The sequence below is a fragment of the Aphelocoma coerulescens genome, chromosome 25, assembly GCF_041296385.1.
Source record: "Aphelocoma coerulescens isolate FSJ_1873_10779 chromosome 25, UR_Acoe_1.0, whole genome shotgun sequence".
NCBI lineage: Eukaryota > Metazoa > Chordata > Aves > Passeriformes > Corvidae > Aphelocoma > Aphelocoma coerulescens.
The window spans coordinates 1,526,565-2,005,000 of record NC_091038.1 but is presented as its reverse complement, the minus strand read 5'-3'; the positions used below and the strand labels follow the sequence as shown (position 1 = coordinate 2,005,000).

General features: G+C 59.1%; 66 protein-coding genes, 1 long non-coding RNA gene and 1 other non-coding gene across 109 annotated transcripts in view; 27 read left to right on the top strand and 41 right to left on the bottom strand.

The window, feature by feature from the left end:
• The window catches only part of PSMB4 (proteasome 20S subunit beta 4), a 14,710-nt gene extending 12,737 nt beyond the window's left edge, over positions 1-1,973 (bottom strand). Inside the window, exons 1-2 of the mRNA XM_068995126.1 lie at positions 1,833-1,973; positions 499-705 (exon numbers count right to left, since the gene is read on the bottom strand). Coding sequence (XP_068851227.1) covers positions 499-705; positions 1,833-1,972 — 347 coding nt within the window. The 5' untranslated portion in view covers position 1,973. The remainder of the gene's footprint in view (positions 1-498; positions 706-1,832) is intronic.
• Positions 1,974-4,972: 2,999 nt separating this feature from the next.
• Positions 4,973-11,404, top strand: ECM1 (extracellular matrix protein 1). 3 transcript variants are annotated; one of them, XM_068995111.1, is made up of 8 exons: positions 4,973-5,002; positions 5,579-5,699; positions 6,603-6,665; positions 7,360-7,658; positions 8,746-9,111; positions 10,601-10,821; positions 11,048-11,135; positions 11,227-11,404. In XM_068995111.1, the coding sequence occupies exons 2-8, from the start codon at positions 5,660-5,662 to the stop codon at positions 11,398-11,400; spliced, it is 1,251 nt and encodes a 416-aa protein (XP_068851212.1). In that variant the 5' UTR covers positions 4,973-5,002; positions 5,579-5,659; the 3' UTR covers positions 11,401-11,404. The 3 variants fall into 3 exon arrangements, with proteins under 3 accessions (XP_068851212.1, XP_068851211.1, XP_068851210.1); XM_068995110.1 differs by lacking the exon at positions 4,973-5,002 and adding an exon at positions 5,061-5,142; XM_068995109.1 differs by lacking the exon at positions 4,973-5,002 and having other exon boundaries at positions 5,486-5,699.
• A 1,009-nt stretch (positions 11,405-12,413) lies between these two features.
• Positions 12,414-15,914, bottom strand: CTSK (cathepsin K). The gene is made up of 8 exons (XM_068995117.1): positions 15,833-15,914; positions 15,091-15,235; positions 14,822-14,944; positions 14,587-14,742; positions 14,297-14,515; positions 14,048-14,213; positions 12,656-12,761; positions 12,414-12,574 (listed from the first exon to the last, which is right to left on the bottom strand). The coding sequence occupies exons 2-8, from the start codon at positions 15,214-15,216 to the stop codon at positions 12,475-12,477; spliced, it is 996 nt and encodes a 331-aa protein (XP_068851218.1). The 5' UTR covers positions 15,217-15,235; positions 15,833-15,914; the 3' UTR covers positions 12,414-12,474.
• A 4,180-nt stretch (positions 15,915-20,094) lies between these two features.
• ARNT (aryl hydrocarbon receptor nuclear translocator) lies at positions 20,095-40,022 on the bottom strand. 9 transcript variants are annotated; one of them, XM_068995208.1, is made up of 23 exons: positions 39,912-40,022; positions 35,805-35,916; positions 34,624-34,668; positions 33,749-33,793; positions 32,774-32,818; positions 29,796-30,009; positions 28,889-29,102; positions 28,696-28,797; positions 28,501-28,600; positions 28,081-28,146; positions 27,875-27,960; positions 27,419-27,495; positions 27,119-27,253; positions 26,608-26,682; positions 25,593-25,744; positions 24,588-24,698; positions 24,314-24,389; positions 23,759-23,882; positions 23,377-23,476; positions 22,846-22,996; positions 22,465-22,624; positions 21,883-22,037; positions 20,095-21,292 (listed from the first exon to the last, which is right to left on the bottom strand). In XM_068995208.1, exons 1-23 carry the CDS (start codon positions 39,934-39,936, stop codon positions 21,203-21,205), a joined length of 2,460 nt encoding a protein of 819 aa, XP_068851309.1. In that variant the 5' UTR covers positions 39,937-40,022; the 3' UTR covers positions 20,095-21,202. The 9 variants fall into 9 exon arrangements, with proteins under 9 accessions (XP_068851309.1, XP_068851313.1, XP_068851310.1 ...); XM_068995212.1 differs by having other exon boundaries at positions 22,897-22,996; XM_068995209.1 differs by having other exon boundaries at positions 28,732-28,797.
• A 2,505-nt stretch (positions 40,023-42,527) lies between these two features.
• On the top strand, positions 42,528-42,701 carry CTXND2 (cortexin domain containing 2). Its single transcript, XM_068994973.1, has one exon. It carries the CDS (start codon positions 42,528-42,530, stop codon positions 42,699-42,701), a length of 174 nt encoding a protein of 57 aa, XP_068851074.1.
• A 514-nt stretch (positions 42,702-43,215) lies between these two features.
• SETDB1 (SET domain bifurcated histone lysine methyltransferase 1) lies at positions 43,216-62,090 on the top strand. 3 transcript variants are annotated; one of them, XM_068995516.1, is made up of 22 exons: positions 43,216-43,286; positions 43,625-43,857; positions 44,106-44,272; positions 44,581-44,618; positions 45,210-45,309; positions 45,594-45,764; positions 46,042-46,243; positions 47,191-47,264; positions 47,588-47,778; positions 48,113-48,290; positions 49,076-49,202; positions 51,374-51,532; positions 52,985-53,575; positions 53,959-54,075; positions 54,376-54,545; positions 55,384-56,003; positions 56,487-56,515; positions 56,603-56,726; positions 57,236-57,386; positions 57,766-57,980; positions 58,369-58,457; positions 60,151-62,090. In XM_068995516.1, the coding sequence occupies exons 2-22, from the start codon at positions 43,637-43,639 to the stop codon at positions 60,266-60,268; spliced, it is 3,852 nt and encodes a 1,283-aa protein (XP_068851617.1). In that variant the 5' UTR covers positions 43,216-43,286; positions 43,625-43,636; the 3' UTR covers positions 60,269-62,090. The 3 variants fall into 3 exon arrangements, 2 of the variants coding, with proteins under 2 accessions (XP_068851617.1, XP_068851616.1); XM_068995515.1 differs by having other exon boundaries at positions 56,594-56,726; XR_011146643.1 differs by lacking the exons at positions 52,985-53,575; positions 53,959-54,075; positions 54,376-54,545; ... (5 more) ...; positions 58,369-58,457; positions 60,151-62,090 and adding an exon at positions 49,516-50,694 and having other exon boundaries at positions 51,374-51,426.
• On the bottom strand, positions 61,816-67,103 carry CERS2 (ceramide synthase 2). 2 transcript variants are annotated; one of them, XM_068995517.1, is made up of 11 exons: positions 66,987-67,103; positions 65,448-65,621; positions 64,819-64,936; positions 64,601-64,719; positions 64,355-64,412; positions 64,205-64,255; positions 63,905-63,997; positions 63,575-63,703; positions 63,374-63,480; positions 63,105-63,258; positions 61,816-62,862 (listed from the first exon to the last, which is right to left on the bottom strand). In XM_068995517.1, exons 2-11 carry the CDS (start codon positions 65,618-65,620, stop codon positions 62,734-62,736), a joined length of 1,131 nt encoding a protein of 376 aa, XP_068851618.1. In that variant the 5' UTR covers position 65,621; positions 66,987-67,103; the 3' UTR covers positions 61,816-62,733. The 2 variants fall into 2 exon arrangements, with proteins under 2 accessions (XP_068851618.1, XP_068851619.1); XM_068995518.1 differs by lacking the exon at positions 66,987-67,103 and adding an exon at positions 65,738-65,762.
• A 2,898-nt stretch (positions 67,104-70,001) lies between these two features.
• Positions 70,002-76,542, bottom strand: MINDY1 (MINDY lysine 48 deubiquitinase 1). Its single transcript, XM_068995431.1, has 11 exons — positions 76,315-76,542; positions 73,420-73,469; positions 72,481-72,976; positions 72,314-72,371; positions 72,152-72,216; positions 71,860-72,018; positions 71,375-71,477; positions 71,130-71,272; positions 70,862-71,053; positions 70,554-70,727; positions 70,002-70,402 (listed from the first exon to the last, which is right to left on the bottom strand). The coding sequence occupies exons 3-11, from the start codon at positions 72,886-72,888 to the stop codon at positions 70,334-70,336; spliced, it is 1,371 nt and encodes a 456-aa protein (XP_068851532.1). The 5' UTR covers positions 72,889-72,976; positions 73,420-73,469; positions 76,315-76,542; the 3' UTR covers positions 70,002-70,333.
• Positions 74,833-77,136, bottom strand: LOC138098480 (basic proline-rich protein-like). The gene is made up of 2 exons (XM_068995049.1): positions 77,094-77,136; positions 74,833-75,635 (listed from the first exon to the last, which is right to left on the bottom strand). The coding sequence occupies exons 1-2, from the start codon at positions 77,134-77,136 to the stop codon at positions 74,833-74,835; spliced, it is 846 nt and encodes a 281-aa protein (XP_068851150.1).
• PRUNE1 (prune exopolyphosphatase 1) lies at positions 76,632-81,108 on the top strand. Of its 2 annotated transcripts, none has more exons than XM_068995433.1 (8): positions 76,632-76,714; positions 78,866-78,970; positions 79,047-79,252; positions 79,434-79,618; positions 79,700-79,858; positions 79,960-80,054; positions 80,146-80,304; positions 80,423-81,108. In XM_068995433.1, exons 2-8 carry the CDS (start codon positions 78,902-78,904, stop codon positions 80,741-80,743), a joined length of 1,194 nt encoding a protein of 397 aa, XP_068851534.1. In that variant the 5' UTR covers positions 76,632-76,714; positions 78,866-78,901; the 3' UTR covers positions 80,744-81,108. The 2 variants fall into 2 exon arrangements, with proteins under 2 accessions (XP_068851534.1, XP_068851533.1); XM_068995432.1 differs by lacking the exon at positions 76,632-76,714 and adding an exon at positions 76,999-77,173.
• Positions 81,100-86,633, bottom strand: CDC42SE1 (CDC42 small effector 1). 2 transcript variants are annotated; one of them, XM_068995437.1, is made up of 5 exons: positions 86,266-86,633; positions 83,744-83,925; positions 83,556-83,666; positions 82,548-82,622; positions 81,100-82,455 (listed from the first exon to the last, which is right to left on the bottom strand). In XM_068995437.1, the coding sequence occupies exons 2-4, from the start codon at positions 83,795-83,797 to the stop codon at positions 82,551-82,553; spliced, it is 237 nt and encodes a 78-aa protein (XP_068851538.1). In that variant the 5' UTR covers positions 83,798-83,925; positions 86,266-86,633; the 3' UTR covers positions 81,100-82,455; positions 82,548-82,550. The 2 variants fall into 2 exon arrangements, with proteins under 2 accessions (XP_068851538.1, XP_068851537.1); XM_068995436.1 differs by lacking the exon at positions 86,266-86,633 and adding an exon at positions 85,557-85,639.
• On the top strand, positions 85,662-92,261 carry MLLT11 (MLLT11 transcription factor 7 cofactor). The gene is made up of 3 exons (XM_068995435.1): positions 85,662-85,858; positions 88,739-89,047; positions 90,506-92,261. The coding sequence occupies exon 3, from the start codon at positions 90,513-90,515 to the stop codon at positions 90,771-90,773; it is 261 nt and encodes an 86-aa protein (XP_068851536.1). The 5' UTR covers positions 85,662-85,858; positions 88,739-89,047; positions 90,506-90,512; the 3' UTR covers positions 90,774-92,261.
• On the bottom strand, positions 91,549-95,241 carry LOC138098709 (uncharacterized). The gene is made up of 3 exons (XR_011146636.1): positions 93,419-95,241; positions 92,914-93,029; positions 91,549-91,624 (listed from the first exon to the last, which is right to left on the bottom strand). It is a non-coding gene; the product is annotated as an uncharacterized lncRNA (long non-coding RNA).
• A 4,670-nt stretch (positions 95,242-99,911) lies between these two features.
• On the bottom strand, positions 99,912-106,481 carry SEMA6C (semaphorin 6C). Of its 2 annotated transcripts, XM_068995390.1 has the most exons (17): positions 106,050-106,481; positions 105,862-105,976; positions 105,539-105,596; positions 105,382-105,438; positions 105,043-105,144; positions 104,713-104,803; positions 104,510-104,632; positions 104,194-104,282; positions 103,709-103,926; positions 103,431-103,556; positions 103,200-103,355; positions 102,695-102,922; positions 102,260-102,406; positions 101,910-101,987; positions 101,758-101,813; positions 101,501-101,548; positions 99,912-101,068 (listed from the first exon to the last, which is right to left on the bottom strand). In XM_068995390.1, exons 1-17 carry the CDS (start codon positions 106,156-106,158, stop codon positions 100,305-100,307), a joined length of 2,565 nt encoding a protein of 854 aa, XP_068851491.1. In that variant the 5' UTR covers positions 106,159-106,481; the 3' UTR covers positions 99,912-100,304. The 2 variants fall into 2 exon arrangements, with proteins under 2 accessions (XP_068851491.1, XP_068851490.1); XM_068995389.1 differs by lacking the exon at positions 105,382-105,438 and having other exon boundaries at positions 106,050-106,238.
• Positions 106,482-107,919: 1,438 nt separating this feature from the next.
• On the top strand, positions 107,920-111,499 carry NUDT17 (nudix hydrolase 17). The gene is made up of 8 exons (XM_068995276.1): positions 107,920-107,988; positions 109,536-109,658; positions 109,751-109,922; positions 110,025-110,050; positions 110,144-110,236; positions 110,327-110,425; positions 111,032-111,222; positions 111,328-111,499. Exons 1-8 carry the CDS (start codon positions 107,920-107,922, stop codon positions 111,491-111,493), a joined length of 939 nt encoding a protein of 312 aa, XP_068851377.1. The 3' UTR covers positions 111,494-111,499.
• A 219-nt stretch (positions 111,500-111,718) lies between these two features.
• ANKRD35 (ankyrin repeat domain 35) lies at positions 111,719-117,517 on the bottom strand. Its single transcript, XM_068995429.1, has 12 exons — positions 117,479-117,517; positions 116,461-116,591; positions 116,283-116,371; positions 115,798-115,862; positions 114,957-115,014; positions 114,790-114,860; positions 114,605-114,711; positions 114,218-114,387; positions 112,807-114,071; positions 112,102-112,191; positions 111,910-111,975; positions 111,719-111,802 (listed from the first exon to the last, which is right to left on the bottom strand). The coding sequence occupies exons 1-12, from the start codon at positions 117,515-117,517 to the stop codon at positions 111,725-111,727; spliced, it is 2,229 nt and encodes a 742-aa protein (XP_068851530.1). The 3' UTR covers positions 111,719-111,724.
• Positions 117,518-117,957: 440 nt separating this feature from the next.
• On the bottom strand, positions 117,958-142,535 carry ARHGEF2 (Rho/Rac guanine nucleotide exchange factor 2). 5 transcript variants are annotated; one of them, XM_068995247.1, is made up of 28 exons: positions 142,516-142,535; positions 142,227-142,271; positions 138,297-138,615; positions 137,602-137,758; positions 136,939-137,047; positions 136,698-136,743; positions 135,762-135,873; positions 126,924-127,074; positions 125,370-125,437; positions 125,192-125,255; positions 124,795-124,924; positions 124,604-124,713; positions 124,380-124,526; positions 123,839-124,089; positions 122,456-122,581; positions 122,101-122,218; positions 121,760-122,017; positions 121,441-121,517; positions 121,186-121,355; positions 120,919-120,986; positions 120,222-120,410; positions 119,964-120,065; positions 119,815-119,879; positions 119,687-119,728; positions 119,538-119,588; positions 118,917-119,312; positions 118,539-118,725; positions 117,958-118,446 (listed from the first exon to the last, which is right to left on the bottom strand). In XM_068995247.1, the coding sequence occupies exons 7-28, from the start codon at positions 135,777-135,779 to the stop codon at positions 118,370-118,372; spliced, it is 2,865 nt and encodes a 954-aa protein (XP_068851348.1). In that variant the 5' UTR covers positions 135,780-135,873; positions 136,698-136,743; positions 136,939-137,047; positions 137,602-137,758; positions 138,297-138,615; positions 142,227-142,271; positions 142,516-142,535; the 3' UTR covers positions 117,958-118,369. The 5 variants fall into 5 exon arrangements, with proteins under 5 accessions (XP_068851348.1, XP_068851349.1, XP_068851347.1 ...); XM_068995248.1 differs by lacking the exon at positions 142,516-142,535 and having other exon boundaries at positions 142,198-142,264; XM_068995246.1 differs by lacking the exons at positions 142,227-142,271; positions 142,516-142,535 and adding an exon at positions 139,551-139,638.
• A 1,039-nt stretch (positions 142,536-143,574) lies between these two features.
• CTSS (cathepsin S) lies at positions 143,575-148,364 on the bottom strand. 2 transcript variants are annotated; one of them, XM_068995412.1, is made up of 8 exons: positions 148,186-148,364; positions 147,607-147,806; positions 147,233-147,352; positions 146,612-146,767; positions 146,314-146,538; positions 145,451-145,616; positions 144,918-145,020; positions 143,575-144,031 (listed from the first exon to the last, which is right to left on the bottom strand). In XM_068995412.1, the coding sequence occupies exons 2-8, from the start codon at positions 147,730-147,732 to the stop codon at positions 143,932-143,934; spliced, it is 996 nt and encodes a 331-aa protein (XP_068851513.1). In that variant the 5' UTR covers positions 147,733-147,806; positions 148,186-148,364; the 3' UTR covers positions 143,575-143,931. The 2 variants fall into 2 exon arrangements, with proteins under 2 accessions (XP_068851513.1, XP_068851512.1); XM_068995411.1 differs by having other exon boundaries at positions 148,195-148,364.
• A 709-nt stretch (positions 148,365-149,073) lies between these two features.
• RPS27 (ribosomal protein S27) lies at positions 149,074-151,856 on the bottom strand. The gene is made up of 4 exons (XM_068995139.1): positions 151,759-151,856; positions 151,351-151,459; positions 149,726-149,836; positions 149,074-149,194 (listed from the first exon to the last, which is right to left on the bottom strand). The coding sequence occupies exons 1-4, from the start codon at positions 151,762-151,764 to the stop codon at positions 149,166-149,168; spliced, it is 255 nt and encodes an 84-aa protein (XP_068851240.1). The 5' UTR covers positions 151,765-151,856; the 3' UTR covers positions 149,074-149,165.
• A 324-nt stretch (positions 151,857-152,180) lies between these two features.
• On the top strand, positions 152,181-154,675 carry RAB13 (RAB13, member RAS oncogene family). Of its 3 annotated transcripts, none has more exons than XM_068995136.1 (8): positions 152,256-152,440; positions 153,170-153,230; positions 153,316-153,376; positions 153,487-153,564; positions 153,657-153,746; positions 154,121-154,148; positions 154,301-154,351; positions 154,445-154,675. In XM_068995136.1, the coding sequence occupies exons 1-8, from the start codon at positions 152,317-152,319 to the stop codon at positions 154,663-154,665; spliced, it is 714 nt and encodes a 237-aa protein (XP_068851237.1). In that variant the 5' UTR covers positions 152,256-152,316; the 3' UTR covers positions 154,666-154,675. The 3 variants fall into 3 exon arrangements, with proteins under 3 accessions (XP_068851238.1, XP_068851237.1, XP_068851239.1); XM_068995138.1 differs by having other exon boundaries at positions 152,258-152,440; positions 154,083-154,148; positions 154,445-154,609; XM_068995137.1 differs by lacking the exon at positions 153,316-153,376 and having other exon boundaries at positions 152,181-152,440; positions 154,083-154,148; positions 154,445-154,609.
• A 181-nt stretch (positions 154,676-154,856) lies between these two features.
• Positions 154,857-158,254, top strand: JTB (jumping translocation breakpoint). The gene is made up of 5 exons (XM_068995430.1): positions 154,857-155,296; positions 155,380-155,417; positions 156,036-156,121; positions 156,218-156,297; positions 157,788-158,254. The coding sequence occupies exons 1-5, from the start codon at positions 155,235-155,237 to the stop codon at positions 157,942-157,944; spliced, it is 423 nt and encodes a 140-aa protein (XP_068851531.1). The 5' UTR covers positions 154,857-155,234; the 3' UTR covers positions 157,945-158,254.
• Positions 158,255-158,484: 230 nt separating this feature from the next.
• CREB3L4 (cAMP responsive element binding protein 3 like 4) lies at positions 158,485-160,524 on the bottom strand. Its single transcript, XM_068995132.1, has 8 exons — positions 160,077-160,524; positions 159,768-159,977; positions 159,609-159,686; positions 159,433-159,539; positions 159,265-159,333; positions 159,026-159,101; positions 158,835-158,925; positions 158,485-158,735 (listed from the first exon to the last, which is right to left on the bottom strand). Exons 1-8 carry the CDS (start codon positions 160,179-160,181, stop codon positions 158,518-158,520), a joined length of 954 nt encoding a protein of 317 aa, XP_068851233.1. The 5' UTR covers positions 160,182-160,524; the 3' UTR covers positions 158,485-158,517.
• Positions 160,525-160,801: 277 nt separating this feature from the next.
• Positions 160,802-163,827, top strand: SLC39A1 (solute carrier family 39 member 1). Its single transcript, XM_068995133.1, has 4 exons — positions 160,802-160,901; positions 161,442-161,669; positions 162,098-162,228; positions 162,630-163,827. The coding sequence occupies exons 2-4, from the start codon at positions 161,513-161,515 to the stop codon at positions 163,281-163,283; spliced, it is 942 nt and encodes a 313-aa protein (XP_068851234.1). The 5' UTR covers positions 160,802-160,901; positions 161,442-161,512; the 3' UTR covers positions 163,284-163,827.
• A 524-nt stretch (positions 163,828-164,351) lies between these two features.
• Positions 164,352-173,303, top strand: CRTC2 (CREB regulated transcription coactivator 2). Its single transcript, XM_068995458.1, is given in 15 exon segments — positions 164,352-164,535; positions 167,096-167,197; positions 167,400-167,512; positions 167,619-167,678; positions 167,932-168,000; positions 168,504-168,607; positions 168,710-168,739; positions 168,850-168,929; positions 169,054-169,103; positions 169,318-169,562; positions 170,155-170,579; positions 171,306-171,416; positions 171,418-171,510; positions 171,726-171,900; positions 172,189-173,303. Coding segments are annotated over 15 exon segments (2,049 nt in total). The 5' UTR covers positions 164,352-164,364; the 3' UTR covers positions 172,410-173,303.
• Positions 173,304-174,116: 813 nt separating this feature from the next.
• On the top strand, positions 174,117-190,737 carry DENND4B (DENN domain containing 4B). Of its 2 annotated transcripts, XM_068995422.1 has the most exons (27): positions 174,117-174,173; positions 175,192-175,501; positions 175,999-176,251; positions 176,336-176,405; positions 176,891-177,060; positions 177,218-177,459; positions 177,540-177,606; positions 177,684-177,742; positions 177,824-177,968; positions 179,098-179,273; positions 179,367-179,467; positions 179,800-180,015; positions 180,756-180,901; positions 180,968-181,107; positions 181,180-181,303; positions 181,526-181,732; positions 182,365-182,493; positions 182,585-182,729; positions 183,081-183,592; positions 183,698-183,820; positions 183,896-184,071; positions 184,290-184,407; positions 186,507-186,740; positions 186,855-186,954; positions 188,660-188,825; positions 188,892-188,956; positions 189,936-190,737. In XM_068995422.1, exons 2-27 carry the CDS (start codon positions 175,206-175,208, stop codon positions 190,079-190,081), a joined length of 4,326 nt encoding a protein of 1,441 aa, XP_068851523.1. In that variant the 5' UTR covers positions 174,117-174,173; positions 175,192-175,205; the 3' UTR covers positions 190,082-190,737. The 2 variants fall into 2 exon arrangements, with proteins under 2 accessions (XP_068851523.1, XP_068851522.1); XM_068995421.1 differs by having other exon boundaries at positions 180,756-181,107.
• Positions 190,738-191,557: 820 nt separating this feature from the next.
• On the top strand, positions 191,558-222,334 carry GATAD2B (GATA zinc finger domain containing 2B). 2 transcript variants are annotated; one of them, XM_068995204.1, is made up of 11 exons: positions 191,558-191,697; positions 209,459-209,788; positions 211,517-211,646; positions 211,855-211,986; positions 212,105-212,236; positions 213,941-214,111; positions 216,604-216,919; positions 218,079-218,281; positions 220,008-220,118; positions 220,797-220,914; positions 222,174-222,334. In XM_068995204.1, exons 2-11 carry the CDS (start codon positions 209,460-209,462, stop codon positions 222,305-222,307), a joined length of 1,776 nt encoding a protein of 591 aa, XP_068851305.1. In that variant the 5' UTR covers positions 191,558-191,697; position 209,459; the 3' UTR covers positions 222,308-222,334. The 2 variants fall into 2 exon arrangements, with proteins under 2 accessions (XP_068851305.1, XP_068851304.1); XM_068995203.1 differs by lacking the exon at positions 191,558-191,697 and adding an exon at positions 204,572-204,788.
• Positions 222,335-230,013: 7,679 nt separating this feature from the next.
• On the bottom strand, positions 230,014-234,424 carry SLC27A3 (solute carrier family 27 member 3). The gene is made up of 10 exons (XM_068995048.1): positions 233,890-234,424; positions 233,284-233,493; positions 233,055-233,213; positions 232,855-232,979; positions 232,593-232,787; positions 232,412-232,502; positions 232,142-232,340; positions 231,861-231,958; positions 231,648-231,778; positions 230,014-231,112 (listed from the first exon to the last, which is right to left on the bottom strand). The coding sequence occupies exons 1-10, from the start codon at positions 234,422-234,424 to the stop codon at positions 230,936-230,938; spliced, it is 1,920 nt and encodes a 639-aa protein (XP_068851149.1). The 3' UTR covers positions 230,014-230,935.
• Positions 234,425-235,229: 805 nt separating this feature from the next.
• Positions 235,230-273,545, bottom strand: INTS3 (integrator complex subunit 3). The gene is made up of 31 exons (XM_068995425.1): positions 273,511-273,545; positions 272,905-273,065; positions 271,561-271,644; positions 269,881-269,964; positions 267,420-267,533; positions 266,627-266,711; positions 264,806-264,872; positions 263,483-263,627; positions 258,268-258,397; positions 257,505-257,602; positions 256,282-256,473; positions 253,375-253,462; positions 252,136-252,215; positions 250,640-250,731; positions 250,143-250,249; positions 249,811-249,927; positions 249,096-249,225; positions 247,666-247,720; positions 246,616-246,719; positions 246,299-246,343; positions 245,956-246,075; positions 244,277-244,430; positions 242,298-242,366; positions 241,141-241,216; positions 239,713-239,826; positions 239,546-239,594; positions 237,936-238,103; positions 236,154-236,254; positions 235,966-236,038; positions 235,695-235,854; positions 235,230-235,610 (listed from the first exon to the last, which is right to left on the bottom strand). Exons 2-31 carry the CDS (start codon positions 272,986-272,988, stop codon positions 235,533-235,535), a joined length of 3,063 nt encoding a protein of 1,020 aa, XP_068851526.1. The 5' UTR covers positions 272,989-273,065; positions 273,511-273,545; the 3' UTR covers positions 235,230-235,532.
• Positions 273,546-274,891: 1,346 nt separating this feature from the next.
• On the bottom strand, positions 274,892-286,736 carry NPR1 (natriuretic peptide receptor 1). The gene is made up of 21 exons (XM_068995162.1): positions 286,017-286,736; positions 284,723-284,922; positions 284,496-284,609; positions 284,212-284,347; positions 283,762-283,853; positions 283,542-283,677; positions 283,384-283,468; positions 283,176-283,296; positions 282,888-282,962; positions 282,730-282,807; positions 282,544-282,648; positions 282,237-282,308; positions 281,958-282,117; positions 281,724-281,879; positions 280,818-280,986; positions 279,879-280,025; positions 279,606-279,798; positions 277,880-278,054; positions 276,177-276,275; positions 276,000-276,091; positions 274,892-275,032 (listed from the first exon to the last, which is right to left on the bottom strand). The coding sequence occupies exons 1-21, from the start codon at positions 286,705-286,707 to the stop codon at positions 274,970-274,972; spliced, it is 3,159 nt and encodes a 1,052-aa protein (XP_068851263.1). The 5' UTR covers positions 286,708-286,736; the 3' UTR covers positions 274,892-274,969.
• An 823-nt stretch (positions 286,737-287,559) lies between these two features.
• TRNAM-CAU (transfer RNA methionine (anticodon CAU)) lies at positions 287,560-287,631 on the bottom strand. The gene has a single exon. It is a non-coding gene; the product is annotated as a tRNA-Met (tRNA).
• Positions 287,632-287,824: 193 nt separating this feature from the next.
• Positions 287,825-291,587, top strand: ILF2 (interleukin enhancer binding factor 2). The gene is made up of 14 exons (XM_068995164.1): positions 287,825-287,890; positions 288,381-288,422; positions 288,560-288,602; positions 289,209-289,313; positions 289,514-289,591; positions 289,726-289,828; positions 289,921-289,986; positions 290,096-290,212; positions 290,298-290,376; positions 290,487-290,574; positions 290,690-290,751; positions 290,916-291,030; positions 291,108-291,198; positions 291,282-291,587. Exons 1-14 carry the CDS (start codon positions 287,886-287,888, stop codon positions 291,440-291,442), a joined length of 1,155 nt encoding a protein of 384 aa, XP_068851265.1. The 5' UTR covers positions 287,825-287,885; the 3' UTR covers positions 291,443-291,587.
• Positions 291,588-291,821: 234 nt separating this feature from the next.
• On the bottom strand, positions 291,822-292,834 carry SNAPIN (SNAP associated protein). Its single transcript, XM_068995165.1, has 4 exons — positions 292,703-292,834; positions 292,339-292,385; positions 292,138-292,256; positions 291,822-292,061 (listed from the first exon to the last, which is right to left on the bottom strand). The coding sequence occupies exons 1-4, from the start codon at positions 292,807-292,809 to the stop codon at positions 291,972-291,974; spliced, it is 363 nt and encodes a 120-aa protein (XP_068851266.1). The 5' UTR covers positions 292,810-292,834; the 3' UTR covers positions 291,822-291,971.
• A 275-nt stretch (positions 292,835-293,109) lies between these two features.
• On the bottom strand, positions 293,110-299,675 carry LOC138098577 (mothers against decapentaplegic homolog 4-like). Of its 7 annotated transcripts, none has more exons than XM_068995189.1 (12): positions 299,591-299,675; positions 298,047-298,283; positions 296,275-296,449; positions 296,155-296,175; positions 295,860-296,042; positions 295,639-295,734; positions 295,436-295,564; positions 295,313-295,363; positions 295,043-295,226; positions 294,043-294,211; positions 293,648-293,786; positions 293,110-293,512 (listed from the first exon to the last, which is right to left on the bottom strand). In XM_068995189.1, the coding sequence occupies exons 2-12, from the start codon at positions 298,269-298,271 to the stop codon at positions 293,313-293,315; spliced, it is 1,572 nt and encodes a 523-aa protein (XP_068851290.1). In that variant the 5' UTR covers positions 298,272-298,283; positions 299,591-299,675; the 3' UTR covers positions 293,110-293,312. The 7 variants fall into 7 exon arrangements, with proteins under 7 accessions (XP_068851290.1, XP_068851291.1, XP_068851297.1 ...); XM_068995190.1 differs by having other exon boundaries at positions 294,067-294,211; XM_068995191.1 differs by having other exon boundaries at positions 293,357-293,512; positions 294,043-294,186.
• Positions 299,676-301,235: 1,560 nt separating this feature from the next.
• On the bottom strand, positions 301,236-306,683 carry CHTOP (chromatin target of PRMT1). Of its 2 annotated transcripts, none has more exons than XM_068995151.1 (6): positions 306,494-306,683; positions 305,118-305,193; positions 303,643-303,793; positions 302,246-302,426; positions 302,011-302,148; positions 301,236-301,583 (listed from the first exon to the last, which is right to left on the bottom strand). In XM_068995151.1, the coding sequence occupies exons 2-6, from the start codon at positions 305,180-305,182 to the stop codon at positions 301,381-301,383; spliced, it is 738 nt and encodes a 245-aa protein (XP_068851252.1). In that variant the 5' UTR covers positions 305,183-305,193; positions 306,494-306,683; the 3' UTR covers positions 301,236-301,380. The 2 variants fall into 2 exon arrangements, with proteins under 2 accessions (XP_068851252.1, XP_068851251.1); XM_068995150.1 differs by having other exon boundaries at positions 302,246-302,429; positions 306,494-306,681.
• A 1,105-nt stretch (positions 306,684-307,788) lies between these two features.
• On the bottom strand, positions 307,789-309,926 carry S100A1 (S100 calcium binding protein A1). 3 transcript variants are annotated; one of them, XM_068995155.1, is made up of 4 exons: positions 309,821-309,841; positions 308,519-308,699; positions 308,189-308,337; positions 307,789-308,086 (listed from the first exon to the last, which is right to left on the bottom strand). In XM_068995155.1, exons 3-4 carry the CDS (start codon positions 308,327-308,329, stop codon positions 307,943-307,945), a joined length of 285 nt encoding a protein of 94 aa, XP_068851256.1. In that variant the 5' UTR covers positions 308,330-308,337; positions 308,519-308,699; positions 309,821-309,841; the 3' UTR covers positions 307,789-307,942. The 3 variants fall into 3 exon arrangements, with proteins under 3 accessions (XP_068851256.1, XP_068851253.1, XP_068851254.1); XM_068995152.1 differs by lacking the exon at positions 308,519-308,699 and having other exon boundaries at positions 309,821-309,926; XM_068995153.1 differs by lacking the exons at positions 308,519-308,699; positions 309,821-309,841 and adding an exon at positions 309,468-309,796.
• Positions 309,927-312,117: 2,191 nt separating this feature from the next.
• Positions 312,118-313,213, top strand: S100A13 (S100 calcium binding protein A13). 2 transcript variants are annotated; one of them, XM_068995251.1, is made up of 3 exons: positions 312,118-312,249; positions 312,629-312,853; positions 313,024-313,213. In XM_068995251.1, exons 2-3 carry the CDS (start codon positions 312,656-312,658, stop codon positions 313,156-313,158), a joined length of 333 nt encoding a protein of 110 aa, XP_068851352.1. In that variant the 5' UTR covers positions 312,118-312,249; positions 312,629-312,655; the 3' UTR covers positions 313,159-313,213. The 2 variants fall into 2 exon arrangements, with proteins under 2 accessions (XP_068851352.1, XP_068851353.1); XM_068995252.1 differs by lacking the exon at positions 312,118-312,249 and adding an exon at positions 312,251-312,331.
• A 290-nt stretch (positions 313,214-313,503) lies between these two features.
• LOC138098632 (uncharacterized) lies at positions 313,504-316,484 on the top strand. Its single transcript, XM_068995301.1, has 4 exons — positions 313,504-313,917; positions 314,154-314,254; positions 315,401-315,547; positions 315,654-316,484. The coding sequence occupies exons 1-4, from the start codon at positions 313,614-313,616 to the stop codon at positions 315,771-315,773; spliced, it is 672 nt and encodes a 223-aa protein (XP_068851402.1). The 5' UTR covers positions 313,504-313,613; the 3' UTR covers positions 315,774-316,484.
• A 2,375-nt stretch (positions 316,485-318,859) lies between these two features.
• On the top strand, positions 318,860-321,850 carry S100A16 (S100 calcium binding protein A16). Of its 3 annotated transcripts, none has more exons than XM_068995223.1 (3): positions 318,860-318,937; positions 320,934-321,095; positions 321,198-321,850. In XM_068995223.1, exons 1-3 carry the CDS (start codon positions 318,932-318,934, stop codon positions 321,360-321,362), a joined length of 333 nt encoding a protein of 110 aa, XP_068851324.1. In that variant the 5' UTR covers positions 318,860-318,931; the 3' UTR covers positions 321,363-321,850. The 3 variants fall into 3 exon arrangements, with proteins under 3 accessions (XP_068851324.1, XP_068851326.1, XP_068851325.1); XM_068995225.1 differs by lacking the exon at positions 318,860-318,937 and adding an exon at positions 320,289-320,411 and having other exon boundaries at positions 320,938-321,095; XM_068995224.1 differs by lacking the exon at positions 318,860-318,937 and adding an exon at positions 320,290-320,411.
• Positions 321,851-323,489: 1,639 nt separating this feature from the next.
• Positions 323,490-324,489, top strand: LOC138098565 (protein S100-A4-like). Its single transcript, XM_068995166.1, has 3 exons — positions 323,490-323,539; positions 323,649-323,796; positions 324,325-324,489. The coding sequence occupies exons 2-3, from the start codon at positions 323,656-323,658 to the stop codon at positions 324,487-324,489; spliced, it is 306 nt and encodes a 101-aa protein (XP_068851267.1). The 5' UTR covers positions 323,490-323,539; positions 323,649-323,655.
• Positions 324,490-326,671: 2,182 nt separating this feature from the next.
• Positions 326,672-327,658, top strand: LOC138098566 (protein S100-A4-like). Its single transcript, XM_068995167.1, has 3 exons — positions 326,672-326,779; positions 327,177-327,330; positions 327,416-327,658. Exons 2-3 carry the CDS (start codon positions 327,193-327,195, stop codon positions 327,578-327,580), a joined length of 303 nt encoding a protein of 100 aa, XP_068851268.1. The 5' UTR covers positions 326,672-326,779; positions 327,177-327,192; the 3' UTR covers positions 327,581-327,658.
• Positions 327,659-330,154: 2,496 nt separating this feature from the next.
• On the top strand, positions 330,155-330,854 carry LOC138098452 (protein S100-A9-like). The gene is made up of 2 exons (XM_068995019.1): positions 330,155-330,307; positions 330,618-330,854. Exons 1-2 carry the CDS (start codon positions 330,155-330,157, stop codon positions 330,852-330,854), a joined length of 390 nt encoding a protein of 129 aa, XP_068851120.1.
• Positions 330,855-333,581: 2,727 nt separating this feature from the next.
• LOC138098429 (protein S100-A8-like) lies at positions 333,582-334,267 on the top strand. Its single transcript, XM_068994994.1, has 2 exons — positions 333,582-333,773; positions 334,103-334,267. The coding sequence occupies exons 1-2, from the start codon at positions 333,582-333,584 to the stop codon at positions 334,265-334,267; spliced, it is 357 nt and encodes a 118-aa protein (XP_068851095.1).
• Positions 334,268-336,296: 2,029 nt separating this feature from the next.
• On the top strand, positions 336,297-337,816 carry LOC138098629 (protein MRP-126-like). Its single transcript, XM_068995295.1, has 3 exons — positions 336,297-336,379; positions 336,913-337,071; positions 337,465-337,816. The coding sequence occupies exons 1-3, from the start codon at positions 336,371-336,373 to the stop codon at positions 337,645-337,647; spliced, it is 351 nt and encodes a 116-aa protein (XP_068851396.1). The 5' UTR covers positions 336,297-336,370; the 3' UTR covers positions 337,648-337,816.
• Positions 337,817-344,435: 6,619 nt separating this feature from the next.
• Positions 344,436-344,768, bottom strand: LOC138098658 (loricrin-like). Its single transcript, XM_068995355.1, has one exon. The coding sequence runs from the start codon at positions 344,766-344,768 to the stop codon at positions 344,436-344,438; it is 333 nt and encodes a 110-aa protein (XP_068851456.1).
• A 2,127-nt stretch (positions 344,769-346,895) lies between these two features.
• LOC138098657 (loricrin-like) lies at positions 346,896-347,231 on the bottom strand. The gene has a single exon (XM_068995354.1). It carries the CDS (start codon positions 347,229-347,231, stop codon positions 346,896-346,898), a length of 336 nt encoding a protein of 111 aa, XP_068851455.1.
• A 3,102-nt stretch (positions 347,232-350,333) lies between these two features.
• Positions 350,334-350,675, bottom strand: LOC138098656 (late cornified envelope protein 1B-like). The gene has a single exon (XM_068995353.1). It carries the CDS (start codon positions 350,673-350,675, stop codon positions 350,334-350,336), a length of 342 nt encoding a protein of 113 aa, XP_068851454.1.
• A 2,822-nt stretch (positions 350,676-353,497) lies between these two features.
• Positions 353,498-354,226, bottom strand: LOC138098655 (loricrin-like). The gene has a single exon (XM_068995351.1). The coding sequence runs from the start codon at positions 354,224-354,226 to the stop codon at positions 353,498-353,500; it is 729 nt and encodes a 242-aa protein (XP_068851452.1).
• A 2,697-nt stretch (positions 354,227-356,923) lies between these two features.
• Positions 356,924-357,541, bottom strand: LOC138098478 (keratinocyte proline-rich protein-like). The gene has a single exon (XM_068995047.1). It carries the CDS (start codon positions 357,539-357,541, stop codon positions 356,924-356,926), a length of 618 nt encoding a protein of 205 aa, XP_068851148.1.
• A 2,657-nt stretch (positions 357,542-360,198) lies between these two features.
• On the bottom strand, positions 360,199-360,994 carry LOC138098477 (keratin-associated protein 4-8-like). Its single transcript, XM_068995046.1, has 2 exons — positions 360,913-360,994; positions 360,199-360,458 (listed from the first exon to the last, which is right to left on the bottom strand). The coding sequence occupies exon 2, from the start codon at positions 360,427-360,429 to the stop codon at positions 360,199-360,201; it is 231 nt and encodes a 76-aa protein (XP_068851147.1). The 5' UTR covers positions 360,430-360,458; positions 360,913-360,994.
• A 2,970-nt stretch (positions 360,995-363,964) lies between these two features.
• On the bottom strand, positions 363,965-364,204 carry LOC138098476 (keratin-associated protein 5-6-like). Its single transcript, XM_068995045.1, has one exon. It carries the CDS (start codon positions 364,202-364,204, stop codon positions 363,965-363,967), a length of 240 nt encoding a protein of 79 aa, XP_068851146.1.
• A 3,963-nt stretch (positions 364,205-368,167) lies between these two features.
• LOC138098752 (keratin-associated protein 10-4-like) lies at positions 368,168-370,215 on the bottom strand. The gene is made up of 2 exons (XM_068995519.1): positions 370,126-370,215; positions 368,168-369,508 (listed from the first exon to the last, which is right to left on the bottom strand). Exons 1-2 carry the CDS (start codon positions 370,213-370,215, stop codon positions 368,168-368,170), a joined length of 1,431 nt encoding a protein of 476 aa, XP_068851620.1.
• Positions 370,216-374,395: 4,180 nt separating this feature from the next.
• Positions 374,396-374,683, bottom strand: LOC138098515 (sperm mitochondrial-associated cysteine-rich protein-like). The gene has a single exon (XM_068995087.1). The coding sequence runs from the start codon at positions 374,681-374,683 to the stop codon at positions 374,396-374,398; it is 288 nt and encodes a 95-aa protein (XP_068851188.1).
• A 2,404-nt stretch (positions 374,684-377,087) lies between these two features.
• Positions 377,088-378,692, bottom strand: LOC138098475 (late cornified envelope-like proline-rich protein 1). Its single transcript, XM_068995043.1, has 3 exons — positions 378,633-378,692; positions 377,298-377,597; positions 377,088-377,153 (listed from the first exon to the last, which is right to left on the bottom strand). Exons 1-3 carry the CDS (start codon positions 378,690-378,692, stop codon positions 377,088-377,090), a joined length of 426 nt encoding a protein of 141 aa, XP_068851144.1.
• Positions 378,693-380,392: 1,700 nt separating this feature from the next.
• Positions 380,393-380,683, bottom strand: LOC138098517 (sperm mitochondrial-associated cysteine-rich protein-like). Its single transcript, XM_068995091.1, has one exon. The coding sequence runs from the start codon at positions 380,681-380,683 to the stop codon at positions 380,393-380,395; it is 291 nt and encodes a 96-aa protein (XP_068851192.1).
• A 14,354-nt stretch (positions 380,684-395,037) lies between these two features.
• LOC138098738 (uncharacterized) lies at positions 395,038-396,384 on the bottom strand. Its single transcript, XM_068995479.1, has one exon. It carries the CDS (start codon positions 396,382-396,384, stop codon positions 395,038-395,040), a length of 1,347 nt encoding a protein of 448 aa, XP_068851580.1.
• A 4,202-nt stretch (positions 396,385-400,586) lies between these two features.
• On the bottom strand, positions 400,587-401,936 carry LOC138098737 (loricrin-like). The gene has a single exon (XM_068995478.1). The coding sequence runs from the start codon at positions 401,934-401,936 to the stop codon at positions 400,587-400,589; it is 1,350 nt and encodes a 449-aa protein (XP_068851579.1).
• Positions 401,937-404,425: 2,489 nt separating this feature from the next.
• Positions 404,426-406,033, bottom strand: LOC138098730 (loricrin-like). Its single transcript, XM_068995467.1, has one exon. The coding sequence runs from the start codon at positions 406,031-406,033 to the stop codon at positions 404,426-404,428; it is 1,608 nt and encodes a 535-aa protein (XP_068851568.1).
• Positions 406,034-416,183: 10,150 nt separating this feature from the next.
• On the bottom strand, positions 416,184-417,476 carry LOC138098675 (keratin-associated protein 10-1-like). Its single transcript, XM_068995383.1, has 2 exons — positions 417,422-417,476; positions 416,184-416,659 (listed from the first exon to the last, which is right to left on the bottom strand). The coding sequence occupies exon 2, from the start codon at positions 416,643-416,645 to the stop codon at positions 416,184-416,186; it is 462 nt and encodes a 153-aa protein (XP_068851484.1). The 5' UTR covers positions 416,646-416,659; positions 417,422-417,476.
• A 4,174-nt stretch (positions 417,477-421,650) lies between these two features.
• Positions 421,651-422,001, top strand: LOC138098727 (claw keratin-like). Its single transcript, XM_068995464.1, has one exon. The coding sequence runs from the start codon at positions 421,651-421,653 to the stop codon at positions 421,999-422,001; it is 351 nt and encodes a 116-aa protein (XP_068851565.1).
• A 9,260-nt stretch (positions 422,002-431,261) lies between these two features.
• On the top strand, positions 431,262-431,627 carry LOC138098474 (keratin-associated protein 6-5-like). Its single transcript, XM_068995042.1, has one exon. The coding sequence runs from the start codon at positions 431,262-431,264 to the stop codon at positions 431,625-431,627; it is 366 nt and encodes a 121-aa protein (XP_068851143.1).
• A 9,867-nt stretch (positions 431,628-441,494) lies between these two features.
• Positions 441,495-441,728, top strand: LOC138098616 (scale keratin-like). The gene has a single exon (XM_068995273.1). The coding sequence runs from the start codon at positions 441,495-441,497 to the stop codon at positions 441,726-441,728; it is 234 nt and encodes a 77-aa protein (XP_068851374.1).
• Positions 441,729-444,816: 3,088 nt separating this feature from the next.
• Positions 444,817-445,236, bottom strand: LOC138098615 (claw keratin-like). The gene has a single exon (XM_068995272.1). The coding sequence runs from the start codon at positions 445,234-445,236 to the stop codon at positions 444,817-444,819; it is 420 nt and encodes a 139-aa protein (XP_068851373.1).
• Positions 445,237-447,129: 1,893 nt separating this feature from the next.
• On the top strand, positions 447,130-447,489 carry LOC138098637 (claw keratin-like). Its single transcript, XM_068995307.1, has one exon. It carries the CDS (start codon positions 447,130-447,132, stop codon positions 447,487-447,489), a length of 360 nt encoding a protein of 119 aa, XP_068851408.1.
• Positions 447,490-449,862: 2,373 nt separating this feature from the next.
• LOC138098630 (claw keratin-like) lies at positions 449,863-450,354 on the bottom strand. 3 transcript variants are annotated; one of them, XM_068995297.1, is made up of 2 exons: positions 450,057-450,354; positions 449,863-449,981 (listed from the first exon to the last, which is right to left on the bottom strand). In XM_068995297.1, exons 1-2 carry the CDS (start codon positions 450,352-450,354, stop codon positions 449,863-449,865), a joined length of 417 nt encoding a protein of 138 aa, XP_068851398.1. The 3 variants fall into 3 exon arrangements, with proteins under 3 accessions (XP_068851398.1, XP_068851400.1, XP_068851397.1); XM_068995299.1 differs by having other exon boundaries at positions 450,066-450,354; XM_068995296.1 differs by having other exon boundaries at positions 449,863-450,354.
• Positions 450,355-452,253: 1,899 nt separating this feature from the next.
• On the top strand, positions 452,254-452,751 carry LOC138098625 (claw keratin-like). Of its 3 annotated transcripts, none has more exons than XM_068995291.1 (2): positions 452,254-452,539; positions 452,633-452,751. In XM_068995291.1, the coding sequence occupies exons 1-2, from the start codon at positions 452,254-452,256 to the stop codon at positions 452,749-452,751; spliced, it is 405 nt and encodes a 134-aa protein (XP_068851392.1). The 3 variants fall into 3 exon arrangements, with proteins under 3 accessions (XP_068851392.1, XP_068851391.1, XP_068851390.1); XM_068995290.1 differs by having other exon boundaries at positions 452,254-452,551; XM_068995289.1 differs by having other exon boundaries at positions 452,254-452,751.
• Positions 452,752-455,131: 2,380 nt separating this feature from the next.
• Positions 455,132-455,473, bottom strand: LOC138098642 (claw keratin-like). Its single transcript, XM_068995319.1, has one exon. The coding sequence runs from the start codon at positions 455,471-455,473 to the stop codon at positions 455,132-455,134; it is 342 nt and encodes a 113-aa protein (XP_068851420.1).
• Positions 455,474-457,465: 1,992 nt separating this feature from the next.
• On the top strand, positions 457,466-457,894 carry LOC138098628 (claw keratin-like). Its single transcript, XM_068995294.1, has one exon. It carries the CDS (start codon positions 457,466-457,468, stop codon positions 457,892-457,894), a length of 429 nt encoding a protein of 142 aa, XP_068851395.1.
• Positions 457,895-459,856: 1,962 nt separating this feature from the next.
• On the bottom strand, positions 459,857-462,611 carry LOC138098602 (beta-keratin-related protein-like). Its single transcript, XM_068995250.1, has 2 exons — positions 462,438-462,611; positions 459,857-460,759 (listed from the first exon to the last, which is right to left on the bottom strand). The coding sequence occupies exon 2, from the start codon at positions 460,734-460,736 to the stop codon at positions 460,329-460,331; it is 408 nt and encodes a 135-aa protein (XP_068851351.1). The 5' UTR covers positions 460,737-460,759; positions 462,438-462,611; the 3' UTR covers positions 459,857-460,328.
• Positions 462,612-478,436: the final 15,825 nt, after the last annotated feature.

Sequence of the window (478,436 nt, the reverse complement as noted above, 5' to 3'; positions counted from 1 at the left end):
TTGGGGCTGAAGGAATTCAGGGATTTGGAGCTCAGGAATTCCGGGATTGGGGCTCAAGGAATTCCAAGGAATTCAGGGATTTGGAGCTCAAGGAATTCAATGATGGAACGCTGGGAAATTCAGGGATTGGGGCTCAAGGAATTCCAAGGAATTCCAAGGAATTCAGGAATTTGGAGCTCAAGGAATTCAGGGATTGGGGCTGAAGGAATTCAGGGATTGGGCTGAAGGAATTTGGGGATTTGGGCTGAAGGAATTCAGGGATTTGGAGCTCAAGGAATTCAGGGATTTGGAGCTCAAGGAATTCAGGGATTTGGAGCTCAAGGAATTCAGGGATTGGAGCTCAGGAATTCAGGGATTTGGAGCTCAGGAATTCAGGGATTTGGAGCTCAAGGAACACCAAGGAATCCAGGGATGGAACCCGCTGAAATTCGAGGCTTCGTGCTCAACGCCGGCAACCGATCTGGGATTTTTGGGATGGGGAATTCCCGGGAATCTTACACCATCTGCTCCAGGAGCTGCCGCAGGTGCTGGAAGTCGGCCAGATCGCCGGAAGCTCCCAAAACCGTGGAATCGTTGACCTTGAGGAGCCGGGAGATCCCCCGGAAGCGCGCCAGGGATCCGTAGGATCCCACCGTGTCCGCAGCCAGGATCACCCCCCCGGAGAACTTCAGCCCCAGCACCGACGTCCCCGTCACCATCGGGCTCCTGCCATGGGGGAGATTCCCAGTTTAATCCCAGTTCGAGCCCCCTTTGGCTCCCAGTTTGAACATTCCACGCCCCTGGAGTGCCCCCGGCATTCCCAGATTTTCTCCTCCTTCCGTTTCTCCCCCCCCCCCCGTTCCCAAATCCCCCTCAGATTCCCAAACCCCTTCCCTGTCTCCCCAGTTCGTCCCAGTTTGGTCCTTCTGCACCCCTGGAGTCTCCCTGGCATTCCCAGATTTTCTCCTCCTTCCATTTCCCCCTTCCCAGACCCCTAAACCCCCTCCCCGTCTCCCCAGTTCCCCCCAGTTCTGCTCCCAGTTTGCCCAGTCTCCCCAGTTCCCTCCCTCCCCCACCCCCCAGGGACCCTCCCCAAATCCCCCCAGTCTCCCCAGTTTCCTCTCCCCCAGTCTCCCCAGTTTCCCCCCCCCCTCAGCCCTCAGGGACCCTCCCCAAATCCCCCCAGTCTCCCCAGTTTCCCCTCTCCCAGTCTCCCCAGTTTGGCCCCCCCACAACCCCCATGGACTCTCCCCATCACCCCCCCCCCATCGCCCTCAGGGACCCTCCCAGTCTCCCCAGTTTCTCCCCCAGTTTCCCCCCCAGTTCCCACCCCTCAGCCCTCACGAACCCTCCCAACCCCTCCCAGTCTCCCCAGTTTCCCCCCAGTTTCCCCCCCAGCTTCTCCCCCAGTTTTCCCCCCCTCAGCCCTCACGGACCCTCCCAACCCCTCCCAGTCTCCCCAGTTTCCCCCCCCTCAGCCCTCAGGGACCCTCCCAATCCCTCCCAGTCTCCCCAGTTCCCCCCCCAATTTTCCCCCCAGTTTCCCCCCCCTCAGCCCTCAGGGACCCTCCCAACCCCTCCCAGTCTCCCCAGTTTCCCTCCCAGTCCCCCCCCAATTTTCTCCCCCAGTTTCCCCCCCCTCAGCCCTCACGGACCCTCCCAACCCCTCCCAGTCTCCCCAGTTTCCCTCCCAGTCCCCCCCCAGTTTCCCCCCCCTCAGCCCTCACGGACCCTCCCCATCCCCCCCCCCCCCGCCCTCAGGCCCTCCCCATCCCCCCCCCCTCCCCTCAGCTCTCCCGCCCCCTCCTCCCCCGGCCCGCGGCCCCTCCCGCGCTCCCTCCCCGTGCCCTCACAGGGTGCGGCTGACGGGCAGCGCGGCGGGGCCGGTGCCGGGGGCCCGGGGGATGTAGGTTTGCCCCGGGGCCGGGCCCCCGGCCCAGAACGGCGGCGGTGCTGCCCCGGCCTCCATCTTAGTCACGCTGCGACAGCGCATGTGCGGAGGAAACGCGGCCGCTCCCGGCCGCCGTAGGGGTGTGGGCGTGGCTTGGCCGCCATCTTGAGCGTGGCGGAAATTCCTCCGCTGTGGTCGCCAAGAGCGCGGTTCCCTTCTCAAGATGGCGGCGCCACCACGTGACCGCGCACAGGTGACAATGTGGGCGGGGTTTGTCGCGTTTGGCCACGCCCATAGGCGGGGCTTGGTGCGGTGCTGACCAATCAGCGGCGGAGGGGGCGGGGCCTGGGCGCAGGTAACAGGTTACGGTGGGAGAGGAGAGGAGCGGGCGGTCAGTGGGTGGGGGGGGCACCGGGAATCGGGGTCTGTGCCACCCCCGGCAGGGGCCTGGGGACACCGGACAGGGTCCTGTCCCTCGGGAGAGGGTGCTGGTGGCACCGGACAGGGTCCTGTCCCTCGGGAGAGGGTGCTGGTGGCACCGGAGAGGGGCCTGGGGACACGAGACGGGGTCCTGGTGACATGGGAGGGGGTCCTGGTGGCACCAGACAGGGTCCTGTCCCTCGGGACAGGGTGCTGGTGGCACCGGACAGGGTCCTGTCCCACGGGAGGGCGTCCTGGTGGCACCGGAGATGGGCCTGGAGACACGGGACGGGGTCCTGGGGACATGGGAGGGGGTCCTGTCCCATGGCACAGGCTGCTGGTGACACCAGACAGAGTCCAGGTGGCATGGGAGGGGGTCCTGGTGGCACCGGAGAGGGTCCTGGTGACATGGGAGGGGGTGCAGGTGACATGGGAGGGGGTCCTGGTGGCACCGGAGAGGGTCCTGGTGACATGGGAGGGGGTGCAGATGACATGGAAGGGGGTCCTGTCCCAAGGCAGAGGGTCCTGGTGGCACAGAGAGGGTTCTGGGGACACAGAAGAGGGTCTTGGTGACACTGGAGAAGATCCTTGTGGCACAGGAGAGGGTCCTGGCGACATGGGAGGGGGTCCTGGTGGCACCAGAGAGGGTCCTGGTGACATGGGAGGGGGTGCAGGTGACATGGGAGGGGGTCCTGGTGACACCAGAGAGGGTCCTGTCCCTCGGGAGAGGGTCCTGGTGGCACCGGAGAGGGGCCTGGGGACACGGGATGGGGTCCTGGGGACATGGGAGGGGGTGCAGATGACATGGAAGGGGGTCCTGTCCCAAGGCAGAGGGTCCTGGTGGCACAGAGAGGGTCCTGGTGACACCAGAGAGGGTTCTGGGGACACAGAAGAGGGTCTTGGTGACACTGGAGAAGATCCCTGTGGCACAGGAGAGGGTCCTGGCGGCATGGGAGGGGGTCCTGGTGGCACCAGACAGGGTCCTGTCCCTCGGGAGAGGGTCCTGGTGACACCAGACAGAGTCGAGGTGGCACAGGAGGGAGTCCAGGTGACAAGGGAGGAGGTCCTGTCCCAAGGCAGAGGGTCCTGGTGGCACTGGACAGGGTCCTGGTGGCACAGGAGGGGGTCCTGGTGGCACAGAGAGGGTTCTGGGGACACAGAAGAGGGTCTTGGTGACACTGGAGAAGATCCTTGTGGCACAGGAGAGGGTCCTGGCGGCATGGGAGGGGGTCCTGGTGACACCAGACAGGGTGCTGGTGGCACTGGACAAGGTCCTGGTGGCACACAGAGGGTCCTGGTGGCACACAGAGGGTCCTGTCCCACAGGAGAAGGTGTTGGTGGCACGGGAAGGGCTCCTGGTGACACGGGATGGGGTTCTGGTGACACACAGTAGGGTCTTGCTGTCCCTTAACAGGGTCCTGCCCACCCTGGAGAGGGTCCTGCCCCATGGGATGGAGTCCCAGTGTCCCTTGAGAGCGTCCTGTCCTCATGGGCAGGGGTCTTGTCCTATGGGACAGGGTCTGGTCCCCACAGGAGGGGGTCCCGCTGTCCCTTGAGGGGGTCCTGCCCCATGGGCGGGGGTCCTGCTGTCCCTGGAGAGGGCCCTGCTGTCCCAGAAGGGGTCCTGTTCCATGGGAGGGGGTCCTGCTGTCCCTTAATGGGGTCCTGCTGTCCCTTGGGAGGGTCCTGTCCCCATAGGCGGGGGTCCTGCCCACCCTGGAGAGGGCCCTGCTGACCCAAAAGGGGTCCTGTCCCCAGGGAAGGGGGTCCTGCTGTCCCTGGAGAGGGTCCTGTCCCACAGGAGGGGGTCCTGGTGTCCCTTGAGAGGGTCCTGCCCACCCTGGAGAGGGTCCTGCCCACTTGGGTGGGGGTCCTGTCCCAAAGGAAGGGGGTCCTGCTGTCCCTTAGGAGCGTCCTGTCCCATGGGCAGGGGTCCTGCTGTCCTTTAATGGGGTCCTGCTGTCCCTTAATGGGGTCCTGGTGTCGCTTGAGAGGGTCCTGTCCCCATGGGCGGGGGTCCTGCCCCATGGGAGGGGGTCCTGCTGTCCCTGGAGAGGGTCCTGCTGACCCTGGAGAGGGTCCTGCCCACTTGGGTGGGGGTCCTGTCCCCAGGGAAGGGGGTCCTGCTGTCCCTTAGGAGTGTCCTGCCCCATGGGAAGGGGTCCTGCTGTCCCTTGGGAGGGTCCTGTCCCCATGGGAAGGGGTCCTGCTGTCCCTTGGGAGGGTCCTGCCCAGTTGGGTGGGGGTCCTGCCCCATGGGCGGGGGTCCTGCCCCATGGGAGGGGGTCCTGCTGTTCCTTGAGAGGGTCCTGCACCATGGGAGGGGGTCCTGCCCCATGGGAGGGGGTCCTGCCCACTTGGGTGGGGGTCCTGTCCCCAGGGAAGGGGGTCCTGCTGTCCCTTAGGAGTGTCCTGCCCCATGGGAAGGGGTCCTGCTGTCCCTTGAGAGGGTCCTGCCCCATGGGAGGGGGTCCTGCCCCATGGGAGGGGGTCCTGCTGTCCCTTAATGGGGTCCTACTGTCCCTTGGGAGGGTCCTGCCCACTTGGGTGGGGGTCCTGCCCCATGGGAGGGGGTCCTGCCCTATGGGAGGGGGTCCTGCTGTCCCTTAATAGGGCCCCGTCCCACGGGATCCCCTTGGAAAACCCCTCCTGACCTTTTAGGGCTGCGCAACTTCCGCGTTTCATCCTTCGAACAATTTGGGAAAAATCCAGGTGGATTTTTTGGAGCCTCTTCCCGAGCCGGGGGTGGCGGGGGGGGGGAAGGGAGGAGGAGGAATCCAGAGGATCCCGAATCCAGAGGATCCCGAATCCGAGGGGTTTTGTCCCTTTTTGTCCCCTTTCGCTGGGAGCAGGTGACCGAGGCTGTGACACCTGGGGACACGAGCTGCGTGTCCCCCTCCCCCCCCGCTCTCTCCGGGGGTCCCTCCGCGGGTGGCCCCGGGGGTGACTCAGAGGGCGGGGGCCCCAAAACGGGGCAAAACCCACAAAAATGTGGTCAGACCGCTTCCCCCTGCTGTGACGTAAAGGGTCGGAGCGGAGCGGGGAGGGGGGGGTATTGTGCGGGGGGGAGGAGGGGGGCGCTGGGGCCACCAGAAGGGGGGGGGTCTGTGGCTACCAGGTTGACGACCGGACCACCAAGGGTGGGGGGACAGGGCCGGCGCTGCGTCCCCAGCCTGGCGGGGCGCGGGGTTCCGGCGCTGTTTGGGGGTGCGGGATCCCAGCGCAGCCCCCCGGGGTCCGCCCGGGGTCCCCCTCCCGGCTCCGCCGCGACGTCAGGCCGTGACTCAGCCCCGCAGGATGTGGCCCCACGCCCGACCCGGCCCTTCATAAGGCGGCGGAGCCGGCGGTGACCCTACAGCTCCCGACGCCATGGCGGCCTTCGGCCTCTTCCTCCTCCTCAGCACCGCCGGTGAGTCCCCGCGGCCCCGAGCCACGGCCCCTGCACGGCTGAGCCCTCCCCCCCGGACACCTGGGACCCCTTCCCGAACTCCTGGGTCCCTTCCCCGGACACCTGGGACCCCTTCCTAAATACCTGAGATGCCCTGATGGGATTTGGGATCCCCTTCCCGAACTCCCGGATCCCCTTCCCGAACTCCTGCATCCCTTCCCCGGCCACCTGGATCCCCTTCCTAAACACCTGAGATCCCCCAAAGAGATTTGGGACCCCTTCCCAAACTCCTGGGTCCCTTTCCCGAACTCCTGCATCCCTTCCCTGGACACCTGGATCCCCTTCATAAACACCTGAGATCCCCCGAAGAGATTTGGGACCCCTTCCCGAACTCCTGGGTCCCTTCCCCGGCCACCTGGCTCCACTTTCCAAACTCCCGGCTCCCACCTTGGCTCCTGCCCAGGTGTTTGGGACACCTCCAGGGACACCTGGGTCCCCACCCCGGATGTCAGGGCTGCTGCCCACACACCTGGATCCCTCCCAGATGCCTGCAGGTCCCTGTCCCAAACACCTGAGTCCCCTCCTGGGTGTCTGCATCCCCTTCCCAAACACCTGGGCTCCCTCCTGAACATCTGGCTCCCCTTCCCAAACAGCTGGGCCCCCTCCTGAACATCTGGCTCCCCTTCCCAAACACCTGGGACCCCTCCTGAACATCTGGCTCCCCTTCCCAAACACCTGAGCTCCCTCCTGAACATCTGGCTCCCCTTCCCAAACACCTGGGCCCCCTCCCCGTTATGCGGCTCCAAGCCCACAGCTTTGGGAGGGTCCCTGCTTGTTGGCCCACGGGTGGGGGATGGAGGGGGTGACCCTGCTGACCCCTCTCCCCTCCCCCCCCCCCCCCCCCGTGTCCCCCATCGGTGACAGCGGCGGCCTCGGGGCAGCTGCAGCAGGAGAGGGTGGACCTGCCACCCCCCAACATCAAACGAGGTGAGGAGAGAGATGGGGACACCCAGGGGTGGGGGGGACACAAAGGGGGACACCCAGGATTGGGATGCTCGTGGGTGGGTGGGGGGGACAAAGGGGGACACCCAGGATTGGGATGCTCGTGGGTGGGGGGGGGGACACCCAGGATCCCAGGATTGGGGACGGGGGGATGCTCATGGGTGGGGGGACACAAAGGGGGATACCCAGGATTGGGAACAGGGGGATGCTCGTGGGTGGGGGGGACACCCAGGATTGGGGACGGGGGGATGCTCGTGGGTGGGTGGGGGGGACAAAGGGGGACACCCAGGATTGGGATGCTCGTGGGTGGGTGGGGGGACACCCAGGATCCCAGGATTGGGGACGGGGGGATGCTCGTGGGTGGGTGGGGGACACAAAGGGGGGCACCCAGGATTGGGAACGGGGGGATGCTCGTGGGTGGGGGGGACACCCAGGATTGGGGACGGGGGGATGCTCGTGGGTGGGTGGGGGGGGGACACGGCGGGTCAGGCTTGGGGGTGGAGGGACGCGGGGACGCGGCGATGCAGCAGAACGGGGACACGGACGGTGGGGACACGGGGTGGGAGTGACACGGGGACAGCGAGGGCTGGGACGCCACGAGGGGCGGGCCATGGACGCAGGGAGCAGATGGGAAGAGGAGGGGGGAGGCACATGGGGACACCCCCGTGCCCTTTTTCAGTGCTGCAGCAGGAGCAGGAGCTCGAGGTGCCCCCCGACATCCTGGTGGGGGGAGCCCTGGCCCCGCCGCGCAGCCCCCCGGTCTGGGGCAGCGCCTTGGACGGGTTCCCCCCCGCCTGGCCCATGGCCGCCGCCGTCACTCGGCACTGCCGCGACCCCCCCACGGTGCCGCCGCCGCCGCCGCTGCCCCCGACCGCCTTCGCCCACCTGCGCAGGCAGGCGGCTGCGCTGGACGCGCTGCGGCCGCGGCTGAACGACTGCTGCCGGCACCACAGCCCGCTGCCCTGCGCCCGCCGCGCCGTGAGCAGGGGACGGGGGGGGGACACCGCGGGGATGGGGGGGACACCGCGGGGATGGGGGGATACCTCGGGGATGGGGGGGATACCGCGGGGAAAGGGGGGACACCGCGGGGATGGGGGGGACACCGCGGGGATGGGGGGGATACCGCGGGGATGGGGGGATACCGCGGGGATGGGGGGATACCGCGGGGATGGGGGGACACCGCGGGGATGGGGGGATACCGCGGGGATGGGGGGGATACCGCGGGGATGGGGGGATACCGCGGGGATGGGGGGGACACCGCGGGGATGGGGAGACACCGCGGGGATGGGGAGACACCGCGGGGATGGGGGGACACCGCAGGGATGGGGGGACACCGCGGGGATGGGGGGACACCGCGGGGATGGGGGGATACCGCGGGGATGGGGGGGATACCGCGGGGATAGGGGGACACCGCGGGGATGGGGGGATACCGCGGGGATGGGGGGGATACCGCGGGGATGGGGGGGATACCGCGGGGATAGGGGGGATACCGCGGGGATGGGGGGGATACCGCGGGGATGGGGGGACACCGCGGGGATGGGGGGACACCGCGGGGATGGGGAGACACCGCGGGGATGGGGGGGATACCGCGGGGATGGGGGGATACCGCGGGGATGGGGGGACACCGCGGGGATGGGGGGGGACACCACGAGGAGCGGGGACAGGGGGACACCATGGGGAGGGGGATATGGGGACACCACGGGAAGCGGGGACAGGGGGACACCACGGGGAGAGGGGATATGGGGACACCGCGGGGACACCGCGGGAAGCGGGGACAGGGGGACACCATGGGGAGGGGGATATGGGGACACCGCGGGGACACCGCGGGGAGCAGGAACACCACGGGGAAGGGGATGTGGCGACACTGTGGAGCAAGGAGACGCTGTGAGGAGGAGGAGGAGGAGGAGGGACGCGGGGACGCCGCTGGAAGGGGAGGCACTGGGGAGAGCGCAGGGGCAGGGGTGAAGTGGGGACAACGCGGTCGGGGGGGAGGAGGAGGAGAGGACACTGTGGAGGGAAGGACACGGGGTGACACCGAGGGGGCTCTGCCCCCGCTGCCCCGCAGTGGACGGACGTGCTGGACGGGTTCTGCACGGATGAGTTCGGCGTGAAGACGCGGCAGTTCCACTGCTGCCGCCGGCACGGGGCCGCTCGGCGCCGCTGCTTCAGCCAGGAGACCCCGGCCCCCACCTGGGACCCCGTCCCCACCTGGGACACCAACGTCGCCTGGGACCTGGTCACCGAGCCCCCCTTTCCCCCCGGCGAGCCCACGGCCGCCAACCTGGGCAACATCTGCGGGCTGCGGGAGCTGCGTCCCGGTAATCCCGGGCCCGGTGCTCGCTCCGGGCCCCGCGTCCGGCTGCGCGTCCGGCTGGAGCGAGAGTACGGCCGGTGCTGCCGCAACGAGAGCCTGAGCTGCGCCCACAGCGCCGTGAGTGGGGACACGGGGCTGGGGGGACATGGGGCTGGGAGGGGGACACGGGGCTGGGAGTGGGGACACGGGGCTGGGAGTGGGGACACGGGGCTGGGGGGGACACGGGGCTGGGAGTGGGGACACGGGGCTGGGAGTGGGGACATGGGGCTGGAGGGAGACGGGGCTGGGGGGGACACGGGGCTTGGGAGGGGGGACACGGGGCTTGGGAGGGGGACACGGGGCTGGGAGTGGGGACACGGGGCTGGGAGTGGGGACACGGGGCTGGGGGGACATGGGGCTGGGAGGGAGGACACGGGGCTTGGGAGGGGGACACGGGGCTGGGGGGACACGGGGCTGGGAGGGGGACACGGGGCTGGGGGGACACGGGGCTGGGAGTGGGGACACGGGGCTGGGAGTGGGGACACGGGGCTGGGGGGACACGGGGCTGGGGGGACACGGGGCTGGGAGTGGGGACACGGGGCTGGGAGTGGGGACACGGGGCTGGGGGGACACGGGGCTGGGGGGGACACGGGGCTGGGGGGACACGGGGCTGGAGGGAGACGGGGCTGGGGGGACACGGGGCTGGGAGTGGGGACACGGGGCTTGGGAAGGGGACACGGGGCTGGGGGGACACGGGGCTGGGAGTGGGGACACGGGGCTTGGGAAGGGGACACGGGGCTGGGGGGACACGGGGCTGGGAGGGGGGACACGGGGCTGGGAGTGGGGACACGGGGCTGGGGGAGACACGGGGCCGGGGGGGACACGGGGCTGGGAGGGGGGACACGGGGCTGGGGGGGACATGGGGCTGGGGGTGGGGACACGGGGCTGGGAGTGGGGACACGGGGCTGGGAGAGGGGACACGGGGCTGGGGGGGACACGGGGCTGGGGGGACACGGGGCTGGGAGTGGGGACACGGGGCTGGGGGACAAGGGCTGGGAGTGGGGACACGGGGCTGGGAGGGGGACACGGGGCTGGGAGAGGGGACACGGGGCTTGGGAGGGGGACACGGGGCTGGGGGGAGACGGGGCTGGAGGGACACGGGGCTGGGAGGGGGACACGGGGCTGGGAGTGGGGACACGGCTGGGAGGGGGACACGGCTGGGAGGGGACACGGGGCTGGGAGTGGGGACACGGCTGGGAGGGAGGGTCGCGGTGCGGAAGGACGCGGCTTAGCCCCGGCGTTTGGGAGGGTCTCAGGTGTCGAAGGACTGGGGAGGCACCGGGAAAAGGACCGAGGTGTCTGGGCTGGCACGCAGGGATCCGGGGAGGGGAGCCGTGTGTTTGGCAGCGCCTCGGGCATGTCCCGGCAATGACCTCTGTGCCCGCAGCGTGACCCAGACGCTCGGAGGCTGGGAAAGCACCCAGAGCTCCGGGAAGGTGACAAAGGTGTCAGGGAGGGACCCCGGTATCCAGGGAGGGGACGGAAGTGTCCCGGGGATGACGCAGGTGTTCGGGGCTTGCTGGGGGGGGGGGACACAGCGTCCCTGACCCCGATTTCCCCTCCGCAGTGGCTGAAGGGGCTGACTCGGTTCTGCCGGGAGGAGTCAGCGGTGAAGACGGGGCAGCACCGGTGCTGCCAGCGGGGGGGTCCCCGGGCCAGGGGCCGCTGCTTCGCTGACGCCGCCCCCCACCCCGAATACGACCGGGAGCTGCACAACGTGAGCCTGGCCCGGCCCGGCCCCGCTCTGCTGCGCTCCCTCTGCGGCCCCACGCGGCTCTTCACGCAGAGGTGGGTGGGGGACACCCCAGGACATCCCCGGGGGACACCGCGGTCCCCCTCCTCTTGGAGGGCACCCATCTTTCCAAGGGCTGCTCGTCCCCATCCAGCTGGGGACTCTGCATTGCTCAGGAACCCCTTTCGGGGGGGGGGTGTCCAGCAGTCCACTCCCCCCACACCTTAACCCCCCCTGAGGTGACCCCCACGCTCACACCCGTGTCCGTGTCCGTGTCCGCAGGCGGCCGGTGCCGGAGCTGCTGGGGGCCATGACGGCCGCGTGCTGCCCACTGCCCCCCCAGGACCGCAGCGCCTGTGCCCGGGAGCAGGTGAGTGACCCATGGGGGACGAGGGGCGCTGGGGGATTCCCCCCCCCCCCCAAAACAGCCGCCCTGACCCCCGTGCCCCGTTTGCCCACAGCTGTCCCAGGGCATCGCCACGCTCTGTGCCACCCCCGGGGATGCCTGGCGGGACCCCCAGGGCTGCTGCTCGTGGGAGGAACCCGAGCGGCGCCGCTGCTTCGACAACGCCTACCTGAGCCAGGTGACCCTGGGGGCCGCCGTGGCCCCTCCACCCCCCGGCCACGAGGAGTGACCCCCCCCCCTGCCCCCATGACAACATGAGGGGAACAATAAAGATGCTGCAGTGTCACCTCTGAGTGTCCCCGTTGTTTGGTTTGGGGGGGGGGGCCCCTTATGCCTCAGTGTCTCCATTGTTTCAGCGTCCCGGGCCTCAGTGTCCCCACGGGGCCTCGTTCCGGGGTGTGCCGGGGTGTGGGTGGATGTTGGGGTGTTTGCAGAGTCGGGGTGTGTCAGGCGTGCGGCGATAGCTGTGTTTGGTTTTGGGGTGTGCTGTGCTCCCCGCGCTCGCCCCCACGGCCCACGCGTGGCCTCGTGCCCCCCAGGGGGGGTCTCTGTGCCCCTCGCGGCTGGGTTCTCGTGGCCCCACAGTGTCACTGGCACCTGTGTGTCATCCCCCTCCCCCCCATTGCCGTGGTCCCAGGGGGTCCCCGAGTCCTTTTATCTTCCCTAGAAGCCGCCCGTCCCCAGATACTCCGTCCATCCGTCCATCCCAAAACTCCCCAGCAGCTCCTTCTCTCCCTGGCCTGCCCCACACGGGGCTCCTTTGGGAAAAGGAAGAATTTTTCCCGTCTCCATGGCCCTTTCCCAGCACAAAGCAAACCAGTCCCAGCCTTCAGTCCCAGTTTTAGTTGAAAAATAAAGTCATATCCTTCTCAGCAGCCTCCGCCGGGCTACAGGGCGGGCGGAGAGGGATCCACGCTCTCCGTTGGGAATATCCCCCCTCCACCCCGGGAATTCCTGGAGGCAGAAGTTGGTGTGGAACCTGTTCCTGGCCGGATTGGCCATCACGGATCCGGCCAAGCACAGTCCATGGGAGGGCAAAGTGAGGAAAGCAGAGCTGAGGGGAGCTCATCCCCCATTCCCTGCAGGTGGAACGGGGGGACATCTCTCCCCTTCCCAGAGCCATGAAGAATTCCCCCCGGGAGCACCGTCACCTCTGAAATTGGGAGGGAAGAGGCTGAGCTGGAGGGCAGGGAAGTGGGAAGGGAAGGGAAGGGAAGGGAAGGGAAGGGAAGGGAAGGGAAGGGAAGGGAAGGGAAGGGAAGGGAAGGGAAGGGAAGGGAAGGGAAGGGAAGGGAAGGGCTCGTCACATCTTGGGGAAGCTGGCCAGGTTGGCCACGCCGCAGGCGTTGTTCATGTTGCGGGCGAGGAGGACGTAGCCCTTGTTGCCCCATTCCTCGCCCCAGCTGGAGGGTGGAAAAGCAGAGCCTGAGCCTCTGGAAGAGCCCCCCAGCCACCTGCAATTCCCAATCCCCATCCCACCGTACCTGTTCTTGATGATCCAGTGCTTGGTGCCCTTCTGTGCCCCGTAGCCCACGGCCAGCACGGCGTGGTTGATGTTCTCGGCGTTGCAGTTCTCGTCGTAGTACACACCTTGGGGACACAGCCGGTGTCACCCGGCCTGCCCCAGGCCTCCAATCTGCCCCCACGACCCAAAATCTGCCCTCATGACCCCCAATCTGCCCCCACGCCCCCCAATCTGCCCCTACGCCCCCCAATCCACCCTCACGCCCCCCAATCCGCCCCCACGACCCCCGATCTGCCCTCACGACCCCCAATCTGCCCTCACGGCTCCCAATCCGCCCCCATGACCCCCAATCCGCCCCCACGCCCCCCAATCTGCCCCCATGACCCCCAATCCGCCCCTACGCCCCCCAATCCGCCCTCACGACCCCCAATCTGCCCTCACGGCCCCCAATCTGCACTCACGCCCCCCAATCCGCCCCCACGACCCCCAATCTGCCCTCACGACCCCCAATCCGCCCCCATGACCCCCAATCTGCCCTCACGACCCCCAATCTGCCCTCACGGCCCCCAATCCGCCCCCATGACCTCCAATCTGCCCCCATGACCCCCAATCTGCCCCCACGCCCCCCAATCCGCCCCCACGACCCAAAATCTGCCCCCACGACCCCCAATCTGCCCCCATGACCCAAAATCTGCCCTCATGACCCCCAATCTGCCCCCACGCCCCCCAATCTGCCCCTACGCCCCCCAATCCACCCCCACGACCCCCGATCTGCCCTCACGACCCCCAGTCTGCCCCCACAACCCCCAATCTGCCCTCACGACCCCCAATCTGCCCTCATGGCTCCCAATCCGCCCCTACGCCCCCCAATCCGCCCCCACGACCCCCAATCTGCCCTCACGCCCCCCAATCTGCCCCCACGACCCCCAATCTGCCCTCACGACCCCCAATCCGCCCCCATGACCCCCAATCTGCCCTCACGACCTCCAATCTGCCCCCACGCCCCCCAATCTGCCCCCACGACCCCCAATCCGCCCCTACGCCCCCCAATCCGCCCCCACGCCCCCCAATCCGCCCCCATGACCCCCCATCTGCCCCCATGACCCCCGATCTGCCCTCACGACTCCCAATCCGCCCTCACGACCCCCAATCCTCCCCCACGACCCCCGATCTGCCCTCACGACCCCCAATCCTCCCCCACGACCCCCAATCTGCCCCCACGACCCCCAATCTGCCCTCACGGCCCCTGATCCACCCTCACGACCCCCAATCTGCCCTACGCCCCTCGATCCGCCCCCACGACCCCCAATCCGCCCCCACACCCCCCAATCCGCCCCCATGCCCCCCCGATCCGCCCCTACGCCCCCCAATCCGCCCCCACGCCCCCCCCGATCCGCCCCCAGCCCCTCACCCCGGCTGTAGAACTGGAAGGAGGGCAGGCTGGCGTCGATGCCCACGGAGATGGGACCAATCCGGGCCACCGCCCTCTTCAAAGCCTTCTCATTCCCCTCGGGAATCTCGCGGTAGCCGCGGCACTTGGCCGCCTTCCCGGTGGGGCTGTACATGCAGCTCTCGTCCTGCAGCAGTGGGGCCGGGAAAGGTCCTGGTGAGATGGGGGTGGCAGGGCCGGAGGGGGATTTGGGGCTGTCCCCCCTCCCACCTGGCCAATGTAGGGATAGGAGTCCTCGGAGTCGATGCCGCGGTTCTGCCGGACGTACTCGAAGGCGTTGGTCATGTACCCGCCGCCGCAGCCGTCGTTGTTGGCCACGCAGTCCACCAGGTTTTGGGGGCTGAGCGACAGCAGTTTGCCCGTTTTCCTCTTCAGCTGCCCCTCCAGGGCACCCACGGAGCTGAAAGCCCAGCACGAGCCACACTGGCCCTGTGGGGACACAATGGGTGACACCGGGGTGACGCCGGGGTGACGCCCTGCTCCAGGCACACCCGCCTTACCTGGTTCTTCACAGGGGTCACGTAGCCTTTCTTGCGCCAGTCCATGGCAGCCGGGGCTCTCTCGGTCCAGTCGGGGACAAAGAGCGTCTCGTTGTGGCGTTGGTGGCCACGGGGCACCTTCAGCCCCGTCATTGTCCTCACCACCTCCTCGCTGGTCTGGGAAAGGAGCCCCGGGTGGGTGGCAGCACCCACGGGTGGTCAACCCCCCACTTTCTCCCCTTCCAGGGATACCCACCATGTCACCCAGGTGGTTCATGGCCAGCTCGAAGGTGTGGACGCCCAGGGCGTGCTCCAGGTTGTGGGTGTTGATGTATTTGAGGTTCTTCTCCCAAATCAGCCGCCGCGTCACCTCGTCCGCCTGCGCCGTGGGACCAGACGCTGCTGGGACAGGGGTCCTGCCTGTGCCCCCCGCCCTGGGGACACAGCCTTGTGCCCCGGCATCCAACCCTGGGGACGTCACCGGGGGTCCCAAGCACCAGACCCCCCCCCCCCCTCTCCCCGTACCTGCCCATTGTACTGCTTGCGGTGGGTTTTCTTCCACAGCTCCCACTGCGTGTCCAGTTCCCGCTCCGGCTGCAACTGGGCCAGCGCCGCAGGGACCAGCAGGGCCAGCAGCACGGGCCACCACATCCTGGGGACCAGCTGAACACTGGGGACCGGGCAGACACTGAGCCAGGGGGGGCTGGGTCGGGGGGCAGGACCCTGTGCCCACCCCCACAGCAGGCTGGGGGAGACTGGGACCCCTGTGCTGCCCACCTTCCTACGGGGCTAGGACCCCCCTGCCAACCGTGGCTGGGGTCTGGGACCCCTCCCTGCCCCGATTTGGGGTCGGGACACCCCCGCGGGCAGCGCTGGCCGGGTGCCGGCATCACATGAGCCGGGACAGCTGGTTCCCGTTACCGCTGCGGCGTCTTTCCGGCAGCCCGAAGCCAGGGGGGGGTTTTTTTTTTGGGATGCAGAGGGTGCAGGCAGCGGGGGGAGTCCGAGCCATCCTGCCCCTCGCTGGCTTCACCCAGCGGCCCCCAGCCCCTCCGTGGCGGAGCACGGACTCGGACGCTTCCCCGAGCCGAGGACCCCCAGGTCCACTCGAGGTCGAGTGCCTCAGTTTCCCTTTTTGTGCCTCCGAGGGTCCCCCCCCATGGGACCCGATTTCCTCTCGTTCCCATTGGGATGGGTTTCCCTGGGGGGGGGGAAAAGCCGCCCGCCGCCCCCCTGGCTCTCCCGGGGACCCCTCGCCGCCGCTTACCCCAGCACGGAGCCGTCGGTGGGAGCGCCGGGACGGGGCCTGCGGGAGCCGCGGCCGCTGCGCTTTTTATGCGGCTGGATTGAGGAAGTTTGGAGGCAGCCGGAAAATTTTGGCAGGCGTCGGGGTTTGGATGGGCTCGGAGGGAAGGAGGGGACGGGGAGGGGGGACGCGGGGGCTGCCCCCGGCTTCACGTGGTGCTGTGGGACGAGCTGAGTCAGCCCCGGCGCGGGGCTGGCGGCGGGTCCTGCCCGGGACATCCTCCTGGCCCTGGGTCATTCTCCTGGCCCCGGGATGTTCTCCTGGCCCTGGAAGGTCCTCCTGGCCCCGGGACGTTCTCCTGGCCCTGGGACATTCTCCTGGCCCTGGAAGGTTCTCCTGGCCCCGGGACGTTCTCCTGGCCCTGGAAGGTTCTCCTGGCCCAGGAAGGTTCTCCTGGCCCTGGGATGCTCTCCTGGCCCCGGGACGTTCTCCTGGCCCCGGGACGTTCTCCTGGCCCCGGGATGTTCTCCTGGCCCTGGAAGGTCCTCCTGGCCCCGGGACGTTCTCCTGGCCTTGGAAGGTTCTCCTGGCCCCAGTACGTTCTCCTGGCCCTGGGACATTCTCCTGTCCCAGGAAGGTTCTCCTGGCCCTGGGATGTTCTCCTGGCCCTGGCACATTCTCCTGGCCCTGGAAGGTTCTCCTGGCCCCAGGACATCCTCCTGGCCCTGGAAGGTTCTCCTGGCCCCGGGACATCCTCCTGGCCCCGGGACGTTCTCCTGGCCCCGGGACGTTCTCCTGGCCCTGGAAGCTTCTCCTGGCCCCGGGACTTCTCCTGGCCCAGGAAGGTTCTCCTGTCCCCGGGACATCCTCCTGGCCCCGGGACGTTCTCCTGGCCCCAGTACGTTCTCCTGTCCCAGGAAGGTTCTCCTGTCCCAGGAAGGTTCTCCTGGCCCCGGGACGTTCTGCTGGCCCTGGCACGTTCTCCTGGCCCTGGAAGGTTCTCCTGGCCCCGGGACGTTCTCCTGGCCTTGGAAGGTTCTCCTGGCCCTGGGACGTTCTCCTGGCCCCAGTACGTTCTCCTGTCCCAGGAAGGTTCTCCTGGCCCCGGGACGTTCTGCTGGCCCTGGCACGTTCTCCTGGCCCTGGAAGGTTCTCCTGGCCCCGGGACGTTCTCATGGCCCTGGAAGGTTCTCCTGGCCCAGAAAGGTCCTCCTGGCCCTGGAAGGTTCTCCTGGCCCCGGGACGTTCTCCTGGCCCCGGAACATCCTCCTGGCCCCGGTTCTCCTTTCCCCAGGACATTCTCCCATCCCAGGAAGGTTCTCCTGTCCCCGGGACATTCTGTCCCTGCGATGTCCCCCCACCCCATCATCCTTCCCTGGGGACACCCCCCTGCTCCCAGGACCTCCTCCTGCCCCAGGAGGACCCTCTTGTCCCGGCATCCCACCTTGGGGACATCCTGCTGCCCTGGGGACATTCTCCTGTCCAGGCATCCCACCTTGGGGACATCCTGCTGCCCTGGGGGACGCCCACCTTGCCCCCAAGTCCTCCCCACGGCCCATTTGGATGGGGCTGAGCGGCCGCTTCCTCCAGGAGCTCGGGGACATCGTGTGACAGCAGGAACGGAGGACAAGACCCCACCTCTGGCCCCAGTGGCCCCAAGCCGGGGTTGCCTCCCTGTACCCAGTTTGGGGGTCCCAGGCCGGTCTCTGGCCGGGGGAAGGGGGGGGGGGAGGGGGGCCGGACGGTGCTTTCTTGCAGTGACCGTCACCTCATCACGCGGCTCCTGCCGGGACAAGGCGGAAGGTCCGGGTGGCACCAGTGCCCTGTCCGGGGACATCATCATCATCATCATCATCATCATCATCATCATCATCATCACCATCATCATCATCATCCTGCTCCATCTCAGGGAGCAGCAGGGGACAGGGGCGAGGCACGGGGGGACAGGGGGGAGATGGAGCAGCACCAAGGTTGGGGGTGTGGCACTGTCACCCCCTCCCCACGGGGGTCCCCAAGAGAGGGGTCACCCCCTCCTGTGACCCGAACCTCAGCAGGGACGGGGGGGGGGGGCTGAGTCACCCCGGAATCATCGCCCGGAGCACGAGGCCCTGACGTGGCCGTGAGTGGCCGGGAACCGAGGGGCCAACGGGAGGGGTCAGGGGGGAACGGGGGAGTACAGAGGTTTTGGGGGGGCAAAATGGGAGGAGGGGGCTTGGGGGGAGGGGGGATGGGGGGGATGGATGGGGCTGGGGGGGTCAAATTGGGGGAAGGGGGCTTGGGGGGAGGGGGGGATGGGGGGATGGATGGGGCTGGGGGGAGGAGGGGAATGGGGGGAATGGATGGGGCTGGGGGGGTCAAATTGGGGGAAGGGGGCTGGGGGGAGGGGGGGATGGATGGGGCTGGGGGGTCAAATTGGGGGAAGGGGGCTTGGGGGGAGGGGGGGATGGATGGGGATGGATGGGGATGGGGGGGTCAAATTGGGGGAAGGGGGCTTGGGGGGAGGGGGGAATGGGGGGATGGATGGGGCTGGGGGGAGGAGGGGAATGGGGGGGATGGATGGGGCTGGGGGGGTCAAATTGGGGGAAGGGGGCTTTGGGGGGGGATGGATGGGGCTGGGGGGGTCAAATTGGGGGAAGGGGGCTTTGGGGGGGGATGGATGGGGCTGGGGGGGTCAAATTGGGGGAAGGGGGCTTGGGGGGAGGGGGGGATGGGGGGATGGATGGGGCTGGGGGGAGGAGGGGAATGGGGGGAATGGATGGGGCTGGGGGGGTCAAATTGGGGGAAGGGGGCTGGGGGGAGGGGGGGATGGATGGGGCTGGGGGGTCAAATTGGGGGAAGGGGGCTTGGGGGGAGGGGGGGATGGATGGGGATGGATGGGGATGGGGGGGTCAAATTGGGGGAAGGGGGCTTGGGGGGAGGGGGGAATGGGGGGATGGATGGGGCTGGGGGGAGGAGGGGAATGGGGGGGATGGATGGGGCTGGGGGGGTCAAATTGGGGGAAGGGGGCTTTGGGGGGGGATGGATGGGGCTGGGGGGGTCAAATTGGGGGAAGGGGGCTTTGGGGGGGGATGGATGGGGCTGGGGGGGTCAAATTGGGGGAAAGGGGCTTTGGGGGGGGGGGGAAAGCAGAAGGATGAGGCTCGGGGGGCCGAAGTGGGGGAAGGGGATGTGGGGGACAAAGCAGGGAGGGAATGGGAGTTTGGGGGCCAGAATGGGGAGGGGGTGGGGATTTGGGGACATTCCTGCAAGATGGGGGAGAGAAAGAGGCAGAAATGAGACAAAGCTTGGGGAAAAAAAAAAAAAGGGAAAATCTCTCGTTGGAAAATCTCTGCTGGGCTGAATCAGCTGGGCTGGACACACCCGAGGGGGGAGGGGGTTCAGCTCCTGCCCCCCACCAGAGGTGTAGGGTGAAATTCCACACCTGAGTTCCCAAAAAAGGGGGAACCTTTCCCCCCTGTCCCCCCACGCAGCAGCCCCTGGGGATCAGCCCCTCCTCATCCTTCCCCAACAGATTTGGCTGCTCCAGCTCGATTCCTTCTCCCAGGAGCTGGAAAATTTGGGGGGAGAGGAAGGGGGGTTTTTTTTTCGCCTGCAAGGGCTCAGGGAAATGGGAATTTTCCTTCTCCTTTAAGAGGGGAAGGGCCCAGGATGTGATGATGGGATGCTGGGGAGGAGGTTAGTGCTGGGAACAGACTTCCCTGGATAACAACAGCTCCGGCTGGGATGTTCCCACTCACATCTGTAGAGAAATTTGGAATAAAATTTCAACTGAAAAAAACCCCCAAACCTTCAAATCTTCATTTTTCCAGAGGGTTAAAAAAAAAAATAAAATAAAATAAAGCTTCCTGCTCTTCACTTCCAAGAGGAATCTCTCTGGGCTGGTGACACAAAAAAGGTTTCAAAGCTTCCTACGGGGGTGCTTCCTCAGGAATCCCAGCTCTGGAATCAGCTCTTGGAAAGGGGTTTGTCCCCAAGCAGCAGAGAGAACACTCACAACCAGCCTGGGGGTCCCCAGAGCCTCCCCCCAGCACGCAGGGAAAAGGAGGAAACACCCAAATTCCATTCAAAACGAAAGCAGGCTTCCAGGAAAACTTGGGATTCTTCCCCAGCTGCCGTCGTGCCGAGTTTCCTTCCAAGTCCAGCTCTGCAATTAATTTTCCTGCTGGAATTGAAGCAAGAGGGAATCAAACGGTTCTTTCAGCCCCCCTGAGGAGAGCAGGGTTGGCCACAAGTTGGTTTTTTGGGTTTTTTTTTTCCCATGGAAAAAGCCAGCAGATTCCAAATCAAGGTTTAAAAATTAAAAATTTTATATATATATATATATATATTTAAAAAAAAAACACCAAAAAAAATCATTCTGTTCCCTACTTTTCCAGCTCTCCTCTTTAAGAGTTTGTGATTTGGCAACAGGATCATCCCACGGCAGGAATTTTTCTTTTAGGAGACGGCGAGCGAGCAAACGTCGTGAAAACACAAAAGCTCCTCAGCAATTCCCTGATCAAATCCAGGGATTCTCCTCCATCCAGCTCCGAAAGGAGGACAAGGAACTGATCCACACGTGATAAAATTCCATGGACAGCTTGGAGCAGGTTTTTATCCCGAAAGAAAAACCCAACCAAAGCCCCTGTTGAACCATCAAATTGTGGCAGCGTAGAAACCGTCAGCTGGAAAATGGATTTGTCCAGAAGAAAGCTACATGGGGTAATAATTATTTTATGGCTCGTTAATTATCCTGGGGTGATGGGGGTGGGGGGTTATGGGTCACACTGACTTCATTGCACAGTTCACAGGAGAGAGGAGATTCCAGACAAACCCGGGAATCTCCGCACGGAGCACCCTGGACTGGAGACGCTGTGAGAACCCTCCAAAACCAGCCAAAAAAATTCCTCCCAAAAGGAGGAAAACAACTGGCTTAGGGCAGGGATTCTTACTCAAGCATCCTCCAGGATTTGTGTTTACAGGGACAACACTTGGAAGAGTTTTTCTTCCAGTATGGAAAAATTCCAATCGTTTGTGTTTTATAGAAAAAAAAAAAAAAAAAAAAAAAGTCACGGCAGAGAATGAAATAAAAAAAAAAAAAAACCAGTCCAAGCCACCTTAAAAGTTTACAAAGGGCTGTCTGTGATCCAGACAGGAATCCTTCCCAAAGAAATCCGCTTAGGAGAGGCTTTGGGAACACGCTGGGGGGGCCCTTTGGCCTCGTGGCACTCAAGTCCTGAAGCTTCCAGAACAATCCCACGTGGAGGAGGAGGAGGTCCCAACCACCTCCTGCTCTGCTTCCAGAAGGTGGGAAGTTGTTTGGACAGTTCCTTGAGAAAAAGACACGTGGATATTGTAGAGAGCTTGATGTTGTTGTTGGTTTTCTTCTCCCCTCCCCCCCTAAGGCTTGTTTTATTCGGAAAAAGAAGGGAATATATTCAACTCCGGGAATTCTTCGTTGTTGTAGTTGGGCCCTTGGTCCCCCAGCATGGTCAGCATGTCCTGTGAGGATACCAGGAGAGAGTTAGGATCTGGAATTCCTGGAATTTCACATATCCAACAGCCTCAAGGTGTGCCAGGGAGGTTTAGATTGGAAATTAGGCAGTGGGGAGGGGGGGGAATGGTTGGATTTGATCTCGGGAGGCTTTTCCAGCCTCAGCAATTCCATGATTCTGTGAGCACGGTGGCAGTTTAGTCACAGGTTTGCTGGAATACTGTGGACCAAAGTGGTCCCTTTCCCCTCCCAATTTGCCTGTTCATTTAAGGAGAGCAGCAAATTGCAGCCATAATCAGCAACTGCCGGGAGAGCTGGAGAGAGACGATTATGAATTCCCAGGAATTATCTTAATTTCATTGGACTGTGGCTTTTCCTTTTTTTTTTTTTTAATGAATTAGAACGAGAAGGGTTAAATCCAACTGGAATTTCACACTGATCCTGCAACAGACCAAGACAACAAAGCCAGTCCTGCCCTCTCCAGATTATCCAGGAGTTTGGGACCTCCCCCAGTTGATTTGAACCAAAGGGACAAGCTCCGGGTGCTTCAAGACCAGTGAATCCCACTGCATTGGGAGGTTAAAAAGCCCCATCTTACTGGGAAGACCTCAGGCTGGTTGGGCTGGGGCTGCTGCACGTGCTGCTCGCCGGATGCCGGGCCGTGGTGCTGTCCTTGCCACTGGGGCCACATTCCCACGGCGTCGGCGGCGCGGGGCTGGAACGGGGCCGGGGTCTGCGCCGCCTCCGTGGCTGCTGGACACAGAACACAGGCAGTGAGGCAATCATCATCCCTCCTTTGGCAATGGGGCTTCTGCAATGCTCTAATGGCATCGGGAAGGGCAGCACGGGGTGGCCGCTCCAAGGAATTCCTGCCGTAGGAATTCAGGTGTTTGCTGGGGGATAGAATAAAGGGATTCCCAGGGGGGTTGGGTTGTCCCAGGCAGCCTTAAAATGGTTCAAAATTCATCTGCTGGGATGATCCCAGATTATCCTGAGCTGGAAGGGATCCAGAAGGACCACCAAGTGCAGCTCTGTGGTTGGAGAATGACTAAAGGCGATCGCTGTCAGCCAAAGCAGGGACTCAGCTCTGCTCCCCTACATTTAGGCACTCCCAAAATCCACAAAAAATAATGGAGAGCACATCCCACCGCAGCTGGATGCTCCCAGTTTTGACACTCACTGAAACCTGTGCCACGGCTGGCCAGGGCCGGGTACGGCGCCGTGGTGGGAGACGCTGTCGATCCCGGCGCCGTCATGGAGCTGAAGGAGGACGGGGTGCCCTGGAATGTCCCCATGCCAAAGGAAGGCGGGCGGGTCTTCACCGTCTGAGATGCCACTTGCTGTAAGAGAGGAACAACACGGGAGAGGAAGAGGAGGGATGGATTCAGCCCCGACCCTCAGCTCAGGGAGGAGTTGCCGGATTAGCCCCGAAGGAGGAAGCACACACGGACATGCACAGCGCCGGAGAGTGGAAGCAGGATGGTTCTCCCCATGGAGAGCAGGGTCTGGAAGGCAGCAGGGATGTGGGGCCTGCACCTGCTGAGGGTTTGGGCTGTGCTACCTGGGGTGTGAACACCGGCCGTGTCCCTGGAGCCCAGGTGGTCCCGCTGACCTGAGCTGGGGTGGAGTGGCGGGAGATCTGGGATAAGATCCGGCCGGCGGGCAAGGGCTGCTGCTGGATGATGTTCACTGGAGGGACCATGCTGCTGCTCCTGGAAAAGAAGAGCAGTCTGAGGCCACTCAGAGGAAGAAGAGGCACCAAAGCCATCTGCTGATGGTATTGGTGGAGGGAAACGAGCCCGAAAATTGGGGTAACTCCGCCCATCTGGGAAGGGTGGAGCGGCCATCCCTGGAGCGTCGCAGGGATGTGTGGATGTGGTGCCTGGGGGCAGGGCTGAGCGGTGAACACGGGTTCACAGTCAGACCTGGATGATCTTAGAGGGCCCTTCCAACCTCAATGATTCCATGATTCCATAGGGGCAACAACTGAGAGGAGCTGCTGGGGCTGTGGGCACCCAGATCCTGGGCAGGGCTTTTCCCAGCAGGGGAAAGAGAGGGAATGGGGGCAGGAGCTGGGCAGGTGAGGCCTCACCTGAAGTTCTCAGCGGGCCGTGCAGCAGTGAAGGTGTTTCCCTGGGCGAAGAGGGGCGGGTTGGCCGGCACGGTGCTGGCAGGGATGGCTTTGCTCTGGTCTGCAGAGAGAGCACAACTCATTTTTGGGCTGGGACATCAACAGGGACAGAGAACCAGTTGGAAAAGATGTTGTCTGTGTGAAGGAAGACTCCTTCACTCCTTCTCCAGACACAGACTCCGGATGATTTTGTTAAACCCCGTTTAATTTGATTTCCTCTCCATTTTCTACTGAACTCGCACGGAGGTTTCTCTGGGCTCAGAGGGGAGCAGGCAGAACTGCTCCGTAGGGACAAGGATGGGAGTGGGGCAGGTGGAAAAACAGACCTGTCCTGCTGACCCACCTGTGCTGATGGTGGGGAAGATCTCCCCGAAGCGTGGGTCCCGCTCCTGGCTGAAGAGGCTCTCGGCCTTCTCCAGGGGTTTGCTGTGCTCGGGGCCGGCGGCGCTCACGGGCTGGACGGGCACCTGGCAGAGGGGGCACGGCAGAGCTGCTCACACCTCGGCACGGAGGAACTGAGCACCCAGAGCAGCTGAGGGCCCGGCTGCTCCCGGGATTCTGGTGTGTTTTTTTTGGGATAGAGGGATCGGTCAGGATGCCCCCGTCGCATCCCTGGAAGTGTCCAAGGTCAGGTCGGGCAGGGCTTGGAGCAAGGTGGGCTGGGGGAAGGTGTGTCTGCTCGTGGCAGGGGGTGGAGCTGGGTGGGCTTTAAGGTTCCTTCCCACCCAAATTATTTCATGGTTCTGTGATTCCACGGGATAAAAAAACTGGAATCGAGCGACACCCGAGGCAGAAACACCTTCCCCTCAAACCCCACCTCATCCTGGTGCCAACCACCACCCTTTAAACCCCCAGCAAAAAGGTGACTTAAACAGAGCCCAAACCCCTCTGGACTCACCTGGGAGTGCTCGTAGCCAGCCAAGCTCTCCCTTCCTGGGCCCACTTCCAGCTCTGCCTGGGGTGGCTGCTGCTGCCTGAAATAGAAAATGTCTGTAACAGGAGAACACGGGCTGCCAAAGAGAATTCCCAAGGGAACAGCTCTGGGTGGTTACACCAGGGATTCACCAGGGATTCGCCAGCCTCGAGCTCCTGGCTGCAGAGAGGGGAATTTGGGGGTGAACAGAGTGTGAGGGGAAGGGGGAAATGGGAAAAGGAGCCGAGCTCCTGCTGACCTTGAGGGCAGTGGAGCCGTGCCCATGTCCAGGGGAAGGCTGACGCTCTGCCCCAGCTGAGGCCTTGGCATGGAGTTTGCCAGGGCGGGCCGGGACTCCTGGCTTGAGTTCCTTTAAAGCAAAGACAGAAAAAAAGAGATTTGAAGAAGTCCCCACTTGGAAGCAAAGCTGGGTCCTGTGGGTAGCAGGGACAAGATGCAAAACCCCGTTGGAGTGAAGGATCTTTCCACTCCATTTCCTTGAATAGGATGCTCCAGGTGTGGGGGTTGTGCCTCCCTCCTCCATACTCAAAGCACCTCAAACACAAGCAGACAGACACTGCTGCCCTGCTCTGAACTCCCACAGGGGTTTTTAGGAGGTGGATTGGGGATGTTGGAACGGCTGCGTGCGGAACGAAGGAGTTCAAAGAGAGAGAGAGCTCTGACACGGGGCAGGAAGTCAGGCCTGCAGCAGATTTCAGCTCTGCAGGGAAGAAGGGTTGCTTTGCCTCATGGTAAAAAATAAAAACAACCTGGATTTCCCTTTCCCAGGAGATCCAGCCTTCTGTTTGCCTGCTGGAGCTGCCCCTGCCAAGCCTGCAGCTCTAGATCCCACACAGGCACAACACCTTGGTCCTTGCTGCTCTTGTGCAAGGGGTGTGCAGCTCCCTCATGGGAAGAGAGAGCAGCTCTGACCGTTCCCAAAGATGGGACCCCCCCTGGGCTGTCCCAAGAATCCAAGAGCTGCATTCTGAGGCAGATTTCACTCCTTTCAGGCACTGCTGGAGCTGGATTTTTGGCAGCTTGTTAAGCCACACGACGAGACAGCCAAAGGCATTACAATTCCTGACACTTTGTAGTCCTCCAGTGCCTGGCACAGCCCAGCAGGGAATGGGAGCTGGAGGGACTCAGGAACTTCTCCAGGGTTGTGCAAACGGTTGGGAAGCTCCCAAGGGGGGAAAGGCTGAGGCTCCCTGGTTCTGGGTGGTTCTGAGCCTTTCTCCAGGTCCTTTCTCCAGGTACTCACTTGACGTTGGTGTTGGTGCAGATGATGTACTCGATCTCGTCCGAGTAGGGGTTCTGGAAGGTGAACGAGCTGGTTCTCATCCACAGCCATTCCCGGTTTTTGGATCGGAAGCGGAACATGACTGACAGAACTTGGCCTTTTAACTTCACCACCTCAAAAATCAAAAATAAAAAAAAAAAAAGACACCGGAATTCTATCAGTAGCACCTGATCAAAAGGTGGGGAAGAGCAAACCTGAGCACGAGTTTCCTCCCCTCCCCCTGCCCCAACCCCCCCCGTGATGGCCCTTTGCCTCAAACCTGGACCACCACATCTCCGTGTTCCCAAACCAAATGGCACTATTCCCTTAGGACAGCTTGATTCCTAAAGGATCCAGAAAGGGGGAATCTAAAAATCCCCTTCTTTGGCTTCACTTCTCTTATCTCTTTGCACTGGTGAGATGTTATGAAAAAGCCTCCAAGAAATGAAAACACATGCTGTCGCTTCCCATTCCAACGGTTTGGAGCAATGGATATGAGCAGCTGGAGTTTTTGGAGTCATGAAAGCACAGGGGCAGCCTTACCTGCCCTGCCACCAGTCCAAGGCCCTCAGAAATAACAGAAACGACAACAGGGCAAGAAAACCACCTCCACTGCGGGTTCTGCAGCACTGGGCTGGGCCCTAGAGATGAACCAGGGTTTCAGCCAGGCACTTGGGAGCCACATCCCTGGCCCTAAAAGCCGACTGGACCAGCAGCCAGAGCTGGAGTTAAGACTGGATTCAGGAGTTAAGACTGGATTCAGGAGTTAAGACTGGATTCAGGAGTTAAGACATCAGAAGCTTCTGTTTTCATTTTGCATTTCACGCTACGACTAAACCTGCAACTGTTTGCACAGGAGGATTATCTAAGGTTTGGTTTTCCCTCTTGGTTTTCCAGTCAATTCCGTGGCTTTGCAAGCACCAAGACGTTCCAGTCTCGGAATGAACTCCAATCTGAATTGCACCCTGCATGCAAAGGGCAGCTACGATGTTTTTACCTGTTGAAAACTGTCCCGTAAAAGCTGCTGGTCTTCTGGATGGCAGAAATCCACGATGTCTTTCCCCAAAAGTTCCTGTTTTACAAGGAATTGTGAGAGAGTTCGAGTCAGTTCATCTGGAGGGCAGATTCCATAATGAATCCCTCTTTGGACAGGTAGTTCCTGCTCCTTCTCCCCAAATCCCCGTTACACAACCCAAGCACAAGAGCTGGTGTGCTGGTTTTTTTAAAAGAAAAGCACAACAGCTGTCGATTAACGTTTGATCTTTAACTCAATTTGAGGCAAAAATGCCTTTAATTGACGTTTGACACAATCCAGAGACACCCAGCCTTTCCCATGATCAAAGGACTTGGAAAAACACATGGAAAAGCAACCAGTGGAGAAGAAACACATGTCTGGGTTAAGCCCTGGGCATGGTTTATCAGCTCTGTTGGACAAGCAGAGCCACGATGTAGAAGGAAAATAAGTTTAAAGAGCATTTTATTTTTCTTAATAACCTAAAGGTCCTCACCTGGGGCTGGTAGCCAACGGTGGCCACGCACCGGTGGTCGATGAAGGTGAAAATTCCTTCGGTGTTGTGTCTGGAGATGAATTCTGTGGGCTGGCAGACATTGTTCATGTCTGTGCAGTTGGGAGAGCTGGTCACCTGCCCAGGAACACAGGGAGAGTCACCAAACCTCGCTGGCCCTGAGCTGCCCCAGCCCTGCAGCCGCATTTGTGGCCGTCAGGGGAATGTTTTCAGACAGAAGGGTTGGAATCGGAGGATTCCCAGGACAAAGCAATGTTGGGAAAAGAGGAAAAGGGCACTCACCTGGAGCCTGCCAATGGCCACGAGGCAGAACTTGCTGCCCTGGCCGGCGTCGGGGTCATCGTCAGGCAGGGAAACACCTGAGAGGGGAGGGGAAAAATTTCCAGCAAGGTTAGTCCAGGAAAAATGGCTCATTTCAGAGGAAATGGACTTCAAGACATCTCTCCGCCCTGGTTTGCAACTCAATATCCTTCTCCATGAAGGAATTTCATAAATTAAGGTGCCTCCCCCTCCCTTTTTTCACCAGAAGGGTTGGAAATCTGTGAATTTCAGCAAAAGCTGCACATCAGTTCAAGATTACTTTTATCCTCTACAGACAGAGACCTCTGCTGCTGCACCTGCAAAAATCAGGTCAACCTTAAAATAAAAATCACAGCTACGTTTGCAAAGAACTTCCTGGCACTTGGCAACTTTGGACCACGTGCTCTTAAAGCCAGCCCACCCGAACACAATCGTTACCTGCTGGGGGCCAGGCTTTGATGTAGCCCGTGCAGTGCACGACGACGTAGTGAGGTTCTCCATCCTTGGCTGCACCTAAACCATTCCTTGGGAGAGAGAAAGAGAGAGAAACAGGTTGTGCCACGGTGTGGGGGGAAGGCCAAGCAAGGCCTTTGGTTGTTGGTTTTTTCTGCTGTTTGCATTCCTGCTGTTTGTGCATCGTTTACCTGCAGCGATTCCTCATGAAGCTGAGACGATTGACAGCGACCGGATCCACGGAGCTGTTGCCACACCTGCAGCAGGGTTAGAAAGGATTTGATCTTTCTCGATCGATGTGAAAATAATCTGGATCATTTTAAGAAGAAGAGGAAATTTCCATCACGCAAAACCCCTCATTCTGAAGAAGTCAAGGGAGGTGATACTTGGGGTTAAAACTGGTTGTTATTTTAAAATGGATCTTGTACAACAACAGGGCAAATAAACATCTCAAAAACTTGACTGGAGGGAAAGCTCAGCCATGTTCTGTCATGTCTACATCAAAATGAGCCCCCCAAAAAAAAGCTGAAATAAAAGCATGGAGGGGGGCCAGGGTTAGGGAGTAAGGTGAGCTTTAGGCTCAGAGATTTCCCCAAGGAATTCCTTCCTACCTCATTCGACAGATGAAAGATCTCCGGGAGCCCATGCACATCCTCATGGACTGCTGCCCTTCCTTCTTCACAGTCCCCGTCTTCAAATCGAGGATACGACCTAAAAATGGAAAAAAAATAAAAAGGAAGAAAAAGGGAGATGCTGCTGCACCGGGAATCCTTCCAACAAGACAGGTGTGGCACCAGGTAACGTACTGGGAACTGGCAGGACACGAGTGTCACCGGTGGTACCTTTAGATGCATTCTCAGTGGGGGCTGCAGCATCCTTGGTAGAAAGGCACCAGGGCTTGGTTCCCTCTACAAAGGGAAGGGTTGAATCCGAGTCCTCCGCAGGTTCTCCCCACCTGCCAACCCTTCCTCACACCTCCCTTGCCCGGGGTTGCTGTACCTGTGAGGGCGTTCTCGGAGGTGGAGAGCTGCTCCCGGAGCTTGCCCACGTCGTCGGGGTGCACCTGCTCGTACAAGGTGCTGCCGAACCACTCGGACTGCGGCTGGTTCAGCACCGGCGTCACCGAGTCGGACACGTAGACCACGCGGCCCGTCTCGCAGGACACGATGAACAGGAAGCCATCAGCTGCTTCCAGGATCAGGTGTTTGAGTTCCTGCACGCACACAGACACCTCTAAGCTCCACAGAAAAAATACACTCTTGGGTTTGGGCTAGTTCATCCCACCCGTCGTTTTAATTTTCCCCGTTGATTGATGTTAATTGCCACTGATGTTTTGTCCTGGTCTTAAAGTCAAGAGTCAGACATGGTTAGAAGGGGAAAAGGGATTTTACCTTGGGGTTTATTTTAAGGATCCTTAGGTGTACACGTCCAGGTCGTGTGCATCGAGATGCACCCGGCCGAGTCTATCTCTCTGTCCCTCTCTCTGTTTTTTCCCCTCCCCAACATTGGGTATAACATTATAGGTTTTACTAATTAGCAGATCTATCAAAGATTCCCCAATGAGAGGCTCGAGTGAGCTCCCCCTCCCCAAGGAACCTTCCCCTGGATGGTTCTATCTCGGTTTACAGAATGTGTTCTGGAGAGGACCTTGGGCTCTGGGGCACACGGATCCCTAGCTACGAAGCTTCTAAAATGTTTAATCTCTTAGTTTAACAAACAAGTCCAAGAATGGAGGCAAAAAGCACTGGGAATACAGAACTTGTAAAAAGGTATAAAAGAAAAGGCAAAAATCCCCATGGCATCACCACCAAACAGCATCAGATCAGAAGGCTTCAGGGAGACCTCGCTGTGACCTTCCAGGACCTTAACAAAACCAGGAAGAGGCACTTTGGCTATGGGCAGAGACCTGGTCGGTGAGGAAGGAGGGTTTGTAGGTGCCATCTGTGGAGGTGTTGCCGGTGCCACGCAGGGACTTCATGTGGGACACGGCCATGCGCAGGATGGTCAGCTTGTCCGGCTTGCGGGCCAGGGCACTGCACGTGGGCACCATGTCCGACAGCTCCGTGATGTAGGCGGTCATCTTGTTCCTCCTCCTCCTCTCGATCTCGCTGTGGTTCTCCCTGCCAGAGGTCGAGGAGGAGAAAAGGAGGAAGGTGAAGTTACCATGGGGGAGGGGGTTGGGTGGGAGGCTGGGCCGTGTCCCCACGTCAGTGACACACAAGAGATGCGTCGGGGCCGTCAGGATTAGGAGTCAAGCCTCGCATGCTGGGCGTGCACGGGGAATGTGGGCACGGGGGCAAGGGAGGAGAGGCTACAACTGGACCTTGCTGGAAGTCACAGCGACTCCCTGGTACCTGGTGACAGCGAGGAGCTGGGCAAACCTTCCCCATGCACTACAAAGGAATTGCTCCTCTGCTTCCCAAAGCAGGGTCACTTCGCTGCGGGTGACCTCAACACCGTCCATCCGAGGGTGGGTGAGATCCCCTGCACCGTCAGACCCACCAGGTCTGCAGCTAAAACTTGGGCACCTGCTCTTCTGGGCAACCTGGGCTAGTGGGAGATGTGGTGATGCCTCGTCCTGGTCTTAAAATCAAAGAGTCATCCACGGTTAGAAGGGGAAAAGGGATTTTACCTTGGAGTTTATTTCAAGGATCCTTAGGTGCACCATATCCAGGTCATGTGCACCCCAATGCACACCCCAAAAGATCTGGTATCACATTCTGGGTGTTATTAATTAGCAGATCTATCAAAGATTCCCCAATGAGAGGCTCGAGTGAGCTCCCCTCCCCAAGGAGCCTTCTCCTGGATGGTTCTATCTCAGTTTACAGAATGTGCTCTGGAGAGGAACCTTGGGCTCTGGGGCACACTGATCCCTAACTATGAAACCTCTAAAATGTTGAGTCTCTCAGCTGGACCAACAAGTCCAAGAACAAAAAAAAGCACTGAGAATACAGAAGTTGTAAAAAAAAAAGGTACAACAGGGGCGTAAAAGAAAAGGCAAAAAAAATCCTCATGGCATCAGTGGGACTGGATGAGCTCGAAGGCTCCTTCCAACCACAGCCACTGCAGGATTCTGAGTGAGCTCAGGTAGCTGGGTGGCAGCTGGCAGTGCTTTGTCAGCGACACCAGGAGCCCTTTCTGCAGGGTTACACCTCATTTCTGCACAGACCATCAAGGCCAACCAACCTGGGCACACAGCAGGACCACGCGACACCTGGGTGGTGGCACCGACCTCTCAAGAGGCGCTGTAGCCTCCAAGAGGCTCTTGGCACCCCTTTGGCACACGGGGCACAGCGCCCATCAGTCCCACAGAGCAGATCTTGGTTCTTTTATCCAGGGGTGTGTAATTTAACTGGGTTCCTAAGGTGGGTTTTCCAAAACAGAGCTTAAAAGCCAGGTTTCCTACACAGAAAGGATGGATCAGGTGCGAGGAAGCACAGGGTGGGAAGTGAGATGAGGTGGAAGTGTTGGAAGGAGCGAGGACAGGCAGGTGAGTGAAGAGGGCAAGAACAAAAATGGAGCATTTGTTGCTCTGAGGTGTGTGCAGACATTCAGTGACCTCACCTTTGAGTCTGGCAGCTTCTCTAAGCTCAGGTGTGAAAAACAAAGATCTTTCATCTACAAAAGCTACTGGGGAACCAGCAGACATTTCACTTGCCCCACTGTCACTCTGCCATGAGGAAAGGATGGGAGAACTGGGATTGTCCATCCTGGGACAGCAAATCCCAGAATTTCCCAGTGCATAAAGGGGCTCCAAGAGAGCTGGAGAGGGACTTTGGACAAGGGCCTGGAGGGACAGAACAAGGGGGAATGGTTTTCCACTGACACAGGGCAGTGATGTGGGATTTTGGGAAGGAATTGCTCCCTCTGAAAGTGCTGAGACCATGGCACTGAGAGAAGCTGTGGCTGCCCCTGCATCCCTGGAAGTGTCCAAGGCTGGATTGGATGGGGCTTGGAGCAGCCTGGGACAGTGGAAGGTGTCCCTGCCATGAATGAATGAGCTCTAAGGTCCCTTCCAACCCCAAACCACTCCCATTTTGGTTCTCCAAAATGTTTTTTTTTATACAAGCTCCTGGGAACAAACCCTTGGAAGGCTTTTGCTGTTCCCCCTGTATTCCCAGGCCTCACCTCTGTGTCTTCCTTAACCTCCTCAAACATTTAAGCACAGCTCAGTGCAGTCAGCAAAGGCACTTTGGGGGTCAGGTTTGGGTTTAAAGACAAAACTGCCCAAGACTGGGTTAAATCTGCAAGGTGGAAAAGGAAGGGCAGGAGTGCACGGGTGTTAAGGCTGCTGCACAGGGGCACAGATGTCCTCAGGGCCCATTCCTGGATTCCTGGTGCAGCATTCCAGGTGACTGTTCTGGTGGTTTCAGGCACATCTTTCATTAATTACTAACAGAAACTCAGGGGGGGGTGAAAAATTTAAATCCTGTTTCCAGTGACACCACCTTTCCTGGAAGGAAAACACCTGAGCTAAAACAGCTTTTCCTGCCTGTTCTGAGAGTCCAACAGCATTCCCAGGACACAAAACCTTCCCAGAGGGCCAACCTGGAACCTCAAAGCAGGACAAGAGGAACTGTATTTAAGCAGAGGTTAGCAAAGCTACAGGTGAAAGCAGGAGGCCAACCCTGTGGCTTCTGGTAAATAAATCCTCTCGTGTATTCCCTAAAAATGCTCTTCCAAGGATGAGATGTGCCTTTCCTCAGTGCCTTTCCTCTCCTAATCCCAATTCCACAGCAATTTCCAGGAGTCTGTTAAATCCTCTGCAGCAGATGAGGGAAGGAGGGGGGAAAAAAAAAAAATAAAAGAGAAGGGATGCCTAGAGAAACATAAAGGGAAGGAAAAACTCTGCTTTGTCCATGCTTGAAATCTCCATTCTCCTACCTGGCAAGTCTCTCCTTATCCGCTGAACTCTGCTCATCATCAGACCTAAAAATAAAATTAGCCAGCTAAGCTAAAAATGGAAAAAAAAAAAAAAAAAAGTTGAAAGAAATGGGAAAAAAAAAAAAATAAAAAAAATGGAAAGATGGACTAGGAAACCCAGCCTAGGGACAGGTCTGCTCTGCAGAGGAGCAATTCCATAAGATAAAACAAGTCATTAGTTTGCAACATTCCACATTAAATTGGTGCCTGATGTGTTGGAGTTTTAAGACATTTTCTGAGGCTGTGACCTAGTTCTAGTTTTGCTTATTTCTAATATTAGAAGTATTCTGATATTCCTAACATATTCCTGATTTGCTTGACTTCAGAACGACTCGAACCACTTTAAAAAAGCTGGAGAATCCCAGCTTGGAATTCCCTTTGGCAGGTAACAGCAGGACAGTGATCCCCCCCTTCCCCCCCAAATTCTGGGGGCAGTTTTGGGCTCCTCGTGGCAAGAGGGACATTGATGGGCTGGAGAGTGTCCAGAGAAAGGAACAGAGCTTCAAAACAGCTGTAAAAATACCATGGGCTCACTCCCAACACTCAGAGGTACTGTCAGACACCAAAAAAAGTGATCCAAGTATTCCCTGTAATGTCCAGAAACCCCTCAATTCGTAGAGCTTCTGGGTAATCACAACGTGTGCCAAGAAACCCTGGTCAAGGGAAACTTGTACAAAGCAGGAAACTTTTATCTCTGCAAGTTTCTTGAGCAGGAGAAAAGGATTGAGAGTCCAGGAGCTGAAAGGAATGGTGAAAAAGAGGAATGTCATCGTCACACTCAATGAACTGGTCCAAAAACCATCAAGGAATATGTGTGGATGCCTTGGAGCACCTTCAAAGAGAGATGGTTGAACTGCTCGTGAGAAGGGTGCTGCAGGATCCCTCTCCTATTAAGGTTTTTCAGCACAAAAAGCTTTAAAATCATCCAATTCTTACCTGGCAAATCTCTCTTTATCGTTTGGCATCGGGTCATCATCACATCTAGGAGAAGGGGGAGAGGTTAAAAGTGTTGACACTTCCTTTTTTCTCAAAAAAAAAGCACGGAGAAAAGAAGGTTTAATGACTCCCACCACAAAAAAAAAAAAAACAAACCCCAAATGCCTGGGGTTAAAAAGGCCAACTTGGCTGTGGATGGACAGGGCAGGACAATTCACTGAGCACCCCAAACATTGTGGCTGAACTGCTGGCATCACCTCCACGGGGTTTTCCATAATCACATTCCAACCAAGGATGGTGGGATCCCACTCAGTTTAATGCCACACCAAGAAATAGATTGAATTTTGTACTTGGAAGGTAAAGGTAGCCCCAAATCAGGACCTTCATCCAAGGGTTTCTCCAGGTAAACCCTACATTGATCATCCCAAAACCATTCCATGGCCATCCTTAAAGCAGGGGGACGCAGGGAATTCCAGTATCACTGGAGTTATTCAATCCTGAACTGGGTAATGGGGCTACAAATAAATGACACAAGATATTCCAACTCTTCTGTGCTCCATATGGATCACGAGGAGATCCTTGCAGCCTCGCCAACTCCTCGGGAATAAGGATGTCCCTGGAACTGAAGCATCCTTCCAACAGATGAGGATTAATTAACCATGTCTGAGGCAGTGATAAAAGCCACAGAGATGAAGGAATGTTGCTGACTGGGAGAAAGGGAAGAGTTTAAGGAACTGGAGCAATTCCCTCTGCTTCCAGAGAGGAAAAGCCACAGGAGCAGAAAGATCCTGCTCCAGGGAAAAAACACACACACACACACACACACCCCCCTAAACCATAGGACAGAAACTTCTGGATGCCACCTGCTCCCTCACCTGAGGAATTTACTGTTCCCTTCTCCATCATCATCAAAATCGAGCCTGAAAAAGAGGAAAAAAAAAGATCATTATTAACCAAGTGGTTTCTCCTTTCAATTACTTTTCTGTCTGTCCCCATGGAGGCAGATGATTCCTGAAAGGAAAAATTAAGTCATCCCAATGCAATTAAGTGATCCTAATGTGAAACAACCCACAAAGTTTGGGAAGGGGCTTTTTTTTTTTTAGGTGTCTAATCAGGAACAGAGCAAGGAAAAGCAGTTCCAAAAGGAAGAAAATCCACTTGGAGCATCCACTGCATCCCAACCTTCTGTTCCAAAAGCCTGGATCTCCAAGGAGAACCAGGGACCATCAAGAGCCTACAAACAGAGCATTCCCAGCTCAAAAGGCTGGATTGGGTGCATTTAAAATAAAAAATTAAAAAAAAAAAAAAAAAGAGGAGGGTAAAATCTGGAGTTGTTATGAACTCCTGGAGTTCAAGTTCAGTTTGTGCAGTGTCTGCTCACACAGGACCAAAACCCCACCTCATGTGGGAGGACAGAGGAAAGGACTTTCCACTTTTCCTTTTGGGATGGAAAGCCGTGGATGCAGCGGAGCAGGAGGCGTGGGAGGAGCTGCAGGGGAGTGGGAGCATCAGCAAATGGGGCTGAAGGAAAGAGTTTGAGGGACTGGGAGGGGCCCAGGGACAGATTTCGGTTTGCTTGAAAATTACGAGGCGATTTCTCGTGCCAGAAATCTGGGAACAGCCACTCAACTCCCTTTGAATTTACAAAGGCATTTTTAGCAAACAAAAAGCCTCCCACGAGCACGTTGTGGCTTCCCCCCACCCCTCCCAGGGACAGCACAGCTGCAAAGGTTGCAGTAAGGCCCCAAAATCCAGACTTCTCTGTTCCCCCAGGTCTCGCTCTCAATCCTTGGTGTGCATTTGCTCCTTCTCTGAGGTGCAAAGCTTTTAATCCCCCCTGAATACATCACTTAACCCCCTCTTTAAGGGGTGCAGCTGGCACGAAGACACCACCACAAAGGGAAAGGACTGGACAGAGCCCACCCGAAGGAACGAGGAGAGGAAACTTCTCCGAAGTGGCCACAGTTCCCCCTCCCGAGGCTGACAGCTCTTTCTGGAGAACAAAACTTCCCCAAAAAGGCCCTGCCCAGAGAGCACAGCCCCAGCACACACTCACCCAGGCCGTCTCTTGCTGGGCCTCTGAGCGACGGCTCCTCCAGCCTGGGCTCCCGATCCGGAATTCCCGGAGCCGACGGCTGCCCCCAGCGAGGAAACATCGGATGCCATTTCTAAACAGGAGTGGGGGGGGAAAAAAAAAAAATAATCAGGGAAATCAAAAATCAACCAGTATTAGCATCCAAGCTGCTGAGGTTGAGTGGAATATTCTCCAGTAGAAGCAGTTGTGTGTCAGCAGCTGCTGGGGCTGGATCTGGGGCGGTGTGTGTTTGTGTCCTTTCATCTGCCGCACCGAGCGCACGCTGCTTCCTCAGCTGGAGAGCTGAGGCTGCCAAATTAAAAGATGTGGTCTCTTTTTTGGAAAGAGGAGGAGCCTGGTGGGAGCAGGGAAGGGGCTGAGGCTGCACGATGAAGGAGGGAGGAGGAGCAGAGCCGCGAGTTTCCCCGATGACACCAACTTGCAGAGGGTTCGTTTCTCAATCTGAGACAAAGAATGAACCAAAACGCTCCAAAAGCACCTCAAAACCCATCGTTGTTTAGCTGATCGCTTCTAGTCTTCACCAGTACAGACCAGTGGGCACCACTGGCACCATTACTGGCCTGCCTGTGCTCTTCCACAAGTGCTTGGAGCACCCTGGACGAGTGCGAGGTGTCCCAGCCATGGTCCAGGTGATCTCTCCGGTCCCTTCCACCCCAAACCAGTCTTGTGATTCCAGGATTCCGTTCTCCTGTGTTTTCCCCTGATCCTGGTTGTTCAGGAGCACCAGTAACGGGGTCTGCAGCTAAAAGTGGAGCTGTACAATCGCCTCCGTGGCGTGCCTGGACCTCACGGCAAACACGCTCCCGAATTTCTGCTATTTCTTCCAAAATTAAACGTATTTTTACCACATTAACGTTCCCAGCCTCTCTGCCTGCCTGGTTTGTTTTCCTCCAAGAGCTGGCGTTGCTGGGGAAGCCTTTTCCTTGCCAATCCATAGTATTTCCCAGGGGTGACTACAGTATGGAATAAGCATCCAGCTCGAGGCTTGGCAGCTGAAGGAGCCAACAACAACAACAACCCCAACCAACAGCGGGAGCGAGCACAGCCCATCCAACACCAGGGTCCCCTGGAATTCAAAAATACATCTGGAGAACAAAAAACCCAGAGGTGGGAACCCTTCTCCATCTTTCTGCTTGACTTTGGATCACCCAGGCGCCGCCGTGCCCCATCCCTTATTCCCAAACGAAGCCCCAAGGTGACACCCGAGGATTTTGTTTCACGAAACGAAGTCTCAAGTGGGAATAAAGCAGGTCAGGAGGGTTCCTCCTTTTCCCCAGCTGTATCTGAACATGGTGGGAACAGAAACAAAAGTTCCTGGAGCACAGTGGATAATCCTTTTATTGAGGGGAAGGAATTTCCGCCCCGGGCAGGGGAAGGAAGTGACACCGAGCCGCTCTCCGGACCCAACTCCGACACGGGGCTGAGGGGGCCAGAGGGAACTGCTGCTTCTTCCCAAGCCTTTGGGGTTTCCCAGGAGAGCCCAACGCAGGGATCAGCGTCCCATGAGGAACCTGCTTCCCACTGGGAAACGTTTCCCTCTCGCAGCTCAAGTGGAAGCCCAGGAAAGGCCCTGAGGTTCGGCACCGGGACCTGGCACCGCTCTGCTCGGAACGTCGGGGTGGCCACGGCCTCTCTGCTACACCCTCCCAAAAGCAGGGACAACACGGGCAGGGAGATGCCATGGGGAGAAGTCTGGCTTTTCCACCCTTTTGGAATTTCTGGGAATGGCAAAGGAACACAAGGATCCCTTCCAAAGGTCTGTGTTCTCCCCAGCCCCATGACACCGAGGCGAGTGGGAATTCCTGGAGCACACGGTGGAGTTTTCACTCCCTTAGGACTCCCTGGAAGGAAGGAGGCTGGAGCCACCATTCCTGGAGGTGTCCAGTCAGGAATTCCAAGAAATCCCAGGTGGGTTTCCAACATCCTGGCTGGGTCTGTGTCCCAGCCCTTCCCAGAACCAATCCCTGCTTGCCTACCCCATGTGTTGGATCTAATTAAGGCCAGAAGAGAGACGAGCAGAGAAATGTTTGTAACAGAATGTAAATCCCAACCCATCCCTCCCTCACAACTGCTCCAGGCTCCCAGCCCTGCTCTCCTGGGAAAGGCTCTTCTGCTGGCATCCCAACAGGGGGAAGAAAAAAAAAAAATAAAAAGGCTCCAAAATAAAATTACAGCAAATATTCCCAGCTGTGATTTACGAGAGGGGGCTGCTGCGGTTTTTAAATACGTTTTTGTTGTACAAAACTTTCTGCTGCTGAAGCTTTAGCAGGGGGTTATTTGCCAGGCTCACGTTTGGGGTTCAAATCTCACAAGATTTGCTTTAAATTTACCCGTTTGTGAGCTCCCCAAAAAATTTGGAGCAGGTTTGAGAGCAGATAAACCAGCCCTTAAAACTACTTTGCATTTCACTCACAACTACAAGGCTTTGATATTCCTGCTTTTCTGGCTTTTTATTTACAAAACATCTCAATTTCTGTGTCTGGGGTCCATTAAATTGATTTTTTTTGTAAGTAAGTAGGAGGTTTTTAGTTTGTTTGAGTTTCCCATGCAATGCCAGCTCAGCACTTTCATCCCCACGGGAACCTTCTCCAAGGAGAAATATAGAAGTTATCTAGAAAACACAGAAAAGAATATTTCTTCCATGGCTAAGGGGTGGAAAAAAAGACATTCTGGGTATTTTGGGACATTACCCAGCATTCACTGGAGCCCTGAAGCCTGGTTTTTTAACATCAAGGAAAAGAAGACCCACTTATTATCCCCACAATTATCTGTGAGAATTCCTCACGATTTATTTCCCTAATGATCTCCGTGTTTGCTGTTTGTGTATTTCCCTCCCTCTGTGTCAAAGCCTTGAGCCAATATCGGCCACTCTGCCCACGATTACCAATATTAAACACAGATGTTGAAAATTCTTTCTCTTTTTCCTTCAGAACTTAAAACCTTCTTATTATGCAAAAACCCCACGGAACTCTGGAGGCTCCACTTCCACAAACGCTTGGAAATACAGTTTAAACCTTCCTCCTAAACGGGATTCTCTGAATCCCCAGTGCGTTTTCTCACCGTTAAAAGCCACAAAACCTTCCTATAACATTAAAATAAAATCTCATCCTCCTTCAGCAGTGTCACTGAACGCTCCTGGATAAACCTGAGCGTGTCACCACGACCCTCAAGCCAACAGAACACAAGCCAAGACTTTAAAAAAAAACCCCCAAAACACAAACCCAAGCTCGAATTCTGATCTCAGCCACCGCGCTGTAAAATCCATCACGACTTCACAGCTGCTGGGTTAATCTGGATACAAGCTCATTTCAGAGCAGTTTAGCCAGAAAATGGATAAAAATCACGTATTTGAGGGGTTTTTTTGGGCAAGAATCGGGGCTCACCAGCTCCCTGTGGACTCCGGGGACCAACCTGAGGCACCAAAGCCGAGGGGAACATTGTGCTCCAGACCCTCCCCGCCTTCAGCAGAGCTCACGGAGAGATTCGTGCAAAACCTTCCAACCACTGCAGCAGTTTTTGTCGGCAATTAAGAAAACCTCAGCGAAAGGGGGCGAAAACCGACAGAAGGAAAACGAACCCGAACGAGCGACGATGGAAACCCAGCCCAGGGACCCCCCCTCCCAGATCCAGGGGCCCCGTGTTCCCTCGAACCATCGGCTCTCCAGGCACAACCGGGACCCCAAATCCAGGTAACACAGCCCTGACTCCTCAAGACTGTCCCCATCCCACTATTTCATTTCCCTCCTCCACAGGGCCCCCACCAGCGCTGCCCCTCGGCCCTTCACGCCCCTGTCAAGGCCCCTCCAGGGCTCCTTCAGCTCCTCCCAGAGTGCTCCAGCCTTTCAGGGATCCCTCAGGATCCCTCTCAGAGCGGCCCCCGCTCCTGAGGGTCGTCCGCAGACTTCCAGGCCCCCTCAGGCCTCCCTCAGCGCCCCCCTCACCCCGCAGAGTCCCCCTCTGCGCGCCCTCACCCCTCAGCTGCCCTCACAACCCCACGCACCCCCGAGCTCCCCCTTGGCCCCTCGGTCCGCTCCTCAGCCCCGCTTATGCCCCTGAGGCCGGGCTCACCCGCGCTGGCGGCGGTGGCGGCCATGGCGGGGGTCCCGGGCCGCCCCCTCCTCGCTCCGCTCCGCCGATCCAAGATGGCGGCGCAGGAAAACCTCCGCCGGCCTCACAGCCCCGCCGGCACGGGGGCGGGGCCAGCGCCAAGCCGCTCTCCTATTGGTTCAACCGGGGGGCGGGAGGAGGGAAACGGGGAGAAGCAGCGCTGCTATTGGTCCAAACGGACGGCTGGGGGCGTGGCCAAGCGGAGGGCACGCCCAGGGGGCGGAGACAACGCGGCTTCGCCCCGCCCCCGCGGGGGAGGGGGCGGGGCTTTGAGGGGGCGTGGCCGTGGTGGGTGTGTCGGTGACGTCACGGTGGGGGTGGGATTGGGATTGGGATTGGGATTGGGATTGGGATTGGGACTGGGACTGGGACTGGGATTGGGACTGGGACTGGGATTGGGATTGGGACTGGGACTGGGATTGGGAAGAGACACCTGAGGGGTTCCTGGAGCTGGGAAAGAGACACCTGAGGGGTCCTGGAGCTGGGAAAGAGACACCTGAGGGGTCCTGGAGCCGGGAAGAGGCGCCTGGGATTGGGATTGGGACTGGGATTGGGACTGGGATTGGGACTGGGATTGGGATTGGGATTGGGACTGGGACTGGAATTGGGACTGGGACTGGGACTGGGATTGGGATTGGGACTGGGATTGGGGCTGGTTTGGTGTTCTAAAACTCAGGGAATGAAGATTCGGATTCGGACTGGACATGAGGTTTGGGTCAGACCCGGGAGCGGGATTGGAACAGGTTTTTGAGTCAGGACTGGGATTTGGGGACAGGACCCCAAAACTCATCCCTTTGCTGAAAAATCTCTGCAAAACCCCGACGGCCCAGCCCGCAGACACTCATGGGGCGTCAAAGTTTCGCTGTCTTCCCAAAGCGATCGTTTTTTCTCTTGGAGGGGGGGAAAATAAAGAAACTCGAAGGAGATTTTGGGCGTATTTTGGGTGTTCTGGGGTTTTCATGAGGCTGTCTTGCAAGACCCAAACGGGCAGCTCATTTCAATGCCTTTCCCAAGAGTTTTTCCCAGTCTCTTCCAATATAAGCAAAAAAACACCTCGAAATCCTCTCAGAGGGAAAGCTTTTGTAATTTGGGGATAAATCCTCCTCAACGCTTCCCAAATCACCCCAAGGCACCAGGAAGACACGTGAAGGGACCCAGAGCCTTCTGTGGCTGGGAGAAGGCGGCGCGGGGTGGGAATTTAATCCTGAAAGGTGATGCTGGCACATTCCTGCAGAATTCATGAAGGGCTGGAGCCAGCGGGGCCGGGATGGAAACCCAGCGCCGGCAGCAGGGAGGTAAGGAAGGAGCAGGGGGCACTCAAGGCCACGTTGTCCCTTTTTTTGGGGGGCGTTTTTGACCCCTGGGCCCCGTGAATCCTCCCCGTTCTGGCCCCTCAGGGATGGCGTTGGGAGCTGAGCGCTGGGGGAGACGCGCTGGAGGATCCATGGAGCCGGGAAGAGGCGCCTGAGGGGTTCCTGGAGTTGGGAAAGAGACACCTGAGGGTGCCTGGAGCTGGGAAAGAGACACCTGAGGGGTTCCTGGAGTGGGAAAGAGACACCTGAGGGTGCCTGGAGCTGGGAGAGAGACACCTAAGGGGTCCTGGAGTGGGAAAGAGACACCTGAGGGGTCCCTGGAGTTGGGAAAGAGACACCTGAGGGGTCCTGGAGTTGGGAAGAGACGCCTGAGGGGTTCCTGGAGCGGGAGAGAGACACCTGAGGGGTTCCTGGAGTGGGAAAGAGACGCCTGAGGGGTTCCTGGAGCGGGAGAGAGACACCTGAGGGGTTCCTGGAGTGGGAAAGAGACACCTGAGGGGTTCCTGGAGCTGGGAAAGAGACACCTGAGGGGTCCTGGAGTGGGAAAGAGACACGTGAGGGGTTCCTGGAGCTGGGAAAGAGACACCTGAGGGTTCCTGGAGCCGGGAAGAGGCGCCTGAGGGGTTCCTGGAGTTGGGAAAGAGACACCTGAGGGGTCCTGGAGTGGGAAAGAGACACCTGAGGGGTCCCTGGAGTGGGAAAGAGACACCTGAGGGGTCCTGGAGTTGGGAAGAGACGCCTGAGGGGTTCCTGGAGCGGGAGAGAGACACCTGAGGGGTTCCTGGAGCGGGAGAGAGACACGTGAGGGGTCCTGGAGCTGGGAAAGAAACACTTGAGGGTTCCTGGAGTCAAGAGACACGTGAGGGGTCCTGGAGGGGGAAAGAGACACCTGAGAGTCCCTGGAGCTGGGAAGAGACACCTGAGGGGTCCGTGAAGCTGGGAAAGAGACACCTGAGGGTTCTGGGAGTCAAGAGACACCCACCTGAGGGTTCCTGGAGCCAAGAGACACCCACCTGAGGGGTCTCTGGAGCTGGGAAAGAGACACCAGAGGGTTCCTGGAGCAAAGAGACACCTGAGGGGTATCTGGAGTGGGAAAGAGACACCTGAGGGTCTCTGGAGCTGGCAGAGACACCTGAGGATTCCTGGAGTCAAGAGACGCCTGAGGGGCCTCTGAAGCTGGGAAAGAAACACCTGAGGGTCTCTGGAGCTGGCAAAGAGACACCAGAGGGTTCCTGGAGTCAAGGGACACCTGAGGGTCCCCTGCATGGAGTCCCCCACGGTGCCACCTGCCATGGACGTGGACAAAGCCGTGGCCACGGCCTTCGTGGTGCTGCTGGGGCTCTTCCTCCTCGCCATCACCGTGCGCTGCGCCCGCCTCGTGGTGGATCCCTACAGCGCCATTCCCACCTCCACCTGGGACGAGGAGCCCATCAACTGACCCCCCCCCCCCCCTAAACCCTCTGGGACCCCCCAAAACCCCTCAGGGTGCTCCAACCAAGCCCCAGCACCCCCAGCCACCACCCAGGCCCCGTTACCTCAGAGCTGCCAGGACCCTCAGCACATCCCCCCCCCCCCTCATCCTTTTAGGGTCTCCCCCCTTCCTCCAGGACCCGCCCCCATTTCCCCTCATCGTCCCTCGCCGTGTTACAAACCCCTCCGAGGTGTCGGTAAAAGGAACTTTTAGGGGGGGGGGGGGCTTGAACGTGAGGGCTCAGGAACGGCTCCAACCACCCCAAACAGTTCCCGAGGGGCTCCGGGGCCGCCTCGGGAACCAACTGCGGCTTTCCCGTTACGCGCATCCCTACGCGCACCTTCCGGGGCCGGGAAGCTCTCGGGGGGACAGCGGTGGATTCCCGGTTCCAGAGGAATTTATTCCGGAATTTCGGGGGATTTCTACCCCTCACGCACCCCCCCGGGGGTCATCCCCGCCGCCAGGGGGCAGCAGCGCGGGCGGGAAGTGACGTCACGCGGCGTTCGGGGAGGGCCCGCCCGGTTCTGCTCCGGTTCCCCGGGACCGGCGGCGGTGAGTGAGGGGTGAGGGGACGGGGGCTGAGGGGAAGGGCGGCTTGTGAAGGTCTGTGAGCGGGTGGGCGGCACGGACCGGGCTGGGAGAGCATGAGGGAGACTTGGTGTGGGGTATTGAGGGGAGTTGGTAGGCGCTGAGGGGAGGGGGGGGGGGGCGTGAAGGGCTGTGAGGGGATGGGGGGGGGAGGGGAGAAGGTGTGTGAGGGGATGGAGGGGCTGTGGGGGGATGTGGGGGCAGGGGAGGATGAGGGGAAGGTGGGAAAGGGTGGGGGAGCTCCCGTGACCTCCCTCCCTTCCCTCACCTCGTCTTCCTCCCGTGCCTCCCCTCACCTGTAGTACCCTGAGGTGATGGAGGAGATGGATTCCCAGGACATCAAAGAGCTGCAGCAGGAGGTGATGGAGGAGCTGGGAATCTCCATGGAGGAGCTGCAGGAGATCATCGACAAAGAAGTGGAGAATTCCGAGTGGGTGAGGCAGCGGAAGCAGCAGCTGGAGGAGCTGGAGCAGTGCATGAGGCACAAGGAGGAGGAGGTGGCCCACGTTGACCAGCTCATTGACGATGCCATGAGGTGAGCGAGCCTGGGGCCAGCCAGGAATTCCGAGGAGGGGGATTTGGGGGCAGGAAGGGTCTTCCCATTCCCTTCAGGGCAGAGCCACGGTGTGGGTGGCTAATGAGGGACACTGACAGCTACCCCCCCCCACCACCCGAGGCTCAAAGCCCTTCCTGTGGCCACCTCCCCTCAGCTGCCTGTGGCCGGGCGTGGCTCCTGGCTGTCACTGCAGGATTCGGGAGGCACAGCCGCTTTCCCTCCCGCAGGGCCATCAACAAGTGCGAGACGCTGGCCAAGGAATTGTATTCCATGATGGGCCTCCAGTACCGGGAGAGCAGCTCCGAGGACGAGGCGCCGGCGGCCGCCGAGGTCATCGAGATCCCGGACGAGGAGGACGACGACGTCATGAGCGTGGACTCGGGCTGGAAGCGCAGTTCAGTGTCCCCAGCTGTGCCAGGGGAGGGGTTGGGATGAGGGGGAGCACCTGCCAGATGCTGTTGGCATCCCGGGATTCCTGGAGTCCCAAAGTGGGGTTTCACCTTTGTCCCACCTGCCTCGCTGTCGTCCCCATCGAGCGATGCCGCGTTAGGGAGGATGGAAGCTTTGTTGGGGTGGATTTCCTGGCGGGGATTTGGGGGTGGATGCTTTTCCCTGTTCCCTTTTCTTTCTGTGGTTTAATTGGGACGGGTTTTTTCCCCCCACCAGAAACGTTCTAAACCGCTGTTCTCTCTTCGCTCACAGGCAGCAGCAGTCCCAGAATCTCCAGAGATCAGAGTCTGGTGAGTGAGGAGGCCCTGGCTAGAGACGATTCCTCACGTGGGGTTTTCCTGGTGATGCCTTTTCCTGGTTTTAAAATCAAGAGTCAGACACGGTTAGAAAGAGAAAAGGGATTTTTACCTTGGGGTTTATTTTAAGGATCCTTAGGTGCACACGTCCAGGTCATATGCATCGAGATGCACTCCGCTGAGTGTGTGTGTGTCTCCCCCCAACATTGGGTATAACATTATAGGTGTTACTAATTAGCAGATCTATCAAAGATTCCCCAATGAGAGGCTCAAGTGAGCCCCCCTCCCCAAGGAACCTTCCCCTGGATGGTTCTATCTGAGTTTACAGAATGTGTTCTGGAGAGGAACCTTGGGGTCTGGGGCACACTGATCCCTGGCTACGAAGCTTCTAAAATGTTTAATCTCTTAGTTTAACAAACAAGTCCAAGAATGGAGGCAAAAAGCACTGGGAATACAGAACTTGTAAAAAGGTATAACAGGGGGATAAAAGAAAAGGCAAAAATCTTCATGGCATCACTGGGACACAACTTTGTTTGGTGCTAAAAACCCCTGAGTTTCTCCGTGTTTCCCTTCTCTTTCCTCCAGCTGCGGGAAGCGATGGTTGCCATGAGGAAATCTGCCCGGGACGTTGCGAAATTCATGGATGCTGTCAGCAAGAAAACGAGCTTGCAGGAAGCACAGAAAGGTGTGGGAGCTTCCAGGGGGCCTTTGCTTCCCAAAATAGGAAAACAACGATCCCCTTTCCCTGCTGGAAAGCTCCGTTGATATTCCTTGATTCCGGATTGCCGTTTTCGTTTGGAGCGTGTCGATTCCACGCTCGTGCTTTTCACGGAGCTGTCTCCATCCAGAACAAGGGAGGCACCTGGGCTGCCTGAGGGGAAGGAGAGCAGGAATTCTCCTTCCAGAACACGTGCAAAGGGGAGCTTTGGGTGATTTGGGACTGACTTTTCTGCTGTTGTTCCTTGGTAGATGCACAACCCCCTCAGGAATCTCCTGGCGCTGCCCAGCCCGTCGTTGTCCCTGCAGCCCCTGAGAACGATCTCAACACTGATGGGGACCTCAAAGTGGGCATGAGGATTTTGGGGAAAAAAAGAACCAAAACGTGGCACAAGGGGACGTTGATTGCCATCCAGACGGTCGGTATGTGCCAGGCACGGGGCTTTCCCGGGATTTTGGGTGGGAAACCTGGATGAAAGGGTGTCAGAGCACCTGCTATCACCTGGAAGGGATTGTGGGAGCAACACACCTCCACTGCTCCACTCTCCAAATTAATTCCTGCAAGGCTTTTAAATGAATTCTGAGTTAATTCTGAATAAACCCTCTCAGAGCGACCCTGGGATTCCGCTGTGAAATCCACGCGGCTTTTGTTCGTTTTCCCCTTGATTTATCTCCCATTTGCCTTAAAATGTCTTTCCAGGTGCTGGCAAGAAGTACAAGGTGAAGTTTGATAATAAAGGAAAGAGTTTGCTCTCGGGCAACCACATTGCCTACGATTACCACCCCTCTGCCGAGAGGCACCACGTGGGCAGGAGGGTGGTGGCCAGGTACAAGGATGGCAATCAGATGTGGCTCTATGCTGGGATCGTGGCTGAGACCCCCAACGTCAAGAATAAAGACAGGTATTCCTTATTTCCCACCCTTCTCCGGTTTTTTGGAGTTTTTTTTAACTTTTTTTAGGCCAAAAAAAAAAAGGTTTCTTTGAATACCCTTGAGGTGCTGAATTGTGCCCTCCCCAGGAAGGCGATTCTGACTTTCTTCATCTTTCTTATCTCTTGAAACTCAGGGTGTGGAGCTTCCATTCTTGCTCGTGGCCATGAGTCAGGAATTAGATCTGCTAATTGATTCAAATTATCAGCCAAATGTGGAGTCTGGGCTCCTTGAGGCATGAAAAAGTGGGAGGAAATAGGAGCCCTGGGAGGGTAAAGTGGCAGCAGTGTTGCCAAAGCAGTTGGGGAGGAGAAAGAGCAGGTTTGGGGCAGCTTTTTTTGGGAATAAGGAAGGGGCAGGGCTGCTCTGATTTATTAAGATAAAGGCTTGTGGTCTTCCTGAAGAGATTGATAAAGGATTGAATCTCCCTGGGTCTGCTGTGAATTGTGCTGGATTTTATCTGATCCGTGTTTAATAACTGAAAATGATGAAATAACTGAAAATTTGGTACTCAAATCCCAAATTTTCTCTTGGTTGTGATGCTGATCCTTCATCCTGCAGCTTTTGTACAGCTCCAGGGCCTGCAGTCGTTACTCAGAGGCACTGAGTGGGTGCCTTATCCATCTTCCCTGCAGAAACCAGGAGCAATCCAGCATTTTCCCTTCCTTTATCTCCCTTTCCTGAGGCACAGAGGGGATTCAGAGCAGAGGGAAAGGGCCTGGCTGGGAATTGCACTACTGGGAAGCATTTGAGCATCCATGGAGGGGGGGGGGGGGGGCACAGGGAGAGTTTGGGGCTCTCCATCCAGGATTGGGGGGATGTCTCCAGGAGGAGCAGGAGAGGTTCTCCACTTCCATTCCTTGCTGTGAAGCTGCGTTCTCTTCAACTTCCCAGTCCTAATTCCCGTTGGGTTTTCCAGGTTCCTGATCTTCTTCGACGACGGCTACGCGTCCTACGTGAAGGAGTGGGAGCTCTACCCGGTCTGCCGGCCACGTGAGTGATCCCTGTCCCTCCTGGCCTGCAGAGGTTTTAGGTTTTGGGTTTTTGGAAGAGCCTGGGTGCAAAAAACGGGCGTGGCCCTTTTGGTGCTGAGCCTGAAAACATCTGAAATCCTGGTTTATTGCCAGGGTGGGTTCAGGATGCTCCACCACCGACATTCCGGCCCTAGGGGATACAACCCCTTGATTGACTTTATGTAAAAATCCACCTGGGATATCCTAAAAAAAAAAAAAAAAAAACAAAAACCCAAAAAGAATTAAATGTTCTCTCTGGTTTTTGTCCTTTTCCCTTTCTCCCACGTGTCCCGTTCCAAACAGTGAAAAAAGCCTGGGAAGACATTGAGGATGTTTCCTGTCGGGATTTCATTGAGGAATACATCACTGCCTACCCCAACCGGCCCATGGTGCTGCTGAAGAATGGGCAGCTGATCAAAACTGAGTGGGAAGGGACCTGGTGGAAATCCAGAGTGGAAGAAGTGGATGGAAGTCTGGTCAAAATCCTTTTCCTGGTAGGAATTCCCCTTCTCTCCTTAGGATTAAATTTGAGGCTGGGGATTTGATCAGCTCCTTGCTCATCATGGAAACCTTGAGGTGGGAAGAAGCTCTGAGATCTCGGAGCCTAAGGCCCATGTGCCCAAGTGCCACATCCACAGGAGTTTTGGACAATTCCAGGGATTGGTGGAGTCACCCTGGTCAGCCTGCCCAGGGCGTGAACACCCTTCCCACAAAGAAATGCTCCCTAAATAACCCAATTAAGAAATTCCAACATAAATAACTGCGTGGTTCTGCTGCTTGTCCATACTCACTGTTTTCTCCTTGTGCTCTCTCTGTGTCTCACCTCAGGAAGCTCTACCCACGGGAACTGTCAGCGTTCCCTTCTCGTTCCCTCAGGAGGATAAACGTTGTGAGTGGATTTACCGAGGTTCCACACGCCTCGAGCCCATGTTCAGCATGAAAACTTCCACAGCTTCTACCCAGGAAAAGAAGCAAAGTGGCCAAACCAGGACTCGTCCCAATGTTGGTTGGTGGCATCTTTTGGTTTCGTGTAGATCCTGGGATTTAAGTGGAGGGTGGTTTGGGTTTGGTGGGTTTTTTAGCAGAATTCCTGGAGATTTCAGATTTCCAGGTTTTGGTTGGTTTGGTTGGTTGGTTTTTTTCCTTCTCACAGGAGATTTCAGATTTCCAGGTTTTGGTTGGTTTGATTGTTTTTTTTTTTTCCTTCTCACAGGAGATTTCAGATTTCCAATGGGTCTTTTCCCATAGCACAGGACATTGAGATTTCCAGTTTTTTTTTTTTTCCTCTGGCATAGGACATTTAGATTTCCAGGTTTTTTTTCCTGTGGCATAGGACATTTAGATTTCCAGTTGTTTTTTTTTTCCTCTGGCATAGGACATTTAGATTTCCAGGTTTTTTTTTTTTTCCTCTGGCACAGGACATTTAGATTTCCAGGTTTTTTTTTTCTCTGGCATAGGACATTTAGATTTCCAGGTTTTTTTTTCCTCTGGCATAGGACATTTAGATTTCCAGTTTTTTTTTTTTCCTCTGGCATAGGAGATCTAGATTTCCAGTGGGATTTTTCTCCTGGAATAATGCCACAAAACCAAACTACACTTGGGTGAAGCTGTCAGAACTTTTGGAGGAGCTGCCGTGCTCCGAGCTCGGTGCTGCCCCACCGTTAATCCCAAATCCCTCCGTTTCCCTTCCTTCCAGGCACAACTCAGTGTTGTGGAGCCCATACAGCCAACTTTAGATAACACCAGGGATTTTTCCCGTTGACTCTTTGGTTTTTCCACCTTCCCCACCAGGTGCTGTGAGGAGCAAGGGCCCTGTGGTCCAGTACACCCAGGATTTAGCGGGAGCTGGTCCCCAGTACAAGACTCCAGAGCAGCCTCCAGCTGCCCGCCCCGCGTCTCCTCAGCCTGCAGAGATGGAGTAAGTACCCGAGTCACCTCCAGCACCTTCCACCTCTTTGCTTCTCTCCAGCACTCAGCTCTCTCAGGCACCACCTTTTCTGTGCAGAGCAATCCTCAGGTGCAGGTTTCCTTCAGGGCTTCAGTCATGATTTTGGGGGAAATCTTTTACCTAAAAGCTGCTGGATGAATAACTGGGGGCGGGAGCTGAGAGCCAACACTCCCCGAGCCAAATATTCCTCCTCAGGGCTAAAGCTTCGCATTTGCCTTTCCAAATTACACCTTTGCTCCTTCTCTTCCCAAAATCTGAATTGCTCCCTCGTGTCACGATCCAGGCACTGGCCCCCGGCTGCCTTGTGTCCCTCCACTTGGACTGACCTGCTCGCTGACCTCGCTGGGAATTCGGGATCAGTGGTCGGTCCCGGTGGGCACGGAGCAATCCACGGCCAAGCCGCTGCCAGGGGCCCAAGGGGGACATTCCCGGAGCCGCAGGCTGAAGGAGGCCTGGAGGAAGGAGGAACTCAGCTCGGTGATGAAGGGAGCATGTTGGAGGACACCAGGGAACCTGGCAATGTGCTCGGGGACTTTTTAGCAGAGGGAGAGGCTCTCCCGGTTCATTTTTGCCAGCACTGTGGATTTCCCATCCGGGTTTACGGCCGCCTGGCCCCGTGCCAGCACGTCTTCTGCTGTGACTGTGCCCTGCTGGTGGGGCACGAGGGAGGCAGGACGTGTCCCAGGTGTGAGCAGCCCGTGCAGGAGGTCAACCTTTACTCCCCACAGGCTCTCCAGGTGTAGCAGCAGCTCAAACCCCACCTGCCTCAGCTGGAGGTGTCCTCGGGGAAGGGGGGCTCCTCTGCGAGCAGCAGTGCAATAGAAACCCAATTTACCCCTGGAAACGCTCCCTCTGTGCTGGTCTGACCAGGATTTGGGAGTGGAAACCACAACGACGTCACCTTTTCCATAACGCCAAAGAAATCCTGGATGCTGAAGGAGCTCCTGGAATGCACAGCTGGGCCCCCCACCCTTGCAGGCCCCCCTCCCATGTGCTGGGAAGAGCCAGGCTGGGACTGGGACACCCTGGGACCGTGGGCACCAAGACAACCAAGCTGAACCCGCAGCCCTGTCACCATCACCGAATCCTTTCCCATTCAGGCCTTGGCAGCGGTCACGAGGAATTTTCTCCCTTCTCCCCACGGAGGGCTTTGGCTTTAGGACGTGGTTTTTGTGCAGCTGCTTCCCTGCCCTTAAATCTGAACTGCTCCTGAACGGGGACAGGAAGCAGCAGCAGGCCCGGCCGTGGCCCTGCTGGTCCCAGGGATTCTGCGGGGTTCAAACGCTTGGATTTCACATGAATTAAAACTAAGAACAGTCTCCTCACTCTGGTGTTTTGTTTCCTCTGAGGAAAACCTGGGTCTCTTCCCCCTTCCCCCCACCACCCTTTCAAGTTCTTCTCGGTGTCCTCACCGCTTCTGACTGCTTGAAGCCCATTTTTCCTCTTGCTCTTCATTTTTGAGGTGTGTTTGAACACTTTGCTTTCAGGCAGCTGTTGGCAGAAGCCCTCATCCCTTCCTGCTCTCCTTGTCTCCTCCCTTTCTCCCCAATAACTTCACTGTTTTTCCTCTTCAGCGGCTGGTTTGGGGTGGTTTTCTGTTTTATTGGTGTAAATGGGTTGGAAACCTCCTGGAATGGTTTGGAAACTTGGGAGTTGATTGAAATGGGTTGAGGACCTGTTTTTTTGGAGCCTTTACTAGCTGTTTCATCAGGGATGTTATTGCATTCCCTTGCACAATCTTATCTTATTCCTCAGTCCTTGCAAGAGAATCCTCTGGATTTGTTCCTCCCACTCAGGCCTGGTTGAGCCTCTGGAAACTCTGGTTTCTGTTCATCCAGGGCTTTCTTCATGGCCTGGTTTGTCCAGCTTCCCAGGATGAAAGCCTTGGGCCAAACTTGTTAACCCTTTTCTTATTTCAAAATCAGAAGTCACTTGTAGCTGAGTTCTGAAATTCAGAGTGGTTCTGGCATTGCTGTAGCAGAAACAGCCAGAAATGGGCTGATTTTCACACTTCTTAGGAAAAAAAAAAAAACACTGCTGGGATTCTCCTGGCGTTTCTGAATTCCGTGGGGCAGCGTTGCTTTGATTCCCACCAGTTGCTTTTCCCATGTTCCAAATCAGCTCCTTCTTCCCTCCCGCAGATGCTCCGACAACCAGCTGGCCCAGGGCAGAAAGCAGGTGGCCAAGAAAAGCACTTCCTTCCGTCCTGGCTCCGTGGGCTCCGGGCACTCGTCCCCGTCCTCCCCCGTCCTCAGCGACGCCCCAGCAGCCGGGAGGGCCCTGCCGGCCCCGCAGCACCGGTGAGCAGAGCTCTGCTTGGGGGGACACATCCACGGCTCCTCCCGAGTCTGGGGTGTTGGGGTCTGTGTGTGTGTGTGTGTGCTGGTGGGTTCCTGGTGGGGATTGAGCAGCTCAGATCATGGACCGGTGGAATCACTGAGGTGGCAAAAGCCTCTGAGTTCATGGAGTCCTCCCAGCACTGCCAGGGGCCACCGCCGAGCCACGTCCCCGAGTGCCACATCCGTGTGTGTGTGTGTGCTTTGAGCACTCACAGCGATGGTGACTTCACCACCTTCCTGGGCAGCCCCTTCCAATGCTTGCCCACCACCCAGCTCCTGCTGGTCACACTGTGGTCGCTCTAAGCCAGCTGCTTGTTGCCCATCGGGGCTCAGCTTTGCTCTATCCACCCACACTCCATACTGCCCTTCCTTAACCCCATCCCTTCTCTCTGAGTTGCAAAAGCCTCTGAGTTCATGGAGTCCTCCCAGCACTGCCAGGGGCCACCGCCGAGCCACGTCCCCGAGTGCCACATCCGTGTTTGTGTGTGTGCTTTGAGCACTCAGAGCGATGGTGACTTCACCACCTCCCTGGGCAGCCCCTTCCAATGCTTGCCCACCACCCAGCTCCTGCTGGTCACACTGTGGCCGCTCTAAGCCAGCTGCTTGTTGCCCATCGGGGCTCAGCTTTGCTCTATCCACCCACACTCTGCACTGCCCTTCCTTAACCCCATCCCTTCTCTCCCTGCGTGTCGCAATGACCGCCACTGACCGCTGCCCAGGCCAGCCCCTGCCGTGTGTGACAGGAGTGGGGAGCAGCCGGAGGCTCTTGGCTTTAAAGCTGCTCCTCAGGAGCTCAGCTCTGCCCAGGGGAGCTGAAGCTCCAGGCACAGTGGCTGGCAGCAGTCTGGAGGAGGGAGAGGATAAAAAGTAGCCAGGAGGGGGTAATCCAAATTTATTGGGGGCAACCCACAGGGGACAAAAGCCTGGAGCAGCTCCAGGGAACCCCTTATAAAGGGAGGTGTTACAATGGGGATGGCTCAACTGGGGACCAATAGAAGTCTCTAAGCGAGGGATATGGATGAGGATAGACATTTCCTTGGGCCTATAGCCCCAAGGGGAGGAGGGAAAGGGATCACATGCCCCTATGGGGCCTCGGTTTAGGGGATTTCCAAAGGGGGAGGTATCTAGAGGGGTAGGGTCTCGGGGGATTGACGGGGACCACATAAGGGTAAACTGGGAGGTTTCAGGTGATGGACACTGAACCTTTGGGAACAACAGGAGAGGTTTGGGCGATTGATAGGGAAAGAGCCAGAACAAGAGGAGGAGAACCATGTAGGGAGCACCGAGGGGAGCAGCTTAGGTCTAGGACAAACCACCTGGGAACAGAAGCGTGGAAAGGCAGGGATGAACCATCGGCGTACATAAAACCTCAATAAAAATACAATAAAAGTATCTCATCGCCACCCCCCTCAGCCTCCCCAGCAGCGCTCCCTCCCAGCCCTTCCACGGCATGATGGACCGCGTTCCCAACGAGCCGTCCTACCGGGCCCCTCTGGAGAAGCTCTTCTACCTTCCCCACGTGTGCAGCTACGCGTGCCTGTCGCGGGTGCGGCCCATCCGCAGCGATCAGTACCGCAGCCGCAACCCGCTGCTCATCCCGCTGCTCTACGACTTCCGCCGCATGACGGCGCGGCGCCGCGTCAACCGCAAGATGGGCTTCCACGTGCTCTACAAAACGCCCTGCGGGCTCTGCCTGCGCTCCATGCAGGAGATCGAGCGCTACCTCTTCGAGACGGACTGCGACTTCTTGTTCCTGGAGATGTTCTGCTTGGATCCCTACGTGCTGGTGGATCGGAAGTTCCAGCCTTACAAGCCGTACTACTACATCGCCGACATCACCAAGGGCAAGGAGGACGTGCCGCTGTCGTGCGTCAACGAGATCGACAACACCCCGCCGCCGCAGGTGGCTTACAGCAAGGAGCGGATTCCCGGCAAGGGGGTGTACATCAATACCAGCTGGGAGTTCCTCGTGGGTTGTGACTGCAAGGATGGCTGTAGAGACAAGTAGGTGATTGCTCCTGGGTGAGGGGAAGGCGCTGGGGTTCTGTGAGGCGTCCCCAGGGAATGCCTGGAGGTGGATCTGCTTTGGGGTTTAAAGCCCTGCGGGTTTCGTGGAATTGTGGTTTGGGTTGGAAGGGGACGTTAAAAAACACCCAGTTCCAACTCCTGCTGTGGGGCAGGGACACCTTCTACTGTTCCAGGTTGTTCCAAGCCCCATCCAGCCTGGCCTTGGACACTTGCAGGGATGAGAAATCCGCAACTTCTCTTGGTTTGATTCCGAGTCAAACCCTTTGTGCCCATCTCTGCCTAAAGATTCCATTTCTTCTCCTGTCTCCAGACCGATGTGAGAAGTGTTAACTCGTGGGTTTTCCTGCGTCTCTCTGCAGATCCAGGTGTGCCTGTCACCAGCTGACCATCCAGGCCAGCGGCTGCACCCCCGGAGGGCAAATCAACCCCAACTCGGGCTACCAGCACAAGCGGCTGGAGGAATGTCTCCCAACAGGGTGAGCAGAGCCCTCAACCAGCCCCACATCCATCAGAGAGGGAATCGATCCCGGCTATCCCAGTGCAGGTGTCACCACCTGCCTCTGGTCTTGGTTCTTCTGCCAATCATGGAATGGTTTGGCTTTGGAAGGGGCCTTAAGGATCATCTGAACACAGGCACAGGTCCCTTCCATGAGACACAGCTGCTCCAAGCCTGGTCCTCTGGGATCTCTGTGTAAAAACCCCAGCACTGCCAACAGCCCCCGACCTTGGGGATGTTTCTTTGTCCTGGAAGTTGTCACCCTTCTCCTCTCTTGCAGCGTTTACGAGTGCAACAAGAGGTGCAAGTGCAACGTGAACATGTGCACCAACCGCCTGGTGCAGCACGGCCTCCAGGTGCGCCTGCAGCTCTTCAAGACCCAGAACAAAGGTTGGGGCATTCGCTGCCTCGATGACATCGCCAAGGGCTCCTTTGTCTGCATCTACGCAGGTGGGAACTCGCCTCGCTGGTGGAAACCTCTTCCCTGGAAAGAGGGGTGGCCAGAGATGGGAATGGAGCTGAGGGAGGGGTTGGAGGACAAGGAGAAGAGTCTGGAAATCTCCTGAGGGAGCTGGAGGTGCTCATCCTGGAGAAAAAGAGGCTCGGGGGGGACCTTCTGGCTCTCCACAGCTCCCTAGGGAGGTTTAAGTTGGACATTCAGGAAAATTTCTTCCTGGGAAGGGTGGTCAGGCACTGGCACAGGCTGCTCAGGGAGGTGGTGGAGTCACTGTCGCCAGAACTGCTCAAAAACCTGTGGATGTGGCACCTGGGCACGTGACTCGCTGGTGGCCTCGGACTCAAAAGCTCCTCCAGCCTCAGTGACTCCCTGATTCCACAGCCCAGCAGAAGGGCTGGGAAGCTCCTGCCGTGGTGGGTGTCACAGGACACACTGGGCCCCCAGGCTATCCCTGAGGTGACCCAACCCCTGTGCCCAGCAAATCGGCCGGGCCTGGCACTGCCCACGGGATGCAGAAGTTGCATCGCCGGGGTTGCGTTGGCTCTGCCACGGAGCCGCCCACGGGCACAGCCAGAGCTGCTCCGTTGTCAGCTCCAGCCCTTCCAAGCCTCTGCTTGAGCCGCTCTCTAGAGATTTCCTGGCTGAAAACCTTGGTTTTAGCTCAACCACCTCAGGGTTTTGTTACATCAAGAAACAGGGTTCCATTGTCCTTTCTGAGGCCAGCTTCGGAACGAAGCGGTGTCATCCCTGTTTTCTCCTCAGTGAGCTTTGGAGAGGCTAAAATTGAACATCCTCCCAGAAAACTCACACTTGGCTTCTTTTCTGCCCCAGGGAAAATCCTCACGGATGACTTCGCTGACAAAGAAGGGCTGGAGATGGGCGACGAGTACTTCGCCAACCTGGACCACATCGAGAGCGTGGAGAACTTCAAGGAAGGCTACGAGAGCGACGCCAAGTGCTCCTCGGACAACAGCGGCGTGGACCTCAAGGACGACGACGACGACGAGAACACGGGCACGGACGAGCTGGAGGAATCCAACGAGGACAGCTCCGACGACAACTTCTGCAAGGACGAGAGCTTCAGCACCAGCTCGGTGCTGCGCAGCTACGCCACGCGCCGGCAGACGCGCGGCCAGCGCGACCACGGCCTCTCGGAGACGGCCTCCAAGGACTCGGGGCTCACGCGGCCCCTCGGCCACGACGAGCCCGCCACGGCCCCGCCCTGCAAGCTGCCGGTGTCCGAGGAGACCTCCAAGAACAAAGTGGCCTCGTGGCTGAGCTCCAACAGCATGGCCGAGAGCTTCCAGGACAACGACGGCGCCTCGTCCTTCAGGGCGGGCGAAGGGGGAGAAGCCAAAGGTGTGAAAATGGAGGTGGCTACGGAGAGGGAGAAGGGCTGCGCCGCCACGCCGGGAGATCTGAACGGAGAGGCGAAGGCAGCCAAGAAGGAGGTGAGGGAGAGATGTGGGAATGGGAGAGTCCAAAGGCAGAGAGGTGCTCCTGCCTGCGGTGGCTTTTCTCCCTGTACAGCACATCCACGGGGATTGTGGGGCTCAGCTTCCTTGAATCTCTGGTGGGACAGGGAGGTGCTTTTTCCCCTCCCAGGGAGGGAATTTGTGGCACAAGAGGCTACAGAAGTCGCTCAGTGTGAGCAGAGCTGAACGTCCTCCTGTCCAGGGGTCTGAGGGACACGGCTGGGGACAGCAAGGACGTGGAGGTGGTCCCTGTCCACCCCCTGCTCTGAGGAGGAGGGCACTTGGAGTCCCCCAGGGTGGGGCATCTCCATGCTGGGTGTCACACTGAGCGTGGGGACGGGCAGTGCCTCCCTCCTGGGCTGGCATTTTCGGGAATCAATTCCATCAATTCCATGGAAACTGCTGGAGAGTGCTTGAGAAGGGAGAGATTCCAACCTTCTGTGCTTCTCCCCTTTGCAGGAACCCGAAGAATCGACCAGAATTTCCGGGTAAGATTCCTTAAAATCGTATTTTGGATAATTTCCCTGGAAATCCAAGCGTGACTCGCTCTTGTCCTGACTCCACAGGCTGAGCAGCCTGGGAAGGAGGTACGGCTACAACCCCTGCCCCCCCAAGCTGGAGGGGATCCGGAGGCCGGTGAGTGGGACGGTGATGCTGCAGAACCGCCGGCGATCCCTGGGCCTGCCGCCCCCCTCGGAGGTAAACGGGACCCTCAACCCTCATTTGGGGTTGTTTTCTGCCTTTTTGGTTCCCACTTGAGCACAGGGTTAGTGGTTGTAGTTGTTGATTTCTTGGAGGGCAGTGATTTCCTTTGGGTTTTGGAAGGGGGGATTCTTTCGTGGATCTGAATGGGGGAAAAAAAGAGGGGAGTGTGGAATTTGGGTGGGATTTGGCACCTTGGTGTGCACGCCTGGGACCTGCTGTTTGGCAGAGCCATGCTGGGGAACAATCTTTGTTTTTTGGGTCTTGTCCCTTCCTTCTGAGCACCTAATGCTCCAGCATCATCTCAAGCAGAACGCAGCAGCCCCCAAAATCCCAGGGGTGTTCCAAACCTGTGGGGTGCCGTGTCCAGAGCAGGGAGTGGGGTGGGGGAATCCCCTTCCCAAAGGTTTCCTGGAGCAGAGAGGGGTGTGCTGGAAGGAGAGCACCACATTCCTGGGGAAAAGGGAGGCTGGGATGCACACACCAGGAGCTGTTCCTGTCCCCAGGACGTGCTGACACTGTCCAGCAGCACCGACAGCGACGGGGAGAACGGGCAGGCCCCGGGCAGGGCCAACGACAGCGACGACATCCAGACCATTTCCTCGGGATCTGAGGAGGAGGAAGGGGAGGACAAGAAAAATCCATCATCTGGGTCAGGTGAGGGGGGAGATGAGGGCTGAGGGTGAGGAGTTTTGGCTGCAAAGCACCGGGAAGGGCTCATGAGGCCACACAGCAGCTGCTCCTGCTGCGTCCGACCGCTGAGGTTGGAACGTTCCCCGTGTGTTTGGCGAGACAAAAACTGCAAAATCCGCTCCTCGAAACCAGCTATTTTTGGGTATTGTAAGAAAAAGCAACAACGAGGCTTACGGTGGGTCTACCAGGGTGGGCTGGGTGGATTCCAGGAGCCGTCCTGCAGCGATATTTCGGATCCGAGGCGTTCGTTACCTCCGAGTGCAGCCGCAGCGGGGACCAGCGGGGTCGGGGCCAGCACCGGCCCCCAACTTCCTCTGCTGGAGAAGCTCCCATCTCCTGGCAGGTCCCGTGAAGAGACAGGTGGCTGTGAAATCCACCCGAGGCTTCGCCCTCAAGTCCACCCACGGCATCGCCATCAAATCCACGCCGCTGGCAGCGGCCGACAAGGGCGAGAGCGCGGGGCCCGTGCGCCGCAGCACGCGGCAGTTCTACGACGGCGAGGAGAACTGCTACATCATCGATGCCAAGCTCGAGGGCAACCTGGGCCGCTACCTCAACGTGAGTGGGGCACAGGGGGCTGAGCTGTCGGCTCGGTGGGGCTGGTCCTCCTCCCCAAGAGCAGCTAAAAACGGGAGAATTGGGGAAAAGAGCAGGTTTAGGAGGATGATGAAGTTTCCTGAGCGGAACGGCAGCTGCTGCGGCCTGGTGGGAGTGGGAATGGCCCTGTCAGTCCTTGCAGAGCCCTTGCAGAGCCCTTGCAGAGCCCGTTACCTTTGAGTGTGGATCTTGTGACTCACCCCGGGCGTGCAGCCCGTTCCAGCAGGATTCCGCTGGATGCGGCGGGCAGAGCAGGAATGCTGCTTTGTTTATAAAGGCTGCCTTCAGTGCTGGCAGCTCAGCTCCCTGCCCCAGCAGCAGCTCAAGCTCTTCCCTGTTGCCTTTACAGCACAGCTGCACCCCAAACCTCTTCGTGCAGAACGTCTTTGTGGACACCCACGACCTTCGCTTCCCCTGGGTCGCCTTCTTCGCCAGCAAGTGAGTCCTGGAGTGCTGGGAGGGGGCTGAGGATTCCTGAGCCTCGGTGGGAACCTGCTTGGGTGTTCCCTGCTCCTGGAAACCCCATTCCCATCATTCCTGAGCAGAGAAATCAGTGCCAGGTGAAATCCTCTCTCTTGTGCTGGAGATCCTGGTGTGATTTTTCCCCCCGGTTTCAGACCTTCCCAAAGGGCAGAGTGAAGCACGGAGCAGCCGAATTCCCGGCTTTTTCGAGTCCCAAATCTTTTGAGTCGTGGTGAATCCCTGCCACGTGCCTCTCTGCTCCTCCACAGAGATGGATGAATCCTCACAGGAATGATTCAGCAGGGAACTTTGTCCCTTTCTCTCTGGCTGCCTCAGCCTCGTCCTGGAGCGCTCGCAGGGAAGCGTGGCTTCCTTCTAGCACCCAGTTCCTCCTCTTTTCTGGAGCAGTCTCCTCTTTTCTGGAGCAGTCTCCTCTTTTCTGGAGCAGTCTCCTCTTTCTCCTCTTTCCTGGAGCAGTCTCCCCTTTCTCCTCTTTTCTGGAGCAGTCTCCTCTTTTCTGGAGCAGTCTCCCCTTTCTCCTCTTTTCTGAAGTAGTCTCCTCTTTCCTGGAGCAGTCTCCTCTTTCTCCTCTTTCCTGGAGCAGTCTCCCTTTTCTCCTCTTTCCTGGAGCAGTCTCCTCTTTCTCCTCTTTCCTGGAGCAGTCTCCCTTTTCTCCTCTTTTCTGGAGCAGTCTCTTCTTTCTCCTCTTTCCTGGAGCAGTCTCCCCTTTCTCCTCTTTCCTGGAGCAGTCTCCCCTTTCTCCTCTTTCCTGGAGCAGTCTCCTCTTTCTCCTCTTTCCTGGAGCAGTCTCCCTTTTCTCCTCTTTTCTAGAGCAGTCTCTTCTTTCTCCTCTTTCCTGGAGCAGTCTCCCTTTTCTCCTCTTTTCTAGAGCAGTCTCTTCTTTCTCCTCTTTCTTGGAGCAGTCTCCTCTTTCTCCTCTTTCCTGGAGCAGTCTCCTCTTTTCTGGAGCAGTCTCCTCTTTCTCCTCTTTTCTGGAGCAGTCTCCTCTTTCTCCTCTTTCTTGGAGCAGTCTCCCCTTTCTCCTCTTTTCTGAAGTAGTCTCCTCTTTCCTGGAGCAGTCTCCTCTTTCTCCTCTTTCCTGGAGCAGTCTCCCTTTTCTCCTCTTTCCTGGAGCAGTCTCCTCTTTCTCCTCTTTCCTGGAGCAGTCTCCCTTTTCTCCTCTTTTCTGGAGCAGTCTCTTCTTTCTCCTCTTTCCTGGAGCAGTCTCCCCTTTCTCCTCTTTCCTGGAGCAGTCTCCCCTTTCTCCTCTTTCCTGGAGCAGTCTCCCTTTTCTCCTCTTTTCTAGAGCAGTCTCCTCTTTCTCCTCTTTCCTGGAGCAGTCTCCTCTTTTCTGGAGCAGTCTCCTCTTTCTCCTCTTTCCTGGAGCAGTCTCCCCTTTCTCCTCTTTTCTGGAGCAGTCTCCCCTTTCTCCTCTTTTCTGGAGCAGTCTCCTCTTTCTCCTCTTTTCTGGAGCAGTCTCTTTTCTGGAGCAGTCTCATCTTTCTCCTCTTTTCTGGAGTAGTCTCCTCTTTTCTGGAGCAGTCTCCTCTTTCTCCTCTTTCCTGGAGCAGTCTCCCCTTTCTCCTCTTTCCTGGAGCAGTCTCCTCTTTCTCCTCTTTCCTGGAGCAGTCTCCTCACCCATCCCACGTGGTTTTTTTTCACTCCCCAGGCGGATCCGAGCCGGCACGGAGCTGACCTGGGATTACAACTACGAGGTCGGCAGCGTGGAGGGCAAGGAGCTGCTGTGCTGCTGCGGGGCCATCGACTGCCGGGGCCGGCTGCTCTGAGCCATCCCTGCTCCCAGCAGATCCCACTTCTCCAGAGGCCTGGTGCTCACTTTCCCTCAGTGAGGGTAAAGTTTCTTCTCCAGAGGTTCTCAGTTCTCCCCTTCCACCTGGAAAATCACAGATGGACACGGAGCAGGAACGGGCTCTGGCTGTGTTGGGGGGTGATTCCCAACCCCCCTGGGCTTCTCCCACCTTGAGGCTGCCTCAAGGAAGGAGCTTTTCATGCTCTCTTCCAGCTTTCCACCAAAAGTAAGGCACAAACCTCCTTTTTCCAGCAGCAAACACTTCCCCAGTATTCCCAGGAAGTGCTTCCCAGTTGGGATTGAGGCCTTGAAAGTGGGAGGGAGGATGGTGGAAAGAATCTCTGGAAGACTGGACCAATCTGGATTTATAGAATTTAAGTGAAAAAAGACAAGAAATAAGTATCTGTCTTTACCTGTGAGCTGTTGTAAAGAATCTTTTAGTTGCTAAAAAGCAATAAAAGTGTGTTTTTCTACTAAAAACAACCAACCCTGATCCTTGAGACGCAGCAAAGAGAAAACACGATTGAACCACTGCCATCATCCTTGTTTCTATGGGCTTTGCAGGAAACATGCCAGAGGCTGATGGGCACAGGGAGAGGAGGAGCTCCCACATTTTCACCTTTCCTTCACCTTTGCTCAAAACAAACACTCCTTAAACCCTCCAGTCGACAGAATTACAGAGAAACGGGTTGGAATTTTCTTAAAGCAGATCCCATGCCTCTCCCCCATCTCCAACCTTCCTGAAAACGCCGAGTTTGGCCTCAATTCCTGCAGCTGGGATAGCCCCAAACTGGCTTTGGGCACCTGGGCCAGGGGAGGGAGGGAGGGAGGAGCAGTTGCCAGCCCTGTCCAGCTGCTGGCCACGGATCCACATGGAAAACGCACACGGAAAATCACCGGGGCTTGGCCGCCACACTCAGTCCCAGGGCTGGGGCTTGGGTTTTGTTTTTTTGGTTGTGGGGAAGGGGGGAAGGAAGGTGGGAAGACACCAGGGCAGATCCAAAGGGTTCAAAAAACCACCTGGAGAACTGATAAAAAAGGTGAAGTTTTAAAAACCAGCATCAAATCTCTCATTATTGCCGTGGCAAAGCCCAACCCGAGGGGTGGAGGAGTCGATTCCATCCCGCCTCCCCCATGCCCAACACCGGCCCGGCTCACGCAGCTCTGCACAAGGGAGGCTTGTTGGGTTTTTTTTCCTTGCTAAATAACCTTTTCTTTGTAAAATAAAACCTTTCTGGGGCCTCCTGGAGCTCCGGTTCCATCCTGAGCGTCCACCTGAATAGAGGCTTTGTCATCCCAGCGGGGCCGCAGCTCCTCAGGGAACCCAAACCCAAGCTCCAGCCTGGGGTTGAAGATTTGGAGAACTTTTAGGAGAAAAAAAAAAAAAAATATATATATATATAAAAATCATCAAAATCCTCAACTCTGCCCATTTTTAGCACTGCCTAAAGGATCTGTATCAAAATAAGCCCCAAATGGCCTCAAGGCCATTGTGCCACTCACAGAATATGCCCAAATCCTGTATTTTTTATTTTTTTTTTTACCCAAGTTTATTAGTTTTTTTTAAACTTTTAATATATTTAACCTTTTATTTATTTCTTCTTTTTTTTTTCTAAAAAACAAGAACAACAAAACACTTTTTGGTCTGACATTGGTTAATGGTCCTTTTTCCCCCCCACCCACCCCACCCTCCGTGCTGGGAGGTCTCGCAGCATCCCGGGGGGATGCAGGAGACAGAGCCAAGCCCGGCTCCTTCTGTCTTCCAAATAAATAGAAAGGAAAAAAAAAAAAAGGAAAAATCAGTTGGAAATTTGTCCTGTTACAGCTGGGAGAGGCCACGGAGAGGGAGAGACTCAAAATCCATTTACCGAAAAGAAACGAAGAGGATTAAACTCTGTGAGACACAAGGAGTGACTCAACCCCGCAGCTTCCTTCCCCCAAGTACTTCCATAGTGTCATCCCATCATTTAGGCACTGAAAACACCCAGGAATTCCCTGCTCCACCCTCCCGGTTCGGCCGGAGCAGGGATTGAGCCGGCTTTTCACAGCTCAGGGAAAAGGGGATTTTTCCCCCTCCCCCCGCTGAAGGAATGGTTGGGAAAAGTAGGAATAACAACACAGAGCCCAGCAAGGGGCTGGGGCCGAGCTCTTTGGCCAGAGCCAATCCGAGGGGCTGCGGGGCGGGAAGGAGCCACCCCGGCGGGATGGGAGCCATCCCGGTGGGATCCCCCATCCCGGTGGGATCCCCGCCGGTCCCGGGGAACCGCAGTGGATTAAGGCAGCGGGTGAGAGGTGGAAGGGCACCAGCGGTGAGAGTGAGGCAGAGCTGCGGCCCCGCTCCGGAGGGGTCTGGGCCCGGCGGGCGCTCCGGGGGTCCCGGCGTGGAGCGGCCGGAGGGGCCGGGCCGGCGGCGGGAGGCGGCAGCTCTCGGGTCCGGGGCGCTCAGTCGGTTTTGCGGTGGTTGTTGTTGAGGACGGGGTGGCCATTGGAGAGGGGCCCGTTCTTGGCCGCCTCCTCCTCCTCCTCAGAGTTGTCCGTCTCCTCGCGGTCACTCCGCTCGTCCTCCACCACCTGGGGGCAGGGGGAAAAGGGGGTTCAGCCAGCAGCTCCTCTCCCCCCCCCCCCTCCCCATTTTCCTGCCGTGCCTCAGTTTCCCCATTGCAGCCACGGTGGTTTCTCCCCACCGAGGGCTCTCCGGGAGCTGGGCAGCCACAGGGGGGGGGGATTCAGGAGCTGGGGGGGGTCTCCCCTGCAAAGCCCCATCCTCCATCCACCCCGAGTGGGTCCTTTCCCCCGTGACCATCCCCCCTCACCTTTCCAGTTATGAACTTCTGGGCCATGCGGATGATGAGGTAGGCCCAGAAGATGTGCAGCGACTGCAGCACCACCATCATGAAGTTGAAGAAGTAGTAGCCGAAGAAGGCGGGGTAGAGATCCAGCGGATAAAACAGCGTGCAGTGCATGATCCTGCCGGGAAAAGCCGCTCCCGTTAGGGGCACAACCAGCATCCCACCCCCAGTGAGACCCCCCCCCCCCCCCCCAGCCCCTGCCTCAGTTTCCCCCGCTCCCCAGCGGGGCTCACCAGAAGGGCAGGATGACCAGGCGGGTGATGATGAAGACGGCGGCGAAGACGATGAAGATGTTGTTGCAGGTGTTTCTCCAGCCGGCGTAGTTGAACATTTTGGCAGACTGGGGGAGGAGGGGGAGGGCAGAGGGGGTGAGCTGGGGAAGGGGGCACGGGATTGGGGGCCGTGGTGACAGCGGGGCAGAGGGACACACCGACCTCCAGCAGATAATCCGAGGAGTCGTGCAGGGCCATGATGAGCGTCCCAGCACGGATGTAGTTGGCGAACCAGGAGAAGCTGATGAGGATGATGGTGGCGACGTGGTGGATGATTTGCTCCTTGAAGTCCTGTGCCCAAAGCAAAGGGGAGCCCAGCAATAGGGTGGGGGGGGGTTACAGCAGCCTGGATCCCACCCATACCAAACCCCCATCCCACAGCCCCTCTGCGTCCCCAGATCCTCCCAGCTGGTCCCTCCCGCCCACCACGAGGGCGAAGAAAACCCTGCCACGACGTCCCAGTGTCTCCCAGCCCCCTCCCAGAGCCCCCACCTTGCGCTTGACGTCGGAGGCGATGCTGAAGAGCAGGGACCAGTAGAAGGAGAGCTCGATCATGTAGTACCAGTACTGGGAGGGCAGCATGCTCTGGGGGCAACAGACAGGTTGGGGGAGTCCCTCTGTGTGCCCCAGAGGGGTTTGGTCCCTTCCTGTGGGCACCAGCCGGGTGTCCTGGGGGACTCCCCAAACCCCCACGGGTGCCAAGAGACCCCTCCTGCACCCCCAGCTCCCACTGCTGATCCCGGTGCTCAGGAAAAGCCACGGGCTGGCAGCCGGGATGGGCTCAGTGCTCACCTGGATGGGGTATCCCTTCCACACCTCCCGGAGGTCGTAGAACCAAGGTTTCTGCAGGATGGGGAGGGGGACACACAGAGAGAGAGAGAGAGAGGAGTCAGAGGGGCCAGGGGGGCCGGGGGAGCGTGGGGAGGGGGTGGCAATACTCACATCCACTATGACAGCCATGCCAGCAATGAAAGCAATAAGGTAAAAGGTGAATCTCCAACTGGAAAAAGGAAGCAGACGGTCCTCAGACGGGCACCGGGGAGCGGGAGGGAGGAGGACGGACCCACCGGCCCCGCATCCCGCGCTTCCCACCCCTCCCGGGCAGCTCCCGGCCGAGCGGGTGCCCCCAGAGCCCCCCAGGGCGGAGGGGACAGTGACATCGGGCAGGAAGGGGGGCACGGCTCTCACCTGGCCTCCCGGAATTTCTTGAGCAGGCTGGGCCGGTCCTGGTTGCGGCGGCGGCGGAACCAGCGCTCGACCTGGCGCACGGTGCAGCCGCTCTTCTTGGAGAGCGTCTCCACGTCGGCCTGGGGACACCGGGACAGCCCCACCGTGTCACAGGGACCCGGTTCTGGCACCTTCACCCCCCACTCCAGGCACCTCTGGGGACTCCCCCCAGCCCTCACCTGCTTGGGGTGTTTGGTGGTGGCAGCGTAAAACTTCTCCAGCACCGCATTGGGGGTGGCTTTTAACCGGACCTTCTCCTTGACGTTCAGGAGCCCGGCCAGGGGGGTGGCCACGTACCTGGGGAAGGAGTGGGGGACATAAATGTCCCCGTTTCTGTCACCTGGATGATTTGGCCCCCAAATCAAAGCCACCCGGGGACCCACAACCGCTCAGCATCTCGGTCTCCCCGTCCTGCTGTGCCTTCTCCAAGGTGGGATTTGCCACAGGGGAGCCCCCCGGGGTCCCTCTGTCACGGGCTGTCCCCACTGCGATGAAGGGCGGCCCCCCCCCCCCTTCTCTTGCCATCCCAACAAAGCCGGGTCTGTTCCCATTGTTTGCCCAACAAATCGCTCCCTAAACGCCCGGTAAGGGCGGGGGATGCACAAAGCCGTGTTTGTGTGGGGAAAGGGGGGGGGCGCGTGGGGTTGGGGGGCGGGGGGGGAACAGGACCCCCGGGGTGCCACGGGCAACCCCCAGCCAGGCTGAGGACAAGGTGCCACATCCCGGGGTTCAGCCACTGCCCCCGGGGCACAGGGAGAGCCGGATCAGGGGCTCAGGATCCGTCCCCACCCCCAGGGAAGGGACTCACGTCTCAAAGAGGTGCCGTACGATGAGGAAGAGGAAGGCCAAGGGGAGGGTGATGTACAGGTCAGAGGCTTTGGCATAGACTCGCCCATCCCGGTCCTCCAGGTCGGCCCAGGTGAGGTTTGCCGGGAGCCAGAGCCGTTCCCACCAAAAATAGCTGTACAAGGTCTGAAACATGCTGGGGGGAGGGAAAGGGGGAGAGGTGAGGGGGGCACCGGCATCTCTGAGGAGTCGGCTGATCCCACCCCGCTCTGTCTCCCACACCCCGGCTGCACCAGGCACCCCAACTTCCACCTCAGCTCCCGGTGAAATCCCCCTCGGAGCGGCCGGCGCTGGGCTCCGGCTCCGGGGGACTTTGCTCCCGGCAGCCCAGAGGTCAGCGGGTGATCATTAACAGGGGCCCCAGTCCTGCTTCCGACCGGCAGCGCGGATCCCTGGGACCAGCCCGAGGCAAGAACCGGGCTCCAGCCTCCGCCCTTCCCACCGGGATGGGCACAGCCCCGGTTCTGCCGCGGGAGAAGCCCCCCCGACGTGGGTTTTTTTGCATCCCGCGGCTGATCCAAACCCAATTCCCGGTGGGAAACGGCGGCACGGAGCCCACCGCCACCGTTCCGAGGCCAGGCACAGCACCAGCGTGGGATTAGGGATTTGCTGGCGGCACAATGAGCACCTTTGTGCCTTAAAAAGGCTCCGGACGGGCCCCGGCAGGGGAGCCGCCCCTCGCCGCGGGGTCAGCGCATCCCGGCTCTCCCTCCCTCTCCGGCAGCCGGTTTTGGGGAACCCCGCGGGGTCGGGATGGGGTCGGGATGGGGTGGCACCCCCGAGAAGCGAACCCCCAGCACGGCGCAGGGATTGTGGCGAGGTCCGGGGCGGCTCCGCTCCGCTGGCGGAGGAAGAGGAACCACCGTGGCCGGTTTCGCAAGGGCAGGCGGGAGGGAGGTGCCGCAATTCCCGACTCCCGGGGCTGTGCCGCGGGCAGGTAACGGGAGGGGAGCGTGGGAGGACGGGGTGAGGCCCCGGTCAGGGCCGGCAGCTCCTTCGGCCCCGGGGCACCGGCAGCGCGGCGTGCCGGCACCGGGGCCAGCGAGCCCGGGGGTCACCGCCAGGCCGGAGCCCTCCCCCCCCGAGGTGATTTTAGGAGCGATCCTGCTGGAAACGGGACGAAATCCCGGCGGGTTTAAGTCGTGGAGAGAAAAACGGCACCGGCTGCGATCCGGGCCCGGGGGCTGCGCGCCCTGCCCGGGTCGGGGGGCGGCGACCCCGGCGGGGCCCGAGGCCGCTCTGGGCCCCCGTTGTGGCCCCGGGGGGGCCCCGCCTCCGCCCAGCCCCGCCCGAGGGGCCCCGCCGGACGCTGACCGAGGGCAGATGGAGGCCCGGGATGGCTCCGGTGCGCGCCCAACGCCCGCAGAAGGGCCCGGCCGCGGCCCTGGCGCGGGGTGGGGGGGGAGAAGAGCGGGAACCATCCCGCGGCCCCCGCCCCGGGCGGCCCCTCCCGGAGCGGGGAGGCCCCGCGTGGCCCCGGTTGCCCGCGGGCCGCACTCACCCGCAGCCGCCGCCCGGAGCCCTCACGGAGCCGCCGCCCGGAGCCCTCACGGAGCCGCCGCTCGCCCCCCCCGTCCCGCGCGCGCCCCGCGCCAGGCAGCGGCGGCAGTGACGTCACCGCAACCCGGGAGTGACGTCACCGCAACGCCGCGGGGAGCGGCGCCCGCCGTGGGGCGGGGCGGGGCGGGCCCAGGCGTGAGCAATCAACCGCCGAGACGGGATCGGGGCACTGCCTATAGACGCCTGTGCGCCCCATATACACCCCATATACACCCCATATACACCCCCTATACACAGCCCTGTATGTGCCCTGTGCGCCCCATATACACCCCCTATACACAGCCCTGTGCGCCCCATATACACCCCATATACACCCCATATACACCCCCTATACACAGCCCTGTATGTGCCCTGTGCGCCCCATATACACCCCCTATACACAGCCCTGTGCGCCCCATATACACCCCTATACACAGCCCTGTGCGCCCCATATACACAGCCCTGTGCACCCCATATACACCCCATATACACAGCCCTGTGTGTGCTCTGTGCACCCCATATACACCCCACACACACAGCCCTGTGCGCCCCATATACACCCCTATACACAGCCCTGTGCGCCCCATATACACCCCCTATACACAGCCCTGTGCGCCCCATATACACAGCCCTGTGCACCCCATATACACCCCTATACACAGCCCTGTGTGCCCCATATACACCCCATATACACAGTCCTATGCACCCCATATACATCCCATATACACAGCCCTGTATGTGCCCAGTGCACCCCATATACACCCCCTATACACAGCCCTGTGCACCCCATATACACCCCATATACACAGCCCTGTGTGTGCTCTGTGCACCCCATATACACCCCTATACACAGCCCTGTGCACCCCATATACACCCCCTATACACAGCCCTGTGCGTCCCATGCGCCCCATATACACCCCATACACACAGCCCTGTGCACCCCCTATACACAGCCCTGTGCACCCCATATACACCCCATATACACAGCCCTGTGCACCCCATATACACCCCTATACACAGCCCTGTGTGCCCCATATACACCCCATATACAGTCCTATGCACCCCATATACACCCCATATACACAGCCCTGTATGTGCCCAGTGCACCCCATATACACCCCCTATACACAGCCCTGTGCACCCCATATACACCCCATATACACCCCATACACACAGCCCTGTGCACCCCCTATACACAGCCCTGTGCACCCCATATACACCCCATATACACAGCCCTGTGCACCCCATATACACCCCATACACACAGCCCTGTGCGCCCCATATACACCCCATATACACAGCCCTGTGTGTGCCCTGTGCGCCCCATATACACCCCATATACACAGCCCTGTGCACCCCATATACACCCCATATACACAGCCCTGTGTGTGCTCTGTGCACCCCATATACACCCCTATACACAGCCCTGTGCGCCCCATATACACAGCCCTGTGTGCCCCATATACACCCCTTATACACAGCCCTGTGCACCCCATATACACCCCATACACACAGCCCTGTGTGCCCCATATACACAGCCCTGTGTGCCCCATATACACCCCTATACACAGCCCTGTGTGCCCCATATACACAGCCCTGTGCACCCCATATACACCCCATACACACAGCCCTGTGCGCCCCATATACACAGCCCTGTGCACCCCATATACACCCCCTATACACAGCCCTGTGTGTGCCCTGTGCACCCCATATACACCCCTATACACAGCCCTGTGCACCCCATATACACAGCCCTGTGCGCCCCATATACACCCCATATACACAGCCCTGTGTGTGCTCTGTGCGCCCCATATACACCCCATATACACAGCCCTGTGCACCCCCTATACACAGCCCTGTGCGCCCCATATACACCCCATATACACAGCCTTGTGCACCCCATATACACCCCATATACACAGCCCTGTGCGCCCCATATACACCCCATACACACCCCATACCCACCCGTCCGTGCCCTATGCAGCCCCTATACACCTCCCTCCCCTATACACCCCCCTCCGTGCTCTATCCACCCCATATACACCCCTAGGTGCACCCTATGCTCGTCCCCGCACACCCCATGTGTATCTATCCCCTTATAGACCCCACACACACCCTTGTGCAGGCCCTATGACCCCATACGCCCCTGTACAGCCCCGTGTGTGCCCTTTGCTCCCCCCAAGCCCCCCATACGCGCCCTATATGTGCCCCCTATACGGCCCCATAGACCCCGCTCGCCCCTGTCTCCCCCTGGCGGCCTCGCCGCGCCACTGCATCCCACGGCGGGGACCCCAAACCCGCGGGCCCGTGGGGAGCGGAGGGAACCGTGACCCCAAAAACCCCCCCGATTCCCCCAAACCCGCGTGCCCGTGGGGTGCGGAGGGAACCGTGACCCCAAAAACCCCCCTGATTCCCCCAAACCCGCGGGCCCGTGGGGTGTGGAGGGAACCGTGACCCCAAAAACCCCCCCGATTCCCCCAAACCCGCGTGCCCATGGGGTGAACCGTGACCCCAAAAACCCCCCCGATCACCCCAAACCCATGTGTCTGTGGGGTGTGGAGGGAACAGTGACCCCAAAACGCCCCCCGATTCCCCCAAACCCGCGTGCCCATGGGGTGAACCATGACCCCAAACCCCCCCCTGATTCCCCCAAACCCATGTGCCCATGGGGTGAACCATGACCCCAAACCCCCCTGATTCCCCCAAACCCGCGTGCCCATGGGGTGAACCATGACCCCAAACCCCCCCCGATTCCCCCAAACCCATGTGCCCATGGGGTGAACCATGACCCCAAACCCCCCTGATTCCCCCAAACCCATGTGCCCATGGGGTGTACCATGACCCCAAACCCCCCTGATTCCCCCAAACCCGTGTGCCCGTGGGGTGTGGAGGGAACAGTGACCCCCAAACCCCCCCCAATCGCCCCAAACCCGCGTGCCCGTGGAGCACAGAAGCCCCCACTGGTGCCAGCTCCGTGTGCAGGGGGACAAGTCCTTTACTTGCCAAGGGCTAAGGCCACGTTTCCAACAGGGGGGTGCCCGTGTCCCCCCAGCCACGCGTCCCCCCGTGTCTCGGAGCATGGACTGAGGTGTGGGACCCCCCTGAGGGGGCCCCCCCCTGAGTGGGACCCCCCCCCTCCTTGTTTTAAGGCCACTGAGAAGTTTGGGGTGGTCCTGGCACGGCCTCAGACGGTCACCCCTCATCCGTGTGTCCGCTCCAGCCCACAGGGACCCCGCAGGATCTCCCTGAGAACCCAAAGTGGGGACTCGGGGGGGTCTCCAGCCGTGGGGACCCCACGGGCACGAGGTGCTACAGGAGGGCACAGTCCAAATCCGGCTTCTGCCGCTGCCGCCGCTCTCCGGCTGGACGCCCGCCCGCCTGCGGGGACAGGGACGGGGCTGGGGTGTGGAGGGACCAGCAGAGACCCCCCCCTCACACCCCCAGGGCCATCACTCCACCCCCCCGGAGCAGGGGGGAGGGGTTGGGAAGCACCCAGGGTGTTGAAATCCCGTGAAGGGCACCTGGGTACCTGCGCTGGGAGCGGCTGAGGAGGAGGAGGATGAGGATGAGGATGAGGATGAGGATGAGGATGAGGATGGTGCTGCTGATACTCCTCGTGCTGCAGCTGCCGTGCCAGCTCCAGGTCGCTGAGCACAGAGGGGGGGTCCTGCCCCTGCTGCAGGGACAGGGCCACCATGTAATCCTGGGAGGGGGGAGGAACACAAATAAGGGGGGGGGGTCGTCAGCACAGCGAGCCCCAACCCTGCAGGATCCCTCCCCACCCCAGGAGCTGGGATGGGACTCAGCTGTCCCCTACTGCCACCGCTGGTCCCCGACCTGGTCCACTTGTCTCTGCTGCAGCCGGTGGTCCGGGGTGGCCGCGGCGGCCCCCTCCTTGCCCAGGGCGTGGCTGAGGTGGAACTCGGTGTCACAGAAGCAGCTGTCCCCATCCACGCTGTGCAGGCTCTCCCACACCACCCCCTCCTCCTGCAGGAAGCCCTGGTCCGTCACCAGCAGGTAAAGGTGGCCCTGCAGAGAAGGCACGGGGGACAATCAGCCCTGGTGGGTGCTGGAAGGGTGCCCAGAGAGGGGTCTCGGGTCACACCTTGTGCTTGATCATGGTGCTGAAGTGGTTGTTGCGGAAGAAGACGCCGAGCTCGCCCTCGCGGGCGCGGGCCGTGAGCTCGCACAGCCCGTGGAACGTCAGCTGCGAGGCCGTGGACTCCAGGAACTGCTCGGCCACCAGCCCTGAGGGGACAAGGGGGCCGTGGCGGGGCTGGGGGTGCCCAGCTGTCCCCCCCCCCCCACCACCACCACCAGGGACCCCGGGGGTGGGAGCAGGGGAGTTACCTTCGCTCACCAGGCTGGAGTCGCTGGCCTGTTTGCAGGTGATGATCTTCTCCACCAGCTGGTTGTAGCTGAGCTTGCCCACGGCCTGCACCTGCTCCGGGCTCTGCGGGGGTGGCAGGGAAAGGGGCTGAGCTCCTGCTGTCCCACTGCAGGGATGGACCCAGCACAGAGGGGTGTGGGAGGGAAGGGACGTCCAAAATGCCACCTCCTGCCATGGGCCGGCTCAGGTTCAAACCCCATCCAAAACCCCACAGAGGGGGTTGGGTTGGGAAAGGGCTTTATAGGATCATCTAGACCACCCCAAACCGTGGGCAGGGACGCCTCCCACTAGACCAGGTTGCTCCAAGCCCCATCCGACCTCACCCTGAGCACCGCCAGGGATGAGACATCCACCCACAGCTTGGTCACCTTCTCCAGGATGAGCCCCAGCTCCTCCCAGCAGAGTTCTCCAACCCTAAAACCCCCAGCCAGGTGGGGATGCTCACCTGGGGGTCCACCAGCCAGCCGTGGTAGAGCGGGATGTTGAGGAGGTCGAAAACGATGCACTCGGGGGTGTACTCGAAATCGGAGACCCCCGTGAACCTCACGTTGACGTCCAGCCCCGTCGAGAGCTTCGGCAGGACCGTCATGGTGTCGTTGATGTTCTGGGAGGGAGGAGAAACACGGGGATGGGGAAGGGGGGGGGGGGTCACGTTCCTGAAAGCGCCACCCCAAATCCTGCAGCCAACCGAGCTCCCCAGGACGGTGGGGTTGGATGTTTCGGGGTCAACTCCTCACCTGCTGGAAGTTCAACTGCAGCCCCTCCGAAGTGTCCCGGGGTTGGGTGGCCAGGATGCAATTCCCTGCGAGGCAGCGGCGTCACCCCAGCCCCAGCACTGAATGGGGGGGGTCCCAGTGGAGCCCCCCGACCCCTCACCCCAGTGAGGGGTCCCCACTCACCCAAATGTGCCATCAGCTCCTCGGCCGTGATCACCTCCTTCTGCGGGGGCAGCTTCACCTGGGAGCAACCAGAGCACGCTGGCAACCATCCCCGGGATCCTCCCCCTGGAGATTTGGGGGGAGATCCCCCCCCCCAAAAAACCCCTCCCCACCAGCCCCCCCCTTGCCTTCCACTGCAGGAGGAGGATGTTGATGATGGCCAGGAGCGGGCAGGGCCCGTTCTCGCTCTGGGTGACCACCGGCGTCCGCTCCCCTTTCCAGCTGATCCACTTGACGCAGTAAAAATCCGCTTCCCTCCCGGGGGGCTGCGCCTGGGGGGGCTCAGCCCCGGCTCCTGGCACGCTTTGGGGGGCACCCAGCGAGGACCCCTCCTCCTCGAGGGGCTGCTCCTCCAGGGAGCCTCCCGGGGGTCCCTCGGAGCTGGATACCCCTTCCTGCTCCCCGGATTGCCCCCTGGCATCTTCCCCGGCCGGTGCTGGGCTCTCCTGGGCAACATCTGGAATTCTTTGCCCCCCGAGGGGTTGGGGGGTCCCTTCGCTGCTGGGACTGGCTGGGAGAGTCCCCTCCTGCTCCATGGGAGCCTCCCCAGGCTCGTCTGGCTCCGATCAGGCTCCTGGGAACGCTCTGGGTTTGTCCAGGAGCAGCCGCATCCCAAATTTCAGCCTTAGGAGGGGAAATTTGGGTAGTTGAGGAAAGTAGAAATGTAGCGATTTTAGTCTAATTTGGCTCGTCTAGGTGAGGTTTTTTTTCCTTTTCTGCCCCATTTCTTTGGGTTGGGTTTGAAGCTGTTGGGAGGTTTGGGTGATTTGGGGGGTTAACAGTCAAGAAAATTGGGGATTTGGCTTTGAAACGGAGGAAGGGATTGGAAATTTCGGCTCTGAAACAGGCAAGAGGTTGGGAGATTTTTGGCTCCACCACAAGAGAATTGGAAAATTTGGCTTTGAAACACTCGAAATGGAGAATTTGGCTCTAAAAGAGTCGTGAGGATTGGAAAAATTGGTTTTGAAAGGGAGAAGAGATTTGGAAAAATCTGGGGAATTGTCCAAATTCCACTTTCAAACCTGGGGTTTCCTGCCCTGGCTGCCCCAGCCCCTCCCCCAGCTCACCAAAAATCTTCTGAGCCCCCAGTCCTGCCACAATCGGGGTCCTGGGCCCTCTGGAAACAAATAAACAAACAAATATTAAATAATAGAAATAATAGAAATAATAGAAATAATAGAAATAATAAAAAAATTAATCAATGTAGAACGTAATAGTAAATAAATAAATTAATTAACACAGGTAAATAAAATAATACAGCTGCTAACTAGTCCCCTGAGAGAGTTGAGTTGGTAAATGAGGAGTGTTATTAATGAAAGAAATACCAGGAAAATGTTCTGATGGGGAAATAAATGGGGTTGGTAATTAAGGAAATAATTACAGACCTGTTTGTTATAAACTGGCAGGATGAAATGAAATGACAGATAAAGCAGAAATGGACATAAAACAAAATGAAGTGACAAAAACTAGGATGGAAAATGAGGAAGTGATATAAAATAAAATAAAATAAAATAAAATAAAATTTTAAAAAATTTAAAAAAATAAAATGAAATAAAACAAAATAAAATAACATAAAATAAATAACATGAAATAACATAAAAAAAGAAATATAATGAAATAAACCGAAATAAAATAGCATAAAATAAAATAACATTAAATAACATAAAAAAGAAATATAATGAAATAAACCGAAATAAAATAACATAAAATAAAATGAAACAAAATAAAATAACATAAAATAACATAACATAAAAAAGTGAAAGGAAATGAAATTAAATAACATAAAATAAAATAACATACAATGACATAAAAAAAAGAAATATCATGAAATAAAATGAAATTAAATAATACAAAATCAAATTAAATAAAACGAAATAAAATGGAGTGAAATAAAGTAAAATAACATAAAAGAAAATAACAAAATAACATAAAATAAAATGAAAATAAAACGAAATAAAATACCATAAAATAAAATAACATAACATAAAAAAAATGAAACATAACGAAAGGAAATAAAATGAAATGAAACGAAGTAAAATGAAATGAAATAAAACTAAACAAAATGGAAGGAAATAAAATAAAATAACATAAAAGAAAATAACAAAATAACATAAAATAAAATAACATAAAACAAACCAAAATAAAATAAAGCAAAATAACATAAAATAAACCAAAATAAAATAAAGCAAAATAACATAAAATAAACCAAAATAACAAAATAACATAAAGTAAACCGAAATAAAATAAAGCAAAATAAAATTTAAAAAATAAAAAATTAAAATAAAATAAAATAAATAAAAAAATAAAATAAAATAAAATAAAACAAAATAAAATAAAATAAAATAAAATAAAATAAATAAAATAAAATAAAATAAAATAAAATAAAATAAAATAAAATAAAATAAAATAAAATAAAATAAAATAGAAGAGAACCGAATGCAGTACAACTCTCGAACAGACGCGAGGGAACGCCACGCATTTCAATTCCCACTCGCGGCTCCGCCCCGAGCCCGCGGCGGGGCCGGCCCGACCGGCCGGACCGGGGGTGGCCCGGGGCGAGGGGCGGGCTGTGCCCGGGGGTCCCGGGGAGTGGCCCAAGGGTGCCCGGGGGTCCCGGGGAGTGTCCCGGGGAGTGTCCCGAGGGTGTCCGGGGGTCCCGGGGAGTGGCCCGAGGGTGTCCGGGGGTCCCGGGGGGTGTCCCGGGGGTGTCCGGGGGTCCCGGGGAGTGGCCCGAGGGTGCTCGGGGGTCCCGGGGGGTGCCCCGGGGGTCCCGAGGAGTGTCCCGGAGGTGGCCCGAGGGTGCCCGGGGGTGACCCAAGGGTGTCCGGGGGTCCCGGGGAGTGGCCCGAGGGTGTCCGGGGGTGGCCCGGGGGTCCCGGGGAGTGGCCCAAGGGTGCCCGGGGGTGACCCGAGGGTGTCCGGGGGTCCCGGGGGGTGTCCCGGGGAGTGTCCCGAGGGTGTCCGGGGGTCCCGGGGAGTGTCCCGAGGGTGTCTGGGGGTCCCGGGGGTGGCCCGAGGGTGCCCGGGGGTCCCGGGGAGTGGCCCAAGGGTGCCCGGGGGTCCCGGGGAGTGGCCCGAGGGTGTCTGGGGGTCCCGGGGAGTGGCCCGAGGGTGCCCGGGGGTCCCGGGGAGTGGCCCGAGGGTGCCCCGGGTGTGCCCAAGGGGTCCCGGGAGGTGGCCCGGCTGTGCCCGGGGGTGGCCCGAGGGTGCCCGGGGGTCCCGGGGCAAGGCCAGGCTGTGCCCGAGGGTCCCGGGGTGTGCCCCGGCTGTGCTCCGGCTGTGCCTGGGGGTCCGGGGGGTGGCCCGAGGGTGCCCGGGGGTCGCGAGGGGTGTCCCAGCTGTGCCCGGGGGTCCCGGGGAGTGGCCCAAGGATGCCCGGGGGTCGCGAGGGGGTGTCCTGGCTGTGCCCGGGGGTCCCAGAGGGTGTCCCGAGGGTGTCCGGGGGTCCCGGGGGGTGTCCCGGGGGGTGTCCCGGGGGGTGTCCCGGGGGTGTCCCGAGGTCCCGGGGGGTGTCCCGGGGGTGTCCCGGGGGTGTCCCGGGGGTGTTCCGAGGGTGTCCGGGGGTCCCGGGGGGTGTCCCGGGGGGTGTCCCGGGGGTGTCCCGAGGTCCCGGGGGGTGTTCCGGGGGGTGTCCCGGGGGTCCCGGGGCGTGGTCGCCCCTCGCTGTCCCCGCCCGGGGTCACCGCGGGACCCCCTCCCGGTCCCGGCGCTCGGATCCCGCCCCGCCGTGTTTTCCTGCTTCTCCTTCCTTTTCCTCCCCTAATCCTTGTTTGGGTTTTTTTTCCCCCCTCTTCTTGATTCCTTGTTTGTGCTCCTTTTTCCTTGTTTTCCCTTCTTTTTGTCCTCCTTTTCCCTTTTTCTCCTTTCCCTTCTTTTCGCCTCCTTTTCCCTCTTTTTCCCCTCCTTTCCCCCTTCTTTTTTCACTTTATCCCTCCTTTTTAACCCTTTTAACCTCCTTTTACCTGTTTTTCCTGCTTTTTTTCCTTCTTCTTTCCTCCTTTATTCCCTTTTCCTTCTTTCTTTCTTCCTGCTTTTCCCTCCGTTCCCCTTCTTTTTTTTCCTCTTTAATCCTTTTTTATTCCTTTGCGCTCCTTCTTTTTGCTTCTCTCTTCCTCCTTTCCCCCTTCTGTTTTCGACTTCCCCTTTCTTCTATCCTCTTCCCCTTCTTTTTTTGTCCCTTTCTTCTTCTTTTTTGTCCCTTTTTTCTTCTTTTTTCCCCTCTTTTCCCCACTTTTCGCACGGGCCTGGTCTCCACCTCCAGCCGCACGCTCCGGCTTTCCGTGGGAAGGCGGATTTAGGGCGGGGGGAGGAGAAGGAGAAGGAGGAGGAGGAAGAGGAGGAGGAAGAAGAAGAGGATTAAAGGTGTAATTTTGGGGTTGCAATGAAATTTCGGGGGGTCGCCCCTGCTGGAGGGGGTTGGGGGGGGTTGGGCTGTCGCGTTTTGGGGGGTCGCAGCAGAGTTTGGGGATGTCAGGGGGGGCTTGGGGGGGGTCTGGGGTTAGAAGGGGGGGTGGGGGGGCACAGGAGGGTTCTGGGGTGTCAAGAGGGGGGGTTTGGGGTCCCCCCGAGCCCCCCCAGCCGCGGGGGATGCCGGGAAGGGCCCCGCCCCCCCTTCCCAGCAGCCCCGTGCGGCGCGGGGGGGGCGGGGTTGGGAGGTAGTGGGGTTGTACTGGGCTGTATTGGGTTATACTGGGCTGTACTGGGTTATACTGGGCTGTACTGGGTTATACTGGGGTTATACTGGGGTTATACTGGCGGTTCTGGGCGCGGCTCGGCGCCGTCATGGAGCAGTTCGTGGCGGGGAACCGGGCGGCTCTGCAGGTACGGGGGGGGGGTGTGGGGGAACGGGGTGTTCGGAGGTGTTCGGGGGTTTGGGGGGAATTGGGGTGTTCGGAGGTGTTCGGGGGTTTGGAGGGAATTGGGGTGTTCGGGGGTGTTCGGGGGTTTGGGGGGAATTGGGGTGTTCGGGGGTGTTCGGGGGTTTGGAGGGAATTGGGGTGTTCGGGGGTGTTCGGGGGTTTGGGGGGAATTGGGGTGTTCGGGGGTGTTCGGGGGTTTGGGGGGAATTGGGGTGTTCGGGATTGTTTGGGGGTTTGGGGGGGAACGGGGTGTTCGGGGGTGTGTGGGGGGAATTGGGGTGTTCGGGATTGTTCGGGGGTGTGTGGGGGGAATTGGGGTGTTCGGGATTGTTCGGGGTTTGGGGGGAATTGGGGTGTTCGGGGGTGTTCGGGGTTGTTCGGGGTTTGGGGGGAATTGGGGTGTTCGGAGGTGTTCGGGGGTTTGGAGGGAATTGGGGTGTTCGGGGGTGTTCGGGGTTTGGGGGGAATTGGGGTGTTCGGGGGTGTTCGGGATTGTTCGGGGGTGTGGGGGGGAATTGGGGTGTTCGAGATTGTTCGGGGGTTTGGGGGGGAACGGGGTGTTCGGGGGTGTGTGGGGGGAATTGGGGTGTTCGGGGTTGTTCGGGAGTGTTCGGGGTTGTTCGGGGGTTTGGGGGGAATTGGGGTGTTCGGGATTGTTCGGAGGTGTTCGGGATTGTTCGGGGTTGTTCGTGGGTTTTTCGGAGCTGTGGGGCTCAGGGCAAGGTGGGAATTGGGGCGTATGGGAACGTGAGCCCCGCAGCCCCCTGAGCTGCGGGAATTGGGGTGCAGGGGGTGCGGTGGGGCCTAGGGGAGCAGAGGGCAGCGGTGCCCAGCGAAGCAGAGTGCGGGGGAATTGGGGTGCGGGGGGAGATGAGCACCCGCTGGACGGGGGTGCAGGGGTTTGGGGTGTCGTGGGGAGCAGAGGTGCCCAGGAAAGAGGGGTGCTGGGTGCCCAGAGGGCCGATACCCCCAGGTGTGGTGCCCCGTCTGAGGTGGCACAGCCACACCAGGGACACCCCAAAATGTTTCCCAGCCCTGTCCTGGTTCTACCTCCGGACCTGCCGAGGGGTTTGGGCTGCAGCTGCTCTCGGGGGTTTTTTTCCCCTCAGCTTTTACCAAAAATGAGCGAATCTGGTTTATGGCAGCAGAGAATTGTCCCAAAAAAACAGGGCCAGGGGATGGGGCGGCTCCCGCGGGCGTGACAGGGCAGGGGGATGGGGCCTGGGGGGGTGACGTGTTTTTCCTGCTGCTGCAGGCAAGCAAAAGAGGGTGAAACACCCAAGTTTTGGTGGGACAACCAGCCCCAAACTCAGTATTTCTAGAAAAAAACACGTTCAAAGTACTAAATGCTCCCAGGGCTGCGGGGCTGGGATGGTCCCACGGTGGTCGGGGTGGCTCAGGTGGGTTTTCCTGGAGCCCTGACGCACCTCACTTCACACACGTGCCCCAAACCCCTGAGCTTTTAGGGCCACAAGTGGATCCCAGCCAGGCCCAGGGATGCCAGGAGCTCGTCCAGAGGGTGGAATCTGTGGGTGACACCTGTGATGAGTGGCTCTAAGGACACTGTGATGAGGCCAAGGGAGCAGTTTGGAGGTTTTTTTGGGGGACGGGGCCACGTTGCTGCTGTGCCTGACAGATCCTCCCATCCCGGCAGGATCATGTCCGGCAGCACCAAGAGATCCACGTGGTGATGGGCAACGAAGCCTGTGACCTGGACTCCACCGTCTCGGCGCTAGCCCTGGCCTATTTCCTGGCCCAGGTGAGGCTCGGCCACTGGCCTGGGGATCGCCGGTGGCCCGGGGGACGCCTCACTGGGTGTCACCCCCCCGCCGCAGACCTCCCCGGCTCCCAAAGCCGCCTTCGTGCCGGTGCTGAACATCCCCCGCGCCGACTTCGCGCTCCGGACGGAGACGACGTTCCTGCTGCGGGATCGGGGAATCCCGGCCGCCTCCCTAATCTTTCGGGATGAGATCGACCTGGGGGGGCTGCACCACGCTGGGCTGCTCTCCCTGACGCTGGTCGATCACCACGTCCTGCCCGGGTGAGCCGGGGGAGGGTGGCACGGTGGGGGATGGCCAGGGCCACCCACCCAGAGCCTCGGTTGATTTTGCCGCCCAGGGTGGGTCAAACTGATGCGTTTCTGGGGTGTTTTTAGGGTAGGAAAGGAATACAGGGATTTCCCAGGCTCTGCCAGGGGTGACCCTTCCCTTGTTGCCCATCAGTGCCGACGCTGCCCTGGAAGAGGCCGTGGTGGAGGTCCTGGACCACCGGCCGCTGGAGCGGGACCGCGGTCCCCCGTGCCAGGTGACCGTGGAGCCGGTGGGCTCCTGTGCCACGCTGGTGACCGAGCGGATCCTGCAGGGCCCCCCGGGCGTGCTGGACAGAACCACGGCCGCGCTGCTGCACGGTGAGCGCACGGGGAGGAGGTCCTGGCTGAGCCCCCGGCCCAGGGGGGACGGTGACAACACGGTCCCGCTCGTCCCCGCAGGCACCATCCTGCTGGACTGCATCAACCTGAGCCCGGCCGCGGGCAAGGTGACACCCAGGGATGTGGCCTGCGTGTCCCTGCTTGAGGAGAGGTTCCCGGAGCTGCCAGCCCGTGATGCCGTGTTCCAAGCCCTGTACGCAGCCAAGTTTGATATCACAGGTGTGTGTGTGCCAGGGCCGTGGCACCCAGATGTATCCCCCCGCGCCCTCTCCTTGGGGACAGGAAGGTGGCCTGGGCCTCATCCCCTGCTCACCTCCCAGGGCTGACGACGGAGCAGATGCTGCGGAAGGACCTCAAAGTCCTCTCCAGTGACGACGTGGTCGTCCCCATCAGTGGCATCTTTGAGGACCTGGAAGTGAGGCTTGGGAGTGAGGGGGGGAAACTGAGGCAGGGAGTGGCACACTGGGGACATCACGGTGATGCCGAGACCCCTCCCCTCTCTCCAGACATTCCTGCACCGGCCTGGCTTGCTGCAGGACCTAGAGGCTTTCTGCCAGGCCCGTGGCTACGCAGGGCTGGTGGCCATGACCGTGTCCTTTAACGAACGCCACGAGCCCACCCGGAAACTCGCGGTCTACAGCCGGCAGGAGCCCCTCCGCAGCACGGTGAGTCAGGGGGCCAGGGTCAGGCACCACCGGGCAGTTCCCAGCTCTGGTTTGCCCCAGAACCTCCCAGTTTCGGGGGTGCTGGCGAGGTCCCAGCCCCACGCTCGCTCCCCCGCAGCTGTGCCGGGCGCTGGAGGAGGCGACGACGCCGTCCCTGCTCCTGCAGCCACTGCCGAGCCCCTCGCCCTGCGTGGTCGCCTACGCCCAGGGCAACACCGTGGCCACTCGGAAGAAGGTGCTGCCCATCCTGCGGGCAGCACTGGGGGGCCTGGGAGCTGCTGGGGGCTCCGAGGAGGAGGCGGTGCCCCCGCCCACCCCCATGAACAGCCTGGTGGAGGAGTGTCCGCTGGCGCAGGCCGTGCCCCCGCTGTGTCCCCAGGATGTCCTGGAGCGGGTCAGCCGCATCGCCGCGGGGCAGCCCCCCGGCTCCCCGAAATAACAGCGGGTACCCCGTGGCTTTTTGAGGTCTGGAGGAGAAGTTGGGGTCCCTGAGCAGGCCCCGGGGCGGTGCCTGGGTGTGGGGGGGTTGCAGCTGCCTTTGTCGGAGCTCAGCTCCCGGTTGTCGTCGTGGTTTGTCCCCCACAATGGGCTCCCTCTGCCCCAATGGTCCCCAGGGTGGGTTTTTGGGGACGCCATGGGCAGTTGCACCCCCTTAATGAAGGTGCTGGGGTGGGGGAGTTAACGAGTTCTTGACGATCTTCCTTCCTTGGGGGGGCGGAGGGGGGCCCCCAAAGGGTGGGTTGGGACATGCAGCCGTCCAGGATTGTCACCGTTTTCCAAGGATTAAATTTCCAATTTCTTCCAGTTTTGGCTCTTGGCTTTTATTCTGGGATGGGTCTGGTGCTGCCCCTCTCGCACTGGGGGTGCCCTCACCTTCCCCTCCCATCCCCAACCATGGGGTGCAATCCCCTCTGCAATGGGTCAGAGGAACATTTTGGGGTGTCCAAGGAGGGGGTATCAGTGCAGCCACACTCCCAAGTCCAGCTCAGCCAGAGGAAACTGGTTGTGCCATACAAGTAGTGGCATCTGCCTGCTGTGAAGATCAACGGGCTTGGCTTCTCCCAGTGGATTTGGCTGCTCCAGGAGCAGAGGAGGGAGCGAGGAGCCTGGGGCAGCTTGTGCACCCACCCCTTGGGCCAGCACAAGGGATTTATTTCCAGGCTGGAATGTTTTTCCCAAAAAAACCCTGACCCCCGGCACGACGCAGGACTGGCAAAGCCCGGCTCCCACTGGAGCCCAGCGCAGGGGAAAGGCTCTGTCACCCAGCAGGTGCTATTTAATATTTAATCCTGGCGCTAATTAAACTATGTACACCCGCGCCTGAATTCCGGAGCCCTTCTCGGGTCAGGCCCTGTCCGGCCTCGGCTGGGGCCGGGGACAATCCCGGGGTGGAGGGGACCCCGCCACGGTCCTGCCCCTGAGGCGACGGAGGCTGCTCAGGTGGGTTTTGGAGCTTAAAAATAAGAACGTGTCCTAAAAAAAAGGAGGGAGGTGGGAGTCTGGCGGCGGTGGGAATGCCGGCTGGAGGCACTGTGGGCTCGGTGACGCTGAGACACCGAAGCGTTGGGGTTTGATGCTGGTTTGGCACCGAAGCATCGGGGTTTAATCCCGGCTTTGCTCCAAAGAATTGGGGTTTAATCCCGGTTTCACATCGAATCCTGGTTTGACACCAGAACATCTTGGGTTTAATTCTGGTTTGGCACCAGAATATCAGGGCTTAATCCCGGTTTTGCTCCTCTGTGATGTTCTGGGAGGCAGCAAATCTGCCTCTGCACCATGACCGTGATTCCCTGGGGAATCTGAGGCACCACTATGCAGCCCATGGGAGACACCGGAGTGGAAAAAGGGAAAACTGGGAGGATTTGGCACATGTGGGCTGCGCCTGGCAGCTCCTGGCACGTTTCAGGGGGGTGGCTGTGTCCTTTCCAGGTGGGGCAGGAGGTAGGGGCTGTTGTCCCCGCTCCCTCCCCATGTCACCGGCCAGTGCCTCTGGGCAGGAGGGATTTTCCAGAGGGATGACGACCCAAAATCACCGGGAGCTGGGTGAGGGTGGTGCTGCATAAATACCGCGGGGTTAAAGCACTCGAGGTCGCTTCTCCTCCAGCGGGGGGGGATCAGGCAGTTCAAGTTTGGGCTGAAAAAGCCAGGAATCTGCAAAATCCGAGAGGATGGGTTATGGGAGTGCCCAAGTGGTGGCTCCAAGGGGGTGGTGGGTGCTCGGGGTGCCATGGCCTGGTACTCACACGCTACAACACGCGGGAGTTGCTCCACTGTCGCTCCCGGCCACCCTTGGACCTCATCTCCTGGACAGCACCGGTCTGCAGAGAGGACTTGTCACCCACCTGTGCCACCCCCTTGCCCAGCCAGGAGAGCCAGCACCTCAAAACCAACACCCATCAGCCAACCCTGAGAGCCAGCACCCCAAAAACAACACCTGGCACCCAACTGTGAGAGCCAGCACCTCAAAACAACACCTGGCACCCAACTGTGAGAGCCAGCACCTCAAAACCAACACCCATCAGCCAACCCTGAGAGCCAGCACCCCAAAACAACACCTGGCACCCAACTGTGAGAGCCAGCACCCCAAAACAACACCTGGCACCCAACTGTGAGAGCCAGCACCTCAAAACCAACACCCATCAGCCAACCCTGAGAGCCAGCACCCCAAAACAACACCTGGCACCCAACTGTGAGACCCAGCACCCCAAAACAACCCCTGGCACCCAACTGTGAGAGCCAGCACCTCAAAACCAACACCCATCAGCCGGCCCTGAGATCCAGCACCCCAAAACAACACCTGGCACCCAACTGTGAGACCCAGCACCCCAAAACAACCCCTGGCACCCAACTGTGAGAGCCAGCACCTCAAAACCAACACCCATCAGCCGGCCCTGAGATCCAGCACCCCAAAACAACACCTGGCACCCAACTGTGAGACCCAGCACCTCAAAACCAACACCCATCAGCCATCCCTGAGAGCCAGCACCCCAAAACAACACCTGGCACCCAACTGTGAGACCCAGCACCTCAAAACCAACACCCATCAGCCATCCCTGAGAGCCAGCACCCCAAAACCAACACCTCTAAAGCAACACCCATCATCCAACTGTGGGATTCCACCACCCCAAAACCAACACCTACCACCCCAAAAACCACCACCTGTCACCCAACCCAGGGACCCAACACCCCAACACCGAGCTCCAGCCCCCCACCCGAGCCCCCCCACCCCGCCCACAGCAGCGTGGGGGTACCATGGGCAGCCCCTCTCCCGCAGCCATGTCTCCGGAGCCGATGTGTGTCAGGTGGACGAAGTTCATGGGCTCCCCGATCATGGAGCGGTCGATCCGTCTCCTCCTCTTCTTCTGCAAGGTGATGAAGGCCGTCAGTCCCCCGCTGACCCCACGCCCCTCCCCGAAATGGCTGCACTGGAGGTACTCACGGGCTGGGGCTTCTCCACGACGCAGCAGCCCAGCTTGTGCCAGAAGTCGCTCATGCTCGCAGTGGTGGCAGCCAGCGTCCCCCCGTGCTGGCACAGCTGCCGGGACCCCCGCGCAGGGTCACTCCATGGGCACACCTGGGGGCACCTGGTCGGGGCGGCGCAGCGTGGAGAGGAGCAGCTGGCTGCGAGTGGGAAGGGAGGGTGATGCTTTCAGGCCTCACCTCCCCAAATTAATGCCAAAGCAATTTTCCATCGACCAACAAAAGCCAGAGACCCCCCAGGGGTCACACAAAGATCACACAAGGGGACACCTGTCATCGCAAAGAGATCCCTAGGGATCACACAGAGACCCCCCAGAGCTGTCCCCATGGCCAGGGCTGGATGGGGCCCCGAGCCTTGTCCCCCGCCCCAGGGCAGGACACAGCTGAAGGATGCTGCGGCAGGATGGGGGGGGGGGGATGGAGGCAGCCATGGCAAATCCCAACTCCCTGAGCCAGGCGGCTATAAATATCCCGGCCTTTCCGAAAAGGGGCCGGAGGTTGAGCTCTTCCGCTCCAGCTTGAAGAGCAGGCGGGGGAGAAATAAACAGGAGCTGCTGGGATTTTACCCCAAACTCCCACGGTCCTGCCCGGGGTAGGCAAAGGGGGTGTGGAAAGGGGGGGGTTCACCCCCAAAATGGGGGGCTTCCCCTTATGCCAAGGAGAGACGACTCCTTTGCCGCAAGAGCACCCGGCGGCACGCAGGGAACTCACCCGCCCACGCGGGGCCGTGGCCTGAGCACAGCCCTGGATCAGCCACGGGAGAGTCCCCACGCCGGCGGCACGGCCCAGCCGACACGGCCGATGGGTGCCGGACCCCAGCACACCGGCAAACAGGAAAAGTTCCTTCCTCTGCCCCTGCGCCGGCGACGCCGGATGGACCAAAGTCCGGCCCGCACTTCCTGCTCCTGGCAGGGAGGAGCGGGGCCGCGGGGGCAGCCCCCCAAAACGGGGGGCTCCGAGCTCAGCCTCGGCACTGCCCCATCCACGGCCCGCGTCAGGATCTGGCCCCAAGGACCCTATGGAATGACCCCTGCAACCGGGCATTCCCATGGCATTGGGGCCCGTGGGCTGGGTGCCCACTGTGCCGCGACCCCCCACCGCCAGCCTGGCACAAGCAGAGGAGCCCCCCGTGCCCCCCGCCCGGTCTCCGTGCCCCGGCAGCCCCTTCCCTCGAGCGCGGCCGCTGAGAACGGGCAGGTAGCGACACGTCCCGGTTGGGACACACCGGCTCCGTGCCCACGCCGTGCCCCGGCACCCCCGGGCAAACCCGGCCTCTCCCTCCGGGCTGCGGGGCAGAGGAGGAGAGGGCTGCCTTTTCTTCCCAGCCTGATTTCCTTAGGAAACACGGCTGCCGGAGCCGGCCCCGCCGCAGCGCTGGGATCCGGCGGTGCAGCGGAAAGGCCTTGCTGGGGAGGCACCCCCGAAATTCAGCGCTGCAACCGCTCCCGGAGCTTCCGTGGGGAGCCCCGAGAGCGAGCTCAGCCTCGTACGAGCCACCAGTGAATCCCCGTGGAAACCTCCAGGGGTTCTCACGGCCACCATCCCCTGCCCGGACCCCTCCGGCTCCCAAATCCCCTCCGGCACCCGCCAGGGCCTCACGTCCTCGCAAAGGGCGACGGCGGGGCCGGCTCCGGCTGCTGCCCCGGCTCCGGGCGGTTCTTGTCGGGTCCCACGGGCTGCAGGCGCCCCGATCCCCCGCTCTGAGGGGGTCTCACGCCCCCCGCACACCCTCAGCCCAACCCTGCGAGGAGCCGTGTCCGGGCTCAGCCCACCTGGGCAGCTTCGGTGGCCCCGGGCAGGGCGGCTTTGGGCCCGGCCCGTGCCGGCATAAGGCAAAATGACTTCCCGGTTGGGAAACCACCGCTCGGCTCTGCGTCACCGGCGGGCTCCGGGCAGGGGGGGGCCCGCTCCGAGCCCTCCAGCACTGGGGGTCACCCCTTCCAAGGGTACCCGCTGGGGTCTCCCGAAGTTCGGAAGGGAGGCCAGCGTGTGGGGACAGGGGTGGACCGGGTGAGAGTCCTGGGGTGCCCCGGCTGCGGGCCCGGGACCCCCGGGATGGGGCGGCAGAGTGGAGGTGAGTGAACCTCCTTGGCGTGGGACGGTCCCGGCTGCGACCCCCGGGGCAACGGCTGCTGACATGGTGGGGACCCCCGGAGCTCCGTGGAGTTAGGGGATCCCAGCAGGGCTTGGGACCCCGGGGGCCCTGGTAGGGTTGGGAGATCCTGGTATGTTTGGTGGGAGACCTTGGGACCCCGGTGGTCCCGGTGGGGTTGGGGGGGGTCCCGGCAGCGCTGGGGATCCCGGGAGGACTCCCCGGTTGCACCAGCGGGCTGCAAGGGGGGTCGTCCCGCCGCCCCCCTGCCGTTCCGGTGCCGATCCCGGTGCCCTCTCCGCCTTCCTACGGCGGTTCCGGGGGCCCTTCCGCGGGGTTGCACCCCCCCGGGGGGGGCCCGGTTCCCGTCCCGGTGGCGGCCCCATTACCTGTCCCGGCGCGGGAGCGCGCGTCCCGGTGCTGGTGTCCGGCTCGTAGCCCCACGCGTGGCTCGGGAGTCCAGGTCCCGGTCCCGGTGTCAGGCTCGCAGCGGCCCCAAGCGTGGTCCAGGTCCCGATCCCTGTGCGAATCCCGGTCCCGGTGCGGGTCCCGGTGCCCCGCTCGCAACCTCAGGCGTGGCTCGGGGCTCCTGGTCCCGGTGCGGGTCTCGGTGCCGGTGCCCCGCTCGCACCCCAGGCGTGGCCGGGAGGTGCCGGTGCGGATGGCGGTGCCGGTGCCGGTGCCCCCGCTCGCAGCCCCAGGCGTGGCCCGGTGCGGACGCGGCGCAGCTCCCGCCGCCCGGCGCGGCTCGGCCCGGCCCGGCCCCGGCACAGCGCCTTCCCTGGGCACCGCCGGCACTGCAGGGCGGGGGGCGGCGGGGCTGGGGGTCCCCGGAGTCCGGGTAAGGCTGGGGGGCTCTGGGTCCCGGTGGGAATTGGGGTCCTCAAGGTCCCCCGCATGGGGACTGAGAGCTGGAGATTCCCGAGGCCCCAGAAGGGCTGGGGGATCCCGGTAGGAATGGGAGTCTCCGGGGTCCTAGAAGGACTGGGGGTTCTTGGGGTCCTGTTAAGACTGGGGGTCCCCAGCTGGGGGTGGAGGGGCTTGGGATTTCCAGGAGCTGGTGTTTGGGGGAATCCCAGGGGACCAGGTAGGGCTGGGGGTGCCCGGCAAGACTGGGGGTCCCCAGCAAGTCCCAGTTACCGCTCCCATTTGCCCTGTTTTCCCATGGATACACCAGAGCCCTTGCAGCACCCAAAGGTGTGGGAACCCCCGGACCACCCTGCAGCCGGTGTTGAGTGGTTTCACCATTTCCAGCTCGGTGCCTTTCCTCTTGCACAACATCTGGTGGGGTGTTGCCACCACCACAGTCCTGCCATTGCCACTGCCTTGGTCCTGCCACCAGCGCCCTGGCACCACTGCCACCACCATGGTCCTGTCACTGCCACCACCACTGCCACGGTCCTGCCACAGCTGCTGACACAATCCCGCGGCTCCAGCCACTGGCCAAACTGGACTGTGACCTCTGGGGTGTCCCCTCCTGCAGGTCCCCATCCCACCTGGAGGGTCCCACATAGGAGACGCCCCTGTGTGAGGCCCAGAGTGTCCTTTCCCTTGTCAGCCCCCAAATCCCAACCATCCCCACTGCTCCCACTCCAGAAATCCTGAACAAGGCAGCACTGTCCCCACTCAGTCGGGTCTCTGTCCCACGCCTGTCCCCAGCCATCGGGTGGCCCTGGCTGATAATACCCCAAGTGTTTGTGACCTCATTTCAGCTGAAGAGCCCCTTTTATTTTTTGGTGTTTGCGCTGCCAGAGGACATTGTCCCACTTGCAGCCCTCCCAAAAACCGTAAAGCCCAGAGCGGTGCCCTCATTGCTGTGTCCCCTTGGGGGTTCAGTCCCAGGTCCCTGCTCAGAGAAGGACATCACAATCTTTGGGTTGTCATGTGTGAGCAGGTGACAGAGACCCTGAAGAGCAAGGAGACGGGTGACGTGCAGCTCCCTATGAAGTCGCTCAGCCAAACTGCACCCCATGGCCTGGGGGACCCCCAAAAACACAGCAGCTCAACCCCTTGGAAGGATCAACATCCTCCAAAGGGCCCCCAGTTGGAATTTTCCCTGTGCTGGGTGCTGGAGGGGCCAAACTGAGACCAGGGGTCTATTTTGGAGCAGGGAACATGGGATCCTCTTTGCCCATGACAGTGCTGGGAGGAGGAGGAGAAGGAGGAGGCAGAAATAGCCTGGCTGAAAGCCGAGCACTGGCAGAACTGCTTGGCACCATCAGAAATGAGCTGCACACAGGGAACAGGGAGGAAAAGGGAGAAAAAAAAAAACCCCAAAAGCCCCAAAAGAATGTTGATCTCAGGCAAAGCCCAGGGAGAGGAGGGCGAGGGCTGCCCTCAGCCTCTCAGGTGTGTGGATCTGGCCCGTGCCCCCCAAAAAAGGGTGTTTGGGGTCTCAGTGGTGCTGGGGCAGGGAGATTCCCTGGTCTGAGGGGTTGCATTGGGGTTTTCTTTGTTGCCTCTCCGACACAGCAGCAGCTGTGGGGGAAAGTGGGGTGTGAGGTGCCCCCACACTGGTTTGAAGCCCCTCCTCAGCCCTGGCAGTGATAGCAGTTTTTGGTGTCTCCTTCTATTTCTAGCTCCATGTCTGGCTTCAGCCACAAAGCTGGGATATTTTTGCCGTGTGGCCTCAGGACCAAATACCCTCAGCCTCAGATTAAAAAAAAAAAAACAAAGCAAAACAAAACAAACAATTTTTCAGGGTTTTTTGAACTAAATTTCCCTGTGTTTGACCGGCACAGTGCCCTCCCAAGGTTTGGGGGTTACCACAGCACCCCATATCTTCACATGCAGGTAAAAGAAATATTCCCCAGCTCCTTGCCGACTGAAAACTCCCCGTTATTCCCCCCCCCCAAAACACAGCTGAAGGCTTCAGGAGCGAATTGGGAATCGCTGCAGGTTTCATACATCCTCGTCTTGGGGGTCCAGCGCGCAGCATCCTCCACCCCGCGCCTCCGCCCCTGCCGTCCTCCCCCTCCCTGGCGCGGGTGGGAGCCGCTGACTCATCTGCCATCATCATCCTCCCCCCACGAGGAAGGGCAGTTCGAGGGGCTGCATTGCAGACCCAGCCGCGCCAGCAGACAGACAAAAGCGACGCTGCACCGCCCGCGGCTTCCCCGGCACAAAGAGCCCGGCCGGCATCGAGCTCACCCATCCGTCCACCCTCCGCAGGTAAGGGATGCGAGCCGGGGAAGGATGCACAGCCGGAGGACGCTTTTTGTTTTGGAAGAGGTTTGGGCGAAGGAGGGTGTTGGAGTTTCTTTTTGAGGTGGGGAATAAGCCACGGCCAGCGGGGATTAAGTGGATGAAAGTGGTTTTGGTTCCCTGAGGTGAGCAGAGCACAGTGATGCTGTGGGAAATGCTCTTTTTTAGGGGTGACATGCGACACAAGAGGTTTTTTTTTCCTCCCATATTCATTCCCTTTTACTGGGTATTTGGTTATTTTACTTGTCACTAAACTCTATTTTCTCTTCTCTTGTCACTAAACTCCAATTTTTCTCCTTTTGAAGCTTAAAAATCCACGTCCGCAACACCCATCACCATTAATAATTCTCTGCTGTTGTGCAGCAAAAAACCCATGGATAGATCCCTAGGGATGGACCCCCCCAGGGATAAATTCGCCGGGAAGAGACTATTTTAAAGTCATGTGGCTCGGTTTACCCTGAGGGAGTGACACAGGAGCCTTTCATAGGCTCTGAGTGACACCCAGAACCTTAAATTTAGCAGCTGATCAGCCCTCATCGCACAGACAGGGCGCGATCCAAAGTATGCCTGAATCATCCTCGAGAATTCTGATTTCCGGGATTTAAGACAAGGGAATCAGGAGGAAAATGAGGATGTTTTGGGTTAGTCTGGTCTTTTCCCCACCTCCGATGCCAAACGAGGAGGTGAATGACATAATCCTGCCAGGGAGAAGCCAGGCAGTGACTCAGCTCCTGCGGCGGAAGGAGCCGATCCACGTCTTGTCCTGCTCTTTCCCAATTTTTTGGCGGATTGGGGTGGGGCTGCAGGGGGAATTCTGCAGCAGGGATGGATGGATGGCACGGCAAGGATGGGTGGGGTGTGGTGGGAATGCCGGGCGAGGCTTCTTCCAGCCCTTTCTAGAGGGTTCGGTCATGGGAGGGAGGGAGGGAGGGATGGGGTGGGATCAGGGGGAGGGGGCTGCACAGGGACCCCCCCCACACTGCCCATTCCATAGGGATTCGGCAGGGTCATGGAAAAAAGAGTTCGTCTGGATGCTGCTTCCCCACCTCTGCTCCCCAGTGCCGGCAGGGTGGATTTCAGGAGGATAATCCCCACCCTGTCCTTCCCTCCCGTGCTGTTTGGGTGGGGAAACTGAGGCACGGGGTGACAAGTCCCTTGGGCCCCCTCCAAATCACGGTGCAGAGAAGGGCCGTGCCCAAGGCTGTGGATAAAACTCTGGCAGAGCTCAAGCCTGCAGTTAGACCCAGCCTAGAGTCAAACCTCCACGATCCCACCCCCTCCTACCCCATCAACTCCTTTTTGGGGATTATCCTACGCGATAGGGTCGACATGGCAACACCTGAGATTTTTGGCCACTTTGGGGCAATTCCTGTGCCTTTGGTAGAGCTTTTCTCTTCCTCTTCTTCCCCCTCACCCCTTTCACAGCCTGAAAATGCTGGACACCATCAGCAGCCAGTACGACTCCTTCATCTACTGGAGGATGCCGATCCCACGGCTGGACGTGGCCGAGCTGGAGGGGCTGGGGCTCGCAGATATGGCCCTCTACAAGCCCAAGGGAGGCCTGGGCAAGCTCGGCGACCGGGACAGCCAGGACCTCTCCCAGGAAGAGGACAGTCTGCTGCAGTTCAACAGCTTTAACTTCTGGCGAGCTCCCATTGCCAGCATCAGCTCCTTAGATTTCGATTTAATTTGAAGCCCTTCCTGCCTCTCCTCACCCCGCCGCTCTCTCCCTTTCCGCCGGGCATGCCAGGATTTGGTTTTGTTGTCAGTTTGGAGGCTGTTGGGTTGGTTCGTTGGTGGTTTTCTTTTTGGTTTCTGGGCAGTTTTGCCATTGCTAATTCACTCAGCAGTTCACCGTGGCCTTGACGGTGATGGGCTCCCCGAAAATCTCCAAGCCCTCTCCACCTTCTCCCCCTGTTCCTCTCCAGGAATCACAACGGTGCGAGTGGGGGGTAACAGTGCCAGGGGCAAAGATGATGGGAGGGGGCAGAAATAGCTCCCCCCATTGCCCCTCTCCGTTGCCAGAGGGTTTGGGAGGTGCCACCCCCCCCCCCCCGTGTCAAGCTGTCCCCGCCCTGTGTGACAATTTCTCAGCTCATTTCTCATCTGCTTTTTTAAGAAACTCATTTGTGCAAATGGGGCGCCGGAGGAGCAATGGGAATCGCCCTGGTTTTGCAGAAAGCATCGACTCTCTGCGCTCCCCTGGCCCGATTTCTCAAAAATCTGCTTCGTCCCTTAACCTTCCCCTCAGGAATGCAAGGTGGAAGAGGCAGGGATGTGCCCAAGAGATCAGCACAAACCTATTCCTTGAGAAAAATAATCACTTTGAGCCTTGTGGTACGAACCCAAGCTGGAAAAATTATGTCCAGGAGGGTAAATAGACATGGAACTGCTCTGACCTTGCTTGGTGGGGTCAAGGCTGGGTGTTCATCGCCCCAAATTTGACTTTTTTTCGTCCTTTTTTTATGCCCCACGTGGTTTATTCCTCCTGACTGGGACAGACACCAGGTACATTGTGGGGTCTGGAAGGCTGATGGGGCGGAGCTGAAAGATAAGAAGGAGAATTTAGTTTGATCTTACCCCCAAATGAAAATATTTCAAGTTTTCCACCCGCTTAATCAATCCCTTGAAAAACAACAACAAGCTGCATTCATTCAAGTGGAAGCCTTGAGTTTTCTCCGGGGAGATTTTCACCTGCTGAGGTTTATTTCTGAGCATCATCTCAAAATGGGGGGAAAAACCCAACCTGGAATAATTTTTGGCTTTTAAACAGGTTTCCCCACCCCCCACCCCCATCCCCAAGATTGTTTTCTGGGATTGGTTTGTCTTCTTGAATGTGCTTTTTTTGGGTTTGATTGGGGTGAAGTGATGTGGAGCATCCCAAAATCATCCTGAGAGCTGAGGGGTATGTGGCTGGGGGCAGGCTGAGGCAGTACTTAAAAAGTGCCAGAAACAGGCAAAAAATGGGAAAAATCTGCATTCTGCTATGAAAATGGGATGCAGCTCTCCTGTAACCTCCAGAAATAATCAAGTTTGCTGATTTTGAACCATCTGTGTAAAACCAGAGGTGAAAAATGTAAACTCTCCTCTGCAGAGCTGTTTGACTTCCGTGTTCCCAGCTGGGAAAACCTGCAGAAGTATTTATTATGAAAGTTTAAATAAAATCAGTTAAAAACATACACATTCCTGTGGACATATAGACTGACATCAAGTTCTTTGGCATTAAATTGTCTTAAATTTCTTTACGGTGAGCTTAGAGTTCACCCCTATGCCTTTGCACAATGCTGTGGAGGTCTTAAGCATGGAAAAACTAAGCCTAAAGGATTATTTTAAGCACATTAAGGATATTATCTACACTTCAGCTTTTCCAAGCCCCACAGTAAAACACCTCAGAGAAGAAAGAGGCCCCAGAGTCTCAAATTTACCTCAAAAAAGGGCATTTTGGACAAGTCAGGGCACCCAAGGGCAGAAACACAACTCGGAAAGGGGGGTTTGGCAGCCTGAGGGGAGCTCAATCCTGGACTGGAAGACACTCAGAGGGGACAGATACGCTCAAACTACTGAAATACACACACAAATAGCGATATAGTTACAGACACCCACTATCAAAACTCTATCATAAACACACAAAACCCCACACCTCAGCGAGGCGCCGCCGCCATTTTATACTTGGCGCCAAAACGCCCCTGCCGGATCTAACTCCAGGGGCGTCACACGGCGCTTCACCCTACTGTCTGGTGTCCTTCCGCCAGAGGAAAACACTCCCATGCCAGGCCTCTCCCGACGGCCCCAGGGCGAGGAGAACGGCGGAGAAAAGAAGGAGAAATGTCCACCTTCCCCACAGTTCCCGCTGCGGCAGAGCGAGTGGAGGAGCTGCCCGATCTTTCTCCGTCGCCTCAAGGGACTCTTTTGCTGCCGATCCTGTATCCTTCCGCTCCAGCCGGGCTCGCTGCCGGGGCCGCCATTTTGTGAGGCCACGGCGGGAGGGGCGGGGGCAGCGACGGGGGCGGGGCAGCCGCGGGTCGGGGAGGGACCGAGCTCCGTGAGGGGGGCTGGGGCTGAGGGGGGCTTCAGGGACCCCCGTGAGGGGCTTCAGGGACCCTCGTGAGCGGAGGGGCTGGGGAACCCTCAGAGAGGAGCGATCTTGGGGGTCTGAGGAGGGAGGATCCCTGTGAGGCGTTCGGAGGACTCCCAGGGAGGGAGGGGCCTGGGCGACCCTCTGAGAGGGGCGATCTTAGGGGTCTGAGGGTGGGGGACACCCATGAGGGGTTCAGAGGACTCCCAGTGGGGAAGGGGCTGGAGGAGCCTCTGAGGGTCTGAGAAGGGGGGGACGCTCACCCAGAGAACAAATCCCATCACCAACACTGTGGCTCCCATCTTCATTCTTACACCGGGGCAAGTTCTCAATCTCCTCCCTTCAGCAAACGCCAAAAAAAACCACCTCAGGTAAGGTTTTAGGGGACCTCGAGTGTGAAAATCTTGGGGGAAAAAAAAAAAAACCAAAAAAACCCCCTAGGATTGCTCACCAGTAGAGGGCAGATGGGTATTTAGGAAAGGAAAAGTGCTGACATGTAGCCAAACACCCCCCCCAGCTGCTGCTTCCTGGCCCAGAATGTTTTCACCAGGCGAGCTGAAGGAGGAGGATCCTACAAGTGGTGTTAATAAAGGTGGTTCCAGTGTGAGGGGCTGCTCGCTGTGCTGCGGGCCCGTGCCAGGTCTGGAGAAAATGGATTTGGCTGATTGCAATAAGAGGAATAATGAGAATTCCTGCCTGCGCCAAGTCCTGAGCGTGGAACGCTTTACTGTGCTCTTTATTGCCAGTGTTGAGTGTTTTGCTCTGTGTAAACGTTGAGTAAGGAAATTCCTGGGTAAGCAGGTCTAAGGGGTGTGTAGATTACTCCTTATTTATTCTATCCCGTGTTAGATGGAAATAAATAGGTTTCCAGTTGTTCCTCGAGCCTTATATTGCATGGGGAAGCACATTTAATTTGATTCTGAGTGCAAATTCTTTTTGAGTAATCCCAGTTTTTCTAACAACTCATAAAGTGAATGCTGTGTATTCGGGGAAACCCAGATTGTTGTTTCTCTGCAGTCTTGAGGCTACTGAAAAGTTTTAGGAACCTTTTTTGGCCTCATCCTGCAAACACTTCTTCATGTGAGTAATTCTTTGGTTAAGTGGGGCTGTTCACCTGCATGAATGTTTGCTTAGTAATTAGGCAGTGCTTTTGAAATCCCAGATCCTGACATTCCCACCCGGACCTCTCTGCCTGTGCCTGGCCACAGCAACACCCCAGCCCTGCTCTCAAAGCTTTCAGAGCCTTGAAGCTCTGAAAATCCCTAATTTAAAGGGGGGGGGGAAAAATGGTCCAAAGTGTTCCTGGCACAGATCTTCAGTCGAGGATATTCCACCAACACAGAGGGGACTAAAACTGAGGATTTTTGTACCCTGGATGATGCTCAGTGTCTGCAGACAGATCTGGCTCTAATCCCCTTTCCCAGTGCCCCAACATGCTGCCCTCCACGTGTGACTGCCCTAAAAACACCCCAGGATTTTCCCTCTGTGGCACTTCCAGCGTCAGGAAGGGCTCAGGAACAGCCGTGTCTCCTGCTCTGGGAGGTGGGTTTTGTATTTCCCACGAGATGGCATCAGCAGCCACCTTAATTTTAACAAAACCACCCAATTTAACACTTCCAGATTAAAGATTTTTTTTCTTGTCTCTCTTCTGTTTTTAAATGGGAACGAGGATCTTTAGCTGGCCTGAGGGAATGTGGTTACAAGGTGCTGAAAACTCCAGGCTTGGGCTGTTTTCACCTGCCAACGCAAGTATTCTATGAAATCAACGTGATAAACTGGCTAAATCGGGTTTAAAAAAAAGAGAGAAAAAACAGATTGCAAGGGTTAAACGAGAAGAACTTTAGGTGAACTTCCCTCTGTGTGCCTATAACCTGTTGATCTACGCCAGTGCTGAGGAACAGAATCTCTTTTTTTTTCCCTTTTACAGAGGAATTGTGGGCTCCCTGCACTGAGCTTGCGCCCATTTAGGTAATTTCCTGCCCCATTCTTACGGAGTCTGCATTGAATAGGAACTACTACGGTGAATTGGAGGAAGAAACATTGTTTTTTGGGGCTGAGAAAGCTTGTTTATCTCATTTCAGTCGATATCACGTTGCAGTGAGCCTGCTTTTCCCGTCACTGAACCCGAGAGGGGAGGAGGAAAGGACCAGAACGTGGAAATCCCTGTGGCCAAACTGGGCAGCAAAGGCTGGTAAGGGCCTTGTGTGATCCAGGAACTCAGGCCAGACCTGGACCTGGAGACTTCCCTGGCTGAGGAAGAGCCTGGGGGCTGTAATTCCCTCCCAACAGCCAACAGATGTTGTCAGAAGGGAAAACCTGTCAAATTTGTTTCATTCCAGCCTGTATCTTGCGAGGAAATTTAAGAGAAAGAAGTCAAATTGCCTTATTTTAGGGTAAGGGAGGATGATAAATATTGGGATTAATCTGGGTGATTTTTTTGTTGTTGTTGTTTAATCCCAGTTCAAACTTAATTAAAGAAACAGTGACGGATACCAATAGGAATAACTTAATTTTTATTAAACTTTAAATTAACCACTGTGTCTGACATATGTTACCCTTGATGTGCTTTAACAGTTATTTTAAAAAAATGAATAATAAAACTGGAAACCCACTGCTGCAGAAATGGATCGACTTTAACACACAAACCTGGATAAATAGTTCAGAGTGAAATTGTCTCAAATGTTTCCTGTCCCCATGTTTTGAGGCTCTGATAACTTTTTTGCTTACAGAAAGGTTTGTGTTGGTTTTTTTTTTTTTAACTCATCTTTTATGCCGTGTTCGACCTTTAATTAACTTTGGATTTAGGAATTTGATAAAGTGGAAGTTTATCTAATCCCCTCGCTTTGCAATTCCGTTCTCTTCCCCACAGCTAAGCATTTTTTTTTCTAGAGTCTAGAGACAAGTAATTTAAATTCTTGAAAGTGCTGGTGCCACACCACTGATTCCTTGACCCGTGGTGCTCAAGTGTTTTTCCTCTCTGGCACCCAGCACAGGTCAGGTCCCAGTTTCCTGCACTGGGAGCAGGATGCAGCCAAGGGAAGGGGCAGGGAAGGAAGTTTTGCAGAGCCAGGGCTGCTTAACTGCTGCCTCCAGCTCCAGAGGTTTTAATTTGTGTGCTGGTCCTTATTAATGCACCCAAAATAAAACTATTAAGGCTGGAAAAGCCCTCCAAGATGATCAATCCAACCTTCAAATGGATTTGATGATCTTGGAGGTTGTTTGAACCTTCAAACCACACTGGGTTTACCCTGAACCCTTTGTTTTGCTGAGCTTTAGTGGTGTTATTTTCTTTCTCCTAGTAAGACCTGCTGTATTCCCACATTGTTTTCCATAATCCCAGGAGTCCCAAGCCACACGCTCGAGCTTTTCCCCTTCAGTTTCTATTCAAGGAAGAGAGAAGGAAACCCTGACTCTTTTCACTGGTGCTTGCTTCATTTCCCAAGGTAAGAGGGAGGAAGTGGTGGAAGCAGAGGCTGTAGATTGTGCCATGCGAGTGCCACTGTCCCCAGGGCAGGGTGGGCAGCAAGGCGAGGAGCAGCCGGATCCAATTCCAAAAGGAAAACATTCCAGCTGCCTTCGACCCTGTGGAGCTCAGAGCTGAGTGTCCGTGGGGCTTCTTTGTCAGCACCAGTGATTCTGTGCTGCTTAAACCACGCTGGAATATTTCGGGTTTTTCCTGAAAACCCAACGCTCCCAGGAGGAGGTGATGCCATGAAGATTTTTGCCCTTTCCTTTATACCCCTGTTATACCTTTTTACAACCTCTGTATTCCTAGTGCTTTTTGCCTACATTCTTGGACTTGTTTGTTAAGCTAAGAGACAAAACATTTTAGAAGCTTTGTAGCCAGGGATCAGTGTGCCCCAGAGCCCAAGGTTCCTCTCCAGAACACATTCTGTAAACCAAGATAGAACCATCCAGGGGAGAGTTCCTTGGGGAAGGGGGCTCACTTGAGCCTCTTATTGGGGAATCTTTGATAGATCTGCTAATTAGTAAAACCTATAATGCTATACCCAATGTTGGGGGGAGGGGGAGAGAGGTGTGGAGACAGAAGACGAAGACAGAGATAGACTCGGTGGGGTACATCTCGATGTATATGACCTGGACGTGTACACCTAAGGATCCTTAAAATAAATACCAAGGTAAAATCCCTTTTCCCCTTCTAACCGTGTGTGACTCCTGATTTTAAGACCAGGAAAAGGCATCAGAGGAATGCCAAGTTGGCCATTGTCTCTTTGGCAGCCGGGCAGAGACCGTTCCTTTATCCTGTGGGGAACGTCCCAGTGTGGCAGTAAATCATCCACCCGATGAAACTCCAACCTGTTAATTCCATCATTTATCTAAAACTTCGTACTGTGCCATTAATATCAGCCTCAGCCCACCTCGTCCTCTCATTAAAGCGCCCGGGGCACTGTAATCTCGTTATTTTATGAGACAGATACAAATGGTGTTCAGTAAAGCAGGGCACAGCTCCAGAGCTCTGTTTTGTTTCCTCAAGGGATGTCATTCCCCAGCCTTGCCTACTACCGCCAATTCTTCCAGCGTGTCCCAGGGATACTTGATTATTTGGATTAACTTCGGGGCAGGAAAAGAGGATTAGGAAGCAGAGCTGCTCTTTAACGTGCACACACAGACGAGTTACATCAGTTCTGTCTGTTTACAGACTTGCCCTGCTGAAAAACAATTTTCTAAAGCTGTTAATTATTCTGAATTATTTGCCAAATTACTACAAATCATTCCTGGCTTGGGACCCGCCAGGAAGACAAAGGAGGAACTGTTTAGGTGGTGCTACCTTCAGTCACTCACATGAACTTTCTCCTCCCTGCTTGGCCAAATTCTGCCTTTCCAAAGCAAAAACTCATGTTTACAGATTTAAAATATTTAGTCTCTGGAAATTTGCAGCTCTTAAAGCTGCTTGGGAGCTTAGTGACGGGAATTATCCAGGAGAGCTTTCTGTTCTTCTCCTTCACCTCGTCTGGGCTAGAAGTTCCATGACTGAGGCATCAAAATGCTACTTTATTTTTTTAAGATGCAAATTTTTGGCTTTGGATTCTGCCAGCCCCATTGGGGTGAAACACCTCAGGTATTTCAGACTCGGAATTGTCTCCTCCTAAGAGGCAAGGAGTGGAGCAAAGTGTGGATGACTGCAAGGAGCACAAAGGTGGATACTCCTGGTGGGAATTTCGCCGTGCTCTGAGCTGTGCTGGGGGTGGGGGCTCTGCCAAAGCCCCTCGGAGCAAAGCTTATTTTGGGATGTCAATACCTGCATTGTTGGGAATGGGAAGAAATCCCACCGTGCCAAAGTGGCTGGATTAGTGCTGAGCTGCCTGAGAATTCCAGCCTCGTGCAAGGACCTGCAAATCCCAGGGACCAGCATCTGGAATGGCAACAAAAATATTCTCTTGGGGTGTTGCTTTAAACATTTTCAGAGGTGTAGAAGGGATTTTTCCCTTTTATCCATGTTTTTCTTCTCCCAAAACTGTTAATTTTTGGATTAAGGCAACGTTGAATGTTTGTCACATGGAGCATCTCACGCTCTCAGGGAAAGACATTCTTCACCTGTTTGTTTCAGGAACAATTTGGGGGAGTTTTTCATCAAACCACCCAAAGGAATCATAAAAAATTCCTTGATTTTACAATATTTAGGCAGATATTCTACTTCCCACACTGGCCAGTGGTGTAAACTGCTGGCACATGGAAATCCAGCCTGGGAGCCTGGTTGTCTTTGGAGATACGAATGTCACCTTTTTAAACTAAAATTTCTATTTTTTAAAGAACTAAAACGTTTTTTTAACATGCAGCTGATCTGTATTGTGCCTTCCCCACTGCCACCCTCAGTTATTGCCATCCTTCTCCCCAAACCAGGTGATTTTGCAAAAAAATCCCTTCAGCTGGGAAAAAAACCTTCCCCTTTAGAAGAGGAAATGAAAAATAAAAAGTCCATGGGGCTCATGGGAACTGCTTTGGGTTATTTTTGGAGGAAATAAAGCCGAGGATGTTGTCACCTTTCGGAGGGGAATGCCCTGATTTAATTTCTGGAAGTATCCACGTATCAAAGCTGACCAAAACCGAGGAGGATTTGATCTTTGCCTGGAATTCAAACCCAGCTGCATCCCCAGCTCTTCCACAGACAAACACCAGCAGCTTTTGAAGCCAAAAGCAGCGTTTTTTTGGTCAGTAAATTCCCTCCCACAGGAACCCAGGCCGGGCTCTGCCTCGTCAGGGCTTTTCCTGCCCGCGCCTCCTCCGGCCTCGCGCCGTTCCCGAGCCTGGGATCGCATCCCTGCCTGTGTGGGCTGCAGAACCCCGTCTGTCTGCCCTCTCATTAGCACAGTGTGGGGTTAATTAACACCCTTTGGGTTAATTAGACACGTGTTTCCCTCCTGTTCGCGGTAACCAGCTCTGAGCGGTTTCCGTTATCCCAAATCCGTGCGGATCCGGTTGGGGTGAGCGGAGGAGGTCACAGAAACCCCAGCTCCATCCTCTGCAGACACCCACAAAGGGAGATAACAAACCTGGGGAGTCAGGCTGAGCCTGGGGTACCCTCCTTTCCACCCCCCACCACCTTCTTGAGGCCAAATCTAATGATTTGATTCATCTGGACTTCTATCACGTTGTTTTGATCGCTGGAAAAATTAGGGACAGATTATCCGAGTGCTGGGACAAGAACACAATGGCTTGGTCCCCCCCTTTTCTACCAAGGGAAAATGGTTTGGAATGCAGAAATTTCAACATCTACGCTCATTTTTTTGTTCTGTATTTTTTTATTAAAATCCTGCGCCACTGTTGCGGTGCCCTGGCCCAGCCCTGGTCCTACACAGTAGGATGGGCTGGGCCACGTGTCCCCCCATTCCTGGTGTTCCCAAGGTGGGTGATGGCAACTCCCATCCCCCCCCCCCCCGAACAGAAAATAAATTAGAAAGAATAAAAAAAAAAAAGCAAAACCAGGGGGATTGGAGACGTGGAGACATTGTCACTGCAGTCTGGGGACACGGGGACCCCTGTCACCTCTGGGGTGTCTGCTGGGAGACACAGGGACCCCCACCACCCTGCTGGGGGCTGTCCTGGTGACATGGGGACCCTCACGGCTCGTGTCACCACCCCAGGGAAGGTGACACCCCCCGGCTGCAGTTGGGGTGTCCCGGGAGGAGCTCAGGGCCGCCCCGGGGCCGCGGGCAGCAGCAGCGGCTTGGGGAGCGTGGGGGGCTTCATGGACAGGGAGCGCTCCAGGGTGCCGGGCCGGGGTGCCCAGGGTGTCCCCCCCGGTGTCCCCAGCGAGTGCATGCGGGTGAGGCCCCGCGGCGGCCCGGGGGGACTCACGGGGGTCCCCCCCAGCGAGTGGCTCTGTGCCAGCGGCCGCCGCGGGGCCGGGGGGCTATCGGGGGGCACGTCCAGGCGCACCGGGGCTCGGTCGTGGGGGGCGAAGAGTGGCCCGGGCCCCGCGGCGCGAGGCTGCACCCGGTTGGCGAAGGACCCGGTGCCCGGGGGGGTCACGGGCCACCCCGAGCCCCCCGAGCTCCCGTGTAGCCGCTGCAGCAGCTCCTCCAGGGAGGCTTTGGCCGGGGGTCCCGGCCCGGGGGGCTCCGGGCAGCCCGCGGGGCCCAGCGGGACGGAGTGGCCGCGCCGGAGCTCCCGGGGTGCCCGGGCGGGGGGCAGCGCGGGGGGCTCGGGGCAGGGCGGCTCGGGGGGCTCCGGGCAGGGCGGCAGCGCGGGGTACAGGCGGGGGACGGGCGGCTGGGCCGGGGTCCGCGGGGCGCAGGGTGGCTCCGGAGGGGTCTTGGGCACGGCGGGGCGCTGGCAGCAGATGGCCACCAGCCCGGTGGCCAAGGCCCCCAGGACGAAGGCGCCCAGCACGCAGCCCACGAGCACCGGCACCGGCACCGTCGCTGCGGACCCCGGCCCGGGATGCCGCACCTCTGCGGGACCACCCGTCAGCCCAGTGCCAATGGGAGGTCCGGTACCCCCCCCCCAGAGCCCCCCCGGTCCCACTCACACTCCTGGGGTTCCCTCTCCCAGAGTCCTCCCGTCCCTGGGGTCCCACTCCCATCCCTGGGGTCCTCCCTCTTCCCTATGGTCCACCCTCGTCCTGCTCCTGGAGTCCCTCCTGGTCACTGGGGTCCCCCCACCCCAGGGTCCTTCTCCTTCCCTGGGGTCCCTCTCCTGTCCCTGGGGGTCTCATGTTTGTCTCTGTAGTCCTCCCGACTCCTCAGTCCCTCCCCAGTCTGTGCAGTCCCCCCTCCCCACTCCCTGGGGTCTCTCCTGCTCCCTGGGATCCCTCTGTCACCCCTGGGACACCCCTCCCTGGTCCCCGGGGTCCCTCCCCAGGGTACCCAGACAGTGTCACTGACCGTGGACCATATCCCCATCCTCGTCGCCATCCCCTACAGCCGCTGGCCCTGTGAGAGCAGAACGGGTCAGGCCAGGTTCCCCCACGTCCCTTGGAGCCACCCGTGTCCCCTCCACATCCTTCCCATCCTCACCCACATGCGGCCAGGGCCACCCCAGTGTCACCCTGGTACCACCTGCATCCCCCTGTGACCTCGTGTCTACAGAAATCCCCAAATATTCCCATGTTCCCAGTGTCCCCCATGTTCCCCCACTTCACCTTGGCAGCTCCCACTGATCCCGAGGGATCCCTCCACGTCCTGCTGGAAGCCGCTCCTGGGGCACACAGAGGGGACGTCACCCTCGGTCCCCGGTGTGTCCCCGCACGGGGCAGGGCCCCAGGAGGTCACAGGGGATGTGAGGGACACTCACGGAAGGTCCTCGGAGAAGGGGACGCAGCCCTTGGAGGGCAGCCAGACACAATAGGGGTCCCGGGCAGCCAGGCAGCTCCTGCAGGGACACGGGGATGGAGCTGCCCTCGCACGTCCCTGTGCCCCCATGCTGTGCCCGTGTGTGCCCCTGTCCCCTCCCACGGACACTTCCGTGACCTTTGCACATCCTCGTGCCCCCGTGCCTTTGCACACTCCCGTGTCTTCATCCCTCGCACGCTCCCACTCTCGCACACTCCCCCTCCCTTTGCGGGGAAGGATGGCAATAACATTCCCATTCCCTCACACACCCCCCCCCCCGCACCCCCCGTGCCCCCTCACGGCCCCGCTCACCCTCGGCAGGAGCCGTGGTGGGCACAGCGGCTCAGGGGCAGCCGCACCAGGCACCCGGCGAAGGCCACGAGGAGCTCCCGGCCCGGCAGGTGCAGCTCCAGCCCCAGCACCCGGCTGGGGACCCCGGTCCCCCGCGGGCCCCGGCACCTGCGCCCGAAAGCACCGGGGTCAGCGCAGCCCACCCTGGCACCCCGAACACCCCCAGCACCACCAGCCCTCACAGTGCCCAGAATCACCCCCCCCAGCCTCCCCAAACACCCCCCAGCACCCCCAACCCCTCAGTGCCCACCAGGTGCCCAGCACTCCCAGTACCCATGGCCCCCACAAGCCCCCCAGTCCCACAGTGCCCACAACTCCCCAGCCCCCTCCAGCATCTATAAGCCCCCCCAGACCCCCAGACCCCCAGCCCTGGGGCACCCCATGCCTGCCCCTCACCGCCCGGGGTCGTAGAGGCTGATCTCCTCCAGCAGCAGTGTCTTGGCACCGCTGTCCCCCAGCTCTCGGGTGTCCCCCGGTGCTGGGGTGCCCCCAGGGGTCTGGGTGGTCTCGGGGCGTTGTGCAGCTGCCAGGACCTTCAGCACCCGCCCGTCCTCGGCGCCCAGGAACAGCACGGTCTGGTTCCCGCGGGGCCCCGCGCCCGTGTCCACGGCCAGCTGGGTCAGCCTGTGGCAGGACACGGCCTCGCACACCCAGGCTGCGGCCGGGCTTTGCACGCCCTTGCACGGGAGCTTCCCGCACCCTCACGTAGCCCCTCACACCCTTCACAAGAGCCGAGGACCATCCCCACCCTGCAGCACCCACACAACCAACTGCACCCTCAGCCCCTGCCCACCCTGCACCCTACTCACACCAGCCATTCCCTGTGCCCGAGGCTACTCCATCCACGAGTCCATCCCATCCCCGAGGCCACCCTGTCCCCGAGGCCACCCTGTCGCTGCACCTGGTGCCGGTGCGGGTGAAGAGGGGCCGCCCGCCCGCGGGGCCCACGGCGCCGTGCAGCAGCGGGTGCTCCTTGGCGAACACCAGCGTCTCGTCAGGGAAGTCCCCAGAGGTGACAACACCGGCAGCAGGTCCCATCCCGGCACAACAGCCCGGCCTGCGGCACAGCCGGTGTGGGGACGCGGTGTCTGCGGCACCCCCGGGGGTGTCCCGCTGTGGGGTTGGGGGCTACCTGGGCTGAGGGACCTTGTCCTCGGGCACTGGGGTCCAGGTGGCCCCTCGAGGCTCAGCGAAGGGACCCTCGAAGGAGCGCTCCACATCTGCCAGGTAGAAGGCGCAGACGGCCGAGCCGGGGATGCTGCGGTGACAGCGGGGAGGGGAAACAGGAAGGCTTTGGTTTGACCAGGGCTCCTGTGTGTCCCAGCTGTGTCCCCGTGCTCTGTTTCCCTGTGTGTGTGTCCCTGTGTCCCCGTGTCTCCATGTGAGTCCATCCCCCATGTCCCCACCTGCCTGTTGGGTTGGGTGCCAAAGAGGGCGAGCACAGCGGGGCGCCCGTGCAGGGTCTGGGGGGGTGTCACGGCCTCCAGGACATCGAAGTAGAAGACGGTGTCCCCAGGGACGGAGCACTGCAGCCGCACCTTCAGGAAGGACGTCCAGCGCCGCTCCAGCACCCGCGGGGACCCGCCGCGGTCATTGCGGCACACGCGTGCCACCCGCGCCACCAACACCTGCACGGGAAGCCGGGTCAGCGCCTGGACACCTGGGGTCAGCACCTGGACACCTGGGGTCAGCGCCTGGACACCCTCGGGGACCTGTGGGCATTGGCACCTGGGCATCCCCGGGCATCGTCGCTGTCCCCCAGGCACCTCAGGCTGGCACCCAGGGGCCACCCACGGGCCTGACACGCTGTGAGGGGGTCAGGAGTCTCCCCTGCCTTGACCCCAGGGTGGGAGACCCCTGCGTGCCCCCCCTGTGCCCCCCATCCCCTCACCCACCTTTCCCAGGGCGCTGAGCTCCACTGCCACCTCCCTGAAGAAGAAGTAGACGTAGGGGCCGTAGGGCAGCACCTGGACAAAGTGGGGCTCTGGGGGGGCCAGGGGAGGTCGGAGGAGCCATCAGCCCCCGCCACCTCCTGTCCTTGTCCCCCACCCCTGCACCCTGCTCCCCTCTATGGCCCCATGGCCCTGTACCCCCAGATTGCAGCCCTGCAACCCCCGACCTCATCCCCACATCCCCCTGCCCCACTCTGTCACACCCCCCCACCCCTGTACCCCCCATCCCACCCCCACAGACCCCCCCACTTTGGGGTACCCTGCAGCCAGCGGGAGCTGTATTTGAGGGTGCGCAGGGGGGCCCGCCCGGGGCTCAGGCTGCGGTAGATCACGGCATCACTCGCCTGGAAATCGGCCACCGTGGCCGAGTACAGGCTACCATCTGCGGGGGGGGGGGGACACACAGGTCACTGCTGTGCCCCCCTGGCCACCCCCGTGTCCCCTCGCCTGCCCAGCACCCACCGACAAAGAGGGCGACGATGCTTTGCTTGGCATCGAAGGGGCACCGGGCCTGGCCACTGACCTCGTCACCCTGCCGTGCCAGGCTGCTCACCTGGGGGGGGGGACACACGCCCAGAGGCCGTGAGACCCCCCCCCTCCAACACTCAGCACCCCCTCGTGCCATCCCCAACCCCAGCACGGACATGGCTGAGGACCTCCACACTCATCACACATCTGGGAACGGCCGTGCTGGGGCTGAGACCCCCCCCCCCCCAACTCATCACACCCACACTCAGCAGGCTGTGAGCCCCCTCCTCACCCCTGGGCTCCCCAACCGCGGGCCCCCCCCACCTGGTAGGTGCGGCACAGGGGGCTGAAGGCGTTGGTGCCACAGGCCAGGAGGGTCTCGGCGTCGCGGGGCACCAGCACCCGGATGTAGTTGTGACACTCGTCCTGTGGGGCGGGGGGGGGGACACAGAGGGACCCCGGCGTCACCCCCTTTTCATGTCCTGAGACCCTGTTTGCCCCCACCCCTTGCACCGTCAAACCCTGCACCCCCAAAGTCCTTCACCCCAAATCCCCACATCCTCAGCACCGTTCCCCAAATCCCCACATCCTCAGCACCGCTCCCCAAATCCCCACATCCTCAGCACCGCTCCCCACCCCTCGCACCCCTCAAGGCCCCCTCACCTGCCGCCGGCCCCGCATGGCGCAGTTCTCCCTGTCCTGCGGCTCCCAGGTGAGGTGCTGCCAGGTGAGACGGGTGCAGGGGGCGGGTGGGCGCGGGGACCCTTCCCCCTGCGTGCACCCCCCATGTCCCCAGGGACGCTGTGCCCGTCCCCCTTACCCGCTCCGGGTACAGCGTCCCCTCGTCCTGCCCCAGCTCGAAGGCGTAGATGTGGTCCCTGGGGGGAGGCGGTGAGTGTGCAAGGGGACACGGGGGCGTGCAAAGGGACACGGGGACAACGCGCCAGCCACACGCACGGGGCACTGCGGGGTCACGCAGGGGGCAGCGGAAGGAACGGGGTGGGGGACGACACAAGCAGCGACCGGGGTGTAGAGGTGTGCAAATCCTTGCACGAGCACAGGTAAGGATGCTCAAGCACAGGCACCAGCGCAGGGCAGCCGTGCCCCGGCACACGCACACGAGTGTGCACCGGCCGCGCTCACCGGGCAGCCACGAAGAGCGTCCCGTTGAGCCGCAGCATCCGCTGGAAGTCGAGGCCGAGCCGGGCCGTGCCGTTGTCCCCCCGGAGACCCCCGAAGCGCGGGTAGGCGGCGGTGGCTGCGGACCGGGAGGACACGGTGACACCCCGGCAAAGCCCCCGAGCCCCGGCCGCCCCCCGAGCCCCGCTCACCTGTCAGCCCCACGGTGCTGCGAGCCACCAGGTCCCGCGGGAAGGACTGGGCGGGCACCCCGGCCAGGAGGAGGAGGAGGAGGACGAAGGGCAGCGGGACCCCCGGCATCGCGGGTGGGGCTGAGAGCGACCCCCCCGCCCCGCCCCGGGCTGCGAGCGGGGGGAAACTGAGGCGCAGGGATGGGGGGGGGGGGGCGGAGTGGGGACAGTGCTCCCAGTGTCCCCTTCCAGTGTCTCCCGTCCTCTCAGTGGTCCCCACTACCCTCTCCCAGTGTCCCGAGTGCCCCTGCTCCGATGTTCCTGCCCCAAAGTCCCCAGAACCCCCGTCCCAGTGCTCCCAGTGCTCCGGGAGCTGCTGCCAGCAGTGCCAGGACCCTTCCTCCAACGCAGGAGCGTAGCCCCAGCTCCCCGTTGAACAGCACCCACATGCACCCGCCCCAGCACCCCGAAACACCCCACCTACACCCCGACACCGCTCTCACAGCACCCCAAGTACCCCACAACACTCCAACAGCCCCCATGACACCCTCACAACAGTCAGCGTCTCACCCAAACCCCTAAAACACCCCAAAACCACCCTGTCGCAACACTCCATCGCCCCCCCCCACAGCACCCTACACATCCCCTGCCCCAACACCCCGCAACACCCAACCTACACCCCAAAAGTACCCAAAACCACCCCGTTCCAAGACTCCACCACCCCTTGCCCAAACACTCCCAACCCCCTGCCCCAACACCCCGCAACCCCCGCCCCTCCCGGCCCCTCGGCGCTCGGTACCGGCTCCGCTCCCCGCTCGGTCCCGAGCGGCTCCGCCCCGGAACGGGCCGGGACCGGGCACCGGCCTGAGCGGGGCCGGGGGCGGGACCGGGGACCCCCGTGGGACTCCACAGCCCCCGCCGCGGGACTCCACAGCCCCCGCCGCGGGACAGCCCCCGCGGCCGCCCTATAGATAGGCGTTAATCCCCGTTAATGAGATGATCCTCATTAACTGCCGAGGGATGGGGGGGAGGTGGGGTGAGGTTTTGCACGCTCGTGTGCGCGGGCACGGCTGTGACGCCCCCCCGCCCCCTTGTCGGTGCAACTGTCGGCGCGCACCCGCGTGAGCGCGCACACGCGCGGAGACCCCCTCGCACACGCGTGTGCGGCGTGGCGGCCACCCGTGTGTCCCCCCTCTCTCCCCCAGAGTGGGGACCTGTCACCTGCACCATCGTGTGGCCACTTGCTCGCCCGAGCGAGGACCGGGAGCGACTGGGAGTGACTGGGACATACTGGGAGCACTGAGCTGCCCCCGGTGTCACGCTCAGGCTCCGGTCCCCAAGTGTCACCAGCTGCTCCGGGGGGGCAGAGGGGACCCTGGGGACGTGTCGGGGGTGGAGGACGCTGGGGACAACCTCGAGAGTCGGGGGGCTCTGGGTGGGGGGTCCCGAGGGGGCGGGCACACGGTGACACCTGCTGGCATCACCTGGAACGGCACCTTTCGGGGACGGGGGGGCGATGTCCCCGGGCCGGTGGTGGCCGCCCTGGGGACACAGCGGTGTCCCCGGAGTGTTGATCGTGTCCCTGAGGGGTGGCAGCATCCGCGGGGGTGGCCGGGTCCGCGGCAGGTGACAGCGTCCCCAAGTGGGGGAACGGAGAGGACACGGCCGTACGCAGGACGCGTGGGGACGCAGGGGGCATGCTCGGACACACGGGGGGCACACACGGGACACGGGGGACACACGCGGGGGACACACACGGGGGACACAGAACTGTCCCCGGTCCACCGGGACCTCCCGAGGGCGATGCCGTTCTCGGCCGCCCCGCCAGGGGGCGCGACCGCCGCCCCGGTTGAGGCCCCGCCCCCCCCGCCGGGAGGCCCCGCCCCCTGTCATGGCGAGCGCGCGCGTGCTCGTGCACGTGCGGCGCGGGGGGGCGGGGGGGGCGGCGGCGTTCGGGCAGGTCCGGAGGGGGGGGACCGGGGGGCAACGGGGGCAATGGGGGGCAATGGGGGCAATGGGGGGAATGGGGGGACCGGGGGGCAACGGGGGGAATGGGGGGCAATGGGGGGCAATGGGAGCAATGGGGGGAATGGGGGGGACCGGGGGGCAATGGGGGCAGTGGGGGAAATGGGGGGCAATGGGGGCAATGGGGACAATGGGGGCAATGGGGGGACCGGGGGGCAACGGGGGCAATGGGGGGAATGGGGGAAATGGGGGGAATGGGGGCAATGGGGGAAAAGGGGGGAAATGGGGGGCAATGGAGGGAAACGGGGGGCAATGGGGGGGATGGGGGGCAACAGGGGCAATGGGGGGCAACGGGGGGAATGGGGGGCAACGGGGGCAACGGGGGGAATGGGGGCAATGGGGGCAATGGGGGAAAAGGGGGGAAAATGGGGGGCAATGGAGGGAAACGGGGGGCAATGGGGGGAATGGGGGGCAACAGGAGCAATGGGGGGCAACGGGGGGAATGGGGGGCAACGGGGGCAACTGGGGGAATGGGGGAAACGGGGGGCAACGGGGACAATGGGGGCAATGGGGGGAACGGGGGCAACGGGGGCAACGGGGGGCAATGGGGGGGGATGGGGGGATTGGGGGGCAACGGGGGGGAATGGGGGCAACGGGGGGTGACAGTGCAAGGGAGGGGGAGTGGCCACTGCAGCGTCGTGGCCATCGCGCTGCCGTGACAGCGGCCGCGGTGTCCCCGTGGCCATCGCGCTGCCGTGACAGTGGCCGCGGTGTCCCCGTGGCCATCGCGCTGCAGTGACAGCGGCCGCGGTGTCCCCGTGGCCAGCGCGCTGCAGTGACAGCGGCCGCGGTGTCCCCGTGGCCATCGCGCTGCCGTGACAGTGGCCGCGGTGTCCCCGTGGCCATCGCGCTGCCGTGACAGTGGCCGCGGTGTCCCCGTGGCCATCGCGCTGCAGTGACAGTGGCCGCGGTGTCCCCGTGGCCATCGCGCTGCGGTGACAGCGGCCGCGGTGTCCCCGTGGCCAGCGCGCTGCAGTGACAGTGGCCGCGGTGTCCCCGTGGCCAGCGCGCTGCAGTGACAGCGGCCGCGGTGTCCCCGTGGCCATCGCGCTGCGGTGGCAGCGGCCGCGGTGTCCCCGTGGCCATCGCGCTGCGGTGACAGCGGCCGCGGTGTCCCCGTGGCCATCGCGCTGCCGTGACAGCGGCCGCGGTGTCCCCGTGGCCATCGCGCTGCCGTGACAGTGGCCGCGGTGTCCCTGTGGCCATGGCGCTGCGGTGGCAGTGGCCGCGGTGTCCCCGTGGCCATCGCGCTGCGGTGGCAGTGGCCGCGGTGTCCCCGTGGCCATCGCGCTGCCGTGACAGTGGCCGCGGTGTCCCCGTGGCCATCGCGCTGCCGTGGCAGTGGCCGCGGTGTCCCCGTGGCCATCGCGCTGCGGTGGCAGTGGCCGCGGTGTCCCCGTGGCCAGCGCGCTGCCGTGACAGTGGCCGCGGTGTCCCCGTGGCCATCGCGCTGCCGTGACAGTGGCCGCGGTGTCCCCGCAGAGTGTCACCGGCGTGTTCTGCCCCGCGCACACCGACGTGGCCCTGGTGAGCTGCGGGCTGGAGCGCGGCCACTTCCTCATCTCCGATGTCCCCTTCCCCGGCTCCGCTGTCACCGTCCTCAAGGTCCGCGGGGCCACCCGCCCCCCGTGTCCCCCCGGGTGCCACCGCGTGTCCCCAGGGAGCCAGCGCACCCCTGACGTCCCCTGTCCCCGCAGAGACCCCCTTTCTGCCCCGCCAAGCTGGGGGGGGCCACGCTGGGTGACCGGAGGGGACACCCGGGGGTGGTCGCGGCGGTGGCCGTGCTGCTGGAGGCCACCTGCGGCCACGTCCTGCTGACCCGGCGAGCCGCGACCCTGCGCCACTTCCCCAATATTTGGGTGCCACCAGGTGAGCGCGAGCAGGGGGGACAGGGGCTCTGGGGTCCCCTGACCCCTCACTCAGGTGGGGACAGGTGTTTTGGGATCCCCTGACCCCTGTGCCCCCACACAGGTGGGCACTTGGAGCCGGCAGAGGAGGTGAGGTGACACCGTGGGGACACCGTGGGGAGGGCAGGGGGTTCCCAGGGGAGTGCGGGGACACGGTGCCCCCTGACACCCCCAAACCCCCAGCTGGTGGCCGCGGGGCTGCGGGAACTGGCCGAGGAGACGGGGCTGCGCCTGGAGCCCAGGACCTTCTCCTGGCGCCTGCTCGGCCTCTGGGAGGTAACGACCCCCCCCATCCCCGGGGCTGGGCAGGGGGTGACGCCCCCCAGGTGTCCGCCCTGCCCCACGGGTCACCCCTGCTCCCCGCAGTCCCTGTTCCCCCCCACGCTGAGCTGGGGGCCACCACGCTGCCACCACATCGTCGCCTACCTGGGGCTGCGCTCGGCCGAGCCCCGCCAGCACCTGCAGGTGGGGGGCACCTCCGAGGGGGTCACTTCGTGGGTGGGGGTCCCTTCGTGGGTGGGGGTCCCTTCGTGGGTGGGGTGTCCCTCCCCTGGGGGTCCCTCCAAGGGTGGGGTTCCCTCCTGAGGTTGGGGTCCCTCCAAGGGTGGAGGTCCCTATTGAGGTTGGGGTCCCTCCAAGGGTGGAGGTCCCTATTGAGGTTGGGGTCCCTCCAAGGGTGGGGGTCCCTATTGAGGTTGGGGTCCCTCCAAGGGTGGAGGTCCCTCCTGAGGTTGGGGTCCCCCCAAGGGTGGAGGTCCCTATTGAGGTTGGGGTCCCTCCAAGGGTGGGGGTCCCTCCTGAGGTTGGGGTCCCTCCAAGGGTGGAGGTCCCTCCTGAGGTTGGGGTCCTTCCAAGGGTGGAGGTCCCTATTGAGGTTGGGGTCCCCCCAAGGGTGGAGGTCCCTCCTGAGGTTGGGGTCCCCCCAAGGGTGGAGGTCCCTATTGAGGTTGGGGTCCCTCCAAGGGTGGAGGTCCCTCCTGAGGTTGGGGTCCCTCCAAGGGTGGGGGTCCCTATTGAGGTTGGGGTCCCCCCCTTGGGGGTCTCTCCCTCCACCGGGGGGTCCATGCCCAGGCCCGGCTGTGTCCAAGCCCGTGTGAGGTCAGCGCCGTGGCCTGGCTGGAGCCGCCAGTCCTGGAGGCCATTGCTGCCACTGAGGAAGGAGCTGAGGGATCGGGATCGGGATCGGGATCGGGATCGGGATCGGGATCGGGATCGGGATCGGGATCGGGATCATTCCCCAGAGAGCTGCCAGCCACCGTGGGGTGAGACGCTCCCAACACCGTGGGGACAGGGACACGAGGCTGGAGAACACCTGGGGCTGTCCAACCTCCCCATGGCCCCATCGCTGATCCCATTCCCTGTCCCAGGATCATGGAGACGAGCCCTGACGGCTTCCGGAGCTCCCAGATTCCCACCGGGATCCTCCTGCGCCGGGCCCCAGCCCACGGCCCCGACCTGGAGCGCGTCAGCACCGGCACCAAATTCGCGCTGGGGAGGTGGTGGGGGGAGCCCGGCCGGGGGGGCCGGGAATAAAGCGCTTCCCACGGGAACCGAGTCCGTGCTGGAGTGGGACGAGTGGGGGACAAGGGGACCCCAGGAATGGGCTGGGGGTTCCCACAGTTTGAGGTGGATTCCAAGGGAATGGAGGAGGGTACACACACACACACCCCCCTCCTTGAGCTGTTGGGATGGGGACACGGGATGAGGACATGGAATGGGACACGGGATCGGACACGGGCCACGCGTGCTTCCCAGTTTCCCAGTTTAATGCCACGGCCCCGCTTCCGCCTCGGCCCGCAGGATCCGCAGCAGCGCCGCGTGGACGCCCTTGTCCATGAATCCCTGTGGAGGAAGGAGTGTGGCTTTTCCCGGGATCCCACCTGGGTGCCCAGCACCCAAAACTGTGCCCCCACCCCCCAGAGACCCCAGGCAGGGTCCGGGGGTCCCACCTGGGCAGCTTGGAGAAGGTGGCTCCGGTACACGGCCACGGTGTCCCGGTGCTGCTTCTGCTGGACCTGGGGGGGGGGACAGGCGGGATGGGGGCACAGGGTGACACTGGGTGGCACGAGGGGGACGGGGGGGACACAGAGTGACAGGAGGTTACAAAGGGTGGCAGGGGTGACACCGGGCACTGTCCCCACCTCCAGCTGGAGCTGGAGCCGAGCGCTCCGGCCCCGCAGCCCCAACACCTCGGCCGAGAGTTTCTCCGTCTCTGCCAGCAGCTGCTTCAGCTGGGGGGGCAAATTTGGGGGCAGTGTTGGGGGACTGTGGGGGGTGGTGGTGCCCCCGGCATCCCCTGAGACCCCCCCTGGTCTCTGTGATGCCCGAGGGCGCTCCTTGGTCCCTCTAAATGGTGCTGGGAGATGGGATGGGATGGGATGGGATGGGATGGGATGGGATGGGATGGGATGGGATGGGATGGGATGGGATGGGATGGGATGGGATGGGATGGGATGGGAATGGCAGGGCAGGGCAGGGCATGGCATGGCATGGCATGGCATGGCATGGCATGGCATGGCATGGCATGGCATGGCATGGCATGGCATGGATTGGCATGGGATGGGATGGCATGGGGATGGCATGGGATGGGATGGGATGGGATGGGAAAGGAGATGGGAATGGAACTGTGATGGGGACAATGATGAGAAGGGGACAGGGATGCAGATGATGATGGCGACAATGGTGGGAAAGGGGTGATGATGATGGAAAGAGGACTGGGAAGGGGATGGGAAGGAGACGGGGATGGATATGGGAGGAAGACGAGGACGGGAAGAGGGCGGCAATGGGGACAGGGATGGGAAGAGGATGACGATGGGAATGGGATCGGTGCTGGGAAGGTCCCTCACCTTCCCATCCTTTTCCCGGCAGGCGCGCTCCAGCCGAGCCGCGCGTTCCCGCAGCGCTCCCAGGCTGCGCTCCAGCCCCTCCGCCTTCTCCCGCAGCTCCCGCAGCTCCCGCAGCTCCCGCAGCTCCCGCTCCCTCCCGGCCGCCTCCCGCCACCGCTCCGGCCCCGGCGGCTCCGCTGCGACAGCGGCGGCCCCGCGCTCCGGGCCCTGCGGCTCGTCGGCACCCACCGCCGCCGCCGCTCCCGGTATCCCGCTCTCCCCGCCGCTCCGGGGGCTTTCTCCGGCCTCTCCCTCCATCTCCGTGATGAGCTGCAGGGCCTCGTGCTGCGAGCGCACCAGCGCGTCCAGCCGCCGGTGCAGATCCCGGAGGATTGCGGCCCCGGCGTCGTCTCCCGCCTCCCGCACCCGCGCTCCGACCCCGTCCCGCAGCGCCCGCAGCTCCCGGCGCAGCCGCCACGCCTCGTCCCGCTTCCCGGGATCCCGCAGCTCCCGCAGCTCCTGCTGCAGCCGCTCCCGCTCCCGGCCCAGCCGCGCCAGCTCCACCAGGAGCTTCCCGTTGCCTTCGCGCAGCTCCAGCAGCTCCTTCTCCATCCTCCCGCTCTCCCTCGGCATCTCCTCCCGGCTCTTCCCACCCGCAGCCGGCTCCGCGCCGTTCACCGCGCACCGGCACGCTGCCGCCGGCTCCCGACGGAGCTTTCCCAGGAGGATTTGGGATTCCTGGAGTATCCTGGCATGGATCTGGTCCTGGCGGTCCAGCGCCTGCTCCAGCCCCGCCGCCAGCTCTTCCCAGGCGGCCGCGCTCCGGCCCACGGCCTCGTCGCGGAGGGAATCCTCTGCTTCCCGATGCAGCTCCTGGCTCCGGCAGAAGGCGCCGGCCTTCGCTTCCCGCATTTTGGAGCACTCCTCTCCCAGCCAGGCCAGGAACGGGATCAGCGCCGGAGCCTCGGCGTTGCCGTGTCCTCCATCCCCCTCTTCATCCCTCGTCCTCTTCCTCAGCTCCGCCACGCGCCGGGCCAGGAGCTCCAGGCAGGCGCCGTCATCCTCCTCATCCTCCTCATCCTCCTCCTCCTCCTCCTCCCCCGCATCCCGTCCCGGCAGGAGCCGCACGAGCTCCCGCAGCCGCCGCCGGATGCCTCCGGCAGCTTCCTCCAGCCGCCGGCATTCCAGAGTCTTCCTCACCAGCTCCTCCCGCAGCCGCCGGGCAGCGCGTCCGTCCCGCTCCTCCTCCTCCTCGCCCTGGATTCCCACCTGTCCAGCACCATTCTCTGCTGGAGGGAAAAACACAATCCCGTTTTCCCAATTTTTCCCTAGTTTTTTCCAATTTCTCCCCCCCCCCCCCCATTTCCCCCATATTTTTCCCCATTTCCCCCCGTTTTGTCCATTCTCTCGGAGGGCTCCAGGGGGGTCTCACCTCTCCCCACGCAGTGCGGGACCTTTCGGAGAGCCCAGCTCGGGGCCTTCCCGGTGACATTCCCGGTGACATTCCCGGTGACATTCCCAGTGTCTTTGTCCTTCTGGTGGCTCTGCAGCAGCTCGGCCGCTTCCAGGCTGCCCTGAGCCAGCGCCAGCTCCAGCGCTGTCCTGAGGACCCCGAGACATGGGTGACACGGAGGGACACGGGGACACAAGGAGCGGTGGCAGGGGGTGGCACACGGGCACAGCGGCAAGATGGCACCGGGACACGGCGACACGGTGGCGCACGTGACCCCCCCCCCCATCCCGGTGACACCCTTGGGAATACCATGGACCGGTGTCCCCAGGGCATCCCAGTGTCCCCAGTGTCCCCCCTGTCACCCACCTGCCGTCCCTGTCGGCCAGCCCGGGCTCGGCCCCGCGCCGCAGGAGCTGGGCACAAGCGGCCGCGTGGTTCCCCCGCGCCGCCAGCATCAGGGGGGTCTGGCCGTGCTGGGGGGGGACACAGGGGGTGACCATCAGCTCTTGCTGTCCCCTGTCACCCCCTGCTGTCCCCCTGTCCCCACTCACAGTGTCGGGGACATCCAGTGGGGCGTCGTGGTCGCAGAGCAGGAGGACGCTGGAGGCGCAGCCCGAGGAGGCTGCGGGGGGGCTGCGTCACTGCGGGGGCTCTGGGGGACCTCTGGTGTCCCCCACGTCACGGGGGTGTCCCCGTGTCCCCCCCCCCCCCCCCTCACCGGCCCAGTGCAGCGGTGTCCGGTTCTGCCCGTCCACGTGGCGCTCGTTGGCTCCGTGCTGGGGGGGACAGCGGGAAGGGACCCCCGGGATGGGAACGGCACCGGTTCCCCCTGACATAGCCCTGTTCCCATCCTCATCCCTGTCCTTGTTCCCTGTCCTTGTCCCCATCTTTATCCCCACCTCCGTGCTCATCCTTCTCTGTATCCCCATCCGTGTCCTTATCCCTGTCTCAATCCTGATCTTCATTCGTTTTCACCCCCATCCCATCCCATCCCATCCCATCCCATCCCATCCCATCCCATCCCATCCCATCCCCGTTCCCATTCCCGTTCCCATTCCTATCCTATTTCCATCCTATTTCCATCCTATTTCCATCCCATTCCCATTTCCACCCCCATCCCCATTCCCATTTCCATCCCATCCCTTTCCCATTCCCATTCCCATTCCCGTTCCCATTCCCGTTCCCATTCCCATTCCCATTCCCATTCCATTCCCATCCCATCCCATCCCATCCCATCCCATCCCATCCCCATCCCATTCTCACTCCCATTCCCATTCCCATTCCCATTCCCATTCCCATTCCTATCCCATTTCCATCCTATTTCCATCCCATTCCCATCCCATTCCCATCCCCATCCCATTCCCGTTCCCATTCCCGTTCCCATCCCCATTCCCATTCCCATTCCCATTCCCATCCCCATCCCCATCCCCATCCCATTCCCATTTCCATCCCCATCCCATCCCATCCCATTCCCGTCCCCGTCCCCGTTCCCATTCCCATTCCCATTCCCATTCCCATCCCATTCCCATTCCCATTCCCATTCCCATCCTGCTCCATACCTGCAGCAGCACCTTCACGCACTGGGGCTGGCAGGCGATGGTGGCCAAGTGCAGGGCGGTGCTACCTGTGGGGACCGGGCTGGGCACTGGGGACACCCCCTCGGGACACCCCCTCCTTGGGGACACCCCCAGGGGACACCCCCTCCTCGGGGACACCCCCTCCTTGGGGACACCCCCAGGGGACACCCCCATCGGACACCCCGCTCCATCGAGGGACACCCCCTCCTTGGGGACACCCCCAGGGGACACCCCGCTCCATCAAGGGACACCCCCTCCTTGGGGACACCCCCAGGGGGACACCCCCCTCCATCGAGGGACACCCCCTCCTTGGGGACACCCCCTCCTTGGGGACACTCCCCAGGGTGCTCCCGGGGATCCCTGCCCTGCCTTGGAGTGCAGGTCTGGGCTCCTCCAAAGGTGACACAGGGACCTGACCGGGTGTCCCCAAGGTGTCCCCAAGGTGTCCCCAAGGTGTCCCCACCTACCATCATCGTTCCTGTCATTGACGGGGGCCCCGTGCTCCAGCAGCAGCGTCAGGCACTCGGTGAGACCCCCGGCCGCGGCCAGATGGAGCCTGAGGGGCGAGAGGTGGCCGTGACCCGTGCCACAACACCCCCCCGGGACCCCCCCGCGGCCCCCCGTGTCCCCCCAGGGGTGACATACGCGGACTGTCCCCTGGCGTTGAGCTTGGAGGGGCGGGCGGCCTTGCGGGCGGCCAGAGTGGCCACCCGGGCCACGTCCCCGCGTGTCACCGCCTCCAGGAGCTTCTGGTCCTGCCGCGTCCAGCTCTCCATCTGCGGGGGGTTGGCATGGGACCGCAAATGCAGGACAGGACCCCAAATCCTGCACGGGACCCCCACCCCGGGACGGGACCGCCCGGTGTCGTGCCCCCCGCGCGTCTCCTGCCTCAGTTTCCCCGCTCCGTGGGGGTTCCGTGATCTCCGCGGAGCCGGGAAGGGGCGGAGAGGACGGAGCGTGTCCCGGCCTGTGCCCGCCCGGCTGGTTTGGCGAGTGCCACCGAGCCGGGCTGGGCTCCAGCGTGGCACCGGGCGGGAGTGGCACCGGCACCGGCACCGGGAACAGGGGCCGAGCCCATGGTCTGGGGACGGGAACCGGGGCTGGGAGCAGAAATGGGCTGCGGGACCTGCAGCGGGGCAAGAGGGTCGGGGCTGGGGGCTGGATTCGGGTCAGGATTGGGGCTGGGACTGGGGTTGCCTCTGGGATGGGGGCTGGGGATGAGGCTGGGACTGCCGGTGGCATCGGGACCAGCACCAGAACCGGGAGTGGGATTGGAGCCTGGGGTGGGGATTGCAGCCAGGATCGGGACTGGGATTGGAATTGCGTCTGGGATTGAGGGTGGCCTCGGAGCTGGATCGGGGTCGGGACTGAGGCAGCATCGGGGCTGGCATTGGGGTCGGTCTCGGGATCGCAGCCGGCAGCGGGCTGGGATCGGAATTGGGACAGCAGCTGGAAGTGGGGCTGGCATCGGGATTGGGATCGGAATTGGGACAGCAGCTGGAAGTGGGGCTGGCATTGGGATTGGGATCGGAATTGGGACAGCAGCTGGAAGTGGGGCTGGCATTGGGACTGGGATCGGAACTGGGACAGCAGCTGGCATCGGGCTGGCATCGGGGCTGGGATGGCAGCTGGCACGGGTGCCCCGTTCCCTCCCGGGACTCACCGTCACTTGCGAGCTGGAGCAGGAGAACATCCTCTTCATGGCCGGCACCCGCAGCACCCCGGTCCCCCCTCCCCCCGCCGCGGGAGCTTCCGGAGCCGCGACCCCTCCGCTCCCGGCCCCCCCGTCCTCCCCTCGCTGCGGGACCCCCGGGAGCCGCCGCTCCGGGGCCGCGTCCTCCGCCCGCCCCGCCCCGCGCCCGGTCCCGCACCCGGCCCGGCGGGTCCGGCACCGCCCCGGGAACGGCCCCGCCCTGCGGGTCCGCCCCAAACCCGGCCCCATCGCCCCCCCCCGGCCGAGACCACCCCCCTCCCACCACCACCGGCTGAGACCCCCCACACTCAGTGCACTGATGAGACACCCCCGGCCCGGCTGGTGCCTGCCTCCCGCAGCCCCCTTCCCGTTCATTTTGGCTCCGAACTCTTCATTTTCACGATTTTCCAAATTTTTTTTATATTTTTCCTTTTTTTTTTTTTTGCTGTTGTTTTTTGTCCTTTGTTTTTACAGTTAATCCGCGGGGACCCCGTCCCTCCCCGCCCCACCCTTGGGCAGCCCCCCGACACCGGGGGGGGCGGGAGGAAGAGGAGTCACTGTCACCGCTGACCCAGGAGCGGGGGGTTCCCCCCCATCCCCCCGGGGCCGCCTCCCGCACCCCAAAGCATCCAAATAAATAAATAAATCCCAGCGGGAAGAGGAGGGACACGATGTCACCCCCACACCCCCCGGGCTGGAGTAGGGGAGGGGGCGACCGGACCCCCCACCCGTTCCCATAAGGCTCCCGTGGGAATAGCAGCGTCCCCATCCCGCTTTTCCCAACGCTCCCCACGGTTGGATCCAGCCCCCGGTGTGTCCTGGGGAGGGAATCGTGGGGTGCTGTGGGGGCTGCGGGGGTCCCTAACTGTCCCCGTCGCCCTCCTTCAGCTCCTGGCTGTTCTCCACCTCCTCGGGAATATCCTGCATCCTCAGGAAATCTAGAGAAAAACTCCAGGTTAACCCCCCACCCAAAATAAGATGGGGACCCCCAGGGTGGGATCTGCTGCCCCTCCCCCAAACGGGGACCCACCTCGGGGGCTGGCGGGGGGGGAGTGGCGGCTCCCCAAGCCCCCCTCATCCTCCAGGAGCACGTCCAGGGTGTCTTCGCCCTCCCGCAGCCGCTCGGGATCGGCGCCCCGGAATTCCAGCTCATCCCGGGGGCTGGGGAAGGCGGGGGGATGGAACGGGAGGCCGGCGGGGGGGCTGGCGTGGCTCAGCTGGGGTGGGGGGGGAGGAAGAGAGGTGGGGGGGGGGGAGGGGGGTCAGGCCTCATCCCCTGCGCCCCCCACGCCAGGGGGGGCTGAGGCCGGACACAACTCGTGCCACACACCACCCCCACCCTTCACCCGCAGCTCCCCACGGCCCGTGCCCACCCCCGGTGCCCCCTCCCCGGTGCCCCCGCGCCCACCTGCGGGGGGGTGAAGCTCAGGTACAGCGCATCCCCGGCCGGGAGGCTCCTGCGCCGGGGCTCCGCCGCCCTCCGCCCCCGCGGCCCCGCCGGTGTCCCCCGCGCCTCCTGCAGCTCCCGCTCCAACCGGGACCTCTCCCGCTCGCTGTCCCGCAGCCGCGACTCCAGAGCCGCCGCCTCCTGCGCCCGTTCCTGGCACAGCTGCCGGCAGCGGCTCAGCTCCTCCTGCACCAGCCCGTGCTGCCGCTGCAGCAGCGCCAGCTCCGCCCCGGCGCCCGGCTCCGCGCCCCCGGTCACCGGCACGGCCGGCTGGGAGCCCCGGCGGGGCCGCGGCCGCTGCAGCCCCTCCGGCGGCACCTGCAGCTCCAGCAGCACCTCCTGATGGGTCAGCTGGACCTGCGGGAGGGAGAGGGGTCAGAGGGAAACGGGAACGGGGGGGGGGGGGGAAAGGGGAAATGGGGATAAAGGGATGGGGTAAGAGGGCTCAGGGGGGAATGGGAAGAAGGAGAGGAATGGGGGCAAGGGGGGGAAAGGCGGCAGGGAATGGATTTGGGAGCAGGATGGATTTGGGTAGGGGGTACCCCTTCGTCCCCCTTCCCCCTGTCTGCCCCCTTGTCCCACCTGGAGCCGCAGCAGGAGCCCGTAGAGGTTCACCAGGCGCTGGTTGATCTCCTGGGGGGGACAGGATTTGGGGGGGTGGGCGGTGAGCCCCGAGTGACCACGCTTGTGGGGAGACACACCACCCACCCACCCCGAAACCCTTTCCTCACCTCCTGGGATCCCCTCGGAGGGACCTGATTCCCATTCCCGTCCTGCGGAGAGAGTGCGGTGACACGGAGGAACCCAGTGCGGGCTGGGGGGTCCCCAGCTGCCCCCCTGTGCCCCCTCCCCAACTCACCCGCTGCCCAGCATCCGGATCTGCCCGGAATTCCAAGGAGCCGTTGATGCTGCCGGAGTCACCGTCTGCAGGGAGACACTGGGTGAGCCTCAGGGGGGGTCCCGGGGGTCCCCCCCAACCCAGCACGCCCTCCCCCCATCCCCCCTTACTGCTGGTGCTGGGGCTGGGGCAGCTCTCGGCCTCGGGGGGGTTGTTCTGGTTCTGGTCCCGATCCCGGGTGCATCCCGTGAAAATCTCCTTCAGGCATTCCACTGTGGGGGAAGGGCAGCGTGAGCCCCTCCCACACGCCGGACCCCTGCCTCAGTTTCCCCATCCAAACATCTCCATCCCAGAGCATCCCGGGGCATCCTGGGGTACCCGTCCCACCCCTTCCCACCCCGGGCCACCCCATCCCGGAGCTCCCGTACCTTCCCGGATGGCGTCATGCAGCAGCACATCCCCGCGGGGGCCCCGGGTGAGGTCCCCAGGGAAGGGGGTCCCGCGGGGGGCCGGGGGGGGCTCGGAGCAGCCGCTGCCCAGCGCCAGCATGTCCGCAAAAATCCCGACCTTCTCCTCCAGCAGCGCCGCGATCTGACGGTCGTGCTGCTCCATCCGCTCTGGAGAGGGGGAGCGGGAATTGGGGGGTCAGCGGGGATGGGGTGGGATGAGCAGGGATGGGGGGATGAGCAGGGATGCGGGGATGAGCAGGGATGGGGGGATGAGGCAGGGATGGGGGGATGAGCAGGGATGGGGGGATGAGGCAGGGATGCGGGGATGAGCAGGGATGGGGGGATGAGGCAGGGATGGGGGGATGAGCAGGGATGGGGTGGGACGAGCAGGGATGGGGGGATGAGCAGGGATGCGGGGATGAGCAGGGATGGGGTGGGACGAGCAGGGATGGGGGGATGAGCAGGGATGCAGGGATGAGCAGGGATGGGGGGATGAGCAGGGATGCGGGGATGAGCAGGGATGGGGTGGGACGAGCAGGGATGGGGGGATGAGCAGGGATGCGGGGATGAGCAGGGATGGGGGGATGAGGCAGGGATGGGGGGATGAGCAGGGATGCGGGGATAAGGCAGGGATGCAGGGATGAGGCGGGGTGAGGGAACAGGGATGGGCCCCCACCTTTCAGCTTCCGCAAGGACGCTTCCGTCTCGGTCTCAATCAGGGGGAAATCCTGGCGGCTCGGACAGCTGCGAGGGCCGGGATGGGGGCTCAGAGCCAGGATCCCCCCAGCTCCGTCACCCCACATCCATCCCCCTTTCTTCCCCCCCAGCTCCCAGCGCCCACCACCACCCACCCTGCAACCAAGGGCCCCCCCCCCCAGCCCTTCCAAGAGATTCCTGGGAGGGGGGGGTTCCCGGCCATCCCCAAATTCCCGGGGGCACTCACAGGCTGACGGCCTGCTGGATGACCTTCATCCAGTGGTTGCGGTCATCCCGGGAAGCCGCGTGCACCTCGTACATCTCGGGCGGGGCCGCGCTGATCAGGAACATCCCCTTCTCCTGGTTGGCGATGTCCCGCACGATCAGGTTTTGCAGGGAGATGACGGCCGGCTTGTCCTGCGGGATTGGGAGGCGCTGGCAACTGGGAATGCTGCCCCAGCGGAGCCGCGGTGAGGGTTGGGATGAGGAGGGGGCGGCTCACCAGCATGGGGAAGGTGTATTTCTGGTCCTTCTCTTGCAGGAACACGAGCACGTCCGTCATCAGCAGCACCAGGACGTCTGGAGTGAGCGGGGGTGAGCAGGGGGGATTCACCCCCGCTGAGCCCCATGGCCACCCCCCCCCCCACCCCGAGTCCCAAATTCAGCCGTGGAGAAGAGGGGGTGACCCAGCATCCTGCTCCGCAGGCGTCCCCAATCTCTGGGGACCCCCATTCCACAACAGGTTCCCCCGGTACCCCCACCCCCTGCTCCCTGGACATCCTCCACTCCCATTTCTCCCCTTTCCCCCTGCCACTTCCCACCTTTGAAGCGCCCGGCCGCCGTTTTCCAGAGCATCCCCCCGCTGTGCACCAGCTTCCTGCGGAGCAGCTCGTCCCTCCCGAAGGCTCCGGGGCGGCTATCCCAGAGCAGCGGCACCTTGGCCCGCGGGTCCACGCGCCGGAAAACGTCCCAGAGGCGCCCGCGGAGCTCCCACGCGTGAACCTCCTCGTCCACGGCCGAGAGCAGCTCCTTCACCAACCGCAGCGCCCGCGACAGGTCGGCGCAGTCCCCCTCGTTGTCTGCGAGCAGGGGGCGGGAGGGTGGAATTCCGGCGCCGCCCCACAGCGCCCCGGGTCTCAGCCCCTTCCCGCAGCCCCGGTACCTTTGGAATTCTTGAGGATGCGCTCGATGAGCACGGGGTACTTGGTGATGCGCTGCGTCACCAGCAGGATGCACTCGGGGACGCCGTGGCGGCGGAGGAGGGGGGACCGTGTCACCCGCTGGGGGGGCAGGGGGGACACTCCGTCAGCAGGGACCCCCCCTCTCCATCAGTGACCCCCCCCCCAGAGCTCAGTTAGGGAGGGACACAAGTTGGGGAACCTGAAGCACGGATTTGGGAGAAGGGTTTTCCACTGGGGCACAAAGCCTGGAACGTGCAGGGAGACCCCCAACCCCCCATCCTCCTCCAGAGGATGGAGACCCCCCGATCCCCAGCCCGGGGTCCCCGTGGAGCCCACCCGGATGAACTGCTGGAAGCGCTTGTCCCGGGCCAGCAGGTCCTTGTACTCCTTGAGCGCCTTGGTGTGTTTGCTGCAGAACTCCGCGTAGGCTTTGCGCAGCTGCTCCGCGCTCGGGCCCGAGAACTTGGCAGCGGCAACGACGAGGGGACATCAGTGAGCGCGTCCCCCCCTTTGCCATCCGCGGGCATCCCCACACCCCAAAGCATCCCGGTTTCCTGGTAGCCCATTTCCTGTCCCCCCACTATCCCTATCCCCAGGTCCCCCAGCATCCCCATCCCCTGGTACCCCCATTTCTTGGCACTGTGATCCCCCAGTACCCCCATTCCCCGGCTCCCAAATCCCCCACTATCCCCACCGCCAGCATCCCCATCCCCTGGTACCCCCGTTTCTTGGCACTGTGATCCCCCAGTACCCCCATTCCCTGGCTCCCAAATCCACTATCCCCACCCCCAGCATCCCCATCCCCTGGTACCCCCGTTTCTTGGCACTGTGATCCCCCAGTACCCCCATTCCCCGGCTCCCAAATCCCCCACTATCCCCACCGCCAGCATCCCCATCCCCTGGTACCCCCGTTTCTTGGCACTGTGATCCCCCAGTACCCCCATTCCCTGGCTCCCAAATCCACTATCCCCACCCCCAGCATCCCCATCCCCTGGTACCCCATTTCTTGGCACTGTGATCCCCCAGTACCCCCATTCCCCGACTCCCAAATCCCCCACTATCCCCACCTCCCAAATCCCCCACTATCCCCACCTCCAGCATCCCCATCCCCTGGTACCCCATTTCTTGGCACTGTGATCCCCCAGTACCCCCATTCCCTGACTCCCAAATCCCCCACTATCCCCACCCCCAGCATCCCCATCCCCTGGTACCCCATTTCTTGGCACTGTGATCCCCCAGTACCCCCATTCCCCGGCTCCCAAATCCCCCACTATCCCCACCGCCAGCATCCCCATCCCCTGGTACCCCCGTTTCTTGGCACTGTGATCCCCCAGTACCCCCATTCCCCGGCTCCCAAATCCACTATCCCCACCCCCAGCATCCCCATCCCCTGGTACCCCGTTTCTTGGCACTGTGATCCCCCAGTACCCCCATTCCCCGACTCCCAAATCCCCCACTATCCCCACCCCCAGCATCCCCATCCCCTGGTACCCCCGTTTCTTGGCACTGTGATCCCCCAGTACCCCCATTCCCCGGCTCCCAAATCCACTATCCCCACCTCCAGCATCCCCATCCCCTGGTACCCCATTTCTTGGCACTGTGATCCCCCAGTACCCCCATTCCCCGGCTCCCAAATACCCCACTATCCCCACCCCCAGGACCCCCATCCCCCGGTACCCCATCCCCTCGTACCCCCATTTCCCGGTCCCCCCTGCCCACCTGGCTGACGAGGATGTCACCGAGGCGGTCGATGACGAAGTTCTTGTTGCTGTCCTGGGCCAGCGATTCCCGGCGCCGCTCCAGGAGCTGGGCCAGGAAGCGCTCGTGGATGTGGCTGAGCTCGTCGAGGCAGGGGAAGATGCGCTGGACAGTGCCGGGGTCCAGCTGCAGCTCCTCCAGCATTGCCCTGCGGAACAGGGCGCCCATGATCTTCAGCGTCCGCACGTGGTGCAGCTCCGTCTGCATCAGCTCTGCGGGGGCACGGCGCGGTCACCTCGGGGACAGGGACAGAACCCCCGGGGACAGGGACAGCACCCCGGCAAGGGCACAGAGGGGACAGGACGCCAGGGACGGCCACCCAGCCTGACCGTGTGTCCTCATCGCTGCATCCCTGTCCCTGCATCCCCTGTCCTGTCCCTGTGTCCCCGTTCCTGCTTCTCCAACCTCTTCCTGTGTCCCCCGCCCTGTCCCCGTGTCTCCCATCCTTGCATCCCCATCCCTACGTCCTGTCCCGCTGTCCCCCGTCCCCGTGTCCCCTCACCGTAGATGACATCCTGACGCTTCATGACGTCCATGCGGTGCTGCTGCAGGAAGCTGTTATCCACCGCCAGGCTCCAGGAATCCGCCTCGAACTCCTTCCCGTCGGCCTCCAGATCGCTCAGCAGCTGGCTCAGGATGACGTCAGGGCCTGCAGGTGACATCGGTGGGATACGGGCTCCCCGTGTCCCTCCCCCGCATCCTCACGTCCCCCCGCGGTGGCCCCACCTTCGTCGATCAGCGACTCCACGGAGAGCGTCCGGTTGCGCATGTTGAGGGAATCCGTGGACTGGGACAGGATCCGCCGGATGCCCAGGGGGGAGTCATCGTTGAACGTCCTGGGGGAGGGGGTGGGACGTGATGGGGACACTGGGGACACCCCCGGATCCCCCTGTCCCCCCCCGTTTTCCTGCCCTTACCCCGAGATGTTGGTGGTGGAGACGCTCTTGGAGAGGGACAAGGAAGGGCGGCCGCGGCGGGATCCCAGCAGCGTCTGCCGGAAGCTCTCCGAGGGGTAGATGGCGGAATTGGGGCGCTCCCGGATGGCATCTGGGGCGGGGGGACACCGGGGGGTCAGTGCCAGGACCCCCCTGTCACCCCCCAGGCTGTGCAGGGACACAGGGAAGGGAAGGGAAGGGAAGGGAAGGGAAGGGAAGGGAAGGGAAGGGAAGGGAAGGGAAGGGAAGGGAAGGGAAGGGAAGGGAAGGGAAGGGAAGGGAAGGGAAGGGAAGGGAAGGGAAGGGAAGGGAAGGGAAGGGAAGGGAAGGGAAGGGAAGGGAAGGGAAGGGAAGGGAAGGGAAGCTCCCCCCCACTCACTCTTGTTGCGCAGGGACACCGACTGCAGGGCTGAGCTGTTCTTCAGCAGCGCCGCCTTCTGCTGCTGCGGGGGGAGCGGAAGCGTCACTGTCCTCGTTTGTCCCCAATTCCCGCATCCCCCCATTCCCTCATCCCCCACAAACCCCTCACCCACCCGGCTCGCGTCACCCACGCTCACCTTCTGCTTCACCTTGGTGCAGTTGGGCAGGGTGTCCTTGCAGCGGTTGTGGATGGTGACGTTGCAGGCTGGGGGACACGGAGCGGTGACGGGGAGGCCACGGGGACCCTCCTGCCACCCTCCCTTCCCCCGGATCCTGGCAGAGTGACGGCAGCAGATGTGGTGGGAATGCGGGTGGATGCGGATCACCAGGCGCTGCCGGAGCTGCAGCTGCCAGGGAGCAGCTGCCCCAACCCCGAGGGCACCGCGCCAGACCGGGGCCACCAGTGCCAGCCCAGGGCCACCAGCGCCAGGGAGCCGGGATGTGCCAGGATGGAGAAACCATCTCCTGCTCCAGGGCACAAATCCGGGAGGAACCGGGCTGTGGGAATGGGCACTGCGGTGCCCATTGCGGCAAAGCCACGGTGGAAAAGCCACCCCAGAAAAGCCATCTTGGAAAAGCCACCATGGCAAAGTCATCCTGGAAAAGTCATCCTGGCAAAGCCACCCCAAAAAAAGCCATCCCAAAAAAAGCCACCCTGGCAAAGCCACTGCGGCAAATCCAATCTGACAAAGCCACCCCAGCAATTCCGCCCCAGCAAAGCCACCCCAAAAAAAGTCATCCCAAAAAAAGCCACCCCAGGAAAAGCCACTGCGGCAAAGCCACCCCGGCAAAGCCGCCATGGAAAAGCCACCCCAGGAAAAGCCACCCTGGCAAAGGCCACTGCGGCAAAGCCGTCCTGGCTAAGTTGCCATGGAAAAGCCACCCCAGGAAAAGCCACCCTGGCAAATCCACACCGGAAAAGTCACTGCGGCAAAGCCACCCTGGCCAAGCCACCATGGAAATGTCACCCTGGCAAAGCCACCATGAGAAAGCCACCCCAGAAAATCCATCCTGGCCATTCCATTCCAGCAAAGCCACCCTGGCAAAGGCACCCCACCAAATCCACCCCGGCAAAGCCACTGCAGCAAAGCCACCCTGGAAATTTGAACCTGGAAAAGCCACCCTGGCAATTCTGCCCTTGGCACATCCACCCCGGGAAATCCATCCTGGCAAAACCAGGATGGGAAAGCCATGCTGGCAAATCCACCCTGGCAAAGCCACTGCAGCAAAGCCACCCTTGGCAATTCCACCCTGGCAGAGCCAACCTGGCAAAGCCACCCCATCATGTCCACCCCAGCCATGCCACCCGGGCAAAACCATGAAGGAAAAGCCACCCTGGAAGAGCCATCCCAAAAAAGCCACTGCGGCAAAGCTACCCTGGCAACTCGGCTCTGGAAAAGCCACCCCAGCAATGCCACCCCGGCAAAGCCACTGCAGCAAAGCCACGGTGGCATTTCTGCCCTGGCAAAGCCAAGCTGGAAATGCCACCCTGGCAAAGCCACCCTGGCAAAGCCACCCCATCAACTCCACCCCGGCAAAGCTACACCCAGCAACACCACCCCAGCAATGCCACCGTGGACTGCCACAGCACATCCCCCCCTGGCATATCCCCCTTGGCACCCCCTTCCCCTGGCACATCCACCTGGAATATCCCCCCCCCCGGCTCCCCCCTGGATCCCCCGGGCACTCACTGGGACACACGAGCGCTTCCTTGGCCGTGATGCTCTTGTTGCAGGCGAAGCACATGGTCATGCCGGACACGGAGATGGTGGTGAAGAGGTGCCCGTTGGTGTAACGCGCGTCCTTCTCCTTCCCTTCCTTCATCCTCTCCTTATCCTTGCCCTGCCCGGACAGCGGCACCGGACGCCTGACGGGGCTGCGGCACCGCGGCCGCCCCCCGGCCCCCCCCCGCCGGTCTCGGGACGCGGCTCATGGCTGCGGGGAGCCGGGCGGGCTGCGGGAGCGGCCGGTCCCCCGTGGGGTCGGCGGGGAGCCCGGAGGACGGGGAGAGAGCACCCCCGCTCCCTGCGCTCGCTCCCGCTTCCCAGCATCCCGTCTCCACGGCAACCGGAGGCTGCGGGAGAGATCCCCCCCCGCCCCGGCACGGCCCCCCCCCCCCGGCGCCAGCCCCAATGGGGACGGGGTGCGGGGGCGCAGCCGGGGGTGACGCTGCCCCGTGGGGGGTTGGGGACATCGTCCTGCGCTCCCCCCACCCCCCCTCCTATTTTTAGCCAAATTGAGGGGTTTCACCCTTTTTCGCCCCAAAATGGGAGGTCGGGAGACGGCTGAGCCCCCACGGGGATGGGTTTTGGGGGGCGGGGGGGGGGGAGTGGGGGTCGGTTTGGGTTTCCCGCATGGAAAAGGGGAGCAAGCCGGTGTCACCCCCGAGTGTCCCCGTGCTCGCCTCGGACCCCCCCCACCCCCCAAAGGGCACAGAGAGGCCTTTGTGCCCCCCCCTCGCCACCCCCGCGGCCCAGGCAGTGCCTGGCACCGGCGCTGAGCCCGGCGGGTCGGGGCACTTGGGGCGCCCACCAACAGCCCCCCAAAACGGCGGCGCTTCGGGACCACCCAGTTCCCCTTCCCAAACACCCGTCCCAACGCCAAAGGGGGTCGGCCCTGCTCCCGACCCCCCCTCCCCCCGAGGGTGGGGAGAGGCTGAGGGACCCCCGGGAGGAGCCGGGGGACCCCTGGGGGAGGCCGGGAGAGGGGGAAGGGAGATGAGGAAGAACGGGGGGGGCAGCCATGGGGCAGGAGTGGGACCCCACGGGACACCAGTGGGACCCCGCGGATCAGGACTGGGACCCCACGGACAGGACTGGGACCCCATGGACAGGAGTGGGACCCCACGGGACACCAGTGGGACCCCGCGGATCAGGACTGGGACCCCACGGACAGGACTGGGACCCCATGGACAGGACTGGGACCCCACGGACAGGAGTGGGACCCCACGGGACACCAGTGGGACCCCATGGACAGGACTGGGACCCCACGGGACACCAGTGGGACCCCGCGGACAGGACTGGGACCCCACAGAGCGGGCGTGAGACACCAGTGGGACCCCGCGGATCAGGACTGGGACCCCGCGGATCAGGACTGGGACCCCACGGACAGGAGTGGGACCCCACGGAACACCAGTGGGACCCCTCGGATCAGGACTGGGTCCCCATGGAGCAGGACTGGGACCCCACAGATCAGGACTGGGACCCCACGGAGCAGGCGTGAGACACCAGTGGGACCCCACAGATCAGGACTGGGACCCCATGAACAGGACTGGGACCCCACGGAGCAGGCGTGAGACACCAGTGGGACCCTGCGGATCAGGACTGGGACCCCATGGATCAGGACTGGGACCCCACGGACAGGACTGGGACCCCACGGGACACCAGTAGGACCCCATGGACAGGACTGGGACCCCACGGATCAAGACTGGGACCCCGCGGAGCAGGACTGGGACCCCACGGATCAGGACTGGGACCCCACGGAGCAGGACTGGGACCCCGCGGATCAGGACTGGGACCCCACGGATCAGGACTGGGACCCCACGGAGCAGGACTGGGACCCCGCGGATCAGGACTGGGACCCCGCGGATCAGGACTGGGACCCCACGGAGCAGGACTGGGACCCCGCGGATCAGGACTGGGACCCCACGGGACACCAGTGGGACCCCGCGGATCAGGACTGGGATCCCCGGTGTCACCCCGCGTCCCCAGCCCCGGGCGGGGGTCCCGGGGGGGCTCACCCGCTCTCGGCTCAGGGGTCCCTCCGCCTCCCCGTCGGCCGGGAACGGGGCGCAGGAGCAGCAGCACATCCCGACCCCCCCCGAGCCCCGACCCCCCCCGGGCCCCGGCGGCGCCTCCGGCCGCGACATCGGCCGCGACATCCGCCCCGGGCGCGATTGTTCCCGCCCGCTTGTTTGTTTTCCTTTGATTTTTTCCCTCGGCTCCGCCGGTTTTGTTTGTTTTTCTTTGCTTTTCGTCCGGTTTTTTTTTGTTCGTTTCTTTTCTCTCCCCCTCCCTTTATTTGCTTTCTTTTCTTTTTCTTTCATTTTGTGCTTTTTTTTTCCTTGGCTTTCCCTTTATTCTTTTCGCCTTTTTCTCCCCTATTTTTTTTTTTCCTTTTCCTTTCCTCCACTTTCTTTCCTTTATCTTTCTTTCTGCTTTTCTTTCCTTTTCCACCCCCGATTTTCTTTTCTTATCTTTTTTCACCCCTTTTCTTACCGCTTCCCCCCTTTTTTACGGCTTTCCCTTTTTTATGCTTATTTTCCTTTTTTCACTGCATTTTCCTTTTTAGCAGATCTTTCCTTTTTTTTCGCCGCTTTCCCCCCTCTTTTTTCCTTCTTTCCCTCCTTTCCCCCCCGCTTATTTTCCCTTTTTTTTTTTTTCCACACCTTATTTTCCTTTTTTTCTCCGCTTTTTCCCACCCCCCCCCCCCCCGCAATTTTTTCTCTCTTTTTTTGGACCGTTTTTCTTCCTTCCCACCCCCCCTCTTCCCCAGCTTTTCTCCCTTCCCTATTTCCGTGTTTTCCTCCCCGTTTTGGGCCCCCCCCCCCCGTCTTTCCCCTCCCCGAAGGAAACCGAACCGCGCCAGACAAAGGCAGGAGCCGCGGCCGCTTCCTGCTCCCTCCCCCCCCCCCAACCGCTGCCCCCGCCCGGCCTGGGACCCCCCCCACCAACCTGGGGGTCTCTACCGGGACCCCCCCCTCACAAAACCCACAGGGGAAGGGGGGGGGGGGTCACACACGCGCAACCGGCGCCGCCCCCCCAAAAAAAAACCCTGGGAGGATTTTGGGGGGCTGGGGGTGTCCCGCACCCCCTCATCCCTCTGTAGGTGGGGGGGGGACAGCACTGTGGGTTTGTGGGGGGGGTCACGGCGCGCCCCTGAGGGGGGGGGGAATTTGGGGGACACGAAGCCCTAAAGACTCCGGGGAGGGAGTGAGGGGGGGGAGGAAGAGGGGAGCGGCTGCACACCCCCAAAACCCCCCCAGCAGTGGAGACCCCAACACAAAGATGCCCCCCACCCCTCCCCGCGCCCCCCCAAACCCCAACCGCGCGGCCACAAACCGGGGGTGCCGGGACACGCGGCTGCTCCGTGCGGGGAATTTCAGTGCTTTAAATAGAGACGGGGCTTTTCGGGTTCTTCTTCCGGCCCGGGGCCCCCTCCAGGCCCGAAAACTCCGGGCGGAGCTCGGGAGGAGTTTTTGGGGGTGCTGTCAAACCCCCTCGGGGCCATCCCCACCCTAAAAACGGCACCGGGTGTGAAGGGAGGAACCCCCGCCCCAAAACCGACAGAGGTTTGATGGAGCTGAACCCCGAAACGGCGTCACGGAGCTACTGGGGATGAGTCGTCCCCCCCCCCCCAAACACACACACACTTTTTGGGGGCAGTTCCCTCCTTTTTGGGGACGGTCCCGCCGCTCTTTGGGGACGGCCCCCCCCCCCTCTTTGGGGTAGCCCCCCCCTCCTGCCACCCCGGCGTCGAACAAAGCCACCGCCGAGGCAACAAAGACCCCGCTGGGCCGGGACGGGAAACACGGGGGGGACCCCCAGCAGTTCCTCCCCCACCAAAAAAAACAGCGGGTGACCCCCCCCCCCCCGACACCCCCAAATTTGCCCCCTCGGAGGTTTGAAGCCCCCGGGTTTAGGGGCGCAGCTGAGGAGGGGAGATCTGGGATAGCGGGACCCCCCTGTGCTGTTTTGGGGGCACCAGAGAGGGCGGGGGGGGGGGTCAGGAGATGCCCCCCCCCCCCCAAAAAGCAGGAGAGGATCCCCCGTAAAGCCGCGGGGGGGGTGGCGGGGGGGTCCCCACATGTCCCATCCCAGCCGGGCACGGCGGGGGCTTTGCGGATCCCCCTGGGTGCCGACCCCTCCGCGGGGGGGTCCCCCCGACCCCCCAACCCCTCTAACCCCCCCCCCCCGGCCCTGGGTGGGGCGAAAATCTCTCGGACGAAACTTTCTTTAAACAAAAAACCCCATTTCTCCCCCGCCCCCGGGCGGCGCAGGGACCGACAACCACTTCCCCCTTCCACAAAACCACCCAAAAACACCCTCGACCCCCCCCCAAAACCATCTCCTGACCTCCCCCAAACCCTTCCCCGGGGTGGGAGCACCCCCAGACTTCCCCCCCCCCCCCCCTCCCGCTGCCCGTAGAGCTCAGGCCCGACCAACTCAGTGCACCCAAGAGCGGTCGGGACGGGGGGAGCGGCGGCTCCGGGGTCCCCCCCCCCTCGCCAAAAAAATCACAATTTTGGGGTAAACTGAGGCTCGGGAGGGGGCACAGAGCGTTGCCCCCCTCTCCTCCCCCCCCCCGTTGTGCGCACGGCGGGCACACAAAGCCCCGCAGCGCCCGCGGGGCACCCCCCGTGCCCCCCCCGCCCGGCGTTTCGCCACGCCGGCATTGCCACATGCTCGGGCCCCCACCGCACCACCCCCGGTCACGGGAGTCAGAGCCGCGGACGCGCTCCCGGAACGCTCCGTGCCTCAGTTTCCCCATCCCCGACCTCTCCCCCTCCGCCGCCGCCGGGCTTTGTCTCCATGGGGAGCGATAAAATTGAGGTGGGGGGGGGGGGTCCCTAAAACTTCTCCCCCCCCCCCCCGCTCGGCAGGAGGGGAAGGCGACTTCCTCATCCTCATCCTCGCGTCACCCAAAGCTCCGGCGTCGGCGGAAAGGAGGATGGGGAAGAGTCGGGGGGAAGTTTGGGGATGCGGAGAAGTTGGGGGGGGAGGGGGACACGCGGGGGTCCCCGGAGCTGCGGGGGTGCGCGGGCAGGGGGTCATTGTTCCTCCGGCACCCCCCGATGCACAATGGGGAGCAGCTGGGGGGGGGGGGCCTCGCCCCCTCCCCGCCCTCCGCCCCCTCCCACCGGGACCCCCGAAGTGTGGGACCCCCCCTCCCCCGCCTCTACGAGCATCACCCCGCGCCCCCCAAAACCCCCCCCAACCCCTCTTCTCCCCCCCCCCCCCCCGGCTGCGTGGGGAAGGGCAGAGCCCCCCCAAGTCGGGGTGACCCCTCCCTCCCCCCCAAACAGGAGCGGGGAGGGAAAAGCCCCCCCACCCCAAAATAGGGGCTGGAAAAGGGGGGACCTCTCTCGGGGGGGGGGAGCTGCGCTCGCCGGGACCCACCTTGGCGCGATCGCTCCTGTGTCGCGACAGCGACTCGATACGGGACATAATCCAGGGAGCGCTCCCGGCTCCCTCCCGGTGCTCCTGGTCCTTCCCGGTCCTTCCCGGAGCCCTCCCGGCTCTTTCCTGGCTCTTTCCCGGCTCCTTCCCGGTCCCTCCCGGTGCTCCCGGTCCCTGCCCGGTCCCTGCCGGTCCCGCCCCCCGGGGGCGGGCCGCGCCGGCCCCCGGCCTCGTGCTGCCCGCGGGGCCTTTGTTCGCGCGGGGTCCCCGGGATCCAGCCGGGAACCCCGGGATCCAGCCGGGATCGGCCTCCCGGGGGACCGGCATCCCGAGGGATCGGCACCCTGGAGTCACCCCCGCATCGGCGCCCCCGGGACCGGCATCCCGAGGGATCGGCACCCCCAGGATCAGCATCCGAGGGATCAGCATCCCCGGGATCAGCATCCCAGCGCCCCAAGGGATCAGCATCCCCGGGATCAGCATCCCAGCGCCCCGAGGGATCAGCATCCCCGGGATCAGCCCCGTGCTGTCCTCCGGGATCGGTACCCCAGCATCCCACGGGATCAGCTCCCAAGCATCCCAAGGGATCAGACTTTGGAGTCAGCCCAGCTCTGGCCACCCCACCGCAGCATCCCGAGGGTCTGGATCCCAACATCCCAGAGGGATCAGCTCCTGCAGCCGCAGCCCGGCATCCCTTGGGATTGGTGCCCAGAGACGTCCTGGATCAACACCCAGCATCCCTTGGAATCCGTCCCCGGAGTCCCCTCGGATCACGCCCGGCGTCCCTCGGGATCGTCCCTCGGAGCCCCCCCTGCTCTGGCCCCAGCACCCCGGATGTGGCCCCAAGTCCAGCCCTTCCTCTCCCGTGCCTCAGTTTCCCCCCTCGCGCACTCCCTGGAAACCCCTGACCTTCGGGAACACCCCGCTGCCATCCCAGGGTGACACCGCGGCTGGAATCCCAAAAGGAAGCAGCGAATCCCATCGGATTCCACCCCTCCCAAAGGCCCCGAGCCCCGGATACCCCCAAAGCGCCTTTTTTGGGGTGACACAAATCCCAACCCTGTTCTCCTCCATTTCGGGGCTTTTATCTCCCAACTGCACCAAATCCAGGCTGGACCCTTCCCGGGAAAGCCGCTCCACGGGTGCTGGCACTTCCCTAGGGATGGACAGTTGGGATAAAGGTGCTATTTTGGGGAAATGTTGCTTTTCCCCCCTAAAATAGCAGCTTGGGAGAGGCCCTGGCACCGGGAGCTGCGTTGGTTGAACATTAACTCCGCCGGGATAAGCCGGGATTTGTCAGATCAATCCCGCTCCCAGCCCGAGATAACGCTCCCGGGTCCCGGCTGCGGCTTTTTGGGGATCCCAAAGTCCCCGAGTGTCACCTGGGGAGCCCCAGGACAAAGCCACGCACCCCATTCCGGGATGCAAGCGGCTCCTTAGGGAATAATCCTTGATCCCGCATTCCCGGGCCCGGCAGCACCGAGGGGATGGAAACAGGAGCGGCACCGGCAGCGCTTGGATTAATGGATAACCAGGGAAAGCCACCGGTGCCATGGAGAGGTGTCACCATTCCCGGCTGCCTCAGTTTCCCTATGGAAAACAGCGCCGGTGCCAAGGGAATAGCAGGGCTGGTGCCGCATCTGGACCCACAAATCCCATGGGACAGGGATGGGATGCGCCCACGGAGGGTGGGATGGCCGTTCCCCGGGAAGAGGAAAAGTTGGGATCCAGGAAAACATCCAAAATGCCAAGGCCAGGGTCGGAGCGGATCCATGGAAGCGGCTGGGCCTCGTTTCTGACTCATTCCCGACTCCTTCCCGGGCTCGTTCCCGGCCTGCCGAGGCTGGATTTTAATTAAATTGCGGATTTTAATTAACTCCTGGTCACCAAAGTGGAATCAAACCCTCGGGGGCCCCCGGAGCAGCGGAGGACGTGGTCAGACCCCCCCCTTTCACCCACATTCCCGATTCCTCATTTCCTCCCGGACACACCCGGGGCCGCGATTCACTTCTGCTCCCTCCTCCCCGGCCGTTACCCCAAAACAGCCCCAAAACCATGGAAGGAACCCCCGGAGAGGCCTCCGGATGCTCCAGAGGCGACCGCAGCGGGTCCGGCGCCTCTTCCCACGTGGATCCCCACTGGAAAACCCCACGGAGGCCGAGGGGAAGCGCCGGCTCAGCCACGAAAACTCCGGAAGGAAGGAAACGGGGTGGGGGGGTGGGTCCGGCTGCAGGAGACCCCCCGGAGTCACCCCAGCACCGGCCCCTCCACAAAACTTCCCACCGGGAATCGCCGGTGCCGGATCTGGGGGGCGTCTCCCCCACACTCCGCAGCCCCCCCCCCCCTCGGGTCCCTCCGTTCATCCCCGGGCTCGGGGGGCGACGCGGGGACCCCCCCAGGACCCCTGGGGTGGCCGTTCCCACGGGTGGAGCCCCCCAAAGGGGCCCCGACGGCCCCCCCCCCCCCGCCCCGTTGCAGGATTATTATTTCTTCCCGAAATAACCTTTTCGGGAAGAATCATTTCTTCCACATCGCGCTTTTCCAGCCGGGATCGACCCCCTTCCCATCCCCATCCCGACACGGAGCCGGAGCCCCCCCCCCCCCCCCTTCCAGCGCCCCCCAACTTCCAGGCTCCTTTTCCCTACAAAACCCCAAGCATCCTAATAAACATCCCGACGAATCCCGGATTTCAGCCCGCCGCGGCCCTGCGGGGATGTCGGGATGAGGCTGGAGCCATCCCGCCGGGCGGTTCCGGATCCCGCGGCTGTTCCAGGCGGGATTTGGAGCCGGGAGGGGGGTGCGGGGCCCCCCCAGATGGGAACAGCTGGCGGCTAATCCGGCGGGAAGAGCGGGAGGAGGAGCGGGAGGAGGAGGTCGGGGATTAACGGCTCCGAATGGCGGCGAATCGGGGCCGCCCGGGGGGGGACCGAGCGGGGTTTGGCCCCCCCCAAAACCGGCCTGGGGTGGCAGCCACGGGGACAAAGCCAGCGCCGGCCGCTGTGTCCCCTCGTGCCTCAGTTTCTCCCCCGAGTCCCCCCCGAAATGGGGGTGAGGGGGGGGGGGGTCACCAAAGCGCCCCAGGAACGGGCGGGAGATGGGAAACTGAGGCACGGGAGGGGGGAAGGAGCTGGAGGAAAACATTCCCGAGGAAGGGATGGCCGCAGGAAAGGCCGGGATGAGCCGGGGGGGATCCGCTTGGGATCCCTTCCTTGAGGGCGTTCCACGTTTTCCTCTTTTTTTAGATCCCAAAGTCTGGGAAACAGCGAGGGACGGAGCCGGGAAACTGAGGCACGGCGGAGCATCCATGAACCCATCCCGTTATCCCGTTATCTCGCTATCCCGTTATCCCTCTATCCCATCCCGCCGCGCCCCGCGCAGCCGCTCCCACCCCCCGCTCCCGTTTTTCCCTACCTTTGTCTTCCCGGTCATCCTGCGGATGAAGCTGAGGGTCCTGTCCAGGGGGGTCCCTTCCCGGCCCGGGGGGGTCCCCACCTCCCCCGCCAGCCGCTCGCCGCTCCCGGCGCTGCAGGAGGAGGATCCCGCTGGACAATCCCGCTGGACAATCCCGCTGGACAATCCCGCTCTGTCCCCGCCGGGAACGGGGAGGAGCGTGCGTGTCCCCTCCCCGCTCCCAGCTGGGCCACCACAGAGCCCCCTCTGTCCCCCCCCCGAGCCCCCTCTGTCCCCTTCCGGGCCCCCCCCGTGTCTCTGCCCCTCGATTTGGGGAGCGGGGTCGCGGGTTTTGGGGGGACAGCCCCGACTTTGGGGGGGGGGGGGAGGTCCCTCCTGTCCTGGGTGGTCCTGGTTCCTTGGGGACATCCTCAGACGGGGACAAAGCTCCCTTGGAGGGGCCAAATCACGGCGTGGAGGGGGGGGGGGGGACACGAGCCACGCTGGGAAGGGGACAAAGCACCCTGGATGGGGACAAATCCACTTCGGAGGCGACAAGCCACCCTCGAGGGGGGATAAGATGCCCTCGGACGGGGATAAATCGCCTTCAGAGGGGGACGAGCCACCTTTGAAGGGGGACGAGCCACCTTTGAAGGGGGACGAGCCTCATCCTTCGCGGAGCGGTGGTTCAGGCCAGCGTGTCCCCATCCCTGTCCCTGTCTCTGTCCCCATCCCTGTCCCTGTCCCCATCCCTGTCCCCGTCCCCATCCCTGTCCCCGCTCGTCCCCGCGGGGCTCCCGGCCAGTCCCCGGCGTGACGATTCCCGGGAACAACGGCCCTAATGAGGACGGGAATGGGCTGTGACAGGAGCGGGGAGGGGACGGGACAGTGCGGGGCCAGGAGGGGGCCAGGGCAGGGACAGGAGGGGACACGGAGAGGGACGGGGAGGGGACTCACCCTCTGACCAGGCTCTGCTGGGAGGCGAACGGGGGAATTTCGGCAGCTGGAAAAGGGGAAAGGAATTTTAAAAGGGCCGCGAGGAGCTGCCGGGGGCGAAGGAGGGGGGGGGGGAAGGAGGGGCCGTAATTAACTGCGGTGGCAGCGCCATCGATTTTGGGTCGTTACCGGCGAGGTCGGAGCAGGGACAGCGCCGGGGGGACACGAGGGTCCTTGGGGGGGGTTGGGGGGCCAGACTCACCCTCCTCGCCGGGGACGCTGACGATGACACCGAGCGACGCGGATTTGGAGCGGGACCAGCCCCGGGAGTGGGGCCCGGCCCGGGGCGCCGGGAGCCTCCGCGCGTCCTCCTGCCAGAGGGGACGGGGACAGTGGCACTGCCACCCTGGCCGGCCCCGGATGGGTCCCTCCCCGACATTGGTCCCCAAAAGGAAGCTGCTCCCAGGGGAAAGGGTTGGGAAGGAGCGTCCTGGTCCCAAAGATACGCCGGACAATGGCAAAGCCACTTGCGGTGATGGCAAAGCCACCCAGGATGATGGCAAAGGCACAAGGACAATGACAAAGCCATCAGGACCGTGGCAAAGCCACTCAAGATGACGACAAAGTCACGCAGGACAATGGCAAATCCCCCAGGACAATGGCAAAGGCGCCCAGGATGACGGCAAAGCCACCCAAAATGATGACAAGGTCACCTAAAATGATGGCAAAGCCACCAAGACGATGACAAAACCACTCGGGGTGATGACAAAGCCACCAGGACGATGACAAAGCCACCCAAGATGACGGCAAAACCACCAGGATGCCACTTTCTCACAGCGATCCCCTCTCCGGGGGTCCCCACTCCCCACCCCCCCCCGGCTCGGGTGGGTGCTGGGTGACCCCCGAGGTGACGGCAGGGTCCCACCTGTGCCCGCTTCACATCGGCCTCGTCCTCCTCGTCCTGGGAGAGCAGCGAGTCCAGGTCATCGCTGCTATGGACCAGGGGGGCTCTCCGGGGGTCCCGGTGGCGCCGGCAGAGCCCCCCCAGCTGCTCCGCGCTGGAGCCGAGCTCGGGGCTGTCGCTGGTGGAGGGGGGGGGACACAGGGAACTTCAGCTGGGGGGACACCCCAAATCCAGGACCCGTCCCCGAGGGGTGAGCAGGAATTTCGGGGTGTTCTCAGCGAGGCAGGGATGCGCGGAGGGTCTCAATCCATGGGTTTGGAGGGCTCAGGGACACAGGATGGTCCTTGAGCCCTGGATTTGGGGGGCTAGGGATGGGGGACAGGGACATGGGAGGTTCCCACGCCTGGATTTGGGGGTCCTGGGATGAGGGACAGGGACATGGGAGGTTCCCATGTTCGGATTTGGGGGTCAGGGATGAGGGACAGGGACATAGGAGGTTCCCACCACTGAATTTGGGGCTCTCGGGATGGAGGACAGGGACATGGGAGGTTCCCATGTTCGGATTTGGGGGTCCTGGGATGGGGGACAGGGACATGGGAGATTCCCACGCCTGGATTTGGGGGTCTCAGGATGAGGGACAGGGACATGGGAGGTTCCCATGTTCGGATTTGGGGGTCCTGGGGTGGGGGGGGTGGTGACACGGGGGTCCCCCCTACCTGAGCTGGTCGTAGCCGGGGATACCCCGCGGCTCCTTGCCCGGTTCCCAGCTGTGCCGGCGGAAAGGATCCAGGGAGCTGCGGAACGTCCCGGATCTCCGCAGGGACACCCCGGGAAATCGCTCTTCCTCCTCCTCCTCCTCCTCCTCCTCCTCATCCCAGGCCGTGCCAGGCTCCAGGACGGACACACAGCGGCGCCTCGGGGGCGCGACCCCCGCGGGGACCCCCCCGCAGGGCCTCAGGGTGATGTCGGGGGGCTCCAGGATGTGGGGGGGCTCCAGGATACGGGGGGGCTCCCGGTGCCGCTCAGGGCCGGACACTGCGGGGAGGGGTCGGGGTGGGGGGCTCAGCCCGGCCGTGAGATGAATTTGGGGGGTCTCAGCCGAGCCCTGCCCCCCTGCCCCACCGCCCCCGGAGCAAGGGGGGGACATTCCCATTCCCGGACGTGTCCCCGCGGCACTGGAGGGTCCCCAACCCCCCCCCGGGGGGGGGAAAATGGGACACTCAAAGCCCCCCACCCCGAGGTCGAGCTCTCCTGGTTACTCATTAAACTCCCAGGAATTTAACCGGGATGAGAGCGGCTGGGAAGGGGGATGTGGAGCGGGAATGGGAATGGGAATGGGAATGGGAATGGGAATGGGAATGGGAATGGGAATGGGACCCTCCCGCCACAGGGGGACCCCGCAAGGACGCTGCTCATCCAACCCCCAAAAATTTCCACCTCCTGAGGGGAGGGATAAACCTCCCCCCCCGGATCTCGGGAGAGGGGGCTCAGGGAGCTTTGAGGGATCTGGGTTTAGTCCAGGGAGCAGCTGGGATCTGGGATGGGACCTTGGATGGGATCTGGGGTGGATTTGGGATGGGCCGGGAGGGGTTGTGGGATGGGAATAGGGAGAGGTTTGGGGTGGGATCTGAGATGGGATCTGGGGGATTTCAGCTTGGCCGTGGCCCCCCTAAAAGGCCACGTGAGACTGGAAACTCCTGGGAATCTCGACACCCTTCCCGAAATCCCGACATCCCCTGAGAATCCCAACATCCCTCCCAGAACCCCGACACCCCCCGAGCATCCCAACCCAGCTGCTCCTGCTTGGACCGCGTCCTCCCTTCCTTGCCCTGATCCAGGTGGATCCCGGGCTGCTCCCAGTGGATCCTCCCGATCCCCGTGCCCCATCCCACGGCTCTGGTCCCACAATCCCCAAATCCCGACACCATTCCCGGGCTGGCACCTCCTGCCCTGGCCCTGGCCAGACTCACCCCGCTGGGGACAGGGAGGGGACTGGGATGAGCTGGGATGAGCTGGGATGAGCTCAGCCGTTTTCCTGTTTTTACATTCCCAGCCCGGTCAGCTGATAAATAAAAAAAAAAAAAAATCCCCGCTTTCCTTTGTGGGTCTGCCCTTGGATCTGCCGGGGATCGGCCGCAAACGTGGAATAAGAAATAAATAAACATGGAATCCTCAAAAAATGCCGAGCGGAGCGTGGCCACCGCTCCAGGGCAGCTCCCGCTGGGAAAACCCCAACCGCGGCTCTTCCCAGAAATCCGCGAGCCGCCGGAGATTTTGGGGCTCCCGGGCTCATCCAGGTGCCCAGAAAAGCAACCGGGATTCCCGGGAACTTCCCAGAACCAATTGGGAATCTCAGGATGCTCCGGAGCAGGGAGCTGGCTGGGAAAGGGAAGGGATCCTGGAGCAGCTCCCCCCAAATCCTGACCCTGGGGGCAGCCCCCGAAATGTTGGTGGAGAGCGGCCGGGAGCTGCTCGGGCGGGTTTGGATCCCGGATGGGATGCGGGAACAGCGGGATTTTGGGGAGCTGGGAACGGCCAAACTCATCCTTGGAGTGGAGCGGGTCGGGATCAGGTGTCCCCAATCCCGGGGGGGGGAGGGCACCGTGGGTGCCACCGCACCCCATCCCACTCTTCCCAGCATCTCTTGGGACCCTGCCGGAATTCCCGCTTGGATTCCCGCTCCAGAGGAGGAAGCGCGGAGCCATCGCGGTGCCGGAGGGGTTCGGAGCCGGGGGTGACGCGGAATGTGGGGGGGGGGGGGGGGACAGCGGCTGCTCCCAGGATTTGCCCAGAAAATCCTGGATTGTCCGGCAGCATCAGGGAACAACCAGCGGCCATCCAGGGGGAAGTTGGGAACGGAGGGACGAGGGACGGGCTCGAGGGTCGTGACCTCGGGGGGACGGGGGGGACGGGGGGCGCTCCCCGTGTCCCATCGGAGTCACCGGGAGGGTCCCGTGTCCTTTTGGAGTGACCAGGGGGGGTCCCGTGTCTCATTGGAGTGACCGGGGGGGGGTCCCGTGTCCCATCGGAGCGGCCGGGGGGGTCCCGTGTCCCATTGGAGTGACCGGGGGGGTCCCGTGTCCTTTTGGAGTGACCAGGGGGGGTCCCCTGTCCCATTGGAGTGACCGGGGGGGTCCCGTGTCCCAGTGGAGCGACCGGGGGGGTCCCGTGTCCCCTTGGAGTGACCGGGGGGGTCCCGTGTCCCCTTGGAGCGACCGGGGGGGTCCCGTGTCCTTTTGGAGTGACCAGGGGGGCTCCCGTGTCCCCTTGGAGTGACCGGGAAGGGGTCCCGTGTCCCCTTGGAGTGACCAGGGGGGGTCCCGTGTCCTTTTGGAGTGACCGGGGGGGTCCCGTGTCCCATCGGAGTGACCATGGGGGGTCCCGTGTCCTTTTGGAGTGACCAGGGGGGGTCCCCTGTCCCATTGGAGTGACCGGGGGGGGGTCCCGTGTCCCATTGGAGTGACCGGGGGGGGTCCCGTGTCCCATTGGAGTGACCGGGGGGGGGTCCCGTGTCCCATCGGAGCGGCCGGGGGGGGTCCCGTGTCCCATTGGAGTGACCGGGGGGGGTCCCGTGTCCCATTGGAGTGACCGGGGGGGGGTCCCGTGTCCTTTTGGAGTGACCGGGGGGGGTCCCGTGTCCTTTTGGAGTGACCGGGGGGGGTCCCGTGTCCCATCGGAGTCACCGGGGGGGTCCCGTGTCCTTTTGGAGTGACCGGGGGGGGTCCCGTTTCCCATTGGAGTGACCAGGGGGGGGTCCCGTGTCCTTTTGGAGTGACCAGGGGGGGGTCCCGTGTCCCATCGGAGTCACCGGGGGGGTCCCGTGTCCTTTTGGAGTCACCGGGGGGACACCGGGGAAGGGGCTGGGTGGTGGCCCTGGGGTGGCCACAGAGGTGACAGTGGCACCGGAGGGGTTTTGGGGGGGGGGGGAGGCTCAGGGGGAGCTCTGGGGGTCTCGGGCCACCCCCAGGTCACCCCGGGTCACCCCGGACCTACCTGCGGGCGATGGGGCGGGGGGGGAGGGGGGGGTGAGCTCCGTGCAACCCGGAAATTCCCAATTCCCGATTCCCAGCCCGGAGATTCCCGGTTCCCGGGGTCCCAGCCCTGCGCCCCCTCCCCCTCCTCTCCCACACTCCAAACAAACCAGGAACCACTTGGCGAACCAGATCCTTTTCCCTGTTAACCCTTTTCCCGCAAATCCCGGCGCCGGGGGTGCCGCTCCCATTCCCCAAATCCGGCACCGCTGCCTCTTCCCCCCCCCTGCCCCACAGCCCTCGGCATCCCCCGATTCCCTTTTCCAGAGGTTTTTAGGGATCAGGAACAACCCCCGTGTCCCCCTCGGGGGTCAAACGGCCTCTTCCCCACTCCCGGAGGTGCTTCCCGTGGGATTTATGGATAATCCAGCGGCGGGGAGGAGCTGGGCACCCCCAGAGCACCGCAGGGCAGAGCGGGGGGGGGGGAAATGTGACTCCGTGCCTCAGTTTCCCCGCTCCAAGGGCAGGAATTCCTCCTCCCCACCACCTTCCCGGAGTTTTCCCAGTTTTCCAACCCCGCTGCCGGCGGAACCCCAGATCCGTGGGGCTGAATCCCAAATCCATGGGGCTGCCCCCACATCCCCACCTGGTCCCGGTTCCGGACGGATCACACACCTTGGACAATCCCAGCACAGGCGGATCCGGGCGGGATTTCATTTCCTGGGAAAAGCCGGCGTGGAACGAGTCAATCCCGGCTGGATCGACTCCATCCCGCTCCGGAGGCACCTGCGGGCTCTCAGCACCCCCGGCGGGCTGCAATTCCCACTTCCAGGAATATCCGGGAGCATGGAAAAAGCTCCGGGAGCGCAGCAAAGCTCCCGCAACCCTCGGCCGGGGTGTCTCGGAGCCGTCACCGCCAGCAGAAATCACGGGAAAATCCCCAATTCCCCAGCCCGGAGCTAACCTGACCCCTGAGCTCCGTGTCCCTGCTGGATATTCCTCGGGATTTGTCCCGCCGGGAATGTGTTTGTTTAAACAAACGGGCGGAACGGGGACCTTTGCGCGGGATTCGGGAGGTGCCAGGAGGTGACACCTCCCGGGATCCGGCAGCGGCTCCGAGCCCTGCCCGCTCCCGTCGAGCTCCAAAGGTTTTCCAGGGATTTTGTCGGGTCCCTGTCCCAGGCTCCAGGGCAGGGAATGAGAATTTTGCCAAGTTTTGGGGTTTCGGGTTTTGGCTCCGCGTTTCCTGGTCCCGCGGGTCCGCCCCGGAGTCCTCCGCACATAAACCTTTGGAATTAGGGTGGAATTTGGGAAGATGGGGCTTAAATTCCTGAGGGGGGGGGGCTGGAATGGGTCTTTGGGTCCTTTCCAACCCAAGTCGTGATTCCGTGGTCGGACAAAAACTCCTTCCAAGGAGCCGAGACCCCAAAACGCCGGAAACATTCCAGGTGGAGTCCATGACCTCCGAGGTCTTTTCCAACCTTAATCATTCCATGATTTCCAAAGGGATTCTGGAACCGGCTCTTCCTCACCGGGGTCCCCTCGGGGGTCTCGTCCTGCCCGATCCCACAGCTCCACCCCCTGAAATCCAGCACCAACATTCCCAGTGCCAGGCTCAGGAGCACCAGGATTTGGGATACAACAGGGACAACTCCTTTTCCCATTGTTTTCCCAACAAAACCTGCCCTAAACTCCCAATCCGGCCGCTGGGAATTCACCCTTTTCCAGCTCTAAATCCCACGGGAACGGCACCAGGAGCCAGATCCCGGTGGGATCATCCTTACCTCTCATCCCGCTGAGGAGATTCCCGGCACCCTGGGTTCCGAGCGAGGGGTGGGATGAGGGGGTGAGGAATTCCAGCCCCGGGACATTGTTCAGGGACAAAGGGACACTGTTCCCTCGGGATCTCCATCCACCAACACGGCATTCTTGGCTGTGGGGTGACCGGAGCCACCACGGAGGCACCAAATACTGGATTTTTTTTTGGGAGGGGTGGGATTATCCCCAAACACCGGGATTTTGAGGCAGCGAACGCAATCTTTTTATTTTCCATGGAATATTTGCAATTCCAGCAGCGTCACACGGAGAGAAGGCGATGGCCGGCACCGCAGCAGCTCCGGACCCTGTGATCCCTGTGCCCAACCCCTGCAGGAAGCACAACCTTACTCCCAAACCTCCAAATTCCCCCCCTGCAGAAAAGAATTCCCCCGGATAACCACCACCGACATTCCCACTTCCCACACTCCCCCCCAGGATTCCCTCCCAGCCCGCGGATCCAACCGCGGCGCTGGGAGGCGACCCTGGAAGGGGAAGAATCCCTGCCAGGATGGAATCCACGGACAACTGGAGCTTTGGGATCGTGTCCGGAGCGTGGATCCGGCTAAATCAGCGGGTAGGAGGCGTAGCTGGCGATGCCGCAGTGGTTGGAGGCGTTCCGGATCATCCGGATGTATCCCGCGTCTCCGAAATGGATGCCCCAGCTTCGGGAAAGGGGGAACAGAGATGGGGAAAAACTCAATTCCTGGGGATTTTTTGTTTTGTTTTGTTTTGTTTTGTTTTGTTTTGTTTTGTTTTGTTTTGTTTTGTTTTGTTTTTCTGGGAGAGGAGCGGCGGATTCGGGGCTGGATGAATGGATTTGTGGGATTTCTAGTCCCGTGCTCCGTTACGGAATCGTGGGATTGTGGAGGTTGGAAAAGAGTTCCGGGGTGGGAAAAGGAGCCTGGTCCCGGCTTGGAATCGGGTGCGAGGGACCAGGATTGAGGAATGAGCCCTGGGAAGTGATTGCTGCTCCCCACACTTCCCCTCTGCTCTTCCATTTATTCAGTTTTCCCAATTATTTTCCTGCTGGAGCAGCACCTGGATTGATTTCTGGGATTTTTTTTTTGCCCTTTAGGAGTTTCTGGATGCAGCCAGAAGCCTCCAGGGCCCTCCTGGTGAAGGAAAAGTGGCATTTTGGGGGTGTTGGAGCGACATCCTCCGCTCGGAATGTGCCGCCATGGGGATTGTTGGGAATTTGGGGTGGTTTAATCCCTGTTCTTACAGGAGAAAGCACCAGAAGCCTGGAAGTCTGGGTTGGAAAAGCCCTTGGAAATCACAAAGTCCAAGGCTGCCGAGGCCACCACGGAACCCCACGGATTTGGGCAGCTCCAAACACCAAATCGTGAAATTCTGGAGCGGGTTGGGTTGGGAATGGACCTTATGGATCATCATTCCAACCTTTCCGTGGGCCAAGAAGCACCTGGAAAAGGCCCTGAGGGACAAGGTGGGAGTTTGGGGGTATCCAGGGCTGGGAATTGGGCTCTGATCCTTGTGGGTCCCTCGCAGCCAGGAATATTCCAGGATTCCTGGTGGATCTCAAGGGTTTACCTGTTCTTCACCAGCCAATATTCCTTGTTGTCCAAGGAGCCGTATCCCACCACCACCACCCCGTGGTTCACCTCCTGCGAGCACTGGGGGTCGTCGTACACCCCTGGAAGTGGGGGGAAAACCTGGAATTCCCACCGATCCCAGCCTCCCTCCAGGAATTTACCCCCAGCCTCCCAAATCCCACCCAAATTCCAAAGGTTTCCTCACAACAAGGGGCTGAAAGAACGGAAGAAGGCGAGTTTGGGTTTGGGTTTGGGTTGGAAGAGCCCTGAAGACCTCAAAGACCACCCCATCCCGTGTTCCAACCTCGCTCCAGGAATTAACCCCCAACTTCCCAAATCCCACCCAATTCCCGCTGTCCCGGAAGGTGCCCAAGCTGGAAGAATGGAAGGAATGGGTTTTGCCCCATCATGGGATCACAGCTCGGGTTGGAAGAGCCCTAAAGCCCAGCCCATCCCAGCCTCCCGCCAGGAATGAACCCCCAACTTCCCGAATCCCGCCCGATTCCCCGATATCCCGGCCGGAGCCCTCACCGGAGTGGTAGAGGAAGAAGCTGGGCCGGGTGGCGTCGATGGCCACGGACACGGGGCCCACGGTGGCCACGGCGTCCCTGAGCGCGGCCTCGTCACCCTCGGGCAGCTCCACGAAGCGGGAGCAGGAGGCGGCGCGGGCCGAGGCGTTGTAGCGGCACGTCCCGTTCTGCCGGGAAACGGGAATGAGCCGGCGGAATCCGGGGACGTTCCCACCCCCCACCCCGGGCTCCGCGGGTTTGTTCGGACCGAGGGTTTCTAGATATGGATTATGGAGGCTCCTGGAGGATCCTCAGCCCAAACTTTCCCAGAGGATTCTCCGCCCTTTTTCCTCAAAAACATCGCTCCAGCCTCTTCCCTAAGGTTGGGATTCCCTTCGCAATCCTAACTAAAACCGGCACAAGCCTCCGTCTTCATCCTCCTCTTCCCTGGAGTCTCCATCCTCATCCTCCCCATCCACATCTGGACCCCGGGAATGGCAGCTTTTCCCTCTGTAGCTCCACACTTGGAGAGTTAAATCCCATTTTTTCCTCGGATGGAGCTGTTGTTGCTCTGACCCATTTCCCAGGACTGTGTTTTCGGGAGGCTCCTGACCCATTTTTTCCTCCCCTCCAGCTCGTGTCCTGAGGAATGGTGAAATAACCAGGTAGGAATTCCAGCTCCTGGTCCAGTCATTCCCCTCAAAATAGTCCCAAGGATCCCGGGATGGGTTTGGATGAGGAGCAAAGGTGCCACCGGGAAACCCGGGCAGAGGGAATTGGGTGGGAGAGGAGGAGGAGGGGGAGGAAGGAAAACAGGAACAGAGCCGAGCTGCTACGGCCCTTCCATGCGTTTTCCTGGAGTTTTCCAAGCTCTTCCAGGCGCACCTGAGCCGTGTAGGGATAAGATTCCTCGGACTCGATGCCGCCGTTGTCGATGATGTACTGGAACGCCTCCGTCATGAACCCCCCGGCGCAGCCCTTGTTCCCGTACATCCCGGAGCAATCCACCAAGTTCTGGGCGCTCAGAGACACCAAATTCCCGGTTTTCAGCTTCACCTGCGCTTCCAGAGCTCCCACGGCGCTGAAAGCCCAGCAGGATCCGCAGGCGCCCTGGGAAAAGAAGCCGGGAGAGGCTCAGGAGCTGCCCCAGGGATGGCCGGGAGGCTCCCGGGGCGAGGCTCACCTGGTTCTTCACCTCGGTCACGCATCCCTTGTCCCGCCAGTCCAGCGCCTCCGGGATGTCACCGACGGGCCGGGATCGGGGTTGGAATGAGGAATTCCGACGGGGGCGAGGACGGAGCTGGAGCCCCGTCAGCGAAGCCGCCACCTCCTCGCTGGTCTGGGGGGGGGGAAGGAAAATTCCAGCGGGTGATTCCTGCTCTCTGTGAACACCCAGCTGGAGGTGTCCGAGTGGGAATTCCGAGGTGGAAGAGTTGGGTTTGGGGAATCCTCAACTCCTTGGTTTTTTTCCATTTAATTTCCAGATTTTCATCAGAAAATTAAAAGCTCAGCTCCAGCTCCTCAAATCCCTGCAAGCCGGGGAATTAAACCCCCCCTCAACTTTGGGACACGGAAGAGGGATGATCCATAAACATCCCAAATGACCAGGACGGCTCCGTGTGCCCCAAATCCCACCCCAAGGAGTTCTTTCCTCCCGGAATTCCGGAGCAGCCCATCCCTGGATCCCACAAGGATGGGCTGAGGGGGATGTTGGGAGTTTTCCCACCCCGGACCCACCGATATCCCGGTTCAGCCACCCTCCAGGGGGAATTCCAGAGGGCTGGAAGCCGCTTCCCGCACCCACCATGTCTCCCAGGTGGTTCATTCGCAGCGTGTAGGAGCGCTGCCCCAGGGAATGCTCCAGGTTATGGAGCGTCACCAGCCACAGGTTCTTCTCCCACGTCAGGCGACGGAGCGAATCCTCCTGGAATTCCAGCGGGACCCTGTGAGACCCAGGGCGGCCCCTCCGGAGCCATCCCACCCCAGTTCATCCCAGTTGGGAGCTCCAGGTGGATCATCCCTGGAGACTGGCAGCGCTTGGAAGCATCAGCGGATCTTCTCCGACTGGCGGTCACCCCCCAGGAGAACCCCAGGAAATCCTGGGATATTCCCAGGACACTCCAGGACCCCTTGGACACCCCCAGGCTCCCCCCTGTGACATTCCCAGGACGTTCCCACCTGGGGCTTGTATTCCTTTCCGTAGGTTTTTTTCCAGAGCTCCCAGTGCCGGTCCAGTGCGGGGTCGGGGTGTCCCAGTGCCAGCCCCAGCAGGGCCAGGAGAGCGACGGGAGCCAGAGGCTCCATCCCGGGATTCGGAGAGGGAACGCCGGGAGCCGAGGACTCGGAGCTGGGATTGACCCCTCGGTGACAAATCCGGTCTGGGCAGGGAGGTGACAACAACACCCCGGTGACCTGGTGATGCCACCCGCCCGCCCGGACACGCATCCCAAAATTCCCTCCAGGGGACAATCTGGGAGCCAGCCCCGTGTCCGTGAGGACAGGCCCAGACACATCGGAGCCACCCTGTCCTGGGGACCCTCCCAGTACCTGCTGGGACAAATCCCTGCCCAAAAAAATCCCCAAATTCCTTGGTGTTATCCAACTGATGCTCCCCAGAATGGGCTACACGGACAATCCCACAATCCAAGAGGAAGTTCAGGGTAAGACAGATCCCAAATCCACACAAATCCACTTTTCCCCCCCGAGTTTTACTTCCTCAAAGCGCTCATGGGGAGGGGTTTAAAACACCAAACCGACCCAAATCACCTCCAAAAGCTGCTCCGGAAGGACTTCGACTTCCAGCGCCAGGCGGGGCTCGGGGAGGGGGATCCGGGGATGGCTCCGGAGCGTTCCCAGCGCTGGGACCCCCCCCCGGGATTTGGGGTGCTCGGTGCTGGTGCCTCAGGGAGAAATCACGAGCCAGGAAATGAGGGAATGAGGAACCGAAAGTCCCGATTTTGATTTCGCTTCAGATCCGGGGTGGGTACCGGGGCTGGAGGCTCCGGAAAGCAGCCGGGGGAGGGGACTTGTCCTTGCAGTACCCCAAAATTCTGGGATGAGGCTCCCACTGGAGCTGGAGTGGGGGGGGGGAATCCCAAAATCCACCTCAGGTCACCCCGTTCCCACCTGGAGCTCCCAAAATCCACCCGGAGGGTGGATTTTGGGAGCTCCAGGTGGGAACGGGGAGAGGTCCAGGCTCACCCCAGCCCTGATCCCACCAGAGCCAGATCCTAGGGAAACATCCCGGTTATTCCCTTTTGGATGGGAAAATATGGATGGGAAGAGGATCCAGGTTAGGACCAGAGACACGGATATTCCCAGTTATTCCCATTAAACCACAGCCAGAAAAGGTTTATCCGCACGGAATTCCCATGGAGTCCAGCTGGAGCATCCCAGGGGACACGAGGGAAGATTTGTCCCACCCCAAGGTGGTTGTGGCACCAGCTGCACCTGGATTCCTCAGGAATCATGGAATGACCCCATGGATCATCTCCATGGCAGGGACACCTCAGCTCAGACACTGCCAGGGATGAAGCAGCCACAAATTCCCTGGATAACCCATCCAGGTCCCTCACAGGGAAGGAATTCCTTCCCCAAACCCCCTGAATCCCGCTGTCCCCGCAGCCAAGAACCAGAACTGACCCATTTTGGGTATTTTATCCAAAATTTATTGGTGGGAAGCGGAAGGGGCTACAGGGACCGGGCGGAATTCCCGTCTCCGTCGCATCCCGGCTCGCTCAGTGCTGCTTCCGCCGGAACGAGCAGCCTGGGAAACAAAACAGAAAACCTGGGAATGCTGCAGGGTCTTTGTATCCATCTGGGAATGGGAATCCCAGGTCTCCCAACCCAAATTTTGGGGAATTTGCCGTCGAGGGCTCCGAGGAGACGTTTCAGCCCAAAGCGGACACCGTTCCGAACCCCTCCCCGGGATTCCAACCCCCCGCCCCCCCCCCCCCGAATTCCAAAACTCTCCTGAGGGGAAAACCAACCCCCTCCCAGTTTCCATGAGCCCCCTGGGATCGTGCAATCCCCCCTGGAATTCCATAACCCCATTCCATAACCCCCACACCCCAAGGAGGAACCAGCCCTTCCCAGCCTTCCCTCCAACAGGATCCACAACCTCCCCACACCCTGTTCCCCCGCACCGGGATCCCAAAATTACCAAAATTACTCCCCCCACCAAGGATCCCCAGATCCCCCAAAGCCCCCCTTGAGCGACACGTCCCCACGGAACAGCCCCGGATCCCTCCATCCGCCGGGATTCCCAAAATTCCCCCCCTCCCTCGGGGTCACCCACCCTCGGTGAGCCGGGCCTTGCCCCCCGTGGGCTGGCACAGCACCGTGGAGCAGCCCACGCAGAGCACCACGGTCTGGGCATGGCTGAACACGGTCGTGATCTTGTAACAGCCTGTGGGGACAGCGGGGGGACAGCAGAGTCACTCAGGGGGGACAGAAGAGTCACCCAAAGGGGGGACAGCAGAGTCACCCAAAGGGGGGACAGCAGAGTCAGCCAAGGGGGACAGCAGAGTCACCCAAAGGGGGACAGCAGAGTCACCCAAAGGGGGACAGCAGAGTCAGCCAAGGGGGACAGCAGAGTCACCCAAAGGGGGACAGCAGAGTCACCCAAGGGGGGGGACAGAAGAGCCACCCAAGGGGGGACAGCAGAGTCACCCAAGGGGGGGGACAGCAGAGTCACCCAAGGGGGGGGACAGAAGAGCCACCCAAGGGGGGACAGCAGAGTCACCCAGGGGGGACAGCAGAGTCAGCCAAGGGGGGACAGCAGAGTCACCCAAGGGGACAGAAGAGCCACCCAAAGGGGGGACAGCAGAGTCACCCAAGGGGGGGGACAGCAGAGTCACCCAAGGGGGGGGACAGAAGAGCCACCCAAGGGGGGACAGCAGAGTCACCCAGGGGGGACAGCAGAGTCAGCCAAGGGGGGACAGCAGAGTCACTCAAGGGGGACAGCAGAGTCACCCAAGGGGACAGAAGAGTCACCCAAAGGGGGGACAGCAGAGTCACCCAAAGGGGGACAGCAGAGTCACCCGGGGGGGACAGCAGAGTCACCCAAAGGGGACAGCAGAGTCACCCGGGGGGGACAGCAGAGTCACCCAAAGGGGACAGAAGAGCCACCCAAGGGGGACAGAAGAGCCACCCAAAGGGGACAGCAGAGTCACCCAAAGGGGACAGCAGAGTCAGCCAAGGGGGGACAGCAGAGTCACCCAAAGGGGACAGCAGAGTCACTCGGGGGGACAGCAGAGTCACCCAAAGGGGACAGCAGAGTCACCCAAGGGGGGACAGCAGAGTCACCCAAAGGGGACAGAAGAGCCACCCAAAGGGGACAGCAGAGTCAGCCAAAGGGGACAGAAGAGCCACCCAAAGGGGGGACAGAAGAGCCACCCAAAGGGGGACAGCAGAGTCACCCGGGGGGGACAGCAGAGTCAGCCAAGGGGGGACAGCAGAGTCACCCAAAGGGGACAGAAGAGTCACCCAAGGGGGACAGAAGAGCCACCCAAAGGGGACAGCAGAGCCACCCAAGGGGGGGACAGCAGAGCCACCCAAGGGGGACAGCAGAGTCACCCAAGGGGGGGACAGCAGAGTCACCCAAAGGGGGGACAGCAGAGTCACCCGGGGGGGACCCCGCGACACAGAGAGGAAGCCGAGGGCACCAGCGGGACGCTGGCAGAGACCCCGGGACACGTGGAAGGACACCGGGACAAGGAAATAAACACGTGAAGGGACACGAAAAGGGACCCCAAGACACCCGGGGGACACAGGGAAGGGACACATGGAAGAGACGTCGGGACATGGGGAAACACGTGGAGGGACCTCAGGACACAGGGAAGGGCAGCGGGAGAGCGGGGACAACACCGGGACACACGGAAGGACACGGGGAGGGAACCCTGGAAGGCCCCCGGTGCCCACCGGGGCACTTGACGTCCATGAAGTAGGAGTTGGGGCTCTGCACCAGCCGCTTCTTCTTGTGCTTGCGCTTCTCCTCCTCGGGGGACGGGTGCAGCAGGTCCTTGGCGAGCTGCGGGGACACGGCGATCGGTCAGACCAGGGGACACCGCGGGGACCCCGCGGGGACACCGCGATCACTCCCGTCCCCCTCCTCCTCCCCACCCCCCCCGCCCCGTCCCCTCACGCCTCTGCCGCCATCTTGGCGCACCCCCCTTCACACCCCTCGCCCCCAGCGCCCCGCGCGCCCCCGGTCCCACCGCCCTCCCTGCGCCTTCCCCGCGCCCTCGCGCCCCTCCCTGGCCCCGCCAGGCGCGGTCCCGCGGGGCTCGCGGGGGCGACAGCGCCAGAGCAGGGTCGGGCCGCACTCACGGGCATGGCGGCGGCGGCGTGAAGGACCGGAAAGGGACGGGCTCAGCCCCGCACCGCCATTTCCGCTGTGGGGCGGCCCCAGGGGCGGAAGTGGAGCGGTGCCATCTTGGGACGGCAGGGGTGTAAGCGCCATATTGGGAAGGTCGCTCACTTAACCACCATTTGGGGAGGTCGTTAAAGGTTTCGCCACCTTGGGGAAGGTCCCTCTTAGTGCCGCCATTTGGGGCGGTCGTTTCCGCTGTCGGGATTCGGGAAGGTGCCTCCTTCTTGGTACGGTCGTTCGTATTTACGCCATTTTGAGAAGGTCGCCGCGCTGCCGCCATCTTGGGAGGGCCGCTACGCGCCCGCCATTTTGGGTCGGTCATTTGAACCGTCGCCATCCCGGGAAGGTCGGCGGCCGCGCCATCTTGGGAGTGGCACACCGGACTCGTGACGTCATGCGACCACCTGCTGTGACGTCACCAGGGCGTGGCGTCACCGCGGAGGGCGGGGCCGCAGCCAGGCCCCGCCCGGGGGGGGCCGGGCCGGTCCCGGTGGCGGCGGGCGGTGGCGGGGGCCATGGCCAAGGCCTACGACCACCTCTTCAAGCTGCTGCTGATCGGGGACAGCGGCGTGGGCAAGACTTGCCTCGTCATCCGCTTCGCCGAGGACAACTTCAGCAGCACCTACATCTCCACCATCGGTGAGTGGGACCCCCGGGACCACCCCCCCCCCCCCACCCGCCCCACCGGGACCCTCCCACGGGACCCACCCCCTCCCTCCAGCTGGGACCCACCGGGATCGCCCAACCCGGGACCCACCGGGATCCCGCAATGAGACACCCCCCCCCCCCCAAACCTGGGACCCTCCGAGACCCCCCCCCCGGGACCCCCCCGTGGGGCCGTCCCCAACTGGGAACCTCCGGGATTCACCAGGACCTCCCAATGGACCCACCGAGATTCTCCGGGGCCCCCACGCTGGCACCCCCATCCTGGGACCCTTCCGGGATCCCCCAACAGGGATTCACCGGGACCCCCCTCTCTGGAATCCCCCGGGACCCCACTTGGACCCACCGGGACCCCTCCCAGAACCCTCCACCGCGGGACCCCACCGGGACCCCCACCCTGGCACCCACCGGGACCCTCATCCCGGGATTCACCGGGACCACCCCGTCCTGGGACTCCCAAAACCCTCCGGGACCCTTCACCCTGGGACCCCCACCCTGGAACTCATCAGAACCCCCCATCGGGACCCCCTCCGAGGAACCCCCACTCCGGGATCCCCCGGGATTCCCCCCGTCCCGGATTTTGCCCCCCCCCGTTCCCGGGGTGCCAGATGGTTACTGGGCGCCGGGACAGCGGCACTGGGAGCACTGGGAGGGAACCGGTTCTGTTCCCCCCGCCCTCCCAGTGCCCCCCTCCCTTTTCCCCAGGGATCGACTTCAAGATCCGCACTGTGGATATCGATGGGAAGAAGATCAAGCTGCAGGTCTGGTGAGTTGGTGGAGGGGGGGGGTCAGGGGAGGGTGTGGGACCCCCAAATTGCCCCAAAATCCCCAAAACCGCCCCGTTTCCGCAGGGACACGGCGGGACAGGAGCGCTTCAAAACCATCACCACGGCCTATTACCGCGGAGCCGTGGTACGGGGAGGGGGCTGCAGCTCGGAGGGGGGGCCCTGGGGGCGAGGACCCCACCCCAAAACCGCGGGCAGAGGGTCCGGCACCCCCCCTGACCCCCGATCCTCCCCCAGGGCATCGTCCTGGTGTACGACATCACGGACGAGAAATCCTTCGAGAACATCCAGAACTGGATGAAAAGCATCAAGGAGGTGGGTGGGGGGGATTTTGGGGGGTGCAGGGGGGGAGGGTGGTCGGGGGAGGGTCGTGGGGGTCCTGCCCGTGTTTTCCCCTCCCTCCCCAGAACGCCTCGGCCGGGGTCGAGCGGCTCCTCCTGGGCAACAAGTGCGACATGGAGGGCAAGCGGAAAGTGCAGCGGGACGCGGCCGAGAAGGTGGGCGGGGGCTCGGGGGGAGTCTGGGGGGGCTCGGGGGGGCTGCGAGGGACCCGGGGTGCTGGGCGAGCCTGGGGGGGTCCGTGGGGCTGAGACTGGGGGAGGGGGCTGGCTCTATGGGGTAAGGGGGGGTCTGGAGGAATCTGGGGGTGGCCGCGGGGTTGGGGTGTCCTGAGGGCTGGGGGGTCTTGGGGATGGGGCTCTGGGGGAGTCCGTGGGGCTGGGGAGGGGTCTGTGGGACTCGGGGTGTTTGTGGGACTGGGGGGGGGGGGGGGGGGGTCACAGGAGGGTTGTGGGGGCTCCGTGGGGATCACAGGGGGGGTCGCGGTCCCTCAGCTGGCGAAGGAACACGGGATTCGCTTCTTCGAGACCAGCGCCAAGTCCAGCGAGAACGTGGAGGAGGTGAGGGGGGGGGTCCCGGCGTGGGGGAGCTGCTCCCCCAAGTTCGGTGGGGTGGCGGGGGTCCCTCCCTCCTCCTGGGGGGGGGTCCCTGGGTGCTGCCCCCCACCACTGAGCAGCCCCCTGTCGTTCCTTCCCCCCCCCCCCCTCCCCAGGCCTTCTGCACGCTGGCACGGGACATCCTGCACAAATCCTTCCGGAAAGCCGTGAGTTGGGGGCCGGGATTGGGGGGGGGGGGTGGGGGCAGGCGGGGGACCCCCACCCTCACTGACCGCCCCCCCCTCCCCCTCTCTTCGCAGCCCCCCGGCGGCAGCAGCAGGGCCCTGCTGGAGCCCGGCCCCCCCAAAAAGGCCGGCGGGAGATGCTCCCTGGGATAGGGGCTCGGGACCCCGCCCCCCGAGACCCCCCCCCCCGGGAACCCCGGGGCAGCGCAGGCGCCTCTCCGGGGGGAATTTGGGGGGAATTTGGGGGGGATTTGGGGCTGCCCCCCCCCCCCCCCCCGTCCTTCCTCGTGCCATAAAGCCCCGCTGTGCCTTGTCCCGGCTCCGGAATCTCTTTGCGGGGGGGTTGGAGGGGACGGAACGGGGTCAGGGTCGGGATGGGGATGGGGATGGGGATCGGGACCGGGATCGGGACGGGGACCGGGATCGGGATCGGGATCGGGATCGGGATCGGGACCGGGACGGGCGGCGGCGAGGCCCCGCCCAAGCCACGCCCACAACACCAAATATGGTCCGGAACGCGCCGCGAAGCCACGCCCACCCCCAGGACCACGCCCCCAGCCCTGGCCAAACACCTCCCCTTCACCCATATCCACGACCCTAATTAATCCCCAAACCACGCCCCTAATTACAATCCAAACCGCGCCCCTAATTAAGCCCCAGACCGCGCTAATTAAGTCGAAGCCGCGCCCCTTTTCTCGGCTGCCCACAGAGGCCACGCCCCCTCCCCCATTGGCCCCGCCTGTCCCTCCCCGGTACCCGCCGCGATTCCAACATGGCGGCGCCGCCGTCGCGGCGGGGCCGGGCCCGGTAGCTCCCGGAGGATCCCGGCGGTTCCTGAGGGTTCTCGGCGGATCCCGGCGCCCCGATGGGGCCCGGCGGCCTCACGGTGCTGCTGGCGGTGCTGAGCGCGGTACCGAGCGGGCTGCGGTGAGGAGGGACCGGGGGGAACCGGGAGGTGGGAGGAGCGGGCCCGGTGCGGGGCCCTCACGGCTGCGCTTCTGTGCCCACAGCCCGGCGGCGGCGGCGGCGCCGAGTGAGGAGCGGCCCGGTGAGCGGGACCGGGCCGGCGATTGGAACGGTCCCGGGGGGGCTCGGACCGCGGTTTGGGGTGCTCGGTCTGGTCCCGGTGGGCTCGGACCGGGGTTTGGGGTGCTCTGTCTGGTCCCGGCGGGTTCAGACCGGGGTTTGGGGTGCTCGGTCTGGTCCCGGTGGGCTCGGACCGGGGTTTGGGGTGCTCTGTCTGGTCCTGGGGGGTTCGGACCGGGGTTTGGGGTGCTCGGTCTGGTCCCGGCGGGTTCGGACCGGGGTTTGGGGTGCTCGGTCTGGTCCCGGTGGGCTCGGACCGGGATCTGGAGGCCTCGGACCGGGGTTTTGGGGTGCTCAGTTTGGTCCTGGGGGGCTCGGACCGGGGTTTGGGGTGCTCGGTCTTGTCCCGGGGGGTTCGAAGCGGGGTTTGGGGGCCTCGGACCGGGGTTTGGGGTGCTCGGTCTGGTCCCGGTGGGCTCGGACCGGGGTTTGGGGTGCTCGGTCTGGCCCCGGCGGGCTCGAAGCGGGATAGATCGCGGGCTGGGAGAGGGATCTGTCCGGTAGCTGAGGTCTTGGTCTGGGGCTCTGTCCGGTCACGGGGGGCTCCCGGCCGGTTCCCCCTGACGGGATCCCCCCGCAGCGAGCCCCGCGGTGGCCACGCCGTGTTGGCGAGTGGAGCAGTTCGTGGTGGCCCAGGAGTGCACGCGCTGCTCCGGCTTCCAGATGGTGAGTGCGGGTCCCCGGGGGCTGGCAGGGGTTGGGGTCCCCCCCTTTACCCCGGGGGTCTCTCCCTGACCGACCCCTCCGTCCCCGCGCTGGCAGAAGACGATCCTGGCCTGCGGCCCCACCGGCTTCATTGAGAGGATCAACTGCGCCTCGTCCCACCGGGATGAGTACAAGAGGTTGGGTGTGGGGGCTGGGAATTCCGGTGGGGTCGGGGCTGGGAGCTTCTGTGGGATTTGGGCCCAGAATTACATTGGTTTGGGGACTGGGGGCATTGGGGCTGGGAATTGCCGTGGGATTGGGGCTGGGAATGGTCATTCTTGAGGGATTGGGGCTGGGAATTGCTGTGGGATCAGGGCTGGGAATGGTCATTCTTGTGGGGTTGGGGCTGGGAATTGCCATGGGATCAGGGCTGGGAACGGTCATTCCTGTGGGATTGGGGCTGGGAATTGCCATGGGATCAGGGCTGGGAATGGTCATTCCTGTGGGATCGGGGCTGGGAATTGCCGTGGGATCAGGGCTCGGAGCTCCTTTGGGATTGGGGCTGGAATTGCCGTGGGATCAGGGCTCGGAGCTCCTTTGGGATTGGGGCTGGAATTGCCGTGGGGTCAGGGCTGAGAACTCCTGTGGGATTGGGGCCCAGAATTACATTGGTTTGGGGACTGGGGGCATTGGGGCTGGGAATTCCTGTGGGATTGGGGGCTTGGGACTCCTGTGGGATCGGGGCTGGGAACTTCTGTGGGATTGGGGCCCAGAATTACATTGGTTTGGGGACTGGGGGCATTGGGGTTGGGAATTGCTGTGGGATCAGGGGCTCAGGAATCCTGTGGGATCGAGGCTCGGGACTCCGGTGGGATCGGGGCATTGGGGCTCCTGTGGGATCGGGGCTGGGAAATGCCATGGGATCGGGGCTCCTGTGGGATCGGGGCTCGGGACTCCTGTGGGATCGGGGCTGGGAATTGCCGTGGGATCGGGGCTCCTGTGGGATCGGGGCTCGGGACTCCTGTGGGATCGGGGCTGGGAATTGCCGTGGGATCGGGGCTCCTGTGGGATTGGGGCTCGGGACTCCTGTGGGATCGGGGCTGGGAATTGCTGTGGGATCGGGGCTCCTGTGGGATCGGGGCTCGGGACTCCTGTGGGATTGGGGCTCGGGACTCCTGTGGGATCAGGGCTCGGGACTCCTGTGGGATCGGGGCTGGGAATTGCCGTGGGATCGGGGCTCCTGTGGGATCGGGGCTCGGGACTCCTGTGGGATTGGGGCTCGGGACTCCTGTGGGATCGGGGCTCGGGACTCCTGTGGGATCGGGGCTGGGAATTGCCGTGGGATCGGGGCTCCTGTGGGATCGGGGCTCGGAACTCCTGTGGGATCGGGGCTGGGAATTGCCGTGGGATCGGGGCTCCTGTGGGATCAGGGCTCGGGACTCCTGTGGGATCGGGGCTGGGAATTGCCGTGGGATCGGGGCTCCTGTGGGATCGGGGCTCGGGACTCCTGTGGGATCGGGGCTCGGGACTCCTGTGGGATTGGGGCTCGGGACTCCTGTGGGATCGGGGCTGGGAATTGCCGTGGGATCGGGGCTCCTGTGGGATCGGGGCTCGGGACTCCTGTGGGATCGGGGCTGGGAATTGCCGTGGGATCAGGCCCGGCATTCCCACGGGCCGTGCTCCGCAGCTGCCGCTCGGCCGCGCTGGAGGCGCAGCGGTTCTGGCACTTCGTGGGCTCCGCTCTGGGCGTGGCGGCGGCGGCGGCGGCGCTCGTGGTGCTGCGGCAGCGCGTGCTGGACCGGCGGGCGCTGGAGAAGGTCCGCAAACAGATCGAGTCCATTTAGCCAGAGGTTCCCGAGGGGTTGGAGACGGGAATTCCGCTCGCCCGGAGCGGCCGCAGGAGAAGCAGCCCCTGCCTTGCTGCCCGGAGCTGGAATCCCTCTGGGATCCGTCCTGGGAGAGCATCCAAGGGATCCCCCGGAGCGGGATGTGGAATAAATCCTGGTCGCTGCTCCCGGAGTGATGCTGTGATTGTCCCTTGGGGGGATCCCTGTCCTCCCCAGCACTGGGATTTGCTCTGGGATTATCCTGGGCGTCCCCAGGGTCCCACTCGGGGAGAGGGATGTGGAATAAATCCTGGTCATTGTTCCTGGAGTGACGCTGTGTTTGTTTCATGGGGGGATCCCTGTTTCCTCCAGCACTGGGATCTACCCTGGGAGCATCCTGAGGGTCCCTGGGAACCCGCTCTAGGAGCAGAATGTGGAATAAATCCCGATTAATGTCCCTGGAGCAGCACTGGAATGTTTGTTCTCTGGGGTGTCCCCATCCCCTCCATTCCCGACCCCCCCAACATTCCATGGGGTGCAAACAGAGTGTGGGTTTATTCTGGAGTGTCCCCCTCTCCTGGGGTCTCCCAGTCACATTTCATCCCCGTGTCCCCGTGTCCCTGTCCCCACATCCCGCCGGGAAGAATTGGTCCCTGGATCCCTCCGGGGGGGGCGAATCCCATCCCCAGGCCCCCCCTCGGCTCCATCCCCCACACCAGATCCCAGCTCCATCCCCGACATCCACCCCGGGAACGGGGATTCTGCGGCCGGTCCCGGCTCCCGCCGCGTCAGGATGTTCCTGGAGATCACTGCGGGAACAGGGAACGGGATGGGCAGCGCCGAAACGGGAGGCGGGGGGGCGGCGGGGGCTGTCCCCCCACCCCCCCCCATCCCTGCGCTCCCGTTACCTCCGGTGGGTCCGAGGCCGTCCCGGCTGCCGCCCCGGCGGAACGGGCTGGAGCTGGGGAGCAGGATCAGCCCCAGGGACAGGAGCAGGATCTGGGGGAGGGATGGGAGCCGTGAGCCCCGGAGCGGCGCCGGGAGGCCCGGGGGGAGTTCCCGGGGGGGGTACCGGGGGTTCCCGGGGGGGGTCCCGTACCAGGACACACGTGCCGGTCTGGGCGGGCTTTGTGGACGTTTCCTTGATCAGCGCCTGGAGCTGCCGCAGGAGCGACCTGCGGGAACGGGGGGTCAGCTCCGGGCCCCTCCTGGTGCCATCTTCCCGGTGCCCCCTCCTGGTTCCGTGCCCCGCCCAGAGACCCCCTCCCAGTGCCTCCTCCCGGCTCCGTGCCCATCCCGGAGCCCCCCGTTCCCCCACCCCCACCCCCCCGCGCTCACCCGTTGCTCTTCTCCAGCTCCTGGACCTTTTTCCGCAGCTCCTGGTTCAGTGCCGAGCACGCGGCCGCCCTGGCCGGACAGAGACAGTGACAGGGAGGACACACCTGGGCGCGTCGGGATAACGGGAATATCGGGAAGGCATCGGGATAACGGGAGCGCCGGCCCCACCTGCTCTCCAGCCCGTCCAGGTATTCCTTCTTCCTCCGCCGGCTGTCCTGCGCCGACTGCTTGTTCCGGATCTTTCTCCGCACCTTCTTCAGGAGCCGCTCCTGGGCCTGGGGCACGGAGGGGTCACTCCTGTCCCCCCCCGGTCCCCCCCCGGCCCCCCGTGTCCCCGCACACACCTGGGTGAGGGGCAGGTCCCCGGGCAGGGTCACCCCCTCCAGCGCCAGCAGCCGCTTCTCCTCCTCCGTCAGCCGGAGCTGCGGGACAGGGATGGACTGGGGGGTCTGGGGTGAGCTGGGGAGGGGTCCGGGGATGAAGTGGGGGGTGCAGGGACTCACCGCGGGTAGGGGCTCGGGGCCGGGGGCTCGGTGAGGGGACAGCTCGGTGCCGGGGAGCAGCGCGGGGTACAGGGGGGTGCTGAAGTCGCAGACCACCTCCAGCAGCACCGGGGGGGGCTCGTCGGGCCGGGGGGGCTCCGGGCTGGTGCCGAGGCCGCAGGCGATGTCGGGGTTCACCGTCAGCCCCAGCAGCTCCTCGGCTCCGCTGCTCTGAGGGGATACCGGGGACACGGGACGGGGATCCCCGGGGCGTCCCCGGGGGTCCCCGTGGGGGTCCTGCCCACCCGCGCCCCTCCCACCCCCACTCACATCATCCTCCGGGAGCCTCAAGGTCTGGAAGCCCAGTACCGGCACCGGGAGCGAGGGGGGATCCAGGAAGAGCCCGTCCGGCTCCGGGAGCTCCGGTGCCTCCATAGGAGTTCCCTGGGGACACCCCCGCGGGAGCCCTGGTGCCCCGGGGATGAGCCCCCTGCGCCCCCTCCTCGGGGTCCCCCGGTCTCCACCGCGGTCCCCGGTGGTGCCGCCGCCTCCTCTCGGTGCCGGCGCTGGGCACCAGGATCTCCGGGATCCCGGGGAATCCAGCCAAGTCCCGCCCCGTGCCGGGAAGGGCCGGGATCATCCCTCCCCCAGCGGGGCTCGGGGCTCCGGCCGCCCTACCGGGGCACCAGGGGCAGCGGGGGAGGGTGCGGCTGCCCCGGTACCGCGTCCCGGAGGGTCTCGCGGGGGAACCGGGAACGGAGCCGGGCTTGGGGCAGCTCCGCTGCGGTCGCCGGTGGCTCCGAACCGGAGCCGGTGCCCCCCGCATGGGCCGGTAACGGAGCCCGGGAGTGGAGGAACGGGGGGGATGCTCCCAGTAACGGGGGCCGGGAGTCCAGGAACGGGGGGATCCTCCAGGTAACGGGGTCCAGGGCGTGACACGGCGGGGACACGGAGGATTCCCCCGCCCCGCCCGGCCGAGCGGACACGTGCGCGCTCCCGGGGCCGCGGGGCCGCGCAGGTTCCGCTCGCTCTCCATTGGCTGCGGCGCACGTCAATCAGTGACGCCACCGGCGAACCTGCGTGGCTATTGGCTGAGCAGGCGGCGCCGGCCCCGCCCCCCGGAGTTCCCGGGACGCGGTTGGGATGAGGCGAGCGGTGAGTGCGGGGCAGCGGCGGGAACGGCGGGAACGGCGGGAACGGGGGGGTCCCCGTCCCTCATCCCGGCCCTCAGTCCCTGCCTTCGATCCCGATTCCCATCCTACTCCCCGAAAACCCGATCTCTGACTCCCGGTCCCGGACCCTATTTCCCGATTCCCGGGTCTCGATCCCAGTCCCGGTCCGCGGTCCCGGTTCGCAATCCCGGTTCTTGATCGTGGTCCTAGTCCCGGTCCTGGTCCCCAGTCCCGGTCCCTGATCTCGAACGCGGTCCGTGGTCCCCAGTTCCCCATCCCGGTCCCGGAAAAACCAGTTCCCGGTCCCGGTGCAGGAAACCCGGATCCTGATCCCGTTCCTTGATCCCGGTCCTGGTCCTTGATCCCGGTACCCGCTCCTTGATCCCGGGCCCGCTCCTTGTTCCCACTCGCCGTCCCTCCCCGCCGCCCTGTCCGTGTCCCGGGGGCCCCGGGCGGGGGGGGGTCGGCGCCGGGTGAGTCACCGGGGCCGGGGGGCGGCTCTGACCGGCCCGTCCCGTTCCAGCCCCGCTTCCCGGGGATGCGCAACGCGGCTCGGAGCTTCCCCGGCGGCGGACGCTGAGCTCCGGGAGCGAGATGGACACCGGGACCGGGGCCGCGCTGGCCTGGAGCCCCGGGGCGGTCTCGCAGCCCCCGCCCGGGCTGGGGGTGAAGTTGGGGTCGCTGGTGGTGCTGCTGCTGCTGCCCCTCGCCTGCGGCCTCGCGCCCCTCTGGTGCTTCCGACAGCCCCCCGGTACCGGGGGTCAGGGGGACCTGGGGGGGTCCGGGAGGGTCCGGCGGGTTCGGGGCATCCCGGGGAGTGGGGGGGTCTCAGAGGCTCCTGGGGAGGCTGGGAGGGGGGATCAGGGATTTGGAGGGGGGGGGTGTTGAGGGGTTTTGGGGGTCTGGGGGATCCCTGAGGGGATCATGGAGTCGGGGGAGCCTGGGGGGGTCTCAGGTCGTGGGGGGGTCGTGAGTGTCTGGGGGATCCCGGGGGCTCGTGGGGTTTGGGGGTCTCAGGGTTCTCAGGGGTTCTGGGGAGTCTGGGGGTGTCCCAAGGGTCTAGAACAGGTTGGGAGCGGGGCTGTCCCCACATCAGGGCTGTCCCCATGGGGCCTTATGTGGGTGCAGGGCTGAGAGGGGCTCTCGTTGGGGTCTCTGCCCCCCAATTTCCCCCTCCAGACCCCCGCAGCCCCGTGCTCAGCCTCGTGAGCTGCTTCTCCGGCGGGGTTTTCCTGGGCACTTTCCTGCTCGACCTCTTGCCTGACTACCTGAGCAGCATCGCTGCGGCGCTGGAGGGGCTGCGCATCACGGTGAGACCCCCGGGATGCCGCCGTGCCCCTGTCCCTGTCCCCACGGGTGTCCCCATGGCCGGGATCGGGGTCAGCAGCTCCGGCTGCTGGGCTGGGTGGGGAGGGGGTGGCAGGGACGGCGACAGCGGGGATGGGACGGTGAGAATGGGACAAGGAGAGAGGATGGACCAGTGCAGGGCGGACAGCAGGAATGGGGCGGTGGGGTGAGGACACGGAGGATGAGGAAGGGACAGCGGACACACGGACAGCAGCGCCGCACCGGAGCAGCTGGAACGGCGACAACATCCCTGGAGCCGCCGGGAGCCCCTTGCGGCCCCCCGTGCCCCGCATGACTCATGGAAAGATCCTCCCTCTACCCTCTGCTTCCCCTTCCCCACTGACCCTGCCCCCCTTCCCCGCAGCTCCAGTTCCCTCTGCCGGAGTTCATCCTGGCCATGGGCTTCTTCCTGGTGCTGGTGCTGGAGCAGGTGACGCTGGCGCAGCGGGAGCTGGCGGAGCCTCCCGAGGAGTCGCGGGCGCTGCTGCCCAACGGCTGCATCCAAACCGCGGCTCCCGGCGGACCCGGGGGCTCGGCGGCATCGCCGGTGCCGGTGGCCGGTGCTCCCGGGGCGCTGCGGGCTGGGGCGCTGGCGCTGGCCCTGGCGCTGCACGCGGTGCTGGAGGGGCTGGCGCTGGGGCTGCGCCAGGGCGACGCGGCCACGCTGCGCGTGCTGCTGGCCCTGCTGCTGCACAAGGGCGCCGTGGCCTTCGGCCTCTCGCTGGAGCTGCTGCGGAGCCGCCTGCGCCCGCCCGCCGTGGCCTCGTGCCTCGTGCTGCTGGCCCTCATGTCCCCGCTGGGCGTTGGCGTGGGCACGGTGCTGGCGGCGGGCGCGGGGCCGCGGCAGCACCTGTGCCGGGCCGTGCTGGAGGGGCTGGCGGCCGGGACCTTCCTTTTCGTTACTTTCCTGGAGATTCTGCCCCAGGAGTTGGGGGTGCCCCAAAACCGCATCCCCAAGGTCATCCTGATCCTCGCCGGCTTCGCGTTGGTCAGCGCCATCCTCTTCGTCAAGGGGTGAGATCCCCCCCCCAGCCCGGGATCCACACCCTCCCCTTCCCTGCCCTCGGAGAATCCCATGGAATTCATGTGCACCCCCCTGCATCCTCTTCGTCAAGGGGTGAGATCCCCCCCCAGCCTGGGATCCACACCCTCCCCGTCCCTGCCCTCGGAGAATCCCATGGAATTCATGTGCACCCCCCTGCATCCTCTTTTCCGAAGTGCCAAAGTGCCTCTCCCATCACTGTGCCTCCGTTTCCCTCTCTAAACCATCCTCTTCCTCAAGGGGAGACCCTGTCCGGCCTGGGATCCCCCATTCTTGCTCTCGGACACGCCCATGGGAATTCATATCCCACCCCGCACCCCCTTTTCCGAAGTGCCAAAGTGCCTCTCCCAGTGCCGTGCCTCAGTTTCCCCGTCTGCACAAGGGACTGGTGCTGTGACCCCCCCCCCCCCTCAGGACCCCCGGAGGGGGTGAGCGTCCCCCTCCCCCCCCCCTCCCATAACCACAAGTGCCCTTACGGACCCCCCCAGATTTGGGGGTGTTGGATGAAGCAAATAAAGGACTGAACCCACAAGTGCTGCCTCTGCCTGGGGAGGGTGGGATGGAATTTGGGGTGCGTGTCAAAGTGTCCCCCCCTTGCCCCCCAGGATATGTGGGCTGGGGGGAGTCCGGTTCCCCCTAATTTGGGGGGTGGGGGGGGTGTCTGCTCTGTTCCCAGGCAGGGGGCGGGGGGTGACCCCGGTGTGCCCCCCGATGCCCCCCCCCCCCCCCCATTTCAGAGCCCCCCCATCCTTGTTCCCCCCAATCCCCCGCAACAGCCCAGACCACGCCCCTTCCAGCGGCCACGCCCCTTTCCCCGCCCCCCGCCCGGCCGCCGCGCGGTGCTCTCCGGGACTTGTAGTCCCCAGCTCCCTCACCGCCCAATACTCCGTAACCTGGCGCCTCCATTTCCCAGCGCTCCCTGCGTCGCGCCCGGACAGACCGGTGGGAGTTGTAGTCCAAGCGCTCCGCACACCCCGTTGTTGGCGCTGCCCGCCGAACTACAGATCCCGGCGTGCCACGCGCGCGGCGGCGGCGGCGGAGCGGCGGAGCGGGGAAGATGGCGGCGGCGGGCGCGGGGGCCGGGCCCGGGCCCGGCGCGGGACCCTCGGCCGGAGCCGGTGCGTCCAACCCGCGCAAGTTTAGCGAGAAGATCGCACTGCAGAAGCAGCGGCAGGCGGAGGAGACCGCGGCCTTCGAGGAGGTCATGATGGAGATCTGCTCCACACGGGTGAGGACGGGCCGCCGCGCCGGATGCGCCGCGGGGCGGGGGGGGGCCGGGGCGGAGGGGCCGTGAGGGGCTGCGGGGGACCGGGGCTGAGGGGGTGGGGGGAGCCGGGGGAATCGTGAGGGGCTCAGGGGGGTTCTTGAGGAGCTGGCGGGGGCCGTGATTTGAGGGGTCGTGAGGGGACGGGGGGAGGGGGCGAGGTTGTGGAGGGGCTGCCGGGGTCGTGAGGGGTGGGGGGGGGGGGGCCTGTGAAGAATTTGGGGAGGGGGTTAGAGGGGCCTAGGGAGGCTGTGAAGGTGTTGGGGAGGGGGAGTTAGAGGGGTCGAGGGGTGCTCCGAAGAATTTGGTTTGGGGGTAGAAGGGTCCAGAGGGGTTCTGAAGGATTTTTTGGGGGGGGGGGGAATGCGAAGAGTTGGAGGGGGCTGTGAAGATTTTGGGGAGGGGGTTAGAGGAGTCCAGGGGGGGCTCCCGGTGGATCCCGGCGTGTCCCGCGTGCCGGCGGCGCTTCCAAGCGCAGCTCCCGGAGTTGGGGTGGGAAAAGGATCCCTGATCCCTCGGGTGCCACCCCGCGTCCCCCTCCGTGAGGCTCCGGGCTCTGTCCCTGTCCCCCGGGGACCCTCGGGATCCTTCCCGGATTCTGCGGGATCCGGCGGATGCTTCATCCTGGTTGATGCTCAGCCTGAGCTCGTCTGGAGCCTGGGAAAGGATCCTGGGAGCTGATCCTGGCGTGGGATCTGGGATGGGATCTGGGATAACTCCCCCTCAGCAGCTCCGGGAAGGGCGAGTGCTGCTTCCGAGGGCGGCTCGGAGGGATCCTGGGGTATCGGGAAGGCCGGGAATGCTCCAGATGTGCTTTCCCAGGCAGGGGAAGCATCGGGAGGGGCTGCTCAGGAGCTGCCCCGCGAAACCGATGGGAATTTCGTGTCCGTGATGCCGGGTTTTGGTGGAATTTGGTGCTTCCCGGCAAAACTGCAGGGGTGGATGAGCGAGGACACGGAGTGTGGAATCCGGGGAGAAGCCCTCCCAGGGGATGGGGACAGCTCTGTCGCTGGGAAGATCCAGGGAAAATCCAGTAGAGCTTTAAAAACCGGGAATTTTTCGGTAGGAGAGCCCCAAATTTGCGGGGAGCCGGCATCTGGGATGTCACCGGCACGGTGACAGGGACATCCTTGGAGAGTTCGGGAATGGGCTGGAGCTTTCTGTCCGTTCCTGGGGAGTTTAGGAATGGGGTGGAGCATCCCTGGAGAGTTGGGGAATGGGCTTCTGCCGTGCTTCCATCCCCGGGGATTTTGGGAATGGGCCGGAGCCTCCGGCCCTGTTTGCAGAGCAAACAGCTGGTTAATGTGCAGCCGGGGCAGCGGGACTGTCCTGATCCCTGCCTGGAACCATTCCTCTGGGAATTCATTCCCTAATCCCTTCCTGGGATGCTTCCTCTGGGAATTCCTTCCCTAATCCCTGCTGATTCCTCCGGGATCTGTTCCCCGCGTGTGGGATCCGCAGCCCCCCGAGCTTTGCTCCGCGATTCCTGGAGTTTTTCCTGGCTGTTTCTGAGCTGCTCTCGGATTCCGGGCTCCCGCAGGGATCCTGGCTCGGAGCTCGGAGCGCAATCCCAAGACCTTAAGCCCCAGCGCAGCTCCGGGCACTAATCCCACCAGCTGCTGCCTAAATCTCCTGGTTTTTGGGTTGTTTTCCTCGTTTTTCCTTCTGGATCTGGATTTCTACGGTTTTAAGCTCAGGAATTTGGTGTTTCCCATTTCTCAGCTGCTTTTTGGGCTTCAGCTTCTCTCCCCCTGAGATTTCTCCAGGCGCTGAGGAGCAACAGCTCTTGGATCTACTCAGGGACCTCCAGCTCCGAAGGGAAAGGGGGTTTGGGTGGGTCGGGATCAGGGAAACCCTCCTTCCCTGTGGATTGGAATGGGGAAGCCCTTCCTCCCTGCGGGTTTGATCAGGGAAACTCTTCTCCATCAGGATGCCAGAGGGGGGAATTGGGCCAGCCCCCGGTGCTGGAGGGGTGGTGGGGGCCGTTCCTTTTCCGGGATGCCGGGATGAGGCCCCTGCCCGGGGGACTGCGGGATCCCGGCTCTCCCGGTGGTGTTTTCCTGGGATCCCCTTATCTCCCGCTGCGCTTTGCTGTGACTCCTTCCCCCGGCCTTGAGTCCCGCTCCAGGCTGGAATCTCCAGGATGGCCTTGGCGTGGACGAGGTGCCCGCTGGAAAATCCCTGCGGATCCGTGGGGATGGGCTGATCCTGGAGCCTGTCCGGGACGGGGGGAACGCGGGGGCTGCCGGGCTCAGGCTCTCCTCCGGGAATGCGGAACGTGGATCCCCGCTACGCGTTCCTGACCCTCATCCATCCTGCTCTGGAGCGCCCGTGGATGCAGGAAGGGGTCTCTGGAGTGGGGAGGCGATCCGATGGATCCACAGATCCAATGTGGGGAGCGATGCTGTGCGGGAAGGAGAGCGTGGGTGTCCCACGGGGCTGTGAGGAGCAGTTTGAGGGGCCCTGGATCCCCCAAGGCCCCCCTGACATGTCCCCCTCCCCGTGTCCCCGTGTGTCCCCTCAGCTGCAGGCGCAGAAGCTGCGGCTGGCCCACAGCCGGGGGCCCTTCTACAGCGGCTCCCTGCCCAACGTCAACCAGATCGGCACCGGCGTTCCCGAATTCCAGGTGATCCCCAGCAGGATCGGGGGGCTGGCAGTGTCTGGGGCGGGGAACCGGCGGCAGGGGGGGGCTGAGAGGAGCCGGCTTGGGGATGGATGGGGACGAGGGGGTGTTCCCTAATCCCTTCACCCGCTCCCAGTTCTGGGACTCGAGGGGGAGCTGCTCCTGAGCCCCCTTCCCGGGTGGAATCACCTCCCCTTCTCCGCAGGGTCCGTCGCCGCTGGATTCCACGCGGAGCACGCGGCACCACGGGCTGGTGGAGCGCGTCCAGCGGGACCCGCGCCGGATGATGTCCCCCCTGCGCCGCTACGTCCGGCAGATATCCTTTGTCCCGTGTCCCCAGCGCCGTCCCGGCGCTCCCGCCCTCCCCTCGGGATTATTCGGGAGCCCCCGGCTCTCCGTGTGGCCCTTAACGTGTCCCCCACATCGACAGCTCTCCCTACGGACCCACCTACCTGTCACCTCCGCCCGAGCCCAGCTGGAGGAGGTAATCCCCTGCTTTCCCTGCATCCCCAGTGCCTGTTCCCATCCCGGAGGTTTGGGAATGGAAGAGGCCCCGGCACAGGCTCCAGCTCTGTGCCTGGAGTGGCTCTGTCCCCGTGTGACGGCCACGTCCCTGTCCCCATCCCGTCCCATGGCAGGGAGGGAGGTCATGGGTCACTGAGGGGTGTCCTGCCTCCTCCATGGCTCCTCGTCCCCCATCCCCTTGCCTCTCCTAATCCCACTTCCTCCCTCCGCAGGACCATGCCCTGGAGCAATTTCCCGATGGAAAAAGGACATTTATTCCGGCTGCCCTCGGCTCTCAACAGGTAATGGATTGTTTGATCGTGTTTTATCCCTGTCCCCAAGCCAAGCTCCAGCCGTTCCTTGGGACCCCTGGGGAGGAGGTGGCCCTGGAGACCCCTGAAGAGGCCCCGGGACCCCCTTGGGGAGAAGGTGGCCCCCAACTCCCCCTTAGGGCCTCCCACTGGAGGGGTCCCTGTCCTCCCCTGTGCCGCAGCTGAACAATGTCCCTCTTTGTCACTCGCCCTGGCAGCCTTGTCCCAGCCCTCCCCTGCCTCCTCCGCCTCAGAACAGCTCACTGGGAACACACCGGCTGCCCCCAGCCCCTAAAGGGTCCCCAGGGGGGTTCCAGGGGGTCCTATTGTCCCCCCACGCTGAGGGTGGAGGAGAAGACGGGACCAGAGCCGGTCTGGGGGCACAGAGAGAGGGACCCCAGTGGGGAGGGGCCGCAGGAATGGCAGAAGGGGATGGGGCTGGGGCAGGGGGGCTCGGGCCGGGCCCGGATCCGTGCAGCTCTTCCCGTTTGCAGGACGAATTCCGACTCGGCGCTGCACACGAGCGTGATGAACCCCGCGCCCCAGGACGCCTACCTGGGCCCCTCGCAGGCTGGGCCCCCCCCTGGCCGCCGCACCGGTGAGCTCCCCCCACCCCCTGCACCCCTCGGCGGCTCTGGGGAGGGGTCCCAGTGTAGCCCCCTCCCCTTCGTGCTCCCCTGACCCTCCTGCTCCCCCACAGGTTTCCTGGATGGAGACTCGGACAGCAAAGGTGAGACTGGCCCCCACCTGCGTCCCCAGGTCCTCTCTGCAGTGGGGGGCTCTGGTGTCCCCCCCCCTCTGTGTCCCCCTCATCCCACTGACCCCTGTCCCTGTTCTCAGTGTTTCTTTTCCAAGTGCCTCCCATCGAAGAGAACTTCGACGACAACAAGCACTCGCTGAAGCCCTGGGACACCAAGAAGGTGGGTGGGGATGTGGGGATGTCCCCCTGTGTCTCCCCCCCTCTGTGTCTCCCCGTGTTCCCCCCTTGCTGTCCCCCACCCCCGTGGCCTGGCCTGGCCTCATTCCTGTACTTTGATCCCACAGCTCTCTTCCTCCTCGGCCCGGCCCCGCTCCTGCGAGGTCCCGGGAATCCAGTGAGTGCCGGCAGGGGCTGGGATGGGGAGGGGGATCCCGGGGAGGGGCTGGAGATAGGGGAAAGGGTTGCTGGGGATGGGGGATGTTTGGGAGCGGGTGGGTACTGGGGAGGGGCTGGAGCTGGGCAGGAGGACAGTGGGGGACACTGGGGAGGGGCTGCTGGGGGAGGCAGCCCCGTTCCTGCCCTGATCCTGTCTCTCCCCCCTCCCCCAGCATATTCCCATCCCCGGATCAACCTGCCAACGTGCCCCTCATGCCCTCGGCCCTCAACACGGGCGGGTCCCTGCCTGACCTGACCACGCTGCACTTCCCATCCCCCCTGCCCACCCCTCTGGACCCCGAGGAGGCCCCGTACCCCCCCCTGAGCGGGGGCAGCAGCACCTCCAACCTGGCCACCACCATGACCCACCTGGGCATCAGCGGCACCGGCGGCGTCGGGCTGGGCTACGACCCCCCAGGTGAGCCGGGACCCCTCCCCGCACCGGGGGCACACGGGGAGGCCAGAGACGATCCCGAGGCTGGGAACTGCTGTGGGGGACACAGAGAGCCCCTGGCCAGTGTCCAGAAAAGATGGGGACCCCCTGGCCAGCGTGGGGGGACACAAAGACGTCCCCCAGGTGTCCCAGGGCAGCTGTGGCAGCAATCGGCAGGAATCCCAGTCTGGGATGGAGGCTCGGCAGTCTGGGAGCGGGGTGGGGATGGGGTCCGATGGATTTGGGGGTGCCGTGGGTGTGGGGGGGAGCCCAGCTCCCCACCCTGTTGCCCTCCTGCTCTGTGGGGTCCAATGGCCCTGTGGGGGCCTGGGGGGAGCCCGGCTCTCATTCCCTGGGGTCTGACGGCGTCAGGGGCCTCGCAGGGGTCTGGGAGGAGCCCCGGTGCCCCCCCTCACGCCGCTGTCCCCCTGCCCGGGGTGTGTGTCCGTCCCTGTGTCCGTCTCCATCGTTTTGGTCGCTCCATCCCCCTCCATCCCCCTGGGAGCCCCGTCCGGGCCTTCCCGGGGCGTGGGGCCGTGCCGGGGGGTAACGGTGCTCTCTGTTTTTGTCCCCACAGGACTCCCCTCACCTCTGCAGAGCTCCCTGAGTAACCCGTCCCTGCAGTCCTCCCTGAGCAATCCCAACCTCCAGGCCTCCCTGCGCAGCCCCTCGCTCCAGGCCTCCCTCAGCAACCCCTCGCTCCAGTCCTCCCACAGCAGCTCCTCCATCCCCTCCTCTCTCTCCAACCAGTCCCTGCCTTCCTCCCTGTCCTCCTCGCTCTCCAACCCCTCGCTGCCCACGTCCCCCCGGAGCCAGCCCCTCCAGTCCTCGCCCAGCAACCCCAGCCTGCCCTCGGGGCTGGGGGGCTCCTTCGCGGCCACCTCGCCGCGCCGGCGGGTCCCGCTCAGCCCCCTGTCCCTGCCCGTGGCCGGCGACTGCAGACGGCAGCACCCCAAACAGTTCTCACCAACAATGTCACCCACATTGTCCTCCATCACCCAGGTACGCATCGTCCCCACGCTCCAGCGCCGCCGCCTCCGCCTCCTCTTCCTCGGCCTCTTCCTCGTCCCCCTTCTCTTCCTCATCCCCTGTTCCTCGTTCTCTTCCTCATCCTCGTCGCCTTCCTCCTTTCGTCTTCCTTCTCCTCCTCCTCATCCTCTGTGTTGTCCCCACACTCCTCCTCTTCCACTTCCTTGTCCCCTTGCTCCTTATCCTCTTGCTCATCCTCCTCTTTCTCCTTCTCCTTTACTTCCTCTTTGTCCTGTTCTTCCTTCTTTCTCCTCTTCCCCATCCTTGTCCTCCCTGCCATCATCTTCAACCTCTTCTTCGTCCTCTTCCTCGTCTTCATCCTCCTCTTCTTTGTCCTCATCCTCCTCTTTGTCCTGTTTGACCTCAACTTCCCTCTCCTCCTCCTCCTCCTCCCTTTCACTTTCTCGTCTCGTTTCCATCCTCATCTCACCCACACCCCAGGGCCCCCCCCTCGCCCCCACCCCCCCCACGGGCCCCCCTGCGTGCTCAGGGCCAGTGGGGGGGATCCCCGGTGTCCCTCCCAGCCCCCCCCCTCCCCTCAGAGGGGACCCCGGCCCGCCCTGGGTCCGGGTGCAGCCGTGGCTGATTTCGGGGGTCTCAAGGACAGCTCCCGCCGCCGGTGCCGGGGGGGCCGGGGGAAGCCCCCCACGCTCGGGGGGCTGGCACTGACCCCCCCCCCCCTCCCCGTTGTCTCTGCAGGGCGTCCCCCTGGACACCAGCAAGCTGCCGGCGGACCAGCGGCTGCCGCCGTACCCCTACGGCCAGCCGGGAATGCTGCTGGGCTCCCAGCCCCCGCCGCGGGCCCCCGCGCCCCCCCCCGCGCCCCTACAACCCCCCGTACCCCCCCGGCACCGCCCTGGGGCAGCCCCTGGCACAGCCCCCCAGCGACTTCGGCCTGGGCAGCGTGAGTGGGGGCGTGGGGATGGGGACCTCTCTAGTGGGGTCGCTGGGGGGGGACGTGGGGATGAGGACCCTGAGTTCAAGAGGGTCACCTGGGGGGTGGACATAGGGTCAGGGGACCCTCCATGGGGTCTGGAGATCGTCTGGGTGGGTCACCAGCGGGGAGATGGGGACAGGGGACCCTTTGTGGGGTCACTCCTAATGTGTCCTTCTCCGCAGCTGGAGCAGTTCGGGATCGGGGAGAGCCCCCCTGGGAACAGCGGAGGGTTCCCCGAGGAGTTGGGGGCCCTGAGTTACCCCCCGAGCGAGGGGGGCTACGACCCCCCAGGCCTGAACCGCCCAAACCTGAGCAACTGCAGCCGCCACGGCCCCATCCCCAACATCATCTTCACAGGTGGGGGTCCCTGGGGTCTTCTGGGGGGGGGCTGGGGGCTCTGAGAGGGGAGCTGGGTGTCACAGGGGGTCCGTGGGGTGTCACGGGCGGGTGGCCGGGCTGGGAGCTCGGGGAGGGGGGCACAGGGTGGCACAATGTGGCTGGGCTGGGGGCTGTGTGGGGGATCCTGGGGGGCATCACAAGAGGTGGGGTGGGGGGCTTGGAGCGGTGCCTCGGGGGGGAGTTTGGCCTGGGGTCTCTGCGGGGTCGTGCTGACCCCCCGTGTCCCCCCCCTACCCTTCCCCACAGGCGACTCCCCCCCCGGGCTGTCGAAGGAGATCGCCACGGCGCTGGCGGGGGTGCCGGGCTTCGAGGTGGAGGGGGGGTCTCTGGGGGGTCTGGGGGGGCTGGAGGAGGAGCTGCGCATCGAGCCGCTGACGCTGGACGGGCTGAGCATGCTGAGCGACCCCTGCGCGCTGCTCACCGACCCCGCCGTCGAGGACTCCTTCCGCTCCGACCGCCTGCAGTGAGCCCGGGGGGGGCCCCGGCCCCGCGCCCCCCCCCGCCGCCATCCCCGCCCCCCGGCCCCGCCGCCTGCTGCGCTCCCGCTGAAAACGCCGGGACAACCCCGGGAAAACGCCGGGAAAAGCGGGCACGGGCTGCTGTGCGGGCACCCCGAACCTGGCTGGGCAGGGCTGTGACTGCTCCCAGCGAGCCCCGGGGGGGCCCGGCACCGTGACCCCCCCCCTCCCCAATTCCTGCCTCCAGACCCCAGCGGTCGCTGTTCTCCCGGGAAAACCCTGGGAAAAGCGGGCAGGGGGCTCCAGCCGGGCGCTGCCGGCCCTATGGACCCTCCAGGCTGTTGCTGTCAAGGGCTCTGACTGCTTCCAGCGAGCCCGGGGGGGGTCCCGCCGCCACGACCCCTCCCCCCAATTCCCACTCCGGGACTGCCCCTCGGCCCCACCAGTCACTGTTATCCCGGGAAAATCCTGGGAAAAGTGGGGAGGCGGTTCCAGCTGCAGCTGTCAAGGGCTCCTCCTGCTCCATCCCACTCCAGCGAGGCTGGGGAGGGGGTCCCCAGCACCACGACCCCCCCCCCGGCCCCCAAGTTCCCACCCCCCAGCCCCCACTGCCGGTCCCTGTTCTCCCCAAAAAACCCCAGGGCCGCCTCAGAGCCAGGAAAATTGGGGAGGGGGAGACAATCCAGGCACCCCATTCCCCCCCCCCCAACACCAAGCCTGGGGGGTTCCACCCAGAGCCCCTCCCCTAATTCCCACCCCCAGACCCGACCAGGCACTGTTCTCCTGGGAAAACCCTGGGAAAATTGGGGAGGGGGGGGTGCAATCCAAGCACCCCCAGCCCCCAAACCCCGGTGAGGGGGTCCCGGCCCCCCCGGGCTGGCTGTACATAACCCCGTAGGTAGAGACCCCCGGGGGGGGGGGCGGGGGAGGGGGGAGGGGGCCGCTTCTGCCTTTACTTTATCATTTTTCCGGCTAATCATCATGTTTAAGGAGAAATCCCGCTTCCCCCCCCCCAATATGTACCCCCAGCCCCCCCTCCACCCCCCCAAATTACCCAGCTGCCGGGGACGTGTAGAAAGCACTTGTAACTTTGCCCCCCCCTCCCCCAAATTGCCCCCACCCCCCGCCCCGGGGGAGCACGGGGGGGAGGGGGGGGCCCCGTCCGCGGGTGGGGGGCCCTGGGCCCCCCCCGGAGGGAGCCAGAGTGATTTATTATTATTATTATTTTTTAAAATATATTCTATGTTAATTAAATGCCCCCGCCGGCGCGTGGTTGATTTTGGGGGGGGTTACAAGGGGGGGGGGGTTCAGCTGCTCCAGCTCCCCCCCCCCCCAGCCCTGTTGGGGCTGGGGGTCACTTAGTGGGGAGGGAATAAGGGGGTCCTTAATGGGACCATTTTTTGGGGGGGGGGGAAGGGGTTTCTTACTGGGGAGGCAATGGGTTCTTGCTGGGGGGGGGGAATGGGGTCCCCCATGTTCCTTGGGAGGGGGCTCCTTGATTTTCCTGGGGAGGGTCGGAGAGGGTCTCTGGGTGGTGGCCCTGGCAGCTCCTATGGGATCTGGGAGGGATTCTGAGGATCTGGAGGGTCCTGGGGGGATTTTGGGGGTCGGGGGGGGGGGTTGGGGGTGATGTACCCTGGAGGGTACCGCGAGTCCTCCGCGCCGGCAGGGGGCGCTGTCGCGGGCGGCGGGGCCGGGCGGGCGCGCGCGGTCGCGGCCCAGCGGAGCCCAAAGACGCGGCCCCGGCCCGGCCCGGCCCGGTCCGGCCCGCAGGTACCGGGGAGGAGGCCCCGGGAGGGCCGGGCTGGGGGTCCCGCGGGGCTGCGGGGGCTGCGGGGCCGGGAATGGGGCCTGCGAGGCCGGGGGCAGGACCCGGGCCGCCTGTGCGGCCTGTGGGGCCGGTGTGGGGGAGTCACCGGGGAGGACACGGAGATGGGGACCCCGCCGGGGGGGGGGCGGACATGGGGACCGGGGGGGCCTCCGGAGGCGTCACTCGGAGGGACACGGGGACAGAGGATCCTCTGGAGGGGTCATCGGGGGGGGACAGGGGGATGGGGGACCCTCCCAGGCTCTCCGCAGGATGTGACCCCCCCCCCAGCCAGCAGCTGTCACTGTCCCCCCCAGGGGGGTCTGGCCGCCCCGTCTGAGGGGCTGTCACTGTTCCCAGGGGGTTGTGACCCCCCCGATCCAGAGGCTGTGACCTCCATAGCCGGGGGTACCCTCCTGGGGTCACGGTGCCACCCCCGTGGCCCTGCCAGGGGTGTCCGGGTTGGGGTCGGGGCTGTTTGGCCCCCCCGGTGTGGGGGGGCCGGGCTGACGTGGGCGTTCAGGGCCTGGCGCCCGCTTCCTTCCCCTTTCCTGCTCCCCCCCGTTCTCCGGCTCCGGAGGCTCCAGGGACCCCCCCGTGGGCAAGCCAGGGGTGCTGGGGACGGGGAGGGGGTCTGGGGACACTGAGAGGGGGGCTCTGGGAACGGGGGGTGGGGGACTTTGGGGACGGGATGTTCTTCTGAGGAGCGGGGGCGCGGGGCACGAGGAGGGGGCACAGGAAGGGACCGGGTCCCCAAAGCAGGGGCGCAGCTCCCAACCCGGGGGTGCCTCAGGGTGGAGGTCCTTGCTCCGGGCACTGCCGAGGGGACCTCCCCGTGCTGGCGGGGGGTGGCTGGAAGGTTCGGGGGGTCCCCGTGTCCCGCGGCGTGACCGGAAACCTCCTCCCTTCCCGTCTCCCGGGGCAGCGGCGGGGCCGGGGCCGGGGGCAGCGGCGGGGGTGGTGGCATCGCCCGTGTCCCCGCAGATGCTGTGACAGCCATGTCGGACGAGAAGCCCCCCCAGCTCGTGGATTACTTCGTGGTGGCCGGGCTGGCGGAGGCGTCGCGGGCGCTGGAGGAGGAGCAGCAGCCGCGGCCGGCGCGGCCCGGGGAGCCCATCACGGACGTGGCCGTGATCATCCGCTCGCAGGGCGAGGAGGTGCCGCAGGGCTTCACCTGCATCGAGACCACCACGTCGGGCCACCCCGTGGACCTCAACGCGGGGCTGCTCAACAACCCCCAGATGTTCCTGTGCTACAAACGCGGGCGGGACAAACCCCCCCTGATCGAGCTGGGGTGAGTGAGGGGGGGACCCGAGTCCTTCTCTGGGTCACAACAGCTCCGTGGGATGCTCCAGGCTGGGGGAAGTTTGGGAAGCTGGGAAAGGACCGGAAGGTGCTGGTGGCAGCGGCTGGACACGAGCCCAGGTGTGCCCAGGCAGGCAAGAGGCCAGTGGCACTGGGATTGTACCAGTGTGGGCACAGGAGCAGGGCAGGGATTGTCCCTGTGCTGGGCACTGGACTCGAGTCCACAGCCTCAGGTTGGATGTGAGGAGGAATTTCCTCCTGGAAAGGGCGGCCAGGCCTTGGGAGGGGCTGCCCAGAGAGGTTTGGAGTCCCCATCCCTGGAACTGTCCAAGGAAGGGCTGGACGTTGGTCTGGGTGACCGGGTGGGGATCGGTCACAGCTCGGATTTGGTGATCCCGGAGCTCTTTCCCAACCTGGCTCATTCCGGGATCCTGCTGTGGGACCGCAGCAGCTCCTGGGGTTCCCCTCACCCTTCTCCCCCCTCAGGGTGCACTATGAGGGCAAGGACCGCCCGAAGCCGGGCTACCAGATCCTGGACACGACCCCCTACAGCCGCTCGGCCAACCTGGCCTCGGGGTCCCCGGGCCACCAGCGCACGTTCCTGACGTTCCGGCGCGCGGCCGAGCCCCCCGGCCACCACACGCTGGGGGTCACCGACATCTGCCTGGTGATGCCCAGCAAGGGCGAGAGCACCCCCCACACCTTCTGCCGCGTGGACAAGAACCTCAACACCAGCATGGTGGGTTTGGGGGGGTCCCTCTCGCCCCCCCCGGTGCTGCCCAGCCCCTGCTGACCCCCCCAAAACCCCGGTCCCTCCTTGCAGTGGGGCCCCGCGTTGTTCCTGTGCTACAAGATCGCCGTGGCCAAGGGCAACACGCTGGTCTACGAGGCAGGTGGGGACCTCAGGGTGGGGGTTCTGGGCCCTCCTGAGGGGAGCTGGAGTTGTTTATTGTCATTATTAATTTTTAAAGTATTTTCCGTGTTAATTAACCTCCCCCAGCCGGCGCGGGGCTGATTTGGGGGAGGTGCAGGAGCCCCTGGGTATCCTCAGGGGGGTTTGGGGAGCACAGGGTGGGGGCTGCCTCATCACCCCTGGGGAGACCTTGACAGGCCAGGAGTCTTTGCTAAGAGTCACTTACTGGGGAGGGGGGGACAGCGGGGTCCCTTTACTGGGAGGAGTGGGGGGGTGACAATGGGGTCTTCTGCTGGGGAGGGGGGGCAATCGGGTTTCCTGTTGGGGGGAAGTTTTGGGGGGTGGTTTTGTGGAGCTGTGGGCACTCGCCTGGCTGCCTCCTCTACCTCGGGGTGGGGAAGATGACCTGGCGGGCATCCATGTGTCCGCGTGTCCACGTGTCCGGGCGTCCGTGTGTCCGTGCAGGGCTGCTGAGCCGCTACCCCGAGCAGGACAGCGAGTCCTTCCCTCTGCCCGAGTCGGTGCCCGTGTTCTGCCTGCCCATGGGGGCCACCATCGAGAGCTGGCCCGCGGGCACCAAGTACCCCCTGCCCGTCTTCTCCACCTTCGTCCTCACCGGCGCCTCGGGGGACAAGGCACGGCAGCACAGGGGGCTCGGTGGGGGGGGGGATGTGGGGTGGGGATCCCCACTGTCACAGGAGGGTTTGGGTCCCCACATCCCCGGTGCTGTGGGACCGGGGGAATGCCCGTGGATCCCCGTGCCCGGGGTGCCCTGACGGCCGCTCCCCGCAGGTCTACGGCGCCGCCATCCAGTTCCACGAGGCGTTCCCGCGGGAGCGGCTGTCGGAGGCGCAGGCGCTGCGCCTGGGGCTGCTCAGCGTGGTGGACCGGCGGCCGGTGCCCGGGCGATCCCTGCACACCCGCAAGAGCATCTGCGTCCTGTCCCACTGGCCCTTCTTCGACGTCTTCCGCAAGTTCCTCATGTTCATCTACCGCTACTCCATCTCGGGCCCCCACGTGCTGCCCCTGGAGACGTGAGCGCGGAGAAGGGGGGTCCCGGGGGGGGCGAGGGGCCGCGGTGACCCCTCCGCTGACGGGGCCGCTCCGCCCGCAGGCACATCTCCCACTTCATGCACAACGTGCCCTTCCCGTCCCCGCAGCGCCCGCGGATCCTGGTGCAGGTCAGTCACCCGGGGAGGGACTCGTGGTGACCCCGGCGCGTCCCCGTGTCCCCCAGCACGTGTCCGTGTCCCTGCAGATGTCCCCGTATGACAGCCTGCTGCTCTGCCGGCCCGTGTCCTCCCCGCTGCCGCTCAGGTAGGGCTGGAGGGTGCCGGGGGGTGCGGGGGGACGGGTGGGGAGGGGCCGTGGGTGACCAGGCCGTGTCCCTGCCCGCAGCGGGGCCAGTTTCCTGACGCTGCTGCAGAACCTGGGCCCCGACAACGCCGTGGCGCTGCTGGTGGCCGTCCTGACCGAGCAGAAGCTGCTCATCCACTCCCTGCGGCCCGATGTGCTGACCAGCGTGGGAGAAGCCCTGGTGGCGGTGAGTGACCGCAGGGGACGCCGCGGCGGCGCGGGGCTGGGCACCCGCCGTGCTGGGGATCCTGGTCCCACAGCGGCGCTGGGGACCTGTGGCACCCACAGCACTCGGGATCGCTGTCCTGTGGTGTTGGGAACACTGATCCCACCGTGCTGGGGACCCGCCGTGCTGGGGATCCTGGTCCCACAGCGGCGCTGGGGACCTGTGGCACCCACAGCACTCGGGATCGCTGTCCTGCGGTGTTGGGAACACTGATCCCACCGTGCTGGGGACCCGCCGTGCTGGGGATCCTGGTCCCACAGCACTCAGGATCACTGTCCTGCGGTGTTGGGAACACTGATCCCACCGTGCTGGGGACCTGCCCTGCTGGGGATCCTGGTCCCCCAGCACTCGGGATCGCTGTCCTGTGGTGTTGGGAACACTGATCCCACCGTGCTGGGGACCTGCCCTGCTGGGGATCCTGGTCCCACAGCACTCAGGATCACTGTCCTGCGGTGTTGGGAACGCTGATCCCACCGTGCTGGGGACCTGCCCTGCTGGGGATCCTGGTCCCACAGCAGCGCTGGGGACCTGTGGCACCCACAGCACTCGGGATCACTGTCCTGTGGTGTTGGGAACACTGATCCCACTGTGCTGGGGACCCGCCGTGCTGGGGATCCTGGTCCCACAGTGATGCTGGGGATCCTGGTCCCACAGCACTCAGGATCACTGTCCTGCGGTGTTGGGAACACTGATCTCACCGTGCTGGGGATCCTGGTCCCACAGCACTCGGGATCACTGTCCTGCGGTGTTGGGAACACTGATCCCACCGTGCTGGGGACCTGCCCTGCTGGGGATCCTGGTCCCCCAGCACTCTGGATCACTGTCCTGCGGTGTTGGGAACACTGATCCCACCGTGCTGGGGACCTGCCCTGCTGCAGATCTCCATTCCACGGTGCTGGGGATCCCCGTTTTGTGGTGCTGGGGACCTGTTGTGCCGAGGACCCCGATCCCACAGGACTGGGAATCCTGGTCCCGTGGCATCGGTGATCCCGGTCCCACAGCTCCAGAGACCCCATCCCGCGGCGCCGGGCCCCCCCCATCCCACCTGGCGGGGGCCCCGCGGCGCTGACCACCCTCATCCTGTCCCCAGATGATCTTCCCCCTGCGCTGGCAGTGCCCCTACATCCCGCTGTGCCCGCTGGCGCTGGCTGACGTGCTGTGTGCCCCCGTGCCCTTCATTGTAGGCATCCACTCCAGCTACTTCGACCTCTACGAGCCCCCCCGCGACGTCATCTTCGTCGACCTGGACACCAACACCATTTTCCAGTGAGTGTCCCCAGGGCTGGGGGCGGGTGGGCCGTGCTGGGGTCCCGGGGGGTGCCAGGGGGTCCCGCCCTGCCCTCGTGCCTGTGTCCCCAGGAGCGAGGAGCGGAAGCTGCTGTCGCCCCGCGTGCTGCCCCGCCGGCCCTGCAAGGTGCTGCTGGCCTCGCTGCACAGCCTGTCCCAGCAGCTGGACGAGCGTGAGTGGGGGTCCTGGGGGTGTCCTGAAGGGGTCCGGAGGGTCTGGGGGTCACCACATCCCCCACCTCTGCCGTTACAGAGTCACAAAATAGCCCAAATTGGGAGGGACCCACCAGGGTCAAAGGACACCCTGAAATCCCCCTCATGCCTGGGAACCTTTCCCAGACAGAATCAGAGCCGTGCCCTCATTCCCTCATTCCCTGGGCATCGCTTCCCGACCATCCCACGGCCAACTGGCCCCACCCCGGGGCTCTCCAGCCGCGGGACTCATCCCGTCCGCGCGTCCCCGGTGCCGACGCCGTCCCCCCACCCCCGCGTTGTGTCCCCGCAGTGCTGAGCGCGCCGGGCGAGGAGGAGCCGCCGGAGCTGGTGCTGAGCGACGCGGAGGCCGCGGGCGCGCGCCGGGCGCAGCTGGAGCTGGAGGCGCGGGCGGCCTTCCTGCGCTTCATGGCCTGCGCCCTGCGCGGGTACCGCTCCTTCCTGCGCCCCATCGCGCCCGCGCCCGCCCCGGCCGGCCGCGACGCCGGGAGCCTCTTCGCGCTGCAGGGTGCGCGGGGAAGGGGTGGGATGAGGGAGGGAACTTGCCTGGGGTGTCCCAGTGAGGCGTGACCCATCCCAGCCGTCCAGTTCCATCTCGTCTTGTCCCCATCCCGTCCCGTCCCATCCCATCCCGTCCCGTCCCGTCCCGTCCCATCCCATCCCATTCCCATCCTATCCTTGTCCCCATCCCATCCCATCCCATCCCATCCCATCCCATCCCGTCCCGTCCCGTCCCGTCCCGTCCCGTCCCGTCCCGTCCCGTCCCATCCCATCCCATCCCCATCCTATCCTTGTCCCCATCCCATCCCATCCCATCCCATCCCATCCCATCCCATCCCATCCCATCCCATCCCGTCCCATCCCCATCCTATCCTTGTCCCCACCCCATCCCATCCCATCCCATTCCATCCCACCCCACCCCACCCCATCCCATCCCATCCCATCCCATCCCATCCCATCCCATCCCATCCCATCCCATCCCATCCCATCCCATCCCATCCCATCCCATCCCATCCCCATCCTATCCTTGTCCCCATCCCATCCCATCCCATCCCATCCCATCCCATCCCATCCCATCCCATCCCATCCCATCCCATCCCCATCCTATCCTTGTCCCCATCCCGTCCCGTCCCGTCCCGTCCCATCCCACCCCACCCCACCCCATCGATCCCCTCCTGTCCCCCTCTGTCCCATCCCACCTCACCACGTCCCACCCCATCCCACTGACCCCATCCCCGTGTCCGGCAGGGTTCCTGCGCTCCCGGGAGCGGGCGTACCAGCGCTTCTACGGGCAGCTGCTGCGCACGCAGCTCTTCACGCAGTTCATCGAGGACTGCTCCTTCGCCAGCGACCGCGAGCCCTGCCTCGAGTTCTTCGACACCTGCGTGGACAAGGTGCGTCCCTGCGTCCCCTCCGCGTGTCCCCGCCGTGCTCCCGGTGACCCCATCGCCCCTCTGCAGGTGCAGGTGGACCTGGAGAAGCCCGAGGACACGCCCCTGATGGAGCTGGATGACCCCCGGGGCGGGGAGCACACGGTGTTCATCACCCCCCCGGAGCAGCCGGCGGGGCCGGACGGGGCTGAACCCCCTGCCCGGTACAGGTGAGACCCCCCGTGCCCCAGCCCTGCATCTTCCCCTCCCCGAACGCCCCTCACCTGTGCTCCCTCCCCCAGGTATGATGGGTTCCCCACGCTGCGCCCGGAGCTGCTGGAGCCTCCCCGGGACCCGCTGGTGGCACAGCTGTGCCAGGCCCGGAGCAGCGCCCCGAGCAGCCCCGCCCCACGGCGCACCAAGCAGGTGAGGGACAGCACCTGAGCTGGGACACCTGCTCAGGTGCCCATGTGGGAGGAGGACACTTGGACAGGGTATCCCTGTGAGCTGTGACACCAGGCCAGGTGCCTAGATGGCACAACACCTGGACAGATGTCCCCTTAGATCTGACACCTGTCCAGGTGCCCGCCTGGACGCGGCACCGAGGGGCTCAGCTGCTCTTCCCTGAGTCTCCCTCGGTGTTCCCAGGAGATGAAGGTGGCCCAGCGGGTGGCCCAGAAGTCGTCGGCGGTGCCCGAGCTGTGGGCACGGTGCCTGCTGGGGCACTGCTACGGGCTCTGGTTCCTGTACCTGCCCACCCACGTGCGCGCCGCCCCCGCCAAGCTCCGCGCGCTGCAGCTCGCCTACGACGTCCTGCGCAAGATGGAGCAGCACAAGGTGGTGCTGCCCGACGAGGTGGGTCAGCTCCTGCTCCAGATCCTCCTGGAAAAGGGGATCTGGTGCTGGAATGGGGAGTGCTGGAGTCACCGAGCCCGGAGGTGTCCAAGGGGCGGCTGCTGAGGGGAATGTCCAGTGCTGTGTCCAGTTCTCAGGGCAGGAGGGACTTGGAGGGGCTGGAGCGTGTCTGGAGAAGGGGAAGGGGCTGGAGTGGCAGGAGAAGGGTCTGGAGAACTCCTGAGGGAGCTGGAGGGGCTCAGCCTGGAGAAAAGGAGGCTCAGGGGGGACCTTCTGGCTTTTCCTGAGTGCAGCTGGGGGGAGATTTGGGATCTGATCCTGGGGAACGGGGGCCAGGACAAGAGGGAACGGCCTCGAGCTGTGCCAGGGGAGGCTCAGGGTGGATATTTGGGAAAATCCCTCCTGGAAAGAGTGGCCAGGCCTTGGGAGGGGCTGCCCAGGGAGGGTTGGAGTCCCCATCCCTGGAGGTGTCCAAGGAAGGACTGGACATTGGTCTGGGTGACCGGGTGGGGATCAGACCCAAGTTGGACTCGGTGATCCTGGAGCTCTTTCCCACCTGGATAACTGGGGGATTCTGAGGGTGGGGGTCGTGGCCGGGGGTGCCCCAGGCTGACGTGGCGCTGCCCCCCCAGGTGTGTTACCGCATCCTGATGCAGCTCTGCGGGCAGTACGGGGAGCCCGTGCTGTCCGTGCGCGTCCTGCTCGAGATGAAACGCGCCGGCATCGTCCCCAACACCGTCACCTACGGCTACTACAACAAGGTGACCCCGAGGGGGACGCGCTGGCCAGCGGTCCTGGGGGTTCCCCTGGCCACCCCTGGCCACCCCTGACCACCCCGTGTCCCTCTGGCAGGCGGTGCTGGAGAGCAAGTGGCCGGCGGGGACTCAGGGGGGGCGGCTGCGCTGGGCCAAGCTCCGGAATGTGGTGCTGGGGGCGGCGCAGTTCCGGCAGCCCCTGCGGCAGCGGGAACGCCGGAGCGCCGCCGGAGACCCCCCGGGTGAGGGGCACGGGGGGAACGGGGCGGGGGGAACGTTGTCACCCCACTCACACCTCCCTTGTCCCCTCTCAAGCCCCTCCGAGTCAAGGGGCTGGGGGGGGGGACCCCATTGACTCTCCCCCGTCCCCTCTTGCAAGGGGCTGAACCCCCCTGGGGTGGGGGGGTGTTTATGGGGGTCACTGGGGGGAGGGGGGGGCCTTGTCAGCCCCATTGACACCCCCTTGTTCCCCCTGTGACTGAGCCCCCCCACGGATGGGAGCGATGAGGGGCTGCTGGCACCGACCCCCCCTTGTCCCTCCCCACTTGTGGGCGTTGGGGGGCTGCTGGCACTGACCCCTCTGTCCCCCACAGGTGACCAGCCTCCCCCGGCCCCCCGCCCCCCCCTGCAGCGCCAGACCACCTGGGCGGGCCGGAGCCTGCGGGACCCGGCCCCGACCCCGCGGCTGGTCAAGAGCGGCAGCCTCAGTTTCCCCCGGGGCGAGGGGGGGACGCGGATGGGGCCGGGGGAGCCCCCCTTACTCCCCGTGACGCCCCCCCTGCCGCCCCCCCGCCCGCGGGTCCCCCCCGGCTCGGCCGACGGGAGCCTCTCGGACATCGCCACGGACGAGAGCGGCGGGGACGAGGGGCCGGCCGGGGGTCCCGGGGGGGGTCCCGGGGGGGTGACCCCACGCCGGGGGCTGGCGGCCAAGCTGCAGCAGCTGCTGTCCCCCGGGAAGCGGCCCCCCCCGCGCCCCACAGAGCCCCCCCGGGAGCCCGGGGCGCGCCGGGGCTCGGAGCAGCGGGATGGGGACCCCACCTCACGCCGCAGCCCCGCCGAGACCCTGCTGCGGCCCCGGGAGCGCCCCGAGTCCACGGCCTCAGAGGTACCGGGGGTCCGTGTGCCAGCGCGCGTCCCCGTGGGTCACTGCGTGTCCCTCTGTCCCCCCAGCCGTCCTCCCTGACCCCGTGTCCCCCCTCCCCTCCACCAGAGCTCCGTGTCCCTGGGCAGCGAACTGGACCTGTCCGATGCCTCGGGGGGCAGCACCGGGGGCCCCAAATCCACGGAGCCCTGCTCGGATGGGACAGCGGGGACAGAGCCCCCCGCCCTGGAGGTGAGAGAGGGGGGGGACAGAGCCCATTTTGGGGGGCAGAGCCCAGCTCAGGCCGCAGTGACCGGTGCCCCCCAGGTGCTGCTGTCCAGCTGCTCGCGCTGCCCGGGCTGTGCCGGGCTCGTGTTCGACGAGGAGCTCATGGCCGGCTGGACCTCGGACGATTCCAACCTCAACACCTCCTGCCCCTTCTGCTGCCGCTCCTTCGTGCCCTTCCTGAGCATCGAGATCCGCGACTTCCGACGGCCCCCCAGGTGGGACCCCCCCCCCGCCCCTCCCAGACAGCCCCAGGGACCCCCATGCTCTGCGGGGACACCCCGATGTCCTCCTGACCCCCCCGATGTCCCCGAGGTGTCCCCGACACCTCTCTTTGCTCCCCACCATCCCCCCCCCCCTTCCATCCATCCTCTGGGGAACCCCAAACCTCCCCCAGTGCCCCCCATTCCCGTGACCCCCCCCATCTGTCCCGCAGCCCCCCCAGGGCCGGCCCGGTGCCCCCCTCCCCAGAGGGGCCGGTGCTCAGCGACCGCCGGCGCTGCCTCGAGCTGGACGAGACCCCCGAGCTGTGCAACGGCTGCGCCGACACCCCGGTACCGGGGGGACACCGGGACCGGGGGGAAACTGGGAATGGGGAGCGGGGATTCACCCGGGATTTTGGGTGGGGGTGTCCCTGAGGGGGCTGGGAATGGGGAGTGGGGATCCCCCCCCATCCCGGTAATTTGGGGTTGGGGGAGTCCCGCCTGGGGTTTGGGGTTACTGGGGGTCCCTGAAGGTGCTGTGGTGGGTCTGGGCTGGGCAAGGGGTCCCTCACAGGCACAGTTTGGGGGTCCCATGTGTGTGTCCCCCATTTCCAGGTCTCAGGGCATTACAGGGCTGGGCAGGGGGTGTCCCATTCCCAGGATTTGGGGTTACCGGACCATTACGGGGTTGGGCAGGGGGTGTCCCACCCGTGTAATTCGGGGGTCCCACGTGTGTCGTCCCCCCACCATCCCCAGGATTTGGGGTTACCGGGCCATTACAGGGTTGGGCAGGGGGTGTCCCACCCGTGTAATTTGGGGGTCCCACGTGTGTCGTCCACCTCCCATCCCCAGGATTTGGGGTTACCAGGACATTACAGGGTTGGTCAGGGGGTGTCCCACCCCTGTAATTCAGGGGTCCCACTCCTGTCCCCTATTCCCATCCCCAGCATTTGGGGTTACCGGGCCATTACGGGGCTGGGCAGGGGGTGTCCCACCCGTGTAATTCAGGGGTCCCACGTGTGTCGTCCCCCCATCCCCAGGATTTGGGGTTACCACGACATTACAGGGTTGGGCAGGGGGTGTCCCATCCCCAGGATTTGGGGTTACTGGGTCATTACAGGGCTGGGCAGGGGGTGTCCCATCCCCAGGATTTGGGGTTACTGGGTCATTACAGGGCTGGGCAGGGGGTGTCCCATCCCACCCCTGTAATTCGGGGGTCCCATGTGTATCCCCCCCCATCCCTAGGATTTGGGGTTACAGGGCCATTACGGGGTTGGGCAGGGGGTGTCCCATCCCCAGGATTTGGGGTTACCGGGCCATTACGGGGTTGGGCAGGGGGTGTCCCACCCGTGTAATTCAGGGGTCCCACGCGTATCCCCGCCCATCCCCAGGATTTGGGGTTACCGGGCCATTACAGGGTTGGGCAGGGGGTGTCCCATCCCCAGGATTTGGGGTTACAGGGCCATTACGGGGCTGGGCAGGGGGTGTCCCACCCCTGTAATTCAGGGGTCCCACGTGTATCCCCCCCCATCCCCAGGATTTGGGGTTACCAGGACATTACAGGGTTGGGCAGGGGGTGTCCCATCCCCAGGATTTGGGGTTACCGGGTCATTACGGGGTTGGGCAGGGGGTGTCCCACCCCTGTAATTCAGGGGTCCCACGTGTATCCCTCCCATCCCCAGGATTTGGGGTTACCAGGCCATTACAGGGCCAGGCAGGGGGTGTCCCACCCCATCCCCAGGATTTGGGGTTACTGGGCCATTACAGGGTTGGTCAGGGGGTGTCCCACCCCTGTAATTCAGGGGTCCCACTCCTGTCCCCTATTCCCATCCCCAGGATTTGGGGTTACTGGGTCATTACAGGGCGTGGCAGGGGGGTGTCCCACCCCTGTAATTTGGGGGTCCCATGCGTGTCATCCCCCCATCCCCAGGATTTGGGGTTACCAGGACATTACAGGGTTGGGCAGGGGGTCCCCCATCCCCAGGATTTGGGGTTACCGGGCCATTACAGGGTTGGGCAGGGGGTGTCCCATCCCCAGGATTTGGGGTTACCAGGACATTACGGGGCTGGGCAGGGGGTGTCCCACCCCTGTAATTTGGGGGTCCCATGCGTGTCATGCCCCCCCATCCCCAGGATTTGGGGTTACCGGGCCATTACAGGGCCAGGCAGGGGGTGTCCCATCCCTAGGATTTGGGGTTACCGGGCCATTATGGGGTTGGGCAGGGGGTGTCCCATCCCTAGGATTTGGGGTTACCGGGCCATTATGGGGTTGGGCAGGGGGTGTCCCATCCCCAGGATTTGGGGTTACAGGGCCATTACGGGGTTGGGCAGGGGGTGTCCCATCCCCAGGATTTGGGGTTACCGGGCCATTACGGGGCTGGGCAGGGGGTGTCCCACCCCACCCCTGCAATTCGGGGGTCCCACTCCTGTCCCCCCCCCCCCCTCGGCAGCCCCCGGGGCGCTGGGAGCGCGTGGCCTTCGCCTACCTGAGCCCGCTGGTGCTGCGCAAGGAGCTGGAGAGCCTGGTGGAGAACGAGGGCGGGGAGCTGCTGGCGCGCCCCGAGCTCGTGGACAGCCACCCCATCATCTTCTGGAACCTCGTGTGGTACTTCCAGCGCCTGGCCCTGCCCAGCAACCTCCCCCTGCTGCTGCTGGGCTCCCAGCACGCGCCCCGCGACCCCCAGGTGGGCTGTGGGAGGGGGCCACGAGGGGCTCCGGGGGGGGGGTCTGTGAGGGGTTTTGGGGTTTTTGGGGGGGGTCCTGCCTGGTGCTGAGCACCCCCCACCCTGTTGCTGCAGCCCCCCGAGCCCTCCCGTGTCCGTGTGCGGCTCCTGTGGGATGTGCTGAGCCCCGACCCCGAGAGCTGCCCCCCACTCTACGTGCTCTGGAGGCTGCACAGTGAGTGGGGAATGGGGGTGTGGGAATGGGGATTGGGGATTGGGGATTGGGGTGTGGGAATGGGGGTATGGGAATGGGGATTGGGGATGGGGTATGGGATTGGGGTATGGGAATGGGGGTATGGGAATGGGGATTGGGGATAGGGGATTGGGATGTGGGAATGGGGTATGGGAATGGGGATTGGGGATTGGGGATAGGGGATTGGGATGTGGGAATGGGATTGGGGTATGGGAATGGGGATTGGGGATGGGGTATGGGATTGGGGTGTGGGAATGGGGGTATGGGAATGGGGATTGGGGATAGGGGATTGGGATGTGGGAATGGGGTATGGGAATGGGGATTGGGGATTGGGGATAGGGGAATGGGGATATGGGATTGGGGATTGGGGATTGGGGGTGTGGGAATGGGGGTGTGGGATTGGGGATTGGGGATTGGGGATTGGGGATTGGGATGTGGGAATGGGGGTATGGGATTGGGGTATGGGAATGGGGATAGGGGATTGGGGTGTGGGAATGGGGGTATGGGAATGGGGATTGGGGATTGGGGATTGGGGTGTGGGAATGGGGGTATGGGAATGGGGATTGGGGATTGGGGATAGGGGATTGGGGTGTGGGAATGGGGGTATGGGATTGGGGATTGGGGATTGGGATGTGGGAATGGGGTATGGGATTGGGATATGGGAATGGGGATATGGGATTGGGGATTGGGGGTGTGGGAATGGGGATTGGGTATTGGGGGTATGGGATTGGGGTATGGGATTGGGGATTTGGGATTGGGGGTATGGGAATGGGGATTGGGGAAGGGGATAGGGGATTGAGATACGGGAATGGGGGTATGGGATTGGGATATGGGATTGGGGATTTGGGATTGGGGGTGTGGGAATGGGGATTTGGGATTGGGATATGGGATTGGGATATGGGAGTGGGGATATGGGGATGGGGTATGGGAATGGGGTATGGGAATGGGGATTTGGGATTGGGGGTATGGGATTGGGATATGGGAATGGGGATATGGGAATGGGGATTTGGGATTGGGAGTATGGGATTGGGGATAGGGGAATGGGGATATGGGATTGGGATATGGGAATGGGGTATGGGATTGGGATATGGGAATGGGGCTATGGGATTGGGGATAGGGGATTGGGATTTGGGAATGGGGATGTGGGATGGGGGATATGGGATTGGGGATAGGGGAATGGCATATGGGAATGGGGATACGGGATCGGGGATGTGGAATTGGGGATATGGGATTGGGATATGGGAATGGGGATGTGGGATTGGGATATGGCAGTGGGGATTTGGGAATGGCATATGGGATTGGGGATTTGGGAATGGGAATGTGGGATTGGGGATATGGGATGGGAATATGGGACTGGGATATGGGATTGGAATATGGCAATGGGGATTTGGGAATGGGGATGTGGGATTGGGGGTATGGGATGGGAATACGGGATTGGAGATATGGCAATGGGATATGGGAATGGGGATCTGGGATTGGGATATGGCAATGGGGATTTGGGATTGGGGATATGGGAGTGGGGGTTTGGGGATATGGGATTGGGATTTGGGATTGGGATATGGGAACGGGGATGTGGGATTGGGATATGAGAATGGGGATAGGGGATGGAAGGAGTGGGGCTCAAGAGCAAAGAGCGGGGTCGGGGACCCCTCGGGGTCCCTCTGGCTCACGCTTTGGGGTCCCCCAGGTAACATCCCCCCGCGGCTGCACCCCTGGGGCCCCCCGCCCGCCCCGTTCTCGCTGACCTTCCTCGAGGCCCTGCTGAGCCACGTGGGGCTCAACGAGGTCCACAAAGCCATCGGGCTCTTCCTGGAGACCCTCGCGGCGCCCGGAGCCCCCCGGACCCTGCACAGGTACGGACAGACCCCCCAGAATCCCCCCCAAATCCCCCCAAAATCCTCTGACGGCTCCTCCTCCAGGAGCATCTACCGGGAGCTGCTGTTCCTGACGCTGGCAGCGCTGGGCCGGGAGCACACGGACATCGGTGAGGGGGGGCACGGGGGGCTCAGGGGGCACCTGGGGGGCTTGGGGGGCACCAGGGGGGTTCGGGGGGCACCTGGGGGGCTCAGGGGGAAACGGGGGCTCAAGGGGGCACCTGGGGAGCTCAGGGGGGCACAGGGGGCTCAGGGGGCACCTTGGGGGGCTCTGGGGGACACGGGGGGGCACCTGGGGCTCGGGGGGGCACCTGGGGGGCTCAGGGGGACATGGAGGGCTCGGGGGTACCTGAGGGGCTCGGGGGGCACCTTGGGGGGCTCAGGGGCACCTGGGGGGCTCAGGGGGGGATATGGGGGGCTCGGGGGGGACACGGAGGGCTCAGGGGGCACCTGGAGGGCTCAGGGGGACACGGGGGGCTCGGGGGGACACCTGGGGGGCTCAGGGAGGCACGGGGGGCTCAGGGGAACATGGGGGGCTCAGGGGGCACCTTGGGGGGCTCGGGGGGACATGGGGGGGCACCTGGGGGGCTCCGGGGGGCACCTGGGGCTCGGGGGGCACCTGGAGGGCTCAGGGGGACACGGGGGGCTCAGGGGGGCACCTGGGGGGCTCGGGGGGCACCTGGGGGGGCTCAGGGAGACATGGGGGGGCTCAAGGGGGCACCTGGGGGGCTCAGGGGGGCACGGGGAGCTCAGGGGGGCACCTGGGGGGCTCAGGGGGGCATGGAGGGCTCAGGGGGCAACTGGGGGGCTCGGGGGGACATGGGGGGCTCAGGGGGCACCTGGGGGGCTCGGGGGGACATGGGGGGCTCAGGGGGCACCTGGGGGGCTCGGGGGGGCACGGGGAGCTCAGGGGGGGCTCCTGGGGGGCTCAGGGGGACACCTGGGTGGTGTTGGGGGGGCCCAAGGGGGGAACACCCGGGGGTCTGGGGGGAAGCGTGGGGGGTTCAGGGGAGCTTTCAACGGGGGGGGGGGGACACTGGGGGTCTCAGGGGGTTCAGGGCCGACCCCCTCTCTGTCCCCCCTCCTCAGCCGCCTTCGACCGCCGGTACTGCTCGGCGCTGGGGAAGCTCGGGGGGGCCCTGGGCCGGGACGAGCTGCGGAGGCGCCGGGCGCAGCCCCCCAGCGCCAAAGCCTCCGACTGCCGCCGCACCTTCGGGGCCCCCCCCGAGTGCTGAGCGGGGATGGGACCCCCCCCCGACCCCCCGACCCCGGGCTGGAAACCGGGAAAAAGGGACCCCCCCACCAGGACCCCTCCCCAAATGGTCCAGGGTGGGAGAAGGGACCCTCCCCACCCCAACGGGGGATTGAATCTGCCAGGGTCGTCCCCCCCCCCCAAAAGTGTGACGGGGACCCCCCCCACTGAGTGTTGGGGTGTTGGGGGAGGGTCAAGGTGGGGAAGGGACCCCCCGGGACCCCCCTCAAATGCTCCAAGGTGGGAGAAGGACCCCCCAGTATTAGAGACGGGACAGAGCCCCCCACGAGTGTTCCAGAGGGAGAGAAAGGACCACCAGCCCCCCCTCCCCCGGCCACCCCCCCGCCCAAAAATGTTCCAGGGTGGGGAGAAGGGACCCCCGGCAACCCCCAGGCTCACAGCGGGTTTTATATGTCAGTGTTAATATATTTTTATTTATTTATTCACCTCCCCCCAAAGTGAGAGCACCGGGTGGGACGGGCAGGGGCGGCTCGGGGTGTTTCCCCCTCCTCATTTCTGCCCCGGTTCTCCCCCCAGGGGGGGTTGGGGATGTTTTTTTCCTCCCCCTCAGGTGGTGACAGGGCAGCTGGGGGGGCTCTGGGTGTGTCCCCCCCTCCATCTCCACCCCTTCCGCGCCCACCGGGGGGGGGGGGGGGTTTGGTGGCCATTGGGAGGGGGTTCGGGGCCGCCCCCTCCCCTTGCACTGTGCAATAGCAGCCCCCGCCCCAGGGGCCTGTAAATAAAAGCTGCTGCGGTATTTTCCTCGCTGTCTCCGGGGTGATTTTTTTTTTCTTTTTTGGCGGGGCTCTGGCGATGCGGAACCCCCCCGAGGGCGGCAATGGGGGGGGGGAAGCTGAGGCCGCGTCCGCCATCTTGGATCCTGGCACGGCCCCGGTGCTGCCCTCAGGCCGCCATCTTGGAACCGGGCACGGGCCATGAGGCCTCGCAAGCGCCGGGCCCTGGGCGCTGCCGCCCCGCCGGGCCGGGGGCCGTGAGGGGATTGTGCCCGGTGCCCTCGGTGCCGGGACCACCCCCAGAGCCACGCGCGGCCTCTCATCGGCGCCACGTGGGGCGGAACCGGACCGGTACTGGGCCCGGAGCCGGTACGGCGGCTGCGAGGAGCCAAAACTCCCTCACGGGCCGGGGGAGAAGTCGCGCGCCGCCACCGCGCGCCGCCCGCGATACCCGGATGTTCAGACTCGGGGACCCATTAAAGGCGCCCCGCGGGGAAGCTCGGCGCGTTTCTATTGGTTCGACGAGACGTCAGTCATTGCGAAAACAACCAATAAAAGCTGAAAGGCGGGCTAAGAGCGGAGCGCAGCGATTCGATTGGTGGGACCGTGTGCCTGTCTGGACGCCGCACCAATGGACGTCGCGGCTGGGGTCGGGAGGCGGGGCGGGCGCGGCGGCGGCGGCGGCCAATCAGCGGCATTGTTTGTGGTGGTGCCGGTTGCGCTCGGCGGCGGCCGCGTCTGCTCCGCCCGCCCGGCCCGGGACCCCCGGGACCCCCCGGGACCCGCCGGGATCCGCTGGGATCCGCCGGGAATCCACCGAGAAACGCCGGGAACCCACCGCGACCCCCCGCGACCCCCGAGCCAGGTGAGGCCCGCGGGGGCGGCGGGGCCGGGCCGGGCGGGGGCGGGGCAGGGCCTGGTTGAGGCGGGGGGGGGGCGAGACCCGGGGGATGGGGGGGGGATTTTGGGGCGGATTTTGAGGGGGCCGAGGGGCGATTTTGGGGGTGGGGGGTTCGGTCAGGAGGCAGAGCTCGCGGGGTTGCGGGCGATCCGGGCTGTGCCTTGGGGGGGCAGAGCTCGGATTTGGGGGGGGGCAGAGCCCGAGGGGTTGGGCGGGGGCTGAGCTCGGATTTCGGGGAGCAGGGCTTGGATTTGGGGGAGCAGAGCTCGGATTTGGGGGAGCAGAGCTCAGGGATTTGTGGGGGCGCCGGGCTCAGGGGTTTGGGGAGCAGAGCCAGAAGGATTGGGGGCACAAAGCAGACGGATCTTGGGGGGGGGGGGGGGAGGGGGAAGATCTCGGATTTTGGGGAGCGGATCTCAGAGATTGGGGATTGCAGAGCTCAGGGATTGGGGGGGCAGAGCTGAAATTTGGGGCACAACCTGACGGGTTGGTGGGGGGCAGAGCTCCGGGATTTTTTGGGGGCGGAGGGGGAGGGCAGAGCTCGGATTTTTGGGAGCAGAGCCCGAGAGGTTTTGGGGCACAAAGCAGATGGATCTGGGGGGGGGTTGGGGGTAAAGCCAGAGGGATTTTGGGGAGCAGCGCTCAGGGATTTGGGGCAGAGCTCAGGAATTTTGGGGAGCAGAGCTCAGATTTTGGGGGGGGGGGGGTGAAGGTAGAGCTCGGATTTGGGGGAGCAAAGCACGGGGATTTTTGGGGAGCAGAGGGATTTTGAGGATCAGCCCCGGGGGGGTTGGGGCAGCGCCGAGGGATCCCCCGGGAAAACGGGGGAGGAGCGGGGGCGGCCCGGGGGTTCCCGGAAGGATTTTGGGGAGCGGATGCCGGGAACCCCCCGGATCGGCCCCCCGCGAGCCCCGCTTTGTTCCCTCCCGTCCGTGCCGGGATTCGGGAGCGGTTCCCGATCCTTTCCTCGGCGTTTCCCCGTTCCCTGCTGGAAGCGGGTCCCGGCCTCATCCAGGATTTCCGCCCCGCGGATTCTCCCTTTTTTCCTGCTGCCCCCCGTCCCCCCCCCTCACTTCCCGGTGTTGCTTCCCCACCTCAAACCCAGCAGGAAAACTTTCCCATCCCTGGAATAACGCGGAGCCGGAGCCTCAGGCGATGCCGGCGCCTTCCCGTGGGCACTGCCCGCGCCCCTTCCCGGTTTTTGGGTGGGATCGGGATAAAAACGCCGCATTGGGGGGGGGGGGAAGGGGTGGGGGCACGGACCCTTCCTCACCCGCATTTGGGAAGCTGGATTCTCTCCCAGGAGGAGATCCGAGAGCATTTCTCCTCCCAAGGATGAGGATTGCTCTTCCCGAGGAGAATCCTTTCCCCAATTCCCAAAATTGAGGCATTTGGGCGCCTTCCCCTCCCTTTGGAGCCTGGAAAAGGGATCTGTGATGGCGGGGGGGAGGGGGTGGTTTGCCGGGAAGAGAGGAGGAGGAGGAGGAGATTTGGGAATCTGGGAGCAGGGAGGAAGAGCGACAGCGTACGGATGCGCCGGGCTCGATTGGCTTTTCCAGAGCGTTTTTGATCCTTTATTTTTTTTTTTTTTTTTTTTTCCTTTCATATCCATTTGATTTTCTGGAGCCTCCTTGGCCGCTGCCGGGCAGGAGGAGGAGGAGGAGGAGGAGGAGGGAGGAGGAAGGGGGAGCACGGGAATGGGAACAGCCTCCTCCTGGCAGGAGTGTGGGAGGATTTGACTCCTGTTCCTCGGTGCTCCCGGGTGGGGGTTGGGGCGGGATCGCACAGGCAACCGCGGTTTTTCGGGAATTTCAGGCGTTTTAAGGATTGGGGGTGCAGGGAGACCCCCCCGTTTCCCCCTTCCCACTCTGGGAGACGCTGGCACATCCCAGGATTTGGGACATCCACGATGCTCCAGTTGCTGTTGGGGTGAAATGGATCCGGTGTATCCATAGGGATCCCCCAATCCCTAAGGATCCCCCATCCCTGGGGGTCCCGTGCCTCGCCGCGATCCAGGATTGTGCTGGAATTCATCGGAGCCGCTGGGATCCATCCGAGGGATCCATCGCGGTGCCGCTGCCGTGGCTCTGATCCTTCGGGATCTCGGTGCCACCTTCTCCTGGCACCTTTCCCGGTCACGAGGCCGGCGCTGCCGGGAGCATCCATCCATCTTCCAGCGTCCTCTTCCGACGGCTCCGCTCGGAGCATCCCGCCGGAGCGGGGCGGGTCCTGGCCTCCCCTCAGGTGTTCCTGGGATGGGGGAAGGTGGGAATTCCTGCTTGGCGGGGTTTATCCCACTTGGGATGGTCTTGGAAGCATCTTCCCTGCCGATGTCGTATTCCAAGGGAGTCAGGATCCACCGCTCGCGAGTTTCCCAGATCCCTTCCCTCGCCGCGCCGGGATTGGAGGAAAATCAATCACTGAAGCTTTCTGCCTGATTATTTCCCAGTTAATTGACAGTTTTCCACGCTCGGCTCTTCCATATCCGATGGCAGAGCGCTCCTCGGTCCATCCGTGTTTCCTGGTGGAAATCCGTGGGTTTGGGTTTCACGTGGATCGTGGATTTGTGCTCCGTAGCCTTGGGGAGCGCAGCCATGGATGGCTGGCGTTGTGTTTGCCGTGGATTTTCTCGGTGCTTTAGGCTCTTTTCCAGGTTTTTATATGGGATATTCCATATTTTGCAGCATCTCGGGATGCTCCTGGTGCCAGGGCTGGGATGGGACGTGTTGGGATGCGCCCGCATTTCCCTGCAGGAATTTCGTCCCAATTTCCCACCTAAATCTCCCCTTTTCCACCTTAAAGCCATTCCCCCTTCTCCTGCCATTCCATGTCTTTATCCCAAGCCTCTCCCAGCTCTCAGAGCCCCTTTGGGCACTGGAAGATGCTCCAAGGATCTTCCCTGGATCTTCGCTTTTCCAGGCTGGGCAATCCCAGCTCTCCCAGCCTGGCTCCGTAGCGAGGCTCTTCTCCGATGGCTCTGACAGCTCCAGATGCTCCTTCCAACAAAACACAGGGAATGTTCAAGGATATTCCCGGCCCATTCCCGATAAGGAGCCACGGGAGCTTCCCTGTTGTGTCTGGGGGTTCTCCCATCACCGGCTCCCGCGGAATCCGAGCAGGCTCCGATCCCCATCCCGGTGTTTTTGGGTTTCTGGGCACCTCGCACGGAGCTCGGGGAGCTCATCCCGATCCGTGGGAAGTGGGTCAGGAAGAGGCTGCGGCGCCGGGCTCGGCTCTTTTTATATTCCCGGGATTTTCCGATGAACGCGGCGCTTCCCGGCGCTGGCGGATTCGGGATGAGCGGGATGGGCTGGGGGAAGGGGGATAACGCTCCCCTTCAGATCCCAGTGTTGCGACTCAGCCCCTTGGACCTGGAATCTTATCCGGGCATTTGGGATTGTGGTATCCGGAATATGCCTGAAATCCCTCTGAAGAGCAGCACCAGCCTTTGGAATCCGGAGGGTGTTGGGAGCGGCGCTTCCAAGCCTAAAATTAGCCCCGAGCCCGGCGCTGAGGAGGCCGGGTTTTATTTCCATGGATCCGCATCGCATCCATGTTGTTCCGTCCCTGCTCCGTAGGTTCCACTTGGTGAGGTTTCAGTGTGGATTTTGGGGCCGAATCCTGAAATTGTCCCATTTCAGAATTCCCGGTGGAATCTGCGCCGGTTCCTTGCGGGCAGAGGAGCCGGATGATGGGAAGAGTTGGATTTGTGCGTGTTTTCCATGCCTGGTGTGTTTTTCCCGATAAAATTTGGTCTTCATGGAGTCTCAGGAGATGGATGCGCGAATCCTGGGATTTTTTGGGATGAGGCTGAGCCAAAGCCCTGTGTCCCCTTGGGAAGGGGAGGCTGCTCCTTGTCACCCATCCCGGGATCCATCTGTCCCTGGGAGCAGAGCCTGGTGCTTCCATAGGGAGGACGTCCATCATTCCGGGATGATCCATCAGCCCAGTCGGTGCTCCGGTGTCGGGGCTGGAAATGGGATCCAAACCCATTGCAGGGAATACAAACCCTTCTCCCAGTGCTGCTGTTCCCTGCCAGGACTCCATGGCCAGGCTTCTCCTGAGGAGTCTCCTTCCTCTTCCCAAGGCAAAGTCTGGGAAGGAGATTTTGGAGGAAAGAGGCCGGATTTCCACAGAACTCTTACGTTGGGATCCTTTCCATCCCTCTCCTGCCCATCCCAAACTCCTCTTGCTCGCATCCCTACGGCACAGAAACGTGGAAGCGCATTCCTTGAGGCTCCCAGCCATGAAGGAGGATGTGTCCTGCTGGAATGCTGTTCCTGGACACCAAATCCAGCTGTTTTCCCCCCAAAATCCCTGGTGGAGGCAGCTCCAGCTTCCCAGTTTCCTTCTGATCCATGTGAGAAGCTCCATCACGATCCCGCTCTGCTGAGCAGCGAGTCCTGGAAGGAGATGGAGAACTGGGATTCTCCCTTCTGCCCTGACAGGTGGAACAGTTCCCTTGTTTCTTTTCCGGCCGTTTGTGGGAGATGATCCATGGGATTGGGATAAATCCTCATTCCCGGTGGTTCTGCCCTTTTTCCATGCCGGAGCCGCTGTTTGAGTGGAATCAGATTAAGTTTAGGCCCCGGGAAGACAAAAGATCCGGAATTCCGGGCGCTGTGTGGAGGGAGAGGGTCCCACAGAGGCTCCATGTGCTTCCCCAATCCTGTTTTGGGGTTATTTCTTGGAATTCAAGCACTTTTCCATGGAAAAACAGTGGTTTTCCAGTGAAATTTTTGGTTTCCCAGTCGGTCGCGAGCGAGAAGTTCCCCAAAATCCACCTAAAAGTCCCCAAAATCCAGGGCATTTTTAGGGACACCTCCAGGTGCAGCCGCTCCATCCGCACTCCCCAAATCCCGGTTTTTAGGGAGGGACTGCTGGAAAACCTGCTCGGGCTGTTTCCCGTGGGATCCCCCAGGGAATTTTAAGGTCGATGCTCCAGGGATTCGTCCCAGGTTGGATCCTTGGATGAGGGAAGGGTTGGGAATCTCAGCTCCTCCCAGTTTGCTCCCAGTTCAAGCTCAGCTCAAGGATGAGGGGCGCAGGTGGAGGAGCTGCTCCCGTATCCATAAGGAATTTTCCCGCTCCTCAAACACATCCCAACATCCACCCCGTGCTGCCTCCAAAAGTGGAGAGTTCTGAGGGAAAAGACGCCGGTCGGAGCGATGCAGAATTCCAGGGAATTCCAAAATGATCCTGTGGTCCTTCTTGAGTAGCTCCAAACCTGGTGGATTTTCCCTTTCTCCTTATTAAATCCTGGGTTCCAATTAAATCTTGGAGCCCTGACAAATTCCAACACCTACTCGTGCGAGGGGGGCATTCCCACGGCTGGTTGTTCATTCCTTGCGAGAATTCCTGCAAACCACCAGCAGTGCCTCGGGATCCGTGGCCGGAGCCACCGGTGGCTTCGGAGCGACGCTCCCATGGCCTTGGAAGAGAGGGAAGATGCCCAGGCTTTGTTTTCCAAGGAATGAGCCTCAAGGTTGGATCTGGAAATGCAGGAAGTCAACGTTCCGCTCGCTGGTTTTACCTGGAAGTGCTGGAAGCAGCTGGATTGGGAAGTGGGAGCTGCTGGATGTGGTTAAGGAGGGTGGGAATGGCGCCGCTGTCCGTCGGGATAGCGCTGGGATTGGGAATCCCATGCCTGGCCCACGGCGACATCGCCGGGAACGGCGAGCGAGGGGAGCGGATCCCGGATTCCCAGAGGATCAGGCAAAGCCACGTTTTGGAGGGGTCAATCCCAGCTGGGGTTGGGATGGATCCGTAGGAAATGGGATCATGCCGCGTTCCCGCGGTCGTATCCCGGCGATCCTTTGGCCGCGTTGAGTTTGTTGGTGGGACCTCCTTGAGCGGCGCCTTCTCTGGAGATCGACCGGCTTTGGATTCCCATGGGATGGCAGATTTGGGGAAAAATCATCCCTTTCCCTGCTTAATCACACTCCAGTTTTCCCAAAATCTCTTCCCAAGTGTGAGGTGTCGGCCTGAAGCTGGATGGGGATGGCGCCGGTGCCGGCTGCTGTTGGATCAGGAGGAGGGAATTGGATCCAGGAATCCTCTGTTTTGGGGTCATGGAGGGATTACACCAGTGGGGAAGAAGATCCAAGGATCCTTTGGATTTGGGATAAAAGGAACTCTGGGCAGACACTTCCTCAAAGATCTTTTCAACCTGGAAGCAGAAGCTCCCGGGGAATGGATCCATAGGAAAAAAAACCTCCAAAATTCAGTTCAATGATGTTTTAGTTCTTCCTTTGCCCATCCTGGCCAGGAAGATCCATCGGAAAGGTCGGAGCAGCGGGATGGAGGCCGGGGCATGAGGAAGGATGAGAAGGATCGACCTCCCCGAGTGTGCTGGGAAGGTTTTCATCCCTTTCCCAATCTTCACCAGGCATAAAACAGGGATGGAAGGGCTGGAGGAACATGGGGAGGATGGAAACAGCCGGGAATGGTCCTAAAAAAACCCAGGGAATGGAGAAATCAAGGAATTTTGCCGCTCCTCTGCGACCTCTGCGTTTTCCATGGGCACGGCCTGGAATAAATCATCCCAGGGCCCATCCCACCCCCTCATTAGCTGATAAATCCATGGAAACGAGCGTGCAATTAAAGCTAATTAATCCTTTCCCCCTTTGGAAACCAGATTGTTCCATTTTATCCAATAAAGGCAAACTGGGGCTGCTGGAATGCTGCGGAATTCCCAGACTCCTACACCTCAGGGGTGGAATAAAGCTGTGGATGTTGGGAATGACCGGATTATCGGTGTGTTTCGGGGGAATCCAACAGCTTCCATCTGCTCCATGCCCTGTCCAGCCTGGCCTTGAGCACTTCCAGGGATGGGGCAGCCTCAGATTCCCGGGATAACCTGTGCCAGGGCCTCGCCACCCTCACAGGGAGCAGGGAATTCCCGATATCCAAGCTGAATCTCCAGTCTTTTCGTTTAAAGCGGATTCTCCATCCCTGGGATTCTCCATCCCGGCTTCTCGGTGTGCTGGATGCTCCAAGCGCTCGTTAATTCCATAACGAGGCCCTGAAGGCGTCACCTTCCTCTTCCCGCTGCTCCCTCCTCGGGACACCCTCAGCCGTGGGGACCCAGAGCGGGAATGGGGCGCCTCTGGAATTGGGCTGGGTCGGGAGGTTCGGGAGAGCCAAAATCCCGCTGGATCCTCCTTCTCCAGGGTTGGTTGGCATCTCCCAACCCATTCCCACCAGGGTCTTCTCCAGCATCCCTCGGCATCTTCCCAGGGACCTCTTGGCATCTTCTCTGGGAATCCTCGGTGTCTTCGCCGGCGTCTTCACCCGCTCCCTCAGATCTTTGCCGGGACCCTTTGGCGCCTTCCTCACATCCCTCAGCATCTCCTCCAGCGCCTTCCCTGGCATCCTTTGGCGTCTTTGCCGGGATTTGGGCGTCTTCCTTGACATCCCTCGGCACCTTCCTGGTGTGTCCTTCGGCATCTTCATCCATCTCCCTCGGCACCTTCCTGGCGTGTCCTTCGGCATCTTCATCCATCTCCCTCGGCACCTTCATCCACCTCCCTCAGATCTTCATCCACCTCCTTCGGCACCTTCATCCACCTCCCTCAGCATCTTCATCCGTCTCCCTGGGCACCTTCATCCATCTCCCTCGGCATCTTCACCCACCTCCCTTGGCATCTTCATCCACCTCCCTCAGATCTTCATCCACCTCCCTCAGATCTTCATCCACCTCCCTCGGCACCTTCATCCACCTCCCTCAGCATCTTCATCCACTTCCCTCGGCATCTTCATCCACCTCCCTTGGCATCTTCATCCACCTCCTTCAGATCTTCATCCACCTCCCTTGGCATCTTCATCCATCTCCTTCAGATCTTCATCCATCTCCCTCAGCACCTTTGTCCACCTCCCTCAGCACCTTCATCCACCTCCCTTGGCATCTTCATCCATCTCCCTCAGTATCTTCATCCACCTCCCTCAGATCTTCATCCACCTCCCTCGGCACCTTCGTCCACCTCCCTCAGATCTTCATCCACCTCCCTCAGCACCTTCATCCACCTCCCTTGGCACCTTCATCCACCTCCCTCAGATCTTCATCCACCTCCCTCAGCACCTTCATCCACCTCCCTTGGCATCTTCATCCATCTCCTTCAGATCTTCATCCACCTCCCTCAGCACCTTCATCCACCTCCCTGGGCATCTTCATCCACCTCCCTCAGATCTTCATCCACCTCCCTCGGAACCTTCATCCACCTCCCTGGGCACATTCCCGGGATCCCTCGGCACATTCCCAGGATCCCTCGCCATCCTCTCCGGCACGGCCGTGGACTGAGTGATCCCGAGGCTTCTCCGCCGCCGCTGCCGGACCCAACCTCGGGCCGCGTTTTTTCGGGAACGGGAGGGGCGGATCCCGGCGCCAGCGTCGAGGCCCCGACCCTCCTTTTTGGGAGGGAAACAGTTAAAATTCCAGGGGAGGGAAGGAGCTTCCATGAATGAAGACAAAGTTTGGCGGGGGGCCAGGAGCGGGGGGAGGGGGAGCGGGGAGGGGGCGGCCGCGCCAACGCCGAAATCCCAGGAAAAATTAACCCCCCCCTCCCAAAATCCAGAGCCAATTCCATATCAGGATGTGCCAAACCGGCCGTTACCGGATTTACATACCTTTATTTATTTCTTTTTAAATTTTTTTGGTGGTTTGGTTTTTTTTTGTTTTTTTTTTTTTTTTTTTGTCATTCCAATTTTTTTTTTTATTCCCTTTTTTTTTTTTTTTTTTTTCCCTTCTCTTTTTCCCTGCCCCGCGAGGCATCATGGGAAAAAGTCAGCATCCCCCTTTTCTTTTGTTTAATAAAACAGAACGCGCATGATTGGCAGGGAAGTGCCCGCTCGGAGCGCGGCTCCGGCTGCGGCTGCGGCTCCGCGGGGCGATGGAGCGCGGGGCCCTTCCCAGCCCGGAGCTCCTCCGGCTCCTTCCCGAGCCCTTCCCGAGCCCACCCGCTCTGCTCCTTAATTTTCTTGACAACTCGAAGCAGCGGGAATATTGTACCTGTAAGTATCCGTGAGACCGGGAATTCGGACCGGACAAAAGGGTTTCCTTACGGATGAGCGAAGCGGGTTTTTTTTCCGCTTTTTTTTTTTTTTGGTTGGTTTTGTTTTAATTTTTTTATTTTTTATTTTTTTTGCCAACGGAACAGGGAATGTCTCGAGGGAATATTTTAAGGAGAAAACGAGCACCGGTGCTGGGATTTGCTGTTGGAGTCGATCCGTGATTCCCTTCTCCCCTTCCCCCCCCTCACCTCCTTCCCCACCTCATCCACGCTCCCACCGTCGCTATTCCGCCGGAATGATCCCATCCCGCCCTCCCTGTCGCCAGCTCGAGGGGTGACAAAAATGCCGGGAATAACGATGCCTTGGATCGGTGTCACCCACCCCCACCCCCCCCCCCCCCGCCCCCCCACTCCTGCTTCCCGGTGATATTGATGGAGTTATTGATCGGGTTATTGATTGGTGATCGATGGCCCGGCCGGAGCTGGAGCCGGAGCGGCCGCACAAAGGCAGCGCCCGCAGTCGAGGAAATCGGGAAGCGTTATATAAGGAAGCCTGGGAAGTCTGCGTCATCCCGGATGGGGAGGGGGCCGGAGCCGGGCGCTCCCTCCCCCCCCACCCCCCCACCTTCGATCCCATCATTTTTTATTGGATTTGATTTTCCCGGAGCGTTTCCCAGCTGGTTTTCCCCAAAACGGGCCGTCCCAGCTGGATCTCCTGGAATTTTTTCTTTCTCTTTCCGACTTTGTGGAGTTTTTGGGTCTTTTCCCCCCATTTCAGGGCATAAAGCGGCTTCTGGAATTCCCGCTCTCCTCTGGCATCCCAGAAAATCCTGGGATGGGACGAGGTGCGAGGCCAGACATGGCCCTGGCGTTCCCTGCTCCCGGGAAATGGGGTTGGATAAGAACGCAAACTTAGGAGGGAAGGGAAGCACTTTTTGGGGGTGAGGGGGGGAGAGGATTTTCCTCCTTTCCCACTTTTCCTGCTTCCCATCGGTCGTTCTGTACTTGACCCGGAGCTGCAGAATCCGGGGACATCCTGAGCCGGCGGCGGGGATCTGGAATCTGGGGGATCCAGGCTCTGGGGGATCCGGAATCTGGGGGATCCAGGCTCTGGGGGATCTGGAATCTGGGGGACCCAGGCTCTGGGGGATCCGGAATCTGGGGGATCTGGAATCCAGAGAATCCAGGCTCTGGGGGATCCAGAATCCGCAGGATCCAGGCTCTAGGGGATCTGGAATCTGGGGGATCCAGGCTCTGGGGGATCTGGAATCCTCAGGATCCAGGCTCTGGGGGATCTGGAATCCGAGGGATCTGGAATCCTGGGCATCCAGGCTCTGGGGGATCTGGAATCCTCAGGATCCAGGCTCTGGGGGATCTGGAATCCGAGGGATCTGGAATCCAGGGGATCCAGGCTCTGGGGGATCTGGAATCTGCAGGATCCAGGCTCTGGGGGATCCGGAATCTGGGGGATCTGGAATCCAGGCTCTGGGGGATCTGGAATCTGCAGGATCCAGGCTTTGGGGGATCCAGAATCTGCAGGATCCAGGCTCTGGGGGATCTGGAATCTGCAGGATCCAGGCTTTGGGGGATCCAGGCTCTGGGGGATCTGGAATCTGCAGGATCCAGGCTCTGGGAGATCCGGAATCTGGGGGATCCAGGCTCTGGGCGATCCAGAATCCGCAGGATCCAGGCTCTGGGGGATCCAGGCTCTGGGCCTGGTGTGTCGGAGCCGGGACAGGCGTCCCCACGCTGGGATCTGGGAGCAGCAGAACTCCTGGAGCACTTTGCTCCATAGGAATTCCCACTCTGCCACATCCCAGTGCCTGCTCCCATCCCGTTTGTCTTCCCAAATCTTTCTTCTTATCCCCGCTCCCTTTCCCTCCCGGGAGCAGCCGTGTCCCTGCAGATTCCGGGACGGCTCCGGGGCCGTTTTTAGGGCTTTTCAGGGATTTTCCCTTTGTTTGGCGTTGCTTTAAATCCCGGTGCTCATCCTGCTCCGGAGAAAATCTCCGCGAGCCACCCTGAGCCTCCCTTACCTGCCTCAGAATTCCTGCACGGAACCGGGCGTTCCTCAGGATTCCCGGACACCTCCCGGGAGCAGCGGGATTGGGAGCAGCCCGGTTTTTGTTCAGCCGTGGAGTTGGGTTTTTTTTTCCCCCCTTCCCTTTCCAGCGGCGTTCCTGGATCCCGCTCCGGATCCCGCTCCCGGCCGCCGAGCCGTTAAATCCTAATTACCTTTTTAGGTTATTATCCTTTTCCTGGTGTTCCTTGGGAATGCTCGCCCTGGGAGCCAGCCATTTTGTGTTCCGTGCCGGAACGCGTTTCACGACGCCGACGTCGGGATGTGCCGAGCCCAGATGGAATCGGAGCCGCCTCGTGCCGGCCTCCGGGAAGCCCCTGGAGCGGGATTTCAGCCGGACGGCTCCGGATGCGGAGCCAACCCCGTGGATTTCCCGTGGGATCAGCGGGGCTTGACGGGGGATCCTGGGATTTTGGGGGGGGGGAAGGGGTTTGGGCAGCGGGAGCGCGCCCAGGTGAGTTGGAGGAGTTGGATCTCGCTGGTTCCTGATCCCGGGAAAACGGGATTTTAAGCGGCTTTTATTCCATCAGTCTCACGGGGTTGGATATCCAGAGGATGTCCTGGAGCAGCTCCTGGATTTGGAGCAACCGGGATAGGGCTGGAACCTCTCGGAGCACGCTGGCTCCGGGGATGGATGCTCCCGTGGGGCTTTAGGGATCAGGTTGAGTTTGGATTAATTCTGCAATTCCAGCCCCAAATGGAATTTGGGGATCCTGTGTTGCCTCCAGGGCTTATTCCTGCTGGGAATTCTGGGCTGGAGCTGGGAGCAGCCCCGCAGCTGCTTGGGGTGGAGGATGAGAGACTCCCGGGATCTGCTGGGATCAACCGGGATCCACTGGTGTTCCTGGGGGTGCAGGGTGAATCCTTGGAGTGGAATTCCCGGTGCTCCGCCCTTCCAGACCGTGCTTGGAGAATTCCGGGGTGTCCCTCCTTCCCGTGTGGATCAGATCCCTCGTGGTGGATCCCGGATCCGGGAGCAGAACCCGGAGCGTCATTGGGCTGCGGTTGGGAAAGGCCAGAATTCTAAGGAATCGCCCTCCTCCGAGGGTTCGGGATGCTCCAGGTCCCCTGAGGCTGCTGCAGGTGCCTCTTCCTGGGAATACCAGAGGCTTCCTAAGGAGCGGAGCAGGCACTGAGCTGGTTTGTCCCTGATTTCCCATCCTCGCTCCCTCGGATCCCAGGGATCCACCTCAGCTCCTCCGGGACTGCCAGCAGCTCCGCTTGGCGGAATTCCCAGCGCTGCTGGAGCGGGATCGGGAAACCGGAGGGTTCTGGGGAGACCTTGTGGCACTGGGAACACTTGGATCCCTCGTGGTGGATCAGGGATCCCTCGTGGCGGATCAGGGATCATTCCTGGTGGTGGATCAGGAATTACAACCCCTCCATGATCTCCGGAGGGTCCGAGGCCGGGAATTGGGGCTGGAAGACCAACGTGGGGATTGACCCCACGGCAAACAGCTCCAAGGAGGCTGGGAAGGGGCTGGAACCCCCCGGGACTTCCCTGGATAAGCTGCGGCTGGAACGAACTCCTGGTGCTGCCAAGCCTCGGTTCTGGATTCTGTCGGGTAAATCCCGGGATATTTTCCATGCTGGCTGCATCTCTCCCTGGATATTCCCGCTTCTCCTTGGAATATTCCTTTCTTTGCCCCACCTCGCTCGTTCCAGCTTTTCAAATCCTCCCGCTGAGGGTTTTTTTTTGTTGTTGTTGTTGTTGGATTTTTTTTTTCCCCTGTGGGCGCCGCATCCAATATCCATGGAAAACGGGGTGCTGCTTTGTTTGTCTGGGAACGCCAAACCCGTCCTGCCGGGCCTTTCGGAGCAGGAAAACCGCCCGGAGCCAGCGGAACGTGCCGAGGAGCGCGTGGTGCCATGGACGGGAGCAGCGTCCCCGCGGAGGATCGGGAATCGCCGTCGGGACGGAGCGAGGCGGCGTCCGGCAGACCGGGATTCCTGGAAAACATTCCAAGGTCAGCCGGGCCGGTCCAGCCGACCCCGCTCATCCCACCCTGGAAGCCTCTGGAATCTTGGCTCTACCTCAGCTCCAGGTTCCCGTTTCCAGGCACTCAGGGGAAGGGATAATCCCAGTCGGAGGCACCCCCATGGATTTAACTCCAGTTTTCCATGAGTTTTGCCACCATTTGGGAATTTGGTTCCAACGAGGAGGAGTTTTTTAGATGAGGCTGAAGGGAGAGGCTGAGGCTGTTCCCTGGGATGTGCCGGATCCCCGGGAGCGCGGTGCCGGAGGGCGGCGGAGCCGGATGATCCGGTTTGGGATGTGCCGAGAGCGGAGCAGGGCCAGCACTGAACCTGCCGCCTGTCCGGCCTCCAGACCCGCTGGATACCCCGGGATCGGGATAATTCCTGCTCTTGCTGTGGATTTCTGGATGGAATCAGGAGCTCTCCCTTGGCTTTCCCAGTGCTCTGGAAATTCCCAGTTGGATCCTCCCCTTCCCCCTCAAGCCAAAGGGCCCCATTCAATACCGAATCCGAAGCCTAATTTAAATTTTATTGGATCTGGCTGAGCCTGGAAAACCTCTGGAGCGGATTAAATAGTGGTGGGCCCCATTCCTGCTAACGGCGCTTCGGATTTGTTTGGAATACCGGAGGGGAGGGCGCTGGGAACCGTTGGGAGACCCTGGAGTCGTGTCCCTGCGAGCAGGGCCTCGTCCCTGGGCTCCTCCTGAAATCCCACTGCTGGTTCCCGTCGGGATGTGTGCAGTGTTCCCATTGGGATGTGTGCAGTGTTCCCATTGGGATGTGAGCACTGTTCCCGTCGGGATGTGTGCAGTGTTCCCACTGGGATGTGAGCGCTGTTCCTGTCAGGATGTGAGCGCTGTTCCTATTGGGATGTGTGCAGTGTTTCTGTTGGGATGTGAGCGCTGATCCCATCGGGATGTGTGCAGTGTTCCCTTTGGGATGTGTGCAGTGTTCCCATTGGGATGTGAGCGCTGTTCCGGTTGGGATGTGTGCAGTGTTCCCACTGGGATGTGAGTGCTGTTCCCATTGGGATGTGTGCAGTGTTCCCATTGGGATGTGTGCAGTGTTCCCGTTGGGATGTGAGCGCTGTTCCCTTTGGGATGTGAGCACTGTTCCCGTTAGGATGTGTGCAGTGTTCCCATTGGGATGTGAGCGCTGTTCCCGTCGGGATGTGTGCAGTGTTCCCATTGGGATGTGTGCAGTGTTCCCATCGGGATGTGAGCGCTGTTCCCATTGGGATGTGTGCAGTGTTCCCATTGGGATGTGAGCGCTGTTCCCATTAGGATGTGAGCAGTGTTCCCGTTAGGATGTGTGCAGTGTTCCCATTGGGATGTGTGCAGCGTTCCCATTGGGATGTGTGCAGTGTTCCCGTTGGGATGTGAGCGCTGTTCCCTTTGGGATGTGAGTGCTGTTCCCATTGGGATGTGAGTGCTGTTCCCGTGGTTTTCTTGGACAAGGCCTTGTTTTCCCACCTGGTTTTCCCTCTCCATCCCGGTGTTTCCGTCATTTCCCAAATGATTGGCTCCTCATCCAGCTCTGCGTGGAGCTGGAACGTCCCTGGGATGCTGGGGGGGTTTGGGATGCTTGGGAATGCTGGGGGCTGTGGGAATGCTGGGGGCTGTGGGAATGCTGAGGGCTGTGGGAATGCTGGGGAGATCGGGATTGTGGCACCGCCTTGGTGATGGAGCGGGAAGTGTCCGTGTGGGTGAGGGACCGGGGATCTCTGGAATTCCTCCGGGATCCTTCCATCCCATGGAGAGGACAAACAGGAGTTTGGTGGCCCAGGAAATCCTGGATGTCCCTGCTGGGTCCCAGCTCCGTGCTCAGTCCAGCTGTCCATGGGGAGCTCGTTATTCCCAGCAGGGATTATCCTGTGGGATGCTGGTCCTGTGGACCTGTCCCACCTCCTCCTCCTCCTCCTGCTCTCTCATTCCCGTTCCTGGCGGCGCTCCCGGGATCCTGGCACGTTCCCAGCGGCTCCAGCCGCAGCGCTGGGCGCGGCTCCGAGCGCTCCCGGGGTGTCTGGAACATCCCTGATTCCCCCGGGGTCACTCCTGCGGGACGGGGGCGGGAGCGGCTCCCGCGGCCTGTCCCGGCTTGCCGGGCTAAATTTGGGAGACGTGCGGAGAGACGGGATGGGCAGGTAGGAAAGAGCCCCAGGTGCTCCCTTGGAGGCTCCGGACGTCTTTTTTTGGGATCATAGTTGGGATTTCCATCGGTTTTCCTGCTGCCCTGCCCTGCTCCGGTGTCTCCAGCGGGAGCTGAACTCGTGTGCCGGCTGGACGGATGTGTCATTCCAGGGATTTACACCCAAACCGGAGCCTTCTCCTGGCAGGAGTTCGGCTCAGGGAAGCTTTATCCCGGGAATGAGTCGGAGCCAGGTCCGGGCAGGTGTGGAGCAGCTCCAGGTGCCCAGGATCCGGCTGCTGTGGCCGCTCGGAGCACGGACACTTTGTGTTCCCTGCGGAGCAAATAATTCCCGGCGTTCCCAAGCCAGCCACACGGAATTCCCAGCTATTCCCCAGGTGTTTGTCCTGGTCCCAGCCTCGCCTGGCTGGTTTGCAGGTGGAGCTCCCGTGGCTCTTTGTTGTCGGAGCTGGTTCCTTATCAGCCTGGGAGCAGGATTGGGATGGGGTTGGGATGGGCTCCAGGCTTGGGATGGGGTTGGGATGGGCTCCGCGGCTCCCGCCTGTTTTCCGGAGGGCATTCCTGCACCTGGAGCCGAGACGGGGGAGCCGGAGAGGTGGGAGGGCGGGGATGGACCTGCCCACACCTCCATCCTCGGAGCTGCCGAGCATTCCTGCCTGGAAAACCGCACGGTGGGGGATTTCCGAGGGGGTTCATCCCAGCTCGCCGTCCTTGCTGAGCCGCATCCATGGGGTTTAATCCCGAAGGAGGGATTGTGCCACCATTCTCGGGAATTTCAGGGCCTTTCGGAGAGGGAAGCTCCAGACTTGGGTAGGGACTGGGGAGGTTGGAGTTCTGTGAGGGGATCGGGGCTCTCCAAGGGGTTGGAGCTCCGTGAGGAGATTGGAGCTTTCCAAGGGGTCGGAGTGCTGTGAGATTGGAGCTCTCCATGGGGTCGGAGCTCCATGAGGGGATTGGAGCTCTCCAAGGGGTTGGAGCTCCATGAGGGGATTGGAGCTCTCCAAGGGGTCAGAGGTCTGTGAGATTGGAGCTCTCCGAGGAGGTTGGAGCTCTCCGAGGGGTCAGAGCTCCATGAGGGGGTCGGAGCGCTGTGAGATCAAAGCTCTCCAAGGGGTCGGAGCTCCATGAGGGGATTGGAGCTCTCCAGGGGATTGGAGCTCTGTGAGATTGGAGCTTTCCAAGGGGTCAGAGCTCCATGAGGGGATCGGAGCTCTCCAAGAGGTTGGAGCTCTGTGAGATCGGAGCTCTCCAAGGGGTCAGAGCTCCGTGAAGAGATTGGAGCTCTCCAAGGGGTCAGAGGTCTGTGAGATTGGAGCTCTCTGAGGAGGTTGGAGCTCTCCGAGGGGTCAGAGCTCCATGAGGGGATCGGAGCTCTCCAAGAGGTTGGAGCTCCATGAGGGGATTGGAGCTCTCCAGGGGATTGGAGCTCTGTGAGATTGGAGCTTTCCAAGGGGTCAGAGCTCCATGAGGGGATCGGAGCTCTCCAAGAGGTTGGAGCTCCGTGAGGAGATTGGAGCTCTCCAAGGGGTTAGAGCTCTGTGAGGAGATTGGAGCTCTCCAAGGGGTCAGAGGTCTGTGAGATTGGAGCTCTCCGAGGAGGTTGGAGCTCTCCAAGGGGTCAGAGCTCCGTGAGGAGATTGGAGCTCTCCAAGGGGTCAGAGGTCTGTGAGATCGGAGCTCTCCGAGGAGGTTGGAGCTTTCCAAGGGGTCAGAGCTCCATGAGGGGATCGGAGCTCTCCAAGGGGTTAGAGCTCCGTGAGGAGATTGGAGCTCTCCAAGGGGTCAGAGGTCTGTGAGATTGGAGCTCTCTGAGGAGGTTGGAGCCTCTCCGAGGGGTCAGAGCTCCATGAGGAGATCGTAGCTTTCCAAGGGGTCGGAGCTCCATGAGGGGATCGGAGCGCTGTGAGATCAAAGTTCTCCAAGGGGTCGGAGCTCCGTGAGGGGATCGGAGCTCTCCAAGGGGTCGGAGCGCTGTGAGATTGGAGCTCTCCGAGGAGGTTGGAGCTCTCCAAGGGGTCAGAGCTCTGTGAGGAGATTGGAGCTCTCCAAGGGGTCAGAGGTCTGTGAGATCGGAGCTCTCCGAGGAGGTTGGAGCTTTCCAAGGGGTCAGAGCTCCATGAGGGGATCGGAGCTCTCCAAGGGGTCAGAGCTCCGTGAGGAGATTGGAGCTCTCCAAGGGGTCAGAGGTCTGTGAGATTGGAGCTCTCCGAGGAGGTTGGAGCTCTCCGAGGGGTCAGAGCTCCATGAGGAGATCGTAGCTTTCCAAGGGGTCAGAGCTCCATGAGGGGGTCGGAGCGCTGTGAGATCAAAGCTCTCCAAGGGGTCGGAGCTCCGTGAGGGGATCGGAGCTCTCCAAGGGGTCGGAGCGCTGTGAGATTGGAGCTCTCCAAGGGGTCGGAGCTCCCTGCAGATTCCAGAGCTCCCTGAGGAAGCCGAGCTGAGCTCGGATGGGGTCCGGCGGGGGGTTCCCTGGGATCCCTGGCACTGACGCTGTCCCTGCCCTTCCCCTCAGGATGGACCGGATGACGGAGGACGCGCTGCGCCTGAACCTGCTCAAGCGCAGCCTGGAGCCGGCGGAGGAGCGCGAGGACGTCCTGGCCAAGCGGCTGAAGATGGAGGGACACGAGGCCATGGAGAGGCTGAAGATGCTGGCGCTGCTCAAGCGCAAGGACCTGGCGGGGCTCGAGGTGCCCCACGAGCTCCCGGTGAAGCCGGACGGGATCAAGGGATATGAGGAGAAGCTCAACGGGAGCCTGCGGCCCCACGGGGACGGGCGGAGCGCGGCCCGGCCGGGCAAGGAGAACATCAACGATGAGCCCGTGGATATGAGCGCCAGGAGGAGGTGGGTGCCAGAAATTCCGGGAGCTGGCGGGGTGGGAGGAGCCGGGTCGGGAATTAAATGGGATTTGGGATGGGTCCCGGAGAGTCCCTTGCGGTGGTGCTGAGAGTTGGGAGGGAATGGCAGGATGAGGGGGATAATTGGGAAGGAATGAGGAAGGAATTGTTCCCTGTGAGGGGTGGCAGAGGTTATCCAGGGATTTGTGGATTCCTGGAAGTGTCCAAGGCCAGGCTGGATGAGGCCTGGAGCAGCCTGGGATAGTGGGAAGTGTCCCTGGAGCCGTGGGCTGCGTCCATCCTCAGCGGAATTCCTCAGATATTGTACAACGTGAGGTTATCCAGCACTGGACACGGACACTTGGATCGGGAAATCCACCCTGGGAAGAGGTGGGAATGTTCCGCTCTGAGCTCTGAAATCGTTGAGAAGCGAGCCTGGGAATGTCTCATTTTCCTGGATTTTCCTTGGGAATGTGCTCCACATCTCCTCAGCTCTGCCCGCCTCCCTCGCTGTGGCTCCTCTTCCAGGGATTCTGTTGGAATTCTGCTCTTCCCTGGACGAAGGGAATCTGAGGATCCAGCCACACTCGGTGATTCCGCGTGGACGGATCCGTTTTCCCTCTTGGATTTGGACTCTGGCCCTTCCCCTGATGGAATGTCAGTAATCCAGCTGGGACGCATCCGGATGCTCCTGCAGAATTATCCCCAGGAGCCGTAGGACAGCCGTGATCCAGGAAAACCCAGGATCCCAGTGCTGGATGGCTCCGGATGTGCCAGCCCAGTTTGGAACTCCTGGGATGCAGCTTGGGATTGCTTGGATGGGCTCCCGCTGGCTCCATCTCCTTGGGATGCTCTGGAATTCTTTCTCTGGAGCAGGGGCAGCTCCGTGCTGTGGTACTTTGGAATATCCACAAAAAGTGCTGGAATGTTCGGGAGATGAGGCAATCCCAGCTCCGAGCATCTTCCCGCCCTTGGAGCAGCCGAATCCAGGAGCTGGCATCGGCTCCGTGCTCCCTCCCGGGTGTTCCGAGCTCAAAGTTTGGGATGAGATATTCCATGGTCTCCCCTCACTCCAAGGACCTTCCAGGGAGCCGGAATTACCTCCCAGCCCAGCATTCCCGCTGCTCCACGCTGGATTATCCCACAGTTTTCCAAGGCTCTCCAGCAGCAGGAATGAAATCCGGGATAACAAAGGGCTTTTCTTGGCTTCTCCTTCCCCGGGATGATCCCGCCTGGATCCCGCTGGATTCCACCACTGATTCTTGGTTTCTTTCTTTTCCCTGCTGCTCCTTTTGTTTCCCGATCCCGGTCATGGATTAGTTGGATATTCGTGCAGGTTTTCCTTTATGGAATGAGCTTTTCCAATGGATTGGGGTTGGGATAGGCTTGGAGCGGTGGCATTAACTGGGGGGAGCTCAGCCCCTTCTCCATCACAGTGAGGATGAGAATTCCAGGCTGGGATATCCCTGCCATTCCCTCCCATCCCAGCACTGGGATGCGCTCCTGATTCCCACTTGATTCCCAGGTGGAATTTGCACCCCTGGAGAGAGACCTGGATGGGGGATTAGGGGAGTCCTCCCCTCCCGGTGTCCGTGGGAGCCGCGCTCCACTCCCGATCCGTGCTGGAACGAGTGGGATCCTGCTCCCAAAATCCCCAAATCCCACATTCCCGGCTCAGCGGGGCTCCCGAAATCCCACATTCCCGGCTCAGCGGGATTCCTTTTCCTCCCTGCAGTGACCAGGACCGGGGCCGCCTGACCCCGTCCCCGGACATCATCGTCCTGTCGGACAACGAGGCCTCCAGCCCCCGCTCCAGCTCCCGCATGGAGGAGCGGCTCAAGGCAGCCAACCTGGAGATGTTCAAGGTGAGGGAACGGGAATTCCATCCCGGGAAAGCCACGGAGAGCGGGCTGGGGGGGGGAGGGAGGGGGCAGTGAAGGATTTGGGGCGTTTCTGAGCAAATCCCAGCTGCGGCCAGCCCGGTTCTTGCAGCCATGGTTGAAATTCCCGCTGGGATTCCGCTTCCTCCCGCTCCCTTCCTCACGTTCTTCCCGGTAATCCGGTGTTTTCCAGGGAAAAAGCCTGGAGGAGCGGCAGCAGCTGATCAAGCAGCTCCGGGATGAGCTGCGGCTGGAGGAAGCCCGGCTGGTGCTCCTGAAAAAGCTGCGCCAGAGCCAACTCCAGAAGGAGAACGTGGTGCAGAAGGTGAAGGGCGGCGACGGGCGGGATAACGGGAAGGGCTCGGCCTCTCCCGGGGGCAGCACGTGCGCGGCTCTGTCCGTGGATTCCCGCTCCAGTCGCTCATCCCGCCTCTCCTTCCCAGACTCCCGTTGTCCAGAACGCCGCGTCCATTGTCCAGCCGTCTCCTGCCCACGTGGGACAGCAGGGCCTGTCCAAGATTCCCTCCCGGCCCGGAGCTCAGGGGGTGGAGCCGCAGAATTTAAGGACATTACAGGTGAGCCTTCCCGTTTTTCCTGGAAAAACTGTTTGGATGAGCCACTCAACCGAGGGGCTTTTTCCAAGAGGCTGAGGAATTCCCGCCAATTCCCGGTGCTTGGGGTTGGATTTTGGGTTTGTCAGGAATTAGGCTCGGTGATCCTTGTGGATCTGGGTATTCCGGGATTCTGTGGATGTCCAGTGTCCCAGCTGGAGTGGGAATTCTCCAACGCCTGCAGCCTTCCTGCTTTTCCCACGGGAAGAGCCTCTGGAAGCATTTGCTCCGTGGATTCCTGCCCTTTTCCTTGACCATGGAGCAATCCCGTGGGAAATAGGGGTGCGTCAGCTTGAGCTGGGCAAAGGATCACAATCCTTCAAAATCCAACCCAGTTTGGGGAAAAAGCGAGGGATTTGGGGCTAAGGAATTAACTGGGATTCTGGATAAGCAGGAATTCCAGGGATCAGTGGAATCAAAGCTCCCAATTTGCCTCGATTCCCTCCTTTTGCTGTTGTTTTGTTCCTGAGCTCACGCAGCGCTGCGGGGTTGTTCTGTGCCGCTCCCGGAGCCGCTCCGGTGGTTCCCGGGATGTGATTCCCTGATTCCATGGTTCCATGATTCTGTAATTCCCTGATTCCCTGATTCCGTGATTCCGTGATTCCATGATCCCATGATTCCGTAATTCCAATTCCATGATCCCATGATTCCATGATTCCCTCATTCCATAATTCCATGATTCTGTGATTCCATGGTTCCATGATTCCATGGTTCCATGATTCCGTGATTCCATGGTTCCATGATTCCGTGGTTCCGTGATTCCCTGATTCCATGGTTCCATGATCCCATGATTCCGTAATCCCATGATCCCGTGGTTCCATGATCCCGTGGTTCCATGATTCCGTGTTTGCATGATTCCATGATTCCGTGATTCCAGGATTCCGTGATTCCATGATTCTATGGTTCCATGATTCCCTGATTCTCTGATTCCATGGTTCCATGATCCCATGATTCCGTAATCCCATGATCCCATGATCCCGTGGTTCCATGATCCCGTGGTTCCATGACTCCGTGTTTGCATGATTCCATGATTCCGTGATTCCATGATTCCCCGATTCTCTGATTCCATGGTTCCATGATCCCATAATTCTGTGATTCCATGATTCCACGATTCCCGGATTCCATGGTTCCGTAATTCCATGATTCCGTGATTCCATGGTTCTGTGATCCCATGATTCCATGATCCCGTGGTTCCGTGGCTCCATGATTCCCTGATTCCGTGATTCCCTGATTCCTGGGTTCCATGATCCCAAGATTCCGTGATCCCATGATTCCATGATTCCCTGATTCTGTGATTCCCTGATTCCGTGACTCCGTGGTTCCATGATTCTGTGATTCCATAATTCCATGATTCCCTGATCCCATGATTCCATGGTTCCATGATTCCCTGATTCCGTGATTCCATGATCCCATGATTCCGTGATTATTCCATGATTATTCCATGATCCCATGATTCCCTGATCCCGTGATTCCGTGATTATCCCGTGATTCCGTGATTATTCCATGATCCCATGAGCCCATGATTCCGTGATTATTCCATGATCCCATGATCCCGTGATTCCGTGATTGTTCCCTGATCCCATGATTCCCTGATCCCGTGATCCCGTGATTGTTCCCTGATGCCGCGATTCCGCGATGATCCCGTGATTCCGTGTGGATTCCCGGCAGGGGCACAGCGTCATCCGCTCGGCCGCCAGCTCGGCGCTGCCCCACATGTTGATGTCCCAGCGCGTCATCGCCCCCAGCCCCGCCCAGCTCCAGGGCCAGCGCGGGCCCCAGAAGCCCGGCCTGGTCCGCAGCTCCACGCCCGGGATGAGCCCCGCCATCAACTACCAACCGGTGAGCACCGGTTTGGGCTGGTTGGGGCTGGTTTGGGCTGGTCTGGGCTGGTTTGGGCTGGTTGGGGCTGGTCTGGGCTGGTTGGGGCTGGTTGGGACTGGTTTGGGGCTGGTCGGGGCTGGTCTGGGCTGGTTGGGGCTGGTTTGGGCACTGGTTCAGGCTGATTTGGGCACTGGTTTGGGTTGGTTTGGGCACTGGTTCAGGCTGGTTTGGGCTGGTTCAGGCTGGTTTGGGCACTGGTCTGGGCACTGGTTTGGACTGGTTTGGGCACTGGTCTGGGCTGGTTGGGGCTGGTTCAGGCTGGTTTGGGCACTGGTTTGGGTTGGTTTGGGCACTGGTTCAGGCTGGTTTGGGCTGGTCTGGACTGGTTTGGGCACTGGTTTGGGTTGGTTTGGACACTGATCTGGGCTGGTTTGGACTGGTTTGGGCACTGGTCTGGGCTGGTTGGGGCTGGTTTGGGCTGGTTTGGGCACTGGTTTAGGCTGGTTTGGGCTGGTCTGGACTGGTTTGGGCACTGGTTTGGGCACTGGTTTGGGCACTGGTCTGGGCTGGTTTGGGCATTGGTTTAGGCTGGTTTGGGCTGGTCTGGACTGGTTTGGGCACTGGTTTGGGCACTGGTTTGGGTTGGTTTGGGCACTGGTTTGGGCACTGGTCTGGGCTGGTTTGGGCATTGGTTTAGGCTGGTTTGGGCTGGTCTGGACTGGTTTGGGCACTGGTTTGGGCACTGGTTTGGGTTGGTTTGGGCACTGGTTTGGGCACTGGTCTGGGCTGGTTTGGGCATTGGTTTAGGCTGGTTTGGGCTGGTCTGGACTGGTTTGGGCACTGGTTTGGGCACTGGTCTGGGCTGGTTGGGGCACTGGTTTGGGTTGGTTTGGGCACTGGTTTGGGCTGATTTGGACTGGTTTGGGCACTGGTTTGCGCCTTGGTTTGGGCACTGGTTCAGGCTGATTTGGGCTGGTTGGGGCTGGTTTGGGCACTGGTCTGAGCTGGTTTGGACTGGTTTGGGCACTGGTCTGGGCTGGTTGGGGCACTGGTTTGGGTTGGTTTGGGCACTGGTTTGGGCCTTGGTTTGGGCACTGGTTCAGGCTGATTTGGGCTGGTTTGGGCTGGTTTGGACTGGTTTGGGCAGTGGTTTGTACCCATTTGTAGTGATTTGGGCTAGTTTGGACTGGTTTGGGCTGGTTGCGGCTGGTCTGGGCTGGTTTGGGCTGGTTTGGGCATTGGTTTAGGCTGGTTGGGCACTGGTTTGGGCTGGTTGGGCACTGGTTTGTACCGGTTTGCACTGGTTTGTACTGAACCCCCACCCCAAGGCCGAACCCTCTCACAGCTCCCCTCCGTCCGCAATTCCCGGGATTCCCCAGCCCCTGTGGCCCCTCTGACGGATCCCAGCATTCCCGGGGCTCCTCAGCCCCCGTTATCCCGAATTCCCACCTCATTCCCATCAATCCCTCCCCTCAGCCACCCCGTTATCCTGAATTCCCAACTCATTCCCGCCTCATTCCCATCAATCCCTCTCCTCACCCCCCCTTATCCCGAATTCCCACCTCATTCCCGTCTCCCCACAGCAATCCAGCTCCCCCTTATCCCAAATTCCCAACTCATTCCCATCTCCCCGCAGCAATCCAGCTCCCCCATTATCCCAAATTCCCACCTCATTCCCATCAATCCCTCTCGTCACCCCCCTTTATCCCGAATTCCTGCCTCATTCCCACCTCATTCCCACCTCATTCCCGCCTCATTCCCATCAATCCCTGTCCTCAGCCCCCCGTTATCCCGAATTCCCGCCTCATTCCCGTCTCCCCGCAGCAATCCAGCCCCCCATTATCCCGAATTCCCGCCTCATTCCCGTCTCCCTACAGCAATCCAGCTCCCCCCTTATCCCGAATTCCCGCCTCATTCCCGCCTCATTCCCATCTCCCCGCAGCAATCCAGCCCCCCATTATCCCGAATTCCCGCCTCATTCCCGTCTCCCTACAGCAATCCAGCTCCCCCCTTATCCCGAATTCCCACCTCATTCCCGCCTCATTCCCATCTCCCCGCAGCAATCCAGCCCCCCATTATCCCGAATTCCCGCCTCATTCCCGTCTCCCTACAGCAATCCAGCTCCCCCCTTATCCCGAATTCCCACCTCATTCCCGCCTCATTCCCATCTCCCCGCAGCAATCCAGCCCCCCATTATCCCGAATTCCCGCCTCATTCCCGTCTCCCTACAGCAATCCAGCTCCCCCCTTATCCCGAATTCCCACCTCATTCCCGCCTCATTCCCATCTCCCCGCAGCAATCCAGCTCCCCATTATCCCAAATTCCCGCCTCATTCCCGTCTCCCCGCAGCAATCCAGCTCCCCGTTATCCCAAATTCCCAACTCATTCCCATCTCCCCGCAGCAATCCAGCTCCCCCATTATCCCGAATTCCTGCCTCATTCCCATCTCCCCGCAGCAATCCAGCTCCCCCATTATCCCGAATTCCCGCCTCATTCCCGTCTCCCCGCAGCAATCCGGCTCCTCGGTGCCGTGCCAGCGCTCGTCGTCCTCCGCCATCTACATGAACCTCGCCTCTCACATGCAGCCGGGCTCGGTGGCCCGCGTCTCCTCCCCGCTTCCCAGCCCCAGCGCCCTTTCCGACGCCGCCAATTCCCAAGCGGCCGCCAAGCTGGCGCTCCGGAAGCAGCTGGAAAAGACTCTCCTGGAAATCCCACCCCCGAAGCCTCCGGCTCCTCTCCTGCACTTCCTGCCCAGCGCTGCCAACAGCGAGTTCATCTACATGGTGGGGCTGGAGGAGGTGGTGCAGAGCGTCATCGACAGCCAAGGTCGGCGTTCCCGGGGTTATTCCCGATGGGAAAACGCAGCCAAGTGGGAATTCCGGGAGGGTTCAGCATCGGTTCGGGGCGTTTCGGGTTGAAATCGTGGGGTTTAGGGTAAAGCTGGGGGGGGGGTTTCGATGGGGAGATTGTGGGAGGGTTTTAGAAGGAGTTGGTGGAGGACGGAGCGGGGAAGGGTGGAATTTTGGGAGGGTTTGGAGGGGTTTGAAGGATTTCAGGTGGGATTTGTGGGATTTCACGGGGGATTTTCAGGATTTTGGCGGAAAATTTCAGGGTTTCAGTGCAAGTTTTCAGGATTTCAGCCCAAAATCTTGGGTTTCGGCTGATTTCCATGATTTCAGCCCCATTTTTGGCATTTAACTCCCGATTTTCATGATTTCAGCCCAATTCTCAGGATTTCCACGGATCCGCAGGATTTTAGCCCCAGTTTCCAGGATTTCAGCCCCAATTCCCACACTTTAATCCCCAAATTCCAGCCTTCCATCCCCAATTCCCGGTCTCCCAGCCCTGATCTCCGCCCCATCCCGCTGCTCCCAGCACTTCACCCGTTCCCGGTGCTTTTCTCCCAACCCACCGACCTCTTCCTTTGGGAATTCCTGTTCCTGTGGGTCAGATCCTGACCCCTGGCTGTGTTTTCCAGGGAAGAGCTCCCTGGCAGCGTTTTCCATGTTTTCCAGGGAAGAGCTCCCTGGCAGTGCCAGATCCGTGCCAGATCCTGACCCCTGGCTGTGTTTTCCATGTTTTCCAGGGAAGAGCTCCCTGGCAGTGCTGGATCCGTGTCAGATCCTGACCCCTGGCTGTGTTTTCCAGGGAAGAGCTCCCTGGCAGTGCCAGATCCGTGTCAGATCCTGACCCCTGGTTGTGTTTTCCATGTTTTCCAGGGAAGAGCTCCCTGACGGTGCCAGATCTGTGTCAGATCCTGACCCCTGGCTGTGTTTTCCAGGGAAAAGCTCCCTGGCAGTGCCGGATCCATGTCAGATCCTGACCCCTGGCTGTGTTTTCCAGGGAAGAGCTCCCTGGCAGTGCCAGATCCGTGCCAGATCCTGACCCCCGGCTGTGTTTTCCGTGTTTTCCAGGGAAGAGCTCCCTGGCAGTGCCAGATCTGTGCCAGATCCTGACCCCCGGCTGTGTTCTCCGTGTTTTCCAGGGAAGAGCGCTCCGGCGGTGCCGCGCGTGGAGCCGTTCGTGTGCGCGCAGTGCCGCACGGATTTCACGCCGCACTGGAAGCAGGAGAAGGGCGGGCGGATCCTGTGCGAGCAGTGCCAGACCTCCAACCAGAAGAAGGCGCTCAAGGCCGAGCACACGAATCGCCTCAAGAACGCCTTCGTCAAGGCCCTGCAGCAGGAGCAGGTCGGGATCGCCGGGAATGGCCGGAATGGCACAGCACGGCACGGCACGGCCGGGGGCTGCAGCGCATCCCGGTCGTTCCAAACGCCCAGCGTGGCTCATCCCAAAGCGCCCGGCACGGCCCCTTCCAGTTGGTTCATCTCATCCTGAACCATCCTAAATTACTCATCCCATCCCATCCCGAACCATCCTAAACTATTCATCCCATCCCATCCTCTTCATCCCATCCTGCTCATCCCATCCCATCCCATAGATCCCATCCTGCTCATCCCATCCCATCCCATCCCATCCCATCTTATCCCATCCCATCCCACCCCATCCCATCCCATCCTGCTCATCCCATCCCATCCCACCCCATCCCACCCCATCCCATCCCATCCCATCCCATCCCATCCCATCCCATCCCATCCCATCCCATCCCATCCCATCCTGTGGATCCCATCCCATCCCATCCCATCCCATCCCATCCCATCCCATCCCATCCCATCCCATCCCATCCCATCCCACCCCATCCCATCCCACCCCATCCCATCCCATCCCATCCCATCCCATCCCATCCCATTCCCATCCCATTCCCATCCCATCCCATCCCATCCCATCCCATCCCATCCCATCCCATCCCATCCCATCCCATCCCATCCCATCCCACATCTCCACCCACATTTTCCATGATCCTGGAGTTTGGCTGCTCCGTGGGGATGCCCAGCTCGCCACGTGGCCTTTCCAATGTCCGGAGATTCCGGATCATCCCATTCCCTTTGTGCAGTTCCCCCTGGATTTCCCCCAGGGCAGGCCGGGCACAGCTTTTCCCCCTCTCTCCCGCTTTTCCCTTCCCTCTGGAAGCTGCTCATCCCTGTTTTTCCCTCGGGAAGCCGCTTTTCCATGTGCTGGGCTGTTTGTGGGAGGAGAATTTGCTGCATTCCCAGAATAAATGAGGGCTGGAGGGGAAAACAACCCGGAATCACCGGGTTTGGGGCATAAAACCCCTGAATCCGAGCCGGAATCGGGGCAGTGGGAACGGGATGTGTGCTGGGAAGGGAGACGAGCCTGCGGGGCTGTCCTGGCTCCGAGGGGAATGCGTTCCCGTGGGATTGAGCGGCTCGGCAATCCCATGGGATTGAGTGGCTCAGCGTTCCCATGGGATTGAGTGGCTCAGCATTCCCATGGGATTGAGCACCTCTGCATTCCATGGGATTGAGCGGGTTGGCAATCCCATGGGATTGAGCAGCTCAGGGTTCCCATGGGATTGAGCGGGTTGGCATTCCATAGGATTGTGCAGCTCGGTGTTCCCATGGGATTGAGTGGCTCAGCATTCCATGGGATTGAGCGGGTGGGCATTCCATGGGATTGAGAGGGTTGGCATTCCCATGGGATTGAGCGGCTCAGCATTGCATGGGATTGAGCACTTCAGCATTCCATGGGATTGAGTGGCTCAGCGTTCCCATGGGATTGAGCGGGTGGGCATTCCATGGGATTGAGTGGCTCAGCATTCCATGGGGTTGAGTGGCTCGGCGTTCCCATGGGATTGAGCGTTTTGGCAATACCATGGGATTGAGCAGGTTGGCATTCCATGGGATTGAGAGGGTTGGCATTCCATGGGATTGAGCAGGTTGGCATTCCATGGGATTGAGAGGGTTGGCATTCCATGGGATTGGGCGTTTTGGCAATCCCATGGGATTGAGGGGCTCAGCATTCCATGGGATTGAGCGGCTCGGCGTTCCCGGCGCAGGAGATCGAGCAGCGGCTGCAGCAGCAGGCGGCCCTGTCCCCCACGGCCGCGCCCGCCGTGCCCAGCGTCGGCAAACAGGACGGGATCCTGCGGCACCACACGCTCCGGCAGGTGGGATCCGTGGGATGGGATCCATGGGATGGGATCCATGGGATGGGATGGGATGGGATCCATGGGATGGGATGGGATGAGCAGGATGGGACTATTGGGATGGGATGGGATGGGATGGGATGGGATGGGATGGGATGGGATGGGATGGGATGGGATGGGATCCGTGGGATGGGACCCATGGGATGGGATGGGATGGGATCCATGGGGTGGGACTGTTGGGATGGAATGGGATCCATGGGATGGGATCCATGGGGTGGGACTGTTGGGATGGGATGGGATCCATGGGATGGGATCCATGGGGTGGGACTGTTGGGATGGGACTGTTGGGATGGGATCTCTGGGATGGGACCCATGGGATGGGATGGGATCCATGGGATGGGACCCATGGGATGGGATCCATGGGATGGGATGGGACCCATGGGATGGGATTCATGGGATGGGATGTAACTGTTGGGATGGGATTTATGGGATGGGACCCATGGGATGGGATCCATGGGATGGGATTCATGGGATGGGATGGAATCCGTGCGATGGGTTTCATGCGATGGGATCCATGGGATGTAACTGTTGGGATGGGATCCATGGGATGGGATCATGGGGGTGGGGCGGGATGGCCGCCCTTTCTCCCCCTTCCCGCCAATCCCAACGCCTCCCCCGTGTCCGTGTCCGGCCCCGCAGGCCCCGCAGCCCCAGAGCAGCCTCCAGCGCGGAATTCCCACCTCCGCCCGCTCCATGCTGTCCAACTTTGCCCAGGCCCCGCAGCTCTCCGTGGCAGGAGGGCTCCTGGGAATGCCAGGTACGGGCTGGGATGGGATCCATGGGATCCATGGGGTGGGAGGGGATGGGGTCCATGGGATGGGATGGGATGGGATGGGATGGGATGGGATGGGATGGGATGGGATCCATGGGATCCATGGGGTGGGAGGGGATGGGATGGGATCCATGGGGTGGGATGGGGTCCATGGGGTGGGAGGGGATGGGATGGGATCCATGGGGTGGGATCCATGGGGTGGGAGGGGATGGGATCCGATGGGATGGGATCTGATGGGATCTGATGGGATGGGATCCATGGGATGGGATGGCGTCCATGGGATGGGATGGAATCTGATGGGATGGGATGGGATCCATGGGATAGGGTCCATGGGATGGGATGGGATGGGATGGGATCTGATGGGATGGGATCCATGGGATGGGATCCATGGGATGGGATGGTGTCCATGGGATGGGATGGGATCTGATGGGATGGGATGGGATCCATGGGATGGGATGGGATCTGATGGGATGGGATGGGATCCATGGGATGGGATCCATGGGATGGGATGGGATCCATGGGATGGGATCCATGGGATGGGATGAGCAGCATGGGATAGATCAGGCCACGCCCACTGGATTTCCGGGCCGAATTTGGGAATTCCCACCCTGTGGGATCTGAGGGATCTGTGTGGGATCCATGGAGTGCTGGGGGTCCATGGGGGATCTGCGGGGGATCCTTGGGATCTGAGTGATCTCTGTGGGATCTAAGGGATCCATGCGGGATCCGTGGATCCACAGAGTGCTGAGGGTCCATGGAGGATCTGTGGGATCTCTATGGGGTCTGTGGGATCCGTGTGGGATCCGAGGGATCTGTGTAGGATCTGTGAGATCCATGTGGGCTCTGAGGGATCCGTGTGGGATCTGAGGGATCCGTGTGGGATCTGTGGGATCCATGTGGGATCTGAGGGATCCGTGTGGGATCTGAGGGATCCGTGTGGGATCTGTGGGATCCATGTGGGATCTGAGGGATCTGTGTAGGATCTGTGGGATCTGTGGGATCCGTGTGGGCTTTGAGGGATCCGTGTGGGCTCTGAGGGATCCGTGTGGGATCTGAGGGATCTGTGTAGGATCTGTGGGATCCGTGTGGGGTCTGAGGGATCCGTGTGGGCTGTGTGGGCTCTGAGGGATCTGTGTGGGCTTTGTGGGATCTGTGTGGGATCTGTGGGATCCGTGTGGGCTCTGTGGGATCCGTGTGGGATCCGTGTGGGATCCGCGGGGTTGCCGAGGCTCCGTGCTTTCCAGGAGTGAACATCGCGTACCTGAACGCCGGCATCGGGGGCCACAAAGCGTCCAGCCTGGCGGACCGGCAGCGGGAATACCTGCTGGATATGATCCCGCCCCGCTCCATATCCCAGTCCATCAGCGGACAGAAATAGCCCCGGCTGCCCCTCCCCCCCCCCGCCCCTTCCCCCCTTCCCACCGGGCCGTACTGGGCCCTACTGGGCCCTACTGGGCCCTACTGGTGCCTCCGCTCCCGGGGAGAAACAGACCGCGAGAAACCAAGAGAAACAAACGGCAAACGTGGAGAAAAAAAACGACGACAACAACGACGACAAAACCACCGAACAGACGAAAAAAGAAACATTTCAAACGGCCGCCTGCCCCCTTCCCAGCCCGAAATTCCTTGGGTTTTCCAGGCCGGGATCGCTCCCCGCGGCCGGAGCAGCCCCGGCCCCGCTGGTTTTGTAACGCCGCCGCTTCCTCCTTGTGTTGTGGGTTGGTTTTTTTGCCCCTTTTTTCCTTCTTTTCCACCCTCCCCCTCTTCTCTCTCTCCCTTCGCTCCGTGGATGGTTAAAGCTTTTGTATCCCTTTTCCAGAGACTTTGGCAAGGGCACCTTCCCGAATTCCCGAAGAGTTCCCCTGGGGAGGGGCGGGTGGGGGGGTGGGGAGAGATTTTGGGGCGGCCTGTGCTGATTCCGGGGGGAATTGGGGGGTGCCTGAGAGGGGGTGTTGGGGGGAGCTCTGATCCCAGGGGGTAAATCCTGCTGGGATCTGATCCTGAGGGGTAAATCCCGCTGGGATCTGATCCTGAGGGGTAAATCCCACTGGGATCTGATCCTGGGGGGTAAATCCTGCTGGGATCTGATCCTGGGGGGTAAATCCTGCTGGGATCTGATCCTGAGGGGTAAATCCCACTGGGATCTGATCCTAAGGGGTAAATCCCGCTGGGATCTGATCCTGAGGGGTAAATCCTGCTGGGATCTGATCCTGGGGGGTAAATCCCGCTGGGATCTGATCCTAAGGGGTAAATCCTGCTGGGATCTGATCCTGGGGGGTAAATCCTGCTGGGATCTGATCCTGAGGGGTAAATCCCACTGGGATCTGATCCTGGGGGGTAAATCCCTCTGGGATCTGATCCTGGGGGGTAAATCCTGCTGGGATCTGATCCTGGGGGGTAAATCCCACTGGGATCTGATCCTGAGGGGTAAATCCTGCTGGGATCTGATCCTGGGGGGTAAATCCTGCTGGGATCTGATCCTGGGGGATAAATCCCACTGGGATCTGATCCTGGGGTGGATAAATCCCACTGGGATCTGATCCTGGGGTGGATAAATCCTGCTGGGATCTGGTCCTGGGGTGGATAAATCCTGCTGGGATCTGGTCCTGGGGTGGATAAATCCTGCTGGGATCTGGTCCTGGGAGGATAAATCCCGCTGGGATCTGATCCTGGGGGGTAAATTCCGCTGGGATCTGATCCTAAGGGGTAAATCCTGCTGGGATCTGATCCTGGGGGGTAAATCCCATTGGGATCCGATCCTGGGGTTGGTAAATCGCTCTGGGATCCGATCCCGGGCTGTCACCTCCCCCTCAGCCCCGCAGGAGGATCCCGGAGCCGCCCCCGATCCCCCGGCTCCGATCCCAATCCCGATATCCCTGGGGGGGGTGACAGACCCGGCCCAGGAGGGGTGGCCTGGGGGGGTCCCCTCAGTGTCCCCAGGGGTCCCTCGAGGTGGCCGGACCCCTCCCCCCCCAGGGGTGTCCCCGTGAGAGGGGGGAGGGGGACGCGGCGGCTCCGGAGCGGTCAGAGGAGCGAAGGCGCGGCCAGGGCGGGTGAGTGACCCCACAGCTGCCCCCAAATGTCCCCAAATGTCCCCCAGGGGGGTGGCACCGGGGGGATCTCGGTGTCCCCAAATGTCCCCGGGGGGGGTTTCAGTGTCCCTTTTGTCCCCCAGGGGGGTCCCGGTGTCCCCTCTGCCCCCGGGGGTGGCACCAGGGGGGTCTCAGTTGTCCCCTTTGTCCCCAGGGGTGGCACCGGGGGGCTCTTGATGTCCCCTCTGTCCCCAGGGGGGTCTCGGTGTCTCCTCTGTCCCCAGGGGTGGCACCGGGGGGCTCTTGGTGTCCCCTCTGTCCCCGGGGGGGTCTCGGTGTCCCCTCTGTCCCCAGGGGTGGCACCAGGGGGGTCCCGGTGTCTCCTTTGTCCCCCAGGGGGGTCCCAGTGTCCCCTCTGTCCCCCAAGGTGGCACCAGGGGGGTCCCAGTGTCCCCTTTGTCCCCCAGGGGGGGGTCCCGGTGTCCCCTCTGCCCCCAGGGGGGGGTCTCAGTGTCCCCTTTGTCCCCAGGGGTGGCACCGGGGGGCTCTTGATGTGCCCTCTGTCCCAGGGGGGGTCCCAGTGTCCCCTCTGCCCCCAGGGGTGGCACCAGGGGGGGTCCCGGTGTCCCCTCTGTTCCCTGGGGGGTCCCGGTGTCCCCTTTGTCCCCCAGGGGGGTCTCGGTGTCCCCTCTGCCCCCGGGGGTGGCACCAGGGGGGTCCCGGTGTCCCCTTTGTCCCCAAGGTGGCACCGGGAGGGTCTCAGTGTCTCCTCTGCCCCCAGGGGTGGCACCGGGGGGCTCTTGGTGTCCCCTCTGTCCCAGGGGGTTCCCAGTGTCCCCTCTGTCCCCGGGGGTGGCACCAGGGGGGTCCCGGTGTCCCCTCTGCCCCCAGGGGGGGTCCCGGTGTCCCCCGGGGGTGTCGAGGACAACCCAAAGCAAGAAAATGAGCCGCGAGAAAAACGCTCGATTTGCACTTCAGCCTTCCCGAAATTCCCGGGATTCCCGGGATTCCCGAAATTTCCCCTTTCCCCCCATTTTTTAATGGTTTCAATGAATTTTTGGTCATTCCCCTTTCCTCCCCCCCCCCCCCCCCCCTTTTTTTGAGCCTTTCCCCAATTCCTGCTCCTCTCGTGCAATTCCCAAAGGGGGGGGGGGGGGGGAGGGGAGGGGCTTGGAATTCCCAAATCCCCCCTAAAATGGAGGGGGGAGCCCCCAACCCCAGAATTCAAAGGGGGGGTGGGGGATGGGACCCCCCCCACCCATCAATTTTAGGGGAGAGGGATCCCCCCCTCCCCTCCCCCTCCCCAAATTCAATGAGCACTTACCCCGGGGGGGGGGGGGGGGGGAGGGGAGGGACCCCCCAAAAATCCCCTCCCCCTCCCCAAGGCAAAAATCCCGTGGGGTTTATGGGGTTTTCGTGGGATTTATTCGGATTTTGGGGGTGGGGGGGGTGTGTGTGGTGGGGGGGGGAGGATTTAATGGTTTTTTTTTTAGCCAGAAATGGGCAATTTTGGGGTGTTTTCGTTGGCTTTGATCTTTTCCAGCTGTTCCACTCCCCTCCCTCCTTTCAATTCCCTCTTTCCCTCCCCAAAATTCCCCCCAAATCCCATTTTCTCAACCCCCCCTTCCCCCCCCCCCCCCTCCCCCGGGAGCACTTTGACAAATGGGGGATTTTTGGGGCTAAAACCTGCATTTTTGGGTTATTTTGGGGGTTTCTTTCCCTTTGGGGGGGGGGGGAAGTTCATCCCCCCCTCCCCCCCCCCCCAAATGCCGCCCTCCCCCCACCCCCTCCCCCAGGGCCGAGTTTCACCGAGAAAACCAATTCAGAAAAAAAAAAAAAAAACCTAAAAAATGGGATTTTCACCCCAAAAATGGTGGGGGGAAAAAAAAAAAAAAGAAAAACTCCCAAATCCAAGTGCAATAAGGGGCCTGGGGGGGGGAGGGGGAGGGGCCGAGTTTTTGGTGCTATAAATGAAATTCGGGGGGGGTGGGGGGACACCCCTGGGAGGGGGGGGGGGTCTCAGCCCCGGGGGCTGCGGGCAGTTCCCCCCTCCCCCCCCCCCCCCCAAAAAAAAAGACCCCAGACCCCCCCCCACCCCAAAAACGACTCCAAACCCATTCCCAGAATGGGGGGGGGGGGGACATTCCCAGCCCCCAAAATAATCCTGGACAGTTCCCCCCCAAAAAAATGACCCCAAACTTTTCGGGGAGCCCCGAGCAGTTCCTGACCCCCCCCTCCCCCCCCAAAAAATTGACTCCCCCACCCCCCCAATCCTCTAAAAAAATAACCCCAAAGCCCTTCCCGGGATCCCAGGGTGGGGGATTTGGGGTGATTTGGGATGATTTGGGATGATTTGGGATTTGGATCCCTCCTCCCCCCCCCGCTCCAGCACAGGTTTATCCCTATTTTTATTATTATTATTATTATAATTATTATTATTTTTGGCTTGCCCCCTCCCCCCTCCTCCTCCCTCCTCCCCTTCCCTTTCCAGGGCTGTGATATCCCAGAAAATTCCCTTTTTTTATTCCCGCCGCCTCCAAACTTCCGGATTTTTCCCGCTTTTTTTCCGGCTAGGGGTAGCTCCGCTTGTGAAAACGCTTTTTTTGGGGGTTTCTTTTCTTTTTTTGGGGGAGGGAGGGGTTTTTATTTTGTTTTTGGTTTTTTTTTTGGTTTCCTCCAAAGGCGTATCCCCATTCCCATCCCCCAATTCCCGAAGAATTCCCGAATTCCCGTTCGCTTCCGCTCTCGCTGCCGATATAACCAGGACTCATCCGTGTATATAAAACTGAGCTGTTTCTTGACAACATTAAAAAGGCGAAAAAAAAGACAAAAAAAAGACAAAAAAAAAAAAAAAAAGGTTAAAAAAAAAAAAAACGAACAATGAAACAACAACAACAAAAAAAACACCCGGAAAAATCACCCCCCAAAAAAATAAAAATAAAAGTTCAAAAAGCCCCTTCGAAAAAAAAAAAAATCCCAGGAAAAAGTCCAGAAAAAAATCCAGAAAAATGATAATAAGAAGAAAGATTGAAAAAGAATTTCTGAAAATAAAAATGTAAAGAATCAAAATTAGAAGAATAAAAATTAAAAGAATAAAAATTAGAAGAATAAAAATTAGAAGAATAAAAATTAGAAGAATAAAAATTTAAAAATAGAAATTGAAAAAATTTGAAAAATTAAAATTTGAAAAATTAAAATTTGAAAAAATAAAAATGGAAAAAATAAAATTGGAAAAAATAAAATTGGAAAAAATAAAATTGGAAAAAATTTGAAAAAATAAAATTAAAAAAATTAAATTTGAAAAAATAAAATTGGAAAAAATAAAATTGGAAAAAATAAAATTGGAAAAAATAATATTGGAAAAAATAAAATTGAAAAAATAAAACTTGAAAAAATAAAATTTAAAAAAATAAAAATTAAAAAAATAAAAGTAAATCCTCCCCCTCCCAAAAAAATCCAAAAAAAAAGAAAAAAATTAAAAATGAAAAAAAAAAAATTCCTGTACATTGTGTAGAAAAAAAGGAAAAAAAAAATCCCGAAAAAAAAAAAAAAAAACCCGCAAAAAAAACCCCCCATGGAAAACCGGGAAAAAAAAAAAAAAAAAAAAATTCCCGGGAATGCTCCGGGAAGGACCCGCGTGGGTGTTGTGGAAGTGTCACGTCCGTGTCGTGTGACCTCGTGTGTGTGACATGAACCGTGCAAGGAGCGGGGGGGGGCGGGCACGGAGGGACGGGGGGGGAGGGGGCGGGGTGGGGGAGGGGGAGAGTGGGGGGAGGGGGGGAATGGACGGATCCCGGCGGAATTCCGGGATTGGGGAATTCCGCGCCTCCCCTCCCCCGCCCCGGCCGGCCCCGCTTCCCGGATTTCTGTGCCTTTCACGCAGCGGGGCGGCAGCGGGAGCCCCGGGGGGGCAGCGGGAGCCCCGGGGGGGCCGCGGGCCCCGGTCCTGTATTTGCACTGTTTTTATTCTGGATTGGCTTCCCGACAATACACGGCTCCAACAAGCGCGGCTGCGCCTCTTCCTGCGCCGGGATGGGGCGGGGGAGGGGCGGGGGAGGGGCGGGGGGAGAGGGGGGAGGGAGGGGGGCGCGAAATGCCGGGGTTCGGCTCGAAATTCCAGGGGTTCGGCCTCAAATTCCAGGGGTTCGGCACGAAATGCCCGGGGTTCGGCTCGAAATTCCACGATTTCAGCCTGAAATTCCAGGGGTTCGGCACGAAATGCCGGGGTTCGGCCTCAAATTCCCGGGGTTCGGCACGAAATGCCGGGGTTCGGCTCGAAATTCCCGGGGTTCGGCCTCAAATTCCAGGGGTTCGGCCCAAAATTCCACCGTTTGTCTGAAATTCCACGATTTCAGCCCGAAATGCCCGGGGTTTGGCCCGAAATGCCCGGGGTTCGGCCCGAAAATCCAGGGGTTCGGCACGAAATTCCAGGGGTTCGGCATGAAATCCCACCATTTGTCTGAAATTCCACGATTTCAGCCCGAAATTCCAGGGGTTCAGCCCGAAATTCCACGATTTCAGCCCGAAATTCCAGGGGTTCAGCTCGAAATTCCACGATTTCAGCCTGAAATTCCCAGGGTTCAGCACGAAATGCCGGGGTTCGGCCTCAAATTCCAGGGGTTCGGCTCGAAATGCCGGGGTTCGGCCCGAAAATCCAGGGGTTCGGCCCGAAATCCCACCATTTGTCTGAAATTCCACGATTTCAGCCCGAGATTCCAGTGTTTCAGCTCGAAATTCCCGGGGTTCGGCCCGAAATTCCAGGGGTTCTGCTCGAAATTCCACGATTTCAGCCCCAAAATTCCAGGGGTTCAGCCCAAAAATGCCAGGGCTTCGGCCCAAAATTCCACCGTTTGTCTGAAATTCCATGATTTCAGCTCAAAATTCCCGGGGTTCAGCCCAAAATTCCAGGGGTTCGGCTCGAAATTTCAGGGGTTCAGCTCGAAATTTCAGGGGTTCAGCCCAAAATTCCACGATTTGTCTGAAATTCCACGATTTCAGCCCAAAATTCCACTATTTCAGCCCATAATTAAAGGATTTCAGCCCAAAATTCCAGGGTTTCGGCCCGAAATTCCAGCGTTTCAGCCCAAAATTCCACGATTTCAGCCAAAGTTCCACCATTTCAGCCCATAATTAAAGGATTTCAGCACGAAATTCCAGGGCTTCAGCCCAAAATTCCGCCATTCAGCCCAAAATTCCAGCACTTAAGCCCGAAATTCCACTATTTGCCTGAAATTCCACTATTTCAGCCCAAAATTCCACTATTTTAGCCCCAAATTCCACTATTTCAGCCCAAAATTCCAGCATTTCAGCCCCAAATTCCACCATTTCAGCCCAAATTTGAGTTTCAGGAAAAAAAATCCGAAGCTTTAGGCCCAATTTGAGGCCGATTTGTGGGGTTTTGGTCCCGCTCCGAGCCCCGCTCTGGAATTCCCATCCCAATTTGCCCAATTTCTTCTGGATTCGGGCCAAACTTCGAGGGTTCCGCCGCCGATTTTGGGGATTTCGGCCCCGATTTGCCGGACTTCGCCCGCAGCTCCTGGATCCAGCCCCAAATCCGTGGATTCCGTCCCCATTCCCAGGATTTCAGCCCCATCTCCAGGATTTCGATTCCCTTTTCCATCTTTCCGGCCAAATTTCGGGCGTTTCGCTCCCGCTTTGGACGATTCCAGCCCCGATTTTCCACATTTTCCACCCAATTTCTGCCTTGGGCTGGGGGCGGGGGGGAGGGGGGGGAAATTGGGGCTTTTTGCACAAATTCCAGGCGTTTCCCCCGGATTTTCCCCCTTTTCCATCGGCTTTGAGCTCGGGCCCGATGGAAAAGGGGGGGGAGGGGAGCTGAGGACCCCTCCCCCCCCACCCCAAATTTTTGGAGAAAGGCTTCAAAAATAAAATGAATTAAAACGTTGGCGATCATTTCCTTGGGATGGAATCGCTCGTCGGGCTGGGAAATTGGGGGAGGGGCCCCCAAATCCAGGTGGGGATCCCCCTTTTCCCCCTCCGGGACGGCGGCTTTGGGGTCCCCGTCCCCGATTTGGGGGTGCCGAGGACGAGATTTGCTACAAAAAGAGTTTTATTTGCCAAAAAAAAACCCCACCCCAAAATGGGGATTTTTTGGGTAAAAAGAGCCCCCGGAGGGGGGAGGAGGGGGAGGGGACAGGGATGGACGTGGGGGGCACCTGGGAACATCGGGGGGGGACAGGATGGACACGGGACCCCCGGGATGGACACGGGACCCCCAAAATGGACACGGGGACCCCTAAAATGGACACGAGAACCCCAAAATGGACACGGGGAGCCCCAAAATGGACACGGGGAGCCCTAAAATGGACACGGGGAGCCCCAAAATGGACTCGGGACCCCCAAAATGGACACGGGGAGCCCTAAAATGGAGACGGGACCCCCGAAATGGAGACGGGGAGCCCTGAAATGGACACGGGGACCCCCAAAATGGACACGAGACCCCCAAAATGGACACGGGGAGCCCCGAAATGGACACGGGGAGCCCTAAAATGGACACGGGGACCCCCAGAATGGACACGGGAAGCCCCGAAATGGACACGGGGACCCCCGAAATGGACACGGGGACCCCCAAAATGGACACGGGGAGCCCTAAAATGGACATGGGACCCCCAAAATGGACACGGGGACCCCCTAAATGGAGATGGGGAGCCCCAAAATGGACACAGGGAGCCCTAAAATGGACACGGGGAGCCCTAAAATGGACACGGGGACCCCCGAAATGAACACGGGACCCCCAAAATGGACACGGGGACCCCCAAAATGGACACGGGACCCCCGAAATGGACACAGAGAGCCCTAAAATGGAGACGGGGACCCCTGAAATGGAGACGGGGACCCCTGAAATGGACACGGGACCCCCGCGGCTGCCGCTGCTGGGGCTGGGACGGACACGGGGCGCTCTGGGACCCCCCGGGCTCCGGGACCCCCCCGGCTCCTGGGGACCCCCGGGCGGGTCAGATGCGGATCCGCCCGTCCCGGAGCCGCTCCCAGCGCTCGGGGTCCAGCGGGACGAACGCTCGGGCGGCCTCGTCCAGCAGGAAGAGCGGCCCCGCCACGCGCGAGGGGTCGCAGCCGTCCCGCGCCAGCCGCACCTTCTGCTGCTTGAACGTCTCCGTCATCTCCAGCCGCTCCTGGGGGCAGCGGCGCCGCTGGGGACCCCCCGGACACCCCCGGACACCCCCCCGGACACCCCCGAGCATCCCCAGGCATGCCCCGGACACCCCCGGACCCTGCCTGGACACCCCCGAGCATCCCCCGGATCCTCCCCGGATCCCTCCGGACACCCCCGAGCACCCCCAAGCACCACCCAGGACCCCCGGATCCTCCCTGGACTCCCCCCGGACACCCCCGAGCATCCCCAGGCATCCCCCGGACACCCCCGGATCCCCCCCGGACACCCCCGAGCATCCCCAGGCATCCCCCAGACACCCCCGGACCCTCCCCGGACACCCCCGGACCCTCCCGGACACCCCGGATCCCCCCCCGGATCCCTCCCGGACACCCCCGGACCCCTCCCGGACCCCCCCCGGACACCCCCGAGCACCCCCAAGCACCACTCAGGACCCCCGGACCCCCCCCCGGACTCCCCCCAGACACCCCGGAGCACCCCCGGACCCCCACCGGACACCCCCTCGCACCCCCCGGGACCCCCGGACCCCCCGGTACCTGCAGGCGGAGGAAGCGGGGCCGCGCGTAGGGCGGCAGGAGCTGCTCCAGGTGCCGGTAGAGGCCGGGACCGTCCAGGGAGCGGCCGGGCCGCAGAACGAGCGCGGCCATCCCGGCACGGCCCTCGTGGCCTGCGGGCGAGGGGACACTTGGGGGGCACCGCGGGGCGTGAGGGGGGGGGGCCCCGGGAGGCGGTGCCGGGGGCGGCGGTACCTGGGACGGCGACACCGTAAACGGTGGCTTCCTGCAGGGACTCGTGGGCCAGCAGCGCCTCGGCCACTTCCGTGGTGGCCACGTTCTCGCCTTTCCACCTGGGAGGGGACGGGGGTGAGACCCCCCCCAAATGTTTAACGGGGACGAGTCTCCCCTGAACATTTAAATGGGGTCGAGCCCCCCCCGGCGATGCAGGGAGGGGGGGCTGGGGGTCCCGCGCTGTCGCCCCAGGCCAGGCTGGGGCTGAGGGGGTGCCCCCCGTGCTGGGGGGGCTCTGGCACCTGAAGGTGTCCCCGGTGCGGTCCCGGAACCGCACGAACTGTTCCTCGTCCTGCTCCACCAGGTCCCCGGTGTTGAAGAACTCGTCCCCCTCGGCGAAGACCCCGCGGAGCAGCTTCTGCTCCGACAGCTCCCGGCTGCCGGCGTAGCCCAGGAAGGGGCTCCGGGGGGTCACGGGGGCGATCAGCAGCCCCGTCTCACCTGCGGGGGTGGGGACGGTGACGGGGGAACCCTGGGACACCCCCCGGGGCCACCCCGTGCCCGCTCCTCACCCGTCCGGGCGCGGATGCAGCGTCCGGCCTTGTCCCGCTCCGGTGCTCCGGCCACGACGTCGTAACGAATGACCTCAAAGGGCGAGAAGAGCTGGGGAGAGAGGCCGGGCAGGGGTCAGCACCCAGGGCGGGCGTTTGGGGGTGTTTGGGGCACAGGCCCCCCCTCTCCCGGTCCCCAAACCTTGTAGATGAAGCTGCAGCGCCCCACGGCCCCCGGGGTCCCGGTGTAGTTGAAGAGGGTGACGTTGCCCTCGCTCATCCCGTAGGTCTCCACGATGCGCACGGGCCCGAAGCGCTGCTGGAAGCTCCGCCAGACGTCGGGGCGGAGGCCGCTGCCCACCGCCAGCCTCAGCCCGTGCTGCCGCTCCCCGGGGCGCTGCGGGGCCACCGTCAGCTCCGGGGGTGCCCCCCGGGACCCCCTTTCCCCAGCGCCCTGCCCTGACCTGGGGCTGGTTCACCAGGTACCGGCACAGCTCCCCGATGTACTGGAAGACGGTGACGCCCTCGGCGCGGCAGTCGTCCCAGAACTGGCTGGCGGAGAACTTCTCCTTCAGCACGCACGTGGCCCCTGCGGGACAGAGAGGGGGGGATCAGCCCCTGAAACATCCCCGGACCCCCCCCCCAGGGCCCCGGCCCCGCTCACCGATGCCGATGCAGCCGATGATGCCCAGGAGGGACCCGGCCATGTGGTAGAGGGGCAGTGCCAGGTACACGACGTCCCGGCTGGAGGCTCCCACCAGCTCGTAGAAGCTCAGGCACATGATGGACTTGAGGTGGGACACGCGGGCGGCTTTGGGGAGCCCTGGAAGGGGGGAACAGAGCTGAGCCCCCCACACTCACCCAGAACCCCCCGGCCCTGGCCCCGGCCCCACCGGTGGTGCCCGAGGTGAAGATGTAGAGGCAGGTATCGTTCATGTCCTCGGGCTCCCACACGTCCTCGGGCTCCAGCTCCTCGGAGGCCGCGTCCAGCAGCTCCTGCAGCGCCACGACGCCGGGCGGGTACGGCCCCGCTCCCAGCACCCACACGGCCACCCCGTCCTCCCGCAGGCTGGGCAGCAGCGGCTCCACCGACCCGAACAGGTCTGGGGACACAGCACCGTGTGGGGACCACCCCGCTGGCCCCGGTCCCCGCCATCCCCCGCCGGTGCCCCGCGTGCCACCCACCCCTTGTCCCCCTCGCTCCCGGTCCCACCGCGTTCCTCATTATTCTCCTGATCCCACTCCGGCTCCCGGTCCTCTCATCCCCCGGCCCCGGTCCCACCTCTGTCCCCGTTACAGCCCGGGATGTCCCCACTCCGCGCTCCCCATTAACCCCCGGTCGCCCCCGTTTCCCCGGTCCCCTCCCGTTCCCCTCGGTGTCCCCCACCCCCCCCCGTTACCCTCCAGCCCCCGAAAGCTCCCCGGTTCCCCTCCGCCCTTTCCCCCCGGCATTCCCCGCTCCCCTCCCGGTGTCCCCCCGGTGTCCCCCCGGCTCTCACCGTCCGCCACCAGCAGCGCCCGCGCCCCGCAGCCGCGCAGGCAGTGCCGGAGCCCCGCGGGGCGCAGCGCCGTGCCCAGGAAGGCCGGGCGGGCCCCGAGCGCCGCCAGCCCGAACCAGCCCCACACGAAGCGGGGCTCGTTGCCCACCAGCAGCCCCACGGTGTCCCCGGGCCGCGGCGGGGCCCGCAGCGCCCGCAGCGCGTTGGCCACCCGCGCCACGCTCCGCGCCGCTCGCCCGAGCGGCTCCGCGCCCGCCCGGCCCCGCAGGAACGGCCGCGCCGGGGCCGCCCGGGCCGCGCGCAGGAACCGGGAGGCCACGCTCCCCCCGGGGCCGCGCCGCGCCCGCCGCCGGCACCGCAGCGCCCGCAGCGCGAACGCCAGGTCGGCCCAGAGGTGCGGCCGCAGCCGCCGCTGCAGCGCCAGCAGCGCCCCCAGAGCCCCCAGCGCGCCCAGAGCCGGCGGCCCCCCCAGGAGCCCCCCGAGGAGCCCCAGAGCCCCCAGACCCAGCGCCCCCAGCGCCGCCGCCAGCGCCATGGCCCGCGCCCGCCTCGACGGGGCGGCCACGCCCACCTCGGCCACGCCCCTCCGGCCGCGCCCACTTTGGCCACGCCCCCCTGCCCCCCCCAACACCCTCTGCCAAGCCCCGCCACGGCCCCCCCACGCCACCCCTGTCCCCCCACGCCACCCCCGTCCCCCTTGTGCCCCCCACGCCACCCCTGTCCCCCCACGTCCCCCTTGTGCCCCCCACGCCACCCCTGTCCCCCCACGTCCCCCCTGTCCCTCCCACACCACCCCCGTCCCCCTTGTGCCCCCCACGCCGCCCCTGTCCCCACCCCCCCCGTCCCCAGCCCCTCCTCTACCCCCGCCCCGCGGTGCCCCCACCGCCCCCCGCCCCTGCCCTGTCCCCTCTCCGTGTCCCCCCCCTTCCCCGTCCCCCTCCGTGGCCTCCCCTCCCGCTCCCTCCCTGTCCCAGATTCCCGAGCCTCGGGGGGGTCTGGCAGTGCCACCGTCCCGGGGGAGCCACGTGCCCCGGCCGGGCCACACCGGGAACGGCGGAGGGGGGGGGGGACACACACGGCCTCGGCCCCCCCGCCCCCGGCACAAATCGGGGCCGTTCGGTAAAAAACAGGAAGGTTTTTATTGCTGCTTTCCTTAAAAACGCTTAAAAACGCTGAGGGAGCCGCGGGGGGTGGGGCCAGGACCCCCCCAAATCCCGCCGGCCACAGGTGCTGAACCCCACCCCCCCCCTCCAAGGACCCCCAGGGGGCTGCGGGGGGGGGGGCGGGGCCGCTTTCCCCGGGGGGCAGGACCCCCCCTCCCCTCCCCAAATCATCCTGGAGCAGCGATCGGGTTCCACCCTTTATTTACATTTCTATGGGAAAATGGGGGGCTGGGGGCGTCCCCCCCCTCCCCTCCTCTCCCCGTCCCCTCGGGGGGACCCCGCCCACACCGGGGGGGGTCCTGGGAGGGGGGGCGGGGGGGGACACCGCGACCCCTCCCCACGTCGCCGAGAAGGGGAGGGGGTCACCGATGCCGGGGGATTTGCCAGCACCGGTTTGGGGGAGCTCCCGTGGGGGGGTGGGGTCCCCATTTTGGGGGGTGGGGGAGAGGGTATTGGAGGAAAGGGGGGGGGTCCCGGCCCTCAGTCACTGTCCGAGCCCACGGCCGAGGAGCCTTTCCTTTTCCTCTTGGCCGGTTTGGGTTTGGTGTCCTCTTCCTCCTGCAGGGACAGGGGGGTCAGCGGGGGTTTTGGGGAGCCCGAGGGGGGTCTCAGGGGGTTCTCGGGGTGGGGGGGGGCACTCACCGAGGCGCTGCTGGACCCCGACTCCTCCTCGTTGTTGGGGGGCTGCGCCGCGTTCTTGCGGCTGCGGGGGCTCGACAGGGCCGTGGCTTTCCGGCGGCTCTTGGGGGGTTTGCTGGAGGAATCCTCGTATTCCTCGGCCAGCGAGAAGAGGTCGGAGAACCTGGAAGGGGGGGACCGGGGGAAGTTGGGGGGGGGGGGGGGGTCAGTGAGGTTTTGGGGTCCCCGGGAGGGGAAGAGAGGCGAAGAGGAAAGGGGGGGGAACGACTCTGACTTCATCTTGTGGGCCTCGTCACAGCTGGCCTGGACGTGCTGCAGCGCCTGCAGGATCGGGGTCTGGCTGAAAACTGCGGGAGAGGCGGGAATGAGGCGGGAATGGGGCGGGAATGGGGCGGGAATGGGGGGGGAATGGGGGCGAAGAGCCCCCCGATCCCAGATCCCGGAGAGGCCCCGGGCACCCACAGTTCTGTTTGGTGTTGGTCAGGTTGAGGCGGAGGTTGTCCAGGTGCTCCAGGATCTGCTCCAGGGTCAGCTGGGCCAGTTTGCTGCTGGAGCTGCGCAGGCTGCGGGGCAGAGGCGGCGTCAGGGAGGGCGAGAAACGGGGGTGGGATGCCAAAAAATGGGGATGAGAGGCCAAAAAATGGGAGTGAGACACCCAAAAATGGGGATGAGAGGCCAAAAAATGGGGATGAGACACCCAAAAATGGGGATGAGAGCCCAAAAAATGGGGATGAAACCGCTAGAAATGGGAGTGAGAGACGCGAAAAGGGGGATGGGAGGCCAAAAATGGGGATGAGACACCCAAAAATGGGGATGAGACACCCAAAAATGGGGATGAGAGCCCAAGAAATGGGGATGGAACCGCTAGAAATGGGAGTGAGAGACGCGAAAAGGGGGGAGGCCAAAAATGGGGATGAGACACGCAAAAGTGGGAAGGGGATCCCAAAAATGGGGATGAGACACCCAAAAATGGGAATGAGACACCCAAAAATGGGAAGGGGATCCCAAAAATGGGGATGAGACACCCAAAATTGGGAATGAGACACCCAAAACTGGGGATGAGACCCACAAAAATGGGGATGAGACACCTAAAAAATGGGGATAAAACCCCCAAAAATGGGAATGAGACCCCCAAAATTAGGAATGAGACCCCCAAAATTGGGGATGAGACCCCCAAAATTGGGGATGAGACCCACAAAAATGGGGATGAGACCCACAAAAACGGGGATGGGACCCCAAAAATTGGGAATGAGACACCCAGAAAATGGGGATAAAGCCCCCAAAAAATGGGGATGAGACCCCAAAAATGAGGATAAAACCCCCAAAAAATGGGAATGAGAAACCCAAAACTAGGAATGAGACACCCAAAAAATTGGGATGAGACCCCAAAAATGGGGATGAGACCCCAAAAATGGGGATAAAACCCCCAAAAATGGGAATGAGACACCCAAAAAATTGGGATGAGACCCCAAAAATGGGGATAAAACCTCCAAAAAATGGGGATGAGATGCCAACAATGAGGATGAGACCCAAATAATGGGGATAAAACCCCCAAAAAATGGGGCTAAAACCCCCCAAAAATGGGGATGAGACTCCCAAAAAAATGGGGATAAAACCTCCAAAAAATGGGGATAAAACCCCCAAAAATGGGGATAAAACCCCCAAAAAATGGGAATAAAACCCCCAAAAATGGGGATAAAACCCCCCAAAAATGGGGATAAAACCCCCAAAAAATGGGAATAAAACCCCCAAAAAATGGGAATATAACCCCCAAAAAATGGGGATAAAACCCCCCAAAAATGGGAATGAGACTCCCAAAAAATGGGGATAAAACCTCCAAAAAATGGGGATAAAACCCCCAAAAAATGGGAATAAAACCCCCAAAAAATGGGGATAAAACCCCCCAAAAATGGGGGTAAAAACCCCCAAAAATGGGACTAAAACCCCCAAAAATGGGACTAAAACCCCCAAAAATGGGGATAAAACCTCCAAAAAATGGGGATAAAACCCCCAAAAAATGGGAATAAAACCCCCAAAAATCGGAATGAGACTCCCAAAAAATGGGGATAAAACCCCCAAAAAATGGGGATAAAACCCCCAAGAAATGGGAATAAAACCCCCAAAAAATGGGAATAAAACCCCCCAAAAATGGGAATAAAACCCCCAAAAAATGGGAATAAAACCCCCCAAAAATGGGGATGAGCCCCCCAAAAGGGGGGATGAGCCAGGCAGGGCCGTGCTGACCTCTGGCGCTTGCGGGGCAGGCTGTTGTTCTTGATGAGCAGGGCCTTGATGTGCTCGCCCAGGAGGTCGTCGTGGCGCAGCCCCCAGTGCCGCAGGATGCTGGTGGTGAACTGGTCCTCGGGGTGGCACGGCCGGCTCAGCACCATCTTCACCATCTCCTCGCTGGGCCTGCGGGGGAGCGGGAACGGGAGAATCCCACCGGGAATGTGGGAATGGGGCGGGAGAATCCCACTGGGAATGGGGAATGAGAACCCCACTGGGAATGGGGAATGAGAATCCCCCGGGAATGGGGAATGGGAGAATCCCACCGGGAATTTGGGAATGGGGCGGGAGAATCCCACTGGGAATGGGGAATGGGAGAATCCCACCGGGAATTTGGGAATGGCGGGAGAATCCCACTGGGAATGGGGAATGGCGGGAGAATCCCCCGGGAATGGGGAATGGGAGAATCCCACCGGGAATTTGGGAATGGCGGGAGAATCCCACTGGGAATGGGGAATGAGAACCCCACTGGGAATGGGGAATGAGAATCCCCCGGGAATGGGGAAGGGTGGGAGAACCCCCCTGGGAATGGGGAATGGTGGGAGAATCCCACTGGGAATGGGGAATGAGAATTCCCCTGGAATGGGGAATGGTGGGAGAATCCCACTGGGAATGGTGGGAATGAAAACCCCACTGGGAATGGGGAATGAGAATCCCCCGGGAATGGTGGGAGAATCCCCCTGGAATGGGGAACGAGAACCCCCCTGGGAATGGGGAATGAGAATCCCCCAGGAATGGGGAAGGGTGGCAGAACCCCCCAGGAATTTGGGAATGGTGGGAGAACCCCCCCGGGGAATGGGGAATAATAGTGGGAGAATCCCACTGGGAATGGGGAATGAGAATCCCCCGGGAATGGGGAATGGTGGGAGAATCCCACTGGGAATGGGGAACAAGAACCCCCCTGGGAATGGGGAATGAGAATCCCCCGGGAATGGGGAAGGGCGGGAGAACCCCCTGGGGAATGGGGAATGGTGGGAGAATCCCACTGGGAATGGTGGGAGAATCCCCCTGGAATGGGGAAGGGTGGGAGAACCCCCCAGGAATTTGGGAATGGTGGGAGAATCCCCCCCTGGAATTTGGGAATGGTGGGAGAACCCCCCCGGGGAATGGGGAATAATGGTGGGAGAATCCCACTGGGAATGGGGAACGAGAATCCCCTGGGAATGGGGAAGGGCAGGAGAATTCCACTGGGAATGGGGAACGAGAATCCCCCTGGAATTTGGGAACAGCAGGAGAATCCCCCTCGATGCCCTCCGGAGTTGCCCCCATCTGGGATTCCAGGCACTGCCCCGGTATCCCAGCGCATCCCAGCACATCCCAGTGCATCCCAGGGCATCCCAGTGCATCCCAGCACATCCCAGTGCATCCCAGCTCCCATGGGGACACAGGGACAGTCCCGGTGGGCCCAACAAACCTCATCGGTGCCCCCCAGACCATTCCAGAACCCCTCCAGACGCCCTCAGTGCCCCCCCAAATCCAGGATTCCAAGGCACCGCCAGGGGTTCCCAGAATCCCAGCACATCCCAATTCCCACGGGGACATTCCCAGGGTCCCTTCCCAGCACTCACTTTTCCCTGCGGAGCTGCAGCAGGAGGCAGGACAGGGCCTCTGGATGCTCTGGAAGGGGGGAAGGAGAGGCTGAGCGGGGCTGGGGGCCGGGAATATTTCCCCCCTTGGGAATGTCCCCGTCGGAAATGTCCCCGTCGGGAATGTCCCCCTTGGGAATGCCGCTCACCCTTGTACTTGAGGTGCTGCAGGATGGGGATGATGGTCTCCAGCGGGATGTTGTGTGCCAGGAAGAGCTGCCAGGTGCAGTACTGCTCAAAGGTCTCCCAGTCCAGGCTCTGAACTGGGATGGGAGCGCGGAGTGGGGACGGGAACCCCCGGGATAACGGGGGTGGGGAACGGGGATAGGGAATGGGGTAACAGGGATAACCGGGACAGCGGGGACACATAGGGGAAGGGGGGTGGGGAACGGGGATAACAGGGATAACAGGGATAACAGGGATAACAGGGACAGTGGGGACAAACACCATAATGGGGGTGGATAATGGGGATGGGGAATGGGGATAACGGGGATAACGGGGATAACAGGGACAGTGGGGACAAACGGGATAACGGGTGGATAACAGGGGTGGGGAATGGGGATGGGGTAACAGGGATAACAGGGACAGCAGGGACAAATGGGATAACGGAGGTGGATAATGGGGGTGGATAACAGGGATGGATAACAGGGACAGCGGGGACCAGGGGGTAACAGGGATGGATAACGGGGATGGATAACGGGGATGGGGAACGGGGACAACGGGGACCAGGGGGATAATGGGGAGGGAGAACAGGGACAACGGGGATAACGGGGACAGTGGGGACAAACGGGATAATGGGGGTGGATAACAGGGACAGCAGGGAGCAGGGGGATAACGGGGATGGGGAACGGGGATGGAGAACGGGGATAACAGGGATAACAGGGACAGCGGGGGCAAATGGGATAACGGGGGTGGATAATGGGGATGGGGAATGGGGATGGATAACAAGGACAAGAGAGATGACAAGAGGGCCAAGGGGGACAACAAGGATAACCGGAATAACGGGAACAACAAGGATAACAGGGATGGAGAACAGGGCCAACGGGGATAACTGGGATCTGTCTCAGCCCCTTGCCGAGCTCTGGGCACCCCCAAACCTGCCCGGGGTCCCCCCATCCCTCGGGGCACTGGGAATGGAGACGGAGCCCTGTCCTGGGAAAGGGCTGTGGGGACAGAGCTAACGAGGCTCGCTAATTAACGGGCTTATCCCAAAGCTGGATCAGGGAGAGCGGGATTTGCTCTGGGAACACCGAGGGACCCCACGGAGAGGCCGCGGAGCTGGGGCCGATTTTGGGATTTTCCGGGCTCATTCCCTGCCTGGCACCGCGGGAGCTCCCGGGAATCCCAGGCGGTGGAAGCACGGGAACGCAGCGGGCACAGGGATAAACCCCACAATCCGGCTTGGGGCCGTGAGCCTTTAATGCCCGCAGGAAATCCAGCCCTCGGGATACCACGGGATGGGCAGATCCAGGGATTCCCCTCTGGACGTGGTTGGGAAGGGCCAGGCCGGGGTTTGGGGCAGGGAGATGGGGGCAGCCCGGGAATTGCGGTGCCCAATTCCCAGGAACGGCGCTCACTGAGGATGTTGAGCACGGAATCCTTGCGGAACATGACGAGGTTTCCCATCATCACGTGGCACACGAGCTCCTGGAGCTGGGGGAGAACAGGGAACGGGGTCAGGGGGGTGGGATCCGGCGGGAAAGGCACCAGGAGCATCCCTGGGATGGGAGCTCCCCACACACAGAGCCCACTCCGGCTCTCATCCTCCTTTTCCCTGCTCCCCTGGATCCTCTGGATCCCTGCTCCTGGTTCTCCTTCCTCCCTGCTCCTCTGGATCCCTACTCCTCATCCTCTGGATCCTCTGGATCCCTACTCCTGGTTCTCCTTCCTCCCTGCTCCTCTTCATCCCCTGGATCCCTGCTCTTCATCCTCCTTCTTTCCAGCTCTTCAATCCCTGGATCCCTGCTCCTCGTGCCCTGGATCCTCTGGATCCCTGCTCCTCTGGATCCCACGGGATCCTCTGGATCCAGCCCCCCGGAGCCCCACAGGGATGCACTTGGAGAAGCCCAGGAAGGCCCCAAGGAACGGCAGGAGGGAGGGGAAGGAAAACGCTCCGGGAAGCACCGACCCTTTGGATTTCGGCACATCCGGGCTCAGACCTCCCCCGCCCCCGCCTCTCACCCCAAGGAAAACCCGCTGGCGCAGCATTCCCGGCCCAGGAAGGGCAGGATTCCCGGGAATGCTGCGGGGCCAGGGGTTATCGGCACATCCCGCTCCAGACCCCGCTCCAGATGCACAACCCCGGAGCCGGCGGCATTCCAGAGGTGCCCCCGGCATTCCAGAGGTGCCCCCGGCATTCCAGAGGTGCCCCCGCACCCCCCCCGTGGCTATTTTTGGGTTCTCATGGCAACTCTGGAGCGGGAAAAATTCCTGCCAGGAGCGTCCGAGCCTGCGGCCAGGCCGGGCAGAACCAGCGGGATTCCAGGGCAAGGGGCTCATTAGGGATAATTAGCATTGATTGCCCGGGAAATCGATCTCCAGGAGATCCCCTTGGAAGTGGCAGCAGCTTGGGATCAACCTTTGGACACTGTAGGAGAACCCCGGAGCTCTCAGGGCTCGCTCCGGCCGGGATTAAGGAACTGGAGCCCATGGATGGCTCGTTTTGGGGTTAAATCTGCCGGGAATGGCGCAGAAGGGTCGGGAAGGAGCCGTTCCCAGCCGGATCCCCCCGCACCTGGAAGGAGTCGATGACGGCCACGATCATGTTCAGCAGCTCCCCACTCCGCAGGGTCTCGTCCGGGAACTGGGGAGGAACAAAATCCAGGGGGATTCAGGGAAGGACACAGGGGAGAGGTCTCCCAAAACTCTGATCCCCACGGAAAAGCTCCCGAGGGCCCAGCACGGCAGCTCCGACAGCGGGGGGCAGCCGTCAGCCAGCCCAGGGCCCCTGGAATTCCCTGTTTTCCCTCTGCTCCTGGCTCTGCTCCCCGTTCCAGGGCCTCGCACAGAAACATGAAATCCATCACCCGTGGGAGCCAAGGGCCGGGAACGCCGGCGGCAGCCGGGAACGGCAGCTCCGAGGGAGCGGGATGTGCTGATCCCAGGATTTGGGGTCACCGTGGGGAACGGGCTGACCCCACCCTGGGATGGATCCCAAGGACGGGGAGGGATCCAGCTGCTGCTCCGAGCCAGGATCCCGCTGCACATTCAATGGATGCAGGGTTTCCTCCCTTGACAGGCTGTGCCCCATTCCCACAGAATTCCCTCCTTCGGAATGGGACTGAGCTGTTCCAGCTGATCCAGGCACGAAGGAGGAGCAGGGCCAGCTCCTTCCTCCCAGGAATGGGAAGCGAGCACGCACAGGGAGAGGTTTTGGGATTTACGGCTTCTCTGCTGTGGCACACCCGGAATGGGGCTCGGGACACAGCGGGAATGGGGCTGGGGACACACCCGGGAATGGAGCCCGGGACACACCCAGGATGGAGCTCGGGACACACCGGGAATGGAGCTCGGGACACACCCAGGATGGAGCTCGCAACACACCTGGGAATGGGGCTCGGGACACACCGGGAATGGAGCCTGGGACACACCGGGACGGGGCTCAGGACACACCCGGGATGGGGCTCGGGACACACTGGGAATGGAGCTTGGGACACACCGGGAATGGAGCTCGAGACACACCCGGGATGGAGCGCGGGACACACCGGGAGGGAGCTCGGGACACACCGGGAGGGAGCTCGGGACACACCCAGGATGGAGCTCGCAACACACCTGGGAATGGGGCTCGGGACACACCGGGAATGGAGCCCGGGACACACCGGGACGGGGCTCAGGACACACCTGGGATGGGGCTCGGGACACACTGGGAATGGAGCTTGGGACACACCGGGAATGGAGCTCGAGACACACCCAGGATGGAGCGCGGGACACACCGGGATGGAGCTCGGGACACACCCGGGAATGGAGCCCGGGACACACCCAGGATGAAGCGTGGGACACACCGGGAATGGAGCTTGGGACACACCGGGAATGGAGCTCGAGACACACCTGGGATGGGGCCCGGGACAAACCCGGGATGGAGCTCGGGACACACCCGGGATGGGGCTTGGGACACACCGGGAGGGAGCTCGGGACACACCGGGAGGGAGCTCGGGACACACCCAGGATGGAGCTCGCAACACACCTGGGAATGGGGCTCGGGACACACCGGGAATGGAGCCCGGGACACACCGGGATGGGGCTCAGGACACACCCGGGATGGGGCTCGGGACACACTGGGAATGGAGCTTGGGACACACCGGGAATGGAGCTCGAGACACACCCAGGATGGAGCGCGAGACACCCCGGGATGGAGCTTGGGACACACCCGGAATGGAGCCCGGGACACAGCGGGAATGGAGCTCGGAACACACCGGGATGGGGCTCGGGACATGCCCAGGATGGAGCCCGGGACACACCCAGGATGAAGCGCGGGACACACCCAGGATGAAGCGCGGGACACACCCGGGAATGGGGCTCGGGACACACCCAGGATGGGGCTCGGGACAAACCCGGGAATGGAGCTCGGGACACACCCATGCCAGGGACTCAGGGATCCCCGGTGCAGGACCCCGGGCACAGCTGGGCACACCTGGGCACACCGGGGGCTCTCACCTCGGTGTGGACAGACCCCGGGCACACCTGGGCACACCTGGGCACAGGTGGGGCTCTCACCTCGGTGTAGATGGAGGGCGTGAGGAAGCAGAGCAGCCGCACGTCGTCCTCCTGGCACGCCTTCATGTCCATCATCAGGCACGTGTGCAGCTCCCCGAGCTGCGTGGCCTGGGCGAACGACTCGTACAGCCCCATCCTGCCCAGCGCCGCCTTGCTGGGGACACAGCGCAGCTGGCACCGGGCACAGCTGGCACACAGCTGGCACACAGCTGGCACAGCTGGCGCCCGGCACACAGCTGGCACAGCTGGCGCCCGGCACACAGCTGGCACACAGCTGGCACAGCCGGTGCATGGCACACCCGAGCCAGGGCACCCACGGGGATGGGGACAGGGAGGGAGGGAGGGACACGTGCAGGTGAGAGGAGGTGGGAGGAGAAGCGCCCAGGTGAGATGGAGATGCCCAGGGACAAGGAGGTGCCCAGGTGAGAGGGAGGAATTGCAGGAGGGAGGGGCTCAGGTGAGGGTGGGATCCAGGTGAGATGGAGATGCCCAGGTGAGATGGAGGAGCCAGGTGAGGGCAAGACCCAGGTGAGAGGGAGGAGTCACAGGAGGGTGTGGCTCAGGTGAGGGTGGGATCCAGGTGAGATGGAGGTGCCCAGGTGAGAAGGAAGTGCCCAGGTGAGATGGAGAAGTGCCCAGGGAGAAGGAGATGCCCAGGTGAGAAGGAGGTGCCAGGTCAGGGCAAGACCCAGGTGAGGGGGAGGAGTTGCAGGAGGGAGGGGCTCAGGTGAGGGTGGGATCCAGGTGAGATGGAGGTGCCCAGGTGAGAAGGAAGTGCCCAGGTGAGATGGAGGTGCCAGGTCAGGGCAAGACCCAGGCGAGAGGGAGGAGTTGCAGGAGGGAGGGGCCCAGGTGAGCGTGGGATCCAGGTGAGAAGGAGATGCCCAGGTGAGAGGGAGGTGCCCAGGTGAGAAGGAAGTGCCCAGGTGAGATGGAGGTGCCAGGTCAGGGCAAGAGCCAGGCGAGAGGGAGGAGTCACAGGAGGGTGTGGCTCAGGTGAGGATGGGATCCAGGTGAGATGGAGGTGCCCAGGTGAGGGCAAGACCCAGGCGAGAGGAGGAGTTGCAGGAGGGAGGGGCTCAGGTGAGGGTGGGATCCAGGTGAGATGGAGGAGCCCAGGTGAGATGGAGAAGTGCCCAGGGAGAAGGAGATGCCCAGGTGAGATGGAGGTGCCAGGTCAGGGCAAGACCCAGGTGAGAGGAGGAGTTGCAGGAGGGAGGGGCCCAGGTGAGGGTGGGATCCAAGTGAGATGGAGGTGCCCAGGTGAGATGGAGGTGCCAGGTGAGGGCAAGACCCAGGTGAGAGGGAGGAGTCACAGGAGGGTGTGGCTCAGGTGAGGGTGGGATCCAGGTGAGAAGGAGATGCCCAGGTGAGAGGGAGGTGCCCAGGTGAGAAGGAAGTGCCCAGGTGAGATGGAGGTGCCAGGTCAGGGCAAGAGCCAGGCGAGAGGGAGGAGTCACAGGAGGGTGTGGCTCAGGTGAGGATGGGATCCAGGTGAGAAGGAAGTGCCCAGGTGAGGGCAAGACCCAGGCGAGAGGAGGAGTTGCAGGAGGGAGGGGCTCAGGTGAGGGTGGGATCCAGGTGAGATGGAGGAGCCCAGGTGAGATGGAGGTGCCCAGGTGAGAAGGAGGAGTCACGGGAGGGCGTGGCCCAGCTGAGGGCGTGGCCCCGGGGCTCACCTGGCCCGCAGGTAGTAGAGCAGGTGGTAGCCGATCTTGGGCTGCTTCTGGTAGAGCTCGGACAGCAGGTCCAGCAGCAGGGAGAAGCCGCTGTTGTCCTCCTGCATCTGGCACAGGTTCCTTGGGAAGAGCGGGAATGCCGCCGGGATAACGGCGGGAATGTCAGCGGCATGACGGGGACGGGCACCTCCCGCTCCCCAAAATCCCGCAGAAACCTCTCGTTTCCCACTAAAAGTAGGGCAGAGGGAAGCGAGAAACTGCCCGGGTTTTTGGGATCAGCACTGGGATGTGCGGGATTGAGCAAAAGAGGCCGGAATTCCCAAGGATTTGGGAAGGGACGTACCGGAATATCAGGTAAAGGGGCTTCCCCACGGACTCCTCCAGGGACCTGCGGGACAGACGGACACTCTGAGCTCCTGGGGCACCCACGCTCCAGGTTTTCCCAGGAAAGGCTCGGGATAAGCCCTGGATCCCACCCTGGATCCCACCGGCTGCTGGGGAGGCAGGAATATCCTGCAGCAGCTCCGGCTCCAAGGAAACCCTGGAGAAAGGCTGAGCCCAGCAGAGGAGCTTCCCAGGGAAGCCACATCCAAAACCGGGAATATTTCCCTGGGAAAAGCCCAGATCCCGGCGGGAGAGGAGGAGATTCCGAGCCCTTACTCCTCCGTGATCTCCTCCGGCAGAACCTCCCCGCGGAAGTGAGCCTTGAACAGCTCCTGCAGGCAGGACGCGAGCACCGAGAGCTGCTCCGAGTCGAAATCCTCCTGGAAAAGGGACGGGAGAAGGGATGGGAGGGGCACGGAGGAGCTCCGAGCCTGCCCGGCACAGGGAAGGGACACGGGAACGGATCCCAGGCTGCTCCGGGGCCTTTTCCAGCACCGGGGATCCCAAATCACTGCCAGGGATCCCAGGGTCTTGAGAGCAATCCCAGATCTCTGCCAGGGAGCCCAGATCATTCCCAGATCTCTGCCTCCAATTCCAGATCGCTCCCAGCAATCCCAGATCACTCCCAGTGATCCCAGATCATTCTGAGATCATGCCCAGCAATCCCAGATTGCTCCCAGTGATCCCAGATTGCTCCCAGTGATCCCAGATCGCTCCCAGCAATCCCAGATCATTCCCAGTGATCCCAGGTCACTCCCAGTGATCCCAGATCATTCTCAGATAATTCCCAGCAATCCCAGATCGCTCCCACCACTCCCAGATCATTCCCAGTGATCCCAGATCTCTGCCAGTGATCCCAGATCATTCCCAGCGATCCCAGATCATTCCCACCAATCCCAGATTGCTCCCAGAGATCCCGGATCACTCCCACCAATCCCAGATCACTCCCAGCAATCCCAGATAATTCCCAGTGATCCCAGATTACTCCCAGCAATCCCAGATCATTCCCAGCAATCCCAGATCATTCCCACCACTCCCAGATCATTCCCAGTGATCCCAGATCACTCCCACCAATCCCAGATAATTCCCACCAATCCCAGATCACTCCCACCACTCCCAGATCACTCCCACCAATCCCAGATCTCTGCTGGGGACATTCAGCCACTGGGAGCAGGGATGGATCCATGGATGGAGCTGCCCAGGCTCCCAATGGATCCCAAAGGGATCCGAGCGTCCCCAGGCTCCCGTGTCCCCAGTCCCGGTGGGGCAGAGGCGATCCCGGATCCCCAGCCCGGGCTGGATCCCGGCCGCTCTCGGCTCCGTTACCTCCAGGACCTGATCCACGATCTCCTGCATGACCTCGCACTGCGCCTCCGTGTCGCTGCGGCACAACGGGGACGGGAAATCCCGGTTATCCGGGAGGGCTGGGAGAGCAGGGATCGGGAATTCGGGGGGCTCGGGATGGGGGCGGTGCCGGGAGGATCCGTGCGGACCCCGGAGCCAGCGGGGGAGGGACACGTTCCATGGTTAAATCGGGATATTGAGGGCGCTTAAGAGCCAGAAATTCCATGGAATCACTGAGGGGCAGGAGCTCCCTCGGATGGAGGGAATTCCAAGGGTGCTGGGAATCGAGGGTGGAGGCGAGGCTGGAGAACACTCGGAGATATCCCTGCTCCCTTCTCCATCCCACAGAATTCCCATTCCCTCCTCAATCCCAGATATCCCTGCTCCTTCCTCAATCCCAGATATCCCTGCTCCCTTCTCCATCCCACAGAATTCCCATTCCTTCCTCAATCCCAAAGAATTCCTGCTCCCTTCTCCATCCCAGATATCCCTGTTCCTTCCTCAATCCCAAAGAATTCCTGCTCCTTCCTCCATCCCAGATATCCCTGCTCCTTCCTCAATCCCACAGAATTCCTGTTCCTTCCTCAATCCCACAGAATTCCTGCTCCCTCCTCCATCCCAGATATCCCTGCTCCTTCCTCAATCCCAAATTCCTGCTCCCTCCTCCATCCCAGATATCCCTGCTCCTTCCTCAATTCCAGATATCCCTGCTCCTTCCTCCATCCCACAGAACTCCTGTTCCTTCCTCCATCCCACAGAATTCCTGCTCTCTCCTCAATCCCAAAGAATTCCTGCTCCTTCCTCAAGCCTGAAGAATTCCCATTCCCTCCTCCATCCCAGATATCCCTGTTCCTTCCTCCATCCCACAGAATTCCTACTCCTTCCTCAATCCCACAGAATTCCTGCTCCTTCCTCCATCCCAGATATCCCTGCTCCTTCCTCAATCCCACAAAATTCCTGCTCCTTCCTCCATCCCACAGAATTCCTGCTCCCTCCTCAATCCCACAGAATTCCTGTTCCTTCCTCAATCCCAAAGAATTCCCATTCCCTCCTCCATCCCAGATATCCCTGTTCCTTCCTCCATCCCAGATATCCCTGCTCCTTCCTCAATCCCACAGAATTCCCGTTCCCTCCTCAATCCCACAGAATTCCTGCTCCCTCCTCCATCCCACAGAATTCCCTCCCCATTCCCACACCGGAGCAGGGAACTCGGAGCCTTTTCCCCTCTCTGTCCCCGCTCCTGCAGCTCCCAGGAATTCCCGCTCCGAGGCTCTCCACCAGCTCCTTCTTCCCAAGCCCTTTTTCCTGCAGGAATTCCCTCTCAGTGGGGGAGAACCCACGGGGCTGTGGGAGCTCTGGGGAGGATCCATGGGAATGGGAATGACGGGAATAACGGGAATGACGGGCCCCACCTGCCCTTCTGCAGCTGCAGCACTTTGTCCCTCAGGGACTCGTCCAGCTGCTCCAGGAACGGGGTGATGTCCACAGGCTCCTCCACGATGGATTCCTTGATGGGATGGAACCTGAACTCCCTCTTCTTCCCTAAAACCAGGAAAACCCCGCCGGGATGAGGGGTTTTCCTCCTCCTCCTCCTCCCTTGGAGCCGTGTCCAGGGCAACGTGTCCCAAACGTTGGGAATGTCCAGGATCGAGGTCCCTGCTCAGTCCCCTTCCCAAACCTGTACCCTTCAACATTCCCAAGGCGTCTCTAATTTGGGATTGGGATTGTGGGGCTGCTGTGAAATCCTTTGCTCCATCCCGGGCCTGAGGTCACTTCCCAGTGCTGGGAAAACGCCCTGGCACGGCAGGAATCCCACAGGGATCCGAGCGGCGAGGTCGGGAACAGCCCCAGAGCAGGAATTTGGGTGAGCCCAGTTGGGATGTGAGGCTGGAAAAAGCCCTCTGAGTTCCCAGGAATGGCCAGGAAAGGGAAGGAACCCTTTGGGCACAGATCCCGACCCGGATCCAGCCACGCTGGACGTGGGAATCAGCTCCTCCACACCCTCCCTGCAGGAGGAAAATCGGGATCTCCCAACGGGATCAACTGCGGGCTTTGGAGGGAATCGTGTTTACAGCCGGGAATTCTGCTGTCCGTGGGGAATTCCGGGAATTCCGGGAGCTCCCTCACCTTTGCTGTTCAGCTCCTCCTCGTCGTCGCTGAAGGCGGCCTCGGCGTTGTCATAGCAACCGTCATCCTTCTCCAGGTGGTTCTCCATCTCCATGGGAACCGGCTCCTCGATTTTCACTGGGAGCACGGAGCAGCCGCCTGAGGCCTCTCCCAAAAAACAGCCCCGGGAAAGGATCCCGGGAAAGCTCCGGAGCTTGGCGGAGCAGCCACAATTCCCTAAATCCCACCGCTCCCATCCCTGGAGCCTCGTCCGACCCATCCAGCCACCGCTGCCGGAGGAATTCCAGGGAAAACTCCCACCAGAGGATCGGCCACGAGCCCCCATTCCCTACCTTCGATGGGGGGCGAGGGGGAGCTGCAGAATTCCGGGAATTTCTCCCTCAGCATGGCCCGGAGCTCCTTGTCCAGCTTGGGGTTGTCGAAGAGCGGGGCCAGGTGCCTGCGGGACGGGACAGGGATCAGCCGGAGCCGGGATGAGCCTGATCCCGATGGGAATAGCGGGGCTCCCTCGGGATCCCCTCACCTGTGCCACCACCGGAATGTGGGAATGGGAGAAAGGGGCTGGAATTCCTGGGAGAGGAGCAGGAGCATCCCGGGGAAATCCCCGATTCCCTCACCACCCCCCCTCCATCCCTTTTTCCTTCAGGGAAGGGCTCCAGGACGGCCACCAGGACATGATCCCAGCTGCTCCCGAGGTTTCATGGATTCTCCCAAGGTTTCATGGATAACAGCACCGCCCTTGGAGCGCCGGCAGAGACCGGGGGGAGCGCGGGCGGCCGTGTCCGTGTTGGAAAATTCGGGAAAACGTGGGAAAATCCGGGGCCCTTACGCCAGGACTCGCTTCTCCACGATGTGCGTGAGGGAGTTGAACACTCCCTGCCGGACGTGGGCTTCCAGAGGGGGGTAGAAATTGGGAATGATCTGGAAGAGATCGGGGATGCACAGCGGGGTTAAGGGTCTGGAAATGGGGGAAAATCCCCCCCGTCAGGGGCAGGGAATTCCCAGCTCCGGGAATGCGGGAGAAGGGCCCTGAATGCTCGGATCTGTCCGGGCCTTGGCTCCTGCCGGGATTCCTGCCTGGATCCTGGGACATCCCGGGAATGTTCCCCCAGTGCTGCAGCCAGGAGCGGCCGGTTTGGACTGGGAGGGATGGGAGGGATGCAGCTCCTGGCCGGATCCCGATTCCCAGAAACTTCCCCAGCCCTCCCCGGGACCCAATTCCTGGAACCAGCAGCTCCTGGCAGCGCTTCCCTGCCCTGGGATGGGCCACGGAGCCTCTGGATCATTCCCTGACACTCTGATCCTCCCGGGGGACGAGGGCTGAGCCAGGAATTCCATGTGGGAACAATCCAGAAGCCTTTTCCTACATCAGCCCAGCAGGGTTTGCTGGCGGCGCTGCCTTCCCACAATTAACGAGGACCACACGGATCCGAGGATCCGGGAACGCTCTGGATTCATCCCGGAGGTCCCACTAAGGGCTGGGGATGGTTCGGCAGCGAGGGGAAAATCCCTCCTGGATTTGGGATGGGGATGGGAGGTGCAGCTGACTCTGGGATCCAGAGGGATGCGCTGGGGGGAAATGCCAGCGGATCTGGGTGGGATTTGTGGATCCCTTGGGGTGGGATTTGTGGAACTTTTGGATTGGGATTTGTGGATCCCTTTGGGGTGGGATTTGTGGACCCCTTGGGTTGGGATTTGTGGATCCCTCGGGTCAGGATTTGTGGAACTTTTGGATTGGGATTTTGGAGCCTTTGGGGTGGGATTTGTGGATCCCCTTGGGGTGGGATTTGTGGAGCCTTTGGGGTGGGATTTGTGGACCCCTTGGGTTGGGATTTGTGGAACTTTTGGATTGGGATTTGTGGATCCCTTTGGGGTGGGATTTGTGGATCCCTCGGGTCAGGATTTGTGGAACTTTTGGACTGGGATTTTGGAGCCTTTGGGGTGGGATTTGTGGATCCCCTTGGGGTGGGATTTGTGGATCCCTTTGGGGTGGGATTTGTGGATCCCTCGGGTCAGGATTTGTGGAACTTTTGGACTGGGATTTTGGAGCCTTTGGGGTGGGATTTGTGGACCCCTTGGGGTGGGATTTGTGGATCCCTTTGGGGTGGGATTTGTGGACCCCTTGGGGTGGGATTTGTGGATCCCTTTGGGGTGGGATTTGTGGATCCCTTTGGGGTGGGATTTGTGGATCCCCTTGGGGTGGGATTTGTGGACCCCTTGGGGTGGGATTTGTGGATCCCTTTGGGGTGGGATTTGTGGAGCCCAGCAGTCGCTCTCCCAGCTTTCCCCATTCCCGGAATTCCCTGGAGCGGGAGGGGCGCTCACCCGGCACATGAAGTCCAGCAGCGTGGCCGTGATGGCCGGGTGGGGCTTCATGGAGTGGTGCATGACCAGGATGGCCGGTTCTGGGACAGGGAACGGGATGAGACCCCAGAGACCCCAAATCCCCGTTCCTGGGGGGCTGCCGAGGGATTGGGACACCCACGGATCCCATCCAGAGGGAGATCCCAATGGATCCCATCCCCAGGAGCCCCTGATGGATCCCATCCAGAGGGAGATCCCAATGGATCCCATCCATAGGAAGAACCCTGATGGATCCCACCCCCAGGAGGCCCTCACGGATCCCACCCCCAGGAGACGCTGATGGATCCCATCCATAGGAAAATCCCTGAGGGATCCCATCCCCAGGAGACCCCGATGGATCTCATCCATAGGAATATCCCTGATGGATCCCATCCATAGGAAAATCCCCAATGGATCCCACCCCCAGGAGACCCTGATGGATCCCATCCATAGGAAGATCCCTGATGGATCCCATCCCCAGGAGACCCCCATGGATCCCATCCAGAGGGAGATCCCCACAGATCCCACCCTCAGGAGACCCTGATAGATCCCATCCCCAGAAAGATCCCTGATAGATCCCATCCCCAGGAAGATTCCCCCGGTGGATCCCGCTCCCAGGAAGACCCCCCTGATGGATCCCATCCCCAGGAAGATCCCCCCACTGGATCCCATCCCCAGGAAGATCCCCCCAGTGGATCCCATCCATAGGAAGATCCAAATGGATCCCATCCCCAGGGAGACCCCGATGGATCCCATCCCCAGGAGGCCGCCACAGATCCCATCCATAGGACACCCCGATGGATCCCATCCCCAGGAAGGTCCCCCCGATGGATCCCGCCCCCCATGGATCCCATCCATAGGAAGATCCGTGATGGGTCCCACCCCCAGGAGACCCTGATGGATCCCATCCATAGGAATATCCCCCATGGATCCCATCCATAGGAAGATCCCTGATGGGTCCCACCCCCAGGAGACCCTGATGGATCCCATCCATAGGAATATCCCCCATGGATCCCATCCATAGGAAGATCCCTGATGGGTCCCACCCCCAGGAGACCCTGATGGATCCCATCCATAGGAAGATCCCTGATGGATCCCACCCCCAGGAGACCCCAATGGATCCCATCCATAGGAAGATCCCCCCGCTGGATCCCGCCCCGCTGGATCCCATCCATAGGAAGATCCCCCCGCTGGATCCCGCCCCCAGAAGATCCCGCGCACCGATGTTCATGATGCTGTCCTTCTCGGGGTTGAAGAAGAGCCAGTCGTAGAACAGCGCCAGTTTGGCGTTGGAAGCGGCGACGTTGGACTGCGAGAGACGGAAAATTCCCAAATCATCCCGTGAAGACGCTGCCGAGATCCCTCCAAGAACCACCTGAGATCCCACCGGGATTTCTCCAAAATCCCTCCGAGAGCCTTCCAAGATCCCTTTTGGATCCCTCCAAGATCCCTCTGAGATCCGAGATTCCTTCCAGACCCCTCCAAGACGCGCTGCTCTTCCCACTGCTGGGACTGTCCCGCTCCCAGCCCATCCCATATCCCGTTTTTGGGATATCCCAGCTCCCAGCCCACCCCGTGCCCCATTCCCGGGATATCCCTGCTCCAACATCCCATTCCCGGGATACCCCGCTCCCAGCCCATTCCCCATTTTTAGGATATCCTGGCTCCCAGCTCACCCCGTGCCTCATTCCCAGGATATCCCTGCTCCAACATCCCATTCCCAGGAAAATCCCGCTCCCAGCCCACCCCGTGCCCCATTCCTGGGATATCCCTGCTCCAACATCCCATTCCCGGGATATCCCTGCTCCCAACCCACCCCATTTCCAGGGTATCCCTGCTCCCACCCCATTCCCCATTCCTGGGGTATCCCTGCTCCCAGCCCATCCCATACCATACCCCATTTTTAGGATATCCCTGTTCCCAGCCCACCCCCATTCCTGGGTATCCCTGCTCCCAGCCCACCCCACACCCCATTTTTAGGATATCCCCACTCCCAGCTCACCCTGTGCCCCATTCCTGGGGTATCCCCGCTCCCAGCCCATCCCATTCTCGGGGTATCCCCGCTCCCACCGCACCCCATTCCCAGGTATCCCTACTCCCAGCCCGCCCCATTCTCGGGGTATCCCTGCTCCCAGCCCACCCCATACCCCATTTTTAGGGCATCCCTGTTCCCACCCCACCCCATTCCCAGGTATCCCTGTTCCCAGCCCATCCCATGCCCAGGTATCCCTGCTCCCAGCCCACCCCATACCCCATTTTTAGGACATCCCTGTTCCCACCCCACCCCATTCCTGGGGTATCCCCGCTCCCACCCCACCCCATTCCCGGGGTATCCCCGCTCCCACCCCATTCTCCATTCCCCATTCCCGGGATATCCCCGCTCCCACCCCATTCCCCATTCCCCATTCCCCATTCCCCATTCCCAGGGTATCCCCGCTCCCAACCCACCCCACACCCCATTTTTAGGATATTCCCACTCCCAGCTCACCCCATGCCCCATTCCCGGGGTATCCCCGCTCCCAGCCCACCCCATACCCCATTCCCGGGATATCCCACTCCCACCCCACCCCATACCCCATTTTTAGGACATCCCCGTTCCCACCCCAGCCCATTCCCAGGTATCCCTGCTCCCACCCCACCCCATTCCCAGGGTATCCCCGCTCCCACCCCACCCCATTCCCAGGTATCCCTGTTCCCAGCCCACCCCATTCCCGGGATATCCCCACTCCCACCCCATTCCCCATTCCCGAGGTATCCCTGCTCCCACCCCACCCCATTCCCGGGATATCCCACTCCCACCCCACCCCATTCCCCATTTTTAGGACATCCCCGTTCCCACCCCAGCCCATTCCCAGGTATCCCTGCTCCCAGCCCACCCCATACCCCATTCCCGTGATATCCCACTCCCAGCCCACCCCATACCCCATTTTTAGGACATCCCCGTTCCCACCCCAGCCCATTCCCGAGGTATCCCTGCTCCCACCCCACCCCATTCCCGGGATATTCCTGCTCCCACCCCACCCCATTCCCAGGATATCCCACTCCCACCCCACCCCATACCCCATTTTTAGGACATCCCCGCTCCCCACCCCACCCCACTCCCGGGATATCCCACTCCCAGCCCACCCCATTCCCCATTTTTAGGACATCCCCGTTCCCACCACAGCCCATTCCCAGGGTATCCCTGTTCCCACCCCACCCCATTCCCAGGATATCCCTGCTCCCAGCCCACCCCATACCCCATTTTTAGGATATCCCCGTTCCCACCCCACCCCATTCTCGGGGTATCCCTGCTCCCAGCCCACCCCATACCCCATTCCCAGGATATTCCTGCTCCCAGCCCACCCACACCCCATTTTTAGGATATCCCCACTCCCAGCTCACCCCGTGCCCCATTCCTGGGGTATCCCCGCTCCCACCCCACCCCATTCCCAGGATACCCCCGCTCCCAGCCCATCCCATTCCCGGGATATCCCTGCTCCCACCCCACCCCATTCCCGGGATATCCCCGCTCCCACCCCATTCCCCATTCCCGAGGTATCCCTGCTCCCACCCCATGCCCCATTCCCGGGGTATCCCTGCTCCCAGCCCACCCCCTACCCTATTCCCAGGATACCCCGCTCCCAGCCCATCCCATTCCCGGGATATCCCCGCTCCCACCCCATTCCCCATTCCCGGGATATCCCCGCTCCCACCCCATGCCCCATTCCCAGGATATCCCACTCCCACCCCACCCCATTCCCCATTTTTAGGACATCCCCGCTCCCCACCCCACCCCACTCCCGGGATATCCCACTCCCAGCCCACCCCATACCCCATTTTTAGGACATCCCCGTTCCCAGCTCACCCCATTCCCGGGATATCCCACTCCCAGCCCACCCCATACCCCATTTTTAGGACATCCCCGTTCCCACCCCAGCCCATTCCCAGGTATCCCTGCTCCCAGCCCACCCCATACCCCATTCCCGGGATATCCCACTCCCACCCCACCCCATACCCCATTTTTAGGACATCCCCGCTCCCCACCCCACCCCACTCCCGGGATATCCCACTCCCAGCCCACCCCATACCCCATTTTTAGGACATCCCCGCTCCCACCCCAGCCCATTCCCGGGGTATCCCGCTGACCGTGCAGGTGGTGAGCAGCCAGCCGATGATGGCCCAGCGCGGGAGGATGTCGGAGCTGAGCACCTCGTTGGAGGGGTGCACCACGCCGCAGATGTAGCGGATCAGGTCGCAGCGCAGGGATTGGCTGTCGGGCGTGGCCAGGTACTGCCGCTGGAACCAGTCCTGGTAGCGCTTCTGCTGCCCAAAGCGCACCTGGAGCGGCGGGAACGCCGTCGGGAAGGGATGGGAGAGGGAGTGGGAACGGGGCCACCCACGCGGGGCTCGGAGCTGGCGGAGGGAGGAGGGGATTCGGGGGGGAATTTGGGAATTCGGGAGGAAGGGTTGGGCATGAGCACCACGCAGGACCCTGAGCCAGCGGGAATTCGGGAGGGAATTCGGGAGGGAATTCAGGAGGAAATTCAGGAGGGAATTTGGGAGGAAGGGTTGGGCATGAGCCCCATGCAGGACCCTGAGCCAGCGGGAATTCGGGAGGGAATTCGGGAGGGAATTTGGCAGGAAGGATTGTGCATGAGATCCTGCATCAGCTGAGCTGGAGGGAATTTGGGAGGGAATTCAGGAGAGAATTTGGGAGGGAATTAAGGAGGGAATTTGGGAGGGAATTTGGGAGGAAGGGTTGGGCATGAGCCCCATGCAGGACCCTGAGCCAGTGGGAATTCGGGAGGGAATTTGGGAGGGAATTCTGGATCAGCTGAGCTGGAGGGAAGTTGGGAGGGAAGTTAGGATGGAATTCGGGAGGGAATTTGGGAGGGAATTTGGGAGGGAATTTGGGAGGAAGGGTTGGGCATGAGCCCCATGCAGGACCCTGAGCCAGTGGGAATTTGGGAGGGAATTTGGGAGGAAGGGTTGGGCATGAGACCCACATGAGATCCTGGATCAGCTGAGCTGGAGGGAATTTGGAAGGAAATTCGGGAGGGAATTTGGGAGGGAATTTGGGAGGAAGGGTTGGGCACGAGCCCCCTGCAGGACCCTGAGCCAGTGGGAATTCGGGAGGGAATTCGGGAGGAAGGGTTGGGCACGAGCCCCATGCAGGACCCTGAGCCAGCGGGAATTCGGGAGGGAATTCAGCAGGAAGGGCTGGACATGAGACCCTGGATCAGCTGAGCTGGAGGGAATTTGGGAGAGGATTTCGGAGGGAATTCGGGACGAAATTCGGGAAGGAATTTGGGAGGGAATTCGGGAGGGAATCCATTGGGGAATCTGGGGGGGAACCCCTCGGGAATTACCCGCGAGGTCATGAAGAGCAGCTTGGTCTCCATGTCGGGGGTGAGCCGGCACGCCAGGAATTTGCGGGAAGTCCGGGACTGCAGGAGCTGCAGGACACCTGGGCAGGGACCGGGATTTTGGTTGGAAAAGGGCTCAAACACATCCGGATGAGGTTTTTAGGGATCGCTAACGAGGAGTTTCCCTGGACACCACCCGAGGTGTTTAAGGGGGGGATTCAACAGGGCCCCAAAAGGGGTGGGAACACCTCAAAGCCCCCATTTCCCTGGAATTGCTGCATCCAGAAGCCGCCGGAGGAGGGAATAATTTATGGGAGTATTATTAATGTGAATAAAACTGGAAAATCCATCGCTCTTCCCACAGCACGAGTTTGCTGGGAGGAATTAAATCCCGTGGAAGTGCCACTCGCTGCAGCTCCTGGAATTCCTGCTTTTTACGGAGCTTCTCCGTCACCTCCTCAATCAGCTAATTAAAGGAAGCAACTCTAATTATCCTGGAATTCCGGACTGGTTTGGCTTGGAATCACCCAGTCCGTGGACAGGGACAATTCCCACGGGATCAGGTTGTTCCAACCCGTCTTGGGAACAATTCCAGGGAGGAGAAACTATGCAAGTGTGGAGCCCAGAACAAGCAGCACCATTTCAGCATCCCACGAGATGTTTTCTGGGATGGTTTCAATCCCGGATGGCTCCGAGGCCTCTGCAGCACTGAAAAATCCTTGGAAAACGCTGCTGGGTGAGCTCAGGGAATGTCCAAGGCCGGTACCTGTGAACTGGGAGCTGAGCACCTGCGGGTTGTGCAGGATGTCCTTCCAGAGCTGCTCGAACTCCGGGATCCGCGCCACGTTCTGGAGCAGCCGCACCAGGTCCCGGCCGATCATGAAACAATCCATGAACTGGGAAAAGAAAAAAAAGGGGGAGGGGAATTCCCAGTCAGCTGCTGGGCCGGGGGATGGGAGGAACAGGGAGTTCTCCACCAGGCCGGCGGCTCCGGGCACGGCTCGCTCCGGGCCCTGGCATCCCGCCCCGCTGGAAGGCGCAGGTTGGGATCAGGGGACGGGCAGGGAAGGCCGGGAGCTGTTCTGGAATGTTCTCCCTCTCAAAGCAAACAATCCCATAAATCTGCCATTTCCCACCCAGGATTGCAGCCGGGCCTGGAGCCGGCTCCTGGTGGGGGTGGGGGAGGATTGGGAATGTGAGGGTTTGGGACAAATCCCGGCTCTGGGGGGATTCTCCTGCTCCATCCAAACGTGGCCTGGAGCTGCTGCTGTGCCCTCATCCCAAACTGCCCTTCCCAGGGAGGGATCCCCAGGGAAACAGGGTCCCATCCTGGGGCACTCCCCCGTTCCTGGAGCAGGGAGATGCAGGATCCCATTCCCGATCCCATTCCCAATCCACTCCCCCGTTCCTACAGGAGGGAGATGCAGAATTCCAAACCCATCCCAGGCACTCTCCCATTACTGCAGCAGGAAGATGCGAATCCCATTCCCATTCCCATTCCCAATCCACTCCCCCGTTCCCAGTGCAGGGAGATGCAGGATCCCATTCCTGATCCCATTCCTGGGCACTCCCCCATTCCCAGAGCAGGGACACCCAGAACTCCATTCCCAATCCCAATCCCAATCCCATTTCCATTCCCAATCCCATTCCCAATCCCAATCCACTCACCCGCTCCCGGAGCAGGGACACGCAGAACTCCATTCCCAATCCCAATCCCATTCCCGATCCCATTCCCAATCCACTCACCCGCTCCCGGAGCAGGGACACCCAGAACTCCATTCCCAATCCCATTCCCGATCCCATTCCCAATCCCAATCCCAATCCCGATCCACTCACCCGCTCCCGGAGCAGGGACACGCAGAACTCCATTCCCATTCCCAATCCCATTCACATTCCCAATCCCAATCCCATTCCCTATCCCATTCCCATTCCCGATCCCATTCCCGATCCACTCACCCGCTCCCGGAGCAGGGACACGCAGAACTCCATCCCCATCCCCATTCCCAATCCCATTCCACTCACCCGCTCCCGGAGCAGGGACACGCAGAACTCCATTCCCGATCCCATTCCCAATCCCAATCCACTCACCCGCTCCCGGAGCAGGGACACGCAGAACTCCATCCCCATTCCCATTCCCAACCCCATTCCCAATCCCAATCCCGATCCACTCACCCGCTCCCGGAGCAGGGACACGCAGAACTCCATTCCCATTCCCAATCCCATTCACATTCCCAATCCCATTCCCAATCTCATTCCCATTCCCGATCCCGGAGCAGGGACACGCAGAACTCCATTCCCAATCCCATTCCCAATCCCATTCCCAATCCCATTCTCATTCCCATTCCCAATCCCGATCCCGATCCCGATCCCATTCCCAATCCCATTCCCGATCCCGATCCACTCACCCGCTCCCGGAGCAGGGACACCCAGAACTCCATCCCCATCCCCATTCCCAATCCCGATCCACTCACCCGCTCCCGGAGCAGGGATACGCAGAACTCCATTCCCAATCCCAACCGTGATCCCATTCCCGATCCCATTCCCAATCCACTCACCCGCTCCCGGAGCAGGGACACGCAGAACTCCATTCCCAATCCCTTTCCCATTCCCAATCCCAATCCCATTCCCGATCCACTCACCCGCTCCCGGAGCAGGGACACGCAGAACTCCATTCCCAATCCCTTTCCCATTCCCAATCCCAATCCCATTCCCGATCCACTCACCCGCTCCCGGAGCAGGGACACGCAGAACTCCATTCCCAATCCCAATCCCATTCCCAATCCCGATCCCAATCCCGATCCACTCACCCGCTCCCGGAGCAGGGACACGCAGAACTCCATCCCCATCCCCATTCCCGATCCCAATCCCAATCCACTCACCCGCTCCCGGAGCAGGGACACGCAGAACTCCATCCCCATTCCCAATCCCGATCCCAATCCCGATCCACTCACCCGCTCCCGGAGCAGGGACACGCAGAACTCCATCCCCATTCCTAATCCCATTCCCATTCCCATTCCACTCACCCGCTCCCGGAGCAGGGACACGCAGAACTCCATTCCCATCCCCATTCCCAATCCCATTCCCAATCCCGATCCACTCACCCGCTCCCGGAGCAGGGACACGCAGAACTCCATCCCCATCCCCATCCCCAATCCCGATCCCATTCCCGATCCACTCACCCGCTCCCGGAGCAGGGACACGCAGAACTCCATCCCCATTCCCATTCCCAATCCCGATCCACTCACCCGCTCCCGGAGCAGGGACACGCAGAACTCCATCCCCATCCCCAATCCCGATCCCGATCCCGATCCACTCACCCGCTCCCGGAGCAGGGACACGCAGAACTCCATCCCCATTCCCATTCCCATTCCCAATCCCATTCCCCATCCCATTCCCAACCCCATTCCCAATCCCGATCCCGATCCCGATCCACTCACCCGCTCCTGGAGCAGGGACACGCAGAACTCCATTCCCAATCCCAACCGCGATCCCATTCCCGATCCCGATCCCAATCCACTCACCCGCTCCCGGAGCAGGGACACGCAGAACTCCATTCCCAATCCCAATCCCAATCCCTTTCCCATTCCCATCCCCATTCCCAATCCCATTCCACTCACCCGCTCCCGGAGCAGGGACACGCAGAACTCCATCCCCATCCCCATTCCCGATCCCAATCCCGATCCACTCACCTGCTCCCGGAGCAGGGACACGCAGAACTCCATCCCCATCCCCATCCCCAATCCCGATCCCGATCCCATTCCACTCACCCGCTCCCGGAGCAGGGACACGCAGAACTCCATCCCCATTCCCAATCCCAATCCCTTTCCCATTCCCATTCCCATTCCCGATCCCATTCCACTCACCCGCTCCCGGAGCAGGGACACGCAGAACTCCATCCCCATCCCCAATCCCGATCCCGATCCCGATCCACTCACCCGCTCCCGGAGCAGGGACACGCAGAACTCCATCCCCATTCCCATTCCCATTCCCAATCCCATTCCCCATCCCATTCCCAACCCCATTCCCAATCCCGATCCCGATCCCGATCCACTCACCCGCTCCTGGAGCAGGGACACGCAGAACTCCATTCCCAATCCCAACCGCGATCCCATTCCCGATCCCGATCCCAATCCACTCACCCGCTCCCGGAGCAGGGACACGCAGAACTCCATTCCCAATCCCAATCCCAATCCCTTTCCCATTCCCATCCCCATTCCCAATCCCATTCCACTCACCCGCTCCCGGAGCAGGGACACGCAGAACTCCATCCCCATTCCCAATCCCGATCCCAATCCCGATCCACTCACCCGCTCCCGGAGCAGGGACACGCAGAACTCCATCCCCATCCCCAATCCCGATCCCAATCCCGATCCACTCACCCGCTCCCGGAGCAGGGACACGCAGAACTCCATTCCCAATTCCATTCCCAATCCCATTCCCATTCCCATTCCCATTCCCAATCCCATTCCCAATCCCGATCCACTCACCCGCTCCCGGAGCAGGGACACGCAGAACTCCATTCCCATTCCCATTCCCAATCCCATTCCCATTCCCATTCCCATTCCCATTCCCATTCCCAATCCCGATCCACTCACCCGCTCCCGGAGCAGGGACACGCAGAACTCCATCCCCATTCCCATTCCCATTCCCAATCCCATTCCCCATCCCATTCCCAACCCCATTCCCAATCCCGATCCCATTCCCGATCCACTCACCCGCTCCCGGAGCAGGGACACGCAGAACTCCATCCCCATCCCCAATCCCGATCCCAATCCCGATCCCGATCCACTCACCCGCTCCCGGAGCAGGGACACCCAGAACTCCATCCCCATCCCCATCCCCAATCCCAATCCCAATCCCGATCCACTCACCCGCTCCCGGAGCAGGGACACGCAGAACTCCATTCCCAATCCCAATCCCATTCCCAATCCCATTCCCCATCCCATTCCCAATCCCGATCCCAATCCCATTCCACTCACCCGCTCCCGGAGCAGGGACACGCAGAACTCCATTCCCAATCCCAATCCCATTCCCAATCCCAATCCCATTCCCGATCCACTCACCCGCTCCCGGAGCAGGGACACGCAGAACTCCATTCCCATCCCCATTCCCATTCCCATTCCCATTCCCAATCCCATTCCACTCACCCGCTCCCGGAGCAGGGACACGCAGAACTCCATCCCCATCCCCATCCCCATTCCCATTCCCGATCCCGATCCACTCACCCGCTCCCGGAGCAGGGACACGCAGAACTCCATCCCCATCCCCAATCCCGATCCCAATCCCGATCCACTCACCCGCTCCCGGAGCAGGGACACGCAGAACTCCATTCCCAATCCCAATCCCATTCCCAATCCCATTCCCCATCCCATTCCCAATCCCGATCCCAATCCCATTCCACTCACCCGCTCCCGGAGCAGGGACACGCAGAACTCCATTCCCAATCCCAATCCCATTCCCAATCCCAATCCCATTCCCGATCCACTCACCCGCTCCCGGAGCAGGGACACGCAGAACTCCATCCCCATCCCCATTCCCGATCCCAATCCCGATCCACTCACCTGCTCCCGGAGCAGGGACACGCAGAACTCCATCCCCATCCCCATCCCCAATCCCGATCCCGATCCCATTCCACTCACCCGCTCCCGGAGCAGGGACACGCAGAACTCCATCCCCATTCCCAATCCCAATCCCTTTCCCATTCCCATTCCCATTCCCGATCCCATTCCACTCACCCGCTCCCGGAGCAGGGACACGCAGAACTCCATCCCCATCCCCATTCCCGATCCCAATCCCGATCCACTCACCTGCTCCCGGAGCAGGGACACGCAGAACTCCATCCCCATCCCCATCCCCAATCCCGATCCCGATCCCATTCCACTCACCCGCTCCCGGAGCAGGGACACGCAGAACTCCATCCCCATTCCCAATCCCAATCCCTTTCCCATTCCCATTCCCATTCCCGATCCCATTCCACTCACCCGCTCCCGGAGCAGGGACACGCAGAACTCCACCTCCTTCTGGCGCAGCGCCTGCAGCGCGGCCGAGCCGTGGTGATCCACGATCAGGCGCAGGAAGGTGTACACGGCCATGGCCACCAGCAGGCTGCTCTTGAGCACCCACTCCCTGCGCACGAGACGGTCCCCAGATCCCTCATCCGCCTCCCCGTCAGCGCTACTCCAGAGCCATTCCCGAGCCTTGCCACGGGAACCCGGCGCCTCCGCCGAGCCCGGGAGGAGCTTCCCCGACGGGCGAGCCCGGCAGGATTCCAGCGGCAGCAGGAAAACTCCTGGAGCCGTCGGCTCCCGGGGGCTGCTCCCGAAGGAAAACCTCCCCCCCCCCCACGGCTCGGGAAGGAAACATTCCCGGGATGCTGATCCTGGAGCCCCATGAGCTCCTTTGAGCCCTGCACTGGGATTTGGGATTCTTTCTTTGGGATTCGGGATTGTTTCTTTGGGATTTGGGATTGTTTCTTTGGGATTGTTTCTTTGGGATTGTTTCTCTGGGATTCGGAATTGTTTCTTTGGGATTGTTTCTTTGGGATTCAGGATTCTTTCTTTGGGATTTGGGATTCTTTCTTTGGGATTCTTTCTTTGGGATTGATTCTTTGGGATTCAGGATTCTTTCTTTGGGATTTGGGATTCTTTCTTTGGGATTCGGGATTGTTTCTTTGGGATTCGGGATTGTTTCTTTGGGATTCTTTCTTTGGGATTGATTCTTTGGGATTCAGGATTCTTTCTTTGGGATTCTTTCTTTGGGATTCAGGATTCTTTCTTTGGGATTTGGGATTGTTTCTTTGAGATTGTTTCTTTGGGATTCGGGATTCTTTCTTTGGGATTCTTTGGGATTGTTTCTTTGGGATTCGGGATTCTTTCTTTGGGATTCTTTGGGATTGTTTCTTTGGGATTCAGGATTCTTTCTTTGGGATTCTTTCTTTGGGACTGTTTCTTTGGGATTCGGGATTCTTTCTTTGGGATTCTTTGGGATTGTTTCTTTGGGATTCGGGATTCTTTCTTTGGGATTCTTTGGGATTGTTTCTTTGGGATTCGGGATTCTTTCTTTGGAATTGTTTCTTTGGGATTCAGGATTCTTTCTTTGGGATTCAGGATTCTTTCTTTGGGATTCTTTGGGATTCAGGATTCTTTCTTTGGGATTGTTTCTTTGGGATTGTTTCTTTGGGATTCAGGATTCTTTCTCTGGGATTCTTTGGGGAGGATTCAGGAGGGTTCTTCCCAGCAAGAGCTGGGAATTGCTGCTTCGGGAATGTCCACACTCGGCTGGATCCCGGTGATTCCCGGCCGTACCTTTGCTCCGTCAGGATCTCCAGGACGTTCTCCGCCAGCCAGATGTTCTTGGCAGTCACATCCCCACCTGGAAAAGGCACGGGGAGGAAAAGCAGCTGGATGGAGCAGCGGGAAATCCGCCAGCCCGCTCCCATCCCTGCTCCTGCCGGGATCCGCTCCCGCCGGGATCCGAGCCCCCGTTCCTGCCCCCGGGATCCAGCAGATTCCCTGGGAACACGGCAGAGACCCCGCTCCTGCAGCTCCGGAGCTTCCCGAGGGATCAGCGGCTTCCCATGGGATCAGCAGCTTCCCGAGTGATTCCCTGGGAATGTGCTGGAAGAGCACCGGGAGAAGCCCGGCGGAGCTGCGCAGGCAGCAGCGATCCCTCCGGGAAGGGCTGGGAATGGGAAACATCGGCGGCTGCTGAGGCTCCGGAGGGGAAACACCACCTGGGAAAATTCCAGCCTCGGGAATGAGGGCTGGGTGGGTCCCTGGGAGTGGGGCTGGAGCGTGGAGAACACGGAAAACCAGGGAAAACCATGGAAAACTGGCAGGTCCGAACAATGGGATGGCTGGCATGGAGTGGGAGCCAGAGGGGGCCCCGCAGGGGAGGAGCGGCCCAGGGGACACGGGATGCCTTTTCCAGGGATGCCTTTTCCAGGGACGCCTTTTCCAGGGACGCCTTTTCCAGAGCTTTTCCAACTGCTCCGTGCTGGCAGCGCAGCCGGAGCGCTCCGACCCTCCCCGCCCCTCCCCTCCCTGCTGGCACTTCCCACTCTGCGTCCCGACCCTGCCAGGGGACAGAATTCCCACCGGGGGACAGAATTCCTGCTCTGCGGGCGTCAGGCCCGGCTCCGGGAACACGGAAGAGGCCCCGTTCCTGTGGCTCCGGAAAGGCGTGAGCGTGGCTCGCTCCGAGGGGCTTCCCGTGGGATGAGCGGCTTCCCGTGGGATGAGCGGCTTCCCGTGGGATGAGCGGCTCCCCGCGTGCCCCGGGAGCTGCCAGCCCGGCTCTGCCATTCCCGGTGATCCCGGTGATCCCAGGAAAAGCCGGCAGCAGCGGGAAGCAAAGCGCTTCCTGCCTGTCCCAGCCTTTGCCAGGATCCTCTCCCGGATCCAGCTGAGCCAGAGGGAACAACGGGATCGTCCCCTGGGAGAGATTCCCTGCCTGGATAGATCCTGAGGGATTCTGTCTGGATCCAGCTCCATGGGATCCAAGTTAAGGCCAGACGCTGTGGAATTCCTGTCTGGATCTGGCTCGGAGGGTTCCAAACTGGGGACAGATCCTGGGGGATCCCAGGGGATCCTGTCTGGATCCAGATCCATGGGCTCTGAGCTGGGGACAGATCCTGAGGGATCCTGGGGATGGACCCTGGTGGGTCCTGCCTGGCTCAGGCTGGGATCTGGGCACGCTCCGGAGGGATCCTGGCTTGGATCCGGAGGGATCCAGGCTCAGATCCAAAGGATTCCCGGCTCAGATCCAGAGGATTCCCGGCTCAGATCAGGGGGATTGCCAGCTCGGATCTGGGGGATTCTCGGCTCCGATCCAGAGGATTCCTGGCTTGGATCTGGAGAGATCCAGGCTCAGATCTGGAGGATTCCCAGCTCAGATCCAAAGGATTCCCAGCTCAGATCAGGGGGATTCCCAGATCGGATCTGGAGGATTCCCGGCTCGGATCCGGGGGATTCCCAGCTCAGATCCGGGGGATTCCCGGCTCGGATCCGGAGGATTCCCAGCTCAGATCAGGGGGACTCCCAGCTCAGATCAGGGGGACTCCCAGCTCGGATCCAGAGGATTCCTGGCTCGGATCCGGAGGATTCCCGGCCCGCAGCCTGGCTCACCCGCGATCTGCTTCATGAAGGTCATGCAGACTCCGTCGGCTCCCAGCACCCCGCTCTTCACCAGCTCCCGGAGCAGCCACACCAGCTGGACACGGAGATTCCGGGATCAGAGCCCTCCAGGACCCCTCTGCTCCCCACACATTCCCATTCCCATTCCCATTCCCGAGGTGACTCCTGCCCTCGGTGGCCCCAAACCCGCCCTGCTTCCCTCTGCTCGTCCCCCACTGGGTGGGACAGGAGATTCCGGGTGGGGAGAGGAGATTCCACGTGGGACAGGAGATTCCAGGGGGGACAGGAGATTCCAGGGGGGGGAGAGGAGATTCCAGGGGGGAAAGGAGATTCCAGGGGGGGGAGAGGAGATTCTGGGAAGGGACAGGAGATTCCAGGTGGGGAAAGGAGAATCCACATGGGACAGGAGATTCCACGTGGGACAGGAGAATCCAGGGGGGAAAGGAGATTCCAGGTGGGGACAGGAGATTCCAGGTGGGGAGAGGAGATTCTGGGTGGGGAGAGGAGATTCTGGGTGGGGAGAGGAGAATCCAGGTGGGAAAGGAGAATCCGGGTGGGACAGGAGAATCCGGGGGGGGACAAGAGATTCTAGGGGGGGGACAGGAGAATCCGGGTGGGAAAGGAGAATCCGGGTGGGGAGAGGAGAATCCAGGGGGGACAGGAGATTCCAGGGGGGGAACAGGAGAACCTGGGTGGGGAGAGGAGATTCTGGGTGGGGACAGGAGATTCCAGGGGGGACAGGAGAATCTGGGTGGGGACAGGAGATTCCAGGGAATTCCCTGACCTGGGTCCGGCAGGTGTCCTGCAGCTTCAGGTACTTCTCCATGAGGATGTGGTTGATCTTGTTGAGGACGATGTTCATCCCGTCCCGGCTCACCAGCGCCAGGTCCCGGTAGCACTGCAGGGAAAACGGGAAAAGCCATGGAAAAGCGTGCCCAGGGGAAGGGCAAATCCATGGATGTCGGGGAAAGAAACATCCCGGAAGGCAGAGAGGCCCCGTGTGTGGGGTCATTCCCGACTGATCCTGGGGAGAGGGGCTGGATCAGGGATGCTCTGTGGGATCTGCCCCTGGCCGAGCACTGAAATCCCACTGGAAGGATTCCAGAATCCCATTCCCTTTGGGATCGGGCAGCTTTTCCCCTTGAACATCCTCAAATCCATAGGGAAACGCCGGAATTTTGGGAATAAACCCCAGCTGTCCCTGGCCAGAGAGGAGAACTCGTCCCACGCCATGAAAACGGGGATAGCACCGGGAAAATTCCCTGGGAGGGGAGGAAGGGGGGCAGGGAGAACCTGAATTCCTCGGATTTTGCCAGGCTGACACAATCCAGGGGGCTCCCCCCGGGGTGTTTAATTAACCCTGGCGTGATTAATGGAGCCCTTAAATGAGGGGCCAGCGAGAGAGAACAGGGATGGACTCCGAGGGAAACTTGGGATCATCCGTGGGCTCCATCCCGAGTAATTAAAGCCGGAGGAGGAAGAGGAGGAAGAGGAGGAGGAGCCGAGGGCAGCTGGAGCCGGCTGTGCCCAGCTGGGGACACCGGGGGGGGGTCCCTGGGCCACGTTTTGGGGCTCCTGGAGCAGATTTGGGGGTCCTGGAGTTGTCCCTGGGCAGGTTTGGGATCTCTGGGAAGGTTTTGGGAATCCCTGGGAAGGTCTGGGGGGGTGGGGGGGGAGGTCCCTGGGCCACATTTTGGGGCTCCTGGAGCAGATTTGGGGATCCTGGGCCGATTTTGAGGTTCCTGTGCCACGTTTGGGGGTCCCTGTGCTGATTTTGAGGGTCCCTGTGCTGATTTTGGGGTTCCTGTGCCGATTTTGAGGGTCCCTGTGCCGATTTTGAGGTTCCTGTGCCATGTTTGGGGGTCCCTGTGCTGATTTTGAGGGTCCCTGTGCTGATTTTGGGGTCCCTGGGCCACGTTTAAGGGTCCTTGTGCAGATTTTGGGGACCCTGGGCCGATTTTGGGGTCCCTGGGCCATGTTTGGGGGTCCCTGTGCAGATTTTGAGAGTCCCTGTGCCGATTTTGGGGTCCCTGTGCCGATTTTGGGGTTCCTGTGCCGATTTTGGGGTTCCTGTGCCACGTTTGGGGGTCCCTGTGCCACGTTTGGGGGTCCCTGTGCCACATTTGAGGGTCCCTGTGCCACATTTTGGGGATCCCTGTGCAAATTTTGGGGGTCCCTGCCCCCCCAGCGCCCCCCATCCGTGTTTTTCCCGGCCAAGCAGATCCCAGGAATCCAGCAGCTTTCCTCTCCCGGGGGGATTTGGGATCTCCTCAGGCAGGGAAGGGTTAACCCTGGGCAGGGAGAGCCCATCCCAAACCCTGGCAGGAATCCCTGCCCGGCTGCCCGGCTCCAGCAGATCCAATTATTCCTTGGAAAAATCGCCGCGTTCCGGGAGCAGCCACCACCAGGTCCCCTGTGCTGTCGCTGCTCCCTTTTCTAGAGGAAAATTCCAGAGGAAAATTCCAGAGGGAAATTCCAGAGGGAAATTCCAGAGGGACCCATGGAAAGGAACGTGCCTGGCAGCTCTCCAGAGCAGGATGGGATTCTCCCAACCTTTGCTTCCAGGTGTGGAAGCCCCCGGGAGCTTCCCAGACATTCCCAGAGGGATCAGAGGGGGTTCATTCCATGGGGAGGGGGGATGACCCTTTGGAAAAGCAACTCTGGGAAAAGCAGGAAGGGCCTTCCTTGCCTTGGGAACGGGGATTGGGATTTGGCCTCTGTGGGAAGGATTTGGGAATGCTCAGGTGAGCCAAGCAAAGCCCTCGATCCACGGAAAAATCCCATTCCCAGCAGCACCGGGAGCAGCCAGGCCGGAAGACTCCCAGGAAAAGCAGGTTTTGATTCCATGAGGTGATTCCTGGCACCTGGATTTGGGATTCCCACTCCCAGATCTGCCCTGGGATGTGGAATTAACAGAGCTGGACTGCTGGGAATCAGTTTTCCCTGGGAATTCAGCACATCCCTTCTCCAGACGGTGAATTCCGGAGGCATCCAGGCGCAGTGAGGAAATTCCATGAGGAAAATCCATTCCAAGCCTCCCAATGCAAAGGAAAAAAAACGGGAAAAAACCCTGACAGCTCCTTGAAAAACCAGGATTCACCTCCCACAGCCCAACCCGGGATGAGAGGAAGGCCGAGCTCCCTTCTCCCCGCTCCACACGGACGCGGCCGGAGCCGGGAACGTTCCAGGCCAACGAGGGAATTCCAGCCAGGAGAATTCCCTCCCTTTTCCCAGGTTTTCCTCACCTTCTGTGCCTGGGCTGGCTCCGTCAGGACGAGGGTGAAGAGCCCCAGGCAGATCTCCTCGTGCTGGGGGGTCCCTTTGCAGATCTGGGAAAAGGGGGGAAGATGGAAAATCCAAGCTCCAAAATTCTGAATTCCAGGTGGAATTGGAGCTGAGGGAAGGGAAGGGAAGGGAAGGGAAGGGAAGGGAAGGGAAGGGAAGGGAAGGGAAGGGAAGGGAAGGGAAGGGAAGGGAAGGGAAGGGAAGGGAAGGGAAGGGAAGGGAAGGGAAGGGAAGGGAAGGGAAGGGAAGGGAAGGGAAGGGAAGGGAAGGGAAGGGAAGGGAAGCACCCCCCCCCCCCCACCCCGAATCATCCCAGAATCTGAGACATCCAGGGGGTCCCGATTATTCCAGGTGGAAAAATGGTCCCAGGAGCCTTCCAGGGATTTTGCTGCTCCTCATCCCTGAAGGGATGAGCTCCCAAAAAAAAACCTGGGAGCAGATCCCTGTGCTGGGTCCCGTTCCCACCATTCCAAGGGGAAAACATTCCCAGAGCTTCAGGGAATCCCGGGAATTCAGCCTTTCCCACTCAGGGAAGAGCTCAGCCTCCCACAGGGAAAAACCCACCCAGAGCCCCTGGATGTGTCCCACGGGATTCCCTTATCCGGGAATGGGATGGGAATGAACGCTCCAGGCCTTGTTCCCTTTGAACTGGGAATGGACCAACTGGGAATGGACCAACTGGAATTTTGTATGAAACCATGAACTGGAATTTGGCTCTGGGAATCCTCGGGATGAGGGTGAGAGCCCCGGCTCCGCTCCCCGTTCCCAATTCCCCACTCCCAGCTTCCGGTTCTCAACTCCCCGTTCCCAATTTCCCAATTTCCTGTTCCCAATTCCCAGTTTCCCATCCCAAATGCCCCGTTCCCAACTTCCCAATTTCCCAGTTCCCAACTTCCCAATTTTCCCAATTCCCTGTTCCCAATTTTCCAATTCCCAGTTCCCTGTTCCCAACTTCCACTTTTCAGTTTCCCATTCCCAATTCCCCATTCCCAGTTTCCAACTCCCAATTTCCCAGTTCCCAATTTCATGTTCCTAATTCCCAATTTCCCCTTCCCAGCTCCCCGTTCCCAATTCCCAGTTCCCAATTCCCCATTCCCAGTTCCCCATTCCCAGTTCCCAATTCCCCATTCCCATTCCTAGTTCCCAATTCCCTATTTCCAGTTCCCAGCTCCCATTCCCAATTCCCAGTTCCCATTCTCAATTCCCAGCTCCCATTCCCAATTCCCCATTCTCAGTTCCCAATTCCCCATTCCCCGTTCCCCATTCCCGGCTCCCAGCTCCCATTCCCAATTCCCTGTTCCCAATTCCCATTCCCAATTCCCCATTCCCAGTTCCCATTCCCAGTTCCCCATTTCCAGTTCCCCATTTCCAGTTCCCCATTTCCAGTTCCCATTCCCAGTTCCCATTCCCCATTCCCATTCCCAATTCCCAATTCCTAGTTTCCATTCCCAGTTCCTCATTCCCAGTTCCCAATCCCCCATTACCAATTCCCAGTTCCCAATTCCCATTCCCCATTCACAATTCCCCATTCCCATTCCCAGTTCCCCATTCCCCGTTCCCCATTCCCCGCCCCCCCAGAGCCCCTCCAGCCCCCGTATCCCGGGATTCCGGGGATCCGGGAGGGAATTCCCGGCACTCACGTGGGCGTTGAGGGCGTCGTTGGCCTCGCGCTCCGAGAGGCCGTTGGTCAGCGAGGTCACGATCCCGACGCAGCGCTCCAGCCTCTGGAACGTGGGGAAAAAATGGGGAAAAAATGGGAAAACTGGGAAAAACTGGGAAAAATGGGTGACCCCGGATCTCCCAGGCAAGGCAGCGGCTGCTCCGACCCGCCCAGAGCCCTGGAATATTCCGGGAATAACACCTGGAACCTTCCGAGGTGGGAAACCCCGAAACGCCCGGGATCTTATGGAAAAGGGAGCTGGGATTTTATGGAAAAGGGAGCTGGGAACGTATGGAAAAAGCACCTGGGATCTTATGGAAAAGGGAGCTGGGATCTTATGGAAAAGGGAGCTGGAATCTTATGGAAAAGGGAGCTGGGATCTTATGGAAAAAGCACCTAGGATCGTATGGAAAAGGGAGCTGGGATCTTATGGAAAAGGCACCTGGGATCTTATGGAAAAGGCAGATAGAATTTTATGGAAAAGGGAGCTGGGATCTTATGGAAAAGGCAGCTAGAATTTTATGGAAAAGGGAGCTAGGATCTTATGGAAAAGGCACCTGGAATCTTATGGAAAAGGGAGCTGGGATCTTATGGAAAAAGCACCTGGGATCTTATGGAAAAGGCACCCAGGATGTTCCAGGGAAGCCCCTTGGAATCGCCCAAATCCATCCATCAGGAAATTGGGAATGGGGGATTGGGAATGGGGGATTGGGAACTGGGAATGGGGAATGGGAATTGGGAATGGGAAATTGGGAATTGGGAAATTGGGAACTGGGAAATCGGGAACTGGGAATGGGAAATTTGGAATGGGGCACTGGGAACTGGGAACGGGAAACTGGAAATTGGGAATGGGGGATTGGGAACTGGGAATTGGGAATGGGAAATTGGGAATTGGGAAATTGGGAACAGGAAATCGGGAACTGGGATTTCATCCTAAAATCCAAGTGTCCAACCACCGGCAGCTCCCAAAGTGGCCAAAAAGGGAATTTTTTCCCCCTAAAAAGGTCCCTGTCGGCCGGGACACTCCCAGGGAGATCCCAGATCCGTGCAGCCAGAAAAGCCCTGTGGGAACTCCGGGCCTGCAGAACACACATCGGGAGAATTCCCAGATGCCAGGAAATCCATCCCACACCTGGAACAGATCCCAGGTATCCCGGAGATCCCAAACCCCCGCACAGCAGCAAAACCTCACCGGGAATCCGGAGAAATCCCAGCAATTCCGAGCATCCCCCCAAATCCCGGCCATCCCCATCTCAATCCCACCCCCACCCCCATCCCAGGAATCCGGGGGGCACCCAGAGCCCCCCCCCCAAGCCCCTCTCACCTCCTCCAGCTCATCCTTGGAATCCAGCAGGGAGGACACCAGGAGCTTCCCGGCCGCTCCCGCTTTTCCCTTGGGAATCTCCATGGCTCGGGAGGGGCCCCGGGGGCTCTGGCCGGTGCCCCCCCCCTGGCCGGGGGCCGGGAGCCCCCTCCCAGCTCGGCCTGGCGGGATCGGGGGTTTTTTTTTGGGAATTCCGCCTTTGCCGAGCGTCCCCCGCCCCCCCTCCCCCACCCCACAACCTCCGGTGGCCGCCTGGGGGGGGCGGGGGGCTCGGGGGGGTTTTTGGGGTCGGTTATGAGGGGGGATTTGGGGGGTTCGATAGACAGGCACACCCCGGGAGGAAGGGACGGGGGTGGCGGAGCGGGGACGGGCCCGGGGAGCCTTCGCTGAAGGGTCCCGGGAAGGGGGGAGCTGAGGCAAAGCGGCCCCGGGGGGGGGACCGGGGGGTTCCGGGTCGCTGAGGAAGGGTCGGTCCGGGAAGGGTGTCCCGGCTGGGGAAGGGTGTCCCGGTGTCTCTGCGGGGCTCGGTGCCGCTGCGAGGGGTCGCGGGCCGGGCAGGGCCCGGCGGGGTCGGGCCGGGGGGAGGCGGCGGCGGCCGGAAGTTACCGGAGAGCGACGGCGGCGCTCGGCCGGAAGCGGAAGCGCAGCGCGGGAGGAAAGTCCCGCCCCTCACGCGCCCGCCGGCCAATGGGAGCGGCGGGACGGCCTTGAGTGACAGCTGGCGGGGAGGGGCTGGAGGGGCGGGGCCGAGGGAAGAGACTCCGCCAATGGGGAGGAGGGGGCGGGGCTTGGGCGGGCGGAGGCTCCGCCCAGCCGCGCGCGGGGGGGGCGCGTGCGGGGGAACCCCCCCGGGAACCCCCCCGGGAACACCCCGGGAACACCCCGGGAACCCCCCGGGAACCCCCCAAACCCCCCCGGGAACCCCCCGGGAACACCCCGGGAACCCCCCGGGAACCCCCCAAACCCCCCCGGGAACCCCCCGGGAACACCCCGGGAACCCCCCGGGAACCCCCCAAACCCCCCCGGGAACACCCCGGGAACACCCCGGGAACCCCCCCGGGAACCCCCCGGGAACCCCCCCAGGAACACCCCGGGAACACCCCGGGAACCCCCCCGGGAACACCCCCGGGAACCCCCCGGGAACACCCCGGGAACCCCCCAAACCCCCCCGGGAACCCCCCGGGAACACCCCGGGAACCCCCCGGGAACCCCCCAAACCCCCCCGGGAACCCCCCGGGAACCCCCCGGGAACCCCCCGAACCCCCCCCGGGAACCCCGAACCCCCCGGGAACCCCCCAGGAACCCCGAACCCCCCGAACCCCCCCGGGAGCCCCCCGGGAACCCCGAACCTCCCGAACCCCCCGGCAACCCCCCGAACCCCCCCCGGGAATCCCCCGGGAACCCCGAACCCCCCGAACCCCCCGGGAACCCCGAACCCCCCGAACCGTCCCGGGCCCACCGGGAACCCCCCGAACCCTCCCGGGAACCCCGAACCCCCCCGGGACCCCCTGAACTCTCCCGGAACCCCTTGAACCTTTTCGGACCCACCAGGAACCCCCCGAACCCTCCCGGACCCCCCGGGACCCCCTGAACTCCCCCGGAACCCCCCGAACCCTCCCGGACCCACCGGGACCCCCGGAACCCCCTGAACCTTCTCGGACCCACCGGGAGCACCCCCCAACCCACCAGGAACCTCCTGGACCCACCAAGAACCCCCGAACTGAGACCACCCAGCACCCCACAAACCCCGGGGACCCCCGGGACGCCCCCCAACCCTCCCTTCGGGGACCCCCCCGTGAGAGCCCCGCGTGCGTCCGCAGCAGCTTTATTACAAAAATCCGAGCTCTTGGGACCCCCCCGGGGTCGGGGGGAGCCCCCATGGCCCCCCCGGACCCCTCCCGTGGCCCCCCCACCCCCCCCGGTGATCCCCTCCGGAGCCGGTTCGGGGGGCGCAGCGATTTTGGGGGGGGGGGGGGTGGTCCCCAGCCCCTGGGAGGGGGGGAGGGGTCCGTGGTTGTGGTGCCCCGCGGGCTGCGGGGGCTGATTTTGGGGTGCAGGGGGGGGGTCACCCCCGGGTGCCGCTCCCGCGCTCCCCCAGGAGCCAATAGGTCCTGAGCTTGCCCTTGCCCTGCGGGGGAGGGGGCGCTGGGGGTACCCCGAGATTTGGGGTGCAAAGGGGGGGGTCTGGGGGTGCCCCGAGATTTGGGGTGCAAAGGGGGGGTCTGGGGGTACCCCGAGATTTGGGGTGCAAAGGGGGGGGGGGGTCTGGGGGTGCCCCGAGATTTGGGGTGCAAAGGGGGGGTCTGGGGGTGCCCCGAGATTTGGGGTGCAAAGGGGGGGGCGCTTTTCCCTCGGGATTGGGGTGAGGGTCCCCATTGGGGTGAGACTGTGGGCGGGGGGGGGTTGGGGTTGTTTGGGGGGGGAGTCAGGGCAGTTTGGGGGGGTCGGAACTGAGTTGGGGGGGTTTGGGGGGGTCTTTTGGGGGGGTTGAAGTTGCTTGGGGGGAGGTTGGGGCTGTTTGAGGGGTTTGGGGCAGTTTTAGGGGTTTGGGGGGGTATCAGGGCAGTTTGGGAGGGTATCGAGGCAGTTTTAGGGGGTTGGGGCAGTTTGGAGGGGTATCGAGGCAGTTTGGGGGGATATCGGGGCAGTTTGGGGGGGTATCGGGGCAGTTTGGGGGGATATCAGGGCAGTTTGGGGGGTATTGGGGCAGTTTGGGGGTATCGAGGCAGTTCTGGGGTAATCAGGGCAGTTTTAGGGGTTTGGGTCAGTTTGGGGGGGTATCGGGGCAGCTTGGGGGGTATCGGGGCAGTTTTAGGGGTTTGGGGCAGTTTGGGGGTGTATCAGGGCAGTTTTGGGGTGTATCAGGGCAGTTTTGGGGTGTATCAGGGCAGTTTTGGGGGGTATCGGGGCAGTTTGGGGGGTATCGGGGCAGTTTTAGGGGTTTGGGGCAGTTTTGGGGTGTATCGGGGCAGTTTGGGGGGTATCGGGGCAGTTTTAGGGGTTTGGGGCAGTTTGGGGGTGTATCAGGGCAGTTTTGGGGTGTATCGGGGCAGTTTTGGGGGGTATCGAGGCAGTTTGGGAGGGTCGGGGCTCACCTTCATCTCCACATCCCCCCGCAGCTCCAGCTCGAAGCACCCGAACTCCTCCAGCACGGCCTTGGTGACCCCCGAGATGTGGATCTTCAAGGCTGGGGGGTGGGCGTGGGACCCTCAGCACCCCGGGGTGTCCCCAGGGTGTCCCCGGGGTGTCCCCCGAGCCCCCCCGATCGTCACCTTCGCCGTTGGACTCCATGCGCGAGGCCGTGTTGACGGTGTCCCCGAACAGGCAGTACCGCGGCATCTTCAGCCCCACCACCCCCGCGCAGACCGGACCTGCGGGGGCACCGAGAGCCGCGGGTGACACCGGTGCCACCCCGGACCCTGCTTGTGCCACCGGTGCCACCCCGGACCCTCCTGTGCCACCAGTGCCACCGCAGACCCTCCTGTGCCACCGGTGCCACCCTGGACCCTGCCTGTGCCACCCCGGACCCTCCTGTGCCACCGGTGCCACCCTGGACCCTGCCTGTGCCACTGGTGCCACCCCGGACCCTCCTGTGCCACCCCGGACCCTCCTGTGCCACCCCGGACCCTCCTGTGCCACCGGTGCCACCCCGGACCCTGCCTGTGCCACCCCGGACCCTCCTGTGCCACCGGTGCCACCCTGGACCCTGCCTGCGCCACCGGTGCCACCCCGGACCCTCCTGTGCCACCAGTGCCACCCTGGACCCTCCTGTGCCACCGGTGCCACCCTGGACCCTGCCTGTGCCACCAGTGCCACCCCAGTCCCCCCTGTGCCACCGGTGCCACCCCGGACCCTCCTGTGCCACCGGTGCCACCCCAGACCCTCCTGTGCCACCGGTGCCACCCTGGACCCTCCTGTGCCACTGGTGTCATCCCGGCCCCTCCTGTGCCACCGGTGTCACCCCGGACCCTGCCTGTGCCACCGGTGCCACCCTGGACCCCCCTGTGTCACCCCGGACCCTGCCTGTGCCACCGGTGCCACCCCAGTCCCCCCTGTGCCACCGGTGCCACCCCGGACTCTCCTGTGCCACCGGTGCCACCCCGGACCCCGCTGGTGCCACCGGTGCCACCCTGGGAAGCCGGAGGGTGCCCAGTCCCCATCCCCTCTGGCTGGCCCTGGCCCTGGCCCTGTATCCATCTCTGTCCCCATCCCTGACCCCATTCCCACCGACCCGTGTGGATGCTGATGCCCGTTCCCATTCCCGTTCCCATTCCCCTTCCTGTTCCCATTCCCGTTCCCGTTCCCGTTCCCGTTCCCATTCCCGTTCCTGTTCCCATTCCCGTTCCCATTCCCACGAAATGCTGACCCGTGTGGATGCCCGTTCCCGTTCCCATTCCTGTTCCCATTCCCGTTCCCATTCCCATTCCTGTTCCCATTCCCGTTCCCACGAAATGCTGACCCGTGTGGATGCCCGTTCCCGTTCCCATTCCCGTTCCCATTCCCGTTCCCATTCCCATTCCCATTCCCACGGAATGCTGACCCGTGTGGATGCCCGTTCCCATTCCCGTTCCCACGGAATGCTGACCCGTGTGGATGCCCGTTCCCATTCCTGTTCCCGTTCCCGTTCCCATTCCCATTCCCGTTCCCGTTCCCATTCCCATTCCCGTTCCCACGGAACGCTGACCCGTGTGGATGCCCGTTCCCATTCCTGTTCCCGTTCCCATTCCCGTTCCCATTCCCATTCCCGTTCCCATTCCCGTTCCCGTTCCCGTTCCCGTTCCTGTTCCCATTCCCGTTCCCGTTCCCGTTCCCACGGAACGCTGACCCGTGTGGATGCCCGTTCCCATTCCTGTTCCCATTCCCATTCCCATTCCTGTTCCCATTCCCGTTCCCACGGAACGCTGACCCGTGTGGATGCCCGTTCCCATTCCCGTTCCCGTTCCCGTTCCCGTTCCCGTTCCCACGGAACGCTGACCCGTGTGGATGCCGATGCGCAGCTCCAGCTGCTGCTGGGGCCGGTGGCGGATGCGGAAGGAGCGCACGGCGTCGAGCAGGGCCAGCGCCATCCGCGCCACCTCCCGCGCGTGCAGCTTCCCGTTGCGCACCGGCAGCCCCGACACCACCATGTAGGCGTCCCCGATGGTCTCCACCTGCGGGAAACCGGGAATTCCCTCATGGAAAAAGGGGCGGCCAGGCAGAGGTTTGGGGTCCTCATCCCTGGAGGTGTCCGAAGAAGGGCTGGGAGGGTTTTCCCGACCTCACTGATCCTGGGATTCTGGGATGCTGGGATTCTGTAATTATGGGATTCTGCGGTTCTGTTGTGCTTGGATTCTGGGACTCCGGGGTTTTGGGATGTTGGGATTCTGGGACTCCGGGGTTTTGGGATGTCGGGATTTTGGGATGTTGGGATTCTGTAATTATGGGATTCTGTGGTTCTGTTGTGCTTGGATTCTGGGACTCCGGGGTTTTGGGATGTCGGGATTTTGGGATGTTGGGATTCTGTAATTATGGGATTCTGTGGTTCTGTTGTGCTTGGATTCTGGGATTCTGAGGTTTTGGAATGTCGGGATTTTGGGATGTTGGGATTCTGTAATTATGGGATTCTGTGGTTCTGTTGTGCTTGGATTCTGGGATTCCGGGGTTTTGGGATGTTGGGATTCTGGGACTCCGGGGTTTTGGGATGTCGGGATTTTGGGATGTTGGGATTCTGTAATTATGGGATTCTGTGGTTCTGTTGTGCTTGGATTCTGGGATTCCGGGCTTTTGGGATGTTGGGATTCTGGGACTCCGGGGTTTTGGCATGTTGGGATTCTGGGATTCCGGGGTTTTGGGATGTCGGGATTTTGGGATGTTGGGATTCTGTAATTATGGGATTCTGTGGTTCTGTTGTGCTTGGATTCTGGGACTCCGGGGTTTTGGGATGTCGGGATTTTGGGATGTTGGGATTCTGTAATTATGGGATTCTGTGGTTCTGTTGTGCTTGGATTCTGGGATTCTGAGGTTTTGGAATGTCGGGATTTTGGGATGTTGGGATTCTGTAATTATGGGATTCTGTGGTTCTGTTGTGCTTGGATTCTGGGATTCCGGGGTTTTGGGATGTTGGGATTCTGGGACTCCGGGGTTTTGGGATGTCGGGATTTTGGGATGTTGGGATTCTGTAATTATGGGATTCTGTGGTTCTGTTGTGCTTGGATTCTGGGATTCCGGGCTTTTGGGATGTTGGGATTCTGGGACTCCGGGGTTTTGGCATGTTGGGATTCTGGGATTCCGGGGTTTTGGGATGTCGGGATTTTGGGATGTTGGGATTCTGTAATTATGGGATTCTGTGGTTCTGTTGTGCTTGGATTCTGGGACTGCGGGGTTTTGGGATGTTGGGATTCTGGGATCCCAGGGTTTCGGGATATTGGGATTCCGGGGTGTTTACATTCTGGAATATCAGCATTCTGGGGTTCTGGGGCTCTGCGATTCTGGGACTTGAGGATTCCAGGATTCTCTGATCCTGCGCTTCCCTGTCCCCGCCTCCCTGGGATTTTCTGATTCCCGAGCTCTGCGACAGCGGCGGCGACACGTCCAGCGCGTCCCCGCGTGCCCACACGCCTCCCTAAACACCCACACGCATCCCTACACCTCCCTACACATCCACGTGTGTCCGTGAGCGTCCCTACCCGTCCCTGTGTGTCCCCGGGACGTGCCACCCTCACCTTGTAGACGTCGAAGTTGTCGATGATGGCGTCGAAGCAGGTGTAGAGGTCGTTGAGCAGCGTCACCACCTGCATGGGGGTGCTCTGCGCCGACAGCGCCGTGAACCCCACGATGTCGCTGAAGTAGATGGTGACGCTGTCGAACGCCTCCGCCTGCACCGTCTCGCCCCGCTTGAGCTGCTCCGCCACCGAGCTGGGGACAACGGCGGGGTCAGGGCGGGCACGGCCCCCAGGACGCCCCCCCCCAGGACCCCCTCCCCGCCCGGAGCTCACTGGGGCAGGATCTGGTAGAGCAGAGCCTCGGCCTTGCGCTTCTCCTCCAGGTAGGCCTGGGTGCGCTCCTCCACCAGCTCCTCCAGGTTGTTGGCGTATTGCTCCATGCGCGACAGGAGGTTGTCCAGGATGTTGGTGCTGCTCTCCCTGCGGGAACGGGGTCATCTCCTGCCCGGGGACCCTTTTCGGGGGTCACCTCCCACCTGGGGACCCTTTTTGGGGTCACCTCCCACCTGCGGACCCTCTCTGGGGTCACCTCCCACCTGCGGACCCTTTTTGGGCATCACCACCCACCTGGGGACCCTTTTTGGGGGTCACCTCCCACCTGGGGACCCTCTCTGGGGTCACCACCCACCTGGGGACCCTTTTCGGGGGTCACCTTCCACCTGGGGACCCTTTTTGGGGGTCACCTCCCACCTGCGGACCCTCTCTGGGGTCACCTTCCACCTGGGGACCCTTTTTGGGGGTCACCTCCCACCTGCGGACCCTTTTTGGGCATCACCACCCACCTGGGGACCCTTTTTGGGGGTCACCACCCACCTGGGGACCCTCTCTGGGGTCACCTTCCACCTGGGGACCCTTTTTGGGGGTCGCCTCCCACCTGCGGACCCTTTTTGGGCATCACCACCCACCTGGGGACCCTTTTTAGGGGTCGCCTCCCACCTGCGGACCCTTTTTGGGCATCACCACCCACCTGGGGACCCTTTTTGGGGGTCACCTCCCACCTGCGGACCCTTTTTGGGCGTCACCTCCCACCCGGGGATCCTTTCTAGGAGTCACCTCCCAACCCAAAGATCCTCTCTGGATGTCAGCCCCTTATCCGGGGACCTTTCCTTGGGGTCACCTCTCACTCAAAGACCCTTTTTGGGGGCCACCCCTCACCCAGGGACCTTCTCTGGGGGTCACCCCTGGCCTGCAGGTCGAGGGCCGTGGCGGCACCTGTTGAACTTGCGGAGCTGGACCTTGATCTGGTTGAAGTCGGGGCGCTCCAGGACGTCCTCGGCCCAGCAGTGCTGCATCAGCTGCCCCAGCTCCTCCAGGTGACAGCCGACGTTGGCCGAGGGCCGGAAGCTGGGCCGCTCCCCGCTCTTGACGCGCTCGATGATCTCTGCGGGGACGGGGGCCCGTCAGGCAGGGCAGCACCCACGAGGATTCATCAGCAGGTCCAGGAACCCACCAGTGCGTCCAAAAACCCATTGGCCAGTCCAGCAACTCATCAGCTGGTCCGAGAACTCATCAACACGTCCAACCACCCTTTGATGAGTCCAACAACCCAGCAGAGGCTCCAGGAACTCATCAGAAGCTCCAAGAACCCATCACCAGCTCCAACCACCCACCAACGCGTCCAAGAACCCATCCATGGTTCCAGTCACCCATCCATGGTTCCAACCGCCCATCCATGGTTCCAACCACCCATCCATGGTTCCAACCACCCATCCATGGTTCCAACCGCCCATCCATGGTTCCAACCACCCATCCATGGTTCCAACCACCCATCCGTGGTTCCAACCACCCATCCATGGTTCCAGTCACCCATCCATGGTTCCAGCCACCCATCCATGGTTCCAGCCACCCATCCATGGTTCCAGTCACCCATCCATGGTTCCAACCACCCATCCGTTTTTCCAACCCATCCATCCATGGTTCCAGCCACCCATCCATGGTTCCAACCATCCATCCATGGTTCCAACCACCCATCCATGGTTCCAACCACCCACCAACGCCTCCAAGAACCCATCCATGGTTCCAGCCACCCATCCATGGTTCCAACCACCCATCCACACATCCAGACCCCGCCGGCCGGTCCGGCCGCCCCCCAGCAGGTCCCCCTGTGTCCCCGCTGACCTTTGGGGCTGAGGTCCATCCCCTCCACGTAGAAGACGCCGCTGCGCAGGGCGATCTCCTGCAGGATGATGCCGAAGCTGTAGACGTCGCCCTTCTGCGTCCCCCGCGCCGGCGGCTCCTCCATGCGCAGCAGCTCCGGCGCCGTCCACAGCTTCTCTGCGGCAGCGGGGACGGGGTCAGACTGGGCAGGGGACACAGGGGGGACACGGGGGGGGGGACACAGGGGGGTCTCACTGGCGAAGAGCGCGTGGGTGTCGTCGGCGTCGGGGACCATGCGGAAGCTCTCCAGCCCGTAGTCTGTGATCTTCAGCACGAAGCGCGAGTCCACCACGCAGTTGGAGGACTTGAGGTTCCCGTGGGACACGATGACCCCGTTGTGCAGGAACTGCATCCCCTGGAGAGGCAGAGAGAGCTCGGACACGGCCGGACCCCACTGACCTGTGGGGTGGGGGATCCCAGTGGGATGTGGGACCCCCACAGGATGGGGAACCCCCCTGAGAATGCCGGGGGTACCTTGACGATGTCATGGGTGAGGGAATAGCGGAACATCCAGTCCAGGGTGATGCTCTCGTTCTCCAGGATGTCCTGGGGACATGGGGGGTCCGGGATAGCCCTGGGATGGGCTCCCGGTACCCTCGCGGCCCCACAGCCCCGGGATGGGCTCCCGGTGCCCTCCTGGCCGCGCAGCTCCGGGATGGGTTCCCGGTGCCCTCCCGGGCCCGCAGCCCCGGGATGGGGGTCCTGGTGCCCTCGCAGCCCCACAGCCCCGGGATGGGGGTCCTGGTGCCCTCGCGGCCCCGCAGCCCCGGTCCGGCCGTACCTGGAGGCTCCCTCGCGGGCAGTACTCGGTCAGGATGCAGATGTTGGGCGGGTCGGTGCAGGCGCCGATGAACCGCGTCAGGTGCTCGTTCTGCACGTCCCGCATCTACCGGGGGCAGCGGGGTGGGCCGGGGTCCCGCCGTGCCCCCCCCCCGGCCCGGGGACACCCCTGGGGTCAGCCACGTACGTGTTTGAGCTCGAACAGGACCTTGCGCGTCAGCTCGATGCGTTTGCGGTTCACGTGCTTCACGGCCACCAGGTTACCCTGGGGGGGACACCAGGGGTGGGGACACCGGGGGTGGGGACGCGGGCGTGGGTGTCCCCCCTGCTCCCCCGCCCCCGTACCTTGTAATAGGCGGTCTTGGCGTACACCTGGAACTGCCCCTCCGTGGTCATCAGCGAGCCGTAGTTGGAGCCCCGCTGTGCCAGGGGTGTGGGGTGAGCCCGGGCACCCCAATGCCCCCGGCCCCGAGCGGGGCTGTGGGGTGAGCCCGGCCCCCGCGATCCCTGAGCAGGGATACGGCGCAACCCCGGTTCCCCCAGTCTCCGAGTTGGGCCATGGAGGGACCCCAGTCCCCCCCAATCCCCGGTCTCCCCGGTCCCCCCGGTGCCCCCGGTGCCCCCGGTGCCCACCAGGGACAGGGTGAGTTTGCTGCCGGCGCTCCGCAGGTGTTTCTCCAGGCTGCTCATCTGCACGTCCTCCCAGCGCACCCGCCACAGCTCGGCCGCCAGCTCGTTCTCCAGCTGCAGCTTCCTGCGCCCGGGTGGGGGCTCGTGAGACCCCCGCCCGCGCCCCCCCGCCCCGCCCCGGGGTCCCCGCCCCACCCCGCGGCCCCCGCACCTGTAGATGAAGAAGGAGGTGGCGGTGATGGCCAGGAGGATCAGGCTGACCACGAGGGACAGGACTTCCAGCGTGGACAGCGAGGCTGCCGGCGAGAGGAGGGAGCGGTCAGGGCTCGGGGGGGGCCGGGCGGGGGTCTCGCGGCTCCCCCCCCTCACCTTTGAGGCACTGGGGGTCGGTGCCCTCGAAGCCGCAGGGGGGGACATCGGGCGGGACCGCGTTCCCCGGCCAGTGGATCTCTCGCCCCGGCACCATCTGGATCTTCTTGGTGGTGCCGTTGTAGTTGGCCACGATCTTTGGGATGGAGGGGCAAGGAATGGGTGGGGGGAAGCCCCCGGACCTCCCCCCCGGCCCCGCTGCCTCCGTGCTGGGGCTCACCTGGAAGTTTCCCTGCTCGGGGTCCATGTCCCACAGGGAATAGTCACTCTCCCGGTCCCCCTGCTCGTCGATCTTCAGGAAGCCGGTGACACCTGGGGACAGAGGGTGAGGAGCTGGGGGGGACCTGGGGGGGGCTCTGATCCCAAAATATCACCCTGGGAGTGGGGCGGGGGGGCGGAACTGGCAGGTGGCACCGGGATGGGATGGGGATGGGGACAAGGATAGGATGGGATGGGATGGGGATGGGATGGGATGGGATGGGATGGGATGGGATGGGATGGGATGGGATGGGATGGGATGGGATGGGATGGGATGGGATGGGACGGGATGGGACGGGATGGCACGGGATGGCACGGGATGGGATGGGATGGGATGGGATGGGATGGGATGGGATGGGATGGGATGGGATGGGGACAGGATAGGGAGGGGCCAGGCCAGGCCAGGTCTCACCGTAGAAGGTGCGGTTCCACATCTGGCGGGTGATGGCCGAGGCGTCGCTGACGGAGCCGCCGCGCTCCAGGGTCTCGTTGAGGGCCTGGGCGTAGAGCAGGACCCCGTCGTGGAAGGCGGCGGCGATGAAATTCATCTGGGGACACGGGGACGGCTCGGGGACAGGACACAGCCGGGGGTCTCTGTCCCCTGTCCCCAGCTCCATCCCGTGCCCCCCTTGTCCCCAGCCCCCGCTGTCCCCCCAGCCCCGTGCCCCCCGTCATTCCCATCCTTCCGTGTCCCACCAATCCGTCCTTCATGGAGAAGTTGAAGTGGTCCCGCGCCTCCTCCTTGAGCCGCTCCAGGAAGGGCCGGTACTCGGGGTTCTCGGGCTCCTTGTAGGTGATGATGGTGACGGCCTGGGGTGGGGACAGGGGCTGGAGGGGCTGGACAGACCCACCCGGGGGGTGTCCATGCCCACCTGCGGCCCTCCGTGCCCACCTGGCTGTGCTCCTGTGCCCACCCCGCTCACCTGGAAGGCGCGGCGGGCGCGGGCGTCGTGCGCGTCCCCGCGGTGCCAGGGCCGCCGGGGCTCGGGGAAGCGCTGGCCCTGCAGGCTGGCCCCGAACGTGTCGATGTAGAAGAAGGCGAAGTCGCCCCCCGTGAGCCCCTCGCGCTCCGCCTGCAGCATCAGCTCCCGCAGCGTGTCCGGGGCGCAGCACACGTACACGACTGGGGGGGACATGGCCCTTGGGATGCGCCCCGACAGTGCAGAGACCCCAGCTCCGCATCCCGGGGATCGCTGGTTATTGTGTGACACGGGCCCGAGCCCCCCAACATCCCTGGGAGACCCCTGGAGACCCCAGCCCCGCATCCCGGGGGTCGCCGGCCGTTGCGTGACATGGCCGGGGGTTGCGGTGCCCCCGGGCCGGGGGGTCCCGACCCCGCTGCCGGCCCCCCCCGTGCCCTGCCCGGCGCTGCCCTCGGCGCCAGGCCGAGGTTTCCTGTTTTCCCGACTCCGTTTCCTCCTCCCCGCGGCCCTGATGGATTCCCGGCGACACCGTGACCCCGGGGGTGCCGCCTGGCCCCCGCCACGGCCCCTCCAGCCGTGCCACCCCCGGGGCCCCAAAATGCACCCCCGCGGCTGAGCACCCACCGCCCACCCCGGGGCTCGCGGTGCCATCCGGGGTTGGAGCCGTTCCATGGAATGGGGCAGAACCAGCCCAGGACTCCGGGACAGGTGACAACGCCCGGAGATGCCGGTGGGACAGGGGGTGGGGAGGGGTCCAGGGGGTCAGGGTGGGGCAGGGGCAGCGCGGGGGTGTGCGGGACACGCGTGTGCGGCTGTGACACCCGTGTGCTGCCAGGAACATCCGTGTAACAGCCATGAACAGCCATGAACAGCCATGAACAGCCATGAACAGCCATGACCGGCCACGAACAGCCACGAACAGCCGCGCAACCCCCGTGCGAAGCTGGGCACAGCCGCGTCCGGCCATGAACACCCCCTGCGCAGCCGTGAATAACCACGAAAGCCCGGTGTGAAGTCGTGCGCAGCTGGGCACAGCTGCAAACACCCCCTTAAATCCGTGCCCAGCCGTGTGCGGCCATGAACACCTGCGGACACCCCCGTGTGAAGCCGAGCACAGCTGGGCACAGCTGGACACGCCCGTGTGCAGCTGTGAACACCCCTGTAAAAGTTGTGCGCGGCCATGTATGGCCACGAACACCCCCGCACAGGCGAGCCAAGCCTGGCACACCCATGGGCACCCGTGCCGACACGTCCCCCTCCCCGTCGCCCTGCCCGCCCCGCCGTCGGCACTCACTGCGCCCCTTCGCCTTGATCTCCTGGATGATGAAGGAGAAGTTGCCGCCGTCGCGGAACACCACGTCCATGACCGTGAAGTTGCCCAGGGTGGGCAGCTGCATGTACAAGCCCTCGGCGGCGAAGTAGTAGGGCCGGTCGTCCATTCGCTCGTCCCAGTACACCAGCAGCGCCCGCCGCGTCCAGTTGAAGCGCCGGTGCAGCTGCACGCCCAGCTCGCCCAGTTTGCGGTGGCTGGGGCCGGCGCGGGTGGTCAAGCCGAACTCCTCGCTCTTGTCGTCAAAGCCGTGGGCTTCGGCCCCCGCCGTGACCAGCGGCAGCTGCCAGTGGCTGGTGAACCGGGCCACCGGCGCCGCCGAGTAGACGCACCCCGGCCCCAAAAACGCCGCGGGGTGATGGGAGAGCCGCAGGTCCACGGCCACCTGCGGCGCGGCCATTTCCGAGCAGACCCCGTGGCGATCCTCGCTGTTGCCGAACACCCACCCGAGGGTGAAGCCGGGCAGCAGATCCCGCCGGGAATTCACGGCGGCCGCGGCCAAGCGCACGGCGGGTCCCACGCGAGGCCAAGCCCACGGGTAGGTGAGGTTGCGCTGGGGCAGCACCACGGCGAGGGTCAGCGGGGCCGGGGCCGTCACCGCGCCCGGGAGCAGGGCCAGGAGCGAGGCCAGGAGCGGGGCCAGCACCGCCAGCATCGCCCACGGACGGAGAGTGGCTTCCCCCCCCCCCCCCGCGGCGGGGCTGAGCCCTTGCTCGCCGCCCCCACTGGTGACACAAAGGGCCGTTATCATCCACACCGAGCTTAACTCCTTCCTGCCCGCTCCCCCCACGGCATTCCAGCCGGGATGGGCGGCGGATGGGGCCGCCCGCTGGCGGGTGGGGATATTCCCACCCGTGGGGCGGTGGGACGGCGTTTGGGGTGGGGGGCGATGTGCCGGGATGTGTCCGCTCCGTGCGTCGGGTCCCGGCGGCCGCGACCACCCCGGTGCCACCGCTGACCCGGGCACGCGTGGGCGCTGAGACCGGAGAAACTCATCAGCGTGCGGGGGACACCCCGGCCCACGGACCCCGCGCTGTCCCCACGCAGCCCCGCAGCCTTCGCGGGGCCTCGGGGGGCCCGAGGGGGGGGGGGTTGGGCACCTCTGGCCCCCCACACCTCCGTGGGAGGTTCTGCCCCGCGGAGGGGTCGCGACAGCCCCGCGGGAGCTGGGGGGTGACCCCGGAGATGCCGCTCGGGGGTTGCGCGGCTGCTGGGGACACTGGCAGCGCTCGGGTGGGGACACGGGCAGAGGCTGGGGACACGCGCGGATGGGGACACGCATAGGGGGACGCGCTTGGACGCGGGGACGCGCGCAGTGGTCCGGTGACGGTACACCCGCAGCCCCCGGGTGACACCCGCGGTAACGCCGCGATGCTGGCGACCCGCCGCGCGGGACAAAGCCGGGAAAGCATTAACGGAGCGTTGGTTAAGTCAGTGCAGCAAATAAAAACGCTAATGAGCAAAAAAGAAACCGGCGGGACGTGAAAATGAGAAGCGAAAAAGCGCTTAGCAGAGGATGGTTTCGATCCATCGACCTCTGGGTTATGGGCCCAGCACGCTCCCGCTGCGCCACTCTGCTGACGGGTACGAGCCCGTACCGGACACGTCATAGCCTTGTTCCACGCGCTCCATTCATGGATCCCGCGCCCCCTCCAGCGGCCGCCCGGCGCGCGCCGCCATTGGCCGCTTCCGGCTCTGATTGACGGGCCGGTTCACCAATGGCAACCGGCAGAGCCCCCGCGGGGGGCGGGCTAGGGGAGAGCGGCGGCCAATGGGCGGGCGGGTTGCTGCGGGGTCTGTGCGCGGCGCTTCATTGTCGGCAGCGGCGGCGACATGAGGTGGGGGGACAGCGGCACCGGGGGCGGGGGGACACCGGGGGACACCGGGGGACACCGAGGGGACCGGGACCTTGGCGGGAGCGGCACCGGGGGGCGGCGGGATCGGGGAGATACCGGGACCGAGGGAGGGAGGGGGAAATGGAGGGAGAACCGGCACCGGCGGGAGACCACGGGGACCGTGGGGGGGGGGACCGGGACTGGGGGGGCCGCGGGAGCGGGGAGACACCGGGAGCGCGGTCGGGCACCGGGAGGAGACCGGCGGGGCCGGGGAGGGAAACAGAGGGGGATCAGGACCGAGGGGAACCGGGGGATGGCGGGACCAGGACAGAAACCGGGGCTGGGGGGGGGACCCTGAGTGGGACCGGGGCGGGACCGGGGGCAGCGGGCGGGGAGCGCCGGGGGGCACCGGGGGGGAACGGGACCGGGCTGGGGGAAGCGGGCCCGGGGCTCTGAGCCCCCCGTTAGCGCCGCTCCCGTTCTCTCTCCGCAGGGGCGATCGAGGCCGCGGCCGCGGCGGCCGCTTCGGCTCCAGGCGAGTCCCGGAGCTGCTGAGGGGGCCCGGGGGGGCCGGGCCGGGTCCCTGCATGTCGCGACAGGGCCGTGTCGTGACGGGGGGCGGGAGGGGCTGCGGGGCTCAGAGAGTGAAGCGGGGTTTTCTCTCCCCTTTAGGTTCCGGCCCTTTGTGCCCCACATCCCCTTCGACTTCTATGTCGTGAGTAACCCGTGCCCCGAGGGCAATTCCCGGGAATTTTCCAGGATTTTTCCAGGGTTAACGACCCCCCCATCCCTGATTTGGGGGGGGGGGCGTTGGGTTCTCGGGGTGTGGGTGAACTGCACGAATTCCCTAAAAACGCTGCTGGTTCAGTTAAAAGCCCAAACGAAAGGATTTTACTGCTGTTGGAGATGGGATAATGGGACACAAATCATTCCAGGATTGGGGTTTTTGGGATTGTAACAGAAAAAATCCCTGCACTGAGGTTTGTCCCCCCTCCTCAGGGTGATGCCAATACCTGTCGCTCCCCCTCAGGTGTTCTCTTGCCTGCTTCCCACCTTTCCCAGGAGGAAATCATTCCCTCCTCGCAAATTCCCTGAGTTTCTCCCTTTGGACAGGCGATTCCAAGGCCCTGCGGCTGCAGACAAAGGGGGTTAACACATTTATTTAATAAATCCTTGACTAGAGTTACTAAAACCCTCTGGATCTGCCCCGGAGCCGCACAGGTGGGAGCTCCTGGACACCCGGGGGAGCTCTTGTAGGGTAACGCGAAGGCGGAATCGTGCCGGAGGATAAAATCCCGGCGGGAATTCCGTCCCGTTCCAGTGCGAGATGGCGTTTCCCCGCGTCAAGCCCGCGGCAGATGAGACGGCCTTCAGCGAGGCCCTGCTCAAGAGGAACCAGGACCTGGCTCCCACCGCTGCCGAGCAGGTGCCGTGCCCAAAATTCCCCCAAACCCTTGGGATGGGGCTTGGAGAATCCGAAGTCCTTCAGGAGCGGCCTAAAAAAATAGTTAGTTCTCCGGAATAAGCACCTTGGAAGAGTTTTTTGGATAATAAGGTGGATTTTGTGCTCTGGAAATGGGATGATTCCAGGTGTTCCTGGATAATCCCTGTCCCGTTCCTTCCCAGGCTTCCATCCTGTCCCTGGTGACCAAGATCAACAACGTCATCGACAATTTAATTGTGGCTCCGGGAACGTTTGAAGTGGTGAGTGCCAAAGTTGGGAAAAGAGCTCCACGGGAAGGTGCTCCCGGCCCGGGGCGGGTTAAGGATCGATGCTGAGCCCCCCAAACACGGCACGTGGGTTGAATTCCCGGGATTTTGGGGTGTTCTTCCGACAGCAAATCGAGGAGGTTCGCCAGGTGGGCTCCTACAAGAAGGGGACGATGACGACGGGGCACAACGTGGCAGATCTGGTGGTGATCCTGAAGATCCTGCCCACCTGTGAGTGCCCTCCGGGCGGGATTGGAGCGGCCCTCGGCGCCTGGCCCAGCTCCAACCCTTCTCCTCCTCCTTTTCCTTCTCCTTTTTCCCAGTGGAAGCCGTGGCAGCCTTGGGGAACAAGGTGGTGGAGAGCCTGCGGGCACAGGACCCCAGCGAAGGTGGGGCCGCGCTCCGGAGCGGCGTGGGCCGAGATCCGCGACCATTCCTGCATTCCCACGGAGCTTCCCAGCCCCTCCACGCGGAATTCCCGGTCTTTTCCCCCCTCAGTCCTGACCATGCTGACCAACGAGACCGGCTTCGAGATCAGCTCGGCCGACGCCACGGTGAAGATCCTGATCACCACGGTGCCGCCCAACCTGCGCAAGCTGGACCCGGAGCTGCACTGTGAGCGCCCGGCCGCGCTTCCCGCCCGGAGCCGCAGCGGCGCCCGGAGCCGGCTGGAAAAACCGGGAATTTCTGCTTCTTGCAGTGGACATCAAGGTGCTGCAGAGCGCCCTGGCCGCCATCCGGCACGCGCGGTGGTTCGAGGAGAACGCCTCGCAGTCCACGTGAGTCCGGCGCGCCCAGGGATCCGAGGATCCCAATCCAAATCCTCATTCCTGAGAACGCGGAGAGCGGTCCCGGTGTGGGACTGGCCCTCCTCCTGCCTCTGCTCCAGGGTGAAGGTCCTGATCCGGCTGCTCAAGGATCTGAGGATTCGCTTCCCCGGCTTTGAGCCGCTCACGCCCTGGATCCTGGACCTGCTGGTGCGGGGACTCTGATGTGGTGCTGATCCCGATCCCGGCAGGAGTTGGGATTCTCATTCCAGGCTGGGATTCTTCCATTCTTCCTGCCCTAATTCCTGTTCCTTTCCCCCTCCAGGGACACTACGCCGTGATGAACAACCCCACCCGGCAGCCCCTGGCCCTCAACATCGCCTACAGGTCCGTGGCATCGCTTCCCTCACAGGAATTCCCATTGTGGCTCCGTTTTCCCGATAAAACCGTTGGAATCCCAGGGGCTTGGCTGGGAGATGCATCCAACTCATCCAGCTAGTGGTGTTTTTGCTGGAAGGATCCAGTTTTAACCCACAATGTCCCACGTGCAGGCGCTGCCTCCAGATCCTGGCGGCCGGGCTCTTCCTGCCCGGCTCCGTCGGCATCACGGATCCATGCGAGAGCGGGAACTTCCGCGTGCACACGGTGATGACGCTGGAACAGCAGGTGAGGGGGAGGGTCCCCGAAGGGGAGGGGACACAGGGGTGGTCTCTGTGCCCACACTGACCCGTCCCTGTCCCCAGGACATGGTGTGCTACACTGCCCAGACCCTCGTCCGCATCCTCTCCCACGGAGGATACCGGAAAATCCTGGGACAGGAGGGTGACGCCAGCTGTGAGTGGTGCTGGGGGGGTCTGTCCGGGTGGGAATGGGGCTGGGATCCCCGAGTGGGTCCCCAGGGTCACCTCTTGGCGCAGACCTGGCGTCCGAGATGTCCACGTGGGACGGGGTGATCGTGACGCCGTCGGAGAAGGCGTACGAGAAACCTCCGGAGAAGAAGGAAGGGGAAGAGGAAGAGGAAAACCAGGAAGAGCCGGCGGCAGGCGAGGAGGAGGAGAGCATGGAGACGCAAGAGTGAGGGCCCAGTGTCACCTGTGCTGCCTGGAGCAGGTGAGGGGACACCGGCCGAGGGACACCAGGGGGTCTGGGCCCCTCCTCGGTCACCTGGCGCGTCCCGTGTCCCTGTTTTGTAAGTTGCACATTAAAGCGTCCCCCCTTTCCAGCGTGTCCTGCTTGTTCAGATCCATGTGGGATTAGATGGGAATGAGACAGGTGGAGCAGCTGGAGAAGCATCCAGGACTTGAAGGACCCACCTGGGGCTGCCCAGAACCCACTTGGGGTAGCCCAAATCCCACCTGGGGGTGTCCAGATCCAACCTGGAGGTGCCCAGATCCCCTTGGCAGTACCTGCCTGGCTTTGTTGTCCCCAAGGCCCCTCAGCGACGTGGGAGCATCACGGACTCTCAGTCACTTTTATTCCAGCGCCCACAAATCCGGGAACACGGCTCGGAGTGTCCCGGTTCCCTCGGCTGCAGGTGATGGGGGACATCCCCTCAATTCCTGAGCTGGGATAAACAGGGATACCTGCTCCCCTGCCTGGTCACTCGGTCACTTGCCCTGGTAGCCCCCAGCCTCCAGCATCGCCCTCCTCCGCACCGTCTCCTTGGCCACGCTGTGGTTCAGCCTCCGCAGCCGCTCCTGGACACGGCAAAAGTCACCTGTCAGCACCTGGGGGGGGGCTCTGGGACCCCCAGAACCCCCTGTCCGCCCTCACCTGGGCGTTCTGCAGGATGTTGTTAACCAGCACCACGCGGCGCCGGGCGTTCAGCAGCTTCTTCACGTAGGGGTCGAGGTCCAGCGCCACTTTCTGGTCCTCATTGATGCGGCAAAGCTCTGGGGAGGGGTTTGGGTGAGCCCCCCGTGCCCCCACGCTGAGGGGCGAGGGGGCCAGGGGTGACCCCCGGCTTTGGCTCACCTGTGGCCAGGCTGTCGATGTGCTCCCGCAGCTCCACCTGGCTCTCCCTGTGGAAGCGGGGCAGGTAAAACCCTGGATCCGCACCCCAAATCCACCTCTATCCCCCCCAATATGGGACCTACAGCCCCCAACCACCTCTACCCCCCCCCCTCAGCCATCAACCTCCCCGGCACTGCCCACCTCCCGTAGCCCCAAAGCCCTTCATCCCCAAAACTGGCCCCCACATGCACCCAAGGCCCTTCAGCCCCACGAAACTGCCCTTCCCGGCTCTACCTGCCCCTCAGCCTTTCAGCCCCGGCCCGCCGCGCCCCGGCCCGCTCCCGGCCCGTCCTGCCCCGCTCCCGGCCGCTCAGTCTGCCCGCACCTGACGCTGTGGACGTGCCGGTCGAGCTGTCGCACCGCGGGCCGCAGGAACTGCAGGAGCCCCTCAGCAAAGAGCTCCCGCGCCCCGGGGCCGCTCCCCGCCGCCATCTTGGCCCACCGGCGCCGCGGGAGCTGCCGGGAAGCCGAGTCCGCGAGCCGGGAGAAGCCACTTCCGGTGCGCGCCGCGGAAGCTGCTGGGAAATGTAGTTCCGAGGGCACAGCTGGACGCGCATCTGGAAACGCATCTGGAGGGGCATCTGGGGGCACAGCTGCGCTGCTGAGCGTCCGTCAAAGGCGCTGACAAAGCCAGGCCGCAGGCTCCAACCCCATCCATTAAATAACGGTTAAAACAACACAGTTTTGGTCCTTTCACCTTGCTTTTTTGGCTTTTTTTAAAATCTTTTTTTTTTGTTTCTTTTCATACAAAAGTTACGTCAGGAGGTGGAAATCAGCACTGAGAGCCTGGATCGGCTGCACTACAGCCAGGCCGCAAACGCCGACCCCATCCATTGAATAACCGTTAAACCAACACATTTTTGGTCATTTCGCCTCATTTTTTTGCCTTTATTTCCTCTTTTTTTTTTTTTTTTTTTGGCTCTTCCTTCCAGGAGTCAGGCGTGGGCGTCGGGCAGGGCGTGCAGGACGTGGTCGAGCAGCTGCAGGGCGCGGTGCAGGTGCACCTCGATCCAGCAGGGCGTGCAGGTGATGCTGGCCCGGGGGTAGTCGGGCCCCCAGCCCTTGACGAAGCTCAGCCTAACGAGGCACAGGCGCCGCAGGTCGTCCACGCCGAGCCCCGCGGCCACCGACAGCCCTGGGGGGGGGTTACACGGTCACCACGGGGCTCCCAACCCACCCTGGGGTCACTCACTGATGGTGGGTGGCCACTGACAGCCCCGCGGGAGACGTGGTCATCACGGGGGGTGGTGTCACCCCTGTGGTCACTCACCGATGGCCGGAGCGATGCCGCCCACTGAGCCAGGCCCGGGGATGCTGCCGGCCACTGCAGCGGCCTGAGCGGTGGCCGCAGCCTGGGCAGTGGCCGCCTGCTGCTGCATCTGCCGGTGGCACTGGCGCAGGTCAAACACCTGCGGGGACACGGGGGGACCCCTGAGCGGGGCGGCTTTGGGGCGGGGGGTACCCCGGTGTCCCCTTCAGCGTGGCCGTATCGGGGTCTCTCCATCCTTAGGAGGACCCTTAGGGGGTCTCTCCCATCCTTAGGGTCCTTCACTGCTCCCCCCCCATTACCCAAAACCCCCTAAAATCTGAGCACACAGCTCCCCCCACCCCTGGTGCCCTTCCTGGGGACCTGAGGACCCCCGGAGACCCCCGGAGACCCCCGACCTTGATGTGTGCTCCGGGGTAGACCTTGTGCACGGCGTCCCCGGGGGCTCTGCCGGCCTCCCTGTCCAGGTAGAAGCTCTGCACGAACACGGCGTGGTCGCTCCGGCAGCGCATCCACACGTCCCCCTCTCCGCGCCGCTCCAGCTGCACCCCCTTCCCGATGTGCAGCCTGGCCGAGACCCTCAGCACGGACCCCCACAGCCCCACCCCGCCTCCCGCCCAGCCGGGACAGGCCCCAGGTTGTCCCCATTTTGCCCTGATTAGCCCATGGTTTTCACTCCTATCCCCCCCGCCCGCCCTCCTGCCCTAATTATCCCTCCTGGATCCCCCTTTCCCCCATATCCCCATTTCCCCCCTCGCATCTCCCCTTCCTCCTCCGATTCTTCCCCTTTTCCTCCTTCTGGCCTAATTATCCCACATTTATCCCCCAAATTCCCCCTTCTCCCATGTATCCCCCAAATCCCCCCTTCTCCCATTTATCCCCCATATCCCCCCTTTTCCCATGTATCCCCCAAATCCCCCCTTCTCCCATTCATCCCCCTTCTCCCATGTATCCCCCAAATCCCCCATTCTCCCATTTATCCCCCATATCCCCCCTTTTTGCATGTATCCCCCATATCCCGCTTCTCCGATTCATCCCCCCTTCTCCCATGTATCCCCCAAATCCCCCCTTCTCCCATGTATCCCCCATATTCTCCCTTCTCCCATGTATCCCCCAAATCCCCCCTTCTCCCATTCATCCCCCAAATCCCTCCTTCTCCCATGTATCCCCCGTATCTCCCTTCCCCTATTTATCCCCCAAATCCCCCCTTCTCCCATTCATCCCCCCTTCTCCCATTCATCCCCCCAAATCCACCCCTCTACCCCCATTACCCTTTTGGCTCCCCATCCTTCACCCCCACACTGCCCACCCCACACCCCCTGTGCCCCCCTGACCCCATTTCCCGGCCTGCTCCCCCCGTTACTCCCCCGTCCCTCCCAGTGCCCCCCGTGCACCCACCGTGCCCTCTCGCTGGCCGCACAGCGCTGGACGTTGGAGAGCTGCCCCAGGCAGAACCGGGCCCCCCCCGAGGGGTCCACGTACCCGTCCACCACCACGGTGGGGCAGCTCGAGGGCACCTTGAAGATCTCCCCCACCTGCACGTCCTGCTCGAAGTAGGCGATGGAGCACCAGAATTCCGGCCCTGGAAGGGGGGATGTGGATTTTTTGGGTGGGGAGGGGGGGGAGGTCACGGCACCCGTGGGTGCTCAGGAGGGTGGGGGCACTCACCGGGGTGGGTGGACACGGGGGGCTGGAGCACGGGGTTATGGTGGGGGGGCCCTGGGAGGGGCAGAGAGGGGGTCAGCGCCCTGCAGACCCCTCCAGCCCTCGCCCGGTGCCCCCCAAACCTACAGCAGGGGTTGGGGTGGTGCTGGGGGGCCTGCGGGTGGCTCTGGCTGCTGGGATGTTGTGGTGTGGGGGGCTGTGACCCCTCCAAATTTGGGGTGTAGAGGACCCCACTGGTCCAGCTCAGCGGTGAACCTGAAGGGGAAGAGAGGGTGACACAGGGGGGTCCCCAAGGATGGCTGGGGGCAGTGGGGTGTCCCCATACTCACTGTGGTAGGGTGGTTTGGGGTACCCGTTCTGCAGGGGGAGCTGTGCTGGGGGGCCCTCGGCGTGGGGCAGGGGGAGCAGCGGGTCCTGGGGGGCCACTGTGGGGGAATACGGGAACAATGTGGGGGTCACGGGGGGTCATTGTGGGGTACATGGGGTGGGGGGCTCGGGGTGATGCCCCCAAACCCTTGCAGGGTGGGGGTTAAGGGGGAGGGGGTCTCACCTTGGGGCGCCATGGGGAGCGCAGGGTAGGTCTGGGGCACACAGGGGGGCTCAGGGGGCTGCCGGGGGGGCAGCGCTTGGCAGGGCTGGGCAGGGGGCTCGGCCCCCAACTCCCGACGGGCCGGCAGCTCCATCTGCACACAGTCATGGACAAACTCCTCCTTCACCGGACGCGGGGGGGGCACTGGGGAGGGCGGGGGACACACACCGGAGACCATGGGGGGCACGGGGACCCGCTGCGGGGGGCTGGGCAGGCTCCGGGGGGGCTCCCCGCCGGCCCCGGGCTCGGGTCTCACCTGTGCTCTGGATGCTCAGACCTGCCGGGAGAGGTGAGGGGGGATTAGGGGTGCTGGTGACCCCCCCCCCCCCCCCCCACTTTTGGGGAATCCCCCCCCCACCCGGGGGTCCCGGCTCACCGCTGGTGGGGGTCCCCACACGCTCGTAGTGGTAGGGGTTGACGCAAACGCTGTCGCACTTGAGGTCGAAGGCGAATTGGCAGAATTGGACGGGTTTCAGCTCGTTTTTGTGCAGGTCGGGCCAGCGCCAGAGCCGGGCGTAGATGACGTGGGGGAACCCCTTCCTGCCGGCCACCTGCGGGGGCACAAAGGTCATGGGGGGGGGGGGGGGCTGAGGGGTGGTGTCCCTCCCCAGCGTGACAACATCCAGCCCCGACACCGGGATCCCCCCCACGGCCCCCCCAGCGCGGGGCTGGCGCCAGGCCGGGGGTCCCCCCGTGCCTCCCGGCTCCAGACATAACAAACTCCCCCCGATCCCCCCCCCCCCGGGCCGAGGGCTGCCAGACACTGACTCATCCCGGGCAGGGCGGGCGCGGGGGATGCCGCAGAGGGGAGGGGGATGCGGGCAGGGGGATCCATCCGCTCCGACAGCGTGGGGAGGGGGCGCGGAGTTATGGGGCACCCCAGGACCCCCAAACTTGGGGAGGAATCGGGGGAGTGGGGGGGTCAGGGGTTTTGGGACACCCCAACACTCAGGATCCCCAAACTTGGGGAGGAATCGGGGGGGGGGGGGGGGTCAGGGGTTTTGGGACACCCCAACACTCAGGATCCCCAAACTTGGGGAGGAATCGGGGGTGGGGTCAGGAGTTTTGGGACACCCCAATACTCAGGACCCCCAAACTTGGGGAGGAATCGGGGGTGGGGTCAGGGGTTTTGGGACACCCCAATACTCAGGACCCCCAAACTTGGGGAGGAATCGGGGGGGGGTCAGGGGTTTTGGGACACCCCAACACTCAGGACCCCCAAACTTGGGGAGGAGTCGGGGGTGGGGGGGGTCAGGGGTTTTGGGACACCCCAATACTCAGGACCCCCAAACTTGGGGAGGAATCGGGGGGGGGGGGGTCAGGGGTTTTGGGACACCCCAATACTCAGGACCCCCAAACTTGGGGAGGAATCGGGGGGGGGGGGGTCAGGAGTTTTGGGACACCCCAACACTCAGGATCCCCAAACTTGGGGAGGAATCGGGGGGGGGGGTCAGGAGTTTTGGGACACCCCAACACTCAGGACCCCCAAACTTGGGGAGGAATCGGGGGGTGGGGGGGGGTCAGGGGTTTTGGGACACCCCAACACTCAGGATCCCCAAACTTGGGGAGGAATCGGGGGGGGTGCAGGGGTTTTGGGACACCCCAACACTCAGGACCCCCAAACTTGGGGAGGAATCGGGGGGGGGTCAGGAGTTTTGGGACACCCCAACACTCAGGACCCCCAAACTTGGGGAGGAATCGGGGGTGGGGTCAGGAGTTTTGGGACACCCCAATACTCAGGACCCCCAAACTTGGGGAGGAATCGGGGGTGGGGTCAGGAGTTTTGGGACACCCCAATACTCAGGACCCCCAAACTTGGGGAGGAATCGGGGGGGGGGTCAGGGGTTTTGGGACACCCCAACACTCAGGACCCCCAAACTTGGGGAGGAATCGGGGGGGGGTCAGGGGTTTTGGGACACCCCAACACTCAGGACCCCCAAACTTGGGGAGGAATCGGGGGGTGGTCAGGAGTTTTGGGACACCCCAACACTCAGGACCCCCAAACTTGGGGAGGGTTTACAGGGGGTGTCACGGGTCACCTGTGTCCCCCTCAGCCCGGGGAAGTCTGGGGGGTTCCCGGGGGGTTCCCAGGGGGTTCCAGGCTGGGCCAGCCCCGCCGAGCCCCCCGTCCCCGTGTCCCGGGGGTACCTGGAGCCGCCCGTCCAGGGTGCGCTGGACGGTGACACACTGGCCGGGCTGGGCCCCGCCGGAGGTGACAGCGGCCACGAGCGCGTCCAGCTCGTCCCTCTTCTCCTTCAGCTTCCTGAGGAGGCTCTGGATGGCGCGGCGGGCGAAGGCCTCGCTGTCCCCTCCCTGCCGGTGGCACAGCAGGCTGTGCACGATGCCGGGGCCGCTGTCACTGCCCAGGGACATGGCGCTGCGGCCCTGCAAGGCACAGGCGTGCCCCTGCCGGTCACCCTGCTGCAGGGGACACGCTGTCCCCACTGCCCTCGCCCGCGCGGGGACACCGAGCCGGGTGCTGCTGGCACGAGGGACACGTGTGGCACCGGGAAGGTGGCACCCTCCTCCAGGTGAGGAGGACATGGGACAAAGCCATCTGTCACCCAGTTCCATGGTCCCCGAGTCCCAGGGGGTCAGGCGACAGGACATGGGGCTTACAGGGACACTCGGGCTGTCCCCAGCTCCCCACGGCAGCAGAGCCAGAGCTGGGTGGTGGCACCCTGGCACCAGGCTCGGGGACAGCGGTGTCCCCAGCGCCTGGCAGGGCGCAGAGCTGTGTCCGTGCCCGGTGCCACGGGGACGGACCCGCTCTCGCCGCCGCCGCCGAGGCCAGACTAAACAGAGCCCGGCCTGGCGCCGCTCCTTAACCCCTCTCTCTCCCCGACTTCTCCCTTTCCTGTCTCCCTGCCAGACCCTGCTCACGCCAGAGCCTGGATGCAGCGTTCCAGAGCCTTGGAAAATCCTTGGGATGGCGGCAGACACAACAAACCGCTGGTCCCTGCTCCTTATCTGGGATCGGGAGGGAGCTCTGGGTGTCCTGCCAGCACCCCCTGCGCATCCCCCTGTGCTGGGCTCCTCCAGGATGCCATAATGGCATGGGGACACTTCCAGGGATGCTGGAGGGACCCCATGGAGCCCGCCGTGGTGGGCATACGACCCTGAGCCCCCCGCCAGGCTCTGGGGTTCATCCCGGGGATCTCATCCCGGGGATCTCATCCCGGGGATCCTGGTGCTGCCTCAATGCCAGCATTCCCTGCTCCCTGCCATGATCCCTGCCCATGCTCTGCCTCAAGTTTTGGGGCTAAAAGCAGTGGAAGAGGGGACTCTCTGTGAGCTGGGGCTGTGCAGGGTCACCCTGGCAGGGTCCTGGTCCCCCCGGCTCTGGTGGCTGCATCCCAAGGCTGCTCCAGGGAAGACTGGAAGGGTCAGAACCACCTCTCTCCCCTTCCAAAACTCAGCCCAGTCCGCTTTGGGGGAAACTGCTGTGAGTGGGGGCCAGACGTGGCTTCTCCCTGGCTCCATCCTCACCCCGCGTTGCTCCTGCCAGGAGAATCCCTGGCTGATCCCATGTCCCGAGTCCCAAAGCTCTTCCAACAGGGATGCTCCTGGGACACCATGGGGCACGGCGAGGTGACAGGGATGGTGCAGGGGCTTTGAGGGGTGACAGGTTTCAAGGAGGGGACACCAGTGGGGACCCCCAGGGGACCGATGAGGGGTCGGGCCCTACTCACCTCCGCCGCCCCCGGCTGCCCTCACTCGCGGCCCGGCTCCCGCCGCATCTCCTCCGGCTCACGGTGCTGCTGCCCTGCCTGCAGCCCCCCCCCTCAGTCCTCTGCCCTTCCCTCAGCCCCTTCCTCCTGCCCTCAGCCTCCCCCACCTTCTCTCTCCTCCTTCCCTCAGCCCTTTCCCGCTCCCTCAGCCCTTTCCCAACTCCTTCCCTACAATAACAAAAGGAGCGGCCGGAGCGCGTGAGGCGCCGCCGCGCCGCAGCCAATGGCAGCGCCCGAGACAGCCGGGCCTCGCCCCGGCAGCCAATCGCAGCCGCGCTTTCATGGCCCGAGCCCCCCAGACGGGCCCCGCCCCCGGCGCCGCCGGGTCCCAGCGCCCGCCCTGCCCCGCTCCCACCGGGAATGCCGCGGGTCCCGGTCCCCGTTATCCCCCGGGAATGCCGCGGGTCCCGGTCCCGGTTATCCCGCGGGTTCCGGTCCCCGTTATCCCCCGGGAATGCCGCGGGTCCCGGTCCCCGTTATCCCGCGGGTTCCGGTCCCCGTTATCCCACCGGGAATGCCGCGGATCCCAGTCCCCGTTATCCCCCGGGAATGCCGCGGGTTCCGGTCCGTTCCCACCGGGAATGCCGCGGATCCCGGTCCCCGTTATCCCCCGGGAATGCCGCGGGTTCCGGTCCGTTCCCACCGGGAATGCCACCGGTCTCGGTCCCGGTTATCTGCTAGGAATGCCGCGGATCCCGGTCCCGGTTATCCCCCGGGAATGCCGCAGGTCCCGGTCCCGGTTATCCCGGGGATGTCGCACGGGCAGGAGCCGGGAGCCGGTGGATGCCCGGTGCGAGCCAGAGCTGCCCCGGCCCTCTGCCCGCACCCCCTCCTCTCTTCCTTCTGCCCCTGCAGAGTAAATTCAGGGAGAGTAGGAACAGAAAAATCCCATTTCCAGAGAAAAACCCCACACAGAGCTTTTGGGAATTCTCTCTCGTTTAGCTAACCAGAAATGCAAGATTCCAATGGAACGGGAACAGAACAGGTAAACTTAAAAGCGTGGAAGGGGTGAGTGATAAAAGCACAGACCCTTCCCCAAATCACACCGGGGTCAATTATGTTCCTGAAAAACGATGAATTTTGGAATCTGTTCTGGAAAAAGAGGCATTTCCAGAACTCCAGTTCGCAGCCCTGGCTGAATTTTCTGTCCCTGCCTCTCATTCCTTTAAACAAACACTTGAACCACACAGAAACGCGGCGCCGAAAGAACTCGAGCTTCAACCCCCAAAAACCCACTGAAACAAGGAATTTTTCCACCTGCTCCAACCCCACAGGAATTTTTGGTGCAGAACAAGAGGATCTGAGTGTCTGGAAGGAAAACAACAGCCAAACTCAGGCTCTTCCTGCTGGGAAGGCTGGATTTGGCTTCAGGTGGGTTAAACTACACTCCAGCTGGGAACTCGGTGAGCCCAAAAATCCAACAGCCAATCCCAAAACCCAACAAAACCATCCCAAAACTCAACCGTGGAGCTCCAGAGGCACACAAACACCCGGTCCCCAAGCCACGGATGAATCCCTGGCACCGCCAGCAGCAGATCCTCCACGGCAGATCCATCCCCACGTACGTTTCCTCGGGGAAAAACCACCAAAAAGATGCCCCGAAAAGAACAATCCAAAAAAAGTTTAATACAACAGAGAGTATCAAAACATCGAAGAACACACTAAGTCTGAATTTTCCATCGGGGATTCCCACCGCAGCTCCCGATGGAACGATTCCCCCCCCACCCCCGTCCCCCGGCAGTCCCGGCCCCTCAGTCGGTGGCCTCGGGATCCGTCTGTGCCATGTACGCGTCCAGCTCGGCATCCAGGTGTCCCTTGGTCTTGGACATGTAGGCGTCCAGCTGGTTGTCCAGCTGCTCCTTGGTGAGCACGGGGCGTGCCGAGCCTCTGCCGCGGCCCCGGCCTCTGCCGCGCCCGCCGAAGCCGCCCCGGCCCCGCCCGGCCATGCCGCGACCTGCCGGGATGGATGGATGGATGGATGGATGGAAAACGCGTCACTCCCTCCGTGCCAGCGTTTCCCACCCCGCTCGGCTCCGTGAGGTGCTCCCGATTCGGTGCAGATGCTCAGAGAGATGTTGGATTCATGCATAGGCTGCTCCCAGCTCTTTCTCATCCCGAGAACCGTCACTCAAACTGATCAGGAGCTTCCCGAGAATTCCTCAATCCCAGCCCAACGCCAACATCTGGCTGTAAGATCAACAGCCCTCCTCCCACATCTGCCTCCTGGGTTCCCCCCCCCTCACACCCCTGCTCCAAGTTTTGGATAACTGGTTTTTATTCCAGGCTGGGAATTTTTGGGACTGCAGGTTCCACGCCCCAGCCTTAACCAGGAAAGGATTCCAGCTGAATTCCTGTTGCTCCCGAGGCCCCGGGCAACTCACCTCTGCCACCGATCCCTCCCCGGCCCATGGCACCCCGGCCCAGGCCGCCTCTTCCCGGGCCGCCGCGGCCCCTGATCCCGCCTCTCCGCAGGCCCATCCGGGGGGCAATCCCTCTCCCGCCGCGGAGCAGGGCTTGACCTTCAGTGGAGAACCAGAAAAGCGGGATTTCAGCCCGGGGAAGAGCGTTAAGGGGGGGGGAAACAGTGGGGACGGCAGCGACAGCAGCCGTACTGACCTCGGAGCGCGACCCCTCCTCGGATCATGGCCCGGGCGCCGCGGCCCCGCAGGGCTCCCCGGGGCATCCCCCGCTGTCCCAGGGCCAGGCCCCGGCCCCCCAGGGCTCCGCGGGCCAGCGTCCCCGCCGGCCGGCCCAGCCGCGCCTGGATGTTGCTCTTGCCGAGGCGTTGCTTCAAGCTCTTCTGGAAGAGAAGATTCGGGTGGGACAAGGAGTCATGCAGCAATCTGGGATTGGGGACACAGCACACGCGGCGCGGGGTTGGAATAACGCGCTTGAGACGGAGGGTTGTGCCTGAAACCCAGGCCTGCGTTCCCAAACAATCAGCACGGGAGTTTGTCCCGCTGCTCCTCGCAGCGGCTACCGAGGGAGGGTGGAGCTGGGGTGGGATTTTAAGGGCTGGCACCGACCGGCAGCGACTGTCGCTGCCGTGGGACTGTGAGGTGAAGCACTCGGCAGCTCCCGGACCCCGGGATGAGCCATTTCTCTGGAAAAATAGAGAGGAGACATCAACACCCAGCATCCGACACCCCCACGCCAACACCAACAACCACGGAACGACGACGTGTTACTTATCCGAGGTAACAAATGGAACGGACTGCAAGTCCCTCTCAGGTATCATTTTTAGGATCATGAAATGCCCTGAGCTGGGAGGGATCCGTCAGGATCATCCAGGCCAACTCCTGCCTCTCCACAGACACCCGAAAATCCCACTCTGTGCGTCCCTGAGAGCGTTGTCCAAACATTCCCGGAGCCCTGGCAGCCTCGGGGTCGTACCCATTCCCTGTTCAGTGCCCCAGCATCCTCTGGGGGAAGAACCTTTCCCTGGTCTCCAAGCTTGAACCCCCTGACACGGCTCCAGCCGTTCCCCGCTCACAGGGAGCAGAGATCAGAGCTGCAGATCCCTGAGTTTCCCCTCTGCTCCAGATGGACACACCAAGTGCCCTCAGCCACTCCTCATATGGCCCCTCCAGACCTTTCTCCATCCTCGTGCCCCTCCTTTGGACACTCTCCCAACACCTTTTTTTACAGAAACCCAGAAGTATCCAGGCTGGGAAAGATTGTCCCAGACAATCAAGTCCAATCCCGACCTTGTCACCAGCCCAGAGCACCCAGTGCCAAATCTCCGGACACCTCCAGGGATGGAGACTCCAAACCTCACTGGGCAGCCCTTTCCAACACCTGACAACCCTTTCCAGGAAAAAATTCCTCCTGATTCCAACCTGACCCTCCCGTCAGGAGCTGTGGAGAGCCAGACTGTCCCCCACACTGAGCCTCCTCTTCTCCAACAGCCCCCCACACTCACCCTCCATCCCCTTTCCCTTCTCCGGCCTCTTTCTCCTTCTGGAGCCGTTTTTTTCCACTTCCTGCAAGGCCCAAATCCCCTTTTCCCTCACCTGTTTGAGCTTCAGAGCGGCCTGCACAGACGGTCTGTTCTCCATCTGCTGGGCCAGGCGTCTGTTTCGGGCGCTGGCCAGCTGCTGCTGCTGCATGGTGGCCCGGATATTCACCGGCATCGGCTGTTTGTTCTTCAGCATGTTAGTGAAGCTTCAAGGTCGAATAAAACGGGGTTTAATTAAAGCTTAAAACACACAATTATCGGCATTTCACGGTGCTCGAGTGGGGCTCCAGCTCCCATGAACCTTATGCAAAGAGTGGTACTTATGGGATTACGGATTCCTCGCTGGCCGCGAGGACTGGAAAGGCAGGAATGAGGTGGAAGTTTCCAGTGGGAATGAGAAAGCTGGAGGTTAGTGGGTTTAGAGATGGCAGAAGGGGTGACAACCAGCAGGAAGCGGGGATGGCCGTGACGGGGGGTTGGGGAGAGGGGGGGGGGGAGAAACAGGACAGCAAAAGCCAAATCAACCCCCAAAAAAATCTGGGAAAAGCATCAAAATTCCAGGGCAGGAGGTAGGTCGGAAAGACACCACGCGTGGCGTCCTCCGGCACCAGGTTGGAAGGGATCGTCTTAAAGCCTTTTCCAACCTTAACAGTTCCATGATCCTACAAAATTCCACCACCCAGAGCATCTCCTGAATTCCACCCAGCTGCTCTCCTGAAATGAGGCCACCTGGGAATTTATTTGGCGCTTTTATTTCTCAGTTGAAGAGCAAACACGCAGCGAGATGGCGAACAAAGCTCCTGAGCAGCAACCCAGCAGCTTCCTGGGAGCTGGAGAGGGAAATCCACCCCCCAAAAAACGAGGAACATGGGCTGACAGGGAGGGAATGTGCCAGCAAGGTGTCCCTGAGCTCAGGCCACACCTCCCTGCAGCACTGCCTGGAGCAAAAGCTGCCCCATCCCAACGCTTTTAACCCCAAAGTGCTCGGCGGGAGAGCGGGACACCCGTTAGTCGTCACAGAGGAGCCACACGTGGAAGAACCCAGCGGAATGACCCACGGGAAGAGCTCGAGGACAGAGAGAGATGGAGGTGAAGCGAAGCTTTTGCCTCTTACAAGGCCCAGAAGGGCCTTCGGGCCGGTTCCGGGGCCGCCGCCGGCCTCTTACAGAGCCCACCCGGGCAGGTGGGACCCTCGGGCGCGGCAGCAGAGCCAAAATACCAATGTCAAAACATGTGGGAGAGACAGGGAGGGTGTGAGGTTGGTCTCTGCTCTTACAACACATCCCACCGGATTTACGTGGCGAATCAACACTAAAACACGGAGAAATCCCCTCCGGAATTTGGCCCTTTTAACCTTGCGTGCCGCAGGGGTCGGAGGGTAAGGCGGGTGTGGAGGCACCCGCTCGCTCGACGAGGTTAAAAGAGGGCGGAAACCACGGTGGGTTTTGGATTTGGATAGTGAGAATTAAGTAAAAAAAAAAAAAAAAAAAATGATTTCTTAGGAGCTGAAGGTGCCGTTGGCTTCCTCACCGCTCGTTCAGAGACATCTTGGTGGTGCTCTTTAGCACGACCTTCGGTGCTGACTGTGCAGCCATCTTCAGAGAATCTGCAAAACAGGGCCCAAAAGAGAAAATTTAGACCTTTATTATACGTTTATACCATTAAATGCTAAAAATCCCCTCCATTCTGCCTCCGTGGGTGGAGGACATCAAGATTGGGGCAGGTTATGTGTAACGTATTCATTTATTTTCAGTGGTTTTTAGCCCTCCGCCAGAATTTTTTGGCTCTGATTCTGGGATTTTTTTAATGTTTTCTAGCTCTCTCCCAGTTTTAATAAATCGGAGAGTTCCTTTATTTCACCCTCACCAAAAGTTTATCTTTTCATAGCGACTATTTCAGCAATATTAGGAGGAATAATACAAAAACCCAGCAGCAAGATGGCAACCAAATGCCATCTTCAGAGTAAAGATGCAAAACAGAACCAAGGACATCAAATTTATACGATTGGCACGTATTTATATAATTAAACATTAAAAAACCTCTGTTCTGTGTGGAGAGAATTAAGAGTGAGGCAGGTTATAGGTACTGTATTTATTTATTTTTAGTGTTTTCTAGCCCCCTGCCAGGTTTAATAAACACGGGAGTTACTTTAATTCACCTTTAGTAAAAATTTCTTTCTACAGTGAATATCTTATCTTTTTTTGGAGTAATAACAGAAAAATCCAGCTGTAAATAGCGACCAAATTCCTTTAGCACAGTGACACCTCCACATTTCCCATGTTTCTAGCATTACCAAGGTGCAAACCTCAGTTTTAGGGGCACAGCGCACAAAACTGGGAATAAAAAATCTTAAGATTATGCTACGAAAGCGTCGTATCCTTTAAAAACATCGAGGTTCCACCTCCCTCAGGGCAGGGATTTAAATCCCACCCAGTGCTGGATGCTACAGAAACATGCTGAGCTCCAACCCCTGAGCTCCGCAGATCGATTTATTAATTTCATTTATAATTAGCAGCAAATTTAACGGGTGGGTGACGGCCGGGATGCGCTCACCCTATAATACCCTCAAAAAACCGCTTTATTGAGAGGATTAACAGCCAGAAATTGAGACAACAGAAAGCCTTCTTTCTGTCTTCGATTATATTTAAAAATTTTATTTTAAGATAGAGCGGCTTTTTCAATTTGAAGTGGTTTGTAAAGCATTTTTCTTCCTGAGGAAAAAAAAAAAAACAAACCCAACCCGCTCCGCCCTCCTCATCCCCGACCCCAGAGCCCGATCAGGGGGAAAAGCCCCGACCCTGAGGGGACCGTGAGGGGACCATGAGGGGACTCCCCGGGCCCTCAGCAGCGCCCCCCTCCCCCCCCCCCCGGCGCCCCGCCCCCGCACAGCCGTGCCGGTCGCTCACCGAAGCACACGGTCGCCAGGTCTCCGGTGGCTCCGGCGGGTGAGTGCGGGGCCGGAGTGGGGCCGGCGCGGGGCCGGGGCTGGCGCTGAGCTCCGCCCGCTCCCGTCGCCGCCGCCGCCGCCGCTTCTCCCTCAGCCGCCCGCGACAAAATGGCGCCGGCGCCGCTCCCGCCCCCGCCGAAATGGCGGCCGCGCGCTCGGCCACGCCCACCGCTGCGCGAGCCCCCCCCCCGGGTGGGCGGTGATTGGTGCAGCCCCCGGAGGGAGGCGGGGAAATGGGCGGGGCCAAGAGAGGGGCGGGAACGCTCCGGCGGGAATCGGGGCGGGGGTGACGTTCTGGTGACGTCATAGGGAGTGGTGTCGTCATGGAATCGTCATGGAATCGTCATGGGTTCGTCATGGGTTCGTCATGGGAGCGTGGGACCAGGGAGTTACGGGATCGAGGGGATAGGGCGCCGTGGGAGTGTGGAGTCAGGGAGTCAGACGACGGTGGAATCCTCGGATTCCACGGATTTGCGGAGTTGCGAGTCCCGTGTGTCGGTTTTGTCAGCTCCATTGTGGATTCCATTCTCATAGAGCCGTCGCAGAATCCTGGAATTACGGAATCACGGAGTTGCGATGGGCTCACAGGATCAGGGAGTCATAGAATCACAAAATTACTGGGTCCTGGAATCATGTAGGATCCAGAGGTTAGGGAACTGTGGAGCTGGAAGGGATCTCTAAGGAACATGGGGTCCAACCCCTGGCCCTGCCCAGGACACCCCCAGTGTCCCACCATGTCCGTGGGAACATTGTCCAGCTGTTCCTTGACCCCCTTCCCATGCCCCTTTCCCAATGTCCATCCCAGCCCTGGCAGGGCCGATCCCGAGCTGGGATCGCAGGCGGATGATGGCGCTGGCGGCCCTGGTGGGGCCCTTGGCCACCATCCCATCCCGCTGGGCCGGGAGATCCCAACCGGTTCCTCCAGCCCTGCAGGCGCGGTGCCGGCGCCTCTGGAGCCACCTGCAGCGAGTCTCAGCCTGTCACCCCCCTTCCCAAATCCCGGTGCTCCCGTGTCCCACACCCCGACACCGGCCGGGATCACCCGCCCCGGGGTCACCCTGCCCTGGGCAATCCTGGTGGATTCCAGGCTGGATCCCAGGGTGGAGCCAGGGGTGTCTCCGGGCATTTAGGGTGACCCAGGGTGGCTTTTCCCCTTGACCCCAGAGTGGGAATATTCCCTGGAATCCCCAGGGGCACTCTCAGGGGGACAGGGCAGGAATCCCGACGCCGGCAATGAAGGAGCTGACAACACACTTCGGGCTGGGTCGGTGCCTTTATTGTGGAGCTGGATCCCAGCGGGATCCCCTGGGAATGCTGGGGAGAGGAGGGAGTGAGCTGAGGGATGGTGGTGGGGGGGGGAGCTCTGGATTTTGGGAATCCAGGTCCTGCTGTGGCGGGAGGGGGGGGGTCAGGCGTTCTCCCAGAAGAAGGTGTTGCAGGCCACGGTCAGGGCGGCCACCAGGACCACGAATTCCTGGAAATCCACCTCTCCATCACCGTTCTCATCCAGGTCCTGCATGATCTTCTCCACGGCCCCCGCGTCCTTCTGGGTCTGGGGGGGGGCACAGGGTGAGCCCTGGGGCTGGGCAGCTGCTGTTCCCCCAGGGAATGGGGGAAAGGGAGCCCCCCCAGGCCCCGGACTGGTCCCAGTTACCTCCAGGAAACATCCCAGCTCGCTCTGCAGCAGCTCCTTGAGCTCCTTCTTGCTCAGCTTGTACTTGTCGCCCTCCTTGCCCGAGTAGTGGTGGAAGACGTTGATGAGGGTCTCCATGGCCCCTTCCAGCTGCGATCCCATGGCTCTGGCTGCGGGACCCCCGGCTCGTCACTCGCCAGCCCCCCTGTCTCAGTGCCACCCCCCAAATGTCACCCACCCCCCGGCCGTGGCCCTGCTGGGCAGGGTTGGGGGACCTGGGGGGATTCCCAGGGGCTGGGTAAGGAGTTTTGGGGGGGGTTTTGGAGGGGGAACAGAGGCACCTGTGCTCACCTGAGCTCCCCGCGCTCCGAGTGCGCCCTCCCGGCCCGGCCGGGCACGTTAAATAAGCTCCAAGCCCCCTCCCTCCGGGAGGATCCGATACCGGGGCTGGACAGCCCGGCTGGCACCGCCGGCCACCCCCGCGGGGGCCGGGCGTGGGGGGCAGAGCCCCCGGGGTGGCAGCGGGCAGCACCTGCAGACCCCAAGGGCAGGGCCGGGGTGACAGCATCACTTCAGGGGGCTCCCTGTGCCCAGCCTCGGGTGCTCCCCACCACCCCTGGATGCTCCGGGATGCAGAAAAATCGGGGAAATCGGGAGGATTGGGATGGGCACCGGAGTCCCTCGCTGGGGTCAATCCCTGCCGGAGTCCCCAGGGACCCCCAGGTGACCGCGGTGGCCACGCCGTGACCCCGCGGTGTCACCGCCGGCATCCCCCATCTGTCAGCGCCGCGGGGCCGCATCCACGGGGCCGGATCCGTGCCCAGCCCCGCTCCCGGGGCTGATAAAGGTATCCGGTGTCCTCGGCCTCGCCACGGGAGCCAGCGGGGCCCGGGGGGAGCCGCGGGGGCTATCGGGTGACTCCGCGGGGCCCCCCGTGAGCTCAAAGGCCTCTTGTCCAGCTGAAAAGGCCCCACAATTCCAAGCCGGACGTTGCTGCAGCAACGCCTCGGCCAAGAAACCGGATTCCGAGCTGGCCTGGGCGATGCTGATAATCCCGCGGATCCCGTTACGGCCCCGGATCCGCGCGGGCTGGACCCCCGTGGCCTCCCCGGCTCCGGCATCCCTGGGGAGCTCAGCTCCCAAATTCCTCAGCCCCCAAATTCCTCATCCCACCCTCTCTGGGACCCCCCCCCCTCCAGGAATTGGGACCCCTCCCCCAAACAGGAGCTGCATTTTAACAAGAGCCGGGTGGTGCCGGGCTCTTCATCCCGGATCCCAGCCCTAATTTGGGGTTAATTACCTCCCGCTCCCTCCGTTTCCATCTTCCTGTGCCCGTGGCTGGGAAAGGCTGAGGGTGGGCCCTGCCTGGGGACCCCAAAACTGCTGGTCCTGTGGGGCCAAACCCCCTCCCCACTGCCCCGGGAATGGGGGCGCTGGGGGTCCTGGATGGACACGGGGGGGCCCAGACAGGGGTGGGGGTCCCAGCTGGAATTGGGGGTCCCAGCTGGAAGTGGGGATCCCAAACGGCAGCTCAGCTTCCCAGCAGGACACAGCTCCCATCTGTGGCGTGGGGCAGGGAGAGGGGGCTCCAGGAGGGGCCAGATCCTGAGCCTGGGGATGGGGGGCACTGGGAAGGACCCCGGTGGCACTCACTCGGTGTGTCCCTGTCCCCGGAGCGGCTCGGCAAGCGGGCGGGATTCCGGGAACGCCCGGGAACGTCACCGGGGCAGCAGCTGCTCGGGACGGGGACAGGCATCACCCAAAAATAACCCCGACCCCACTCTCTGCCAGGCAGGGTCAGAGGGGACAGAGCCAGGACCGCCGGACACCGGCACGGCCGGAGCGTCCGAGCGCTCCTGAGGGCTCCGGCCGCTCCCGAGAGCCTGAGCTGGGCATTCCCAGACCCCCAAACCCTTTGGGAGAGCAGGATCCGGCCCCAGCGGCGGGACCGAAGTGGCCCAGGGGAAACCCCCAACACTGGGGGGGTCCCGGGGGTCCCGGACCCCGCGGCCGGGGGCAGAGCACGCCCGGCTGGCACATTCCCAGGACAAGCCCATTCCACAGCGGGAGCAGCGAGGGACATGCCAGGAGCTTTACACACACTTGGAACAGGTTTCAGCCACTGCGACTCCCCTACTCCGCTCTGACCCAGCCAAACCAGTCGCTCCAGTTCCCGGTGCAGGGGCTGGGCCGATCTTGTCTCCCCGTCCCATCGCCGGGGCTCTGGAAGAGGCTTTTCCATCCATCGGCGGGGGTTTGGAGTGGGAGGAGCCGCAGTGGCCGGGCTGGGGACACCGCGGTGGCTCTGGGCACCTGCTTTGGCCCCACGGTCCCGTCCAACGAGCCCCGACGGGGCCAGCAGGGGCCACTGCCGGGCTGGTCACCGTGGTGGCCACTGTGAACATCCCTGATTGGGGTCCCCAGCCCGGACAGGTTGTGTGGACAGCCCCAAGACCAGGACATGGAAGTGGACGCTGACCCCTGGGTTGCACGTGGTCACCCCGTCACACGGGGTCCTGTGGTCCCATATGGCCCAAGTCCCTATACGGTCCCTGTCCCTATATGGCCCCATCCCTGTCCCTAGATGGCCTCAGTCCCGCTATGGTCCCAGTCTCCGTCCCTTTATGGTCCCCTCCTGCCCCTGCTGGGGTCCCCAAGGCCGGGTGACCACTCCTTGCCCGTAGGGACAGTCTGGATGGGGACCCCAGGGTGATAAAAGACCTGGAGGTGCCTTTCCCGTGTCCCTCTCCTGTTGTGGGGCCACTGCAGCATTTGCCCCTTGCTCACCCCATCCCGACTCCCCGAATTCCACGGCCAGGGAGTCACGGGCCCGCCTGGCTCCCGGGGCCGGTGATTCACCCCAAACCTGTCCCGGTCCCTGCCGGGCCTGACTCACCCGGCGGTTTCCCAAGAGACCATCTCGGTCCCCTGACGTGGGGCTTGACGGACGTCCCAGCCCTGTCCCCCTGTCATCCCAGGGCCGGATGGGGCTGCAGGAAGCCAATTCCTGCCCCGTGAGCTGGTGTGGCGTTTGTGGGGTGGGGACAGGGCCACCCCGCGCCCGTGGGAGCCTCCCCGTCCCCGTGGAGAGGTGCAGTGAGTGTGTCAGGGCTCAGCGCAAACCGCGCTGGTGACGGGCACATTGTGTGGGGACCTCCCTGGCCTCAGTCCCCAAAACACCCCCGGGACTTTGGGACCCCAAATTCTCATGTGCTGCCCTGGGGGGCTGCTCGCTGAAGCCTCGCTCCTTGTCACCCCGGTGGGTGAGGTTGGGGACATTGGGGACAGTCCCGGGGCTGTGTCCGGGGTCCTCTCAGGGTGTTGGGGTCCCCGTGGGAATGTCGGCGCGAGCGGGAGCTGCCAGGTGGAAACCTGCCAGGGCTGCCATGTTATAAATACCTGCTGATTAAAGGGGAGTGCTCCGGCCGTTCCAACCCCCTAATTAATTTGGATTAATTAGTTTTTACAGAGCCCACTATTAATAGGGATGATGTCAGCGCGCGGCCGAGTCACAACTCTCACTCGGTGCGGGTCGAGCCGGGCCCTGGGTCGGTGACACTGCCGGGGCCAGGCCGGGATGTGACAGGGACGTCACCGGGGCGCTGGGGTCACATCCTTGTCCCCAGCGCACCCCCAGCCCTGCAGGGAGGGAGTTGGGGGTGACATTTGCCCTGCACCCCCGGAATGGGGCTCAAAGTTTGGATTCAATCATCTCGGAGGTCTTTTCCAGCCTAAACGATCCTGAGAATGATCCCGTGAATGTTTCTGCGAACGGTTCTGTGACAGGTCCCGGGCGGTGCTCCAGCCCCGGGGGATTCTCTGCCCGCGGTCCCGTCCTGTCCCCACCGGAGGTCCCCGGGCGGCGCCGCCGAGGCCGCGGCGAGTTCAGCCCGAGTTTGGGCCGGTGCCCGCTTGGGGAGGGAGCAGAGGACGGAGGGACGGACGGAGGGAGGGACGGACGGACGGACGGCGGCGCCCGGGCGGTGTCTGCGTGTCCGTCCGTCCGCACCAGGAAACCCAACACCGGCGCGGGGGGGGGGGGGGGACACACAAAGGCTGCGCTGTCCCCTCCTGCGGCGCAGGTATAAAACCTCCCCAAACCTCCCCAAACCTCCCGAACCCCCCGGAACCTCCCGGGGGCCACAACCTGCCCGCAGCGAGGGGGTAAGTGCGGCATCGCTGCCCGCAGCTCCGGCCCCGCCCCGGGCACGGCAGCGCCGCTGGGGACCCCTGATGTGCCTCTGTCCCTTCCCCGTGGCCCCGCTCCTGGGCCGGGTGGCAGCGGCGTCATCACCGGGACCTGCTGCCCCTCGCCGTGGTCCTGCACAAGCCCCGGGACCCTCCTGAGCCCTGCGGGGCTGAGCTGAGCCCTCGCAGACTCGCTGGGCTGGGGAGGTGGCGAGGGTCCCCCCCCGGGACACCCCTCTGTCTCCGACCCCCTCTGGGCTCCTGTCCCTGCAGCCCCGGGCCACCAGCGTGTCCGGTGCCATGGCCACGGCCGAGGTGACCGAGGTGACCGAGGTGACTGAGGGGACTGAGGGGACCAAGCTGACCGAGCTGGAGACGGCCATCGAGCGCATCGTCACCGTGTTCTTCACCTTCGCGGCCAAGGAGGGCAAGAAGGGGACGCTGACCACCGGCGAGTTCAAGGAGCTGGTGCGGCTCCAGCTGCCCAACCTGATGAAGGTGAGGGGAGCATCAGCACCGTGGGGTCCCCGTGGGTACCCCCCTGAGCTGGGGGGAGCTGCTCCCGATCCCCTGGGATTTGCAGGCAGGAGAAACCTCCGCTTCCCCCATGTCCATCCCGGCCCTCTGGGGACCGGGAAGTGGCCGAGCCTCCCGCGTCCTCCCCGCAGGATGTGCCCTCTCTGGAGGAGAAGATGAGCGAGCTGGACGTGAACAACGATGAGGAGCTGAGGTTCGGCGAGTACTGGCGGCTGATCGGGGAGCTGGCCAAGGCCATGCGCAGGGAGAAAGCGGGGAAGAAGTGACGGGGCCGCTGCGGAGACTCGGCCGACGTGCGGCAAATAAAAGAGGTCTCCCTGAGCCTGAGTATCGCTGCTGTTCTTGGTGGGGGCTCCTGATTTGGGGCCCCATCTCCTCCCCTGTGGTGGCCACGCTGGGGACCGGCCCAGCCCCGGGAGGGTGGGATGGGGATCACTGGTGGCTCTGGGCACTCCGTGATGGATGGGGCCGTTCCCACATTGCCCTTGCGCTGGTCTGGCTTTTGGGGTGTCACCCTGCGCCCCACAAACACCTTCCTGCCGCGCTGGGGGCTGGGTGGGGGGCAGAGCTGTGGCTGTGGCCGGGGTGGGGCTCAGGAGATCCCCGGAAGCGATGCCGCGCTGGCCGCGGTGGCCGCCAGGTCCGTGGCATCAATACCCATCCTCTGCAGGGTCTTGGGTGGCACAGGGGGACCCATCCACCAGCACATCCCGGTTAGGGAATGCCCCCATTCCCAGCGTTCCGCTCCCAAATCCCGGCGCTGCTGGGCCGCGGTGAAATCCTGCTGTGGGGTGACCATCCGGGGCCCGGTGGCCGTTCCCACGCGGCGCCGCGGCCGCGCCAGGCCCGGTTGGATGGGGAACCATCAGTGTGGCCGGGAAGGAGGCGTTTCCCGGCCCCACGCTGGCCCCGGGCCAGGCTCCCAAATGAGACGCCTTGCACCACGGAGCTCCCACTCACACCTCCCCGGTATAAAACCCCGGCCCGCCGCAGCCCGCGCACACCCGGGACAGCCCGTGCTGCAGGTAAGTGGCCCGGTCGCCCCTCGGGACGGGGGTCTGCGCCCCCGGGCCCCTTTGCTCCCACGCTCGTCTCTGCCACAACTTGCGAGGACGCCGGGGACGTGTCCCGGCAGCTCCGCCGCCGCATCCCGGGGCTCCTTCCTCGCCCTGCGCTCGGGGATGAGGAGGAGTCCTGGCGCTGGAGGAGAGGAGGCTCCCCCCGGAGCCGAGAGCTGAGCTTGGCTTCCTTCCCTCGCCAGCTCCCCCGGACCCCGCGTCGCAGAGGAGAGACCCCCGGCGCTGCCCCCGAGGAGCCGCGAGGAGCAAGATGGGCCAGTGCAACTGCCGCAAGAAGCGCAAGGTCCGGCGGGGACACTGCGGCACCGGGACCCCCGGCGGGGCGGGGGGGAACCCCGCAAGGCCCCGGCCTCGGAGCCCTGGGCACGGCGCGACTCAGAGGCAGCCCCGGCCGGCAGCCGCTGCAGGAGCCGGGGGCTGTTTTGGGGTTTGGCAACGCTGGGCACGGGGAGCTGGTGCTGCGGAGCCGCTTGAAAGCTCGGGGAAGCAGGCAGCTTTGTCCTGTTCCCGTGGATTGACGTCCGGGAGCTGCCCGCGCTCCTTGCAGCCTCTCCGAGGATGCCCAACGGCAGAAAAGCTCCTGTTTTCCTCGGCTTTCAAACGGGAGTGCCCACCCCGCACCCCTTTGCACCTGTGGAGGATTTGGGGCGCCGGGCTGAGGCTCCGGAGGTTGCCAGGCTCTTCCCGCTTGGGCATCACCGGGGGGAAACCGCAGATTTGAGTGAATCACCCTCGTTTCCCTTAAACGGAGCCGCACCAGTCGGGAACGGGGGTCGGGATGTTCTGTGCCCTCCACCCCGGGACGGGGTCTGCGGGGTGGGAGAGGGGCTCCGGCCGCTGCCGAGCCCCATCCCGGCGTCATCCCGGGCACTGACTCACGCTGCCATCGCCACTCGTGCGGAGGAGAGGAAGAACCAGTCGGGACGGCCGGGGGTGGCGAGAGACGCCGGGGTGGCTGAGCCTGGCGGGCCCCGGGCGGGGAAAGCTCTGGGCCAGCACTTCTGGGGGGTGACAGCCCTGGGGGACGCGGGGTGGCAGCGGGAGGGGCTGTCACAGCCGGGCAGAGCCGCTGTGGAGGGGCGCAACAGCTGGATGGGGGTGGGCGCAACATCTGGATGGCGGCAGATCTGTGTGGAGCGGTCTGGAATCCGTGCGGGAATTGTGGACAGTGGGGGATCACATCTGGGTGGGGGGCGGCACAGCTGGATGGGAGGGGGGGGTCTCACATCTGCGCAGAGGGGCCTCGTGCTGATAAGGAGATTTATCCCACGATCGTTTGCCCAGGCAGTGTCTCACCCGCTCGGGGCTTGTCCTGTCCACCCGGGGGATGTCCCAGCCCTCTGGAGAGCTGTCCCACCCCTCCAGAGAGTTGTCCCACCCCTCCATGGAGGTGTCCCCGCCGGCGCTCACCCCTTGTCCCCCCCCGCAGGATTGCCAGGAGCTCACGGACGTGGAACGGGCCATCGAGACCGTCATCAGCCAGTTCCACTGCTACGCAGTGAAGGGGCAGAAGGAGTACCTGACCCCCAACGAGATGCAGGAGCTGGTGGTGCAGAAGCTGCCCCACCTGGGCAAGGTGAGGGCAGAGCCCGGGGTGGGCAGGAGGAGCTGGGGGGGGGGTGGGGGGGCCCGCGCTGTTGTTGGGAGCCCCCAGCCCCATCACCCCGATGTTCTCTCCACAGTGCGTGGGACCCCTGGAAGAGAAGATCGAATGCATGGGAGACCCTAACGAGGCCAAGCTGGAGTTCGGAGAGTACTGGGACATGATGGGGGATGCGGCCAAGGGCTGCCGGAGGAAGTAGAAGGTGGTGGGGGACGGGAAGGCGCCCGAGGCCTCAGGCTCCGCTCTGGGAAGCGCAGGAGGCTGCTGGTCCCGGGGGATGCGCCTGGGAAAAAGCGACGTCGTCCCTCCTGCCGGGCCTCGTCTCCTCCCGCGAGGAGGATCCCCCTCCCCGGCTCCATCCCTGCCCTCCTCGGCTCCTTCCCGTCAGGAACGCTCCCTCCCCATCCCCAGCTCCGCCCCGTGCCCGACGTGGGGGGAGGTGGCACGGGGGGTCCTGGCCCTGCTCCGGAGCCACCTCTCTCCATCCTTTGCTCCAGCGCCTCCATCCCCAGGCGTGTCCCACCTCCGGCCCTGGAAACCCTCCGGGCGCGGGTCCCCCAGCCCCGGAGCATCGCAGCGAGAGGGACTCGGCTCCTTTCCCCCAACCCCCTTGGATGCTGCTGGCTCGTCCCCCCAGCCCTGTGCCCTGTCACCCCATGGCACCTCCAGGGGCATCCCGGCCTCCGCCGTGGCTGTGGGTGGGTGGATGTGGCCTGGGAGCCTTCCCTGCCGTCCCTCCCGGTGCAGGGACCGTGCTGCCCGGTTTTTTGGGGGGCTCTTCTGGGATGTGCCGCCCTCCCGGTGCTCCCCACGTCCAGGGATTCCGGCCCTCGGCTGGCGGCCAGGCTCGGGGCTGGGGCGGGTTGGGATCAGCTTGGGCCACTTGTAACCATTTTTGTATAAATTAATAAAGGAAAACACTGGAAAAAAAAAAAAACAAAACAACCCAAACAAACCAACCAGGATGGGGTGACCTCGTTTGTCCTTGGGGGGAGAGGGGAAGTGGGGGGGTCAGGGGGGTCAGGGCTGCAGAGATTGGGGGCTGGGGGCATCGCTTTGGGGGGTGCAGAGGATGAGGGTGCAGGGGATGCTCTGGCTGTGTGTGACCCCTGTGGCCATCCCAGGGCTCTCCACACTCCCAATTCCCAGGTGCCTGCTGGTCCCTGCTGTGGGGACCCCACAAGCAGAGCCAGGACTTTGGGAATGTGGCTCCTGGGCTGGAGGGAGCTCAGGGGAGATCCTGAAATCTTGGGCTTGGAAAGACCCGAGGGCTGCGAGGCTGGGAGTGAGATCCCATCTGTGCCGGGAGAACGTGGGATTTGGGTGTAATTACAGCAAATTGGGAAAGAGTAAATGACACAAAGCTGAGCCTCACAATTGGCTCCGGTGCTGAGCGCATGGAGAGTGAAGAAACGGGCTGGAGAACCCGGTTTTCCCACTTTTCCTCTGCCATCCGGGCCGTTCCCACCGAGCTCCACATCCTGGAGGAGCCTGTGGGCACCCTGGAAATGCAGCGGGGACCCTAAAAAGGAGTCTCCCAAAAAGGGACAGGGCGTGGGCACCTCAGCAGCACCTTGGTCACCTCGTGAGGGAGAAAACCAACCCCAAAGTGATCCAAAGCTCGGGAAAGCTGATAAGAGCTGGGGCTGGGCAGGGGACAGGTCCTGCAGCTCCAGCACCACAGCTCGGCCACAGCCACCTTCTGTCTGCTCTCAGCCTGGGCTGGATTTCACAACGGGAGTGACTATTTATTGTTCCTTCCTTGGAAATAAATAGATGGAAATTAAGCAGAAAGGTGTGGCGTGCGCTTAATTAGAGACAGGAAATGTGTCAGGTTGGGGTGATGGGGGGGAAAGGGGAGCCGGGGCTCCCGAGTCCTCTTCCCTGCACCAGTGGGGAGTCCTGGGCCCCGTTCCTGTCCCTGGTGTGACAGTGAGGCATCGGGAGGGTGATTCCTGCGGCGTGAGCCACTCTGGATGAGTGTCTGGTGTATCTGGAATGTTCTGGAGGTGACAGGAACAGCGCAGCCCCCGCTGGGACAGCCGGTGCCCCTCGGTGAGGACGCGGCACCGGGATTACCCATCCTGGAGGGCACCAGAGACCCCAAATCCAGGGCTTGGCCCCTCTGGAAAGGCTCCCATGGTGCAGAGCTCGTCCACGAGACATCAAACACCTCCCAACCCTTCAGATGGGGGAGCCAGAGCAGGGGGACCCCGACCTCCCCGGGGGTCCAAAGGGCTGGGAATAGTCCTGGGATGGGCTGAGATGGTTCTTGGCTGCTCCGAGCGCACCGCACACGCCCTGGATGCCTTGTAAAAATAAGGGCCTGGATGTGGTTGTGACATCTGCCAGCAGAGCAGAGCGATGAAAGGCCGTGATTCAGGCGTGAGCTGTTTGCCTGCAGGGTCCGGGAGGGATTCCCACCCTCCCGGGATGTTGCATCAACGCCACGACACCGGAGCATCTCGGCCCAGAACAGGTTTGCTTCCTCCCGACCGAGATTAGGAAGAGGCCGGGGGAGAGCCGGGATGACACGTTTTTTCCGGGATGGGAGTTCCAGAGGTGCCGGGAGCAGGTGGCTCCCGCCTGTAATAAATCACCTCCTGCTTTGCATCCCGAGATGTGCCCTTCCCGATAAGGCCGGGATCTGATCTCGGCATCGGATCGCACTGGGAGACACCAGGCCTACAATTTGCTGGGATAATTAATTATGGATGGGACTTTACAAGCCCAGCTCCCAGCTGGGAAGAGCCTTACCCATCCCAAGTGCTGGACACGGCCCTGCTCGGAGCTTCCAGGGCCCCAAACCTGTGTCAGCCCCTTCCACCCACCAGAACAAGAGGTTTTGGCTCAAATAAAGGATGTTCCCTGCCTTGCCGGGCAGATCCCGGTGCTGGGGTGGGTTGGAGCTGGGATGTGCCGTGGGATGGAGGAGCTGGGCTCCTGCTGGTGCGTGGATGGGTGGATTTGCAAACCCTGGGATCAGGTGGGAATTCTGTGCCTGCTCCCCACTGCTGGGCGCCCTCGGCCCCGTGCACCCCGTGGGGCCTTTTGGGGTGTTCCCCAAACACGTCCCGTCACCCCAAAGCACGAAGAGCCCCAGCAGCCCCCGGGAAGGAGCCGGGGCCGGCAGCGGGTCCCTGCTCGCTCCGACCCGTCCCGGTGTTGCAATCCCGGGGAGCCATTTCCCAGGTAAGCCCCAGTCTGGGAACGCCCTGGGAACGTCAGGGAGGGGTGGGAGCCTCCTTAAAAACCCGGCTGGGCCGACGGGATGGGTGCGAGGTAAGGAGAGAGCGGCGACATCGGCTTCCACTGCCCACAGCGGCGACAGACGGACACAGCGGGACCCTCGGAAGGATGCAGGTGAGGCTCCCAGGGAATTCCCGTTCCCCCGGGATGGGGAACCCGGCCTCGGGACCCTCGGGCTGAATGTTTAACCGGGAAGAGCCCTGGGATGCGCCACTGCAGGTTGGGAGGTGGAAATTCCTGGAATCCTTCGGCAGCTCCGTGAGCGGGGCCGGGGTGGAGGGACCTGCCAGGGTCACCGGGGGGGGTCCGGGATGGGGCGGGATGTCCAGAACGGGATCAGCGGCATCCATGGACCTTCCCTGCCTCTGGAGAGCTCGGCTCGGGGCTGCCAGTGGGGTCTGGCTCCCGGAAAAGGGGGATTTGCCAGCGGAGATGCCGGGGCGGTGGGCAGGGAGTGCTGGGGCCGTGTCTGGCTCTGTGACCCCCCTCTGGGCACCGGTGACCGGGCGAGGAAGGAGAGGGAGACTCGAGAGAAGTGGTGGGACCGTGGTGGTGGGAATGGAGCCAGCGGAGAGCCCCATCCTGCCCGTCCCACCCAGCCGGGTCTGTGTCTCACCCCAGTGCCAGTGTCCCCATGTCCCAGCGTGGCACCAGTGTCCCCGTGTGCCACCCCGGCGAGTGTCCCCGTGCCCCCGGCTGGCCCCGGGGCTGTGCCGTGAGTCAGCGGCGGAGCAGCAGCCGCGGTGCCCCGAGGAAGGGCTGGGCACGGGTGGCAGGGGACTGGTGACACCGATGCGGGGACCCGGGCGGGTGCAGTGGGTGCTTCTGCCCTGGTGCTGCCAAAATCCTTCGGTTCATGGGCTGGGATGGGAACGGGCTGGAGCTGGAATCACCGGAGAGCAGCTCCCACGGCCCTGCCAGCGCTGGGACAGCTCCAAAGCCACCCTGGTGCCAGAATCCTGTGGGCTGGGGACAGTCCCCAGCTGGGGATGACGGAGTGACCCTGGGCCATGGCACCACGGGGACAGGGATGGCTTGGGAGGACACAAGGTGAGGGCAGAGCTGAGGCACGTGGGGACAAGGACGAGAGCCCGGGGCTGAGCTTGGTGTCACCACCTCAGTGTGCGACGTCCTCGGCCTGGGGCTGGACTGGGGAGGATCAGGATGAGGACGGGGGACGGGAGCCAAGTCCTGGCGTGGGGCAGGTCCTGCCTGCTCCCCGGGAGCAGCCGGGTTGGGGACACCCTCTGGTGATGTCCCCAGAGCGGGGACAGTGCTGGGCCACCCCTCTGTGCTCCATGCATCCCACCCCGTTGGCTTCCTCCAAGATCCATGTGGCCACCGCTGTGGTGCTCGGTGTTGTCCTCTGGGCTGGGCTAAACCAGTCTGGAACAAAAGGGATCAACTGACCCCAGCTCCCCCCACTCCCGGCCACCGACGGGGCAGGAAAGAGCAAAGTCCGGCCAAGGTGACGCAGTTTCCGTCCCCTCGTCGCTGGGATGTGACGGGCACCATCCTGTTGGGCCCATCCATAGGAAAGAGCTTCCTGGCTGGGGGCAGCTGCGGGGACAGGAGGGGCACGGAGCAGGCACGGAGGGGACCCTGGGCTGTGGGGACGGGCTCGGCCGGGCTCGGGGGGGGGCTCGGCAGGCCGGGACCTGCCCCGCCAGGGAGTTCCCGGAGCCGTGAAGCAACAGGAGGGCTGGCTGGTAATTCCTGCCCTTGTGCCGCCGCGCGGCTCCCAGCCCCATTCCTCCCTAATGAGCCCTGGGAACGGGCGGCCGCGGCCCTGGCGCTGCTCAGCCCCGCGGCCCCGGTGCCGTAATTATCGCCCCGGCCCACGCGCGGGGGCGGCGGCCCCGGGGGACGGGCGGGGCGGGCGCAGGTGGCACCGAGGAGTCCCGGGGTTGGCGCAGGTGGCAGCGAGGATTTTGGGGGTGATTCTGTAGGAGAGGCGATGTGGGGAGATGAGAAGGCCCCACCGCGCCCGTGGGGTGTTTGCCGTTCCACGCCGCCGGCTCCTGCCTGCCGGGGGTTTGTGGTGGAGACCCCCGCGCCCACCCCGAGCGGTGGCTCCGGGGAGGGTCCCCCCTGACTCCCGTCCCCGCAGGCAGCCATGGGCGAGTGCACGGAGCTGGAATGGGCCGTGCAGGTGCTGGTGAACAACTTCGACAAGTACTCGAGCCGCTGCTGCTGCTGCAAGAACCCGCGGCGCATCAGCAAGAAGGATTTTCGGAAGATGCTGAGCCGCGAGCTCAACCACATGCTGACGGTGAGCGCGGGGGCCGCGGGGCCGGGGTCCCGCTCCTCACCTATCCAGGGGCGTCCCCGCCCCGACCCCGGCTGATCCTGAGCGGCTCCGCTGTCTCCGCAGGACACCGGGAATCGCCGCGCGGCCGACAAGCTCATCTGCGACCTGGATGAGAACAAGGACGGGCGCATCAGCTTCGAGGAGTACTGGACCTTGATAGGCGGCATCGCCAGCCCGATCGCGCAGATCATCCGCCAGCAGGAGCAGAGTGTCAAACTCACCAAGTAGCCGCTGCTGGACCCTCCCGGACCCGCCCGGCTCCTCCACGGCCCCCGCTTTGTGCCCTCCCCGAGCCTCCGGGATCCCCCCGGTTCGCACGGCTTTGCCGAGCAGGATGGGCTTGGGGCGGGCCGGTCCTGTGGGTGGGATTTGGGGTGCGAGGCCGCCGCAGCCTCGGGGGCTCCTCCTTGCCTTGCCCTCCTCCTCTTCCACACGGAGCTAAGGGAGAGGTTCCCCCTCCTCCGCGACGGGAATTCTGTCTGTCCTCAGCCCTCCGCTGGCAGAAATCCCATCACGAGCAGCACCCCCTCTCCCCACGGGGCTCCCCCTCCAAGTGCGGGGGATCTCCTTGGGCCAAGGGCGCTTTTCCCCCTGCCCAAGCTGGTGAAGGCTCTGCCCTGCCCGGAGCCGGGGCTCGAGGAACGGCGCGGTCCCGGCCGGGTGACACCACCGTGGTTATTTATTGCAGCAATAAAATTTGGAGGAGCAGCGGGTGACGCTCCGGCTTTGCCGTCCCGGTGCGCCGAGGGGCGGGGGGAGGCTGTGGGAGGGGGTCCGCCCTGTCCCCGCCCTCACCGCACGGTCACGCCTTGCCCGGGCTGGTGACAAGGCCAGTCCCGGCCACCCCGGAGCCACCACGGGGTGTCAGCAGACACCGCGGCCTCCCCGCGCCCCCCACACCCATCCTGGGGCACGAGGGGCCCCTCCGTGTCCCCATGGGGGTCCCGGGCGGGGGGGGGGGGGGGACAGCAGCCCCACATCCACGGCTGCCCCGACCCCGCGGCGTCTCGGGGGTCCCCAATTCCTGTCCTGCATCCCGGCACATCGCAGAGCCCCCGCCCGGGATGGGGACAAAGCTCCGCGGTACCCCCGGGGACCCCCGCGCTGGGCAGGGCCGGGCTCCCGGCGCTCTGCGGCGCCCACGGTGCTGGCAGGACGCCCGGGCCGCCAGCTCTGGCTCTTCCTGGGGAATTTCCACCGGGAAGGGACTTGGCCGTGGAGCTGCGAGCACGGCTGGGACCTCCAACGACCCCCGCTCCGAGGCACGGGGGTGGCGGCACCGTGGAACCGGGACCCCCGCCCCCCTGTAGCCCCCCCGGCTCTGACCCCATGCGGGAGCACAGCGGGGTCCTGCCCGTCCCCCTGCTCACGCAGCCCCCCCAGACCAGCCCCGCGGTCCCGGGGGAACCGGGGTGTCCCCGTGGGAGCGGGCGGGGCTGGGCTGAGTCACGACCGAGGAATCCCCGCGGGGCGCGGCCCGGGCGCGGCTCAGCCCGCGGGGTGCGGGGCGAGCGGGGCTGGGCCGGGCGCTGCTGCCGGCGGCTTCCGCGGGATCCCGGAGATCCGGGCTCGATCCTCGGGGTCTCTCCAGGAGGGACCCTCAGGGCGGGGACAGCCAACCCCCAAGGTTCCATTTTTAGGTGCACCAAAGGGGAACAATTCCTGGCGTTCCCCCTGCTCGTCTCCCTTCCCCACCCTGGGGGAGATGTGGGGGGCAGGGAAGGTCTCCCTTGTCCCTCAAACAAGTCCCCCCCGTGTGTCCAGCTGCAGGATCCCAGAGAATCTGGGGCCTTCCCTTCCCCGTGATGGGGGGACACCGCCCCAACCCCCCTGTCCTGGCTGATGCCCACCCGTGGCATGGCCAGCGAGTGCCACCCCTGACCCCGCTGTCACTCTGTGCCACAGAACGGGCTCAGCTCAGCTCCCGGGTGCTGCTGCGGGACCTGGAGGACAAGGACAACGTGCTGGACTGGCAGGAGGACACGGCGCTGCTGGGCTGCTCTAAAGCTCACGGACATCGAGCCCCGCAGCTCAAATAAACCTGGTGTCACCGCCCCAGCCCCAAATATTCACCTGGCATTGGGGTCACCGGGATGGGAGAGCTCAGGACCACCTGTCCTGACGGTATTGGGGCCCTCCAGATGGTTTAGGGGGGCCTGGTGATCCAGGGGACCATCCCAGCACCCCGAGAAGTGCTCGGCATCCCCCACCTCCCTCTAATGGGATCACACAGCTCGTTAGGCAAAAATGAGGCGCGGGCGAAACTGCCTGTGAGGAGCTGCTGGGAAAGGCCGGGGGCGAGGGGCTGCCGGGGGGCAGTGCCACCCCCGCCGGGCTATAAATGCCCGCCGTGCCCCGGCCGCCGCATCCCGAGTCCTTTCGGGGTGCTGATCTGCGCTGACCCGGTGAGTCCCCGCTCCCCTTCCTCCCGCAGCTCCTCCAGCAGCTGCTGCACCCCAAAAACCTCGCCGGGAGATGCACAGATCCCGATGCCACCCCATGCTCTGTCCCCAGGCTGGCGATGGCGTGTCCCCTGGAGCAGGCGATGGCCGTGATGGTCACCACCTTCCACAAGTACTCGGGCAAGGAGGGCGACAAGTACAAGCTCAGCAAGGCGGAGCTCAAGGAGCTGCTGAACAAGGAGCTGCCCATCTTCGGGAGCGTGAGTGCCCGTGGGGCACCCCTGGGTACCCCTCGGGGAGGGGGTTGGAGGGGCAGCAGCAAAACAGCCCCGGGACTTTCTCCCGGGCCAGGAGGGGTCTCTGAAATTCCCCCAATGGAAGTTGATGGATTCATCCCACAGGGACCTCGTGCTCCCGGGAAAGCCCTGGGGAAGAGGAGGCACGAGGCCTCGAGGGGCTGAGCTGGAGCAGGCGCAGCCCGAAAGGAAATTTGGCTTTTTTTTTATACCCACAGAAATATTTTGTTTGGCAAAGGAAATCACGCTCCGATTTCCTTTTTTTTTTCACCTTTTTTTTTTAACCCCCACTTCCCTTTCTTGGCTTGTGGCTTCAGCTGAGAGGCGAAATTATTTTTGCCAAATTTTTCCTCATCCGGGAGGCGCTTTTGGTACTTTTGGGCACTCCCCACCTGCAGCTCCCAGAGGCGAAGGGAAAACCTTCCTTGAGGCAGGGGAGGGAAATGGGGTGGGATGGGGCAGCCCCTCACCCCAAACCCTCTCCCCCGACAGAAACAAATGGACGAGGCTGAGTTCAAGCGGCTCATGAACGACCTGGACCACAACAAGGACAGCGAGGTGGATTTTAAGGAGTATGTTTGTTTCCTGGCCTGTGTCACCATGGGCTTCAACGAGTTCTTCAAGGACGACCCCAGCAAGCAGCACCGCAGGAAGTGACCCCCGGCTGCTGCCCATCCTGGCCCTGAGGGGCTGCAATAAAAGCTTTTCCCCAATCCTGGCTGAGTTCTGGGGGTTCTGTTCAGGCTTTTCCCCCAATCCTGGCTGAGTTCTGGGGGTTCTGTTCAGGCTTTCCCCCAATCCTGGCTGAGTTCCTCGGTTCTGTTCAGGCTTTCCCCCAATCCTGGCTGAGTTCTGGGGGTTCTGTTCAGGCTTTCCCCCAATCCTGGCTGAGTTCTGGGGGTTCTGTTCAGGCTTTTCCCCAATCCTGGCTGAGTTCCTGGGTTCTGTTCAGGCTTTCCCCCAATCCTGGCTGAGTTCCTGGGTTCTGTTCAGGCTTTCCCCCAGTCCTGGCTGTGTCCCAGGGGTTCTGTTCAGGCTTTTCCCCAATCCTGGCTGAGTTCCTGGGTTCTGTTCAGGCTTTTCCCCAATCCTGGCTGAGTTCTGGGGGTTCTGTTCAGGCTTTTCCCCAATCCTGGCTGAGTTCCTGGGTTCTATTCAGGCTTTTCCCCAATCCTGGCTGAGTTCCTGGGTTCTGTTCAGGCTTTTCCCCAATCCTGGCTGAGTTCTGGGGGTTCTGTTCAGGCTTTCCCCCAATCCTGGCTGAGTTCCTGGGTTCTGTTCAGGCTTTCCCCCAATCCTGGCTGTGTTCCAGGGGTTCTGTGGCCGCAGGCAGCAGGCTCAGGGTGATTCACTCCTTCCTCCAGCTCCGTGGGATTTTCCACGGCGTGGCTAAGCCCCGGGAGGTGTTTTTTGGGAGAAGTCTGAACAAAACACCTCCTGGATGTCCCCCCCGGTCATCCTGCCTGGCTTGGGGAGGGTTCAGGGTGCTTTAGGTCAGAACAGGGGTGATTTGCTGAGCCCAGCGTGGGGCATGGGTGGGCACGAGGTGCCCTGGGTGACACCAGGTTTGGGTGGGGACATAAAAGCCAGAGCGTGTCCCCAGTGTCCACCCGGAGACCCTCAGCCCCCCGGGATGTGGCTGAGACCGTGCTGGGGGGGGGGCTGCACTGCAGAACTCAACCCGAGCCCCCCCAGGATCCCCACGGAGCCCCGGGGCCGCAGACAGGCAGCGATTCCCTGGACACACCACCCTGGGATGGGGCTGGGATTTGGGAATCACGGGGCTCCCCCATCCCGGGCAGGTCGGGGCTGGTTTGGGAAAGGTCCCTCAGCTGCTCTCCGGCTTTCCAGAGAAAGAATCCCAGGAGTAAAGACCCCACAAAGCAGGGCAGAGCTGGTGGACCCCGACAGAGCCGGTCCCCACGCCCCCAGCTCCTCCCTGAGCCCCCTCAGGTCCTTCCAGCATCTCCAAACTTTTCCCCGCCCCTTCTCAGACCCTTTAAAAAGAGCCCCCGGCGCTTCTGCCCCTCCCAGTAATTCCCACCACCTTTCTTCTCGCTACTGGGGAGACGAGGTTCAGGCTTGGGGGTTACTTCTGCCAAAATGTAAAGAGCCCCCCGACCTGGGGAGATGCCGAGAGGGGTTTGGGGAGGTTTCACATCCCCCTGAGCGTCAGAACAACCGGAGCTTTGTCCCCTGTGTTTGTCACTCTGGTCCCTGCAGCAGCCGAGGGTTGAGGGGGCTGGGGGACACTCGGGGGCTTTGTCAGGCCTCGCCCCAGGGCTGGGGGTTGGAAACCGTTCCTGGTGTTCTCCACAGCTCCAGGACACGTGCCCGGGCCACGCAGCCACCAAAATAGCTCCGTTACACAACGGCGCGTTGGGACGCGCCGCCCTCGCCGTTAGGAAACAGAAATCGCTGCCAGGAGACTGGAAAACAGAAAAAAAAACCCGGCACAACCCCGGCACGACACCACCCCCGTGGCCAAACCCTGCTCGGCCCCAGACACCCCTCGGGATGCTGCCAGACACACCGCGGGTGGCACCTGGCAGCGGCACCACCTGCCCGGTGGGATGCGGTGCCCACCGGGGCATCCTGAATCCCGAGGGATTCTCCCGGGCCTGGTGGTCCCTGTCCAGCTCCAGGGGCGCATTTTGTTCCTTCTGACCCAAACCAGCCCCCTGGGTGGGTGGGAGGGCCGGGGCAGCTCCCGAGATTTCCTTTCTCCTCCTTTTCTCCTCCTTTTCTCCTCCTTTTCTCCTCCTTTTCTCCTCCTTTTCTCCTCCTTTTCTCCTCCTTTTCTCCTTTTCCGGCCGTGTCCGGGCAGGCTCGGGATGGTCGGTGCCTCCCCGGCCGGGTGTGTCCCAGGCGGGGCTATAAATGCCAGGGCCTGACTCCGGCTCCCCTTCCGCCCTGCCCGTCCTCCTCTGTCCCGTCTGAGCTCTCGGTGAGTTGCTTTTTTCCCCCCTTCTGTTCCCTCTCCAGATGCTCTCCAGATGTTGCCCAGGCGCAGCTGCCCCATCCCACAGCGGTGTCCCCTGGCAGGGGCTTTTCCCCGGGGCGGAGCAGGCGGTTCCTGCTGCAGGTGCCGAGCTGGGAATCTGGATTTCACCCGGAAAAGCTCCTGAGCCCCTTCCTTGCCCGGCCTGGGCAGGAGGGGGCTGTGGCCCCCCCATTCTTCCCTCTGTTTTGGAGGTTGCCCAGCCCGGCCGGGAGCGGGAGGGTGGAATTAGGGAGGGAACGGCGAATCCTGGGATGCGCAGGGGGCTGGGAGGGGCTGTTCCCCTCTGGCACGGAGGTGTCTGGGGATGCCAAACTCCTCTGTCCCCTCCTTGTGTCCCCAGGCTTGCCGCTGTCCCCATGGCGTGTCCCCTGGAGCAGGCGCTGGCCGTGATGGTGGCCACCTTCCACAAGTACTCGGGCAAGGAGGGGGACAAGTACAAGCTCAGCAAGACCGAGCTTAAGGAGCTGCTGATGAAGGAGCTGCCGAGCTTCAGCGTGAGTGCCGCATCCCGCGGGCAACTCCGGCATCCGGGGACGTGCAAACCCCGATTTTAATCCCCCCCCCTTTTCCCCCGGGCAGAAAGAAACCAGCGAGGCGAGTTTACAGAAGCTCATGAGCAACCTGGACTGCAACAGCGACAGCGAGGTGGACTTCCAGGAGTACGTGACCTTCCTGGCCTGCATGGCCATGATGTGCAACGACTTCTTCCAGGACCTCCCGGACAAGATGCCGCGCAGGAAGTGAGGGCAGGGCGCTGCCACCGCCCCGGGACCCTCCCGTTGTCCTCCCGATGCCATTTCAATAAATTTTGATTTAAACGAAGCGTTTTGCCCCGGGGGTCTCTCTCCCCGGGCCGGGGGTGTTGTCACACGGGTGAAGCCCCCGTTCCCCCTCCGCGGGCGCCGGACCGGGAGCGATTCCAGGCTGGATCCGGCTCTGCCCCGGGGTGGATGCTGCGTTCCCCGAGGCCTCGCAAACCGCCCCGGGGCCGCTCCCTGGCAGCCGCGTGGGGCTGAGTCAGCCCTGCCCGGCCGCTCCCGCCCTGCGTTCCCAGGAACTGTTCACATCCACGCAGGGCGAGGCGGAGCTCCCGCGGGGATTAACGGCGCAGCCGTGGGGGAACAGCTCCGAGCCGGAATTGTGACCCTCACGCAGGGTCGGGGTCTGTCCCTCACCTGCCGCCCCGCGGGGCAGGACCTGTCGCGATGTCACGCGGGACGCTTGTCCCTTCCCCAGCCCCGCTCCCGCGGGGTTTCGCTGCGTTCCTGCCCGGGGTGGGGTTGTGCGGAGCAGCCGGTGCTCCGGGCCAGCCCTGCCGTGATCGCCGAGCCCATCCCGCCCGCGGCTCCGCGGCTCCGTTCCTCCCCCGGTGCCCTTTTCCCCCCTCAGTGAAAAGCTTCGCCATCCTGCGGGCTCCAGATGTGCGACACGCCCCTTCCAGATGTGGCCGTGCGCCCTCCACCAGCGTCATCCTCAGCTCGGGGATGCTCCCAGGGGCACCGGCGATGCCACGAAGGGAGAGGACAAGAGGGAACAGCTGCAGGCTGTGCCAGGGGAGGCTCGGGTTGGACACCAGGAGGGATTTCCTCCTGGAAAGGGCGGTCAGGCCTTGGAAGGGGCTGCCCAGGGAGGTTTGGAGTCGCCATCCCTGGAGCTGTCTGAAGAATTCCGGGATGCTGGTCTGGGTGACCAGGTGGGGATTGGTCAAAGGTTGGACTCCATGCTCTTGGAGGGCTTTTCCAGCCTCAATGATCCTGGAATCTGCATCCCTCCCCACTGACAGGGATCCAGCCTGAATCCCTTCCCACTCACAGGAATCCCTCCCCACTGACAGGGATCCACCCTGAATCCCTCCCCACTCACAGGGGTCCACCCTGAATCCCTCCTCACTCACAGGAATCCCTCCCCACTCACAGGGATCCACCCTTCATCCCTCCCCACCCCGCCCTAAGCCCTGGAGCTGCACCTGGAGCACTCCCAGCCCCACGGCTGCACCCACGCACGGGGCAGGTGCCAATCCCCCGGTGGCTCCTGCCCCCAGGTCCCAAAGCAGAGCTCTCCCAGTGTTTGCACAAGCGCGTTCCGAGGAATTTTGGGCAGCAAATGGCAGCAGGAGGCCCCACGGTGAGCGCCTGGCTCTCCTTCCCTCCCCACATGGCCCAGCCACGCCCTCACCCGTCCCATGGCACACACGTGTCCTTGTCCCTCTCCCCACATGGCCCAGCCGTGCCCTCGCCCATCCCCGGGCCTGTCCCACCCGTGTCCCCTTCCTGGCGAGGACGTGCCCGTCCCCAACCCAAAACCTGTCCCTTTGTCTCCCTCTTTTGCAATTGTCTGTTCTACTGGCACCAGTTCCTCGTGCTCGGGGATGACGAGGCTGGCGGGAGATGTTTCACCATCGCTGTCCTTCCCACTTCCCAAAAGTCTTAATGACCATCGTCGGGCCGGACTCGGGGTGGAGGCTCCTCACCAGCCCCCTCCAGACACTCAGGGTTTTGCAGCTCCTTCTGGGAACACTGGGAACACTGGGAACACTGGGAGGGCCCCAGCACTGCGGGGACAGCTGGGAGTGGGCAGCGTTTGCCAATGCCCTGGGTTATCGTCGGGCAGCAATTCCAGCTGCCGGGAAGTGCCACCTCCCAGGACCAGCTGGCAGAGTTCTGACACACCGACGTGCCCGGATTTGTACCCAGGATTGACTCGCTGGAGCGGCGATTCAGGGGGAATGTCCTCATGGAGGGGTGGGATGTGCTGGCCATCCCTGGCACCCGTCCAGTGGCCAAATCCACCAAAACATCAGTGACAAACCACGTCCCCCACTGGGTAAAACCAGCTTCATCCCAGTGGAGACCCTCACCCAGAGAAGCTCCTTTCCATTATCTCCATCAACCACTGTGGGAACATTCCAGAAAAGCCCCTGTGCCATCACTGACCCCCGAGGCCGCCCCCTCATAAATGTCATTTTTGGTGTTTCCTTGTTTTGCCTGACGGGTTTGGGCCTTCCCCTCCCTTGGTAACAGTTCCTGGAGCCGGGTGAGGAATCCGCACCTGGGCGTGCTGCGCGGCCTTGCACAATTCCCGGGGTTATTGCCCCGGAGGGAATTGAGGCTGTCACAGACAGAGCTCAGGGAGGGTATAAAAGGTGCCATCCCCACCTCGGCATCACTCGATCCTCCTGCTCCGCTCCTGCCGTGCGTCCTCTGCAGAGCCCAGAACTCCTCCAAGGTGAGCAGCTCCTTCCAGATGGCGCTGGATGAGCGGCCGGTCCCTCTCCTCGGCTTCCATTAAATGTTGTGCCATTTGTCCCTTCCCAGCAGGATGAAAACCGACCTGGAGCTGGCCCTGGAATGCGCCATCAACATCTACCACCAGTACGCGATGCGGCAGCCCATCGACGACTACCTCAGCAAGAACGAGTTCTCCAAGCTGCTCAAGGAGACGGCCCAGCCTTTCCTCCAGAACACGCTGCCGGTGAGATCCTGGAGCTGTGGAATGGGATGGGTGGGAAGGGACATGGAAGATCCTCTCATTCCAGGGATGTTGGGCAGGGACATCTCCCACTGTATTGGGATGCTCAGAGCTCATCCAATCCGGCCTTGGACACTTCCAGGGATGGAAGAGCCGAGCGCTGTGGGATCCTTGGGGATGGGGGTGGCTGGGAGCTTCCCAAAGGGAGGGAGGGTTTTTTGGGGTTCAATCCCTGCTGGGTGATCCTCGTGCCACAGCTGGGGACAGGCAGAGTGACCCCGACTGACTCTGCTCCCTGTTTGTCCCCCCACAGCCCAACACGACCACCGACAACTACATCAAGCAACTCTTCACCAAAGCCGATGCCAACCACGACGGCCGCCTCAAGTTCACTGAGTTCATGACCACACTGAGCCTCGTGGCCATCGATGCCCACAACAGGTCCCATGAGGGCCCTGGGCATGACCATGGCCACGACCACGGCCGTGACCATGGTCATGACCACGGGCATGGGCACGGGCCCGAGCATGGCCACGGCCACCGTCACTGAAACTGAAGCGTCTCCCGGGGTGGCTGAGCCACGGGACTCCGTGTCCCCAGGAGGCTCAGCCCGTAACCAAACCTTTGTCACCTGCTTCTATTTCGTGGCACTGAAATAAAATCTCTTCCTTTGAGCACCAAATCCATCCGTGTTCTGTGTCCTGGGGTCTCTGGGGAGGGGGCGACGCCCACCCAGTCCGTGGTTAAACACAGACTGAACGGTGGCACGGGAGGGTGGCACGGGGGGACTGGGCAGAATGGGGGGGTCAGGATTAGGGACTGGGGGGGTCCCCACTGAGCAGCACAGGCTGTGCGGGCTTCTGGAGCGTGTCACATCCCAGGGTCACCCCGATGCCTTCCCAGACTTCAACAGGCGGGGGGGAGCACCCCGGGAGTCTGGGGGGGTCCTGGGTAGGGGCAGCTTGGGGTTGCACAGGAGCATTCCCAGCCCTGCTTGTCCCAGCCCCTCTTTGGACCAGGTCCGGGATGTGCCAGGGGCGGAGCAGAGCTGGGGGGTCCTTCCCCAGGTCTCTGCCAAGGGACTGGGACTGGGGGTGTCGCATTCTGGGGGTGTCACATGCCAGGGGTGCCACATCCCAAGGGTGCCACTTCCCAGGCGTGCTTTAGATGTTTTTGTAACTCCCAAAACAACCCAACAGCCCCAGCTGAGCAAAGAATGAGGCCGAGGGGCTCCGGGGGCTCCGGGGGCTCCATCCTGGGAGCTGCTCAGAGGAGCAGCTGCTCTGCAGAATGAGTCCAACATTTCATGGTGTGGGGACACATCTCCCAGGTCACAACACATCTCCCAGGTCACGACACATCCCCCAGGTCACAACACATCCCCCAGGTCACAACACACCTAAAAGCCACCATGGGCTCCTGGGGACAGAAACAGGAGTGGAAAAGAACTCCTGGATCTGTCGGTGAGGGGACACAGAGTGGGAAACCCCCAGGCTCAGGAGGCTCCGGCATTTCCAACATCAGCCGAAACCAGGAGCCCGTCCTGGATGAAGCCAGGGGGGTTTTGGGTGGTTTACTCGGTGACACAGAGAGGTTTCGGGTGGTTACTCAGTGACACGGGACATCTCTGACTTCGGGGAGCAGCCTTTGTCCCCCGAGGCAAATGCCACTCACTGTCACCTCGGTGCCACTTGGGCATCGCTCCCCTTGCAGGATTGGGCATTGCGAGCTGCCTCCTCCACAGGTTTTAGGGGAAAACTGGGAAAGTTGGGCAAGAGGCTGCGTGCGGGGGCTGCACAAGCGCACCAGAGCTTTCCCTGCCAGCGGAGGAACGAGGATGCAATTTGGGATGGGTGACACTCCGAAAGGAGCAAGGCCGGGAAACAAAAGAAGCAAGGAATGAGTCAGGGATACCGGAATCCAACCCGTGCTGTGCCCTGGGGGCATACAGGAGCATCCTCAAACAGGAATGGGCACCCCTGGTTTGGCTGCTCCTTGCCTCTTCCTCGTACCCATTGTCTGATTTTAAATCTCATGGTCTGATTTTAAATCTCATTGTCTGATTTTAAATCTCATTGTCTCCTCCTGACACAGAGGTGACAATCACAAAACACGAGGTGGTTCCTGCACCAGCCAGAAAAGGCTCTGACCTTGGGTTTTCTCCTGGTTTTGTGCCCAGTTTCCTCCAGAAAAATCTCTGCAGTCAGAGCAGAGGTCTGGTACAAATAGAAAACAATGGAAAATATTCTGGAAAACAAGTTATAAAATGCGGATGCTGCGCTGTCTTGGGTGGTGTCCAACCAGTTGGCGTTGTAGAGGACAGATCCCATTGAGAACACATCCAGGGGACAAAGTTTTCCCTGTTTTTCTGTGAAACAGCCCCATTTGCTCCCACGTCAGAAGGAAAATGTGCAAATTTTTCGTTGCGTTGCAGAACTCCCCATGTTTTGGCAATTTCTGCCCCAATGACCTTGCCCTTGACGTTGAGGTGTGACAAACCCAGGGTTTTTCCCTTCCCTGAGCCCTGTCAGAGATGATGGAGGGGACAAGGACAACATTTCCAAAGCCTGGTGGGTGCAACCAGGAACTGAGAGCGCAGGAACGAAGCCGGGAGGGGCTCAGAGGTTCCCACCTGGCAATTTCCAGGTGCGGGAAATGTGAACTCAAGCTGATGCTTGTGGCAGGTGTGTCACCAGCTCTGATGAAAGAGGACCTCAGACAGGTATAAAAGGGCTGATCCAGGCTCCTGGGTCACACCGACGGATCCATTCCCTGCAAACCCTCCTTGGAGACCAGGGTGAGTAGGACAGCGATGGTCCTTGCAGGGAAAGCGATGGGGGAGGAGCAGTTTGGGATGTGGCCTGGGCCCAGAGCGATGGATTCTACTCGGGGTAGAGCAGGAGGTTGGTTTGGGTTGGAAAATGAGCACGAATTAAGGGCATTTTGGTGCCGTCTTGGGTGGAGGCACCATGAGTTCTGTGCCCCCGGCCCTAAATCCCCTCGCTGGCGGTGCCACAGTGGCCTGACCCTGCCTCCCTCACCTGAGAAACGTCTCCAGGTGTGTCAGGACAAGCTGCTTCCTTGGCAAAGCTGAAAGTGGAGCTGTAACCCAGCAATATCCCCAAATCCCCTCATTTCCCGCTCCACACCAAGGAGCTGAGGGTGCCCCCGGGCTCAGCCCCGGCGGGATGAAGCTCCGGCTGTGGCTCCCGCTGATTTTCCTGTCACAGCTTTGAGGTTTGACCCCGGTTGCTGCAGGTACCTCCGGAGCTCAGCCATGTCCTCCAGCACCCACAGCCACGCCGGGAGCCGGCAATTCCCTGGGAACTGCACCCTGGAGAAGGCCCTGCAGACCGTGGTGGATGTTTTCCACCGCTACAGCATCCGCCAGGGCGAGCTCGACCTCCTCGACTTCAACGACTTCAAGACGCTGCTGACGGAGCAGGCGCCGTCCTTCCTGATGGCCTGTGTGAGTGCCAGAGGGACGATCCCGGAGCGGTGATCCCGGGGGGATGGGGCTCAGGAGGCCTCTGGGGGATGGGGAGCAGCCCTGCCGCGGTTGTGGGGCCAGGACGGGGGTTTCTGATCACACCCAGCTTGGGGTCACCCGCGCTCTTCTTCCTGCTGTGGGGTTTGGGACAAAATCCTGTCCCCTCTGGGGTTTAACTTGGGGCTAAAGGCAAGGGAGGGGAGGGTCAGGACATCCTGCAGCTTCCAAACCTTGCCCAGGGCAGGGAAGGATGTGCAGGGGTGGAGCCAAGGAGGGGATGTGACCCCTCCTCCTGTCCCCAATTTCAGGACAGGAACAAACGCGGCTACCTGAACGAGCTCTTCCAAGAGACTGACCTGAACAAGGACAGTGAGCTGAGCTTTGAGGAGTTCACCGTCGTGCTGAGCAAGGTGGCCGACGACGCCCATCGCATCAGCCACGGCTCCGACCGCTGCGGGCCGGACCAGGACTGAGCCTGGACACGGAAAACTGGGTAAAGGAAGCTTTAGGAATGGGGCTGCTGTAGGAATCGGGCTCTCTCTGCTCTCTGCCTGCTTAGGACAGCCCCACTCATGAGACAATAAAGCATCACTTGAAATTCTCCGAGTCTTTCTCGTCTCATCCATCCCACGCGTGGGAGGGTGGGATCTCACCGCCTGCGGGATCCCCCTGGGGTGACAGAGCTGCTGCTCCCTCTCCCCACTCCAGCCGCTCTCCTGCCCTTAAAAGTGCGTTTTGAAGGAGTTTTGCAACTCCGGTCTCGGGGTGTCCCTGCAGATCCTCGGGCACAGCCAACCCCGGGCACCTCCCAGCAGCTCCTGGGCTGCTCCTGCTCCGGCTCATGGATCCCTGCCTGAGCCTGGGCCTTGGGGACAGGGCTGTGGCACAGCTGGGCAGGGAGGTGCCCTTTCAGGGACACCTGCAGAGCCACCAAAGTGGTGCCATCACCTGTCCCTGTGACCCTCAGCACTGCCCCTTGTCCCTGGGCACTTCGGTGCCTGCACTGACCACTCCCAGCCTGGGGGCTCATCCCTGGCTCCAGCCACTGTCCCACCTTGGAAACCCCTGGCCACCCCCTGTGCCCCATCCTTGCCCCCCTGCCACCTCCAGGCTGATAAAAGTGACCCAAAGAGGTTTCCTGATATTGCACCAAAACCCTGCAACGCCTTGGCCCGTCCCGGACACCCCGTTGTGAAACGTCCCCGACATCTCCAGATGTTCTGTGCACCAGAACCCTCCTGTTGTGAAACCAGAGCACCCCCACCAGCAAGGGCTGGGGGCTGGGGGGCTGCTGGGAATGGAATCACAGAATCCGGGGATCATTTCAGCTGGGAAAGACCTCCAGGATTGAGTCTGACCTATGCCCAGTCCCCACCTGGTCACCCAGACCAGAGTCCAGTTGTTTCTTGGACACCTCCAGGGATGGGAACTCCAAACCTCCCTGGCCTGACTGCCTTTTCCATGAGGAAATTCCGGCTGAAAGACCAGGGCTGCAGCTCCTGGCATGGTGGTGGCCCTATATCAGCTCCTCTGGAGCTCCTGAACTTGCCCCAGGCCTGTCTGGGGCCTTGTTTCAGCCTCCACTTCGTGTCCGAGACCAACCCGAGGCTGGGCAGGTTAAACAAACCCCCCCTGAACGGGTGTGCTGAGTCAGCAGGCAGCTCATTTTAATGAGGAAACACTGGAAAATCTCGTTTTGCTCACAAACTTGGCAGCTCTGAGCTGCCAGGCCTCTGCCACGCCGAGAAACAACAACACGAAAAGCCACAAAGCGAGGACAGAGCCCTGAAAAGTGGGGGGGGGGATCAAAAAAATAATGCACCTTTCAGCCACACCTGGGCTCTGCAGCTCCGGGCACACCTGGGGCGGGGAGAAGCCACCCTTGGCACAGATGAAATGGAGCTCCTGGAGCTCGGCCAGGCTGGGAACACGCCCGGATCATCTTTCATGGAGAGCTGGTTGCTGCAGGCAGGGGATGGCCCCTCCGTGCCACCTCTGTCCCAGTGTCACACAGACAGCCCTGCCCGCGCTGCCAGGACCGGGTGGCACTCGGCGTTCTGGTCTGGTGAGGGGTCAAAGGTTGGACTCGGTGATTTTGGAGGTCTTCTCCAACCTCAGGGATCCTGGGAAGCCGTGGGACCCTGGGATGCACCAGGGGTGGGGACATTTTGGGGACAAGCAGCGATGGAGCAGGGCAGGAACGGTGCCATGGGTGCCCTTCACCCCCCTGGCATCGGAAAACAGCCCCGGAAAGGATGAAAATGGGGTGGCAAGGAAGAATCCTGAGGGAAGGCGCTTTTGCCAAGAGCTGGCGGAGAATCACAGCCCCGGCAGCAGGTGAGGGGTCAGGGCCACCCCCACCTGAGCCCGTGGCACCCCGAGCTTGCGGGAAAAGCCACAGAGCCCCTTTTTAGGGAACTACCCCGGGGCCTTGAGCAACGGCAGCGGTGTCATGGGGACAGGCTGGAGCGGGATGAAACGGGGACGTTTCACAACGCGCCACGGCCCGGCTATAAGAGACACCGAGGTGGCACCGGCCCCCCGCCCGCCCCAGGGGACCTCGCTACGGTGACAAGATGAGCAAGGCAAGTTCTGGTGGGCATTGAAGGTCTCCGTGCTCTTTTCCAGATCATCGGAGGTGTGAGGATCCTCCGGGAGCATCTCCTCGCTGTTGCTTGCAGAGCAAAACCATCTCCGCTGGGGCTCAGCCCGTGAGGGGAGAGGTTTTCTCCTGGGAGAGGTTCCTGACCACCAAAGAGGCTCCTGGACATCAGAACTCGTGCTCTGAATCTCTCCAGAGGGTTTTGGGGTGTTGTCCCCTGCTCTGTGTCCCTACAGAGGGTTTTTGGGGTGTTATCAGCTGCTCTGGTTGGTTTATCAGCAGTGCCAGGCTTAGACAAGGCCCATTTTGGGGGCAAATCAGCGCTCAGCTCTCATTTGTAGGTGCACAGGGCAGAGGCTGCAACATCCTTCAGTCTCCTTGGAGGAAACTCCAACAGCTCCAATTCATCCCCAAAAAGGAACGGCTGAACCCGGCTCTGTCCCAGTCCCACGCGAGGCCGGGGCCGGTTATCCCAGATTTTCCTGATGTTTTTTGGTGTGACCGTTTCTCTTCCAGGCCTCACAGACCCAGGAGCCGCTCTCGGAGCTGGAGAAGGCCATGGACGTCATCATCGACGTCTTCCACCAGTACTCCAGGCGGGAGGGGGACAGGGACACCCTGACCAAGAAGGAGCTCAAGCTGATGATTGAGAAGCAGCTGGCGAATTACCTGAAGGTGAGGGGAGCCAGGGCTGGGTTCTCCACATGGGGGGGGGGGGGAGCTGGGCTGGATCCCAGTGCCTGGATGTCCCCAGGGTTTGGATTCACCCCCTTCCCACTCTGCTCTCCTGCCCAACCACCCCACTCCAAACATTCTCCGTGAAGGAAACCCTCACAGCCCTGGGTGAGCCTGCAGCCCCCTCATCCCCTTCTCTGCAAGAATCAGGATCACGTTGTCCAAAATCCCCTTTTCCCCTTGGAAACCACACCAGAAACTCACCCCCAAAGCCCATTTTGGTTTTGGAACCCACTTTCCTAAATCCCAGGCAAAGTTTTTTCCGCCCAGGTGGGAATTTTGAGCTGCGAACGAGGGGACTTTGCCCTCACCTTGTCCCGTCCTCCTTTGCAGCACGTGAAGAGCAAGGCCACCATCGACCAGATCATGAAGGACCTGGACGTCAACAAGGACGCCCAGATCAGCTTTGGGGAGATGATGCTGCTGGTCACCCGTGTCACCTGTGCCACCCACGAGCACCTGCACGAGGTGGAGGACCAGCAGCAGCAGCAGCATCACCACCACCACCACCACTGAGGCACCCAGGCAACGCTGCAGCCCCCGGTTCCTCCCCTCCAAGGAATCTCTGAGCTTGGAGAAGGCTCCAAAGTCGAACCCAGCCTTAAACCGCCCCTCCCCGCCCACCTCCCTCCTCCCCTTCCTCCAAACGCGATGGTTTTGCTGCCAAATAAAGATCTGCCCCGAGGCTGCCGAAGCTCTCCTGTGTCTCTGTGGGTTTTCCTGGGCTTTTCTCTCTCCTTCAACCTGGCAAATCCACCTTTGGGACAGGCTGCAGATTCCCAGGGGTGGGGTGGATGCCTGGGAGTTTGGGATTGGCCGCAGCAGCCGCTCGTGACTCATGATGTGCTCCAGAGGTTGGGATTGCACCAGGATTTGACGGATTTTTGCATTTCCGACTGGAAAAAAAACCCCATATTTTGGCCTGAAAACACTCCACGGTCTCCTAAGCCTGAGTTGTGGCAGTGGGCAGGAGATGGGAGGAAGGATGGGGAGAGATGAGCACTATTTTCTGGAGGAAAACCCTTTTTAGGGCATTTTTGCTCCATAGATGGGGGTGGACACGTTACATTTTGGGCAGCTGCATTCTGTGTGGACAAGAACAGGAAACAACCCCCATTCTTCACTCAAAACACCCCAAATTGGCACCAAAAGGGTTCATTTGTTATTAATCAGCTGCTTTCAGGAGGGAAAGGGCAGCTGGAAACATCAATGGAACTGCTGAGGAGCCCCCCAAGCCCCTGATTTCCAAACCCCTTTTGGGGCAGTGGTGATTTCCCAAGGCTGACTCAGAGCCCTGCAATCGCCCAACTCCGGGAAGGAACCTTCCAGAAGCTTCCCCAAAGCAGCAGAGCTGAAGCAAGACCCCCCTCCCCCAGCCCCAGTTAACACAAGACCACCACAAGTTTGCTTCACCCCCAGGTTGCTTCAGCTTCCTCTGGAGCCGGTTTTGACACCCAAAACGTCGAATTCCTCCTAACGAGGTCAAATCTGCTGCAGGCCCAGGGTGCCCTCAGCTCTGCACCCCAAAAAGGGCCCGGAGCCCAGTCCTGCAGCATTTTGGGGTCTCTGGAGCAGGAAGAGCCCCCACATCCCGTGGGGAGTGGAGGAGGCTCGGTGCCACCACCCTGCCAGGATAAAGCTCAGCACCTCCAGGAACCGGGGCTGGCTCCGAGGGCGCGCCAGATTTGGGGACAAGGATTTGCAGCAGATCGGGATTTTGGGGGGGCTCTTGGTGGGAGGGGAGGTCCAGACCCTCGTGCACCCCCGGGAGAGAGGCAGGAACCAGCCCAAAGCTCCGGCTGTTGCTGTAACCGGATATTTGTCAACTCAGGACCTGCAGCCTGGGCTGGGGGGCTCCTCTTGTGTCACCCTGGGGCTGTTGGACAGGAGGGGACAGAGAGTGACCACACCCCACACCCCGAGTGGTCCCCAGATCCACAGGGAGCCTTCCATCCCCACCAGGGCTCCCAAAAAGTGGGGTCGGATACTCCCCAACAGCACTCCAGGGGTGCTCTGAGCTGCCTGTTTGGGGACAGAGGTGACACCGACTTTGCTGCCCCACATCTCTCCAATCCCAGGTGGATTCCCCGTCCCTGGAGGTGTCCAAGGAAGGCCTGGAAGTGTCACTCGGTGCTCTGAGGGTGACAGCTGGGGGTGTGTCCCAGGCTGGACTCGGTGATCCTGGAGGAGTTTTCCCAGCCTAAAAGAGTCCGGGATTCGGAGCCGCGGACCGGGCTCCTGCTGCCACCTGGTGGGATGGGACACCGCGGAGATGCGACACTCGCAGAGGCCGCCAGGTCCTGCCGGAGCTCCCCAGGGATGCTGCGACCACCCCGACCCCGGGCTCAGCCCCGTCCTGGCCCCCAGGATTATTTGGATTTATGTGTCGGAATCAAACCCTGATTTTTCGGCGGAGCTGTTGGCCTGAGGCCACCCACCCCTTTCCAAACATCCCGAACTCCTCTCTCCTCCTCCTGTCCCCTCCCAAAATATCCTTGGGGTGGCCCTGGCAGCTCCTCACACCCCTGACCCCCTCCCACAGCTCTGCCAGGCTGGAAGTTGTGGCCGCAGGGCTGGGATTTATGGATAACTCAGCAGTGAGGGGGTGCGATCCAGCTGTGCCCCCCCAGCTGGGACCCAGCCCACCCCCCTGCACCCCCCGGACCCCTCAGCCCCGCGGCTGACACAGGGAGGGTCCCCAAAACTGCGGCGTTTGGGGACTTGGGTGCAGGCTCTCGTTACCGGCCCGGACGCTGCGCTGGGGACGAGCCACAGCGGGGTGGAACTGGTTGGTCCTGGTGAGGTCTGGGGACAGGAGCCACCCTCCCAAAAGCCGGAGACGTGGCTGGGGACGTGGTGGCAGAGGGCTGGGAGGGAGCAGCTGGCGGAAGGAACTGGCTCGGGGTGATTCAGAGCAATTTTGCTCCTAATTCCCCTCATTCCCGGGCAGACAGGCGCTAATTGGAGCGGAGGGAGGAGGGAAGAGGCTGCAGGTGCCATTCCCGTGCGCTGCCCTCCATCCACACCCACCAGGGCTTCCTGTGGCTCTGGTCACCCCACGGCCACCGCGGGGTCCTTCCCACTGACCCCTAGATCACACAGAGACACCCACAAACACAAAACCTTAAACCCCCAGCACTTGGCCATGGGATGACTCCAGCCCTTGGGACAACGCCGCTTTTCCTTCATCTCCGTCAAGGCCTGGAGCAGCAGGAGTTCGGTGTCATGGAAGAGAGAGCAAAGGCTGTACCCCAAAAGTCTGTGGGGTAACAGGTGCTGCTGCCTGTGCCTGACCATCCCAAATCCAGCCCCGAAAGGAATCCCCTGGGCTGGGACTCTCCCAAAGGCTCCGGGGGTCCCTAAAGAGGGAGAGCAGCCCCTGGGCTGACGCAGCTTCTCCCAAAGGAGCCCCGGCTTCAGGACCTGCTGGGACTTGCTGCCTCTTGCCTCACCCTGCTGGAGGAAGGAAAATTTAGCTCCAGCTCGTGGCCTGCATCTCATTTCCAGCCCACTCCATGGCCGAGACGCCGTGTGCCACGCTGGCGGTGGCAGCGGGGGGACGTGGGTGGCTCTGCAGCCGCTCCTGTCCCAACCGCGCTGCCATGGCCCTGCCAGCGCCGCCGGGAAGATGCCGAGCGAGATCTGCCCCGGCCTCGGCCGTATCTGGAGATCTTGGGCCGGTGCCTGAGCGCTGATGAAAGCTGGCACACCCTGGGGAGGGAGAGGGCTCCTCACACCCCCTGCCAGCCGGGCGCTCGGTGACTCCTCCGGGACCACACAGGGAATGGGCCCCGAGCCAAATGTCCCGTCCCGGGAGCAGCTTCGTCCCCGGAGCCGGGGCCTTTCCCAGAGTCCTGGGGCTGGATCCCAGCCTGGTGCTGTGCCCTGATGGGATCCATAGGGGCTGGATCCCAATCTGGCCCTGGACATGGCTCTGTAGGGCCTGGATCACATCCTGACCCCAGCCATGGCTCCATCGGGGTCAGATCCCAGGCTGGCCCCAAGCCATGCCGTTCTCCACCAGGGCTGAACCCCGAGGTTGAACCCTGTCCCGTTGGGATGTGCAAAGAGTGACTCTCCCGTGGGAGGGAGATCATCACCCCACGGCCACCTGGGTGTCCCTGGGTGTCCCCACCGTGCCACCACTGCCCTGCCAGCTCAGGGCTCCTGTTCCTGTCCCACCGGAGAAGCTCCAGCTCTGCTGGCATTGCCTGAGACGGGCCCAGAGGCAGCTCGGTGACATTTGGGACAGCCCCAAAAATAAGATTAAAGCCCCTTTTCCTGCAGGAATTTTTCTGGTCTGTAACATTTTCTATGCTTTGCTCAGGAACTCCCAAACCACCTTGGTTGTGGAGGGAAAAAAAACTCATTTAGGGGACGTTAAATGCAGAGTTTTACGTAGGAAGGGAACCTCTGGCTGGCTTTTTTTGGGGATCCAAGGAGGTGCAGAGCCCTTTGTTCCTGACCTACATACACCTCTCCAGGTGTGCTGGTAAACATCCTCCGAGCAGCAGGATAATGAGGGAGGCTCCCTGGGAAGAGGCAGCCAGAGAACAGGACTGACCGGAAGGAATCCTCTCCCTCCTCCCACTCCTGGAGCCTGCCAGGAGCTGCTCCGAGCTGCTCCCACCAGTCCCAGCCCGGCCCCGGTTGGTGCAGGTGAGTCTCCGCCGTTTCGTTTCGGGTTTGAAATGAGCTTTTGTGTTTGCGGCGTTGGTTTGCAACTGGTTTTACCCAGCAGGGCTCAGGTCTAGAGGCACCAGGATGGGATCAGCTCCCAGGCAGGAGTTTGGATGCATTTTCCTCACCTGCAGGAGCTGATTCATTCACGCCACAAGTGCCTGGATGGTTACAGGGAACAGCTTCCCTTTAATTTAACCAGGGAAAGTGGAGAAATGAAGGGAATTGAGGTGAAAGTCCTCAGAGAAGCTGAGAAAGAAAAGCTTCGTTTAACCTCTGGTAAAATAAAGTGTAGGAAGGCTGAAGCTGAGCAGGATATTTGGAATTTTTGGGAGATTTTCCTGCTGCCCCTGACAGAGGCTGTGGCTTCAATTTCTGCTCCTCTCCAGGACTGGAGCCATGTCCAAGCTCATTAAAGCCATCACAGACATGATGCAGAGCTCGCAGGGCAATTCCAGGAAGGGCAAGAAACCGGAGCCCTTCAGCAGGAGCGAGTTCAAGAAGCTGATCCAGCAGGAATTCGCTCCTGTCAAGGTACTAGCACGGGCTGGAGCGGGGAAAGATGGTGGGAAAGGTGCTGGGGGGATATTTAGGGGTGGTCAGGGAGGGTGAGGGGGTCTGCAACAGCCACCCCACATCCAGGGCTGGGCTGGGATCTTTCCACTCTTGGATTTTCCTTGGGTTTGTCCTGCAAAGCTCCTGTGCCCTATCCCAGTCCTGCTGTCCCCCTTTTCCTGCAGGGAATGGGAGGGTGTGGAAGGGGCAGATCCAGGTGTGATCCTGGCTCTGCACCCCTGGCACTGGGATTTGGGCATCCTCCACCCCTGGCTGCTCCTTGGGCTGAGGGGATCCCAGCCCGTCCCCACTTTGGGAGGGGCTGATGAGCTCCTGTCCCCTCAGAAGTCCCCGAGCAGCAAGTACAGATCCATCCCCTGGGCCTCGGACCCCGACACGGAGCCCATGAACAAGGAGAGGGGTCCTGCCAAGTCCTGCGTGTACTGAGAGGTCTCTGCTGCTCCTGGGACGTGGAGAGAGCAGGTAAGGGACAGTCCAGGAGCACCCAGAGCTCCTGGACACCTCCTGAGGTGGGGACAGAGCCATCTCCAGCCCGGTGTCACCCCAAGGCTTCACCTTTGTGGTCATCCCAGTGAGCCCCGTCCACCGCGGAGGGTGGGATGGAGCAGGAGCTGAGCTCTGGAGGGGATTTAATCAGCTCCAATTAAAATTGAACAGTAATTGGGCACAAATCAGTGCAAAGCAGAGGGGGCTGGAGGGCGGGACTCGGCTCCTGCTGGGTTTTGGGGTGGCTGTGGGCGAACCCCCCGTGGGTTTTCCTCCTTTTCTGTAGGATCCCTGGATTGCTCCGTGGGCACCAGCAATGGTGGGATCTCCTTCCAGGTTCTTGCTGCTCCTCCAGGCCAGGCCACGTCCTGGGAGAAGCGAAGACCAATGTCCAGCTCCACCAATTTACCTCCATGAGGCAAAAATATCCCCAGGTCTCCTTTGGTCCTGATGCTCCAGCGGTGTCTCCTTGGGGTGCTCTGAAAACGCAGCTTTGAAGGCTCGGGGTGGGTGGGTGGGGGCAGATTTTCTCTTTTCTTCTCACAAAAAGCAACGGTTGAAATCCCAACCCCTTCACCCCGGTTATTAATGGGGAGAAAGTGAAAAAATCCCTGGTTAATAGGGCTGGGATGAGCAGGGTAATTACTTGACTCAGCCCATGCAGCAATAATGAATCTAAGAGTGGTGATTCCTCGGGGAAAATTAAAGGTTTATTGTTGGGAGCTCATCTCCAGCTCATTTGGAGTCAACAGCAAAATTCTCACGGGTTTTCGGGGGGGTGAGAATAAATACAAACCAAAAATACACCTTGGCTGCAGCCAGGCCTTCAGCTCCGACCTGGCTGAGGGGGTTCATCCGTGGTTTTCACGGAGATGTTTCCGCACTGTAAATATCCCAAAGGTGTTTTTCTCCCGGCTTATTTTTCTCCTTCTCACACAAATGTTTGTAAGACCACAAAAAAACCCCCAATAAAAACTGTACAGCCTGGTGCCCGTCTGGGTTTCAGGAGCCTCCCGAGGCAGGAGGGTGCTCAAAGCTGTGGTGGGGAAGCTCCGAGGGGTCGGGGCAGGGTTGGGAAGCTGTGGGGGCTCTGGGCTGTGGGATGGGGAGAGGTTTTTGGGCTTTCTCCAACGTTTGGGATCTGTCTTCAGCTGAGGGGGGCAGAGCGGAGCTGGTGATTCCCCAGGGATGATCCCTCAGGGACGACCCACCAGGAATGACCCATCTACATTAATCCATCTACATTAATCCATCTACAGCCTTCCAGTGGCACGGAAAACAAGGATGAGAAGCTTGGAATCAGTGATCTCAGAGGTCTTTTGCAACCTCATCGATCCTGTGATTCTGAGTTCAAGGAAACACCGACACAAGAGGGATTTAGGGAATGGAACTCTTTATTGAGCACAGCCCAGGGCACCAGGGAAGCACCAGCCAGACCCTTCCCAAGGAATGACGGCTCCGGAGGGCACCGGGGAGGGTTTGGAAGCTCTGGGGAGGTGGGAAGGAGCCGGTCCCCGCGTGGCCTTGGCTGTTGGCGCTGGCACAACGCGTGGGCAGCGCTGTCACTTCATCTTCTGCTGGGGCACCTGCAGCACCTGCTGCTGCTGCTGCTGCTGCTGCAGCTCCTGCGGCTTCCCATGGCAGCCGGAGCCGCCGGAGCTGTGGCAGCCGGAGCCACCGGAGCTGTGACATCCGCCACCACCGGAGCTGTGGCAGCCACCACCGCCACCAGAGCTGTGACAGCCGCCACCACCCCCAGAGCTGTGACAGCCACCACCCCCAGAGCTGTGGCAGCCACCCCCCGAGCTGTGGCAGCCACCCCCCGAGCTGTGGCAGCCGCCGCTGCTCTGGCGCTGCTGCCGGTGGCACTGGTCCTTCTCCTGGCGGGAGCACATGGTCCTGTGCTGGCTGACCTGTGGGGACACAGGAGATGTCAGGGGCTGCTGGAGTGCCACCACCCCCATGGTCCCAGTGCCACCATGGTCCCAGTGCCACCATTGTCCCAATGGCCCAATCCCGAGGTCCCTGTGCCTGCCCCAATCTCAACCCCCTCCCTCAGCGCTGCTGTGCAGGATCCCAGCAGCTCCTTCCCGGGATCTGGAGCAGTTCCCTGAGTCCACAATGGAGGATTCCATCGGCGGGTCCATCATCATCCACGAGACAGGTGCTGACCTCCCTCCCTGCGCCCCAAACCCCACGAGCATCTCAACCCCGACCCCAGCCCCAGCCCCGCACCCTCCTCTGGGCAATGATTCCCCAAAGGAGGAACATCCACCTGTGCTGCCAGAGTTACCTGAGCGAGAGGGGAAAGCAAGAGCAGGGATTGAGGATCCCGGGATGGGAGTAGCTTTATAGAGGTGTCCCTCCGTTTTCCCGGAAATGAGACAGCTCCGTGTCACTGGATCTGTCAATCCAACACCCAATTCCCCACCGACCGCCCTCTCTGTTTACACCTCCTTGACTCACTGCTGATGGATATCGCTCCGTTTTTATCTGTTTCCTGTGCCACATCAGCTGCTAATTGCCAGCCTCGCCTGCCTCCAATGGCAAAACCCGTGGGCGCCTGGTTTTCCAGAGGTTTGTGTGCTCGGGCTTTGCTCGGTGAAGTTAAGCCCAGGTTTAATTATAGCCCCCTCTCCTGCTCCCAAGAGCCTCATCCCTGCTCTGGAGCTGGCACCAGATAAAGCCAGGAATGATCCAGGTAAAAAGAGGGGAAAGTGGCTTTTTCTTCTCCGTGAGATGGAAGAGCTGCCACAGCCACGGGGACATTGGGATGAGGGCAAAATCCTCCAGGGATTCCTCTGGAGAAGGAAGTGTTGCTAGAGGGAAATGCCCGGGGAGATGTTGGAGGGAGGAGGGGACAGGAGCAGGGCTTGGACTGTTTGAGCTGAAACCCAGCATCGTTTCCAAGTCACATCAAGGATTTCAGCACCGAGAATCAGCTCCTTCCTGCTTTTCCTGGAAGCTGCTGGGGACTTTGGACAAACCCCCTCGGGACAGTGCGGAGCCGACCCCGGGCTCGCTGTGTCCTGCATTGTCCACTGAGGCTGGAAAAGACCTCTGAGATCATCGAAGCCGATCTTAACAAGTGCCAGCTTGGGCAGAGGGGGATGTGGTGACCCTGGAAACAACTTCCCCTGGTGGCTGCAGTGTCCCCAGGGCAGGATGCCCTCACATCCCAAATTTTGGGTGCCCAAACTGTCCATTGGGAGTTCCCAGCTGTGGGTGTCTTTCCTACCCCTCTGTCAGTCTGAATCCATTCCCTGTGTCCTGTCCCTGCAGTTCCTGAGGAAAAGTCCCTCTCCAGCTTCCCCGGAGCCCCTGCAGATCCTGGGAGGGGCTCTGAGGACTCCACAGGCTGGACATTCCCAGCTCTCCCAGCCTGGATCCACAGGGAAAGGGCTCCAGGCCCTTTATCAAATTCGTGGCCTTCTCTGGACTTGTTCCAACAATTCCACATCCCATTTATGTTGGGAACACCAGAGCTGGACTCAGCATTCCAGGTGGGATCTCACCAGAGCAGAGCAGAGGGGGAGAATCCCCTTCCTCACCATCCTGTCTCTGTCCTTTTCTTTTGTGGTTGCAGGGAAAAGAAATAACTTTTAACAGGCAGAACCCTCAGAGGCAAAGGAAAAGGACCTCAAAATTTAGGGTGAGTCACCACTTCCAGGGTTTCCTGGGGATGAGCGGGGTCGACAGCTGTGCCACCCAGGAGCCCTCACTCAGCATTTGAGCGAGGCTGGAGAACATCTCAGCCCTAAAACCCCTTCCCAGGCTGCCTCCCTGGCTCTGGAAAACAAGATGAGGAGTTCAAGGAAACACCAACACAAGAGGGATTTAGGGAATGGAACTCTTTATTGAGCACAGCCCAGGGCACCAGGGAAGCACCAGCCAGACCCTTCCCACGGAATGACGGCTCCGGAGGGCACCGGGGAGGGTTTGGAAGCTCTGGGGAGGTGGGAAGGAGCCGGTCCCCACGTGGCCTTGGCTGTTGGCGCTGGCACAACGCGTGGGCAGTGCTGTCACTTCATCTTCTGCTGGGGCACCTGCAGCACCTGCTGCTGCTGCTGCTGCTGCTGCTGCACCTGCGGCTTCCCATGGCAGCCGGAGCCACCGGAGCTGTGACATCCGCCACCACCGGAGCTGTGGCAGCCACCACCACCGGAGCTGTGGCAGCCACCACCCCCAGAGCTGTGGCAGCCACCACCGCCACCAGAGCTGTGGCAGCCACCACCACCCCCTGAGCTGTGACAGCCACCACCCCCAGAGCTGTGGCAGCCACCCCCCGAGCTGTGGCAGCCGCCGCTGCTCTGGCGCTGCTGCCGGTGGCACTGGTCCTTCTCCTGGCGGGAGCACATGGTCCTGTGCTGGCTGACCTGTGGGGACACAGGAGCTGTCAGGGGCTTTTCCTTCCTGCTCCTGTCCTTCCAGGCAAGAGGAATCCAGGTGTTCCTTTTTCCAGTCTCAGCCAGATCCCACAGCTGTCTTTAAAGCTTGCGCTGGATCCTTTTCCCCCATGGGATTGTCCCACTGAAGGCGCTGGGGACACCCAGGCCGTGCCTGGCTTTCCAAAGTGGAGCCATCCCGAGCCCACACCCCAGACCCTCCCTCCATGTCCCAATCTCTTCTCCCTCTGAGCTCTTGGGCTCCCTCCTCACCCACCCCCTGCTCCCAACTCCCCGCAGAACAAATCCCAGCCCAGTTCCAGGCGTGGAGGTCCAAACCCATCCACCCCCCCAGAGGGCTCCGGAGCCTCCCAGCTCTTACCTGAGCTGTTCGTGCAGGGAAGAGATGAGGAAGGAATGAGAGGGAATGAGGCTTTCCGGGACAGGAGCACTTTTATACCCTCTCTGCACACCCCACCTGGAGAAGAAGCCCCTCCCTGTCCCACAGCTCTGCCCGTTCATTTAATTCGCCGATGGCTTTTTTTTTATTTCTTTGCCTCCCCATTCCTCGGGCTCCTGGGGTGACTCACCTGATCCACGCTGGGATTGCCTCTCCTTATAGGTCGCCTTTCCTGTCCACAGAAATTTAATTGCCGGCTGTGCCTGCGCAGAGCTGGGCTGGGGGAGTCGTGTGGGCGGCCCCGGTTTCCCCAGGTCGGGTTTGGTGTTGATCATACCCGGGGAGGGATCCTGAACCTTTGGGTTCAGGCTTTGGGAAATGATGTCTCACCCCTAAATCACAACATCCTTCCAGAATGGCCTGAGGTTCTCTAGGCCTGCGACTCCCCTAAGAACTGAGATGGGCCTGGAAGTGCCAATGGCATCTTTGGGAAGGGAGAAAACTCTTCCTTAGTGGGAATTCCCTCCATGCTGGGCACTGCTGAGGGGAACGTCCAGTGCTGTGTCCAGGTCTGGGCCCGTGTGGCAAGAGGGGCTGGAGTGAGTGCGGAGAAGGGAACGGAGCTGGAGAAGGGTCTGGAGAATTCCTGAGGGAGCTGGGGGGGGTTCAGCCTGGAGAAAAGGAGGCTCAGGGGGAATTTCTGGCTCTCCACAACTCCCTGACAGCAGGTTCAGGTCGGAAGCAGGAGGAATTTCCTCCTGGAAATGGCGGTCAGGCCTTGGAAGGGGCTGCCCAGGGAGGTTTGGAGTCGCCATCCCTGAAGGTGTCCAAGGAAGGCCTGGACGTGGCCTTCAGTGCTGCGGGCTGGTGGCAAGGTGGGCATTGGACACAGCTTGGACTTGATGAACTTGGAGGGCTTTTCCAACCTCAGGGATTTTGGGATTTGCCTGGAATCACCGTTGGTGCATTCCTCTTAGAACCAGTCAAAACATGGTGGGGCCATGAAGAAACTCCAAGGTTTCTGCTGCTGCCAGGAGGACCACAAGCAGCTGGAATTCTTATTTTTGGAAGGGATAAGCCCTGCCCTGGGTAGCGATCCAGGATTAGCAAGGTGCTTAATTATGTGGTTGACTCTCAGCCTGGGAATAATTCCAGAGCAGCTTTGCCGTGGTTTTATTCCAGGTGAGCAGCTCTGGTGCTGCCGGAGGAGGAGGAGGCATCCCACGGGAGCCCTCGGCCACACACGACAGTGCCATGTTATGGGGAACTGGCAGACCCCGGGGACTTTCTCCAGAGCTGTAGGAACATTCTTTTTAGGTTTTCCCTGATGCCCAATTAGCTCCTAATTAGCCAGTGCTATTCTGATGGATGCACAGCCCCACACAGAGAGCTCGTGACAGGCAATAATTTGGGATACTCCCTGTACCTTTCTGCTGTGTGGGCTGGGAATTCTTTAGGACCATGGAGCTCGTTTGGCCCTTTTCTTTCAGTGCTTCTGGAAGATGTTTCAATCATTAAACAGGCAGCAAATAAAGGCTGAAATCCGGATTTGATTTGTCTTTCCCCACGTTGGTTAAGATCTTATGGTGACCACAGGGAGATGGAGGCTGAGTGGTTCCTGCCATCCAAAACCCATCCACATTTGCTGTTACCCAAACACGGAGGATTTTGGGAAAGGTTGGAAGACAGGGCAGGTGAAGGAACCACGTGAGCAACCTGAAGCTTCTCCTGTATTGCTAAACTCCTGTCATGATCTAGAACAGTGTCAGGGCAAGCTGTGCCTGGGTTTGGTCGCTGCTCTTTAATTGGGTTTTGTTCTGGCCTCAGCAGAAATGTGGTCAATGACCTCTGGGAAAAAAAGACTCAAAGGAATTTTTGGCTCTTGGCATCGCCCTGCGTTCAGTGCCTAGTGTTTTAATTGCTCTGAGTTTGTTAATAATGGGCACCTCTACATTTTGTGTCTGGCCACTTTAATGTGCCTTGAAAATGGGTTTGAAAATGGGGGACTCAAGGCAAGTTCCAGATGCGGACAAGGAGCCTTCCTGAGCGATCCCTGCTCTGAAAACAGGGAGTGAGCTGCTGCCTGCACCCTTTTCAGCAATGCCAGAAATTTCTGATCCTCCTGACGCACTCGAGAACAATCTTATCAAGGTAACATCCACTTCATGAATGGCAATACCAGAGCAATAAATTACCCAATTCGTTTTAATTACAAGTTGAGAAGAAATTTAGCAGTAACGATCATTGTGTAACAATCGCGCAACGCCCCTGGTAGGGCAGAGCTCTGGCAGGGCTGGGCACAGCGTTTCTAGAAAGGCTGGCTGGGGGTTTGCCACCAGCACGTGGTGGTACCTCCCCCAAGGGCGGCGTTTTGGGGCCAAATGGCAGAAAAAAGGGGGTTCTATGTCTCTAGGACTTTTTGGCTCAAAGCTTCTCCCAAATTCTGGATTGTGGTGGCCCAAATGTAGTCACAGATTGATTCAGAGACAGCTGTGCCAGCGTGAACAAAGAGTTTATTTCAGCACCCACAGAGAAGCTCGGGAGAGGTTACAGCACTCGCTGGGGGAGGGGAAGGACACATTTTCCTTGGAAATTGCTGGGGACATGCAAAGCTGTCCGAGCTTGGCACACGAGCCAGGACATTTCCTGTGGATCACCTGCAGGCGGTGGGGTGATCACTTCATTTTCGAGGATACTTGGTAGATTTGCTGCTGGCACTCCTGTGGCTTTCCATGGCAGGATCCACCACTGCTCCCATGGCAGGATCCACCACTGCTCCCGTGGCAACCGGATCCACCACTGCTCCTGTGGCAACCGGATCCACCACTGCTCCTGTGGCATCCGGATCCACCGCTGCTACCATGGCAACCGGATCCACCACTGCTGCCGTGGCAACCGGATCCGCTGCTCCTGTGGCACCCAGATCCGCCACTGCTCCCGTGGCATCCGGACCCGCTGCTGTGGCAGGAGGACCGTTCCTGCTGGTGGCACTGGTCCTTGTCCTGGCGGGAGCACATGGTTGGAGACCTGCTGGGAAAACTCATCCATGAGTGAAGGCAATGACCAGGGACACTGGAAGTGTCCAAAGCTGGGTTGGATGGGACTCAGATCAACCTGGGATAGTGGGAGGTGTCCCTGCCCATGGCAGGGGGTGCAATGAGCTGATTTTAAGGTCCCTTTCAACCCAACCCATTCCATGATTTCATGATTCCGTGATTCTGTGATTCTAAGCCAAGTTCTTGAAGAGGAGAAGCGTTATCACTGCACATCTACCTGTGGTGGCCTCTTTGGGCAAGGCTTTCTCTTAAACATCAGAGAGAAGAGAAGAGAAGAGAAGAGAAGAGAAGAGAAGAGAAGAGAAGAGAAGAGAAGAGAAGAGAAGAGAAGAGAAGAGAAGAGAAGAGAAGAGAAGAGAAGAGAAGAGAAGAGAAGAGAAGAGAAGAGAAGAGAAGAGAAGAGAAGAGAAGAGAAGAGAAGAGAAGAGAAGAGAAGAGAAGAGAAGAGAAGAGAAGAGAGAAGAGCTGGACAGACTCCAGAGCAAGACCTGCAGAGTCCTCAGCCACCTGAGCCAGGAATTTTTATGTTTTCCTACTTGGCAGAAGAAACGAGGTGGAGATAGGACGCGGAAGAGACGTGCCCAAGAGCTTGGGATTAGGGAGCAGCTGGAGAGCATTAAAAGAGCAAAAGTCTGATGGATCTGGACTCACCTGGATCAGAAGGAGCTCAAGAGGAGATGTGGAGGAGCTGAGACGCTGAGGAGAAACGGGGAGCGAGGGCTTTTATAGCCCGGCCCGGGCTTCTCCTCCGGAAACGAGATGGGGCCCCACTGGAGGGACCTGATTGCTCAGCACCCCGAGCACTTGGCTAATTGGGAGTTTTTGCACTGCTCTTTTGACTCACGGAGCAGATCGATATCCTGACATCCCTCTTGTTACTCCATAAAAATGTTAATTGCCCCCCCCTACGCCTGGCCTGGGCACGGGGGTGGGGAGGGTTCGGGATGGTTTTTGTCGCCTTTGACTGCAGCATTTACCTCTTCCTTGTGCCTAAAGCCCGAACCAGGAAGCGACAGATGTTAGAGGGTGGGAAGGTGGGATCGTGGGGTGGGATTGTGGGGTTGCAAAGGGAACCCAGAAAGAAAAGGGAAAGAGAACAAAAAAGGCCACGGTGGTGCGTAGTAAAAATAAACATATTTGGACAGGGTCCAAATCAAAGAAACACCAAAAATTCAGAGTAAAACCAGCAAAGAAGCACTAAAAGCAGTGTTGTAACCTTTCAAGCCAGTCCTTTCTTTACTCAAAGGTTTCAACCCAAACAGAAGGAATTTAAAGCCCCGTAGGACACAGAGAACATCCTGGTAGGAGTGGGAGGACATCGGGATCCACGTCTTTAATGCTCTGCTTTGGGAACAAAGTCATCTTTCTGCCCATGGAGAGCTCCAGGCCTGATCTTCTGCAGAAACTTAGAGGCCACTATGATATCAAAAATAGCCTGGATTGAATTAAAATAAAATCCAGAATCCAGAGACTCCTTGGTCCCCAGTGGAGCTGAATCACCGGAACTGATAGATGAGGAAATCCGAACGCGACTCGGGGTGTTTCACAAACGTCGGGAGAATGAAAATCCTTGTGAAACTCATTATTCACGATTAATTACAGCCCTGATTCCATGGATGGGGATAAACCTGTTCCATCGTTTGTCTCGACGATGGAGACAAACACCTGAGCAGGGCCTGGGGGCACCTGGGCCCGTGTGTGGGACAGGACTGTGGTGACCCTACAGTTGGTCTCTGTATCCCCTACAAAGCTCCTGCTCTTTAGGACAGGCATCCCTGGGTCCACTGACACCGTTCTGAGTAGGAAACGACTTTTTTTGGAGGGTAATTTGTTGGTTTTATGAAGGAATTGCCTTTGCAGAGGTTGGCAGGGGAGGCTTGGGGTAGCATCAGGCCGTGTCGGCAGCCCCCAGGTGTCCACCCCTAAAACCCTCACCTTGCACCTGATTTTGCTTCTTTTCCTTATCCTGCAGGTGAAATCCCACCCGTTAACGCTGGGAAGTGGCTGATTCTGCCGTGTGTCACATCCTGGCTCCAGGAGGTGACGGGCGCTGGTGCCTGGGTTAGGTGAGGTGCAGGAGCCTCCGAGGACGCGGTGCCGTGACTCACAGCGGCCTCCGGATCCCTGCTTTGCTCCAGAAATCCTCCCAGGGAATTCCTCTCCCAACCCCACCAGACCCTACCAGGAATTCGGGGCCTTTCACCCTGTTAGAGCCATTCCCAAATCCTCTTCCTGATATCTTTCCCAGGGCTTTTTTCGGAGGTTTATGGTGCGAGTCCAGCTGTACCTGTTGCCTCACGGTCCCAAACAGACCCTCTGCTTTTTCTCCTCTCTGATGAAATGTGGGGTTTTTTATACAACTTTATTAATATTTAATTACCTCCTCGCACAAACACTCTGATGAAAACTGTTACTTCCCAACCAGGAAACTGCCTGGAGTGGGAATGAGGAGCCACCAGGTGGAACCAACCCGGAGCCTCCTTGTGAGGGCAGACGAGGCCGCTGCAAACCCAGCTTTGGCCACCAGAAGGAACAGAAGCCACTCCGAGGGAGGAAGAGGAAAAAACACGGATGCAAGGGGTGTTTGAGCCAGCATTTTTTATTGCCTCCACGTCTGCTGTGAAATAAGGCAAAGAGCGTTTTAAATTTCACAGAGACGGTGGGTCACACCTTCAGAGCGCGTTACAAGCGGGGGGACAGAGCAGAGATCGGTGACAAAGCAGGACAGGGACACGGGGCAAGAGGGACAAGTTTCCTTTGTTTCCCCTCACTCCTCACATCCTTTACTTGATTTTCCGGGCTGGCACTTTACAGATCTGCTTCTGCTGCTGGCGGGGGATGCCTTTGGCCACGGGCACACAGCCCTGCTGCACCGGAGGGGGACAGGGACAGCTCTGCACCGGAGCGGGATAGATCTGCACTGGGGTGGGACAGGGACAGGTCTGCACTGGAGGGGGACAGGCCTGCACTGGAGGGGGACAGGTCTGCACTGGGATGCTCTGCACGGGCTTCCCGCAGCACGGCTTCCCGCCCTGGGCCCCTGACCCGTGGCACCTCTCGGAGCAGACGGATCTCCCATAGCCCTGGCATCCCCCCGAGCCCCCGTAGGTGTACGTGGGCCTCCTGACGCAGCTGGAGCTGCCCCCATGGCACGAGCCCGAGGATCCATGGCACCTCTCGGAGCACACGGACCTCCCGTAGCCCTGGCATCCCCCTGACGCCCCGTAGCTGTACGTGGGTCTCCTGACGCAGCTGGAGCCCCCTCCGTGGCACGAGGAGGAGGAGCCGGAGTAGCCGTGGCAGCGCTCGGAGCAGCGGGGCTGCCGGTAGCCGTAGTGCCGGTAGTCATGGCCCCTCATGCCCTCCACGCCTTCGCCGTCACAGCCCGAGGAGCAGCAGTTGGCGTAGCCGTAGCGGAAGGGCGTACGCCGGGTGTCCAGCCAGGATCCCGAGGGATCGTACCAGGTGGAGTTCAGGTTGAAGTAGGATTCTCTTCCGGAGGAGTAAATCATGTTGGGGCTGTAGGGAAAAACCTGGAAAAGAGATGGGTTGGTGTCAGCATCTCCTCTGATTCCGTTTAATTTCCCATAAAGCTGTGCATGGGCTTATCCTGAGAGCCTGGATCCTGAGGAAATTCCTGCAGTTGCCCAACAACTGGCCAGATTACACCCAAACCCTCTTTCTGAGCTTCCCTTTCGATTTTTTCCCCTCCAGGAACAAAACCAACCACAAGGCACTACAGCACGTGGTGGCACCACTGTAAATCCCATCCCCAGCTCCTGCAAGAGCTTCTCCCGTGGCTCAGCCCATCACCCCTGGGAGCAGAGCGTGGTCTGAAGGGTCAGGCGTGACCTCCCACACCCAGACCCCCACCCAAGAAGGGACCCAGCTGAGTCTCACCAGCTCTTAAGCGAAGTCAGGCGCTGCCCAGGGGAGCAGAATGTGAGAGGCCAAGGGGCCGAGGGCTTTTATAGAGCTCTGAGTGTTCCCCTGCACATGAAACACGCAGCAGGAACGAGGATTAAATTATTTATTGGCAAAACATCTCCTCCATTTGGATGCTGTTCCCAGTGCTTGGCATGTTCTGCTTGACTCACGATTTCTGATAAGCATCTTTAATTATAACATCGGGCCCCAGCGGGGCACATAAAAGACTGACATGGCTTAAGCCACACTTCGTCTGTGTGAGACAGGTAATAAAGGACTTATTCACCCTCTGCAGGGGACCAGGACACTGACGGGTGACCTGTGAGTCAGGAGCTGTGATGGCAGCTCTGGCCCAGCCCTCCCTTCCCGCTGCCCGTGAGGAGCATTTCCAGGTGAAGCACGAGCAGGTGATGGGAAGAGCCAGCTCAGAGCCGCCGAAAGCAAATTGTGCTCGGTGATGAAGAGGTTGGGGAGGGGCTGACACGGGTTTTCCAGGGAATTTCTGGCTGCCTCATCCCTGGAAGTGTCCAAGGCTGGGTTGGAAAGGGCTGGGGTACTGGAAGGTGTCCCTGCCTGTGGGAGTTGGAGTGAGATGATCCTTAAGGTCCCTTCCAGACCAAGCCATTCCGTGATTCTGTTTCCTCTCTGTTTCTGCATTCCAGTCTTGGCCCCCTCCCCATCGCCAAGATGATCCTTTGAGGTCCCTCCCAACCCAACCATCCCCAATTCCATGGTTCTGAGCGCGATGATGGTGCTGCCCCAACTCCTGCGGGGTTTTTGGCGCAGTCTCCCACAGCAGCCTTGGGGTCAAGCTGGTGAAGGCTTGGTCTGGCTGGATGAACCACGTGGGGGTGATTCTGGTGCTGGTGCTGTTTAACATCTCAATTAAAGCCCTGGATAATGGGATGGACTGGAAAATCCTCACTGAATTGGGGTGAGCGGCTGGAATTGCTGAAGGAACGGTCCCGTGGCTGGGATGGGGTGGCTGGGATGGGGTAACTGGGATGGGGCAACTGGGATGGGGCAACTGGGATGCGAGGGCTGGTGCAAAGCAGCTTGGAAGATGAACTGGACCAAATAGGACCTGGAAATGAGGGCTGAGCTGGCCCTTGGTCTGTGGGCTCTGAGTCACCACGCGGGAAACGGGAAAAGGCTGGGAAGAAAATCCCTAATAAAAAAAAAAGGGCTCTCCCAAGTTATATTTTATAGGTAAGTGGTTTTTTTTATTTGGCTAAAATGAGACACGAGAAAAAGAAGTGGTTGTGGTGAAGGAAACGAGGATGAATTTCCTTTTGTCCTTCCCAGTTCTCCGCGGTGGTTGTGTGAGGACACGCCGGGGCGATGCTGAGGCAACACAAAGAAATTAAATCAGATATTTTAATGCACTTTGTGGGAGGATTTTCTGGCAAAGTCAGGAGAAGGAGCACGTTACCCGTGTGCCTGCAAGAGCCTGGCCTGCACCTTCCTGCGGGAGTGAAAAGGCATCCCCGGCATGCACAGCCGCACCTCCCGTGCCGGGCCATGAGCTCACTAAGGTAATTAACATTTAAATGAGGATGTCCTCCCCGTGCACAGGGGAAGAAGGTGCAGAGCAAATGTTTGTGCCTGTATCTGTCCATCCCGAGGTCCTGGAGTGGGTAAACCACGGTGGGGAGGATTTTCCACCACCCCGCCTGGTGGAACGGCTGCAGCCAGAGCTGAAACCCTCACGCGTGAACCCTGATTCTGATTTAAATGCACAAATTTCCTTCTGAGAGCTTTAACGGCTTTTAACGTCTTCTCATCATAATGTCAGTGATGCTTGTGGGGGTAAGAAAGAGAGGAACCAAGGGTTTGCTAAATATTTTTCAACTTTATTCTTGAATACACGGGGAGGAGATGAAATTGCAGGAGTCCTTGGTGCTCCTGCCGTCACAGTGATTCCTTTTTCTTCCCGGGAAAGTCCTGGTGCTGCTTTCAAACAGCCTTGAAAGCACAGTCCGGTGAACCGCCGGGAGAAGGCGAATCCGTGGTGGCTCCTCCATCTCCCAGTGCTCCTCAGAAGGGGGAACACCCAGCTGCTGTTCCCCAGGGAAAACCAAACCAGGCAGGGGAGGACGCTGGGAATTTAAAGTGTGGCTGCTGGGGCCAAGCAGGGGATTGCGGACCCCAAATCTGATGTGCAAAGAGCAGGAACGGGCCCAGAGCGGGGCTGGGAGCATCCTTCGGGCAGGGGGTGAATCCCCCCCAGCCCTGCCACGAGGGGGTAGGAGCTGGGGAGGGGTCCCGGCGCCTCGCTGGGCTCAGCTCTTCACACAGACTGGCACCAGAGTGACCTGCTTGTGCTGCTGGTGGTGGCCGGGGTGTGGTGGCACGGGGGCCGGGCAGCAGCGCTGGACGGGCCGGGGGCAGCAGGGGACGGGCCGGGGGCAGCAGGGGACGGGCCGGGGGCAGCGCTGGATGCAGGGACAGCGATGCTGCAGCGGCCGCGGCTGCAGGACCACCGGGGGCTCCTCATCCTGCTCGGGACACTGCTCCACTCGCCTCCGGGGCTTCCCGCAGGATTCGGGCTCCGGCCAGGGCTGGCACGGGCGGTGCTGCTCCAGCGGCCGGCGATGGATCTTCACGGGCGGGGGGCACACGGGGGGCACCGGGCTCACCTCCACCCGCCGCCGGGGCTTGCAGCTCTGCGGGGCCGGGCAGCAGCTGGGCTGCGGTGGGCACAGCTGGCCGGGGTGGCAGCCCTGGGGTGGGCTCTGGCAGGACCCCTCAATGTCGTGGCTGAGGCTGCCGGGGTTGTGGCAGATCTTGGGGGAGTCCTGGCAGTGCCCGGTGGAGCTGGGCCATGTCCAGCCCTTCTGGCCGCAGCCCGGGGAGGGCTGGCACAGGTCGTGGTCGGTGCCGCCTTTCTGGTAGAGCATCCTGGGACAGAGATCACAGAATCCGGGAGTTATTGGGGCTGGAAAAGAATTCCGGGGTCATCCAGCCCAGCCTGTGATGGATCAACATCGTTTCGCCCAGCCCAGAGCACTGAGGGCCATGTCCAGGAATTCCTTGGACACCTCCAGGGATGGGAACTCCAAACCTCCCTGGGCAGCCCCTGCCAAGGCCTGAGCACCCTTTCCAGGAGAAAATTCCTCCTGGTGCCCACCCTGAGCCTCCCCTGGCCCAGCCTGAGGCCGTTCCCTCTCCTCCTGTCCCTGTTCCCTGGGAGCAGAGCCCGACCCCCCCGGCTGCCCCCTCCTGTCAGGGACTTGTGCAGAGCCACAAGGTCCCTCCTGAGCCCCTTTTTCTCCAGGCTGAGCCCCCCCAGTTCCCTCGGGAGCTGCTTCCCCCATGACTCACAAATCCTTTGAGGGTGACCAAGCCCTTGGGCATAAGCAGCCTGGGAAAAAGAAAACAAACCACCGATGCCTTTTTTTTTTTTTTTTTTGCTATTTCCAAGAAAAAACTCAGGAATCTGAGAGGGCTGAGAGACTCCAACTCACCCTGCGAGCGGAGACGGACAGGCTGAGCAGGGAGTCGGAGTCCTGAGGACAGAGCTGGAGCTGAAAGCTTTTATAAGTGGCTGAGTTCTGCTGGGAATGAGGCACGTCCTGGGAATGAATAGCTGAGCACTGAGGCCGCTGCCGTGTGTGTGTTTTGTTTCTGGCACTCGCTGTCGGATTAATCAGCCGCAATTAGCGCCTGCCCCGGTGTCAGCGCAGCTCCGCAGAGGCAGTGGCCATTATCTCATTACTTCTCCCACTGGTCATGCTCAAATGGGCTCCTAGCTCGTGTTAGTCAGGCGGGAGCCTGCGATGAGGATACCTGGAATGCCGGGATGCTGAGTGATGTGCCCAAAAGGAGACTCTGGTGGCAGTGGGAAAACCACGGGAAGGCGCGGGAGTCCTTCCAGAGGAAGATGAGGGATTCCAGGGTGGCCCCAGCAGCGTGAGGAGCAACGGGGGTTGTTCTTGTGGGTGACTGGGAGATGGGAAGCCAGGACCACGGCAGGCTGGGGATGGGATGTTTATTCCCTGGTTTAAACGGATTAATTCCCTCCCAAGTGCAGAGCACCTTGGCCAAGTGAGTGGTTAGGGCAAGGAAAAGCCTTTTATGTGTGGAAAGTCTGGAATGGGGACACCAGAGGAGCGATGACCTCACACACAAACAATTCCAGGCCCTGCCAAGCACCTTGTCCACCTTTCTGGCATTTTTGCTTTGATTCACGGTCTGTGGAGCTGCTCCATTTCGCATTTCTGTGGCCGAGACATTTTTTTAAATGGAAAATTCCTCTCCCAGGAGCCCCTGGGGCTCCAAAGGCATTTCCATGTGGAGGCTCTGCCAGCGATGCTCAGAGCTCTGTCCAGTGGAATTTGGGTTTGAATCACTGGGAAAAGCATGTGCAGAATTCGGGGGTGTGGCTCCAGGGCTGTGCTGGCACCTGACACGGCTCTGCTGTGATTTATTCTGTAGCTACTGGAGAAGTGGAAGTGCCTGGCAGGAAGCCATGGGATTTGTGTGGAAAGATGGAAAAAACCTCAGGATCTGTTATGGCCAAGGAGGATTTTAGGTTTAGAACTCATTGCCAGAGTCCCAGAGGTTTATGCTGGGTTTGGATTTTTTTCACGTTCGAGGAGTTTCGGAGTCACTTCCTGAGGATTTCACAGGTCCCCAAGTGTGAATGCTGAATTTCTGAATATCATCTCTTAAAGCTTCCCACATTTTAACAGAACCCAGAGAAAACGACTCAGCATTTCTGAATCCTTTAGGCTGGACTTAAGTCTGAGCAAGCTGGGCTAGTAGGAGGTGTCAGGGGGTGGGACTGGACGAGCTTTACAGTCCCTTCCAACCTGAACGATCCTGAGATTCCATGACCTCCACATCTTCCAGTGATTCCCTCCCCTCCGTGCAGACCTCGCTTGCTGGTCTATTTAATCTCATGGACAAGGTATGAAACCTTTTAAGAAGCCTCCCTTAAAGCTCTGCAAATTCTCTGGAAAGATTCCAATTTGGAAAAAAACACCTTCAGCTCTGGCTTTAGGACCACAGAGACTCTTCTTAGGACCACAGAGATGATCTTCAAATCAGCAGGAGGAAGATGGAATTAAACTGATGCTCCTCTTGCTGAGGTGACATTTTTCACTTGCCAAGTCCCAGTTCACCAGGTACATGGGGTGTTGTCATCATAGAGTGACAAACATGCAAAATTAATTATGTTAATCAATTAGGCAAACGCTAAACACATCCTACACCGGAGCCACGGTTTAAAGGATAAAGATAAATGAATAAACATAACCCAGGAGTTTGCAGGATCAGAAGTTACAAATTTTATTGTCTTTCATGACTAATTGGGGATTAAAGAAAGAGAAGGGAGAAGGAGACTTGGGCAGCATTAAACATCCCACACACCGGGAGGGAAAGGAAGAGCAGGACCAGAAACTCCCTGGGCAGCGGCTTCAGGGCACAGCAAAGCACTCAGGGGCGAAGGGCAGAAAAGAGGAGAAGTTCTACGGTGTCTTAGCACAGAGGGAAGAGCGTTCGGGGTGTTATCCACATCCCCATCCATATCCAAGACGGAATGAGCCGGGTGGGTTCAGTTGCCGCCGCAGCAGCCGCCGCTGCCTCCGCAGCAGCCGCTGTTGTTGCTGCTGATGGTGTAGCAGCAGGACATGGGCATGCAGCAGGACTGCATGGGCATGCAGCAGGGGGTGCAGCACTGCATGGGGCTGCAGCACATCGGCGTCTTGCAGCACCGCGGGCTGCTGTAGCAGGTCACGGAGTAATTATTTCCACCGCAGCATCCTCCGCAGCAACCGTTGGGCATCTTGGGGGGTGGTGGGAGAGGAGGAGAGGCTGGAAGGAGCAGAGAGAGGCTGTGAGTGGGAGAAGGAGGTTCGGGAATATGGGGTTAAATCAGAGCTCCGTTCATGAATTCGTATTTGGGGGTTCAAGGAGGGGAAAGCCGGGGGTGTCTCGTTGGTAAATCGTGGCTGGAACTCCTTTGGGTTTTTCCTGCGGTGCAGGTGCCCAGCGACTCATTCCGGGGCATCCCTGGTGTCTTAGGAAGGGCAGCCCAGCATCGAATCCTCACTCTGGGCCCTTCTGGAACATTCTCCATCCCCTTGCCCTGCATGGCCCTGGTGATACTCCCAGAGCCTCCCCGGATATTTCCAGCTTGTGCCTGTAACTCCTCGTGCAGAGTTCGTAAAACCCCGACTTCCAAGCCCATCCCAGATCCCCAGCAAAGCTTGGATACTGCTGGATATCCAAAATTCCCTTTTGGGAAGGGTTAGGAGTTCTCACTTACCTTGCTGAAGAGTGAGGAGAGGTGAAAGGAGGACAAGACAAGCGAATGAAGCGAGCTGGGCCCAGAGCCCTTTTATACTCCCAGCCAGCCTTCCTCCTGGAAGTGAGACAGGCATTGACCATTCCAACTTCCCTGTTTATCCATCCAAACCCATATTTTTTAGCCATATGTGTCGCCTGGAATTTGCATTTCTCCTCATTACTGCTGATCACCACCCTTGTTCTGCCTCGTCACAGTTTAGCCCGGAGATAATCAAAGGGCTCCCATGAATTTGGATGAATTTGTCCTCCCCACAACCTTGCGAGGGAGCCAAAAAATGCGACCTCGTATCTGCTGGACAGAGATGTTCCGGGACTGACTCAGCAGCAGCTGGTGCTGAATCAGTGCGGGAGCCGAAACCGAACCCCGGCGTCGTGCCGGTTGTTTCATCGGAATGGTGTTTAGAGCAAATTGGGAAAGTGGCAGGAAAATGGGGGTGTTTATTCCCGGTCACCAGACGTGGACATGAGCAGGGAGCAAGGAGTGTTTGGGATGTCTGGGGCTCAGTCACCCGCACGTGACTCTGTGCAAAACCATCGCGGAATGGTTCGGGTTGGGAAGGACACGTCCGACCAAACCCAGTTGCTCAGAGCTCCATCCAGCCTGTCCTTGGACACTTCCAGGTTTGGGAAGTTCTCGTTTTATTTATTCATTTGGATGGTTAGTAGTATTTTTATGAATGTTTTAATTAAACAGTTAAGGGGCAGCTCTGCCTGTGCAAGAGGCGACACAAGGGACGGTGGCTCTGGGACTGGGTGTGATGCACCCCCAAGTCAACATTTTCCTCCTGCAGCCTCCCCTGCCATCCAGCTGAAATCCAGCTGGGTCGTGGGACCCTGGCCCTGAGCAGGACCCCCCTGGACGGACCCCCAGTGGGGAGGGAGGGGTTTGGAGTTGGTGCAGGGCCCTCTGAGGGTATTGGAAGGGGAAGGAGCCCAGAATGAACCAAACGTGAGAAGATTGAGGAGGAAGAAAAATGCCCAGCATGGAAACTGGTCCCAACTGGGCTGGTGGAGCTGAGTGGGAGTCAGGGACTCAGGAAGAGACTTTGTTGAGGTGAAACCATTTTCTGGGAGGGAGAGAGGCCAAGGCAAGGCAGAGCCTTGGGCAGCTGAACCCTGGCAGGAACACCAGGGAGGAATTTTGGGAGGAATTTTTTCATGCTCTGAAATTGCAGCTCTCAGTTGAGGACCTCGCCACATTATCCTGAGAGCTGCCTAATGAGAGGATGGTGGATCCTGCCCGGCCAGTTCCCTGCTGCTGCTGCCTGACATCCTCAGGGATCCCAGGGCTGCTCGGGAGAGGGGTCGGCCCAGGTGAGCTGAGACCGGCCCCGAGGACGGTGACAGGGACCTTGGTTTGCTCTCTGTGCAGTGCAAGGGGGAGCAGATTGAGATTTCAGAGCTGTTTCATCCCTGCAGGAAATGCCAACAGCTCCTTCCCAGGCTTCCCTGGCACGAGAGCAATTCCTGGAGTGAAATATTGGAGAAGCAACGCAGGTAATTGTGACTTCTCCGTGAAGGGCAGGAGAACACGTGCGGCATTTCCTTCCTGGTGGGAGACAGAAATGCGCTTGGACAGATGCATTCGTTAATTTACAAGGAGTTAATGGGGGCAGAAGCAAAGGGATGCACTCCACTTGTGCCTCCTGAGGGAAATTTCCCACTGGCAAATCCTGCAGCTGTGAGAAGGGAATCGAGGTGGGCATTTCCCACCCTGGGTGCTCGTGTCCAGCTCTTGCTGGAACCAAAGTACCCACATCTTTTTTGGGGAGTAGGATGTGGATCATAATTCCAACAAGGGACTGAAGCAGGGTGGAAACAGAGTCTGAAAAGGGCATTAAATACATCAGAAGGACGGAGGTGCAGAGCCCTCATGTTTTGATACAACCCCAACTGACCCTCGAAGGCAGCAGAGGTTTCTCAGCAGTTGTTTTACAGCTTCAGCTCAATACCTGGTGACTGAGTCTGGCAGAGGCAGAGCCTCCATGTCCTGCCAGGCTGTCTGCAGGGACTGGCTGTAGGTCCTGAGGCAGATCTTTGGCTGGCAGAAATCCACGGAGCTTTCCCAGTCGGGATGTGTCTGTGCCAGACTCCTTCAGAAAACATTCCCGTACTCGGTGAGTTTATGAATTGTTTTCATAGAATCAGAAACTGGTTTGGGTTGGAAGGGATCTTAAACATCATCCAGTGCCACCCCCTGCCATGGGCAGTGACACCTTCCACTATCCCAGGTTGCTCCAAGCCCCATCCAACCTGGCCTTGGACACCTCCAGGGATGGCGCAACCAGAAATTCCCTGGAAAAGCTTTGCCAGGGCCTCACCACCCTCACAGGGAACGATTTCTTCCCAATATCCAACCTAAATTTCCCCTCTGTCACTCTGACCCCATTCCCTGTGTCCTGTCCCTGCAGTTCCTGAGGAAAAGTCCCTCTCCAGCTTCCCTGTAACCCCTCCAGGTCCTGTGAGGTGCTGTGAGGTCTCCACACAACCTTCTCCTCTCCTATTTTCTTCTTATTTCTCTATTATTTTATACTGAGAGGGCAAATATCGCTCCCAGAGGTGCCAGAAACTCCTGTTTGAATTAATGTATCAGAGATACCCTGATTTTCTTTGTGTTCCTCTAGTGAACACCTTGGAGACAGGAAAAAACACCAGGAAAAGGCAAAAAGCGCAGCAAAACCCTCTGGATCCATCAGCGAACAAACAGATCAACACCAGCAGGTTGCAGGGTCACAAACTACAGATTTTATTGGTTTTTTTCAGACAGATTGAAGCAAAACAGGGACAAAAAGAGTGAAAATCCCACACACCCAGAGGAAAATGAAGAGCAGGATCAGCGCTCCCGAGGGAAACTCGCTGGGCAGCGGCTTCAGGGCACATCACGAGCACGCGGTGAGAGAAGGCAGGAGAAGAAGAGGAGAAGTTCTACGGTGTCTAAGCACAGGAGGAAGAGCGTTCGGGGTGTTATCCACATCCCCATCCATATCCAAGACGGAATGAGCCGGGTGGGTTCAGTTGCCACCGCAGCAGCCGCCACTGCTGCCGCCGCCGCAGCAGCCGCTGTTGTTGCTGCTGATGGTGTAGCAGCAGGACATGGGCATGCAGCAGGACTGCATGGGCATGCAGCAGGGGGTGCAGCAGGGGGTGCAGCACTGCATGGGGCTGCAGCACATCGGCCTCTTGCAGCCCTTGGGGCTGCTATAGCAGCACACGGAGTAACTTCCACCGCCGCCGCAGCATCCGTTGGGCATCTTGGTGATGGGAGTGGAGGCGGAGCTGGAAGGGAAGGAGAGAGTTTGTCTTTTTCTCTGCTTGGATCTCCCAGAGGTTGAGGCAGCTTAAAGCATTCTTATCCCCAAATCCATCCCAAACTGGCCAGGGAAGTGCCTGGTGTCCAGAATCCCAGGACAGCCTGTCCCTGGGATCACATTCTGGTGTTGGACTCCTGTGCTTTTGGCATTTTGTCCAGCACTGGTTCTGCCAGAGAGAAACCACTTGGGTGCAGCCCAAAACCAATCTCTGGTCCCAAACCCAATCTGTGATCCCAAATCTTCTGTAGTGTCCCGTCCCAAAGCAGGCAGCCCAGAAAATCCTGGAGAAGCCCACGGAAACAGAGTCCCAAGGTAAAGGCAAGTAGCAAAGTCCAACTTACCCTGCTGAGCAGTGAAGGGAGGAGAGGAGAAGTCGAGATGATCGAATGAAGACCCCTGGGTTGGGGAGCCTTTTAAATGCTCCAAAGCCTCCTCCCCTGGAAATGAGGCATCCCTTGGCAATTCTGACTCTTTGTGGATCACCCCAGAGTATCCCCTCACGTGTCTTCCGGTATTTAATCTTTACCTCTTTCTGTTTGCTCACCACCTCATTTGTGCCCCATAATTACTCGTCCAGAGGAACAACAGATGCAAATTTTCTAAAGGATTTGCGTTAATGGGAGTGGGAGGGAGGGAGCTCTGAGCTATTCCCATCCACTTCCCAAGGAATGACACAGGGACGCTTAACAACGTGCCTGGGGGGAGCCAGGTGCTGAAGCAGTGGGACAACCACGCCTGGAACTTGGAACTGTCATTGCTCATGTGTCCCCTCTGCCCTTGGCTGGGACTTTTGGGGTCCAGTGGAAACTATTGGTCAGTGGGAATCCTTTTGTCCCTGCCTCCGTGGTCAATGTTTAGGCTGAAATTTCCCCTTTCTCAGTCTTGCTCTTGGGCCTCCCTTGAGGGTGCTGGGCCCTCACACCCCCTGTTTTTTATTAAGATTTTTTTTTTCATTAAAATCCGTGGAACGGATGGATTGAGTCTAAATGGAGCGGCTTTCAAAGCAGCAGTACACACTGAAGGTTTTTCCCTGTGTTGGTTCCATACATCCCATTTTCCGAGATTACTCCAAAGGTTTCTGACACTGAGGAGACTTGTGGTGATCACATTTGAGTGTTCACATGAGCAACCGTGGCCACATGCAGAGCAGGGACAACTCCACGTTAGGAGGTGTTGATGGTGTTTCCATGTGATGAGAGGGGCCTCCAGTAAAAGATGGGAATTCCAGGATGCTGAGGCAGCACCAATTCATGGCAAAAAGAGGCGGCCATCACGTTCAGGAGACTCTGACTGTGAGGCTGACAGGATGGCAGGTGATCCCGGGTGACTGGGATGGGATCTGCCTTTCCAGGATGTGACGTCAGGTGTCCCTTCTGGAATTGTCCCCAGGGGAGCATTGTTTTGGTCACTCAATAATCAAGAGTTGCCTGCAGGAAGAAACGTCCTCCTTGTGTAAACCCTCAAACATCTCCCCTGAATCAATCATTCATCGCATTTTTATCGGGGTTTATTGTTGCCTTGTTGGCCAGGATGATCCCAGTGTTGTAGTCATAGAAATATGGAATGGTTTGGGTTGGATGGAACCCCAAAGATCATCCAGTCCAACCCTCCTGCATGGGCAGGGACTCCTTCCACTATCCCAGGTTGCTTCAACCCCATCCAGCCCGGCCTTGGACACTGCCAGGGATGGGGCACCCATGGAATATCCTGTGCCAGGGCATCACCACCCTCCCAGGGAAGGATTTCTTCCCAATATCCCATCTAAACCTGGCTCTTCTCCAGGCTGAACCACCCCACCACTCTCAGCATTTACGGCATTTTCCTGCTCTTCAATGCCATTTTTCCTGCACTTGGGTCAGAAATAACATCTACACCAAGTTCCTTTTACAGGCCACATTCCATCCTGCGATGTCCTTGGAAACTCCCACGGTAGTTCTGCGAGTTTGAGTTGCAGGATCTTTTTGAATCTGTTCCTGCATCTTTTCCAATGTAGGATAAGGCCATGTTGGGTGGACCTCTGGTCTAGCTGGAGGTGTCCCTGTCCATGGCAGGGGTGTTGGAACGAGATGGTTTTTAACGTCCCGTCCAACACAAACCATTCTACGATTCAGTGATTCAAAGGTGGAATGAATATTCACAAGATCCCCTTAAGAGAATGCACTTTTATTAAATGTTCTGACATGGGATATCCTTCTGCCCCTGCGTTCTGCCTGCGGTACTGTAAATAAAAACCATCCTGAAGACCCGAGCAATGTTTTCAGAAGAGTCAAAGACGTGGAGAAGATGATTTTAATGCAGATGTCTGGTGTGAAGGTTGGAGGAAGCAAATCAAGCCAGAGCTCCAGGCATTTTCCCCAGACCTGCAATTCCCGAGCTGAGTCCTGCATTTGAATAGCAAAGAAAGTCCCAGCCAGGGAAGGGAGGTATCGTTGACTCACGGGTTTGTTATTTTAGGAATGAGGCTTTTAAACTGGATGTCAACCCCAGCTTTCATTCCAGGGTTGGTAGTCCAGGAACGTGCGGGGGAAACGCTCTGCTCCCGTAAAAATCATTCAACAATTTCAGGAGGTTCCTAAACTTTTATTTTTGGAAGATGGTGGTGGGAAGAAGATGCTGCCTGCTGTCCAGTGAGTAGTGAATTCCTCTTGGTACCTACTGGAATTCCCCTTCTGAGATCAGAGATGAGCTCCTGTGCACCTCAGAGCTGTCCACAGCTTCCTCCGGAGGTGCAGCTCTGACCTCTGCTCTGGGACCAGGGAGAGGACCCGAAGGAACGGCTGGAGCTGTGCCAGGGGAGGTTTAGGCTGGGTATTTCTGGAAAGTTCTTCCCCAGCTGGTGTTGGGCACTGCCCAGATCCCCAGGGAATGGTCACTGCCCTGAGGCTGCCAGAGCTCCAGGGGCATTTGGACAGCGCTATCAGGGACAGAGTGGGGTTGTTGGGGTGTCTGTGTAGGGCCACGAGCTGGACTCCATGATCCTGGTGGATCCTTTCCAAGTCAGGATGTTCCAGGATTCTCTGGTTTATGGAGTGCTGTGTTTTCAGATGGTGCAGTTATGCCTCGTTCAGTCCTTGCCCTTGGAGTATTAACTGCTTCAGCTTTTAGTTCTGCAGTAAAATCTGAGCTGAGGCAAATGATCAGGAGGGGCAAGAAGGGGTCAGGGAATGGTTTGGGCTGGAAAGGACTTTAAAGCTCATCCTGTTCCACCCCTTGCCATGAGACACCTTCCACTATCCCAGGGTGCTCCAAGCCTCATCAAACCTGGCCTTGGACACTTCCAGGGATCCAGGGGCAGCCACAGCTGCTCTGGGCACCCATTCCAGAGGATCAGGAATGCTCTGCTTGCTTCAGACACGACCTAATTTGTGCCAACAGCCTGGGCAGCTCTTTGTGTCCCAAATGTTCTGCTGTGCCACTGGAACACCTCCAGGACCTTGGCCAAAGGCACAGATGGTGCAGGAAATGAGGACAAACTCTGGGCAAAGTGACAAATCCCGGGCAAGGTGACAAATTAGGGGCAAAGCCATGTAAGAACAACCAAAAGACCAAATGTTGTGTTTTGCTTAATGCTAAATTTTATTGTCTACAAGTCAAGAGAGGAAATGAAGCATGATCACAGAAGGTTTCCCAAACACCAAGAGAAGAATGAACACCCCACTAATATCTAATGCCTTATGCAATGGGTGAGAAATTCAAGTGTACTCAAGACAGCCAACAATTAAAGGCAGTCAATAACTAAGGGACAGAAAGAAGCAGCAGCTTAAGCTTGAAAAGAAGAAGAAAATCGCTCTGAATTGGCTCCATCATGATGAGAACCAGAAGCAAACGAGCAGCTTTTCACCTCCTTGTGCCCGTTCTCCTTTCACACCAGGGCTGGGGCCGTCAGAGCCAGCCGGGGACAGCTCAGCAGCTCTTCTTGACACAGCACTGCTGGATGGGGATGCAGGGGACGCAGCACTTCCTCACGGGGGTGCAGCAAACCACCACTGGCTTCTTCACCACGCAGGAGCAGCAGGACAGGGACCCGCAGGGGCAGCAGCAGGGCCGTGGGACACAGCACACGGACTTCTGGCACACTTTGGTGCAGCACACGGACTTCTGACACGGGTCACAGCACACGGTCTGGCACGGGTCACAGCAGGGCTTCTGGCATGGGTCACAGCAAACGGTCTGGCACGGGTCACAGCAGGGCTTCTGGCATGGGTCACAGCAAACAGACTGGCATGGGTCACAGCAGGGCTTCTGGCACGGGTCACAGCACACAGTCTGGCACGGGTCACAGCAGGGCTTCTGGCATGGGTCACAGCACACAGTCTGGCACGGGTCACAGCAGGGCTTCTGGCATGGGTCACAGCAGGGCTTCTGGCATGGGTCACAACACACGGTCTGGCACGGGTCACAGCAGGGCTTCTGGCATGGGTCACAACAGGGCTTCTGGCATGGGTCACAGCACACAGTCTGGCATGGGTCACAGCAGGGTTTCTGGCACGGGTCACAGCAGGGCTTCTGGCATGGGTCACAGCAAACAGACTGGCACGGGTCACAGCAGGGCTTCTGGCACGGGTCACAGCAGGGCTTCTGGCACGGGTCACAGCAAACGGTCTGGCATGGGTCACAGCAGGGCTTCTGGCACGGGTCACAGCAAACAGACTGGCACGGGTCACAGCAGGGCTTCTGGCACGGGTCACAGCAAACAGTCTGGCACGGGTCACAGCAGGGCTTCTGGCACGGGTCACAGCACACAGTCTGGCATGGGTCACAGCAGGGCTTCTGGCATGGGTCACAGCAGGGCTTCTGGCACGGGTCACAGCACACAGTCTGGCACGGGTCACAGCAGGGCTTCTGGCATGGGTCACAGCATACAGTCTGGCATGGGTCACAGCAGGGCTTCTGGCATGGGTCACAGCATACAGTCTGGCACGGGTCACAGCAGGGCTTCTGGCACGGGTCACAGCAGCAGGACTGCTGGCACGGGTCACAGCAGACGGTTTTCTTGCATGGCTCACAGCACACGGTCTTCTGGCACGGGTCGCAGCAGCAGGACTGCTGGCACGGGGAGCAGCACACGCTCTTCTGGCACGGGGAGCAGCACACGGTTTTCTGGCAGGGCTCGCAGCACACGACCCTCGGGCACGGGCTGCAGCACACGGTCTTGCTCTTCACGACGGAGCAGCATCCCGTGGAACAGCATCCAGTGGAGCACATGGTGTTGGGAGAGGAGCGAAGGGTGGCCGGAGTGAGGACCTGGAACACAAAGGACTTTGAGATTCAACCCATCTTTCCACACTGGCCAGGCCCACTTCCCACCCTGCTTCTTATTTCTTTGTCTTGAGTTGGAAACCCAAGATCCTCATGGGAATCGAGCCACCTGTTGCTGTCCCAGAAATATTTGAACTCTCCTGGGAGCTGCCTGCCCTGTGCTCATCCAGAACCTTCCCTCCCTGAATTTCCACCCCGAGAAGTTCATTTTCCACTGCTCTTTCCACCTTATTCAAGAGGCAACACATCAACAGAAGAAGAAGCATCGCTACAAATTGGCTCCATCACAATGAGAACCTGGATTTCAGAGAGAGCTGTAGAGCATGGACTCCTGAAACCATCGAGCCCTAAAACCATCAAGCCCTAAAACCATGGAATCATAAACCCATGGAATCATAAATCCATGGAATCATAAACCCATAGAATCACAAAACCACAGAATCACAAAACCATAGAATTGAAGAATGGTTTGGGTTGGAAGAGACCTTTAAAGGTCCATCCAGCCCAACGCCCTGCAGAGATCAGACACCAAGACACAACCTCAACTCACTGCTTGCCCAAAGCCGAATGAGAACTGAGGATCCCTGGTAGGAAACACTCACCGTTCTTGTTCTTGCTGAGAGCTGAAGGTGTGTGAGGAGCAGAGGCACCTGGAGACCTTTTATTGAGGTCGGAATTGTCCTGCCGGACATGAGGTACCCCCCAGCAATCCGTGATTTACGCACTAAGCCTGTACTTATTCACCGAATGGGCCTCCATGTGTTTAATCTTTGCCTCGTGGCTTTTGACCAACCCCTCAATTTTGGGTCATTATCAATTTGTTGTGTGAATTTTTTACAATTTTTTAATGTCAAGTTAATTCTTGTGGGACGCTGGAAGGGGTTGTTTCTGCTCGCTTTGCATATGGTAAGGCTGCTGCATGGAGATGATTAATTAACATAAAAATCCTAATTAAGATGGAGGTGCAGTGGATTCCAGAGCCGTGCAGAAGCTTCTGGATGTCAGTCTCTCCTTGATATGATTTTTAAAATAGAATTCCAGGAAGTGCAATTCCATGGTCCCGTGCTTTGTGTTTGACTGCGGAAATGGTGGAGCCCAAAGTCCTTCTCTGGGGTGACCAGAAGGACAAACCCAGAAAGTTCTTGACATCTCATCCCTCTCTGCCTCATCCCACCCATGCGTGGAAAACCACACGCCCTTGGCCTTGGAAGAGAATCATGGAATCATGGAATATCCCAGGCTGGAAGGGACCCACAGGGATCATCCAGTCCAACCTCTGGACCTGCACAGCCCCAACAATCCCACCTTGTTCCTGAGGTCATTGTCCAAACTCTCCTTGAGCTCTGTCAGGCTCAAGGCCTTGCCAATATCAGCCATTTTCACTGCAAATTCACGGTGGGAATTTGGAATTGGGTTTGGGTCAAATTGGAGCCCGTATTTTTCCAATTCCTCTTTGATGTATTTAAATAAAAGCAAAATGCAAAACTGCTCTGGAAGTTTTGCACCCTGTTTATGCTCGGCATAACTTGATCTGCGAAATTCCTATTCAATTCTTTTCAGATTCAAAGATGCCCCGGAGTAATGGAAGAGCCACCTACGGACGTTCATTCTGGAATAACTCTGTGCTCAGCTCCCAGTCACCCCCTGGCAGCGATTAGTGCTGATGTTAATGATCGCGTCATGATCAGTCATTAATGATGGATGTTAATATTTATTTTGCATAAAAGCTCCAAGGCCCCACGTGATGTCCTGGGCATCTCAAGGATCTCAAATTAAACCATGACTTTATAAAAAATGATCTCTCTCCGGTCAGGGGAAGCTCATGGGACCCACGGCTTTGAGTGACCCCAGGCTGGGAGTGACCAGGTGAAATGTTTGGTGGCTGAGGTCACCCCCAGGGCAACGGCTGCTCCTGCTGGGGGTTGAGCACCAAAGGATCCCCTACATCCCTGGAGATCCCCGACTTCTCCTGCTGTGAAGGAGGGGAGATTTGGGCTTTGTTTGCTCCTCCAGATCCTGGATGTTGAGGACACTTTAGGTCACCAGAACCTTCCATGTGACCCCTGGTGACACAAAACCTCTGTTTCCCCTCAGTTCTGCTCTTGATGTTTGGCTACGTCACAATTGGAGGAGCTGGTCCTGCTTCCAAGAACTCATAGGACCATGAAGTCACCACTTCTCCAGGCAAGGTCACCCCAAGGTCAACATTCCTGTTCACTCCAAGCTCAATTTCCAATGGTGTTCAGTCTTGTTAATGACCTTGAGCCAGGTGCCGCCCATTATCACATAATTAGTGATTGAAATTGAACCCGCTGCGCACGAGGTCAACAAGTGAAGAGGCTTGGGGTGACCTGCAGGGGATTTCTGAGCCTGCAGAGAAGCGTCAGGAAATGTCAGCGTTAGAAATGTGGGATATCCTGAGCAGGGAGGTGAAGGAAGAGAAGTTGGCCAAAATGAGGCCATTTTATGTTGACTTTGTATGGATTTGGTGCATGGATTCATCCAGTGGGCCAAAAAACCCCCCACTGTTAGAGCTGGATGTGAACAGAGGTGTTTAAAGCTCTGCAAGGTGGACCCACAGATCCATCATCGATTTTATACACGAAAATATTCAAATTAGGGCCACGCAAATTTCCCAATTAAATTTTGCACTGAGTGAAAGGACTCAGCAGGCTCTGAAAGATGCCCAGAGGAGCAGAGCTCTGTTTGGATCGGAGAGTTACGGATGCAGGAAAGCAATCCTTGCTGGGAGACAGCCGAGGCAAATTCCTCCTCGTTAATCCCTGGGGCTTTCCTCACAGTTTATCCTGGTTGTGGAATCCACTGGGTCTTTATTTGATGCGTCCTCAGCAGAGCAGAAATGTCCCTTTAGGCGACCTGGAGCGGAGGGAGAGAGGATTTCTCTCGCCAAATGTTTGTGGTTCTTCAAGGCCTCCCCACCCTCACAGGCAACAATTTCTTCCCTATATCCCACCTAAAACTCCTCTCCATCACTCTGAAATACCTTCCCCGTGTCCTGTCCCTGCATTTCCCGAAGAAAGTCCCTCTCCAGCTTCCCTGGAGCCCCTGAATATCCTGGAAGGGGCTCTGAGGTCTCCACACAACCTTCTCTCCTCCAGGCTGAACATTCCCAACCTGTCCTCCATAGGGGAGAGGCTCCAGTCCCTTTATCATCTTTATGGCCTTCTCTGGATTTGGAAAAGGAAATAAAATGTGCTGTGGTCAGTGTCAGAGGAGAAAGCTGGAAGCTGGGGCAGCGCAGGGAAGTGAAAGTCTCTACTTGAAGACCAAACCACTGCTGTGGCCAGGAAGCCTCAGAAGCTCAATTGCCACCCGCAGGAGGGCAGGAATGAGTAAGAAAATTATTTTTTAAGGCTGGTGTGAGGCTGAGCCACCTCTTAGCAAGGGCCAGGGGCCCCAGGGAGGTGAATCATTCATTGCTCTCTGGCCCGGCTGCAACTTTTCCTTTTTAACCCATTCCTCTCTAATGAGCATTTTCTCCATAACCTATAAATAACTAATTCCAAATACTTATTGACCAACTGGTCATTTACTGGCTATTGCAGCACTCAGCTCATTCCAGGGTGTTTCCCACGCCAGGGGATGGGTGATGAGGGATGAATCACACCGGGGAAACCTTCGCTTACTTTACGCTGTAGAAACTGGTTAATTGAGGCTATTCCAAGTTCCAGACCCTGCAGGGTTTGCTTTTGTTTTGGTTCCAAAAATAGCAGCACCTCTGAAAGCAGAAACACGCAGGGAAAACATGAACACACAGGTCAGGCTGGAAACCTGAACCCCCAACATCTGCTGAGCCCAGGGCAAGGATTTGTTTCCCTCAGGAATTCACCCCGCGTGCTCCTGGCAGCACTGCTGGGGCTGCAGGTGTTTTCCATGGATTTTGTGTTTCCTTGGCATTCCTCGGGCTCCAGGGATTAAAGCACAGTTCCAAACCCACACAAAAACAGAGATGCCACCAGACCAGCACAGAATCCCAGAGTAATCCCAGAGAAAAGAGCTCCCAGACCACCAAATCCAACCTGTGCCCGATCCCCACCTTCTCACCCAGCCCAAAGCACTGAGTGCCACATCCAGGCCTTCCTTGGACACCTCCAGGGATGGAGGCCACCTCCAAACCTCCCTGGGCAGCCTCTGCCAAGGCCTGACCTCCCTTTCCAAGAGGAAATTCCTCCTGATGTCCACCCTCACCCTTCCCTGGCACAGCTCGAGGCTGTTCCCTCTTGTCCTGTCCCCGTTCCCTGGGAGCAGAGCCCCAAATTCCCCCTGGCTGCCCCCTCGTGTCAGGGAGTTGTGGAGAACAAGAAGGTCCCACACTATTCCTGCTACAGTCCAGGTGCCATCAGCCTCTCGCCCACCTGGGCACCCCTGGGCTCACGTCCAGCTGCTCCCACCAGCACCCCCAGCTCCTTTCCCAGTTTTCCAGCCGCTCTTCCCCCAGCCTGGAGTGTTCCAGGGGATTATTGTGACCCAAGGGCAGGACCAATCCCGTTGGCCTTGTTGACCCTCCCCACATTGGCCTTGGCCCATCGATCCATCCTATTTAACGGAGCAGTGACTGAAAACATCCACGACTGTTAGGTTGGCTTGAAACACCATTTTTATTGTCTTGCTGGAGAACGAAGCAGCAAAGCAAGAAGGGAACCATTCCCAGCACTGGCAGAGGAAAGATAAACAGCTCAGAACTCCTTAAACGAGAGGTTTCATCCTAAAACTGCATCACCTCCTACAGTTTTAGAAGGCTTTGCTTGGAAAGAAGTGACAAAGCTGAACAGCCACGAGCACTGGGGAGAGCTGGAAGCTTCGGGTGAGGAGTGATCCGGCGCATCCCAGTGCCAGGGGCAGATCCCACTCTCAGTACTTGGGGTATGACGGTGGCAGCTTGCAGATGTTCTTGGTGACCTGGGGGCAGAGCGGGGGGCAGGAACGCTGCACCAGGGGGTAGCAGGGCTGCACCGGGGGGCAATAGCGCTGCACCGGGGGGTAGCAGGGCTGCACCGGGGGACAGCAGGGGGTCACGTAGCTGAACTTCTGCACAGGCTGCCTCTGGATGGTGTAGTGGCACGAGGGCCCCGAGTCGTGGCAGGAGCTGGATCGGTGGCAGGAGGACTCGTAGTCGTGGCAGGACCCGCGGGAGCACATTGTCCTGGAGTGGTGGCAGAGCTGTTTGGAGCAAGGGATCAACGTGGTGAGAGGAGGCGCTGATTCACTTCTTACATTCCCCCTCCTTTTTCTTTTTAATGGTATTTTTCTTGAGATCGCCAGTGAAATGTTTCTCTCTTTGTTTCACCTGCCTAATCCAGACCCAATGCACCCTGGATCTGCTGGGCGTGCTCTGGGGATTGGGGTGTGAAATCAGGTCCCTGCGAATCAATTGGAGCCCCAGGAGCCCATCTCCCAAACCTCAGTTCCTGCAGCGTTTGTGTCACCTGAGGATCCCTCCGTGGGCTGCACCTTTCCTGGGAATCCTTGTCCCTCCATCTGCCATTCCCCACCCCTTAGAGGCATTTCCCTAAATCCCAGCTCCCACGAGATCCATAAAAACCCTTGGTGGAGGTTTCCTCTCTGTCAGCAAGAACAGAAACAGCGAAATTGGTCTTACCCTCTTCAGCTGCAGCGAAAAGTTTCTGGAAGCGAAGGCGAGCGACTGCCGAGGATGGTGCTGAGGGACCTTTTATACTCTCCCGAGGTTATCTGGGCCGTGAGGCACCTCCTTGCGATGACACTTTAATTAATTCCACATTCAATCCCGCAGATGTTTGCACTTCCCCTGTTTTTAGGTGTTCCCTCTTTGACGCACCGGGTCCCGTCCCATCGGTGATTCCTGAGGCAGGGATTTTGGAAGGCAGCTCTCTCCCATTTCCTGGAGACTGACACTAATGTGATGGTTGTTAATTAGGGACAAGGGACAACTGGGATTGCATCAGGGGCAGAAATGATTCAGAAACGCTGACTCCTGGGGTTGGTCTCCTGCTGGGTGCAGGTGACAACTCAGGATTTTAATTCCCCTGTTGTCGAATGCCAAGAGGAAATGGGATTACCAGCTGCAATTCCTGGGGATGGCACAATGCTGGAAAATCCGGCGGGATCTCCTTGGCTCCCTGGAATGAGAAATAAAATATTTCTGATTCTTCATGTGTCCCTGGACTTGGCAGATGACTGGGATGATCCCATCAGGTTGTTCCACGTGAATCAAAGGTTATTAATGTGTAAGATTAGAGGAGAACATCTGACTCTGAGCTCTGCATGAGGTTTGAGGATATTCAATTTTCCCACTCCTTGGTTTCTCTTTCTTTCAGTGATTCCTCACGTTTTTTTCACCTGACCTCACCAAAGGATTCAGAGAAGAGGAGCTGGAGTTTGAACAAATACTGGGTTTTGTCACTACTGGCAGAAGTTTGGGCCCTAAAGCTGGATTTATGATCTTGTTTGACTCAGAATTTGAAGTGTAAGAAAATGAAACTCCTCAACCTGGGAAAATGTTGCCCATTAGAGCAATTCACTGACTGGGAAGGGAAGACCTCCCAAACTGGGGGTGTCCCACAACTTTTCTCCCTGCTAAAGGCAGCCAGTTCCTTGTGGTGAGTTTTGTGGAGCAGGGGAGGATTGCAGGAATTCCTCAGGGATGTTTGGTGACTCAGGTGTGGGTCCCTCAGCAGCCTCGCAGGTGACAAAGTGGGAGCTTGTGTGACAGTTCTCCTTTTGTCCAGGCTTTGGCCTGGAGCATCACATTGACGTTCTCCAAAATCTTTCTACCTCCTCAACAGACTTCCAAAAACACCCAAAAAACATCTCTGAGTCTTTCAAATTCAGGGCCTGCTCAGGAAAACGGGATCTCGAAATTCTCATTGTCCTTTGCTCGCAGTTCTTTCAGAGGAATTTGGGCCTTCTGTTTTCAGAGGCTCAAAGGGTTTCAGATACTTGAAAATTTATATCCAAGGTCTGAAATAAAGCTCGGAGTCAATTATTACATATTGAGAAAGAGCATTGGCAACTGTGACCTACTTATTCCCCGTCCATTTAATTTCCTGGAATCACTGAGGTTGGAAAAGCCCTCCGAGGTCATCGAGTCCAACCTTTGACCATCTCCCCCTTTCCTTTACCGATGTGCTTTCTATTCATTCCCAAATAAGCCAGGGAATTATTGCCCACCAAGTATTGGGATACTTTGGAAATACAGAGAAATTTGAATTGAAAACCCCTCAAAAAAAAAAAAAAAATCAAGGAAAAAGAGAATAAAGGAATTCAAAGGCAACGAGGGTCTCATGAATCAGATTTATTGTTTCCCACACCCAGATGAGTCTGAAACAGAAGTGCAAGGCAGAGAAAGATTCCCAACAAAGTAGAGATGCCAGGAATAATTAGAAAGGACATTTCCCAAATAATTAGCAAGAATGACACCATGAATGTTAATTAGGGGAGCATTTCATCCCCACCAGGATCCCACACGGCAGAGACCCAGGGATTTCAGCGTGGATGAGACGAGCCGAGGTCGGAGCGTCCAAGGGAGGAGCCGGTGGCTCCAGCTGCCGGGACTGGATCCTGTTCAATACTTGGGACACACCGGTGGCAGGTTGCAGATGTTCTTGGTGTACTGGGGGCAGTAGGGGACCTGGGGACAGTAGGGGACCTGGGGACAGTAGGGGACAGGGGGACAGCGGGGGACAGGGGGACAGCTGGGGACAGGGGGACAGCAGGGGACAGGGGGACAGGGGGGGACAGGGGGACAGCAGGGGACAGGGGGACAGGGGGGGACAGGGGGACAGCTGGGGACAGGGGGACAGCTGGGGACAGGGGGACAGGGCGGGACAGGGGGACAGGGGGGGACAGGGGGACAATAGCGCTGCACGGGGGGACAGCAGGGCGTCATGTAGGTGCATTTCTGCACTGGCTGCCTCTGGATGTAGGGGCAGGAGGGCTCCGGCTTGTGGCAAGAGGGCTCCGGCTTGTGGCAAGAGGACTCCGGCTTGTGGCAGGAGGAGGGGGATCTGAGGCAGGGGGACTCGTAGTTGTGGCAGGGCTCGCGGGAGCACATCTTCCTGGAGTTCTGGCAGAGCTGGAGGGAAGAGAGAGATTGTCAGGTTGGGACAGCTGCCCCACTGCGACCTTCTGCGTTTTCCTTGGCTCTTGTTCAGAACCGGAATGGGAAATGTTGTTTCCCTCTGTTTTGTGATGTATGGGACATTGTGACCCTTCCTTTTGGAGGACACTGCATGATGGTCCAGCTCTGATGGGAATTTCCCTCCCAAGATGCTCCTGTTGGCTTTTTAAGGTAAAGTTTCCTTCTGAAACTGCTCTGACTTGTCTGATCTCTCACTGCCTGCATCACCTGCCAGTCTGAGAATGAATTCCTTGCTGGCTCCCAAAGACTCCATGTCTTTGCAGATCTGCTCCTTCGATTACTCTTCTTTTTCTGTCATCCCACCCGTGAGCAAACCAAGCACTCCTTGTGCGTATTCAGGCACCCAATCATCAAAAATAAGGAATTTCTAAGACAAAAGCAAGGTCTAAACACAGAACTCTGGTAACTCCTGCTGCTCAAGAGTAGATAAATCAACATAATCCAACTCACCCTTGTCTGGAGCAAGAGGAAGAGCACAGGGAGCTGATGCTGAGTGAAGGATGGACAGGGAATGCTGGACTTTTATATCCCCCAAAGGATTGTCACGGGAACTAGGCACCTCTTGGCAATGTTGACACAAACCCTCATATTCATATTTATCTCCTGTGTCTCGTTTTTAGCATTTCTGACTTGACGCAGGCAGGAAAAAACCACTGATGACTTTTTCCTCAGCACTTTAATAAGCAAAGAATTTCCCAACCTAGCTTAGAAGGGAATTTTGGAGGCAGTTGCATATTTCCATGGCAAAAATGAACCTATCCCTGGAGTTATTAAGTGATTTGTCGTTGGGCAACTGGGATTGCATCAACTCCGGAGGGTTGACTCCTTCCCGGCCTGCTGCCCCTGGTTCTCCGTGGCAGACTCACATTTTGATTGATAGGTTTTTTTTTCCTGACACAAGGGACTGTAATTAAGAGCCATAACTCCCAGGGACTTCATTAGAGGGAGGTCCTGGTGACTACCTCGGACCCAACGCCTCAGCTCCAGAGGTGACGCCAAAAGGACGTCCTCAGTCCCAATTTTTTCCATTCCGTTTGCGAACCATCAGCTGTTTTTTTGTTTGTGCCACAGTATTTTCCTGTTCACGTTCCTCCTGGATGGAGGGGGTTTCAAATCCCCTGCAGGAAGGGTTTGCGTGAGGATTTCACCTCTTGGCAACCTGTTTTCAACCCCAAATTTCTGTGGGGTCCCATCTTATTTAAGCAGTTTTGTAATTTTTATTCATTCCAGCATTTCGGTCTTCGCTTCCAAGTTTCCCTCAGATCAGCCCAAGATTTTAGGACAATAAAATGGGTTATTGTCCCTTTCCTGTGATTTTTATCCAGGTAAGTGCCTCAGGAACAACTCATGGCTCAGGGAATGAGATGATCTTTAAGGTCCTTCCCAACCCAAGCTATTTTATGATTCTATGATCCTTTTTATTTATTTTTCTAGGCTGCGGTTTAGAAACCCAAAGGATTCAAGAGAATCTTTTAGAGCCAGTCCTTGCTTAGGAAAATCTGAAGTCTTCTGGAAACTGTTGTGAGCTGTGAGTGATGCAGAAATGCTTCATCTGTGTGGAGAAAACTCCTTTTTGGGGGAGGCCCCTGTGTCAGTTCTCCGTCAGGCAGGAGGAATTCATGGAATCAGGGAATCACAGAATGATTTGGGTTGGACGGAACATTAAAGATCAGCTCATTCAACTCTCAGAGTTATTAATTTAAGCTGAGTCTGGTTGTTGAGCTCTCAGGGAAGCTGATGCAGCCATAGAGCCTGTTCTGGAACTGGTGTCTCCGCTGGACTGGGAGATAAGGAAAGTCTGAGGTTGTAAAAAGTACAGAGAGATCTCAAACTTATTTTAAGTGTCTGCAATTGTCATGGAAAACAGTAATTTGGAGCTCGGTGAAAGAAGGAGGGTTAGGAAAACCCACGAGGTGCTTATTTGCATTTATTAGACACCTCAAAATGTTTGTGACTCTGACTCAGAGGCACAAATGAAGTGTGAGGAGCTGCTGAGGAGGGGACTGAATGAGACAGTTCTGCACTAAGTGGAATCCTGGAATGGGTTGGACGGGAAGGGACCTTAAACATCATCCAGTGCCAGCCCTGCCATGGGCAGCAACACCTCCCACTGTCCCAGGGTGCTCCAAGCCCCATCCAACTTGGCCTTGGACACTGCCAGGGATGGGGCATCCACGGAATACCCTGTGCCAGGGCCTCCCCAACCTCCCAGGGAGGAATTCCTTCTGGATATAAATGTATAAATAAGTATTCTGTATATCAATATAAAAATAAGCAGGGTGCAAATGAGGTCCCTGAGCATTCACCTGCTCCAGAAATGCCTCTGGAATCACTGGCTTTTATGATTTTGAAATTTTAGGGACATTTTGTGTTCAGCTTGAAGAGAAAAGAGTGAGAAGTGGTAACTAAGAAATCAGAGGTAACAATTATTATGAAGTAAAAAGGTCAAAGAATAAACAGACCATACATTTATTTTACTTTTGGAAATCAAATTTTATTCTTTTGGAGGTTGTCACATGGGTGAAAAGCAGCAAGAATCCTTCCCAGGATGGGTCTGAGATGGGTCTTGCGTGCTGAGCAAATTAAACCAAATTGGAGCAAAACCAGCAACCAAATTCTAATCACAGAAGACCAAATTAAAACTGGGAATAAAGAACCATCGATTCAAGCTTTAGGCATGGAGAGCATCCGAGGCAGGAGCGATCCAGTGCCGGGGCTGGATCCTTCTCTCAGTACTTGGGGTATGATGGTGGCAGCTTGCAGATGTTCTTGGTGACCTGGGGGCAGAGCGGGGGGCAGGAACGCTGCACCGGGGGGTAGCAGGGCTGCACCGGGGGGCAATAGCGCTGCACCGGGGGGTAGCAGGGCTGCACCGGGGGACAGCAGGGGGTCACGTAGCTGAACTTCTGCACAGGCTGCCTCTGGATGGTGTAGTGGTACGAGGGTCCCGAGTCGTGGCAGGAGGATCTGGATTCATAGCACGAGGTCTCGTGGCTGTGGCAGGACCCGCGGGAGCACATTGTCCTGGAGTGGTGGCAGAGCTGGAGGGAAGAGAGGAACGGTCACAGCGGGCACGAGCTTATAGACATTTGTTCTGGGATTCCCCATTTTCTTCCTAATTTCCAGTTTTTCAGGGGTGAGAAAGCGGTGTCAGTGTTGGTTTGGAGGTGCTTTAATCCCTCACTAAGCCCAGGACCTTTTATGGATGGGACTTGATTTCCTAAGAAAAATTCCAAAGAAAAATGGTCCAAACATCCAAGAGCAGCTCCAGACCCTCTGGTTCCTCGTGCGTGCAAATCTCCAAGTCCCTTTTCCACAAAACCCTCTGGCTTTCCTCTCTCTGTATTTTCCACCCTTTCTGTTGCTTTGGTTTGACTTGAGCCTCTGCTCAAGGCCTTTATTTATTTTATTTTGTCATTTGTTTTAATAATTTGCTCTTGTGGGTAACAAGAACTTGGTCTTCAGCACGACCAAGATCCAGAGGTGAGGAGGGAGTATCCAACACTTCAATTCTACCCAAACTCGTAGGAAATCATCCAGTTTCTTAAAGAATTTCCAGGAGAAGAGAAAAATTGGACTCACCCTTCTAGCAGTGGGGATGGAGCTGTTTTGGAGCAGAGCAGTGAGTGAAGGAAACTGGGATGGGAAACCTTTTATACTTTTTCAAAGGGTTATCTGGGACATGAGGCATCCCTAATTACAGCTCCCAGCCCATTTCTATCTGCTGTGTTCAGCTTCCCGTATTTTCCCTTTGATGCTCTGTGCTTTCAGCATTGTAATTATTAATAGCTCGTTAATTCCTTCACATCCCTATGAACGAGATTGGAAGGAATTTCACGTGAAGTGACGCCAGCACCGACACCAATGGATCTGCTCGTGGACAACGTGGATCAGGTGGGAGAGGGGTTTGTAATCTGGAAGTGCCAATTCCTCAGGGTCACATGGACCAGGAGCTCAACGGGATCGACTTCCATGTCAATGAAAGGTGGTTATTGGTGTTAATCCCTGCGGATTAGGTTTAGGGCAGGAATACTCCAGAGGAATTGCCCAATGGGGCCGGATATCTCAATCAGAGATTTGTTTTAACCCGAATCTGTCCTTCACTGATGATTCCAACCTGCCTGCCCAGTGTGGACCGTCAAGGATTTCTCCTCCAGGTGCCCACCAAAGCCACAAGGTCACAGGTCCTGCCACCAAACCTGCTCCAGAGTGGGCTCCTGTCCATGGGCCCACAGGTCCTGCCACCAAACCTGCTCCAGAGTGGGTTCCTGTCCATGGGCTCACAGGTCCTGCCACCTCTGTGGATCCCCATCTACCAAAACCTGGCCAAGCAAACCCACCCTGGGGCTTTAGGTGCTGTTTTAGTCTGGTTCTACAACACGGTGTGGGCAGTTGGATCAAGTCCTGGGACAGGAGGGTTTGAGGTGAACAGAATCCCAGATTTCCAGAACCACTGAGGTTGGAAACAAACTCCAAGACCACTGAGCCCAACCTTTGACCAATCCCAACCTTGTCAACCAGACCAGAGCACCGAGTGCCACATCCAGGTGTTCCTTGGACACCTCCAGGATGGCCCAAGTCCTGCTCACACTCCCAGAGGTGTTTTTGGTTATTTTCTCTTCTGATTTTACTGAGAATTCTTTAATTTAGCCAGGACAAAGTGTTGCTGTTGCTGTCCTGCTTCCAGCACTTCTGGAATGATCTCAGGGATGACAGAACAGGGATGAAGCTCAAGAGAAACATAAACACAACAATGTGATGTAGGAGACACTTCAGGACCTGGATTTTCCCGTGAATCACGAGTGAACTTTGGTCTTCCATGCCTGGGTACAAGTCATGCCCATCTGACCCATCAATTACATCTTCTTGTCCCATAAAAGGCAGGAATGTGTCAACATTGGGATGGCACTGGGGATTAGGCACAAGGGATTTGGGGTGATGCTCTGCTGACTCATTGGGATCCCTCAAACTGGTGCATTCACAGCTGAGCTTTGGTACCCCAGCGTACAGAACGTACCCAGAAACACTTCCCTGCAAGGTTTGGTTTAGGCTGTAGTTAGACAGCACTTTTAGGGATTTTTGGGCATGTGTGGGATGAGATTTGCTGTCATGTGAGGGAGGTGAGGAGGGAAAAATGAAAAAAAATGGGTTTCAGGTATAAATTTCAGGAACTGAGGGCAGGAAACAGAAATGTCTGAAGTCAGGAGAGTGTAGGAACCCAGAGTGCTGAGAATATTTCTCTGCCTGTTTTTAAGGGTTCTTACCCCCCTGAATAACACTGTTTAAGCCTCCAACCTTGGAAAAAATCACCAAAGGTCAGACAAGAACTAGAAAATACAGTGGTGGGAATTAGGTGATAGATTACTATGTAAGATTGTCACAGGGGGAAAAATTTAGAGGTTTTGGGCTTCTCTTTGTAGTAAATAGATAGGAGTAAAAAATATCAAAATGGAGGATTGTTGTTGTTCTCTAAACCTTCTTCTCCTTCTTCTACTACTCCATGTTCTGCAGTAAAAGTAGTTTGGAATGATTGGATGGAAAATTCTGCCTTTCCTGGCCGTGTTACTGAATAATTGGTAGGAAAGTGAAAATAATGTACATTTTTAGTAACTATTGGTTAAAATATCTTTAAAAGGCTGTGTAAATCTTGATAGAGGGGCCTCACTCCTGCTTTGCTGTGCCCTGTGCTGTACCTGGGTCACACTAGTGGCTCTGTTCCTCTGATAAGACTTAATAAACAACTACCTGGCAGCATTGAAACTCCAGGAAAAGTCTCGGTTTATCTTTGAAACTCCTTGCAAGGACTTTCAGCAAATTCTCTCCCATCAGGAGGGACTTGATTTACAGCACAGCTCAGCGTCAGGAGAGGGCAAAGCCCCCATTCGCCAGGAGTGGCTCATTGGGGAAGCTTCCAGCTCCATGAAATGTGGGATGAGCAGCTGGAGCTGAGCAGCAGAGCTGCCACTCCCCTGTTGTTGACTGAGGGGGTTTCACCGACGGTCTGGAACATTTATTATCCACAGACTCCGTGTTTGAGCACTCGACTTGGCTCTGCCTGAACCCATCTGTGGTGGTTGTAAACAGTGCGAGAGGGAGAGATTTTCCCTGGAATGTTTCTCTGCAGGGATTCAGCGCCTTCGCTGCTGAGGCCTTTGTGGCAGGGGAAGGTGGGGACCGTTTCCTGCTGGAGTTCTGCAACCTTTCCTGCAGCCTCTCCTGCTTTCCTGCTTCACTCTGCAGATGTGTGAGGAGATAGCAGAACTCCAGCTCAGGGGAGATTCCCGGCCTCCATTTCTCAGGCCCTTCCCAAGCCTTCCTTTCCATGAGTGACACCACCTGGATGGCTCCAGCTCAGCCGGGAGCGTAGGTGAAACCTTGGATTGCTTAGAAAGGATTCGCATTGGAGATTTTATCTCCTCTCCCCACAAAGGTTTTCAGTCAGACTCAAACCCGAGCTGGAGCCTCTCGCCTGGCTGGGTTTCAACCCTTGTTGGCACAGGGTGGGTTTGGCACTGCCCGAGGGGTGTTGGGGCATGGGGACTGGCACTGGCACCACTCGATGTCCCTGTGCCAGGCTGGAGCCGCACGTTCCTGACCCCGACGTTCATTCCTTGCTTCTGCAATCATGGACCTCGCACCTGGGATTGAGGCTCCTTGTTATTTTAATTAAGAGTAATAATAAAACAAGTGCTAATAACACGTTCCTTGTTCCTTTCAAAGGTTCAGCACAAACCCAGGGCTAATTAAATATCTCGTGCATTACACACAGCGCTGCTCTCGTCCCGCAGAGCCACCGAGTGCCGCAGCAATCGGCCTGGTGGGCTCTGGGAGAGAGCCCAGGGACGGGTCTGGTGCAATGGGAAATCCAACTGCTGATTTTCATGGACATCTGTCCATCTGAACTTCCTATTTTTCCTTTCGCATCTACAAAGAGGGGCTCAGAACTTTTATGGTTTAAGTCAGTTTAAACCTTGGGAGGAACTGGGAGTGTTTTTTCTCATTCAAGAGAGAAACTGAGGGTCTGGAGCATGTCCAGAGAAGGGAACGGAGCTGGGGAAGGGGCTGGAGCAGCAGGAGAAGGGTCTGGAGAACTCCTGAGGGAGCTGGGGGGGCTCAGCCTGGAGAAAAGGAGGCTCAGGGGGACCTTCTCTCTCTCTCTCCCACTCCTTGACAGGAGGCTCAGGTTGGACATCAGGAGGAATTTCCTCCTGGAAAGGGTGGTCGGGCCTTGGCAGGGGCTGCCCAGGGAGGTTTGGAGTTGCCATCCCTGAAGGTGTCCAAGGAACACCTGGACACGGCCCTCAGTGCTCTGGGCTGCTGACCAGGTGGGAATCAAGCCCAGGTTGGACTCAATGATCTTAGAAGGGTTTTCCAACCTCAATTAATCTGGGATTTCCTCCAGGGAACACAGACTCTTGATGGGATTTTCAAAGCAGGGAGAGTTCCCTCGCACAAAAGACAGATCTAACCCCAAATTCTCCATTTACAGGGGTCAGAAGGGACACTGAGCATGACGTGGTCCTTCCTCTGCTCGTATCCTCCTGTTTAGGGAGATGAGGGATTTCCAGACTTCCTACACGGAGCCTGCTCTGTGCTCACCAGCCGTGAACAAATTGCAAAGCCTTCCCAACGTGCCTGTGAGGGTCTGAGGCACCGAGCCAAGGGCTGGGATTAAAGAGATGCTGATCTGCACCTTCAGTCCCAGACAGCTTTTGAAATCAGCCTGGCAGGTGCCCAAGGTGTGGGGACTGCAGAGCTGAGCCATCCCAGCCACTGGAATGCCATGGGAAGGGGAGGAAGCTGTGAAAAGCAGCTCCCTTTAGCCCAGACGGGCTTGGGAATGATGCCAACGATAAGAAAAAGCAGTGGAAAAACACCAGGACGCCAGCACATTTGATGAGCTTTAGGTTTTAATATCACACCTTTGCTACTGGAGACAGGAGCAGGGAATGAAGAGATCGGAATTCCCGCGCACGCACGGGGGAAGAAATCCCAATTCCACTGCACTAATGCCACTTGGGGTTCTCAGGAGGAGGGAAGGGGCTGGAGGGATGAGGCAGGGCCTGTCCAAGCTCAGGGACAGGGGACAGGAGCAGCTCCGGGCCCTTCACTTCTGCTGCTGCTGAGGAGGCCACTGCACCGGCTGCTTGATCTGCTGCTGCTGCTGCTGGCATGGAACCTGGGCCATGGGCACCTGCCCAGTCCCGGTGGCCACCGGGCACTGTGGGGTCAGCACCACCACGGGGGTCACGTCCGGCACGGGGGTCACCTCATGGCACACAATCCCCTCGGAGCCGTGGCAGGACCGGTCGCTGTCGTGGCAGGAGGAGCCTCCGCTGTGGCAGGAGGAGCTCTCAGAGCTGTGGCAGCCTCTGTTCTCACGGGAGCACATTTTTGGGCTGGTTGGAGAGAAGGCTGAAAACCTGGGGAGGAGAGAAGTTTGGTGTTAGAGCAGGGAGGGCACCTTTCCCATCTCTTTCCCTCCTCTGCTGTGGGGTCAGATTCCCTCGCTGTGCTCACGAGCCCACAGGGCCCAGCAGGATTTGCTTTTCTGCCTGTCCAGTTTCCCCAGTTTGGGGCTTCATTCCTGCACTGCTGGATTAGCCTGGACAATCTGAGCACCCTCACAAGTCCCCACAGCAGCCCTGGCCTCTGTTTCTACTGGGCTCCTGAGCCATTTCCTTGCTTTCCCTTGAGCCATTTCCTGTTCTCCTTGAGCCATTTCCCAGCTTTCCCTTGAGCCATTTCCCTGCTCTTCCTTGAGCCATTTCCCAGCTTTCCCTTGAGCCATTTCCCTGCCCTCCTCGAGCCATTTCCCTGCTCTCCTTGAGCCATTTCCCTGCTCTTCCTTGAGCCATTTCCCAGCTTTCCCTTGAGCCATTTCCCTGCTATTCCTTGGCTGCATCTTGGGATGATCCCGGAGGAGCCAATTCTCTGTGGGGTGTTGGGATATCCCACACCGCCAAGAGGCATCTTGGAAAGAATCCCAAAAACTCGTAGCCGGGAGGGGCCCTGGCACAGCTGGGACTGGTGGCAGAGCCCTGGCAAAATCCACTTCCAAAGGCAGGTGCCCAAAATAAAGACACTCCTGTGCCTTCCTCCCTCCTCGTGTCCTCTGCTCCCTCCAGGCCCAATTTCCTGAGCACCAGGAAAATCCTCTGTGCACATCCCAACGCCCTTCCGAGGATTGCTGGGATTTCAGGGAGGCAAAAGGCATCTGGGATGCTGAGCTGGAAGAGGATCCTGCTGCTCCTTCCTCTGACAGTTTAAATCCACCTTCTCTGTTCTTTCCTAAATTTCTTCAAGGATGTTTTAATACTTTCAACTCCCAAAAGTGTTTTTTTCAAAGGAGCTTAGTAAAAGAGTCAGGATTATAAACACAATTAAAATTCCCAGCTTAACCCCAAGGTTTCTTATGAAAGATCAGCCTGCTGTCTCCCATTCATCCCCAAATCCCATGACTTGCTTTTATTCATTTCCAGTTTGTCCTTTGGATACTGGAAAGCATCGCGGTAATCCAAATATAACTACAGGTGATACATTTTGCTTCTCAGCACAGGTAGTCCTAATTTTTGGGAGCATGAAACGGCCCCAGCCACAGAGCCAAGGATTTGGCTCTCAATAACCCCAGGAAATGCCCCCAGAGCAAAGCTCAGCTCAGTGCAGGGAATTTTCATTGGAATTAAAGGTTAGCAGTCGAGCAGGGACTTACCTTGGCTGTGAAGGCTCTGGAGGAGGAGTGGAGCTGAGTGAATGAGCTGCTCTCCCCTCCAAGGACTTTTATACAGTTCCCAAGTCTCTTCCTGAAAATGCAATAACCCCCTGGGGAAAAATGACCAAGGTATTTACAAAACAGCCACACCCCTAATTACCCACCACCTTCAAAAGCTCCTCCAGCCCGATTTCTTTGATTGACTTGTCAGGCTCTGGATTGTCTTCCTCGTGTTACACAGCTTTAATTGCACCCTGCCCGTTGAGGTCCGCGAGTGAAAACCGTGTGGGCGGCTCGGCTGTCTCACCCTCACGGCACGATGAGTTTTAGGGTTGCAAAATGGATGGCAAAGGTGGTGAGTTTTGGGGTTCCTATCCTCCCGAAACCTCTCCCCTGGAGTCTGGCAGGAAGGAGAGCTTCCAGTGCCCAGTCCTCCCCAAATGGTCTTGGCAGGACCAGGCTCTTGTGGAGAAAACCCACCATTCTCAGGTTCTCGCTCTGAAAAAAGGCAAATTCTTAGAAAGTCCTGGTTGGACATCTTTGGAAAACATCTTTAAAGTAACTTTCACCCTGTGAGACACCTGCAGGTACCAGAACTGAGCTGAGGGTCCCCTCTCTCTGATGGGCTCGTTTCCCGAAGGAACAAAACCAGGATAATGAAATCCATGGCCACTCTGGGAGGCTCTGGCTGGGAAGTGACCTGTCAAACCCAGGTGGTGGCACAGGCCACTTTTGGAAGTGTTGCCTTCCACCTGTGAATTCCCCCAAAATGTAACAAGGTTTCCTCAACATGAGGGAGAACTTCTTCCCATGGAGGGGGGCAGAGCCCTGGAACAGCTACCCAGGGACGGCCTGGAGTGTCCCCCTCTGGAGTCATTCCAAACCCACCTGGACATGTCCCTGTGTCACCTGCTCCGGGTGACCCTGCTCCCCAGCTATTCCGGGATTCTGGGATTTTAAGTTTCAGGGATTCTGAGGTTCTCTGGTTCCATGATTCCATGGTTCTGTGATTCCCTACCTGTGTCCATCCATTTCCCACCTAATTTTATGGACATTCCACCATCACTGACAGAGTCACCACTAATTTTCATTGCTGACATTTTTTCTGGCCAACCCCAAGGTGCCCCACACAGAATTTCTCTTTGAAAATTGCAGTTTTTGCTCATATTTTACTCTTTTTTGTTTGCTGGCCTCTGGAGCAATGATGGGAAATCGGTGCTCACGGAAGCCGCTTGTGCAAACCTTGCACCCATGAGTAAGCTGTGAGTAAAATGCTTGGTCAGAGACCACACATCCAAGCTCCCCACGCATCCCGATCTCCGCCGGCTCTTCCCTGGGGCGAGATGGGAGCACCTGGGTTCAGAGCACCGGGATGGTGCAATCATGGATGCAACCACGGCTTCGCAACAGCCCCGATTTCTCATTTTCCCTCCCATTCCCGGCCTGACCGTGGAATTCCAGCGTTTTCACTCATTTTCCCACTCGAACTCCCTCATGGAGCCACGAGTTTTGTTAGGCAGAGATCTCCTGAAGCCGAGGGGTGACTCCCACTTGCTATCACTGAAACAATTTCTGGAGTTTCTATCCAGAGGCGCCAGTTGGAGGCTTTCATCCAGAAGCCAGGTCCGTGTTTACTGCTCAGCCTGTTTACCAACAACTGCAGCAGAGGGGCCTTGGTTTAACAAGCACCAACAGGCTCGGGGCTGACTCCTGTCTTATCAGAGCTGGGGATGGAGCCTTGTGTTATCAGAGCTGGGGATGAGTCCTGTCTTATCGGACTTTGGGTTGAGTCTTGCATTATCAGAGTTCAGGATGAGTCCTGTGTTATCAGAGTTCCTCAGCCGACGAGGATGACTCGTCCCTGCCTTGTTGCACAAGGAGAGGGGAGGAAACCTCCCTGTGCCAAGGATAAAACCCAGCCTCGGACTCCTCCCAGCCTCAGGCTGGAGCTGAGCTCTGGAGAGGGCGGATCAGCTCCGGCTCCTCGTGTCCAACCTCTGGATGTAAAACCATCCTGTTCTCCCTGGGTCTATTAAATATTGAACCATCCAAACTTGGGAGTGCCTTTTGACAGGAGCCTCAAGAAACAGGGAGTAAGAAACGGAATTTTCAAGTCTTTTCTGTTTTCTTTGTTTTGGGACAGACTGAAATTTTGGGGTGGTTTTTGGTCAGTTGGATAAATGCAAAAATTTGAAGGCTCCGGACTTGGTTTTCTGGGAGTCTCTGGGAATTTGAGCTTTCAGAGTTCTTTTGCTCCCTTGATGAAGGAAGGAAACCCACAGAAATATCAGCAGTGAAGTGGTCGATTCTAGAAATAGATAGAAATAAATGATAACGCTGCCTAATTTTAGAATGGAATTTAATGGGGCTGGTGACAAAATCTTGCGTCATTTTCCCCACGTGATGATCTTACGATATTTTACAGTGTGAAGGATCCTCACTGTGGCATCAAACATGGGCTTAGAGCTCAGATTTGGGTCTTCGGCGTTTCAGGGCAAAGTTTTCTGGATTTTTATTGATTTAAAAGGGTCAAAATCCCCCCAGGTGGGTGAAAGCAGAATGGTATAAACCAAACAATGCGATTTTATGTCTCACTTTTAAATGGGCCCAGATTTATGGGTGGTTTTTTCCTTCCTAAGAAGTATCTGGATGAGTCAAACAACCCCAGAGAAGAGTCCTGGAAGATTAAATGTTGGGCAAACCCCACATCCCAACCAGCACTGGAACCATCCTCTCCCTGTGCCTAATTTAGGGCCTGATCCTATCAAAAAATGCCATAAGCAGATTATGGGGAGGAAGCCAAGGAGCTCGTTGGAGTTGCCTCATGCACGAGGTTCTACGTGCTCGGGGTTACGCCATCCCCAGCAATCTCTGGGACAGGAGCCTGGAATTGCTGCCAGATAAACAACCTTTCACTCCCGAGGTCAGGCTGTAAATAATAATCAGTCGGAAATCCCCCGGGAGATTTGCAGATCTCATTAATAAGGCTTGTAAGGGCTGGGCTCCCTGTGGCGGGAGGAGCATCTCCAGCAGGAGCCAGGTTAAGAACAGAATCCCAGAATTCTGGAGTAGTTGGTGTTGGAAGGATCTCTGAAGATCTCCCAGTCTCCACCTGGAGCAGGGGGCACAGGGACACATCCAGGTGGGTTTGGGGATGGATGTCTCCGGAGGGGGACACTCCGCTCCTTCCCTGGGCAGCTGTTCCACGGCTCTGCCACCTGCACGGGAAGAAGTTCTTCCTCATGCTGAGGTGGAACTTGGGGTTTGGAGTTTATGCTCATCCTCCTTGTCCTGTCACTGGGCACCCCTGGGAAGAGTCTGGCATGGTTTCCTTGCCATCTGAACTTCTCTCACTGTTGAAAATGCTGTATTTTGGTTCTATTAATACAAATGTTACGTTTAAGTGTGGGTGTAAAATACATGTGAAAAAGGTTGGAAGAAATTCTTTGTGTTGTGGAGACTCCTTGAGGACCCATTTGCATTTTGAGTGAAGGAGCCAGAGATGAAAGAAATCATCCCAATATTGAAACTATCCACAGACTGAGAGGTTTTATTTTCTGACCCGTGATCCAAAGGAGACGGAGAAAAGAATCTTTTCCTGTCACCACAGCACAAACCCCTTTTTCCAGCAGTTCTTGGGGGAGTGTTGTCAGCACAGCCCCATGTGAGGAACGTGGAGCTCTGTGGCCGTAATGACATGGTCAGGGAAAAATTCCATTGTGGCACATCCAGGGACATTTCTGGGATGTGGGAGCTGCTGCTGGGCCAGTCACTTCTTCTTGATGGGGGGCCAGCGGGTGCTCTGCTTGCACTGCTGGGTCTTGATGGTGGGGACAACCACGGGGCATTTCTGCTGCACCACCTGGGCACATCCCCCGCCTTCAGGGCTGAGCTCTGGGCCTGGGAATGTCCCAATTTCGTATCCCAGCCCTCCACCATAGTACCCTGACCCCTCAGTGGTCCTCCCCGTGGTTAGGGTATCACTCAGGGGTGCAGTGTATCCATACCCAGCCCCTGCTCCCTCAGTGATTCCCAAATCCCCTCTGTGGCAGATGGATCTTCCCCCTCCCCCTGCACTGCTGATGACCGGACCCAAGTCCTCGCTGCTGTATCCCATTCCCACTCCGGAGCCATAGACTGGGACTGTCCCCACTGTGACATCCCAGCCAGATGTGACCCCACAATCCCCACTGATGGACCTGTCAGAGTCACACGAGTACCCCCCTGAGATGCTGTAGGGGGCTGGCGCTGGCCGGGCCGGGCAGGACAAAGGTCTCCGGCTGTAGGTGATGGAGCCTTCACCCTCGCAGGAGAAGGAGGCGTTGCCGTGGGAGTTGGAGAGGGCCCCGGTGCAGAACCTGCGGTGGCTCAGGGAGATGTCCCGGCTGTAGCCCCGGTTCCGCCAGGACCATTTCCGCCGGAGGCAGTGGTAAAGCTGGAAGAGGAAAGCAAAACACCCAAACTTGCACCACTTTGCTTCATGTTTGTACCGGGGCAGGTGGGGAGCTGCCAGGTGGTGTGGCCAGGAAAGCTTGGCCAGGGCTTGAGGCAATTCCAGGCTTTGGAACGGAGTACTGCTGAGCTGTTAGAGAATCATGGAATCGTGGACTAGTTTGGGTTGGAAAAGATCTTAAAGCTCATCCAATGCCACCCCCTGCCACGGGCAGTGACGCCTTCTGCTAGACCAGGTTTCTCCAAGCCCCTGTTCTTCAAATCCAAAGATATCTGGACTCTTCCTGGGACAACGTTCCTTTTCCTACCTCTATTTCCAGAGAATCCAAAAGCTGAAATAGATTCTGAATCCAAAACCCGAAATATAAAATCTGAACTATATTCTTTTCCCATCTAATAACTGTCAGGGTTTTCCCCACTCATTTTCATGTCCACAGCCACAGAGCTGCAAAAATACCGAGGCTCATCCTCGTTTCTGTTTCCAAACTGTTGCAAGAGTGATGGATCAAAGTTTCCACCCTGGCTCTGTTGTTGCAGCCCCAAAATTCTTTTATAGAAGGTGATTGGCCCAGACACAGAGGTTTGTGGCCATTCTGAGGTCCAGCACAGTGTTGTTAATAATTACCATCAAAAATGTGTCCTGCACATGCAAACCCACAGAGGTTGCGCAGTCCCCACGTGCTGGCCCCACCACAGACCCATCCAGGTTTTTACCCTGCTCATCCCTCTGCACCCCAACCTGGTGCCTTGATTTCACCTCTCTCCCCAGGGATTGGATCCATAACAGAGCAAGAACCCATCCAGATCTCGAGGACTTGGCTCCGGCAGAGAGGTCCTGCTGCTAGCGTGAGCCAAGGTCTCAAATGAGCCGCATCCCACAATTCGGAAACTATAAAATCCCAGGAAAAACCCCAGACTTACCCTCTTCAGCCATCGGAAACACATTTAGAAGGTAAAAGTCGACGGAATGAGGAGCTTTAACAGCCTCTGGCACATTTATATGGCGTTTAACATGTATGGGAAGTGAGACACCCTCGGGAATGAGAAGGATTTATTTACCAAACCGGCGTTTCAGTGTTTGCTTTGCCTCCCGATCCGTATCTCCCTTCACACTGCTCATTTCGCTGCCCTAATTGTTACTTCTGATTAATGAGCCTATTCCTGCGCCCCTGCCCTGGGCTACGCAGGAATCCTCCGGCCCCCAGCCCCGGGAGAGGTGGGTGGGGATGTGGGTGTAGGAGAATGCGGAGCGACATTAGGGAGTGTTGGGCACAGGGCAAGAAACACTCGCAATGCTCTGGTGACAAGTTGTTCCCTGCCGCAAATCCCTGGTGGCCCCAGGGGGAGATTTTTTCCGAGGAAAACATTTGCATATGAACCAGAAGGTCGCCAAAAGTGATTGATGCGCCGATATGGAATTTTGCAAGGGTGCTGTAAAGAGAGCTTAAGGACAGAACAGCAGGAGGTGTGAACGTCCTGATGCTTAAACCCAGCCTGGCTGGATTACGCTTTAATGAAGGATTATGCCTCCAAATCCCTCTCTTCCTTCTTTTTCATATCCTTCCTCTGGTTTGGAAAGAGCACCAGGCCCCAGGGATTGGGGGAGTCTGGTGGGGGTTGCAGATCCAAGCTGCTCCAGCCCGGCCCTGCAGAGCAGCTCCTGGAGGCTGCACCGGCTCTGTTCAGCTCCGGGAAATTTTGCTGTGGGGATGGAGAGTCCCAGCTTTGGCCGAAGCCCCATTCCCTGGGCAGAAATCCGTGTATGGGGTGGTGGTGCTGCCAGGGCAGGGTGCAAAGCCTGGGAAGGGAGGGATTTGAGGGCTGGAGGAAGATTTGGAGCTGCCTGAGGGATTTGCTGCTGGTTTTATTCCCTCCTGCCTGGCCCAGGGTTGGTTTAGCTGGCTCGCAGGTGAGGCTTCCCTCTGGGTACAGATCATGGAATCCCAGAATCACTGAGGTTGGAAAAACCCTCCCAGACCATGGATTCCAGCCTGTCCCCCCTTTGTCAGCCAGCCCAGAGTGCTGAGTGCCACCTCCAGGCATTCCTTGGACACCTCCAGGGATGGAGAGCCCAAACCTCCCTGGGCAGCCCCTCCCAAGGCCTGAGCACCCTTTGCAGGAGGAAATTCATCCTGATGTCCAACGTGACCCTCCCCTGTCACACTTTGAGGCCGTTCCCTCAGGTTTGCTGCAGGAAGGGAGAGGATGGCAAGGCCATGGGTGTTGTCATGGTTTTATTGCCCGCCTGGGGCATCACCAGGTGCTGTTGGGTCATCCCCAATCCCTGCTCTTCCCAACTGAGCCTGCCGGGCCTGGTCAGGTGTCCCATGAGCTCCACAGAGGTCATTGGGACCTCGGAGGACACAGGAGGGCCTGCACCATGCCCAGGCACCAAAGGGGTGTTGGTGTGGATACAAAATGCTCTAGCAAGGATTTTCTTGCTATTTTCTAAGTCCGTGAGAGACTTTTCTCTCTCACAGAAGAGGTAGCAGAGTTATGTAAACAACCAAACACCTGCAACCTTGAGAAGCCTTGTTTATGGTACAGTAGAAAAATATTTTGACAATGGATGTTTTAGGATTTTAGCCAATCACCCCTAAGGGGTGGCTGATCCTTTGTCCAATTAGACTATGAAGAAAAAGGTCTATAAAAGAGTTTGTAAAATAATTAAAGAAATCAATCTTGCTGCACAATTCCTGCCTGCTGGATCTTCTCTCCTCCTCCCTACTGCTGCGGCACACGGTGATATGCCCTAGGGCATTTTAATATGTTGGTGCTGTGGTTTCTTCGAATTTTGGGATCTTCTGTTCCTCCCTCATGGAGCCCAGGTGGAAAATGAAAGTGCAAAGTCTCTGGGACAATAAACCAGGTGGCTTTGGAGTGAAACATCTCATCAGAGACATTTCTTCATCCCAAGACCATGAAATGCAGGTTGATCATGCAAGAAAGAAATGAACTCTCAAAAAAGGGGCAGCTTTGAGCAGTTACAACATTTATTTGATATAAAAAGTGCCTTTGGAAAAGCAACAGAACATTATCAAAGGCACCCCAACACCAAGGCACAGCAGGGGAATCCTGGAGTTCTCACATGAGGACGCAGTGTCCAGGGGCAAGGGGAAGACATGCTGGGACGGACCAGGCAGCCAGAGGCAGGGCTGGAGGCAAAGAGGTGCCGTGGCAGAGACTCAGAGCCGGAGCTGCCCACGGCTGTTACTTCTGCTGGCTGTAGGGCCAGTAGGAACTCTGCTTGCTCTGGTGGGACACGATGCTGGGGATGACAATGGGACATTTCTGCTGGGAGGAGCCTCCGCCACCACCTCCAGAGCTGATGATGATGGTCTGTCCCGAGGAGCCACCGCCGTATCCTCCTCCCATCCCGTAGCTGGATCCTCCACCACAGTATCCAGAGGAACCACCACTGCCTCCCCCTACAATGATGCTCTTTGATCCTGAAGATCCACCACCGTATCCACCACCGTATCCTCCACCCATCCCATAGCTGGATCCTCCACCACAGTATCCAGAGGATCCTCCACTGCCTCCGCCTACAATGATGGTCTTTGATCCTGAAGAGCCACCACCGTATCCTCCTCCCATCCCATAGCTGGACCCTCCACCACAGTATCCAGAGGAGCCTCCACTACTTCCATCTCCCATTATGATCTTGGTTCCTGAAGATACACCACCATATTCTCCACCCATGCCATAAGCTGAAGATCCTCCACCACAGGAGCCACCACTACCTCCCCCTACAATGATGCTCTTTGATCCTGAAGATCCACCACCGTATCCTCCACCCATCCCATAGCTGGATCCTCCACTGCAGCATCCAGAGGATCCTCCACCACTGCTTCCACCTCCAATGATGACCTTTGTCCCTGAAGATCCACCACTGTACCCTCCTCCCATGCCATAGCCTGAGGATCCTCCACTGCAGCACCCAGAGGAACCTCCACTACCTCCACCTCCAATGATGCTCTTTGATCCTGAAGATCCACCACCATATCCTCCACCAATCCCATAGCTGGATCCTCCACTGCAGTATCCAGAGGAACCACCACTACCTCCACCTCCAATGATGGTCTTTGATCCTGAAGAGCCACCACCGTATCCTCCTCCCATGCCATAACCCGAGGATCCTCCACTGCAGTATCCAGAGGAACCACCACTGCCTCCGCCTACAATAATGGTCTTTGATCCTGAAGAGCCACCACCGTATCCTCCACCCATCCCATAGCCTGAAGATCCTCCACTGCAGCACCCAGAGGATCCTCCACTGCCTCCACCTCCAATGATGCCCTTTGATCCTGATGAGCCACCACCATATCCCCCTCCCATCCCATAGCTGGAGGAGCCCCCACTACAACAGGATCCACCTCCTCCACCACCAGAGCTGATGATGACTTTGCCAGAACCCCCTTGTCCCCCGCAGCAGGAGGAGCCCTGGGACTGGTAACTGGAGGAGCTGCTCCCGTGGCAACCAGAGCCCTCGCTGTGGCATCCGCTGGACTGGGAGGACATCCCATGGCAGCCTCCAGAGCTTTGTCTGGAGCACATCTTGGAGCAGTGACCCTGCAAGGAACAGAGCTGTCAGAGAGGAGAACCTTGGAGATGCAGCTGAGCTTTCCCAGCAGACAGAGAAGGAAGAGTTCCCAGGAATGACCCCTTTTGTCCCATCTTCTGCAGCCCTACAAGGATGGCAGCTTTAACCTCCCTCACCCCTGTGAGAGCTGCCATGACATCCCAGGGAGCTCTCTGCAGGTCACAACAGCTCCAGGAAACCTCTGCGTGCGGAAAGGTTGGGAATACTTCCCGAGGTTTGCACACATGCTCTGGCACGCCTAAAAAATTGTGTGGATCATTCTGGATGTCTCACACTGACTCAGCAGCTGAAAGTTCAGCTTTCAGAGCTCCAGCTGCAACTCCCCTCTCTAAGGCAGGGAGTTCTGTTGGCACCTCCAGTTGGTTTTTGGTGAAGCCACCACGGTTCAATGAACGCCCAAAGAACAACTGGTGGAGAGATCTCCCTGCGTAGAGGTTCCGGCAGCTTCCGTATCCATGGGCTTACCTTCAGTGCTGGTGGGAACGTTGCGATGCTCGGTGTTGGTTGAATGAGGAGCCCTGGGATAGCTGAGCTTTTATACTGGGTTCATCGCGCTCCCAAGGGAAGTGAGACACCCTAAGGAATGCTGAGAGATTTATTTACGGAGCTTGGCTTCAGCTGCCTCCTTCCTTGACTCACTTGCAGCAGAGGCGATGCGAAGAAGGCGCATCAGCCCCGTTCTGTATCGCAGTCGCTAATTCTGGTTAATGATTCCCTTCCGGGAGCCTCACTCTGAATTTTTGGGGCAAACAACATCTCAAGGTCTGTTTTAGGGGGTCCCCAAAGTGTTTCTGCTGGGCTGGAGCTTCTCGGGGGCTCAGGAGAGTGTGGGGACTGAGCAGATGCCAAGGGATGGGGACTGGGGTGAGTTGGAGCCAGAGAGTGATGGAAGGACAAGGATAAAGGATGTGCTGGAGCAGAATCCCAGAGAATTTTGGGGAATTTCCTCAAGGACTGGCAAGATGGGGAGCAGGAGTATGTCCATCCTGCTGACAAAGGCCAGAGGTACCACCCTGATGGAGTGCCCTCCTTTGGAGCTGCCCAGATCTGTGTCAGAGGACGGTGTGAGAGTGACAAGGAGAACATTTCCCCTCAACCTTTTGGGAGCTCAAGGTCCTAGCTGCTGTGGGTTTGAGCCCGGAGGTCCAAGCTGCTCCAGCTTCCAGGAGTCTCCATTCTCCATGATGGAGTGGGGAAAGCCATGAAATACTGCTATTTTCGAGGTTGCACTTGAAGGCCATCAAGACCTTACCCTTGAACTCTAGGACGTTAAACACCCCCTCTGCCTCAACAGGACCCAATTCTGAGGGTCTCCACTGGCCACCGCACCCATACCTGAGCTGGGGAGTCACCTGGATATTTTCCCTGCTCCTCAAAGGAGGGTGACAGTTTGTCAGCACAGCTGTCCCAGCACTGGCTCTGTGTCACGCGTGTTTGGAGCCTGACAGCAGCATCCGCCCTCCTGGGACACTGAGTAGAGGAAGGACTAATAGGGCGTTTTGGCAGTGGGGACGTGTGACAGCAGCAGCAGGTCCCAGCCGTCACCATGAATGTGACTTTGAACACGCACACGTGACACCCTTAGGATGGGGACAGGGCCACCAGCACCGGGGACACACATGCAGGGGCTTCCTTTGTTCGGCTTTGGAGTCCCTCCCGTGGCCTTATCTTTGTTCTCATCTCCAGATCTGAGGTGTCACCGCCGTTCTGGCTCCCAGCTCTGCCGTGTGGGTGTTGTACTCCTGAGGATCTCACCACCTTGATCCCTTCCGTGCCTTCGACCTGTAGGGACTTGCCCAGAGGGACACCCAGGATTAGCAGCTCATTGGCACAGAGGGACACCCAGGATGAACAGCTCATCTGGACCCAGGGATGAGGAAAGGCCATGGAGGCTTTTGGAGGGGTGGTGAGAGGAGCTCCCACAAACCACGGAGTGTGGCGAGCCCAAGGCTGGACCCCCTTGAAGCACTGGGCCTGTAGCACATGGATTTGTTTGCCAGAGGTGTAGGAAAAGTTTGGCTGGAAGCACAGCTGCGGAAGGGTCAGCACTACCACAACCTCTCTCCCAGGTTAGGGAGAAACTTGGATAGCTGTGCTGGGGAAAGGGGAATGGGGATGTAAAAGGCTTCAGGGCCACGTTCTGAGTTTTGTGATGCTCCGCTGGGCCCTTTTCCCTGCAGTCCTGGAACCCTTTGGATGGGCTGGTGCCGCTGTTGCGTGCAGGGACGGCGAAGAACGACGTGCACTCAGGTCAGAGAAGATGGTCGAAGCCGACTTTTAATGCCAACCCCCCATCTTTTTATAGCATGGATTGCAAAAGAGAAATTACGTGATTGGCCCATTGGTCAACCACCTACCAAGGTGATAGGCTCTAACCACCCATTTCAAAATATTCTTCCCAATAAACTAAAACAATTCCACTACGTTCTCACAACAGCCTTGCACCTGCAAACGTTTACAGACTAGCCAACCCTCAGACAGCTGCCTTGTGTGAGAATGGAGACCTTCTCATGAGACAGCACAAAGTGGAGAATTTTTCTCTGCTCGCCTCCTCAGCCTCTACAGGCTGGCAGATCATGGTACCTCTTCATCTCCTCACTGCAAACACCTGGGAGGGTGGTTGATAGGAGAGAGGACCAATCCCTGGCCAGATCCTCCAGCAGCCTGGGTCCCTTTTCCCAGCAGATTCCCTCATGCACAGTGATGCTGATGATGCCATGAAGATTTTTGCCTTTTCTTTTATACCCCTGTTATACCTTTTTACAAGTTCTGTATTCTCAGTGCTTTTTGCTTACATTCTTGGACTTGTTTGTTAAGCTAAGAGACTGAACATTTTAGAAGCTTCGTAGCCAGAGATCAGTGTGCCCCAGACCCCAAGGTCCTCTCCAGAACACATTCTGTAAACCAAGATAGAACCATCCAGGGGAAGGTTCCTTGGGGAGGGGGGCTCACTTGAGCCTCTCATTGGGGAATCTTTGATAGATCTGCTAATTAGTAAAACCTATAATGTTATACCCAATGTTGGGGAACAGAGACAAGGAGAGAAAGGATAGATAGACTCGGCCAGGTGCATCTTGATGCATATGACCTGGACATGTACACCTAAGGATCCTTAAAATAAATACCAAGGTAAAATCCCTTTTCCCCTTCTAACCGTGTATGACTCTTGATTTTAAGACCAGGAAAAGGCATCACTGACAGTGTGGGGTGTGGTCCTGGAGAAGAACTCTCCAGTTTTTCTCCAAAAGGCAGGAGCCTGTCAGTTGTGATCTCTCAAGAGTTTCATGGTTGATGATCCCTCTAATTCCTAATTTTGCTTTCTCCCTACCAGCTGTGTTTGTGAGATGGACAAAAACCCTCTGGGCTTAAAGTTTACTAAACTCAAGACTAATCCCTCCTGTCCCAAAGAGGACTTTGGGAGCCGTTTTTGAGAGGATTTTCCCACTTTGAGAGGAAAGCCAGCTGTCTCTGGGCTGTGTCCGAAGGAGAGCAGGCAGGTTGGTGAGGGAGGGGATTTTTTCCCTCTACTCTGCTCTGGTGAGATCCCACCTGGAATGCTGTGTCCAGTTCTGGTGTCCCCAACATAAGAAGGACATGGAATTGTTGGAGCAAATTCAGAGGAGGCCATGAAGTTGATGAAGGGCCTGGAGCCTGTTCCCTATGGAGACAGGCTGAGAGAGCTGGGAATGTTCAGCCTGGAGAAGAGAAGGTTGTGTGGAGACCTCAGAGCCCCTTCCAGGATCTGCAGGGGCTCCAGGGAAGCTGGAGAGGGACTTTTCGTCAGGAACTGCAGTGGAAGGACACAGGGAATGGGTTCAGGCTGACAGAAGGGAAATTTAGGTTGGATATAGGAAAGATCTGTTAATGAGCCCCTGCTCCAGAACTGGAGGCTGGAGAACTTTTCCCAGGGAATGTTTTGGATGTTTTATTCCTTTTTGGGAAGGACAAAGGACAAAAGCAACCTCACAAACCAGTTCTGTCCGTGCACAGAAATCTTTTATTTCCCATCACATTTATGGCACAGAGGAGCCACCTGGGAATTCACAGCACAGGGATGCAGCACCGAGGGAACACAAGGGAAGGGGATGTGCCGGGAGCAAACTTGGAATGCAGAGACTCGGCTGTTCCCGATGGGAACCGGAGCTGCCCACGGCTGTTACTTCTGGCTGCATGGCCAGTGGGAGCTCTGCTTGGTCTGGTGGGACACAACACTGGGGATGACAATGGGACATTTGTGCTGGGAGGAGCCTCCGCCGCCACCTCCAGAGCTGATGATGATGGTCTGGCCTGAGGAGCCGCCGCCGGATCCGCCACCGCAGCATCCAGAGGATCCACCACCGCCTCCCCCTCCCATGATGATTTTCCCTCCATAAGAGCCACCACCAGATCCCCCTCCACAGCATCCAGAGGAGCCTCCTCCTCCTCCTCCTCCTCCTCCACCAGAGCTGATAATGATCTTCTGTGCTGATCCGCCACTGCCACCACCGGATCCTCCACCACAGCACCCAGAAGATCCTCCACCTCCCATTATGCTCTTTGATCCTGAAGAGCCACCGCCAGATCCTCCACCACAGCATCCGGAGGAACCTCCACCGCCTCCACCTCCCATTATGATCTTTGTCCCAGAAGAGCCACCACCGGATCCTCCACCGCAGCATCCGGAGGAACCTCCACCGCCTCCACCTCCCATCATGCTTTTTGAAGAGCCACCACCGGATCCTCCACCGCAGCATCCGGAGGAACCTCCACCGCCTCCACCTCCCATCATGCTCTTTGAAGAGCCACCACCGGCTCCTCCACCGCAGCATCCAGAGGATCCACCACCGCCTCCACCTCCAATGATGATCTTGGTGCCTGAAGATCCACCACCAGATCCTCCTCCCATGCCACCCCCGGATCCTCCACCACAGCATCCAGAGGATCCTCCACCTCCCATTATGCTCTTTGATCCTGAAGAACCACCGCCGGATCCTCCACCGCAGCATCCAGATGAACCTCCACCACCTCCCCCTCCCATCATGCTCTTTGAAGAGCCACCACTGGATCCTCCACCACAGCATCCGGAGGAACCTCCACCGCCTCCACCTCCAATGATGATCTTGGTGCCTGAAGATCCACCACCAGATCCTCCTCCCATGCCACCCCCGCCGCAGCATCCAGAGGATCCACCACTACCTCCACCTCCCATCATGCTTTTTGAGGATCCACCGCCGGATCCGCCACCGCAGCATCCGGAGGAACCTCCACCGCCTCCCCCTCCCATGATGATCTTCCCTCCTGAAGAGCCACCACCGGATCCTCCACCGCAGCATCCAGAGGAGCCTCCTCCTCCTCCTCCTCCACCGCCAGAGCTGATAATGATCTTCTGGGCTGATCCGCCGGAGGATCCTCCACCGCAGCAGGATCCGCCTCCTCCCCCGCCGGAGGAGCCCTGGGACTGGTAGCTGCTCCCCTGGCAGCAGCAGCAGCAGCCGCAGCCGTGGCACCCGCTTTGTCTGGAGCACATCTTGCAGCAGTGACCCTGCAAAGAGCAGCTTTTTACTCCAGGGCAGCCACCACCCTCACGAGAATTTCCCAGGGCCTGTGACCCTTGTCTGGCCCAACACCACTTTGTCGTGTCCAGGATCATCTTCTAAAGACTTTTATCCCAAAGTTATCCTATCTCCTTGTCCCAAAGCCATTCCATCTCCATCTCAGTACTGATGAAAGACAGCCTTCAGTAGCACGGGGGTATCCTGCTTCTCTTTGGTCTGGTGGGACCAAGGCATCCCCAGGCGATTTAAATTCATCCCAGCAACTTTCCTGCCCTTCCACCACCACCCCCTGATATTTTTTACCGAAACTTCTGCGTTTTGGAAGCAGGAAAGGAAGAGAAGAATCCCTCCCTTGAGCAGACCTGGACTTACCCTTCTCGGCTCTGACCACAGACACCTCAGGGCAAAGCTGAGCGAATGAAGCACCCCGAGATCCACCAACTTTTATATCGTTTTTCCCGAGTGGGAAGTGAGGCATCCACAGGAATGGTGTAGGTTTATTTACTAAACAACCTCTCCTCCTTCATCCCACTTGTCCTGACTCACTGGATGCGGACAATGCCTCTCCCGTGCATCACTTCCTCGGCTGCCCTGCATCCACTGCACGTCCCACACATGAGCTCGGCTCCTGTGGTTGAGTTCCAAGGTAGGATTCTGGGCTTCCAGTAGGATTCTGGAGGTTGCCACCCTCCACTCCAGCCGGGAGATGCCGCTGGTGACTGACACCAGAAGGGGCTGCGGAGCCTCCTTTTGTTGAGTGTTACAGACTGGAGGCACAGGGGCGGATTGGTGGGGTGTCTGTGCAGGGCCGGGAGCTGGACTTTGATGGTCCTTGGGGGGTCTCTTCCACCTCAGGATATTCTGTGAGAAATTCCCAGGGGAACAGGGGCAGGACTGGTGTTTCTGGGGCACCAAAGGAATCCCCCATGGCTGTGGGCGGTTTCCCACCACACCAGTGAAAGATTGATTGGGATTTTTGTTTAATTCCACCACTCTGGAGAGAGCAGAGGTCAGGCAGGCCCCGCCACTTCAATGATGGAGATGAACATCCCCCCTGTGCAGCAGCATCTCCATGGATATGGACCAAAAGGATACGTTCCTGCCCATTTTGGGGATAACTCCGGCATTTCTGAAGAAGCAACAAGATTTGAGGCCGTGCTGTGCTCCTGCAGTCACCCTGAGAATCTCTGGAATTTGGATCCTGGTTTTCTTGGTCCTGGGCTGTTTCTGGGAGTGGGGATGTCTGACAGCACCGTTCCCACCTCCCCAGTGTGGGACCCCAAACCGTGGCTTTGCTCTGTGTCAGTGTTTGTGCAGTTCTCAAGTATTTTAGCACCCTCTGGCTTCCCATAATAAAATCCCAGGGAACTCAGCTATTCCAGTGGCAAAGCACTGGCTGGAGGGGCTCATCTGGACATACTTTGAGGTTGTTTGCATCGCTGAGGTCCCCACGGGGGGGGAGGGCAGAGGGTGGAGGGACAGGAGAAGCCGTTACAGCTGTGGGTCACTCCTGGGACAACTCCAGGTGTCCGTCACCTGCCTCCTGTAGAACAGTTCCAAGGTTTAATTCCCTTTCCCTGCTAATTGCCAGAGTAGACCACATCAAAGAGATCACTTCCCGCAGGGAAACTCCCTCTGAAGACTCACACCCGGAGCTGCGTTTTAGCCCTGTGGGAATGAGGAAATGCCCAGGTGTTCCAGGCTGAGCATCCCAGCCCTTGGAAGGGCCTTGCTGAAGCCCTGGGCCTGCCTCTGGTTCCACTGGGGGTTCAGAGCTGGAAAAGTGCTGGAGAACTCCCTCGTTTCTCTTCCACAGCTGCTTGTGAGAGCACCAGGAGCTCCTGCACCATCTCATGAAGGGCCTGAGCTTCTCTCACCCCTGTAATTACACCTTGAAGTCCTTTGTAGCAGAATTTTGGCATCTTCTGTCTCTGAACCCACTCAGAACTTTCTTGGGCATCACCAGAATCTTGGTGAGGTAAAGAGACCCCAGTGATCGACTTTGTGGTACCTCCTCTGACAGGCAAAAGTCAGGATCATCATCATCAAGAGACATTAAATAGCGACCTGAGAATATTTAGTGAATCCAAAATCTCTTCTACCAGTGGGGTTTCGGTGCAGTTTTGCTCTGGAGCTTTATTGCAACAGCACCAGCTCGGAATAAAACCAGGGATGGAAATAAAGCAACGGGGACTGGAAAATCCAACCACTCACACACAGAACTCTCTAGAACTGCAAGTTTTATTGTCTGGTGCAAGCACTAGAAAATTGAGGCAGGAACAGGCACACGGAACAACCCTGGCTGGAATTACGGAGACACAATACCAGAGGTTCCGGTCAGAACATTCCCGGGGGAAAGGAGAAGAGAACAATGCAAATAATCTTAAATTTAACAGAGGAGGAAATGTGAGGCATCTTCATATCTTGGGCTTCCTTGGTGTCAGAGTCCTTCTGGCAGCCACTACTTGCGCTTGGTTTGCGGTGGCCAGCAGATGGGCTGGGTCTGCTGCTGCATGGACATTCCTCCAGAGCTGGAGGAACCACCTCCACCTCCACCTCCACCTCCGCTTCCACCCCCAATGATGACGATGGGACCTTGGCCCTGGTGGCCTGAGCCACCTCCACCTCCTCCTCCACCTCCTCCCCCAATGCACACAGGGCCTTGGCTTTGCTGCCCTGAGCCACCTCCTCCTCCACCACCACCACCGCCAATAATGATGGGACCTTGGCCCTGGTGCCCTGAGCCACCACCACCTCCTCCTCCTCCTCCACTGCCACCTCCAATACAGATGGGACCTTGGCCCTGGTGCCCTGAACCTCCTCCTCCTCCTCCACCACCACCACCACCGCTAATAATGATGGGACCTTGGCTCTGGTGCCCTGAGCCACCACCTCCTCCTCCTCCACTGCCACCTCCAATACAGATGGGACCTTGGCCCTGGTGCCCTGAGCCACCTCCTCCACCTCCACCACCACCACCACCGCTAATAATGATGGGACCTTGGCCCTGGTGGCCTGAGCCACCTCCTCCTCCTCCCATGCCACCCCCACCAACACAGATGGGACCTTGGCCTTGGTGGCCTGAACCACCACCTCCACCACCACCACCACCACCACCAATAATGATGGGACCTTGGCTTTGTTGACCACCACCACCTCCTCCTCCTCCACTGCCACCTCCAATGCAGATGGGACCTTGACCCTGGTGCCCTGAACCTCCTCCTCCACCACCACCTCCTCCTCCACTAATAATGATGGGACCTTGACCACCTCCACCTCCTCCTCCTCCTCCCTTGCCACCTCCACCAACACAGATGGGACCTTGGCTTTGTTGACCACCACCTCCTCCTCCTCCTCCTCCACCACTACCTCCTCCAATGCAGATGGGACCTTGGCCCTGGTGGCCTGAGCCACCTCCACCTCCACCACCACCACCACCACCACCACCACCGCTGCCTCCACCAATAATGATGATTCCTTTGCCTTGGTGGCCTGAACCTCCACCACCACCACCACCTCCACCACTTCCTCCATCAATGCAGATGGGACCTTGGCTTTGCTGACCACCACCACCTCCTCCTCCCCCTCCGATGCAGATGGGTACATGGCTCTGGTGGTCAGAACTTCCTCCTCCGCCACCTCCACCCCCTCCAATAATGATGGGGCCTTGGCTTTGTTGCCCTGAGCCCCCTCCTCCTCCTCCTCCTCCTCCTCCTCCTCCTCCTCCTCCAATAATGCAGATGGATCCTTGGCTCTGCTGGCCGCCACCTCCTCCTCCTCCTCCTCCTCCTCCTCCACAGGAGGATGATGGCATGTGAGTCTGATAAATGATCCCGCCACCTCCACCACTGCCACCGCCGCCGCCGCAGCCGCCGCAGCCGCCTCCTCCTCCATGGCAGGACGACCCCTGGCTCTGGTATCCCATAGATCCTCCTCCACCGCTGCTGTGGCAGCATCCTCCTCCACCCCCTCCATGGCAGCAGCCGCCGCCGCCGCCGCCGCCGCCGTGGCACCCTTGGGACTGCTCAGACATCCCTTGGCCGTCTCCCTTCTGCTGGTGGGAACCCATGGTCTGTGTGATGGGAGTCCTGCAAAAGAGAGAGAAACCAGGCCTGAGCTCTTCTGGAAGGAGGAGAAGTTGTGTTACTGGGCCACCCCATCATGGATAATTCCAACATGGAATTGTCTTCTCTTCCAATTTTGCTCCTTCCTCCACCTCTGACTGATGCAAAAATTTTCAACCTAAGGAATTAATGAATCAAACTGAAAACCTGTGAAGTTTTCAGCTTATTCCATCTACAGAATCTCCTTATCCAGATGTAACTGTTCTTTTTTTTTACCATTCCTTAATAATTCCCTCTTGCAGTGGGTGTGTCGCTGCAAGAGGCACACGAGGCCATGGTACCCCGGAATTACCCTCATCCAAGTGTGGTTTGGGTATTTTGAAAGGGCTGCAATGCTCAGGGACAGGGATTAATATTCCCTGGCTTCAGGAAAGAACCCGGTTTGTCATTTGCATAACAATAACTTCACTGTGCTTTGAAATTCTTCAATCCCGCTTTCAAAGGAGCTCGATGTTTAATTTCTCCTTCAGACCGAGAAGGAAGAAGAACAGCCTGTGGAAAAACTGTCAGCTATGCAAAAGAAGGGGGAAAAAAAAAAGCCCCAAACTTCAGCAGTTCCAGGGCAGCACTTGCAGGGTTTGATGTGTCTGTCTCCGAAAGATGCTCTGAAGTTTGAGCACTTAATCCCCCCCCAGCCACGTCCTTGTCTGCCGGCAGCAGGAATTGATGTTCCTGTGAAAGGGAAGGGACAGCTCTGAAAGGAAAAGATCAGCGGGATCAGGTGTCCAAATGCCTGAGGAGAAAACAAGAAGCAAAGTGCTCAAAAGAAACCCCTTTCCCATTTAGATAAAAGGCTGGAAAATGAGGATAGAGCCCCACTTTGTATTTCTGTTCCTTTGTTTCCGACTCTCTCCTGAGTACCTGCAAATTCTCTTTTTCCTGTCCCTTCCCGCAAGGTTTATTTTCCAGGAATATTCAGGAGTTGTGTGTGTGTGTGTGTGGTGGCACCATGTAGTGCTGGGCCCAGAGAAATCCAAGGGGCTCCAAACCCCCCATTTTCCATGTCCCAGTGCTCTCCTTTTCCTGTGTGATTACATAATCCCTGAATTGGTAGAAAAACGAAAAAAAACCCTGCAAATAAAGAGGAATTTTCGGACTGTGAGACCCAAAAGCCCCATTTAATCCCACATTTCCATTTTAGCATTCCAAGCCTAATCAGCCAAATTAATTTTCATCAATCGCCTGAAATCTCTTACCGTGTCCCACGGCACGAACCAGTGGAAAGGAATCAACGGGAGTGAGGGAACGTGGTATGGGAGAACTTTTATATAGGATCTGGTCCTCCTCTTGGAAAGAAACAATGATTGATTTATTTACAGCCAAACCCAGCCCCAGCTGCCCACTTACTTCGCATAATCTCGGGCTCGTCATTGCAGAGATCGGTATCGCCCTTCCTTCCACCACCTCTTTTGTTGTTGGCGGCGTTAAAATTATTGGATGGCTCCACCTCCTCCAGGTAAAATGAGGAAATAGGGAAAACCAGACATGTTTTCAGCCTAAACAAGTGATTGAATTTTATGTCCCTCTCTAGATAAAGTCCAGCATTCCAGAGAGGAAACGCGAGGGGTTTTTGTCTTTACGGACACAGGGAATTTATTTCTCATCCTAGAAAATATTTCTGAGCCGCCAGACACAGCCCTGGCATGTCATTAAGGTGTGATGCAACCCAAGTTGTGGATTATATGTTCCTTATGACACCCACGTTATTGCCAGGGGCTGGAGGGACACGTTGGGCTCTGATGAGTCCGAGGACCTGGAGCTCCTCAAAACACAACAAATGCCTCCAGAGGCAGAGGTTGGAGTGATGCAAATCTGGGAGGCTCCAGGTGATTTATGGCCTTTGGAGAGTTTGACCTACAGAGAAGTGGAGGGAAGAAACCCAAAGAAGGAGGGAAATGGTCTTGGGGTAGATTTGGAGAAAGGCTGAGGCAGTTGGGATTGTTCAGCCAAGGGAAGAGAAGTTTTGGGGTGACCTTATTGTGGCCTTCCAGGACCTGAAGGGGCTACAAGGAACAGGGGGAGGACATTTTTATAAGGGTTTGGAATGAGAAGAGAAGGGGGAATGGGTTAAAACTGAAAGAGGGGAAATTTTCCTTGGATATAGGGAAGAAATTGTTCCTTGTGAGGGTGGTGAGGCCCTCATCCCTTAACTGCAGGGGAATCCACTCTGGATAGGGTTTGCTTCCACTTCTCCTGTCTTTCTTCTGCCAACCTGGAATTGTTCCAAGCAATTGAAGTTCCTCCAGCAAAACTCTCCAGCTCCAGGCAATCTCCAAAGTGCCAGAATTGGGAGGAACTTTCGCTCAGATGGAGCTGATTGAGGCAACGGGAACTTCATTTATTATTTCAGAGCTGTTCTTGGTGACAGAGCCAGAGGCTGCGCCACCCAAGTGCCACCTTCCTGCCCAATTCCTGCCCTGGAGCATGAGGCTGCTCAGCCTTATCTCATCTTTATCTCATCCTCCCCAAACCCCACCACAGAACCTGGGTGGAGGTGACACCACCAGCGGTGGCACAGGAGAAGGGACCCCCTCCCCAGCACACAGGGCTGTGCTGAAGGCTCTCGTCTGAACGGGATTTCATGGGATACCTGCGGGGTTTTCTTATAAGAAGCCACAAAATGATATTAACATTTTTTATTATGAAAACTTTTGGAAGTTTCTTATCTGCGTCACTCCCGAGTCCTCACGCCTGGCTGTTGGAGGATGAGCAGCTGAGAGGGTAGAGCCAAATACCCACAAAAAGGTTCAGTAAAATAAATTTTAAAAATAGAGAAAAGAAGTGAAAGAAAATAAAAATCACCTCCCCTTCCCACCCGGCCTTTCCAGAACTTTGGCGCTGTATTTCCCACAAAACCAACATGAAATTTAAATTCAGGAACACCCAGCTGAGACCACACAGCTCCCAACGGGAATGTCCAAGCCCCTCCACGGGGTATCTGGGCTGGGAGGAAAGTAGGGCAGGGAAGGGAGACGTGAAGGGATTCCGGGGCTGTGGTTGCAGCACATGCTTTGCATATCTAGAACACCTTGTTTATCTCTGCTCTTGGGACCAAGGGTGCTCAGGACGCAGCTGTCAGAACTTCAGCACGTTCTGGCACAGAAAAGATGAATCCTGGGATTTCAGGTCTGTGGGAGGAAGGACAGAGCTTGGTTTGGTGGCTCCCTGTGAGCGCGGGACTGGTGAGGGGCACCTGGAGCCCGTGGCCAGATGTGGGCACAGATCTCACTGCAAGGACACGTTGAGGGGCTGGAGGAGGGAGCGGAGCCGGGAAGGGGCTGCAGGGTCAATCCTGGGATCATATTCCTGAAATTCCCCAGCAAAGTGAAAGGCTCACATTAACTGGGCTGGACTTTACTGCCAGTCTCAGTCCTCGGTGCCCATTTCTCCACACCAGGCACAGCTCCTGCTCAATCCCCGGTGTCACACGGGAGCAGGAACTGGAAATAAAGGATTATTTTTAATCTGGAAGTGTTTGTGCCTCCACCCCTTGGGTTCTGCTCCTACTTTGGGGATCAGAGTTTCAATCCTTTGTTCGCGTTGCTGCCAGCTCTCCCTCCTCAGGTCTGTCCATGAGAACCTGTCCTTTTGTCTTTATTTTGATATTAATCCCTCTGGGATCATGGCCAGGGCTCCTTCTGGGAGTTATCTCTAATTTTTATTGGCAGTGTTTCTCTTGAGTTCTGGGTGCATTTCTCCTGAATCCTGGGAGCATTTCTGCTGCTTTCAACACCTGCTGGAATTGGTGTCTCCCTGCCAAGAATTTCGACACAACCAATGAGGTTTGTGTACCCCAACAAGGGCAACTTTCCCCCATAATTAATTGTCAGTGGTTTTGGCAGTGGAACAGTCGATTGTCCAGCTGTGCCATCCTTCCCTAATTTCACTTTTATTTGGTCCCTGCACTTGGCCACAGACATTTAAGCCACAGCCACACCCTGGTTTCCATTTTCTTCTTTCCCCCGTCCTGGTTCCTCATTCTTTCGAGACTCGTTGGAAAATCATCGGTGCTTCACTGGGAATTTGGGAGCTGGGAGCACTGCAGCTCTGGGATAGCCCAAAGCAAAGCTCAGCTTAACACAGCCTGGCCTGGCTTTAAATCCCAGAGGAACGGAGATCAAAATGTTCCCAACTGCTCCATTTAATTGCTGGCAAAGCTTGGTGGTGTTGGGGTGAAGGATCAGGAGGCTGATAAAGGGGATTGGAGCCTGTTCCCTATGGAGACAGGCTGGGAGAGCTGGGAATGTTCAGCCTGGAGGAAAGAAGGTTGTGTGGAGACCTCAGGGCCCCTTCCAGGATCTGCGGGGAAGCTGGAGAGGGACTTTTCCTTGGGAAATGCAGGGACAGGACCCAGGGAATGGGGTCAGAGTGACAGAGGGGAAATTTCGGTTGGATATTGGGAAGGAATTGTTCCCTGTGAGGTTGGGGAAGCCCTGGCCCAGGTAATTCCATGAATTCCCCATCCCTGGAAGCATCCAAGGCCAGGCTGGAGGGGGCTTGGAGCCACCTGGTCTGTGGAAGGTGTCCCAATGTGGGCAAACAGAAACGATCACTTTTAGTCAACTGAAATTTCTGAAAAAGTGGAAGAACACTTTGAAAAGAAATTAAATCTGAGCCTTTCTGGCAAACCAGGAGCTGGAGCTGAGTCTGAGCAAGGCAAACACCAGCAGCAGATGAAACAAAAAGGAGGAGAAGTCAAAATTGAGCAAGAGCCCCTCTCCACCAGAGGTGCAGATCCCTTATCACACCCACAGCCTCATCACGGGAGGGTTTGGTAATAGCAGCAAAGATTGGGGCCACTTCCTTCCTCCACACACCAATCTTTGGCCCATTTTCCTTGCGTCATTCCAGTTCCAGTCCAATTATCCCTGGTGTTGGACTTCCCACCATGGTGGTGACCAGAGAGAGCCCCGAGACCATCGTCCACCACCTCCTCGGGTGGGAAAAGACCATTTCCTTCTGCTTCCAGATGGGGAATGAGCCACGAGAGGGTCCCCAAGCCCACACCCACCCCAGAGTCCTGTGGGGTGACTGAAGCGTCACCTCAGAGCCAAACTTCCTGTGCTGATAAGGGAAGGCGTGGTTTGCCAGGCAATTACGGACACTCAGCTGGAGATGACCAATCCATCCAGCTCAGGGCTGTGGCTCAGGCGCCTCCATGGGTTTGGGGATGGCACACGTGACGGGATGTTCCCGGGAAGCAGCTGCCACTGCCCAACCCACTGGCACGGGGTGGAAGGAATCTTTTCAGTTTTAATGGAGCTGTTCCTGGGCTGGGGCAGCGTGAGGAGAGCCAGGCTTGCCTGGCATTTGTTCCCAGGTTATTTGCACAGGAGGATCCCCTCCCAGGAGGGAATTCTGCTGTCTCCCAGTACCCTGGGCTGGGGGAAGGGGTCCCTGCCCTTGGCAGGGGGTGGGATAAGGCGATTTTTGAGGTTCTTTCTAACCCAAACCATTCGGAGGTCCTGCAATTTTAACATTTCAAGGCGTCCCCAGAGGGAACAGCATCCACCATAAAGGGAGGGAAATAAATCCCTGTGGTTTTGTCTTGGGTCACTCCCTGCAGCTCTAAATATTGGAGAGAGCCTTTATTTGATCCCATTTTGCTCCAAACTTTTTCTCTTCAGGAGTTTCCAGAGCACCTCCTGGGCATTTGTCCATTCTCTCTCCTCCCCACCACGGAACGGAAGCATTTCTGGGATGCCATGAGGGCTCGTTGGCCAAACCTGTCATTGTCACCCAGACACCAGCAAGGCCCCGACTGCGTCACTGCCAACCCCATTCCAGCATCCACCAGGGATCCGTGGGGACGTGGCAGGACAAACTCCTCGGGAAGAGGGAGCTGCTCATGCCCTGGCCAGTTTAACTGCATTGCTTCCTATTTTTGAGGATCCACCCAGCTCTTTACTGGGTCATCTGCCCAGTTTTTCCCTGTGACACTGAGGCAGCTTCCTCCCCTTGTTATTCAGAAAATTACAGTCATCAAATGGAAAGTCTTAATTGCTCCATTCATTATCCTCGGGAGTCATATCCGACTGTTAATTTATTTGCCTGGGAACTCCCCAAAGGCTTCGTGAGGTTTTTGGCCTAAATCGGGATTAGCTGCTCTGAGGACAGTTGGAGGAAGGAATGTCACCAACACAGGGGACCCTCTCCAGTGCCCCCAGCTCTGGGCACCACTGGGGACACCAAAACCAACCCCAGTTTTCAGCTGCCAACTCTGGAGCGGGGAGAAGCCTTGTGGCTCCAGGGCACTGTGATTTTTTAGGATGTTGGAGCATTTCCCCCTCGCCGACAGCTGATGTTTGGTTATTCCCATGCGGATTTCCATAGAGGACAGGAAAACCAGGGCCTGTTTTGTAGGACACATCTGAAATGTGATGTTTTGTGTGGGGTAGAGGCACTGATAGTCTCCTTATCCTGTTTCCAAGGGCCTGGAGTGACAGGACAAGGGGGAATGGCTTCAAATGGACAGAGACAAGGTTTAGATGGGATATTGGGAAGGAATCCTCGGCTGTGAGGGTGGGGAGGCCCTGGCACAGGTGGTCCAGAGAAGTTTTGGCTGCCCCTGGATCCCTGGAAGTGTCCAAGGCCAGCTTGGACTGGGCTTGGAGCAACCTGGGATGGTGGAAGGTCTCCTGCCCATGGCGGGGGTGGGATGAGATGAACTTTAAGCCCCTTTCCACCCAAACCATTCCATGGTTCCATGATCCTTAGGGACTCACATTTCAGGGGCAGGGTCCCCCCAGATTCTCCTCCTGGAACTGCACCTCCAGCACAGCTGGGTGAGGTCAGCCCTTGCCACTCCTCAGCCTCATCCCATCAGCACCACCCAGAGAGAGCTCAGGGAAGTTGGGATGGAGAGGGAGAAACATCTCCTGAGAAAACAGCAAATCTTAATTCTTCCTGCAGTGTGAAGATTTGATCTGGACAACCAACAGGGTTTTCTCCTTTCCAAGCCTCCGGCTGCTGGGAACGTTCCCATAGGATGTGAGCAGGGTAAACAAAGGCAGGTGCAGGAATAAACTGATGGAGAGCCTTGGATAAACTCCCAGAAGCTCAGCTGTGACCCACCGTGGTCCCTTCCAGCCTCCCCCGGTCTGGGATTAATATTTATCAGGTTTATCCCTCCTTTCCTTGGAGTGCTGCCTCATTTCTCCATCACTTCGCTTGGTCACGGGCACAAACCACCCCGGAGGAGCCCCGGGGATCCTGGACCTGCTTTTCCACCTCTCCCCACAGGCCCTGCTCCCTCCCTTTATCACAGCAGTGTCAGCAGTGCTGCAATTTGGGATTTCAACAGCCGGGAACGCCGGTCCTGCTCCACCTTCTCCACCCACAGCCGGTCCGAACTCCCCAAATCCCCGTGGGCAGCACCTTGGAGTCTCCCTTCCACGGGAAGGACAAAACCTGGCAGAAATGTGGGTGCAATTTGTGTCTTCTGGGGGTGCAAGTGACAGGTTGAGGGCCCTGGAGAACCTTCCACAGCCTGTCTGTCTCTCTGTCTGTCCCTGCGTCTGTCCGGCTCCTCCCCTGGGCAGCTCCCACGGCGGGATCCGGGCTGGCAATGGGCAGAGCTTGTTATCCAGCAGTTCATTACCGGCACCTCCTTCCCAGCGGCTCATCCCATACGCCTCCAGCCGCTCCAGGAATGAGTCAGGAGGGAACATTCCAGCGGCTCGGCACCCGCACAGCCACAGGATGGGGCTCTGAGACCGTGGAATGGTTCGGGTGGGACGGGACCTGGAAGATGATCTCATCCCACCGCTGCCATGGGCAAGGACACCTTCCACAGTCCCAGGCTGCTCCAAGCCCTGCCCTTGGACACTCCCAGGGATGGGGAGGCCGCAGCTTCTCTGAGAGACCTCCCGTAATATCGTCAGGGGCAAATTTAGTGTCAAGTGACAGAATTGCTGTTGGTTTTCAGCTCTGGACATCCCCGGGTGAGGCCGGGGCAGCCCAGGCTGAGCTCCCCGGGGCACGCTGGTTTTGCTGCTGGTCCTGTGGCACTTCCAGCACAGCTCTGACCTCAAATCCCCTCCGTCTCCCTGGGCTGGGATAACTTCGCCACCCAGCATTTTGGGTTTAACCCTCTCGGTGCATCTGTCTGCCTCTCCAGACGGTTCTCGATGGAGGTTTGTGGATGGCAGAGATTCTCTGAATGCCCTCTCTAATTCTTCATCCTCCGCGTTTTTAATTAGGAATAATAAAGAGCGTGGCCGCCCGGTTCATTGGAGGAGCAGGCTGCTGAGGGGCTCAGACGCATCGAAATGCAAATCCCGGGGAGTTTTGTTGCGGTGCTTTTGTCCAGACGTGGTGAAGCTCGGCAGGGCTGGGTGGATGGGGAGGGTGATGTGGAGAAAAGGATGAACTGAGGGCATGAGGCGTTCTGCAGCTGAACACGCACACCTGGGACCTCCTAAACCTCCCCTCGTAATGGGGGAGAGGAAGGGGAGGGTGAAAAACCATGGGGAGAGGCAGGAAAGGTCCTTTGTTCGTGTTGGTGTTGCCAGGACCCTCCGCTGGTGTGGGCTCAGCACAGGTGGTGTCACACCTCCATCCTGGGGCTCTGCTGGTGTGGGTTTGGCACAGGTGGGGTCACACCTTCATCCTGTCCCTCTGCTGGTGTGGGTTTGGCACAGGAGGGGTCACACCTCCATCCTGTCCCTCTGCCGGTGTGGGTTTGGCACAGGAGGGGTCACACCTTCATCCTGTCCCTCTGCTGGTGTGGGTTTGGCACAGGTGGGGTCACACCTCCATCCTGTCCCTCTGCTGGTGTGGGTTTGGCACAGGAGGCGTCACACCTCCATCCTGTCCCTCTGCTGGTGTGGGTTTGGCACAGGAGGGGTCACACCTCCATCCTGGGGCTCCCTGGTGCTCCCTGAATCCTTTGGCCACACGATGGAGCACAAGGAATTCCCGGGCTGTGGTTTCCGAATGCACACGGAACGATTTAGGGAGATTTGTTTGGGATTCTGTGGTGGACAGGGTCGTTCTCATCCATTTTTTTCCAGTTTGATGTCCTGCTCTGCCCTGGCAATTCCAGCACCCGGCACTTACTGATTCCCTGTTTTTGTCATCCCAGAGCTGCCCCGGGTTTTTCCTGAGTTGATTTAAGACCCACTCTGGGGATCGGGGTGGTTTTTATCAGCCCTGGTGAGCGTGGAGTTTGTCTTCCCATGATTGATGTAGAACGGGGATTTTCAGCTCTGAGTCGAGTGAAAAGGGATGGAGGAAAAAAAAACCAAATTAGAAAGGAAGTCGTTTGATGCAGTAGAGGTTTTATTGTGGGTGTTGGGGATGTGCCAGAGAGAATAAAATAATGCAAACTATGGAGCAAACTCTCTGACTTCCAGCTGCTATGCCACAGGTGGATATTTAATATATTCATTATATTTAAGGAGTTTTTATTATTCTATTTAAGGACTAAATGCTTTGAGAGTGAATTGCTTGACACAAGAGACCCCTTTGACTTGAAAGCCAAGTTCTGTTTTTCATCATTTCCCATTTTTCTGGTCTTATTTCTATTAGTTTCGTATACAATTAAAATCCCTGAATCCCTGAGGTTGGAAAAGCCCTCCCAGACCATCAACTCCAACCTGTGCCTTATCCCCACCTGGCACTGAGTCCTTGGACACCTCCAGGGATGTGACTCCACCACCTGCCTGGTCAAGAACCCCCAGATTTCTTTACAAATTTCCCTCTGGAACGAAGTTGGAAGCAGAAAATAAATGTTTATTTTTTAGCGGCATTGGCGTGGGGGGAGCCCTTTGGTGGCACTGAGGCCATCTGGATGCGGTGTCATCCATGTGAGTGGCCGGACTCACATCTCCTTCACACAGCCATGGAAATCTCCTCGTGCCACGGGGAGATAAGAGAAGGAGATAAGAAGCTATGAGACCCCGAAATCTAATACAGAGAATACACAGAGAGGATTAAATAAGGGCTGGCTCCTAAAGGTGCCAGAAGGTTCCCAAAGGTGCCCAGGAGTGATTTCAGCAGGAGAAGCATCATGTTTGTGGGAGCTGCCCCTCAGTGCTGGATGTTCTCGGGCTCTCCACACCCTGGTTGTCCCCTGGGCACCCCGGTGAGGTTTTACTGCCCACAGTTGTACTGGTAACTGTTGGACCACTGGTAGGTGTAAGGGCAGGAGCTGTCCTGGCACACAGGGGCCGGGGCACACACCTGGGGACACCTCCTGACCACGGCCTGCCCGCAGCGGGGCACGCACAGCTCCCTGCCCTGCACCAGGGGCTGCGGGAAGGGCACGGAGCAGGAGTCCAGACACCTGGAGCTGCTGCAGGACGAGGAGGACGAGTGGTGGCCTTCCACCACGTGGGTCTCCACGCAGCCCGGCCGGCAGGGCCCGGGGCACCGCGGGCTTGCCAGGGTTTTCCTCACGGTGCAGACCTTGGCCCCCGTGGGGGCACAGGGAGAGCAGGACCCGCAGGTCACCACACCGGGGCTGTGGCACTGCTGGGTGAAGGTGGGCACGGAGCACTTCATCCCGCTGGGAATGTAGCACTGCTGCTTGTACTGGTACCCGTAGTAGGACATGGCTCCGGAGGATCCTGGAAAACACGGGAGGGAGGTGAAGGAATTCCCTGCTGGGCTCTGGCACAGGAATTTGAGCTCCGGCTCTCAGCCCTCAGCTCTTCATCCAACTCCTGCCACGGCAGGGACACCTCCCACTGCCCCAGGCTGATCCAAGCACCATCCAACCTGGCCTTGGATGCTTCCAGGGATGGGGAATTCATGGAATAACCTGGGCTGGAGCCTCCCTGCCCTCACAGGGAACAATTCCTGCCCAATGTCCAACCGAAATTCCCCCTCTGTCACTCTGACCCCATTCCCTGCGTCCTGTCCCTGCAGTTCCCAAGGAGAAGTCCCTCTCCAGCTTCCCTGGAGCTCCTGCAGATCCTGGGAGGGGATCTGAGGTCTCCACAGACTGAGCGTTCCCAACATTCCCAGCCTGGCAAAGACTGATCCAAACCTGGATAATTATCACCTGAACTAGTAAAATAAGTGGCCTGCAGTAAAGGAGAAGTGTAGAACTCAATTTTAACAAAGCAAATAAAAGATATGGACCAAAGAAGAAGATGGAGAAACATCACATCCCAACTTGGCGAGGCTCTGTAAATCTCAGGCTCTACTTTAAACACCTTTATCTGTCTCTGCCTTTAAGAAAAGCAGTAACAAACCCAAGAAAGAACCTTTAGAAGAACAACCCTCTTAATTCCCAGTGTCAGGCTATTCCTGCAAGATCCAGATTCCAATTCCAAGTCCCAACAAAATGGTATTTTCTTAGGAATAGAAACAGGGAAACAACTTACCGAGCTCACGGTGGAGAGTAAGGACTGGATGGAAAGCTTGGAAATGGGGGTTTTTATATGGAGTTTTTATAGTCCTTGAGACTTCATGGAAAACCTGAGCCACTGAGTATCAAATCCTAATAAACCACAGGAGGGAATTTATTCACGTGCAACTTTTTCACTGGCTGTAATTATTTTACTCACTTGGGCTCGTTAATGCGTTGCTATCCCCAAATCCCATGAAAAACACCTCACACCCTGCGGGTTCTTTCCATTTTAAAGCTTTATGGGGAGAAGGAAAAGCCGCCTTTTATCCCACTGACCTCGTTAGGTACCTAAAGAAATCCATCTCTGTCCTCCTAAAGCTCCTTTTGTTGGAGTGACGATTGGGAAGCAGCAGTGGAGGAGCGGCAATTGATGGTTCTCACTCCGTTTTTCCTGCAGAAAGGCATCTGGGACTCTGAGGAATGAAGCTTTGGAAAGCAGGATTGGGAGAGATGTACCCAAGGCCGGCACTGAGCTGCTCCTCATGTGGCTGATCCTGTACCCCTCCAACTTCCTACGAGTCATTCCCTGACTTTGCTCCAAGCCCCATCCAGCCTGGCCTTGGACACTTGCAAGGATGCAGAATCCATGGAATAACGTGTGCCAGGGCCTTCCCCACCCTCACAGCGAGGAATTCCTTCCCAATATCCCATCTGAGCCTCCTCTCTGTCAATCGGAACCCGCTCCTCATCATCCTGTCACCACCTGCCCTTGCAAAACGTTTCACCCCAGCAATAACAGAACAGGGAATTCTTTCCTCATGACCCCATTGTCCCACCCTGCGATGATCCCAACAGCTCTGGGATCAGCCCAACAGCTCTGCTTTGCACCCAGAGCTCGGCTCTGTCCCTGTGCCTTGTGCTGGGCCCTCCGGAGGGATCCTGCTGCCGCAGCGTGATGTCATTAGGGTAATTAGCAGCCTTTGATGTGCTGAGACGCGGCCCTGAAATTGACTCTGTGCTGGTGTTGTTCATTGTTCGTAATGGGGCTGAGCCAGGACAGCTTGGCTCGTGTCAGACATTAATGAGCATTTGTGAGGGGTTTACGAGGTCCTGTTATGAAGGTGTTGTTTAACGTCCTGTCAGTGCTGCTCCTGCTTTATGAGTGGATAAACACCAGGGTGAGCCAGCTCAGCACCCCAGGAGTGTCTTCATTAATCAGCAGTGTCCTTATTTATCACTAAAATGTCTTCATTTATCACTAAAATATCTTCATTTATCACTAAAATGTCTATATTTATCAGTAGAACAAAGCTGAGTTTTGGGGTGAGAACAGGCCCTGATAAAGGTCTTTTTCCTTCTTTCCAGCTCTGAGCATCCCTTTAAAAAAGCCCCTGTGGATGTGGTGGTTTAGCTCTGATTTTGTGCATCTATTAAATATATTACATATTGATGTATTGGAAAGGGGAGTAGAGTTATCAGGGAATCGGGGAATGGTTTGGGTGGGAAGGACCTTAAAGAACATCTCATTCCATGGGCATGTGGGAGGCGGAATTCCCTCTCCAAACTCCTGACAGGAGGTTGGAGCTCTGCTCCCACTGACCAAGAGGGAACGGCCTCGAGCTGTGCCGGGCAGGCTCAGGGTGGATATTTGGGAAAATCCCTCCTGGAAAGGGCGGCCAGGCCTTGGGAGGGGCTGCCCAGGGAGGGTTGGAATGGCCATCCCTGGAGGTGTCCAGTCAATTCCGGGACGTTGGTCTGGGTGACCACAGGGGGATCGGGCCCAGCTTGGACTCGATGACCTTGGAGCTCTTTTCCAGCATCAGGGATCCTGGGATTCTGGTTTTGGTGTTTCATTGGTGTCAGTGATGGGTTGGATCCCTGGTCCCCGCTTTTTTGAGCACTTCACCCCCACTGGTGTCCTCAGGGATTTCCCTCCTCCTGGGCTCAACTCTTGCGTGATCCTTTCAGTTTTATCTTTCCGAAGCCGGTGATTTTTGTGCTTTTCATCTTTACCTTCAGAGGAGCTGGAATTTGCTCCTTCAGCCTGTTTGAGCTGGTAAATTGAGCTGACACTGCTCTGTTGTGCTCCTCGCTCAGGTGCTGAGTTTTGGCCATGTTTCACCTGTTGATTCATTACTTTTATTTCCTGGTTGTGTCTGAGCTGTTAAAACTCCTGTTAACAACGATACAATGACAACGTCAGGGCACTAATGAGCTTTTATGATGTGTTTGGAAACACTTCCAGAAAGCCTTGACATGGCTCTTGTCAGGGTTACTGTTCACAGAAATCCACCCTGCAGTGACAGCAACCCCGAGCAGAGGGAACAAATCCCAGCACTGCTGATTCCTCCCACGCTGGAATAAAGATCTTCATTTTTAATTATTAATAAATCCCTAAAATAAGATTTAACATTTAATTTTATCTTCAGCTGTCTAAACCCAGTACCTGGGTATTAATTCCAATGTTTTTGACTTTGGGGATAAGTTGCTGGCCAATCTAAGCTGAGGTGAAGGCGGATGTTGCAATTCCCATGGTTATCTTCCATTATCAGTTGTGGCTGTCTCACCCCTGGAAGTGTCCAAGGCCAGGATGGACGGGGCTTGGAACAACCTGGGATAGAGGAAAGTGGAATGGGATGGTCTTGGAAATCCCTTCCAACCCAAGGGAGAAGGCTTTGAGGTGAAGTTTAATAAAAGAGAGCAGAAGTAGGAAAAGACTTTTGTTTTTAAACCAAATGGAACCACAATGGAGCAGCTGCTGAGGGTGGGAGTGCCCATCCAGCTCACACCGGTGCCATCCTTGGCATCCCTGACTCCACTCCTGGCTGTCCCAGAGCCTCCTCCTCAGGTTTAGCAGGATGATAACCCCAACCAGCAGCTGGGATTCATCAGCAATTGGGATTCCAGAGGCGTCTCCCACTCGTTGTTCCCAACGTGCCGTGTGAGTTGTTGTTCCAAGGGCTTTGGGTGCCCTTTGATTGGAGAAGTGACTCCCTGGAAAAAATGCCTGCCAAGGTCTTGCCTTGGTCACACCCCATTTATGGCCTTTTTGCCATTCCCTAAATCCAGCCACGATTGATGGTTTTGAAAATATGGGGTATTTAATGTGATGTAAAATGTGGTCTTGCCTTTCTTTCTGTTTTATTGTTAAAACGTGTAAAGGAATCGTGTGCTCGGTTGAAATCAGGTTGAAAGAGGTGTCCCGACTTATTTGGGTCAATAACTATAAAATTCAGGATTTTTGCAGTGTGCCAGAGCTTTGATCAGACTTTGTATTAGTCAGAAGAACCCAGAACACAGATTATCCCTCTTCCATCAAATATTTCATCCAAGAACCCAGAACTCCCCTTCATCCCTCACTTTTTCAGCTCTTCCTGGGCTGAGTCAAGGATATTTTTATCCAGAGAAGTGCCTGGTTCCCCCCTGCCCAGGAATGAGTCCATCTACGGAGAAGATCAAGCCTAAACCCCATAAACCTTTTGCCTTTGAGGTGCAGAGACAAAGAATCCCCTCTCTATAAAGCTGAAATTGCAGAGTGGGGAAGGCAGTAAAGGACAGGTCATGCAGGACAGAAGGGCAAACCAGTAATTAGCAAGAGTGAGTTATCTAAAACAACTGACATCCATTAACGAAGTTGGATCTTGAAAGAATCGTGGTTACTAATTGATTAGGAAGTTCTGCACGTGGGTGATTCACGTGCTGGGCACTCTGGGGACGGGTATAAAAGCGCTCAACCTCACACCTTGCCACGATCATTTCTCTTCTCACTTCTCTTGTGCTGTAGGTAAGTGAATTCCTGAATTCCTGAATTCCTGAACTCCTTAATTCCTTCTCTAACCGAGCCTTTGAGTGTGGTTTTGGGGTCAGTCTGACATTCTCCTGGTGGAAACCACCAGATGTGGCACTTGGTGCTCTGGTCTGGTTGAGAAGGTGGGGATTGGTCACAGGTTGGACTCGGTGATCTTCGAGGGCTTTTTCAACCTCAGTGACTCTGGGATTGTGTAAATGAATCCATTTGTGGCTGTTCAGCCACTGGGAGATGCAGATCTGGGTGAGATCGAATTAATATTCCATGAAACCTCTTTCCCCTTGTGTTCAATACACGAGTTAGGGACATATTTTAGGTGCTGAGCTCTGCGAATTCTCCCTGTCCCTTGAGCCTCTTCCCAGCCTTTTCTGCTCATGTTTGAATATGAAACTGATACGAATTTCTGTTTTATTTTCCTGCCCTTCCCTCGCCCCGCAGATCCCCATCCCTGAGCCATGGTTCACTCCCTGAGCCCCTGCACCGACGGCAGCCCCTCCCCCTGCAACGTGGCTGTGCCCCAGCCCGTGGCCGACTCCTGCAACGAGCCCTGTGTCCGGCAGTGCCCCGACTCCACGGTGGTGATTTACCCTCCCCCCGTGGTCGTCACCTTCCCCGGGCCCATCCTCAGCACCTTCCCTCAGCAGAGCACCGTGGGATCCGCGGGAGTCCCCGAAGTTGGAGCCGGTGTCGGAGCCGGTGTCGGAGGTGGTTTTGGTGCTGCCCGAACCCCTGGAGCTTCCCAAGTTTACGGCGGGGCCAGGTGGGGCCGGGGGTACCCAGTTGGGAGCTGCAGACCCTGCTGCTAAAGCCAAGGAGTGGCGGCTGGAAGATGGTGAGCAGCAGGACGCGGATCCACGGCTGAGCTCCGGGGCACAGCGTTTAGGGAAAGTTGAGCATTTGGGGCAGCATTGAAAGCATCGGTGGATGTTTGAACGCCTCAAAAATCCATTTCCATCCTTCTCCTACCTTTCCTGATTCTCTTTCTCTAAAGCTTTCCTCTCTTTCCAAGCACTCTGTTCTCAAAGCTATGGACTGTTCCTGATTCCTTGGGGGCTTGTAGGGATCTTTGTGGCTTCCCACTGACAGTAGGTTTAGATTAGAGTTTAGGTGGAAATTAGGAGGAAATTCTTTCCTGTGAGGCCCTGGCACAGGTTGCCCAGAGAAGCTGTGGCTGCCCATCCCTGGAAGTGTCCAAGGCCAGGCTGGACAGGACTTAGAGCAACCTGGGATAGCAGAAGGTTCCCTGCTCATGGCAGGGGTGGAACTGGATCATCTTTAAAATCCCTTCCCACCCAAACCATTCTGTGCTTCTGTGACTGTGGCAATGTCAAGGATCTGGTACGAGATCCACTTTAGATCCGTTTTCTAGCACTTTCCATGGTTACTGATGGATAAAAAGGGTTCTGGAGTGCCCCAGCCCCTGCTCTGCTGCTGTGCTGTGTGATCAGGGCTGGTTATCACCACAGGAGAAGCAACCCCACACATTACCTGAGTCACCCTGGACCAAACCACGGCTTGTGGGCAGTTTGTAACCCGTGCTGTGTCTCACCTCCTCTTCCTCATTAAACCAGACATTGCAGCAGGTTTGTTGGCGTGTCGGTATCTCTGTGCATTCCCTGTCCTTGTCCCGCTGCACCAACCTGATCCCATCATCAGGATAATGAAATTCCTGAGGACTCTGGCCAAGGTCTGTGGGTGCATCTCCTTTGCACAGCCACAGCTGTCCCTTCCTTTCCCACATTTCCAGTCTCTGTGGAGATTTTTGCTCAATACTGGCTTTTCTGGCACCTGCTCCTGGTGTCCTCGGGCTCAGCCTCCCCATCTTGGCAGTGACACAGGATTGGAGAAGCCCTCCAGGATCATTGAGCCCGAGCTGTGCCCCATCCCCCTGTGGTCACCCAGACCAACGTCCAGGAATTGACTGGACACCTCCAGGGATGGCCACTCGAACCCTCCCTGGGCAGCCCCTCCCAAGGCCTGGCTGCCCTTTCCAGGAGGGATTTTCCCAAATATCCCCCCTGAGCCTTCCCTGGCACAGCTCGAGGCCGTTCCCTCTTTTGCTGGCCCCGTTCCCTGGGATCAGATCCCAAATCCCCCCTGGAAGAGCCCAAAATTCCCTCTGGATCCCCCTTTTCTCCAGGCTGAGCCCCCCCAACTGCCTCAGGACTCTCCATTCCCTTCTCCTGCTGCTCCAGCCCCTGAATATCTCTCAGCATAACCTGGACATGATGGTGATGCTCCCTCATGGAAGTGGGCATTTCTTCAGGAATATATTGGCAATAAACCTTTCTCAAGCTCTCCTGGCCGTGTTTGAAATGTTATGTAGCGTGTGAGCAACAGCACCAGTGGCACTGAGGATTGCAAGGTGACCTGGGGATGTGGGATTATTCAGGGTAGTCACTCTTTGGGGAATTATTATCCTTTCATGGAAGGAAATCAGAGTTTCCCAGGCACCGTAATAATGTGTAATAATGTTGGTGAGCCCTGGAGCAGGTGGTGAAACCAGATTCTCCCCAACCACATAAACCCTACGAAAGAGAAATCTCCCAAACTTCAAAAGCCAGGGATCTTTGTTGTTGGGAGGATGGAGTGTTTGGGAAGGAGCTGCAGTTTATTGGGGCTTCCCAAGATGCTCTTTTATGGCCTAAATTGAGATCTGCATTTACCACAAATCAGAAATATCAGTGAAATGGTGAAATTCTGCCGGTGGGTTTTGATAGAACTGTTTTGGACACATTTTTATTCATTTGGATATAAGAGCTGCTCATGTGAAATGTCCTTTTGAGGACTAAAGATATCGAGTATCTCACTAAGAAGATTTAATGCCTTTTTAAGATAGAAGCATTTGCTAATAACTCTTAGGTTCATTATTGAGCCTAATTATTGGGGTGAGCGATAATTGTGAGTTAACAATATCCATCTAAATAAGGCGAATTTTGAAATTCTTGTTTCTCCTGTCGTTTCCAACAAGGCCATTTTTTTCCTGTTTCATGTCCCACTTCCCCTTCTTCTAAAAGGCCACACTCTTTAACAAATAATTGGAAAAATTAGTCCAGTTTGGGCAATAACCAGGGGCCCAACTTCTCATTTGGGACAGCTTTAGTCTTTAGGGAGGATCCTCAGCCTTGCAGGGAATCATCGTGCTGGCAGCTCCTGTGGCATCACCCCTGTGGTTGGTTCCCAAGGGAACATTTAAATGGATAATTCCCCAGTAAATACATCCTGCTGGAGGCTGGCAGTCTGGAGTTGGAATGGAATCCCAGGAGTTGGTTTTCTGTTAGTTAAATTACCCGGCTGTTGGCTGTTATGATAATATCACACTCAGGCCGCAAATTCCTCTCATCATCCAACTTTTCCTGAGCCTCAGGGCATGAATGAATTCCAGGTTTAGGATCTGAAAGGGGTCTACAAGGAAGCTGGAGAGGAGCTGATGGTCAGGAACTGGAGTGGCGGGACACAGGAGCTGCCAGCACAAAGATTCCCTGCAAGGCTAGACTCCAGATGTTAGGGACTGTCACCACATCTCCACCTCAAAGACTCCTGCCCTGACTCACTTCTCCCACTAGAAGGAAAAACCTTGACTAACCCCTGACCTTGGGTTTATCCAAATATTTCACCAGAAACAGGCATTGCTTGATTGATTTTTCCCCCACAGACACTCCTGGAGCAAAGCTGGGCTTTCTGCTTGGGCAATAAATCACAAGAACGAGAGATTGAGGGGGAGTCTCGTGCTCGTCCAAGGCAGGAGATTGGTGGCATTCGAGGTGAAAGACACCTAAAAGACCAAAGGCAGCCAAGCCACAACCATCTTCTGGAGGGTTCAGCTCCTCTGCAAACGCAGCAGCCAGTTCTTCAGGGAGTTCCTGTCAGCCCCTGCTGTGTCGCCTCAGGAGACTGAGGAGCCCTGATTTAGATTTAGAACACTACAGATGATTTAGCTTTAGAATATAAGAGATGATTTAGATTTAGATTTAGATTTAGATTTAGATTTAGAACACTAAAGATGATTCAGATTTAGAATATGAGAGAATTTAGATTCAGATTTACATTTAGATTTGGAACATTAAAGACGATTCAGATTTAGAACACTAAAGATGATCACGTGGCACAGAACGAGGTGGTTCAACAAGCAGAGCCCAGACAGAACTGCCTGGATCCCCTGTGAGCCCAGTTCCACGTCAAAGACATCAGCCAGAGTCACAAATGTCACTGCAGAAGTGGCTGTGAGGGGGCACCTCTGGGCTGATTTCCCAGACGTAGCCATGGCCACCCCTCCTCTTGCCATGGTGGCCTCCTGCAGAAGCATTTCCTAATGTTTCCCAGCTCTCAAAGAAAAGTAGAGGAAAGGCTCAAGAAAATAATTAAGGGAGGAGGTTGGAGAAGCCATTCCATGGGCAGAAAACCAGGACCAGTCAGCAGAAATGCCCAACATCCATTTCTGTCCATCATGTCATTGATTTCCCTGAAACTCTTTCACCAGGAACCAGCTCCAGGTAGCAGAGATGAGCTCCACAGCTCAATTTCCATCTCTGGGAAGGGGCAGCCCCAGGCAAGAGTTAGATCTGGTCTGATTTTCCAGTGGCCCAGTTTGAGAAGGACAGCCCCATATTGGGATGCCCCAGGAAGAGGCGTCAGGGAGGAACAGCCACCCAAGCAGAGCAGCCCTTAGAAAATGGCAAAGCTTTTAAGAAAGGTTTCGCAACCCTTCTGCTGTCAGCAGCAAAATGGGTTGGGTTCCCCCGGGAAAACATTAGGAAATGCTGGAGTCTCCCAACACCACAAACTCAGCTTGTCTCCCTTGGATGCCTCTGGCACCCAAAGGCTTTTCCTGTCTGCACGGAGAGTGTGGAAGGGCTTGGACAGCCATGCACAGCAGGGGAGATGGAATAAAACCCAGGAAGGTGAAGATTTGTGTAAAATTTGCAGCCCTCCCCAGGGTCCTTTGGCCCAAATTTAACCTCCGTCCCTGCCCAAGTTTGCCAGGATGGCGTCATTTGTGAGGTCCTTCCCTTATGACTTCCCCCTCTGATCATTCCTGAGGCAGCAGCGCTTCCCCTGGGGGACAGGAGCTGCAGATGGTGATTTCCTGCCAGTCCCAGCCCTGTCACCTGCCTTCACCTCCCTTCATCTCTTCTATTCTAAAGCTAAATCATCTGTAGTGTTCTAAATCTAAATCAGGGCTCCTCAGTCTCCTGAGGCGACACAGCAGGGGCTGACAGGAACTCCCTGAAGAACTGGCTGCTGCGTTTGCAGAGGAGCTGAACCCTCCAGAAGATGGTCGTGGCTTGGCTGCCTTTGGTCTTTTAGGTGTCTTTCACCTCGAATGCCACCAATCTCCTGCCTTGGACGAGCACGAGACTCCCCCTCAATCTCTCATTCTTGTGATTTATTGCCCAAGCAGAAAGCCCAGCTTTGCTCCAGGAGTGTCTGTGGGGGAAAAATCAATCAAGCAATGCCTGTTTCTGGTGAAATATTTGGATAAACCCAAGGTCAGGGGTTAGTCAAGGTTTTTCCTTCTAGTGGGAGAAGTGAGTCAGGGCAGGAGTCTTTGAGGTGGAGATTTGGTGACAGTCCCTAACATCTGGAGTCTAGACTGCCCTCTTATTGCAGGGCTCCTTAGGGTGACTGGGGGTCCTATTAAAGTGCTGGATGAGCCAAGACAAAAGCAGAGCCGACATTTGATGCTACTAAACAGAGTAATTTTAATGAAAATGAGAAGCAGGGAGGAACAAAAAGAAGAAATTGGCAGAGATACAAAAGGGGCTTTGGCAAGTTCCCTATGGTGAGCGATGTTTTTCCCGGTGGAAATGGTGGAGTGTACCAGACCAAAAGCGTTCCTTCGCCGTGTTCGGTGTCAGGTGAGGGGCAGCAGGGACACAGAACAGGAACTGCTCTGCTAAAAGTCGCCTTTGGTCAGAGTGGAGCAAAGTGGACTTTGTTGCAGAAATTCCCACTACTGTGACAACACAGAGTGGCTGCGAATGAACTTAAAAAGCTCTTTCCTCACACCCAAAAGTCTCTCTCTACTCCACCAAAGTGCTCTAAAGGTGCCTCAGCCCTTTCAGAGTGACAGCTGGAGAGACAGGAGACCCCACAGAGGGTTACATTTGGAGTATCCTACACCCCCTGGCACCCACACATCCCCCAGAGTCAGAGGCGTGAGTGCTCGTCATTTCTCAGCACCGTAACCTAAACCATGAATCCAAGTCCTGCATTTCATGCCGTGGGATCTAATTCTGCTGAGAACAGCTCAGAAGGTTCTGTTCACAAACTGAACGGAGAAGGGGAGACTTAATCCACAGTTTCCAAAGTGACCCAGGAGCCCAGAGAGCCCCTCAAGCTCCCCAGAGAGCCTCCCAACAATGCCCCCACTGAGGTTTGCACAGACGCTCCCACAGAGGCTCCCAGAGGACTTCACGAAGCTCCCGATGTTCCTGAAGCCGGCGGAGGGGATGTCTTGGCACTGGTCCCAGTAGAAACTGGAGGGGCGCCCAGACCAGAAGCCGCAGAAGTCGTCGTTGCTGACTTGGGTGCAGCACCCAAGACTTGCCAGCGGTCCTTGAAGGAAGTCATCCTTTGTTGGTTTGGAGAGCCTGGAACACACACCCAGAAACAAATTTTATGGGCTGCTGAGGGCAGAGCAAAGGCTCCGACTCGGTGCCTCCTGCGCATCGGTTTCAGCCTCTTAATTAACTCATTTATTTTGCTAATCTCCTCAATCTCAAAAAAGAGTTGTTGTTTTCTTCCCCATCAACTTTTGGAAACTGCTGACTAAATGTGGTGCATGAGGGTTTTGCCAGCTGAGAGCTGAGCTTTCCTGCCCCAGAAATCAGAGAAATGTAATAAAAGAGAGAAAAATATAAAAAATATAACCCAGCACTGAAAATGACTTTTGACTACAAAATTGCGGTAGCAAATTTCCAGTTTTCAGCACTTTCAAGCCTAATATTAAACAAGCACAGGAAAGAGGAGCAAAAAGCTTTGAGCGGAGGAATTCCTTGAGGTGGCGGGGAATTTTGCATTTGGGATTGACTCTAAAATGACAAGAAATTTCTTACAGAATGTCTGTACCTGTACACAGACACAGGTTACATATAAATATACTCATATATATATAAAAAAATATATATGAATAATATAAATGATAATATCTATTTTGTAGATATTATATATATATAATACATGTATATATTTATATATAAAAATATATATGAATATAGTGTATATTCATATAAATATTTACAGACACAGCAATACCTATTAAATAAACAAAGAAACAGCATATATCTTTTATTTATTCATATTCATTGTATGTATTTATACAGAAATATTTGAGTAAACATACACACATAAGAGTAGAGTCAGTATTGCCTTACCTGCTCTGCCAAGAGGAGAAGCCGGGAGGAAAAGTCAAGAGGAGAGAATGACTTTTTGGAGCGGGGGTCTGTTTTTACACCTTCCCAAACTTGGGAATTATCCAAACGACGTCATCCAACTCTTCATTCTTCCAGCTGGTGTCACTGGAGCCAACCATTTTCATATTTTCCACATTTGGCGTCACGGCACCAACGTCAACCCCTAACAATTTCTTTAATCTTAAAAGAAGGACACGTTTCTGGGGAAATTGCCCGGAATTCCTTATGGCCAGATGGGGAGATGTTTATTTGGGGAGATATTTATTTGGGGAGATATTTATTTGGGGGGAGGTTTATTTGGGGAGATATTTATTTGGGGAGATATTTATTTGGGGAGATATTTATTTGGGGAGATGGTTATTTGGGGAGATGTTCAGACCATCAGGAGTTTCGCAGTAGCCTCGTGGGTGCTCCATTGGCTTGGTTTTGGCGCCTGTGGTGCCGCTCGTGGAGGACTGAGGGAAGAGGTTTTGCTTTGCTGTGCTGAAGGTTGAGGAGCCTCTACTCAGCATTGCCACGACCTGCCCAAGCTTCCCGGTGATCCTGGTGGGGCTTTCCCGCTGGATTTGTATCCCAGGTTCTCCAATAACAATCCAAAGACGTTTTCCAACCGCCTTATGGGCGTTGCCGAGTATTCCTTCCTCTTTTAAGTGATATTTTGGGATACTTTTTGACTTTCATGGGAAGTTTCAGCATCACCTTAATAGGGGTCAGGAACCAGTGACCTTGAGGAGTGACCATATTATTGAATCTGGAGGCCTCTTTTGGTGTCAAACTATTAATATTTAAATCCTGCAACACTTTGCAAACTGAAATCATTAATGAGTATTTACGAAGTGCTTTGGTATGCAAAATTCGGATGAAGCCTCTGCATCCTGTTTGCTCGTTATTACACTTATTTTATATTCAAATTAATGCCAGAAATTAGGTGAAGGTCACCCAAGGAGTTCTGCCCTAACCTCCAGCGTTCCTCACTATCGTCATGTCTACACATGGTGATACTTTGTGGAAAACGTACCAAGAGGGTTCTTTTGGTGTTCATGTAATGCTCTTTTAGTGCTAATCCTGATCATTTCTTTATTGCCAGATCAAGTTCAGCCTTGAATTCTCCACTTTGCTCTGCTGAACTTGGGTCAAACCCTCCAGTGAGCAGCACTGGAAAAAATGCAGTTGTAGTTTCGTTAAAAACATTCTTCCTGCTCCTGCAGCAGCATGGCTTTGATTCAGGAGTACTTTGGAGGAATGGAATTAAGATTTATTTATAGTTCTGGTCCTTTTTCTGAAGTTGATGAGGTTTAACGTAAAATCCCTATGTTTTCATTTCCTTTAAATAAAACCCCATGGTGCATCTTTCTACTGAACACAAATATTTATAAGCATGTGGGAAATTTTTCCTTTTTTACTGAAAACTCCTCTCTCTCCAATGACTTTGAGAAATTAAAAATGACTTTTATATTACGTGAAAATAAACTTCGGATTTGACAACGGAGGCAATAAAATGGTATCAGGAATGTTGTTGGCCCAGAAAATGTGAAGATGAAAGAAGCCTGTAATATATGGGACGTATGGGAGGCTGGGAACACACTAATAAACCCAAACAATGAGGAAGATTATATTAATTGAAGATATGACGTGTACAGGCAAATTTGTTTCCCAGCTAATAAGGCTCCAAACCTTTTGAATCCACAGGGCGTCTGAGATAAGCCAGGAGGAAAAGCTGGAGTATAAAAAGGGCTCAGAGCTCAAGGCTCCTCATCAGCTCTCCTGCCTCTTCCTCCCGGTGAACTCGGTAAGCTTTTCCTCCTTTCCTCCTCTGGACTGGGAATTTTCCTTCCAGAATTTCTTGTAGGAGTGTGGCTCCTCTGAACTGTCAGGTTTCTCTGTTCCTTTTATTTGGGCTTGCTGGGTTCGAGTTTTAAAGCTGCAAGTGGAGCTTTCCTGGTCCTGTTGGTACCTGGATTCCCTCATAAGGGATTTTTAGGACAGCAGAGGTAGGAAAGGGTTTCCCCACCATGACTCTTGGCGGGTTCTTCCTTAAATCTTCTATTTTAAGTGGGATTTCAGGTCTGTTTGGCAGCACGAATGTTCTCATGTGTGTTCACGCTCCATGGTTTCTTCTGTGGGCTCTCAGCATTTCCAGGTGCAAATTAAAATGGGTGGAAAGCACTGAAATGGGGCTTGCAGCGATGGACCCAAAAACTGAAGGGTGTTATCACAGTAGAATTTTGGAAATACTTTCCTGATGGAGTTGGGAATGCAGAGCTCCATGAAAAGCTGATATCCTAAAAGAAAATTTGGGTTCCTAACCAGCTTCTCTCAGAAAAAACCCTGAGGCAGCATCAAGGTTTTGATCTGTGGCCGCTGATTCCGTAGTCAGGGGCTCCTCCAATCCCAGGAGTTCAGAAATACTTTAATATGATTATATTAAATCTATATGAACATAGAATAGAAAATAATTTAAAGACAGTGGGTAAATGACCAGCTTATACAAACGGGGTGTAATGAGGAGCTGAGGTCATAATTTTGCCTCTGCTCTTGGTGTTACAGGACCAGCGAAGAAGTTCTGGGCTCTGACCTTGTCGCTACTCCTTTGGAGTATTTACTACTCTTCCTTTCCTCCCCGTTGCAGGTTTTACCTCCATCTCCCAAAGATGACTTTCCTCCAAGGCCAGTGTGAGGATGACTGCTACTCCCCCTGCAACTACGGGAGCCTCTATGGCTACCGGGGCTACGACTGCGGGAGCCCCTGCAGCTACCGGGGCTACGGGGGCCTCTACAGCTCCCGTAGCCTCTACGGCTTTGGGGACCGCTATGGCTACGGCGGCTCCTATGGCTACCGCAGCCTCTACGGGTCCGGGGACTGCTACGTCTCCGGCGGGCTCTACGGCGGCTATAGGGGCTTCTACGGCTCTGGGGACTGCTACGGATACCCCGGGTTTTACTCGGGCCGCTACGGGTACCCCTTTAGCTCCCGCTACAGCCAAAGGTTCGGCTACGGGGGGTGCTACACCTGCTAAAGCCGGGGGGAGCGACCCCGAAACGCAGCCGGGGTTTGGCAGGCGTGGATTGCTGGAGAGTCTGGTAGCAGAGCCCCTTGGTGTGCAGAGCCCACCTGGGGACAAGAGCCACCCCCGGGGTGCTCCAAGGGCTCTGCGCTGCTGCTGAAGGGCTGGTGATGATTTGTCTTCATGCCACTCATGCTGCCTCAGCCCCAACTCTCCTCTTGACCCAGATCTTCTCCTCAGTTCTCCAAGCAAACCAATCTCCATGGTTTCGGCAGTGCTGTACAAAACGTTCCCTCTGACTGGATGGTGCGGGCAGGGTGTCGTGTGACTTTGGGAATGTGGTCTTTCCATTCTGTATCCCTTTCAAATTATGTCTGCCTTGCACTCCTATTAAAGACTTCTTCTGCATCAATTCAGCGTTTCTGGGTTTGTTTGTCACCTGTGTTTCTCGAGCAGCTTGAAATCTTTGGTGTGCAACATTCTCAGGAAGCCTCAGCATCCTGTTTGCTCTTTAGTATGCGTGTTTTAAATTCAAATTAATGCCAGAAATTAGGTGGAGGTCACACAAACATCTTGAAATCCTTCACAGCAAAAGGATTTGGTGACAAAATTATGAACTCTGTGAGATTAAGGACTGGAGATGTCAAGGGTAACACTGGAGAGGTTGGACCTCAATCCTGTGACCGCTCTTTCCAGGAGGGATTTTCCCAAACATCCAACCTGAACCTCCCCAGCACAGCTCGAGACCATTCCCTCTCATCCTGTCCCTGTTCCCTGGGATCAGATCCCAAATCCCCCTGTCTGCCCCCAGGAAGAGCCAGAAATTCACCCCTGGAGCTTCTTTTCTGCAGACTGAGCCCCCCCAGCTCCCTCAGGATTCTCCAGACCCTTCTCCTGCTGCTCCATCCCCTCAATGTCCCCGTTGCAATGAGGGGCCAGAGCTGCACATGGATTTGAGGAGAGAAAGTCCCTTCAGAATTCCTCAGCTCCCAGAATATCCACGTAAACCAAGGACAGAGGCAAGAAAACAACTGGATCTCCAGAGTTTTTTAAATGCAGAAAGTATTTAATAGAATAAGAAAAAGAGCTGGCAGAGATACAGAAAGATTATAGTTTTGGGATCCTGGATGCAGCTCCGGGAGATGAGTCACTGCACTCCAGAACACGTTGAAGCCGTGTTGTTCATCCTTCAGGTCCTCGTAAATCCAGATCAAAGGCGAGACAGTTGTACATGTTCCTTACCTAGGGCTGCAGCACCCTGCTGGAAGTGCTTATTGAAAATGCAGATGACTCCAAATCTGATTTCACAGAGGTCCTTCAGCCCCATTGCAGCAACCCTGAGAAGTTCCACATAAATTGCAGATCATCCCTCCCGCTGCCAAAGGGGCTGTGGGAGGCTTTCAATGCGGAATATCAGGAGCGTGGAGAAAGACAGGAAGAAGCAGACAGAGAGAACAGCAAAAGCAGAAATTCCAAGAGGTTTTAGAGCACAGCAAAGCCCCCATTTGTAGCAACTTCATCCTGGGGGCTCAGCACTTGTGCAAACAGCAGCCTTGGGCTCAGCCATTGGTCTTCCGTTGGTGCAGATCCGGTTGTGGGCATTTTTCCATGGGATTAGCAGCAGCAGGGGTAGCAGCAGGAGTAGGAGCAGCACGAGGGGTAGTAGTAGCGCGTGGTGGAGGTCCTGTAGTTGCAGCAGGTGCCGTAGGAGCGGCGGTAGCAGCTCAGGGAGTAGCAGGGGCTGCAGCAGCTGTAGGTGCGGCTGCAGGTCCGGTAGCAGGGGGAGCAGCACAGGGTGTAGCAGGGGGAGTAGCAGCAGTAGGACATCTTGGGATGGAGGGGTGGAGGGGTGGAGGCGAACCTGGAGTGGAGTGGGAGAAAAAGGGTGAGCTCAGTTTGTAGGAGCAGAGTTGTGATGTGAGTGAGGTGGGCTTGGGTGGAAATGTTGAGGGAATCCCTCAGGTTGGGGGTGATTTTCATGTCACAGATTCCCAGAATCCCAGAACCCCAGAATCCCAGGATCACTGAGTTTGGAAAAGACCTCCAAGACTGAGTCCAACCTGCACCCAGTCCCCACCTTGTCACCCAGCCCAGAGCATTGAGTGCCACGTCCAGGAATTCCTTGGACACCTCCAGGGATGGGGACTCCAAACCTCCCTTCCAAATCCTGAGAACCCTTTCCAAGAAAAAAAAATCTTCCCAAAGAAGGAATCTGTGGGTGTTTGCTGTCCAGCCTCTGAGCACGGGCAGCTGAGGTAAATCCTAGCTCAGGGTAGGGGCGTGAAAGAGTCCCGGTGTCTGAGTCGAATCCCTCACAGCGTTTTCTGGAGTTCTTAGAAGTGCTCATGCACAACTCAAGGAGTTCATTAAGTCTCCAGCCTCTCTGTCTGCTTTTAATCTTGGCACATAAACGATTCAGTTTCCTGGGTAATTCCGGCTTTGTTAGAGCCAGTTCTAAGTAAGGACACTCTGCTGGGCAGTGAAGGTTTAAATCCTGCAGCTCAGAGCTGCCCCAGGGACTGCAAAGGGACAAAAACAATTCCTGGGACTTTTCCATATTCCCCGTTGCAACACCCTGCCACAAAAAGTCATTTCCTCCTTGCACAACGATTCTGCCCAGGCCTGAAAATTCCAGGTGTCACCACGGGCAAAAAAGAAACCCAGAACTTCAAACTGGGCTTCCCAACTCTCCGAGGAATGGGAATGTTCCCGCGTCTGTGCCCCCTGGATTAAAAGCAGCTGGAAGAAAACACCTGTGAGTAAAGGATTTCCCCCCAGGTTCAAGGATTCTCTGCGAGAACAGGATCTGGACTTACCGAGATCAGTGGGAAGAGCAAACCAAGAGGAGCTGTGTGAGGAGCGCTGGGGTTGGGAGCATTTTTATATTCCCATGGTGGAAGTCGGAGCAGTTCTCCGTGAGCTTCCCTTCATCACAGGGCAAATTTGGGAAGTACATCAGCAGCCCAATTGCTATAATTGTTTTCCTCCGCATTTAGGGCAATTTTGGAATTCCTGGGGCTGGGCACTGTGATTACAGCCTGGGAGATTCTTTCATCTTGAGACTTTCCAGGACAAAAGGATTTCTGGGAAAGCACCCCAAGGACAGCTGGGAATGGGACTGGAGGCTACACAGAACAGCTCCGGCCACAATTCCTGGTGAGCTGGGAGTCCATGGATTGGTTCTTTACCTTGTGGGCCCACAAGGGAGGTGGACACTGCACATTTTGGGGTGACGTAAAACACCGGTGGAGCGGAAGAGAATTGCCCCGAGTGCTCCAGGATTTCCGTCACAATTAATGACAGGCGTTCCATTGATTCTTTTAGGTTCTTCTCCTGCCTATAATTTGTCCTCGGAGAGGTGCAGGCCAAGGCATGGGATCAATTAAAGCAGCATCTAAGAAATGTGGTTAATTTTTATGGTGTGGTTTATTTTTTTTTCTTTTTTTTTTTTTTTCCAGAGGAAATTATTGGAAAAACTCGTTTGCGTCAGTGTCCTGTGATAGCATCCACGTGTCCGATATTTATAGGATTTATATATGGGATACCTGGGCATGAGCTGGAGGTGTGAGCTCAGCCCAGAATCCATCCCTGTGCTGGGCTGCATCCAAAGGAACGTGGGCAGGAGGGTGAGGAAGGGGATTCTCCCCCTCTGCTCTCTCTGGTGAGATCCCACAGGGAATCTTGGGTCCAGTTCCAGTGTCCCCAGTGTTAAAGGGACGTGGAATTGTTGGAGCAAGTCCAGAGGAGCCACGAGGTGGATAAAGGGACTGGAGCCCCTTCCCTGTGGATCCAGGCTGGGAGAGCTGGGCATGTTCAGCCTGTGAAGACCTCAGAGCCTCTCCCAGGATCTGCAGGGGTTCCAGGGAAGCTGGAGAGGGACTTTTCCTCAGGAACTGCAGACACAGGACACAGGGAATGGGGTCAGAGTGACAGAGGGGGAATTTCAGTTGGATATTGGGAAGGAATTGTTCCCTGTGAGGACGGGAAGGCCCTGGCCCAGGTAATTCCATGGATTCCCCATCCCTGGAAGCATCCAAGGCCAGGTTGGATCAGCCTGGGACAGTGGGAGGTGTCCCTGCCCATGGAATCAGGAGATCTTTAAGGTCCTTCCATGATTCCACATCTATAATAACGAGCCAAGGATTTTTTGTCTTAAAAAAACTTTCGGGGTCCTCCTCAGCTTTAGTGACGAAATCCAGGTCTCAGAATGGACAGGGGAATTCACAGGAGGTAAAATGCTAAAATGATTTTGCTGAGCAGCCTCTGCCTTTGACGGGCTGGAGAACACAAAGGGTTGGACATTCCCCCTTGGGAGGGATTTTCCTGAGGCAGGGAAGCAGGAATCACTCCCTGATCTGCTGTCGTGGCATTTTCCAGCGAGGTGCACCTGGATCTCCGTCACTCTGCTCCAGGGGATGTCAGGAATTAATTTAAATAAAGAAAAAACCTTCCTTAGCCCCGGGGCTCCCTTCGCCGTTCTGGTTGGGTTACACGAGGCACCTTTCAGCAACAAACCGGGAGGATTTAAATAACCCAGACGTTGCCAAAGGAGCTTTTAATGACTATTTGGGGAGGACATTGATACCATAAATTCTGTTGAGGCTCAGCACTTCCCCAATGTCTGTTATTATCCTCATTTAATATGCAAATGAGGCTTGGCTCACTGCAGGGAAGGTCATACAGGGAGGTATTTGCTGAATTTTAAAAAAGCCTCTTGATTTGTGCTGGGAAGCCATAGGTGAGGCTGAAAATCAGCATTAATGAGATTTGTTGTACAATCGTTTTATAATTTTAACTCCTATTAATTCCCTTCTCCATTCTGATCTCTGGATTCCATCACTAAAGCTGAGGAGGAGACAAAAAGTTTTTTAAGACAAAAAAAAAGGTGTTTTTTTTTTATATTGTTGGGTTGAGTTGAGAACAGATTAATGATCCCTGATGGAGAGGAAACCAATTATTTTAATTGAAGTTGTGACGTGGCCAAATAAATTTAATTTTGTTGCTGTTTACATTGGTCAGATCATTTCTGAGTGACCAAAGCACCTCCCAAAGAGCTGAGGGACACTGAAAGGCCAGGAATTGTCCTGGGAAGTTCAGGAAGTGCAGGACATTTTCCAAAGTTCCTTCCCTGCTCCAAATTAATGCAAAATTTGGATGCCCCAAATCCTGAAAATCCAAAATGGAGTTGGAGAAATGGGAACTCACTTCTGTGCCTACAAACACAGGGAAGAACTCAAGACAGGGTTCAGTCATTAGGTGGAAATCTATTTTATAGAACCTCTTATTAATTAGAGAAACACGGAGTCAAATTCCCAGGTAATAATAAATTGAGGCATTTAATGAAGTGCTCTGATTTATGGGAACAGGTTAAAACCTGTTCATCACCAGGAAACTTCCGTGCTTTTCACCATCTTCATTTGCTAAAGAATTTTTTTCTGTTTTATTCCTCCATTTAATGCATTTTTCCAGCTGTTCTGGGCTGGCATTTAGGCCAGAGCAAACACAAATGTTTCAAAATTTTGTGTTAAAAAGTACTTCTAAAAAATTTAACAAAATGTGGTTTTTCTCTCCAGATTTTGTCTTTAACTATTTTGTCTTTAACTTTCTTGCCCTTAACTTTAACTCTATTTTGTCTTTAACTTTTTTTGTCCTTAACTTTAACCCTATTTTGTCTTTAACTTTTCTTTTATCAGTGCAGAGGCATTTCATCTTCTATCCTGTCAGTAATAAGATTATGCAGAAATCAAACAAATAATTCTAACTGCTCACAAATAGGGAATATTTGTGTTTGTGTGTGCAAACCACAAAAACCACTTAATTACTAAATTTCTTGAGCTATGATCCACTTCTCCCTATTTTTTTCTGAAACCCTGCTGTGACTGAAATCAGCGCCTCTTTTAAACAGTTTTTCCTATGTGTCGAGTAAATAGCGAAGCCCAACAGAATATTAAAAAGAACATTAAAATATAACCAAAGGCAGCAGCGTGATGCAAGAGATCTTTTAATGAGAGTAAGAAGAAGTTACAGCTTGGAGTAGCACAAGAGTAGCCAAATCACACAATCATACACCGAGGAGTTGCTGCACCTCACAGCGGAGGTCTGGCGAGTAAAGCCGGTGTTGGAGGCTCCCGCGCCTCCTGCTGTGAAGTTACACCTCAGAACACACAATTTCATCCCCAAAGACTGAGAAGGAACAGCGAGAAAAGTGAATTATTCAGAATAACTCAGCAGGCGTTGAGGAGATCCCAAATCCTCAGGACCCGTCCGCAGCCGCCGTCAGCGGAGCTGAGCGAGAGCGAAATTCATCGCGGGGCCTCGTACGCGGATTTTGGGGGTTTTTCCTGCCTGGGGCCGGGTTTAGCACTGGTAGCAGGGGTAGCAGCTGCCGTAGGAGTATCTCTGGAAGTAGCGGTTGGAGTAGGGGGAGCAGTAGCGCGGGCTGTAGGAGGGGCAGTAGTCGCGGTAGCCACAGAACCGCCCGTAGTAGCCCTGGTAGCCACAGGGGCTGCCGCAGTCATAGCTGCGGGAGTTGAACACGGGCCCGTAGCTGCAGGGGAGGTAGCAGGGATCCTCACACTGCCTCTGGTAGCAGAAAGTCATCTTGGAGCTGGAGGGAGGCGAGTCTGGAAGGTGGCAGAAAAGAGGAATCAGAGAATCGCGGAACGGTTTGGGTTGGAAGGGAATTAAAGCTCGTCCTCTGTTCCAGCCCTGCCATGGGCAGGGACTGCTCCCACTACCACAGGTTGTTCCAGCCTGGCTTGGACACTTCCAGGGATGGGGAATCCATGGAATATCCTGTTCCAGGGCCTCCCCAGTCTCCCGGGGAATGATTCCTTCTGTAACTCTAACCTGGACCTGCCCTCTGTCAGTTTGAAAGATAAGATCAGGTTTGTCCCAGAAATCCAGCAGGAAATTGCTGCTTCTAGGAAACCCTGTGCGAGCATGGAAAACAGGGAGAGGAGAGAAGGGCCAACGCAGGAACCAGCTGAACCTCTCCATTCAAGGCCACCCTCTGTGGGAAGAACCTTTCCCTGCTATCCAACCTAAACCTCCCTGACACAGCTAATTAATAGTAAATCCTGAAATAATTCATCATATTGTCAAATGAAGCACTTCTCACAATGCATGTCTAAAGAAGCCGAATTTCGACACCTACACGGCACCTGAACACCCCATTTTTACCAAAAGCCCTGAACTGCATGGCCATGAAATCACTTCTAAAATACAATTTTAAAGTTTAACTTCCACCCCTACCCCTCTACAGCAAAACCCAGCAGCAACCCAGCAGCAAAGTCCCTTAAGCCTGACTTACCACGCTGAGCGAGAGCTGAGGCTGAAGGTGTGAATGGAGAGCCTTGGATTTCTCTCCCTTTTATACATTTATCTGCCCCAGCCTCTGGTGCTTTAAACTCCTTTTCATCACATCCCAAACTCATCCTGTGCACGTCATTCCTGCAGCTGATGGAATTGTTTTCCTGGCTTTGGGATCGTTACTCAGTTCTTGGCTGCCAAAAGGATGACTTCGCGTTGCTCTTTTCTTTCATGTTCAGACTTCCTGGGTCAATTACATTTGTGGAATTAGGGTGGCGAAATCCTGAGTTATAGCTGGAAAAGGAAGGAAGGATATTGAGAGCAGAATTAATGGATGCTCACAATCCCAATTTGGGATGAATGGACAAAGGTCAATATATGAAACCTGTAATGACTCTGGGTTCATCTAAAGAAGAAAAAATTTAAATTATTTTTCAAAATGAAAATCCCTAGAAATAATTGATGGTTTGGGTTTATTTCAAAATCGCATTTTTAGGCCAGAATATTCATATTATTTTTATTTATATATTTTTTAAAATTATTCTTAATTAATTCGACCAAACTTCAACAAACTCCTAAGTCATAGAAAGAAGTGGGGATCCTTTTCCAAGACTGGAAATACATTTGAATAAAACCAGACATCAACGACTTTATGAGAACCTTAAAGCAGCTGGAAATCCCCAACAAGTCTAAATTATTTCAAGCAGAAATAATGATATTTGAAATCTCCAGGTTCATTTTATGATATTTGAAATCTCCAGGCTTGTTTTATGAAATCCACTCACAATTTTCTGCAGAGCCAGCCCAAGCAAAGCAAATCTTGCTGGGTCCAGAAAGATCTGCTCAGTGTTTGTTTTTACTTAGATCAGAAAACGATTCACTCAGGGGTTCCTGACAAGGACAAAGCTAAAAACCCCAAGGATTTATCTCTGTAATAACTGCAGTTTTCCCAAGAAACCCTCCAAATTCTAAAAATGACTTAATGTAACTTCTTCTCAATATTGTTGAGGTGTTTAATTCACCCTAATGAAGAGGAATAATGCGGAGCCCTGTGGAGGTGCAGCCCCAGCCTGGGGTTCCCTGGTGACCTTCACCTCCAAAAACCCTGTTTTGCTGTTTACTCCCATCCCAAGGGAGGATAATGACAGGCAGCACATCATGAGTTCTGGGCCTTTCTCTGAATCTCGAATATCAAAGCCTTCATTAAGACTTATTAAATATTTTCAGGCACAAAGAGATTTATTATTTCAATATTAACACCACGTTGTTACGCCCGGCTGTTATGTAACACTCACTCTAAAAACGTGGATTGGGATGTCCTGTTCCCTGCCTTTATTGAAGCTGTAATTTATAGCTTCGGAATTGGGTCTCTGGGAGCTTTTCCCCCTCTAAAAATACATCCCGGGCATACCATTTCAATGCTTACAGGCCAATTTTCTGGCTGAATCAATATCCCCTTGCACGGTGGCTCCAAATCAAAGAGCTGCTCGTTCCCCCTTTGGAAGTCACCGGAAATGTTGGGAGGGATCGGCAGGAACGTGCTGATGCTCCGCGTGTTAGTAAGAGTTATGAAATCCATGAAAAGCGGGGGTTGTGCTTCCCTTCCGTGAGTGTTCCAGAGGTGGCAGGGGGGGAAAAAAGCACAACAAAGCACAATCGCAGCGAGGCTGCTCTTCCAAACCTGCCACGTTCGGAATTCCGCAGGTCTTTGCTGATTCCGAGGAGTCGTCGCTGTCCCAAAGAGCAAATTCAGCACGATGATACCAAGGCTTAATTACCCGGAGTGGTTTTGGGATGAAAGGGACCTGGCGGGCGGAGCTGCCCTGTCACGGTGCTGGACCCATAATCAGGAACCCCGGGGAACAGCGGGATATCAATGAGGGAAGGAAAATTCCCACCTCATAGGGTGGAAATTGGAGCTGGCGCAGGGAGCAGACACGTGCTCCATGTGCGGGGCGGGGCTGGGAGCTCCATAAAAACCCCCGCATCCCTGAGGAGAAATCATTCCCTTCTCCTGCCTTCTCCTCCTTGTAGACAAGGGTAAGTCAGGAAAGATCTGGGAAATTCGAGTGGATGATGAAGGGATGAATTTGATGCTGCTCTCCCTCCTTTATTTCCCTGCTAATCTACAAGTGCTGCAGCTAAAGGGAATTAAGGTGGTGATTTAGGAGTTATTCCTAGGCAAAACAGTCTTTTCTCCATGGATTTTTAATATTTGAGTTTTTGAAAGAGTCTCAGTCCTGCACAGATGCCCTTTTCCCTTCAAGTCTTTGTCTCAGTGCAGCTCTGAAGGATTTTCCAGCCCGTTCCCTGCCAGCCCGGCTTTGACGCAGGGTCACGGTTCACAGTCCCGTTTTTCAGTGGGGCTGTGTGGGAAAGCTGCTCAGAGTGGAGGATTAGGGGGAAGAACTGGAACTAAATTTGGGATGGAACAAAGGATGAGGGCAGTGGTTTCCTGTCTCTCCCTTCCCTGCAGCGTTTACTCGGGATTTACTCGCTGTCGGGAACACACCTCACAGGCTTTTTCTTCCTTCCTGCCTTCCAGACTCGCCTCCCTCCAGCTCCAAGATGACTTTCTGCTACCAGAGGCAGTGTGAGGATCCCTGCTACCTCCCCTGCAGTTACGGGCCCGTGTTCAACTCCTGCAACTACGACTGCGGCAGCCCCTGTGGCTACCAGGGCTATTACGGACGGTTCTGTGGCTACCGCGACTACTGCCCCTCCTACAGCCCGCGCTACTGCTCCCCCTACTCCACCTGCTACACCCAGAGATACTCCTACGGCAGCTGCTACCCCTGCTAAATCCACGGGCGTTTCATAGGGAACCGGGACTGGGAATTAATGATGGAATTCACGGCTGCTGTTCCAGGGAGGCTTTGCCGGAGCTCCGAGTCCAGGACTGCGATGGGAAGATGCAGCACCTGGGAGAGCTCGGGATTCCTGTAAAGCTTCTTCAGTGTTCTTCCAAAATGTTTTGTTTTCCTTTTTCTCTGCTGTATTTCTTACCCCTCACTGGGTTTGGTGATGTAAAGGAAACAGGGTTTAGTATTTGTTAACAGGTAACTCATTTATAGATCTTTCCCAGCTAAATTTAATGAAACTTGGGTTGTGCCTGTGCTAGGGATGCATTTCTGACTTAAATGTCTTTGAAACTGTGTCAAAGAAACCCTAAATCATCTATTCGGCTTCGTTTCATTGGACTGGAAGCAAGTGGAAGTCTGGAAAATCGACAGCAAAATTGTTCCAATGAAACCGGGAGATTTTCTGCACATATAAATTAATGGGGTGCCCATTCTTTCTGCTCTCTGTGCTACTTTAGGTTGTGAATGTGAGCTTTACTCTTATTAAAAACGTTACAGCATCATAAAATGGCCCTGGTTTGCTTTTTCTGGCTTGCATGGACACAGATTTTTGTCCCCAGCTCGATGTTTTATGGAGCCACAGCACCCTGTGGCCTTTGTGAAACTCCTTGTCAGCTCAGCTGAACCCGAGCACACACTTTGCAAACCAATAATGGCTCAGCAGAATCTCAGAAAATGAATTCCAATTCCAGAATTTCCTAGGAAATACTTGGAAATACCCCTTTAAATTTGCTTTCACGCCCCAGCTCGAGTGCAGACATTGGACATGACACAATCTGTAAATCACTAAGGCACAGACTGGCTACACATTAATTAAATTTTGGGGGATGAGACAAGAAGCTGGGAGAAAACCCCTCTTTCTCCTGTGCTTTTGTGCTGGCAGTGTCTGGAATTTTTCCATCTTTCTGGATGGAGAGACCTGATCTATTCCAGAGCTGAAAATTTCACTTTACCTTCACTTCATGAAGCGCTGGTCAGGACAGGTGAGTGCAAGCGCTGCTCGAAGGCTCCATTGGAATGACAATGGAAGTGTGGAGTTCCCAGGCTGTTCCACCACGAGGAGGAGTCACTCAAATTATTCATGACCGAGGTACCTGAATGGCGGCAGAAACAACCTTGTAATAGCCCGGTGCTGGCCTCAGAGTCTGAGCTAAAACAAGCTCTGAAAGCTCAATTAAACCCTCGAACCCTCATTGTGAGCGTAATTGCTGCCCTTCGAACACACAGAGGCGATGCCAGCATCCCAGAATCCCAGAACTGTGGGTTGGAAAGGACCTCTGGAGATCTCCCAGGGCACAGTCCCGCCAAGGGAGCAGACCTGGCTTGGGCTCAGCATAAAATATGAACGTAAAATTCATCGAAAACCTTTCCCAGTAAAACTGGGGGTTGTATTTCCAGCAAATTTCAGGATGGAGCTTTCCCAAGGCTTTTGATGAATTTTGATTGATTTATCCATTCAGAAGCACAGCTCAAGTTGCTGTTCAAGCTGTATCCTGACATTAAGGCCTCTAAATTTAGCTGCAACTGGTCATAATCTCAATCTTTTCTCTAACTAAAGCTAATCAATAAAATCTGGGGAGTTACAGACAAATTCCTACGTAAAAACTGGAAAGTTTCATGTGTCTCAGGATGCACAAGTAAAACCACGTGAGACTAAAATAAATTCTACTGTCTCAGCTCTACAGACAGATTTAGCTACTTTTAACAGTTAAAGAAAGAGTTAAAATTAATGGAATTTTAACATATGTTTTGTTCACTCCAAGAAATCTAAAGGTAAGACTAGAAATAAATCCAAATTTGGAGGATGAGGAGACAAAGCAGTTCATTGTTGGTCTCCCATGGCTGTTTGTGCAGATCCACATTTGAATGAAAAGTTTGAAAGGTATAAAATAAATTCTGACGAAAGCAAACATCGAACTGCCTCAACTTGTACCTCTGAAGTGACTGGTTTTTAAATAATGGAGCATCTGAGAAGAGAATTAGGCTTTAAATAGACTAATAACAGCCTATAAATACATAAAATATTTACGGGCGTCTCAGAGGTGCTTTGAACTTCTGAAATTATCGACTGTGGAAAAAAGTGAAGACATTGTAATTTTTTGTTGCAGGACCACAAAGGAATAAATAAATTAATTGAAACTTTTCCATTTAAACCTGTCCCTTGGAACAGGGATCACGACTCACCTCCATCCTTTGTGTGCTACAAGACAAAGGAGTCTGAGCTGCTGAACCTCTCACAAGCCCTGGTCATTCATCTGCCTCCTGATGATAAATGTTGTGGCTTGAGCTTCATCTGGGGAAGAATTTCTTCCGGGAAAGGGTGGTCAGGACTGGAAGGGGCTGCCCAGGGAGGTTTGGAGTCGCCATCCCTGGAACTGTCCATGGAACAACTGGACATGGCACCCAGAGCTCTGGGCAGGGTGACAGACTGGGGACCAGTCAAAGATTGGATGATGGTCTTGGAGGTCTTCCCAACCTTAATGATCCTGGGGTTCTGTGAACATATCACAGCTCAACATGGAAAACCAGAGGACCAAACTCATAAAAATCAACCAGAAGCCAAATTGTTCATGCAATGCAGGTTCTTTATTGTGGATGAAGAAGGCCGTAGGCAGTGTCAGCAAGAGACAAACCAGCACAGCTACAGTGCACTGGAAACACAAAAATCCTAAGGCAGCAGCAAGGCACAACCCAGGGCTCCACCTCAGAGGTTCCCCCTTCCCAGGGCGGGTGGGGAGTCTCGGAGCTGGGCAGAGCAGGGCAGACCCTCACCCGAGGGTCAGCACAGCTGGGTGGGATGGCAGAGAGGGGGGAGCTGTTGGAGGCAGTGCTGGAAACCCCAAAGGCACCGGCTGAGGGGCTGCAGGGTCACCCTGGCAGGTGATGGGGACCCTGCAGCTCCCGGGGCTGCTGGGCCACCCCTCAGCAGGGGCTGCAGCTTCATCCTGGCTCGGGTGGCAGAAGACAGGAGGGGCTGGTGGTGGAGCCCGTGGGCAGAGGCAGCACTGAACTCCAGGGAGATTTGGGGTTTAGCAGGGCCCACAGCCGCCCCCGAGGGACCTGGAACCACGGCCCCAGCCCCCAAAACCCCCATAGCCGCCATAGCAGCCCCAGCCAGCAGAGCCCCCGTAGCCCCCACAGCCCCCATAGCCACCGAAGCCTCCATAGCCTCCATAGCCACCATAGCCCCCAGAGCCCCCATAGCCCCCACGGCCTCCAAAGGAGCCACCGGAGCCGCCTCCAACGTAGGGAGCTCCTGCCGAGCCCACGGAGCTCTGCTGCGGGAAGGAGCTGAGGATGGGCCCGGGGAAGGTGACCACTGCAGCCGGGGGCTGGATCACCACCGTGGAGTCGGGGCACTGCCGCACGCAGGGCTCGTTGCAGGTGTCAGCCAGAGGGGCCGGGGTGGCCACCCCGCAGGAAGGGACACACAGGCTGGAGCAGGACATCCTTTGGTTCAGCAGGGAAAGCTGCAAGACAAGGCAGAGCCACGGCTCACACCAAGGACTCATCCCAAATCCCTGCTGGCTCTCTCCCGCCTGGAGACTGTGTCCCAGGACACGCTCTGGATCATCTCCGGCATTCCGAGCAGAACCCCTTCCACAGCTGAAATGGCTGCTGAAATCTCTTGCTCCCTCACCATCCCTGGGTCTTGCCTGCCCATGGGAATTAAGAAAAACTCCCACATCCAAATCCCCAGGCTCCCAAAGGACTTGAGCCCACTGGTAGAACCCCAACCATCCTCACTGTGCACTGCGAGAGCTGGTGGAGCACAGAGACAAAGATTCCCTGGGAAATCCACAGGCAAAGATTCCTTGAGAGAGGCACAGACGGTGAAGGAAGGATGGAGGGAAGGCTTGGACTTACCACAACGATCAATGAGCAGAGTCAAGTGGAGGAAGCTGGATGGAGACCTGTGGAGCCCTTGGATCTTTTATACACCCCAGAGTGCCTGGGGCATTGTCCAGGAGGTGGGAGGAAACCCCCCAATAATTAGGAATTCATGCTGACAAGCTAAATGACACAGATAATGATGGGGGACAATTCTTTGTCATTCCCTCACTGGAGAAGTTGCTGTGGAATATGCCCAGGAAGAGCAGGAGGCGATGGGAGGGACAGCCATGGCCCATCATTACATGACAGCCAAGGTGCTGCTGGAGCTGAACTCACAGCCCCAATAAACCCTGGTTTATCCCTAATCCCTCGCTTTGCTTACAAAGAATCCTGGGCAGCCTTTGGGATAAGGCTGTGCCCAGCCCCGCCACCCTGAGCCTCAGCCCGGCTGTTCCCGTGAGCCAGCAGTGCCCAGCTGGGCCTGTCCTGGGACCACAGGCAGGGTCAGCCTGGCTCTGGGGGGCTCGGCCAACACCCCCTGGCCCAGCCCTCGGGTCCAGCTGGGCAATGCAGGCCCTCCAGGAGGGCTCGGGCAGGACCCAGCTCACAGACATGGGGCTGGAGGAGCCACAGGGACCTGGCCCCGCTGCTGCCCTTCTGCTCCTCCCCTTGGGCCCCCTCTGTCTGAGCTGTCCCGGGCTCTGTCCTACTGCTCTCCCCATTCCCCAGGGGTTTGGGGTTTGCCATGAGTGAGATCTGCCCCCTCTGCTCTTTGTATGGCCATCAAGGGTAACTGGGACATGGAAATCCCAATGTCCTCCAGAACCTTGGATTTGGGGTAATTCACAGACATGTCAGGGGACCCCAAGGCCGTGGGATGAGCATCTTTGGCTGGCACTGGGAGCTGGTGGGATTTGGAGACACCCCAAGAGTGGCTTCTCCTTTTGCCCAAGCTGCCGCTGCCTCTGTTTACCAGCCCGTAAAAGGGACGTAATGACAGGGGTGATGGCATTTCAAAGAGCTTCTGCAAGATGCCGGGAATTGTTCTCTGTAAGCAAAGTGAGGGATTAGGGACAAACCATGGTTTATTGGGGCTGTGAGTTCAGCTCCAGCAGAACCGTGCCTGTCATGTAATGATGGGCCATGGCAGTTGCTCCCATTGCCCCTCTCTTGTCCATTTGTTTCCTCACCAATGTCCACAATGAGTGGATGACAGAATTGTGCCGCGTCCCTTCACTTTATGAAGCTGGTCAGCGTGAATTCTGAATTATTGGGGGGTTTACCCCCACTCCCTGGACAATGCCCCAGGCTCTCTGGGGTGTATAAAAGAGCTGAGCTCCTTGCAGAGTCCATCCAGCTTCCTCCACTTGACTCTCCTCTTCAACCGGGTAAGCCCAGCTCTCCAAAGCCTCTTGGGGATCCCTCTCTGCCTCTCTCAACACAACTCCTTCCTCACACCTTTGCCTCTTCCTGGGGGTGTTTTCCAGAAGTCTTTGCCTGTCTGAAGGATGTCCTGCTGTGTCCCTACCTGCGGAGTGGCCACCCCGGCCCCTCTGGCTGACACCTGCAACGAGCCCTGCGTGCGGCAGTGCCCCGACTCCGTGGTGGTGATCCAGCCCCCGGCCTCGGTGGTCACCTTCCCCGGGCCCATCCTCAGCTCCTTCCCGCAGCACAGCTCCGTGGGCTCGGCAGGAGCTCCCTATGTTGGAGGCGGCTCCGGTGGCTCCTTTGGACGCCGTGGAGGCTACGGGGGCTCTGGGGGCTACGGGGGCTTTGGAGGCTATGGGGGTGGTTGGGGTTCTGGAGGTTATGGTGGCTGGGGCAGCTGTGGGGGCTCCAGAGGCTATGGTGGCTGTGGGCCCTGCTAAGCCCCAGCCCAAGTGCGACCTCAGACCCAGGAGAGCTCCAGGAACACCCCCAGCACATCCCGACACGCCAGCACCTGAAGGAAGGACATCCCATGGGCCCTGCCGGCTGCCAGAGCTGCGACGCCTCGTGCCCGCTCAGGGCCCCGCTCTGCCGCCTTCCTGCCGCGCTTGAATCCCTGCAGCAATTGCTGCCTGCTCCCAGCACGGCCCCAGCTGGGCTCTGCCGATGCTCTGCTGGGCTCTGCCCACGGCCAGGAGACACGGGGAGCCCTTGGGCAGGGCCCCGCTCTTCTGCCAACTCCCTCCTGCCCTCCCACGGCAATAAAAGCTGCCTTGCATTGCAATGTTCACCCTGCTCTCGTTTGGTCTTTGCTCCACACCCAACACCCCGAGTCCAGGGGGGTTTCCAGGACGGTCCAGCCCCACTCACACAAGGAACAGGAGAACACTGGGGGGCTGCCAGGACTCCTCCTGCCTGTCCTTGGCCACCCCGCCCTGGGCAGCAGAGCTCCCCCAAGCCAGGCCCTGCTCAGCTCCCTGGACAAGGCCTCTCCTCCTCTCCCTGCCCGGCTCCTCCCCACTTTGGGCTCCTGCTCTGACACCCCACAAGAGCCCCAGGCCACACCGCCAGGTCCCTTCCCACTCTGGACACTCCCAAAGGGCTGCCTGGAGCCCCATGGCCGTGAGCATTGGGGTGCAAATGGAGGCCCCCCAAGGGACACGGCCCAGCTCCGGGGCTCCTGGGAGGCCCTGGCTCCAGAGGGGAGAGGGAGAACAACCCCCAGCACTGCTCCAACTCCTTTGCCTCCATCCCCTCAAGCATTCCTGCAGCCTGGCACCACCTCCTGCTCCCACTTCTCCTCTGGATCCCACTGCTCCTTGGAGCACTTCTGGCCCTGCCTTGTCCCCACTGCTGGTGCAGAAGCCCTTCCCGGGATCCCCAGTGTCACCCACCCCTTGCCTGGGACACGGCTCTGCCCAGGAACAGCAGAACTTCCCACAGCCCTGTGCTCTGGGCCACACCGTGGTGGCCCTTTGTTGCCCTTCCTCACACTGGATTGCATCTCTGATATTAAACTATTATTTAGCATATTGTTAATATTGGATATATTGGAACTATTGAGAAAAATGAATAGAGTATGAAAGAATATTGCCTGAAATGGATCTATATGAACTTACAAACGAATTTTACTTTCCCACAGCCCCGTGCTCTGGGCCAGACCATGGTGGCCGTTTGTCGCCTTTCCTCACACTGAATTACATTGCTAATATTAAAATGTTATTTTATATATTCTGAATATTGGATATACTGGAATGCTTGGGATAAGATGAATAGAGTATGACACAATATCAGCTAAGTCTGGCCTGTATTAACTTTCAAATAAATATAAATCCAAACCCAGGGAATTGCTGGTGTTAATTTGATATCCAGATTCAATTTTCAGACATATCAATAGACAAGAATAAATGATATTTTTTGCAATCATCCCATTGCTCCTCATGTTGAAAATCACTCTTGGAAATGCTCCACCACTCCTTTGGTGGATCCAGAAATGTTCCCAAACCAGGCCACAAATGACCCCACACTCTGCACCCCACCCAAGCTGCTGGCCACAGCCACCAGGCCAGGGTCACCAAACCCCTGTCACCTCTGTGCCCTCAGTGGGGGCACAGGCACAGCCCAGGAGGACACAGCAGTGGCCAAGTGTCACCACAGGGGATCTGGGCAGGAGTTTGGAAGGGTCGGAAGCACCGGGAAGAGTTTTTGTGAGAAACTTGCAGCACATTCCCACCATCACTGTGGGCTTGGGGAATGTCCTGCACGTCCTGCTGGTGGAAGAACACGGGAAGCTGGGAGGGATGGGTTCCCCACACCCAGTGAGGTCCAACGTCCCCAGAAGGAACACACGGAGCCAACTGTCCCAAGGCTCCAGGAACACTGCCCAGGGGGATTCCAACAGCCCTCATGGACACCCAGGAGATTGGGGGGAATGGGAGAAAGGAAGGATGAAGGAAAACCAGGAGTCAACATTGCAATGCAGTACAGCTTTTATTGCAGGGGGAGGGCAGGAGGGGCTTGGCAGAAGAGCAGGGCCATGGCCAAAGGCTTCCCGTGTCCTGGCACTGGGCAGAGCCGGGTGAGCAGGAGCAGGAGCCCAGGGCGAGTCTCTGGGATCAGGGCACAAGGAGCCCTGTGGGGATGCTCAGGCAAGGCAGGGACAAGGCACAGGTGGTTTCCAAGCTGGCATGAGACTTCCAAGGTGCAGAGCCCAGTGATGCCGAAGGGCTTTTCTTCCACAGGGCATCGGGTCGGGATGTGCTGGGGTTTCTCCTGGAGCTCTCCTTGGTCTGAGGTCGCACTCGGGGTGGGGCTTAGCAGGGCCCACAGTTGCCGTTGAGGTACCGGTGGCCGCTGCTCCAGCCTCCGTATCCACAGCCCCCGAAGCCACCGTAGCCCCCGTAGCCCCCGTAGCCCCCATAGCCCCCATAGCCTCCACAGCCCCAACCCCCATAGCCTCCACGGCCTCCATAACCCCAACCCCCATAGCCTCCGTAACCCCCGTAGCCTCCATAGCCCCCGTAGCCCCCGTAGCCCCCATAGCCCCCATAGCCTCCATAGCCTCCACGGCCTCCAAAGGAGCCACCAGAGCCGGCTCCAACATAGGGAGCTCCTGCCGAGCCCACGGCGCTCTGCTGTGGGAAGGAGCTGAGGATGGGCCCAGGGAAGGTGACCACTGAGGCCGGGGGCTGGATCACCACCGTGGAGTCGGGGCACTGCCGAACGCAGGGCTCGTTGCAGGTGTCAGCCAGAGGGGCCGGGGTGGCCACCCCGCAGGAAGGGACACACAGGCTGGAGCAGGACATCCTTCAGACAGGCAAAGACTTCTGGAAAACACCCCCAGGAAGAGGCAAAGGTGTGAGGAAGGAGTTGTGTTGAGAGAGGCAGAGAGAGATCCCCAAGAGGCTTTGGAGAGCTGGGCTTACCCGGTTGAAGAGGAGAGTCAAGTGGAGGAAGCTGGATGGACTCTGCAAGGAGCTCAGCTCTTTTATACATCCCAGAGAGCCTGAGGCTTCAGAAAAGGGGGCGGTGGCAAAAAACGCAAGTAATTAGGAATTCACGCTGACAAGCTTCATCAGTGAGATAATGTCGCAAGATAATTCCATGGCATCCCCTCATTGGGGACACAGGTGTGAAAACGTGTCCTGGACATGACGGAAGTGATGGGAGGAACAGCCATGGCCCATCATTACATGACAGGCACGGTTCTGCTGGAGCTGAACTCACAGCCCCAATAAACCATGGTTTGTCCCTAATCCCTCACTTTGCTTACAGAGAACAATTCCCGGCATCTTGCAGAAGCTCTTTGAAATGCCATCACCCCTGTCATTACGTCCCTTTTACGGGCTGGTAAACAGAGGCAGCGGCAGCTTGGGCAAAAGGAGAAGCCACTCTTGGGGTGTCTCCAAATCCCACCAGCTCCCAGTGCCAGCCAAACGATGCTTATCCCAAGGTCAAGGTCAACATCTTTACGAATTACCCCAAATCCAAGGTTCTGGGGGACATTGGGATTTCCATGTCCCAGTTACCCTTGATGGCCATACAAAGAGCAGAGGGGGCAGATCTCACTCATGGCAAACCCCAAACCCCTGGGGAATGGGGAGAGCAGTAGGACAGAGCCCGGGACAGCTCAGACAGAGGGGGCCCAAGGGGAGGAGCAGAAGGGCAGCAGCGGGGCCAGGTCCCTGTGGCTCCTCCAGCCCCATGTCTGTGAGCTGGGTCCTGCCCGAGCCCTCCTGGAGGGCCTGCATTGCCCAGCTGACCCAAAGGGCTTGGCCAGGGGGTGTTGGCCGAGCCCCCCAGAGCCAGGCTGACCCTGCCTGTGGTCCCAGGACAGGCCCAGCTGGGCACTGCTGGCTCACGGGCACGGCCGGGCTGAGGCTCAGAGTGGTGGGGCTGGGCACAGCCTTATCCCAAAGGCTGCCCAGGCCTCTTTGTAAGCAAAGTGAGGGATTAGGGACAGATCTGGGTTTATTGGGGCTGTGATCTGAGCTCCAGCAGCACCTTGACTGTCATGTAATGATGGGCCATGGCTGTCCCTCCCATCACCTCCTTCTGGTCCAGGGCATGTTCCACACCAATCTCCCTGATGTCGCGGTGTATAATTGTATTGCATCATTATCTCTCTGATGAAGCTTGTCAGCTGGAATTCCTAATTACCTGTTTTTTTGCCACCGCTCCCTTTCCTGATGCCCCAGGCCCTCTTGGAGATGTATAAAAGGTCCAAGGGTTTCACAGAGCTCTATCCATCTTCCACTGCTTGACTCGCCTTATCAACTTGGTAAGTCCAAGCCTTCCCTCGTCTTTCCTTCTTCATCCTTGGCTTTCTCAAGGAATCTTTGGGGGCTATTTCGAGGAACCTTAGACTGGGTCCTCCTCATGCTCTCCCCATGCAGAGTTAGGATGGTTCGGATAATAGCAATGGGCTCAAAGCTTTTGGGAGCTTGAGGATTTTCCATCCGCTTCTGATGTCGAACTTTTTTTAATTCCCATGGGCAAGCCAGACCCAGGGAGGGTGATGAGAGTGAAGGATCTAAGCAGGCATTTCAATGGAATGGAGTTGTGTTCAAAATGCCAGAGATGATGGAGAGGGTGTCCTGGGACACAGGCTCCAGGCAGGAGAGAGCCAGCAGGGATTTGGGATGAGTCCTTGGTGTGAGCCGTGGCTCTGCCTTGTCTTGCAGCTTTCCCTGCTGAACCAAAGGATGTCCTGCTCCAGCCTGTGTGTCCCTTCCTGCGGGGTGGCCACCCCGGCCCCTCTGGCTGACACCTGCAACGAACCCTGTGTGCGGCAGTGCCCTGACTCCACGGTGGTGATCCAGCCCCCGGCTGCAGTGGTCACCTTCCCCGGGCCCATCCTCAGCTCCTTCCCGCAGCAGAGCGCCGTGGGCTCAGCAGGAGCTCCCTATGTTGGAGCCGGCTCTGGTGGCTCCTTTGGAGGCCGTGGAGGCTATGGGGGCTATGGCGGCTACGGGGGCTACGGGGGCTATGGTGGCTACGGGGGCTGGGGCTATGGAGGCCGTGGTGGCTATGGGGGTTGGGGTTATGGAGGCCGTGGAGGCTATGGGGGTTGGGGCTGTGGAGGCTATGGGGGCTATGGGGGCTACGGGGGCTACGGGGGCTACGGTGGCTTCGGGGGCTGTGGATACGGAGGCTGGAGCAGCGGCCACCGGTACCTCAACGGCAACTGTGGGCCCTGCTAAGCCCCACCCCGAGTGCGACCTCAGACCAAGGAGAGCTCCAGGAGAAACCCCAGCACATCCCGACCCGATGCCCTGTGGAAGAAAAGCCCTTCGGCATCACTGGGCTCTGCACCTTGGAAGTCTCATGCCAGCTTGGAAACCACCTGTGCCTTGTCCCTGCCTTGCCTGAGCATCCCCACAGGGCTCCTTGTGCCCTGATCCCAGAGACTCGCCCTGGGCTCCTGCTCCTGCTCACCCGGCTCTGCCCAGTGCCAGGACACGGGAAGCCTTTGGCCATGGCCCTGCTCTTCTGCCAAGCCCCTCCTGCCCTCCCCCTGCAATAAAAGCTGTACTGCATTGCAATGTTGACTCCTGGTTTTCCTTCATCCTTCCTTTCTCCCATTCCCCCCAATCTCCTGGGTGTCCATGAGGGCTGTTGGAATCCCCCTGGGCAGTGTTCCTGGAGCCTTGGGACAGTTGGCTCCGTGTGTTCCTTCTGAGGACGTTGGACCTCACTGGGCATGGGGAACCCATCCCTCCCAGCTTCCCGTGTTCTTCCACCAGCAGGACGTGCAGGACATTCCCCAAGCCCACAGTGACGGTGGGAATGTGCTGCAAGTTTCTCACAGAAACTCTTCCCGGTGCTTCCAGCTCTTCCAAACTCCTGCCCAGATCCCCTGTGGTGACACTTGGCCACTGCTGTGTCCTCCTGGGCTGTGCCTGTGCCCCCACTGAGGGCACAGAGGTGACAGGGGTTTGGTGACCCTGGCCTGGTGGCTGTGGCCAGCAGCTTGGGTGGGGTGCAGAGTGTGGGGTCATTTGTGGCCTGGTTTGGGAACATTTCTGGATCCACCAAAGGAGTGGTGGAGCATTTCCAAGAGTGATTTTCAACATGAGGAGCAATGGGATGATTGCAAAAAATATCATTTATTCTTGTCTATTGATATGTCTGAAAATTGAATCTGGATATCAAATTAACACCAGCAATTCCCTGGGTTTGGATTTATATTTATTTGAAAGTTAATACAGGCCAGACTTAGCTGATATTGTGTCATACTCTATTCATCTTATCCCAAGCATTCCAGTATATCCAATATTCAGAATATATAAAATAACATTTTAATATTAGCAATGTAATTCAGTGTGAGGAAAGGCGACAAACGGCCACCATGGTCTGGCCCAGAGCACGGGGCTGTGGGAAAGTAAAATTCGTTTGTAAGTTCATATAGATCCATTTCAGGCAATATTCTTTCATACTCTATTCATTTTTCTCAATAGTCCCAATATATCCAATATTAACAATATGCTAAATAATAGTTTAATATCAGAGATGCCATCCAGTGTGAGGAAGGGCAACAAAGGGCCACCACGGTGTGGCCCAGAGCACAGGGCTGTGGGAAGTTCTCCTGCTGTTCCTGGGCAGAGCCGTGTCCCAGGCAAGGGGTGGGTGGGTGACACTGGGGATCCTGGGAAGGGCTTCTGCACCAGCAGTGGGGACAAGGCAGGGCCAGAAGTGCTCCAAGGAGCAGTGGGATCCAGAGGAGAAGTGGGAGCAGGAGGTGGTGCCAGGGTGCAGGAATGCTTGAGGGGATGGAGGCAAAGGAGTTGGAGCAGTGCTGGGGGTTGTTCTCCCTCTCCCCTCTGGAGCCAGGGCCTCCCAGGAGCCCCGGAGCTGGGCCGTGTCCCTTGGGGGGCCTCCATTTGTACCCCAATGCCCACGGCCATGGGGCTCCAGGCAGCCCTTTGGGAGTGTCCAGAGTGGGAAGGGACCTGGCGGTGTGGCCTGGGGCTCTTGTGGGGTGTCAGAGCAGGAGCCCAAAGTGGGGAGGAGCTGGGCAGGGAGAGGTGGAGGGGCCTTGTCCAGGGAGCTGAGCAGGGCCTGGCTCAGGGGAGCTCTGCTGCCCAGGGCGGGGTGGCCAAGGACAGGCAGGAGGAGTCCTGGCAGCCCCCCAGTGTTCTCCTGTTCCTTGTGTGAGTGGGGCTGGACCGTCCTGGAAACCCCCCTGGACTCGGGGTGTTGGGTGTGGAGCAAAGACCAAACGAGAGCAGGGTGAACATTGCAATGCAAGGCAGCTTTTATTGCCGTGGGAGGGCAGGAGGGAGTTGGCAGAAGAGCGGGGCCCTGCCCAAGGGCTCCCCGTGTCTCCTGGCCGTGGGCAGAGCCCAGCAGAGCATCGGCAGAGCCCAGCTGGGGCCGTGCTGGGAGCAGGCAGCAATTGCTGCAGGGATTCAAGCGCGGCAGGAAGGCGGCAGAGCGGGGCCCTGAGCGGGCACGAGGCGTCGCAGCTCTGGCAGCCAGCAGGGCCCATGGGATGTCCTTCCTTCAGGTGCTGGCGTGTCGGGATGTGCTGGGGGTGTTCCTGGAGCTCTCCTGGGTCTGAGGTCGCACTTGGGCTGGGGCTTAGCAGGGCCCACAGCCACCATAGCCTCTGGAGCCCCCACAGCTGCCCCAGCCACCATAACCTCCAGAACCCCAACCACCCCCATAGCCACCGAAGCCCCCAGAGCCCCCACGGCGTCCAAAGGAGCCACCGGAGCCGCCTCCAACGTAGGGAGCTCCTGCCGAGCCCACGGAGCTGTGCTGCGGGAAGGAGCTGAGGATGGGCCCGGGGAAGGTGACCACCGAGGCCGGGGGCTGGATCACCACCGTGGAGTCGGGGCACTGCCGCACGCAGGGCTCATTGCAGGTGTCAGCCAGAGGGGCCGGGGTGGCCACTCCGCAGGTAGGGACACAGCAGGACATCCTTCAGACAGGCAAAGACTTCTGGAAAACACCCCCAGGAAGAGGCAAAGGTGTGAGGAAGGAGTTGTGTTGAGAGAGGCAGAGAGGGATCCCCAAGAGGCTTTGGAGAGCTGGGCTTACCCGGTTGAAGAGGAGAATCAAGTGGTGGAAGCTGGATGGACTCTGCAAGGAGCTCAGCTCTTTTATACACCCCAGAGAGCCTGGGGCATTGTCCAGGGAGTGGGGGCAAACCCCCCAATAATTCAGAATTCACGCTGACCAGCTTCATAAAGTGAAGGGACGCGGCACAATTCTGTCATCCACTCATTGTGGACATTGGTGAGGAAACAAATGGACAAGAGAGGGGCAATGGGAGGAACAGGCATGGCCCATCATTACATGACAGGCACGGTTCTGCTGGAGCTGAACTCACAGCCCCAATAAACCCTGGTTTATCCCTAATCCCTCGCTTTGCTTACAAAGAATCCTGGGCAGCCTTTGGGATAAGACTGTGCCCAGCCCCACCACCCTGAGCCTCAGCCCGGCTGTGCCCGTGAGCCAGCAGTGCCCAGCTGGGCCTGTCCTGGGACCACAGGCAGGGTCAGCCTGGCTCTGGGGGGCTCGGCCAACACCCCCTGGCCCAGCCCTTGGGGCCAGCTGGGCAATGCAGGCCCTCCAGGAGGGCTCGGGCAGGACCCAGCTCACAGACACGGAGCTGGAGGAGCATTTCTTTATCCTGTTTCTGGATCCTGTTCCTCTGTGTTGGCCTCCCCTTACTCAGGTATCCAGCTCCTGACCCCACTCACATCCCACCCACATCCATGCCAAGATGGGTCATTGTAGCTTCATCTGACATGGGACCCATTTCTGCTGCTTTTTGCATGACTGTCAAGTGAATCAGGGGCTTCACAAGTCCTCCAGTGGCAGAAAAATTCCTTAGGGATTCTCCCTCCAAGAACCCTCTGTGCCCAGCCCTGTGCCATGTGGGATGACCCTGCTTGGGCAGAAGATTGGGGCTGATGACACTCTTCTTTCCTGACCCACTCTGGGACTCTGTGGTCTTGTGACCACCCCTGCCCTTCCCAGGATGGGGCCACGTTTGGCGTTTGTGGGATGCGCCTTCAGTGGGTGGGATGGCTTCTCCCTCCCGGCGTCCCTATTTAGCAGCCTGTAAAAGGGATTAATGAGAGATGTGCTGGCTGTGCCCAGGATTTCAAAGCACTCCTGAGTGATGCCCAAAACTCTCGTGCATAAGCAAAGTGTGGGATTAGGGACACGTCGGGTTTTATTGGGGCTCTGAGTTCAGCTGCAGCAACAATTGATCTTTCACGCAGTGATTGGTCACTGTCTGTCCCTCCCAGGGCCTGCTGGCTCTCCAGGGCACGTTTACTTGTTCCTAGCCCCAATTAGGATGGATGTAATTGCCATTGCAATTTGTGTCATGAGGCTTGTCCGCTTGATTCCGTGGTGAGCTGGGGCTCCTGTCACCACCTCCTGGACAATGCCCCAGGCACTCTGGGGTGTATAAAAGATCCAAGGGCTCCACAGGTCTCCATCCAGCTTCCTCCACTTGACTCTGCTCATTGATCGTTGTGGTAAGTCCAAGCCTTCCCTCCATCCTTCCTTCACCGTCTGTGCCTCTCTCAAGGAATCTTTGCCTGTGGATTTCCCAGGGAATCTTTGTCTCTGTGCTCCACCAGCTCTCGCAGTGCACAGTGAGGATGGTTGGGGTTCTACCAGTGGGCTCAAGTCCTCTGGGAGCCTGGGGATTTGGATGTGGGAGTTTTTCTTAATTCCCATGGGCAGGCAAGACCCAGGGATGGTGAGGGAGCAAGAGATTTCAGCAGCCATTTCAGCTGTGGAAGGGGTTCTGCTCGGAATGCCGGAGATGATCCAGAGCATGTCCTGGGACACAGGCTCCAGGCGGGAGAGAGCCAGCAGGGATTTGGGATGAGTCCTTGGTGTGAGCCGTGGCTCTGCCTTGTCTTGCAGCTTTCCCTGCTGAACCAAAGGATGTCCTGCTCCAGCCTGTGTGTCCCTACCTGCGGGGTGGCCACCCCGGCCCCTCTGGCTGACACCTGCAACGAGCCCTGCGTGCGGCAGTGCCCCGACTCCACGGTGGTGATCCAGCCCCCGGCCTCAGTGGTCACCTTCCCCGGGCCCATCCTCAGCTCCTTCCCGCAGCAGAGCGCCGTGGGCTCGGCAGGAGCTCCCTATGTTGGAGGCGGCTCCGGTGGCTCCTTTGGAGGCCGTGGAGGCTACGGGGGCTCTGGGGGCTATGGTGGCTACGGGGGATATGGAGGCTATGGGGGCTACGGAGGCCATGGGGGCTGTGGGGGCTACGGGGGCTCTGCTGGCTGGGGCTGCTATGGCGGCTATGGGGGTTTTGGGGGCTGGGGCCGCGGTTCCAGGTCCCTCGGGGGCGGCTGTGGGCCCTGCTAAACCCCAAATCTCCCTGGAGTTCAGTGCTGCCTCTGCCCACGGGCTCCACCACCAGCCCCTCCTGTCTTCTGCCACCTGAGCCAGGATGAAGCTGCAGCCCCTGCTGAGGGGTGGCCCAGCAGCCCCAGGAGCTGCAGGGTCCCCATCACCTGCCAGGGTGACCCTGCAGCCCCTCAGCCGGCGCCTTTGGGGTTTCCAGCACTGCCTCCACCAGCTCCCCCCTCTCTGCCATCCCACCCAGCTGTGCTGACCCTCAGGTGAGGGTCTGCCCTGCTCTGCCCAGCTCCGAGACTCCCCACCCGCCCTGGGAAGGGGGAACCTCTGGGGTGGAGCCCTGGGTTGTGCCTTGCTGCTGCCTTAGGATTTTTGTGTTTCCAGTGCACTGTAGCTGTGCTGGTTTGTCTCTTGCTGACACTGCCTACGGCCTCCTTCATCCACAATAAAGAACCTGCATTGCATGAACAATTTCTTTTGTTATGGATTTCTTGATCCTGGCAGTCAATGAGTCTTTGACTGAGCAATGGTGTGAAATGTCCGATCGTGGAACCATAGGATGGTTTGGGTGGGAAGGGACCTTAAAACTCATCTCGTTCCACCCCCTGCCATGGGCAGGGACACCTCCCACTGTCCCAGGTTGCTCCAAGCCTCTTCCTACCTGGCTTTGGACACTTCCAGGGATGGGGCAGCCACAGCTTCTCTGGGAAATCCATACCAGGGCCTCCCCACCCTCACAGGGAACACTTCCTTCCCAATATCCTATCTAAACCTCCTCCCTGTCAGTTTGAACCCGTTCCCCCTTGTCCTGGCACTCCATCTTTTGGGAAAAGTCTCTCCCCATGTTCCTTGTAGCCCCTTCAGGTCCTGCAAGGCCGCAGTTGGGTCACCCCTGGTCTCTTCCCCAGGCAGAACGATCCCAGCTCTCCCAGCCTTTCCTCTCAGCAGAGCTGCTCCATCCCTTGGATCCCATCCTGGAGCCTCCTCTGGACTCTCTCCAGCAGCTCCACGTCCTCCCTGTGCCGGGCCCCAGGGCTGGGGCAGCTCTGCAGGTGGGGTCTCACCTGAGCGGGGCAGAATCCCCCCCTCCCCTGCTGCCCACGCTGAGGCTCAGCCCAGGACACCCCCAAATCCTTCTCCCAGGGCTGCTCCAGCTGCTCATCCCCAGCCTGGATCCATCCTGGGGGGTCTCCCCAATCCCAGTGCAGCTCCATGGCCTCGTTAAACCTCCTGAGAAGGGAATTCTTTTGCTAAAACCCCTGGTGGCAGCTCTGAAATTCTCCCAGAAAAGCCTTTCGAGCTGCGCGAGGCAGGAGCTTGGGCTGTGGCCTCAGGCAGGTGGGATCCGTGTGTGGGCTGCACATTCCTCCACCCACAAATCCACGTCTCGCTTTGGGCTTGGGAAAAAGGGATGGAAATTTGCCCTGTCCTGAGATGGAGGTGGTAAATCAAGGGCTGAGCATCCCCTGAGCCCTTTCAGGACCTGCTGTAAAAACAGCCACTGCCAGGGCTTCAGGAGGGGCCCGGGGAGTGTCAAATGCTCAGCACACGTATAATGTATAAGAAGTGTTCCTGGGATTTTGTGACGTTTGAACTCTGAGAAGAAACATGGAATATCTATAAATGAGGATAAACAACAGTGTAGGTTCAACTGAAAAATAGAAGAACAGGGAAATTATTATCATAGAATGCGGGGATTTACTATCATAGAATTAAAAAATATCCTGAGCTGGAAGGGACCCACAAGAATCACCAAAGTCCAGTTCCTGGCCCTGCAGAGACATCCCAGAATCCCAGAATGTCCCTGGGAGCATTGTCCAAACGCTCCTGGAGCTCAGACAGCCCCGGGGCTGCGCCCATTCCCTGGGGAGCTTGTTCAGTGTCCCACCACCCACTGGGGGAAGAACCTTTCCCTGATACCCACCCAAACCTCCCCTGTTTTTATGTGATAAAGGAAACCAGAAAATGTATTTTGGTACAGAAAATTTATTTGGAAAGAGAAGCTTTCCTACAATTGTGGAACAAAACTGTACAGGATACAAAGAGCATCGTTCCAGGGGTTCAGTGAGGCTCTGGCAAATCACCAGCATCCGAGTGATGCCGCCTGTCAAAACTGGGGATTTCCCTTTTGGCAGCGTCGCCCTGTGCAATTCCGAGCATTTTAAGTCACCTCTCTAAGCTCAGTGCCAGTAAAAAATCCGGGATAAGCCAAAGCACCACGGAAAGCAGATGACTACGCTGGAAAGCTGCAGGAGAACAGCTCTAAACTAAAGGAAAAACGAGGAATGGCCACACGAGCCTGCCTTTCCCGGGGGCTGAGCTCCTGCAGCTCCTCAGGAGGAGCCGGAGCAGCCCCGGGCCCGCTGCTGCAGCTCCACCCCAAATGACAACTGGAATTTATCTAGAATTTCCCTTGCTGCTTCTTCGCACGGCCCCGAGCTCAGTACGTCCAGCGCTTCCCGGAGCGGTAGGAATTGCAGGGATGAGTCCATTGGGAAGAGTAGGTGTAGGAATATTTGGGGGCGCAGCGCGGCTCGGGACGGGCCAGCACCGGGGCTGGCACTTTGTCCCCTGCTGCCTCCAACCTCCCGGCGACCTCCGCCGGCAGCGGGGCCACGGCCGGGGGCTCAGTCACGGCCACCTCCGCTGGCTCCGAGGCTCCCACGACGGTTTGCTGGGGGTAGGTGGTGAGGATGGGCCCCGGGAAGGTGACCACGACGGGCGGCGGGTAAATGATGACCCGCGAGTCGCCGCAGGCCACCACGCACGGCTCGTTGCTGCTGCTGGCCAGGGGCTGGGGACACTTGGCCTCGCAGGGGGTGGCACAGGCCAGCTGGGTGGAAGCCATCGCCCGGCGGTGGTGGGCAGCGCCTGCAATTCGTTCGCAGAGTTCAAAAACCCCGAACAAAACCACCAAAAACGAAAGCAACAATCCCTCCCAGCTCCCGGCTGTTGACATTTGGCTCTAAGGGATCGTTAGAGATAATTTAGATAAAGACAAGAGTTGCGCATTTGTTTATTGACAAATTGGCTCTAAGAGATCGTCAGACAGAGATAATTGGGGTGAAAACAAGAGTTGATCGCTTGTTTATTGGCATTTCGTTCTAATATCTCCTTAGAGGTAATTGAGATAAAGACAAGAGTTGAGCTCTTGGCTGTTGACATTTCAGTTTCAAGGTCTTGTTAGAGATGATTGAGATAAGGACAAGAATTGATCTCGTGATTATTGACATTTGTCTCTAAGGCATCCTCAGACAGAGCTAATTTATCTCTCACTCTTTACTTCCCCGCACCGATTTGTTCTGAATTCCTGCTTTAGACTTTCCCTCTTTTCTCCTCCGGGAGCAGAACTCCTCCTCCTTCCTTCCGTGCCACCTCCGAACCCCAGCCCTGCCCCAAACCCTCCCGGCCCTTTGGAGGAATTCCCGAGGACGCGTCCGAACTTGTTCCCACAGCACCTCTGTTCCTCCCACACGGGGGGAAAAAAAACCCCAAAAATCTGGATTTTCCACGTATTTGAGTGTGGAATAATCTGCTTAGCACCCTGCTTAATTTTTGTATTATTTTCCTTGCAGATTCCTGTTGTTTTCAGGTAGGAAAATATTCTGCTAAAACACAGTCTAAAAAACGAAAGGCTGCGAATAAGTGGGAGTGTAAAGTGCTCGTTTAATAAGTGAAACATATAATTAAAATATTTATATAATTTTTCTTATGGTGATATAGTCAATTCAAAAAAAGAAAATTGCAGTTTCACCTTGGGGGAATGTATTCAATCGTGTTTATTTCTTCAGGTTAAATCCTCCCATAAAAGCCTGGTGTAGCATCAGAATAGTTTTTTAAGCTTGTAAGTCAAACCTATCATTGTGATAATTAAAAAAAATACAAAAAACCCATGCAGGGCATTTTCCTCCGAATTCCCTCAAGTTAGAACGTAGCTTTGACCTAGAGAAATGCTGAATTTAATCTCCGCGAAAGCACTTTAGAACTTTAAATCAGTTTTAAGCGTTAGAAATGAAAGTTATTAGCACAGTTACGTTAATAGGCTGTAATCATCCCTTGGTGTAGCTCGATGTGACTCCAATTAAATTCAAGATGCGCTGATTCAAACAACAGCAGAGCTGCACGTCTGGAGCTGCACCGAGCTCACTTCCAACCAGGTTTTCCCATCACTTTCCATGAATTCCCCCCTCCCAACAACCGCTGAATCCCTGGATCTTGCCCTCCACACCAAAGCAATCCTAAACCCCTCTCCCTGATCGTGCCACACAATCAAACCCGAACTTAAATCCATTCTCAAAACTTTCCCCGAATATTTCTCAGAATTAAAAGACTGAAATTCCTCATTCTCCCATAATTTTAAAAGCCTTGGAAAAGCCCCCGCTTTTATTTTTGCATCCTTTACCCAGCATGGAAAGCACCTGCAGGAAAGATCTCCTAAATCCCTCAGAGCCAGAATATTTAGGCAGGGTTTAGCCCCGATTTTAAGGAGAAATCCACGCAAAAGCAGAGGGAAACTCAAGGTTTTTAGAGCCGGGGAATCAAAACTTACTCAGAGAGGCAGAGAGAACAAGTCAGGAGAGGCAGTGAGAGACTCCCGGCGTGGAGAGAGTTTTTATATCCTCGCCCGGATCGCCGGGAGCGGCTGAGACACCCTTTGTGTAAAGCGCTTTAATTACTCCGGGAGCAAAGCCCGGTGCAGGGATTGCTCCTGGAGTTGCAGGAATTGTTTTGCTCACTGTTTATGATTATCTAAAGCCGCGTTAGGCAATAACCCCAAAATGCAGATGGGAACCCGCCAGGTCTTTTCATCTCGGAATTTCCTGCTTTTCCCCTCCTGATTTCATTAAGAGGTAAAAACACACCGAGAATTAATGAGGCTTTTTAGCTTATCTTGGCTAAAAACTGGAGTGCACAGGGAATCTTGGAGATGCCGGGCGTGCCAAGATGATTTTCCTAATGGAAGCACAACCAAACACTGGGAATTTGTGCCCATGCCTCGTCTAAACGCTGGAAAATCAGGGATTCTTTCCAAAATATTGATGGGATTTACAGCTGTGCTCCTCAGTCAGGAATCCGGTGCAAATCTAAAGAGCAAAGCTCAGGATTATCTTTGGAACAAAAACGAAGCCGTTTATGAATTATGCCAATTGTGAAGTTTAAAATGAGGAGTTGATGAAACACTTTCCATAATTTATTCTTTGTGAGGTCACAGCAGCCCGGATCCTCTAGGATGTCATTATTGTGATTACCATGAGATGATTTCCCTGGATGACAAACTCCCAGAGTTTTTGAGATCCTCTTTGAAATCTCATTTTCTGATGTCTCCGGAATATTCCTGATAAGCTCCAAAGCCCTGGGGGATCTCTGGAGGTGCCTCATAAAATCGGAATAATTCCTGTGATGTCATAGACGCCCCGGGATGGTTTTGCCTCATTTCGATGTGGGCATTTCTATGCACAAAGGTTCCCTCCGGAGGGATGAGAGAGTGGACTGATCCCCAGGAAAAGAGCACCGGGATTTTGGGAAGGTCCTCCCAGTGGCCTCTTCACGAACAAGGAAGAGCTGGGGCTGTGTGGGATTCTGTTCAGCCTTTTGGGGCCATGTCCATGGTAAAGGAATCCTCAGTTTTCCAGGATTTAATCCTGACCAGGTTGGGTGGACGTTGTCTATGAGGAGGAGCTCAAAAATCCTGCCAAAATTCGTCCATTTTCTTCTCCTGAGATTTTCTATGTCTCTGTTATAACCCTTTGGAATTTCTTGCTCCAAGACCTTCCCCCTTCCAAGGATGCCTCTCAAAATTCCTGTTCCAAACCAGGAGAATTAAATTATTGCTGACATGGAGCAAATGTGAAATTCATCCCAAGTGGGGAATTCACCCCTCCAAAAGGATTCTGGTGAAGTCTCCTCAGCTGATCCCTGTAGGATTTGGGAGTTCCCAATCCAGGAACCGAATCGTGGCCGGCAAAATCAGTCCCTGGAATACAACAGGACCAACCTTTCTCAAAATTCCCCATAATGCAGAAATCTTGTGCAGAATTTTCTACTTTCCACCCAGTTTTTGTGTTGTGCTCCAGTGACTGCAGCTGATTGATCAGGAATTGTGGGGCCAGGACGAGGGGGATGAATTCAAACTGAAAGAGAGGAGATTTAGGTGGGATATTGGGAAGGAATTCCTGGCTGTGAGGGTGGGGAGGCCCTGGCACAGCTTTTCCAGGGAACTTCTGGGAAAATCCCTTCTCAAAACTTTTCCAAATATTTTTTCAGAATTAAAAGACTGAAATTCCTCATTCTCCCATAATTTTAAAAGCCTCGGAAAAGCCCCCGCTTTTATTTTTGCATCCTTTACCCAGCACGGAAAGCACCTGCAGGAAAGATCTCCTAAATCCCTCAGAGCCAGAATATTTAGGCAGGGTTTAGCCCCGATTTTAAGGAGAAATCCACACAAAATGAAGAAAGCGTCCGAGGCCAGGCCGGACGAGGCTTGGAACAAGCTGGGATCCTGGCAGGGGTGGAACTGGGCGAGTTTTAAGGTCCCTTCCAGCCCAAACCATTCCGTGAGTAACAAAGGGAATAAAGAGGGAGCGCAGACTTGAAACCCCACAACACAGAGCCTTAATATCGTCGGGGCCCATTAATCCTAAATTGTTTTAGAAAATTACATCCTTGTGCAGGGCAGGGGTGGCTTTAATGACGGCCAGGGTGGTTTTTGTGACCGAACCGGTTCCGTGGGGCTGCAGAGCCCCGGGGCTTGGCTGCTCCAGCTGAGTCAGGAGCGCTGCCTAATGAAGGAATAATCAAAGGACGAGGATTTGGCGTGGGTGCTCCGCTGCTGGAGCTTTGCAGCCCTCGCTGTCCTCACTTCAAAGAGGCTCTGCCCGCTGACATCACCGGGACAAACATCGCATCAGCAACAATTCCGCCCACGAGGCAGGAGGAGCCGAGGTGCAGCTCCGGAGTGGTGGCAGCAGGTAATTAATGGCAATTAACGCGTCACTCAGCGTCGGGATCCACGCGTTTCTGCACTAGCAGGAATTCTGATTTCGCACAGCGCCAGTGAAAGTTGAATAATCCCCCAAATCTGAGGCGGTGACCCCCGGCCTAATCAGGACGAGGGCAGAGATGACCTCGGTTGACCTGCTCGGAGGTGATTGCCCAAGAGGAGGCGTCACCCGGGCTGGGGATAAATCCCAAATCTGCACAGGCAAGGGATTCCTGGGTCCCTGGAACCTGCCCAGGCCCCAGAGCACGCCCAGGGTGGTGCATCCTGCGGGGCGGCTCCAGAGAACCCTCCCCAGTCCCAAATTCCTGCAGCAGGAGGAGGGTGGAACAAAAGTGCGGCTCCTGAATGAACCATCCCTGGGGTGGGTGCGAGGCAGGGAGGGGCTTCTCCAAAAATATGTGCCAGGTCGGGAGAGCAGAGCCTTTTCTGGAGGGTTTTTTTGGTTGATAAAAAAGGGAATTTTTCTTTTAGGATGGTCCAGCCTTGTCAGGACCCCGATGTGTTTGGGGGATTGAGGTTCACTGAGGTTTTTTAGTCTTACCAGGGCTTCACAGAGCAGCCAACCCCCCTAAATTCAGCAGCAGAAGCCAGGATTTGTACTTTTTGTTCACTTCCAGCTGGGATTAAACCCGATTTTAAATCCTGAACAATGAGAGCTGATGGCAGGATAAACTCAGGGAAAGAAATGTTGGAGGAGCACAAAGGGAAAGGGAATGAAGGGAGGAGGCAGAAGAAAAACCTCTCCCTCAACATGTGCTGACCAGAGCTGTACTGAGATGTTTTATTTATATCTATTTATATCTATTTATACACATATAATTTTATTTTTATATATTAATACATTTATATCTTTAAATATTTATATATGTTTATATTTATATATGTTTATGTTTATATATTTATATATTTAAGTATTTATATATTTATATATAAGTACGTTTATATATTTATATTAAAATATATATACACAAATATTATATAAATACAATGTAAATATAAGTTTTATATGAAAATATAAAAATATATTCCAATTACGCACATTGTGTATAAACGTTGTGCATAAATATGATACATAAATATGATACATTTTTTATATTTATATTTTATAAATAAATATATTTATAAATATAAATATATTTATAAATAAATATAAAATTACGAGAAAATTGAAATGCCAGGTTGGTCAGGGCAGGAAAGCAAATTCAGTTATTTAAATGATATAAAATCTGCTTGGAGCACACCTGAAGTCCTTGTTTTTTTTTAATTCATCCTGGTTTTTGGTGTTTGGGTGGAGCCCAGAGCCAGGCAGAGCCCCAAATCCAAGTCCGTCTGGTGACTTTCCGTCTCCCTCTGCTTGCCCCAGGTGGCATTGCACAACCTGCCTCAGTTTCCCCACAAATCCCGAGGTTTTTTTTCTCTCAGCCACTCCAAACTCTTCATTGCACAGCACAAAAAGGGTGCCCGTTGTCCTTCTGTCCCATGAAAACCCTTGAGTTAGGAAAAGGCACCGGGGGGGCTTCAGGGAAGCTGGAGAGGGACTTTTCCTCGGGAACTGAGGGGACAGGACACAGGGAATGGGGTCAGAGTGACAGCAGGGAGATTTGGGTGGGATACTGGGGAGAAATTATTCCCTGGGAGGGCCTGGCCCGGGTTATTCCATGGATTCCCCCATCCCTGGGAGTGTCCCAGGCCAGGTTGGAGCCACTTGGGATAGTGGGAGGTGTCCCTGCCCTTCGAAATAGATGAATTTTGAGCTCCATTCCGACCCAAACCATTCCAAAATTCCATTCCATGACGCCGCGAATTTCAGTGTATTTATAAATAGGGACGCTGAAGGTGCCGCTCATTTTCCTGGAGTTGGGCATAGGATGAATCCCAGACTGGTTTGGGGTGGAAAGACCTTAAATCCCGTCCCATTCCACCCCTTCCCATGGGGCAGGGACACCTCCCGCTGTCCCAGGCTGCTCCAAACCCCACAGACCAATGTGGGTTCTGTGTCCCTCCGCTTTGTCCTGTCCACGGTGTCACATTAAAAACAAAGCCTGCCCCGTGTTGGCTGTGACAAAACAACCCCAGGGGTGATCCCTGATCATTCCTGGGATAACCCAACCTGGGAAAAGGTGCTGGAGGAGATGTTGGCACCAGCAGGGCAGAAATGGATGTGGGAAAACAAAAGGCTGAGCTGTCAAGGCCCAAACATCCCTGATCTGTAATGTGGGGCCTGCAAATGTCATGCTGCCTTCCCAAAGTTTTTTGGAATTTATTCCCACTTGGATTTGGAATTTATTCCCACTTGGACTCGGAGTTTATTCCCACTTGGACTTGGAGTTTATTCCCACTTGGATTTGGAATTTATTCCCACTCGATTTTGGAATTTATTTCCACTTGGATTTAGAGTTTATTCCCACTCGATTTTGGAGTTTATTCCCACTTGTTTTTGTAATTTATTCCCACTTGGATTTGGAGTTTATTCCCACTTGGATTTGGAGTTTATTCCCACCCAGCTTTGGAATTTATTCCCACTTGTTTTTGTAATTTATTCCCACTTGGATTTGGAGTTTATTCCCACTCGGTTTTGGAATTTATTCCCACTTGTTTTTGTAATTTATTCCGACTTGGATTTGGAGTTTATTCCCACTCGGTTTTGGAATTTATTCCCATTCGGCTTTGGAATTTTCCCACCCGGCTCCCAACAGGGTGGATTTATCCAGTGAGTTCCTCCCTCCGGGGGAAATCCCACACGAGCTCCTCCGGTTTTCAGGAGGATTCACGGCAGGGAAAGCCGGGGTTATTTAATCAGGAGCAAACCGCAGGAATGTAAACAAAGGATGCAGGAGGAGGACCCGGGTATTTTTAGCAAGCTGAGGGTGTGCCAGCTGCATCTGCTGGGAGTCACCCTGGTCCTCCTGGGGTGCTCCAGGGTGACAAATTCTGGCCAGCACCGGCCTCTGTTGCCACCAGCTTGCCCTGGGGGGCTGAATTTAATGGAAATTCAAATGCTCAGGGGCTGGAGTATTAACAAAGCACCATTAATGAAGCGTCTGTGCCTAATTAAGTGATGTTATCACCTGATATTTGAACAGTTGGAGTATGATAAGACATGGTTTGATTCGTCCCATCTTCTGTTTCGATGTTTAGGGTAGGAAAAGCAAAAATAGCTCAAAGATGAGGATTTGGGATTTGCTTCTTCTAAATATCTGTAAATGTTTCTGCCAGAACATTCCTTGAGAGGGCAAAACAGAAACTTTTCGTGAAGAAAATAAAAGAAGATGCAAATTTAGGAAATGAGGGAAGAATAAGATGAATTGGTGTGGTCTGTGCTGGTCCTGCACTTGGGGAAAGCTCCTCTGGAAGTGGAGGGGGAAAGGCAGGGATGTCAAGGGGGATTGGGAATGGAGATTCTGCTTGCTGGGAAGGTGATGAGCATTCCCTTTGCACATTCCAGGGTTTTATCAGCTGCATCGGATCTCTGCAGGATAGGAAGGGTCTGATTCCAGGGCTCCTGAGCTGGGTCACATGAGGGAACTCTACACCAGGCACTTTGCCTATGGAAATCCAGCCAAAACAGTCATGAATATTCTGAAACTCCTTCCTTGAGGACACTTGGAGATTTCCCAGGGAATAATTTTGCCCCTTCTGACCCTCGGAGAGGCACTTCCCATGCTGGAGGTAGTTGGGATTACAAATCTGATTAAACCAAACCTCAGGCACTGCAGGAGCTGTGAGAGGGAGGAAAACCAGAGTAAAACCTGACTTGAATCCACAGTCTGGGCCTGAGGGATTCCCATTCCTGCAGCCCTGTGGAGCTTCCCGGAGCTGCCACCACGTCCTGCACGCGCCACCTTCCTTCAGAGCCCTGGGCCCTGGGGCTGCTGAGGGAATCCACAGCCAAATTCCACGTGGGACACGGATTCCAGGGCACTGGGGGCCGCTGAGCAGCGCAGGCGTGGCACAGACCCCAGCAGAGGTGATGGAGGAGAGGCAGCGTCCCCTCCTTGGTCCAGGGAGCAAAAATCTCCCGTCACAGACTCTGGGACAGTCCTTGGGGTGAATCTGTGGTTGCAGAGGAGAAGAGGAGATTGTGTGGAGACCTCAGAGCACCTCCAGGATCTGCAGGGGCTCTGGGGAAGCTGGAGAGGGGCTTTTCCTCAGGACAGGACACAGGGAATAGAGTGACAGAGGGGGAATTTGGGTGGGATATTGGGGAGAAATTGTTCCCTCTGAGGGTGGGGAGGCCCTGGCAGAGATGATTCCATGGATTCCCCATCCCTGGAAGCATCCTGGGCCAGGCTGGAGAGCCCTGGGACAGTGGGAGGTTCCCTGCTTGTGGCAGGGGGTGGAATGAGAGGATTTTTGAGGTCACTTCCCACCCAACCCATTCCATGCTCCTGTGGGGGTGGATTGTAATTCATTAACTTAATTTATTAACAAACCATTGCTGCAGTCAGTCCATGGGGCCATCCGAGGTACTCAAAATACCCAAACATCCCAGATTCCCGCCCAATGAAACCCTGGGATGATGCAACTGCATCTCTGAGAAGAGAAATTTGGCTCCCACCGCCTTGGAATTTCTGCCAACTCCTTCCCCAAGCACCGGGGAGTGCAGGAGCTGATTCACTGAAAATCCAAACCAGCTCCTGATGAAGAAAATGCAAAATAACGATCTTGAAAACCGCCGCTCCCAACATCCCCAGCCGTGTGTTTCTGAAGTGCAGCTGTTGCTCAACATCTGGATGTCCAAATCCAACGTGTTTGTGTTGCAACGCTCTTGTGTACAAAGATAATTAATGTTTGTGGAGCATTCTCTGTCATTAGGGGAAGGATCGTTCAGGAGCTGGCGCTGATTTATGGACAAAGCAGATTTGCAGATTTCAGCTGTGGATTCCAAGAATTTAAATGGATTCGTGTGGACAGAAAGGCCCGGGGGGTGGGGTGAGGGAGGCTGGTGGAAACGGGATTCCCTGGAAATTCCAGTGGGGGAACGTGAGCTCATTAATTCTCGGCTTAATCACTTCTCACTATTACCAAATATATATATATATATAGATATAATCTTTATTTATTTCACATTTTAAGCTGCACATCCCCACGTTGCAGATTGTCCTTGCCCAGCTTGTCCCAGGGAAGGTGACAGTGCCCAGGTCCTGCCCGCACATGCCTGACCCAGGATTTTTGTCCTATTTTTGGGGAACAGCCTCGTGAGTCGGCTGGAAAATTCGTTCCAGGGCTTCAATTAATTTAGAAAAAAATAATCTGCATTTTTGTGCTGGGCCCAGCAGCATTTCACACCGAAATCCAGGCTGGATGAACTCTTGGAAAAGGCAAAATCTCATCAGTTTTGAGCCGTGGTTTGGTTAAAGCTGATTTGGGGCTGTTGAGCCTCAGGAAAAGGCCCCAAAGTCACTGCTGGGACTCACAAGGGTTCAAAATAAAATGTGGAGGAAGAAGTTTTCCATCAGAACTGGAGTGACAAGACAAGGGCGGTGGGTTCAGACTGAAGAAGGGGAAATTTGGGTTGGATTTTGGGAAGGAATTGTTCCCTGTGAGGGTGGGGAGGCTCTGGCACAGGTTATTCCATGAATTCCCTGTCCCTGGGAGTGTCCAAGGCCAGGCTGGAGCCACCTGGGATAATGGGAATGTCCCTGCCCATGGAACTGGGGTGGGATTGGATGATCCTTGGGGTCCCTTCCACCCCAAACCATCCTAAAAAAGCAAAACCCAAAAGTGCATCTGCATGACAGCATTTAATGGGAACGAGAAGCTCAATTTACAAGTGCAAAACTGGCTTGAAAGGATAAAATCAAAGAATTCCAGGACTTCAGGAGGGTCCACAACAAATCCCCACTCCCGTGATTTTCACAGATTTGAGAAGAAGGATTTTGCAAAGAGATTTGCTCTTACAATTGCTGTAAATATTTTGATTTTGGTTGGGTTTTTTTTCCCCTGGCTTGCATTAAATGAGATAAAGGCAGGAAAAGAAGCTGGGAGAGCGTTACATGGAGGGGCTAAGCAGGAATAAAGCACAGCAAGGAACTACAAATTCCTAATTTTCGGAAATGCCAAGTAGAGTGGATTTATTTATTTCCTTTTTATGCTGGTTCAGCAAAATTTACAAATGAGGAGGAATTTGGATAAATTTTCATTTTGGAACCCAAGATTTTCAGTTGTATTTTTTGAGATGGATTTTATAATTTTTTATTTTGAGAGAAATTGATAATAAAACGTCCGGGTTGGCATAAAAACGAATTTATTGACACACAGCTTTTAGCAAACCAAACAAAAAAAAAAAAAAAGAAAAATAGAGATCTATTTTTTAAAATCTTGTTTCTTGGAAAATTCTGGGCTTTGGTTCGTCCCAATTTGGAATGAGGTCAATAGAGAAATTTCGGTTTTCTCGTAGTTTGGAAATTCTAGTCCTCGGGCAGGTCTAGTGCCAGGAATCCATGGATTTATGGACTCCATGGGAACCTCGGGAGCTCGGCACTTCTACAATCCATTATCCATAAACTTAGTCGGGCTCTGTCTGACTGCTCAGTTGTGCTTTTCAGTCTATCCACAGATATCCAGGCAGGGTTTAGGTTGGCCTGCAAGTTCCACAACAAAACAGTTGCGATAAGTGAGGAGGAAAAGGATTAAAATTCCCTGGATCCCGAAAGGAGAACCCGGGGTTAAAACCTGACCCCAAACCACACCTACCCCAAAACCCATGGGATCCCCTGGAGCCCAGGAAGTTCCTGAGGTCCAGCAGAGCCGTGGATGCCACGATGGTCTGCTGGGGGAAGGTGGTGACGGTGGGGCCGGGGTAAATCACGGAGTAGGGGGGCAGGTTGGGCTCCACGATGTCCACGATGGTGTCGGGGTATTTGATCACGCAGGTGTCATTGCAGGTCACGGCGAAGGGCTCGGGGCACGCCAGGTCCGTGGGGAGGCAGCACTCGTGGAAGGGAGACATGGGGCAGAGGCAGAGCTGGGAAACAACGGGAAAAGAGGGAAAAGTGAGAAAAACCATCCTCGGTCCAGCAGGAAATTTCGGTGTTAAATAGTAAGGTTTTGGTAACGTGGTTATGGGGATTTTTGGTCAATTGGGAATTCCAGAGCTCAGGTGGGAGTTGAGTGTTCGTCCAGGAATTCCAACTGGGAATTCTTGTCCTTCCTGAGAAATCCTTCTGAACTTCCTTGTTGTCAATAAAATGATATTTTTTAGACCACCACTATTTTAATCCCAAAAAGCTTTTACCCTATTGCTTCTCTTCCCAGGATTTTCGGTGTGTGCCTCCCACTCCTACAACCAATGGAAACCCTACTGAAAACCACAACTCCCAACTCAATCCCAGATTTGAAACTTGGATTTCAATCCTCATTTAAATCCCAAATGTGGAGGCTGGAGCTTGTTGCCTCCTCCCACCCGGTCCCAAGTGGAACAGTGAGATCCAAGCTGGAGATCCACCCATTTTTTATTGGTCTCATTAGGGACCAGCTGGATATTTGAAATCCCAGAGCTCTTTAAACCGAGCCCGATATTGAGGCCAGATTTTTTCTGGGCATTGTTTAATTACAGATTCAAGGCCGTGCTTGCCCTGGATTGTGCCCACACGAATTGGGCAAGGAAAACATGGAGGGAGAAGGGATAATTTTCCTCACTTTATCTCCGTGAAGCTGCTGGGGAAGAAATTAAGGACTGGCAAAGTGGGGGCTTGAAGTGATTTCCTAAATAAGTTCCCACTTCACCCCAGGAATCTGCGGGGGAGACAAAATCCAGGGGGGATTTCTGACCTCCACCTGAACATCCCGTTTTAACCTTCCCAGTCCTCAGGGAATTCTGAGTTTTTTTCCAATGGATTCAAGTCCAATCTCCTTAGACTTGAAGGTGAGGAAAAGGCGACCACGGAGGATTTTTCCAGCGGGGTGATTTTAGTTTGGGAAAAGAAGATTGGTCTGAGGGCTGGGATTTTCGAGTGGTTCAATGCAGACAAAGAATTTGGCAAAGCTCATCCCAAAACTCCTGAAAAGAGGTGAAAAAGGAGCACTTGGATGTTCCTTCTACATTTGGAATTCAACACCAGAAATGTACTTTCACCCAAACCAGCAGTAAAGTGGCTTTCGAGTACGGAAAATCCGTGTTCTGCTCTCTGTAGGATTGGGAAAATATTTAGGACAGTTTCTCCAACTTAAAAGACACCGGAGCCTCCTTGAAGACAGCTGAGGGTGGGAACATGGTAGAAATTAAATTTTTAATGACCATTTCTTTAATGATGCCGAGTCTTTAGAATATGAAAAGAGCACCATGGAATTACTGAGACCCTTTAGGATACAGAGGGAGTTTTCTGTGCCCTCCCTGGTTTCCATGAGCTGAATTCTCCCCTCTGAAATGTAAAACTTCAATTAACTCCGAACTAAAGGATAATAGAAAGGCTCTTTCTGGAAAAACACCCCCTCGTCCTTTCACGAGCTCACCTTGTCATTTGATATTCAGATAGCAATAATAATAATAATAGATTTAAAATTCAGTAATTGAGTCAAAATTGACTTACCCGGATCACCCAAGGAGAAGAGTAACAGAAAAGTGATTAGGAGGCTTCTACGTAGCAAATGCTTTTATACCCGTCCCCAAACCGCCTGGAGGATGTGACACCCTCTTTGCATGAAGTCTTAATTAGTTGCAAAACAAACTTTGCTGCCTGCATAACTTCTGCAAGTAATGAAACTGTTTTGCTCCCTGTTTGTGTTTGTTCCCTCTCGGAGCTTCCCAGAGCGTGCTACGCCCTCGGGGCAGGATTCACTTTGCCCTTTCAAGGCCCAGAAAAGGGCTTGATCTGCTCCTAATTAACCACATTTCAGTTATTTCAGGGCCTGATCAAGGGTTCTTTTATTTGCATTGGGTTTTCCCTCTCAGCTTCTGTGGAAGGGATTCCAGGGAACTGCAGCGGCATCATTTCCTATCAGGGAACAGCGTTGTTTTCATGATTTCCCAGGGTGGATGGGATTTTTTTTTATTCCAAAAACCCTCCCAAGGCATTAACTGTACCCCTACACAGCTGGATATCCATGGATAAGGAGAACAATAAATCCCTAATTCCACAATTCTCGAGAAATTCCATAAATTCTCAAGAAATCTTTAATTTCGCGGCGCCGGCCTCTGTTGGACTGAACGCCTCTGAACAGGGCTGACCCCAGCGAGAAAAGCTCTGCCTTATCTTCCATCTGCTCCTTACAAATCCTGGGATGGGGTTTAAGTGGAGCAGCTGGATTTGCTCCTGGGCTCCGCAGGGTTTGACCCCGGTGCAATTAAAGGCACCCAGATCCCACCCACGACTTCTGGCTCCTGACTCAAGGAGTGTCACACGGTTCTGTTCGCTGGGGTTTTTTTCCCCCTTCCCCAGTTTTTGGGTCGTAAAGGATAAAAGTGTGGGAAAGGGAAGGTTGGAACTGGTTTCCATCCAGGTTTTCTCGGACAGAATTAAGGGGGAAAAAAGTAGGCGAGAAATTGTTCTGTCCTGATGAAAACACAGATTGGAGATTTAAGTTTAATATAAAACCATGAAAATATTGGAGAAAACGGAGGTGGGCAGTTTATCAGCATTTTTGAGTGAGCAGACATGGGTTTAAAATATTTTTTAAAATACTTCAAAGGGGAAATCCATGACAGAAAAATCATAATAAAGAGACAAATCAGGATTCCCACAGAAAGAGATTTCTGAAGGAGCCACTGCTTGTGCAGCCAGGAATATTTTGGGATAACAGTCCCCCAGACAGTTCCATTTATTTATTTTCTATATAAAAGGTGTCCTTAATTTAAATCCTATTGGAATACCGGGATAGGGCTCACTTAAATATTTGGGGCCACCCTTAAAAGCACAATTCCAGCCTCTGTGTTGCGTCCTCGATGCCCAAATCTGCATAAACCACTTGGGATCAGCCCGAACCCTTCTGTTCCCAGCTTCCCATAAACGCTTTTGCCTTAGGACCCCTCTCAGGCTGCAGATAATTTATGCTGGGAGGGAAAATTCGAAGTAAATAATAATTAGGAACAAAGGGAGGCAGGGAAGGAAGGCAGCTCAACTTCCTGGCACCTCGCAGTGGCTCCACTTGGAATCCGAATCCTGGGAGAGAGAAATAAGAATTGTGGATGTCCCATCTCTGGAAGTGTCCGAGGCAGGTGGGATGTCCCAAGATTTAACTCTAATTAACCTGCCTAAGGTTATATGAAAGCTGAAATGTCATAGATGAAGGTACAAAGGGACACTAATGCACGTTTCTATATTTTTGTATTTTTATATTTTAAAATATTTTTTGTATTTGTATATATTTATATATTTCTATTTCTATATTTCTATACATTTATCTTTTTAAAAATAATTTTCTATTGTTATATCTTAATAAAATTTTTATATTTATACATGTATATATTTATAGATGTATATATTTTATATTTTACATTTTAATAATTTTATTATTTTATATTTTATATTATTTCTATATTTTTATAATTTTATATATTTATATTTTATATTATTTTATACTTTTATATTTCTATATTTTTATATTTTTACATTTTATATTTTTTATATTTATATTTTAATATTTTACATTTCTATATTTCTATATGTCTATATTTTTATATTATTTCTATATTTTTATATATTTTTATCTTTATATCTTTATATATTTATATTTCTATATTTTTGATATTATTTCTATCTTTTTATATTTCTATATTTTTATATATTTATATTTATACCTTTATATCTTTAATATATATATATCTTTATATTTATATTTATAAATATATCTTTATATTTATATTTATATCTTTATACCTTTATATCTATCTTTATATCTTTATATAGTTTTATATTATTTTTATATTTTTATATTGTTATATTGTTATGTTGTTATATTGTTATATTTTTATAACATTACACTTTTATATTCCCGTATTTCTGTATTTTTATATTTTTATATTCCCGTATTTCTGTATTTTTATATTTTTATCACTTATTTGCTTTCAGAATCCACATAAGAAGATTCGGTTCTTGCCCTTTAACCCCTTAACACTCTTTTTAAAGATAACAATTAACTGTAGCTACATTAAATTCCCACAAGGTGCTGCCAGGTGTGTTCATCCCATTCCCCCTTTTTCCAGCCCCTTGCGCCTCAGAACATTTCGGGACTCCTGGAGATTTCTGCTCTCTCTGCATTTTTGAGCCCTCTACAAAAAGCCCCTTCTCCCTTCCCTCGCAGCCGAATTTTCCGTTGCCTTTGGCAGATTTTAATTCCAGTTATTATCTGGGTTTAGCAGGGAAGCACGGCAGGCAAATGAATTGTCAGAGGTCACCCCAGGAGCAGCTGGAAGAGCCTGGAGTGAACCGGGCCCTCCTGGCTGCGTTTATCCCCTTCCCAGCCTCTGCCATTCCGGCGGCTCTCGGAAGCCTTGGCTGCCCTTCCATTGGATCCGTGGGGCACGGGAGAAGCCCCCACAGGCAGGAATCGGCGGATTGGAGCTGGGAAAGAAAGGAGTGGGAGTTCCAACCTCCTGGAAATGCCGCGCCGGGATTAAGGGAGGGGCTGGGAGCGCTTTTGGACGAGTCCTGAAATGGCTTTTCCAGTTTGACGCCGGAAATCTCGGGCGCGGGGAGTAAACACGGCCCTGGGTTTTAACAAATTATTCCGTTTATAAAGTGCCCTTTATAGTCACGTTCTCCCAATGTGTTGTTTTATGGAATTGTGGAATGGTTTGGGTGGGAAGTACCTTGAAAATCATTTTATTTCCACCTTCCACTATCCCAGGTGGCTTCAGGCCCTGCCCAAGCCAGCCTTGGACACTTCCAGGGATGGAGAATCCACAATTCCCTGGAAAACCTGCACCAGGGCCTCCCCACCCTCACACAGAACAATTTTTTCCCTAATATCCCCCTCAGAATGAACAATGAACTTGGATTTCTTTCGATTTTCCCTTCTCCACCACGCAAAAAGAAAAAAAAGAGCTGAGTTTTCCAAAGGTGCTTAAAGCCTTTAAGGCCCAATCCCTAATTAATCCAGGCCTTTGTTTATGTCTTTCGAAACCTAAAGCTGCTGCTTAAGAAATCTGCAATTACTGGGGCCCTGCAAATTGCTCATGATGGGGTAATGATCCCCAGTCAGAAAATAATTCCTTTTTAATGAAACTCCTGCCTCAAAAATCACCCCTTAGGAAAGACTTGGTTCCCAAGGAATAATCGTATCAGTGTGGATTTATCTGCTTTTTAACAGCTAAGGAGGGGGGGAAACAAAGCAAAATAATAATAATAATAATAATAATAATAATAATAATAATAACCAGGAGGGTGAAGCTGCGGGAATTTTCTTCAATTCATTGAAATATTAACGAAGCCTTGTGTGTGTGTGTGTGAGGTCCTAATTAATTCCAGGTTAATTTTTCAGGACTGAGTTCTGCATTCTCTCGGTGTGGGTCACACCAGCAGCCTCGTTTGCATTTTCTGACGGTCCCACTCTGCTCAGGTTCCTTCATCAGGGATGTTTTCTATCCTAGAATTCCAGAATAATTGTCTTTTTTGGACTGTGAGGCTCAGAATCAAACTGGAAAGACAACTTCTCTGCTCAAATCATTCCCCTGCCAAGCCCCAAAATCTTTATTAATAAAGGGTTTTTATTTGTTATTTTTGTGTCAATCTGAAAAAATTCAGCTGTGAGACCATTCCTTAAATCCAAAATTAACCATGAGTGATCTCTGCATTTTCATTTAACAAATATTCCCTCTGTGTAATTCCTGAGAAATCAGTGTTGTCCAAGGACATCCAGGTTTTTATCTGGAACAAATTCCAGCATTTGCCTGTTCTGGGAAATCTGGCAGAAGTAAAAAACCAGTTTTCAAATCAAAATCAAACCAGAGAAAATATTTATAATTATTAATATTATATTTAGAATAAGCATTATTATAAACTTAATGTATTTCTAATAGAATATTATTTCTAATACATATAATTAATATTTATCATTTATATTATTTACAATATTTTATTATTATTTCTAATTATCAATATTAGATATTTATTATAGATATATTTAAAATATCTATTTATGACCAGAGAATGCCCATTAGCAACCTTGTCACGTCCTTCAGGGTGACTTTGTGACTCCCTTTCAGAGCCCTGCAATCCTGCTGGATCCCTAAAAGCTGCTAATGAGTGTTTTACATGAATAAATCATTAATGAGAGTTTGCAAAGAGCTTGGAAATCCTTTAATCTGAAACTTCCTGGGGCCGTTCCCGGCGACTGGCGTTGCCTTGGGAACTTTGCAGAGTCACCCATTTTTGCAGGAATAATTCCAAGGAGGGGCCCCACAAACGGGATGAGTTGCTAAAGGAGGGGAAATAGGAATAAAAAGGGGAAATTAAATGATTTTCAGGGATGGAGCATGAGCCCTTTTCCTTCTGAAATCTCCCAATATTCCCTCTTATTTCGGGGTGCCCCAGCAGGGGGGAGGTGGGGGCGAGGGAGGGAATTTTCCCTGCTCCAAACCTTCTCCAAGCAGGAATGATGAGGCTCTGC

What these genes read in the sequence shown, in the direction of transcription:
- ECM1 (XM_068995111.1), top strand. Translation starts at nt 5,660, where the DNA reads ATGGCGGCCTTCGGCCTCTTCCTCCTCCTCAGCACCGCCG. An exon ending in TGAGCTGCGCCCACAGCGCC is followed by an intron (nt 9,112 to 10,600) that starts GTGAGTGGGGAC and finishes TCCCCTCCGCAG; the next exon opens with TGGCTGAAGGGGCTGACTCG. An exon ending in GCGCCTGTGCCCGGGAGCAG is followed by an intron (nt 11,136 to 11,226) that starts GTGAGTGACCCA and finishes GTTTGCCCACAG; the next exon opens with CTGTCCCAGGGCATCGCCAC.
- CTSK (XM_068995117.1), bottom strand. Translation starts at nt 15,216, where the DNA reads ATGTGGTGGCCCGTGCTGCTGGCCCTGCTGGTCCCTGCGGCGCTGGCC. An exon ending in GCAAGCAGTACAATGGGCAG is followed by an intron (nt 14,945 to 15,090) that starts GTACGGGGAGAG and finishes CCCACGGCGCAG; the next exon opens with GCGGACGAGGTGACGCGGCG. An exon ending in CTTCCAGTTCTACAGCCGGG is followed by an intron (nt 12,762 to 14,047) that starts GTGAGGGGCTGG and finishes TGTGTCCCCAAG; the next exon opens with GTGTGTACTACGACGAGAAC.
- ARNT (XM_068995208.1), bottom strand. Translation starts at nt 39,936, where the DNA reads ATGGCCGCCACCGCCGCCAGCGCGG. An exon ending in TACGGGACAGTTTTCAACAG is followed by an intron (nt 25,745 to 26,607) that starts GTAAAAACATCG and finishes TTGATTTTTGAG; the next exon opens with GTGGTGAAGTTAAAAGGCCA. An exon ending in CGGCCCGCTGAGAACTTCAG is followed by an intron (nt 22,997 to 23,376) that starts GTGAGGCCTCAC and finishes CTTCTTTTCCAG; the next exon opens with GAGCAGCAGCATGGTCCCTC.
- CTXND2 (XM_068994973.1), top strand. Translation starts at nt 42,528, where the DNA reads ATGGAGTCCCCCACGGTGCCACCTGCCATGGACGTGGACAAAGCCGTG.
- SETDB1 (XM_068995515.1), top strand. Translation starts at nt 43,637, where the DNA reads ATGGAGGAGATGGATTCCCAGGACATCAAAGAGCTGCAGCAGGAGGTG. An exon ending in CTTGCAGGAAGCACAGAAAG is followed by an intron (nt 45,310 to 45,593) that starts GTGTGGGAGCTT and finishes GTTCCTTGGTAG; the next exon opens with ATGCACAACCCCCTCAGGAA. An exon ending in GAATCGACCAGAATTTCCGG is followed by an intron (nt 56,516 to 56,593) that starts GTAAGATTCCTT and finishes CTGACTCCACAG; the next exon opens with GCTGAGCAGCCTGGGAAGGA.
- CERS2 (XM_068995517.1), bottom strand. Translation starts at nt 65,620, where the DNA reads ATGTTTCAGACCTTGTACAGCTATTTTTGGTGGGAACGGCTCTGGCTC. An exon ending in CCTCCGACGTCAAGCGCAAG is followed by an intron (nt 63,704 to 63,904) that starts GTGGGGGCTCTG and finishes CTTTGGGCACAG; the next exon opens with GACTTCAAGGAGCAAATCAT. An exon ending in CTGGTCATCCTGCCCTTCTG is followed by an intron (nt 63,259 to 63,373) that starts GTGAGCCCCGCT and finishes TTTTCCCGGCAG; the next exon opens with GATCATGCACTGCACGCTGT.
- MINDY1 (XM_068995431.1), bottom strand. Translation starts at nt 72,888, where the DNA reads ATGGAGCAGGAGGGGACTCTCCCAGCCAGTCCCAGCAGCGAAGGGACC. An exon ending in TGCAGTTGAACTTCCAGCAG is followed by an intron (nt 72,019 to 72,151) that starts GTGAGGAGTTGA and finishes CCTCCCTCCCAG; the next exon opens with AACATCAACGACACCATGAC. An exon ending in CTCCAGCCTGGTGAGCGAAG is followed by an intron (nt 71,273 to 71,374) that starts GTAACTCCCCTG and finishes TTGTCCCCTCAG; the next exon opens with GGCTGGTGGCCGAGCAGTTC.
- PRUNE1 (XM_068995432.1), top strand. Translation starts at nt 77,135, where the DNA reads ATGGAGCAGTTCGTGGCGGGGAACCGGGCGGCTCTGCAG. An exon ending in GGAACCGGGCGGCTCTGCAG is followed by an intron (nt 77,174 to 78,865) that starts GTACGGGGGGGG and finishes CCATCCCGGCAG; the next exon opens with GATCATGTCCGGCAGCACCA. An exon ending in CACGGCCGCGCTGCTGCACG is followed by an intron (nt 79,619 to 79,699) that starts GTGAGCGCACGG and finishes TCGTCCCCGCAG; the next exon opens with GCACCATCCTGCTGGACTGC.
- LOC138098480 (XM_068995049.1), bottom strand. Translation starts at nt 77,136, where the DNA reads ATGACGGCGCCGAGCCGCGCCCAGAACCGCCAGTATAACCCCA. An exon ending in GAACCGCCAGTATAACCCCA is followed by an intron (nt 75,636 to 77,093) that starts GTATAACCCCAG and finishes CCGGACCCCCAG; the next exon opens with GCACAGCCGGAGCACAGCCG.
- CDC42SE1 (XM_068995437.1), bottom strand. Translation starts at nt 83,797, where the DNA reads ATGAGCGACTTCTGGCACAAGCTGGGCTGCTGCGTCGTGGAGAAGCCC. An exon ending in TCGTGGAGAAGCCCCAGCCC is followed by an intron (nt 83,667 to 83,743) that starts GTGAGTACCTCC and finishes ATCACCTTGCAG; the next exon opens with AAGAAGAGGAGGAGACGGAT. An exon ending in CGGGAGAGGGGCTGCCCATG is followed by an intron (nt 82,623 to 83,555) that starts GTACCCCCACGC and finishes TCCTCTCTGCAG; the next exon opens with ACCGGTGCTGTCCAGGAGAT.
- MLLT11 (XM_068995435.1), top strand. Translation starts at nt 90,513, where the DNA reads ATGCTGGACACCATCAGCAGCCAGTACGACTCCTTCATCTACTGGAGG.
- SEMA6C (XM_068995390.1), bottom strand. Translation starts at nt 106,158, where the DNA reads ATGCCGGGGGTCCCGCTGCCCTTCGTCCTCCTCCTCCTCCTCCTGGCC. An exon ending in AGCTCAGCGCCCTGGGAAAG is followed by an intron (nt 103,927 to 104,193) that starts GTGGGTGAGGGG and finishes CTTCCCGTGCAG; the next exon opens with GTGTTGGTGGCGCGGGTGGC. An exon ending in GGATGGGGATATGGTCCACG is followed by an intron (nt 101,069 to 101,500) that starts GTCAGTGACACT and finishes GTGGTCCCGCAG; the next exon opens with AGGTGCGGCATCCCGGGCCG.
- NUDT17 (XM_068995276.1), top strand. Translation starts at nt 107,920, where the DNA reads ATGGCGAGCGCGCGCGTGCTCGTGCACGTGCGGCGCGGGGGGGCGGGG. An exon ending in CCGCTGTCACCGTCCTCAAG is followed by an intron (nt 109,659 to 109,750) that starts GTCCGCGGGGCC and finishes CTGTCCCCGCAG; the next exon opens with AGACCCCCTTTCTGCCCCGC. An exon ending in AGCCCCGCCAGCACCTGCAG is followed by an intron (nt 110,426 to 111,031) that starts GTGGGGGGCACC and finishes GTCCATGCCCAG; the next exon opens with GCCCGGCTGTGTCCAAGCCC.
- ANKRD35 (XM_068995429.1), bottom strand. Translation starts at nt 117,517, where the DNA reads ATGAAGAGGATGTTCTCCTGCTCCAGCTCGCAAGTGACG. An exon ending in GCTCCAGCTCGCAAGTGACG is followed by an intron (nt 116,592 to 117,478) that starts GTGAGTCCCGGG and finishes AACCCCCCGCAG; the next exon opens with ATGGAGAGCTGGACGCGGCA. An exon ending in CAATGACAGGAACGATGATG is followed by an intron (nt 115,863 to 116,282) that starts GTAGGTGGGGAC and finishes CGGTCCCCACAG; the next exon opens with GTAGCACCGCCCTGCACTTG.
- ARHGEF2 (XM_068995245.1), bottom strand. Translation starts at nt 132,857, where the DNA reads ATGCTGATCCCTCGGGGCGCTGGGATGCTGATCCCGGGGATGCTGATC. An exon ending in GCACCAAGGTGAAGCAGAAG is followed by an intron (nt 125,256 to 125,369) that starts GTGAGCGTGGGT and finishes CTCCCCCCGCAG; the next exon opens with CAGCAGAAGGCGGCGCTGCT. An exon ending in GGTGTCCCTGCGCAACAAGA is followed by an intron (nt 124,925 to 125,191) that starts GTGAGTGGGGGG and finishes CCCCCGCCCCAG; the next exon opens with ATGCCATCCGGGAGCGCCCC.
- CTSS (XM_068995412.1), bottom strand. Translation starts at nt 147,732, where the DNA reads ATGGAGCCTCTGGCTCCCGTCGCTCTCCTGGCCCTGCTGGGGCTGGCA. An exon ending in TGACCGAGGTGAAGAACCAG is followed by an intron (nt 146,539 to 146,611) that starts GTGAGCCTCGCC and finishes TTCTTTTCCCAG; the next exon opens with GGCGCCTGCGGATCCTGCTG. An exon ending in CTTATCCCTACACGGCTCAG is followed by an intron (nt 145,617 to 146,313) that starts GTGCGCCTGGAA and finishes GTTTCCCGGCAG; the next exon opens with AACGGGACGTGCCGCTACAA.
- RPS27 (XM_068995139.1), bottom strand. An exon ending in CATGGACGTCAAGTGCCCCG is followed by an intron (nt 149,837 to 151,350) that starts GTGGGCACCGGG and finishes CTGTCCCCACAG; the next exon opens with GCTGTTACAAGATCACGACC. An exon ending in CAAGGCCCGGCTCACCGAGG is followed by an intron (nt 149,195 to 149,725) that starts GTGGGTGACCCC and finishes TTTGTTTCCCAG; the next exon opens with GCTGCTCGTTCCGGCGGAAG.
- RAB13 (XM_068995136.1), top strand. Translation starts at nt 152,317, where the DNA reads ATGGCCAAGGCCTACGACCACCTCTTCAAGCTGCTGCTGATCGGGGAC. An exon ending in CCAGCGAGAACGTGGAGGAG is followed by an intron (nt 154,149 to 154,300) that starts GTGAGGGGGGGG and finishes CCCCCTCCCCAG; the next exon opens with GCCTTCTGCACGCTGGCACG. An exon ending in ACAAATCCTTCCGGAAAGCC is followed by an intron (nt 154,352 to 154,444) that starts GTGAGTTGGGGG and finishes CTCTCTTCGCAG; the next exon opens with CCCCCCGGCGGCAGCAGCAG.
- JTB (XM_068995430.1), top strand. Translation starts at nt 155,235, where the DNA reads ATGGGGCCCGGCGGCCTCACGGTGCTGCTGGCGGTGCTGAGCGCGGTA. An exon ending in GCCGAGTGAGGAGCGGCCCG is followed by an intron (nt 155,418 to 156,035) that starts GTGAGCGGGACC and finishes ATCCCCCCGCAG; the next exon opens with CGAGCCCCGCGGTGGCCACG. An exon ending in CACCGGGATGAGTACAAGAG is followed by an intron (nt 156,298 to 157,787) that starts GTTGGGTGTGGG and finishes CGTGCTCCGCAG; the next exon opens with CTGCCGCTCGGCCGCGCTGG.
- CREB3L4 (XM_068995132.1), bottom strand. Translation starts at nt 160,181, where the DNA reads ATGGAGGCACCGGAGCTCCCGGAGCCGGACGGGCTCTTCCTGGATCCC. An exon ending in AGACCGGCACGTGTGTCCTG is followed by an intron (nt 158,926 to 159,025) that starts GTACGGGACCCC and finishes TCCCTCCCCCAG; the next exon opens with ATCCTGCTCCTGTCCCTGGG. An exon ending in CGGCCTCGGACCCACCGGAG is followed by an intron (nt 158,736 to 158,834) that starts GTAACGGGAGCG and finishes CTGTTCCCGCAG; the next exon opens with TGATCTCCAGGAACATCCTG.
- SLC39A1 (XM_068995133.1), top strand. Translation starts at nt 161,513, where the DNA reads ATGGACACCGGGACCGGGGCCGCGCTGGCCTGGAGCCCCGGGGCGGTC. An exon ending in GTGCTTCCGACAGCCCCCCG is followed by an intron (nt 161,670 to 162,097) that starts GTACCGGGGGTC and finishes TTCCCCCTCCAG; the next exon opens with ACCCCCGCAGCCCCGTGCTC. An exon ending in TGGAGGGGCTGCGCATCACG is followed by an intron (nt 162,229 to 162,629) that starts GTGAGACCCCCG and finishes CCTTCCCCGCAG; the next exon opens with CTCCAGTTCCCTCTGCCGGA.
- DENND4B (XM_068995421.1), top strand. Translation starts at nt 175,206, where the DNA reads ATGTCGGACGAGAAGCCCCCCCAGCTCGTGGATTACTTCGTGGTGGCC. An exon ending in TGGGAGAAGCCCTGGTGGCG is followed by an intron (nt 177,969 to 179,097) that starts GTGAGTGACCGC and finishes TCCTGTCCCCAG; the next exon opens with ATGATCTTCCCCCTGCGCTG. An exon ending in CCGAGTCCACGGCCTCAGAG is followed by an intron (nt 183,593 to 183,697) that starts GTACCGGGGGTC and finishes CCCCTCCACCAG; the next exon opens with AGCTCCGTGTCCCTGGGCAG.
- GATAD2B (XM_068995203.1), top strand. Translation starts at nt 204,691, where the DNA reads ATGGACGGGAGCAGCGTCCCCGCGGAGGATCGGGAATCGCCGTCGGGA. An exon ending in TTCCTGGAAAACATTCCAAG is followed by an intron (nt 204,789 to 209,458) that starts GTCAGCCGGGCC and finishes CCTTCCCCTCAG; the next exon opens with GATGGACCGGATGACGGAGG. An exon ending in AGGAGAACGTGGTGCAGAAG is followed by an intron (nt 211,987 to 212,104) that starts GTGAAGGGCGGC and finishes TCTCCTTCCCAG; the next exon opens with ACTCCCGTTGTCCAGAACGC.
- SLC27A3 (XM_068995048.1), bottom strand. Translation starts at nt 234,424, where the DNA reads ATGGCGCTGGCGGCGGCGCTGGGGGCGCTGGGTCTGGGGGCTCTGGGG. An exon ending in GCTGCAGCTTCATCTACAAG is followed by an intron (nt 232,503 to 232,592) that starts GTTTGGGGACCG and finishes CTCTCTCCCCAG; the next exon opens with CTCTTCTCGCCCTTTGAGGT. An exon ending in CTGCATCCGCGCCCGGACGG is followed by an intron (nt 232,341 to 232,411) that starts GTGAGGAGCGGG and finishes CCACCCCCGCAG; the next exon opens with GTGAGACGGGGCTGCTGATC.
- INTS3 (XM_068995425.1), bottom strand. Translation starts at nt 272,988, where the DNA reads ATGGAGATTCCCAAGGGAAAAGCGGGAGCGGCCGGGAAGCTCCTGGTG. An exon ending in CTTCATGAAGCAGATCGCGG is followed by an intron (nt 264,873 to 266,626) that starts GTGAGCCAGGCT and finishes TGCCTTTTCCAG; the next exon opens with GTGGGGATGTGACTGCCAAG. An exon ending in CTCTACTACCTGCGGGCCAG is followed by an intron (nt 244,431 to 245,955) that starts GTGAGCCCCGGG and finishes CTGTGTCCCCAG; the next exon opens with CAAGGCGGCGCTGGGCAGGA.
- NPR1 (XM_068995162.1), bottom strand. Translation starts at nt 286,707, where the DNA reads ATGCTGGCGGTGCTGGCCCCGCTCCTGGCCTCGCTCCTGGCCCTGCTC. An exon ending in GCAAACTCACCCTGTCCCTG is followed by an intron (nt 282,963 to 283,175) that starts GTGGGCACCGGG and finishes CCCCTGGCACAG; the next exon opens with CGGGGCTCCAACTACGGCTC. An exon ending in ACAACTTCGACGTCTACAAG is followed by an intron (nt 278,055 to 279,605) that starts GTGAGGGTGGCA and finishes GGTTTCCCGCAG; the next exon opens with GTGGAGACCATCGGGGACGC.
- ILF2 (XM_068995164.1), top strand. An exon ending in TCCCCTTCGACTTCTATGTC is followed by an intron (nt 288,603 to 289,208) that starts GTGAGTAACCCG and finishes GTCCCGTTCCAG; the next exon opens with TGCGAGATGGCGTTTCCCCG. An exon ending in TGATGACGCTGGAACAGCAG is followed by an intron (nt 291,031 to 291,107) that starts GTGAGGGGGAGG and finishes CCCTGTCCCCAG; the next exon opens with GACATGGTGTGCTACACTGC.
- SNAPIN (XM_068995165.1), bottom strand. Translation starts at nt 292,809, where the DNA reads ATGGCGGCGGGGAGCGGCCCCGGGGCGCGGGAGCTCTTTGCTGAGGGG. An exon ending in CGGCACGTCCACAGCGTCAG is followed by an intron (nt 292,386 to 292,702) that starts GTGCGGGCAGAC and finishes CCGCTTCCACAG; the next exon opens with GGAGAGCCAGGTGGAGCTGC. An exon ending in CATCGACAGCCTGGCCACAG is followed by an intron (nt 292,257 to 292,338) that starts GTGAGCCAAAGC and finishes ACCCCTCCCCAG; the next exon opens with AGCTTTGCCGCATCAATGAG.
- LOC138098577 (XM_068995189.1), bottom strand. Translation starts at nt 298,271, where the DNA reads ATGTCCCTGGGCAGTGACAGCGGCCCCGGCATCGTGCACAGCCTGCTG. An exon ending in GCGGCCAGCGAGAGGGCACG is followed by an intron (nt 294,212 to 295,042) that starts GTGGGTGCACGG and finishes GGTCTCGGCCAG; the next exon opens with GCTGCACATCGGGAAGGGGG. An exon ending in CGGCATCGCTCCGGCCATCG is followed by an intron (nt 293,513 to 293,647) that starts GTGAGTGACCAC and finishes ACCCCCCCCCAG; the next exon opens with GGCTGTCGGTGGCCGCGGGG.
- CHTOP (XM_068995150.1), bottom strand. Translation starts at nt 305,182, where the DNA reads ATGGCTGCACAGTCAGCACCGAAGGTCGTGCTAAAGAGCACCACCAAG. An exon ending in AAGATGTCTCTGAACGAGCG is followed by an intron (nt 303,794 to 305,117) that starts GTGAGGAAGCCA and finishes TCGACCTTGAAG; the next exon opens with CTTCACTAACATGCTGAAGA. An exon ending in AGGAGGGGTCGCGCTCCGAG is followed by an intron (nt 302,149 to 302,245) that starts GTCAGTACGGCT and finishes TCTCCACTGAAG; the next exon opens with GTCAAGCCCTGCTCCGCGGC.
- S100A1 (XM_068995152.1), bottom strand. Translation starts at nt 309,923, where the DNA reads ATGCCTGTCCCCGTCCCGAGCAGCTGCTGCCCCGGTGACGTTCCCGGG. An exon ending in CGGGGACAGGGACACACCGA is followed by an intron (nt 308,338 to 309,820) that starts GTGAGTGCCACC and finishes GGGGTCCCGCAG; the next exon opens with CCAGAGCCATGGGATCGCAG. An exon ending in AGCTGGGATGTTTCCTGGAG is followed by an intron (nt 308,087 to 308,188) that starts GTAACTGGGACC and finishes GCCCCCCCCCAG; the next exon opens with ACCCAGAAGGACGCGGGGGC.
- S100A13 (XM_068995251.1), top strand. Translation starts at nt 312,656, where the DNA reads ATGGCCACGGCCGAGGTGACCGAGGTGACCGAGGTGACTGAGGGGACT. An exon ending in AGCTGCCCAACCTGATGAAG is followed by an intron (nt 312,854 to 313,023) that starts GTGAGGGGAGCA and finishes TCCTCCCCGCAG; the next exon opens with GATGTGCCCTCTCTGGAGGA.
- LOC138098632 (XM_068995301.1), top strand. Translation starts at nt 313,614, where the DNA reads ATGCCCCCATTCCCAGCGTTCCGCTCCCAAATCCCGGCGCTGCTGGGC. An exon ending in CGGGACAGCCCGTGCTGCAG is followed by an intron (nt 313,918 to 314,153) that starts GTAAGTGGCCCG and finishes TTCCCTCGCCAG; the next exon opens with CTCCCCCGGACCCCGCGTCG. An exon ending in AGCTGCCCCACCTGGGCAAG is followed by an intron (nt 315,548 to 315,653) that starts GTGAGGGCAGAG and finishes TTCTCTCCACAG; the next exon opens with TGCGTGGGACCCCTGGAAGA.
- S100A16 (XM_068995223.1), top strand. An exon ending in AGCTCAACCACATGCTGACG is followed by an intron (nt 321,096 to 321,197) that starts GTGAGCGCGGGG and finishes CTGTCTCCGCAG; the next exon opens with GACACCGGGAATCGCCGCGC.
- LOC138098565 (XM_068995166.1), top strand. Translation starts at nt 323,656, where the DNA reads ATGGCGTGTCCCCTGGAGCAGGCGATGGCCGTGATGGTCACCACCTTC. An exon ending in AGCTGCCCATCTTCGGGAGC is followed by an intron (nt 323,797 to 324,324) that starts GTGAGTGCCCGT and finishes CTCCCCCGACAG; the next exon opens with AAACAAATGGACGAGGCTGA.
- LOC138098566 (XM_068995167.1), top strand. Translation starts at nt 327,193, where the DNA reads ATGGCGTGTCCCCTGGAGCAGGCGCTGGCCGTGATGGTGGCCACCTTC. An exon ending in AGGAGCTGCCGAGCTTCAGC is followed by an intron (nt 327,331 to 327,415) that starts GTGAGTGCCGCA and finishes TCCCCCGGGCAG; the next exon opens with AAAGAAACCAGCGAGGCGAG.
- LOC138098452 (XM_068995019.1), top strand. Translation starts at nt 330,155, where the DNA reads ATGAAAACCGACCTGGAGCTGGCCCTGGAATGCGCCATCAACATCTAC. An exon ending in TCCTCCAGAACACGCTGCCG is followed by an intron (nt 330,308 to 330,617) that starts GTGAGATCCTGG and finishes GTCCCCCCACAG; the next exon opens with CCCAACACGACCACCGACAA.
- LOC138098429 (XM_068994994.1), top strand. Translation starts at nt 333,582, where the DNA reads ATGTCCTCCAGCACCCACAGCCACGCCGGGAGCCGGCAATTCCCTGGG. An exon ending in CGTCCTTCCTGATGGCCTGT is followed by an intron (nt 333,774 to 334,102) that starts GTGAGTGCCAGA and finishes CCCCAATTTCAG; the next exon opens with GACAGGAACAAACGCGGCTA.
- LOC138098629 (XM_068995295.1), top strand. An exon ending in AGCTGGCGAATTACCTGAAG is followed by an intron (nt 337,072 to 337,464) that starts GTGAGGGGAGCC and finishes CCTCCTTTGCAG; the next exon opens with CACGTGAAGAGCAAGGCCAC.
- LOC138098658 (XM_068995355.1), bottom strand. Translation starts at nt 344,768, where the DNA reads ATGTGCTCCCGCCAGGAGAAGGACCAGTGCCACCGGCAGCAGCGCCAG.
- LOC138098657 (XM_068995354.1), bottom strand. Translation starts at nt 347,231, where the DNA reads ATGTGCTCCCGCCAGGAGAAGGACCAGTGCCACCGGCAGCAGCGCCAG.
- LOC138098656 (XM_068995353.1), bottom strand. Translation starts at nt 350,675, where the DNA reads ATGTGCTCCCGCCAGGACAAGGACCAGTGCCACCAGCAGGAACGGTCC.
- LOC138098655 (XM_068995351.1), bottom strand. Translation starts at nt 354,226, where the DNA reads ATGATTTACTCCTCCGGAAGAGAATCCTACTTCAACCTGAACTCCACC.
- LOC138098478 (XM_068995047.1), bottom strand. Translation starts at nt 357,541, where the DNA reads ATGCTCTACCAGAAAGGCGGCACCGACCACGACCTGTGCCAGCCCTCC.
- LOC138098477 (XM_068995046.1), bottom strand. Translation starts at nt 360,429, where the DNA reads ATGCCCAACGGTTGCTGCGGAGGATGCTGCGGTGGAAATAATTACTCC.
- LOC138098476 (XM_068995045.1), bottom strand. Translation starts at nt 364,204, where the DNA reads ATGCCCAACGGATGCTGCGGCGGCGGTGGAAGTTACTCCGTGTGCTGC.
- LOC138098752 (XM_068995519.1), bottom strand. Translation starts at nt 370,215, where the DNA reads ATGTCCGGCAGGACAATTCCGACCTCAATAAAAGGTCTCCAGGTGCCT. An exon ending in TCTCAGCAAGAACAAGAACG is followed by an intron (nt 369,509 to 370,125) that starts GTGAGTGTTTCC and finishes TTTGTGTTCCAG; the next exon opens with GTCCTCACTCCGGCCACCCT.
- LOC138098515 (XM_068995087.1), bottom strand. Translation starts at nt 374,683, where the DNA reads ATGTGCTCCCGCGGGTCCTGCCACGACTACGAGTCCTCCTGCCACCGA.
- LOC138098475 (XM_068995043.1), bottom strand. Translation starts at nt 378,692, where the DNA reads ATGGAAAAAATTGGGACTGAGGACGTCCTTTTGGCGTCACCTCTGGAG. An exon ending in CTCTGGAGCTGAGGCGTTGG is followed by an intron (nt 377,598 to 378,632) that starts GTCCGAGGTAGT and finishes TCTTCCCTCCAG; the next exon opens with CTCTGCCAGAACTCCAGGAA. An exon ending in CTGTCCCCAGCTGTCCCCCT is followed by an intron (nt 377,154 to 377,297) that starts GTCCCCCCCTGT and finishes TACTGTCCCCAG; the next exon opens with GTCCCCTACTGCCCCCAGTA.
- LOC138098517 (XM_068995091.1), bottom strand. Translation starts at nt 380,683, where the DNA reads ATGTGCTCCCGCGGGTCCTGCCACAGCCACGAGACCTCGTGCTATGAA.
- LOC138098738 (XM_068995479.1), bottom strand. Translation starts at nt 396,384, where the DNA reads ATGTGCTCCAGACAAAGCTCTGGAGGCTGCCATGGGATGTCCTCCCAG.
- LOC138098737 (XM_068995478.1), bottom strand. Translation starts at nt 401,936, where the DNA reads ATGTGCTCCAGACAAAGCGGGTGCCACGGCTGCGGCTGCTGCTGCTGC.
- LOC138098730 (XM_068995467.1), bottom strand. Translation starts at nt 406,033, where the DNA reads ATGGGTTCCCACCAGCAGAAGGGAGACGGCCAAGGGATGTCTGAGCAG.
- LOC138098675 (XM_068995383.1), bottom strand. Translation starts at nt 416,645, where the DNA reads ATGTCCTACTACGGGTACCAGTACAAGCAGCAGTGCTACATTCCCAGC.
- LOC138098727 (XM_068995464.1), top strand. Translation starts at nt 421,651, where the DNA reads ATGGTTCACTCCCTGAGCCCCTGCACCGACGGCAGCCCCTCCCCCTGC.
- LOC138098474 (XM_068995042.1), top strand. Translation starts at nt 431,262, where the DNA reads ATGACTTTCCTCCAAGGCCAGTGTGAGGATGACTGCTACTCCCCCTGC.
- LOC138098616 (XM_068995273.1), top strand. Translation starts at nt 441,495, where the DNA reads ATGACTTTCTGCTACCAGAGGCAGTGTGAGGATCCCTGCTACCTCCCC.
- LOC138098615 (XM_068995272.1), bottom strand. Translation starts at nt 445,236, where the DNA reads ATGTCCTGCTCCAGCCTGTGTGTCCCTTCCTGCGGGGTGGCCACCCCG.
- LOC138098637 (XM_068995307.1), top strand. Translation starts at nt 447,130, where the DNA reads ATGTCCTGCTGTGTCCCTACCTGCGGAGTGGCCACCCCGGCCCCTCTG.
- LOC138098630 (XM_068995296.1), bottom strand. Translation starts at nt 450,354, where the DNA reads ATGTCCTGCTCCAGCCTGTGTGTCCCTTCCTGCGGGGTGGCCACCCCG.
- LOC138098625 (XM_068995289.1), top strand. Translation starts at nt 452,254, where the DNA reads ATGTCCTGCTCCAGCCTGTGTGTCCCTTCCTGCGGGGTGGCCACCCCG.
- LOC138098642 (XM_068995319.1), bottom strand. Translation starts at nt 455,473, where the DNA reads ATGTCCTGCTGTGTCCCTACCTGCGGAGTGGCCACCCCGGCCCCTCTG.
- LOC138098628 (XM_068995294.1), top strand. Translation starts at nt 457,466, where the DNA reads ATGTCCTGCTCCAGCCTGTGTGTCCCTACCTGCGGGGTGGCCACCCCG.
- LOC138098602 (XM_068995250.1), bottom strand. Translation starts at nt 460,736, where the DNA reads ATGGCTTCCACCCAGCTGGCCTGTGCCACCCCCTGCGAGGCCAAGTGT.